Source organism: Lissotriton helveticus, chromosome 8 (genome assembly GCF_964261635.1).
Source record: "Lissotriton helveticus chromosome 8, aLisHel1.1, whole genome shotgun sequence".
NCBI lineage: Eukaryota > Metazoa > Chordata > Amphibia > Caudata > Salamandridae > Lissotriton > Lissotriton helveticus.
The window spans coordinates 1043340128-1043916843 of record NC_136069.1 but is presented as its reverse complement, the minus strand read 5'-3'; the positions used below and the strand labels follow the sequence as shown (position 1 = coordinate 1043916843).

Here is a 576716-nt window from a genome sequence, read left to right as displayed (position 1 = left end):
GGCACAGGCTCTCTGAATTGTCCGCTGACCGTACTGGGCACAGCACATTGGGCAGGATCTGGTCAGGGGTCACCAAGTGGCAACGGACGGCCGTCACGCTGGCTCCGGTGTCGCGGAGGGCTTCGGCCCGGTGCCCATTAATGTTGACCCACTGGCGGTACTTCTGAGTTTGCCCGGAATCGGGGCCCGGGGGACCATGTCTCTTTCGCCTAGACATACCAGGGACATGGCGGCGGGCTCCCACTCGGTCTGGTCTTCATCATAGTTCTCTTCTTCGCCCCTTTCTTCTCCCAGGGAGGCGGCCGCGATCTGGCGGTTTGGAGGACCAGTGGTGCCGGGCCGTTGGATCATCGGGCAGTGGGGGTCACTGGCATAGTGACCGGGCCGCTGGCATTTGTGGCAGATAACGTTCGAGCGGGGCCCCGGCCGTGCTGGGGGGGCCCCTCTTCTGGCCAGGGATGGCGAAGTGTGGGTCAGGGGCGGCACCGCGGGGGAGTCTCGGTTCCTGTTCTGGCCTCCTCCGCCGCCTCGCTGGCGGTGGGGCCCCTGGGGAGCTCGGCCGTAGTCGCCCATCGAGTTCCGGGGGACCCGGGTGCTCACCCATCGATCGGCCTCGATGGCGAGTTTACGTGGCTCGGTCAGCTTGCTGTCGAGGAGATGCTGCCTGAGTTCGACAAAACAGTTGTTGGAGAGGTGCTCCCATACAATGAGGTTGAACAGCTGCTCGTAGGTGGTGACCTGGCTGCCTTTGATCCACCCCTCTAGGGCTCTACTATAGAAGTTCACGTACTCCACCCATGTAGTACCGGGGATTTTCTTACAGTCTCGGAATCGCTGCCGGTACATCTCGGGGGTGAGTCCATAGCGAGTAAGGAGGGCGGCTTTCATATGTTCGTAAGAGGTCATCTCGGCGTCTGGGAGCTCTAGCAGGGCGTCTCTCCCTTCGCTGACGAACTTCCCCCACAAGCCGGCACCCCAGTCTTTTTGGGGTACTCGATGAGAGGCCATGGCTACCTTGTAGGCCTTAAACCATTGTTGGATGTCGTCGTTTTTATAGTATTCTTTGACGACATCTTTGGGGATGTGGACCTTCGTGTCCGCAGGAGGAGGTGGGCTCCGGTTCCCGGAGGCGCTGGCCTCACCATTTTTGGCCTTGATCTCAAGTTCTTTTAAGCCACGCTCGTGCTCGAACGTGAGCTTCTTCTCCTCTAAGTCCCTCTGCCTTCGTTTCTCCTCCAGGTCTCCTTGCAGCCGTAGTTGCTCAAGGGCTATCTTTTTCTCGGCCAGCTGTAGTTCTCCGTGTAGGAGAGTGGGGTCTGCAATCCTATGGTCACCCCAGATTTTTGCTTTTTGCTTCACTGGTTTACGACTTTCCCTGGCTGTGGGCCTGCTAATCAGACCCACGGCCTAGCTGTTCTCTCTCTAAATTGACAACCATGTACCTTAGGTGCATTTACCAATTGGTACTGGGCCACCTTATCAGTCCCTGTATAGTATACCTTAGGTATCCAGGGCATAGGTGTACCCAGGGCCTACCAGGGGCTGAAGCGTGTATTATGCCACCCCTGGCTGGCCACCTAAAACTGACACAACTGGCTGCACGACAGCTGGGGCAAGGTAGTGTAAACACCCTTTGCTGTAGATATAGTATACCTATATCTAACCCTAAAATGGACACATATATTCCTATCAGTCACTCCTATGGAAGGCATTATCAATCCTGAAGGCAGAGTGCTTGGAATTATGTGAGATGGTGCTCTGGCATGAGCTGAGCCCGTTTGCAGCTTGCGGAAACAAGTCCTAATAGCTGTTCCATGATAACGCTATACCATATACTCTTAAGTGCATTATAATCCTCGCGGTTAAATGCCAACTCTGGTATAACATTATCAAAACATGTCGAGTAAGGTGTCATACGATTTGGAATACTACCCCCTCGCCAATTCTGGCGACGGGGGTAGCATTCCACCCTTCTAGAGGGACATGACATGTATGTAACTGAGAACCCCGGTTAAAGTTAACTCGAGCCTTGGCATCACAAAATGGATGCTGCCACCACAGACACAAGTCTGACCTCCTGCTGCTGGGAGTCCTTCCAGCGAGGGAGGCTTGGACAAAGGGTTTCCTGCCTTGGGAGGTGCTAGCACCACCCCAGACAGGATTTTGTGTATTGGGTAGGGTAGGCTTGAAAGGAATGAGACATGCCCGGGGCACACAAGGTGTCCTGTGCATACACCGGTTCCAACCAGTTGCTGGGGCACTCCAGCCCCAGCTCTGGCGGGAAGCCGGACAAAGGATTGGGGGTGTAGCCACCCCCCTTCCTGGTCCCACCCAGGGGAGGGACCTAGTCAGTAGTGCAGCCCCCTTTAGGAGAATAAAGGTAGGAGCTGGTCCCATTCCAGATTAGATTATCCTGAACTATTCAAGAGGAAGAAACTCTGGCCTTCGACGTTCTGCTCCACAGAAGACTGAAGAATCTCCCTTGTGGACAAGGAGTGTCCACCCTGCACAAGCAGGCACCACCAAGCGTCCAGAGGCTTCCCTTTGTCGTCTTCCCTCGAGGATCCAGACTTCAGAGCCCAACGAGACCCGGATTCCCAGACCTCTCCGACCTCTACCTACATCTGCAGCAAAGCTGAGACCCGTGGGTGCGACGAGACACGTCTGACCGGCCATCTTGGAAGAAACTGCACTTCGCTTCCAGCATGACTCCCGAGGTAAACTCGACCAAGTGCTTTGGGGACTGAGAAGCCCCAGCCCGAGCAGCCCCTGCACCGAAGATCAGCCCTCCAGCATCCACGAGATCTGCGTGGGGCCCTTCTGCTTGGTTCCTGCTCGACGCGTTGTCTGGTCACTTGCCGGCTGGCTAGTGGCCTCCTAGACGACGAACCTTGAAACTTTCACTGCTGGTCTGGTTGCTCCAGACTGGCCCTTGCTCCCTTCCAAAAGAGGGGCACCCCGGACTCTCCTAGTCCGCACCAGACGCTTTTCCTCCTCCCCGCGTGGGTTGCCTTTGCCAAGGCCTGTTGACGCCGATTCTGGATCCAACACCCCCGACAGCGAGAGCCTGCGTGGGACAGCTTGTGCCTCCATCCTGGTCATCGAAGACACTTCCTGGTCCACGTGGCTGCAGAGTCAAGCGTCCACTCTTTACCTGAACACGACAACGACATCTGGTTCCTTCCTGGTTCTACTCCAGTCACTGGCTAGTGACTGTGACCATTGTCCCCTCTGTTTTCAGGTCTCCTTCTTCAACAATCCACCCTTGGATTGCACCGGACATCTTCCTCCTGGTCACCTGCAGCATCTTTTCTTTCAGGCTCCATTGACTTCAACGCGAGAACCCGACGCACTTTGAACCCTATGCACCCGCGGCCCGTGGGTGAGGTAACAAGAGCATTTCGGTGCTCAAGGGTAGTTTAACTGTCCTAGTGTCCAGTTCCACAGTCGTTTTAGTCCTATCTAGTCAGGATTGTCCGTACTCACCTTTAACTTGAACTGTACTGTCCATAGACGTTGTTACGCATCTCGCGTGTGAGTTCACACTCTGCACACGCGTTCCGTGGGCCTCCTATTACTTACCTGAATTTAGTGTAGTGTGGTCCCACCGATCCTACAGCCTCTGGACAGCTCCATTCCTTCTATTGACTTTCACATTCCACTTACTTAGTATATGGTTTGTCGTGCCCCTAGGGCACCATTGTGATTTTGTGCAACTTAACGTATTTTTCAGAAGAGATTGTCATGTGCTTAGCCCTCTGACCTCATAAAGAGTTCAGAGGTGTTGTTATTAATAAATATACTGTTTATTTTCATAACAACCTGTGTGGTGTCCTTTCATCTGGTATTCAAGGGGTTATATTGTGGTAAAACAGCTGGCTTCACATGCCAAAAGAGTTTAGCCTAAGACTGCTTTGTCCATGCTACCATTAGGATAGCTGGTCTATAAGGTTGACTTACAACCAATCACCATAAGGGTTGTTTGGACTGATACAAGGTGATCACTAGAACTAGTGAGCATCATATATCAGGCCAACTTCTCACATTGGTGTGCAGCGGTTGGGATTTGAGCTTGCTGTTGTTTTTACCACGTATAATCTTGAAATATCATCTGAAAGATCACATAAGGTACTCTAGGTACATATAACAAGCTTAGAAATACTCTGAGTTCTACTGAACCAGCTGTTGTAGTAGAAAGGGCCTAGCACACCCTGACTACAACTCTTAGCAAGAGATCAGTAGGAAAACCCATAGTGTAGGTAGGTGCATCACTTACACCACACTAGAAGCATGTCTACCCATGGAGAGTCTTCAGAGACTCCCCTAGTGGTTAGTGACCCTCCACAGGTCCTTTCCAGATATGCAGCTCTCAGTTTCCAGGAGATGAGACAATTGTGTACCTCCAGGAAATTGAAACAGGGTTCTAACCCTACCACTCCTTTTCTGTTAGGTCTCTTAGAGACATATGATGCTAGAAAGGCTTCTCATACAGATGGGAGCATGCCAGCCTTAGAGCGTACCCTTGGTGATCCAGACCTCCCTGAAACTGAGAATGTAGAGGAGGAGGAGGATGAAGAGGATCCTTCTGGGGATGAGGCAGACAAAGGTCCTGAGCTAGTCAGCAGACTTACTAGGGCCAACTTAGACCTACATAGGGAAGGATCTGGGGGACCCCCAGTACTGACCCTCAGCAGGCCTAACTTTGGAGTTAGAAGAGACAGGTCTCATTCTAGGGACTCCAATAGATCTGTGCACTCTCATGCCTCTTCTCAGAGGAGAATGACTTCCCCTCAGAGGAGAGAACATGACGCAAGGATGAAACAGGCTAATCTGAGGATCCAGAGGGAAGAACTTGCCCTTGCCAATGAGAAGCTTGTCTTTGCTAGAGAGCAACAGTTGAGTGGGGTAGTTCCCACTGGTGGCAGCAATATCCCTAAGGATAAAGACAGGAGTTTTGATAATAGACACCTGAGTAAATTAGTGCCCCCCTATAAGACAGGGGAGGACATCCACAAGTGGATGACTGCTTTGGAGAGAGCCTGCAAAGTACAGCAGGTACCCCAGAGTCAGTGGGCAGCTATATTGTGGCTCTCCTTTGAAGGTAAAGGTAGAGATAAGCTCCTCACTGTTAGAGATGAGGATGCTAATGATTACCAAGTCTTGAAACTTGCACTGATTGATGGGTTTGGCTTAACCACTGAACAATACAGGTTAATGTTCAGGGATACCCAGAAAACTCAGGCTCAAGATTGGACTGACTTTGTTGATTGTGCCACTAAGGCTCTGGAGGACTGGTTACTGGGAAGTAAAGTTACTGATTACCCAGGATTGTATAATCTAATTATGAGAGAGCAAATCTTAAATAATTGTCAGAATCAGTTGTTGCATCAGCACTTGATTGACTCAGATCTGACCTCTCCCCAAGAATTGGGAAAGAAGGCAGACAGATGGGTCAGGACAAGGGTCAAGCAGCAGAACCAGAACCATGGTGGTGGCCAGAAGAAAGCAGACCAGAAGGGTAATGAGAATAAGCAAAATGACCAGAAGTCTGGAACAGGGCCCCAACAACCTAAGGAGGGTGGGTCCCAGAATTCCCAAAAGAAGAAGAATGATGGTGCTAAGAAACCATTGTGCCAGTACTGTAAAAGTAAGACTCACTGGTTTAGTGATTGCACCAAGAAAGGCCAAACTCCTACCACTACTGTCCCTAAGACACCTGCACCCCCTAGTACAGTTAGTAGTGGTAGTGTACCTCCCAATGCTATAGTTGGGTTAACCCTGGGAACTGAGGTGGGTTCTGACTTAGTTAGAATTCCTACTCAGGCAGTTCTTGTTTGTACTGGGGACACGGATATGACCCCTACTATAAGTCCCAGTACTCTGGGCAAATACAGACAAACGCCTTTAATCAATGGAAAGATGGCCCAGGCCTACAGGGACACATGTGCCAGTGTTACTACGGTGACACCAACATTTGTGGACCCTGACCAGATCATGCTAGGTTCAGACTACCTAGTGACCAATGCTAGCAATGTCACTACCAATCACAGTATGGCAATTGTTAATTTCTCCTGGGGAGGGGTAACTGGCCTCAAAAGGGTTGTAGTTAGTTCAGACCTCCCAGTAGATTGTCTTTTGGGCAATGATTTGGAATCCTCACTGTGGTCAGATGTGGAGTACAGGACTCATGTAGAAATGCTAGGTCTCTCCTCACATGTGCTTGCTGTGACTAGGTCACAGGCCAAGAAATGCCCAGCTGAACTAGTGCTGGATCCTGGAAGAATGGACCAGACACTACCCAAGAGAAAGAGCAGTAGGGGTAAGGTTGACCCTTCCCCCCTGCCTCAGGTTGAGGATCAGCTCTCTCAGGAGACTGACCCCAAGACCCCAGAAGGAACTGTCCTAGAAGAGCTTGAGCCTGAACAGGTTGAGTTTCTTGGGACAGGGGGACCTTCCAGGGCAGACTTGAGGCAGGCACAGTTAGACTGTTCCTCTCTTGAACCCCTCAGACAGCAGGCTGCTGCTGAGGCCTCAGGGAATGCTACAGGTGCCCATAAGGTATATTGGGACGATGGACTCCTATACTCTGAGGCAAGAGACCCCAAGCCTGGTGCTAACAGGAGGCTGGTCCTCCCCTTGTCTCTTAGAGATTTCCTTCTCACCTTAGCCCATGAGATTCCCCTTGCAGGTAACTTAGGCCAGAACAAGACTTGGGACAGGCTTGCCCCACACTTTCACTGGCCTCATATGTCTGAGGACACAAAAGAGTCTTGTCGCTCATGTGTCACCTGTCAAGCCAGTGGCAAATCAGGTGGCACAACAAAGGCCCCCCTTATACCACTACCTGTGGTGGGGGTTCCCTTTGAAAGAGTGGGGATTGACATTGTTGGACCAATGGACCCCCCAACAGCATCTGGGCACAGATTTATACTGGTGGTAGTGGATCATTCCACCAGGTATCCAGAAGCTATTCCCCTTAGGACCACTACAGCTCCTGTTGTGGCTAGAGCCCTAGTTGGAGTTTTCTCCAGAGTGGGGTTTCCTAAGGAGGTTGTCTCTGACCGAGGTGCAAACTTCATGTCAGGGTACTTGACTGCTATGTGGAAGGAGTTTGGTGTAAATTACAAATTTACCACACCCTATCACCCACAGTGCAATGGGCTTGTTGAAAGATTCAACAAGACCCTCGAAGGGATGATAAAAGGGTTACCTGAAAAGCTTAGGCGAAGATGGGACATCCTTTTACCCTGCCTTCTGTTTGCTTACAGAGAGGTCCCACAGAAGGGGGTTGGTTACAGCCCTTTTGAGCTTTTGTTTGGACATCCTGTAAGAGGACCCCTATGTCTTGTGAAGGAAGGATGGGAGTTACCTCTCAAAAAGCCTAAACTTGACATAGTGGACTATGTACTTGGTCTCCGCTCCAGGATGGCAGAGTACATGGAGAAGGCATCGAAAAACCTTGAGGCCAGCCAAGAACTTCAAAAAGCTTGGCATGACCAAAAGGCTGTCCTAACTGTTTACCATGCAGGACAGAAGGTGTGGGTGTTGGAGCCAGTGGCCCCAACAGCTCTCCAAGACAAATGGTCTGGAGCCCACATCATCATTGAGCAAAAGGGAGAAGTCACTTACTTGGTGGACATGGGAACTCCCAGGAGCCCTCACAGAGTACTTCATGTGAATAGGCTCAAAGCATTTGTTGACAGGGAGGACATGGGCTTGCCCATGGCCACAGATGAGGGGCAGGAGGAAGAGAGTGACCCTCTCCCAGAACTGCTCACTCAGAACCCTGATGATGGGTCAGTAGATGGTGTAGTCTTTTCTGACAGCCTCTCTGAGCATCAACAAAAGGATTGTAAGCAGGTCATTCAATCCTTCAGACAAATGTTTTCTCTGACCCCCAGTCAGACAAACTGGTGCACACATGAGGTGGACACTGGAGACAGTCTGCCTATAAAGAGTAAAATCTACAGGCAACCTGACCACGTCAGGGACTGCATAAAAACTGAAGTACAAAAGATGTTGGAATTGGGAGTCATTGAACCCTCAGAGAGCCCTTGGGCTAGTCCTGTAGTTCTAGTGCCAAAACCTCACACCCAAGATGGTAAGAGAGAGATGAGGTTCTGTGTAGACTACAGGGGTCTCAATGCTGTCACTAAGACAGATGCCCATCCAATACCTAGGGCAGATGAACTGATAGATAAGTTGGCTTCTGCAACTTTCTAGTACATTTGACCTAACAGCTGGTTATTGGCAAATCAGGTTAGCTTTGGATGCCAAGGCCAACACAGCATTTTCTACCCCAGGAGGTCATTACCAATTTGTGTTGATGCCCTTTGGTTTGAAAAATGCACCTGCCACTTTTCAAAGGTTGGTGAACCAAGTTCTCACTGGGTTGGATGACTTTTGTGCAGCATATCTAGATGATATTGCTGTCTTTAGCTCCACCTGGGAGGATCAGCTGATCCACCTGAGGAAAGTTTTGGCGGCCCTGCAGAAGGCAGGCCTCACTATCAAGGCTACTAAGTGCCAGATAGGGCAGAGTCAGGTTGTGTACATGGGCCACCTTGTGGGTGGAGGCCAGGTTCAACAATTGGAGAGCAAGATACAGGCCATAAAGGACTGAGCTCCGCCAACCACCCAGACACAGGTCAGAGCTTTCTTGGGCCTGTCTGGTTACTATAGGAAGTTTGTCAAGAATTATGGGTCCATTGTGACACCACTTAATGACCTGACAAGCAAGAAAATGCCAAAGAAAGTTCAGTGGACAGTTAGCTGTCAGAAGGCATTTGATGACCTAAAGCAGGCCATGTGTACTGCACCTATTCTCAAGAGTCCTGACTACTCAAAAACCTTCATTGTCCAAACAGATGCATCTGAGTTGGGTATGGGAGCTGTTCTTTCTCAACTGAATATTGATGGTCATGACCAGCCCATTGCTTTTATAAGCAGAAGGCTGACCCCTAGAGAGAAACGTTGGTCAGCTATAGAGAGGGAGGCCTTTGCTGTGGTTTGGGCCCTGAAGAAGTTGAGGCCCTACTTGTTTGGAACTCACTTCAAGATTCAGACCGACCATAAGCCCCTCTTATGGCTAAATCAGATGAAGGGTGAAAACCCCAAACTTCTTAGGTGGTCGATTTCCCTACAGGGGATGGACTTTACAGTGGAGCACAGACCAGGGACTGACCATGGCAATGCAGATGGTCTCTCCAGGTATTTCCACTTAGAACAGGAAGACTCACCTGGTCAAGGTTAGTTTAATGTCCCTAGGTTTGGGGGGGGTTATGTAGGAGAGTGGGGTCTGCAATCCTATGGTCACCCCAGAATTTTGCTTTTTGCTTCACTGGTTTACGACTTTCCCTGGCTGTGGGCCTGCTAATCAGACCCACAGCCTAGCTGTTCTCTCTCTAAATTGACAACCATGTACCTTAGGTGCATTTACCAATTGGTACTGGGCCACCTTATCAGTCCCTGTACAGTATACCTTAGGTATCCAGGGCATAGGTGTACCCAGGGCCTACCAGGGGCTGAAGCATGTATTACGCCACCCCTGGCTGGCCACCTAAAACTGACACAACTGGCTGCACGACAGCTGGGGCAAGGTGGTGTAAACACCCTTTGCTGTAGATATAGTATACCTATATCTAACCCTAAAATGGACACATATATTCCTATCAGTCACTCCTATGGAAGGCCTTATCAATCCTGAAGGCAGAGTGCTTGGAATTATGTGAGATGGTGCTCTGGCATGAGCTGAGCCCGTTTGCAGCTTGCGGAAACAAGTCCTAATAGCTGTTCCATGATAACGCTATACCAAATACTCTTAAGTGCATTATAATCCTCGCGGTTAAATGCCAACTCTGGTATAACATTATCAAAACATGTCGAGTAAGGTGTCATACCATTTGGAATACTACCCCCTCACCAATTCTGGCGACGGGGGTAGCATTCCACCCTTCTAGAGGGACACGACTTGTATGTAACTGAGAACCCCGGTTAAAGTTAACTCGAGCCTTGGCATCACAAAATGGATGCTGCCACCACAGACACAAGTCTGACCTCCTGCTGCTGGGAGTCCTTCCAGCGAGGGAGGCTTGGACAAAGGGTTTCCTGCCTTGGGAGGTGCTAGCACCACCCCAGACAGGATTTTGTGTATTGGGTAGGGTAGGCTTGAAAGGAATGAGACATGCCCGGGGCACACAAGGTGTCCTGTGCATACACCGGTTCCAACCAGTTGCTGGGGCACTCCAGCCCCAGCTCTCGCGGGAAGCCGGACAAAGGATTGGGGGTGTAGCCACCCCCCTTCCTGGTCCCACCCAGGGGAGGGACCTAGTCAGTAGTGCAGCCCCCTTTAGGAGAATAAAGGTAGGAGCTGGTCCCATTCCAGATTAGATTATCCTGAACTATTCAAGAAGAAGAAACTCTGGCCTTCGACGTTCTGCTCCACAGAAGACTGAAGAATCTCCCTTGTGGACAAGGAGTGTCCACCCTGCACAAGCAGGCACCACCAAGCGTCCAGCGGCTTCCCTTTGTCATCTTTCCTCGAGGATCCAGACTTCAGAGCTCGACGAGACCTGGATTCCCAGACCTGTCCGACCTCTACCTACATCTGCAGCAAAGCTGAGACCCGTGGGTGCGACGAGACACGTGGGACCGGCCATCTTGGAAGAAACTGCACTTCGCTTCCAGCACGACTCCCGAGGTAAACTCGACCAAGTGCTTTGGGAACTGAGAAGCCCCAGCCCCGAGCAGACCCTGCACCGAAGATCAGCCCTCCAGCATCCACGAGATCTGCGTGGGGCCCTTCTGCTTGGTTCCTGCTCGACGCGTTGTCTGGTCACTTGCCGGCTGGCTAGTGGCCTCCTAGACGACGAACCTTGAAACTTTCACTGCTGGTCTGGTTGCTCCAGACTGGCCCTTTCTCCCTTCCAAAAGAGGGGCACCCCGGACTCTCCTAGTCCGCACCAGATGCTTTTCCTCCTCACCGCGTGGGTTGCCTTTGCCAAGGCCTGTTGACGCCGATTCCTGATCCAACACCGCCGACAGCGAGAGCCTGCGTGGGACAGCTCGTGCCTCCATCCTGGTTGTCGAAGACACTTCCTGGTCCACGTGGCTGCAGAGTCAAGCGTCCACTCTTCACCTGAACACGACGACGACATCTGATTCCTTCCTGGTTCCACTCCAGTCACTGGCTAGTGACTGTGAACATTGTCCCCTCTGCTTTCAGGTCTCCTTCTTCAACAATCCACCCTTGGATTGCACCGGACATCTTCCTCCTGGTCGCCTGCAGCATCTTTTCTTTCAGGCTCCATTGACTTCAATGCGAGAACCCGACGCACTTTGAACCCTATGCACCCGCGGCCCGTGGGTGAGGTAACAAGAGCATTTCGGTGCTCAAGGGTAGTTTAACTGTCCTAGTGTCCAGTTCCACAGTCGTTTTAGTCCTATCTAGTCAGGATTGTCCGTACTCATCTTTAACTTGAACTGTACTGTCCATAGACGTTGTTACGCATCTCGTGTGTGAGTTCACACTCTGCACACGCGTTCCGTGGGCCTCCTATTACTTACCTGAAGTTAGTGTAGTGTGGTCCCACCGATCCTACAGCCTCTGGACAGCTCCATTCCTTCTATTGACTTTCACATTCCACTTACTTAGTATATGGTTTGTCGTGCCCCTAGGGCACCATTGTGATTTCGTGCAACTTAACGTATTTTTCAGAAGAGATTGTCATGTGCTTAGCCCTCTGACCTCATAAAGAGTTCAGAGGTGTTGTTATTAATAAATATACTGTTTATTTTCATAACAACCTGTGTGGTGTCCTTTCATCTGGTATTCAAGGGGTTATATTGTGGTAAAACAGCTGGCTTCACATGCCAAAAGAGTTTAGCCTAAGACTGCTTTGTCCATGCTACCATTAGGATAGCTGGTCTATAAGGTTGACTTACAACCAATCACCATAAGGGTTGTTTGGACTGATACAAGGTGATCACTAGAACTAGTGAGCATCATATATCAGGCCAACTTCTCACACTCCGTCCAGACGGAGTCGGGCGAGCTCCAATTCGTGGAGCTGGCTCCTTTCTTGCTCTCGGGCGTCTTCGTGGGAGAGGCCCGTGTCTACTTTGGTATGTCTTTCCTCCGCTGGTGTTGCGAGGGTTTCCGGGTGCATGTCTGGGACCGTGTCATCTTTGATCTGGGGTGGCGTCGCTCCTGCCTCCACCCATGTTTGTAGGGCCTGCTTGAAATTGTCCTTGGTGCTTAGTCCAGTGGTAGCGATGCCCAGGTCTTTGCAGAATTGTTTCAATTCTTTGTGGTTATATTCTTCCAACCGTTCCTTCTGGAACTCTGCGGTCGGTCTGGTTTCTTTGGTAGTCATGGTTGTGGTGTGTTTCTGTCAGTAGTGGGTGAGTCACTCTCTGTACGATTTGCGTCGGCTCGGATCGCACCGCCTGCCACCAATGTTAGAAAGGCGATCCCAGGGGGAGGCAGAAGCTGTCTGACTGACCACCCCGAGACCCACCTCTCCTTCTGGAGTTGGCCGAGCGCCGTCGAGAGGCCTCCGGGGCGAGGTTCCTCTCCTAGAATTGTAACAGCTGAGCAATCACACCACTACAAATGGACACCACACAAGAGGATAGATACTTAGAGTCTTTATCAGCAATCAAGGCAGGTTCTCTCAGTAATATATATACAAACGGATCAAGGGATCCTTAATGTCTCGGTAACTGTGGGAATAGGGTAGCGGGACAGTCTTAGTACCAGCCTGGCATGGGGATACCCTACGCTCAGCTCTCAATCCTCGAGCTGGGGGGTTCCGCAAGGTCGAGCCGCGACGTCGTCAGCAGGGCTCCGAAGATGGTTCAGCGAGGTCGGGCCGCGACAGCGTCAGCAGGGCTCCGAGGAGGGTTCAGCGAGGTCGGGCCGCGTCAGCGTCAGCAGGGCTCCGAGGATGGTTTCAGCGAGGTCGCGCCGCGACAGCGTCAGCAGGGCTCCGAGGATGGTTTCAGCGAGGTCGAGCCGCGACAGCGTCAGCAGGGCTCCGAGGATGGTTCAGCGAGGTCGAGCCACGACAGCGTTAGCAGGGCTCTGAGGTTCCAGGGTTCAGAGTAGCGAGTTCTTCTCAGGGTCAGCCGCGATTCAATCTGCAGGGCTCTCGACTCCAGGATACAACTACTGACCCATTCCAGAGCTGCCCCAGATATAGGTCTGGAGTCCTTTGATGTCCGGACCCTCGCGCCTGGGGGTCAGAGGAGCCGGGATGAGAGTGTCCAGACACCCAGCAGGGGGGTGGAGCCAGCGCCCAGGGAGGCCGGAGGGCGATCGAAACCAGGCGTCCGGGGACGGATGGAGGGCCATCGAAACTCTCCTCCTCCTTGTTCCGTCAAGTGGCCGCTTTACCACCTGGTCGGATCTTGGTGCCTCGATGTCGGGGCTTCGCTGGGGCCGCGGCCGAGGCCACGTGGTCCGGGCGTGGAGGGTCCAAGATGGAGTCGGGGCCTGAGATGGCGGCCCGGGATAGGGGTCGGACCAGCAGAGTGGGGCGAGTAGGGGTCACCGTGTTCCTGAGGGGGAGAGCCGGGGGTCGCCAGGAGTGGCGACTCTCGTTGAAGGTTGGAGAGGTAGTTGCGGCGGGGAGGACAGGGGTCGATGCTGTCCAGGGCCCGCCATATGGGAGGAGTGGGACCACGCCACGAGGCCGGGTCCAACAAGCACTCTGGGCAGAAGTGGTATAGGCGGAAAGGTATACAATAGACCACAACTCCACTCACAACGAAAAGCGTCTCAGAGCGAGTGCCGCCTTGGAAATTCCAACGCGCAGAACTGATGACAGATGCGCCACAGATGCGCGTTCTCTTCTGTGGCGAATAGATCTAACCAAGGCTCTCCCCACTGCTGAAAGAGGCCTTGCGCCACATCCGAGTTCAGACGCCATTCATGATCCATCATGCACCGACGGCTAAGTTCGTCCGCCCTGGCGTTCAGGGAACCTGCCAGGTGTTGAACCACCAGGGTCACACCCTGATGTTCCAGCCACTGCCAGAGGCGCAGAGCCTCCTGGCATAGGGTCCACGACCCCACCCCACCCTGTTTGTTGCAGTACCACATGGCGGTGGTGTTGTCCGTGAACACCTGCACTGCACTCCCCCGGACAGAGGGGAGGAATGCCTTCAGAGCAAGCTGGATCGCCCGCAGCTCCAGAAGGTTGATGTGGAGCCGGGACTCCGCCGGAGACCAGAGGCCTCTGATCTCCGCCTCTCCCATGTGCCACCCCCAGCCCTGGAGGGACGCGTCCGTCACAACTACGTGCTCTGGTTGTGGTAGGGAGAGGGATCTGCCGCTGACCCAATTGCGGTCCGTGAGCCACCACTGCAACTGTCTTGCAGTGCCCTCCGAGATCAAGACATGGTCGGACAAGTTGCCCTGATGCTGGGCCCACTGAAACTTCAGGTCCCACTTCAGAGCCCGCATCCGCCACCGGGTGTGATGCACCAGAAGGATGCTAGAGGCCATCAGCCCCAGGAGCCACAGCGTCAACCTGACCAAGACTTGGGATAAAGGCTGAAAGATCGGAATCAGAGCCAGAATATCCCAAACCCGCTGTTCGGGAGAATATACCCGATACTGCACCGAGTCCAGAACCGCTCCGATGAAGAGGAGCTTCTGAGAGGGACACAGGTGGGACTTCGGCACATTGATGGAGAACCCCAGCAGGTGCAGGAGGTTGGCCGTACTCTGGAGGTGGCTGACGACTGCCTGGGGCGAGCCCGCCTTCAACAACCAGTCGTCGAGGTAGGGGTAGACTGAAACCCCTAACCTGCGCAGATGAGCTGCGACCACCGCCATCACTTTCGTGAACATCCGTGGGGCGCTGGTAAGGCCGAACTGAAAGTGCTCATGGCCTACCATGAACCGCAGGTAACGCCGGTGGGCCGGCAGGACGGGGATGTGAAAATAAGCCTCCTGCAAGTCCAACGTTACCATCCAGTCTCCAGGGTATAGGGCAGCTAAGACCTGAGCCAATGTCAGCATCTTGAACTTCTCCTTCCAGAGGAAGCCGGTGACGTTCCGTAGGTCCAAGATAGGGCGTAGGCCCCCTTTGCCCTTCTTGGGTACCTGAAAGTAGTGGGAGTAACAACCACACCCTACTTCTGGCCCAGGAATGCGCTCGAGGGCCCCCTTGGCCAGGAGGGCCGTAACTTCCTCTTGCAGAAGTTTCAAGTGATCTTTCGACACGCGGTGGCACTGCGGTGGCATGGCTGGAGGGGACGCCTCGAAGGGGAGAGAGTAGCCCCTTCGGACGATTTGCAGCACCCACCTGTCCGATGTGACAGTGCGCCTGTGGTGGTGATGGCGAACCATGCCCCTCACTGGCGTCACATGGGCCTGAAAGCACGGACTAGGAGGGTGTTGAGGTGGATGCTGCAGGGGTAGGTGTGGACTGGCCTCGCCGTTGTCCCCGACCGCCGCCACAGCAGTTTCCACGTCCACCACCGCGCTGGACGGTAGGCTGTGGCCCATGGCTGGCAGGACGTATGGGGACGCCCCTTCCTTGGCCTTGAAAGGGGCGAAAGGCAGCCGTTTGCTGGCGCTGGGCCGAGAGGCCCAAGGACTTGGCCGTAGCCCGGGAGTCCTTAAAGCGCTCAAGCGCATGGTCTGCCTTGTCGCCAAAGAGGCGACGGCCATCGAACGGTATCTCCATAAGTGTGTTTCGGACATCAGCCGAGAAGTTGACAGACCTCAACCACGCGTCATTGCCATCGCTCTGCCTAGTGAGTCAGTAGTGTCCAGCTCACACCGGATGGAAAAATGCGCCGCATCTCGACTGTTAGAAAGGCGATCCCGGGGGAGGCAGAAGATATCTGACTGACCACCCCTAGGTCCACCTCTCCGTCGAGAAGCAGCCGAGCGTTATCGAGAGGCCTCCTGGGTGAGGGTCCTCTCCTAGGATCGTACAGCAGAGTAACCACAATACTACAAACGGACACCACACAAGAGGTTAAGTTCTCAAGCTTTATCAGGAATAAAGGTTGCTGGTTCTCAGCGGTGTGTTCAGGCAGATCGAGGGATCTGTAGAGTCTCGTAAAAGGGACGGGGTGGCGGGACAGTCTCAATATGGGTGCAGGAAGGGATACCCTGCGCACAGCTCTCAATCCTCGAGCCGGGGGTTCCGAGAGGCCGAGCCGCGGCAACGCCAGCAGGACTCGACAGGTGGTCGGTAACGGAGAGGAGGCCGCGGCAGCGCCAGCAGGCCTCGAGGTGGTTTTGGTGAGGATGGGCCGCGGCAGCGCCAGCAGGCTCTCAGGATGGTTCGGCAAAGGTGGGCCGCGGCAGCGCCAGCAGGCTCTCAAGATGGTTCAGCAAAGGTGGGCCGCGGCAGCGCCAGCAGGCTCTCAAGATGGTTCAGAAAAGGTGGGCCGCGGCAGCGCCAGCAGGCTCCCAAGATGGTTCAGCAAAGGTGGGCCGCGGCAGCGCCAGCAGGCTCTCAGGATGGTTCGGCAAAGGTGGGCCGCGGCAGCGCCAGCAGGCTCTCAAGATGGTTCAGCAAAGGTGGGCCGCGGCAGCGCCAGCAGGCTCTCAAGATGGTTCAGAAAAGGTGGGCCGCGGCAGCGCCAGCAGGCTCCCAAGATGGTTCAGCAAAGGTGGGCCGCGGCAGCGCCAGCAGGCTCTCAGGGTATCTTCAGGTTACAGGAAAATGAGTTCTTCTGGTGTCGGCCGTGACAGCGTCAGCAGGGCTTTCCAGTCCAGGATACAACTGCCGTCCAACTCCGGGGCTGGCCCAGATATAGGACTGGTGTAGGAAGGTAGATCCCTGACTATGGTTGCCCCCAACTTTTTGCCTGGTGTTTTGCTGGTTTTCTGACTTAGTTGACCTGGGGCCCTGCTATTCAGGACCCCAGGCCTACTGCTCTCTCTGTAAAATGGATTCCATGTACCCTAGGTACATATCCAATTGGATACTGAGTCACCTTATCAGTCCCTGTACAGTGTACCTTAGGTACCCAGGGCATAGGTGTACCCAGGGCCTACCAGGGGCTGCAGCATGTATTATGCCACCCCTGGCTGGCCATCCAAATCTGACACAACTGGCTGCTTGACAGCTGGGGCAAGGTGGTGTAATCACCCTTTGCTTTAGGTATAGTATACCTATATCTAACCCTAAAAATGGACACACAGATCTCCTATCAGTCACTCCTATGGCAGGCCTTAACAATCCTGAAGGCAGAGTGCTTGGAATCGTGTGAGATGGTGCTCTGGCACGAGCTGAGCCTGTCTGCGGCTTTCGGGATCTATCCCTTAGCCGTTTCCATGATATCGCATACCATATACTCTTAAGTGCATTATAATCCTCGCGGTTATATGCCAACTCTGGTATCGCTTTATCAAAACATGTCGAGTAAGGTGTCATACGAATTGGAATACTAACCCCTCTCCAATTCTGGCGACGGGGTTAGAATTCCACCCTTCTAGAGGGACACGACATGTATGTAACCTCTAACCCCGGTTAAAGTCAAACAGAGCCTCAGCTCCACAAAATGGATGCTGCCACCGAGACACAAGTCTGCCCTCCTGCTGCTGGGAGTCCTCCCAGAGCAGGAGATAAGGACAAAGGGTTTCCTGCCAGGGGCGGTGCCAGCACCGTCCCAGACAGGATTTTGTGTATCCTAGGTAGGCAGGGCTTCAGAGGAAGGTGACTGCAAGTGGCACCCCGGTGCTCACTATGCATAGGCCGGCTTAAACCAGTTCCAGGGACACTCCAGACCCTGAGCTGGGGAAAAGCCCGCCAAGGAAGTGGGTGTAACCACCCCCCTCCTGGTCCCACCCATAGGGCAGGACCTAGTCGCGTGCCAGCCCCCTTTTCCCAGATAAAGGTAGGAGCAGGCCCCCTTCCAAATTAGATCATCTTTGGAATCAAGACACGACTTTCTGCGAAAGGACTTCAAGATTTCCTTCTTCAAGATTCTCCCTTGTGACTAAGGAGTAGTCACCCTGCATCCGCAGGCACCATCGCAAGAACACTGCGGTCTGCTGTAAGTCCTTCCTCCGGAATCCGACTGCCCAGCTCGACAAGACCCGGCTTCCCTGGCACCTCCGACCTCTACTCACCTCTACAGCCAAGCTGAGAACCGTGAGTGCGACGAGACTTCAAGGGACCGACTATTGCCAAGACTGCACGACTTCTGCACAGCAAGCCCGCCGAGTAATTTCCTGGCGAGTGCTTTGGGGTCCGAGAAACCCCGACCCTGAGCAGCTCCAGCACCGAAGAGCAGCCCCCCAGCATCTCCACGATCGGTGTGGGGCCCTTCTGCTTTTTGCTGCTCACCGCGTTGTTTGGCTACTAGCCAGCTGGCTTGTGGCCTTCTGAACGACGCCCGACGACATCACTGCTGCTGGTCTGGTTGCTCCAGACTGGCTCTTGCCCCCTTCCAGAAGAGGAGCACCCCGGACCCTCCTGGTCCACTCCAGACGCCATTTTGAGTCCACCACGTGGGCTTGAATTAGCCAAGGCTTTGTTGCCCAATCCTGGGTACTTCGACGCCAACAGCTTCATCCATCATGGGACAGCTCGCCTCTCCATCCTGGTCGCCGACAACGCCTCCTGGTCCGTGAGATCTGCAGAGCACAGCGTCGCCCACTCACCTAGTCGAGGTGACTACCATCCGGTGCCCTCCTGGTGCCCACTGACTACTGGCTAGTAGTCACGAACTTGGTCCCCTCTGCTTTCAGGTGTCATCCATCTTCCAGATCCAGGCTTGGATCACTTCGAACTATCTTCACTGGTCGCCTGCCAGCATCTTTCTTCCAGGCTCCTGGTCCGGCAACGAGGATTCCCGACGTCTTTTGAGACATATGCAGCTGCAGCCCCTGGGCTAGGTAACTTCGGCATTTCGGTGCCCCAGCATAGCCTCACTATCCAAGGGTCAGGATCCACTGTCGTTTTCTCCCTACCAGGTCGGGTTCGCCCGTGAACACTAACTTTAACGTTACTAGCTATCATAGACTTTGTCCCGCATCCCGAGTGAGAGTGCACACTCTGCACCCGAGTCCCCTAGGCCTCCTAGAAGTAATCTAACGATTCTATAGTCAAGTCCTAGCGATTCCAAAGCCTATTAGTACTGTACTTACCTGCTAGTAATTTTGCATTCCACTTTTAGAGTATATGGTTTTTCGTGCCCCTCGGCATTTGTATATACTGTGCTAACTTAAGTATTTTCGTAAGAGTTTTGTTGTGTGCCTAGCACCCTGTCCTCATAAAGAGTACAGGGCTGTTGTGATTCTAATAAATACACTGTTTATTTTCATAACACTTGTGTGGTGTCCTTTCACTGGGTGTTCAAGGGGTAATGTGATGGTAAAACAGCTGGCTTAACACGCCCTCTAGAGTCTTAGCCTTAGACTGCTCGTATCCATGCTACTAGGATAGCTGGTCTATAAGGTTGACTTACAACCAATCATCAATAAGGGTTGTTTGGACTGATACATAGTGATCACTAGAATAGTGAGCACTGCATATCAGGCCAACTTCTCACATTGGTGAGCAGCGGTTGGGATTTGAGCTTGCTGTTGTTTTACCACACATATCCTAAGAATATCTTGTGAAAGATCACATAAGTACTAAAGGTACATATAACTTAGCTTAGAATACTCTGAGTTCTACTGAACCAGCTGTTGTAGCTCCTAGGGCCTAGCACACCCTAAACTACAACTCTAGCAAGGGATCAGTAGGCAAACATATAGTGTAGGTAAGTGCACCACTTACACCTCACTAGAAAAGCATGTCTAACCATGGAGAGTCCACTGAGACTCCCCTGGTAAGTGTTGACCCTCCACAGGTCACTTCAAGATATGCAGCTCTCAGTTTCCAGGAGATGAGACAAGTCTGTACCTCCAGGAAACTGAAGCAGGGGTCTAACCCCACCATTCCCTTTCTGATAGGTCTCTTAGAGACATATGATGCAAGAAAGATTTCTCAGTTACATGAGAACATGCCAGCCTTAGAGGGAACCTCTGGGGATCCAGACCTCCCCAACACTGCTACTGCAGTTGAGGAGGAGGAGGATCAGGAGGAACTCTCTGGGGATGAGGTAGACAAAGGTCTTGAGGTAGTCAGAAGGCTAACCAGGGCCAACTTAGACTTACTTGGGCTAGGATCTGGGGGACCCCTAGTACTAACCCGAAGTGGGCCTAACCTTGGAGTTAGGAGAGATAGATCTCTTTCTAGGGACTCCAATAGATCTCTGCACTCTAATGCCTCTTCCCAAAGGAGGAGGAACTCTCCACAGAGGAGAGTGACTTCCCCTCAGAGAATAGAGCATGAAGCTAGAATGAGACAGGCTGCTCTGAGGATTGAAAGGGAAGAACTTGCCCTGGCCAAAGAAAAGCTTGCCTTTGCTAGAGAGCAGCAGATGAGTGGGCTAGCTCCCACTGGTGGCAGCAATCTCCCAAGAGATAGAGAGAAGGGTTTAGATACTAAACACCTGACTAAGATAGTGCCCCCCTTTAAACAAGGGGATGACATCCAGAAATGGATGGCTGCTTTGGAGAGGGCCTGCACTGTGCAGTGCATTCCCCAGAGTCAGTGGGCAGCTATACTGTGGCTCTCCTTTGATGGTAAAGGTAGAGATAAGCTCCTCACTACAAGAGTGGAGGATGCTAATGATTACCAGGTCCTGAAAAATGCACTGGTTGATGGGTTTGGCTTAACCGCTGAGCAGTACAGGTTGCTGTTCAGAGACACCCAGAAAACTCAGTCTCAGGACTGGTCTGACTTTGTTGATTGTGCCACTAAGGCTTTGGAAGGCTGGCTACTGGGTAGCAAGGTTACTGACTTCACAGGATTGTATAATCTTATTATGAGAGAGCAAGTCTTAAATAATTGTCAGAACCAGTTATTACACCAGCACCTGGTAGACTCTGATCTGACCTCTCCACAAGAATTGGGTAAGAGGGCAGACAAATGGGTCAGAACCAGGATTAGGCCCAAGAACCAAGGTGGTGACCAGAAAAAGGAATCAACCAAGCCTCAAGAGAAGGGTGGGAATAAATCTACAGATCAAACCACATCAGGGCCCCAAAAATCCTCTGAGGGGGGTGGGTCCCAGAATCCTTCCAATAACCAGAAGAAACCTTATTGTTATCCCTGTAAACAGGTGGGTCATTTAAAAACTGACAGCAGTTGCCCAAAGAATAACAATAAGGAAAACATACCCCCAAGTAACATTACCAAACCTCCTGTTACTACTAGTAGTAATCCCCCAGGTGGTGGGAGTGCCCCCAAGAATTTGGGTGCATTTACTTTGGGAGTTCCTGGGGACTCTGGCCTAACCAGGTCCCCTGACTTAGATACTCTTGTCTGTGAGACTGGCATGGGGTTTGCCAACTTCACAACTTGTCCCAACACTTTGGGCAAGTACAGACAGGAGCCCCTCATCAATGGTATAAAAGTTGAGGCCTATAGAGATACAGGGGCTAGCATCACTATGGTGACTGAGAGTCTAGTCCCCTCAAGGCAACTTTTACCTGGTGCCACATACCAGGTGACCAATATTGATGGAGTACAGAGAGATCATCCCATGGCAGTGGTCAATCTCAGCTGGGGAGGTGTCACTGGCCACAAGAGAGTGGCAGTGTCACCAAACTTGCCTGTAGATTGCCTACTGGGGAATGATTTAGAGCTCTCAGCCTGGGCTGAAGTTGAGCAAGAAACCCATTCTAAAATGGTAAACACCCATGGTAAGGTTAGTGGGGCAGTGATAGCCACAGCCCCAGTCCAAGATATCCTCCCTGAACAGGTCAGGAGGGTTGTGCCAGTCACAACCCAATCTCAGACAACTTCCTTCCCAGAACAGGTTGTCAAGGCTGTCATGGTAACAGCCCACACCCAAACTGAGCCCCCTCCTGAAAAGGTTGGGAGAGTTGTGATGGCCACAGCTCCAACTCAGACGGATGATAGTGTTGTGAAGCCTGAAACTATGGATCACTCCACTCAGACAGAGAGCATTGAGGAGGAAGATAAATCTCCCTCCCACCAGACTTTAGGAAAAGATCAGCCTCCTCAGGGAACTGATCTGACCCCTTGTGAAGAAACTGCCACAGAGGTAGTCAGGCCTAGCCTGGCAGAACCCCTGATGTCAGTGGACCCTTCCAAGATGGGACCCAGTCTGGAGTAGGTAACCTGCCCCTCTCTACCCTGCCTCAGTCAGCCCAGGGCTGTAGAGGTCAGAGAGGCCAGTGTTGGACCCCAAGGGGCCCCCTGTCCAAAAGAATTTCCCAATCAGCAGATTAAGGGCACTGAAGCTAGTAATCCTAGCCAAGTGAAAATAAAACACACTCCTGAGGGATCCCCCTTAAAATTAGTTAGGGACCTCCCACAGATGGACACTGTTGGGCACAGCCAAACTTGGGACCTGAGGGCCCCAGACCTGACCTGTCCCTCCAGTAAGCCAAACAAAGGGACCCAACCTCCAGCTGTAGGTAGCCAGAGGTTGACCCTGAGAGCCCAAAACAACTCAGTCTTGGAAAGAAAGGCCTCTATGGTGGATAATGATTGGAGGAAGCTGAGCCCAAAATTAGTGGAGCCTCACTTCAGTACTCCATTTCAGCACCAGCCTTTTACTTTGCCAAAACACACCACAGGTAGAGATTCCCTATGGTGGAGACCCTCAGACACCCTTAGGGTGAGGGATTGCTTAGGGGACCATGAGATAGGGGGTAACCATGCCAGTGCTGGTACTTCCTTATATGGCCACTCAGGCAATATAGGCTTACCTGGCAGGGATAGCCTTATCTCCTTTCGTTTGGGGGGGGGTTATGTAGGAAGGTAGATCCCTGACTATGGTTGCCCCCAACTTTTTGCCTGGTGTTTTGCTGGTTTTCTGACTTAGTTGACCTGGGGCCCTGCTATTCAGGACCCCAGGCCTACTGCTCTCTCTGTAAAATGGATTCCATGTACCCTAGATACATATCCAATTGGATACTGAGTCACCTTATCAGTCCCTGTACAGTGTACCTTAGGTACCCAGGGCATAGGTGTACCCAGGGCCTACCAGGGGCTGCAGCATGTATTATGCCACCCCTGGCTGGCCATCCAAATCTGACACAACTGGCTGCTTGACAGCTGGGGCAAGGTGGTGTAATCACCCTTTGCTTTAGGTATAGTATACTTATATCTAACCCTAAAAATGGACACACAGATCTCCTATCAGTCACTCCTATGGCAGGCCTTAACAATCCTGAAGGCAGAGTGCTTGGAATCGTGTGAGATGGTGCTCTGGCACGAGCTGAGCCTGTCTGCGGCTTTCGGGATCTATCCCTTAGCCGTTTCCATGATATCGCATACCATATACTCTTAAGTGCATTATAATCCTCGCGGTTATATGCCAACTCTGGTATCGCTTTATCAAAACATGTCGAGTAAGGTGTCATACGAATTGGAATACTAACCCCTCGCCAATTCTGGCGACGGGGTTTGCATTCCACCCTTCTAGAGGGACACGACATGTATGTAACCTCTAACCCCGGTTAAAGTCAAACAGAGCCTCAGCTCCACAAAATGGATGCTGCCACCGAGACACAAGTCTGCCCTCCTGCTGCTGGGAGTCCTCCCAGAGCAGGAGATAAGGACAAAGGGTTTCCTGCCAGGGGCGGTGCCAGCACCGTCCCAGACAGGATTTTGTGTATCCTAGGTAGGCAGGGCTTCAGAGGAAGGTGACTGCAAGTGGCACCCCGGTGCTCACTATGCATAGGCCGGCTTAAACCAGTTCCAGGGACACTCCAGACCCTGAGCTGGGGAAAAGCCCGCCAAGGAAGTGGGTGTAACCACCCCCCTCCTGGTCCCACCCATAGGGCAGGACCTAGTCGCGTGCCAGCCCCCTTTTCCCAGATAAAGGTAGGAGCAGGCCCCCTTCCAAATTAGATCATCTTTGGAATCAAGACACGACTTTCTGCGAAAGGACTTCAAGATTTCCTTCTTCAAGATTCTCCCTTGTGACTAAGGAGTAGTCACCCTGCATCCGCAGGCACCATCGCAAGAACACTGCGGTCTGCTGTAAGTCCTTCCTCCGGAATCCGACTGCTCAGCTCGACAAGACCCGGCTTCCCTGGCACCTCCGACCTCTACTCACCTCTACAGCCAAGCTGAGAACCGTGAGTGCGACGAGACCTCAAGGGACCGACTATTGCCAAGACTGCACGACTTCTGCACAGCAAGCCCGCCGAGTAATTTCCTGGCGAGTGCTTTGGGGTCCGAGAAACCCCGACCCTGAGCAGCTCCAGCACCGAAGAGCAGCCCCCCAGCATCTCCACGATCGGCGTGGGGCCCTTCTGCTTTTTGCTGCTCACCGCGTTGTTTGGCTACTAGCCCGCTGGCTTGTGGCCTTCTGAACGATGCCCGACGACATCACTGCTGCTGGTTGGTTGCTCCAGACTGGCTCTTGCTCCCTTCCAGAAGAGGAGCACCCCGGACCCTCCTGGTCCACTCCAGACGCCATTTTGAGTCCACCGCGTGGGCTTGAATTAGCCAAGGCTTTGTTGCCCAATCCTGGGTACTTCGACGCCGACAGCTTCATCCATCGTGGGACAGCTCGCCTCTCCATCCTGGTCGCCGACAACGCCTCCTGGTCCGTGAGATCTGCAGAGCACAGCGTCGCCCACTCACCTAGTCGAGGTGACTACCATCCGGTGCCCTCCTGGTGCCCACTGACTACTGGCTAGTAGTCACGAACTTGGTCCCCTCTGCTTTCAGGTGTCATCCATCTTCCAGATCCAGGCTTGGATCACTTCGAACTATCTTCACTGGTCGCCTGCCAGCATCTTTCTTCCAGGCTCCTGGTCCGGCAACGAGGATTCCCGACGTCTTTTGAGACATATGCAGTTGCAGCCCCTGGGCTAGGTAACTTCGGCATTTCGGTGCCCCAGCATAGCCTCACTATCCAAGGGTCAAGATCCACTGTCGTTTTCTCCCTACCAGGTCGGGTTCGCCCGTGAACACTAACTTTAACGTTACTAGCTATCATAGACTTTGTCCCGCATCCCGCGTGAGAGTGCACACTCTGCACCCGAGTCCCCTAGGCCTCCTAGAAGTAATCTAACGATTCTATAGTCAAGTCCTAGCGATTCCAAAGCCTATTAGTACTGTACTTACCTGCTAGTAATTTTGCATTCCACTTTTAGAGTATATGGTTTTTCGTGCCCCTCGGGCATTTGTATATACTGTGCTAACTTAAGTATTTTCGTAAGAGTTTTGTTGTGTGCCTAGCACCCTATCCTCATAAAGAGTACAGGGCTGTTGTGATTCTAATAAATACACTGTTTATTTTCATAACACTTGTGTGGTGTCCTTTCACTGGGTGTTCAAGGGGTAATGTGATGGTAAAACAGCTGGCTTAACACGCCCTCTAGAGTCTTAGCCTTAGACTGCTCGTATCCATGCTACTAGGATAGCTGGTCTATAAGGTTGACTTACAACCAATCATCAATAAGGGTTGTTTGGACTGATACATAGTGATCACTAGAATAGTGAGCACTGCATATCAGGCCAACTTCTCACAACTGGGGTCCTTTGATGTCCGAACCCTCGCGCCTGGGGGCCACAGGGGCCGGGATGATGGTGTCCAGACACCCAGCAGGGGGGTGGAGCCAGCGCCCAGGGAGGCCGGAGGGGGATCGATACCAGGCGTCCGGGGACAGCTGGAGGGCCATCGAAACTCCCCTTCCTCCGGGATCTGTCGAGTGGCCACTCAACCTCCTGGGTGGATCTTGGTGCCTCGATGTCGGGGCTTCGCTGGGGCCGGGGCCGAGGCCACGTGTTCGTGACGTGGTGGGCCCAAGATGGAGTCGGGCGAGGCCTCGTGTTCAGGACATGATGGGCCCAAGATGGAGCCAGGCCGGTAGTGGTGGTCCGGGATGGTAACCGGACCGGCAGTGTTGGGGCGTGCAGGGTCGGGCAGAAGGGGCTGCCCGAGGCTCGGTGGAGGGCCGATGTCGTTCTGGGCCCGCCATGCGGGAGGGGTAGGACCACGCCATGAGGCCGGGTCCAACACGCGTCCCCCTCAGCTGAAGGCAGGGGAGAGTCACCCATCTTCTTGGGGGTTCTCCTCGCCGAGGCGGAAGAATCGGGACAGGCCGTCAGCATTGGCGTGGTCGTTGCCGGGGCGATGCTCCACAGTGAAGTCCATCCCCTGCAGGGAGATGGACCATCGCAACAGTTTCGGGTTTTCTCCCCGCATCTGCATCAGCCACCGCCGGGGCCGGTGGTCGGTCTGGACCCGGAAGTGGGTGCCGAAGAGGTAGGGCCGGAGCTTCTTTAGGGCCCACACGACGGCGAAGGCTTCCCTCTCGATGGTGCTCCACCGTTGTTCTCTGGCCAGCAGCCGCCGGCTGATGAAGGCCACGGGAAGGTCGGCTCCCTCAGAGTTTACTTGGGAGAGGACCGCCCCAATGCCGTGCTCCGAGGCGTCCGTTTGGACCACAAACTCTCGGCTGTAGTCGGGGGCTTGGAGCACAGGGGCGGTGCACATAGCGGTCTTTAGTGTGTCAAAGACGACCTGACACTCGGGGGTCCAGCGCACCTTTTGGGGTAGCCTCTTGGAGGTCAGTTCTGTGAGGGACCCCACAATGCTTCCATAGTCCTTTATGAAGCGCCGGTAATATCCTGTGAGCCCTAGGAAGGCTCGGACGGCTGTTTGGGTGACGGGGGCTCCCAGCCCCGGATGGCGTCAATCTTTGGCTGGAGGGGAGCCACCTGGCCGCTCCCCACTTGGTGTCCCAGATAGGTCACGGACCCTTGGCCTATCTGGCATTTGCTGGCCTTTATTGTCAGTCCGGCCCCTCGGAGGGCCGACAGGACCTCCCAGAGGTGGGTCAGGTGCTCATCCCAGTGGAGGCTGTACACCGCAATGTCCTCTAGATAGGCGGCGCTGAACTCCTCCAGTCCGGCCAGCACCCGATTCACGAGTCTCTGGAAGGTGGCCGGGGCGTTTTTCATGCCGAAGGGCATCACCTTTAAATGGTAGTGGCCATCAGGGGTCGAGAAGGCCGATCGCTCTTGTGCTCCAGGGGTGAGGCTGATCTGCCAATACCCAGCCGTGAGGTCGAAGGTGCTGAGATACTTTGCGGCCCCCAGGCGATCGATCAGTTCATCCGCCCGGGGGATGGGATGGGCGTCGGTCCTGGTGACTGCATTCAGCCCCCAGTAGTCAACACAGAACCGGAGCTCCGGGGGTGTGGCCGGGGGCGGCGGCTTTAGGGACCAGGACAACAGGACTGGCCCAGGGACTGTCGGAGGGTTCGACTACCCCCAGAGCTAGCATCTTGCCAACTTCGGATTGAATGTAGGCCCGAACTCGGTCGGGCACTCGGAAAGCTCGGTGTCTTACAGGCGGGCTGTCTCCGGTGTCCACATCGTGGACACACCACCGGGTGACTCCAGGAGTGAGGGAAAATAGATCTGCAAATTGCCCCAGCAGCTGTCGGCAGTCTTGGTGCTGTTCTGGGGTCAGGGTAGAGTAGAGCGTGACCCCTTCGATGGAGCCGTCTTTCTCGGTGGTGCTTATGGGATCTGGTAGCGGGTCGGAGTCGTCTTCCGCTCCGTCATCGGTCGCTAGCAGCAGACTTAGTTCAGTGCGGGCAAAGTGTGGCTTGAGCCGGTTAGCGTGTAGAACCCGGAGGGGGTTTCTGGGGGACTCCATGTCCACCAGATAGGTAACTGGGCTCTTGCGCTCCACCACTTTGAAGGGCCCCGTCCATTTGTCCTGGAGGGCACAAGGTTCAACCGGGGACATGACCCAGACCTGCTGGCCCGGCTCGAATTCGATGGACGAGGCGTTCTGGTCATACCAGCGTTTCATCTCCTCCTGACTAGCCTCCAGGTTGGCCTCGGCCAGTTCCCGGAACTTCCGAGTCTGGTTGCGGAGTGTCAGGAGGTACTGGTAGACATCGGGTGGAGCACCTCGGACAGCCGTCTCCCAGCCTTCCTTGACCAGGCTGAGGGGGCCTCGGACCGGGTGCCCATACAATAGTTCAAAGGGGCTGAACCCCAGGGACTTCTGGGGTACCTCGCGATATGCAAACAGGAGGCAGGGCAGCAGGACATCCCATTTGCGTCGTAGCGGTTCCTCTAGGCCCTTGATCATTCCTTTCAGTGTTCGGTTAAACCGCTCCACAAGTCCATTTCCTTGGGGGTGATACGGGGTGGTGAACTTATATGTGACCCCGCACTGTTGCCACAGGGACCACATATATTTAGATATAAAGTTGGTGCCCTGATCACTCACGACTTCTCGGGGGAAGCCGACTCTGGAGAAGATCCCCATTAGGGCTCGGCCTACTACTGGGGCCGTGATGGTTCGGAGGGGGATGGCTTCAGGATAGCGGGTGGCATGGTCCACTAGAACGAGGATGAAGCGGTGCCCCTGAGAGGTGCGGGGGTCCAGGGGTCCCACGATGTCGATCCCTACTCGCTCGAAGGGGGTGGTGACCACGGGAAGAGGCTGGAGTGGAGCTTTGACTTTTCCCCCGCTCTTCCCGCTGGCCTGACAAGTCGGACAGGATCGGCAGTGATTATGCACATCGTTGCGCATTTTCGGCCAGTAGAAATGGGTCACCAGGCGGCTGTAAGTTTTGTCCTGCCCCAGGTGCCCGGCGAGGGGCACGTCGTGTGCCAAGTTCAGGAGGAAGTCTCTGAATCGGAGGGGAACAACCAGCACCCGGCTGGCCCCTAGTTCGGCAATCTTCTGCTCGCTGTAGAGAAGGTCGTGGTCCCAATAGACCCAGTGGGACCCCGAGGGGTCTCCAGCGGCTTGAGTGGCGGCTTGTTGTCGGATACCCTCGAGGGAGGGACAGGTTTTCTGTTCCTGCCGGAATTGTTCGCGGGTGGGGCCACCTTCTTGGCGCCATTGAGCTAGTTCTGGAAGGTGGCCGAGCTCGGTGAGGTCTTCATGGCTGGGCCCCGGGGGGCCAGGTTCAGGGTCGGCGTCCTCGGGGACGGCGGGAGGTGGAGGTGCGGGCCACTCTGGTTCCTCGGTCGGGGCATCCTCCGTGGTGGCGGAGGCTCGGGCGGACATGGAGCGGGTGGTCGCACAGACCCACTCTGGAAGGCCTAGCATCCCCAGATACTCTCTCCGCTCGACGCCGGCCCAGGGGGAACTTTCCAGGTCGTTCCCGAGGAGGCAGTCCACGGGGGCATCGTCCCGGACGGTCACCTTCAGCATACCCGACACCCCTCCCCATTCGAAGGGGATACGGGCCATCTGGCATAAACTCTCAGAGTTGTCCGCCGTCCGCACCGGGCACAGGACATTAGGGAGAATTTGTTCTGGGGTCACCAAGTGGCAGCGGACCGCCGTCACGCTGGCTCCAGTGTCACGGAGGGCTTCGGCCCGGCGTCCATTGATGGAGACCCATTGGCGGTATTTCTGTGTGTTGCCTGGGATCGGGTCTCGGGGGATCAGGTCTCGATCACCCAGGCATACCAAGATCATAGCGGCGGGTTCCCACTCGGCCTGTTCGGGGTCGTTGTCTTCTTCCTCGCCTCCTTCTGTACCCAGGATGGCGGCCGTGATCTGGCGGTTCGGGGGGGCGGTGGTGCCGGGTCGCTGGTTCATCGGGCAGAGGGGGTCATTCGCATAATGACCCTGTCGCTGGCATCGGTGGCACGTAACATTCGGGCGAGGCCCCGGTCTCGCTGGAGGAACCCCCCTTCGGCCCAGGGATGGCGAAGTGGAGGTAGGGGAGGACCCCGTGCGGGCGTCTCGGCCCCTGTTCTGGCCTCCTCCGCCGCCTCGTGGTCGGTGGTTCCCCGGGGATCCCCGGCTGTAGTCTCCCATCGGGCTCCATGGGACTCGGGTGCTCACCCATCTATCCGCCTCGACAGCGAGTTTTCGCGGCTCAGTCAGTTTGCTGTCGAGGAGGTGCTGCCGGAGTTAGATGAAGCAGTTTTTGGAAAGATGTTCCCATATAATGAGGTCGACCAACTGCTGGTAGGTGGTGACCTGGCTGCCTTTGATCCACCCCTCGAAGGCTCTGCTGTAAAAGTTCACGTACTCCACCCAAGTGGTACCGGGGATTTTTTTACAGTCTCGGAATCGCTGCCGGTACATTTCGGGGGTGAGTCCGTAGCGAGTGAGGAGAGCGGTTTTCATGTGTTCATATGAGGTCATCTCGGCATCGGGAAGCTCTAGCAGGGCGTCCCTCCCTTCGTTGATGAACTTCCCCCACAGGCCGGCACCCCAGTCCTTGAGGGGTACTCGATGGGCGGTCATGGCTACTTCATAGGCTTTGAACCACTGTTGGATGTCGTCGTTCTTGTTGTACTCTTTGACGACATCCTTGGGTATGTGCACCTTCGTGTCCACTGGCAGGGGCGAAGTCTTGCCCCCGGAGGTGCTGGTCTCGTTTGTCTTTGCCTTGATTTCTAGTTCCTTTAAGCCGCGCTCATGCTCGAGCATGAGTCTCTTTTCCTCGAGGTCTCTTTGTCTTCGTTTCTCCTCCAGGTCTCCTTCTAGCCGTAGTTGCTTGAGTGCTATTTTCCTTTCCGCCAGCTGCAGTTCTCCATCCAGCCGGAGTCGGGCGAGCTCCAATTCGTGGAGCCGGTTCCTCTCTCGTTCTCGGGCGTCTTCGTGGGGGCCCGTGCCTGGATTTGCGGGTCTCTCCCCCACTGGGATCGTGTCGGTCTCCGGGCTTCCGTTCGGACCCGGGTTGTCCTCGTTCCGGGGTGGCGTGTCACCGGCGTCCACCCATGCCTGTAGGGTCGATTTAAAGTCTTCCTTGGTGCTTAGGCCAATGGTAGCGATGCCCAGGTCTTTGCAGAATTGTTTTAATTCCTTGTGACTGTAGTCTTCCATTTTCTCTTTCTGGAATTCCGTAGTCGGTCTCGTTTCTTGCGTAGTCATGGTCGCGGTGTGTTTTTCACGGTAGTGAGTGAATCACTCTCTGTACGATCTGCGTCGGCTCGGATACAGCCGCTTGCCACCACTGTTAGAAAGGCGATCCCGGGGGAGGCAAAAGATGTCTGACTGACCACCGCTAGGTCCACCTCTCCGTCGAGAAACAGCCGAGCGTTATCGAGAGGCCTCCTGGGTGAGGGTCCTCTCCTAGAATCGTACAGCAGAGTAACCACAATACTACAAACGGACACCACACAAGAGGTTAAGTTCTCAAGCTTTATCAGGAATAAAGGTTGCTGGTTCTCAGTGGTGTGTTCAGGCAGATCGAGGGATCTGTAGAGTCTCGTAAAAGGGACGGGGTAGCGGGACAGTCTCAATATGGGTGCAGGAAGGGATACCCTGCGCACAGCTCTCAATCCTCGAGCCGGGGGTTCCGAGAGGCCGAGCCGCGGCAGCGCCAGCAGGACTCGACAGGTGGTCGGTAACGGAGAGGAGGCCGCAGCAGCGCCAGCAGGCCTCGAGGTGGTTTCGGTGAGGATGGGCCGCGGCAGCGCCAGCAGGCTCTCAGGATGGTTCGGCAAAGGTGGGCCGCGGCAGCGGCAGCGCCAGCAGGCTCTCAAGATGGTTTAGCAAAGGTGGGCCACGGCAGCGCCAGCAGGCTCTCAAGATGGTTCAGAAAAGGTGGGCCGCGGCAGCGCCAGCAGGCTCCCAAGATGGTTCAGCAAAGGTGGGCCGCGGCAGCGCCAGCAGGCTCTCAGGGTATCTTCAGGTTACAGGAAAATGAGTTCTTCTGGTGTCGGCCGTGACAGCGTCAGCAGGGCTTTCCAGTCCAGGATACAACTGCCGTCCTACTCTGGGGCTGGCCCAGATATAGGACTGGGGTCCTTTGATGTCCGAACCCTCGCGCCTGGGGGCCAGAGGGGCCGGGATGATGGTGTCCAGACACCCAGCAGGGGGGTGGAGCCAGCGCCCAGGGAGGCCGGAAGGCGATCGATACCAGGCGTCCGGGGACGGCTGGAAGGCCATCGAAACTCCCCTTCCTCCGGGATCTGTCGAGTGGCCACTCGACCTCCTGGGTGGATCTTGGTGCCTCGATGTCGGGGCTTCACTGGGGCCTGGGCCGGGGCCGAGGCCACGTGTTCGTGACGTGGTGGGCCCAAGATGGAGTCGGGCGAGGCCTCGTGTTCAGGACATGATGGGCCCAAGATGGAGCCAGGCCGGTAGTGGTGGTCCGGGATGGTAACCGGACCGGCAGTGTTGGGGCGTGCAGGGTCGGGCAGAAGGGGCTGCCCGAGGCTCGGTGGAGGGCCGATGTCGTTCTGGACCCGCCATGCGGGAGGGGTAGGACCACGCCATGAGGCCGGGTCCAACATCGACCCTCCACAAGGGCTTGGCCGAGTTTAGCCCGGACCTCCACCGGGCATTCTGGCAGACCGTATCCCACAGAGAGTGGGTGTAGCGGCCCAAGAGGCATGTGGTATTGACTGACCGCAATCCTAAACTCAGGGAGGAGAATACTTTCTTTCCGTATTGCTCGTACCTCTTGGATTCCCGGTCGGGGGGAGCCGACGGGAATGCGGTCTGGGAATTAGAGTCCTGGATGACCAGGCTCTTGGGAGTGGGGTGGGTAGTTAGAAAGCAAGGGTCGCCCGGAGCCGGGCGGTGGCACCTGGCCAAGTTCCTATCCACCAAGTGCCCAGAAGAACGTCTGATAGGGCCTCATTAAACGGCAGCAGAGGCTCGGCCTAGCTTGCCTGCGGTTTAAAGACCTCAGTGAGGAGGTTAGTCCTCACGGCCACAACGGAGTGCTCAAGGCCAAATGGAGAGCTCAAGGCCCAAGGCCTTGGCCGCCCTCATCAGCACCACGCTATAGGCAGCCCCCTCCTCCGTAGTCACGCTAGGAGGGGAGACAAAACCAGTGTCGGGCTAAGTGTCCAGGCCACTGGCCTCCCCAAGCTCACCTGTCCAGTCCTGATAAGACTGACACTCACGTGCCAGAGGGTCCTCAGACCCCTTCCAGTCCCCCTCGTCACCCATTGCCTGGTACTCAGGCTCAAAGGATGGGGCCGGGTCATAGAAATAGAAATCTCCCATCGGCGTCGAGAGCGGCGCCGCTCCAACGCCGGACCCAAATCGAGGGCAGGACCAGTGGGGCCCTGCGACGTCGGGACCAAAGTCGCCGACGGCACCGGGGCCAAAGCACCCGCCGGGGCCGAAGCACCCGGCCCGCGTGGGGACCCAGTCGGGACCGCTTGGCCCGAAGGCGCCGCGGAACCCGACGGAGGAGCAAGCGACCTCATGACCATGAGGAAGTCATCAATCTCCCCCGGCGTCGCGTTCTGCCCAGGGACCGGCTGGTATGGAGCAGGCCGCGACACCTGCGGCTCCGGCGGAGCCGGGTGGGCGGTGTCGCCCGAACCCCCGGCCACATCACACGAGCGTCGGGGGGAGTCAGAAGAGCGATGACATTGCTTCGACTTCTTGTGCTTACCTGAGGAGCCCGAAGACCGTGGACGACTCCCGGAGCCATGGTGGCTCCGACCCCCGCGACCTGCCCCTCGACCTCCTCACGGACCGGGACCTCGAGCGGCGCGGGCCGACTGCCGGAGCTCGAGTCGCTTGTGGGACCGCTCCCGCCTAGCCTTAGACGTCAGGGCTCCACAGTCGGAGCAGGCCTTGTCGTCGTGGTCGAGGCCTAGGCAATGAAGACACCGGCGATGGGGGTCGGTAACCGACATCAGTCGGTCGCAGTCGGCACAGGGTTTGAACCCGGGCATCCCTACCAGCACCGTCGGAGTCGTATAGACTTTGAAGTAGATCAAAAATGATCGAAAAAGTTTAGTAAAAAATAGACTAAGGGTACCACTTTTTCCGGATCAGCGCTTGCTGGCACGGAAAAAAGAAGAACTGACGTCAGCACGCGGAGGTGGCGTCTAAGTACTCCGACGACATCATCACAGCGCCCACAACGCAGACGACGGCCGCGGAGCCGCGGACGACGCCTACCGACGCACATGGGTACTGCTACGCAAAAAAATTCCGGATCCAGTCTGACGCCTGGGGATAATCTAAGGTAAGGAATCTATCACTAACGTGTCTCTTTCAGATTAGTGGGACGGCGATCCTCCTCGAGGATGGGCATTCCATAGATAAATTGAGGTAACCAATCTCTACGACCTCAGGAGCCAAATCACAAGGTTTAAATGGTTGGGGTACCCGACTGTGCCCTCGTGTTGAGTGAGAAGATCTGGCTGGTTATGCAGCTCTCATTAGGTACTACAGATGACTAGAGAAGGGTTGCGAATTACAGTTATCTGGCCCACCAGGACGAGGGTGAGGGTGGTTTGCCGTAGCCTCTGAACCACATACAGGAGTAGTGAGAGAGGAGGAACAGCGTAGGAAAATATCCCTGACAAATTCATTCATAGTGCATTACCTATGGACTGTGGTTACGGAAACCAAGAGTGAAGGTTGGGCATTTGGTGTTTTCAGCAAATAGATTCACGCTGGGAAACCCAAACGTTGGAAGTACAGGAGATGGACTTTGGGGTGAAGTTCCCACTTGTGGGGTTTTTGTCACCTCCTGCTGCGCAGATCTGCAAAGTTGTCGTCAACTCCCGGAAGGTACTCCACTAACTGGTGTACTCTGTACAGCAAGTGCTCTGTGCTAACGCCGATAACTGGGGAGAATGAGTGCCTCCTAGTTTCCGAAGGTAGTACATGGCTGTCATGTTGTCTGTTTTAACAAGGATTGTTTTCTGAAGTATGTGGCAGAAGAAAACCTATAGAGCAAATTAGACAGCAAGTAAACTCTAGTAAACTGATGTGGAAGCTCGGCCGAAGGGAAGTCAAGAGGCCATGAACGGTTATACCTGCAAGAACTCACCCCAGTCCACGAGAAAGGAGTCAGTGGTAATGGTCACTTGGAGAACAAGGTCTAGATATATTGCTCTCTCCAGTGGTGGAACAGCAACGAGTGGTGGCCCAAATCAACACTAGACCATTGTGTCGTAAGGCATTAAGTGGACGCATATCTAATTGAGGGTGGGGAATGACGGGTATTTAGGAATCCATCATGTCAAGGAGGCGCATTACTGTCCTGACTGTTAGCCGTCGATTTGCCTGAGAAAGAGGCAGCAGAAGCTGAAAGGCTTTAACCAGTACGGGACTGGGATAAACCTTCCTAGTGACTACATTGAGAACTGCCCCTAGAAAGGGAAGTATCTCAAAGGGTTGGAGGTGGAACTTGCCCACATTGATACTGAAACAGAGATTGTTTAAAAGATCTAAGGTAAACAGGGTGCGCTAAGCACTGCTGTCTGCTTGGGCTCTGTATCAGCCAGTCATTGAGGTATAGAAAGACGTGGATGCAGCTCCTCCAGAGATGATCAGTTATCACTGCAAGGCATTTTTGAACTGGGTGTGCTGTCCAATTACCCCGAGCTTGAGGTAGCGATGTTGCACAATATGGATCGTAAAGTGAAAATAGGCCTCAGTCAGGTCAAGGGAGGCCATAGAGTCGCCGTGCTGCAGCACAGGAATTTCATCCTGGAGCATGATCATGTGTAAGTGCTGCTACAGGATGTATTTGTTGAGGGGCCTGGGTTTGAGTATCAGCCTGAGGGACCTGTCTTTCTTGAGGATCAGAAAGTGCAGAGTACAACTCTGACGTGTTGGTGTGGTGGCACAGGGTCTGCAGCCCCCTTTAGTCAGGTGTATGTACTTACTCTTGTTGAAGTTCTGCACAGGGATGTTTGCAGGAGTGAAGGGAGAAATTAGATCCAGGCAATAACCCTGCCCTGTGATGGAAAGGACCAATTGATCTCAGGTGATGGTTTGTCAAAGTGCAAGGAACCCTTTGCAGTCTACCCCAAACAGGTGTTGTGTGGTTGGGTGGGGGAGGTGAGGGACAGCGTCACTGTTTGGCAGGCGCAGCTACCTTTGCCGCAACCCACTATCCATGCCTTTGTAGTTATTGCCTCTATAGGCATCCTTGGAGTAACCTCAGAAAGGTTGCTGTTGCTGCATCTGACAGGAGGTGGAAGAGTTTGGAGAGGGGAATTTGGTGCAGCTACAAAACTGGGATTTACAATATAACCCACGTGGCGATGGGGACTGAAGAGCCCTCACTGCCTTAGGCATGTCCTTCTTGATTTGTTCTAGCATCTGATTAGCATGAGGCCCTAGGCGGTGTTCCCATCAAAGGGTAAGTTGATCAGAAGCTGCTGGACTTCTGGATTAAAGCCAGAGACACAGACCCAGGCATAAAGGCAAATGAGGATGCTTGACTTAATACCTTTGGCCACAGTGTCAGCCATGTCCATAGCACACTGGATGGTGGTGTTGGAAATATTCGGAGCCTCTGAAATTAATTATTGTGCCCGCTAGAAATCTTCAACCTGGGAAGGCGCTGGATCGTAATGGCCTGCTGATTGAACTGTACAAGCTCAACCCGGAAGCCTTGGCGCAGCATATGCGGGAGATGTTTGAAGAAAGCAGAAAGGCAGAACTGCAGAACTGCTTCCCTGGGATCAAAGGATAGCAACTCTAGTCACAATATACAAAGATGGCAAACCAAGAGACAGGTGTTTATCCTACAGGCCCAGCTCTTTCTTGAAAGCTGAACCCAATATCCTGTCCAAGCTACTGGCAAGCCGCTTGACCCAGGTTATCAGCAAACTGGTACACCCAGTGCAGTGTTCCGGTGGGCTTTATGCCCCACCGGCACACTGCACTGACCTGAGGAGATTGCATAGGGTGTTGGGGAGAATCGGAAAGATCCATGAAGACACAGGAATGGTCAAGTTGGACGCTACCATGGCGTTTGATACCATTGAGTGGCCATACCTGTTCGCAGTCTTGGCAAAGTTGGGTTTCGGGCCCAGGTTCCTAGGCTGGATACAGCTCTTATACACCAAACCCTTGACACAAGTAGTGGTAAACAATAAAAATCTGAGGTGTTTGTACTGAGTCGTAAAACACATCAGGGGTGTCCGTTGTCACCGCTTCTGTTTGCTCTTTCCCTCGAGCCCTTAGCAGCATGGATCCGTAGAGACCCGGTAATACAGGGTCTCAAGTGGTCTGAGGCCTGGGAGGACCGCATTTCTCTCTATGCGGATGATATCCTACTGTATCTGGCTTCCCCCAGGTTGTCTCTTAACACAGTCCCAGATATATTTGCCATCTTTGGGAGATACTCTGGCTACACAATAAACTGGGCCAAGTCCTTGCTGTATGTCCTCAGCAATGATCCTCCGCGTCTGCCTAACAACTGTCTGATTCAGATTGCTGGTGGGGGGTTCCTGTATTTAGGAATTTTCATTTCGGCGGACCCGAAGACTTGATACGACCGAAACCTGCTCCCCCTCCTTCGGGAACTCAAATGTGATGTTGCACATTAGAGGGCGCTCCCCCTTTCCCTGCTGGGCAGGGCAGCTCTCTTTAAAATGATAACTGCAAACACAACAATGATGGACAGAATGTGGATCAATGTCAGACATTCACCCCAGTCCAAAGATCTGGGCCCAAATCCATCGTTTTTCCACTCCACACCACCCTGGGTTAGACAATGGCGATATGCAATTCAGCGCTGACCCTGTGCCCCATGGGAACAGTCCAGTCCGGACTACAAAAGCCATGTCCTTCCCAGAACGGAAACAAGCATCCGAGGACCGGCCCGGTTTCGAGGTCACACCTCTCTTCAGCCCGGCTAGCTTGATTCCAGTGGTGTGGAGTGCCTGGGACTCACGTCTGAGCATCCCCAGTACACTTAGAGCGGTAACTGCAAACACAACAATGATGGACAGAATGTGGATCAATGTCACACATTCACCCCAGTCCAAAGATCTGGGCCCAAATCCATCTTTTTTCCACTCCACACCACCCTGGGTTAGACAATGGCGATATGCAAATCAGCGCTGACCCTGTGCCCCATGGGAACAGTCCAGTCCGAACTACAAAAGCCATGTCCTTCCCAGAACGGAAACAAGCATCCGAGGACCGGCCCGGTTTCGAGGTCACACCTCTCTTCAGCCCGGCTAGCTTGATTCCAGTGGTGTGGAGTGCCTGGGACTCACGTCTGAGCATCCCCAGTACACTTAGAGCGGTAACTGCAAACACAACAATGATGGACAGAATGTGGATCAATGTCACACATTCACCCCAGCTAGCCGGGCTGAAGAGAGGTGTGACCTCGAAACCGGGCCGGTCCTCGGATGCTTGTTTCCGTTCTGGGAAGGACATGGCTTTTGTAGTTCGGACTGGACTGTTCCCATGGGGCACAGGGTCAGCGCTGATTTGCATATTGCCATTGTCTAACCCAGGGTGGTGTGGAGTGGAAAAACGATGGATTTGGGCCCAGATCTTTGGACTGGGGTGAATGTGTGACATTGATCCACATTCTGTCCATCATTGTTGTGTTTGCAGTTACCGCTCTAAGTGTACTGGGGATGCTCAGACGTGAGTCCCAGGCACTCCACACCACTGGAATCAAGCTAGCCGGGCTGAAGAGAGGTGTGACCTCGAAACCGGGCCGGTCCTCGGATGCTTGTTTCCGTTCTGGGAAGGACATGGCTTTTGTAGTTCGGACTGGACTGTTGCCATGGGGCCCAGGGTCAGCGCTGATTTGCATATCGCCATTGTCTAACCCAGGGTGGTGTGGAGTGGAAAAACGATGGATTTGGGCCCAGATCTTTGGACTGGGGTGAATGTGTGACATTGATCCACATTCTGTCCATCATTGTTGTGTTTGCAGTTTCCGCTCTTTAAAATGATGGCATTGCTGCGCTTTCTTTATGCAGTGCAGAACTACCCAGACTTGATCCTCGCGTGCTATTTTAAGGAAGTAGAGTGTCTCCAGAGGGAACTCCTTTGGGATGGTAGACCCCGAATAGCTCTACAGAAGCTGGCTCTCGGCTGGTACGATTGGGGGGAAATTGACCTTCCAGATATAAGAAAATACTACTGGGCTGCCCACTTGGCTGCAAGTGACCACTGCACATATCGATGCTCGGAGGACCCGGGGTATAGAATGGACAAATAGCTGCTTCCTGGGGGTAACTATAATAGGGCCCTTTACTCTAGAACGCGCAAGTTCCCATTAACTGGGCCAACCAAACCCTCCGTGCAAATCTGGCGGGCAGAGAATCGAAGCCTGGGTTGGGAACAGAAGCTCACGCTCGCCACTCCCTTGTGGGATGCTGACCAACTAGGTACCTTGGAGACTTCACTGGGTTTCGACAAATGGGATATGATCGGGATCTCAAAGATAGGAGACCTAGGGAAGGGGGGATTATTTGCCTCCCTGAAGAAAGAGTACGAACTATCGGATACAGAGTATTTCTGTTACTTACAGATACGACATGCCCTGCTTGTGCAACTTCCCAAGGATGCTTTACCCCAGAGTACTCGCCACTGGAGGACGGGTTGCTTGATGGTTATATGAATACGAAAGCGATCTTCCTTACATACATGAAATTGATTAACAATACACCTGATCCCCTCACGCCGATTAGGGAACGGTGTTTGGATGACGAGCTGGACGACGAGGAATGGCAGGAAGGAATCTCCTCTCCACGAGAGGTTGCAATTTCCTCTAGGCTGCGTCTGGTACAGCAAAAGATTCTTCATTGGGTGTATGTGTCTGGGTCTCGACTTGTCAACATGGGAAGGGTAAATGACGGGAGGTGCAGGAGACACATCTTATGGGAATGTGGTTGCATCCAAAGTTACTGGCAGGAAATACACGAGTGCATGAAAGAGGTTCTAGGGATAAGTCTTCGACCTGAAGCCAAGCGCTGTCTCCTAAATGTATTGGAACCCACAAACCTAAATAGCAAAGACAAAATATGAGCCACGTTGGGCCTGATGCTGGTTAAAAGGAATATAGCCCAGCTTTGGGGTCCTGGGGTGCCACCTCAACTCGTGAAATGGAGGGCAGACATGGACTGGTGCATGTATAGGGCAAAGATAGTGTATACAGCGCGTGGGTGCCCCAAGAAGGGGTCTGCAATTTGGACTAAATGGAACGCTGTCGGGATTGGTAGCAGCGCAAGAACACGCACGCGCCACTAACCTGATTCCGATGGCCAGCAGAGACGATGAGACGATAGTCCTCCCAACTCCCCTCAGCACAAGACCCAACAATGGAACTATCAGCACTATCTGGGTATGTACCGAAGGGCGCCGTGAGGTGGATTGGCAATGGGGCGTCTGATGCTCCCTTTACTCTCTTGTCGAGGTTACCCCACGAAGTCACCGTTATTGATATACTGCAGGGGGAGGAGAAGACAGAGAGCAGAAGATAAGTACCACAAGCTGCTATTGCCTGATCTCCCTTCCCCTCTGTCACTAGACTCACCAACTTCTCCACACCGGGCGCCGTGAATGAATCAGGATAATGTACGCTACACAGTTGGGGGGTCTTTGCCAAAAGTACTGAGAAGTTATCTCCACTTCTCTTTCTCCGCACACCTCAGTTTGCAAATGGTAGGTTCTATTGGGTTTCTCGTACTTGACGTTATATGTGCACGTCTCGTAGTGACCACAATGCTTCTTGTGGAAAAGAATAGTTCCTAGTACCTGAGAAGTTCTAAATACAATAGAAATGCTAATAGTTAGACCAATAAACCCCAGAGTAAAATGAAAACCAAAAGGATGCGCACTCCTCACATATACGACAAAAGGTTAACAGAGAAACAAAAGAAAACGTAGGAGGCGAGCCCGCACTCCACAGGTATACTTGCGGTAGTCTAACAACTGGATAGCCGCAGGATACGGCTTGTATCAACGGACCCACAGGAACTCTGACCACGCTGGCTCTTCGTCGGTGAGGTCTGGAAACAGGAACTCTGACCACGCTGGCTCTTCCTCGGCGAGACCTGGAAACAGGAACTCTGACCACGCTGGCTCTTCCTCGGCGAGGTCTGGAAACAGGAACTCTGACCACGCTGGCTCTTCGTCGGCGAGGTCTGGAAACAGGAACTCTGACCACGCTGGCTCTTCGTCGGCGATGAGCCTAGATGCAACGAACTCCGACGAGGACACACCATCCGAAACTATGGAGTACTCAGAAACGAATTGACAAGCACTGTACCGTTCTCTGGGAGGAGCTTAAACAGTGTCCTCCTGTAGGAAGGTAGATCCCTGACTATGGTTGCCCCCAACTTTTCGCCTGGTGTTTTGCTGGTTTTCTGACTTAGTTGACCTGGGGCCCTGCTATTCAGGACTCCAGGCCCACTGCTCTCTCTGATAAAATGGATTCCATGTACCCTAGGTACATACCTGATTGGATACTGAGTCACCTTATCAGTCCCTGTACAGTATACCTTAGGTATCCAGGGCATAGGTGTACCCAGGGCCTACCAGGGGCTGAAGCATGTATTATGCCACCCCTGGCTGGCCATCCAAAACTGACACAACTGGCTGCTTGACAGCTGGGGCAAGGTGGTGTACACACCCTTTGCTTTAGATATAGTATTCCTATATCTAACCCTAAAATGGACACATATATTCCTATCCGTCACTCCTATGGCAGGCCTTATCAATCCTGAAGGCAGAGTGCTTGGAATAATGTGAAATGGTGCTCTGGCATGAGCTGAGCCCGTTTGCAGCTTGCGGAACCAAGTCCTAATAGCTGTTCCATGATAACGCTATACCATATACTCTTAAGTGCATTATGTACCTCGCGGTCATATGCTAACTTTGGTATAGCATTATCAAAACATGTCGAGTAAGGTGTCATACGAATTGGAATACTAACCCCTCGCCAATTCTGGCGACGGGGTTAGCATTCCACCCTTCTAGAGGGACACGACATGTTGGTAACCTGTAACCCCGGTTAAAGTCAGACATAGCCTCAGCTCCACAAAATGGATGCTGCCACCGAGACACAAGTCTGCCCTCCTGCTGCTGGGAGTCCTTCCAGCAACGGAGGCATGGACAAAGGGTTTCCTGTCAGGGGCGGTGCCAGCACCATCCCAGACAGGATTTTGTGTATCCCAGGTAGGCAGGGCTTTAGAGGAAGGTGACTGCAAGTGGCACCCCGGTGCTCACTGTGCATAGGCCGGCTCAAACCAGTTCTGGGGGCACACCAGCCCCTGAGCTGGGGAGAGACCGGACAAAGGAGAGGGGTGTAACCACCCCCTCCTGGTCCCACCCATGGGCAGGACCTAGTCGCGTACCAGCCCCTTTCTTTAGAATAAAGGTGGAATGTGTGTGGAATGTGTGTGGAATGTGGTGTGTGTGGAATGTGGTGTGTGGAATGTGTGTGGAATGTGGAATGCGGTGTGTGGAATGTGGGTGGAATGTGGTGTGTGGAATGTGGTGTGTGGAATGTGGTGTGTGTGGAATGTGGTGTGTGTGTGTGTGGAATGTGGTGTGTGTGGTGTATGGTGTGTGGAATGTGTGAGGAATGTGGTGTGTGGAATGTGTGTGGAATGTGTGTGGAATGTGTGTGGAATGTGTGTGGAATGTGGTGTGTGGAATGTGGTGTGTGGAATGTGTGTGTGGAATGAGGTGTGTTGAATGTGTGTGGAATGTGGTGTGTGGAATGTGGTGTGTGGAATGTGTGTGGAATGTGGTGTGTGGAATGTAGTGTGTGGAATGTGTGTGGAATGTGGTGTGTGGAATGTGTGTGGAATGCGGTGTGTGTGTGTGGAATGTGGTGTGTGGAATGTGGTGTGTGGTGTGTGGTGTGTGGGGTGTGTAATCTGTGTGGAATGTGTGTGGAATGTGGTGTGTGGAATGTGTGTGGAATGTGGTGTGTGGAATGTGTGTGGAATGTGGTGTGTTGAATGTGTGTGGAATGTGGTGTGTGGAATGTGCTGTGGAATGTGGAATGTGGTGTGTGGAATGTGGTGTGTGGAATGTGTGTGGAATGTGTGTGGAATGTGTGTGGAATGCGGTGTGTGTGTGTGTGGAATGTGGTGTGTGGAATGTGATGTGTGGTGTGTGGTGTGTGGGGTGTGTAATCTGTGTGGAATGTGTGTGGAATGTGGTGTGTGGAATGTGTGTGGAATGTGGTGTGTGGAATGTGTGTGGAATGTGGTGTGTTGAATGTGTGTGGAATGTGGTGTGTGGAATGTGTGTGGAATGTGGAATGTGGTGTGTGGAATGTGGTGTGTGGAATGTGTGTGGAATGTGTGTGGAATGTGTGTGGAATGTGGTGTGTGTGGAATGTGGTGTGTGTGGAATGTGGTGTGTGTGGAATGTGTGTGGAATGTGTGTGGAATGTGGTGTGTGGAATGTGTGTGGAATGTGGTGTGTGGAATGTGTGTGGAATGTGTGTGGAATGTGGAATGTGTGTGGAATGTGGTGTGTGGAATGTGGTGTGTGGAATGTGGTGTGTTGAATGTGTGTGGAATGTGGTGTGTGGAATGTGGTGTGTGGAATGTGGTGTGTGGAATGTGGTGTGTGGAATGTGATGTGTTGAATGTGTGTGGAGTGTGGTGTGTGGCATGTGGTGTGTGGAATGTGGTGTATGGAATGTGGTGTGTGGAATGTGGTGTGTGGAATGTGGTGTGTGGAATGTGTGTGGAATGTGGTGTGTGGAATGTGTGTGGAATGTGTGTGGTATGTGGCATGTGGTGTGTGGAATGTGGTGTGTGGAATGTGGAATGTGTGTGGAATGTGGTGTGTGGTGTGTGGAATATGGTGTGTTGAATGTGTGTGGAATGTGGTGTGTGGAAAGTGGTGTGTGGAATGTGTGTGGAATGTGGTGTGTGTGGAATGTGGTGTGTGGAATGTGGTGTGTGGAATGTGGTGTGTGGAATGTGTGTGGAATGTGGTGTGTGTGGAATGTGGTGTGTGGAATGTGGTGTGTTGAATGTGTGTGGAATGTGGTGTGTGTAATGTGTGTGAGATGTGTGTGGAATGTGGTGTGTGGAATGTTGTGTGTGGAATGTGGTGTGTGGAATGTGTGAAATGTGGTGTGTGGAATGTTTAATTTACCTACTAAACCTGGTGTATATCCACAAGCCATTTTAGTTTATTTTGGAAATTTTTTGTTGAGGCAGATAGTCGCAGAGAAAGCCAGGCCTGATCGTAAGCTTAAGTTTAATGACTGTTCTTTTTTTACAAGGCCTGACTATTGTCACGCAACGGTTGAGCGACGATGGCGATTACGCTTACTGATCAAGCCTTTTCAGGTTAAAGGTGCCCAGGCCTTTTTGAATAATCCAGCTAAACTGAAGGTTGTTCGTGGAGGACATACTAAAGTATTCACTTCAGAGATTAAAGCCAAAGCTTACCTAGATGAGATTTAAAACAAGGTTTACTAAGCAGATTTTTGGTCATAACTCTGTTTTTTTTTTGTTTTGTTTTTTCCGTTTTTGAAGTAGTTTTGGTAAACTCAATGATTTGCTTTTCTTCTTAATGTATTTCCACTATCGGTCGTGTGGTTGGTGATCCTATGGTGATTGTATATTATTAATTTAAGGAGGTAGCTCAGGTGTAGCTCTGCTTTCCATCACCCAGACTCTGGCAGAGTCTGAATGCCTGTGGATGGGGGAGGGTTGTTCAGGGGTGGTAGGGAAGGGTGGGGGGAGGAGGGAGGGGGAGCAGCTAAATTAAAAAAAAAACCAGACCAGTTAAAAGGAAACACAGTATGTATGAAGTACAATAAAATAAGTGTCAAACAAAACAAGTTACTGTTGCAAATTAAGCATACTCAGTTATTTTTTGGTTTGACCTTTTTTGGTATTACATGCAGGCCAACCTACTGTTATAATGGGTAGGTTAACTATGCAAACATTGAACGTAGGGGGGCTACTGACTGCTAACAAACGACACCTCTTGGCTGAATCGATTCGCCTAAATCCAGTCGATATTCTGTGTCTCCAGGAGACACACATACCCTGGGAGAAAAGATCCTTGCTTAAACTGAGGGGTTATAACTTATTAGCAAGCTCAACTCAAACTTCAAATATAAGGGGTGTGGTGATTATGGCAAAAACTCATCTCGGAGCAGCTACCCGCCAATTGTCCGACCCCTATGGTAGGTGGACGGTGATTAAATTGGCCCTGGGAATCATAATCTGCACCATTTACGGTTCAAATCAAGACGAGCCAGCTATTTTTGAATTCTTAGAAACAGAGCTTCCAACTTGGCAGGGACCAATTATTGTCTACGGGGATTTTAACATCTCCCTCAAAACACAACCAACTATAAATCTCCTTCAACAGAAATATATAGGTCGCAAACCCAAGGTGTTTAAAGCACTTGCCAGACTGGCTAATAGTTTGGGTTTAGTTGATTTGTGGAACCATGTAAACAACGATGATCCAGGGTACACATACTTCTCGAATCCTCATCAGAAACATGTCAGGATTGACTATTTCTTTGTTACACATGATCTTGCTACACAATCTTCAATTAGCAAATATCCCAAGGTTATTTCGGACCACAATCCGCTTATCTTGACAACAAAAACACCCAACTCCTCTAGTCAGTGCAGGCCTTGGACATTTGACCGCAAATTGTTGGTGAATACTGAATACATCTCTCATATCAAACAGTGGACGAATCAATTTTTTGAGGCCAACCGGTTTAATGCATCGAGGAATACAGTCTGGGATAGTTTCAAAGCATCTCTTAGAGGTGAAACTATTAGTTTTCAAAGTAGGGCTAGGAAACAGCAAGTCAATGAATATAATCTAAAGATACAAGCCCTAGTGAAAGCAGAAGAAAAACATATTACACAAATTGCACGGGGTTGTGATGCGAAGCGTGAGATGTATCAGGTGGCAGTACTGAAATCAGATCTTAATCATAGTCTTAGTTAGAGAGCAGCCCAAACTTATAGAACATATAGAAAGGATGTATATGAGAGCGGAGAAAAGGTTGGCAGACAGCTAGCACTACGTACACGGCAGAAGAGTGCGACTAAAAATATCATTTCTATTCATGATAATGGCCAGATATATACCCAAACAGCTGATATTGTTACGCGATTTCAACAATATTATCAGAAATTATATACTGAAGACGTAGCATATACTGAAAGAGATTCTTTTGCTTATTTAGACAACTTACTTAATTCCTCAGAGGAAGAAATGCGTCTTGATGATTTCTCCCGTAACGCTTTGGAAAAAGAAATTACAAAAGAGGAGGTACTGGCGGCTCTGTCGGCACTTTCCCCTGGCAAGGCTGCTGGTCCTGATAAAATTCCAATCGACTTGTATAAAATATTGAGCCACCAGCTTGGGCCTCTTCTCCACAACTTATTTTTAGGCATCCAATATAACGGGACCCCCCCTCAATCCTGGAACGAAGAGAATATAGTTGTATTTCCTAAGAAAGGTAAACACCCGGAACTTGTTACTTCTTACCGTCCAATTTCGCTTATTAATTCGGACTCCAAATTATATGCCAAAGTGATGGCTACCAGACTGAGCGGGGTCATTGAACACTTGGTCTCCCCATGGCAACATGGCTTCGTCCCTGGGAAGGGGACTACTGACCATGTCAGCAGGGCTATTACTCTATTCGAGGCCATGTCTGTTATGGGGGGTCAGATGTCAATGATCCTCTTGGACGCGGAAAAAGCTTTTGACCGTGTCTCTTGGTCATTTTTATGGGTGGTCATGTCACGTCTTAATTTCGGCCCTAAATTTTTGAAATCTATTAAATCTATGTACCTATCTCCCAAAGCAAAGATTCAGGTGTTAGGGTATGACTCTGGCCATATAAATATCTCTAGGGGCACTAGGCAGGGCTGCCCTTGTTCCCCCCTTTTATTTGCATTATATATCAATCCCTTAATTTTAAAACTTTTAGAGAGTCATCTAATTAAGCCAGTTGTCTGCGGTCAATATAATACCAAAGTGCTAGCATATGCAGACGACATAGCGGTTGTCACACCTGATCCTTCTGAGGCTATGATCACAATTGAGAGTGTGACCTCTGAGTATGGTAATTACTCGGGTTATTGTCTCAATAAAGGGAAAACAGTAATAATATGTACTGAAAATGTTGATTATATTGATGCCAGGGTAGCTAATAAAGCCACATATCTGGGAGTTGTGATCAGTCCAGATATCAAAAGTATTATAAAACTAAATTTTGATCCTCTCCTGGACAGAATTAAATCTGATCTAGATCGTGTGAATAGCCTGTATCTCTCAATTATTGGTAGAGCGAATTTTTTTAAATGAACGTGCTTCCTAGGTTTCTATACCTATTTCGGACCATTCCCCTAGCCATTGACGATAAGATCCTAAAACTGTTAAACTCTCTCATGTCCAAATTTATTTGGCAGCACGGTAAAATTAGGAGGTCACACAAATTGTTGTCTCTACCACTCGAGAGAGGAGGGCTTGCTATCCCTAATACTATTTTGTATCATTGGGCTGCTTTTTTACAAATATTTGCTATTTTGATTAATTCAAAGTTTAACACTAGAGAAATCAAACTAATACCTTTGATATATGAGCTTCTGCTCGGGAGCAATGCGGAAGGCTTGTTTCTGCGATATACAGATTCTTCTTATTACAGAAATAACTATAAATTTGCATCTATAACTAGTGCCTTTAAAGTCTGGAATAAGATTAATAAACATATGCATATTAGTAAAATTAACAGGTATACACCCTTGTGGCATTCGACTCTCACATCTGGTTTAATTTTTGACGCCATAGCAAAAAAATGGGAACTCCTCGGTATCCAAACGGTTAACGATTTTTTGTTTAAAGGTTTTGAAACTACTTTTCAGGATTTGAAAACGAAATATAATTTATTTAATGGAGACTATCTTAAATTTGTTCAATTGTTTGCTAAACTTAAAGCTAATGAACCATCAGTTGATATGTCAAGTATTGAACTGCTTGATTTAATGGGAAGATCTAAGATCAGAATTGGTAAACTATATGATATATTAATGACTGAAATTCAGGATGATCTTGAGAAAATTGAAGCAACGTGGGCAGTGAAGCTCGTGAATCCAAATGTTGATGTGTATAAATGTATTGAGTTGTCTAATTGTCTTCTTATGTCTGGCAACCTTAAAGCCCAGTTGTACCAAACTATGTTTGGTCTGTATTATACCCCGGCTAAGCTACATGCTTGGGGGAAAAGAGAAAATGATCTATGCCCCAGATGTACAACGGGTCCTGCTGACAGCATTCACATGTTCAGTAGCTGTTGCAAGCTTGACTCAATTAAAAGTATGATCGCCGGCTATTGGGAGGTACAATTTGGTCACAGACTCCCCGAATCTGACTGTTTATATATAATGGGATACGATAGTTCTCTAAAGTTGTCAAGAGGGGAGAAAAGACTTTTATTTATCGGCACAGCAGTACTAAGAATTATTCTCTCGGCACGCTGGAAAGATTCAGATCCTCCCAGCTTCCAGATGTGGCTAGCCCGCTTTTTAGCGGTATATAGCTATGAGACTTCAATTTATGCTACAAGAGGACTGAAAGCCAGGAGGTTGGGAGATGCAATCTGGACTCCGGTATCACACTGGAAGGATGGAATTAATCCAAATACGAATAACAGCATTTAGTTTATAGGCTAACAGCCACTGGCTATCTGCATTCTGTTATTTTGTTACTTGTTTTCTTTTTCTTTTTCGCTTTGTTGTGGAGACTATGATAATATGATAATATGGTTTGTCCTTATTATAACTGACTGTGTATCCTGTGTACTGTTCTGGTTTAATAATAAAAAAATAATAATAAAAAAAAAGGAATGTGGATTGTGTGTGGAATGTGTGTGGAATGTGGTGTGTGGAATGTGGTGTGTGGAATGTGGTGTGTTGAATGTGTGTGGAATGTGGTGTGTGGAATGTGGTGTGTGGAATGTGTGTGGAATGTGGTGTGTGGAATGTGTGTGGAATGTGGAGTGTGGAACCTGGTGTGTGGAATGTGGTGTGTGGAATGTGGTGTGTGGTGTGTGGTGTGTAGTGTGTGGAATATGGTGTGTTGAATGTGTGTGGAATGTGGTGTGTGGAATGTGGTGTGTGGAATGTGTGTGGAATGTGGTGTGTGGAATGTGGTGTGTGGAATGTGTGTGGAATGTGGTGTGTGTGGAATGTGGTGTGTGGAATGTGGTGTGTTGAATGTTTGTGGAATGTGGTGTGTGGAATGTGGTGTGTGGAATGTGTGTGGAATGTGGTGTGTGGAATGTGGTGTGTGGAATGTGGTGTGTGGAATGTGGTGTGTGGAATGTGTGTGGAATGTGGAGTGTGGAACGTGGTGTGTGGAATGTGGTGTGTGAAATGTGGTGTGTGGTGTGTGGAATGTGGTGTGTTGAATGTGTGTGGAATGTGGTGTGTGGAATGTGGTGTGTGGAATGTGTGTGGAATGTGGTGTGTGGAATGTGGTGTGTGGAATGTGGTGTGTGGAATGTGGTGTGTGGAATGTGTGTGGAATGTGGTGTGTGTGGAATGTGGTGTGTGGAATGTGGTGTATGGAATGTGGTGTGTGGAATGTGGTGTGTGTGGTGTGTGTGTGTAATGTTTTTGGAATGTGGAATGTGTGTGCAATGTGGAATGTGTAAGGAATGTGTGTGGAATGTGGTGTGTGGAATGTGTGTGGAATGTGGTGTGTAGAATGTGGTGTGTGGAATGTGTGTGGAATGTGGTGTGTTGAATGTGTGTGGAATGTGGTGTGTGGAATGTGGTGTGTGGAATGTGGTGTGTGGAATGTGTGCGGAATGTGGTGTGTGGAATGTGGTGTGTGGAATGTGGTGTGTGGAATGTGTGTGGAATGTGGTGTGGAATGTGGTGAGTGTGGAATGTGGTGTGTGGAATGTGTGTGGAATGTGGTGTGTGGAATGTGGTGTGTGGAATGTGTGTGGAATGCGGAATGTGGTGTGTGTGGTGTGTGTGTGGAATGTGTGTGGAATGTGGTGTGTGGAATGTGTGTGGAATGTGGTGTGTGGAATGTGTGTGGAATGTGGAATGTGTGTGGAATGTGTGTGGAATGTGGTGTGTGGAATGTGTGTGGAATGTGTGTGGAATGTGGTGTGTGGAATGTGTGTGGCATGTGGTGTGTGGTATGTGGAATGTGTGTGGAATGTGGTGTGTGGAATGTGGTGTGTGGAATGTGTGTGGAATGTGGTGTGGAATGTGGTGTGGAATGTGGTGTGGAATGTGGTGTGTAGAAATGTGTGTGGAATGTGGTGTGTGGAATGTGTGTGGAATGTGGTGTGTAGAATGTTGTGTGTGGAATGTGGAGTGTGTGTGGAATGTGGTGTGTGGAATGTGTGTGGAATGTGGTGTGGAATGTGGTGTGGAATGTGGAGTGGAATGTGGTGTGGAATGTGGTGTGGAATGTGGTGTGTGGAATGTGTGTGGAATGTGGTGTGTGGAATGTGTGTGGAATGTTGAATGTGGTGTGTGGAATGTGTGAAATGTGGTGTGTGTTAAATGTGGTGTGTGGAATGTGGTGTGTGTGGTGTGTGTGAAATGTGTGTGGATTGTGGTGTGTGGAATGTGTGTGGAATGTGGTGTGTGAAATGTGTGTGGAATGTGTGTGGATGGTGGTGTGTGGAATGTGGTGTGTGGAATGTGGTGTGTTGAATGTGGGTGGAATGTGGTGTGTGGAATGTGGTGTGTGTGGTGTGTGTGTGTTGGAAAGGCGATCCCAGGGGAGACAGAAGATGACGGACTGCCCGCCCCGAGACCCACCTTTCTCTATGGAAGAGGCCGAGCGCCGTAGGGAGGCCTCCTTGGCGAGGCTCCTCTCCTACAATCGTAACAGCGGAGCAATCACACTACCACAGACGGACACCACATGAAGGAATATTCTCAAGAATCTTTATATAAGAAATGAAGGCACGTTCTCGTAAGATGATAACACAGGGATTGGGGGTATCCGTAAAGTCTTGGTTTCGGGAAAAGGGGGTAGCGGGACAGTCTTGGCACCCACTGGTGCGTGGATAGTTCAAGGGGTCAGGCCGCGACAGCGTCAGCGGGGCCTCGAAGGTGGTTCAGTTCGGTCAGACCGCGAAAGCGTCAGCAGGGCCTCGAAGGTGGTTCAGTTTGGTCAGGCCGCGACAGCGTCAGCAGGGCCTCAAAGGTGGTTCAGTTTGGTCAGGCCGCGACAGCGTCAGCAGGGCCTCGAAGGTGGTTCAGTTCGGTCAGGCCGCGACAGCGTCAGCAGGGCCTCGAAGGTGGTTTCAGCTTGGTCAGGCCGCGTCAGCGTCAGCAGGGCCTCGAAGGTGGTTTCAGCTTGGTCAGGCCGTGACAGCGTCAGCAGGGCCTCGAAGGTGGTTTCAGCTTGGTCAGGCCGCGACAGCGTCAGCAGGGCCTCGAAGGTTCCAGGTACATGAGTTCAGATCAGGATCAGCCGCGACAAGGTCAGCCGGGCTTCGACTCCAAGATACAACTGAAGTCCCAATCCAGGGCTGGCCCAGATATAGGACTGGAGTCCTTTGATGTCCGGACCCTCGCGCCTGGGGGTCAGAGGGGCCGGGATGAAGATGTCCAGACACCCAGCAGGGGGGTGGAGCCAGCACCCAGGGAGGCTGGAGGGCGATCGATACCAGGCGTCCGGGGACGGCTGGAGGCCCATCGAAACTCCCCTCTCTCGGGATCCGCCAAGTGGCCACTCTACCCCCTGGGAGGATCTTGGTGCCTCGATGTCGGGGCTTCGCTGGGGCCGGGGCGAGGGATGGCTGCGGCCACGTGCTGGGGACGTGATGAGGCCAAGATGGAGTCGGGCTGGGAATGGTGGCCTGGCATGGTCGCCAGACAGGCAGTGTTGGCGAGCAGGGTCCGCCGAGGTCCCAGGGGGGGAGTCGCGGGTTGCCAGGGGGGCTGCTCTCGTCGATGGTTCGGTTTCAGGGGGGTTGACAGCGGGTCGACGGAGGGCCGATGTCGTCCGGGCCCGCCGTGCGGGAGGGGTAGGACCACGCAACGAGGCCGGGTCCAACAGTGTGTGTGTAATGTGGTGTGCGTGATGTGTGGTGTGTGGAATGTGTGTGGAATGTGTGAGGAATGTGGTGTGTGGAATGTGGTGTGTGGAATGTGTGTGGAATGTGGAATGTATGTGGTGTGTGGAATGTGGTGTGTGGAATGTGTGTGAAATGTTTGTGGAATGTGGTGTGTGGAATGTGTGGTGTGTGGAATGTGTAATGTGGTGTTTGGAATGTGTGGAATGTGGAGTGTGGAACGTGGTGTGTGGAATGTGGTGTGTGGTGTGTGGTGTGTGGTGTGTGAAATATGGTGTGTGGTGTGTGGAATGTGGAATGTGTGTGCAATGTGGTGTGTGGAATGTGGTGTGTGGAATGTGGTGTGTGTGGTGTGTGTGTGTAATGTTTGTGGAATGTGGAATGTGTGTGGAATATGTGTGGAATGTGGTGTGTGGAATGTGTGTGGAATGTTTGTGGAATGTGGTGTGTGGAATGTTTGTGGAATGTGTTTGGAATGTGTGTGGAATGTGGTGTGTTGAATGTGTGTGGAATGTGGTGTGTGGAATGTGGTGTGTGGAATGTGGTGTGTGGAATGTGGTGTATGAAATGTGGTGTGTGGAATGTGTGTGGAATGTGGTGTGTGGAATGTGTGTGGAATGTGTGTGGAATGTGGTGTGTGGAATGTGGTGTGTGGAATGTGTGTGGACTGTGGTGTGTGGAATGTGTGTGGAATGTGTGTGGAATGTGGTGTGTGGAATGTGTGTGGAATATGTGTGGAATGTGGTGTGTGGAATGTGTGGAATATGTGTCGAATGTGGTGTGTGGAATGTGGGTGGAATGTGGTGTGTGGAATGTGTGTGGAATGTAGTGTGTTTGGTGTGTTGTGTGTGGAATGTGTGTGGTGTGTGGAATGTGGTGTGTGGAATGTGTGTGGAATGTGGTGTGTGGAATGTGGAATGTGTGTGGAATGTGTGTGGAATGTGGTGTGTGGAATGTGGTGTGTGGAACGTGGTGTGTGGAATGTGGTGTGTGAAATGTATGTGGAATGTGGTGTGGAATGTGTGTGGAATGTGTGTGGAATATGTGTGGAATGTGGTGTGTGTGGAATGTGTGTGGAATGTGTGTGGAATGTGGTGTGTGTGGAATGTGTGTGGGATGTGTGTGGAATGTGGTGTGTGGAATGTGTGTGGAATGTGGTGTGTGGAATGTGGTGTGTGGAATGTGTGTGGAATGTGGTGTGTGTGGAATGTGGTGTGTGAAAAGTATGTGGAATGTGGTGTGGAATGTGTGTGGAATGTGTGTGGAATGTGTGTGGAATGTGGTGTGTGTGTGGAATGTATGTGGAATGTATGTGCAATGTGGTGTGTGTTGAATGTGTGTGGGATGTGTGTGGAATGTGGTGTGTGTGGAATGTGGTGTGTGGAATGTGTGTGGAATGTGGTGTGTGGAATGTGGTGTGTGGAATGTGTTTGGAATGTGTGTGGAATGTGTGTGGAATGTGGTGTGTGGAATGTTAATGGAATGTGTGTGGAATGTGTGTGGCATGTGGTGTGTGGAATGTGGTGTGTGGAATGTGCGTGGAATGTGGTGTGTGAAATGTGGTGTGTGGAATGTGTGTGGAATGTGGTGTGTGGAATGTGTGTGGAATGTGGTGTGTGGAGTGTGTGTGGAATGTGGTGTGTGGAATGTGTGTGGAATGTGTTGGAATGTGTGTGGAATGTGGTGTGTGGTGTGTGGAATGTGGTGTGTGGAATGTGTGTGGAATGTGTGTGGAATGTGGTGTGTGGAATGTGGTGTGTGGAATGTGGAATGTGTGTGGAATGTGGTGTGTGGTGTGTGGAATGTGGTGTGTGGAATGTGTGTGGAATGTGGTGTGGAATGTGGTGTGGAATGTGGTGTGTGGAATGTGTGTGGAATGTGGTGTGTGGAATGTGGTGTGTGGAATGTGGTGTGTGGAATGTGGTGTGTGGAATGTGGAGTGTGTGTGGAATGTGGTGTGTGGAATGTGGTGTGTGGAATGTGTGTGGAATGTGGTGTGGAATGTGGTGTGGAATGTGGTGTGGAATGTGGTCTGTGGAATGTGGTGTGGAATGTGGTGTGGAATGTGGTGTGTGGAATGTGTGTGGAATGTGTGTGGAATGTGGTGTTTGGAATGTGTGTGGAATGTTGTGTGTGGAATGTGGTGTGTGGAATGTGTGAAATGTGGTGTGTGTTGAATGTGGTGTGTGGAATGTGGTGTGTGTGGTGTGTGTGGAATGTGTGTGGAATGTGGTGTGTGGAATGTGTGCGGAATGTGGTGTGTGGAATGTGGAATGTGTGTGGATGTGTGTGGTATGTGGTGTGTGGAATGTGATGTGTTGAATGTGGGTGGAGTATGGTGTGTGGAATGTGGTGTGTGTGGTGTTTGTGTGTGTGTGTAATGTGGTGTGTGTGATGTGTGGTGTGTGGAATGTGTGTGGAATGTCTGAGGAATGTGGTGTGTGGAATGTGTGTGGAATGTATGTGGAATGTGTGTGGAATGTGGTGTGTGGAATGTGGAATGTATGTTGTGGAATGTGGTGTGTGGAATGTGTGTGGAATGTTTGTGGAATGTGGTGTGTGGAATATGTGGTGTGTGGAATGTGGAATGTGGTGTGTGGAATGTGTGGAATGTGGAGTGTGGAACGTGGGGTGTGGAATGTGGTGTGTGGAATGTGGTGTTTGGTGTATGGTGTGTGGAATATGGTGTGTGGTGTGTGGAATGTGGAATGTGTGTGGAATGTGGTGTGTGGAATGTGTGTGGAATGTGTGTGGAATGTGTGTGGAATGTGTGTAGAATGCGTGTAGAATTTGTGTGGAATGTGTGTGGAATGTGTGTGGAATGTGGCATGTGGAATGTGGTGTGGAATGTGGTGTGGAATATGTGTGGATTGTGTGTGGAATGTGTGTGAAATGTGGTGTGTGTAATGTGTGTGGAATGTGTGTGGAATGTGTGTGGAATGTGGAGTGTGTGGAATGTGGTGTGTGTGTGTGGAATGTGGAGTGGTTCCACACACCACATTCCACACACCACATTCCACACACCACAATGTAATCTGGGATTCTGTTGGACCCGGTCCCACGGCGTGGTCCTAGCCCTCCCCGCATGGCGGGCCCAGGACGACATCGGCCCTCCATCAGACCCCGGTCGCCCCTTGACCCGACCTTACACGAACTACCAACGAGAGCAACCCCCCTGACACACCACCGCTCTCCTCCCCTGGAACATGGCGGACCCAGCACATCTCCAACCCTGCCGGTCCGGCTACCGCTCCGGACCAACCCTACAGGCCGACTCCATCTTGGGCCCAGCACGTCTCGAGCACGTGGCCTCGGCCCCGGCCAAGACCCCAGCGAAGCCCCGACAGCGAGGCACCAAGATCCCCCCGGGTGGCAGAGTGGCCACTCAACAGATCCGAGAGGAGGGAAGTTTCGATGGCCCGCCAGTCGTCCCCGGACGCCTGGTATCGATCGCCCTCCGGCCTCCCTGCGCGCTGGCTCCACCCCCCTGCTGGGTGTCTGGACACCTTCATCCCGGCCCCTCTGACCCCCAGGCGAGAGGGTCCGGACATCAAAGGACTCCAGTCCTATATCTGGGCCAGCCCCGGAGTAGGACGGCAGTTGTATCCTGGAGTCCAGAGCCCTGTTGACGCTGTTGCGGCTGACCCCGAGACGAACTCATTTCCCTGAAACCTGCAACCATCTTTGGAGCCTGCTGGCGCTGCCGCGGTCCATCTTAGCTGAACCATCTTTGGAGCCTGCTGGCGCTGCCGCGGTCCATCTTAGCTGAACCATCTTTGGAGCCTGCTGGCGCTGCCGCGGCCCATCCTCTCGGAACTCCCCGGCTCGAGGATTGAGAGCTGTGCGCAGGGTATCCCTTCCGTCCTCCGTACGAAGACTATCCCGCTACCTTGTCCCTTAACTACGAGACTTTCTAGATCTCCCGATCTACCTGTACATATCGCTAGAGACAAGCAACCTTTTATTCTTGATAAAAGCCTAAGAACTTATCCTCTTGTGTGGTGTCCCTTTTGTAGTGGTGTGATTACTCTGCTGTACGAACCTAGGAGAGGACCCTCACCCAGGAGGCCTCTCGTTAATGCTCGGCTACTTCTCGACGGAGGGGTGGACCTAGGGTGGTCAGTCAGACATCTTCTGCCTCCCCCGGGATCGCCTTTCTAACATTGGTGGCAGGCGGTGCGATCTGAGCCAACGCAATTCGTACAGAGAGTGAGTCAACTACTACCAAGAAAAACACAGCGCGAGCATGACTACTCAAGAAGCGAGACCGGCTGCAGAATTCCGAAAGAGAAAATGGAAGAGTACAGTCATAAGGAGTTGAAACAATTTTGCAAAGATCTGGGCATCGCTACCACTGGCCTAAGCACCAAGGAAGATTTTAAATTGGCCCTGCAAGCATGGGTGGAAGCCGGAGACACGCCACCCCAGAATGAAGATAACCCGGGCCCGAACGGATGGCCGGAGACCAACGCGCCCCCAGCGGGGGAAAGACCCGCAAACCTAGACACGGGCCTCTCCCACGAAGACGCCCGAGAACGAGAGAGGAAACCGGCTGCATGAACTAGACCTAGCCCGACTCCGGCTAGACGGAGAACTACAGCTGGCAGAGAAAAAAATAGCCCTCGAGCAACTACGACTAGAAGGAGACCTGGAGGAGAAACGAAGACAAAGAGAACTCGAAGAGAAGAAACTCACGTACGAGCATGAGCGTGGTTTAAGAGAACTAGAGATCAAGGCCAAGACAAATGAGGCCAGCGCCTCCGGGGGCAAGACCTCGCCCCCTCCTGTGGACATGAAGGTGCACATACCCAAGGATGTCGTCAAGGAGTACTACAAGAACGACGACATCCAACAGTGGTTTAAAGCCTATGAAGTAGCCATGACTGCCCATCGAGTACCCCTCAAGGACTGGGGCGCCGGTCTGTGGGGGAAGTTCGTCAACGAAGGGAGGGACGCTCTGCTAGAGCTCCTCGATGCCGAGATGACCTCGTACGAACATATGAAAACCGCCCTCCTCACTCGCTACGGACTCACCCCCGAAATGTACCGGCAGAGATTCCGAGACTGTAAAAAAATCCCCGGTACCACATGGGTGGAATACGTGAACTTTTATAGCAGAGCCTTCGAGGGGTGGATCAAAGGCAGTCAGGTCACCACCTTCCAGCAGTTGTTCGACCTCATTATATGGGAACATCTTTCCAACAACTGCTTCATTGAACTCCGGCAGCATCTCCTCGACAGCAAACTGACAGAGCCACGAAAACTCGCTGTCGAGGCTGATAGATGGGTGAGCACCCGAGTCCCCCGGAGCCCGATGGGAGACTACGGTCGGGGATCCCCGGGGAACCACCGACCATGAGGCTGCGGAGGAGGCCAGAGCAGGGGCCGAGACGCCCCCGCGGGGTCGTCCCCTACCTCCACGTCGCCAGCCCTAGGCCGAAGAGGGGCCCCTCCAGCACGACCGGGGCCCCGTCCAAACGTCACTTGCCACAGATGCCAGCGGCTGGGTCACTATGCTAATGACCCTCTCTGCCCGATGAACCAACGACCCGGCACCACCGGCCCTCCAAACCGCCAGATCATGGCCGCCGCCCTGGGTGAAGAAGGAGGCGAGGAAGAGGACGAAGTCCCCGAACCGGCCGAGTGGGAACCCGCAGCGATGTCCTTGGTGTGCCTGGGCGAAAGAGACATGATCCCCGAGCCCCGATCCCAGGCAACACCCAGAAGTACCGCCAGTGGGTCACCATTAATGGACACAGGGCCGAAGCCCTCCGTGACACTGGAGCTAGCGTGACGGCGGTCCGCTGCCATTTGGTGACCCCTGAACAAATCCTGACCAACATTCTGTGCCCAGTACGATTGGCGGACAACTCCGAGAGCTTGTGCCAGATGGCACGCATTCCCTTCGAGTGGGGAGGGGTGTCGGGTATTGTTGGAAAGGCGATCCCAGGGGAGACAGAAGATGTCGGACTGCCCGCCCCGAGACCCACCTTTCTCTATGGAAGAGGCCGAGCGCCGTAGGGAGGCCTCCTTGGAGAGGCTCCTCTCCTACAATCGTAACAGCGGAGCAATCACACTACCACAGACGGACACCACACGAAGGAATATTCTCAAGAATCTTTATATAAGAAATGAAGGCACGTTCTCATAAGATGATAACACAGGGATCGAGGGATCCGTAAAGTCTTGGTTTCAGGAAAAGGGGGTAGCGGGACAGTCTTGGCACCCACTGGTGCGTGGATAGTTCAAGGGGTCAGGCCGCGACAGCGTCAGCGGGGCCTCGAAGGTGGTTCAGTTCGGTCAGGCCGCGACAGTTTCAACAGGGCCTCGAAGGTGGTTCAGTTCGGTCAGGCCGCGACAGCGTCAGCAGGGCCTCGAAGGTGGTTCAGTTCGGTCAGGCCGCGACAGCATCAGCAGGGCCTCGAAGGTGGTTTGAGCTTGGTCAGGCCGCGACAGCGTCAGCAGGGCCTCGAAGGTGGTTCAGTTCGGTCAGGCCGCGACAGCGTCAGCAGGGCCTCGAAGGTGGTTCAGTTCGGTCAGGCCGCGACAGCGTCAGCAGGGCCTCGAAGGTGGTTTCAGCTTGGTCAGGCTGCGACAGCGTCAGCAGGGCCTCGAAGGTGGTTTCAGCTTGGTCAGGCCGCGACAGCGTCAGCAGGGCCTCGAAGGTTCCAGGTACATGAATTCAGATCAGGATCAGCCGCGACAAGGTCAGCAGGGCTTCGACTCCAAGATACAACTGAAGTCCCAATCCAGGGCTGGCCCAGATATAGGACTGGAGTCCTTTGATGTTCGGACCCTCGCGCCTGGGGGTCAGAGGGGCCGGGATGAAGATGTCCAGACACCTAGCAGGGGGGTGGAGCCAGCGCCCAAGGAGGCTGGAGGGCGATCGATACCATGCGTCCGGGGACGGCTGTAGGCCCTTCGAAACTCCCCACTCTCGGGATCCGCCAAGTGGCCACTCTACCCCCTGGGAGGATCTTGGTGCCTCGATGTCGGGGCTTCGCTGGGGCCGGGACGAGGGATGGCTGCGGCCACGTGCTCGGGACGTGATGAGCCCAAGATGGAGTCGGGCCGGGAATGGTGGCCTGGCATGGTCGCCAGACCGGCAGTGTTGGCGAGCAGGGTCCGCCGAGGTCCCAGGGGGGGAGTCGCGGGTTGCCAGGGGGGCTGCTCTCGTCGATGGTTCGGTTTCAGGGGGGTTGCCAGCGGGTCGACGGAGAGCCGATGTCGTCCCGGGCCCGCCGTGTGGGAGGGGTAGGACCACGCCACGAGGCCGGGTCCAACACACGTCCCCTCCAGCTGAAGGCGGGGAGAGTCACCCATCTTCCTGGGGATTCTCCTCGTTGAGGCGGAAGAAGCGGGACATGCCATCCGCGTTGGCGTGGTCATTGCCAGGGCGATGCTCCACAGTGAAGTCCATCCCCTGCAGGGAGATGGACCATCGCAGCAGCTTCGGGTTCTCGCCACGCATCTGCATCAGCCACCGCAGGGGCCGGTGGTCAGTCTGGACCCGGAAGTGGGTGCCGAAGAGGTAGGGCCTGAGTTTCTTGAGGGCCCACACGACGGCGAAGGCCTCCCTCTCAATGGTGCTCCATCTCTGTTCTCTGGCCAGCAGCCGCCGGCTGATGAAGGCCACAGGATGGTCAATCCCCTCGGGGTCAATCTGAGATAGGACCGCCCGATGCCGTGCTCCGAGGCGTCGGTCTGGACTACGAACTCCCGGCTGTAGTCAGGGGCTTGGAGCACAGGCGCGGTGCACATGGCTGTTTTCAACGTCTCGAAGGCCACCTGACACGCGGGTGTCCATTGTACTTTCTGTGGCCGGTTCTTCGAGGTCAGCTCAGTGAGGGGCCCCACAATGCTCCCATCGTTCTTTATGAAGCGCCGATAATATCCAGTGAGCCCCAGGAAGGCTCGGACGGCGGTCTGGGTGACCGGGGGCTCCCAGGCTACGATGGCGTCAATCTTGGGTCGGAGGGGAGCCACGTGGCCGCTCCCCACTTGGTGTCCCAGGTAGGTCACGGACCCTTGACCTATCTGGCACTTGCTGGCTTTCACAGTTAGTCCGGCCCGCCTGAGGGCCGTCAGGACCTCCCAGAGGTGCTTCAGGTGCTCGGCCCAGTGGAGGCTGTACACCGCAATGTCGTCTAGATAGGCGGCACTGAATTCTTCTATCCCCGCCAGCACTTTGTTCACTAGTCTCTGGAAGGTGGCTGGGGCGTTTTTCATACCGAAGGGCATCACCTTGAATTGGAAGTGGCCATCGGGTGTTGAGAAGGCCGATCGCTCCTGGGCGCCAGGGGTGAGGCCGATCTGCCAGTACCCGGCTGTGAGGTCGAAGGTACTGAGGTACTTGGCGGCTCCCAGGCGGTCGATTAGTTCATCGGCCCGGGGGATGGGATGTGCGTCGGTTCTGGTAACAGCATTCAGCCCCCGGTAGTAGACACAAAACCTGAGTTCTGGAGGGGTGCCAGGTGCGGCGGCTTTGGGGACCAGGACAACTGGGCTGGCCCAGTGACTGTCGGAGGGTTAGACCACCCCCAGGGCCAGCATTTTGGCAACTTCCGTCTGGATGCAGGCCCGAACTTGGTCGGGAACTCGGTAGGCCCGGTGTCCCACTGGCTGGCTGTCCCCGGTGTCGACATCGTGGTCACACCACTGGGTAACCCCGGGGGTGAGGGAGAACAGGTCCGTGAATCGTTCCAACAGCTCTTGGCAGTCTCGGCGCTGTGCGGGGGTCAGGTCGGAGTAGAGAGAGATTCCTTCGACGGAGCCGTCCTTCTCAGCGCACCTTAGGAGGTCGGGCAGGGGCTCGGAGTCGTCTTCAGCCCCATCATCTGTAGCTAGCAGCAGGCTCAGTTCTGTGCGGGCAAAATGAGGCTTGAGCCGGTTGGCGTGCAGAACCCGGAGGGGGTTTCGGGGTGACTCCATGTCCACGAGATAGGTGACGGGGCTCTTGCGCTCGATCACTTTGAAGGGGCCCGACCATTTGTCCTGGAGGGCACATGGTTCGACCGGGGACATGACCCAGACATGCTGGCCCGGCTCGAACTCGATGGATGAAGAGTTGTGGTCATACCAGCGTTTCATGTCCTCCTGACTGGCCTCAAGGTTGGCCTCGGCAAGGGCCCGGAACTTCCGAGTCTGGATTCGGAAGGTCAGGAGGTACTGGTAGACATCCGGCGGGGCGTTTTGGACGGTAGTTTCCCAGCCTTCTTTGACCAGGCTGAGGGGACCTTGGACAGGGTGCCCGTACAAGAGTTCAAAGGGGCTGAACCCCAGGGATTTCTGTGGTACCTCCCGATAGGCGAACAAGAGGCAGGGCAGCAGGACGTCCCATTTGCGGTGGAGGGGCTCTTCTAGGCCCTGGATCATCCCCTTGAGTGTTCGGTTGAACCGCTCCACCAGTCCATTCCCTTGGGGGTGATACATGGTGGTGAACTTATACGTGACCCCGCACTGTTGCCACAGTGACCACATATACTTCGATATAAAGTTTGTGCCCCGATCGCTCACGACTTCTCGGGGGAACCCCACTCTGGAAAAGATCCCCATCAGTGCTCGGCCCACCACGGGAGCCGTTATGGTTCGGAGGGGGATGGCTTCGGGATAGCGGGTGGCATGGTCCACCAGGACGAGGATGAAGCGATGCCCTTGCGAGGTTTGGGGGTCCAGGGGCCCCACGATGTCGATCCCCACTCGCTTGAAGGGGGTGGTCACTACTGGAAAGGGTTGGAGCGGGGCCTTCACCTTCCCCCCGCTCTTTCCGCTGGCTTGGCATGTCGGGCAGGTGCGGCAGTGGTTATGCACATCGTTGCGCATTTTCGGCCAGTAGAAATGGGTCACCAGGCGGCTGTAAGTTTTGTCCTGCCCCAGGTGCCCGGCGAGGGGCACATCGTGTGCCAGGTTCAAGAGGAAGTCTCTGAATCATAGGGGGACCACCAACACTCGGCTGGCCCCCAGCTCGGCAATTTTTTGTTCACTGTATAGGAGGCCGTGGTCCCAGTAGACCCAGTGGGACCCCGAGGTGTCCCCGGCAGCTTGGGCTGTGGCTTGCTGCCGGGTCCCCTCGAGGGAGGGGCAGGCCTTCTGTTCCTGCCGGAATTGTTCTTGGGTGGGACCACCCTCCTGGCGCCATTGGGCTAGTTCGGGTAGGTTGCTGAGCTCGGTGCTGTCTTCGTGGTCGGGCTCCGAGGGCCCGGGTTCAAGGTTGGATTCTTCGTGGACTGTGGGCGGTGGTGGCGCGGGCCACTCCGGCTCTTCCGTCGGGGCGGCCTCGGTCGCCGCCGGGGCCCGGGCAGTCATAGATCGGGTCGTAGCGCAGACCCACTCTGGTAGTCCCATCATCCCTAGATGTTCTCTCCGCTCGACTTGGGCCCAGGGGGAGCTCTCGAGGTCGTTTCCGAGGAGGCAGTCCACGGGGGCGTCGTCCCGGACGGTCACCTTGAGGGTGCCCGACACCCCCCCCCCACTCGAAGGGGATTCGGGCCATCTGACACAGAGTCTCGGAGTTGTCGGCGGCCCTCACGGGGCATCGCACGTTTGGTATGATCTGTTCGGGGGTCACCAAGTGGCAGCGGACGGCCGTCACACTGGCTCCCGTGTCTCGGAGGGCTTCGGTCCGTCGTCCATTGATGTGGACCCACTGACGGTATTTTTGAGTGTTGCTCGGTAGCGGGGCCCGGGGGACCATGTCTCTTTCACCCAGGCAGGCTAGGGCCATGGCGGCCGGTTCATACTCTGTCTGATCTTCATTGTAGACTTCTTCGTCTTCTTCGCCCCCTTCCCCCAGGGCTGCAGCAGCGAACTGGCGGGTCGGGGGCCCGGTGGTGCCGGGACGCTGGTTCATGGGGCAGAGGGGGTCACTGGCATAGTGACCGGGCCGCTGGCATCTGTGGCAAGTAATGTTCGGGCGGAGCCCCGGCCGTGCGGGAGGGGGCCCTCTTCTGGTCAGGGATGGCGAAGTGTTATTCGGGGGGGACCCCCGAGGTGGGCTCCTTCCCGGGGCCGGCGGGAAGTCTGGGCTCCTGTTCTGGCCTCCTCCGCCGCCCCGCTGGCGGGGGTGCCCCGGGCCGTTCCGTCCCGTTTCTCCGATCGGGGTCCGGGGGACCCGGGTGTTCACCCATCGATCAGCCTCGACGGCGAGTTTTCGGGGCTCGGTTAGCTTGCTGTCGAGGAGATGCTGTCTGAGCTCGACAAAGCAGTTGTTGGAGAGGTGCTCCCAAACGATGAGGTCGAACAGCTGCTCGTAGGTGGACACTTTGCTGCCCTTTATCCATCCTTCTAGGGCCCGGCTATAAAAGTTTACGTACTCCACCCACGTGGTACCGGGGATCTTTTTGCAATCCCTGAACCTCTGTCGGTACATCTCGGGGGTGAGGCCATACCGGGTGAGCAGGGCGTCCTTCATGTGGTCATAGGAGGACATCACTTCCTCGGCCAGCTCTAGCAGGGTGTCTCTTCCTTCGCTGACAAATCTCCCCCATAATCCGGCACCCCAATCTTTTCGCGGGATGCGGTGCGCGGTCATGGCAACTTCATATGCCTTAAACCATTGTTGGATATCGTCATTCTTGTAGTATTCCTTGACGATATCCTTGGGAATGTGGACCTTCGGGTCGGCAGGAGGTGGAGGGTTCCGGGTTACCGCGGCGCCAGCCTCTTCGATCTTGGCTTTGATCTCTAGTTCTTTGAGGCCCCGCTCGTGTTCGTACGTGAGTTTTTTTTCTTCCAATTCTCTTTGCCTCCGCCTCTCTTCCAGATCTCCCTCTAATCGTAGTTGCTCAATGGCCATTTTCTTTTCTGCTAATTGAAGTTCTCCGTCCAGCCGGAGTCGGGCGAGCTCTAGTTCATGGAGCCGACTCCTCTCTCGCTCCCGGGCGTCTTCGTGGGAGAGGCCCGGTTCTCTGTTGGCGGTTCTTTCTTCCACGGGGGTTATGACTGTACTCAGGGGTACTTCTAGGACAATGTCATCGTTAGTTTGGGGTGGGGTCGCCCCGGTCTCCACCCATGTTTGCAGCGCTTCTTTAAAATCGTCTTTTGTGCTTAGTCCGGTGGTAGCGATACCCAGGGCTTTGCAGAATTGTTTGAGTTCTTTATGGGTGTACTCTTCTAGTCGTTCCTTCTGGAATTCTGTGGTTGTTCCTGCTTCCTTAGTACTCATGGTTGCTGTGTGCCTCTGTTAGTAGTGGCGAGTTACTCGCTGTACGATTTGCGCGGGCTCGGATCCGTCGCTTGCCACCAATGTTGGAAAGGCGATCCCAGGGGAGACAGAAGATGTCGGACTGCCCGCCCCGAGACCCACCTTTCTCTATGGAAGAGGCCGAGCGCCGTAGGGAGGCCTCCTTGGCGAGGCTCCTCTCCTACAATCGTAACAGCGGAGCAATCACACTACCACAGACGGACACCACACAAAGGAATATTCTCAAGAATCTTTATATAAGAAATGAAGGCACGTTCTCGTAAGATGATAACACAGGGATCGAGGGATCCGTAAAGTCTTGGTTTCAGGAAAAGGGGGTAGCGGGACAGTCTTGGCACCCACTGGTGCGTGGATAGTTCAAGGGGTCAGGCCACGACAGCGTCAGCGGGGCCTCGAAGGTGGTTCAGTTCGGTCAGGCCGCGACAGCGTCAGCAGGGCCTCGAAGGTGGTTCAGTTCGGTCAGGCCGCGACAGCGTCAGCAGGGCCTCGAAGGTGGTTCAGTTCGGTCAGGCCGCGACAGCGTCAGCAGGGCCTCGAAGGTGGTTTCAGCTTGGTCAGGCCGCGACAGCGTCAGCAGGGCCTCGAAGGTGGTTCAGTTCGGTCAGGCCGCGACAGCGTCCGTAGGGCCTCGAAGGTGGTTCAGTTCGGTCAGGCCGCGACAGCGTCAGCAGGGCCTCGAAGGGGGTTCAGTTCGGTCAGGCCGCGACAGCGTCAGCAGGGCCTCGAAGGTGGTTCAGTTCGGTCAGGCCGCGACAGCGTCAGCAGGGCCTCGAAGGTGGTTTCAGCTTGGTCAGGCCGCGACAGCGTCAGCAGGGCCTCGAAGGTGGTTCAGTTCGGTCAGGCCGCGACAGCGTCAGCAGGGCCTCGACGGTGGTTTCAGCTTGGTCAGGCCGCGACAGCGTAAGCAGGGCCTCGAAGGTGGTTTCAGCTTGGTCAGGCCGTGACAGCGTCAGCAGGGCCTCGAAGGTTCCAGGAACATGAGTTCAGATCAGGATCAGCCGCGACAAGGTCAGCAGGGCTTCGACTCCAAGATACAACTGAAGTCCCAATCCAGAGCTGGCCCAGATATAGGACTGGAGTCCTTTGATGTCCAGACCCTCGCGCCTGGGGGTCAGAGGGGCTGGGATGAAGATGTCCAGACACCCAGCAGGGGGGTGGAGCCAGCGCCCAGGGAGGCTGGAGGGTGATCGATACCAGGCGTCCGGGGACGGCTGTAGGCCCATCGAAACTCCCCTCTCTCGGGATCCGCCAAGTGGCCACTCTACCCCCTGGGAGGATCTTGGTGCCTCGATGTCGGGGCTTCGCTGGGGCCGGGGCGAGGGATGGCTGCGGCCACGTGCTCGGGACGTGATGAGCCCAAGATGGAGTCGGGCCGGGAATGGTGGCCTGGCATGGTCGACAGACCGGCAGTGTTGGTGAGCAGGGTCCGCCGAGGTCCCAGGGGGGGATTCGCGGGTTGCCAGGGGGGCTGCTCTCGTCGATGGTTCGGTTTCAAGGGGGTCGACAGCGGGTCGACGGAGAGCCGATGTCGTCCCGGGCCCACCGTGCGGGAGGGGTAGGACCACGCCACGAGGCCGGGTCCAACAGGTATGCTGAAAGTGACTGTCCGGGACGATGCCCCCGTGGACTGCCTCCTCGGGAACGACCTGGAAAGTTCCCCCTGGGCCCACGTCGAGCGGAGAGAGCATCTGGGGATGCTCGGCCTTCCCGAGTGGGTCTGTGCAACCACTCGTTCCATGGCCGCCCGGGCCTCCGCCCAGAACGAAGACACCCCGCTTGAAGAACCGGAGTGGCCGGCGCCTCCGCCACCCGCCGTCTCCGAGGACGCCAACACTGAAACCGGGCCACAGGGGCCCAACGCTGAAGACCTCACCGAGCTCGGCCACCTTCCAGAACTAGCTCAATGGCGCCAAGAAGGTGGCCCCACCCGCGAACAGTTCCAGCAGGAGCAGAAGACATGTTCCTCCCTCGAGGGAATCCGCCAGCAAGCCGCCACTCAAGCCGCCGGAGACCCCTCGGGGTCCCACTGGGTCTATTGGGACCACGACCTCCTCTACAGCGAACAGAAGATCGCCGAACTGGGAGCGAGCCGGGTGCTGGTCGTCCCCCTCCGATTCCGAGACTTTCTCTTGAACCTGGCACATGACGTGCCCCTCGCCGGGCACCTGGGGCAGGACAAGACCTACAGCCGCCTGGTGACCCATTTTTACTGGGCGAAAATGCGCAACGACGTGAACAATCACTGCCGAACCTGTCCGACCTGTCAAGCCAGCCGGAAGAGCGGGGGGAAAGTTAAAGCCCCGCTCCAGCCTTTTCCCGTGGTCACCACCCCCTTCGAGCGAGTGGGGATCGACATCGTGGGGCCCCTGGACCCCCGCACCTCTCAGGGGCACCGCTTCATCCTCGTCCTGGTGGACCACGACACCCGCTATCCGGAAGCCATCCCCCTCCGCACCATCACGGCCCCCGTGGTGAGTCGAGCATTGATGGGGATTTTCTCCAGAGTCGGCTTCCCCCGAGAAGTCGTGAGTGATCGGGGCACCAAATTTATATCCAAATATATACGATCCCTGTGGCAACAGTGCGGGGTCACATATAAGTTCACCACCCCGTATCACCCACAAGGAAATGGACTTGTAGAGCGATTTAACCGAACATTGAAGGGGATGATCAAGGGCCTAGAAGAGCCGCTACGACGCCGATGGGATGTCCTACTGCCCTGCCTCCTGTTCGCCTATCGAGAGGTGCCCCAGAAGTCCCTGGGGTTCAGCCCTTTCGAACTGTTGTATGGACATCCCGTCCGCGGACCCCTCAGCCTGGTCAAAGAGGGCTGGAAGACGGCTGTCCAAGATGCACCCCCGGATGTCTACCGGTACCTCCTGACCCTCCACAACCAGACTCGGAAGTTCCGGGAACTTGCCGAGGCCAACCTTGAGGCCAGTCAGGAGGAGATGAAACGCTGGTATGACCAGAACGCCTCGTCCATCGAGTTCGAGCCGGGCCAGCAGGTCTGGGTCATGTCCCCGGTCGAACCTTGTGCCCTCCAGGACAAATGGACGGGGCCCTTCAAAGTGGTGGAACGCAAGAGCCCCGTCACTTACTTGGTGGACATGGAGTCCCCCCGGAACCCCCTCCGGGTTCTACACGCCAACAGGCTCAAGCCTCACTTTGCCCGCACTGAAATGAGCCTACTGCTAGCTACAGATGACGGAGCTGAAGACGACTCGGAGCCTCTGCCAGATCTCTTGAGCTCCAACGAGAGGGACGGCTCCGTCGAAGGGGTCACGCTCTCCTCGACCCTGACCCCGAACAACGCCACGACTGCCGGCAGCTGCTGGGCCAATTTGCAGACCTATTCTCCCTCACTCCCGGAGTCACCCAGTGGTGTGTCCACGATGTAGACACTGGAGACAGCCCGCCTGTACGACACCGGGCTTTTCGAGTTCCCGACGAGTTCGGGCCTGCATTCAGTCCGAAGTTGCCAAGATGCTAGCCCTGGGGGTAGTCGAACCCTCCAACAATCCCTGGGCCAGTCCCGTTGTCCTTGTCCCTAAAGCCGCCGCCCCCGGTCCACCCCCGGAGCTCCGGTTCTGTGTCGACTACCGGGGGCTGAATGCCGTCAACAGGACCGACGCCCATCCCATCCCCCGGGCGGATGAACTGATCGATCGCCTGGGGGCTGCCAGGTATCTCAGCACCTTCGACCTCACAGCCGGGTATTGGCAGATCGGCCTCACCCCTGGTGCCCAAGAGCGATCTGCCTTCTCGACCCCTGATGGCCACTACCATTTCAAAGTGATGCCCTTCGGCATGAAAAACGCCCCGGCCACCTTCCAGAGACTCGTGAATAGAGTGCTGGCGGGGCTAGAAGAGTTCAGTGCCGCGTATCTGGACGATATTGCGGTATACAGCCTCCACTGGGACGAGCACCTGGCACACCTCTGGGAGGTCCTGACGGCCCCCCGCCGGGCCGGACTGACAATAAAAGCCAGCAAGTGCCAGATAGGCCAAGGGTCCGTGACCTATCTGGGGCACCAAGTAGGGAGCGGCCAGGTGGCTCCCCTCCAGCCAAAGATTGACGCCATCCGGGCCTGGGAACCCCCGGTCACCCAGACCGCAGTCCGAGCCTTCCTGGGGCTCACAGGATATTATCGGCGCTTCATAAAGAACTATGGGAGCATTGTGGGGCCCCTCACAGAACTGACCTCCAAGAGACTACCCCAGAAGATACGCTGGACCCCAGAGTGCCAAACAGCCTTCGAGACACTAAAGACTGCCATGTGCACCGCCCCTGTGCTCCAAGCCCCCGACTACAGCCGAGAGTTTGTGGTCCAAACAGACGCCTCAGAGCACGGCATTGGGGCGGTCCTCTCACAAGTAAACCCTGAGGGAATCGACCTTCCCGTGGCCTTCATAAGTCGGCGCCTGCTGGCTAGAGAACAACGATGGAGCACCATCGAGAGGGAAGCCTTCGCCGTCATATGGGCCCTAAAGCAACTCCGGCCCTACCTCTTCGGCACCCACTTCCGGGTACAGACCGACCACCGGCCCCTGCGGTGGCTGATGCAGATGCGGGGCGAGAACCCGAAGCTACTGCGATGGTCCATCTCCCTCCAAGGGATGGACTTCACTGTGGAGCATCGCCCTGGCAACGACCATGCCAATGCTGATGGCCTGTCCCGGTTTTTCCGCCTCAGCGAGGAGAACCCCCAAGAAGATGGGTGACTCTCCCCTGCCTTCAGCTGGGGGGACGCGTGTTGGACCCGGCCCCACGGCGTGGTCCTAACCCTCCCCGCATGGCGGGCCCAGGACGACATCGGCCCTCCATCAGACCCCGGGCGCCCCTTGGCCCGACCTTACATGAACTACCAACGAGAGCAACCCCCCTGACACACCACCGCTCTCCTCCCCTGGAACATGGCGGACCCAGCACATCTCCAACCCTGCCGGTCCGGCTACCGCTCCGGACCAACCCTACAGGCCGACTCCATCTTGGGCCCAGCACGTCTCGAACACGTGGCCTCGGCCCGGCCAAGGCCCCAGCGAAGCCCCGACATCGAGGCACCAAGATCCCCCCGGGTGGCAGAGTGGCCACTCAACAGATCCGAGAGGAGGGAAGTTTCGATGGCCCGCCAGTCATCCCCGGACGCCTGGTATCGATCGCCCTCCGGCCTCCCTGGGCGCTGGCTCCACCCCCCTGCTGGGTGTCTGGACACCTTCATCCTGGCCCCTCTGACCCCCAGGCGAGAGGGTCCGGACATCAAAGGACTCCAGTCCTATATCTGGGCCAGCCCCGGAGTAGGACGGCAGTTGTATCCTGGAGTCGAGAGCCCTGCTGACGCTGTCGCGGCTGACCCTGAGACGAACTCATTTCCCTGAAACCTGCAACCATCTTTGGAGCCTGCTGGCGCTGCCGCGGTCCATCTTAGCTGAACCATCTTTGGAGCCTGCTGGCGCTGCCGCGGTCCATCTTAGCTGAACCATCTTTGGAGCCTGCTGGCGCTGCAGCGGTCCATCTTAGCTGAACCATCTTTGGAGCCTGCTGGCGCTGCCGCGGCCCATCCTCTCGGAACCCCCCGGCTCGAGGATTGAGAGCTGTGCGCAGGGTATCCCTTCCGTCCTCCGTACGAAGACTATCCCGCTACCCTGTCCCTTAACTACGAGACTTTCTAGATCTCCCGATCTACCTGTACATATCGCTAGGGACAAGCAACCTTTTATTCTTGATAAAAGCCTAAGAACTTATCCTCTTGTGTGGTGTCCCTTTTGTAGTGGTGTGATTACTCTGCTGTACGAACCTAGGAGAGGACCTTCACCCAGGAGGTCTCTCGTTAACGCTCGGCTACTTCTCGACGGAGGGGTGGACCTAGGGGTGGTCAGTCAGACATCTTCTGCCTCCCCCGGGATCGCCTTTCTAACAGATTCAAATCGTATCCAAATTGATTGTAACAATGTTTAACAATTTTTAAACTCAAATAGTCTGAATTCAAAATTTTCATGGAAATAAAGTTTTACTTTATTAAATGGGGAAAATGTTACTTTGCATGAAAAATATTTTTTAACCCCGAGTTTTGCAGCTTTTCCTTTGAAATATCTGTGCTTTCTGCTGCTAATTTGCATTCCTGGTGAACAAAGTGTGTTTAAATGCAAAGTGTGTTTAAGACTGCAATACCGCCTCCTGTCTACGGGGGCAGAGCGAGCAAAAATGTAAACACACTTTATGAAACACAGGTCCCCACAAGACAATTTTTTTAAAAGTTGCAAAAATTGACACAGATGTTCCTGAAGCCATTTTTTATCATTTAAAGGACATTACCTTGTGGGGACCTGGGTTCAGGTCCCCACAGTGCAATCAAGTCCCCACAGCGTGAGTGTGTTATCACACCCAAGTCCCCACAAGGATAGTAACACAAACCCAGACACACCCACACACACACACCCCCACCACACACACACACACACACACACACACCCACACTCCCCCACCCCCCCCACACACAGACCCCACCCCACCACACACACCCCCACACACATCTATACCCCCCACACACATCCCCCCACACACACACACCCCACATACACACCCCCCCACACACACCCACACACCCCCCACACACACACCCCCCACACACACACCACACACACGTACCCCACACACACACCCCACATACACACCCCACACACACCCCACACACACCCACACACACAACCCCACACACACAAAAATGCAAGTGTCCGTCTGTAACACAACTGGTGCTCATGTAAAGTGCTCTGATACCTTTGGCTCTAGTTTGCTCAACAAAAAAAGTTTGGCAAAAGCTGCGTGGTAAAGCGTAAAGGATATTTTCTACCAATATTTATCAACGTAATTGCTTTCTTAGAATTACTCCTTGAGGACCCCCCTTTCTCCCAACCCCCAATCGTACTTATGCAGATGTCATCTAATGCGCAGCCTCTTTTAGGCAATTTTTTATTCCCTGCAGTCCATCAGGGGTTAAAACAGCTGAAATAGCAAGCAAGTACGAAACCACAGCATGAAAAAGTCTGTCCTACCAGCTGCATTCGCGTTATAGTTGATACACTGTATTACTGGGTATCATTTGCTCTCGTCTTCCACACCTGTCACAGCATCACGCAGCATCAGTCACATTCAATATTCTCCGGCCTGAACTCTGTGTGTAACAACCGAGTGAGTGCCTGGGATGGTAGGGTAGAGGCGGCTCTGATATCACTGTGTCCCAGCAAGGCGGCGCACTCAGGGCCGTGAGCAGCGCCGTAGCACTCCCGGAGGGGGGTGGGGTGTCAATACTGCCACTGGCCTCTCGCTGTATAGGCCTGCACACCGCCGCTGAGACTCTGACAATGTCCCTGTAGGATCCGAATCTCGCTGCAACGCAACACCACACCCACTGAGTCTCTGGATACCGGGATAGAGCTCCTGACCACGAGGCTCCACTCCGCAGCTACTCCGCCTTCCGCCTTGTACGTCGCGTGCACGTAGCGATCATTGAGTGAGGGGGCTTGAGTCGCATTCCCCTAATATCGGCCGGCAGACGTCATCGCGTCGCATCGCGCGACACACCTACATATGGGTCGCGACACAGTAACATGTTCCGCCACACAGTTTGGAAAGCTGTGGCCTAGAGAGACAGCTAAAGCGAGTCTCACTCGGCTCACACCTACCCCTTTCACCCTAGCTATTAGCTCACCTCAGCCTATGGATACCTCCACTTCCTAAGTCCAAACCAACATCACTCCACTCTTGTTACCCCCAGGCTTGGCTGTTGTTATAGACAACCCCCCTACCTCGGGTTCAATCAGGAACCAGTGGGATGCGGTACACTGTGTCAAGGGCACAGGGTTGTGGGGGTTGGAGTCATGGCAGGAAATCTGTGGGCTAGCAAAGTGAGGCCACTGGGCTCACTGTCACCCAGGCCACCTTCGACCAAGTGTTAGGAACCCTCAATCAGTCCCAAGACATTAAGGGTCAGGTTCAGACAGACCTAAATGAGATGAAGCAGTTGCAGAGGGATCACAATATACACATGGAGAATCTGAACTCCAATTTCGGTTCTCGGTGTGGAGTGTTGCATGATATTTTCACCCATATGTGCAGGGCTTTTCCAGCAACATCATTCCCTTTCTGAGCTCCAATTACATCTTGCCCAACTACATCAGCCTCATCCACATAACAGGAAACAGCTTTAACCACTCCGTCCTTGCAAGTGTGGATCCACCACCCCCATCAGGACTGGACATTCATACTGACACCCAGAAGAGGATGGAAAGACCACCACTAGCAAGAGACACAGAACCTATTTTCCTCCAGTGTGTGACTAATATTCACTTTGTGGACTATTTTCAAGACACATTTACCTTTCTGATGCTAGTAGTATTTTGGACAAAGGACTTCAAACAATTTTGGTTGTACAAAAATGGTTTCATTCAACTTAATTGACAGTTTTAATTTTTTTTTTTTTTTGTTTTCATCCTATGTTTTATTTTTTTGGGTTATGCTGAATAAAACAAACCTGGCAAAGTCAAAGGGCCCCATTAGGATGGCGGACGGACTTCAGTCCGCCCGCCATCCTAGCGGTGCTGGGACCGGCCGTCAGGGGTATGACGGTCCCGCACCGCCAATTAGGATGCGACCGTCACCCTGGCGGTCGCATTCCGCATCTTCAACATCGCGGCGGGTGCTGCTGTAGGCACCTCCCGCCGCAATGCCAAAGAGGCATGTTGTGCATTGTCATGCACAACGTGACAGGCACCACGTGGTGCCGGCCACCTTGAGCATGGCAATGTATAGGTACCTCCAAAGTGCACCCCTCCACCCCCAGGGGGCCCGCAATGGGCCCCAAAGCTATTCCCGCCAGCCCTTCCATGGCGGCACCGCCATGGAAAGGCCAGAACCGCCTGGCATCATAATATGGATGGCGGTGCCTTCCAGGCACCGCCACCATATTATACCCGAGTTTCATCCAGCTGGCAATCGTGATGATTGCCGACCGGCGGAAAAGTGGCGGACGGACTTTCTGTCCACCGCGGTACCCACGCCATGGTAATATGGCGGGGGTAAACGTGGTTGTGATTGCGGGAGGATAGCTATCATAGTCACCCCCAAGACTGTTGCTGTATTTCATCTCTCGATTGGTTCTTTTTTCTTTAGATCATACAGCTTAAAATGTAAACGTTAAAATGATTGTTTAGTCATAAATAATTTACATGTAGGTAATGTGACCCATATATATACAAAAATTGCAAAAACAAACAAACAACCACAGATCAATAACTAGTAGTTTATTAAATTGGAAGAAATAAATGTTTGACATTCTTAAATAATACAACGATGCAGAACCAAAATACTATTATTGATTTATGTCATCAGTTGGAGCCACATCTCCTGGCCCTCAATAGGAATCCCACTTCAATAACACCAATAGTCTAAATCATCCATGCAGTACTCCATTTAGTGGCCAAAGGGTAATTCCAATACAGGGTTGCAGTATTTGGTGCAATGTCACACACGTTTTGCAGTGTTGTGCTACAAGAAGTTCTCTCTTCAATAATAATGTTGGAGGGTGAATTTTTACCTGCATAGCTATCCAAGGACACACCTATCACCTGCACGACATGACCCCTGTGTAGGCCCTGCTGTTTAGAAGTTACAGGCCTCAGTTACGTTGCCCTGAGCACTGCCATTTTCTCTTTGCTTAAGCAGAAGCAGAAAGCAGGTCTGACCCAAGCTTCACCCTGCTGCTCTTGTCTGCAAGGACCCGCACCCCTACCAGGCCCCACCTCATTGTATATTTCCCACAAGCTGTAGAAGTCAAGTTCCTCAATAAATCTTGCAACATACCCCACGTCCCCCACCTAAGCCATGAATAGAATAAGGGAAGCTCGCACAGCAACTACGTCAAGCAAGATATCCGAGAAACTGAGGATAATTGTGGCGAAATATTATCGCAAACTGCCTGATTGCCACATGAATAGAACCCTTCGAAGCAACAATACACATTTCTGATTAATGACAAACTTCCAGTCAGAATGGCAGGAACTCAGTCTAGGCTAACGTATGTGCCACACAATTACGAGAAGGTAGTCACATTTACACCAATGATGGGAAAGTCACCAGACAGGGGCGTGAGAGGTGACAGAAGGATATGTGGTTCGAGGTGACGTGATATAGCGTGACCATAGGCCCCTCACCCCTGAACAATATAAAAGGCTGGTCCGCCAGATTATCGTTGAACTACTCCGCGTCTGCACTTGAGTGTCTGACAGGAGTTTTTCCCAGGGGTTACTCGAGATAGCCCTTGTTTTATGTACTTAGGTTTCATGTACTTAGATTCTGCTCCTCCATTGTATATTCTGCTGTTATGAAATGCTTTTTCCTCTTTACATTTAAAGTTATATCACGCTATTTGAAATGTTATGTTTTCTCTGACATTGTTTTATCTCCACTGCATTTAGGGTGTTTAAATTTGTACTTTCAGGATATCATACATGCAGTGGTGAGTGAGTGTGCCCAATAATATGTGCTTAACCTTTTCTACGCAATCAGCCTCAAAGCTCAAAAGTGTACTTAAAGCAAAGCCTCTCTCATAGCAGCTCTAACCTGTACTTTGTAAAACTCAAACTGGCCCATGTGACTTTCAAGAGAATGCTGGGTACAGGGCCAAGTACTACGTGGCTATTGTGCTATCATTGATTATTTCTAGAAGCTGTGTCTTCTAATAAATTGTACAACTCTCAAGCTTCAGTCTCCAAGGCTCATATATATGTTTTTTCCTGTTTTTAGAGCAAGCGTTCCAGGAGCACCGGTTACAAATTAAGGTGTGCCATTTCCCTTAGTTCTCTCTCACGGTCTCCCCAGCGCGGCTTCTGAGCAGCTGCTCTGAGTCCCCTGGCCCCCCCTTGCCCTAATTAATCATCCCCTCCGACATTTTGGTGACCTCGGACGCGATAATAAGGAGTTAAACTGACGGGATGCAGCTGGTTCCTGAAGAGGAAGTACTAAACTGCTAGACGATCCTGCGCAACCGTCCTGCTGAACCATTGTGAGGAGACCTCAGCGCTGAGGGGTAAGCATACATATTATTGTGTCTGCCTGCCGCTGCGCTGTCTCTCTCTTGGGTGCGGCCGAATGGTGTTCAGTGTTGTAGTGCAGCAGTGCTTCTGCCAATGGTCCAGGCTTCCTGTCTGTTAACCTTGTTATATGATTCCACGCAGAGGAAGGGATTGTGTGCCATGTGGAGACTGAACTTGACGGTTAGGTGATTAGTGAAATTCATGAATTTCCTCTTTGCTTTGTGAATAGTCGCATGTTATTGCTAAGCCTCGTGTAAATACAAAGTAGGATTGTGTTTGTCATCCTTATTTTTAGCTCATTTATTTAGCGGTTAAAGGGAGCCCCTGTTGCATATAGAATACAGGGAAGGAGAGCCGCACGTGGCAGGTCTCTCAGCTTATGGTGGAGCCTCCTCTCACAGGGGGAGGGCCTTTGATACACCTACAATAGGGTATCAAGGAAGAGAAGGTGAAGTATACATCCTTCTGCTTAAAGGGAACCTCTGAAGTTACAGGGAAGGAGAGCCGCACGTGGCAGGCCTCTCAGCTTATGGTGGAGCCTCCTCTCACAGGGGGAGGGCCTTTGATACACCTACAATAGGGTGTCAAGGAAGAGTGAAGGTGAATTATAAGCATCCTTATTTCTGGAAACCCTACAGGGACTTACCCTGTCCCAATTAGTCAAAGGCCCCACCCACAAAGCAGGTCACACACTTGATCTCATTTTCACAAACCATCCAGGTATTTCTACCCTTCCTACCGTCCCCCTTACTTGGTCAGATCATTTTCTTCTTCCCTTTGTGATCACCATTCCACCCCTTCCACCTCCCTCTTCCCTCAACAGAGACAGCGGTCGCAAATGGACCAATGTCACCTGTGAGTCCATTGACTCCTGTTTTCAGTTTCATTTTAATCAGGCGGAAGATCTTGACAAGGAAACGGTAAGATATAATGCCGCCCTTACCTCCGCTCTGGATGCCATTGCCCCTCTTGCCCCTCTGGCATCCTCCAGATCTCGCCCCTCTGCTCCTTGGTTTTCCCCCATGTTGAGGGAAGAAAAGAGTAAGTGCAAGCAGATGGAACGCAAATGGCGCCAGGACTACGACCCATTGGCTAAATTAGCCTATAAATCGGCCCTAAATAAATTTCAAAAACTTAAACGCTCTGCTATGAGAGCTTATTTTTCTAATCTCATCCATCGGGCGCAGAATTCCTCCAAAACTCTCTTCACTATTGTGAAAGATTTCTTGAACCCTCCTGCCTTGAAAACCCAATGCGTCCCCACTCAAGACCTGTGCAATGGACTTTCTGACTTCTTTCAGGATAAAATTGTCAAACTTTCTTCTTCCTTTGACTCTGTTTCTCCCAACTCACCATTTGTTGTTCTACAGCCCTCTCATTGCTTTTTTAACTCTTTCTGTGAACTTACTCACGATTCTGCTTTGTCGCTACTCCATAAAGTCAAGTCTGGCTCGCCTTTAGACCCAGTCCCTGCTAAGGTAATGGGCAATCTTGCCCCTGTTTTAATTAATCCTCTCCTCTCCATCTGGAATTCCTCTTTGACCCAAGGCCAATTTCCCTCAGTTTGGAAACATGCTAGGCTACTTCCTATTCTGAAGAAACCTGATGCTGACCCCTCACAATTTTGCAACTATCGTCCCATTTCGCTTCTCCCTAAACCTGCTAAGGTGCTGGAGAAAGTGGTTCAGAAACAACTGGATCAGTACCTAGATACAAATAAGCTGCTGCATGACTCGCAGTCCGGCTTTAGAACCGGCTACAGCACCGAGACTGCGCTGTTGGAAGTGTCCGAGATAATCAGGGAATCAGTGGATAGGGGCGAGGAGGCCATGTTGGCTCTCCTCGACCTATCCGCTGCATTTGACACTGTATCCCATGGTATACTCACAGCCCGGCTACAACAGCTGGGGATTGGTGGCAATGCTTTGGCATGGATCAAATCCTTTCTGGCCAGTCGGTCCCAAAGGGTACTGCTGCACCCATTTGAATCAGAAGAAAAACCCCTCCTGTGTGGTGTGCCTCAGGGCTCCGCCGGGGGCCCTCTACTGTTTAATGTTTATCTGGCCCCGCTTGCCAAGATAGTTGAGTCATGGGGTGTCAGCGTGGTCTCTTATGCTGATGATACTCAGCTTGTGTTTTCATTTAGAGACCACTCTGACTCCCTCTTCTCCAACTTTCGAAACTGCCTTGGCAACATTTGCTCATGGATGGCTGCCAATCATCTTGCTTTAAACACTGACAAAACTGAGGTCCTCTTTTTTAGTCGGAAATGTACACCCCCCGCAACTTTATGGTGGCCTACCGTCCTCAATCCTCCTCCCATACCAGCGAAGTCTGCTCGTAACCTTGGTTTTGTATTTGACAACACCTTGTCCGGCAAAGCCCAGGTCAATAAAGTTACAGCGGCCTGTTTTAATAAGCTGCGTATGATTAGGAAGATTTTTCCTTTCCTCCCCCTGACTTCCCGTAAAACGGTGGTCCACGCACTTATTACGGCACATCTCGATTATGCCAATAGCCTATATGCCGGTGCCCCCCAATATCTTATAGACCGACTACAAATCATTCAGAACGCGGCAGCAAGGCTCATTGGAAACATTCCTGCCCGCAACTCGGTCAGAGCATTCCGAGACGAGCTACATTGGCTCCCCATTGCCCGTCGCATTGACTTCAAAGTTCTGGTCCTTGCTTTTCGGGCAATTAATGGAACCGGCCCGGTCTATCTGAGAAAAAGGCTCAAATTATCATCCTCAGTAAGACACCTGAGATCTAACAGCCTACGTCTGCTGAATGTCCCCAGATTCAGGCTCTCCCGAAGTGGCGGCAGAACCTTCACCGTCACAGCCGCCAAGCTCTGGAATAGCCTTCCTCTAGATCTTAGGTTCATCGAGTCTGAGCAAGTCTTCCGCCGCAAGTTAAAAACCTGGCTGTTTGCCAAACGCTAATCTTATACCTGTAGCCCTTGGTTTGCCATTCGACTGGACATGTACTTGGCTTTCTTCTCGTGTGATTACCTGTAATCTTAGCGCCGGGACACCCCCGTTGGAGGTAGCCGCGCGCTCTATAAGCTTCATAAATAAATAAATAAATAAATTATACATCTTACTGCTTAAAGGGAACCTCTGAAGTTACAGGGAAGGAAGAGTTGCGTCTGGCATCTTTTCGATATATTCGTGCAAGTGATCCTCTGTTAGGAGCGACAGAGACGAGGAAATCTCTCATGTCAGTAGTCCATGAGAAAGAAGGAATTTCAGCAGGTCCGATTAGCTACCGTGACCTTTGATCTTTCCTTAATCTAGCGGTGATATCCCCTGTTGTATGTCCAGGGAAGAGTTCTGTGCGGGACTAGCAAGTTTATTTACTCATATTGTAGGCATTATATTTTCGCCAAGCTAAACGTGGTTTGTTAATTATTGTTGGTGCACCCCATATGTATAAAGAATACTCTAGCACACTCTAGTGGCCATAGAGCGTGATTTATGTAAAATAATTGTTGAAGTGTTTAATGGTGAATGTATTTAGGTTCATAGAACAAGAACACTTGTGTGATCCTTACTGTTTTCATGGTCTCTTTTGTTAGGAGTCACTGGTTGGCACAGAGGCTGACCGTAGCAAAAGTATACTATTGATATATATATATGCTGCTAATATATTTTGTGGCCATCATTTGAAAACTGGGTTATGTTTTTAGCGAGATCCAATAACTAGGGAGATTGTAAATGTATTTTTGTGTATCCCATGTATGTTGATCTGCCACTGACTAACTGAAGAAAGTTTATAAGCTACAGCATTTCAAGCGCCACGGCTGTCACACTGACATATTGTTTCCTTTTCTTCTTGCTGCTGCTCCCCTGTGTGCCCACCTGGCAATACAGGATTTCCCCTTCCCTCCACAAAGCACTGCAGGCTTTACGAGGGAAGTCTCAGGGAAGTGCTCTGCGTTATTTTTACTACAGATCGTTTAGACTAAATAAGAATGTTTCTTTTTTTAACTGCATTCCACGCTAATGAATAGGTTACATGAGTGTAGGAGGTAATCAGTCATCACAGAAGCATCGTGCTTGTGGTAAACTGCCCCACTCCCGAAAACAACTGACAGGAAGTCAGCCAGATGTCCGGTACATACATGAGCTATAGTGGACAACAAATAGTTGAGGTAGTTCTACACATATTAGACAATAAAATTGTATCAGTGCAGAACGTGAGCGAACAAACTCATAGAAAATATAACAGAAGCGAAATTTCCCTAATATCTAGAGCGTGGGACTTATTGGGAATCCCACTCACACAGGGTACTGAGATAAGGGCATCTACATTGCATCTAGTGAAAGTATGCCTCCCAGTGCCAACCTATACATCCCTCACTGATAACACACAACTTACACTTCAGTCAGTAGGTAGTGTAGTAAGTAGCGAAAAGCCCTGATACTGCTCACCAGTGTTCACTCACACCGCCTTCTCCAAGCACCAGCTGCCCGGAGGGGCAGGGAGATTCACAGGATACCCTCACTCTACTAGGCAGTGAGCATCACGCCCACGTGTTACATGACCAGCTGCAGAGCAGCCATCACCAAGACTCACGGGACTGTTACAAAGACACCCTTCCACGACGCATTATCCAGAAATGTGGGCATATTTACTAAACAGCATTTTAAAAGGAGATTGGTTTCGCCACATTCACTGCCACAGATAGCCCACCTCAAAGAAAACTCGACTCTAGGAGATGAGCAGACAGCCCAGACAAAACACAAGACTACAGATCACAGTACACATAGTGAACGGCTGTATTGTTGCCCTTTCTGAAGGTACAGCAACATCCCCTGAGTCTGTCTCACCCCTGACATGTACAGTCATTTTGACACTAATCTCAGCCCTAGGAATTGACGTAACATCCTTGCAGCAGGTAAGGCTGACAATAACACCCGGTGGCGTTACACTCTTACCCCTGCTTACACTCAATACAGGAGAATAATGTCAACACCCACAGCACATCCACCAGCCTATGACGCAGATGACATTAATTTGGGACGAGGTATAAAGACTGACATAGAACTCTTATCAGATGTCCAGGCAGTCGTAGCCCATGACGATGCCTTAGCCCCAGACATCCCAGACAATTCACGAGATAGTACACCAGAGAGTACATCGGGTCAGCTATCCCTAAGCTCCCAAAGCCCAGTACTGCAGGATGCAGCATCAAGAATGCCAGGTCAAATTGACACACTATTGATAGTAAAAATGAGACGTATCCAACTCTGCAGCCCCCAGCAGGAAGAAAACAAAGAGAGCCATGAGGCCTCGGGTGGTTCGCAGCACAGCTCCCACATGTCACTCCCCAGACCTGACCGCCCAGCACCTACATCCCTCACTGAGAATGACGATACTCCAAGAACAAGAACTAGACATTATGGCCCATTCCGATTCCCGAGCCACCAACATTGCAATACACAGAGTCAGTATAATGAGTGGCAGCCCCTTAACACAGGTCCTAATAGAGAGGAAAAGAACCTGCTACAGTTCAATGATGTAAAGAGAGACAGCGAACAGTATCCCTCTGAGGTAGTAACTGAGGGAGACATTAGCAGGACTAGGGCAGAAAGTGACATACGCCAAAGAACAGGTAAAGAAGAAGAGGACATGTCACACAAACAGTACTTGAGAAGCCCCATAGAAAATACAGCAGCACTCCAGCGCCTTGCATTATACCTAGCCAGTATGGGGGATAGAATGACTGAGCATATGGGTGCAAAGAAACGACCAGCACCAAATCAAGTAGCTAGCAGTGTGAAGGAGGTAGAGCCACACAGTGGTGGGGTCCCAACTATCATGCCACAGCAAGGGCCATGGATAGACTTGCATCAGGAAGCACAAAGTGCAGCCCCACCACAGAGCAACATGGCAGTCTCTCTCTTAGCCAACTTAAGTGTACCCCAAGCTCCGTCTGCAGTCATAAATTATAACACTCAGGTGACACGACAACATACGCCTATACCTCAGGCATCACATCTAGTAGTTACACCACATAGACTAATGACACCACAGCTAGAGCAAGACTATTTGGATCTGCCAAAATTGTTCGAACAGGCAGAAAAGAGGAGAAGGCAGAGAAGAAGAGAGATAGAATGTGTTACTATGTTAGGTAACGAAGGGCGACCTGAGAACATCCCACAGGAATATGATGTATCAGGTACAACACGCCTGCGTACAGCAAGATCTAGAGAACTGAACAACATTGCCCTTTACAGGCCAAGACAGCCATTGACCAATGGCCTGACGCCAAATGAGATAGTAATACTTGGAGAAGGGAGTGACCTTTATGTCATTCCATTCTCAGATAACTTGGCAGACTGGACAAAGGCTAATGCATTTCAAGAGAATGTCTGGCCCCGAGAAGGATCTTTTGAGCCAGAGCAAATGGCCACTGCAGAAGAATGCATCTTGCAGGAAGCAGGAGATGATGATTGGAACTACACCTACATGCGCCAAGGCCTAAGGGTCTGGAAGAAATACGCACGCAGGTATGAGAACACAAGACCGACAGGGGTAACACACCAGCTGCCCCTGCCGTCCGAAGAGGTCAATGACCCCTCTTCCTCAGTCACTTGGTCCCTAACGGACAAAGAAAAACTGAAGAAAGAACTCCCACCCCTCACAGAGGGTGCGGGAAAATGGATAGAAGCCTTTGAAAATGACACTACAGGTGTGTCATCGACTATTTGGGACATGAGAAGCCTACTCACATCCCTGATTGGAAAGGATGCAGAGGATATGTTTTCACGCATAGACACAAGGCTATCCACCACTAATTCAGAATTAGAAGGTGATCCTTTCAATAAAATAAGATCAGCGCTATGGAACGAACTGCGCCAGAAGTTTCCAGATGTCTCAGACATCGGATCTCTAATGTCACAAATAAGGCAATCAGCTATTGAGAACACAGCTGCGGAATTAGAACAGCAGAAAGTAAAGAAAAGAAAGACTCTTGATGATGCAGTTAGGCTAGCTTCACCAGTGAGTCAAGCGACTACTGTCACTAATGTTTCACAAAGTGCCTTAAATGTGCCAGGAGGTAAAAGACAGGTAACAACACATCAGATACAACAGCTACCTCAGCAACACATGCCTGAGTACCAAATGGTGCCCCAGACTCAAGCTCCTGTATCACAGGGAACTACAGTACTGCCCCCCATCAATTCGGTTTCACAGGGCACCATCCAGCAGCACAAGGCTGGAAGCAATTCAAGTTAGGATGAGCCCACAGCCAACTCTAGTGTTTCCCTTATTGACATTAGAGAGGACCCCATTGTGAATGTCAGGATTAATAACATGTATAGTTTTTTGATTGACACAGGTGCCACATTCTCCTGTATCAAGGAGAGGGCACTGCCCATCTCCAACCAGAGCGCAGACACACTAGATTTCTCTGGGGCGATATTATGGGTCCCTTTCACAGAGTTAGTACAAATAGAAGTATTCAACAGCGTCTACTTTATACACCACAGTCCACATGGTCTGATGGCCAAATTAAATATGAGAGTATGTTTCAATGAAAATGGCACAATGCCCTTTACGGTTCCCAAATGCACGCAGACTGTCAATTTTATGTTTGCATTTTCTATATAGAAATAGATAGTTATGTTATGTGAATGGTCACATATAATTCACACACACACTGTAAATTTCACCTAATAATGCAAGACTGAGCAACTAAATAGAATGATTCACTCCCACGTCCCAGCTGACACAGGCCCAAGCCAGAGATAAAACGATGGAATGGAATGCACACTAGTTGCACCACACTTCTTTTCAGATAAATAAATATCACGAGTTACGAGATCATGTGCTGCTAGAGCATTTCATCCTTCTAAGGTGGATTCAGAGAATACCTTGAGTTGGAATACAATAAAGATCTGCTGTTTATTACCAAAACACCATTGTGAGTGAACATGTGCATTACAAATAAGCCATCTTTATTTTATAATACAACACGTATATTTTGCATTTTGCAAATAGAGACAACACATGTTTTCAGATATTATAAAATGTAGACAAATTAATAGAGTTTCTTTTTATTTTTGGGCCATGTTCACAAGTAGCGTTCCTGGCCAGACTGCATATTCTGGGCGTAGAGCCAAAACAGGAAACAGGCTTCCTGTAGTTGGCAGCAAACAATAAGAAGAGATAAGGAATACGTTTCCAGATATGCACCGCTGTGTACAGCTATTACTTCACACATGCCCAGTGCTAGGGAAAAGCAAATTAATGCAGAAACACAGTAGATTTCAATGTTAAAAGTACGAATGCAGGGAATAAGCAATGCTCAGCACTATGATTTCATTGTACAGCTGCACCTTAGAGAAATACAGGGAAGTGCCCCACCTGAAGGAAAAGAGCTGTGGAAGAAGAGGGGAGTACAGAGGAATAAGATTTTATTTGTTTAAATTTTCAGGCACACAAGGATAGGAAGGCTTTTTACAAATAGCACTCACTCAGTTACACCTTCCTACACATGTCCCTCGTGATATCATGTCCACTACTTTGCAGACAGAGTGGTTCATTCCCAATGCACATGAACAGGTACAACTCTTTGTGTCCTTTTAGAGTCCTTTTTAGAGAGACAGATGCCTAAGATGAAGACACATCATGTTAGTGGTGTGCCCTTTTTCACGGTGGATTTGAGTTGGACCGTGTGTCCATTGTGATGCGAAGGCCGCAACTACATTCCTGCTTTGTGAGGTCATGTGTCACTGAGGATTACTGGATGCCATTCGCAAGTGACTCGCAGTGACAGTGGCGGTCATAGTACCCAATTGGAAGGTAATGGCTACATTGCTTTTCCGTTGCTCTGTTTACACTAAGGAACACTCCCAGCTCTGATCATCACATCAAGTCTCACCGGCTTGTCATTGACAGATCAATGTATGTGGTTGTTCTCTCCGCAAGACTTAAAAAGAAGTCACTGGGCCCTCTTCTGATATTGTAAGCGATGAATTGTTCATTTATGTGCACTAATGCGTGCTCCAAAGTTCTTTTTCATTCAGATATCAAAGACAAAGACAAGCGTCCTATCCCTTATGAACTTCCGCCTATCTGCTTTGGGACACACATCTTTTTATGAAGCAGTTCGGAAGTGGAGAAACTCAATTCAATGAACACTTGCAAATGGACTTTTTGAGGTTCCACCCGTCACCGTCCAAGATCTGAGCATTGACAGCAAAGAAGACATCATGTGCCAGTTAACGATCCAAAATCAAGGAAGTGGAGATCGTATGATGGCCTACGGACTGAGACGCAGCAACAGAACAACCCTCCATGTCAAGCTTTCAATTAAAAAGATATGTACAGCTATTATTTTCTTTTATGTTTGTAGCTGCAGTAACAGCATTTCACTGGTTAGCAGTGCGATCAGAGAGAGAGAGAGGAGCTACTAGTAATATTAAATTTGTCACGACCACAGAGCTACCCATGCCTAAGACACTTCCTGATAACGAGCAAACTGGGAAAAGCACCAGTAGTAGCTATGACACCTCTGTGCCTGTCTTGACACCTTCTGTACCCCATGCTGACCCTACAGGAAGGGACTTGGCACTCGATATCATCTTGACCCCCACTGTGCCAGGTACACCAAGACGATCCCGTCAAAATAAAAGAAGTGTTAGACATAGAATGAATGGCGAGATAGTGCCAGTTAGATATACATCGTGTATCCAACGTAAGCAAGAATAGGCTTTGCGAATTCCAGACTGGAAAAGACAGTTGTGTACACCTTCGACCAGCACTCTATGCCTGATTCCCACTCCCAGCGCCCTAGTGATAGAGCAGAGGATTATGGTATATACAATGTTCTATTAGATAACATGTGGTATAGACACATGAGGGAGGTTTGGAGAAAGGTCACAAATGAGTCCTGCTTTGTATGTTCACACATTCCTCACGCTGTAGGCGCAGATGAATTGTACTTTACGTAAAGTAGTCTCACCACCCGCAGCCAAATGTCTTTTACACCTATTCCTTTGCCGCATACATGGTCAGATAGAGCTCGACTCAGCCAAAGTGGATGATGCATTTGTAAATACCACAGAGTGGGATGACTAGTATGTAACATTTAGGGTGATCACTAATACATTGGAAATTGAAAGGAGAATGGAGGTTTACCGTGATATGAAAGTACCTGCCGACATAATGCAGATTTGGGAACATCACTATAAGAAACTAGGGTACTTCACCTTCCCAACACCCACATCCGAATGCCACTCACCTGAACATCACCAATGTAACCACACCCATGACACATGCCCTTGTCAGTGGAGACCTATTCTACACCTGAAGGCCAGCATTTATTTCAATATCAAATGGAATGGTCCACATGACTTGATATGTAAAGCAGCCTCCTTAGGTAGCACAACTGTAGGACAAGAGCACAAATATAATTTAAATGAGGAGATAGAGAGGGAGTGTGCTGAGATATGGGGTAGGGAAACTAGAGGATACACATCCAGTGAAGGTACACCATACACACAGAAAAGAGCATACAAGCTAAAAGCCTCCTCTCCTTTGCTTCCTAGGTAATGGGACGGTACCTGTGGGCAGGAATGCCAATTGCAAGAGCACTAGATTTAATTTGGACATGAAGTACGGCACATCCATCCTCATTGGTATCTACGGATCTGCGGAGAAAATATGTATCTGCAGTTGCCTCCCCAATGGCAAGGACTTTGTTCTATCGTGACGATGCGGATAATGGCATCTCGTCGTCCCAGCAACGAACATTTCCCACATCCATACACACCCAATGGCAGGTGATGTCACCCTGCTCCACCACCGAAAAAGAGAAGTCAAAAAGTACTCCTCAGATGACACATTCCATGAGATTCCGGAAGATTTCGACGATGCTGAACTTTACCTTGGGGGAGTTATCCCCATGTTCCAGACCAAAAACAATGCCTGATGGCTCCAAGTAACGAGATATGAACTGATGCAGCTTGTTAACAACACCCGTGATGGGTTCAACGCCGTGAAAGAAGAACTACGACCTTTGAGACTCGTGGTTCTGAAACAACGCTATGTTTTAGACCAGTTAATTGCGATGACTAGTGGTGGGTGCGCCAGGATGGGGAAGGTCGTTCTGCTGTGCCTTGATATTGGCCGATGATGCGGATAACAGAACACTTACAAAGGCCATTGGGGATTTGGACAATTTGGGACAACAGATGCCTGAGGATGGAAGTGCAAAAGCAGATGTTTTAAGTAATTGGTCCAACTTGGACTGGACGCCTTTATGGCTATCTGCAGTACTAAAATTTATAATGCCTATATTATGTGTGCTTGTAGTTGTGTATTTCGGAACACAGATTATGTTGCATTATGTTAGAAAAATAAGGTCTAAAAGAGTTGAGATGAACTACACAGATGTGAACACAGGTATGCACAGGGGACAAGGGGAAGATGTGGAGATAGCAGTGTTGAACATAGAGCGTACTGTCCCCGACCCTCACTTAGAGCAGGTTCCTTCTGAAAGTCAGTACCAGTCCCCAGTACATGGTGGCCCACCACTTCTCTCAGGGAGAGACTTGGTACGTCCCTATGAGACAAATGTGTAAGAGATTAGGAGGACCAGGTGAGGATTTAGGAGCTACTTCTTTATAACTCGCCCTGGCCACTTCCCCCATCTCCAGCTAAGTATGCAGTTAGTATGATGTTCGAGATGTTGATTGGTTCAATAATTTGAACCAGAGGGGGGAATGTTGGAGGGTGAATTTTTACCTGCATAGCTATCCAAGGACACACCTATCACCTGCACGACATGACCCCTGTGTAGGCCCTGCTGTTTAGAAGTTACAGGCCTCAGTTACGTTGCCCTGAGCACTGCCATTTTCTCTTTGCTTAAGCAGAAGCAGAAAGCAGGTCTGACCCAAGCTTCACCCTGCTGCTCTTGTCTGCAAGGACCCGCACCCCTACCAGGCCCCACCTCATTGTATATTTCCCACAAGCTGTAGAAGTCAAGTTCCTCAATAAATCTTGCAACATACCCCACGTCCCCCACCTAAGCCATGAATAGAATAAGGGAAGCTCGCACAGCAACTACGTCAAGCAAGATATCCGAGAAACTGAGGATAATTGTGGCGAAATATTATCGCAAACTGCCTGATTGCCACATGAATAGAACCCTTCGAAGCAACAATACACATTTCTGATTAATGACAAACTTCCAGTCAGAATGGCAGGAACTCAGTCTAGGCTAACGTATGTGCCACACAATTACGAGAAGGTAGTCACATTTACACCAATGATGGGAAAGTCACCAGACAGGGGCGTGAGAGGTGACAGAAGGATATGTGGTTCGAGGTGACGTGATATAGCGTGACCATAGGCCCCTCACCCCTGAACAATATAAAAGGCTGGTCCGCCAGATTATCGTTGAACTACTCCGCGTCTGCACTTGAGTGTCTGACAGGAGTTTTTCCCAGGGGTTACTCGAGATAGCCCTTGTTTTATGTACTTAGGTTTCATGTACTTAGATTCTGCTCCTCCATTGTATATTCTGCTGTTATGAAATGCTTTTTCCTCTTTACATTTAAAGTTATATTACGCTATTTGAAATGTTATGTTTTCTCTGACATTGTTTTATCTCCACTGCATTTAGGGTGTTTAAATTTGTACTTTCAGGATATCATACATGCAGTGGTGAGTGAGTGTGCCCAATAATATGTGCTTAACCTTTTCTACGCAATCAGCCTCAAAGCTCAAAAGTGTACTTAAAGCAAAGCCTCTCTCATAGCAGCTCTAACCTGTACTTTGTAAAACTCAAACTGGCCCATGTGACTTTCAAGAGAATGCTGGGTACAGGGCCAAGTACTACGTGGTTATTGTGCTATCATTGATTATTTCTAGAAGCTGTGTCTTCTAATAAATTGTACAACTCTCAAGCTTCAGTCTCCAAGGCTCATATATATGTTTTTTCCTGTTTTTAGAGCAAGCGTTCCAGGAGCACCGGTTACAAATTAAGGTGTGCCATTTCCCTTAGTTCTCTCTCACGGTCTCCCCAGCGCGGCTTCTGAGCAGCTGCTCTGAGTCCCCTGGCCCCCCCTTGCCCTAATTAATCATCCCCTCCGACAATAATACACATCAACAGCCTCAGACACAACACAAAATTAGATTTTTGCAAATGTGAAGGGAGATTAGTATGCTTTCTATCGACTACCATGTGTGGTTAGAGCAATATTGGGTCAACTGACAAAATATCGATAGCAAAAATATAGATGACAAAAATAAAATGAAAAAATATAGAGTGCAAAAATATTGACTCCCTATACTTAAACAGGTAAGTACAAAAATATTGAATCAAAAATATCGAAGTTAAAAATATAGATGTAAAAAATATTGATTTAAAAATATAAATAAAATAAATAATATATATTAAATATGTATAATATTATGTTTACGAGAATAAATTAAATTTAATATACATTTTAACTAAATATAAAAAAGAAACTCAATTTTAAAAAATATAAACACACAAACATAATAATTTATACATATACATCTATACTTTAAAATAACGTATTAACTTTATCTTTATTCAATTTTTAAACTTTTAAATAATATAAAACTAAGATATATACATATATCAATAAATTGAAATAAAAGAAATTCTATAATTAATTAAAACAATAAACTATTAAAAAAATGAAAATGTACGTTTCACAATACAAAAAATACAACAGTAGGGAAAATGTTGCATAGCAGAATAATTACATTTACTATTCCAACTCCAGTGAATACAACAGTAGGTAAAGTGTTGGATAGCGGATGGGTAAAAATTACTATTCCCACTCCAAAGAGCACAACAGTACGGAAAGTGTTGGATAGCGGAGGGGTAAAATGTACTACTTTCACTCCAGTAAGTGCAAAAATAGGGTAAATGTTGCGCAGCGGAGGGGCAAAAATGACTATTCCCACTCCAAAGAGTGCAACAGTAGGGAAAGTGTTGGATAGCAGAGGGGTAAAAACTACTATTCCCACTCCAGTGATTGCAACAGTAGGAAAGTGCTGGATAGCGAAGGGGTAAAAATTACTATTCCCACCCCAGTGAGTACAACAGTTGGGAAAGTGCTGGATAGCGGAGGGGTAAAAATTACTATTCCCACTCCAGTGAGTGCAACAGTAGGGAAAGGGCTGGATAGTGGATGGGTAAAAATTACTATTCTCACTCTAGTGAGTTCAACAGTAGGGAAAGTGCTGGATAGCGGAGGGCTAAAATTTACTATTCCCACTCCAGTGAGTGCAATTGCGGGGAATGTTTTGGATAGCGTAGGGGTAGAAATTACTATCCCCACTCCAGTGAGTGCAATAGTAGGGAAAGTGCTTGATATCGGAGGGGAAAAAATTACTATTTCCACTCCAATGAGTGCAACAGTAGGGAAAGTGCTGGATAGCGGCTGGGTAACAATTACTGTTCCCACTCCAGTGACTGCAACAGTAGGGAAAGGTATTTGGTGGCATTTAGGCAATATGTGTGCCATCGATTGCTCTAACCACATGTAGTAGGCGACCCAAAGCATAAATATCTCCCTTCACATTGGCAACATCCTCATTTGTAGGAAACTGAATGAGCTGTTGATGTGTCTCATTATTGAAGAAAGAACATCTTGTAACATACCACTGAAAGCTGGTTGTGACATTCCGCCAGGTACTGCCACAGCATATTAAAATGATCCTGTGGCCTCAAAATGAAATACTGCTATTATTTTGACTATTGGTGTAATTGTTGTGGTATTCCTATTGTGAAGCAGAAAATCTCGTTCCAGCTGATGACATAAATCAAGAATTGTTTGCCTATTCAATCTGAATTTTATAATAATATCCCATTCTGCCATATTGGCAAGGTTTGGAAATGGTCTGAACAATTGAGGCTGCCGTCTTCTCATTCTCCCTGGGTTCATATGTCTGCATTTAAAACATTAAACATATTGTAAATGTTTGCTTAACAAATATCATAATCCCGACCACAGAAACGCCATCCTGAAGGGATTATGAGGCCTTTCCAACTGACCAATGGGCACCTTGAGCCTTTCGGAACTGTGTAAGATTCCCTGGCTGGTTTAAACTCTGACCACCGTCGTCATAATACCGCGGTCGGACTGTAAATCTACAATGTTGGTTGGAAAGCGGAGTCTTTCTGACCAACATTGTGCTAAGGCCCTTTATGTTTTAAATTCATTCATAAATAATACATTATAAATGTATTATTTACACAACTCTGTTTTTATTCGTCATCAACAATACCGTCAACAGTGGTATAAACAACAGAGCATAAATATTGCATCTAACCACATAAACACACTACATTATATGTTTTTTAAAAACAATATAACAGCATTAGCATTTTCTGTATGTAAACAAAATAGCCACCATTTCGAGTGGTGGTGACGCATTTAACATTCACAAATATGCCATTTCACAATCTAAAATGGTGGGCCCTGACCTCGCCGTCAGGACATTCTCTTTTAGATTGCTGTGGCAGAAGTTGACTGGGTAGTGGGTGTGATACTCTATGACGGAGACACACTCTATAGCTAACATGTGTGATAGCAACATACAAAAGCCAATGGATGTGCCCATCTCCATTGATAACTGCGTACATCGTATACATGTATGCTGCGTTTCAGTAAAAGCTCAATTGCCTCCTAACACTGCAGCCAACAACACCTCCTCAACATTTGCTTCTATCTCCGAACTCTGGGAGCTATGATGCTCCAGAAAGCAGGTATAAGATCTCCAGTCTTCTTGCCAGAGGAACTGGATTTTCTGGCTACGAAGGTCCTGTCCCAGTACAGCCAGCTGTACGGCACACCAGAGGAACAGGTACATGTTGAAAATGAATATGTAATTCTGACTAACTGTTATTTATTAAAAACATAGGCTAGACTGTCCCTTTTAGTTTCCGAGTGAAGTGTAGGGATTAAAGTGACTTTTTTTTTTAATTATCTAGAACTATGATGGTATTTTCAAAAACATTATGATTACAGAGCACCACAACGTTAGTATGTGTTGTGTGTTTGAGGCCCTTTATTTTATTTGGTGTGTATTGCTATGTATATCTAAGTGAATTTGATGAATGTATGTGATAAAATTAACATTTTAATTTAGAAAACACATCATATTTTTAATACAACGCGCACACACACACATATGTATATAAATATATATATAGTCCCACAAAGCACCCAAATGCAGCGCGCACTCCCGGTCAGCTCACTCCAAGTATGGGAAAATACAGGTGCAACCAGCGTCAGCAGAGCCTGACGCGTTTCAGGCATGCATCCCATCCTCAAAGGCTTTTCTGCTACTGAATGAATTTATTATAGCAGTCAATTCAATAAAATGTCAATCCATTTATCACGGTTGTACCTGCACACTTCCTCGCCATTCAAATATTGAGCCAGGCTGCTCCAATCCATCGATAATCACACCAGCAGTGGAATCGCTTGATATTGCGGCGGTGCACCCCCGGCTGGGTCGCTGTTTCATATATCGTTCCACAAAGCACCCAAATGCAGCGCGCACTCCCAGTCAGCTTATTCCAAGTATGGGAAGATACAGGTGAAACCAGAGTCAGCAGAGCCTGACGCATTTCGGACATGCACCCCATCCTCAAATGCTTTTCTGCTACTGAATGACTGCCAACATAAGGCTTACCGGTGTTTGTCCCACATTTATTACGTAATCACATTCAATTCCACATAAGTAAATCACAATGAATTCTGGAACCGGCAGTCTTTTTCACAAAACATCCCAAGTGGGCTGATGGTAGTCAATTCAATAAAATGTCAATCCTTTTATCACGGGTGTACCTGCACACTTCCTACCCGTTCAAATACTGAGCCAGGCTGCTCCAATCCATCGACAGTCACACCAGCAGTGAAACTGCTTGATAACGCGGCGATGCGGCCCCGGCCGGGTCGGCCGTTTCATATATAGTTCCACAAAGCACACAAATGCAGCGTGCACTCTCAGTCAGCTCACTCCAAGTATGGGAAGATACCAGTGCAACCAGCGTCAGCAGAGCCTGACGCGTTTCGGGCATGCGTCCTTCCTCAAAGGCTTTTCTGCTACTGAATGACTGACAACATAAGGCTTACCGGTGTTTGTCCCATCTTTATTATGTAATCACATTCAATTCCACATAGGTAAATCACAATGAATTCTGGGACCGGCAGTCTTTTTCACAATACATCCCAAGTTGGCTGATGGTAGTCAATTCAATAAAATGTCAATTCATTTATCACGGGTGTACCTGCACACTTCCTCCCCATTCAAATATTGAGCCAGGCTGCTCCGATCCACTGATAATCACACCAGCAGTGAAACTGCTTGATAACACGGTGGGGCCCCGGCCCCACCGTGTGTGTTTTTGAAGGCAGGTTCAGGCCTAGGTGAGGGCTAATTGGCTACTAGCAGCGTGAGGTGGGAGCGGTTTACGTGTTGTCGCAACCCAGGGATCGTGTCAAAAATATAACGATCTCTATGCTGTTGCCCAGAGGTATAGGAAAAAGTTTCCCTAATGTTGAACAAACTTTATTTAATGTCCGTGTTTACACACACCCAGTACAAACATCGTATTTTTAAATGAATGATGCAGGCAGTTCTGTACACCTTCAGGGAATGTGATAGCTGCCTAAGGAAAGAGGGGAAATCATGACTATAGTACTGTAAGTGACATGTTTGTCTCTAAACTCCTTTGTTCGAGTTTACACACATCATGCTAAGTACTGTGCATGTTTAGAACAATACAAGGTTAAACGTTGTCACCGGTGGTTTGTCTTTTGATCTTCTTTAGTTGGAAGGTGGTTATTCCACGCATCAAAATTTGCTTTATTCGAGGTTAACTCATAAAAGCATTTACAAACAACGATAAAACCGTTAAAAAAACATTTGTGTTTAAAAATAAGGCTAAAAGTTAATAAAAATACATCAATGTTACAGATAAAATACAATACAAACACTCTGACAATGCCTCATCCGTAATCATCAGTTTAGAAACTTTTGTCTAATGGACCATGACCAGCCGAGGAATTTAGCAGTGGCTGTTACTATAGGCAGTGAAGAACTGGTACATATAATTCTTAAGGCCACCCCACTGCTAGTCGTTCCTAGGTTCTTACACATAGGGGTAAGCCAGATGCGTCTGGGCTCTGCATACGTCTTACATGCAAATAAGAAGTGTCCAACTGTTTCATCATGCGCTCCACAGGATGGGCAAGAACTATTCGATTTTTATTTTATTTATTTTGAAAGTTTTATATAGCGCGAACAAGATCTTTGCAGATATCAGAGCGCTTTACAAGGGCATGGGGATAAAAAATACAAAGTAATAAAGCGTATATACAAAGTAATATATGAGGTAGTTAGGTACAAGGTGCTAGTTACATAGGTGGGTCAAAGGACATGAGGTAGGTCACAGGTGAGGTAGTGTCGATGGGCCACCCCACCTGCCTATCAGAGATCTGAGGGGAAGAGCTCCTGCTCTAATCTGGAAAAGCAAATTCCTATCCCTCTGGCTAGTGATGATATCCCAGTAAAGTTCGAGGGTGGGGAGGAACTTCACTTCCCGGAATCTTCCAGCCATAGTCTCTGAGCTAGTTTCGTTCCAGGTTCGTTCGGCCACCTTTTCCCAATAGATCTCCTTGAGAATTGACTTTGATGGAAATAAGGCTCCCTCTGGATTTTCCCATAACGTGTGGAGGCCGAGGAGACCCAACATTTTTCTAATTTCTTTCAGCCATCCTATTTTGTGGAACACATCTGCATTGATTATGTCCTTAAATCCCTCAGCATAATGTAAGAGTTCAGGTGTAGTCCAGAGTCTACGCCAGTACATGATTGGGCGCAGCCTTGCTAAATCAGTTACAGCCTTCCTGCCCAAATCAAACCTAAGCGGCAACAAAGGAGTACCTTTAGGGAGGCTAGTAATGAGTCGGAGGAACTTGTTTTCCGAAATTTGCAGTGTCCGAAGGTTCTCGTAACCCCACAGCTCAGCCCCGTAAAGTGATGATCCGAGGGCTTTAGCCTCATACACCTGGAGTGCTGGTTTTACTGGTTTTGTTAGGGATTTTCTGTGCTCAGAGCCAAGGGCACCTGCTATTTGTTTATGTCTTATAGTTGCAATGTCTATATGTTTGGTCCATCTTAGGTCATTTGATATATGGATTCCCAAATATGTAAAAGCATTGACAACCTCTAATGGGCGACCATTCATAACGATGTGAGATCTACGGCAACGACATGGATTAAAAACCATAAGCTTTGTTTTGGACACATTGATTTCTAGTCCATGATCCTCACAGAATTGATCAAAGATGGATAAGGCGTGCTGTAGTCCACTCAGGGTCTTGGATAAAATCAGAGTGTCATCTGCAAACATTAAAATCGATGTCTTGGTGCCAGCCAATGATGGGGCGTCCACATTTTCAGACAACGTACGGGCAACAACTCCATTAATATACAGCGTGGACAGCGTGGGGGCCATCGAGCAACCTTGACGTATCCCTCGCTCAACAGGGAAATCTGAGGTGACCATACCATGACCTCCCCACTGGATCCTCGCAAAATTTGCCTCATGAAGCCTCATTAACATTGTCAGAAGTTCTGCTGGTAGGCCCAGGTTCTTCAGCACCTGCCACAACTTAGACCTTGGGACTAGGTCAAAGGCAGCCCGCAAATCTACGAAAGCGGCATACAGGCTGCCCTTGCCTAGTAACACGGTCTTCCACTGTAGCAGAGTGAAACGGAAGACCTGGTCCATCGTGCTGGTAGATTTTCGAAAACAGGGCGTTGTTCTCTTCAGCCCAATCCAAAAGTCTATTAACAACCACCCTACCAATCACCTTTTGGATGGTGTCAATTAGGCTTATGGGCCTATAATTTCCTGGTTGCGATTTATCTCCTTTTTTAAAAACAGGAATTATAACTGCGCATTGCCATGACGCCGGTATGTTAGCGCCCTGGGCGACAGCATTGAGAAGGAGAAGGATATATTTACTCCAGCGCTCTTTGTCGTTGATAAAAAGATCCACCGGCACCCCATCTAATCGCGGGGCTCTACCATTAGACACTGTGCTCAGGGCCACCATAACTTCGCTGTTACTAAATAAGTTGTCTCTGTAAAAAGAAGGCCTATAGCCAACCATCAAGTTATTGGGCTGAGTATCTGCATATTGAGGCTTAAAATAATTGATCAAGTCCTCCTGAGATACGTTATTGTCGGGAGGCTCCGATGCACCCCCCTTACCCCATTTGACAATATTCCAGAATAGCCTAGAATCGTTTTTATCACTAGCCTCCTTTAACCGCATGCGTGCGGGCGGAATTCCGCCCGTACGCTGAGTTTTTTTAAATCGCATGTTACGTGACGAGCTGGGCTCGTCATGAGCGTGCGAGGAGGCTACCTCATGACGAGCCCAGCTCGTCATGAGCGTGGAAGGGGTTAACTCTTGCCAGTGAAGCTCGTCCCACAGTTTCTTCGCATTTGCTATACTTTTTTTGTACTCTATTCTAGCAAAGCGAATAGATACCAAATCCCTCCCCTTAATCGCAGCTCCTAAAGCTACTCTAGTCTGCCTACACTCAGCGTTATACCACTTGGCTGGTTTAAGATTTCTCACACCAACTCTCTTCACAGGTTTCTGGAAATAATCCTCGATAACTGTGAAGAGGTATTCGTGGATTCTGGTTTCTTTATCGCTACCTGGGTCAGATAGGTTTGCTTGTTCAAGGGATGTTACTGCTTCATCAACCTGAGCATTAATACTATATATGGCTTGCTGGTTAGCTTTAACGTATACCCATTTTAACCTGTGTATGTCATTGGTCGGAACAGTCAATGGGGCATTAGCTACCTCGTGTGTCATAACCACACTAGTTGGGACCCACCATTTGTGTTTAACACACAATGGATTGCGATCACTTTCTATTCTGGATTTTACCTCCATATCAACCACTTGTCGCCAGGGCTTTAGACTACATAGGACGTAGTCTATTCTGCTCCTATGACGCCCGTTATCAAAGGTATATGCCCCTGCCTTATCACTCAGGGTCCTTCCATTTAATGCCCTCAAGCTACTTTCATAGCATATTGCATTTAGGGAGATGATATCCTCGTACCAACGGGTGACAGGTTTCAGATGTAATTTAGGGACGCCCCACTGCCCATCCTGCTCATCTCCAGCCCAGTCGTCTTGGATAGCCAAGGGTTCGAAGGTTCTGTTTAGATCACCCGCTATCACAACATTATTGTCTAGCGAATGGGTTTCAAGGAGGGAGCCCAAAGCCGCACAAACTTCTGACCTCCCTCCCCTATTACCTCTAGCGTAAATATTGTAGATGTCAAGCCAACCCTGAGAGCCCAAGTCGACTCTAATAAGTTGGATGTCTCTGCTTCTGGTGTCAACTACTTTAATAGTAAGTGATAAACATTGTCGAACCCAAATAGTAAGGCCACTCATGGGTCGCCCCTTAGCGCCTTTTAATGCTGGGATGTAATAATTCATGTAGCCCTCGAGAAAAGAAGGTTCACAGAGCCAGGTCTCCTGGAAGATGCATACATCAAAGGTTTCTCTCGCATGCTCTACCCATAGCTCGAGAGATTTGCTCTTGAAGCTGGGGGCAAGATTTTCTTAGCTGGATTATCGATTGTGCAGGGACACTGGTCCTTAATTCTAGGGCAAAGAGATTTTCAGCAAGAGAGGCATATTTCATGGTAAGCTCTATGGAGTCATATTTATAATTTGGGGCACTAATCCGTTTTGCCTTCAAAATGTCTTCCCTTATCACTGACCGACAGCCTCTGACATGTCGCAACCAGTGAATGGCTTTATTCGTCAGAGAGTCAGGATGCTCTACGTTACAGTTTGACAGTTTGGGAACATTGGTCATATATATTTTGTTACGGGAGTGGCCTTTATTAGCATAGCTAATCCCTTGTTTGCCCTGGGTACTAACAGTTGTTGTTTTATCCTGCTCTCGAGCTTTAGGCGTTATAATTGATCCTCCTGTCATGGTTCTAGACTTCTGTTGGATTTCGGGGGCATTCACTGTGACTCTAGGACAGTGAGTTATAAGACCTTCTTTTATGCGTGTCTTTATAGTAGGTCCAGTCTTACTAGGGTCAGAGGCATACGGTACAATTAGATCACTACGCTTATCCCTGACTGGGGCTTGATGAATTTTGCGTTTTAAGGGGAAAGAATCCTGCAGGCTTATTGTCGAATTTGCTTGAATTTTCCTTCCTCCCTCTCCCTCGCCCCTAACTAATATGGTTAGATTCTTTACTAGAGTTTTTAATGAGTCTATCTCATCGCGAAGAAGAGTTACAAGGTTTGTTAGATTAGCGACTTCTACAGTGACTGCTGCACCCTTACTGCTGTTGATATTAAACGTAGTGTCCAAATTGGCTAACTGCCCCCCCGCGGCAGTAGAATCTGTGTCTAACAGCAGTTGAGGGGCACGGGGCTCATTATGAATATCAGCCAGGACTGTATACCTATTATGACAAGGTATCGAAGGAACAGTGGCCGTTGGTAGAATGTCACAGGTGGTGTTAGTAGGTAAATCCTGAACTACGTGACCCTGGGCCTTGTTCTGTATAATCAAGCAATCCCCATTGTCTTTGTTGTTATCAATCCTTGATTTTCTTTTTGCCCGAAACATTGCTGGTATTATTGATAGATCAGTAGTATCCTCTAGTAATCTTGATGTATCACCACCCTTCTCATTTATGACCTCCCCGCTACACTGACCCTGATCTGCTGCTAGGCTTTCCCTACAGTCATCAACAAGATCATTGATTCGCTCCATAACACCTACAGCTGCATGACCAACCGCTTTTCTAGGTTTCTTTCCCTTTTGTTTTTTTGGGGGTTTACCATCCCCTCCCCCCGCCTCCATAGTTTTTCGTTTCCCCATGGCACCGGTATGTAACCTGCTATGCCCGCTAACAATATGCTCTTATTGGTGGAGACCAAGGTTTACCCAATATCACACGGCCTAGCTACTTAAACCTGGCCTTGCCTGAGTTGCACTCAGCCCTTAAATAGTGTACGGGACTACCGTGGGTATGGAGTAGTAGATGTTATGGGTGTGGCCATGCCCTGCCTCGGTCTGCCCCGGACGGCCACAGACGGCCCGCCCTTTGCCCGGGCTTAGCCCGGCGACGCCCGCGCGCGTCCCGCGACGCAGGGGCTCTTGCTTGCCTAAGAGCACCTCCCGGGGCGAGACAGGGCGTTCGCGACTTCCTGTCGCGAAGGGGCCGCTGGGGGATGATGTCCAGTGGCTGGTGTGGCAGGCGTCAGGGGTACTGAGAGGCTGGGAAGAGCAGCGGTGATGGCGTGGTAAGGAAGCGCTGGTCCTTAACTCCGCCCGCAATGCCCAGGTCTGCAGCAATGTGTCCCCCGCCCCCCCGGGGCTCTCGCTGGCCTAAGAGCACCTCCGGGGGCGGGACAGGGCATGCGCGACTTCCTGTCGCGAACGGGCCGCTGGGGGATGTAGTCCCCGTGCCGCGATGTCCAGCGGCTGGTGTGGCAGGCGTCAGGGGTACTGAGAGGCTGGGAAGAGCAGCGGTGATGGCGCGGTAAGGAAGCGCTGGTCCTTAACTCCCCCCGCAACGCCCAGGTCTGGAGCAATGTGTCCCCGGCTCCCCCGGGCTCTCGCTGGCTTAAGAGCACCTCCGGGGGCGGGACAGGGCTTGTGCGACTTCCTGTCGCGAAGGAGCCGCTGGGGGATGTAGTCCCCGTGCCGCGATGCCCAGCAGCTGATGTGGCAGGCGTCAGGGGTACTGAGAGGCTGGGAAGAGCAGCGGTGATGGCGCGGTAAGGAAGCGCTGGTCCTTAACTCTCCCCGCAACGTCCAGGTCTGCAGCAATGTGTCAACATCGTGTGTGTTTATAAGTGGTTGGAACAGGCATTTGTTTTTTATTCATTTTTATATCAACCACAGCTGTCAGGAGGAGCTTACTGCCTAAGGGCAGGGAAATGTCTTATGCATCATGTAACTATGGTACTACCCAGGTTACACTGGTGCATGACTGTCATTAGTGCTTCATTTGGGGGATAACTAGTGGTATAGGTATCTGGCTATCTAAAGGTTTTTGGTACTTCTCGAGAGATATATCAGCCCTGAGGTGAATAGCAGAGAATGATGGATATCCCCCTTGGTGGTAAAGGTTCATCTGTCACAGGGATGCAAAATTATCTCTGTCTGACTGTGTTCCAGGGTATGTTATCGTTCAGACTGGTTATGTTAGTTGACAGTCTGTATATCCAGCGTTGTTCCTTTTCGAACAGGCGTTGTGTCAAAGAATCCCCTGGTTTTACCACTTCTATTACCGGCCACCGCATGTCATTGGTGGTGTGGTTCATGGTGAGAAAGTGTTCAGTCAGTTTCGTGGTAATCTTTTTACACCTAATTGTGCTTCTATGTTCACAAATGCGTTGTTTTACTTTCCTCCCTGTCATACCAACGTATTTTAAACCACATGGGCATGTGATTAGGTATATAACATTATGGCTGTTACAATTCGTATGGGACCTTTGTGTCCAAATTTTGTTGTTCTCAAGATTAAGAGTTTTTCTAGCCATGGTCAAATGACACACGCTACAATTACCACAAGGAAAGTGCCCAGTGACTTTAGGGAGGCCCCAAGCACTGAGCACTGCAGTTGGTTCTTCCGTGGTATCTTTTTTAGGGCCACCGTGTGTCCCTAATACTTCTCGCTCTTTTGAATGAAAAGAGGGGTTTGTTCCAATGCATATTCCCAGTGTTGAGTATGCTCCAGTCCTTGTTTATAGATGTTTTCATCTGATTTGAAAGGGTATTATATGTGGTGACACACGTTAAAGGTGGTTCCTTGTTCTCTCTGACTTTGTATTCCAGGAGTGCCTCTCTCGGTTGGTTTCTCGCCCGTTTTTGACATTTCTTTAAGATGTGATCTGGGTAGCCTCTGAGCGAGAGTTTTTCGGTCAGGTCTTTAGCCTAGCTTCGGTAGTCTTGTAGTTGACTGCAATTTCTTCTTAGACAGAGAAATTGGCCATATGGCAGATTCTCCTTTAGTGCCATAGGGTGAAAGCTCTCGTACCTCAGGGAATTATTTTTTGCAGTGGGTTTATGGTGTGTTTTAGTTTCCAGGCCCCCTTCTTCTTTGGTGATGACCAAGTCAAGGAATATTATTGACTTCTTATCCATTGCGTGTGTGAATCTCAAGTTGTTGTCGGAGGTGTTTATCCACGTGATGAATTCCATCAGGGTATCTTCCAGTCCTTGCCAAATGGCAAATACGTCGTCAATGTATCTTTTCCAAAATACAATATGCTGTGAAAAGGGTTGCCCTCACTCAGAATGAACGTCTTTTCAAAATCAAACAAACGTATAGCCTCGCTACACTTGGGGCGAATGTGCTCCCCATGGAAGTTCCGCCAGTCTGCAGGAAAAGCCTACCCTCAAACTCGAAGTAGTTTCTCTTGAGAGCTAGGGTGGCACACTCTAGAACAAATTGTTTTGGAGCTTGGTATTTCCATGGGGGTTCCTCCAGCACTCTACCTAGAACCTCTAGCACAGGGCTCTCCAACCTTTTATGTATTCAGAGCTACTTCTGGCCAGTGAAAATAGTCGTGAGCTACTGAACCCAAAGCAACTCGCGCATTTTTCAGAGAGACCCCCCACTCCCAGTTTCATTGACTTTAAGCCTAATTTCATCAGAGGCCATACTGTGGTTTGAACTAAATACCCAAGACAGGCCTGACTTAAGAGTTCCCTAGAACACCAAAAGGCCAATCGTTTTCCCCTTGTTTTTGTGCCCCTTTTGCCTTCTGTACCACTCGTTTTTCCCTCGTTTTTTGTGCCTTTCTGCCCTCTGTTCCACTTGTTTTTTGTGCCTTTCTGCCCTCTGTTCCACTCGTTTTTGCTTAGTTTTGTGTGCCCTTCTGCCATCTGTTCCACTCATTTTTTGTACCCTTCTGCCCTCTGTTCCACTCGTTTTTGCTTCGTTTTTTGTGCCCTTCTGCCCTCTGTTCCACTCGCTTTTGCTTCGTTTTTGTGCCCTTCTGCCCTATGTTCCACTCATTTTTTGTGCCCTTCTGCCCTCTGTTCCACTCGTTTTCCCCTTGTTTTTTGTGCCCTTCTGCCCTCTGTTCCATTAGTTTTTTGTGCCTTTCTGCCCTCTGTTCAACTCGTTTTTTGTGCCTTTCTGCCCTCTGTTCCACTCATTTTTTCTTCTTTTTTTGTGCCCTTCTGCCCTCATTTCCACTTGTTTTTTGTGCCCTTTTACCCTCTGTTCCACTCGTTTTCCCCTTGTTTTTTGTGCCCTTCTGCCCTCTGTTCCACTTGTTTTTTGTGCCTTTATGCCCTCTGTTCCACTCGTTTTTGCTTCGTTTTTTGTGCCCTTCTGGCCTCCGTTCCACTCGATTTTGCTTCGTTTTTTGTGCCCTTCTGCCCTCTGTTCCACTCGTTTTTGCTTCGTTTTTTGTGCCCTTCTGTCCTATGTTCCACTTGTTTTTTGTGCCCTTCTGCCCTCTGTTCCACTCGTTTTTTGTGCCTTTCTGCCCCCTGTTCAGCTCGTTTTCTGTGCCTTTCTGCCCTCTGTTCACTCATTTTTGCTTCGTTTTCTGTGCCCTTCTGCCCTCTGTTCTACTCGTTTTTTGTGCCCTTCTGTCCTCTGTTCCACTCGTTTTTGTGCCTTTCTGCCCTCTGTTCCACTCGTTTTTCGTGCCTTTCTGCCCTCTGTTCCACTCGTTTTTGCTTCATTTTCTGTGCCCTTCTGCCCTCTGTTCCACTCGTTTTTGTGCCTTTCTGCCCTCTGTTCCACTCATTTTCCCCTCGTTTTTTGTGCCTTTCTGCCCTCTGTTCTACTTGTTTTTTGTGCCTTTCTGCCCTCTGTTCCACTAATTTTTGCTTCGTTTTTTGTGCCCTTCTGCCCTCTGTTCCACTCGTTTTTTGTGCCTCTCTGCCCTCTGTTCCACTCTTTTTTTGTGCCTTTCTGCCCTCTGTTCCACTCGTTTTCACCTTGTTTTTTGTGCCCTTCTGCCCTCTGTTCCACTCATTTTTTGTGCCCACCCCAGCTTAGCTCCAATCCGAGCGGCTGGTTTGGGTGAGGGCGGGCAAATGGAGCCGGAAAGGCTAATAGCCCAAAATACCGACAAATACAAAGTAGCTCGCGATCGACCGGTTGGAGACCCCGGCTCTAGCCTTTTGTCCTGGGGGAGGCTAGTGTAGAGGCTCTCGATATCGAAGCTAACGAAGATCGTTGCATCATTAACTTTGATGTTTTTCAGGAGGACTAAAAGGCTTTTGGTGTCACGTAGGTATGTCTCAGTTCTTTGTACCATCTCTTTCAAATAACAATCGCAGTACCTAGACAGCGGTTCCAGTAGAGACCCAATCCCGGATACGATGGGTCTCCCTGGTGGAGGAATCTTGTTTTTATGCATCTTTGGTAGTACATAGAAATATGGGACTTTTTCATCGCTGGTGGTCAGAAAATCTGCCTCATGTTTGCTAATATAGCCGCATGATTCTGCCATTTCACCAGTGTCTTTATTTCCTGTTTTAGTTCCTGTGTGTGGTCAATAGTCAAAGGTATGTAATTTCTAGTATCTGATAGGAGGCGGAGGCATTCAGTTTGATAGTCTGTTCTATCCTGTACAACTATCCCTCCGCCCTTGTCTGCTGGTTTTATGATGATATCACTGCAGTTCTTTAGATCCTCAAGGGCTTGCACCTCATTTCTGGTCATATTATGGAATGGCTTTTTTCTTCCATCTTTTCTATGTCATTATATACTGCCTGCTCAAAGGTGGCTATCTCTACAGGAGTTGTGTGTGGGGGAGGTAGAAAGGTGGATTTTTTCTTTAGTGTGGTGTTTGATTTTGTCTGCGTGTCCGGGGTGTCCCTCCCTTTCTCAAAGTAAGCTTTTAATTTTAGTTTTCTAAAGAAGCTCGCCAACTCACAGTGTAGACCAAACTTGTCTACTTTTCCTGTGGGGACAAATCCCAGACCTTTGTTGAGCGTACTCTTCTCTGTCTCTGTCAGTTCCCTGGAGGACAAATTAGTTACTTGAGGCCAGATGCAGGTGGCCCAATACCTGTCGGTAACGGCCGAAATTAACGAATTTCGGCCATTACCGACCTGTATTGGGCATTTGGGATGTAGGGGAGGATTCGGTAAATAATGAATCGGTATTTACCGATTCGTTATTTACCGAATCATCATTTACTAATTTGGTATTTACCGAATCGGTAAATGACATGTAGGAAGCACTTTTGAAGAGTGCTTCTGTGCTTTAAAGATTTGTTATTTACCACCAACTATTAGTTGGTGGTAAATAACGAATACCTCCGTAAATGCAAATCTGTGCATTTACACCTGTGCCATGTGACAGACATACATGCCCTTAGGGCATGTATGTGTACCACATGTGCACACAAGCACTATTAAGGGGTGCAACAGGGTGTCAAAGTGACAACCAGCCACCCTTGACTCTGTCCCTATTTTACCGAATCGGTAATTACCGATTGAGTAATTGACATTCATTCCTGTGGGCCTCCAGGCCCATAGGAATGAATGGCAAATACCGAATCGGTAAATACTGATTCGGTAAATAACGAATCTTAACGGTTCGGTAATTTTTACCCAATTATTAGCTTCATAGGATTTACCGCTTCTAAAATACTGAATCGGTAAAATTCGGTATTTTAGAATCAGTAAATCCTATTTACCTACATCTAGCTCTAAGTCTTGGTGTTGCTCGTCCCTGGTTGTGGTGTTTGAGTTTTGCTCCTTGTGTGGTTCCTCCTGACAGCTGTGGTTGATATAAAAATGAATAAAAAACAAATGCCTTTTCCAACCACTTATAAACACACAGGATGTTGAAACATGATGCATGCAATAACCACCTTCCAACTAAAGAAGATCAAAAGACAAACCACCGGCGACAACGTTTAACCTTGCATTGTTCTAAACATGCACAGTACTTAGCATGATGTGTGTAAACTCGAACAAAGGAGTTTAGAGACAAACATGTCCCTTACAGTACTATAGTCATGATTTCCCCTCTTTCCTTAGGCAGATATCACATTCCCTGAAGGTGTACAGAACCGCCTGCATCATTCATATTAAAATACGATGTTTATGCTGGGTGTGTGTAAACACGGACATTAAATAACGTTTTTTCAACATTAAGGAAACGTTTTCCTAAACCCCTGGGCAACAGCACAGAGATCGTCATATTTTTGACACGATCCCTGGGTTGCGACAACACTTAAACCCCTCCCACCTCACGCTGCTAGTAGCCGATTGGCCCTTGCCTCCACGTGAACCTGCCTTCAAAAACACACGTAAATCAGTCCACCAGCATCCTCGGGACACCATGTGGACATTTGCCAGGTTTCCGGCGGGCCGCCATAAAGTGACAAGTAAATGATCTGGAGTTGGGCTACGATAGTCCTGTTGCCAACAGAGGGTCTCTCAATGCGACCCTTTTCTTATAACTTTCCACCTACTCTCTTCTCGCCTGACAGACCGCTCACGCACAGGCCCCCCCACGGTATCCATGGGGTCCAGCTAAAATTGTCTCAAAGTAAGTTCAGGGACGGTTTGTTGAGTGCACGACTTCCAGTCAGTGATAGCCTTGGTTTTTCACCCGTATCACGATGATTTAAAGTGCACGGTTTGCCTTTAGAAAAAAAATACAATTTCAAGGCACACTTCCTCCCCGTTCAAATATTGAGCCAGGCGTCACCAATCCACCGATAATCACACCAGCAGTGGAACCGCTTGATAACACAGCGGTGTGCTTCCGGCCTGGTCTGCCGTTTCATATATAGTTCCACAAAGCACCCAAATGCAGCGCACACTCCCAGTCAGCTCACTCCAAGTATGGGAAGATACAGGTGCAACTAGCGTCAGCAGAGCCTGACGCGTTCCAGGCATGCGCCCTTCCTCAAAGGCTTTCCTGCTACTGAATGACTGCCAACATAAGGCTTACCGGTGTTTGTCCCATATTTTTTACGTAATCACATTCAATTCCACATAAGTAAATCACAATGAATTCTGGGACTGGCATTCTTTTTCACAATACATCCCAAGTGGGCTGATGGCAGTCAATTCAATAAAATGTCAATCCATTTATCACGGGTGTACCTGCACACTTCCTCCCCGTTCAAATATTGAGCCAGGCTGCTCCAATCCACCGATAATCACATCAGCAGTGGAACCGCTTGATAACGCGGCGGTGCGCCCCCGGCCGGGTCGGCAGTTTCATATGTAGTTCCACAAAGCACCCAAATGCAGCGCGCACTCCCAGTCAGCTCACTCCAAGTATGGGAAGATACAGGTGCAACCAGCGTCAGCAGAGCCTGACACGTTTTGGGCATGCGCCCTTCCTCAAAGGCTTTTCTGTTACTGAATGACTGCCAACATAAGGCATACCGGTGTTTGACCCATATTTATTACGTAATCACATTCAATTCCACATAAGGAAATCACAATAAATTCTGGGACCGGCAGTCTTTTTCACAATACATCCCAAGTACCTGCAAACTTCCTCCCCGTTCAAATATTGAGCCAGGCTGCTCCAATCCGCTGCCGCGTTATCAAGTGGTTCCACTGCTGGTTCGATTATCGGTGGATTGGAGCAGCCTGGCTCAATATTTGAACGGGGAGGAAGTGTGCAGGTACACCTGTAATAAATGGATTGACATTTTATTGAATTGACTGCCATCAGCCCACTTGGGATGTATTGTGAAAAAGACTGCCGGTCCCAGAATTAATTGTGATTTACTTATGTGGAATTGAATGTGATTACGTAATAAATATGGGACAAACACCGGTAAGCCTTATGTTGGCAGTCATTCAGTAGCGGAAAAGCTTATGAAGAAGGGCGCACACCCGAAACGCGTCAGAATTGATATATACTATTTGTATTTTCCCTCAAATCACTTAGCCTAGATCAGGTGTTTCCAAACAGTCCATTGTGAGCTACCAGTAGCTCTCAGACACCTTCAGAGTAGGTCACAGCCTTGAGAGCACAATCTCATACTTACCTTTAAAAGTTAAGTGAAGGCTGTGTTCATTTTACATTATTATCACCAAGCTGCAGATAGCACTGTCTGATGATGAGCAGTCCACAGTCAGAATCAGGCCCCAGCCTGGGGCTGGGTCACAGAAGTGACCAACTGAAGCACTCAGGTATGCTACTTTGAAATAAAAGTCCTGGCCAACTCAATATTGCAGCTCTGAACAAAATTATGTTTCTGAATGCTTTGAAATGGGAAAAATGGAAAGTTGTCTTAATAACTTTTTCTTTCAATTTTCTCCCAATTCAAAGTGCCACATTTACAAATAGCAGGACCTCTACTCCCAGTGACTGTATACACTGTGGCAGAAGTATTGCAGGAACAATGCAGCCATTTTGTAAAAAGAGAGAAATATAGAGCTGAAAAATGTTCCATGTCAATAACTTTTTAGCAGAATATTTTTCTGCACTATAAATTTCTCACATTTAACAAAATAAAATTGTATGTTTGTGTTATTCATGTAACTGTGCCACATATGGCCAAAGGTATGTCCTGTGCTACAAGTACATACAACACAGGCTCTCAGTCACCCGGACAAATATGTCCCATTCATAAGCACTAATGTTCTTACATCCTCCAAAGACCATGCTCTCACTGACACACATGGCAATCCTTTCATAGTGTGAACACAATGAGATGATGGACGGAGCGCTGAAACTTTTCAGACACTCACTGATCTGGGTTGAATCCATTATCGTTCTTTAACTCACTTCGCCACCCCAGTTCAGAACCAGCCATATGCAAATCAGACTTGATTCCCCATGGGAAAGCCCAGCCCGAACTGCCAAGCCAGTTCTTCCCTGGACCGAAACAAACATCCCAGGACAGGTTTCGGGATAACACAACTCATCAGCCAGGCTAGCTCGAATCCAGTTGCAAAGTGAGGAAGGGACCCACATCTGGGAATACCCAGTCAACCTAGGGCGTACAAAGAAAAACACAAGGAGATGATGGACGGAGCACTGAAACTTTTCAGACACTCACCCCAGTCACAGATCTGGGTTGAATCCATCATTGTTCTTTAGCTCACTTTGCCACCCTAGTTTAGACCCAGCCATATGCAAATCTGTCTTGACCCTATTCCTCATGGGAATAGTCCAGCCCGAACTGCCCCGCCAGGTCTTCCCTGAACCGGAAACAAGCACCCTGGGATCAGTTTCGTTTCATGACATTATGATAAACATGAACCAAAGTTTGAAAGCTTTGAAGCAGGTGAAATCTGAACATTTGGAAAATGCTTTGAGAAAAAAGTTCACAATCGGTTCTATTTACACCGATACAATAAAAATGTTGTATGTGTCTTTTCAGCATCTTCATGAGCAGGTGAAGTAGACACTGACCACGAAGGCGGGGAAGGAGTTGGCCACTAAATTTGGGCTGATGAGACCAAGAACACCGGTTGACACAGTGGCACGGAGTCTGAGGGGACTGTATTGGAGGCCACCAGTCATTCAACATCTTCAGGGACCTCCACAAGCGACCAGTCCCTAGTGGTGGCGGACCCTACACAAACTGTACCACATGCATCCTTGCCTGCCACCCAGAGACCCATTTCCACCCTCCCTCTTGCCCCCCTCCCCAGTTGGCCAAACCCACCTCCCTAAAAGGGCAGGAGTCTCCTTCACCACAGGCACCTCACTCCTTGCCCCTGTCACCCCAGCTGCACTGAGTAGCGAGGCTATTGACCTCTTACACAGCATGTCTGTAGGTCACACTGCACTCCTAAATGGCATCCAGATCCTTATTTGCCAAATGCAACAACTGATAGCATACCTGGAAGCCATTTATAGTTCTGTGTCTGGCCTGCAGATATCATTCGCAGCACTAGCCTCCTCACTGACTGAAGATGTCTAACCCGCTCAACCTTGTGCCCCAATTCAGGTCCTTTCCTCATCCCAATTCCATTCCAATCCGCCTACTCAGGTATGGAGGTTTCACCGCCACAGTTACGTTGGCAGGAAGGTACATCGTGATTGGCCCAGCGAACAAATTGGCTGTACTTTCCTCAGACAGCCGCTTTTGCCTATGGCGCCGTCGACGCCAGTGTACAAATCTGGTGGAGTCGGCGGCATTCAGACAGTCTTCCGTCAATTGAACTACCAGCATCTAAATATAGCAGGCAGACTGCCTAGTAGGCGGGCGGGGAATATGACGGGGAAACAAATGCAGGACCAATTCTGCCAAGATCTAAATCAGGCCCTTCGTGTTATGTTCCTCTTGCTACTGTCACCTATCCTTTATTTATTCTTTGTGCTAGGGAAAATTGTGCTCCTGCAGTCTATCTTATACCTTTATTGTGTTGTGAAGCATGGTATACAACATTACACTACGCAAAACTATTTGCTTTGCAAATGCTTGTTTTAAATTCATGATACATATAAAAGACTGAACCCTCACAAAATACATAAGCAGAGTTTTCCTTTATTTTACATGTGAAATATTCAGTTTGAAGTTATTTTTAACACCTACCGCCAATTCTGGCATTTTAGTCAACAGCATTTGGCATACTAATGTGTATAGCCCATAATCACACTGTTAAAAACAAAACTACACTCCCACAATTCAACTTGGTGTTGGCTAAAAAAGCCAGGAATGGCTGATGGTATCAAATATCTTGGTGTATTTGTAAAATGCACAATAACATGTAGTTCTTGACCTTCTACCTTTTTTCTTGTAGACAGTCACTGGTTAAAGAGCCCAGTGGGTGAAAGGGCAGAGATAGCCTTTCAAATGCAGCTGCATCTCCCTGCTAATAGGAGAATATTAGCACTCATTTGTAAAACAAATGGCATGCTAAAAAGCTGTTATTTACCACAGCAATGTGGACAGCAGCTGGGTGTGTATCAAGAGACATAGTCCTGGCCCCTTTGATATACCTCCATAAAAAAATTGTTGTTCAGAGATTTTTATTTTTGATTTGTGTTTTTGTATCATTAGAAAAGTAATTTAGCTTGAGTAGATGTTGCTAATCAGGGCGGAATCTTTCTGGATGACATTTTTAAAAATGGAGGATGTGTTGCAGTGATGATGTAATATTTCAGGAACCATGAGACGAATATACTTCATTTTGGTGTCAAAACATAGGTTTTTGGGGTCAAGTCAAGTAGTCTTATAAAGACAGAAAATAACTCCTCAGAGCAACCCTTCCACCATTTCCCTAAATGGAAGCTCTAAAATGATGTGCTTTAGCCATTATATTGGTAATTTATTTTAATATTGTTTTTGTTTCACGTTTTCAGTTGATCCATGAGCAAAGCAGGTGGTAGTAGAGGATCTTTACTTCCTTACAGTGTGTTGCTAACTACAAATTCTGAGGACTTCTTCAATAAGGAAAAGCGTGTCATATGCCAAGGTAATCCAAAATAAATGCTAATATCCACCAAGGCTGGACAGAAGAGAGTTTGAGATGCTGTAGAAATATAGCAAGATGAAGTTCACAAAAGATTGAAACTAATGGGTTAAGAGGATCAAATATTTTATCATTTTAACAGCAAATGCTACAAGTTGTTTACAATGGAAAAAAACTGGAAAAAATATGTAAAAAATGAGCAGAAACCAGTGAATTACGATCCAAGTCTTGTGAAAAACTGATGATAACCAAACCCGGTGCCCATCGCTAAGAAGATCGATGGTTACCCCTTGTCCACCTCCAACAACTGATGAGAAAGCAGATCTTCAATGTGTTATCTATAGTGTAGCCAGAACAACAGCCAAAGGGATTGACAAAAGAACAAAATACAGCATATGTGAGTCTCAAAGGGCAAACATGTTTTTATCTGCAGCTAGTTTCTTCCATGATGACGTTTTCAGCTGAGTAGTTGATCTAAACAGCAAGGTGAATGTATTTGCAGTGGCTTTGCAAGCCCACCCAAACTGGATACTTGCGTACATTCGAAAATATGAATGTACAATGAGCTCCCAGCAGCAAAGTAACTGGCAGCCATCAGTTAAGTTTGCACTCTTTGAAAAAGTAAATGAAGTTTTAAAGCCACTCTTGAGTGCTGGCTTTGTGTTCACACACAGTGAGATCAGAGAAAACATGGTCAACATTGATAAAACTGTATTGATCCATAATAATGAATGTAAGAATTTTCTGGTGAGAATGTACAATTACAGAATTTGTTTTTGTCAGTCAAACAAAAATAATGAGCCACTTATGGTGTTCTCAGATGATTTGACTCCTGCAGTTCTTGCTGCCAAAATAAGATCACAGGATGCAGTAAAGTCAGCAGGAACCATTTTAAGAAATGTTCTGAAAGATTTAGATTTTGGACTTAATGACACATTTTGTGATGCCCCAGAGCTCCGCATATCATGGGAGTCAAAATGAATGACTGATGTTGGCTTAATATTTTTAACATAATTGTTTAATCTCAGCAAAGCAAAACTGTTAAAGCTCTTGATTTGGAACAGAAGCTGACAGCATTGGTGATGGCTTTGAAGATATAAGCGAAGAAATGGAAGACAACCCCATGGACCGACAGGCTTATGCTGTGCAAATGTACTGTCTATTCCAAATCATATCTTATGAGTTACATCATGGCAAAAAGAAAACTTAGCTACACATGATGACTGCCCACGCAATCTATGACAAGTGCAAAAGTAGAGAGCTGATCACTTCAATGAATTGGATTGTTGTAGCAACAGGTTATAATGACTTAGTAACGGCTGACCTGTTCCCAGGAGGCACAGGGTCAGACTGATTTGCATATGGTCATGTCTGACCTGGGGTGGTGGAGTGAGCTAAAGAATGATGATGGATTAAACCCAGATCAGTTGACTGGGGGTGAGTGTTTGATTTGCTCAAACACTCCGTCCATCAACCCCTTTGGTATCGCTTTGTTCGCCCTGAGTTGGCAGGTTATGCCCAGACGTGGGTCCCTTGCTCACTCTGCCACTGGATTCAAGATAGCCTGGCTGATGAGGGTTATGAACCCGAAACCGGTCCCAGGATGCTTGTTTCCTGTCCAGGGAAGACATGGCTTGGCCGTTCGGGCTGGACTGTTCCCATGAGGCACAGGGTCAGACTGATTTTCATATGGCCATGTCTGAACTGGGGTGGTGGAGTGAGCTAAAGAATGATGATGGATTAAACCCAAATCAGTTGACTGGGGGTGAGTGTTTGATTTGCTCAAACCCTTCGTCCTTCATCCCCTTTGGTATCGCATACTACGGAGCAGGAACTTGTTAGCAGCCCATGTGTAGTGGTCTCGTCCATCGCGCGTCCTGTGCGTGAGGACATTGTTCTGCCCTTGCCTCGCGCTGCCCGTTGGCTCACGAGGGACGTTATGAATGACAGTTAAGTCGGACGGTTGGCCGGCCATTTTACGCTGTGCTGGCTTGCATGCCAGACTGTGATGTGGGAACTCAATAAATCTTATTCTTAAACTTTATTCCTGTCTTCGAGTTATTACACTCGATTATGGCGACGAGTGACGGGAGTTCGAGTTCCCACGAAGAACCCACGAAGTAAAGAAAAAGAAGAAAAAGAAAGCAGCTAAATAAAAAACGAATTGCTGACTGGAGAAACTTACGGTACACAGGCGTACTCCAAGGCTGATGTAATGAAGAGCTGAGGTGGCAGCCTTGGAAACACACAGTGAGTCGACGCGATGTTGATGGGGGAAGGAGCGGAGCTTTTGATGTAAGGAGGTGGAGTTGACGCGCTCAGCTTTCTTTGGTGGAAGCGCACAACGGTACCGCCTCTGTCAGCTTTCCTGTTTGAAGGCTCCTCCCTCTGTACTGAAAGTAGTAGAAACTAAGGAGGTAACAACTATGATGAAAATGTTGTGGGTTTAGTTCCTTGTACAAGCGGTACGGAACGAGTGTGAAGAACAAGAAAAAACAAGCATTTGCAATGCAATAGGTCTCGCATTAGAAAAGTTTGAGCTATTGGTATTGTTAATGACAACTTTTATATTTATGTGTTGGTTTTGAAAATAGCTAAATTAATAGCTTTGTCATTTACAATTCCAATAGTTTTAACTTTTGCAAAGGTGACACCTATAGTATTTGTAATGCAATATGTGTTGTATTTACGTGACTTAGATGTATTGATATTACAAATAACAATGGCTTTTCATTTTTTTTAATAATTAATACTTAAATAAAAGTTCTTGTAATTTATAATGGCAATAGCTTAAACTTTTGTAAATAACTTTTGTGTAGATTATGTTCAGTTTATTTTATTGTGACGAAAATCCAAGAACAGAAGTTGAATATTAACATATTTTTGTGAGATTTGTAATAAAGCTTGAAACATTGAGAAAACATATTTGAACCAGTTGTTGTTGAATTGTTGCACATATTGATGCAGTGGTGGCGATGAGTGATGTGGTGGCGACGAGTGATGCTGTGGCGTTCAGTGATGCTGTGGTAGCGCATAGTGATGTTGTTGTGCCCCTGAGTGATGCTGTGGTGGTGCTGAGTGATGCTGTGGTGGTGCTGAGTGATGCTGTGGTGATGTGATAGATAGAGTGAGTGCGACAGATAGATAGAGGGAGGGCGATAGATAGATAGAGGTACGGCGATAGATAGATAGAGAGAGGGCAATAGAGGGAGGACGATAGATAGAGGGAGGGCGATAGATAGAGGGAGGGAGGGCGATAGATAGAGGGAGGGCGATAGATGGAGTGAGGGAGGGCGATAGATGGAGTGAGGGAGGGCGGTAGAGTGAGGGCGGTAGAGTGGTAGAGCGAGGGCGGTAGAGTGAGGGCGGTAGAGTGGTAGAGTGAGGGCAGTACAATGGTAGAGTGAGAGCGGTAGAGTGGTAGAGTGAGGGCGGTAGAGTGAGGGCGGTAGAATGGTAGAGTGAGGGCAGTAGAGTGAGGGCGGTAGAGTGGTAGAGTGAGGGCGGTAGAGTGGTAGAGTGAGGACGGTAGAGTGGTAGAGTGAGGGCGGTAGAGTGGTAGAGTGAGGGCGGTAGAGTGAGGGCGGTAGAGTGAGGGCGGTAGAGTGAGGGGAGTAGAGGGAGGGTGGTAGAGTGAGGGTGGTAGAGTGGTAGAGTGAGGGTGGTAGAGCAGTAGAGTGAGGGCGGTAGAGTGGTAGAGTGAGGGCGGTAGAGTGAGGGCGGTAGAGTGAGGGTGTGAGGGTGGTAGAGGGGCAGAGTGAGGGCGCTAGAGTGAGGGCGGTAGAGTGGTAGAGTGAGGGCGGTAGAGTGGTAGAGTGAGGGCGGTAGAGTGAGGGCGGTAGAGTGAGGGGAGTAGAGGGAGGGTGGTAGAGTGAGGGTGGTAGAGTGGTAGAGTGAGGGTGGTAGAGCAGTAGAGTGAGGGCGGTAGAGTGGTAGAGTGAGGGCGGTAGAGTGAGGGCGGTAGAGTGAGGGTGTGAGGGTGGTAGAGGGGCAGAGTGAGGGCGCTAGAGTGAGGGCGGTAGAGTGGTAGAGTGAGGGCGGTAGAGTGGTAGAGTGAGGGCGGTAGAGGGAGGGCGATAGAATGAGGGCGGTAGAGCGGTAGAGTGAGGGTGGTAGAGTGGTAGAGTGAGGGTGGTAGAATGAGGGTGTGAGGGTGGTAGAGGGGCAGAGTGAGGGCGGTAGAGTGGTAGAGTGAGGGGGTAGAGTGGTAGAGTGAGGGCGGTAGAGTGGTAGAGTGAGGGCGGTAGAGGGAGGGCGATAGAATGAGGGCGGTAGAGCGGTAGAGTGAGGGTGGTAGAGTGGTAGAGTGAGGGTGGTAGAATGAGGGTGTGAGGGTGGTAGAGGGGCAGAGTGAGGGCGGTAGAGTGGTAGAGTGAGGGGGTAGAGTGGTAGAGTGAGGGCGGTAGAGTGAGGGCGATAGAGTGGTAGAGTGAGGGCGGTAGAGTGGTAGAGTGAGGGCGGTAGAGTGGTAAAGTGAGGGTGGTAGAGTGGTAGAGTGAGGGCGGTAGAGTCTCTGTGGGGCACGGGCTGGGCGGGCTGGGCTGACACGTCCCTGTGTGAACCGGGTACTTGGCCACTATCGGGCCTGTTAAGGTCTGTCAGTCAGCTTTTAATTGCCTTTTTCCCTGCTATTCCTACCAACATTGGCTGCCGCAAGCACCACACTCAGCCTCTCATACTTTGCATGTGCTTACTAAGTCAAAACCGCCGTAATCGGCCAATGCGGGACACCTTTTTTTGCAGCTATCGGATATGTTGTTGGGGGGGAGGGGGTGTATTTGACCAGGAGTGCAGTGCAGCGGAAAGAAAATGGCAGTTATTCATTCTCATCAGTTCACCAGCACTCACCACCTTCCTCCTCAGACCCGTAGCAGGTTCTTGTAATGAATATTTTGACACGTAAATGCTCTTTTAGCCCCAAGGATTATTAGTACCAAGCTCGGAGCAAATCCGCAATGTAGCGCCTTTATCACCCAAGGCAAGCAGCTCTCAAAGGGTTTGCCCGATCACAGACTCGTTCTGCCCCGTTTCTGCCTCTGTGCGCCTTGGGGTGTCGTGGGCGATGCACACACAGCTGTGGGCGGGGTTGTTTTCTCCTCGAGAGCCCGGGCTCCGCTGCGGGGTTCCCTTCAGGAAGCCGCCAGCCCCAGATAAGAGGCAGAGATGGCATCTGGACCGCTTTGACTTTAGGGAGATAGATTGCGCATGGCCAGGCCACGCGGGGGGGGGCAGTAGTGCGAGCGACTTTAGGTGGAAAATCACTGGGCCACGAGGGGCGAGTAAGCTGCCCACCTGGGCTAGGGCGAGTTTCCCACAGGGTCACCGACCGCAAAGAATGGCCTTTTGATGGCAAAGAGTCCAAAGCCAAGAAAGACCCAGCCAGGGACGTGACTTCCATTGGTGCAACAGGTGCAGTGACACCAGAGGCTCAACTAGAGCCAAATTACGGGGGGTGGGGGGGTACTAGAAATTTAGGGAGGGGGGCTAATTCTTGTAGCAGTAGGCAGAGTGGAGATGAAGGGCAGAGAATCTGTCTCAGCCCGGGCTGACACTCACGTGGGGTGTGAAGCCCTTTGAGCCCAATGGGCGTTGCGCACCTGTGTGACGCAGGGGCCCACTGAACGCCGATAGTTGCAGTATCTGCTTTCCCACCCGCAGTCTGGGGGTGTTTTGACACCTCTTAGTGAAGGGCAGCAGGTAGCCCGGAGTGCGTGTAGTGGTGTACCTCTTTTACGTACTGTGCAGTACAGAGAGCGGGTCTCTCCTTACCATGGACTCAGTGTCAGCAAGTCACTTGTTTCATTGTCCCCGAAGTACACTTGCTGCATCTCAAGAAAAGGGAGAAAAGGGGGAGGGGGAATAATATAGAGAAAGAAAGAGAGAGGCAGAGAGAGAGGGAGAAATAGAGAGATCGTGAGAGAGGCAGTGATAGACAGAAGCAGAAATCGAGAGACAGGCGGACTGTCCCCTGGTTGTCTGTCTCTCTGGACCTCAAAGTGACGACAAAGTGTGACTGAAGCAGAGAACACCCCCGTGTGAGGTCGGAGGCAGGGTTGGATTGGGATTGAAAATGGGCCCAGGCAAGCAAAAAAAAAACAATCGGCCCACATTTGCATAATCACTCCTTATATCACTGCTTTGGTGTAATCTTCTAATAAACAAGGTGAGAACATAATTTAAACGCACGTTTACAGAAAGCAAGTATTCGTAAGGATAGTGTAAACAAAGTTTGCTACACAGGAGGGGCCAACTCAAGCTGGACAAATAAAGCCAGCTAATAAAAAGCAAGCAACTAACTGAGTTAAAAAGCCAACAGTAAGGGGCAACCTGCATTCCCAGGGAAGCTTTCAGACAGCTGTCTGGTAGGCTTCGAACTAAGAAGGCAGTTGAGGCCTGTACAGGGCCAAGTTTTAAACCACTGATAAAGACACAAGAGGGATGAGAAAGGTGGTGTGAAAGGTGCATCGAACGATGCAATGGTGTGGGATGTGCATGGAAAGGGCGTGAGTAGCTTAGTTATCTGAGGCAATAAGAAGGAAATAATTATTTTTAAGGGGTGGCGAGAGTGGCAGTCGCTCAACGGGAAGTATGGTCAGAGTGCGACCACATTTTGGTATAAGTTTGAGGAGCAGGCTAGGTTTGCTCCTTAAGTCACAAAAACGGACACTAGAATGTATTTTAGAGGAACAAGAAGTGCGTCAAATCCTACCCTTCTTACGAGGCTGAAATATGCTTAAATGTGGGCAGAAATTATCTCTTTAAATATTCCTTATTAAACTTTTCCGTCAGAGCGTCTAATATTTCTCCTCGGGTAACATGACTTAAGGAGCTGGAAGGCTGTCATCGGAACAGAATTCAGACAAAATGCAGATTTACTCTGCATGAAAATGCACACTTACTCTGTCCGAATTTAAGAGGGTAAGAAGAGGACTTGACTTAGGGCAGCGGTGAATAATACTGCCTCCGAAAAAAGAAGCAGGCGCGTGGGTGCCCATATTCTACCATGACCATCAGTTGAGACTCCTAACCATGTCCTGGGGTAAGCAGCATAGTAGAGCGAGAGGACTTCTTCCACTGACGACGAGTCAGGGAATTAGTCTGTTCTCGTGAGCTTTCTTTCGTTCCAAAGTCTTGGTGCTCAGTTTCTTGCGTATAATACTCGGGAGGCTGTAATATGCCCTGTTTTCCTATATATGGCCCCAAGTTTCGGCAGGCTCAGTGGGACGAACGGTGTGTCCCGGTCCGCTTGTAGCTTCTAAGTAATCCGGAGGTACACCCACAACCACGAGGGTGTCTTGTAGAGGTCCCTTTATACGGCTCGGGTGCGTGTCGATAGGATGCTATTTTGAAAGGGGCGTGGGGGCGTATTTCAAGCACAAAATACACTGTGCACCCACTCACCTTCAGAAGGCGGGTATCTAAATATAGCTGGCACGGAGCCTTTGCACAAGAGGAATAGCGTGAAAGCCACATGCGGGTCGCTCTGGGCCCCGTCCTTGGTGCCAGGCGCCCTGCAGTAACCATAGAGACGAGCAAGCTCCTGTCTGTAATGCGAGGGGGCTCACAGCTTGGCAGGAGCCTAGAGGACGGGTGGGAAGCGCTAGCAGGAGGCGGAGGCGGGCAGTAGGAAGGTGGAGAGAAGAAGTGGGAAAGTGGCTCTGCAAACAATGAGTCAGCAGTGGATGGAGCCAGGACCGCCCTGCCAGACAGCTAGATTCCAGGGAAGCCTTTGTATAGGGAGAAAAATAAAATGAACATACATGAAGGATTGTACACTAATACAACATTTGATGCTTCACAAAGGCCAAGATGTTAAAGAGTTGCAAACTAAAACACAATAAAAAAGATCAGCCTCGGCCGGTGCGGTCGGGTCCGGTCCCGGGTTACCGTGTCCCCCAACAGCAATAACAAAAACGGAAGTCAGGCACTTTTGCCTGAGACGGGGGCGGGGCCTGCAATCCAGCAGGAAGTCCCGCCCGCCGCCACAGCCGCCGCCGCCGAGGAAGAAGTGGAGCGATGAGACACTGAACACGCCGAAAGAGCCCGGTAAGTGGTGGGGATGGGGGTCACGCGCGTGTGTATGTGTCTGGAGTGCGTGTGTGTGACTGTGGGGGAGGGGTGTGTGTGTGAGCGAGTGTCTGCCGTGTGCCTGCGCTCGCCTGTGTGTGCGCATGCAGAGGGGTGGGGGGTGGGGGCTGCCTATATGTGAAGCGCTCTGATACCTGATTCGGTTCGGGGCTGGGAAATAAAAAAAAAAAATGCTGAGTTACTCTGCGCATGCGCGGGTGAGACGCGCGCTCCCGCGGTCAAATCCGACACTGGGAAAGCTCGTGACACTTTGGTGTCCACTCTCCCAAATACGGATAGCATTAGTTGGCGAGCTGACAGCATTCATGCTTCGCATGAATGCTAACGTCAGCTCGCCCTAAAAAAGGTATTTCGTACTTTTCTTCTATTTATGGCAGTAGCGTTCTCAGCTGTCATCAGTGGTGTTACTATCACCCTTTCAGAAGCGTGAAACGTACAGCGTGCAATGTGACACAGTGGCACGCACACTTAATGAAAGGAAAATAAAAACATTCTTATGAGATGGTTACAAAGGAAAATTAAATAAACGTGGATGGTGAAAGCATTATTCTTTAGAAAGGCGAAGACTAATTTTGAACTAAAAAGGGATCTTTACATGCAGATTCTGGAGTGCAACAGTATTTTGTGATTTAAAAACATTTAAAAAGGGGTATTAGCCGTGTTCACAGTTGGCTATTGGTATTACCCTTCTCAACATGCAAGCTGTCCATCCTCCACCCCGTTTCTTGATGCTCCTGGAGAACCACCAGTGGTGTGGAGAAAATGGTTCGATGCATTTGAGAATTATTTGGGGGCTATTCGTGCGCATAGATTCAGACCAGAATGGAAAAGGTTTTTATTGCTACACTCTTTAGGGTTTGAAGGTAGGGACACTCTCAAACATTTACCAGAGGCTGAAAATGAAGCAGGGGAGGAACCTGATGAATACCAAAGCACGGTAAGAAAATTAGCGAAAAGATACGATAAACAACCAAGTGTAGTAGTGTTGAGACACACATTTTTCAAAAGGGCGCAAAAGATGGAGGAGGATGTCGACACTTACATAACGGTTCTGAGAAAAATGGTCGCTGAATGTGAATTTGAGAATTTTAGCGAACAGTTGGTTCGTGACCAATTTATAAGTAAATGTCTTGACAAAACTATTAGACAAAAACTACTCTCTTTAAAAAACCCTTCTCTTGATGAATCCATTCGCATTGCAAAAAGCATAGAAACTTCACAAACATCTATTAAAGAACTTGAAAGTAAAAACACTGAAATGGTCACTCCGGTACGTCTCACAAATTTAAAAAAAAGAAAAGACTTTCAACAAAATAATTTTTTCAAGAGAACTGATACATGTTTTAGGTGCGGTTATTCATTTCACACAAAAAACGGTAGACAATGTCCTACGAAAAATGCAGTATGTCGCTCCTGTGGCAAGATTGGACACTTTGATAAAGTGTGTCAGACACACAAAAAAGAAAATGTTCATGTAGGGTGTGTCAAAGATTCAAGTGACAGTGACAATGATGATACCCTTTGTGAACTAAAGGACATGGTGCTTGTGGTGAACGACGGTGGTGTTAAAAGTGGAGATCCTAATGACTGTGTGGATCCATATGCTGTGATTGCGGTTGGTGAAAAAAATTGAGACTTCTAGTAGACTCTGGTGTGCGAATCACAATGATAACAGAATCTCTCTTCAGAGAAAAATGGGGGGAACGACCCCTGCAACCACCTGATCATGAACCAGTATCCTATGAAGGGCGCAAAATTGACCTCCTAGGTTATTTCGAGGATGTAATGATTTTCAAGAATAGACACATACATGGGAAGATATATGTGGCTGTGCATGGTCTGAACATATTAGGATGGTTCCATCAAGGTTTGTTTAACATGATGGTATGCCCAGGTGCTAGTGAACAGGTTTTGGGGATCCGTGATCTTGTTGAAGACCTGCTCAACAAATATCCCAAATTATTTTCTGGTGAGTTAGGAAGAATCAAAGTGTTCAGACATAAAATAAAGGTAAGAGATGTTGCTGTGCCTGTGAAAACATAAGATCAGAAGCATACCCTTCAGTATAGGAGAAGACCTGGAAAAAGAACTTCTGTCCATGCATAAAAGAGGTGTAATCGAACCCATTGAGTCCTCAGATTGGTCTTCGTCCTTAGTGGTTGCACGGAAAAGAAATAATGAATTGAGAATTTGTATTGACTTACGCAGCCTAAATAAGGTGATTTGGGTGGATTCGTACCCCTTACCCAACATCACAGAAATGCTAGGAGTAGTTGCAGGGGCCAAAGTTTTCTCGAAATTAGACTTGGCCTCTGCGTACCACCAGATAGAGCTTGATAAGGACTCACGTCATTACTCTGCATTCAACTCCCCATCTGGTATGTTCCAATTCTGTTGCATGCCATTTGGCCTGGCTTCGGCAGCTTCTGTCTTCCAAAGAGTCATGGTTAACTTACTCAAAGGCATAAAAAACGTAGCGATATTTCAGGATGATGTCCTTATATTTGCAAAAGATCAAACTGAACACGATATGACCTTGGACAAGATCCTCACCATTTTTCAAGAGCATGGTGCGGTTCTTAAACGCGACAAGTGTGTGTGTTCTCAAAAGACAAGGTGGAATATTTGGGGCACACCATCTCCAGTGCAGGGGTCACACCTAATCCAAGTCTTGTCCAAGCCATCTTGGGTGCTTCTGCTCAAAAAGACAAAGCGAGAGTCAAATCTCTGCTTGGTCTAACAGAGTTTTATGCACGTTTTATTCAGGATTATGCCACCAAAGTATGCCCCATTTCAAGATTGTTGAAAGATAAAAATTAATTTGTGTGGGACAATGACTGCAAACAAGCATTTACTTGGCTCAAAGAACAACTAAGCACAGTCAGAGCTTTGAAACCGTTTGAACCGGATGTACCATGCACGTTGACTGTGGATGCCAGTAGTTACGGATTGGGAGCGATCTTGACACAGTATGTTGGTCTTCAGGAACATACAATAGGCTTTGCATCAAGGGTACTGAGGGATGCAGAAACACATTACTCAGTCATTGAAAAATAACTTCTGGCATGTTGGTGGGGCATTGAGAAGTTCAAGAATTGTCTATGGGGCAGGAAATTCACATTACAAACTGACCATAAACCTTTGGTTGCCATTTTGGGAAACACCAACAATCGCAATGCTACACCACGCATAGCTCGTCTTCATCAAAGCTCTTACAATACAACTTTGAGGTCACACACATCGCAGGGTGCAAAAATGTGAGGGCTGATGCACTGTCACGCTTGCTTCCAGCTCCTAGTGATTCTATTTATTGTGATGAAGACATTGATTATGATGAAAAAGAGGATTGTATAATAGCTAGTATCAAGTTAATGAATGTGTGTTCAGTGGTGGAAGAAAGTCGGTATGCAGCTATGGCCAAGGATGAAGTTTTGAAAGATGTAAAGAAATACATTATCCTGGGGTGGCCAAAAGAAAGGAATGTAGATGTGGCCTTACAACAGTTTGTAAAAATCTGTGAAGAACTCTCTATAGAGGATGGTCTAGTGTTCAGGCTAGATAAGTTAATACCCCCTGAAAACATTAGAAATACCATCCTCAAAAAAACACACGAGGGACATTTGGGAGCCACTCTCACCAAATGCAGGGTTCGAGAATACTTTTGGTGGCCACAGATGGATAGGGACATTGATGCTCTGGTGCAGGAGTGCACCATTTGTGCCAGTAGCGATAAGAGTCTCTGCACATCAAATCCCCCCCTCACTCCTATACCTCTCCCTGAAGCTCCGTGGGAGAAACTGGTCATTGATGTTTTAGGACCTTTCCATACTCTGCCTCATCAGTGTAGATTTGCCATTGTAATGATGGATTATTACTCAAAGTGGCCTGAAGTTAGGTTTGTATCCAGAGCTGACTTTAAGGAGATACTTGACTTTTTGAAAGAGATCTTCATGAGAGAGGGATTCCCTAAATCCATTGTTTCCGATAACGGGGTGCAATTTGTGTCATCTGACGTGGAAGAATTTCTTAAAGAATCTTCTATCACACATCTTAGAAGCTCTCTACCATACTCAAACCAATGGGTTGGTCGAGAGGCTCAATAGGGTCATTGGAGATTGTGTAAAATGGGCCATTGAACACAACAAAGTTGTACCCCCTACGGTGAGAACAATGTTGTGGTTTTACAGGACCACCCCTCATTCATCTACAGGGGTATCTCCCTTTGAACTTCTTAGAGGCAGAAAACCATGTACGGAATTTAGGCCTGCATGGATGTCAAAATGGTTCAAATCCAGCACTACACCACAAGAACTAGATGAAAGGGTCAGACGCAAGGTTGATGTGGTCTAATGCAAGCAAAAGAAATATGTTGATGACAGGAAGCGAGTCACAAGCAGGGAGGTTGCTGTAGGTGACTGTGTGAGAATAAAGAAACAGGGTTTTGCAAAAAAGGGAGAGTCAAAGTTCAGTAAACCTGTTGTTGTAGACAAAGTGTGTGGCAGTGCTGTTCGTGTCAACGGACGCAACTGGTGGAATTTGAACAAGGTCGTAAAAGCTAAAGATGTGATGGTGATAAGCGAAATTCCATTGATGTATTTGATGTGTCGCGTAGCTCTGTTTCAGGTGACTGCATTGTTCATGATTCATGTAATCCCTCTACTGTTTTAAGGAGGAACTCAAGAGTGGTCAGAATTCCGGTCAGATAGAGGCGTTAGTTTTTCTCTACTTCCGCCTTCCGTTCTTTTCCTTCACCAGTTTCCTTCTTCTTTCCTCCTTCCTCTCTTCTTCCTCCTTATTCTTCTTCCCTCTGGTTTCTCTCTCTTCTTTGAGGAAAGGAGATATATGTAGTGGTCTCGTCCATCGCGCGCCCTGTGCGCGAGGACATTGTTTTGCCCTTGCCTCGCGCTGCCCGTTGGCTCACGAGAGACGTTATGAATGACAGTTAAGTCGGACGGTTGGCCGGCCATTTTACGCTGTGCTGGCTTGCATGCCAGACTGTAATGTGGGAACTCAATAAATCTTATTCTTAAACTTTATTCCTGCCTTCGAGTTATTACACCAGCTGTAAAATTTTCTGACAAATGCAAAAAGAACAATTAATGGACAGAATGTTGATCAATGTCACATTCACTCGAGTACAGAGATCTGGGCTTAAATCCTTCATTTATTTGCTCCCCATGCCATTACAGATTAAACCCAGCCATATGCAAATCAGTTTTGACCCTGTTCCCATTGGAACAGTCCAGCCTGAATGGCCAGGTCTGGTTCTCCTTGGACAGTAAACAAGCATCCAATGACCGGTTTCGGGGTTTCACCCCTCATCAGCCAGGCTAGCTTGATTCCAGTGGCATGGAGAGCACAGAACCCATGTCTGGTCATACCGGTCCCACTTGGGTGACAAATGCAAAAGGAACAATTGATGGACAGACTGCTAATCAATGTCAAACATTCACTCCAGTGCAGCGATCTGGGCCTAAATACATCGTTGTTTTGCTCTTCATGCCATTCCAGTTTAAATCCAGCCATATGCAAATCAGTCTTGACCTTGCTCCCCATTGGAACAGTTCATCCCAAACTGCCAGGCCAGGTTCTCCCTGGACCGGAAGCAATATCCTAGGACCGATTTGGGGTTTCACCGCTCATCAGCCAGGTTAGCTTGAGTTCATTGGCATGGAGAGCAAGGGACCGATGTATGGGCATACCCGGCCCACTCGGGGTGACAAATGCAAAAAGAACAATTGATGGACAGACTGCTGATCAATGTCATACATTCACCGCAGCAGAGATCTGGACCTAAATCCACAGGCGGCCAGCAATATAATGCACCCATCAATTATTCAACAGGTAGGTCAGAAAAATATTAGTCAACAGTATAAAAAGTATCACAACAATGCAATGTAAAACCAGCCTATTACATCTAATGGGAGGGCAAACCTTGTCTTTGTTTCCTTAATAGGATTAAAACTTTCAGAGGCAAAAGCTAAGAGGCCCAGAGCCAAGGGGTATGCTAATATAAACCTTTAACCATGCCCAGATGGAGGATTTTAACTTCCATAAAAAAGTCAAAGGGCTTTATTTAGAGTTTGGCGCACAGGTTACTCCTTCAAGAACATAGCAGATATCCTGTCTGCCTTAGTAAAAAGTGGCATAGGATATAATGCTCTTGTAATAAGGCCCCAGTGGAAAGTTCTTTGCTACAGCTATAAAGCATCGATCAATCGCCGTGACTGAAGAGTCCCTTGGTACCAGCCGCAGGGGAAGCAGTCCAGTCGTGAACTTCATCACCGCTTTGGGGTCTGTGAAATAATGTTTTTTTACCATTGAGGTTGGTGCGCATTTTGGCCAGGTATTGCAAGGAGTAGGTTGTTCCAGCCTTCTGGAGGAGGTGTTTCGCAGGCAGATATTCCCGACAAGCAGCTTGAACCGTGAGTGTGAAAGTAGTTTATTTGGCGGGTCACAATTGGTCTTGCCGAGGCCCCTGTTGAAGGATAAGGGCCCAGAGTGCGAAGCACATGTTCCACGATGAAGACAGGTGACAGGCATCGCCAAACAGGGAGTGAAGCATGTGTTCAATGTAGGTTTCCATTTTGTCCATGGCAGTTGACGCAGGTACTCCCAGAATGCACCTGGATTGCGCTTTGAGGTCCTCATTTTTATTTTTAATGACTTCCAGTACTTTTTGCATGCAGAGGAGAGGCTTTCCAGGAGACGCACAGGTGTCTTCAATATCTGAGGTGCGATTTTCTAGTTGATCAATGTGTTTGTCTCCCCACTCCTTAATGCAATCTATTCCGTTGGTAAGGGACTTAATTTTTGAGTCGATAGCACGGAGGCTGTTTTTCATATCCATCAGCATGTGTTTGATGTGATGGCCCCACGTGCAGGTGGATTTAGTTCCTGGCCTCCCTGATCTGACTCAGCCGTACGCGTATGCCACTTGCTGTCAAATGTCAGTTTAGACTGCTTATTATTGTGCTTGCCCATGGTGCGCAGCGCATAGGCCACGTTGTGGCCATGCTTTGCTGTAGGTAGGGCGACCAACCGTCCGTAAATTTCATGGACAGTCTGTAATTTCGGCCGTCTGTCCGTTGTTCGTGAAGGATTCTTTAACGGACGCCATTTGTCCGTAATTTTAACCTGGCACCGGTCGCACCACCCTAAAGCCGGCACAGCTTCCACCCACCTCCCTTCTTGACTCCAATGCTGCACCAAAGCTCAGATACCCAGCAGCATTGGAGAGGCACAGTGGAATGGCAACCCTCACACCTTCAGCCCTTGATGAGCTGTTAAGAGGTGCTTGAAGGTAACTGAGAGGGAGGGGCTGCAGCTTCAGGAGCAGGGGCATCTATTCAGATGCAAACAGCCCTGAATGCGCCATGTCTCTGCAATTTAGAGGGGCTTCGCACATTCATTTTCTGCCTAGGGCCTCAAACATCTGATTACACCAAGGCAGAACCTGGTTCTCTTCACAGAGCTTAATTACTGTCACTAACTGGTGAGCAAACCTCGGTTCTTCAAACATGCAGTCTATAATGTAATAAAATAAAGAAATGGCACAATGGCACCCACACTGATTAACAAAGTATGGAGGACAATCAGTTAAATCAGTTCTCTTGGAGCATCTCCTTTAAGTAATGTACATCACAGTGGGGGATGGCCAAACTAAAATTTTGGAAAGAGACTGTCTTCTCGTTGTCTAGTCCAGGAGGGGGTGAGGAGCCCTACCCCACCCTGGAAGAGACCAGGATGATACTAGACTACTGCATGCCCACCCCTGTGCCCACCCTGGTAGATCCTGTACCCCTCCTGTGATGGCTACTGCCTCCCAGTGATGGCTCCTATCCCCCCATGTGGTGGCTCCTGTCCCCCCCACCCCCGACTGTGATGGCTCCTGCCCCCACCCGTGATGGCTCCTGTCCCCTCATGTGGTGACTCCTGCCCCCCGCCTGTGATGGCTCCTGCCCCCCCCCCCTGTGATGGCTCCTGTCCCCCCCTGTGATGGCTCCTGTCCCCCCATGTGGTGGCTCCTGCCCCCCTGCCTGTGATGGCTCCTGTCTCCCCCTGTGATGGATCCTGTCTCTGCCCTGGGTGGCTTCTGTCCCAGTCCTGGAATGGCTCCTGCAGCGACGGTGAAATTCTTGATGGGCCTCTTCTCAAAAAGGCTCAGCTCAAAATTAATATGAAAAGGTGGGCGAGTGAGTAAGTGAAGGGATGGGTGGATGGTTGGATGAATTAGTGAAAGGGTGAATGGATGAATGAAAGACTGAATAGATGGATAATGAGAGAGGATGGATGAATTGATGAGTGAGTGGAAGGATGGATGAGAGAAAAGGTAAATAGCTGGATGTATGGGTGGAAGGGTAGCTGGATGGGTAAATGGGTGGATGGATGAGTGAAAAGGTGGATGATGAGTGAGTGGGTTGATGGATGAGTGAAATGATGGATGGATTGATGAATTGATAAGTGCAAAGGTGAATGGATGGACGTATGAGTGAAAGGGTGGATGTAAGGATGGATGGGTGAGTGAAAGGGAGGGTAGATGGACAAAAGGATGAATAGATGAGTGAAGGAGTGAAAGGATAGATGGATCAGAGAAAGGATGGATGAGTGATAGGGTCAATGGATGGATTAATGAGTGGAGGAGTAGATGGATGGGTGGATGGATGGATGGATGGAAGGAAGGATGGATAAGTGAAAGGGTCGATGGAGAGAGAAAGGGAGGATGCATGGATGGCTGAAAGGGTGGATGAGTGGAAGGATGAGTGACTAGGTGGATGGATGAGTAAATGAAAAGATGGCTGGATGGGTGAAAGGGTAAATGGCTGGATGGATGAGTGAATGGATGGATGGGAAAAAGAGTGGATGGATAAGTGTACAGATGGTTAGGGTGAAAGGGTGGATGAATGGTTAATGGATGGATGAGTGAAAGTATGGATGAAGGGAAGGATGAGTAAAATGATAGATGGAAGGATACATGAAGGATAGGTTTGCAAATGGTTGAATATGTTTGGATATGGCTGGGCTTACTTATATACTATTGCGCGACCTCCTCTGATGTGTCTGTAAAACTTACCTATTGTGCTGAAGTTTTGTCCTGAATTTTGACCTCCTGTCCTGAATTTGTGTCCTGAATTTTGACCCTTTGTCCTGAATTTTTACACTCACCGTCCTGAAATTGCACCAATGCCAGTTGGTCACCCTAGCTGTAGGGGGCACCCACGGGGCATAGATGTGGAAAGTACCTGGGTCCTGCCACACTCCAACTGCCGCCAGGAAGATACTGGAGAGCACAAGCAGACCCAACTTTCAATAAAAAGTAGTGCGACACAGGAATGTAAAGCGCAGTCACCTCCTCACAGTGCGCATTCTGTTCTTATAGCATGTTCTGGGCGCTTTACTTCGAGGTAGGCTGGAGAGCCTCACTTTTGGCCTCAAATCAGATTTGTAGTGAGGCCTAGCAGTGGGAAAACAGCAGTTCGTCATCCCACTTAATCCCATAAACGCACCTCCCTTAGGAGTGAAATGATCTCAGATGAGGCCCCTCATCGTACGGGACTCAATCCCAGAGCCGTCTGCCAGGACCTATCTAGGCGTGGACCTCATTTCTGCCACCTTCCCGCGTGGCCAATCCAAAGCGCAGCTCAGCAGCCACACTGCCAAGTATCCTGCGCAGGGGCGTAACACAGGCCCCCGCAGCCCACGCGGTGTGGGGGGCCCCTAGATCCAAGGGGCCCCGTCGGCACTGAACTCTGGCGAGAGTGCTCCTGATTGAGCCCTGAGGGGCCCCCCTAAGTACCGTGCAGGGAGGCCCCCTCACTTTTCGTTACGCCAGTGATCCTGCGCCTCCATGTTAAATCTGGCGATGAAGCCCGTCAGAGCCCTCCGTGATCAGCAGCTGTGTCAGGGGTGCGGCGAGCTGAAACAATCACTGGGGAAGAAGCCGGTGGCAAGGCCTCTGCCTCGGGGGACAGGTCGATGAGTTCCACGCCGCCTCTACCAAGTGTAGCGCTCTAGTGCTCCGAGGGTCTCTCCTGAGCCCCGGAAGCACTCCCACACTATGTATCACTTTCTGGCCAGGCGTGGCCAGAAAGGTATAAATAAAAGGACAGAAGTGGCACGGCACTTCCTGTCCGGACCAGTACTCTATGTGTGTGTATCCATTTATTGTGTGCCTGCCAGACACGTGCGTGCTGACCCTAGGCCTCAGGGACTGGCAGACCCGACACTGGCGACGAGGGTGGGATCAACCTAGACCCACAACCCGAAAGCGCACCAGCCGACGAAGGCGCCGGAGACACCGAACCAAGCGGCAACCTGGGCCCGCCGGCTCAACGACCGGAGAACCACGCGACAAACCAGAGGCAGAAGAAGACGGGAAAATCGCCTACCGGTAAGCAGCGGATGTGAGGAGCTGCGTCAGGGACCGGTGCAAGCGACACGCCGCCGCAAAGCAGGAGAAGCGCTGGGAGAAGGCCCGGCCGGCCGGCCGTCGGAGAAGTGCGCGCATGCGCAGAGAAACGAGGCCGCAGCAAGCGTCAAGCCCCCACCGCGTGAGTACGCGAGGCAGGAGGCGCCGCGCACAAGACAGGGGCAGCGCTGAGCGCACGCAGGACACAGGACAAAGACAATAAAACAAGCACAAGGCAATTCAAGGGCCCAGAATAACGAAAGGCCGTTCTCATGAACTGAGCTAGCGCCAGAACTGCAAACACAGCGCCGCCCACGCAAGCCGGACAACAGAACACTGGGCACCCAGGCAAGAAAAAAAAAAAGCACAAGACAGAGTAAACAAGCACAAGGCAACCCAACTAGCCTATCAGGCGCAAAGAAGTCCCATTACGCCTCGCCTGCGTCAGGTAGCGCACAGCATTCTACCCCGCACACATGTTGACAGGAGGAACATCCGGAGGGGCCACTGGTGGAGGGGCCACCGGAGGAACACTACAGGCAACAGCGCCCCCTGCGGCTCAAGCACCAGTACCCTCCGCACATGCGCAACTGCAGGCGCTACCGCCCTTCAGTGAGCTAATTGACCCGGGGACAGCAGCACCCCGATGGGCAGTATGGTTGGGACAGCTCAACAATTACTTCACGGCCACCCGGGAAAAAGACAATGAAGTAAAACGCTCCCTGCTCCTACACTTCGGAGGCACAGAACTGTACAAACTATTCAGACACCTCCCCAACACAGGTGCCGCCAACGACTTCGATGCAGCCGTGACTGCACTGAACGCCCATTTCGACCCCCAGCTGAACCCCCACTACGAGAGGTTCAAGTTCCGCCAAGCTAAGCAACGAGAGGGCGAGACCATGGACGCGTTTCATGCACGACTGCGAGACTTGATAAGCACGTGCACCGAGGACGACGAAAAGAAGGAAGTCACTGCCCAACTCATCCAGGGCTGCCGCAACAAGCACCTGCGTACTTTAATCCTGAGACAACCGCGGATATCCCTCGACGAAATCCTGATCCTTGCGCGCTCCCACGAGCTGTCTGATGCCCGCGCCACAGCGATGGAAGCAGCGCTCAACCCACACCATGACCCGGGAACGGCGATCAAGACTGAGCGGGTAGACGCAGTGCGCATGTCTAGTCGAGGAGGCAGAAGTCGTGGAGCGACAAAATCCAGACGCCAAACACCATGCGGCTACTGCGGCAGGGATGAGCACGCCCAAGATGGCTGCCCAGCACGTGGGAAGACATGCTCCAAATGCGGCATCCCCAATCACTTCGCCAGCGTGTGCAGAGGAGGCTCCAGAAGCCGGAACACTCCAGGAAGGCGATCAGCCGCTGGGGCGATCAAACAACTGTCGCTGGAAGAAACCACGGCACCACGCCACACGAGGCCACACAAGTCGCAGCAGCCACAGTACGACGACTCATCCTCAGACGACGACGATGAGTGCTATTTCGTATCTTTTGTCAGCGAGCTAAAGAAAAGCCGACGACCACAACCCAAGTGCCAAATACAGATCCACGGATCGCCAGCCATCGGAGTCATCGACACCGGAGCCACGGTGAATGTAATGGGAATTCAACATTACAAAGCGCTCAACCCCAAGCCGACTCTTGTCCCATCAAGGGCCCGAATCTTCACCTACGGCAGTCATGACCCGCTCCCTCTACGGGGTAAGATGTTGGTGGAAGTCCGAGCAGAGGATCAGGAGGTCACAACGACATTCCATGTAATCGACAAAGAGGCGGACCTGTTAGTAGGAAGCAACACAGCAGAAGACCTAGGCCTCATTGCTTTCGCGAACGCAGTACGAGCACTGCAAGTGGAAGACATCCTGCTCATGTTCCCCAAGCTATTCACAGGCCTTGGCACGATCAAGCATCCACCCATCAAGCTACACATAGACCCCACTGTACAACCAATTGCGCTCCGACACCGTAGAGTGCCGTTCCATTTGCGGGCTGCAGTGGAGCAAGAACTAAACACGCTAGAGTCACAAGGGGTGATCGAAAAAGTGTCCGGGCCGACACCATGGGTGTCCCCCATGGTCATAGCCGAGAAGCCGAAGCAACCGGGCAAAATCAGAATTTGCATTGACATGAGAATCCCAAACAAAGCCATTCGCCGTGAACGACACCTCACACCTACAGTCGATGACATTCTGACCGACCTAAATGGCGCCCAATGGTTTTCCAAACTTGATCTCAATGCAGGATATCACCAGCTGAGACTAGCTGAAGAAAGCCGATACATCACAACTTTCTCGACTCACCTCGGTTTGAGACGCTACAAGAGGTTGAACTTTGGAATCTCTTCTGCAGCTGAAATTTTCCAAAACACGATCAAAGAAATCCTCTCTGGGCTCCAAGGGGTACTGAATGTTAGTGACGATATACTGATCCATGCCAAAACGAGCGAAGAACACCACCACAGGCTAAAGGCGACGCTGCACAGACTAGCACAGTATGGCGTGACCTTACACAAGGACAAGTGCCAATTCTTCAGAAAATCCATCGAATTCTTTGGCTACGTGTTCGGACCAGAAGGTGTCGCTGTTGACCCACGCAAGTCAGTGGCCATCAAGAATGCCCCTGCACCAACCACAGCATCGGAGGTGCGGAGTTTTCTGGGAATGGCGCAGTATTGTGCGAGATTCATCCCCAACCTGGCCACCATCGCGGAGCCACTGAGGAACCTCACAAAAAAAGAATGTGCATGGCGGTGGACTGAGACTGAAGCCAAGGCATTCGACCACATAAAAACGGCATTGCTAGATAGCACAACGATGGCGTATTTCGACACATCCAAGCCCACCGAGATTGTGGTTGATGCCAGCCCAGTTGGTTTAGGAGCACTGATATCGCAGGAAACCGAACCTGGCACCTGGTCACCATTGGCGTTCGCTAGCAAAGCACTAACCTCGACCGAAGCAAGGTACTCTCAAATCGAAAGAGAAGCCCTAGCAGTGAAGTGGGCGTGCACTCACTTTCATCTATACATCTCTGGACACCCATTCCGCATGATAACAGACCACCAACCGCTGATACCTCTGTTCAAGGGCACTGCCCCGCACCCACCTCCGAGGATAGAACGATGGGCAATCCAAGTGCAGCAGTACCAAATGGACCTCGCCTACCGCCCTGGGGCCAAAAACCCCGCAGACTTTCTATCTAGGCATCCAGGCCAAGACGAGGGCTGTCAGGCAGAACGTGAATGCCCCTCAGAGGATTTCGTGAACATGCTGTCAGCTGCGTCATGTCCCCAGGCCCTCACGGCTGATGCCATCCTACCTGAATACGGGAACGACACAGTCATCCAGCGGGTGATTGCTGCTATTAAGTCAGGATCCTGGGAGAACTTCCTAAAGGGCGTCAGTGACTGGAATGAATCAGATCGAACACGCCTGACGCAGTTCTGGAGAGTGCGGCATGACCTAAGCCAAGCCAGCAATGGCCTTCTCCTCAGAGGTCACCGAGTGGTCATCCCCAAAACCCTACAAGACAGGGCAACCACCCTAGCACACGAAGGGCACCAAGGCACCCGCCGTATGAAAGCCAGGATGCGAGAGAAAGTTTGGTTCCCGAACCTTGAGGAAGCAGTTGACGCTGTGGTGCGCCAATGCCGAGCGTGCCAGATAACCAGCTCCGCAGACAACCCCGCACCAATCATCACAGAAGAACATGCTCCGTCACCGTGGGCATGGCTCAGTCTGGACTTTGGGAGCTTCCCTGATGGGAGGGTCACTGTCGTGCTGATCGACAGTTACACGAAATACCCGATTGTAGACCTCGCAACCTCCACTAGCTTTGCCAATGTCCGCCCGCTACTGAGCAAATCTTTTGCCATGTTTGGAGTGCCTCTTGTCATCAAGACGGACAACGGTCCCCCGTTCCAGGGGAATGAATTCAGAGAGTTCCTGAGCAACCTAGGCATCCGTCACCACCGCATTACACCGCAATGGCCCCAAGCCAACGGTGAAGTGGAGCGGTTCATGAGGACGACCAACAAAATCCTACGAATCGCCACCGCGGAAGGGAAGGACCCAGAGGAAGCGCTCCAGCTGTTTCTACGAGAGTACAGAAGCACACCCCACAGCACAACGCAGCAGTCACCATGGGCATTGATGTTTGCTGGACCGAGAAGAGACCTACTCCCTATGGCCGACAACTGGGCACCAGCGCCATACTCCCCCGGACACACACAAGAAAGGCGGAGACGAACGAATGAGAAAGCGAGTCACAAGAGGCATGCCCGGTCCAGAAATATAACACCTGGAGAGACAGTGCTCATCCGGACCAGAAGGCCCGGAGGGAAATTCAACACAGCATTTGAGCCTGAGCCGTGGGTCGTCAAGGAAACTCGAGGCACTGCAATCACAGTTCGCCGAGACGGAGAAGAGGTAACTAGGAATGTATCCTGGTTCAAACAAATACCGGCGACTCGTCACCAAACACCTGACAATGCAGAGCAAGCGGAGAGTGATTCCGAGACAAGAGCAGATAGATCCGGCGATGCAAGCACACTCATGAGCCCTACTGGCCAGAACGCAGAACTCACTCCTACACCCAGCCCGAAGGAGAAACAAGCTCCGGCTAGAGGCAGTTTGAGGTATGAACTTAGACCTAATCCAAAGCCAAGCCAGAAGCTGGCAGACTTCCGGTGCTGAGCTACCATTGACATTGTGTTTACAAAAGTTAAGTTTTCAAAAATCCAAGTTGGGGAGGGATGTAGCGCTCTAGTGCTCCGAGGGTCTCTCCTGAGCCCCGGAAGCACTCCCACACTATGTATCACTTTCTGGCCAGGCGTGGCCAGAAAGGTATAAATAAAAGGACAGAAGTGGCACGGCACTTCCTGTCCGGACCAGTACTCTATGTGTGTGTATCCATTTATTGTGTGCCTGCCAGACACGTGCGTGCTGACCCTAGGCCTCAGGGACTGGCAGACCCGACACCAAGGTTGCAACACAAGGTCCTGTAGTTGTGGTCGCTCAGCACGAAAGAGAGATCTCAGCATCCTCCGACAGGTGCACTGAACTGATGTAGGGCAGGGGGTAGGATAGATAGGGACGCCCTCATAACAGGAATAAGTAGTGGAATAGTTTCATGGTCAGAGGAGCCTTGCTAGGTGGACATCTTGCAGCTAGGCTCTCTGACGCCTGCCCCACCCGGTAGAAGTTGCATTTTGGATATAAGGGAGCCAGAGTGCATGCAAACAAATCACTGGGAGAGTTTGCATGTTGAAAATAGAGTTGCCACTCTTCCTAGAGAAAATACCCGCCTTTTGTTCATGTTTTTAGATACCGTGGTGCCAGGATCTGTAACTTAAGTAATAATTTGTGCAAAACCCTGATTTATTGTTTTTACACTGCACTTGTGCTTCTGTTAATTATCAGTCAGGAACCATTTAGACAGTACTCCAATACTTTTACGGTGATTTCTCCTTCTATTTGCTGTTTTAAGAATATAGAGACAAGGGGAAAAAGTACTGGTTTCAACTGATTTTCCTATTTTTTTTTTACTGTCCAGAAATACAACTACTGGTCATTCTGGTAATACACCAAACAGGTGGCAAGCTTATATACAGGTTCTTTGGTAACCAGAGCGAAAGCAGAAGCACCAAACTCCCTTGCAGTCACCCACTGACATGACCCACAGCTCTCAAGTTTAGAAAATTCGTACCAGTGAGTATTGATTAACATATTTGGTGGCATTACTAGAAGTGATGTTACACATGCTTTGACATCAGTGACAACATAGGAAATGACATCTATCAAGTGATAAATCAATGAAAACAAATGTAAATTGAATACGGTAGCTCTAAAACAACATTAAACAAGCATTTACAATGCAATGGCCTCGGCATTATTAAAGGTAGAGCTATTGGCATTGCTTATGAATTTTTTTTTTTTTTTTTAAACATAAGCAATGCCAATAGCTCTACCTTTAATAATGCCGAGACCATTGCATTGGGGGGTTGAGATGCACTGCTCAGTGCCCCCCAGCGGGCTCCTCTGGCGTTGGGGGCTCCTGCCCCCCGTAGGTAGGGGCAGGGCAGTGGTGCCGAGTACAAGGGCAGTCGCAAAGGGCAGATGTTTAAGGCAGAGTGCGGAGTCTGCTCCGGAGGAGGGCAGGCATAGCTCCCAGCAGCACCGACAGGCAGGGCGAGGGCACGAAGGGGTTAATCACGAGATGCAGCAAACACTGCCAGCTTTCAGCATGAATGGGGTCAGGCGCTGGGAGTCTGCGGGGAGGGGAGGAGGTATGCAGGGTGCGAGGGTGGGGTGAGACACAGGGAGGGATGAAGAAAGGGGGGCAGGGATGATGCAGAGTGACACTGCGAGGGTGGTGAAATGAGGGTGGGGTGAGGCAGAAGGTGTAAGGGTGGGGTGAAGCAGGGGGCAAGGTGATGCAGGGGTGAGAGGTACGATGGGAAGGAAGTGAGTGGATGGTGAGAGCGTGCAGGCGCGTGACAGGTGAGGGATACGACTGTGAGGGTGAGGTGAGGGAGGGGGCGACGCGAGGCTGGGAGGTGTGACAGGGTGGGTGACGGAGGAGTGGGAGATGTGAGGTCGGGGGCTGCACACGGTGAGGATGTAAGGGTGGAGAAATGCAGGGAAGGAGTGTCGGTGGGCAGACGGTTCGTGGTGATGCAGGGTTAACACTGTGGGGGGAGAGGGGGCTGAGAGGAAGAGGGCTTGAGGAGGATGGGAAGAGACACCGCAGAGAGTGAAAGCAGTAGTTTAATGCAGGGGGTGGGGCTGTGAGGGTGCGAGGGGTGGGGCTGTGAGGGTGAGAGGTAACAGAGGGGTGGGGCTGTGAGGGTGCGAGGGGTGGGGCTGTGAGGGTGAGAGGTGACAGAGGGGCGGGACTGTGAGGGTGAGAGGTGAGAGAGGGGTGGGACTGTGAGGGTGCGAGGGGTGGGACTGTGACTGTGAGGGTGAGAGGTGACAGAGGGGTGGGACTGTGAGGGTGAGAGGTGACAGAGGGGATTGAAGTGATAGAGGGGTGGGTGCAAGATGACCGAGGGGAGGGACTGTGAGGGTGAGAGGTGACAGAGGGGTGGGACTGTGAGGGTGAGAGGGGTGGGACTGTGAGAGGTGACGGAGGGGTGGGACAGTGAGGGTGCGAGGGGTGGGACTGTGAGGGTGAGAGGTGACAGAGGGGTGGGACTGTGGGGGTGAGAGGTGTGATCTGCGCAGAGAGGGAGCTGTTCTGGGTGTGAGAAGAAGCGGAGAATTGACCTAATAATGAAGTATTATTACCACAAAATGTGCCCCATCATCACGTTGCAAACTTTGCTTTTTCTGGCCAAATAATTTAGTCTACACTGCCGAATAATTTGATCCTCAATTGCTGCATAATTCCAATTGTCGAGTATTTCAAATTATTTTGCGTGAAAGTGCCGCACCTGGTGGGAAGGCAGCCTAGACCTCGTTGAAATAGGCATGTCAGGCTGGAACCATTGGATCGAAAAAAACACTCCAGAAGGACAAAGTTCTGTACATAAAGAATTGCACAGCATGTTCCTTTGTTTTATCTAGCCCTGCTCTCAGCGTCATAAAATTCACATTGTAAAAATGGATGAAAGCTTTAATGCAAGACCTGGGGCCAGGTGGCGCATCAACTTGAGCCCCCGGACTCGGGCCCTATAGCCTGTAGTGTATTGGGGGACCTCCGACATCTCTGCATACAAGTAGGGAGTCCATACCTGCTCCAGGATGACGGCACGTCTTCCATCGGCGAGGATACTCCTCCCCCCCCCCTTGTGCTGCGCTGCTTGGGCCACGAATACCAGTGTCATTTCTCCAACATCGAACCATTGCACATCAGTAAAAATAGAATGGCAAGCTTCAGTCGTGCCAGCCTGGGCCACACCGACACCCTCTTCCCTGTCTAGTGGCGGCTCAGTGGAGCTTCTGCTAAGATCAAGCTCGGGGCTCTCTCCACAACGACTCTGGTGGCTCGACCCTGGGCGGGGGTCTCGCTCGGAGACGGCTGAGTTCCTGTGGCCGTGCGAGAGGTGCCAGGGACTGCTAGACTACCATGCGGCGGCCCGAGGTGAATGATTGAGCCGCAGAGTGCCTGCCTGGCTGATCCCCGTGACTTGCAGCTGCCTCCCCAGACGCTGTGCTGTGCGGGCCTCGGAGCTTGCGTAGCTTTGCACGGCGCGGACCTGAACGGCGTTCACCTGCGCATTTAATTTTGAAGAAGCCAGACGGTGAGAGCGCTGGGCCTCTGAGGGGGGAGAGATGGTGCCAGCCTCGTAGCAGCTCTTGGGGGCACCCCCCACACTCACAACTGCCGATCAGAGCCCAGCCAGAGGATGAGGAGGGAGGAAAGCAGCGCAAGGCGGCTGGAGTGCGGAACCGACAATGGGGGGGGTGGAGCATGAGGAGCACTCTGCGCGTGCTGCCTTCAGGCTCGCGGGCTCAAGCGCTGTCTGCAACGGCCGGGGTAGGCAGGAAAACGGCTCACCTTCACTGCGGTGCAGCCTTCAGGCTCACGGGCGACTCGAGGAGGAGGCTCTCTGCACTTGAAGACTCGGCGGTGGACAGGCAACAATGGCGGCCGCAAGCTTCCGACCATTTTCGGATTCGGGGGCGTGTATTTGTTGTTTTGAGTGACGGGTGACGTCACTGGCGAAAGAACAGCAAAATGTACGCCCCCGAATCCAAAAGAGACAGGGCTAAATTGGAGTGATGGCTCTCTCCTCCAATGGCTTGGCTCCGTTTAGGAAGCCAGCCAATGGAGGAGAGACGAAAAGAGAGGCGGGATAAAGCAGCCACTTTAAGAAACAATAATTCTCCGGACTTCCGGCTTGGCCTACGGCCAAGCCTACGGTCCCTCGACCTAAAAAGATGAATGGCTGACAAAAGTTGTGGTGCAGGACTCTGATGTGTCCAAATCAGCTCTTCGTGTCTAAACAAGGACAGTGGCGTAGCAAGGTCAGGTGGTACCCAGTGTGGAAACTTTCTTGTCACCCCCGGCTTGACAAAATGCTAAAAATATGTGCTTAAAACACATATTTTTGCCATTTTGTCAACCCCCCTCAGTGATTTCTTGTCACCCACGGCTTGACAAAATGGCAAATATTTGTGTTTAAAGCACACATTTTTGCCATTTTGTCACCCCCTCAGTGAATTCGTGTCACCCACGGCTTGACAAAATGGCAAAAATATGTGTTTAAAACACATATTTTTGCCATTTTGTCACCGCGCTCAATGATGACACCTGGGGCGGCTCGCACCCACCGCAACCCCCTTCCTACGCCACTGATCAAGCAGTCTATATGAGGGCTTCCCTTGAGGTGGTGGTGTTTCCTGGAGTGTCAGCAGTTCCCAGGAGATGCTTTGCACAAAGCAGAGCCCTAAACAGAGGTGCATGTAGGGTTTAGGTTTTAACCCTTTCCAGCAGGTGCGACATTTAGATTGCTCTAAGTGAGATCTCAACCAGACCTCTAAATCTTTGATTCTCACTAGTGATATGTGAGACTGAGGCATCAGCATAAAAATGTATGCCATCACTTGGGAGCATGAAAGAGGGAGTTTTTGAAAAATAAATGATATGGGCGATTAATTTTCTTAATTGACTTACTCTTATAAGCTGAGAAATATCGCAGCATGAGATCAGTTCAATCTGCGTTTTTGCATATTTACGGTTTGTTCATTTTCCCCACCCCATATCGTTGTTTGCCCTCTTAAATCCATATTGTCTTGTGCTCAATAAATAATTATTGTTCGATAATGACCTTGGAAGCAAGTTTGGAGGTTGAAACGCCTTCAACAGTTTTTGCGAATGGACTATAGTTATCCTATTATGTCCTTAGTCATGATAAATGGCCCATTGAATATCTGCCTCTGAATATCTATGTTATTTGATGTTTTGTAAATAAATGTACTCTTGTTATATTTTTCATCACTGTGGGATCAGTTTTAGCACTTTTCACTTTTCTAATCACTTGTCTTTGAAGTCCAGTACACTTTGAACAAGCTTGCGACATATTACATTGTTCTTTATACTGCTAGCCTAATGTAAATTATATACGCAAATATTAGATATTGATAATTCAGTGACAAATAAATGTTTGAATATATGCAAATTAGTCCACAGTGAACCGGTAGTTCTTTCTTCAGATACTATTTACACAGGTTCCTTTGGTGTATTCGGTTTCCCTTTTGATTATTTACTACTGTTAAAGAGCCATTGGATTACAATTTTTTTATTTTGCAAAACAATCTGTCACTTAACTAGTTGAGTCCTTTTCTTTCGGAAGTGTTTATGGACAATGAATAGTAGGAAAATGACTACTTACTCCAAAGAGTATACAGCAAAAATAATATGCCCCTTCGCTGTTTGGCGTTACCAACTTTGACTGAAACTCCTAATCCTAAACAACCTGAGTTGGAAAAGCTTGAATTGCAAAACTGAGTTACACCCAGATCATGACTGGGCATCTCAAGGCTGGCATTGTCCCAGTAGGCTTAAAAGTACAGAGCAAGCCAGACATTGTTCTGGAATACAAAAATTCAGGGTAGGGTTTAACCTCATTGCCACCACTTGCTTCATGCACTGGATGGTGCTAGGCATTGACACATTGCTTGAACACAACAAATGTGAATTAGGGGAGATTCTTGAGCTTGAAAAAAGCCTTTGAGAATCAGACATAATTGCAGAGGCTTAGACTGCTCTTAGAAAATTGACGACTACTATCTAAGACTGCCCAAACTACTCCAGTAACAAGCACCCATGCCACTGGGGCAGGTACAGTTAGAGTGCCCTTACATTTTCTGAGTCATCTGCTGACCAACACAACTCAGGGCCCCATAAACGAATAATGTCATTGAGTGGTCAGTGTTAAACTTGGAATCCTTGGCATGCTTTCTCCTGACTTTTTGCCTTCATACAGCCTGTTTTTGCTGACTTTGTTTTTGTTGGATTTAGGACTCTGGGCACTTTGCCACAGCTAACCAGTGCTAAAGTGCATGTGCTCTCTGCTTTAAACGTGGTAACATTTGCTTATTTAATTTACTTATAAGTCTCTAGTAAAGTGCACTACATGTGCCCAGGGCCTGTAAATTAATGCTACTAGTGGGCCCACAGGACTGGCTATTGCACCCACTACAGCAGCCTTTTAAACATGTCTCAGGCCTTCCATTGTTGAGCCTGTTTGTGCAGTTTAGAACTGCCATGTCAACCTGGCAAGTTAACTCCCGTGCCAGGCCCAAACCTTTCTTTTCAAATACATATAAAAGACACCTAAGTTATGCCCTGGACAGCCCAAGGGCTGGGTGCAATGTGTTTAAAAAGAGGGACATGTACTTTTAAGTTTTACATTGCTTAGTAGGGAAAACATCTTACATTCATTTTTCACTACTTCAAGGCCTATCTCTCCCATAGGTTAAAATTGAGATTATCTTATTACATCTTATAGGTGTAATTTCCAATTGGGAGAAGACAGGACTTGGGGCCTCAGGTGTACTTTGGTCTTGAGCCTCCGTAGCTGGCCACAGTGGGCTAGGTTTGCCATTCCTTTCAATAGGGCACTGGAGCTAGGCCATATAGATTTGTGAATACTACCTGACTGTTTTCATTAGAGTTACCAGTCCCTGCTTTAGTGTCAGCTTGCAGAATTGGATTAACTCCAGGATGGTTTTTAAGGTATTTTGCTAATATTTCTTGTCCCTTAGCTATTACCTTTAGAATTCTGCTTTGCCAGATGAGCCTTAGTCCTTAGCAACTGTCTTTAGCTTGACAGCTTTGGGAAGTGTGGCCTCTTTTTCGTTGCTGCTCAAAGTCTATTTATTGAGTTTCAACAGCAACAGTTCAGATAACGGCCAAAGACTACAGTGCATACAGTGTGGCCTCTTTTATCCTTACTCTGGGCATACAACCTTTTTCTCTTGACCTTTGTATTTCTCTCACAAAAACTACAATACAAATGACACCAAGGGGCCCATTACGATGTCGGGCGGATTGCCTCCACCAGGCTGGCGGTAGCCACCGCCGACCTGGCGGAGGCAATCCGCCCGACACCGTTTCCCGAATTCCCCCCGCCATATTAGTATGGCAGGGAGACCGCGGCGGACGGAAAGACCGTCCGCCGCTTTTCCGCCCCAGTCGCCTTGCGGCCGGGGCGGAATATGAATAATATGGTGGCGGTGTCTAACAGACACCGCCAGCCATATTACGATGGGGGAAACAGATGCCTTTCTGTGGCGGCGATGCTGCCACGGAAAGGCATGCCGTCTTCACTTTGGGGGCCCCCTGCGGGCCCCCAAAGTGAAGGAGGAAAGGGGGGTGCACACATTTGCATATGCAATGCGGTAGGCACCGCGCGGGGCCTGCCGCATTGCGTATGCAAATGCATGCAAGCATTCATAGCATTGTGGCGGGCGGTGCAGAGTGCACCGCCCGCCACAATGTTATGAATGCAGGATGCGGCCGCCACTGTGGCGGCCGCATCCTAATGCCACCCACGGGACCCCTGCCCTAATGACAGGCGGTCCCAATCCACGCTAGGATGACGGGCGGACTTTCTGAGGATATCTGCATTATGTGCATGGAGCATGATTTCGCCTGATATGCTATGAACGTTGGTTGTTCCTTTTTGTTTCAGCTGGCTCTATGTCAAAGCCGGTGTTAACTACTCAACAACTTTGATCTGAGGACTTGCACTTTTACCTTTTTAAATCCTCGCACATATTCCTCTCACGCACTCCCCCCCTTTTTTTCACCCTCACTTCCTGGGGCACTAATGTTTTTTCAATATATGACGTAATGCCTGTGTGATATACTGTACTTCTGGGCACATTGTGATTAAATAACAGTGCGCCAACTAAGTATATGTGTCTGTGTTCTTTTACTTGCGTATATATTTTTTATTTTTTTCCCTGTTCCGACTAATATTGTGTACTGGGACCCCTTTCTCTACGTACCGTATCTCACCCAGGTCAAAGTGACTCTAATGGGTATATCCCTTTTTTTGTAACTTACTTACACACACAGCACCACGCCAAATTGGCTTCAAAGCGAGGATATTTTATTGTTCTGGCTGCTGCCCTTTTTGTACCACTTAATACAAATGTACAGTTTTTCTACAACATTAACACGATCTGAGTGAGTGCCATCATTATAGGGTCCACTAGATGGTGGACTTAACCTGTATAATTTGTCTTCAATCTTCTTTAATGTAAATCTTTGTCACCTATGTTTTCTTTAATTGCGCAATTGTTACAGATCAGTAACAAATGTAAGTGAAGTGATTTTTGGAAAAGTAGGTGTAACGCTGGTGACTTTACACAACAGGCATCCCTGAGTCTTAGTTCTTCTTTGCTATTTTTCGCAGGAGCTCTGATCTTCATAGGTTTTTTACGACACATATGAGATGTTGTTTGTGTGTCTCACCTGAATTGCTGTAACCCCATGTTTAATGATAAAGAAGAAATAGTTTTTTTGTTTCATTTCTTATTTTAAAGTGGTAATGAAATGCATGCTGTTTTTAATAGAAACACGAAAAATTAAATGTTGCACCGACCACCCAAACGTAAGTAATCATTGAATAACAACCGTGATGTATGAACTGAAAAGCAATTGACTGTGGTGATTTGTTTTCAAAACATTATTAGCAAACATTTTTCAAAACGTAAATTCCAATCGAGAGTTTTAACTGAGAAATTTATAATAAAATTTTAGGTGATTTTGAGAACTCAATTCTCATCGATTGGAGTGGAAGAACAATAATATTTAGTTTCACTTTCTGTGCCACCAGTTGCCTGCAGGGTTGTATCTATATCACAATAGTCACCCTGGAAACTAAGCATTCTGATGTCCGTATGGGAGCTCATTAAATTATTACTATGTCTGTGGATTCTCTCACTATTTAAAGGCTTACTTAAAATTAAATTAATAGAAGGAAGGCCTCACACTTGATATGGCATTAGGATTAGCCTGCCGCTACCTGTGCCTTACATTTAGGGGCTCATTTACAAGGCTCTTGCTCCTCCGGTGCGTCACATCTTCCCATATTAAAAGTGAGGCGCAGGCGGCGCAAGGTGCTTGTACATAAGCCCTTTTGTTTAGTGAAGCAGTGTTGCTTCGTGTACTGTACGCACCATGTGAGCGTGTCGGAAAATCGTGCAATTCTCCAGTGCTTAGTTTACAAAATAATATGTGTCAGTGCCCAAACTTTTTCTCAAAAAGCCCGAAGGCCGTGCGCAGTGTGGGGTTGGTGTTATGTATGATAATAAAATATAACCTTATGTTAACCTGTTTACCGGGGCGGCAATTCCGCCGCGGTGCGGGCGTTCGAATGCGCGGACAGGGCTGCATCGGCCGACGGACGTGCGCAGCACTAGCGAGGTAGTGCTCGCGACGGCCGTTGGCCAACACATGCACGCAAGGGGTTAAAACAAAAACCTAGTTGTTCACTGAAAATAACAAAGGTTAAATTGACGTTATTGTTAGATATTGTAATAAAATATTACTTTGCATTAAAATAAAAACCTTAGAAATTCACTGAAAAAAACAGAAGTCAAAGGGACATTATCTTTAGGTGAAAATATCAGTTAAAACATACCTTTTTCAACTAAAAAGAGTACTGAAATTCACCAGTTACAGTTATCTCAAGTAACTATACCTCTTGTCCTAAAGTAACTATAACTCACACCATCAACTTTCACTGCTTATGACCGGATGAAGAGAAGGAAATAAGGGAAGGCTCACCCAATTAATTCAGAAAAAATATTGTAAAATGCACCATTTTGTCAAATTCAAATTCAAAGATGCTTTATTCGGTTTGTAAAGAAATACAACCATATAGCAACATATTTAACACAATACTAAATTAGGCTATCACAAAAACAATCTTACATAATAGCGCTCATGATAGAAACATTTTAGCAGAACTAATAGTGCAATTGGGTCATTCAAATTTTAACTAAGATTTTAACAATCCTACGACCTTTAATTATGTACAAATATGCAATTTTAAAGTGCTAAGTATTGTCTCTAGATTAGTATATGTGCAAATTGGCAATTCTAAAGTGCATATGCAATTTGCAGCACCTAGACTAACTATTAACTAAAAACGGTGATAAAGTGCAAGTGATAAGCCAATCCTACAAAAAATGTAATATAGTAGCAGCAATTAGTCCAACCAACATATGTGTGCAAAATACAAGTACGTAATTCAGCAGCATCAAATTTAAAGTGCATAATACATTTAACAGCTGGGGGAATTCATATAATAATTGATTTTCTTGCAGAGATACATTTTAAAATATAAGTAGCCACATAAAAGCATACATCTGGGGACTCTAGGTTAAACACTAGTGTCATTGCTGTTTGTAGATGATGCGTATTATATTTTAAAAAGATGGGTTTCAAATAATATTTCCTTAAAAAGGTATAAAAAGTACAAGACAACATAAAGTGACATGTGCTCTGTTTTGATTTGCCATCACATGGGCATACACAAGTTCCAGGTTTTTTAGGCACAGGAAAAGCCACAAGATGATGCACAATTCCTAGGCGGAGACGGGTTAAAACAAATCGATGGGAGGGAATACTAACTGTTAAAAAATAAGATTGGAAGCCTACATTAATATTATATTGTTGGTAAAGATTGAATGTACTCTGTTTAGTATATTTTTCCATCCTGGTCTCTTCTGTAAATTTCATAAACGAGACCTTTAGCTCCCGCTTTGATAAAATGGGGTCCATTATTAATTCATTATAAATGTCCAGTCCATATAAAGTTTTATACCAATGATGTATATGCTTCAGCCAAGGAATGTTCGATCGGCGATCAAGTTTGATACAATCTGTTATTACGTCCTGCGTAAACTTAGTTTCCTCCTTTGCCCATATTGAGCGCCACAAGGATAGAGGACGAAGGGCGATTAGATCATTGATATAGTACGTATCTAATTCCTTATGTATTAGCTCCGTTGAAGCCATAACTGGAGCACTAATTAATCTTTTTAAAAACACATTCTCCCTCACCTGGATAGATTTGGTACACTGTACATCATACCCCCATATTCCAGCTCCATATATAGCTGAGGAGATGCATCTAGCATTAAAAAGGGTTAGCATTTCACGAATTCTGCGATCCCCTAGTTTAGCAGCAAATCTAAAAATACAGTTTGTATTCCGGGCCATTTTAAAAAGGACACTATTTTGTTCATTAATCCATTTCCCATTTCCCGAAAAGGTGATGCCTAAATAGCAAAAACTATTAACAGATTCTAGTTTCTCTCCTTCTAAAAAAAAAGGTTTGTGTTTTCTAGTGTTCTTACCACAAACCATGGTAACCGTCTTCCCTTTGTTGATTTTCAAGTTCCTGTTCTTAATAAAAATATGGAATTGGTCAATTAATTGTTGTAGTCCATTATGTGTCCTAGAAAGGAGGACCGCGTCGTCCGCGTATAAGAGGACAGGGACGGGGTTACCATTTATAGTTGGAGCATCTGCATTAATCAATTTCAAAAATGTATCCACATGATTAATAAAAAGTGAAAATAGTAAAGGGGCAAGTACGCATCCTTGACGGATGCCTCTCTTAACTTCAAAGAAAGGGGTACACTCTCCATCTATTCCAAACCTTACTTTGCTTGATAAATTACTATACAAGCGAGCTAGCAGATGGATAATTTCAATGGGGGCGCCCATTGTTAGTAGTATGGGCCAGAGCAGTGCGTGTTCCACCAGATCGAACGCGGTACTCAAGTCGGCAAAGCATAGATAAAGATTACCAGATTTGGCTTTGGTCTACTTGCCAACTATGAGTTCCAGGTTCACGCACTGCTCCATTGTTCCTAGTCCCCTACGAAATCCATACTGCACTTGGGACAGAATGTTATTCTCCTCGGCCCAGCTCCTGTTTTCTGAACCCTCTCCGAGGAGCGATACAGCCCCCACCTGTATCCCTGACCCTTCACTTACTTTCATGCCTCGCAGTGCCCGGCTCGGCCTGGCTCTGCCTCCCAGTCTGCCAAGAGTATGTTATGTTTCTAGTTATCAGTCCAGCCCTCCTTCTCTGCATTCCTAAGCTACTGAATCGCATCAATAGTTTCCGTCATGGTCTAGCCTTTATGTCTCCATGTAAGAGAAATACTGTATTAATATTCATAGAATATTCCTCGCACACACACTACATGTAGAATAATGCATGCCCCAGTCTTAATGTCTGTTAGCCTTTGCCCTGATAACTTTTGGATTCTATCAACATGTTCTCTAAACACTAGATACTAGATAGGCTTTAGGTACATGTCGCTCTGACACTCCAGACTTTAGTCTCCTCTTCTAGCGCAGAAGTCATAGCCCCCAGTTCTCCCTAGTAACACGTCATTGTCAGTTTGCGCGCACCACTAGGTTAGAGGTCCCAGCTGCTCAGGTAGCCCCCTCCATGTTTCCGCCCCGTTTATGACATATTCTGTTACGTTTACATCACATGTCTATGTATACGCCCTGTACACACCTCTTGTTACACCCACTTTATGCCTTATCTTTCGCGACTGCTACAAACTCCGCCTACTGCTACGCCTACTGTATTGAATGCAATGTATTTTGTTTAACTATATATATCGTGCACTGTTATTAAAGTTTGCTAGCCATTCCCAGATCCTGCCCCCGGCAGCTGCCGGGCCCTGCCATCCTATTCCCGTACAGGCTGTCCTGTTCCTGTCCTTTTATGCTTGATTAAAGCCTGTATACTCCAGCTACCTCGTATCTTGACTCTTATTTATTGAGCTAACCGTTTATTGATTATAGTCAAAAATAGATCAGGTAATTAATTATTTATTTACCACATAATGGCGCCCGAATAGGGACTTGCCCTTTCCCCACGCGCCGGAGAAGCCACGCAAGCCCCCTGATCCTCTGCAGCCGTGACGGAACCATACCGGCCACGTGCAGATATTTCTGCTTCAAGTATCCCTCAGGCCCACGGAGGAGACGGAGGTTGCGGTCCAGCGTCCAGACGAGGCGGTGGAGGAACGCGGCGAGTCCCGACCAGAGCCCAAGCCGAGAGTCCAAGGTCCGAGGTATCTGGAGGCCCACCTGTAACTGAAGTCCGAAGTTCGTCCGTCCGTCGTCGTAGCAGTCCAGTCCAGTCCGAGGCCTTCCGTTCTTGCTGCCCGGTGAGTACCGTTGCTGGGGTAGTATCTAGACAGGGTCAATTGATTTGTCTCTGGTCCGTGGGTTTGGGTACACAGATCCAACACGAAGTGTCCACCTAGGTGGATGCGGGTCCTGAAGTGTCTCTTTATGGGACCGGTAAGTTTAGTACTGTTTTAGCAGTGCATCTAGTCATTCCAGTAAGTTCTGTTCTGTTCTCGAGAAAATTCATGTATTCTGTTTTCAGTATTTCAGGTAGTATTCTGTCCGAACTGCCATTTTAAATGTTATTCCATGTGTTTTCAATGTCGTGGTATGAATGATTCGTTTTTCAGTTATTATTGTGTTTTTATCGTGTATTGTATTGCGTCCAGACTCCAGTCTAAGCCATGCCTCTGTTCTCAAAGTTACGTCAGTTAAAAACTAGAAAAGGTCTGCTCGAGGAAGCAGTTCCTGTCCCGCCTAGGGACAGTCCAGGTCATTTTATGTATCAAAAGCATGGCATAAGTGCCATATTATATCTAGATTTATGGGTGGAGTACACCAAGGAATTAGAGGAAAAGTATAGATGGCCCGTATCAGGTACGTGGGATGCCGAGTGCATCATGCGAGTAGAAGAAGCATTATGGAAAAAGAAAGCCAGACAGTCCCAGAAAGATGCCATCGAGTTATGGCGCAAAGAATCTCATAAAAGAACCGAAAAAGAAATCAGAAAGTCAGAATTAAGTAGAGAATCCTCAGAAAGAGCCCAAGAAAGGGAATTAATCGAAATAGGTGAACGAGTTAAAGCCGAACAGTCAGACCGACAGAGAAATGCCCTCATTAAGGGTATGTATCCTCTTCTTGCCGAGGGCTTGTCAAAAGCAACCCCGGAAGCACCATGTAATTTTCCGCCGCCATTAGTTCCGATTAAGCTACGTCACAAACCGACCGCAGCTGATATTTTTCTCTCGTCCTATTTGGACGACACAGTCCCAGAATATGCAAATCCTGCTCCGCCAGCTCCTGTAAATAATGTAATTCCTGTTCCTCCAGCCACCGGGGCACCTGTTACAGTACCTGTTACGGTACCCCCGGTCCAGCCTACAGTACAAGTACCCGCTACATCGGTCACTCTGCCAGCACGAAGAGTATCAGTCGACGATTCCAGTTTAGGGGCCGCGGGGGGAGGTCCTCCGGGTACCCCGCCGCCACACAAACGTATAACGTTAGTCGAGTTACATGAACGTGCGTTACAGCGTACGCCCAAATATCAGTCCGTTGCAGATATCAGACGAGCTCTTACTGAATGCCGTTATGATCCAGTCCCAGGCGATGATAATATGGTTATATATTCATTGCGTGTAAGACGGGTGACCGAGTATTTGGACACCCTACCGAATATGAAAGAAGATCTAGACAGAATATATCGTTTCATCCGTACAGGAGAAGATCCAGAAAGTATTGGCGAAATCATGTCACTAAGGAAAGCTGAGACTCAGCTCATACTATTAAAGTTTCTAATTAATTGTTTAATTAGGGAACAAGATTATCCAGATAAAGATCCGATCGAAATGAAAGTTCTGACAAGGTGGAGTGATAATATAGCCGAGGGAAGACACAAGACACTCAGTAGTATAGACAGTATGTACAAGAAAATTCGTAAGGAAATAATAAGGTTACACGAGAAACGCAAAGCAGCACAAGTAAGCGAGAAGGAAAACGACTCCTCTACTGAAGAGGTAGACGACGAGAATCCTACCAGAATAGCGTATGTAGGTAAAACTAGACTTCCCGACCGATATTCACGCCTAGAACACAAGAAAGTCTTTCATCTTCCAGCACCAGAACAAGATTCTCTAGAACAAGTATTTCAAGCTACCGATCACATCCTGAAATCACGAATCGGTTATAGTGAACTTAGTACCATGCATGAACAAGAACTAGCCCGATCAGCAGTCCGATGGATTACTGATTCTACCACTTTTCCAGACGAAATAGTGGCACAAATGTTTCTGAAACTGCCCCCAGCCGAGCAGCGACTGGTGGGTATGTATATGATCCAGCACCTCATTACACTGTATGAGGGACAACATTCTGATCCAGGTCCGTTACATGATGTTCTGAACGAGTTACTCCAGTATAAATGGAAAGGTTTAGGTACCGATTTAATTAGTGTCATTCTAGAACAGCGCCACAAATATAGAAAGTTTCTGAATCCGCATTTTGTTCACGTCTCACCTCCAGAAAGTAAACCATTTTATATAGATAGACAGCATCCGTTACGAGAAGTACACCCAGTTAGGACAGAGGGTGGTGAAATGCAACGAGTATTTGTTTACACCCCTATCACAAAGATGGAACTCTTAGAGATGAAGAAATTAATTCCCTGTCACGACAAAGATCCAGCAGGGTTCCATCGAGAATTAAAAGACATGCTCCGTATGGGAGAATACACGTATCCAGATATTATTAAAATGCTAAAGGTCCTGTTGCCCGCAGGGGTATATGAAAAACTCAAGGAAAAAGAATGGGGGGTGGGAGAGAAAAAGATTGATTGGACAGCTCTAGAAGCTGAAGATAAAATACGAGTACCAGGTACCGGTCTTGGGGACAAATGTAAAGAATTGCCAGAGTTATTGATTCAAGTTTTGCCAAGATTACTAGCCACGAAAAAGGAAGATTGGGATGCAATCTCAGCATGCAAACAGAAACAGGATTAAGATACTAGTGATTTTTATTCTAGATTCGAAAAATGTTTCATTATCAACAGTGGTCTGAAGACAGGTAGCGAGTCATACCCTCATCTTTTTGTTACTAAACTAGTCGAGAATTCAAGCCCACAAGTTAAAAATCGAGTTTTGAAAGTCGAAAGTACCTGGCAAGCTAGTACCCCGTCACAAATGTTACAGATGCTCCAGTATCACCAGAATAGAATCAGGGAAGAGCAAGAACACGAAAGGAGACGTATGAAAGACACGAAAATGAAAGTATTAGTTGCACAATCTGTTCCACAAGACAGTCAGAAGAGGGGTCCGAATCAAGCCAGTCATCCTGCAGCTCCCGTTAAAGGGACATGCAATTATTGTAAACAGCCAGGTCATTTTATAAACGAGTGTGCAGTTCTGAAACACAACATAGCCACTGGTAAGACTAAAGAAAGACCACGTCCGCCTAGACCAGAACAAGTATCACAGACTTCTCAGTCACCACAGAATGCACAACAGACAGTTCCAGCACCGCAGCCTATCGCTGCAACACAGCATGTTACACAGCAGATGTACCAGTATGCCCAGTCCGAGTATCCAGAGTATCAACCGTATTCATGAAACAGCCTAGAGAGGGAGGTAGGCTTGCCTCTCATCGAGATACCTGTAGATCAAGAGGGTCCCTATGTACACAGTCAAGTATTAGGGAAAGACAGAAAGTTTCTGATTGATACAGGGGCAAGTAGGACTACTATCAGTCATGACGAGGTTCCAGGGGCTCCGCTCTCAGGCTCTAGAAATGTTTCCCTTGGATTTTCAGGAAAGCCTATTGTTAACGAGATATCAAAGCCAGTTACTCTAGAAGTTGGTCCATTGTCCCGAACTACTGATTTATTACTTACGAAAACATGTCCAGAAAATTTGTTAGGCATTAAAACATTGAAAGAATTAGGTGCAGTTATTTGCTGCTCTCCAGAAGGAATACGATTGTTTTTACGTGACTTTAAAGGTCACTATGTATTACGTGATTTTGATCCAAGATTGTCAAATGTACCGCAGCATTTATGGGCGCAAGGTCCAACTGATGTAGGTTTTATGCAAATCACACCCCAAGCAAGGTATAGTTTTACCACGAATCAGACAGTACAGATTGCCACCTGAGGCTGTAGCAGCCTTATCCAAAATTATTGACAAGCTCATTGCTCAAGGAGTGGTTGTAGAAACTGACTCCAATGTATGTAATTCTCCTATCATTCCAGTCATGAAACGTACTGATCCAAATGCACCTCCAGTATATCGATTAGTGATTGACCTTCGAGAACTTAATAAATGTATCATACCCCAGTATCCAGTAGTCCCAGATATTTCATCCCTATTGACAGCTATTGATTCTGAAGCTACATTTTTCACTGTAATAGACCTCAAGAATGCATTTTTCAGTGTTCCAATTCATCCAGACAGCCAGTACCTTTTTGGTTTTTGTTTAAATGGAAGGAGCTATAAATTCACACGAGCTCCTCAAGGTTTCACAGAAAGCCCTAGTATTTATAGTCAAGCACTTAAGAGACAACTAGACAATATTCACATGCCAACTGACACTGCCCTGCTCCAGTATGTCGATGATCTACTGATCACAGCCCGTTCTGAACGTGACTGCGAGCGAGCGTCACTTACAGTTCTGTATTTCCTAGCCGAGATGGGGCACAAGGTGTCCCCTTCGAAGCTTCAATTCTGTGTCCAGCAAGTGATCTACTTAGGCCACTTACTGTCCAAGTGGGGTAGGCAGTTGACACCAGACCGTATCCAGTTAATAGCGAGTCTTCCACAGCCCAAGACACAGAAGGAGGTACGAGCTTTTATTGGCCTCACTTCTTATTGCAGACAATGGATTCCTCAGTATGCATTTCTAGCCAAGCCACTGATACAGTTAACGACACAGGAGGCAGCCGTATCGACTGTTCTCCCTTGGACATCTGAACATACACTTAGTTTTAATGAATTAAAGAAAGCTTTATGCCAAGCACCTGTTCTAGCTACACCGAACTACAGTAAGTCTTTTACACTTTTTGTCACAGAACGTGATGGTACTGCATTATCTGTTCTCACACAAGATCAAGCCGGACAGTACAAGCCGTGTGCTTATTTTTCGAGCACATTAGATCCAGTAGCCCAGGCTTTGCCTGCGTGCCTCAAGTCAGTTGCAGCCACAGCTCTAGCTATCAGACAAAGTGATTCCATAGTATTAGGACACTCTCTGACAGTACAAGTTCCACACTCCGTGGAAGTTCTTTTAAACCGAACACAGACTCAGCACTTGACAATTGCACGTTTAACAGGTTATGAACTGACACTGTTCCAGCCACACATAGAAATCAGACGCTGCAACGTTCTAAATCCTGCTACACTGTTACCGTCAGTTACTTCGAATCCTGCCACACATGACTGTGTGGAAGTTGTTAACACTATGACTAAGCCAAGACAAGACCTGACAGACATTGCATTACCTAATCCCGACCTGACACTATATGTGGACGGTTCATGTATGAGAACTAGTACAGGAGAACTAGTAGCCGCGTATGCAGTGACTACTGACACTGAAGTTATTGAAACACACCGTATTGACACCCTGTCTGCTCAAGCAGCAGAGCTAGTTGCTCTGACCCAAGCATGCATACGTGCTAAGAATCTGAAAGTAAACATATATACAGATTCACGTTACGCATTCGGAGTTGTACACGACTTCGGAGTGCTCTGGCAGGAAAGAGGTTTCATGACTTCTCATGGAACCAAGATTCAGCATGGTCTCCTCATTCAAGCTCTGTTAGATGCAATACATTTACCGACAGCTATCGCTATCATGAAGTGCAAGGCACATACGAAAGTTACTGACATCCTTTCCCAAGGTAATGATCTAGCAGATCGAACAGCCAAGCTTACAGCTCAGACTCCAGACATTCCAGTTAACAAGACACAGACATCCACTCCAGAACAGACTACTTGTATGACAGTTAAGGACCCTACACAAGATGTCATAGACATACAGTTACATGCTACTCCCGAAGAAATCAAGAAATGGTCCGAACAAGGAGGGGTCCAGACAGATCAGGGATGGGTGACGAGGGGAAAAGCCACATGGTTTCTCCCCGACTCTATGGTTCAAGTCATTATCAATACCGCACATAGTCCAGCACATCTAGGAGAAAAAGCCATGTTAGACAGTATTCAGAACCTTTGGTTCAACAAGCATTTACGAGCTGCAGCCAAACAGAAAGTCCGTACTTGTATGATATGTTGCCAGTTCAATCCAGGTAAAAGTGTCCCGGTGGAACAAGGTGGATTCCAACCTCCTGACCACCCTTTTGAAGTCCTCCAGATGGATTATATTCAGATGGAGCGATGTCGAGGTTTCAAGTATGTTCTTGTAGTTGTATGCGCTTTGTCCAGGTGGACAGAAGCATATCCAGTTCCAGATTACACAGCAGCGACCACTGCCAAGCAGTTGGTTCGTGAATTCTTCCCCCGTTATGGACTCCCTAGGGTCGTGTATTCTGATAACGGCCAGCCATTCTCATCTGAGCTAATGAAACATGTTTCCCTTTTGTTAGGGTACCAGTGGAAGTTCCATTGTGTGCGCCATCCTGAAGCAGCCGGTCTCGTAGAGAGACATAATCAAACCCTGAAAATCCGTATTGCTAAGACATGTAAAGAGAAAGGTGTAGACTGGCTAGTAGCCCTGCCAGTTGCTTTATTCTTCATGCGGATGGTTGCACATTCCAGATCAGGTCTGTCCCCTTATGAGGTCGTATTCGGCCGCCCCCCAAATATGTGGGGTACACCTAGACCCCGCAGTATTACAGATGTTTCCAGTAATATGTTGACAGATTACCTAGCTTCCTTGATGTCTGCCCTACACTCTTGTCGTTCACAGGTTGCCGCTGTATTTCCAGACAATACTGAAGTGAAACCGCACGAGGTCCTTCCAGGGGACCTTGTTCTCGTAAGGAACTTTGATTGTTCAAGTCCGCTGGAGCCTCGTTGGAAGGAGCCGAGACTTGTCCTTCTGACCACCCGTACGGCCGTGAAGTTGGAAGGCCGCAAGGGATGGGTCCATCTGTCGCATATCAAGAAATTCCCTGGAGTCCGGAAAAAGACATTTTTAAAGGACATTTCTAAAGACTGTTCCATTTCTAAGGACTGCCTAAAAATTTACTCTGAATTCAAGCCTCCCCTGTTAGAGGCAAATCCGCAACAGGAGTATAAGTTAAAACTCCGGTCTAGTAAAATAAGTCAGCCAGTTTAATTGTCTAAGTCCCCCTCGGGTGAAACGGTTAGACAGGTTTCTGACATGTATGAGATAGACCCCCATAGTGAGAGAGTTAGTCAAAACTCTATCAGATGTATCGTTTTTCTAAGTTTTATATTGTTTCTAAGTCTTATGGTTACCTGCACAAGTTATGCATTGCATTTATGTTTTCCAAGTTCTCATGTAAATATGTTTTCTAATGCTACAGTAGAGCATACATTTAGTGATCTGCCTCCTCACGAGTTATCCTATCGTCTTGCTATGCGTAATAATACATTTATCAGAATGTTACACTATTCACACCAGACATGCTACTAATTGTTGGGTGTGTGGTCGACTCCCCCCTTTCCAGACACCGAAGGGAGTTCTGCCACTCTTTCCTTATCCGTTTTCACATAATGGTTCGTGTGGAGCATGGTCCACGTTAACGTCATCCTCAAATGATATGTCCCTTCTGAATAGAACATGTTTTCCAGACAAGCAAGGTCTCACCCATAGAACAGGGTTCGATCTAGAAAATGAAGTTTATAATTTAGGTAATTATTCTTCGAATTTTATGGTCCTGAATGTTCAGTCTGATACTACTCCAGACTTACCTGCTATTTCAGTACTACCAGTCAAAGGCGAATTATGTGTCCGAAAGAATGGTTCCGCACATGTAGGAGATAGTGATTGTACTACTATTGTCAAGTATAGTGACAGTGGGAAATCTATTTTTAAAGCTTCACGTCATTCTTATTTTGTTTGTGGTCAGACCGCATATGTTCGTCTGCCCCTCGATTGGGATGGAACATGTTATATTGCCTTCCTACTGCCACCAGTTTTTCTAGCCCCATCCGATTATCATAGAAACACACATCTAGTACACATTAGACATAGAAGGGAGATCGAGTCCCCAATTGTCGATCAAACTGAAACTGCTCTAGAACAGTATACAGATTTCAATAAAGGTTTCTTCTTCTTTATAGGACCTATCCAGAATAGTAAGTTAATACGTAGACTAACCAGAACCCTTGAAGCAGTAGTGAATGAGACTACTTCTGCTCTAGGTAACTTAACTGAAGAGCAATCTGCTATGAGATTTGTCGTGCTCCAAAATCGTCTCGTTCTTGACGTCATACTGGCCGATAGAGGAGGAGCATGTAGAGTCATCGGATCTAGTTGCTGCATTTTCATTCCTAATAACGCGCCGTCTGTTTATTCAGCTATAACCAGACTTCATAAAATTGCCCATCAGTTACACCAGAATCCAGGCACCTGGACATGGTCCGGTTGGCTCTGGAGTATCATATCTGCCTGGGGATGGAAAGTATTGTCATTCCTAGGTATTGCAGTAATGATCATATTCAGTTGCTGCCTCTGTATACAATGTGGCCCTGCGATTTGCGGCATTTGTGCTACCTCTTGTATTCCTAGTCCTAAATCCCGTTCCAAGACAATTCGAGATGAGCAAATGATGCTATATGAAATGATAGATGGTATCATGAATATAGATGTTTCCTGATGGAAACGTAGGGCACAAGGAGGGAATGTGGAAAAGTAAATTTTGCCATGTTGTATGTGCCTACGTGTTCCCCATGTTATGTCATATGTGCATGATCGATATGCATGTATCCCCTCTGATTGATTAAAGACGCAATTACAGTTGTGTCCATCTCTAGTATGCCAGTTTCCAGTCTTCGTGAATACAACGAATATCAGGCCTATGTAAAGCTACGTTGCCACGTTTCACAGTGTGCACGTTAATTCATTGAATTATCCCCGTTTCTAGGCCTCAAAAGGGCCCGGACTCAGATTCAGCTCCTGTTTTCTGAACCCTCTCCGAGGAGCGATACAGCCCCCACCTGTATCCCTGACCCTTCACTTACTTTCATGCCTCGCAGTGCCCGGCTCGGCCTGGCTCTGCCTCCCAGTCTGCCAAGAGTATGTTATGTTTCTAGTTATCAGTCCAGCCCTCCTTCTCTGCATTCCTAAGCTACTGAATCGCATCAATAGTTTCCGTCATGGTCTAGCCTTTATGTCTCCATGTAAGAGAAATACTGTATTAATATTCATAGAATATTCCTCGCACACACACTACATGTAGAATAATGCATGCCCCAGTCTTAATGTCTGTTAGCCTTTGCCCTGATAACTTTTGGATTCTATCAACATGTTCTCTAAACACTAGATACTAGATAGGCTTTAGGTACATGTCGCTCTGACACTCCAGACTTTAGTCTCCTCTTCTAGCGCAGAAGTCATAGCCCCCAGTTCTCCCTAGTAACACGTCATTGTCAGTTTGCGCGCACCACTAGGTTAGAGGTCCCAGCTGCTCAGGTAGCCCCCTCCATGTTTCCGCCCCGTTTATGACATATTCTGTTACGTTTACATCACATGTCTATGTATACGCCCTGTACACACCTCTTGTTACACCCACTTTATGCCTTATCTTTCGCGACTGCTACAAACTCCGCCTACTGCTACGCCTACTGTATTGAATGCAATGTATTTTGTTTAACTATATATATCGTGCACTGTTATTAAAGTTTGCTAGCCATTCCCAGATCCTGCCCCCGGCAGCTGCCGGGCCCTGCCATCCTATTCCCGTACAGGCTGTCATGTTCCTGTCCTTTTATGCTTGATTAAAGCCTGTATACTCCAGCTACCTCGTATCTTGACTCTTATTTATTGAGCTAACCGTTTATTGATTATAGTCAAAAATAGATCAGGTAATTAATTATTTATTTACCACATAATGGCGCCCGAATAGGGACTTGCCCTTTCCCCACGCGCCGGAGAAGCCACGCAAGCCCCCTGATCCTCTGCAGCCGTGACGGAACCATACCGGCCACGTGCAGATATTTCTGCTTCAAGTATCCCTCAGGCCCACGGAGGAGACGGAGGTTGCGGTCCAGCGTCCAGACGAGGCGGTGGAGGAACGCGGCGAGTCCCGACCAGAGCCCAAGCCGAGAGTCCAAGGTCCGAGGTATCCGGAGGCCCACCTGTAACTGAAGTCCGAAGTTCGTCCGTCCGTCGTCGTAGCAGTCCAGTCCAGTCCGAGGCCTTCCGTTCTTGCTGCCCGGTGAGTACCGTTGCTGGGGTAGTATCTAGACAGGGTCAATTGATTTGTCTCTGGTCCGTGGGTTTGGGTACACAGATCCAACACGAAGTGTCCACCTAGGTGGATGCGGGTCCTGAAGTGTCTCTTTATGGGACCGGTAAGTTTCGTACTGTTTTAGCAGTGCATCTAGTCATTCCAGTAAGTTCTGTTCTGTTCTCGAGAAAATTCATGTATTCTGTTTTCAGTATTTCAGGTAGTATTCTGTCCGAACTGCCATTTTAAATGTTATTCCATGTGTTTTCAATGTCGTGGTATGAATGATTCGTTTTTCAGTTATTATTGTGTTTTTATCGTGTATTGTATTGCGTCCAGACTCCAGTCTAAGCCATGCCTCTGTTCTCAAAGTTACGTCAGTTAAAAACTAGAAAAGGTCTGCTCGAGGAAGCAGTTCCTGTCCCGCCTAGGGACAGTCCAGGTCATTTTATGTATCAAAAGCATGGCATAAGTGCCATATTATATCTAGATTTATGGGTGGAGTACACCAAGGAATTAGAGGAAAAGTATAGATGGCCCGTATCAGGTACGTGGGATGCCGAGTGCATCATGCGAGTAGAAGAAGCATTATGGAAAAAGAAAGCCAGACAGTCCCAGAAAGATGCCATCGAGTTATGGCGCAAAGAATCTCATAAAAGAACCGAAAAAGAAATCAGAAAGTCAGAATTAAGTAGAGAATCCTCAGAAAGAGCCCAAGAAAGGGAATTAATCGAAATAGGTGAACGAGTTAAAGCCGAACAGTCATTTCTCCCCCTAAAAGTTGGACAAGTTTCGTTATTTCTGTTTTTTGTACAATCAAGCAATTCCAAATTGAACTTGGCTATTAGATTATTCAGTGCGCTGCCATAATTACTGTGCGGGAAATGATTAACGTAAACACTGTCACCCCCTACATAATCCTCGTAGTGGCCACATATCCCCTTCCGAACATATCTGCAGGATTGAATATTAAAATCACCTGCCCACAAAATTACAAAATTATTCTTAGAGAGAGTGATTGCAGCTTCAATAGCGCGTTCAACATCGGGAACAATCATATCACGTTTAGGGCCCACAATATTATTATAAAAATTTGCAATAATTAGATCCCTACCATGGCTATGTTTTAGGCGCAGTATAGACGCATGCTAACAAACTATAGAATGTTCCCCAAGAATAAATTCTGTCAATTTAGTTGAAACCAAAGTCAGTAGACCTCCCTTAGCTCTACCAGCTTTGGAAGCTACTGCTGCCACATTATAGGAGGTGTAACCTTCAACTTCTATTAGTCCAGTATGCCATGTCTCTTGTAGACAAATAATGTCATAACCACATATGATGAAATTGTCCCAAAATGGGGTACATAATTTAGAGGTAATTCCGGCTATATTCCAACTAATAAACACAAGAGAGTCAGCATTATTAGTTCCAGTACTTTCGGGGTGATTTGACAAGATTGAAGCTTCGAAACTTACAATCGGAGTAACATTAGCATTATCATTGGTTACAGTTGGTTCATTATCTACAACATTGCCTATACATAGCACAGTATGTGATGAAATTAATTGTGACTCAGTTATATTATTTACACAGCTTTCATCACCCGGCTCTTTCTCCAAAGTTAATGTATCACCTATTACAGTACTTCCAGAACTCGGAGTCAAGGATGGATCGCTCAGTCAATCATTCTCCTCAAGTGAGTTGAGCAGCTGGAATCTATTAGAAGTTGGGACCAGGAAGTTGTCATACAGGTTAGGCATTTTGTCACATTATTTTCAGAATTCCACTTTGGATGCAACCACTACAGTGCCAGGATTACTTGCTTTATTTACACCCATAGCACCACGTTGAATAGGCTTCAAAGCGGGGATATATTTTTTTTCTGGCTGCTCCCTTGTATGTACCACCTAATGCAAAATATTCCTTACATTTTTTCTATGACACTAACACGATCTGAGTCGGTGCCATCATTATATATTCCACTAGGTGGCGGACATAACCTGTATAATTTTTCTTCATTCTTCTTTAATGTAAATCTTTGTCCGTTATGTTTTCTTTAATTGTGTAATTGTTACAGATCAGAAACAAATGCACTTAAAGTGATTTATGAAAAAGTTGGCGTAACGATGGTGACTTTACACACCAGGCTACCTTGAGTCTTAGTTCTTTTTTTTCCATATTCCGCAGTAGCTCTGATCTTCATAGTTTATTTTTTACTGCTTATGAGACTTTGTTTGTCTGTCTCACCCGCATTACTCTAACCCCGTGTTTAATGATAAAGAAGAAATTGCTTTTTTGTTTCATTTCTTATTTTAAAGTGGTAATGAAATGCATAGTGTTTTTGATAGAAACACGAAAAATGTAATTTTGCACCGACCACCCAAACGTAAGTGATCCTTGAATAACAATAGTGATGTATGAACTTAAAAGCAATAGACCCTGGTGATTTGTTTTCAAAACATTATTTGCATACTTTTTTCAAAAAGTTAATTCCAATTGAGAGATTTTAACCGAGTAATTAACACAAATATTAATATTATGCTTACCGCCCCCAGTTACAGTTGATTTTGAGAACTCAATTCTCGTCGATTGGGGTGAATGAACTATAATATTGGGTTTCACTTTCTATGGCTCCAATTGCCTGCAGGGTTGAATCTATGGCACGATAGTCAAACTGGAAACTAAGCAGTCTGATGTCCGTATGGGAGCTAATTTAATTATTGTTATATCTGTGTATTCTCTTAATATTTAAAGGCTTACTTAAAAATTTCAAGTGCAAAGAAATTAAGGGAAGGAAGACCTCACGCTTGATATGGCGTTAAGATTAGCCTGCAGCTACCTTGCTATATATTTTGGGGTATATTCACAAAAACGTGTGCTAAACATCACCAAAAAATGCTAACGCACATTTACACATCGCAGCCTATCGCGGGAAAATAACTGTGTTAACGTGGAATTCACAACAAGGCGGTACCATGCGATAGTCTGCCGAAACCGCGGCCAATGTCTGCGATACAACCACTTCGACCGAGATAAAAACACAAACCTCAACGCGAAAAAACATGCGATGGGCCAAAGCGCGAAGAGGAAATCAGTGATAACCACCACCTGGCCTGCAATACACACATTTGTAAACAACAAGGGTTCCCTGTGTGAACAAATGAAAATAAACCTCTAGGTCAGGGAATAACTCAGTGGAAAAAACTACCTAGGCGGCAAGTGTAAATTGCTTACACAATGGTGACAGGACAAAGACTAAGGATGAACAGTTTCAAAGTAATCACTGGAGTTTATTACAATAACATAAAAAGGCATATATCATGAAACAATAACTAAAAATTTACATTCCATGGGAGGTAGACATACATAAAACATAACATTAAAAATTCCTTAACATTGAGGAATAAGTTGTGTGTCGACGCGTTTCGGCGACCAGCGCCTTTCTCAAGACAAAATACAACTTTCTGAAAATAAAAACATAGTTTAGTATATAGTTTAATCTGTTCTTCTATTATCAAAAATTATACTATATAAGGAGCAATCAAATTACAAATTTAATCTTAACATACATTCAATTTAATTTAAAACCTATATAGACAATATGTTCTTTATTGACAAGGTGAAACTGTACAAACAAGCTAAGTCCTGAAATAATAAGGGCAAAACTAATGATCTAATAATAAAAAACATATATAACGTAACCTCTGTTATAGCTCACATGGTTCTTTCACATTACTTTATACCAAACTATTTGGTGAGGTAAAACATGATTGATACATTATCTAAATCATCATTAACTGATTTTCGGTGAACAGGGTGTAACAGAGAATTGTTTCTGAGGCATGATTATGTATATAATTAAAAGGAACTTGATGATACAAACTGAGAAACAATGTTAATCATTTGCTAATAAATAGACATTTCCAATTAGATACCAGGGTGCCTACATCAATTGTTTGAAATTAGGTGGAACTATAGATCAGCTATGGAAAGACAGATGAAGGGAAAAAAATTGGATGAATAGGGTAAGGGAGAACAATTCTTATCACAAATACTATTTAGTTCTTTGAAGGTACTACTCTAAATTGCTACTTAGATTATTAGTAAATTAAATCACAAAAAGATTCATTTTCTATCTGTAAGGAAGATTATTATCATTTCCCGTGGGTATATTTATTGAAAGGACCCTTAAGGTTCCACTAATTCCATAACTCGCTGAAACAGTACTGTATCTATTTTTGATTTTAAATTTTAAAGATTTTCGATTTGACTTACCTGAAGCTAAAATAGACTATTCATAATGGTCAAATATGTCGACGGTGAGGGGTTCTATACGGTTCTTGAAAAAAGGGGATTCACGTGTCTGATTGAAAGTAGTTCTGCAATGTTATTAATAAAAACAGAACACATTTACCACTGCAAATAGGCAAGACTATCACTAAATAATTCGACTTTGAAGAAATAACAAACCTAAAATGGTATGTCTTCAGTTCTTGTATTCGGATAATCTATTTAGGTACTCCGATCTTTATCGCCAAGATATGTGGCCTACATGGATAATAGTGCAAATATAATATTAAAAACAAGGACTCAGATCATATTAACGACTATACTGAGGTATGACATTATATTTATCAAATGAATATAAACTCTCAGGTGGAATATTCAATCTAAGGGACGCCCCTTACCTAGTTTTAAGCGTTGGGTTACGTCACCTCCACAATATATATTTTTTTCACTTGATTACAGATCCCTAGAATATCGGCATCATCTAAGCTGAAAAGAATAAGATGCAGGATATTCAGCATTCTATTTATAAACAGAAGCGATTAATAATCCATGAAAACCTAGTTAAATTCTTACCAGGCTTCTAGTGGGCTAGTGAACACGTGTATTGAAAGAATAATAGTTGCGTTGAACTCGATACAAGATTATTAGTCAAGCGCAATACCAAGCCTGAGGGAAGAAACAAGGGCTTGGTTACTAATTAGTTAAATGTGAACATAACGTTAAAAATGCCCTATCTGTATGTCCGAGTGATATTTTGAAAAGCATACCTAGAAGTTCGGCTCTTTTAATTTCCGCAGTATAGCGTATTCAGATTTAGCCGTGTTTTTCAGTTTTGACCACTTGGGTGATGCCTGCAGAATGACAAATAACATTGCGATGTTTTAAGAAAATTGTTTTTCCCGAGAGCAGGTCGTCTATCAGTGCGTGTATCAGAGCGTATAGCTTCTGACTACTAATCTCTCCAAACTACATACCTTTAGTTTTTTTGAATGAAGGCGCGTGGAGGCGAGCGTCTATCTCGGACGTAGTTCCGTGATGAAATGGAGTTTAGGCAAATTCGCGCGTTTTTATAATTACACCGGTGAAGCTAATTGGACTTTTCTTGACGTAGCTAGAGGTAATAGAGCGTGAGGAAAGACTATGGTACAGCGTAGTCGGAAAGATTTAGTGAACGATAACTGTTCCCTTTGCTGAAAGCGACCTTATTATTATGGGAAAGGAATGCTTTTGATTCGAGTGACCAATGGGCAGAGTAATTAATAACTCAAAAGTGGCATTGAAAAGATCCTTTTTTCCTGTATGCGTAACAGTCCCAATCTAATTTTATAACTGGCTTCAGGGGAACATATATTTTTATATCCCCCCAATAAGATGTTCTTATATAACTGTATATTTAAACAATCGCATTCTCCCATGGGATTTCACTGTTTAATCCCTCACGGAAAGTGTTAAGAGAAAAAATCCAGAAGACTTCGCGTTTCTTTCGGATCGCCTCACCTCCTTTATCATAAGATGTATTGATTTTTTCTAATATCCGCCAAGTAAATTCATTAGGACCATGTCCATGGTCTAGGAAATGTTTCACAATTGGCGCAGTGACCTTTTTGGTTCTGATCGCTGAACGGTGTTCAGTTAGTCGTGTCTGAATTGCGCGGGCTGTCTCACCTACATACCCCAAAGGGCATGGACATTCCAGGAAATATATTACATTTGAAGTTCTGCAATTGAACATACCTTTTGCACTAGTTGTGTGTCCATTGTGAGTGAAAGACACTCCTTCATGGATATTCGCACAAGATTTACAGTTTGAGCAGGGAAAAGTGCCCTTCACAGGGTTATCACTGGTTAAAGATTTCTGCACAAAGTTTTGTGAATCTGTAGGACTTTTCATTCTCGAATGAACAATGTGGTCTTTAATGTTTTTATTGCGCCTATGGGCAAAAAGGGGTTTTTCTAATTTAATTGCTCCATTGCTATTCAAAATGTGCCATGAAGAGTTAATGACTTGTTTCACTTTCACGTTTACTGTTGAATGACGAGTAATACAGACTAGTTTGTTAGTTTCTCTCTTTGATTTAGTTCTTAACAAACAGTCTCTATCATAGTACCGTGCTCTTTTGTACGAATCCCTCACTAATCTGTGTGGGTAGCCCCTATCCAAAAATTTCCTTTTCATCTCTACTGCCTGTATGTCAAAGTCTCGGAGATTTGTACAATTTCTCCTCACTCTCAGAAATTGGGAGAATGGGATGCTTTGTCTCTGATTCCTGGGATGAAAACTTCGAAAATGCAGGAGGGTGTTTCTGGCCGTAGGTTTCACGAAAAGGTCTACTTTGAGTTTACCCTCCTCGTGAAAAATCCAAATATCCAAAAATTCCAACCTCTCAGAGCTCATATGGGAAGTGAATCTGAGATTAGGATCACATGCATTGAGCCATGGCAGAAATTCATCCAAAGCCTGTCTCCCATCAGTCCAGACAAAAAATATGTCATCAATGTATCTGGACCAATGGGAGACAGACTCATAGAAGAAACACCCTCCTGCATTTTCGAAGTTTTCATCCCAGGAATCAGAGACAAAGCATCCCATTCTCCCAATTTCTGAGAGTGAGGAGAAATTGTACAAATCTCCGAGACTTTGACATACAGGCAGTAGAGATGAAAAGGAAATTTTTGGATAGGGGCTACCCACACAGATTAGTGAGGGATTCGTACAAAAGAGCACGGTACTATGATAGAGACTGTTTGTTAAGAACTAAATCAAAGAGAGAAACTAACAAACTAGTCTGTATTACTCGTCATTCAACAGTAAACGCGAAAGTGAAACAAGTCATTAACTCTTCATGGCACATTTTGAATAGCAATGGAGCAATTAAATTAGAAAAACCCCTTTTTGCCCATAGGCGCAATAAAAACATTAAAGACCACATTGTTCATTCGAGAATGAAAAGTCCTACAGATTCACAAAACTTTGTGCAGAAATCTTTAACCAGTGATAACCCTGTGAAGGGCACTTTTCCCTGCTCAAACTGTAAATCTTGTGCGAATATCCATTAAGGAGTTTCTTTCACTCACAATGGACACACAACTAGTGCAAAAGGTATGTTCAATTGCAGAACTTCAAATGTAATATATTTCCTGGAATGTCCATGCCCTTTGGGGTATGTAGGTGAGACAGCCCGCGCAATTCAGACACGACTAAATGAACACCGTTCAGCGATCAGAACCAAAAAGGTCACTGCGCCAATTGTGAAACATTTCCTAGACCATGGACATGGTCCTAATGAATTTACTTGGCGGATATTAGAAAAAATCAATACATCTGATGATAAAGGAGGTGAGGCGATCCGAAAGAAACGCGAAGTCTTCTGGATTTTTTCTCTTAACACTTTCCGTGAGGGATTAAACAGTGAATTCCCATGGGAGAATGCGATTGTTTAAATATACAGTTATATAAGAACATCTTATTGGGGGGATATAAAAATATATGTTCCCCTGAAGCCAGTTATAAAATTAGATTGGGACTGTTACGCATACAGGAAAAAAGGATCTTTTCAATGCCACTTTTGAGTTATTAATTACTCTGCCCATTGGTCACTCGAATCAAAAGCATTCCTTTCCCATAATAATAAGGTCGCTTTCAGCAAAGGGAACAGTTATCGTTCACTAAATCTTTCCGACTACGCTGTACCATAGTCTTTCCTCACGCTCTATTAACTCTAGCTACGTCAAGAAAAGTCCAATTAGCTTCACCGGTGTAATTATAAAAACGCGCGAATTTGCCTAAACTCCATTTCATCACGGAACTACGTCCGAGATAGACGCTCGCCTCCACGCGCCTTCATTCAAAAAAACTAAAGGTATGTAGTTTGGAGAGATTAGTAGTCAGAAGCTATACGCTCTGATACACGCACTGATAGACGACCTGCTCTCGGGAAAAACAATTTTCTTAAAACATCGCAATGTTATTTGTCATTCTGCAGGCATCACCCAAGTGGTCAAAACTGAAAAACACGGCTAAATCTGAATACGCTATACTGCGGAAATTAAAAGAGCCGAACTTCTAGGTATGCTTTTCAAAATATCACTCGGACATACAGATAGGGCATTTTTAACGTTATGTTCACATTTAACTAATTAGTAACCAAGCCCTTGTTTCTTCCCTCAGGCTTGGTATTGCGCTTGACTAATAATCTTGTATCGAGTTCAACGCAACTATTATTCTTTCAATACACGTGTTCACTAGCCCACTAGAAGCCTGGTAAGAATTTAACTAGGTTTTCATGGATTATTAATCGCTTCTGTTTATAAATAGAATGCTGAATATCCTGCATCTTATTCTTTTCAGCTTAGATGATGCCGATATCTTAGGGAACTGTAATCAAGTGAAAAATATATATATTGTGGAGGTGACGTAACCCAACGCTTAAAACTAGGTAAGGGGCGTCCCTTAGATTGAATATTCCACCTGAGAGTTTATATTCATTTGATAAATATAATGTCATACCTCAGTATAGTCGTTAATATGATCTGAGTCCTTGTTCTTAATATTATATTTGTACTATTATCCATGTAGGCCACATATCTTGGCGATAAAGATCGGAGGACCTAAATAGATTATCCGAATACAAGAACTGAAGACATACCATTTTAGGTTTGTTATTTCTTCAAAGTCGAATTATTTAGTGATAGTCTTGCCTATTTGCAGTGGTAAATGTGTTCTGTTTTTATTAATAACATTGCAGAACTACTTTCAATCAGACACGTGAATCCCCTTTTTTCAAGAACCGTATGGAACCCCTCACCGTCGACATATTTTACCATTATGAATAGTCTTTTTTAGCTTCAGGTAAGTCAAATCGAAAATCTTTAAAATTTAAAATCAAAAATAGATACAGTACTGTTTCAGCGAGTTATGGAATTAGTGGAACCTTAAGGGTCCTTTCAATAAATATACCCACGGGAAATGATAATAATCTTCCTTACAGATAGAAAATGAATCTTTTAGTGATTTAATTTACTAATAATCTAAATAGCAATTTAGAGTAGTACCTTCAAAGAACTAAATAGTATTTGTGATAAGAATTGTTCTCCCTTACCCTATTCATCCAATTTTTCCCTTCATCTGTCTTTCCATAGCTGATCTATAGTTCCACCTAATTTCAAACAATTGATGTAGGCACCCTGGTATCTAATTGGAAATGTCTATTTATTAGCAAATGATTAATATTGTTTCTCAGTTTGAATCATCAAGTTACTTTTAATTATATACATAATCATGCCTCAGAAACAATTCACTGTTACACCCTGTTCACCGAAAATCAGTTAATGATGATTTAGATAATGTATCAATCATGTTTTACCTCACCAAATAGTTTGGTATAAAGTAATGTGAAAGAACCATGTGAGCTATAACAGAGGTTACGTTATATATGTTTTTTATTATTAGATCATTAGTTTTGCCCTTATTATTTCAGGACTTAGCTTGTTTGTACAGTTTCTCCTTGTCAATAAAGAACATATTGTCTATATAGGTTTTAAATTAAATTGAATGTATGTTAAGATTAAATTTGTAATTTGATTGCTCCTTATATAGTATAATTTTTGATAATAGAAGAACAGATTAAACTATGTTTTTATTTTCAGAAAGTTGTATTTTGTCTTGAGAAAGGCGCTGGTCGCCGAAACGCGTCGACACACAACTTATTCCTCAATGTTAAGGAATTTTTAATGTTATGTTTTATGTATGTCTACCTCCCATGGAATGTAAATTTTTAGTTATTGTTTCATGATATATGCCTTTTTATGTTATTGTAATAAACTCCAGTGATTACTTTGAAACTGTTCATCCTTAGTCTTTGTCCTGTCACCAGTGTGTAAGCAATTTACACTTGCCGCCTAGGTAGTTTTTTCCACTGAGTTATTCCCTGACCTAGGGGTTTATTTTCATTTGTTCACACAGGGAACCCTTGTTGTTTACAAATTTTTTACCCACAGCTTGTCTGTGTAGGGTTGGCTGTCCTAATTTAATAATTCTTGTTGTCACCTTAACCTCTTGTCACATTATTAGCTCGGTTCAAGTACTTCCTGTATATATCTTTTTCATTCTATTTGAATCTCTATATCTATGATTCTTTTCTTATTACCTACCCCTCTCTAGTAAATATAGATTGACAATACTATAGAACCAAGAGATGGCACAAATTAAAACTTTTGGTTTCTCCGATGAGGAATTTGCATTATTGATAGGTACATCGAATACCTTCTCAAATGCAACAAACTCCTCTTCTGACACACAGAGAGGACGAGATGATTACAACAAATTATTCGATCTTAAAAAGAAACTAAGAAGAATGGAAGCCCATGGGGAATTTATGCTAGCGTATCTAAAATCAGGCATAATCCCCATGGGTTTGCGAGTAAGAAACATCCCAGGTCTGTTTGTACATCACCGGATTTTTATAGAAAAGTGGAGCATGATCGTGAGTCGATGCTCGCGAGACTTAATGATGCTCATAGTAGAGACTGTCAAAGAACTAGCACTAGACATTAAAAAGGAAATAGAGACCCTGGAAGAAGCCATTAAACAACTAGGTAATTTAGAAGAAACTATGAAAAAATTTGAAGATCTGAATAAAGAAGTAGAATCTTTTGTGAGTTATTTAGAGAAACGTAAAAATGATAAACTCACAAAAGAGAAAAGATTTTACTCAAAAGAACTGGCCTATCCATATCTTAAACCTGATTTTTATAAACAAAATCATTATATGGACACTAACAGAAATCAACAACAGAGGGTTAACAATTTTTCTGCCTCATCTGAATCAGGTGGAGAAGGAGATGATGCTTTCTATGAGTCAGATAGTAATTACAATTCTGCCCAAGCTAAACGTAATCAAAATCAGACTCCTTTTTTAGGCAACCGCGGGGGCAACCGCGGGGGCAACCGCGGTCGGTCCAGAGTGAGGTTCCAACCACAAAACAGAGGGGGATACAAACCCCAACACCACTATCAACAGGACCCCCAGAATCATTATCAACAGGAGGAACCTCAATTCATCAGGGAGACAAGAAACAGACAGTACTGGAAGGCGGGAATGTGATTCCCATATTCAACCTTTCCAGTGCCCCTCTAAATGAATCTAGTGTCAGCCTTTTATCGAAGGGTTTGTCGTTCGTACCACATTGTAGCACTAATGTCTTTGAATTATACAGTGATATAATATCTTTCTTTCGGAAAATTCGACTCAGAAAATATTTTCAAAATGAATCAATCGATTCACTACCTGTAGAACCCGCCACGCTCAGACTTCCCTCCACATTTAGCCCTTCCCTTGATCAGATTGGACCAGAGGTAGCGGCTTTTTAGCTAGTTGTTCTTAAAAAACTGGAAAAAAATATTCGTTTTATTCCAAAACCTATTTATAATATTGATAAATCGGAGCATGCCGCTCTCCATGAACTTGCCTCTGATACCTCCATCACGATTAAGAGCTGTGACAAGGGAGGTGGCATAGCAGTGCTTGATTCTGCATCCTATGAGTTAAATATGTTAAAAATGTTGAAAGACCAAACTTTTTACCAGCCAGAAAGACGTAATCCTATTAATAAAATAACTAAAGATATTCACTCGATGACCTCCCTGGCTTTAGAAAATGGTGAAATAAATAAAAAAGAGTTTGACTATCTAAATACAAATGCAGGCAAGACTGCCTGTATTTATGGTCTACCTAAGATTCATAAGGATGAGAAAAATCCTCCTTATAGACCGATCGTTTCGACGATAGGCACACCTACTGAGGCCCTCTCTAAATATGTCGATACCTTTTTGTGCCCTTATATATCTAATGTTCCGTCCTACATAAAAGATACTAGTGCCATGATTAACAAAGTAGAGAACATCAGTTTTGATCCTTCAAGAGACATACTTGTAACTCTAGATATTGAGTCTCTCTACAGCAACATCCCCTTAAGAGAGGCAACACTAGCAGTTGAATGGTTCATTGACCTTGTGATGGGACCACGGCGCCTTCAGCGCTGATACACCGTCGCCCCTCCCGGTCACAACAACAGATCCCTGTTACCCGGACAACCATCACACACGGGACTCCACCCCTTTCTCTTCCCCTGCAGGAACCAGTCACGAAGCAGAACACACAGGAAGTGCACCCTCGCGACCCCGGAAGTTCCTCCCCCTATCCGGAGGCGGATCAAAGAAAAGCAGGAAGAACCAACAACGCGGCATTCAAGCAGGAAGACTCGTGGCAGGAGACGGCGTGTGAAGAACCCCCGGAGAAGAGAGACGAACCCGAACCAGGAGACGAGGTCTGGCCAGAGGACTGGTGGAGTCCAGAGGAGGACGCTGGAGAGCGGCCGCAACTCAAGGATGGAGTTGCGGCGGGCCAAGTGAGTACCAGTTCTGTGTGTGTGTAAATAATAGGCTGTAAATACGACCCTTGTACAGTAGCTTTCCCCCCCTCACGTTTCACCGCGCACTGGGAATCGAGTCTAATATTGTGTGAGAGTGGCACGATCACAAGTGTAAATAAACCCCTCCCCACCCACCTTCTAGCACCGACTCACCCTCTGCCCTGACCGCGCTGTATCCTCCCCTCTCTTGCCTACCCCTCCCCCTCCTCACGGTCGCTCTAGTCCCAACACACCCGGTGAAGGAAAAGGTCTTATCCTCTGAGCTGGACCGACAGCACTAACGGCCATTTGTTCTCTCTCCTTCCCCCCCCCTCTGAGGATCCACCGTCCGGGAGCTGAACCGACTGCTGCCCACCGGACCAGTCACAGCTCCAGTCAAGACAACCAGACGTCCCTGGACCTTCACCACAGGAAGACTCACCATCCCGGAGCCGGACCCTGCGATCCTTTGTTTTGAACCCTCTTCTCCCTTGTGCCCCAACCTTGGAAACCATACTGTAAAAATAAACAGGCTACGAGATAGCGCACTACTTACGCCCTCCACGCTTGTTATTCCGGTCCGCCCCCACCCCACGCTCACAGACCTCTACTCTGTACCTTGCCCTAAGACCTTCTTGCTGCAATGCCTCCGTATGGTGCTTACGGAGAACATATTTGAATTTGGACAAAAACTCTACCGACAAATAAAAGGAGTCAGCATGGGGGCGTCGGTGGCACCCTCTGTAGCAAACATTTATATGGCTGAATTTGAAGCCCGTCACATTCATAACGAAATAGCGCCCTTCTATGAGTCTGTCTCCCATTGGTCCAGATACATTGATGACATCTTTTTTGTCTGGACTGATGGGAGACAGGCTTTGGATGAATTTCTGGCATGGCTCAATGCATGTGATCCTAATCTCAGATTCACTTCCCATATGAGCTCTGAGAGGTTGGAATTTTTGGATATTTGGATTTTTCACGAGGAGGGTAAACTCAAAGTAGACCTTTTCGTGAAACCTACGGCCAGAAACACCCTCCTGCATTTTCGAAGTTTTCATCCCAGGAATCAGAGACAAAGCATCCCATTCTCCCAATTTCTGAGAGTGAGGAGAAATTGTACAAATCTCCGAGACTTTGACATACAGGCAGTAGAGATGAAAAGGAAATTTTTGGATAGGGGCTACCCACACAGATTAGTGAGGGATTCGTACAAAAGAGCACGGTACTATGATAGAGACTGTTTGTTAAGAACTAAATCAAAGAGAGAAACTAACAAACTAGTCTGTATTACTCGTCATTCAACAGTAAACGCGAAAGTGAAACAAGTCATTAACTCTTCATGGCACATTTTGAATAGCAATGGAGCAATTAAATTAGAAAAAACCCTTTTTGCCCATAGGCGCAATAAAAACATTAAATACCACATTGTTCATTCGAGAATGAAAAGTCCTACAGATTCACAAACCTTTGTGCAGAAATCTTTAACCAGTGATAACCCTGTGAAGGGCACTTTTCCCTGCTCAAACTGTAAATCTTGTGCGAATATCCATGAAGGAGTGTCTTTCACTCACAATGGACACACAACTAGTGCAAAAGGTATGTTCAATTGCAGAACTTCAAATGTAATATATTTCCTGGAATTTCCATGCCCTTTGGGGTATGTAGGTGAGACAGCCCGCGCAATTCAGACACGACTAACTGAACACCGTTCAGCGATCAGAACCAAAAAGGTCACTGCGCCAATTGTGAAACATTTCCTAGACCATGGACATGGTCCTAATGAATTTACTTGGCGGATATTAGAAAAAATCAATACATCTGATGATAAAGGAGGTGAGGCGATCCGAAAGAAACGCGAAGTCTTCTGGATTTTTTCTCTTAACACTTTCCGTGAGGGATTAAACAGTGAAATCCCATGGGAGAATGCGATTGTTTAAATATACAGTTATATAAGAACATCTTATTGGGGGGATATAAAAATATATGTTCCCCTGAAGCCAGTTATAAAATTAGATTGGGACTGTTACGCATACAGGAAAAAAGGATCTTTTCAATGCCACTTTTGAGTTATTAATTACTCTGCCCATTGGTCACTCGAATCAAAAGCATTCCTTTCCCATAATAATAAGGTTGATTTCAGCAAAGGGAACAGTTATCGTTCACTAAATCTTTCCGACTACGCTGTACCATAGTCCTTCCTCACGCTCTATTAACTCTAGCTACGTCAAGAAAAGTCCAATTAGCTTCACCGGTGTAATTATAAAAACGCGCGAATTTGCCTAAACTCCATTTCATCACGGGACTACGTCCGAGATAGACGCTCGCCTCCACGCGCCTTCATTCAAAAAAACTAAAGGTATGTAGTTTGGAGAGATTAGTAGTCAGAAGCTATACGCTCTGATACACGCACTGATAGACGACCTGCTCTCGGGAAAAACAATTTTCTTAAAACATCGCAATGTTATTTGTCATTCTGCAGGCATCACCCAAGTGGTCAAAACTGAAAAACACGGCTAAATCTGAATACGCTATACTGCGGAAATTAAAAGAGCCGAACTTCTAGGTATGCTTTTCAAAATATCACTCGGACATACAGATAGGGCATTTTTAACGTTATGTTCACATTTAACTAATTAGTAACCAAGCCCTTGTTTCTTCCCTCAGGCTTGGTATTGCGCTTGACTAATAATCTTGTATCGAGTTCAACGCAACTATTATTCTTTCAATACACGTGTTCACTAGCCCACTAGAAGCCTGGTAAGAATTTAACTAGGTTTTCATGGATTATTAATCGCTTCTGTTTATAAATAGAATGCTGAATATCCTGCATCTTATTCTTTTCAGCTTAGATGATGCCGATATCCTAGGGATCTGTAATCAAGTGAAAAATATATATATTGTGGAGGTGACGTAACCCAACGCTTAAAACTAGGTAAGGGGCGTCCCTTAGATTGAATATTCCACCTGAGAGTTTATATTCATTTGATCAATATAATGTCATACCTCAGTATAGTCGTTAATATGATCTGAGTCCTTGTTCTTAATATTATATTTGTACTATTATCCATGTAGGCCACATATCTTGGCGATAAAGATCGGAGTACCTAAATAGATTATCCGAATACAAGAACTGAAGACATACCATTTTAGGTTTGTTATTTCTTCAAAGTCGAAATATTTAGTGATAGTCTTGCCTATTTGCAGTGGTAAATGTGTTCTGTTTTTATTAATAACATTGCAGAACTACTTTCAATCAGACACGTGAATCCCCTTTTTTCAAGAACCGTATGGAACCCCTCACCGTCGACATATTTTACCATTATGAATAGTCTATTTTAGCTTCAGGTAAGTCAAATCGAAAATCTTTAAAATTTAAAATCAAAAATAGATACAGTACTGTTTCAGCGAGTTATGGAATTAGTGGAACCTTAAGGGTCCTTTCAATAAATATACCCACGGGAAATGATAATAATCTTCCTTACAGATAGAAAATGAATCTTTTAGTGATTTAATTTACTAATAATCTAAATAGCAATTTAGAGTAGTACCTTCAAAGAACTAAATAGTATTTGTGATAAGAATTGTTCTCCCTTACCCTATTCATCCAAAAATGTTTTTCCCTTCATCTGTCTTTCCATTGCTGATCTATAGTTCCACCTAATTTCAAACAATTGATGTAGGCACCCTGGTATCTAATTGGAAATGTCTATTTATTAGCAAATGATTAATTTTGTTTCTCAGTTTGTATCATCAAGTTCCTTTTAATTATATACATAATCATGCCTCAGAAACAATTCCCTGTTACACCCTGTTCACCGAAAATCAGTTAATGATGATTTAGATAATGTATCAATCATGTTTTATCTCACCAAATAGTTTGGTATAAAGTAATGTGAAAGAACCACGTGAGCTATAACAGAGGTTACGTTATATATGTTTTTTATTATTAGATCATTAGTTTTGCCCTTATTATTTCAGGACTTAGCTTGTTTGTACAGTTTCTCCTTGTCAATAAAGAACATATTGTCTATATAGGTTTTAAATTAAATTGAATGTATGTTAAGATTAAATTTGTAATTTGATTGCTCCTCATATAGTATAATTTTTGATGATAGAAGAACAGATTAAACTATATACTAAACTATGTTTTTATTTTCAGAAAGTTGTATTTTGTCTTGAGAAAGGCGCTGGTCGCCGAAACGCGTCGACACACAACTTATTCCTCAATGTTAAGGAATTTTTAATGTTATGTTTTATGTATGTCTACTTCCCATGGAATGTACATTTTTAGTTATTGTTTCATGATATATGCCTTTTTATGTTATTGTAATAAACTCCAGTGATTACTTTGAAACTGTTCATCCTTAGTCTTTGTCCTGTCACCATTGTGTAAGCAATTTACACTTGCCGCCTAGGTAGTTTTTTCCACTGTGTCTGCAATACACACATGGCAGGCGGGAAAAATCACTATAAACGAAGAAAAAACACTCAAACACAAACTGACCATCACCCAAGCACCATGGAGGCAGCCGGAGCAGACACAGAGGACGAGCGCAACCCCACAAGCACCCCAGATGACAAGCCTGGGACCTCGGGGACAAGGAAGGGCAGGGACAAGAAGAAGAGGAAGACAAAATTCAGTCAGCAGGAAAGCAGGATCCTGATCACGGAGGTGATGGGTCCCCATCAACAACTGTTCGTCACCTCCAATGTGTCATTGGGCACCAAAAATGGGATATGGCGGGACCTCGTGGACAAGGTGAATGCCGTCGGAGGGCACAAGAGGTCACTGGACGAGGCCAAGAGGCGATGGATTGACATCAAGCGAAAGACTAAGGAGACCCTACTCCTGAGGCACAGCCGGGAGCGCTACTTTTAAATACTTGAACTTGTGATTTTAAAACTTGTTGTATTATTATTGTGTCACTGCCACCCCTTCTCTCACCTGATTGCCACTCAGGGAGACCACGTTTGTCTCTTCATTTCCCCACGCAGCCGAGCTAAACTGCACAGGGAACGCCCTAATCATCGGCTCCAGCGCCTGCAGCCAGTGAGCCGGTCTTTGGCCACGCCCACTCGCTCGAGGCCACGCCCCTTTCGCCTTTATAAACAGAGCGGCGTTTATGCTCTGATCAGACCCTACTCCTGAGGCACAGCCGGGAGCGCTACTTTTAAATACTTGAACTTGTGATTTTAAAACTTGTTGTATTATTATTGTGTCACTGCCACCCTTCTCTCACCTGATTGCCACTCAGGGAGACCACGTTTGTCTCTTCATTTCCCCACGCAGCCGAGCTAAACTGCACAGGGAACGCCCTAATCATCGGCACCAGCGCCAGCAGCCAGTGAGCCGGTCTTTGGCCACGCCCACTCGCTCGAGGCCACGCCCCTTTCGCCTTTATAAACAGAGCGGCGTTTATGCTCTGATCAGACCCTACTCCTGAGGCACAGCCGGGAGCGCTACTTTTAAATACTTGAACTTGTGATTTTAAAACTTGTTGTATTATTATTGTGTCACTGCCACCCCTTCTCTCACCTGATTGCCACTCAGGGAGACCACGTTTGTCTCTTCATTTCCCCACGCAGCCGAGCTAAACTGCACAGGGAACGCCCTAATCATCGGCGCCAGCAGCCAGTGAGCCGGTCTTTGGCCACGCCCACTCTCTCGAGGCCACGCCCCTTTCGCCTTTATAAACAGAGCGGCGTTTATGCTCTGATCAGACCCTACTCCTGAGGCACAGCCGGGAGCGCTACTTTTAAATACTTGAACTTGTGATTTTAAAACTTGTTGTATTATTATTGTGTCACTGCCACCCCTTCTCTCACCTGATTGCCACTCAGGGAGACCACGTTTGTCTCTTCATTTCCCCACGCAGCCGAGCTAAACTGCACAGGGAACGCCCTAATCATCGGCGCCAGCGCCAGCAGCCAGTGAGCCGGTCTTTGGCCACGCCCACTCGCTCGAGGCCACGCCCCTTTCGCCTTTATAAACAGAGCGGCGTTTATGCTCTGATCAGACCCTACTCCTGAGGCACAGCCGGGAGCGCTACTTTTAAATACTTGAACTTGTGATTTTAAAACTTGTTGTATTATTATTGTGTCACTGCCACCCCTTCTCTCACCTGATTGCCACTCAGGGAGACCACGTTTGTCTCTTCATTTCCCCACGCAGCCGAGCTAAACTGCACAGGGAACGCCCTAATCATCGGCGGCAGCAGCCAGTGAGCCGGTCTTTGGCCACGCCCACTCGCTCGAGGCCACGCCCCTTTCGCCTTTATAAACAGAGCGGCATTTATGCTCTGATCAGACCCTACTCCTGAGGCACAGCCGGGAGCGCTACTTTTAAATACTTGAACTTGTGATTTTAAAACTTGTTGTATTATTATTGTGTCACTGCCACCCCTTCTCTCACCTGATTGCCACTCAGGGAGACCACGTTTGTCTCTTCATTTCCCCACGCAGCTGAGCTAAACTGCACAGGGAACGCCCTAATCATCGGCGCCAGCAGCCAGTGAGCCGGTCTTTGGCCACGCCCACTCGCTCGAGGCCACGCCCCTTTTGCCTTTATAAACAGAGCGGCGTTTATGCTCTGATCAGACCCTACTCCTGAGGCACAGCCGGGAGCGCTACTTTTAAATACTTGAACTTGTGATTTTAAAACTTGTTGTATTATTATTGTGTCACTGCCACCCCTTCTCTCACCTGATTGCCACTCAGGGAGACCACGTTTGTCTCTTCATTTCCCCACGCAGCCGAGCTAAACTGCACAGGGAACGCCCTAATCATCGGCGCCAGCGCCAGCAGCCAGTGAGCCGGTCTTTGGCCACGCCCACTTGCTCGAGGCCACGCCCCTTTCGCATTAACAAAACATGTGTTTTCCACGTACGCGCAGCGGACGGGCGCAGCGGGCGCGCCGTCAGCGCGCCGAAGGCGCGCCAAAGGCAAGCCCGTCTGGGCCTGTCCGGGCCCAGACGGACCCAGGCCCAGAGACTCCGCCGGATGTCCCTCATGACCGCGTGGTGTACTCAGGAACCATGCTCCGCGCACTCCAACCGGAAAAAACCTTGGCCTGTTACCACACGCACACCGAAGGTAAACCCTTCTTTAACTGTATGCGCTGCAACCCTACTCCCCTGAGCCCAGTAAAACCCGGACTCAAGATAGGACTTCTCAACTGCCGCTCCCTTCCCAAACATGCGATCGAAACAAACCTGTTAATTCAAGAACATGATCTCGATTTGCTGTTTCTCACGGAAACATGGCTATCGGACAGCTCTGACTCAGACATCATCACGGCCCTCCCTCCAGGCTATCTTTGTCAAGCCATACACAGACCCAAAGGGAGGGGGGGGGGGGTAGCCATAATCTACAGGGAACAACTCATTTGTAGAACGTCCAATGCCCACATCGAGGACTGCGAAAGTTGCCAATTTTCCATTCAAACCTCCCCAGCCCACTCCCTGTCAGGACTACTGATTTACCGCCCCCCGGGTCCCCCCGGGAATTTCCTTAATGCCGTTACCGAATCGGTTTCACAATCAGCATTATCTGCCTCCAACTTTCTTATCCTAGGCGACCTGAACCTGCATTTCACGGATCCCACGGACCGGATAGCCTCCGATCTTCTTCAGGACCTATTGTCACTCAATATCCGACTGGTCAACAATGAACCTACCCATGAGAAGGGACACTTGCTGGATCCCATCCTCACGAATGTGGCTACCATCACCACCAGACCTCCCCTGACCCTCCCATGGACGGATCATTTTCTTGTCCCTATCTCCTGGGAAGTACCTACCATGAACCCTCAAACTATTAAAATCCAGGTCACCGATAGACGGTGGCACAGACTTGTATCTGGGGAATGGGCTGCCGTCCTCTCAAAATCCACTCCTGAGCTCTCCACCGATCCTGCCATGGCCGATAAGCAGTTTAATGAATGGATTACCTCTTCTTTAGATAAACTTCTCCCCAAAACTGCCACCTTTAAACATCTTAAAAGAATATCGTCTGCTCTGTGGTACACCCCAGAGCTTAAAGCCCTGCGCCAAGAGTGCAAGAGAACTGAACGCTCCTGGAGGAAAGATAAATCAAAAGCAAATAAAGACGCTTACTCCACCTCCCTCTTAACCTACAAAACTACTATTCGAAAAACTAAAAGCGCATTCTTCCAGGAAAGAATAGAAAAAGCGGTATGCTCCAGCAAAGAATCCTATGTGATCCTAAAAGAACTTCTGAAGACCCCAGAACCCGGACCAAGACACCCCCAGACCCCAAAGCTGATCAGGAAAAATGCCAACAATTGGCTAACTTCTTTCACGAAAAAATTCAAAAAATTCTTGACTCAATCCCTCCCGGGAGTCTATACGTGGAAAACGACCTCCCACACGCCCTGACACCTATCTGCCTCTCTTCTTGGGGTCAAGTAACGACCGAAGAAGTGGGAAACATGTTAAAATCCATAAAAAGCGGATCCCCTAGGGACTCCGCCCGCTTCGGATCCTCAAGGAGGTAGCTCCTACGATTGTCCCCCCCCCCTGACCCACCTGATCAACACTTCATTCCAACAGGGAGTTATACCCCCGAGCTGGAAGGCGGCCGTCGTTAAAGCTTTACTAAAGAAACCCTCCCTCGATCCGGAAAACTTGGCCAACTATAGGCCCATTTCCCTACTCCCAGGAATCAGCAAGATTGCTGAAAAACTGGCCAATAAAAAACTCTCCCAGTTCCTGGAGGACAACAACAGGCTAAAAAGCTCTCAGACGGGCTTTCGTCCAGGACAGGGCACTGACATCGCCCTCCTGGCAGCAGTAGAGGAGGCCAGAGCACTCTTAGACGAAGGAGGATCAGTGGCAGTGATCCTCCTCGACCTGAGTGCGGCCTTCGATACCGTCAACCACCAACTTCTCATCAAAAGACTGAGGAGAGTCGGTGTGGAAGGCTCCGCCCTTACCTGGCTCTCATCCTTTCTGGCCCAACGGACCTACCAGATCTGGGAGAATAACACCTGCTCCTCCGAAACTCCCCTCCAATGTGGCGTGCCTCAGGGCTCATCCCTGAGCCCCACATTATTTAATATCTATATGTCCCCATTGGAGGAGGTCATCACCCCGTTCGGAATGAGCGTCGTCACCTACGCCGACGACACACAACTAGTTGTGTCACTATCCCACCCCAGACATCAACCAGCAGATTTATTTAACTGCCTTACGCAAGTCCAATGTTGGATGAACAGTTCAGCCTTAAAACTGAACGGGACGAAAACTGAGGTTTTGCTCCTCGGCCAGAAAGGACTCACACTCTCCCCGAACATCTGGCCAGCTTGTCTGGGCCCCCCCCCTGATCCAAAGGAAGAAGTAAAAAGCTTGGGTGTGTGGCTCGACACCGATCTTTCATTCACCGTGCAAGCAAATAAAGTAGCTGGGACTTGCTTCGGGCTCCTGAAATCGTTGAGGAAAATCCTGTCCCTCTTGCCCCCCAATTCCCCAAAACTGCTTATTCAAGGCTTAATACTCTCGAGGCTCGACTTCAGCAATGCGATCTACCTGGGTGCCCCCGAAAAGACGCTGAACAAGCTTCAGAGAATTCAGAACATCGCGGCCCGGATTCTTACAAATACCCCAGCCAGATTCTCGGCCAAACCGGCATTAAAACTCCTCCACTGGCTTCCTATAAGGGAGCGGGTCAAATTCAAGGCCCTGTGCTTAGCTCACAGACTACTACAAAACCAAGGCCCCCTGTTCTCAGGAAACTCATCAAACCCTACAAATCCCCAAGACCCCTCCGTTCTGACATGGAAAACTTTATCACTATCCCCAGATTTAAGAAAGCCCGCTCAGGCGGAAGACGTTTTTCAGTCCACACCGCACGGCTCTGGAACTCACTCCCCCGCGACCTGAGACTCGAACCACAATATCTTCGCTTCAGGAAGCGGCTTAAAACCCACCTTTTTCCTAAATGAATCATGCCTGTCCGTAACCCTGATCTTCTGTTTCCCCCCTATCCTCCCTTTCCTCCCCCCTTTCTTCCGTGCCCCACTGACCCGAAGGGATAGGATCTTTTAGCGCTGGGATACCTCCGGGTGACTACGCGCTCTATAAAAATAAATAATAATAATAATAAGAAACTCGCAGCCAACCAGAAGGCAGCAATGCAGACTGGAGGTGGGAGCCCAGCGCCACAGCTCGTGCTGGTTGACATGGAGGAGCTGGTGTCAACAGTCATCAGTGTGGAGACTGTGGCCGGAGTCAGGAGACCGGATACTGCTCGACAGGACATAACACAGCCACAACAGGGTGAGTGACCACCAGATACTGGGGGGACGGTTGGAGAGGGCGACAATGGCACACATGCACAATCAAGCAGAGCACAGTTCACACCCACAATGACTCTGGGTCATGGCCCTGATCTACAGACTGTCACAATGTACAATGCTATGCTGTCTGTATGTAAACATGTACCATGCGGCTATATACATGTGGACACATTGTAATACACCATCTCCCCATCACATTGCAGAGGCACCGTTAACACCTCCTGCAGAGCAGTCCCAGCCACTATTCACTGATGGTGAGGAGGACACCCCCAGCATCGACAACCAAGCCCTGCAACACATCATGGACATCATCCTCAACTCACCTCCAGGGTCAGGCCAGCCCAGCTGCATCGAGGAGACCCCACCCACTACCCAAACCACTCAGCAGGAGGCACCCACAGCCCCAGCAGTCTCCCAAGACCCCCAGGAACAAACCATGGCCTTCCAACGCCGTGTGCTGGAGGGCCAGAGGGAGACGGCTGAGCAGGTGCGGGTGGGGTTCGGCCTCACGGCTACCAAACTGGACCCCATCCATGGGTGTCTAGGTCCCATTAGGGACCAGCTCCAATCCCTAACGGACACCCACAGCCCGCTCCATGGTCTCCGATGAGCCCTGACTGACATCGCTGGAGTCATGACGAGGAGAGAAGAACACCTGTCCTCTTAGACTGGCTCCAGCGATTCTAGCTGTGAGCTTGCACACATGCAGAGGCTCATGGAGGACATAGTGCGGATGGAGGCGGAAAGGATGGCAGCCACCGCTGCACATCAGCGAAATGTAGCTGGGATCTACCATGCCCTGCAGATCCTCATCATGGCATTGCTGCCACAAGGTGTGGCGCTGATGAATGCTGTTACCCCCACACCGTCCCCATCTCCGCCCCCTGGTGTGTCAGTGCCTCACAGTGCGGCAGTTGTATCCACTCTGGCACCTGATGTTTCACTGCCACACAGAGCGGTCGACAATCCGCACATTGCCCTCTGCCGGTGGTGACTGGATGACGGTCGCTCCACGGTTCTCAATCATAAAGGCCCCATGAGTTGTTGCGCACAGGGTTAGTGGCCACAGCCGTCACAGGCCTACCACCACCTGGCGCTGACTGGCATTGAACAGGGTTAGTGGCACCTGAAGCCTTGCGGCCGTCACAGGCCTACCACCATGTGGCGCTGACTGGCGTTGCACAGGGTTAGTGGCACCCGATATAGCTGAGCGGGTATGCAGCCTGCGTTGCTGACGTGTGCACTGATGTGGTCTCCGCCATTGATGACTCAGGACTCAGCATCATGTGTGGGACCATCAGGGCAGTGGGGAGGGCCCGCATGATGTGCCCATGCCATGGTGGTGGGACCAGGGCCTGGAGTTTGCAGGGGCACGTGGTGTGCCTACTGATGGACACACCTGTGGCAGCAGGTGAACAGTGGGGCCTGTGTGCGCAGGGCGAACGGTCTCTCTCTCTCTCTCTCTCTCTCTCTCTCTCTCTCTCTCCCTCCCTCACTCTCTCTTTCTCTCTTCCTCCCTTCCTTCCCTTCTCTCTCTCACTCTCTCTTTCTCTCTCTCTCTCTCTCTCACTCTCTCTCCCTTCCCTCTCTCTCACTCTCTCTCCCTTCTCTCTCCCTCTCTCCCTTCCTTTCCTTCTCTCTCTCTCACTCTCTCTCCCTTCTCTCTCTCTCTTTCTCTCTCCCTCCTTCCTTTCCTTCCCTCTCTTTCTCTCTCTGGCTCACTTTCCTTCTCTGTTTCTCTGTGTCTCGCTCCTTTGATGTGCGCATGACACACGTCCTGATTTAGTGCTTTATTTTCCAGGCTGTGACGTCGAGATTGTCCATGACGGACCAGACAGGAGTCTTCTGCATTGGTGTTTTGTGTTGTATTTCAATAACGTTTTTGGTTGTTACTTCAGTGCTGTGTGACTGTTTCTCGTTCTTCTGCCCACACATGTGTGTATTTATTTTGGCAATGTGTGTCATCATGCAATTTTTGTGGCTCTTGTGTCGTGCACGGTATTTGTATGTCCGGGAAGGGGGGGGGCTGGGGGTGGTGGCGGGGAATGTTGTGGCCCCCATGTTTGTCGGAGCTGCATGATCATTGTCTCCATGGCATCTGTGGGTCTTCAGGTGTGGCTCGTGGCTGGGCTCCCTTTCATACTCTGGGTAGTCGTCCTGCTTAGCACCAGCAAAAGGCAGGTGTTAAATCCCTGGTGCTATCGTGGCTTATCACATGTTTTGTGGCGCTTCGCAGATCTGGCAGTTCGTTGTGAAAGTGGTGTTGTAGTTTTTTTGTGTGTGTTTGCACGGGAACACCTTCTCTGCATCTCATTAGGGTTAGTTGGTGGTGTCCACCGTGGAGATAAATTTTGGGGCAGTTATCGCAGGAATACAGGCAATGTCTGCAGTTTGCACCAGCTTATGAATGGGGTGTTAAATCTATCTCCACTTTTGATGCGTTAAGGTGGGGATAAATCAGAGAAAAGTCCTTGTGAATATCCCCTTTGTGTTTTAGTGAATCAGTGCTGCTTCTTGTGCTGTACGCACCATGTGAGCTTGTCAGAAATCGTGCACTTCTCCAGTGCTTAATTATTAAAATAATAAGTGTCAGTTCCCAAACTTTTCCCAAAAGCTAGCCAGAAGGCCATGTGCAGTGTGGGGTTGGTGTTATGTGTGGTAATAAAATATTACCTAATGTTAAAACAAAAACCTAGAAGTTCACTGAAAAGAACAGAGGTTAAAATGACGTTATAGTTACATATTAATAATATTTTATTAAGCATTAAAGAAAAACATAGAAATTAACTGAAAAAACAGAAGTTAAAGTCACATTATATGTTGATGAAAATGCCAGTGAAAACACACCGTTTTCAACTAAAAAGACTACTGAAATTCACCAGTTATAATTATCTCAAGTAACTATAAATCCTGTGCTAAATTAACTATAACTCACGCCCTCATCATTCTCTGCTTATGACCTCACACATCACATCACTCATGACATATTCTATGACATGATGGATAACATTACTGATGACAACTGATATAATTGATGACAAAACTGGGCATGGTGGGGGCGAAAGTTATAGTAACTTTAGGGCACAAGTTATAGTTACTTGATATAACTATAATTATTGAATTTCAGTGGATTTTCTTAATTAAAACGGTATGTTTTAAATTCATTTTCTGATCCATCCCACACCAAAAGGAGGTCCTTTTGGTGTGGGATGGATCAGAAAATTAATTTAAAGAGTACTTTGAAATCCTCAATAAATCACCAGCGAATTTCAAATTTACATACGAGATAAGTGACAAAAGAGTAATCTTCCTTGACACAAAAATTTATATTGAATCAAATCAAGTACACACTACTTTACACAGAAAAAAAACAGCCACGAATGCAACCCTGCATGCCAGCAGCTTCCATCAGCAATGCCTGTTTGAAAACATTCCGTATGGAGAGTTTTTAAGACTCCGAAGAATTTGTTCGGAAGAATCTCAATGGGAAAAACAAAGTGCATCCACGGCAAAAAGATTTGAGCGAAGGGGATATTAAAAAAAATCACATAAATAAAGGATGGGAAAGAGCGAATCAAATAAACAGAGATACCCTGTTACAATCAAGGAAAGAGGTAACCATTACTGAAGAATGTGAAAAGGATGTAATAAGATTCATAACAACATTCTCAAATTAATCTAAACAAATCAGAAATATCCTTAAGAAAAATTGGAATATCTTGAAAATGGATGCCAACATTGGTCCAATTGTGGGGAATACACCACAGATAACATACCGGCGAGCACCTAATCTAAAAGATCGGTTAACTCAGAGTCACTTCCATAAAGAGGAAAAGAAACCATGGCTGAAAGGAAAAGGCTTCAAAAAGTGTTATAACTGTAAGGTCTGTCAGATTGCCAAGACTGATCAAAATGTAATGTTGTCAAATGGAAAAATCTGGAATATTCAAGAACTTATCACGTGTAAAACACAGTATGTAATTTATGTAATTGAATACCCTTGCCAATTAAAATACGTGGGAAGCACAAAATGCGAATTAAAAAAGAGGATTTTAGAACATGTAAGGGCAACCATACACCAGGATAGAAGCAACGCAGTTGCCAAACATATGGAGTCTCACCATGACAGCAACTGGAAAAGTTTAGGTTTCTATGGAATTGACACTGTAAAGAAACCATTAAGAGGAGGAGACAGGGAAATACTGTTAAGAAGGAAAGAATCCAGATATATTCTCAGTCTTCGATTAATGACTCCGTATGGACTTAATCAGAGCGAGGAAATGTATATACATTTGTAAATATCATGATGAAAACGAAGAATCAGGAATATGTGTGTAAATATGAATGAGCTTGTACACAAGAGTAGTTTAGTCTTTCTCATCAAGAATATTTAACATTTTAACCAAGTGCACATTATTCACATAATATTCAGTGATTTGTTTACAGTCTATTATGATTGAATAGAATTATTAATGGGGACTATGGAGGATAAATGGAGAATAGGCCACTGGGGGCATAATGACAAGGAATTTCATTGGAGTTTATGCTTTACCGCAATCTATTTTGGAAAAGCCACTGGAAGCTTCGAAACATTTCTAAGGACAAATAATGCGGTTAGCAATGCCAAGTGGAGAAAATAGTTGTTCCCTAATTGACATAATGGTATTGAAAAGTCCCAAAACCCCACAAACAATGAGAACATTGTAATAGAAATTAATTCATAATGACAAGAAGTATGGAACTTTTAGACTGTAATCATGTTTTTTGTTTATAATCACTTTAAACTTTTTGCACAATTAATTGTTGTAATTATAAGTATGGTTTATTGAGCACTGTAAATATGAGCACTACATTAACAATCATGCCCCATTTTACTATGTCAGGAACTGACGTAATGAGAACAAGGTACCTTTAAATGTGGCCAGAAACATGGGGGCGTCTCAGTGGGAGATCGAAACGCGTAGGTGTTTGGATATTTGGAATCCTTTGCGAATAAAATATTTGCTATCCTGAAAACGATTGCTGGAGTGCGACCAAAATTCTTTCTGTTGAAGAAAGGGAGTGTGTAATATATATATATATATATATTGCTCCAATCTTTCGTATTTCACACTAAAGAACCAAGCCCAACTCCGTTATGCTTGGATAGTTTAGTTATATCAAAATCATCGGCAAATCCTTGCCCAACGCGTTTCGGAGCCAAGCTCCTTTGTCACGGGTCAATTTAATTTGTTTTCAGTAAAGTATTTAAACATAAAAAAGAGTGAAAAAACTTCACATCGACATAAACATTGAAATAGGACTACTGCACCACATCTATGGTTTGGTGAAAATGGCAGCCATTTTTAAGTGTTACTTTAGTTCATGGTAATATTGCTTTTCTTTATGCAGTTCTTGAATTCAAAATTTTGTATTAATTAATATAATTCATTGAAATGTGTTATCTCATTATCAATCTCAATCTGATTGATGTAGCATTATTACATGTTTTTACAATAAAAAATATTATTTATATTTATACACAATTCTGCCCAGTGGGCAAACAATGATAATATTTACAGGGTTCTTAAATAATACTTCAAATTATTTTTTTCTTTTTCGCAATTCCAAGGCTCCTAATTCAGAGCCTCGCCAAACACAGAAAACATCGTCAATGTATCTGGCCCAGAGGACGACATTTTGGGAAAAGGCATTGATCTTACTCCCCACCTGCTCCTCCCACACGCCCAGGTATAAACCCGCGTAACTGGGGGCGAAGCAGGTTCCCATTGCCGTCCCCTGGGTTTAGCGGTAAAACACATGGTTAAACAGGAAATAATTGTTGCTCAAACACGCCTGCATCATGTTCAGCAACATGGCCTTGTGTTTAAAGTAGGACAACTTTATAATTTGTAGAAATTGTCAACTGGCCTCTATGCCTAATGAGTGGGGTATGCATGTCACAGGCTGTTGACATCCAATGCTATCAACAGCATTCCATCCTCCCATACAATATTTTCAATTAGTTTAAAAAATGTCCTGTGTCACGCACATGAGGGTAGAGATTGAACATGGGGTCTTAAAAAATAGTCGATATATTTAGATGTCATTTCATACAAACTCCCTATGGACGAAACTATAGGTCGCCCCGGTGGTTTTTCACTATTTTTATGAAGCTTTGGCAACATGTATAAGACAGGTAATTTGGGGTGTTCTCAATATAAAAATGTAAACTCATCTTCAGTGATCAATAACTCACTTTTCCATTTTTTTGGACAATTTTTAAATTGCTCACTACTTTTTTCATAACACACCCTAGTTGTTACACCATAATTTTCTTCATCTCCTAGCTGTTTCAACCCTTCTTCAAGATACATTGTTAAAGGCCACACCACTATGTTTCCACCCTTATCCGATTTCTTTATTACTATAGAGGTGTTATTTTTCAACTCCTGTATTGCCTCATTTTGTTCAGAAGTGAGATTGTGATTAATTCTTTTCTTACTTTGACTTAACTTTCTAAATTCTTCTTTCACACCTTTCTCAAAGATGTCAATAGCATCACAATGAATTTTTCGGCAAAAATATGGACTGAGGTTTAAACCCACTGCCACTACAATGATCAATAGTTAGCTGTTCCTCAGCCGCTACCTCAGTGGGATTATAGCTTCCAGTTTCCTCATCCCTTAATTCATGTAATACTTGTAGAGTGCTTAAATCGGCAATTGTCAAATCAGTATGATCCCCAACAACTGGAACCTGTGCAGATTTTTTACATTCATACCGTTCCGGCTGCAAATCGAATTCCGCTCGCTCTGCAGTTATGTTCTTCACCGTTAAAGCCGTCAGATGCTTAATATATATATATATTACCATATTACCTACTGGCGGTTGCCGGTTGCCAGTAGGAAGTTATAGTTAAGACCAAGTTTCCATAGAAAGAGCATTTTTTGTTTTGCTTATAACTTTGGCGTCGTTTTATGAATCTTCATGAAATTTTCAAAACTAATTCTTTGTTCATATCAGCTCCTATGTTGAAAGTTTGGGGGTGATTCATCAAGGAGGGAGTGCGATAAAAAGGGGGGTCCCTAAACGTGTTTCCTCCATGTTAATTTCCATAGGAAACTTTAGAGAAGGCTACAGGTCGAACGGGTGAACGGAATTACCCCACATTTGGCAGGGAGAAGGGTCTTGGTCTAGAAAGCACACTTTTGTTTATTTGGTGTAAATCCATTCAGTAGTTTTGGAGAACAATCAAAATGTACAGATATTGATATTTGGGAATTCTGCCATCTGATTGGCTGAGGCGTTACGAGCACGAGCTTGCTGCTTTTTGGCTGCGAGTGGTGCGAGCGGTTGCAACTAGGAAGTGTTGGCAGCCATTTTGTGATTCCGTTGAAATGAGTAAGGGGAAAAAAGGGCGAAAAGAGTATGAAACAGGAGGATAGGAGCACTGTAACCTCTGTGGGGGAGTGCGAAGCGAAGTAGTCACTCCTACCGGTCTGAAAGTGTGGTGTTGCTCTACACTATGAAACCGAGAGCCTAAACCATGAGCTCATTGCTGTAAAGTGATGTGCTTTGGTCTTTGTAGCATGTGTGTGCAAGTAGTGTTAGTAGGCGTTTATACCATACAGGGAGTGGGAGCGAACTAGTGACCCCTACCGTGCGTTTATACTATACCGGAAGTGGGGATCAAACCGAGCTGATTGCTGTAAAGTGATGGGCTCTGGGCTCTGTAGCATACTGGCCACTGTAGTATAACTGTGCAAGTAGTGTTAGTATGCGTTTATACTATACAGGGAGTGGGAAGCAAACTACTCACCCCTACTGGACTGAAGACTCAGGGATTAAACTGTGATGCTAAATCGTGAGCTCATTGCTGTAAAGTGATGTGCTCTGGGCTGTGTCGCATACCTGTGGAAGTAGTGTTAGTTTGCGTTTATACAATACAGGGAGTGGGAAGCAAACTACTCACCTCTACCGGTCTCAAGGCTCGTGGATGAAACCATTAGCTCATTGCTGTAAAGTCATGTGCTCTGTGTAGTATTCCAAAGTAAGTCATAGTAGAATGTTAGTATGTAATGCTAGTAGAATGTAAGTATGTAATGTTAGAATGTAGGGCTGTCATGAGGGTAATCTTGGGGAGTTTGTACATAGTGCTGGAGAAGACGGTTGCCTTGCTGTGTGCTCCTGTTGTTGGCTGTTTAAATATGCAGGGTGGGCCTCGCCAGTCCCTGAAGCCTCGGTGGCCCTGGGCAGTGCCTTATTGGTTCTGTAATCACACGGGCAATACTCATGGTGTTATAAAGTGATACATTCATAGAACCCTTGAAGTTGTATAACTACGCAGGCTTCATTTATGTAGTAGTCTGTTGGTTTATATTTGGTAGGTGCACCGCAAAATAAAATGACACATGTTTTCCCTGATAACCTCCTATAAACCGCCGATTTTCACAATAAAATACAGACAAGTGTTGTCAGAAAAAGAAGACTCATACACTCACTTATTTATTGGTAAATAAAATAACCTTTATTAAAACAAAACAAATAAATGGAAACACAACTTTATTCGAGCAAACAACAGTATAACATAAAATAAGTGGGTGGGACTCCTCCGGAAGCAGCATACAAAACCTGCAAGACAAAAAAGAAACATAAGTATGTATACCATGTCCAAGACAAAAAGAAAGGTAGTCAGAATGAAAGGAAGATAGTGAGAATGGGACAGAGAGGGAGTAGGTGGAAGGGAGAAGGGGAGGGAGAGTCAAAAGAACAGAGGGAGGATGCAAAAGAGCGTCGGCCTACTGCACCCAGCCCTCACTGTTCACCTCCCGTCACCCGTGTGTCTGGGACTCTGGGGTCCACGAGAAAGAGTGTGGTCCAGCAAGTCCTTAAAATGAAACAGATATGAATGAGGCCAGAGATTACATTATTATCTACGGCAACAGCACTTGCCTGCACCTGTGCACCCAGGCTGCTGCACCCCAGCCCTTTCCCCCACACTGTGCTCAATTGCTGCTCCTGTACACTGAGGTTTCACTGCTCACCTGCCACCACTGGTGTGTCCAGCGACGTGCAGGTGCGAGCTCTGACTTCAGGGTGCCTCTCTCAGGGTGGCACAGCAGGTCTCCGGTCAGGGACGGTGTCTTGATACCACGATGAAGGCATCAGAATGCCCAGGGCATCGTCACGGGGTGAGTACCCGCTCCGCCCATTTTGGCGCAACCAACTCAGTGTCTGAAAAGGGAGAAATAATATAATGCTGGAAACATCTTGAGGTAAATGAAGGTTTATTTCAAACTTAATAGAGCACACCAGTTGAGTGCATCCTTCCTTCTTGAAGTACGATCTACCAACTGTTAGTGGTAATCGTGGTTCAAAGAGAGTTGGAGTGCACGAGAATACACAAGGTTAAATAATAATATGTTATGCCAACGTTCACATACAAAGGAACAGAGCGCATGCTAGAAACATAATGTGCGCGTGTTATACAGTGGCGCAAGCCTGTGTGCATGTACACGTAGTAATTAGCTCACTACAGTGTTCCAAAAGCCAACGCCACATGTCTGTAGGGCAGCGCTGCCCGCTGGCTCAGGCCTACAGTGCGGTCCAGCAGGTCCTTAAAATGAGACAGATATGCGACTGAATGAGATCAGAGGATGCAGCACTTTGTGAATGTGACCACACCTCAATCCAAGATACCTCCCATTTTGTATTGTTTTGTGACTTATGCTCCGATTGTAGGAATACGTTTATTCTGCCACTTTTACGAGGAAAGGGGTTTTTACAGGTGAAACCAGCCTTATTGTATTTGCAACTACTGGACACCCCATGGGTTATTTATATCATGGCAAACTTTTTAGTAGCTGCTGCTAGGCAGAAGAAAATTAGATGCCCCGTATTGACTATTACATGAATGATCTTTGCATTTTTAATGTATTTTTTTAACATAATATATGATATATATTTGTATCTTGATAACCTCTTTTTTAACATTGTTATCCATATGTATTTCTGTAATGTATTGTGTTATTGATGAACTTTTATGATTTTAATTAATCGATTAAAGTGGTTTTGAACTTTGAACTTTTGAACTTTGAGATCAGAGATCACATCATTACGCACAGCAACATCGCTTGTTTTCACCTGCTCACCCAGGCTGATGCACCCCACCCCTCCCGCAGCACCACGCTCAATTGCAGCCCCTGTGCACCCAGGCCCCACTGCTCACCTGCTGTCATTGTTGTGTGTCCAAACACGATGGCCAGCAGTGTTGACAATTTATATCCAGTGTTGATTGCCAGGATGGTGTACACCTCATGGATCCCTTTCCAAACACGATGGCCAGTAGGGTTCAAAATTCATATCCAGTGTTGATTGCCAGGATGGTGTACACCTCATGGATCCCTTTTTTTGATTGCGCAATGTGATATGGGAGGTGGATGCGGCCATATCACCTGAGGCAGTGTGGAAGAACTGGGACATGTGGCGTTGTTATCCTATTTATACGTACGCAAAGTGGGCTGGGCTTGTGTACGCCAGGCCAGCGTTGGGGTGTGAATAATTATTCCGGGGCCCTGGGCGTTGTTCAGTTCCTGCCTGACCAGGAAGTGTACTTATGTGTGTGTCCCTGTTGCAGTTTTGAGGTCGCAGAATGTGCAATTTACATTAATGAAGCATGTACCGGGAGGGCGGCAACTATCACTAATGAGATGCTGTTCAAAAACATTGAATGGCCAACATCACATGTCATTGTGGGGCTGTGTTGCAGAGAGGTGTAAAAAGGGGCATGGCCTCTTTACACGTCTCTGCAAGCCAGCCCCCTGGTGCATACTGGAGGTTCCTGGTGGGCTACTTGGCCCCCAGGGACCCCCAGTATTCAAGGTGAATTATTTACTCCTTGATGCCTTATTTTGTTTGGGGGGATCGGCATCCTGCGTTTAAAAAAAAAAAAAGATATATATATATATTTTTTGGCCTTGGGGGTCAGGGTCTTTCGACCCTTCCCCTTTGCGTCTTTTGCACACTTGTTTATCACTTTTCTTGTGCCTCGGTTCTAACGAGACACAAGATGGCTGCCAACACTTCCTGGTTTGTCGTGTTGACAGACAGTTTTCAGCCAATTAGCATTCAGCTCGTGCTCGTAATGGTACTCGTACGGTACAACTTTGCAAATATATGTATGGAACTACTGAACGGATTTACACCAAAAGCGTAATCTACAAAACAAACTCTACCTTTTTGCCAAATTTGGTGTAATTCCGTTCAGCAGTTTGGGCTGTAGCCTCACTTAAAGGTCCTTCTGGTGGTCAGAGAAGCATTACTGGCACTGCGCCTATTACCGGAAGCCATAGATGTGGCGGTTGTCACGCCTGTGGTAGTGTTCTCTCTATCTCGGAACTTAAGTGGGGTAAAAGAAAAATCCCACTGAAAGAGATGACAAATTGTCGTACGACCAATGTTATCTATCTTCTCCTCTGCCCTTGTCCTAAGGGCTATGTAGGAGAGACAGGAAGAGAGTTCAGGACCAGGTTCTCTGAACATAAATCGTGTATCAGAAAACAGCGGGTGGGGGCCCCCCTGGTTGCCCACTGGAAAACCTGCAACCATGCCTTGGATGACCTTAGATGGCTCATATTGGAGCAAATTCACTGCCCGAGAGATGGCAACATTGATGCCCTCAGAGGCAAAAGGGAAGTATTCTGGATTTTCTATCTTGAAACGGCTGTTTCTGGATTGAATGAGCAAATCCCCTGGGAAAATGCCATTCTTTAGAAAATCTGCGTGCTGTAGCTACCCTTTATCTGGCAGTTCTTCTTACCGAGTTTTTTTCTTATTTAAGGCACTTGTTTAGTTATAATTATCTGCCTTTTCCTCTCAGTGTTTCCTTTACACCCATGTTTACTAATATTTTTCCCTACTTATAGTTACTTTCTTGCACACTAACGTCCAGCACTCATCCTTCCCTCACTTTTTTAGGTTCTTAAGTATTTTTGATTATCTTGTACAGTCCCTATTTTTTTATGATATTCTGTCCTTGTTAGTATCTCTTCTAACTTCATTATGCCCTCCCTTTCTTTATTAACCTTTTTTCATTTTTTTTAAAAAGATGGGATATTTCCCTTTTCATTCGTATGTTTGAGGCCCCGTATTCATTCCCTGTAAAACCGCCGTATTCCATACATTTATTTTTAGCCCCTGTTCAGTTCACAGCTTTATCTGTGATTGACTATTTGCGGCCGCCATTTTTCCTCTATAGAACGTGCTGTTTGACGTTCTAGCGTTCCGGCGAGTCATTATTACCAGGTGTGCAAACTTATACACAGGGTTTTTTGCATTTAAACTCGGCTCCAGACCGCGCCTCTACCGTTTCCGGTCTGCACAGTCGAGGGGCGTGTGCGGCTGGATTTCCGATCGGGCTGTACATTTGCTTTGTGTAAGGTAAGCACCCATTGTGGGGTTCGCGTTTATTACTCTATTATCCCTGGCTATATTCACCTACAAGCAACACGTTTTTGCTGCATTTCAGGCTTCCTAATTGCAACACGATGCCCTGAATTAAAAGCTCCCGACGTCCGTCAGTCACCCTGTTTTCCTTTCCGGTACACTGATTTAACATGGTAAATATATGTTTTGTGTACCTACATATTTTCAATGCCTTCCTGGATGCCTCTCTCGGACTCCTTTGCATTTAGCGTTATTGCCCCTTTTTTCAACAGTGTTCTTATGTGTGCTACTGCTCAATTGCCGGTTCGAGTACCTTGCTCCACATTGCTTTGTATATCGTCTCTATACCTGCCCATATTTTTCTCTCTTCAGGTCCGGATCTCGCATTGACCCCTGGTGCCTCTCAGGTCTCGAATCCTTAACCCCACTGTGTACAGCTACCACCTTACCGTTCCCTGCATTTTGTTTTTAGTTTTGAGTAATTGCACATTCAGGACTTCGGACTAATATCTAAGGTAAATTTCTCCTTTCACCCTGGATTCCCTGCTATTTAGATATCTGGGAGTCTTTATAGGCACCCTGCACCTTCTACATTATAGATTAATGACTGCTGCTTTTCCTCATTGAACTCCAGTTTAAATTTTAATATTCTGTATGCTTTCCATTCATTCTCATTAGCCTTGACCGTCTTCATCAATTATTTGTGGCTCCTCCGGATTTGAAGTTTAGTTTTTTCCGGCTATCTGTGTTAAGACTGAGAGCAAACTTCTCTCACCTTGAATACCCATGACTTATTAAGTGCCCTGCTTGCAGACTTTCTGTATGGTATGCATTTAGATTTAATTCCATCTTGGTGACCGGGGCTGACATCTGTTTTTTCCTTTTGCTATACACATTTTCTTTTGGCTAAACACCACGGTTCCTTTTTGTACTATCTTCTTTCTTCTTTGTCGGGTCTGTGACTTTCCCTCCTGCACCTGGGTATTTGCTCTATGCATGGGATATAAAAGAGCTTTTTATAATTACTATCTACAAACAAACTGATTTTTTTCTGCTTGTGCGTGTATTTGGTCTCTGCTCTTATTCGTAAGTTACTCCCACGTTTTTTATTGTATTGTAATTATCTCTATTTTTATATTATTCCTTTTTGCCCACAGACAAGTTTTGACAGCCTTTGAATGTTATTAGGACTCCTTCCCAGGATTGGGTTGTTGGATCTTGTAAGACCTCGCTTATCCATCCCATCAGCACCTTGCGCCCTGATGAAGGAAGCCTGTATTGGCACTGTTCCGAAACGCGCGTCGGCGCTTTTCTTGGATGATTCGTGTTTGAATGTGAGTGTGAGTTCTGGTATGGGTATGTTTTTGGGTTGACTGTAAGAGTGGGTGAGCTGTGTGCCAATTTTTATTTCTCCTTGTTGTCCTTAGGCTGTGTCTTTATCTCTTGTTTGTACTTTTTATGATGACCTCATACACAATTAAGACAAAGAAATGTACTGTATATTAAATTTCACTAACTGTATTATCTTTCTATGTTAATAAAAAGAAACATTTTGATATATACTTTAGGTCTTCTGTGGGCTTTTGGCTCTTTTTCTTTATTTAGAGAGTTTTGAATACCTCCTCTTTACCATTGGGAACCCCCCTTTCATGTTTATTTGTCATTTATCTCACCCTGGCGGGTTGTTCCCCTCTTAGCTTGCGTAGTTATCAGGGCCCCTCTTCTGTTTTTTGCATTGCCTCACTTAAAGGTCCCTATGGAAAATTGCATGGATCCCCCTTTTTTCTCGGCCCCACTTGACAAATCACCCCAAAACTTTCAGGGAAGGAGCCGAGCGGAGCAGGTCACCTTCTTTGAGAGTTTCGCGAAGATTCGGCAACCAGCGCCTAAGTTATTCCAAATAGAATATTGCGGATTTCCTATGGAAACTAGGTCCTAACTATAACTACCTACTGGTTAATATATATATGTATATACACTCCATCCAGCTCCCACAGAGTACACCATAGAAGCAGGCACAGATACAAGGCTGTCAGGGTATGGCATCAATTTATTCTTTTTGGACACTCTCAACCCATGAGAAAAAAGAAGAGGCGCGTTTCGGCAAAAGCCTTTATCAATCTAGTTGGCGCCATTTCATGCACTCTATATATAGTCACTCCCATTGTAGGTAAACGATAAACATAGAAGACACACTCTCCAATTCATCTTCACACTGTATGGCTAACAGAGCCTATAAATATGTGCTGCAAAGTTATGTCCACAATATTAGTGAGGCAATATGTTGACATATAAAAATGCACAATACATCATTTAAACAGTTTACAACAATTGCCTCATACTGACTGACATGGATCAAATAGCATTTGCAGGCATTGTGCACTGAAACGTTATACTGGGAATATAATTAAAACAGCTGAATGTGCCGCCAAACTAAAACCTCTTGTAACGCCTGAACACGTAAAAATCATGTTCGCAATTAAAAACCTTCATACTGCTAAAAGTCATTCAATTATTCCAAGGAGACAGTCTTAGCCCCGAAGTAGATACCGCCTCTGATCACAGCAATATGCGACGCGCCCTCTGACCTTCATTTAGCAATCCGAGTTGCCTTTTGAACTGTATGAAGATGCTGCATTCCAAGACAGTTATGAAAGGGCATGGCAGCGGAAAGAATGGTAGCCGCACTCCGTTTTTTAAATGTATAACAAGTGTGCAATGTCAGATATCGGCATAAATTCCCACAAGTCACCGGAATACAAATCACAGGACTACCAATCCCAGAATGCCCCATGACGATTCAAAAGATTGCCCTCAGGAGATACCGGCAAATGTTGAATACCGGAGGTATTGAATAGAGGATACGGTTTTGAGCAGGGCCGAGGCGAGAGTCTCAGAGTCTAAATGATTAGCAGTGAAATAATAACCAGGCATACACTCCGGGTTGAAGGGGGCCAGTGGAAAAATAGGTGAATAAGCCAAACAAGCCTCACCGCTTCGGCATAGGCGTCAGCAGTGCCCAGTCACCAGTAGGCGCCAGTCTCCTGGGCAAGGCATTTCTTGCTGGGAGTCGTGAACCCTGCGCTGGCCGTCGCGAAAACCGCCCCGCTGTAGGACTCAGTTCCTTCCCAGCTGCCATCCTCGCGCAAGAAAACATTGTCCACACCTTCTTTTAGGAGCAAGAAAGGCCACTTTTATTTTAGGACAGGTGCATCATAAATATCATAAACACATTCATTATTTATTTATTATTTACATAATTCAACTCTACAGTGAGCCTACGAAACCAAAATCCCAAAACCCCGAACAAACTCCTGCCTACTACCCCTAGCCTACCCAATGCTACCCTTCAGGATGGCCAACCCGCTCCAGGCTGCCCACCCCCACTAACAAAAACCCGCCTACAACAGACAAAGGCACCCATCCTAACAGTGGCAAACCTACCTAAACTAAACAGTGCCTAGAGCACCGCAAGATAAAAAACCCAGAAATAAATAAAGAAAAAAGAGAGGGAGGGTGGGTGGGGCAAAACAACCTCCCTTCACTTCTCCCGCCCACGCAGTTCCTAACCGCCCGCCTGACTTCCCCTTTTAATCCCTCTGCTAATCATCCCCCACCTGTGATGTTCCTCGCGCGAACCTGCCCAGGGAGAGACCGGCTCGCGCCTGGCTCTCCCTGGGTCCCCCCTCGCGCAAGAAAACATTGTCCACACCTTCTTTTAGGAGCAAGAAAGGCCACTTTTATTTTAGGACAGGTGCATCATAAATATCATAAACACATTCATTATTTATTTATTATTTACATAATTCAACTCTACAGTGAGCCTACGAAACCAAAATCCCAAAACCCCGAACAAACTCCTGCCTACTACCCCTAGCCTACCCAATGCTACCCTTCAGGATGGCCAACCCGCTCCAGGCTGCCCACCCCCACTAACAAAAACCCGCCACCCAGGAAAACCTTTAGCGTTTTCCTGCCCCACCTAAAGGAAAGGAAGGAGCACACCACAACTGTACCTGAAGAACCTTGCTAATCAAGTCCCTGAGTTCAAGGAGGTAAAAAGAGAGGCCCAAAGCTGAGAGATGCACACCGTCCTCACAAAATAAATGATGTTCAGATACTTTTAAATGATAATGGTCCAAACTGTAGATACCCCAATGTTGACAAAAGGGGCGCATTGTCCTGTTCACTTTCCGTCTAGCCTTTTCCAGGGCAGAGTGGTTCCTTGCCCCACGCCATTGCACACGAGGCACAAACTCAGTCCATATAAGCATGGTGCTCACCCATGTGGTTCTGATGATTTCCAGGTCCTGCTTCATTAATTTTAACAAGGTCAACCCAGATAGAGAAACCAAGTCATTCTCTCCCAAGTGTAGCACCAGGAGATCCGGAGGGCCCCCCAAACACTGCGAAACCAGAGCAGCCAAGGCGGGAAAAAGCCCACCCCAGCGCATTCCCCCTGTTCCATGCCAGGATACTTCGTGTGTCATACTGTTCAGACCAAGTGATCTCCCACAGAGCTGACTGGCAGCGGCTAAAGCTGCCCTTTTAACAAAAGAGTGCCCCAGTATCCACACCCTTCGTTTGCGTCCGGCGACTGATGGCCATGGACCTAGGAGAGAAAGAAATGTTAGACAAGCCAAAATGCCTTATTTCCTCACATACTTTTCACAGCACTTAGAACGCCAACCACCAATTCGTCGGATCTGGGACCAGTCCCACCCCAACCGAGCGGCCTCCGTCGCCGCACCAATTCGGAAAGAATGAGTACCAAATTGAACAGGATCCTTCCCCAAGCGCAACAAAACCTTGCGTAAAACAGCCAACAATTGAGATGCAACTATGGGACTACCATCCGCATGACAAAATATGGACCCCTGGAGAAAATGCGGAGAGGACACAAACACTTCCCATTCCCCAACCGGGCAACATGCAGAGACACCACTCCTACCAAGGAACACCCACTTACCCCTCCCCATCTGGTCGGTTTTGGATGCCCGCAGCCAAAGTCGCACTCTGTCACTTTCCAACACCACCTCACAGCTGGTCATACCTACCCTGCCCCGCAACCCCAGCAACTCAGATGCCCGAAATGCCCCAAAAAACAACCACACAAAACACAAACGAAATTTGGCACACTCAAAAGCATCATGACAACACACCTCCAGTTCAGGCAACATCAACTGGAGCAATTCAAACGTCACAGGCTGCCGGAGCTGCTGACCCCCAGCCCGGAGCCTGGCCAAACCTTTCAACAATTTACGAACCAACACCCCCCCAACCGGATCCCTCCCCCACCAAAGCTGTCCATAAAAAGAAACCCCAGCCAATTTGCCCGAAATGGTAGTGGGCGACAGGCCTTTGTCCGCCAAATGTAAAACAAACTGCAAGATGCATTGTTCATCAGACCAACCAGCCCTGAACGGCCCCATCGAAACCTTACCAAACTGCAGAAACTCAGACCAGGCTTTCACATAACCCCGCCTGGTGGATTCAGCCACAGAATTTTCCACCAAGTGGTGAACCCTCAATCCCCCAGGTCCCATACGTACTGTGGGATCGCTGTTGGTGCCAGGTCCGCCCCAGGGGCTAACTTGCGGAACTCGGACCACTGAAAGCGAGACAAAGAGTCAGCGATGCAATTAGAAGTACCAGGAACATGCCGCGCTTTAAAGACAATATTCAGTTGCAGACACCGCAGCATGAATGCGCGCAGGAGCCGCAAAACCCGCAAATCGCGAGCCTTTTGGTGATTGACAAGATGTACTACAGCCAAATTGTCCACGTGAAACAAGACGGAACGATTCTGAAACTCATCCCCCCACAGGTGCAAAGCAACCAGCAGCGGGAAGAGCTCCAGAAACGCAATGCTGCGACCCTGATCCTTCCAGTGCGCCGGCCAGCCGGCCGCGCACCATCGACCTTCCCAAAATATTCCGAATCCGTGAGCCCCTGACGCATCAGTGAACAACTGTACTTGCCACACCATGTCCTCATCCGCAAAAAACAAGGACACGCCATTAAACTCTTGCAGAAAACGAAGCCAGACAGTCAAATCAGCACGCACAGCGGTGGTAATGCGCACCCTATGATGGGGAAGGCTTGCTCCGGACATGGACAGACCTAGACGCCTGCAGAACGTCCTGCCCGCCCGAACAACCCGGCAAGCAAAATTGAGATAACCCAACAACTTCTGAACAGTTTTCAAAACCACTTTCCGCTCCCCCAAAACCAGATGTATGAAAGCAGACATTTCCTTCACTTTAGCCACAGGCAGTCTCGCCACCATAGACAGAGTATCAATTTCGATCCCCAAAAAAGTCAAGGACGTACAGGGACCCTCTGTCTTGTCCGGCGCCAAGGGGACACCCAATTCCTCCGCTAGAGCCTGGAAGATGTGCAAAGCCGACTGACACTGCCCAGAGCAACCCTCCCCAATGAAAAGAAAATCATCGAGGTAATGACAGACCAACGCGTGGCCACTGACAAAAGTGAATCGCCACTGTAGGAAGGTACTGAAGGTTTCAAACAGGGAGCATGACACTGAACAGCCCATGGGCAACACCCGATCCACGTAGAAACTACCATCAAAATGCATGCCTAACAGACCGAAATCCCAAGGATGAATGGGCAATAGCCGGAAAGCCGACTGAATGTCGCTCTTCGCCAGCAAAGCCCCAACACCAGCCGTGCGCACGAGCCGTAAGGCATCGTCCACCGAAGCATAAGTGACAGTTGAGTCAGCTGGATCAATAAAGTCATTGATTGAGGAACCCTCGGGCCAGGACAGGTGATGGATAAGACGAAACTCCCCTTCCGCCTTCTTGGGCACCACACCCAGGGGTGATACAATCAAGTCAGGCAGGGGACAATGCACAAAAGGACCAGCAATCCTACCAGCCGCAAGCTCTGCATCCAGTTTCTTCCGCACCACATGTGGACTCTCCTTCGCAGACTTCAAATTATCCGACCACCTGCCCACCCTGGGTCCCTGATACCCAATCCGAAACCCAATTTTGAAACCCCAAGACAAAATCTTAGCGGCCTCAAAATCCGGATAATCCACCAGCCAGAGATCGAGAACCTCCTGCCTAATAGGAGTAGGGGCCCTTGTAAACAGACTGATGGTGCTGCCCCCTGCCCCCAGAACCCCGTCCCTGATCACCCCATCTCTGGCCGGGAAAACACTGGGTGAGGGCATGCTTCCCTCCACACTGTGAACACTCATGTTTATACCTGCAAGCGGGTCTGTTACAGGAACCTCTGTTAAAATGCCAGCAAGTGCCAGAAGCGGCGGATTGACCTCTGCCCCAAACCCCCGCCCCAGACTGAGCGGGGCGAGCTGAAAAGGGCCGATAAAACACAGGTTGCCCGCTAGCTGTGTGGGTCGTAGCAGGAGGGTTCGCCGATGCCATCCATTGCAACCATAACTCAGAGTCAACCGTACCCCACGAACGCTCAGGAAAAGCGGCCATGCGCGCCCTAAATTCGTCATCGTAGGACAACCAAGCAAAGCCTCCAAAATAACTGTGAGCCTTGCGGATGACATCTGCATATTTAAACATGTCTATCGCTTTCTCAGGATGACGTTGACAATAAACGCTGGCATAAATGAGAAAGGCCGAAGTCCAATTCTCTATGGATTTCGGAACACGAGGCCTCCGAGCCAATTCTAATTCCTCCTCTTTCGACCCTTCTTTTGCCTGAACATCCCTATGGAGAAGCCGAAAAACATCCACAAATGCCCCAGACCATATCAAATTCTTCGTTTTTTCAGATAAATGAGACCCCAAAGGCATTCCCACCCCAGAATAAGGCAACTTTTTCGGTAGGATACTATCCTCCGTGACACTTGTGGCATCCACCCCGCCCACCCCCGCTGTAGAAACTGCATTTGCAACTTGCACATTAGAAACATTCGAAAGTACAGGCCGCTCAAGCCTCGGTGCCAGAGCGACTCGCTCAATCACAACCCCATCCCCCGTACCAATAGATCTTGTACTCTTAACAGGGAGACTCTCCCTAGGTTGCCACACGGACCACCACCCATCCTTACCTCTCGGTAACTGCTCCGGCTGCTGTGCGACAGCCCCACGATCCCTCTGAGAAGGTCCAGACCACACTGCCCCTCGTACACCTGCATGGTCCGCTCGAGACTCCTGCAAAACACGAGAAACAGTGGGTTGCCCCAACCCACCCCCCTGGGCCCGTGCTGCCAAAAGCCCAACATCTTTGTCTCTCAATTCCCCCTCTTCCAACTCATCATCATGAAAACTCCCACCGAAAGCTTCATCAGAAAATTCAACTTGATTACTTCCACTGGGCATAGCCCCATCACCAATACCCCCATCATAAAACTGCCAATCAATGTTCTGAAAGCTTTGTGGACAGAAAACTGTAGAAGAGTTATCCGCTCCAGATAACCCCCCTGAAAGCCCACCACTGGAAACAGCCGTGGGGACAGTTCCCGGGCCCGTAGAAACTGCCAACAGCCGCCCAGCCGAAGGCGCAGATTGAAAACTGCGGCCGCTCAAGCCAGACGATGAAGGGTGCGCGACAACATGGTCCCTGAAAGCTGAACCGCAATTTCCCCCCAAGGGACGGCCCACCGACGCCAGACCATGGGCACCTCCCAACCCAGTCGAATGACCCCCCATGTGGCCACCTGGCCGCCCCCTGGGGACCGGGAACAAGGCTTGCCCCGGGTACGGGGGCGCCCCCTTGTTGAACAAACCCTTCTCACCAGGAGCCGGGGGCGTGGGGATGGCAGCCCGAGGGCCAGGCACACCGGCTGCCACAGCCTCAGTGGCCGGGGGGGGCAGCAATCTAGGGACAGTGCCCATTGGAACCACAGCAGGGGCAGGAGTGGGGACCACAGGAGAGGGTTTGAGCCGGCAACGCAGCAGTGAGTGGCCCAGCACCGGCGTCACCCGTGTGCGGGGGGCCAACATCGCGGGGGGGGGCAGGGCCAGGCCCCAGCATGGCAGGAGAGAGCATGAAGCACTGGCCATTAAGCCACAGGAGTGGGGAAACCCCCCCCGGTGAATGGGGCACCGTAATGGCAGGGTCCACAGGCATACCGGCAGGGGGAGGGGTCGGCGTGTGCCCAAGGAAGTCCAGGCTCCGCCCCCGCTTCGGTTTAGGGCCCGCCTGCAGCCTCCCCGTCTTCCCCGAGGCCAAGCCGCCTGAACGCGGAGCTTGACGGCCCGCAGAACGCCCCCGCCTCCCCCCGGGCGCCCCGCGGGAACCAGCACTAAGTAACTGGAATTCACATACCTGCTGGGGGGCGCCCGGGTCACCCGGCGGGGGCTCCACTGCAGCGACCGGCAAAACGAGCATGTGCCCGTCCGCAGGCATGGCCGCCTCGCCGTCTGCCTCCTCCTCCGGGCCCGGGTATAAACAAGCCTCCACGGCCCTGGAAACGCCCTCTGAAGCCTTGCGAGGTGGGCGGGCCAGTCCGACCCACGCCTCCGCTGGGACACCCGGCCGCAGCAGGTCCTCGCGCCCGGCATCGCAGATTAACCGCACGGCCCTCCTGACCTCCTCCACGTCCTCCATGTGGCCAGAGAAAAACCAAGGTACGACAAATACACGCCGCAAAACAACCTCCCTTCACTTCTCCCGCCCACGCAGTTCCTAACCGCCCGCCTGACTTCCCCTTTTAATCCCTCTGCTAATCATCCCCCACCTGTGATGTTCCTCGCGCGAACCTGCCCAGGGAGAGACCGGCTCGCGCCTGGCTCTCCCTGGGTCCCCCCTTGTTCCTCTTCCTGGACGTCAAACTGGGGGCTCAACCCATAGCACTCACGTACTCCGCCAAAGATTTTGCAGTCATGGGGGAAGAGCCACAAATGACTGGTGTTCTGCAAAAAGCGTGACGACCGCACTCACGCTACATAAATAAACACTCCATCCAGCTCCCACAGAGTACACCATAGAAGCAGGCACAGATACAAGGCTGTCAGGGTATGGCATCAATTTATTCTTTATGGACACCCTCAACCCATGAGGAAAAAGAAGAGACGCGTTTCGGCAAAAGCCTTTATCAATCTAGTTGGCGCCATTTCATGCACTCTATATATAGTCACTCCCATTGTAGGTAAACGATAAACATAGAAGACACACTCTCCAATTCGTCTCCACACTGTATGGCTAACAGAGCCTATAAATATGTGCTGCAAAGTTATGTCCACAATATTAATGAGGCAATATGTTGACATATAAAAATGCACAATACATCATTTAAACAGTTTACAACAATTGCCTCATACTGACTGACATGGATCAAATAGCATTTATATATATATATATATATATATATATATATATATATATATATATATATATATATATATATATATATATCCTGAAACACACTAGGCGCTGATGAAGACTATACTCATGCCGAAATGCATTCACCAAAAAATGTAATTGCTGAATAAAGATGCCTCCGAGATATCCTCTATGCGGCCTCTGCTCTTTCTTTGGAGGAGTGTGGTGAGACATTAAGCGTGTGAGCCAGTAATGCGCTCTTTGCAATTCCAGGGGACTGGATGTTCCCAGGCCCACCCCAGAGGTCTGAAGAGATGAAGCGGTGTCGGAGAGATTGTGCTCCGCGTTGGGCGAACTGGATTACCGGACTTGCCCCTGCCTGATTGGATTCCTGTGCCTCCGAGGTTGATGCGGTCTGGGGATTCAAGGAGGCAACGGAGTTCGGGTGACACGCAGGATATTGGTGTTAGTGACGTTGTGATGCCCATTAGCCCGCACAAACAACGAATTTCCCCGCATTACTCACCTTTATCCAACAGCATTCTGGGACCTGTAGTGTACACATCAGGTGTTCAGCAGTAGGTGAGCCAAGGCATCGGCTTTGGGGGCGGAGACAATGACAACCTATCAGTGTGCGGCAGGACATGCTTTAAAACCATGATTGCGCCCACATCTCCTGAAACACACTAGGCGCTGATGAAGGCTATACTCATGCCGAAATGCATTCGCCAAAAAGTGTAATTGCTGAATATAGATGCCTCCAAGATATCCCCTATGCAGCCTCTGCTCTTTCTTTGAAGGAGTGTGGTGATATATATATATATATATATATATATACAAGAACCAGATCAGTCAATTATGAGCTGATATATATATATATATATATATATATATATATATATATATGCGTCGCACACCAGCTAAGCCTCGCCGATTTCACCAAGAAAGTGAAGCACGGACCCAGCTCTTGCAGTCTAATTATTTTTTTCGCTCTTGCAAAGACCTCAGCAGTCATGACGCGTTTCGACACTCACAGTGTCTTGATCATATGACGCGCTCTACATGAGGGAGGTACTTTTTGAACCATTTTTTGTGCCTGTTTTTTCAAATGCTTAAAGTGACAAGTGCATTAAATGTGCAAGGTGTACAATGGACATAAATAACAGACTTTAGGCTGGTTGGCAATTACGTTAGGAGCGGTTGTTGGCTAACTATGTAACAATTAATATTGGTATAAATACCTGGTCAAAGTTAGCTAAAACAACTCCATTGCAATAGCAGATTAAAACAACCTCCTTATCGTCCATATAGTATTAGGTAAACATGCTCGATAAAAGTCACCAGGAAAAAGTTGCTGGATAAAATTTCAGTTAGCAAGCAAGTAAAAACCTATTATAAAATACAATTAGATCAGTATTTACATCGCTGTCCTTTGGAACATCCAGATTTAAATACCAGTTGATCATCCATAATAATGCTATTTAGCATTTATAAGAAAATGATGTTATGAATTCACAAATGCTAAAAACTTGAATTGTACTATTACATTCCATTAGTTCTTTTGTAAACCCTGTTATCCAAAAGTGTCTTATGCTAGGGCAAATATATAAATAAAGAGCATGGAAATATTCATATGTTAAAAACATACAACATCTGAAAAAAGCTATAAACAACTCTATTTAGTGTTAAAACGTCCACAACCAGTGTATATGTTAAAAAGTGGGATTCACGGGTAGCTATTTATAACCTTAGTGTTATGTCATTTGATTTAAAACAGGTTGAATTTTGTCATCAGTAGTATAAATACTAGTATAAGTACTCCCCATGTATCAAAAATGTAATCCAACCCACATTAAAGATAAGTATGTAATTCATCAGTTGCATTAAGCCCTGTTGAATGCTTAGTGTCCAGATTTAAAATATATCGCATCTCTAGTGGTCTAAGGGCTTTGTTTCTGCCCCCTCCTCTTTTGTTCGGGGGAATGGAGTCAATTAGAAAATATTTTAAATCTTTGGGGTCACCCTCATGTATTTCATTAAAATGCCGGGCCACTGTATATGTCAAATTTTTTTTTGATAGCTCGTAAGTGTTGGGGCACCCTCCTGTGCCCCTGTAGGATTGTACTGCCTACATATCTTAATTTTCAAGGGCACTCCAGAACATAAACCACATGTTCTGATTTACAAGTCAGTGATTTTTCAATGATCTTCTCCTGTGCACTGAATGGTGTTTTATATGTGGTTGTGCTGACTCCGTGCTGACAGGCCTTGCATATCTTACATTTGAAAAAGCCTTTTCTTTGGCTAACCCAGGTACCTCTAGTCTGGCCCCTTGGATCATTCTGCACCAGGGCATCCTTCATGGCAGGTGCCCTGCTGTAGGTAATTACCGGCCTGTTTGGCAATAAGTGGCCTATGATGGGGTCCCCCAGCACTAACGGCCAATTTCTCCTTATTTTTTTTCTTATGGATTTTTCTTGTCTATTATATTGAAGAATAAATTGGAAAGACTCGCCATCCTGACTCTTGGAGTTGTCGTTCTTGTTACTTTTCTGGGGGAGCGTTTCCCTGGTGACCCTGTTACTTTTTGCAAATGCTGCTTCCACACACTTGCTGGTATAGCCCCTTTCTAAAAACCTCCTCCTACTGTTAGCTTGGGCGCATTGCTTAATTTGAGCAGGTGCTTTCAGGTGCTCAGCACCGGCACTTCTTTCACAAGGCTGGGGCTACGATTTCTGGTCCTGCAGGTGGTGGTCTCAATATTAATTGCCCAATTTAAAATAAAAGAACCACAAATCTTGCATGGTGACGGGCTGGTATGTTTTCATAGGCAGGCATGATTGTGTATCGTCACTTTAGTGATGATGTCGTCACGCCTGTCATGAATCCAACAAGTCATCATTAACGAATGGCTTGCATTCTATACCCGGAGTCTGCTGCACCCTGCCACTGCCTGAGCTACTATCCTCAATGTGCTTGATGTGGCGGTGGCTCACCGCAAATTTTGTGCGCTATGGAGTCACCTGCAGTTTCCGTGCACTGCCTCCAAGCATGCTATTTGCTGAGTGTGCTTGAGCCCAGTAGGTGCAACAGCCATACTCACATCTCACAGGCATTGCAGCATTGCGGCTGCAGACAGTGCTTGTGGTGTGGCAGGCATGGTCACAGCAATCTGAGCAATGGATGCCTATACCGTCGTCATAAATGGACCAAATTAATTACAAGCAGCACTAGCAGTGACATGACTTGCTGTGCTCAAGCAGCCTCCTGACCGGCAAGAAATCCAGTCAGACCGCACTGATTAATATGTTAAAAAAAGCATTTTCATTTGGTGTACAGACTGAGGCAATGCAGGTGTTGAAAGTTGGGCACACCAGAGGTAGAAGTGGGCTGCAGCCTCCTTGTCAGAATTTTCAGCCCCGGCACTTCATGTTTTACAAATTAAGCACTGCTTGGGCGGTTTTTAAATCACTTTCACAACTGCAAATTCTCTTTAAACAGAGCATTTCCCGATAGAGGATGCTCTGTATCAGGTGTTTGGGGGTGTGAACTGCTGGCATGAAGCACAGCATTTCCAGCAGTGGGCTTTCGATGGAGCCTGGTTTCTAATTTACCATCAGTAATAAAAACCTCCACATCAAGGAAATGTATGCTGTTTCTACTTATTGCTGCTGTAAACTGTAGATTTAGCTGGTTGATGTTTAACTTTTCAATGAAACCGTCAGCTTCTGTCTTGGTTCCCTGCCAAACTATGAAAAGGTCATCGATATACCTCCACCATGTCTTTATGTTGTTGTTAACATAGTCAGTATAATCTTTGAGTAAGACTAGCTCCTCCCACCATCCCATATGGAGACAAGCATAACTGGGGGAGAAGCTGGCCCCCATCGCCACGCCCCTGAGTTGTTGAATCAGGGTGTTTTGTAACATGAATATGTTATTGCACAGGCAAAATTCCACCATGTCAATTAGCATAGCATTGTGTTTGGTGTAGTCCAATCCTCTCCTTGTAAGATAATATTGCAGGGCTTTGAGACCATCCGTATGTTTGATGGATGTGTAGAGGGATGTTACATCCATTGAGATGAGCAGTTAGTCATCTTGCCAGGCAAAGTTGCACATCTTGGCCACAAAGTCACCAGTGTCTCTGATGTAGGACGTTAATTATATTACATATATATTTATGTGTGTAGACATATATTTATATACATATGTATGTGTGTGTGTGTGTGTTAAAAGTGATAATCAATTTAATTTTTTTAACTAAATAAATGAACACCCAATTAAAAAAAAAATATATTTTTATTGAAGTTTATCACAAAGCGCAACAGATAAAACGATTCATAACACAACCATAAACCCCCAGGTTGCTGCAGCTCTAGTATACAAACAGATCATCCTGTGGCAATGTCTGACAAATTCAGACTGCAACGACAAATTAGGAACACCTAGTCCGTGAAGTCCAAGAGACCTACTGAAGACCAAGCCTGCAGGGCCGCTCTCCTTGATCTGCAAATGACCAGCCATTAACCTGCAACAAGCAGGCTTCCCAATAATACAGCTGCAAATCCGGAACAGCTGCAAATCCGAAAAATGCGATGTATCGGGAGGTGCCTGACTCCCTGCCACATTCCTTCATCTTTAACAGTTTTTATGCTTCTCCTTTCAACTGCTTTGTTTAATTCACTTTACCTTGCTAGTAGTTCTCAGTTGGTAGGGGAGCCTGCAACTGACTAGCAAGCTTGCTTAAACCCAGTAAACACAGTAATTGTCTTACATTATACTGTAACTCCCTTATGACCAACACGCTGCACATTTGTCAGACCTGTGGCTCATGTGTACTAGTGGCTGTGCTCCCTGCTTTAACCTCACATAACACAAAGCCCCTAAATCAGACACAAACAACTAGGAAACATTTACATGCAACTGTTCCTTATGGTAGTTTACCTTGCGCGCTTATCAACACTAGATCACTAGTTAAAAATAGCGCCAAACGCTTTCTTTTTATGGACACCTATAAACCTGCCATGGTGTTTATAACGGATACTTGGGCAGACCACCCACCAAATCAATGCAATGCCATCCTCATCCTCAAAACTAGATTACTGTAATAGCCTTTTCCTCAATGCTCACCAACACATCCTAAATAAGTGGCACATTTTGCAGAATACCGTAGCTAGGCTTCTCTTACAGACCCCCAAATACCACTCGGTATCCAAGTCTATCAGGAAATTACATTGGCTTCCGGTTAGGCAGGGGATCTCCTTCAAGTCACTTTGTATTGTTTACAAAGCTCTTCAGGGCTCCGACCCTGAATCTTTTCAAACACAGACTCAGATTGTACACCCCAGGCAGGACTTTGTGCTCTACACATGCCAAACTACTAGTTGTTCCTAGATTCAAGTGGGTGGTTTGGGAATGGAAGGAGCTTCTTGTTGTATGCCTCGAAATACTGGAATGACACTTCACCTGTACATTAAAAATGCCACCAAAAAACTGGACTTTCAGACACTGTTGAACTCTCCTTAGCTTTCCAGTTTCCTTCCCTCTGTGTCATTCAATGCCTAGCGCCAACACACTTTGGGGTATTCGTTGTACTTTAGAAGTCCTAATATTATAACATATAACCAAATAGAGCAGAACATCCTTCACACACAGGAAGATCACATCCTCCTCCCAATTCTCATCCCAGCAATGGTCTCCCAACTGTGCATCCTGCCAGACCCAGGCCGCCAAAGAGCAGTGGGGGACGGAGGTGTGGAAAATGTGTAATAATTTCGGTTAGCATAAGCTGAAGTCATCTTGTTTGTGGCATTAATTTTGTTAGCTTTGTAATTCTTCCGTCTTCACTGTTGCTTGCCCTTCTATTCTGCTTGAGTCATCAGCTTTATTTAACTCCTTCTGTACTGGGCAAAGCAATGTACGTGCTGAGAAAAGGCCTGTAGCTTCTGGAATGCACCTGGTCCAAGATGTAACGGTCGACTATTTGTGGCTGCTGTAAGCAGTTCTGTTCCCCCTCCCACTTTGCTGACTAAGTGATCTCCAATCTGCCCATGTTTTTCGGTAACTATTCCTGTGTAGGCCTGTACCTTCAATTTGTATCTACATGCTTACTCTGCAACAAAGTGTGTATATAAGCACCATGGTCTGTGTATTCAATGTACTACCTCCTGGAACACTTCAGGGTGTTGTATGGATCATGAGTGATTAATAAACTTGTTATTTGAATTCCAGCTTCAGTGCAAATCTCTATTTTGTTGGTCTACTGATCCGTGGACAGAGACGAGTGACCCCTGCACTGGTGTGCACATTAAAAAGCACATTTCCACAGTTGGCGCCCGACCCGTTGGTCCTCATCGGAGACGCGACTGTCCAAAGGAGTGGTCTTGACGGAAGAGTGGAATATTACTGAGGAGAAGTTCTGCATGAGGAGACCCTTGTCTTTGCAGACCGATGTGACTTTTCCGGTTTTCTCGATTCGACCCTCCAGGTGATGGCCGGTACCGACCGAGGTATCCTTTGGTGTAATTTTTTTGCAGTGACCATTAGGTCGACCAAGAGATTGGCAGTTGGAAGTTGGAGACTCTTGTTTGGCAAGGTCGCTGAAGCAGCACTCTTGATTTGCTTGGCCAAGATTCTGGTTTTGTTTGTTTGATTTATTTTTTGCAAAAGATAAAGGCAGGTGATGTGGAGATTTTTCTCTACTTTTGAAAATTTTGGAAAAGTAATATTTTACAAAAACTTGGTAGCATGCCTGTTTCCACCACACTCGGTAGGCTTTGTTGCTGTCTTGGAGGTACCAAAATGGATTTAGACATAAGTCAGCCGGCTCCCCCAGATGGGACACCTAATAGGCATATGTACATTAAATACGGTATTTCTTTCATAATGTATAGTACACTGTGGAACAAATATACTAAAAAGTATCCTGGCCTCCAATTCTATTTCTATTTATTCTATTTAAAATATTTGTAGAGCGTGACAGCTGCCCCAGCCAAGAGGCGTCCTGGCGCTAACAGCAAATAGGCAATCACAACGCAGAGAGGAACCAGAGCAACCTACACAGTAGGAAAGAGAAAAGTTTTAATAGCTTTCCTGAATTCAAGAAAGTTGCTGAGGCTTCGAATCTGGAGGGGCAGTGAGTTCCAGAGAATGGCCGCTCTGTACCGGAAGGAACGGCCTCCGGCTCGGGTCCTCCTAACCCGAGGGACCACTAGAAAATGTTGGCCCATGGAACGAAGCTGACGGGAAGGAACATAAAAGGATAGCAGATGAGTCCGAATGTTAGACGAGGCGAGCTTCAAAGTTTTAAAGGCTATGCAGAGAACCTTGAACTCAATCCGTTGAGCCAGGGGCAGCCAATGAAGGAGATGGATTGTATTAGTCACAGAGCAGACTCTGCGCAGGCCCAAAAGAGCTCTTCCTGCGGTGTTCTGTACTCTTTGCAGCCTGTGTGCTTCTACTTTGTTAGCCCCCAGATAAGGAGATTTTGCGTTACCAAGCCTAGATGTAATCAGGGTCTGAATGATAGTCTGTCTGGTTGGGGCGTCAAAGAAACCCAAAATAGGTTTAAGCCCAAGCAACAAACCGAAACAGGTGCCCGCCACCTAATTCGTTCGGGTCTGAAAAAACTGAGAGAGGTGTCCATCCAAACCCCCAAGTTGTTTACAACCTGTTTAGGAGGTGAGGGGTGCCTAGATTCATGGGCCACCAATTCTCATTCCATAACCCATGATCCCTACCCACCAGCAACACCTCTGCTGGCGTTCAGCTGGAGGCAGTTAGCTGTCATCCATCCGGCAACTGCAGCAAGATGGCCTTGAAACTTAGAGGCGTTGTGCTTAGAGTTGCTTGAGAGGGCTACCACGAGCTGAGTGTCGTCGATGTAGGAGATCACAGTCAGTCCTCTGATTTTGGCAATTCTTGCCAAATGTTGTACATACAAGTTAAAGAGCAGAGGGCTCAGAGAAGATCCCTGTGGCACCCCATTCTTGATGGGAAAGGTGGACGAGGAGAAATGGGGAGCGATCCCCTGATAGGTCCTATCAGAGAGAAATTACGCGAACCACATTAAAGCAAGGCCACTGATGCCAGCCTCTTCCAAACGGCGTAACAGGATTGCACGGGACACAGTATTGAATGCGGCACTAAGATCCAAAAGGATCAGTGCCGATGGCCAGTAAATGGGTCATTTGACTTTAAAAAGATTCAACATGTAGTACAGTGTTTGTTTAAAAGAAAAATTCAACAAGATATGTTTGATTGTGTACGAATGTGGGAGAAAGAAGTGCAAGAGAGAGTGAGGAAAGAAGAAGCTAAAGAAGAACAGTGAAAAACGATATATCAAAAAGCATTGGAATTACAAAATAAAGAGATGAAGGCAATAAAAGAAAAAGAGGAAAGGGAGCGTTGTTTAGAGGTAACTGGCTAGTACCCTATTAGGCGCCCCATTTATCTCATACTTAATAAACCTCAGGATGATTCCATCTTGTTAGATCGACCTCCGCACCCGTATAAGTTTCCCTCGGACCCTGAGGATGATCTTTCCGATGAAGAGCGTCTTTCTTCAGACGATAAAGACATAGGGCCCGATTCACATAACTAACTTACGACAAAATCCTAAACATACTACTTTTGGTATTCACAGAAGGCATTTAGTAGTCTTAGGTTAGGATTTTGTCTTAAATTTGGATTTTGTCTTAAATTAGGATTTTGTCTTAAATTAGGATTTTGTCCTAAATTAGGATTTTGTCCTATATTAGGATTTTGTCTTAAGTTAGGATTTTGTCTTGAGTTAAACTTAAGTTTAATTTAAGTTAAGACAAAATCCTAATTTAAGACAAAATCCTAACTTAAAATAAAATCCTAATTTTAGACAAAATCTTAATTTAAGACAAAATCCTAATTTAGGGCAAAATCCTAATTTAAGACTACTAAATGCCTTCTGTGAATACCAAAAGTAGTACGTTTAGGATTTTGCCGTAAGTTAGTTCTGTGAATCGGCCCCATAGATAAGCAAGCAGACTCGCTCCACTTTGACTGTTGACGAAAAAGCCAATATCAAATCCACTGCTTGCAAAGAAGCTCATGGGACTACTTCTGCTTCAGATCTTGTAGCGATGGTACAGCAGTGGAAAGATTTAGAGCAGTTATATTTAGCAGAGAAGTTTACCTGGGAAGTAATACTTGGTTTTCGAAACATTTCTATTCACTTGGAGCCCAAGGATATTAATTCTGATTATAAACAAGTAAGTGTTGGAACTTTCCTTTTTTCAAATATACCGGATCTAATTAGGTGAGTAGTTAAATTAAGACATGATACACTACGTTTAAAAGCAGAGGAAAAATCAGTTAGTAAAGTTAAAACTGCACAAACAGTTCAGACACCAGCCCAAAAAGAAGAAGTTTTGGGAACAGCCAATGACCCTAGTGATGCTATAGTTACTATAAAACCAATGCGTGAAGCTGCACCTTTGTATGTTCCTCTGAAGGGTGCGGGAACAAGTGCCAATAAAGATTCAGATGGTGCAAAGGGATATTTTGTTTATAATTGGGTCTATAATCCTTGGAGTAGAGCAGACGTTATGACTCTTAAGGCTGCTTTGTCCGATCCGTGGAAAAATCTGGCCGCTTTCTATGAAGAAATGAAGGAGCCATTAGCTCCTGCATTATGACCTTGCCAGATATCAATATGTTTTTGGACTCATTTTGCCCCTTGATATGTGGAGAGCAATTCGGAAAATAGATGATAATGTAGCATATCGTGATACTTGGGTGCATTTAGAAGAAATAGATGTGGCTAGGGAACCTACGCAGAAACCACAACAGGAGATATTAGATCTTCCCAAAGCTATTGTGACTAAGTTGAAAACTCTCATACCCCCTAAGAAAATAGATTGGACAACGTTAGCTTCTTAGAAACAGAAAGTTGATGAGTCGGTTTCTGATTTCTTTACATGATTTGAAAAATGTTCCATGATTTTAGTGGGCAGTCATTCACAGATGACACAGGTAAGCATTTGTTTGTTGACAAATTTGTCGCTAACATGTTGCCAGAAATAGCTAGTCGCCTCAAGGCCAGCGAGAGTTCGTGGACTACGTCTTCCCCAGTCTCCCTTTTGACTATGGCCCAGTATTATGAGCATCAGGAATTGGAAGCAAAAGGCAAAGAGGATAAGAAGGTTAAGAATTTAAAGACAAAAGTTATGTTGGCTCAAGTATATGGTCCACCATGCAGAGGTGGTGGTAGAGACGGACATGCAGTATATATCCCTGGTGTACGCCCTTTCTTTCGATCAACTTTGTCTTTGACTCCGTCAGCTGCGGTCGCTCCCTCCTGCCCCTGCTCTCTCCTGCCTTTCCAGCTGGGTATCATTAGCGCTACTTTGCTGCCCTCACAGCGATTGTCCGTGCCATTTGTTTATATCTTCCTGCATTGCTTGCATTGAGGATCGTGTGCCCGCGCCTGCATTGTTTCATTGCTTTGAACTGCCTACACTGTTTATTTGGAGCCCGTGCCTGCATTATCTGTATAACTTGAGTTTGTGTGGCCGCCCAGCTGACCACCGCGTGATTACTTCATCTATTTCCCCAACACGGTCGGCGCTTCTGCCCCAGCCGCCATTGCTGTTGTTGTTGTTGTTGGCCCCGGAGCACGCCCCCTCCACCACGCACCCGCCTCCCAGCTGCTCATCCCTCCCACTAAGTAACAAGCCTCCCTCTTTGGACACCGAAGCGCTGTGACCGTCCTGACTCCGTCAGCTGCGGTCGCTCCCTCCTGCCCCTGCTCTCTCCTGCCTTTCCAGCTGGGTATCGTTAGCGCTACTTTGCTGCCCTCACAGCGATTGTCCGTGCCATTTGTTTATATCTTCCTGCATTGCTTGCATTGAGGATCGTGTGCCCGCGCCTGCATTGTTTCATTGCTTTGAACTGCCTACACTGTTGATTTGGAGCCCGTGCCTGCATTATCTGTATAACTTGAGTTTGTGTGGCCGCCCAGCTGACCACCGCATGATTACTTCATCTATTTCCCCAACACGGTCGGCGCTCCCGCCCCAGCCGCCATTGCTGTTGTTGTTGTTGTTGGCCCCGGAGCACGCCCCCTCCACCACGCACCCGCCTCCCAGCTGCTCATCCCTCGCCCCTCCCCCCTCTCCACCCTTTTATGACAGAGACATCTTCGCGCAGCGTTCACGCGCAGCGGTCACGCCCAGTTCGCGCCGAAGGTGCGCCAAAGGTAAGCCCGTCTACGCCCGTCCGCGCCTGGACCGCGCCCAGAGCCAGACCCCCTGGTCCCCGCTTCACCCATCCTCCCCGCATTACATACGACGCCCCCTCCCTCTTTGCACTCAACCCCGGCCGACTCACTAACTGCGCCCAAGCAGCACCAGGACACACCCATGGACCCTTCACCTGCCACTCCTGCAAATTCACCTGCGTCAAGTCCCAAACCAAATCTACAAATACCAAACAGAGAGCCAACACCAACCACCTCAAATGCATCCTTCTCAACACCCGCTCGGTTCACAAACACGCCATCGACCTTTGGAATCTACTCGACAACATTTCTCCGGACATCGCCTTCCGAACAGAAACCTGGATGAATGCCTCTTCAGCTCCAGACATCACCATAGCCATCCCGGACTGCTAAAAGATCATCCGTAAAGACCGCCCCATCCAAACAGGAGGAGGCATCGCCATCGTCCACAAGAACACCATCCGCGTCTCAACCAGCTCAGATGACAACCTCGCTATCGCCGAACACCTTCACTTCCAGATCCACACCGACCCCAAGACAACACTTAGGGGCACCCTCCTCTACAGGCCACCAGGACCCCGTACTAAATTCAACGAAGACATCACTGACTTTATCACCCCACACGCCCTCCCTTCGGAAGAATACATTCCACTGGGAGACCTCAATTTCCATCTGGAAAAGAGCAACGACAATAACACCACCACCCTTCTGGACAATCTCGCCAATCTCGGACTCAAACAACTTGTTAACACCCCCACACACTATGCAGGACACACACTCGACCCTATCTTCACTTCCAGCAAGCATATCTCCTTCACTCTTACCACACCCCTCCACTGGACGGACCACAGCTGCATCCACTTTATTTACAATAAGACCTCGATCCACAACCACCCTCAACCAACTCTGCGAAGAAATTGGAACAAAATCACCATCGACCAGATCTCAACATCGCTTCTTCAAAAACCCCCTGCCTATTCAACGAACCCTAACCAAGCCGCCATCAACCTCACACAATGGTTAACCCAAACCGCCGACAAATTAGCACCCTTGAAAAAACATAAAATCAAGCAAGGAAGCAAGAACGCCCCCTGGTTCAACGATGACCTTAAGAAATCCAAGAAACTCTGCCGTTCCCTTGAGAAAACTTGGAAAACAGACCCAAACACTATCACCCAAGCCGCCTTCAAAAACGCCACCCGCAAACACCACCAACTAATCTGGACAGCCAAGAAATCAGCACTTAAAGACCGACTAGACAACAACGCCCACAACAGCAAGGAACTTTTCAACATCATCAAAGAATTCACCAACCCTACCGCCAGCTCTAACGACATCACCCCCTCTCAAGTCCTCTGTGACTCCCTTGCCTCATTCTTTCATGACAAAATCGCCGACATCCATAACAGCTTTGACAACCAACCTGTAAACCAGTCCACCCCACTCACCTCCGAACCGCTACCTCCTCCGAATATCCTTTTCGAATGGAACCCAATCACCACAGAAGAGACCATTCGCCTGATGAACTCCATCCACTCAGGATCCCCTACAGACCCATGTCCCCATCACATCTTCAACAAAGCAGACTCCATTATCGCACCCCATCTCCGAGATGTCATCAACTACTCCCTTAACTCCACCACATTCCCAGAAAGCTGGAAACACGCCGAACTCAGCGCCCTTCTGAAGAAACCCACAGCTGACCCCACCGAACTCAAAAACTACCGCCCCATCTCGCTCCTCCCATTCCCTGCCAAAGTCATTGAGAAAGCCATTAACAATCAGCTCGCCACCTTCCTCGAAACCAACAAATCACTCGACTCCTCACAGTCTGGCTTCCGAGCCAAACACAGCACCGAGACCGCCCCCATCGCAGCAACAGACGACATTCGAACACTACTGGACAACGGAGACACAGTCGCCCTTATCCTCCTTGACCTCTCCGCAGCCTTCGACACAGTCTGCCATAGCACCCTGATACATCGCCTCAGAAACATCGGAATTCAAGGAAAAGCATTGGACTGGATCATTTCGTTCCTCGCTGGAAGAACTCAGAGAGTCCGCCTCCCCCCTTTTAAGTCAGAGGCCACCGAAGTCATTTGCGGCGTTCCGCAAGGATCATCACTCAGCCCCACCCTCTTCAACGTCTACATGAGCCCCCTCGCAACCATCGCACGTCAACACAACCTCAACATCATCTCCTACGCTGATGACACTCAACTGATCCTCTCACTCACCAAAGACCCAACCACCGCCAAAACCAACCTACACGAAGGGATGAAAGAAGTAGCCGAGTGGATGAAGCACAGCCGTCTGAAACTGAACTCGGACAAAACGGAAGTCCTCATCTTAGGCTCATCCCCTTCCGCCTGGGACGACTCTTGGTGGCCAACGGCCCTAGGAAAAGCCCCCATACCGACGGACCACGCACGGAACCTGGGCATCATCCTGGACTCCTCACTCTCAATGACCAGACAAGTCAACGCCGTCTCATCTTCATGCTTCAACATCCTACGCATGCTCAAAAAAACATTTCACTGGATCCCCACCGAAACAAGAAAAACGGTCACCCACGCACTGGTTACAAGCCGTCTGGACTACGGAAACACCCTTTACGCTGGTTCCACCGCGAAACTTCAGAAAAAACTCAAACGCATCCAAAATGCTTCAGCTAGACTAAGCATGGGCGTAAAATCCGTTCCGCTCACGGATTTTGCGAATTTTCGGTAAATTCGCAATCCGCGAACTCTCGCGAACTTGCCGAAAATTCGTAAAATCCGTGCGAAGCGGATTTTTTGCTTCGTCGCACTCGCCAACTAGAATACTATACAATTTCGCGGGAGTAAACACTTGCGAACACGTAGATGCGGCGGGCAGCGACAATCTCGCAATTGCGAGATTGCAAAATTTGCAATTTCGCACAAGAAATCCACCAGCAGGCAGCATAAACCTTGAAAATTATGATTTTTATCAGAATAACTCCTCAGGTTGACATTTGCCTGCACTTTTTCTTTGCAAGGAGTCCATTTTGGGGGGTGGGGGTGGGAGGAAGGAAGTGCCCCACAGTCTCCAACTTCCTGTTCCTGTCCACCAGGCTCCTCCCAGTGCTTTCTTCATGTGCTGGTCACTTTGATTTGGATCTTGACCTGGAAGGATTACTTTTTGTGGATGCTGCTGGATATTTGGATTTTTGCAAAAATGAAAGCACTCAGCAGGTGCAAAAGTTCAATCTTATCATTAGTAACCAATCCCTGTAGTGTTTCCTGAGGGGCCCCTTCAGAGGTCATTTGCCTACTTGCAACTATTCTATGACCCTGCTCTGACCCTCACAGCAGGCTCAGAGAATAGCTACAAGTATACAACAAAGGTCCTGTTAAAAAAATTACACTGCAACAGAAAGCAATTACAGACCAAACTGAAAGCACTCAGCAGGTGCAAAAGTTCAATCTTATCATTTGTAACCATTCCCTGTAGTGCTTCCTGAGGGGCCCCTTCAGAGTTCAGTTGCCTACTTGCAACTATAGGCCACAAAGGTCCTGTGAAAAAAAAGTGCACTGCAACAGAAAGCAAATTACAGATAAGGAAGCAGGTGCCAGCCAGACTGGAAGTTTAAATTCAGTGACACATTAATCAACCCCAAATTAATTCATGTCAGTTGAAGCAGGGCAGGTGTGCTTGCTTTTTTTCACCCCCATAATCTACAGTGATAAACCAACCAGAGGGTGGCAGTGATGTACCTGAGGGTGGCATGGGTGTACCAGAGGGTGGCAGTGGTGAAACAGAGGGTGCTGTGAACCTGTGATGATGAACCAGATGTAGAAACAACATAGTCGCGGCCGTTGAAAGCCGACAAGTAAGTTCGCAATTGCGAACTGGTACAGAACGCTCGCGAACTGGCAGAAATCCTTGCGAACACAAAAAAAAATGAAAATCCGCAAATTCGCGAGAGTTCGTGGATTTTGCGGATTGCAAATCCGTAAATACGCAAGTTCGCGGATTGCCAATTCGCAAAATCTGCCCATGCTTAAGCTAGACTCATACTAGACATCCCCCGCACAGACCACATTTCCGCTCACCTGAAAGACCTTCACTGGCTCCCCGTCAACAAGAGAATAACGTTCCGTCTCCTCACCCACGCACACAAAGCCCTATACGAACTTGGTCCTGATTGTCTCAACAAGCGCCTTTCCTTTTACACCCCCACCCGCCAACTGCGTTCGTCCAACCAAGCCCTCGCCGCTGTTCCGCGCATCCACAAAGCCACCATGGGAGGAAGATCCTTCTCCTACTTAGCGGCCAAGACCTGGAATTCCCTTCCCATCCACCTCCGCCTTACTCAAAACCACCTAGCCTTCAGAAAACAACTCAAAACATGGATATTCGATAAGTAAACCTCCCCCCCCCCTTCCTCAAGCGCCTTGAGACCCTATGGGTATGTAGTGCGCTATATAAATTCTGACTTGACTTGTCTTCTGATCAGTGTGCTTATTGTAAAGAGATTGGACATTGGCGTTCCGAGTGCCCCCTTTTGCGTGGTCAGCAGTTTCAACGGGGTAGATGAAGTATGAGAGGACGCCCAGGGAATTCAGGACATAGGGGAGGAATAGGAAATCGTACCAGATGTGAGGCAGTCGAACATGGACCAAATTATTCTAATGCCTTTGATAGACGGAATCAATATCAAATGTCACATTATTCGTCTTATGGTCTTGGGGAATCTGATTATGCATAGGAATGCCTAGGATGGGGTAAGGAACCGGTTGAGGTGCCAGTAGATCAGAAAGGTCCTTATGTTGATGCAAATGTCTTGGGCTCTACTGATCGGTTTCTGGTTGATATAAGTGCTACTCGTAGTGCTCTGTCTAAAAAATTGGTCCCTAGGGCTCCCCTGTCTGGCGCAATGATAACATCAATAGGATTCGATGGGACACCTACATCTAGCCCACTGTCACAGCCGCTTGCATTTAGGGGCCGATTAGGATGGCGGACGGAAATGGGTACTGTCCGCCATGGTGGGGGAAATTTTACTCCCGGCTGCGCCGCGGAGAAACCGCGGTTGGGATTAGGATATTCATGTCACGAAACTCCGACCGCGGCGGACGGAACACAACCAACACCGTCCGCGGTGGACGGAACACAACCAAGTCCGTCCGCGGCGGACGGAGTCCAATGAACAACCACTGCCGCGGACGGAAATGACCGCGGAAAATAAAACATGTACCGCCATCCCTGAGAATACTCCGTGGCCGCAATTAGGATAAATCCACCCGTACAACGGAACTCACAGCCATCCACGTCCGCGGCGGAAACAATGCAACGAGAACCACAGCATCAGGGCGGAAGGCCAACACGCACAACATCCCTAGCGCCTAACAAATGTATGAAAGTGCACCGCAAGTCCTAAGCAAACATACGAACATTGACAAGGCCCCCCCCCCCCAGCACAAGCCACCATGACACGTCCCAATTATCCAATAATGCACACAAGTCAACACGCCCACCTACCACCTGACTGCCAACAACCATCGAGACACGACTATAAAAAGACACCCCCACACAACCACAATCCCTTGCACCACAGCATTGCTGCCAGCAAGAGGGCCATTCGAGACACTGCTAACTCACATAAAATCACATAGAAGACACCCACCCACCACCCTACCACACAAACACCCACCACACAAATCCTACACATCACACACCACACACCTGCACCTCCCAACTCACTCAACTCACACACTGAGCACCACACACCATGGCACCCAAAAAAAACCCCAAATTCACGGAGACAGAGTTGCGGGTAATGGTAGATGAAATTATCCGTGTGGAGCCCAACATCTTCGGGGCCCAAGTCCAGCAGACGACCGTGGCGCAAAAGAACCACATGTGGGACAGGATCGTCACTCGTGTGAATGCGTCGGGGACTGTGCCGAGGACCAAGCACGACATTCAGGGGCGGTGGCATGACCTTAAGACCAGGGTCAAGGGCATCCGAGCGAAAAACCACGCCAGAGCCAATCTTACTGGCGGTGGCACACCCCCGGAGCCCATACCCTACACCGATTGGGAGGAGAAGGTGCTGGTGATACTACACCCAGAGAGCCTAGACGGCCTTGACGAAGGAGAAGAGACTGGTGAGTACAAACCAAGCACCACGATCAGCACGACATGGTCAGGCTCACACAACTGAGAAGAAACATCCCCCACGCCCCAACCCATGCACGTCGGACACCAACACACTAACATGTCCATGGCTCCCAACAGGCCCCCATGTTCACGGGGAGGGTGGTGGTGGTGGTGGTGGTGGCGGTGGTGGAGGGTGGGGTGTGTGAGAGGCCCAAACTACAACTCCCAACAGGCCCCCATGTGCACGGGGAGGGTGGCGGTGGTGGAGGGTGGGGTGTGTGAGAGGCCCAAACTACAACTCCCAACAGGCCCCCATGTGCACGGGGAGGGTGGTGGTGGTGGTGGTGGTGGTGGTGGTGGCGGTGGTGGAGGGTGGGGTGTGTGAGAGGCCCAAACTACAACTCCCAACAGGCCCCCATGTGCACGGGGAGGGTGGCGGTGGTGGAGGGTGGGGTGTGTGAGAGGCCCAAACTACAACTCCCAACAGGCCCCCATGTGCACGGGGAGGGTGGTGGTGGTGGTGGCGGTGGTGGAGGGTGGGGTGTGTGAGAGGCCCAAACTACAACTCCCAACAGGCCCCCATGTGCACGGGGAGGGTGGCGGTGGTGGAGGGTGGGGTGTGTGAGAGGCCCAAACTACAACTCCCAACAGGCCCCCATGTGCACGGGGAGGGTGGTGGTGGTGGTGGTGGCGGTGGTGGAGGGTGGGGTGTGTGAGAGGCCCAAACTACAACTCCCAACAGGCCCCCATGTGCACGGGGAGGGTGGTGGTGGTGGTGGCGGTGGTGGAGGGTGGGGTGTGTGAGAGGCCCAAACTACAACTCCCAACAGGCCCCCATGTGCACGGGGAGGGTGGCGGTGGTGGAGGGTGGGGTGTGTGAGAGGCCCAAACTACAACTCCCAACAGGCCCCCATGTGCACGGGGAGGGTGGTGGTGGTGGTGGCGGTGGTGGAGGGTGGGGTGTGTGAGAGGCCCAAACTACAACTCCCAACAGGCCCCCATGTGCACGGGGAGGGTGGCGGTGGTGGAGGGTGGGGTGTGTGAGAGGCCCAAACTACAACTCCCAACAGGCCCCCATGTTCACGGGGAGGGTGGTGGTGGTGGTGGCGGTGGTGGAGGGTGGGGTGTGTGAGAGGCCCAAACTACAACTCCCAACAGGCCCCCATGTGCACGGGGAGGGTGGCGGTGGTGGAGGGTGGGGTGTGTGAGAGGCCCAAACTACAACTCCCAACAGGCCCCCATGTGCACGGGGAGGGTGGTGGTGGTGGTGGCGGTGGTGGAGGGTGGGGTGTGTGAGAGGCCCAAACTACAACTCCCAACAGGCCCCCATGTGCACGGGGAGGGTGGCGGTGGTGGAGGGTGGGGTGTGTGAGAGGCCCAAACTACAACTCCCAACAGGCCCCCATGTGCACGGGGAGGGTGGTGGTGGTGGTGGCGGTGGTGGAGGGTGGGGTGTGTGAGAGGCCCAAACTACAACTCCCAACAGGCCCCCATGTGCACGGGGAGGGTGGCGGTGGTGGAGGGTGGGGTGTGTGAGAGGCCCAAACTACAACTCCCAACAGGCCCCCATGTGCACGGGGAGGGTGGCGGTGGTGGTGGAGGGTGGGGTGTGTGCGACAGGAAACAGAAATGTCTACAAATCAATGTAACCATGTACTGTCCACATTACTGACCTGCTCGATCTTGTCCCTCAGGTGATCGTCAACTGACTGGGGAAAGCAGTACCCGGCCGCCAGCCTCGCCTCCCACACCTACAGGACTCTCTGCCGACGACGACACAGGCAGCTCCGGGGCGGAGGATGGAGCGGGACCAAGCACGCAGCCAGGGCCATCTGGCTCACAGGGACTCCCGGGACCGACCAACGTCGCATGTGTGACTCCCGCGGCACCCGTCTCTGTGATCTGCACAGTCCCCACCACCACCAGTACCACCAGTACCACCAGTACCACCAGTACCACCACTACCACGAGCACCACGACTCCTGCCGGTGCCACCCAGCATGACCCAGCGCGCAACGCTGGTCCAACGGCCCCACACACAAGCAGGGTGAGTGGGCCACAAACACAGGCAACGGGACAACTGCCAATCAGGCGACCCACACACCGCCGGTCAGAGGAGGGACAGCTACCCGAGCCAGTGGCACAGTCCCTACAAGCTCTTGCCAGGTGCCAGGCCTCATACGACCGGTCCCAGGCAAACGCTGACCGTGTTCACGAGGACTCAGTGGACAACACCAACAGCCTGCGCGAGATCTCTGGCATCCTTGGCCAGATGTTGGTGATCATGGGCCAGCAGGCAACGATGTGGAGGGAATGGGTTGCCCGGAACAACCCCCCCCCCCTCCACCATGTGTGTCAGCGCCACCGCCACCGTCACCTCCGCCTCCCCCGTCACCTCCGCCTCCGCCTCCACCGCCGCCACCACCACCTGAGCCCCTGGCGACGGATGTGGCCCATCACCAACCTGCCCTCCCAGCTGCCTCTGTACCACCTCCGAGACGGAGGGGGCGGCCGAGGCAGGAAGTTGCTGAGAGCAGTGTTGGAGCGCCAGGCACACGCTCCAAGAGGGGACGACCTTGACAATGCCACTGCCTGTGCCAGACATTCACCCTGCAAACCATCCTGTCCCACATAGACAATCATTGCCACTGGTCTGCTGGACTAGCCTGACACCCCCCAATGTGGTGTCAGCACGGACATTTCATCTGCCATTACCTACAACTCCAACTCCCTCCCTCCCACTTACTTGTAAATATTCACCTGCACAAAAGCACAACCTGTCAATAAATTGCATTTACTCACACAATGATGTTTTGCCTCCATGTTTATTCACATGATTGCCATCAGATACAGACGTAAACAGGTACAGGGATCATAGTCGCACATGATCATGGCGCTGCGGGAGTGACCTAGAGAAAACCAGAGACAGCAAACACACGTCAGTAAAGAGATTCACACACATCACAACACAATGCACAGCAACATTACACAAACGACAACCATCACACAAGCATGGGATGGGAGCACACACATCATGGACACTCCTATGTCCAAAGACATGAAGACACACATGTGCAACCATCACAAACCACACCCAGCTGAATAACCCCATATCCACACAACACCAGAAAACATACATGAGGCATTGTCAACCGCCACTAGAGGTAGATACTCACATTCAAGGGAAGTAGCGATCAATGAGCTGGCGCCTCTGGTCCACACCTTCCTCCTCACCACTATCCTCATCAGTCGACATGGGTGGGATGGGAGGCCGAGGAACTCCTTCGTCTTCAGGGTCCAACAGCAGTTCAATGTCATTGCGTACTGCCAGGTTGTGGAGCATGCAGCAGGCAATCACGATCTTGCATACTTTTCCTGGTGAGTAAGGCAGTGCCCCTCCGGTCTTATCGAGGCACCGAAACCTAGACTTCAGCAGTCCAAAGGTACGTTCGATGACTCTCCGTGTCCTTCCATGTGCCTCATTGTACCGCATTTCACCCGCCGTCCTCGGATTACGTAGGGGACTGAGGAGCCAGGGCCGGTTTGGGTAAGCCGAGTCGCCTATGTAGGGGGATGACAGAGACAAACATCAGAACAAGATATGGTGGGTACCCCATGCAACACAGAGATCACAAGAGTCCCCACTGCACACTCACCAACAAGCCACGCTTGACCGGGTGGCAGATTTGCCATGAGTCGTGGGACATTGCTGGTTCGCATGATGTGGGCGTCATGTGCGGATCCAGGAAATCTTGCACACACATGGGAGATGATGTTGCTCGCCAGGCACACCACCTGCACGTTCAGCGAATGAAAGTGTTTGCGATTCCTGAACACTTGTTCGCGTGCCCGTGGTGGAATGAGCGCGATGTGCGTGCCATCAATTGAGCCCACAACGTGAGGTATGTGGCCCAGTGCATAGAAACCAGCTTTGACAGCTGGCAACTCTTCCGGACGTGGGAAATGTATGTACTCATCCTTGTACAGCATCATAGCTGTTAACACATCCCGAAGAACCGTGCTGAACATTGCCTGTGACATACCCCCGGCACCTCCAACTGTATACTGAAATGTGCCAGTAGCGAAGAAATGTAGTACCGCCATGACCTTTGCAGTGGGTGTAAACGAGCCAGGATACGTTCTACGTGGCTGCAGATGAGGAGCCAATTGAGCCACAAGCTCCAGCAACCGACGTCGATCCAGCCTGAATTTCCGATTCACCTCCTCGTCTACCATATCCTCCAGCTGAGTGTATGGGCGATGCACATTTGGAGCCCTCCTGTGTGGGAGAGAGATGTAACTTAGGTCAACGTACAAACGACGCATACGTGTACAACTCCATCACATGTGTACCTTACTGACATAACTCCAGTCGTCACCCTAATGTATCGTAGACACATCACAGACACTCATGCAACTGCATGCACACAAACGATAAGTTTACACACGCCATGTCATCAAGCACAAATGCCACCACCAATGATGATGTGCATACGGTAATGACATGCATGGTGACAGAACGTATAAATCACATACACGGAATGCATGTGTACCACCACCACTGTAGTCACCTCGACACAACAATAAACCGACAACAGATGCATGAATTGGCCACACAGCCGTGATGTACTGTGTAGTTGTGAAGATGTAACAACGTCTGTAGGGTCAAACCCGACGTCAACACGTACGAATGCACATCTGTTGGCCATTGTGTGCCGACCGATGTCCATTGTATGGACACACATGCTATATTGTATGACATATGACCTTTCACAATCACGCTCACATCCCTCATGACGCAACTGCACACAACACATCACGGTGCAGCGTCTGACAAGATCACATATTTGGCGCCGCCATGGCGGTGCTCAACTTCCGCTACTTCCCAAAGGCAGAATGCGGCCTGCGTCCCTCTTCCCATTGGCTGCATGTGCAGGGACCGTGACGGGCACACATCGGCAACCGCACGTGCAAGCTTCAGGCACGGATGCTTCAGTTGCAACAATGTACTATCACTGGCGCCTCCATGGCGGGGCACGTACACAGCGGGGGAGGTGCAGGCCTATACACCCTGCAGATGTACTCAATGGACATGCCAGTTCATGACCCCCCTTACAGTCACCTTGCATCATCCACCGTACACCGGCCGGCCCATGAACAACCGCCGTGCCCGGCCATGAACACAACCGCCATGGCCGTGCCCGGCCATGAACAACCGCCGTGCCCGGCCATGAACACAACCGCCATGGCCGGGCACGGCCATGAACAACCGCCGTGCCCGGCCATGAACACAACCGCCATGGCCGTGCCCGGCCATGAACAACCGCCGTGCCCGGCCATGAACACAACCGCCATGGCCGTGCCCGGCCATGAACAACCGCCGTGCCCGGCCATTTACACAACCGCCATGGCCGGGCACGGCCATGAACAACCGCCGTGCCCGGCCATGAACACAACCGCCATGGCCGTGCCCGGCCATGAACAACCGCCGGTCCCGGCCATGGCGGTTGTGTTCATGGCCGGGCACGGCGGATGTTCATGGGCCGGCCGCTCCGGCCGGTGTACGGTGGATGATGCAAGGTGACTGTAAGGGGGGTCATGAACTGGCATGTCCATTGAGTACATCTGCAGGGTGTATAGGCCTGCACCTCCCCCGCTGTGTACGTGCACCGCCATGGAGGCGCCAGTGATAGTACATTGTTGCAACTGAAGCATCCGTGCCTGAAGCTTGCACGTGCGGTTGCCGATGTGTGCCCGTCACGGTCCCTGCACATGCAGCCAATGGGAAGAGGGACGCTGGCCGCATACGGCCAATCGCAAGTAGCGGAAGCTGTGCACCGCAACAACAGGGCCAGTCTCTGGCCCATTTCACGATCACGCTTCCAGGGCTGACCAATTGCTGGCGACGTATGCCACTGACACGTGCTGAGGGCCCTATATATGTGTCTTGGCCAACATGAAACTTCCTACCCTGGGGACCAGTGCTGCCTGTGACCATCACCTCGACCTGCTGCTGCTGCTGAGCTGACCACCGACTGCTGCCTGTGACCATCACCTCGACCTGCTGCTGCTGCTGCTGAGCTGACCACCGACTGCTGCCTGTGACCATCACCTCGACCTGCTGCTGCTGCTGCTGAGCTGACCACCGACTGCTGCCTGTGACCATCACCTCGACCTGCTGCTGCTGCTGCTGAGCTGACCACCGACTGCTGCCTGTGACCATCACCTCGACCTGCTGCTGCTGCTGCTGAGCTGACCACCGACTGCTGCCTGTGACCATCACCTCGACCTGCTGCTGCTGCTGCTGAGCTGACCACCGACTGCTGCCTGTGACCATCACCTCGACCTGCTGCTGCTGCTGCTGAGCTGACCACCGACTGCTGCCTGTGACCATCACCTCGACCTGCTGCTGCTGCTGCTGAGCTGACCACCGACTGCTGCCTGTGACCATCACCTCGACCTGCTGCTGCTGCTGCTGAGCTGACCACCGACTGCTGCTCTAGTGCCATACTCCGTGATCTTGCCATGTCGAGAGGCAAAGAGATCCGGTCTCGACCCTTCACCGCCGCGGAGCTTGATGTCCTCGTGGACGGTGTACTCCGCAACTATGGACGCCTCTACGGCGCACCGGGACGGGTGGTAAGTGCAGTGTGGGACATGTTGGTGTGCATGAGGGGGCCAAATGATCAGGCCTATTTATATCTTAGCTGTGTAGTGTGGGCTAGACATATGTTCCTGATTGTGCATGGCTGCTGACAGTAACGTCTTGCCCCTATGTGTGTGACAGGCCACCTGTCCACTGACTTAAACCCTTTTGTCTCCCATCATGGTAGGTCAAGCTGCACCTTCGCAAGGACCTGTGGAGGACCATAGCACGGGAAGTACGGGCATTGGGGGTGTGCAACAGACGACATACACACTGCCACAAACGCTGGGACGACATTTCCAGGCTGAGCAAGAATGTAGCGGAAGTAACACTGGGCCTGATTCCAAGGACGCCCCGTCTGGCCCGACGCTCCATGACCCCTCTCATGCACCGTATCATTGCAGTGACGCATCCTGAACTGGCCGAACGTCTGAGTGCCGATCAACAGCAAACTAGCGGTGAGCATACTGTCTGTGTAGGAAACTTGTGAGTGCTATGCATGTATTGGTGCACAGACACACTATTGAGTTCCGTGTTGCGTATGTATGCCTGTGATGGCATTTTGGTCCCATTGGGTGGTACTCATTTGACATCCAGGTCCGCCATGTTGACACGCCACTTGCTTAGTAGTTGAGTGTTAAAGCACATCCCCTAGTGGTCCATGTCCCCATGGCAGAAAATGTGAGGATGACTGGTAGGGGTGGGCCATGTGCAGGCTGAGGGCTCATGAACCTTTGTCTGCTATGTGATTTGGCTATCCTGTTCCTTCTGTACGTGAGTGTGCCCATGACTCACACATCTTTTCTGTGCATTTCAGCTTTGACAGAGGACACTCAGCCACAGACGGTGGAGAGTAGCCGAGGAAATGAGTCCGGCTCAGACTTCGCACACACGCAGACTGACACGGAGGAGGCCAGCGCCGGAGAGGGGGACAGGACCGTCCCTGAGGACTCGCATGTGGAGACACCATCGTCCTCCTCGTCGGACACTCTTGGTGAGCCTGCACTGTTGTCACAGACTGGGAGTGGGCACTCATCACCTTCTGTCGGAAGACAGCACACAGGGCCCACACTTCCGCCAACTGCACCATGTATTGTTCGTGGCCGAAGGAGTAGGGGGAGCAGAGTGGCGTTCGGTGCAGGCACCGCTGCCCCTGCCACGGTGAGCCAAAATGCACTGTGTGCTGAGGCCGTTGATCTGCTGCGACAGCTGTGTGTGGGTCAGACCAATATGACAAATGCTTTCCAGGATCATGATAGGAAGTTGGGGCAGGTGGTGGCATTCATGGAAGGGATGCATGGCGATCTTGCAGGTCTACACAGGAAAGTGCAGTCATTGGCAAGCAGTGTGTCGTCTGCAATAGTACAGTCGAATGAACAGGGTGCTACTTCTGTTTCCCCATCTACACCGCTGGATGTCTCAGGGGGTAGTGATTATTCAGAGCAGGACTCAAATACAGGTTATTGCACTAGAAGCAGCGTCAGACAGCACGTCAGGGCACGCAGGGCACAGACCCCATCCCCTAGATCAGCTAAATCTGTTCACGTAGACGACGTCAGATGCACTGGAGTACACACACAGGATCCACAAGTGTTGTTGGGGGACATGCCTTCCGGAGCTACACAGGCATTCAACACGAAAGGTACTCCGAAGGCAAGGGATACTCACATGTCCATGGACTGTTCCTTGGACAAGGCCAGTCAGAAGACAAAGGCACCTACTGAGAGCAGGGAGACTCCCAAGAGCAGGCCCACAGCAGAGGTAAGGGACACTCCCAAGGACAGTGAGAAGACTAAGGCACCTACTGAGAGCAGGGAGACCCCCAAGAGCAGGCCCACAGCAGTGGATAGGAACACTCCCAAGGACAGTGAGAAGACTAAGGCACCTACTGAGAGCAGGGAGACCCCCAAGAGCAGGCCCACAGCAGTGGATAGGAACACTCCCAAGGACAGTGAGAAGACTAAGGCACCTACTAAGAGCAGGGAGACTCCCAAGAGCAGGCCCACATCAGTGGATAGGAACACTCCCAAGGACAGTGAGAAGACTAAGGCACCTACTAAGAGCAGGGAGACTCCCAAGAGCAGGCCCACAGCAGTGGATAGGAACACTCCCAAGGACAGTGAGAAGACTAAGGCACCTACTAAGAGCAGGGAGACTCCCAAGAGCAGGCCCACAGCAGTGGATAGGAACACTCCCAAGGACAGTGAGAAGACTAAGGCACCTACTAAGAGCAGGGAGACTCCCAAGAGCAGGCCCACAGCAGTGGATAGGAACACTCCCAAGGGCAGCGACACACACAGGGAGCAGGTGTCTGCTGGAGGCAGGTGCACCACAGACGACAAGTCTGCTGGCAGGAACAGGGCGGCGAGCAGGGCACAGGCTACATCCAGAGACAACACTCCACCTAAGGATAAGGCACATCCTACGGACAAGGCATCTAGCATGGACAATGGCGCAATCAAGGACAGGCATACTTCACCCCTGGCTGCACTGAGGCTGATGTTTTCTACTAAACGCCAAACTGATGTCTCCGCGGCGGAGTCCCCCCATACCTCCACTCCCATCCAGGCCAGTCAGAAGCAGAGGAGGGTGTCCCCTGTTGTTGCATCCCCCATTACACATCATTCCGAGTCCAGGCGGCAGGCACAGAGCAAACGACAAGCAGGCTCCAGCACGTCCCCCGAAACCAGATCCCCGGCAGCAGTTGCTCCACCTATGCTGGGTGGTGATTCTTTGGAGTCCCCACCACTTGGCAGTCCTGTCCTGTCCAGGGTGCACTCACACCTCCCTAAGAAACGCAGACACACACCATTGACACCTGCAAACCCCGATTTGGCTCTAGGTGAGCTATCCCCAGCTCCCAGGCCCACCCTGCCTCCTGGCCCATACAGCCCTGTGGCTCATCATTTCAGTTGTCCCAGTGGCGCCGGTGCAGTTGACTCTCATGTATCAGATGGTGGCACAGTGTCAGTTGTGCCCTCTCCTGTTGCAGGTCCTGGCAGTGTATCTGGGTCTATGGCTCACGTGTCAGTTAGAAGATCTGTGGCTGTGTTGCACACTCCTGTTTCTGGTGCTGGCAGTCTGTCTGGGTCAGTGGCTCACGTGTCAGTGACTACATCTGTGGCTGTGTCTCACACTCCTGTTGCTGGTGCTGCCAGTGTGTCCGAGGCAGGTAGTTCACGCAGTCCCCCCTGATTCTGTGATGTGACGTGCTGTACACTTCACTCAAATGTTAATTCACATGGTGTGTCCATTGAGAACTGCGTGGCACTCTTGTGGTCCCTGTGACGGGTTGGTAGGGACACGTAGTTGTGCTGCCTCTGATGTACCTGCTCTGTAATGCACAATGCCCTGTTGATGCTCTGATACTGCCCTCTCGTTACCTGCCTCTGATGTACCTGCTCTGTAATGCACAATGCCCTGTTGATGCTCTGATACTGCATACTGCCCTCTCGTTACCTGCCTCTGATGTACCTGCTCTGTAATGCACAATGCCCTGTTGATGCTCTGATACTGCATGCTGCCCTCTCGTTACCTGCCTCTGATGTACCTGCTCTGTAATGCACAATGCCCTGTTGATGCTCTGATACTGCATACTGCCCCTCTCACGTGCTGCCTCTGATGGGCCTGTTCTCTGCAATGGACTGTTGATGCACTTTGCCCCTCTCACGTGCTGCCTATGATGTACCTGCTCTGTACTCTACAATGCCCTGTTGATGCTCTGATACTGCCCTCTCGTTACCTGCCTCTGATGTACCTGCTCTGTAATGCACAATGCCCTGTTGATGCTCTGATACTGCCCTCTCGTTACCTGCCTCTGATGTACCTGCTCTGTACTCTACAATGCCCTGTTGATGCTCTGATGCTGCATTCTGCACTCTCATGTGCTGCCTTTTATCAACCTGTTCTGTGCAATGGACTGTTGATGCACTTAGCCCCTCTCACGTGCTGCCTCTGATGGGCCTGTTCTGTGCAATGGACTGTTGATGCACTTAGCCCCTCTCACGTGCTGCCTCTGATGGGCCTGTTCTGTGCAATGGACTGTTGATGCACTTTGCCCCTCTCACGTGCTGCCTATGATGGGCCTGTTCTGTGCAATGGACTGTTGATGCACTTAGCCCCTCTCACGTGCTGCCTCTGATGGGCCTGTTCTGTGCAATGGACTGTTGATGCACTTTGCCCCTCTCACGTGCTGCCTATGATGTACCTGCTCTGTACTCTACAATGCCCTGTTGATGCTCTGATACTGCCCTCTCGTTACCTGCCTCTGATGTACCTGCTCTGTAATGCACAATGCCCTGTTGATGCTCTGATACTGCCCTCTCGTTACCTGCCTCTGATGTACCTGCTCTGTAATGCACAATGCCCTGTTGATGCTCTGATACTGCATGCTGCCCTCTCGTTACCTGCCTCTGATGTACCTGCTCTGTAATGCACAATGCCCTGTTGATGCTCTGATACTGCATGCTGCCCTCTCGTTACCTGCCTCTGATGTACCTGCTCTGTAATGCACAATGCCCTGTTGATGCTCTGATACTGCATGCTGCCCTCTCGTTACCTGCCTCTGATGTACCTGCTCTGTAATGCACAATGCCCTGTTGATGCTCTGATACTGCCCTCTCGTTACCTGCCTCTGATGTACCTGCTCTGTAATGCACAATGCCCTGTTGATGCTCTGATACTGCATGCTGCCCTCTCGTTACCTGCCTCTGATGTACCTGCTCTGTAATGCACAATGCCCTGTTGATGCTCTGATACTGCATGCTGCCCTCTTGTTACCTGCCTCTGATGTACCTGCTCTGTAATGCACAATGCCCTGTTGATGCTCTGATACTGCATGCTGCCCTCTCGTTACCTGCCTCTGATGTACCTGCTCTGTAATGCACAATGCCCTGTTGATGCTCTGATACTGCATGCTGCCCTCTCGTTACCTGCTATGTTGTACCTGCTCTGGTGCCCACTTTGCCCATGTTCACGCATACACTGTGATTTGACCCCTATTATTTGACAATAAAGGTAGTCTATCAAGTCTCGTGGTCTGTCGTTGTCATTCCTGCTTGCGTACTGCTAATGTGTATTCGTATATGCTTCTCATCAGTGGTTTCGGTAACATGACACTCCCCCTCCCTACGTCACGTCCCTTGCTGGTATTCCCCTCCAGACAGCCAATGGTTTGTACCTTACCTGCGTCGTCGTCCATAGTAGGCCATGACTAGGACGTGGTGGATCGCGAAGAGCATCGGGAAAGCGTGTAGCGCCGGGTCCATGGTGGTGGTCAGCTTGCGGTGGGTATCTCGGCTGTGTCACCTATGTTCGCTGTGGGGATTCCGCCGTGTTAAGACAGGTTGTTTTTCCGCAGCGGTTTTATGTGTGTTTTCCGCCATCTTGATTTGGGGGACGGTCTTCGACGTCAGTGCGTACGGCGGAGCGTTTGGATGTGTTCCGTCCGCCGCGTGGTCGTGTGTAGTTGGCCGGCGGAGCGTGTTTTTCCGTCGCGGACGGAAATTTGACACGTTTTCCTATCCTGATATGGCGGACGGAGTATCCGCGGCAGGCGGACACGGAAAAGGCTTTTTCCGCCTACTCCAGGGCCGCGGTGGCTCTTCCGTCCGCCATCCTGATCGACCCCTTAGTCTTGATAAATTCACTGCAGCATGTCCATTTTTGCTTTCCCCTACCACGCCGGATAAGATCGTGGGCATTGATATGCTTAAATATTTTCGTGCTACAGTACGTTGTTCCCCAGAAGGTGTGCGTGTTATCTTAAATGATAACTAGCCCATGGTTTAGAGGTCTTGTTTCCTTAAACAAGATGCTGCTCTGGCATCTTTACCTGGTACGTTATGGGCTACAACAGATACCGATGTGGGACAAATGGTTATCCCACCAGTACATAATCAAGTGAAGGAAGGTGCTTCATTGCCTCAGCTGCCCCAATATAAAATATCTCGGGAAGGTGAAGAAGCATTGACACACATTGTTCAGGATTTGATCAAGGTGGGGGTTTTGGAAGAAGTCCCTTATAACATTTGGAATAGACCAATCCTTCCTTTTTTGAAAAGAGACACTGATACTAAAATTTACAGATTCATTATTGATTTACGAGAGGTTAACAAAATTGTGGTGCCCCAATACCCGGTAGTCTCTGACATCACAACACTTCTTACTATGGCTCCTCCTACTGCCATTACAATTAGTGTAATTGATTTGAAAAAAGCATTTTTTTCAATACCTATTCACCCTGACAGCCGTTATGTGTTCCGCTTCACTTTGAATAATAGATCATACAGATTCTGTAGAGCTCCACAAGGGTATACAGAGAGTCCTAGCATTTATAGCCAGGCATTGAAAAGGCAGCTTGATTTTTTTCCTGTATCGAAAGGGGTGGCTCATATTCAATATGTCTTTGACATCTTGTTGGCTGCCAATACCCCTGAACAGTGTAAAGAAGGAACACTGTCCTTGTTAACATTTCTTGCCTCTCATCATCACAAAGTCTCTCAGAAGAAATTGCAATTTTGTAGACAGCAGGTTACCTATTTAGGTCACCTCCTGTCTAAGGAGGGATGTGCACTCACACCAGATCACATTCAGAACATTTTAGACACTCCTGAGCCCCGTACTCAGAAGGGCGTCCATGCATTGATTGGCCTTTCTTCTTTTTGTAGGCAGTAGATCCTTAGCTTTTCGTACATTATTAAACCCGTGTTGGCCCTTTTGTCTAAAGACACTCCGATGCCTCTCCTATGGATTACTGAATGCCAGAATGCCTTCCAAAAGCTACATCGTAAAAGAATTCTGGGTAACCCAATAAACCCTTGTAGGCTTGGGCAGTCAACAATATAGAGTAGGGAATAGCTACAAGGGATTTTGTTTATACACTCGTCATCATCTCCAAAGCAATTTATTTCCTTAAGAGTAACTTTTGTACATAAATGGACTTAGTTATTCACTCCTATTGAAAGGAGTTGATGTCCTGTTATGAACTGATTTGCTGATTTGCACACATATCTGTTTGTGACTTTTTTTGCTTACATTGATTTGTTTGTTGTATCCCCGTGAATTCATTTTCTTCTGACTGATGAAATACAATATGTTTTCATAAAAATAGATTTTTTTGTGTGCTTCTTCTTCCCTTTTCATTCAATGTGACCAATATCAATAATTAGTTTGGTTATCCTATGGATACAATTGGGTTAGATTGCTGAAAACTAACTTCCAAGACTCATGCTAATACATTTATTTAAGTAGTGTATAAACAAAATCCCTTGTAGCTATTCCCTACTCTATATTGTTCCAAAAGCTACGTCATGCTTTTTGTTCGGCACCAGTATTAGGAAGTCCGGATTACACGTAGACTTTCACACTTTATGTACCGAGAGGGAAGGTTGTGCCCTCTCGGTGTTAACACAGACACACTGTGGTAAACAACGTCCTTGTGCATATTTTTCAGCTGTCCTTGATCCAGTTGCCCGTGCACTGCCTGGTTGTTTTCGAGCACTAGCGGCAGCGGCTGTGCCCATATGTCAGAATGAGGGAATAGTCTTGTCACATAGATTGCTTGTGTTAGTACCTCATTCAGTTGATGCCTTGCTAAATCAAACAAAAACACAGCACCTGACTAGTGCCTGCTTGACAGGATATGAATTGACGCTTTTGGCCCCTCGTATCATGTTAAAAAGATGTTTGACCCTGAATCCTGCTACATTATTGCCACTTCGAGCTGCTCAGTCTCAGCCACAAGAGCTACACAATTGTTTCTCCCTTACTGAAGAGCACACAAAGGGTTGTGTTGACCTACAAGATACGCCTCTTTCTAGTGTTGATGGAGAATTGTGGGTCGATGGATCTTGCCTGAAGTTGCCTGATGGCACTACATCTGCTGCTTATGCAATTACAACACTTCAGACAGTAGTTGAGTTTGCTCGTATACCACAGAAGTCAGCTCAAGCAGCCAAGTTGATAGCATTAACAAGAGCATGTGAGTTTAGTACAGATTTGCTTGTTAACATTTACACTAACAGCCAATACGCCTTTGGCGTGGTACATAGCTTTGTCCAGCTTTGGAATGAAAGAGGCTTTCTCACTTCACATGGAACACAAATAGTGCATGGGGAATTAGTACATAATCTCCTTACTGCCTTGACCTATCCTAAGAAAGTCGCAATTGTTAAATGTAGCGCACACAAGAAAGTGACCGATAAAATAGGAGCAGGCAGTGCCTTTACAGATTGCACAACTCGGGAGACCACATCTATGTATGTGGTTAAATCACAGGCTGAACGTTGGCATGATGCCAGGCAAGAAGTCCTGGACATGCAACAATCTGCCTCTGTTGATGAATTAGACCAATGGTCTATGAGGGAGCATTGAATGATGAGGGCTGTTGGAGGAATAAAGAAATCACAAAATGGAAGTTGCCCACAGCCTATTTACACCCCATGATTCATATGGCACATGGGCCAGCACATGTTGGGGCATCCTCAATAGCAAAGCAACTTATGCAAGTTTGGGATCATCTAAAAATTGTCGGTAAAGCTAAGAAAATAGTCCAGTCCTGTCTGATCTGTCTCCAGTATAATCTTGAAAAGGGAACACGACCTCCAACAGGACGGTTTGCAATACCTACTGTACCTTTTGAGGTACTGAAAATGGACTACATCCAGTTTGAGTATTGTAACAACCTAAAGTATGTCTGGTAGTGGTTTGTGCCTTTAGTAAATGGATCGAGGTATATGCTACGAAAGATAATACAGCTCCTACTACAGCAAAGGGGCTCCTAAAGGAGTTTTTTCCCCAGATTTGGCATTTGTCTAGTTTTGTGGAGTGACAACGGACCCCATTTGATTGGGCAAGTTGTAGAGTATCTCATGAAAGGGTTGGGAATTAAGCAGAAATTTCATGCTGCTTTTCACCCAGGACTAGTGGAACGTTACAACTCTACCCTCAAGTTGAAATTGGCTAAGATATAGGCTTCCACATCTTTGAAATGGCCTGATGCACTGCCTTTAGCATTGCTATCCATTAGATCGATACCACATACACGATCTGGCCTCACACCTTATGCAGTGGTTTTGGGATGACCAATTAATAATTGGGGGATTCCTAAGCCACGCCCTATACATGATGTACCCTATGTATTGATGAATGATTATTTATCTCAGTTGACTGACAGTTTGTCTTCTATTTATCAACAGGTTCGGGAGACTCTTCGAGACAGGTCGCAAGGTAAGGGCCACTGCTTGCGCCCTGGTGACTTTGTGATTATAAAGTCTTTCCAGACAGCCAGCTCCCTAGCACCGAGATGGCGAGGCCCTGAGCAAGGGCTGCTGGCTACCAGGACTGCAGTTCGAGTGACGAACCAGAAGAACTGGGTCCATCTGATACGCTGCCGGAAGGTGTCGCAAGACCTAGTGAGCCCTGCTGCGTTGGTAGATCACCGCGACATCTTGGTCACGAGAAAGGACAAGCTGTGTCACCTGAAGGATCTGAGGAAGTCTTCCCGGACCACACGATTCCTTGTACATCCCGATATCAGCTGCGACCCAGGAAGAAAGACACTTTGTTGCTGAAAAAGACTATTTGAGCCACTGTCCTGGGTGGTTAAAGACTAACTTCAAAGGGGGGTAGCCTTTTAGTTACTATTCGTCTCAATGTTAATAAAGAAACCAACACCTGCCCAGGACCTTAGGACACCATCTGTTTTGTTGTTTGTCTACGAAATTAAGATGCCTAAGGAGAAGAAACCAACTGCTGCAAGAGTTTGTAGCAAAAGAACAATGATTGTTACTGGACTTACTTTGTTGTTATTGTTGCTATAATAACATGGTTGTGGAGGAAGTAGCTCTGTCCGAATTCTACTGACTGCTACTACTCCTGTCCCCATTGAACACCATTACTTCACTCTTCCTTATCATGAGCAGAAGCACAGAATGTCCTACCTCAATAAAACTTTCATTCAGATGTTACACCATACACACAATGCCACAAACATTACCGACTTCTGGGTATGTGGAATGATGCCAGCTCATCAGAAAAAGGCAAATTGGTTGGTCAGGTATCTGCTACGTGTTCTTTTTGCTTCCACCTGTGTTTTTGGCACCTGCATCCTACCATAAAGACTATAAACTGTATAATGACATTTCTAAGAGGCGATTCAAGAGGACAATAAATAATGATGAGGACAGAAGAACTACAAATTGCGCGAATTGTGACGATCCAAAATAGAATGGCCCTTGACGTCATCCTGGCTGACCGTGGTGGAGCATGTCGCATCATCTGGAATAGCTGTTGCATTTACATCCCTGACCAGCCCCTTCTGTTTTTGATGCAATTTCCAAGATGCACAAAATAGCCACTGAAATCCACCAGGATTCAGGGACATGGACTTTGGCTGCATGGCTATGGAACATGTTTACTGTATGGGGTTGGAAACTATTGTCAGGCCTATGTATATTTCTTGTTATTCTTTTCACTTGTTGCCTATGTATTCAATGCGGCCCGATGCTTTGTTCCCTTTGTGTTTCTACTTGTACCTCGTGTATACGACTAAACAAAATGTTAAGAATGTAAATGCTCGACTAGCAAGTGATCAAGAAACCAATGAAATTATGCCGATTGACATAAATGATATTTTTCGAATTCCTTCGAAAGTATAAGAACATGTCTTCATCATATTCTAAAAGGGCCTTTGTGGAAAACGAGTAATAATTTCCGTTAGCATAAGCTGAAGTCATCTTGTTTGTGGCATCCATTTTGTTAGCTATGTAATTCTTCCGTCTTCACTGTTGCTTGCCCTTCTATTCTGCTTGAGTCATCAGCTTTAGTTAACTCCTTCTCCACTAGGCCAAAGCAATGTACGTGCTGAGAAAAGGCCTATAGCTACTAGAATGCACCTATTCCAAGATGTAACTGCTGACTATTTATGGCTGCTATAAGCAGTTCTGTTCCATCTCCCACTTTGCTGACTAAGTGATCTCCCATCTGCCCATGTTTGTCGGTAACTATTCCTGTGTAGGCCTGTACCTTCTATTTGTATCTACATGCTTACTCTGCAACAACGTGTGTATATAAGCACCATGGTCTGTGTATTCAACGTACTATCCCCTGGAACACTTGAGGGTGTTTTATGGATGTGGTCCCACTTATGAGTGATTAATAAACTTGTTATTTGAATTCCAGTTTCAGTGCCAATCTCTATTTTGTTGGTCTAAGGACCCGTGGACAGAGAAGGGTGACCACTGCACCGGTGTGCACATTAAAAAGCACATTTCCACATAGGAAGCTCTGCTGGGCTCCCCGACCCTTCTCAAACTCCTCCAACAGCACCCCTTTCAACCTCACCCTCACTGTTGGTCCATGATACAGGAGCCCCACCCAAGCCCAGAATACTGGACCAAAGCTTCTATGCTCAAGAGGAGCGCACAGGCAAGGCCACTCCATGGACTTAAACGCCTTCTCTGCATCTACTGCCAGAAGAAGGGTTGGCTCCTCAATATGAAATTGCCAAGCCAGGCAACCAAACAGCCGCTACAGGTTGTGGTGTGTAGACCTATGCAGCATGAACCCCAACTGATCCGGAACCACCACCTCCTCTACTACCTGTGAAGGGCAATTTGTCAAGACCTTAGCAAGCAGCTTAGTCTCCACATTCAGAAGAGAAATCGGCCGATGTGAGGCACTCTCCTCTGGGGGCTTCCCAGGTATACGGATCACTACAAGCTGCACCTGCTGAAGATCCTGAGGAAGCACCCCCCAGACCGGACCTTGAAAAAACAGAGTGTACTGGGGCTTAAGCACCTTGCTCTTCACATACTTAAAAAATTCTGGCAGAAAACCATTTGGGACTCAGACCTTCCTATTCATGAGCTGGGACATAGCTTCTGCAATTTCCTTCTCCTTGATCTCTGCCTCACATAGCTTCTGCAATTTCCTTCTCCTTGATCTCTGCCTCAAGAGACTCCAGAGCCTCCCTACCCAACCTAGACACTGAGAGATCACACAGGAACCCCTTCTAGTCCTATATTGCTGCAGCAAGAGATTGGAGGTGTAAAGAGTGAGAAGATACAAAGCAAAGGCCTGGGCAATCATGTACAAACTGACAGAATCCACAGTTGGCCCTCCTCTTTCCTAGCCATCCATGCTAACAGCTTCCCCACATTGTTACTTGCATCATAGAGCCTACTTTGCTGTGTCCAGGACAGGGTTTTCACCTCCTGGTGTTCTGGCCGCCTATAGCCTTTCCTCAGCTAGGCTAAACGGCCATCCCGTACTGGGTCCGACTGCTCGACAGCTGTCAGAGGGGGAAGCTCCAATTCCCCTCTGAGAGCTCCCTCTACAGCTCAGTCACCTTACCGTGTCTCTCTCTAATGTCTGCCTACCACATGCACAATTAACTGCCCCCTGACCACTGTCTTATATGCCTCCCAAATTACCACCCCGAGGACACTGACCCTTCATTCTCAATGAAGTATTGACCTGACACTTGCAAAAAATGTTGACATGTAACTCAGTCTGCCAGCTCCCACGGGTCCAACCGCCAGCCCAGACTGGGACTAAACCCACAGCTACTTAACAATTGCGGAATGATAAAAGATGCTCCTAATAAAGTAGGCAGTGTTCCTGTATCTAAACACTGTAAATAATATAGGTGGGTAGCAATAGAGAGGAGTTAGCCACATACGAGATTTGGCACTCCCCCAGGTGCGTCACCCTCCACAGATCCTCCAGCTCAATAGATCCCAGGAAAGAGAAAAGTCTTGGGCCATCTATTGGTGCTCCCCTGTCTGCACCATGCAGTCCTGTTTTCCATGCAAGGTCAAGTTGAGCTCCCCCTTCCAGAAACACAGCCTCCGGGCAATCCACAATCCATTTCCACATGCTCTCCAGGTCAGCCCCTTGAAGTTCGGGAAGAGTATATCAGGAAGCCACATTCAAACAATGGGCAGTGAGAATCCTCTTGGACAATAGAGTGTCAAATTGTGCTTGAATGTCACTTCTTGCTTGACAGGTCTGTTGAGGTTTAACATATAACATTTGGGGTGCACTCCAAAGAAGGGAAACAGAATACAAAAACATGTTCTGTGTATCTACTGTCTGGTTGCTGAAAGTTCAGCTTTGATTTTACCAGTCTTCCGTCTCTGTATGTGATGGGTCACAGAAACTGCATAAAACTGGACTTTAGTGTTAGATGTAGGAGGACACTGGGATTACCATAGTATATTCACTATGCACACCCCTAGACCTCAGAACCCAAGTTTAGTATGGCTGAAGACTTCAGCCATCTTGAAAATGCCCAAAGTGGTAGGGGTTAGCTCTGGGAACCTTACCTCATTGGTTAGGGCATCACCTGGGATCATTCTCACCTGGTATAAGTGTGAATTCTCCAGCAACCCACTTCAGAACAATCCTTGACCTGCTGAAGATCAGAAGATTGTTGAACTTGCTGTCTGAGACCTGAGAAGAGACCTAAAGGACTGAACCTGCTCCCTCTTGTACTAAGACAAAGTGGACTCTAAGGGCCATAAGGCTGAGACCTCCTGTAAAAGCTACAGGTATACCATAAGCTCCAAGAGGCCTTTCCTGCAACTGCGCAGCTGATCATTGGCACCTGGAGTGATGTTTGCCTGCTAACTTGTGCATCTTTAAGTGCCTTCCCTGGTGTCCTACGGGAATTTAGAAGTGTACTCCTGTGGTGGATTGGAACTTGAAAGACTAAAGTCAGAAGATAAAATCTTTGACAGGACAAATCTGGCTGGTGCATCTGACCTGTGATCCATTGCGGTCAGCGTCAAATTGCGCCTGGGTCCCTGGCTACAATGCCCAAGGACTATCATTAGCACTTTGAGCTTCTTGGTGCTATTTGTACTTAAAAATGTAAAAATTAATATCTCTGGTTCACTTTATTGGATGGTTGTCATGTTGATGTATTTTTGTTTAATACATTTTACTCTATTTTTCTAATTCATCTTTATTTTTTTGCATTTCAGTTTTAGTACTGTATAAATACTGTACACATTGCCTCTAAATTAAGCCCATGTGATCTGTGTGATAGCTACGAGGTGGTGGCCTCAGGTTTAATTAGTGACTTAGTGGTTCACCCTGAACAAGACCTGTGATTATTACGTGAGGTGGGTAGTTACCCACCTAAGATAATTTTTGACAAGGGTTTAGGGCTTAGAGGCAGGTAGTGTCAAAGGGATGTAAAGCTTTTTTGTAGTATTCAGGGACAGGAAGTGGTAAAGGGGTTTTTAGTGTTCAGAGGCGAGTAGAGGTTAAGGTAAAGGGAGGTAAGGGGCTTTTAAGGTTCAGGACTTGTAGAGGTAAACTGAGGTAAGAGGGTTTTAGGGGTGGGTAGAGATAAGTGGTCGTAAGGTGGGTTTAGGCTTTAGCAGTGGGTAGAGGTAGAGGAAGCTAAGGTATTTTTAGGGTTCGGTGGGTAGAGGTAAAGGGGAGTAAGGGGTTTTTAGATTTCAAAGGTGGCTAGTACTAAAAGGAGTTAGGGTTTTTTTAGGGTTCAGGGGAGGAAAGAGCTAAAGGGTACCAAGGAGATTTTAGGTTAAGGGGTGGGTAGAGTAAATGAAAGTAGGGATGTTTAGGGTTTTAGGGCACGTACAGGGAAAGGGAGGTAAGGAGTCTCTAGGGTTCAGGGGTGGGTTAAGGTAAAGGAAGGTGAGGGGTTTTAGGGTTCAGCGTTGGGTAGAGGTAAAAGGATTTGAAAGTTCAGTGGCGGATAGAGGAAAAGAGCAGAATGGGTGTTTAAGGTTCAGGGGAGGAAAAAGGTAAAGGGTGCCAAGGGGGTTTTAGGGCTCAGGAATGGGTAGAGGTAAGGAGTGGTAAGGATTTGGGGTCAATTTAGGGCCAGGTTAGTTAAAGGGAGGTAAGGGGATGTTAGGGTTTAGTGGGAGGTAGCTGTAAAGGGAGGTAAGGGCTTTTTAAGGTTAAGGGTGGCCGACCAGCGGGTGCTGCATGAAGATCATGGGGATAGATACACACAAAAGGGGGCTGAGAGGAGGTTTATGGACCTCCGCGGGTGAACTCCCCACTCTTAATACCAATCACAAAAAGAGCCCATGGGTCCGGGACATCAGTCTGAGGGGCATGTGGAATGTGACAACCACGCTTGGGGTGGAGTTCCCTTTTAAGGACGATTCCCCTCACACACCAAAGGTGTTATGCTTCATCATAGGGGTACCTCCTCGCGTTGAGAACCTAGTCTCAACGCAGGCTACAACCCCCTCACTGCGAGGGATGAGCACAGGGATGTTTTATGGAAGAGTGGGTTACTCTAAAACCCTATGTGAGCGTGGTGTGTAGAGGAAGGGGTGCAGTGCTGGAGGGAATTGTGAGTTAAAACTGGCTACAAGCTTTGCTATGGCAAGCTTTATTCAGCTACCTCAGGCCAGGATTAAAACCAGAAAGCTAGTATACATTCTGGGAGTGCCATAATTTTAAACATGTACAAAAACAACAGTTGATGGACAGAATGCAGAACAATGTCATACATTCACCCCAGTACAGAGATCTGGGCCTAAATCCATCGTTTTTTTGCTCACCATGCCATTCCAGTTTGAACCCAGCCATATGCAAATCAGTCTTGACCCTGTGCCCTATGGGAACAGTCCAGCCCGAATTGCCAAGCCAGGTCCTCCCTGGACTGAAAACAAGCATCGTAGGACTGGTTTCGGGCTTTCAGCCCCCATCACCCAGGATAGCTTGATTCCAGTGGCATGGAGAGCACAGGACTCACGTCTGAGGATACCCGTCCCACTCGGGGTGAGAAATGCAAAAACAACAGTTGATGGACAGAATGCAGAACCATTTCATACATTCTCCCGAGTACAGAGATCTGGCCCTAAATCCATCGTTTTTTTGCTCACCATGCCATTCCATTTTGAACCAAGCCTTTTGCAAATGAGTCCTGACCCTGTGCCCTATGGGAACAGTCCAGCCCGAACTGCCAAGCCAGGTCCTCCCTGGACTGGAAACAAGCATCCTAGGACTGGTTGTGGCGTTTCACCCCTCTTCAGCCGGGATAGCTTGATTCCAGTGGCATGAAGAGCACGGGACTCATGTCTGAGCATACCTGTCCCACTCGGGGTGACAAATGCAAAAAGAACTGAAAGAAGAGGTGAAGACAAGCAACACTCTCAAGGAGCTTCCAATCTCGACAGTCTCAATCACTAGACCCATGGCTGAACTGGAAGACAGGAACCATAGGGGAAACCTGCGTATCTTCGGAATTCCAGAGGGCGCGGAGGATAAGGATGGCTCATGCATATCTTTCCTGTAGGCCTGGTTTGCGTAGGCCACCAACCTCTCCTTCGTTAATCCGTTGGAATTTGACCGGGCTCATTGGGTTCCAGGTCGTCTCACACCAGGTCAGAGGGGTCCTAGGCCAATTGTTTGTAAGCCACTCAGGTACCAGCACGTGGAGCAAATCCTGTCTTTCATGCGCAAACATAATCACATACTATGGAAATCCAACAAAATATTCATTTCCCAAGACTACTGCATAGAGACGGTAGAAGTGATGAAAAACTTCCTGGCTCTACGGCCAAGGTTACGTGAGCTTAACTACCAGTATGGCTTTGTGGGCCCGGCGAGATTCAGAGTATTGATACAAGGGGTGCCGCAAATATTTACCGCCCCCAACTCACCTGAAGAAATTCCTTGATGGCCCTGAAGAATCTTCAATGTACACCGCTACTTCGAGTGCCTCTGGAGCTAACACTTAGATCTTGCTGTTAATATAATGGCTCAATAGCAGGACTATTAACAATCCTTCTTGTGCAGTTAAATTCTCCATGGTCATTCTTATGGTGACCGTAAGTCGCAGTTACATTGTGTTCCAGACATGCTCTGTGGTATGGTAAGATTTACTCTTAAACGTGGTACGGCTGAACCAGACGTTGGGACCATTCTTTAGAGCTATACAGGAAACTGCATCTGATTAATGCTGATTATATGATGATTAATGCTCTGATACTGCATCTGTTTAATCCTTATTAACCTTCATGTGATACTCCCATGATGTGCTTCTGGTCTTCGCTACACCAGTAGTTCCGTCTTTAACAGCGAGAAGCAGGATGAACTCTATTGTTGTCATTGATCCACTCTCAGTTCTTTTAGCAATTTGAGTCACAGTCTCACTATGTTCCATAATGTGTTTGCAGTGCGCTAGGACGTACTTTCAAAGTGTCATGGTTGAATCAGATGTGCCTGATACTCTTTAATGTGAAATAGGTGTATTACTTCCAGTTACTGTTCGTTAACCTGTATACGATATTCCCAGGATTTGTTCATGGTACTTATTAGCTTTAGTAGTTCCATATTCTAATACGAATGAGCAGGATAAACCCTGTAGTTGTCACGGGGAAGAGTTGTTGTTGCTTTTTTTCTCCCTAGTCACCATGTTCTTGGATTACTTGTGGGGTGGGGAGGGTGGGAATGGGGAGAGGGGGATCTGGGTAGGGGTTTTGTTTATATGGCTATTTGTCCCTCTTTTGTTCGTATTTTTTCATTTGACTTTGTGCTTAAGTAGCTGCTCTTTACACATAGATGACAGTGCCTGACTTGTGTTCCTTACCACACGTGGTGGAGTATCAGAATTTGCCACGTCATTGCCCCCACTTCTTATCAATATGCGCCCAAACCTGAACTCCTTTGCCCTATACAGCACACACACTTGACAATTAGAACAACGCTTGGTTCCCTCAAAGTGATGCGCCATCAGACACACTCCCCTTCATATCATGGCCCCAAACAATAAGTCCATCAAAATTGTATCACTGAACATCAAAGGCATCAATCATCCTATTAAGAAGAGGAAAATACTTGACTATATATACAAGCAGAAAGGGGATATCATATTACTCCAAGAAACTAAGATTGATTCGCCACAATTTAATTCAATGAAAAACAGAACGAACAGTGAGGCTATTGGCTCTGACGCCCTAGGTAAAAGAAACGGGGTATTGATTTTAATTTAAAAAAAGGCCAATATAGATGTTTTACAGAACACTGCTGACACCAAGGGTAGATGGGTCTCTACAAAACTGCTGAAAGATAACAAGGAGTTTTATGTAACTAATGTATATGCCTCCAATAAGGACGACCCTGGTTTTGGGAAGAGTTGGGCAACCACATCAACACGATTCCGGACAATGCTACGCACATCTTAGGTGGCGACCTTAATCTCCCTTTGACCCTTTGCTAGATAGAGACTCTTGCTGCCCGCTTCGCTCAAATAGCTCGAAGAAAGCACTCATTAATCTCTGCACCCGCTATAATTTGATTGACTCCTGGAGATTGATGAATCCTACATAAAGAGACTATACCTTTTATTCACCTCCTCATCAGTCATATTTGCGTATAGATTACATCCTCACTTCTGGCCACTCCTCGGCCGATATTGAAGAAACTTCCATTTAACCACGCGTAATCTCTGACCACTCTTGCATCACCATGACACTAGCGTGCCATAATGAGATGAAAAGAATACATTTATGGAGATTCAACAACGCGGTCTTGAAGAAAGACGCGAATAAGCTAACCATTGAAACGGCCATAAGAGAGTACCTTGCACATAATAAAAAGGGATAACTAGTGATATTACCAGGTGGGAGGTCCTTAAAAGTACTGTTAGAGGGGTAATACTCAAGATCCGTGCAGCCATGAACAAAGATGCCAATAACAATCTGACACGGTTAGAACAGAAGATTTCAACACTAGAAAAGAGACATATAACCTCTAAAGACCCTCTTACCTTGAACGACATAATGAATAAAAAATACGAATATAACAAAATAGTGAGTGAGAGGGCGGGAATCTGGCTTAAGACTCAAAAGAACTTTGGGCTATGTAACACTAATAAGCCTGGGAAGAGCCTGGTATCTTATTTGAAATTTAAGCTGCAACAAACAGCTATTAAGAGTTTTATAGATAAATCTGGTACGCCGCACTCAGACCCCACTAAAATTGCCGACATCTTTAAGGAATTCTATAGTGATTTATATAGCAAAAACAGGGAGCTTGATAGCTCAAAAATAGGGAAGAACTTGGAAAAATGTACTCTTCCTTCTCTCTCTCTACAAGATCAGGCCGAACTTAATCTTCCCATTTCCACTGAAGACATTGAATGCGCAATTAAAACTCTTACAACCGGGAAAGCAGCGGGCCAATATGGGTTTAGCGCTATGTTCTATAAAAGCTTCTCTTCAACACTGGTCGAACCCCTCAAAGACCTGTACATGGATTTTGCTAATAGTGGTCAAGTCAAGGGTACCCCTGCAGAGGCTATTATAGCAATAATCCCAAAGGATGCGAAGGATCCGACCTCCCCGAAGAATTACAGACCAATCTCGTTGATCAATCTTTTTAATCTCTTTATTTGTGGCTGCATATTACAACTTATAGCTTGTCATCATTTTGGTTACAACATACAGTCCATTTTTAATTTTCATCCCCAACATATTCTAACAGGCTAAATACTAGCAAGTGGACAAGTATCGGTTCCTGAGAGGTGGAAAAACAAAAACCCCCGAAGTGCATCCATACATTATGCGCAATAAAGCCTCAATTTGTTCAGCAGCATTATGCGGCACATCATATTATGCATAAGTCATTCAGGACTGACCATAATTACTCAAGCCCTTAACTCATCCCTCCCCCTTCCAACCTTCCCGCCCCGTCCCCCCCCCCCCACGTCTCTTGGAACATCCAATCTAGAGGATAACATCTCATTACTTAAATTTCAGGAACTTAGCAAAGAACATACAGATTCTCGAGTTCAGAAATTTTTTATTGAAAGAATATGACATAAGCTTACAAAGTAAGACAAAGAAAATAACAAGCAAAATTATGCATCAAGATAATTAAAGGTATTAATATAAGCTACAAAAAGAAACATCAAAAATTGAGAATAAATATAAGCAAAATTGGCAACTGGTATGATATAAGGTAATAAAAGATATACTAAATATACATTGTAATTACAAGAAAAGCGAAAATAATATTAATATGTTTAACAAAATACAGGAATTCATGGAGGTTTAGGAACTTCTTGTTGTAACGGGGACAAAGGCAGAGAACACTGAGCACTTAAATCAAAAAATAGGGTAACTGGACTCCACAATTCTTTTCGCTTGGCAGCTAAAGCCAAGGGGTAGACAAAAGTCGTATCTAACCTGTGATTATAGCAAACAGCATACCACCAAGCCTGATAAGATATTTTGGTTAAATCCTTCCAATTTTTAGTTATTTGCTGGAAAGCTACTGCCAACAATAAGTCAATTATTCTAACCCTGAAAGTGCAATGATCCCAGATGGGGGAAACACTCCCTAAGAAAATGTGAGATAAAGAGAAGGAGTGATTAGAGGAAAAAATCTTGTTAATTTGAGACCAAACTTGCCGCCAAAAATTATGGGGACAACTGAAAAGCATGTGGAAAAGATCTGCACATGGTAAGGAGCAGGACCAACACTTATCAGAAGCATCTGGGTATTGTTTACTAAGAACTAGTGGTGAAAATAATAAACGATTATAAATAAAAAAATAGTGTTTGAGTAGTATTAGCAGCTCTGGAAGATCTACGAATCTTAAGCCATAATTTGTCCCATAGCTCAATAGGCCAAGAGACTTCTAGGTCTTTTTCCCAGGTTTCTTCAGTTGTGGTTTTCGTGCGAGATGAAGACTGAGTTTGAAGAAAAGCGTAGATTTTTGAAGCTTTAGGTTGTTTAAGAAGTAAAGAACTCAGTGTAGACATATCGGAGGATACGTGGTTTGATGGAGGAGGTGCAGCAAGGGAAGCATCGTAGGCAAGTTGTAATGCGTGTGACAATAATGAATATTTAACTTGAAAAGCGGGAGGTAGATTGAAAGAAGTAGCAGCTAATGCAAATGGGATGATCTGATGTTGGTGAAACAATTGATGCACCCAGATAAGGCCACGTGATCTCCAGGATTTCCCAAAAAATCGACTCATTGTTAATTAATATAGATGTATTGTGCCAAATAGGTTGATCAAAAAAGGATGAAACGGGAAAGGAAGGAAGGATTTTGGAAGTATACTTAAGAATAGGAATAGATAAAGATTGAGGTTTACCAGAAAACATAAGATATTCTTTGAAAGAAAAGGGGGATATAAAAGACTTTTCTAAGGCCAACCAGAGAGGAGAGGATGATGCGGAATCCGTAATCCAGTTCGACACTTGATTCAATAAAAAGGATTTATGATATGAGGCAAAATTCGGAAAGTTTACCCCACCCTCTCTTTAAGAACGCATTAATTTGGACAAAGACATACAAGACTTTTTATGTCCCCACATAAAGGAAGATAAAATAGAGTTAATTTTCTTGAAACATTTCAAAGGGATAGAAAACAGTATATTAGATATTGTAAATAGCACAATGGGAGAGAGCATCATCTTGATTGTATCTAATCTCCCCCACCACGATAGATATAGAGGATGCCATTTGCTAGTGAGAGTAGTCCATTTTTGTAAACAGTCATCCATACACTTAGTAACTGTGCCCGAAAGAGAAGAAGTAAAATGGAGACCCAAATATTTAATAGAGTTAGGGCTCCAAGTAAAGCCCGAAGCAGAAAAATCGTCCTTGAGAGTGAGTTTGGTAAGTGGCAAAATTTCACATTTATCCTTATTTAATTTGTAGCCAGATACTTGTGCAAATGAGTTAACTTCATCCAAAAAAGCAGGGAGGGATGCGTCTGGTTGGGAGAGAAATAATAATACATCTTCAGCGTATGCTGCCATCTTAATATCAGAGTCGTGGAAATTAAAACCATGTATATTAGCATTCTGACGTATACTCAAAAGGAAAGGTTCTAAAGCAAGATTAAATAAAAAAGGTGAAAGTGGGCATCCCTGTCTAACCCCTCTATTAAGAGAAAAGTAAGAAGATAAGGTACCGTTTGCCGAAATTGCTGCTCTAGGGCGGGAATAAAGGAACGAAATCAGGGTGGAAATATTTGGACCAAAATCAAACCACTTCAGAGTACTAAACAGATATGGCCATTCAACTCGATCAAAAGCTTTCTCTGCATCTAGGGCTATAGCTGCAAGGGGATGAGAGCTATGCGAGGTCTTAGAGAGAATGTCAAAAAACAATCTAGTATTATCCGTCAGCAGTCTACCTTTAACGAAACCGGATTGCTCTTTCCCTAAAAGCTCGGGTAAAAAAGATTCTAAACGCAATGCTAAAGCCTTTGAAAACATTTTATAGTCGATATTTACTAAAGAAATAGGGCGTTTTTACAATGTTGTGGATCTTTACCTGGTTTCGGGATAATGCAAATAAGGGCATCAGAGAAAGAGACAGAAGCGGAACCAGTTTGAAGGAAAGTGGAAAGAAGAGTAAATAATTTGGGAATAAGTAGTTTTGAGAAACAGGAGAAGAATTCAACAGTGAAACCGTCAGGACCTGGAGCTTTACCATGTTTGAGAGAGTTAAGAGCTCGAAGGAGATCTTTCTGCGTAAGATCTGATTCTAAAGAGGAAAGGTCCGGAAGAGTGTCGAAGGGAGAGGAAATCTTGGACAAAAATTGGGAAATGTCTTGTTCAGAAGAAGATGATTCAGACGAATACAATGTTTCATAAAAATGCAAAAACTCCTGTAGGATATCTTCACTTTTGTGTTTTAGTGCCCCATCACAACTATAGATAGATTCAATATTGACCTTGTTCTGCTTTACCTTTAGATAGTTGGCCAGCAATTTCCCAGCCTTATTCTGTCCATCATAAAACTTGGCGCTAGATTTTAAGAGGAAATTGGAGGCATTGTACGTGGAATCTTTATTAAATTGAATTTTGGTGGCGATACGATCATTTAAACAATCCTTTGATTTGGAAGTGTAATATAAGTGCTCTAATTTTTTAATTTTAGAAAGGAGGTCATTGGTGGCTTGTTGGGCTTTCTTCCGTTTGCGAGAAACATAGTGAATGATGAAATCTCTAGCTGATGCTTTGAAAGCGTCCCAAACTACAGGGAATGGAACTTCATCCGTGTGATTGAACAAAAAATATTCATGAAAAAAGGATGTGAAAGAAGAAACAAACTGTGCACCGAGAAGGAGAGCATTATTGAAACGCCATTTTTTAACAGAAGTAGGTTTTTGTAATACATCTAAAACAATGGAGACTGGGGCATGATCAGAAATTAAGATGGAGCCAATGTCAGAAGAAATAAGGGATTGGGTAAGTTGATGAGAGATAAAAAAATAATCCAAGCGTGATTGAGTTTGATGAGGGGGTGAAAAGAAGGAGTATTCTCGCAAAGTGGGATTGCAGAGTCTCCATGCCTCAGTAAGTTTGTATTGTGTAATGAGTTGTGTAAAAGATTTTTGTGACTTATGAGGAATGTATGCACTAACTGAGTGTCTATCCAAAAATGGGTCAAAAACTTCATTGTAGTCACCAACAAGGATGAAATTATCAACGTAGTATTGAGTGATAAGCGGTGCGAGGGAGGTCCAAAAAGTGGCGTCGCCACTCGTAGGAGCATAAACATTTAAAATAGAAATAGGGACGTTATCTAGAGTGAGATTCACTAGCACCCATCTACCTGAAGTGTCTGCAGAATGCGTTACTACTTTAATTGGAAGAGATTTTCGAAACAAAATCAAGACTCCATTACGCTTACCATCACCTGGGGAAAAATAAACTTCGCCTACCCAACCCCTCTTCAATTTAGCAGATTCATCAGCCGACAAATGTGATTCCTGTATACAAGCTATATCTGTGTTGAGCTTGGCCAGGTGGGATAATACTCTCTGTCTTTTGATTGGTGAATGTAAACCTCTAACATTCCAAGATAATATTTTCAAAGGCATAACATAATTTTAGAAAAGCATATAAAAAAACCAGTTGAGGGGAGGAGGAGCTTGGCGGGCATCCGAGATGGCCGCTTGAGCACAGCGCTCTCCGGACCCTCGCCGCTCCCGGCATTTTATCCTGACTGAATCCTGATTTCCTGCAAGAATTCATGTGGAGGACGTTTGGCTGATGACCCTGGCACTTTTCAGAAATCGATTTGGACATTGGATTCCTGAGATATGGTGATCTGAGCTTTTGGGCTCCGCCCTTGAGGTGCGCCCGGGACGGGGTGCGGTTCTGTGGCCGTCCTGGAATTGAACAACAGCGGCAGGAGAACGAGCCTTGTGGGTCCCCCTCCTAAGTTTCGGTTTCGATTCTGTTTCGACTTGGGCCGACAGTGTGCGTGTCGTGCAGGGACTGATACTTGGAGGCAGATCGGCTGTTGGGCCTTCCTGTGGACTATTTGCTGGTTTGGCGACCTCTACCCGTGTGGTGCCCCTTTTTGAACCTTTGGTCCTCGATTTGGTGTCGGGCCCGTTGACCCTGGTGGCTCGCCTTGTGACGCGTCTTCAAGATGGCGGGCAGAGGGGACAGGGAGACGCGCAAGACGAAAACACCTCTGCGCGGAGCTCCGGTTCAATCAAATGTTATGGACCGCTATACCCATTCTAAGGGGTCCCCCGGAGCTGCCCTGCCTGGTCCTATTACAGCGTCTGATCGAGTTTTGGAGGAGTCGGCGGAGCCCTCCCTGCAGGACATTATGGGCGCCATTTCGGGCGTGAGGGAATCCATCGGCCTACAGTACGAGGCCTTGGCCCATAAACTTGACACTGTGGCTATTGAAGTGAATCTGATTCGTGCTGATCTCGGCAAGACGAATGAAAGGGTACAATCATTGGATATTAAATCGTCCAGCCTTACGAAGGATGTATCGGAGCTCCAGACGGAGGTTGGGAATCTCCGTCGGGTGAACGACTTCATGACCCGACGCCTGGAGGATTTTGAAAATAGGGCACGTCGCTGCAATGTCCGTCTGGTTGGTGTACCGGAGAACCCAGAACCCCACTCGGTGGATCTCCTGGTTGAAGATCTGGTCTTGAACCATCTTGCCCCTTCTGGTCTTACTAAGTTTTTCACAGTGGAACGTGCACATCGTGTTCCGGGGGGCAAAGGTAAGCCGGGAGCCCCGCCGAGACCTATTGTGGCGAAGCTTTTCCACTATAGAGACCGGGACGCTATCCTGCAGGCTTCGCGGGTGAAGGGCCCGGTGGCCTTTGAAAATGCCACGGTGAACTTTTACCCGGACTTTTCCCAACAAGTTCAGAGACAACGGATGGAATTTCGTGGTGCCAAGAAACGTCTTCGGGACCGGGGCCTACGCTATGCTATGCTCTTTCCCACCAGGCTTCGGGTCGAGTATAACAAGCGTACCCTTTTCTTTGATCGACCAGATGTTGTTAATGACTGGCTGGACTCCTTGCCTGACCGTCCTCCTGAGACCGAGCCCGCCGCTCACCCTGGTGGTGCCGAAGGTGGTGCGGAGATCTGACTGTTCGGCTCTCATGTCTTACTTTGAACACGTTTTCAGGAGTGTTGGCCGGCGTTCCTCTACAGCATAATTATTTTGTCTTTAGTTTGTTCCTTTTAGTTCTTGGTGTGGTCGGGGGGCGGGTGGAACGGGGGCCTTTCCTCCTCCGGGGTCTTTGTGTAGAATAGGGGTCCTAGGGCGACAGGCACACTGCAGGTTGGGGTGGCTCTTTAGCTTTTTGCAGGGGTGCAGGGTGGGGGGTGTTCCTTTTCAGTTTGGGGGAGGGGGGTTGGAAGTTCTTTCTTTTCTGTGTGTTGTTTTCAAGGCGGATTGCTCCTGTGTTTGCTGCTGTTTCTGATGTCGTGCTCATGGACGTGGGGTCTTGGATCGGGTGGATGGGATGGGGGATAGAGGGTTAAAATTCATTTCCTGGAACGTTAACGGTCTGGGAGATCGTATTAAGCGCAGTGTGGTTTTGAAATGTATACGACGTTTATCACCGGACATTGTTTTCCTGCAAGAAACTCATTTGATTGGAAATGTTTGTTATGCAATGAATAGGTGGGGCTACCGCCTTGTGGCGCACTCGGGGTTTACCTCTGGTTCCAGGGGTGTGGGTATCCTTGTTCGAACCTCCCTCCCCCTGGCAATTGATGAGGTGATTCAAGATGACCGAGGGAGGTATGCGGTCTTGGTGGGTAGATATGAGGGCCGCACCCTATCTCTCTTCAATGTATATGTCCCCCCGGGTTTGCAGACTTCTACTTTCACTGATTTGGGCCGCATCTTGTTAGATCTCCCTAATAGTACTCTCTTCCTGGCCGGTGATTTTAATTCGGTGCTTTCCGGCCTTCGCGATCGCCATCCCCCTAGGGATACTCCGGCTGCTCAGCAGTGGTTGGGTGGGTTTCTAGATACCTTTGGCCTTGTGGACTGCTGGCGACTGTTGCATCCCACTCAGCTTCAATACACATTCCACTCTGGGGCACATGGCAGTTTGTCTCGGCTGGATTATTTCCTGATGCCCGCGGCCCAGTCGTCGGCGGTCAGTGAGATTTTGCATTTGCCGAGGGGTATCTCTGACCACTCGCCGCTCTGGCTTCGTTTTGAGGTTGGGGTGGAGGCAGCGGGCCGAGTAGCTCCCATTAACCCATGGTACCTTTCCTCCCCTGAGACCCGTAGCCTCTTGCTCAAGTCCATGGATGCGTATTTCCTGGACAACGAGGGGTCGGTCTCTTCGGCTGTGTCCCTGTGGGAAGCTTTTAAAACGGTGATTCGTGGACAGGCCCTTTCCTTGATTGTTGATGCTAAGAAAGCCGGGAAGAGGGAGGTGGTAGACCTTGAGGGGGAGATTTCGGCTTTGGAGGACGAACTGGACTCTGGTGTCACACCTGAGAAACTTCACGCCCTGGGTTTGAAACAATTTGCCTATAAATCCCTGGTCACGGACGCTGCAAAGGTGATGTTTCGAGAACAACAAGGCAGGTTATATGATGTGGGTGATAAAGCGGGTAAACTCCTAGCGTGGTTGGACAAGAAAGAAAGAGTTAATCGTGTGGTGCCCGTGATTCAGTCTGCGAGTGGTGAGAATGTGACTGACCCGATTGCTATTGTTGATCGTTTTGCCAAATACTTCCGTGTTGTGTATGCTCCCGTGTCTGTGAGGGATGTGGCTGATTCTCGCCTTCTGTTGCGTGATATAACTCTGCCCTGTGTCTCCGACTTGGACCGTATTGCTTTGGACTCCCCTTTTACGGCTGATGAGATAGCTACTGCTATCCGTTCGCTCCGCTCGGGCAAAGCATTGGGCCCGAACGGGTTGCCTATTGAGTTGTACAAGTTACGTCCCGATAAGATGGCGCCGTATCTCCGCGATATGTTTTTAGAATCCCGAGAGCGGAACATCCTTCCCTACGATCAGCGTCTGGCGACGATAGTCGTCATCCCCAAAGATGGTAAACCGCGGGACCTTTGTTCCTCATATAGGCCTATATCCCTGTTAAATGTTGAACCCAAGGTTTTGGCGAAACTTTTGGCGTCCCGTCTTCTGTCGGTTCTTGGTGACCTGGTCCATCCGGATCAATCTGGCTTTATCCCGCATCGCAACACTGCTTTGAATCTACGTCGCCTTCACGGCGTGATAGCGAGGGCGGGGCTGTTGACGGAACCGGCCATTTTGGCGTCTTTGGATGCCTCTATGGCCTTCGATACTGTGGAGTGGCCCTATTTATGGGCGACTCTTGAGAAATTCGGATTCGGGTGCGAGTTTATTAGCTGGATTAAATTGTTGTACGCGGAACCTCTGGCGCAAGTTGTGGTGAATGGTAGGGTGTCGGCTCCCTTCTCCTTGGGCAGGGGCACCCGCCAGGGTTGCCCCTTGTCTCCGCTGCTGTTTGCACTCGCTCTTGAACCATTGGCGGCCTGGCTTCGGTGGGAACCGTCCCTTAAAGGGATTCGTTGGGCCCCGGACTTTGAAGACCGTGTCTCGCTTTATGCGGACGATATCCTCTTGTATCTTACCTCCCCTCGTAAGTCTTTATCCGTTTTATTTGACGTTCTCGCGTCCTTTGGTGCTAACTCGGGCCTTGTAATTAACTGGACCAAGTCCTGTGTATATGTTTTATCTGGTGTCTTGCCTCCGTTGCCGAGTAGACTTCCCATTCAGGTGGCCCAGGATGGCTTCAAATACTTGGGGATTTTTGTTACTTTGGACTCGTCCCTTCGCTTTGATCGTAATCTCCTTCCCCCGTTGCTTAGACTACGTTTGGACGTTGCCCGCTGGCGTAAACTTCCCTTATCTCCTCTGGGTCGGGCGGCCCTGTTTAAAATGATGTCATTGCCGCGATTTCTCTACGCTCTCCAGAACTTTTATGATCCTATCCCTAAGACCTATTTTCGGGAGATTGAGAGTCTTCAGAGACAGCTTATTTGGGATGGGCGTCCGCGCATTGCTCTCGCGAAACTTTCCATCCCGTGGTATGACGGGGGCATGGCGCTCCCCGACATTAAGAGATATTATTGGGCCTCCCACCTGTCTGCTATCAATCACGTTATGTTTTCGCCGGGTCGTAATCCGGCGTTCGAGATGGATAAACTTCAGCTCCCGGGAGGTGATTTTAACAGAGTGCTTTACTCTCGCTCCGCTGGGCGCCATCTTGTGGGACCTACATTGACTGCTTTGACTGTGTGGCGCGCTGCGAATGTGAGCTTGGGCTGGGAAGATCGCTTGACGTTGGCGACACCGCTTTATGCTTCGGAACGTCTGGGCGGTCTCTGGTCTACCAAGGGTTTCGACCGTTGGGATGTGATTGGGATTAGTAAGGTGGGTGATGTGTACTCTAAGGGTTCTGTGCGGTCGTTTCAGACCCTCCAGGCTGACTATGGCCTGAATGGTCGGGAGTTCTTTCGTTATCTACAGGTCAGACACGCCCTTGCTTCGGTATTTGCTCCTGGTGAGATTCCGCCTGATTCTTCCCCCCTTGAAGACCGTATCCTTGACGGGCATCTTCCTGATAGCACTATCTCCCTGATCTATAAAAAGTTGATTAATAATCGGGCCGACCTACTGGTCCGACTTCGGGAAGCGTGGGTGGGCGATGGGTTGGAACTTGATGATGAGGACTGGCAATCGGCCCTCTCCTCCCCGAAGGAGGTGGCTATTCCGGCTCGTCTCCGTCTGGTTCAACTTAAGATCCTTCATCGGGTGTACGTTACGGGACCGCGTCTGGTGGTGATGGGATTTTCCTCCGACGGGTTATGCAAGCGTGGCTGTGGTTTGAGTGCAACTTTTTTGCATATTCTTTGGGAGTGCCCGATGGTGGCTGCTTATTGGACGGCTGTGCTTGAAGTGATGGCTGTGGTGACAGGTGTGTCCTTGCGTCCGGAACCTCGTCGCTGTCTTTTGAATGTTTGGGAACCCACCGACTATTCGGTGGCCCAGACCAGATGGGCCACCCTGGGTTATATGGTTGCGAAGCGGGATATCGCGCAACTCTGGGGGGCCTCTAGGCCCCCTGACGTCTCGAAATGGGAGGATAATATGGACTGGTCCATGTTCCGTGAGAGGACTGTCTATGTGGCCAGGGGCAGACCCGGGGCGTGGACGAAGGTTTGGGGTCAATGGAATGACTACCGTGGCGACATTTGTACTCCTCCCCTTGTAGGCACTGCTGAGATTACCCTGTCTCCCTAGGCGAGCGTTCCTGGAACCCTTTATACAGGGGTTGTGCTGGTGTTTCCGGTTCTCCCCTCTGATCTCCTCGCCCCTCTCCACCCCCCCCCCCCGATCTCCTTGGAGCTTGGAGCTCCGTTTATGTTCTCCTGCTGCTATACCCCCTTTACGTCCTTTGGGCTGACTGACAGTACTATACTTTCGCCTTGTTGTGTGCTTGTTCTTTCATATAAAATAAAATCTGTATTGTCCTGTATTTCGTGGGGAGTATTGCATTGTTGGTCGATTGTTGCCTCTGCGGGCAGGTATCTTGTATTTCGACTCCTCTTTAGCGGCCAGCCCGTGTGGTTGTAGGCCCATCCTTGTATTTTCTTGCTTACTCCAATAAAGGTTTTTAAAAAAAAAAAAAAAAAAAAAAAAAAACCAGTTGAGGGACAATTCCAATAAGAATGACATGTGAAATCAATAAAAATACAAGCAGTATCAAACCAACTGCACAAAAAGTAAGAGATCTGAACTAGATATGAGAAACAAGAAAGAAAGGAAGCAAAGCGAGAATGCAACCTCTGTAAGAGAAAGGAAGATTGCAGGGTATAAAAAGGAAATGTGGAAGACCAATGAGAGAAGAGAATATGCAAAAGGAGAAAGAAAAGAAAAAGAAGAAAGAGAGCATGAAGAGAATAGAGAATAATGAAGAAAGAAAACTTACAAACAATCCAAGACATACGAAGGGTGGAGGGATGGAAGGCCACACGGAATAATGACGTGTCCAGGACCCACAAGGGAAGGCGGTGGGAAGGGCATAACGAACATACTCTAACATAGGTATGATAAGACACGCTACCAAAACCTGTGAAGGAAGAAAACATTATTAGATATATTGCAAACAATGACAACGCATAGTAGCTGCTGCAAACGTTTCAAGAAATAGCAAATGGAATAAAAACCAAAAGAGAAAACATGTGAATACTGCAACCAGAAACAGAGTTAAAGCAAACTAGCTGGAACTAAATGATGAAGTGGTCTCCATTGTGTCAATGTGATGAGAGAACAGGAAGCTCTTCAACTTAATTGGATCCTCATATGTGGTAGTTTTATTATTGAATGTCACTTTAAACAAGCAAGGGTGAAAAAGACCATATCTTGCACCCAACGAGCGTAATTGCGGCCGCAATGCTAAAAATTCTTTGCGTCGATCAGCCGTCGATTTGGCGTAATCCTGAGAAAAGAACAGAGAATTTCCTGACCAAATTATACCATTCATAGCCCTAGCTGCTGATAGAGTCTTTAAGAGGTCAGTATATTCCAAAAAGTACAAGATCACTCCTCTCGGTTTGTGTGGCGGCGAAGAAGAAGTTTGACGCATTGGTGGGCCTAATCTGTGAGCTCTCTGTATATTCAACATGGTGCCTTCAGGTAGCTTAAGGAGCATTGGAAGAAAGGATTTAAAGAAGGTTGGCGGATCCGAGCCTTCTGTCCCTTCAGGAAGACCATAAATTCTAAGGTTATTCCGCCTATTTCTGTTTTCCAACTGCTCAACTTGTTTGTGAAGTACGGAGACCTGTGAACAAAGAGAGTCTACTTTGGAAGTAGATGAAGATAAAGAGCCAAAGTTCTGCTCTAACGTGTTGACTCGTTGATCCATTGCTGACCATTTGTCAGAGAGCATCTGAAGTGTGGATTTGGTTTCTTCCATGAACGGATGTAGAGCTCTAATCTCCTCCAGTATTAGATCCATTGTGACAGAAGCAGTCTGTTTAGGTGGAGAGGGAGGATCTTTTTTCAATCTTTTTGTAGAAGCTTTGGAAACAGTAGAAACTGAGGCAATCTGTGAAGACAATGCACCTTTGGACGATGAAGCAACTGAATCCTCCATGGATAAACAATTATAGTGTGAGCTGAGATGAATCAAAAATTTACGAGGAGAAGGTGTAGATATCTGTAAAGTTCTAGATGTCCTGCCCATAGACTTGAGAAAAACAATCCAAAGACATAGAACAGCAATGTGCAGGAGAAGAAATGTCGTATTAAGAGCAAAAATAATGTGAACTCAAGACTAGGTCAAACTGCTCTATCACTGTAAGCATAGCAATATTAAAACAATAATAACAACAAAAAAATACTGTAAAGAATTAGCACAACATTATGAAAATGTAGTAGAGAGTAATAAATGTGACCAATATATTTAATGTGAGTAACTTAATAAGTAAACATACATTAAGCTAAAAGTCTTTACAGCAATGAAGTAAAACAGTATAGGAATTCATACATATATCAGCACATAGAAATAGGGTTGCAGGAATGCCCATTCAAAACCTGTTAATACAAGTACATGAAAGTAAAGTCCAAAATCACTTTCCTATATGACATCTATTACGAAACATCCATAGTCCGTGAATCAGGGACAATGAATAGAACATTACTCCTTTTGAGGAAACTCAGCACACAATGAAAATAATCTCCTATCTGTAATTAAATGAGTAAGTCACTGTCACTTTAGAAAGACACAGCGCACAGTGAAATAATCTCCTCAGTATGCAGGCTAATGTTGTGGGATGAAATAAAAGTCAAAAGTTACTTCATGCCTTAGCTGTCAAATCCGAACTTCACTGCGCTAGTTTCTTGTCACTAATTCTTCATTGCAGACTTCGAAGAAACACAGCCGAGTTGTGAAAATAAATTCTCTAGCACTGACAACTTTAAATTAAATGCTTCTGTTGAGCTTGTTCAAAGTGTAAGGAGGAGCAGAGAGGGGTCACTGTGTGCTAAAACAAAGTCATGACTCACTTCATTATTGTGCTTTCAAGTGGCAGCCTTTTCACGTACTGATGAAAGAATGCATTTATGTGCAGCTCGATGAAATCCCTGTGCACTGAAAAAAGGCTAGGTTTCACTTTCCTTCTTAACATCTAGTGCCAGGCAGCAATAGACATTCATCTGCAAGCAGTAAATAAATCATTGCCTCCTTTGCGCAGCTTTGAAGTGATAGTTGCTCTTCTATTTAGTTAGGAATTTTCAGAGGACCAGAAAGGGGCATTGCAGGTCAAAGAGAGGCAATAAATCCTTGCAGAACATACCTTGTTAACTCCGATATTATTTCCTCATCGAACACTCATGCTGGCAGCAGAGACATACTGTGCAATTAAGGCTCCCTCAGCTCGAGCCACAATGGGTTAACAGCAGTCAATAACTCAGCTGTGAGCGGGAAGCGCTTTTGAAGTGAAAAGCTTGTCAGAAATGAGGCGAGAGACCTTCTATCTGAAAGCGCTCATATTCCGACTTCCTTGCAGTTAAAATGCCATACATTCAGATGCGGTTGGTGCGAGAAAATTCCTCAAAGAGCCCCGACGCCCCAGGCGAGTCACGGGAGTGCCGCCATCTTCCTCGGGCGCTAGCCACTCCCCCCAGAACATACAAATTCTATATGGTTCCACCCTGCGTGGCTCTGGGATCCTATACTTCGTTGGTCAATCTTGATTGTAAGATCTATGCTATGATATTGGCCAAACGGGTCCAGAAAGTCCTACCCAAACTTATCCACCCGTCGCTGGTAGGGTTTCTTAAAAACAGATTTTCTAGCGACAACACACGTACCCTTGCACATATAATAGAAAAAGCAAAGCTGTCTGCCTCACCAACTGTTGCAGTTACCCTAGACGCCGAGAAGGCCTTCGATAAGGTCGATTGGTCTTACTTGGAAGCTGCTCTACACAAATTTAAATTGGACTTTATTCTCATGGTGATGGCTTTGTATACTAACCCTTCAGCAAGAGTGAGAGCAGGTAGATGCCTTTCGTGCTCATTTGAATTGGAACAAGGTGCAAGTCAGGGATGTCCCCTTTCCCCCTCCCTTTTCCTTCTCACCATCGAACCTTTCCTCTTTCATCTTAGGGCTAATGAACAGATCAAAGGTATTGGCTTTGATGGATACACAGTCAAAATAACGGCTTATGCGGACGACGTTCTAGTAGTGTCTGAAGATGCAGAGTTAGCAATTTCGGCCCTGATGACTTCTATAGCGGACTTCTCCGGGGTATCAGGATATAAGCTAAATAGAGATAAAACGGAAGTGAAGCTCCTCAATAATATAGGTGACAAAAGCATTATGGGCAACTCTGGCCTGTTCTGGCAGAACAAAAGCTTTAAATACCTCGGTCTGGAATTTAAAAAGGATCTCATTAGCACTCTCAAAATTTATGAACATGCCCTCTACAAGAAAATAGCATCCCTTTTAAACGGCTGGACCCCGAAATTTCTGTCATGGTGGGGACGGGCAGAAACTCTGAAAATGATGATTACACATCTTATCAATTACCTCATAAGTATGCTGCCTATGCTGCTCTCGGATGAATTCCTAAAAAAGACATACAAACTCTTCAGCACCTTTCAATGGCAGGGCAAGAAACCGAGGATTTCATTGCGGAAACTCCAACTGCCGAAGGATAAGGGAGGCATAGGTCTGCCTACCTTTAGGTGCTACCAGACGGCATACTTATGTTAACAGGGAGCAAACTGGTTCCAACTTCATTCAGACTATATTCCTGTGTGGGTTCACATTGAGAAGGCGATCATAAACAACTTGCCATTAGCCGCAATAATGACAACAGATACCACTGTCTTTCCTCAATCTAGATACATACTGCTAAACACTAAAAGGGCCCTCCTAACTCTAGAAAGACACTGTAAGGTCAAAGTCAAACTAAACAGATCCAACTTAACCTCGCTATGGTTTAACCCGAACATAAAAGAGGAAGGTAAACACCTTTACTGGGAACATTGGTCTAAGAACGGTGTGAACTCAATAAGAGGTCTTTACATGGGTTCTTCGCCTCTCCCCTTCGCCGCCTTACAATCCCAATTTGGCCTTCAACCTCTTGACTTCTACAGGTTGTTACGCCTCAAATCTCTAATAACCGCACAAGCTATATCCCCGATCGACCCCACAATATGCGGCAAGCTATCTCAACTCATGTCATTGGGTCACATGGTATCCAAGATTTACAAACTCCTCTCCCCAACCCCCAAAAAACGCACAGAAAGTGCGAACTCTTATGTGAAAAGGAGTGTAACTCAACTATCTTGACGTTTGACTGGGAAAAGATACACCTGACCCCTTTCTCTAATAAAATGTCTCCGATTCTCTCTCAAACCAAGTTAATGCTAATAAACAGAACGTATTGGTCACCAGAGAAACTCTTTAAACTTCAGCTCCTTGATAGCCCATTATGTTGGAATTGTAAATCTCAGGTGGGAGACTTCGCGCATATGCTCTTTTATTGTCCGTTGCTACAAACCTTTTGGGATAAGATTTATGATTATATTCAAAGAACTTTTCATTATCGCCCCGTAAAGAGAATTCGCCTATGTCATACTGAGGGCCGTAGACCCGAAGTTAATGAACGATCATGATCGACACTTGATGGATCTTATGCTTACACTTGCGTGTAAAGTTGTTTTAAGCAAATGGAAGAGCGCTTCTGAAGTGTCATTTAAAACATGGCAGGAGTGGTTGGCCTCTTTAAGGGGTGCGAATAATGAAACACTTAGGGGCAGATTTATGAAGGCCTTGCGCCGCCGGTGCGTCACTTTTAACATGGGAAAAAGTGACGCACCGGCGGCGCAGGGCCTTCATAAATCTGCCCCTTAATTCTTCCCCGTGGTGCAAGTTGCATAACAAACTCTGAGTTCACTTGATCCACTTGAATTTGGCTATGACCCGCCGTAGGTCTTGAATAATTATTTGTGCTACATACCTTGATTCTGTCAAACCAGAGATGCACAAGTTTACACCACTATTATATATCACTGTCACTGTTAGATTGCCTCGCGTGATTATATGCTAGCTACTACCATCTATTCTGTTGACTCGTTTTCTCTTTTCTTTCCCCCTCTTTTTCTCTTTTCCTTTCTAATGTCTCCTCATATCGCGATCATTAATTCGATTGTATCACTTTGTAACTATGAACCATGCGCATTGCCTTATCTATGGTTAATTTTATGTTGGAATTGTTTTGCTATGCTACTACCATGCTTGTCATTCGGGTCACTTTTTGCTTATGAATGTCCTTACTGTATTTTTTTCTTATTGTATTGTCATCCCCTGCATTATTTAATAAAAAGATTTGAACACACATAATGCCGGTTTTACATTTTGGTTGCTCGTAGAATTTCGCATATCACTGGCATTATAAATTATATTTCACTAAATAACCACGTGGTGGCGCTAAAGACAAAACAAATAGGATATTCTATTGGTTTGTTTATTATTCGTCTTGGCGGCTGGGTTTTCTTTTAAATTCGGAACAGGGCTTTATCAGTTTTATTTCCGAAGTTAAACAAATACTTGTTTAGCTAAGGGACACTGTGTAATATATTTAGACTGCAAAGGTTAAAATGCTACATGCCCTTTTTAATCTGCATTGTGGTCCAAAACCACTAATGTGTCAACGCCTGGCACGTTGCGTCTGCCCCACACACCAAACAAAAAAGCACATAAATCCCGCTAAAAACCTGCGCTCCCTGTCCCGAACAGTGTTCTTCAAACTTTTTAATGCCACTTCATCACCAGTGGGGGGGGGGGGGGGGGGGGGGGGGAATTATCGGGGACCCCCTCATAATTTTTCACAATTATTTTATTAAATTAGCAATGTTTAAATATGTCTATACATAATTAAACATTGCAGTTACGTTCTCTTAACGTTTTAAAAATGCAATCAAATCCATGATTGCCAAACATACTATTGAGGCCAAGCAGGCCTTACTAACATGTACAAGTATCTGCTTTGTGACTATTAGAAGTGGGGGTGAGGGGTTTGAAGAATATTTGGAGTCCCTTCCCTTTTGACACATTCTCCCAGCTAGAATATAAAGGACAAAACATGTTAGCGATGGGCCATTATAGAGCGGCTGTGTGCGCTCATTTTTGTCAGCTTAAAACAAAGCACTGCTATCAGCACAATGATTCTTTTGGGCAGAGCCTGGCGCCGCCCTGGTATCAATTGGGGCCCCCTAGGGGGGCCCGCCCCCGAGTTTGAAGACCACGGCGTTAGCAGGAGAGTTGAAAAAGAGCTCCAATACCTTGGGGCGAGGTTCACGCGCTGTAAAAAAAAAAAATTCTAAATCAAGCACTTAAATAACAACGTTGTTTACATAGTAACCTGATCCACGATCACTGCAGCTGCCACCCTGCGCGCCACTGCTCGCTCCCGAAGGCAAAATGCCATGGGATTGAACATTTCAAAAGAGGTGGGACATGCGCCCACCTTTAGCCATTTGCCTGCTTTCATTCTTGAAAGACAAACGCAAAAGCCAATCCAATGTGTGGGAGGAGTCAGACCCACACAGAGTAGTAGCATGAAGCTTCGCAGAGCAGCGCATGTGCGCTGCTAGGCTCGACCTAAAAAATAGAGAATAATGCACATTGGCAAGAACTTGCTTACCAGAATTAAGTTTCAAGTGACATGCAGAGCCTATAGGCTAAATCTGCAGCTGCCATTCAGTGGCATGACAAGCTCTTTGGCAAAATCCAACCAGGTTTTTGAAGAAACAGATTATAGGAAGGGCAAGAGTAGATTTTATATGGGTGCAAATTGTAGTTACACCCAAGGCGCTGTGGGATCGAAGAATGGCCATGATGGCACAACCTACTTTGTAGCAGGAGCCTTCGGTGAACCAAAAAAGGCTAAAATCATACAGCCCTCATGTGAATGGTGTTCATAGCACCTCCCCAGCTGCTTTCTTAATTTGTTTGTTTCCATATTTTTTGTGACGCTTCTTTTTTGCACCTCTGCTCCCACAGGTGCTCTGCAACAGGGCTTGCATAGCCTGCTATTAATCTCTAATGACGATCCAAAATGAACCAGTCATTTCCTTCAGAAAAGTAATTTGTCATCCTTCAAACATCATTTGTAATCACAGCCACAGAAAGATTAGCTTAATATATTTCGTACCACTTGACTCCCCTTAAGGAGCAATGTATGGATAGTTAACATTTCAAATATCTCAACCTGTGGATTCTCAATCTATCCATGGCCATGAACAAATTATGTTGGAAGAAAGACAAATGTATGTAAGAAGCAATTGCTTGATTCCGGATGATCATTAATGAATGTATATTTTCACAAAATGTAAATCAGTATTTTCCTACTAGGCAGGCATGGTGTGAACTAAGAGAAAAATACTCCCATCAATCTAGGCCGCAACTGTCATAGTCAATCATCTCTTGTTACAGATGGAATGGTTGTCACCTAGATTTGCCTATTGTTTGTAATTCTTTCCCCATTATAGGTTCAGTATCAGGGCTGACTGTAACCACAAATGTAAGTTATCAGAGTGATAAGCCTCAGCTTTATGAATCCAAAGCTGACAAAACACCACTGTCCGTCATAAAAAAACACAGTTGCAAAGGTTCTGCGAAAGGTGATCTCTGTAAAAATAATTAGGAATGGTACAACACGAGCACTAAGTCATCGAACCACATCCACGGGACATCTTGATACCAAATGTATATCCTACGGGAAAAGGCGTTTGCAATAATGGATGTCGGGTCAATTGAGGTTCTGCAAGGAATAGATACCACGTACAGGTAAATTAATGCATTGACTGAATCACGAAAATTCCAGTGGGTGGTGGAAATGGCAAGATGTATGATGTGGCCCCTGTTGAAGGGAAGTCCTCTTCTACCCTTTGCCGCTCAAGAGCCTTACATTTTTATTGGGGCAACGGGTGAAAATTATATTAGAACATTGGAATGTTGGGAGCTCCATTGAAAATAATGGAGTGCTCTGGGCTTATAATGGCTGGTATAAGCCTGGAGCTCCAACATTCCAATGTTTCTTTGTTCATAGCTCTGGCTGTGAACAAAGGCTTCAGGGACGCTGAGGGGGATTCCAATCCCCTCACGCTCCCATAAGGCTTTGTTCTTTTTTGTTAGAACATTCTGCCCTCTAGTGGGCACCATTATGGACCATGACATTTGGACATTTGGTTTATCGGAATCAACCATATTCCGTGACATATATTATTATATTATTTAATCACATGCTGTGTTTAATTTCTATTTAAATTAATATCCCACCGCCGTTTCCCCAGCAGAGAATCGAACCCTTCCACAGCCGTTTGTCCTTGAGCCTTTGCAGCCACCATACTGGTAGTTGCACCATGGACGCCCGTAGCAACGCCCCACGTGACCGGCACGAAACTCCGCCCATTGCGGAAGCTATGCGTGCATATCTTAGTACCCGAGCTCCCGGTCTCGTTGTAGCAGGGCGGCGGACGGAATTAGGTAAACGGCCACTAACCTCGGACTAAAACTGTAAGTAATTGCCTAGTCAGACGAGCGCATAGATCAACAACGGGCAGCGCATACTCACTAGCATGGCTCAGTTTTTTCTGAGACGCTTTTGATCAACTCGCTATTCATGAAACTTTTTACAAATCTTATGTTTCAGAATACATTTTTGTAATGAGGATAACCTTTCCCCGCCCTATGAGGTATCCAAATACCCAATTGAGAGTAAGCTTTATATCAACTACTTGTGTGTCTTATATGTTTTATGTACGTGAGTCCGTCTTGTGTTGAGTGTGTTGAGTATGGTAGTACATGCACTTTTCTTAAAAGATGACCTCGCCCGCACAATATGAATGCGAGACATTATCACGCCACATAAATATGATGGAATGCGCGTGAGTTCAATAGATATTGACGCACGTATAACTGTTAAGCCTGCAAGTTGTGGTAAATAATCAATCGCTTAATTGCGGCCAAGGCACTTCCACATCATCACACAGAGAAGAGGCACAACTAGCAACCCTTTGTGCCAGGACTTTTGCAACGCAAAGCAAAAGGTACTTTTCCTAATGGGACTAACAGCATGCAGACACGAATGTGAGGCACTGCACAACGTAACAGGCTTGTAAAAGTTTAAAATCTGACATTAGTCTTCATTCTTCCTTTACAGGTATTTTGATTTTTTTAGGCTTACCCATTGTGGTTCAAGCCCACACCACAGGCACACTTCTGCCCTTTTGTGGTCCCAGAGAGTAGGACCGGGTGCGTCTTTTAGGGGACGCATACCATCCACTCTCAGGGTTTATTGGTCCTGAAGAAAACCTGGTTAGTTTATACCTTTATGGTTGAAACATGTAGACCAGATACACATAGAGATACATGGGCTCATAATTACCCTCACTCTATCTCGCCATTGATTTTAACATTGTCCAGTTGCTTGCAAATAAAAAATCTTATTTTTCCAAGTTAAACCAGGACAATTTTTAACACACTTACTATTTTTTTCCACGCACCCTCACTCACAACCTGCTCCACTGTAAACAGGTGTTGTAGCACACCCTGATGACGCTAGGTCATTAGGGTGGACCCCGATGATGAAGCATGTCACCACTAGGTGGTGAGTGAGGGGTTTCTTAACAAAAGGATAACTTTCTCTCTTTTTGTTTAACCACACACCCCATTAGGAATCGGCGATTCCATGTTGGTGGTACTCCTTGTTTGTTTTCTAATGATATACCCAGGGGTACAGGAGTATTCCCCGTTCACCCATGTGAACTAAAAACCTTGCTCTCCCTATTGTTTTTCAAGAATGTTCTAATAGCCATATAGCCCTTCGTAGTTGGGTTATACCGGCTATTAAAGTCCCTCTCCCTTGTTAAAGGCCCTCGCCTTCGGCTCGGGGCCTTTAATGCTGGAGAGGGCCTTTAATAGCCGGTATAGCCCTCTACGGCGGGCTATAAGGCTATAGTAAGCTCCTGCAGAGCCCTCTTTACTTTCTGTTCCTCAGACTTCATTTTGGATCCTTAGACCAATGGTAGCAAGGTTGGCACCAAAGTTCACACCATCAGAAGAATGCGCTACCCCAGTCCACTGCCAACCGCCCCATATAAGATCATATGTAGATAACTGTAAATTGAATTAATCGTTGTAAGTAGGCAATATGGCTTCTTTGTTCCATAGATGATGTCTCAATGGGGAGCATGGAGTGCCAAATGAAGAACGGGTTAAAGACCATCAACTACAGCACTGTTTGAGAAGGAATGAACTGAGGACACCACTGAACCAAGCATTGCTGAAGCATTCATGTTGAAGATAAGGGTGATAAATTGCCAGGTGAGACCACAAAACCTGAGGTTGTTTCCCTACCGCAGTGTAACCAACGTTCAATGTCCAAGTAACATAAAAACACTACTGCACCAGGTGAAGAATTAGCCTATGATGATATAAAGCCTTTGAACAATATACAGATGCAATGGTTTCCGAGGGCGGGCCTTAATTGAAAGGTTGGAAGAGGCACAGTGACTTCCAAAAGGTGGGGGGGGGGGCATATTATCAAGGACCGGTGTTAAAATTCCCATAGAAGCCCATGTTAACATCAGAACATGGGCTTCTATGGGAATTAACAAGGGCGTATTATCAAGCCCATTATCGCAGTTTCAAACCGGTCCTTGATAATATGCCCCGACATTCTGCCATTCAGAAGGCACTCAGAGAGTGACTGATGTAGAAGGTTAGCATCAACAGTTGTGGGACAGGTTAAAAACACAAGCACCTTGCATAGGTCTTTAATGGAACTGTGCCAAACCATTACCCAACCAAATAGAAGCTTAAATGAGGTATAACTAAAAACCAATTGAAGCAGATGACGTGGGGTGAGCGACTTCAGCCACCGCCCAAAAAGTTTTTTTTTACCATCTGCAGTCAGTCAGTCCCCAGTGCAGATGCCACACTTAAGCAACCACTTAAGTAAATAAGCTTTTACTTCACAAAAGATTTAATTTGTTTTTGAAAAAATGAGACGTGTTTTGGCCATGATTACATTACGTTTTTCAACAGTTACAAATCAGTTGCACCAGTTGCCAAAATGGCATTTATACACTCAGTGGGATTTTTTTTACAAGTTCATTGATCACATACATAATGGTTTAATACTAAATGTCATTTGTGAAAGTTTTTTTTTTATTCTTGAAGTAACAGTATTTTATTGGTCACGATTACATTTAACCCTATTTCTTTTCGGGATCCCCGCACGTGTGAGACAACTAAGCCAGATATGTCGAGGAAGACACCCAGCCCATGAGATGCAGACGTGCTGAACACTCTAGTGGCAATTTCAAGAAGTAGCAAGGAGTAATTTGTCTTGTCAAGGAATCATCTACATCGCAATTTCCTTACCATTTACAGATATTAATAGGGATGTATGATTACACAACTACCACTCCAACAACGAATGTCTAAACCACGAAGGCTAAACCACGACCAAAGCCAAACCACTACGTATTTAACAACGATTCACTAAACCACGAAAAGTAATTAATTTCCATTTTACCCGTATTTACCACTACGTTCAAATGAACACGAGATTGAAACATGAAAAAAATGTATTTACATTAAACAACACTTCTTATTGAAATTTTTTTTAGTGAGTAAACTTTAAATTTACAATCAAATAATCATTTTCTTAAAATACAGACGAACTTACAGAGACAGTAATGTTCGGCAAAAAAACTATAAAATATAATTACATCTTTTTTCTACAAAAAATAAAATTATATAAAAACGGATTCCAGAACATATTTTTATTTTTAAAAAGAATTGACTTGTATAAAACATAATTAACGTCCAACCACCCCTTTGTGACCATTTCAACTGTGAAAACCAGGGAGGAACAGTCGCATCGAGCACATTTCCAAATCGCATAATTGAAAAACAAACCTACAGTGCCATCTACAGGCTTAACAATTTTAATTTATACAGAGTCTATTATAACCGTAGCGTAATTAAAATAAGGAAATGTATAAATCAATTTAAAAAAGATATATATATATATATATATATATATTTGTAACTTTTGTATTTATTTATTGACACTTACCACGTGGTTCAACTATAGTAGTTTTTACGGAGGTCGTGGTTCAGGCATAGGTCGTTGTTTGGGAGTCGTTGTTAAGCCCACTCGTTGTTAGGGATTCGTTATTAAGGTTGTTTCCCATTAATAGGATGTAGCAACTGCCTTTTTACGAGGTGGTGGTAGATTATGTAGTACAGTTTAATGTAACTAATTAAAAAACATTTGTAATAAGTTGCCATCTCTCATCTGCCCCTTTGTGTGTCTATTCTTAAACCAACGCCAAATTTTAGAGCTGGAATTTGCACTGGAATTATTCTGCACACCTTTTGCATCGCTCACAATGAACCGCCAGATCAACACTGTGTCCTCGGCCTGCTTCAACACCGTTCACATACTCCAAAACACCTTCATATGAATCTCACCAGAATCCAGAAAAATGGTCACGCACACCCTCATCAGTAGCAGACTGGACCATGGCAACGCTCTATACGTCGGAATCAACAAGAAACTACTTTGCAAACTCCAAACTGTCCAAATCGCCACAGCCAGACTGCTCCTGGACATCCCCTGACACAACCACATCCCTCAACACCTCCACGACCTCCACTGGGTCCATATCGAAAGAAGAATAACCTTCAAACTCCTCACTCACGCATACAAGGCCCTCCACAACAGCGGAACAGAATACCTAAACAAGCCCCTCGCCTTCCACGCACCTCCGATCAGCTGGCCTCTCTCTGGCCACAATCCCACACATCTACAAAACCAGAACAAGAGGAAAGTCCTTCTCCTACTTTGAAGCCAAGGCCTAGAACGACCTCCCCCTCCACCTGCGCAAGCCCCCACACTGCTGCAGTTCAGGAACCACCTCAAGACCTGTTTCTTCGGATGACCCCAGCACTCAACAGAGCCACACTCCCCTTCCCCCTCAGCGCCTTGAGACACTCGCAGGTGAGTAGCTGCGCTTTACCAACCCCTGATTGATTGATTGGTATGCTATCTTTTTGTTGTTGTTGCAGTTTTATATAACGCTAACTCAACCCAAAGGTATCATAGCTCTTTACCTGAGCACCAGTTGCATTACAGACAGACACATTCTTTTTTTTGTTGTTTTTTTTAGGCATGGGGAGATTGAGAGATTTAACCAGTCACAGGATGTTTGAACCTCCTGCCAGACTCAAACCTGGTTCCAGTGGCGGCCGCTACTTGGCGGGGGTGGCAGGGCGGGAGGTGGGGAGGGGAGGCGGGGGTAAATGAAAAAATAGCACTTACCTGCACGTTGGCGGACTGTTGCCTCTCGGAACCTCTTTCACTCCAGGAGCAGGAAGAAAGCAGGAACTATGAAGCACCCAGGCTCCCAGTCTCTCCCAGCCCATAACAAATCTGCCTTACAGCAGCCTTATGATTGGCCCGAGGCCCGTAGTTTGGCACTGTAATGCAGCCTATGTGGAGAACATGGAAAGTGTGCATGACTGTTTAGCGGGGCCGAGAAAGCCGGCCAAACATTCACGTGTACTTAAGAGAGTGCCACCACTGTTCCGGTGACATGCAGCCCTGCCCCAAACCAGGTGAGAGACAGATGGAAAAATAAAATAATAATAACTTTTGTTACTATCATTTTATTTTTCCTTTTGTCAACTGCTCACTGAGCAGTGGGGCGATGCTCTTCCGCCTTAGCGGAGGAGCAGCCCCTGCCTGGTTTCCCAGCTTCAAGGTCGGCCACCCTAGCCAGTAAGCCACATCCTCTCCCAACATATCTTGCAGATATATTTATTTTGAAGGTGCATATATACAGAGTTAATATTAGTAAATCTATACATATATATATGTCCAACACCTTCTCCACACGAAAGAAGCGAGACCCACTTGAGGATTAGATAGGGAGACTTTATTTAGCCGCTCTTGCAGAGGTGAACAGGCACAACGTTCTTGAGGCGTATGCATTTCGGCATCCCGCCTCGTCAGCGCCGCTTGCGTGTCTGTGTGAGAGCAGGGCGTCACAGCTCGATTTAAATATCCCGCCCTCTCTCTTAACTAATGAGCTGCTGCCCCCCAGGTGAGTATGTTCCAACACCTGACTTAGTTCTGGCGCGCCTTGCACCAATGGCGCCTCCAAGTTCCAGAATGCACTGTTCTTGTCGTCATCCGGTAATGGGGTCAAAATTGCATGCTCCGAGTTCTTCCTCCAGCCAGCGGCCACGTCATATATATATATATATATATATATATATATATATATGGACCAAAAAAATCTAACAAATGCCTATGTTGCACAAATCACATAGTATTATGTGGTTTTTAGAAATAGCGCTCTGTGTTTTATAAAATATGTATTATTTCTGCGTATTTTTTACACAATATGAATTGCGAGATTTGCACATGTAACTAGGCATTTAAGCTGCTATGTTCCAACAAGTAAAACACAAAAATTGTTTTATTGTCAAGAATTGCAATATACAAGGGGTGAGAAAACCAATATTTAAGTAAACGAGGGTCCTTGAAATTACGTATTTGCACAGTAGTAGTTTTTCACTGTTTATGGTCACGTGGCATTGAAACTTTAAAAAAACATGTATAAATAACCAATATGTACTGCAGGCTCATTATGTGAACAAGGGTACTCATTACCCGAAACGCGTCATGCTGAAATGTGAAAACGAGGGATAATAAACCTACCTGCTGACTCCATACTGCCTGGTGGTCCGTTGATTTCTGTATTGCCGTTGGGAAGAGACAGAAAACAGTTGCATATATATATATATATATATATATATATATATATATATATATATATATATATATTACCTACTGGCGGTCGCCAGTAGGTATATATAGTTAGGATTTTTTCTCTATGGGATTTTTGAAAATTCTATGTCTAATAACTTTGGCGTTTGTGGACGGAATTGGCTGAAATTTTCAGGAAAATGGCACATTTTGTTTCTGAGCAGCCCCTGAAAATTGGGGGGGGGGGTTCGTCCAGGGGGGGTCGAGAAAAAAGGGGGGTCCCAAACCGTGTTTTTAACATTGAGTTTTCCATAGGGCGGTTGGCCTCACTTTTAGCCCGAACGGCTGAATGGATTTGCACGAAACTTGGCAAAATTGTAGGGACTGGTAGCCCGATGTGCCTTTTGTAGGTCTCAATATATGTGCTACAGTGGATTTTGAGAAATTAACGTTTAAAAAAAGATATATATCTGTAACAGCGGACCGGGCAGCGCTCCAGTACGCGTACTTTTCGCGCAACGGAGCTTTGTGAAGCGAAGCTGATTGGTTCTCCGGCGTCTGTAAACATTCCAAACAGTCCGTAGCGGCCGCCATCTTGTCTCTCGGTAGGATCGAGAGACAAGAGGAGGCCAAAGCGAAGGGGCAAATGACCATAAGGGGGCATAGTAGATCCTCGCTGACCCCCTAGGTTTGATGTGGAGGTTTTAAAAGGGCCCCGCAGGGCAAAAAAAAATTATAATAATAATAATCGAACGGCTGAATGGATTTGCACGAAACTTGGTAAAATATTAGGGACTGGTAGCCCGATGTGCCTTTGCTAGGTCTCAATATATGTGCTCCAGTGGATTTTGAGAAATTAACGTTCAAAAAAAGATATATATCTGTAACAGCGCTCCGCTTCGCGTAACGGAGGTTTGCGAAGCTGATTGGTCATTCTGTCACTGGGCTATAGTTGGGCTACATCTGGCTGATATTTGGGCTACATTTGTTTTTTTTGTCTCTGACGGCCATCTTTGGGCTACATTGGGCTACATTGGGCTTCATTGGGCTTCATTGGGCTACATTGGGCTACATTTGGGCTCCAACATATATATAGGCCAATGTAGCCCAATATATATTTTTCAAAGTTAATTTTCGTAAAAACCACTGGAGCATATATCTTGAGACATAGCAAAGGCACATCGGGCTACCAGTCCCTACAATTTTGCCAAGTTTCGTGGAAATCCATTCAGCCGTTCGAGCTAAAAGTGAGTCCAACCGCCCTATGGAAATGAAGGAAATGAATGGGTAATTTGTAATTAGCAAATAGCTCATCGCAAACTAGGAATGGTAAAGAATCGCTATTTATTCCTTAAAGTTCGCTATTTAGGAAATGCAAAAAACTTTGATGATACATATGGCGGTTCATCTCTAACAAGATAAGAAGCATAGGGATAGATTTATGATGACTGGCGCATCACCAGGGATGTGTTAGTCATTCTGTGCCGCTGTTCCGTCACCTATGGTGTGCTGCATTTACAATGCGGCGCATCATGGGGCAAAAACAGCACAGATGCGTGATGTATCTGTGCCGTAAAGGTGGCGCATTGCTGGAGTTGTATCGCAAGTGTGATGAAGCTCCAGCAAGGGTCGGGGGTGCCCCTGTCGCAGGGTTTCTGTTCTCACACAGAACTGTGGACAGAGGATTGGAACCTCGGCGAATTAGGGTGCCCCAAAACTCACCTTAGTAATCAAAAACCCCTTAGCAAGCTAGGTACAGTGTCACATTGGATATAACAAACTCTCAATGTTTAGACAATCCAGAATATGAACTTATAGTACCTCAGGATACGTGGAACTCATGAACAGTCGGTCGTTATATATTTCTTAGAAACCAGAACATGGAGTTAAGAAGAACACATGTGTATTTGAAATGTTTATTTACTAATGCCGTCTTCTCAGGCGTAGTATCTTAGATAATACAAGTACACATATTATCAGTAGCAAAATTACCAGCATAGTTACTAGTACATAAAAAGCGAATGGTGACAGTATGTTAACATGCTGTAAATGAATAAGAGTTAGCAACACTTATAAGCAGCCACGGGCCGTGGAGGGAGTTACGGTGGGGCAGGGAGGCGGGGAGGGGGAGGGGCAGGGTGGAGAGGGCTCCACCCTGCCCCTCCCCCTCCCCGCCCCACCGTAACTCCCTCCACGGCCCGCGGCTGCTTATATCTCACCCTCCCTAATACACATATTATATTATTTGCTAAGAAGGTCTGTTTGTGTTGGTTTAGGGCGTGCCCATACTTTAGTGTCTTAGATTTGAAGGAATCACATCAGCATACACCAGCTCTCTCTTCATGTGAACCGCATCAACTGTTGTGTATGTGTGTTCGGCAAAGCAATATAAAACCCGCCTCATGCCCAGAATTGGCAGAAGCTGCACTTATGTTATGAGTATGAAGTCGTGGAGATCAGACCTCATAACAATTCTGTATCGTGTTGTTCTTGAAACTTCAGCACTCGCTGTACAGATATAGTTTAACAAGCAAAGCAGATAGTAGAGCAATAACATATTATTCTCATGTAAACCACGATGAACTACTAGGTTGAAAGCTAAAGCAACAACTAAGTGTCGTGTGCAGAAGTTGCAAAAAAGGAAAAATGGCGTTTAAACCGGTAATGAGCCCATGCTAACTTAACACGGTGTAAAGATATCCAGGACCTAGATGACATCTCCCCATGATCCGGAAACGAACTGAATAAGATAATAGAAGTGCCATCTCATGGGAGCAGATTGCAACTTTATATGTGGACGGTCCGCAAGGTAAAACATTAAAAACTAGGAAAATGTAATGCTAAACAAAAATAAAACAGCCAAGTACTTTATCGAGTCTTAAGCCAATAGGCAAGCTAAATAATAAAAACTTGACAAATAAGTCAATGAATTGTCAATGAAATGCTAGTACTCAGCATATCAAACATGAAAAAGGTCTATGACATAACTGTGTATGCAAAATAAGCTGCAACAGCCTCCAATAGGAAGTCACCGTCTTCATCCGAAAAGAGTTCAGCCATCCAATTTAAAAGCGGAAAAGAACATACGCGCTCTCCCAGCACCGGATCCTCTATCACCATCAGAGGACAGCTCGGTGGGTTTTCAAGAAAGCTCTGTTCCAAGAAAGACTGTGTTGCCGCCAGTAAATTCCAGGGACCAATTAGTCCATGCATCAATGCCACAGCCATAATCCTTTCGCCAGGACAAACCAACTCGTGAGTAATGATAGGAGTCATCAGCTGATTAAAGTCGACGTCAGGAGAAACCGGTCCGCAGAGACACAAATCAATGGCCCAATCGAAATCACAGGTCAGGCAGTGAAATACAGGCTGGACACAGGTGAAGTAGGAGAATCGAAAAGATAATCCATATGCCGTGCTTAATATCGCCAACGGCATTGTGCCATAATATTCTAGCATGCGATTGCGGAACAGTGTCAGCAGCTGCAGGGCGGGAGCTTGCACAGGAGGGACATCCATATTTAAAAATGTAAAAAAGCACAAGAGCGTCTGCTGGTAATGCAAGTAAAAATGGGAATCCACGAAGCAGAGTGGAAAAAATAGAATGAAAGAAAGCAGGGATGACTCCAAAGATTTTCTCAAATGAAGTCACGAGACCACTGGTAACAACTTTAAAAAAGTGCGCCAGGGCCTTTGTGGAGGACGCGTTAAAGATAGTCCGAACCATGTCGCTGAAATGCAAAGGCGAATCAGTATTTAAAAGGGTCTGCACCTCTGTACAGGTGTTCGCTATGTGAAGCACGAAAGTTTCACGGGCCGAACTCAAGGCCACCTCTCTCTGAGACAAAAGAGCTCTTATTCTTGCCATGCCGTTGAAATGTGCTCCCAAGGTTGGTATTTGTGGCCAGATTGAAAACTCCCTATGTTCATGTGTGGGAGGAAATAGAACATTTCTGCAGCAAATAACCCGTTCACTTACTGTTACGATAAAAGGAATACTTTTAATTAACCCAGAACAATCTTCATTATTGAGCATCAAATAACTACCATTTTCCAACAACTTGAACGTGGGGATGATAGCAGGAACTGGCGTGCCTTGCAACACGCAAGCCATATTTGGTCGGTGTTTGTTGCATGAACCGTGTAACTGTATGTGCCTACACATTAGTGAATGATCTGGCGTCTCAGTGCATTCCTCTCCATTCAGATAAACTTCTTGATCATCTTTGAAACATCTGTATGTGTATGGAAGCGACCAGACCTCATGAAGAAAAGCACTACCTAAAGGTTCATAACGACCTATTGGTATATATTTCATACAATTTGAAAACTTATATAAAGCAAAAGGCAGCGTTATTAAACCGTGGATAAGGCACGTTGCCAAAAAACCCGCAATCCTCTGCTGATGATGTCACTGAGCATGTCATGAATGATGTAATATGTGACATCATCAGCAGTGGATTACGGGTAATTGTATCTCTAGTTTACTCCCCTATAGCTGTCTTTCTTTTAACATAAGTGTCTGTTTCCTTCCCTTATACTTACTGTTCTTTTTTTTTAAAACATTTTTTGGTTCACTTCCGGTTCGCGTACCGGCGAGCGAACTGGGAAGCGAACTACGAGAAATAGAGGTTGGCACAGTTCCAAATATTGTACCAATTTTTTAATAACGGGGAGGTAGTTCTGAAAAGAACTTTTTTTTTTATTGTTTTTGTTGTTTTATATTTTTTTTATTATTTTTCTGAACATTTATTTAATTTTTTTGAATTTTTCTGAACAGTTTTATATTTTTTGGGGTTTTTCTTGCAGGGGCAATGAAAACGATTCATTGTAAAGGGCTCAACAGGAGCAACAAAACAAAAAAAAAGTATTTATTATTTGGGGCGTTTCGTACAAACTTGCATATGATAGTCAATAGCTCTGTTGATCAGAGTGATGCTTCTTTCTCCGTAGCAAATGAATCCATTGCAATGTACGCAGACGTGTTTTACTTCATGAAATCTCGTTTGAATATTTGGCACCATCTCCCTGCCCTCTGGTCCCGTTACTTCCGGTACAACAGATCTTCTGGCCATAATAGGGAGATTATCTAGGTCGTTACGAAACTGTGCAGCACTGTAGTTGTTAGGATGCCACCTAGTCATATGGCGATGCATTGTGTAGTTTCCGAAACTGTATTTTTTTGTCGGTCCCTCTGGACAGTCTATCTTGACATATAAGGCAAGTTACGTATCTTGCATTTACTTTTTTCTGACCTTTGGGAATTTTAAAAAATTGCCAAATGAAGTTTTCTTTCCGGTGAGACGTCCTGGGCTCCTCAGGCAAAAAGTGCCTCTCTTCGTGCTCGTCGTCCTGTTCCTCTTCTTCCTCTTCTTGCTGAATTATAACTTGAGCAGGTGGTCCACTCTTCCTTGGATGTGGTGGAGGTGGTGGGGAAGCACCAGCTGAAGCTACTAAAGAAGCCATTGCTCACTGGTAACAAAGGGTCTTTCTCTCACAATGATGAAAGTCAGAGTGAGGAAAGAAGGAGGGATTTTCATCATTTGGGAAAAACAATAGTTCTCAACCAATGAAGTGTTCATTTTAGATTATATGACCTAGTCTTACATCATTAGGAAACCAAAAGTGAAATGAACCAATGAAAAGTGTTATTACCAAGTCACATGACCTGCTGTGTTTACGTTAAGCGCTTTGCAGGGCCTCCCGGTTTGCTTCCAGAAACCTGTGCTTTGCGACTCGGTAAGCGTACCAGTTCGCTAACGTAGCACGTCATATGACGTATCACGCGACAACGCGAAACGTCATGCGGACGGGAGGCGTCACGATGTTGTTTTCTAACGCGGCAGTTGCGGTAAAGAAACGTTTACCGGCTCGCGGTCTATTTCGCGGCATCAAGGTCAGCTAACGGGAAGCTTCCCGATTCGCGAAGCGGGAACGAAGAAAAAAAAATATTTAAAAAAAAAAATTATTAATAAACATATAAAATATATTTTTGGATTTAAAGAAGAATACATTTTACAGCTACAGATATTAGCTGTTAAAAAACCAATGAAATTCACTGAAAAAACCATAGGTTATAGACCATATATAGTTAGGAATTAGCATTTACAAAACCTTGAAAATTCACTGAAAAAACCATAGGTTATAGACCATATATAGTTAGGAATTAGCATTTAGAAAACCTTATTTTACTCACACAAAACCATTGAAATTCCATATATAGTTAGTTGCACTAACTATATATCGCGCACCCGCAATCCACTGCTGATGATGTCACATATTACATCATTCATGACATGGTCAGTGACATCACTGATGACATCTCAAATGACATCACTGATGACATCACTGATGACATCTCAAATGACATCACTGATGACATCACTGATGACATCTCAAATGACATCACTGATGACATCATGACACACCAATACCAGTTACTACATACGCACTCACTGATTCCTACGTCTACACACACATTCACTCATTCACCCATACAATCACTCATACATACAGTCACTCATTATTACAACACTATCATATGCACTCATACACCTATGCAGACAGTCACACACTGCCACTCATCCATGGAGTTACTCACACACCAAGTCAGTCCTGTAAAGAATCAATCACACTTCCATTTCTTCATCTATACAGTTAAACACAGAACACCATACTTCAGTGACATCACTGATGACATCACTAATGACATCTGAAATGACATCACTGATGACATCTCAAATGACATCACTGATGACATCATGACACACCAATACCAGTTACTACATACGCACTCACTGATTCGTACGTCTACACACACATTCACTCATTCACCCATACAATTACTCATACATACAGTCAGTTATTATTAGAACACTATCATATGCACTCATACACCTAGTCAGTCCTGTGAAGAATCAATCACACTTCGATTTCCTCATCTATAGTTAAACACAGAACACCATACTTTTCACACATATACTAACACATACTTACTCTCTTATACAATCACTGATACAAGTACACATTGATATGCACAGCGTCACACACCTCCCAGCCAGCCACACACACACTCAGTCTTCCATCCATCCAGTCATTCTTCAATATGTAAAACGTATTTAAACTTTACAAAAACACACAGACACTAGATGATGTCATCAGTGATGTCATCAGTGATGTCACTGACCATGTCATGAATGATGTAATATGTGACATCATCAGCAGTGGATTGCGGGTGCGCGATATATAGTTAGTGCAACTAACTATATATGGAATTTCAATGGTTTTGTGTGAGTAAAATAAGGTTTTCTAAATGCTAATTCCTAACTATATATGGTCTATAACCTATGGTTTTTTCAGTGAATATATATATATATATATATATCTACATATCTATCTATCTATATATATATATATTTTAATTTTAATTTTGAAATCTCACATGCCTTTGAAAAAGGAGAAATGTTCTCTGAAATGCGTCAGGCAAGAGACTGGAAAAAGCCTCGGACTAAAATGCTTGCTTTACTCTGAAATAAATGTTGGTGTTCCAACTTGCCTGTGTGAAGTGCGGGCTCATTTGCAGGGCAAACTTTTGATGATTTATACACGGCAGGTCCAGCCGTGGAGTCGACGCACCACCCTGAGAAAAAGAGAAAGGGATCGTGTCTTGGAATTATGCCAGGAAATAAACGATAAGCAGGTATTTCAAAAGCAATAGTGAAAGCAGGACTTTCAGTCTGTGTTTCCATGTTTAAAACTTATGCTTAATACAGAAACCCATTGGAGGGTAATAACTATGGAAGCACTACAAATACCGCAATGCTTTGGGAAAATAGCACACCGGAGGCTGGGACACAGCAGAAGCTCATTAATTGAACAGAGCAGGAAGCGGTGACTGTGGTGCTTTTAATTTTGAAATCTCACATGCATTTGAAAAAGGAGAAATGTTCTCTGAAACGCGTCAGGCAAGAGACTGGAAAAAGCCTCGGACTAAAATGCTTGCTTTACTCTGAAATAAATGTTGGTGTTCCAACTTGCCTGTGTGGAGTGCGGGCTCATTTGCAGGGCAAACTTTTGATGATATATATATATATATATATATATTACCTACTGGCGGTCGCCAGTAGGTAGTTATAGTTAGGATCGTTTTCCATAGGAAATCCGCAACATTCTATTGGGATTAACTTTGGCGCCGAATGAGGGATCTGCCTGTAATTTTCCTTAACTTTGCCTCGCTGTGCTCCGCTCCTTCCCTGAAAGTTTCGGGGGGATCCGTCAAGCGGGAGCCGATATAAAAGGGGGGGTCCCAAAACGTGTTTTCCCCATGTTAATTTCCATAGGGCGGTTGGACTCACTTTTAGCCCGAACGGCTGAATGGATTTCCACCAAACTTGGCAAAATTGTAGGGACTGGTACCCCGATGTGCCTTTGCTATGTCTCAAGATATATGCTCCAGTGGTTTTTACGAAAATTAACTTTGAAAAAAATATATATTGGGCTACATTGGGCTATATATATGTTAGAGCCCAAATGTAGCCCAATGTAGCCCAATGTAGCCCAAAGATGACCACCAGAGACAAAAAAAACAAATGTAGCCCAAATATCAGCCAGCTGTAGCCCAACTATAGCCCAATGACAGAATGTCCCAGAGTGTTCTAAAGAACAACTAGAGCGCTAACAGTCTTACTTATGACAAAAGTATGGCACACCTGAAGTCATCTTGATTGGAATAAAGTGTTAACACTTAAAACATTTAATTTGCAAAGGAACAAAATGAGGGGGTTCATTTTGCCATAGAAATTGTGATTAGTGCTGAAGAAAGAAAAATTAGGGCACATTTTGAGTGACTTCTCAAATCCTCTTATATTTCATTACAAAAATTCTGATATGCAGTCTCCCAAGATGGCCACCAGAGACAAAAGAGCCCAAATGTAGCCCAAATATCAGCCCGATGTAGCCCAACTATAGCCCAATGACGGAATGTCCCAGAGTGTTCTAAAGAACAACTAGAACGCTAACAGTCTTACTTATGACAAAAGTATGGCACACCTGAAGTCATCTTGATTGGAATAAAGTGGTAACACTTAATACATTTAATTTGAAAAGGAACAAAATGAGGGGTTTCATTTTGCCATAGAAATTTTATATATATATATATATATATATATATATATATATATATATATATTCACTGAAAAAAACCATAGGTTTCACACCAGTTATAGTTAGGAATTAGCATTTAAAAAACCTATTAAATTCACTGAAAAAACCATAGGTTTCACACCAGTTATAGTTAGGTGGAAATTTTACTCGCATAAAACCATTGAAATTCCCATGTTATAGTTAGTTGGACTCACTATAACTTGCGCGTGCAATGCACTGCTGATGACGTCACATATTACATCACTCATGACATGGTCAGTGACATCACTCATGACATCACTGATGACATCTCAAATGACATCACTGATGACATCATCCAGTGAATGTGTATCTTTCTGAAAAATAAATATTTTTTATATATGTATATCTAAAGGTTGATAGAAGAATAAATGGGTAAATAAATGTCTAAATGGATGTTTTTTTTGTGTAAAATTGATTGGTTAACTGACTTATTAAATGTATCTTAGTGAATACATATATTAGCGAGTAATGTTTAAATATTTAAATATCAGTATCTGTGTCTCACTTTGTGTATAAGTGGCTGCATGGGTTGGTGAGTAGCTACATGAGTGTGTATATGGGTTATTAGTTGTTTTTTTGAGTATCAGTATCAGTGTCTGTATGGTTCGGTGGGGGATATTACTTAGAGCACAGATGCATGAATGAGTGACTCACTATTAGTATGTATTTTGAAGACAGCATGTGTGCAAGACTGTATGGGTGGATGATTGTGTGTATGGGTGGGTTAGTGAGTATGGGTTTTTATAATTGATTGTTTAAGAGAGTAAATATGTTTCCGTTTCTGTAGAAGTATGTGTAGTGGTGTGTATATAGCAGTATAATCAAGTAAATGGTTTTTTGATAGTTTATTTGCATGTGTGAATTTGTGTGTGAGTAACTATATGGATGAGTATTAGTGTGTAACAGGATGTATAGGTGTATGAGTACATATGATGAGTAAGTACATGCATGAGTGACTATATAGAACTGTTGGTGAATAAGTGGATGTGTATGTAGATGTTGGAATTACCTAATAAGTTGTTGTAATTGGTATTGGTTTCTCCTTTTTTAAGAAAATGTTAGTTTCTATTTTTGAATGTGTGTGTCAAAGGTTATTTTATGCTGATAGGAGGTCTGCACTTTGTCACAAGGATGTTGTTATCAGTGATGTCATTTGAGATGTCATCAGTGATGTCATGAGTGATGTCACTGACCATGTCATGAGTGATGTAATATGTGACGTCATCAGCAGTGCATTGCACGCGCAAGTTATAGTGAGTCCAACTAACTATAACGTGGGAATTTCAATGGTTTTATGCAAGTAAAATTTCCACCTAACTATAACTGGTGTAAAACCTATGGTTTTTTCAGTGAATATATATATATATATATATATATATATATATATTACCTACTGGCGGTCGCCAGTAGGTATATATAGTTAGGATTTTTTCTCTATGGGATTTTTGAAAATTCTATGTCTAATAACTTTGGCGTTTGTGGACGGAATTGGCTGAAATTTTCAGGAAAATGGAACATTTTGTTTCTGAGCAGCCCCTGAAAATTTGGGGGGGGTTCGTCAAGGGGGGGCCGAGAAAAAAGGGGGTCCCAAAACGTGTTTTTAACATTGAGTTTTCCATAGGGCGGTTGGCCTCACTTTTAGCCCGAACGGCTGAATGGATTTGCACGAAACTTGGCAAAATTGTAGGGACTGGTAGCCCGATGTGCCTTTGCTAGGTCTCAATATATGTGCTCCAGTGGATTTTGAGAAATTAACGTTCAAAAAAAGATATATATCTGTAACAGCGGACCAGGCAGCGCTCCGGTTCGCGGACTTTACGCGTTACGGAGCTTTGTGAAGCGAAGCTGATTGGTTCTCCGGCGTCTGTAAACATTCCAAACAGTCCGTAGCGGCCGCCATCTTGTCTCTCAGTAGGATCGAGAGACAAGAGGAGGCCAAAGCGAAGGGGCAAATGACCATAAGGGGGCATAGTAGATCCTCCCTGACCCCCTAGGTTTGTTGTGGAGGTTTTAAAAGGGCCCTGCGGGGCAAAAAAAAAAATAATAATAATAATCGAACGGCTGAATGGATTTGCACGAAACTTGGCAAAATTGTAGGGACTGGTAGCTCGATGTGCCTTTGCTAGGTCTCAATATATGTGCTTCAGTGGATTTTGAGAAATTAACGTTCAAAAAAAGATATATATCTGTAACAGCGCTCCGCTTCGCGGAGATAAAATTATCTCTGTATTACCTAGCTGTTGCTAACACCAGTTAGCGACCGCTAGTAGGAGATAGCGACCATCTTGGGCCCCACTTTGCATGTCAGTGATATTTATCACTAATGACATGCAAAGTGGGCATGCCAAGATGTTAGCGACTTGAAACAGTCGCTAACATCGCTATCTCCTATTACCAACTTTTGGAGATATTCGCGCTAAGCGCGAATATCTCCAAAAGCTACCACCTGCCCTGAGCAGTTCTTAGCCATGTTATCCAATGGGAGGTGGATAACATGGCTAAGAGCATTAGCTCGGTAATGCATGAATATCGCTGAGTTTTCAGCGATATTAATGCATTGCGGTCGTTTTTTATGGCATTTGCGATAAACCTTGATAATAGCAAGGTTTATCTGCGATAATTTCTGACGATGCTTAGCGGTAAAAAATTCGTTGCTAAGCATCGTTAGGGATAAATATTGCTTAACTTTGGTAATATGCCCCAACGTCTGTTAACTTTCGATTCGAAGGAAATCAGGAAGTGTTGAAAAACATTGTCTGCGCCATCTTGCCTTTTTTCAAATGCCACACTTTTGTCGTGCACGGCAGTCATTTTAGATGCCTTGACCAGACCCACTCTCTGCACGCTGTCGATCCTTAGCATGGCTCCCCACCCTCGCAAGCATCTCCCCCAGGCACTGGTCACCCCCGCTCTCTGTCTTATGCATGGGTAATAAACCTCCCCCCATCTGCGCTGCTCTTCCCTGAGAATCACACCCTGTGCCCGCCCGACACCTCCCTTTCGCCCTATTCACTACCGCACCCTCTGACACTCCTTTTCCTCTGTGTCCGATTGTCCAGGCCGGTCCTAGGCTATCAGCTAGGCCTGCAGATGTAGTTTATGGCCCCAGCTGTAAAGAATCACCCCTCTTCAAAGGAGTTATAGTAGATCAAGGCCCACACTCGATGAGATCCGTCACAGCACACGCGTTCCTACTATCTGAAAACCATCCTGTATTGTGATTGGGGAGGGGACCGAGCCTGAAGCGGAAGATTCCAGGGATGACTCTTTGTACATCAAAGTTTTTACAATTATGTGTCACATTAAAAATATATAGCACTCCAACAAAGTAGTAAGATTATAAAACTTTAATAACTTATAAATATATACAACAAAACAAAAACAGTAAAAACATATAAACATTTTTAGGGAAAAACAACGAAGTAGCGGTCGGCTGTGCGAATAGTCCCAACGCAGCACAACGTCCAGATTTCTGGACGGCACCCAGGTGATGTTGCCTGGGTGCCGCACTGATTTCGGCATCCGGCGTGGGGCGTCGCGGGGGGTGGGTCATCAGTAGCAAACTGTTGTGCGAATAGTTCCAAGGCAGCAGAACGATGGCACCAAGGTGATGTCCAGTAAGTTGCCGCACTGGTTTTGGTATCCTACAATGCTGCTCCGAAAAACGGTGTGGGGCGCCCCGGGGGGGGGGGGGAGGCGGCGTGAACGGGCCTCTCCAGGTGGAGTCTCGTCTGTTGTAGTGGGGCGCCCCTTTACCGTTTCAGTTGCCATTCCGTCCGCTTTTGGTCCACTGTGTCAAAAGCCGCAATTCAGCTGAGTTGCGCCCACTCTTGCGGTGCAGCGATAGGCGGCTGCCACAGGACTCTCAAAATGGCGACAGGCTCTTTTCTTTTTGGGCCTGGTCCACTGAAATGGCCCTGGGACACCTTGGAAATCGGACGACTGTCTGCTAGGTCTTGGACCCCATTCTCGAAAGCGTCCCCTCCGCCTTGAGGATTCAACAAAAGTTTTGGGGGCCCCCGACTCCTGCAGGCTTCTGGTGGGGAGCGGCTGCCATGATTGCTCGCGGAATGACCACGACGGAGCCACGAGATGGTGGTGCTTTCATGCTGACGCCAGCTTCAGTCTGAAACATCCAGAAACAAGGTGGGGCTTTCATCGTTTGGGAAAAAAAAAAGTTTTCATCCAATGAAAAGTGTTATTTTTAGGTCATATGATCAAGCCTTCCATCATTAGGAAACCAAAAGTAAAATGAACCAATGAAAAGTTTTATAAACAAGTCACATGACCTGTTATGCGGCATAGGGTATGAAATGCGGAGAAAATACATTGGCACGCGAGGCGTCGTCAGTAGCGGACCGATGTGCGAATAGGCCGAAGGCAACACAACGCGCCAAGATCCGGATGGCACCGAGGTGGTGTCCAGCAAGTTGCAGCACTGGTGTGGCCATCCTACAATGCTGAAAGTCGGCGTGGGGCGCCCCGTTGGCCTGTGAGTTCGCATCAGTAGCGGACCGATGTGCGAATAGGCCGAAGGCAGCACAACGCGCCAAGATCCGGATGGCACCGAGGTGGTGTCTAGTAAGTTGCCGCACTGGTGTGGCCATCCTACAATGTTGAAAGTCGGCGTGGGGCGCCCCGTTGGCCTGTGAGATGGCGTCAGTAGCGGACCGATGTGCGAATGGGGCCAAAGGCAGCGCAATGCGCCAAGATCCGGATGGCACCGAGGTGGTGTCATAGTTGAGAGTTCTGAGCAGCGGTTGTAACACTGTCTGAAGCTTATTTGCAGCTGCTGCAGCTTCACTACGCGCCAAGATCCGGATGGCACCAAGGTGGTGTCTAGTAAGGTGCACTGGTGTGGCCATCCTACAATGCTGAAAGTCGGCGTGGGGCGCCCCGTTGGCCTGTGAGATGGCGTCAGTAGCGGACCGATGTGCGAATGGGGCCAAAGGCAGCGCAACAATATTTTCGGAATAGAAGACACCACAAGGCGCTGAGATGCCAACATCCGGATGGCACCGAGGTGGTGTCTAGCAATTTGTGGCACTGGTGTGGCCATCCTACAATGGTAAAAGTCGGCGTGGGGCGCCCTGTTGGCCTGTGAGATGGTGTCAGTAGCGGACCGATGTGCGAATGGGGCCAAAGGCAGCGCAACAATATTTTCTGAATAGAAGACACCACAAGGCGCTGAGATGCCAAGATCCGGATGGCACCGAGGTGGTGTCTAGCAAGTTGTGGCACTGGTGTGGCCATCCTACAATGGTAAAAGTCGGCGTGGGGCGCCCTGTTGGCCTGTGAGATGGTGTCAGTAGCGGACCGATGTGCGAATGGGGCCAAAGGCAGCGCAACAATATTTTCTGAATAGAAGACACCACAAGGCGCTGAGATGCCAAGATCCGGATGGCACCGAGGTGGTGTCTAGTAAGGTGCACTGGTGTGGCCATCCTACAATGCTGAAAGTCGGCGTGGGGCGCCCCGTTGGCCTGTGAGATGGCGGCAGTAGCGGACCGATGTGCAAATGGGGCCAAAGGCAGCGCAACAATATTTTTGGAATAGAAGACACCACAAGGCGCTGAGATTCGGTTAGCACCAAGGTGGTGTCTAGCAAGCTATGCAGCTGAGTTGCGTGCGCACTTGCGGCGAATAGGTCGAAGGCAGCACAACAATGTTTTCTGAATAGAAGACACCACAAGGCGCTGAGATTCGGTTACCACCGAGGTGGTGTCTAGCAAGTTGCTGCACTGGTGTGGCCATCCTACAATACTGCTCCGAATAACGGCGTGGGGTGCCCGAAGGGGGGGGGCGGCGGCGTGAACGGGCCTTCCTAGGTGGAGGCTCGTCTGCTGTAGTGGGGCGCCCCTTTACCGTTTCAGTTGCCATTCAGCTGAGTTTTGGCCGCTCTTGATGCTACAGCGACAGGCGGCTGCAACAGGACTCTCAAAATGGCGGCCTGTTCTTTGGATTTGGGCCTGGTCCACTAAAATGGCCCTGGGACACCTTAGAACTCGGACGCTCGATTTTTTTTTTCCTTTCCTCTACATGCAAAAAAAGGTAAATGCCCGGTACGTTATACGCTTCATCTGCCACGATGTACTCTCCAGAGGAACCGAAAAAAAATATAGTTATGGTAACTATACCATGCATCGTCATATGGAGAGGTGGCACCAATTAATTATAGTGCTGCATAAAAGAGAGATTTGGAGGAGAACCCCCGACCTGCCAGTACATTCATCAAAGAAGTGGCACTGAGAGCATCAGAGGCAAGGGAAACGGTCCCAAATATTTAGAAGAACTTTGGAAAGATTAAAATGACATGTTTAGATTGTGGCAAATTAATTTCATGTGGACAGATGAGTGTTACTGTATAAATACAGCATATGAACATCATCATAGTCGATGGTTGGTAGAGACATTTTGACTATATCCTGGACCTGCCCGTCCTCGCCCAAAATGGCGCCGGAATAAATGGGACTCGTAACTCCTTGTTGTGTACTGGTTGCAGAACCTTGAAATCACGAGATACGTATGCAGTTTTGAAGCACATGGCGGGCGGGGACGAGAATTGATTGAGTATTTCGACATCCCTATTGATATTAAGTTCTGATGTGTTATTGATTACTGTACTATTGAAAGTTCGAATTAACGTCACGCATGGTACTTGCTCGCAAATGTATATCTAGATAATTTTATTATAACTGGCCCTGTCGTATTTTAATTATAAAATGTACGTTCACCGATTCCGCAACTGTTAGACACCTTAGTTCTTGCAACCTAATGGCCCGCCCGTTACGTTCCTCTACAGTGTAAATGTCTATTCATCATATACGATTACAGTTTGCTCCGTGGCCAGCCCACGTGGTTATAGGCTCGTATTTGTATAATGAAATTTTCACAATAAAGGTTTTTAAAAGAAAACATGGTAGTAGTATATACATTGGTAAAGTTTTTAATAATAGTCACTGTTTTAGAATCATTAAAAGGCAAGTGAAATAAAGCAGACCAATTACATGAAGGGTAAAAGGTATAATACGCAGGAACGCAGTAAAGATAAATGGTCAAGGGCTGTTGTGTTTTCTACTCCTGCAACATAAAGTGATCGATAAGAATCTCATATTCAGGCGTATCGGCGACTAAGACAGCAGGTCGACCCTCTTTTGCTCAACGGCTCCGTCATGGGACGAAGAAACTCCCTTTTTCTCGAAAAAAGAATATATTTTACTTGCAGGACAGTTGTAAATTTTCCGGGAAAGTACATTAGCCTGGAACATTATAACATATATTTAAGAAAAAATAATGTTCGGAAGTAGTAAAAAGCGTAATTTTTAGGTCATATGACCAAGCCTTTCATCATTAGAATAAGAAAAGTAAAATGAACCAATGAAAAGTTTTATTAACAAGTCACATGACCTGTTATGCTTACGTTACGCGCTGCGCGTCGCGCCCCGGATGACTTCCGGATGCGCTAACGCGGCGCGTCATATGACGCATTACGCGACAACGCAGGTCCAGAATATAGTCAAAATGTCTCCACCAACCAGCGGTCGGAACACAACCCCTTTCAGCAGGCTAAACAGTTCTGTTAAATGACAACAGAAGGGACAGGCAACAAGAACCATCAGTCAAAGAGGGGAGGGCTAGTTCTTCTCTACCGGGTTACATTGGGGCGCTACCGGAACTGATCGAATTGGTAGTCTACAGTGTTTCTGGATGTTTCAGACTGAAGCTGGCGTTAGCATGAGAGCACCACCATTTCGTAGCTCCGTCGTGGCCATTCCGCGAGCAATCATGGCAGCCGCTCTTTATCGTTATTTTGGGCGGGGTGGGTGGCGGAGCCGAGCTGTATTGCAGCCATCATGGTGTGGAGTTCAGTTCATCTCACTAGTTTCGTATTTGTCATGAGGGGTTGTTCTTAATGTTTCTATTTTAGCGAGGTCAAAAAGAGATCCCATTAGTGGCCTACTGATTTTGCTCGATTCCTTTTGTTTTTTTGATATCATTCATGTGACAATACAATGCATCTCCTCACATTTTAATATAACCTCTGTTTCACCCAGTGTTAAATACAGAGTATAATTTTTGAAACCATTGACACACCAATACTAGTTACTACATACGCACTCACTGATTCCTACGTCTACACACACCTTCACTCATTCACCCATACAATCATTCATACATACAATCAGTCATCTTTACAACACTATCATATGCACTCATACACCTATACAGACACTCACAGTCTGCCACTCATCCATGGAGTTACTCACACACCTAGTCAGTCCTGTAAAGAATCAATGACACTTCCATTTTCTTGTCTATACAGTTAAACATAGAGCACCTTACATTTTCAAACATATACTAACACATACTTACCTTCTTATACAATCATTGATACAAGTACACATTGATCTGCACAGAGTCATACACCTCCCAGCCAGCCACACACACACTCAGTCTCTCATACAAATACTTGGGCAATCAATCAATAACCCATATAGTTACTCATATAGCTACTGATCAACACATGCAGCAGTTTATAGAACAACAGACATAATGATGCACAAATTAAGACAGTTTAGTCACTAACCCATGCACTCAGTGAGACACATTTAATCACTCAGTCATACAGTCAGTCATGCATCTACTAAATCCTTCGTCCAGACACTTATACTTCCACTCATTCTTCAATATGTAAGACATATTTTAACTTTACAGAAACATACCGTCACTGGATGTTGTCATCAGTGATGTCATCAGTGATGTCATTTGAGATGTCATCAGTGATGTCATCAGGGATGTCACTGACCATGTCATGAATGATGTAATATGTGACATCATCAGCAGTGGATTGCGGGTGCGCGATATATAGTTAGTGCAACTAACTATATATGGAATTTCAATGGTTTTGTGTGGGTAAAATAAGGTTTTTTAAATGCTAATTCCTAACGATATATGGTCTATAACCTATGGTTTTTTCAGTGAATATATATATATATATATATATATATAAAAATCCAAAAATGTGCCTGCAGTAAGAAGAGCCTCGAACAGGTAGGTTTTGCATTCGCCACATTTATTAGAAGAAACACATGTCCCAACAGCAAGCAGTGCCTCGCAGATTCTCAAGTCTTGCCCTACGCGTTTCGTGTTGTACACTTCCTCAGGGGCTGCAGACAAACCTAAGACAAAGTCACGACATTTTTCGATTGCACCCGTTTTGAACAATAAAGTCCCGCCTCTGTGGGCGTGGCCCCCTGCGTGGCCTGCTGGATGATGTAGTGCAATCATTGTTTCTACAGTGAGGCGTCATGGACTTGCTTTCAAATATTAATTAATTTCAATATCCCAATTGGGTGGCGACGACCATACCGATGTTGAGCATGTCATTTGCATTCCTCCAACAGCGTACCTGTCTCCACGCTGCAACGTCGGTTGGCGCTGCTGCTAGAACTGTACAGGAGTACAGCAGGGCTCTACTCGCGGCTCAGGCTGGGCCGCTAAACACAAATCCAAAAATTTGCCTGCTGTAAGAAGAGCCTCGAACAGGTAGGTTTTGCATTCGCCACATTTATTGGAAGAAAAACATGTCCCAACAGCAAGCAGTGCCTCGCAGATTCTCATGTCTTGCCCTACGCGTTTCGTGTTGTACACTTCCTCAGGGGCTGCAGACAAAACAAAGACAAAGTCACGACATTTTTCGATTGCACCCGTTTTGAACAATAAAGTCCCGCCTCTGTGGGCGTGGCCACCCGCGTGGCCTGCTGGATGATGTAGTGCAATCATTGTTTCTACAGTGAGGCGTCATGGACTTGCTTTCAAATATTAATTAATTTCAATATCCCAAGTGGGTGGCGACGACCATACCGATGTTGAGCATGTCATTTGCATTCCTCCAACAGCGTACCTGTCTCCACGCTGCAACGTCGGTTGGTGCTGCTGCTAGAACTGTACAGGAGTACAGCAGGGCTCTACTCGCGGCTCAGGCTGGGCCGCTAAACACAAATCCAAAAATTTGCCTTTATGATATTTTGAAATCTATATTCTTGCTGATATATTTTGATTTTTAACAACACTACTGGGTTCTGGCTCCCAAGCAGTAAGGCCAAGCCTTTGAAATCAATATAACCACAACAATTGCCAATACTGCGACCTGTTATTTCTAATCCCAATTGCCTACCACTGATTGAGAAAAAACAAAAAGGGAGGTACAAGGACTATTATTTGGTCCGATTAAATCAGGAGTTTATTTATTCAAGTTATTTCATTTTAAAGAAAATTATTTTTCAATTTTTGTTTTTTTTGAAAGCGGCGATCAAACAATTAAATTTTTTTGTGCAAAAATACAAATCCAAACAAAAAGTGACATTTAGAGCATTCACATGTGTGTTCTTCCTAGCATTCATACCCACTCTACACATTCATCCTACACTACAACACAATATTTACAGTGATTGAAACTTTTTACATATACACATCACTTCTTATATGCCATAAAGATAAACGTTTCAGATAAGTTCTCTTTTTTATAAAATAAAGTTTAAGCAATACTGTTTTTTGCAGAGCTTTTATGGCAAGAAAACAGGGGGGGTCTACGCGTTTCGAACTCAGACAATTAGAGAGTACTCATCAGGACCACAAAAAAGGAACGAGCTGTGGGAAAAAGATAGAAAATAACCTAATTAGTCTCTTTCTTTTTTGGTTTGCCTTTTCCCCTCTTGCAACAACTAACGCCTCTCTTACCTCCAACTTGTTTGGGACACCAGGCTCATTCGGTCGTCAAATGCTGAAAAAATCAATAGAAGCACCACTTGTTACCCTTTTCCAGGACCTCGCTATACTCCAATTCTAACCATGTTATAGACAGAACAAAATGTATCACCATCATCTAATAAACTCTTAACTGTAGTGTCAGCCGACATTCATATATTCAAACACTTACATTTTTTACACTGGGGTTCGGACTTATCAGGGTCTTTCTGCAGGCTTGCGGTGGGGGTTTCACGCTGAATTTGCACTACAGAATTTGAATTAAAGAGACGGTTTTACCAAGGGGCTATTTTGGTCCACGAAGGAAGATTGGGGGGATTAGGAGTCCACTTACTTTAAATAATCCTTGAATGTCAATTGTCGTGGCTCGTTTGGTCCCTCGCCTTGGTGCGCGCTGAAAAAAGGGGGGAGGGGGGGAAAGGGGAGAGACAGGTTGGCAGTCTTAACGTTTTTTTCTTTTTACGCATTCGCGTCATGCATTCAGGCAGAGCTTCAACTGTGTCTTACCTGTCAGCGCGACCGGGACCGATGACTTTGACCCGTCTGCCTCGGAAGACTTCTGTTTACAGCGCCTTCGGTAAACACGTCTTGTGCTCTTCCTGGTTCTTAGGTTTCATGTTCTCGCAGGGAGTCTGGGAGTTGTAGTCTAAACCCCGAGTTGGTGGGGGATGTAGTTTTTTAGAATGACTCCTTACGTCCTGAGTTTTCTGTTTACATAGGATTTTCTAGTCCAAGCCCCGATGTTTCTGGGGGATGTGGTTAAAAAAGGCAGAATCCTCACGTTCTGAATTTTAAAGGGCGTGTGTATTTCTTTTTATTTTAAGCATTTACAGCAGAGGACCGGTGGTATATAATGAGCCAGCCTGTTGGGTCCAGGAGTTCTAAAAAACCCCAGTAGTTTGTGAGTGTGGGTTATGTTGAAAACATTCTCACTTCCTGAGTTATTTTGAATTTGACAGAAGAGGACTAATAGACCGGTGCCATGCATTCTGGTGATAGACCAGCCTGTTGGGTCCCGGATTTCCAATTGGTGTTTGTGTCACTAGCTTAGATTATAGATTTCAGACAGTTCGTTGAGGCCATCTGTTGCGGTGTTAAATTTTACAATGAGCATTGCCTCCCTTCTTGACAATTTGTGATCCAGATCACCTCCCCTTTGATCTTTTTCCACTTTGGATATGACTGTCCACGATAAATCAGATTCTTTGTGGTTTTTTAAACGCCAGTGGTTCACCAGTGGTGCTGTGTGAACATTATTTCTGATTCTTGACTTGTGCTGAGTAATGCGTGCCTTCACTTCCTGGTTGGTTTTACCTATGTACAACATTTTGCACGGGCATAAAATCCCGTAGATGACATATCTTAATTTACAATTTGTAAATGTGTTGTGTTTCCAGTAGATATTTTTATGTTCGAAGATGTTTCCTTCCTTTGTTGACGGGCAGCATATACAGGTCCCACATTTCCGATGACCTTGGATTGGCGGGAGTCCAGCAAATGATCTCACTGTTAGTGTGCTAGTCTGTGGCAGTGCGGCTCTAACCAAATGGTTGGCTACACTTGATTCTTTTTTAAAAGCAAAGAGGGGGGGTTCTTTCAATGAGTTGTCCAAATTTTTGACCAGATGCCAGTTCTGCATGATCACCTTTTTCAGCATATTCGAATTTGGGCTGAATGTGGAAACACAAACAATCCTATCTGATTCTTTTTTAGGTTTTTGTTCCAGGAGGCATTCCCTTGGAGTCCACCAAGCCCTTTTCATGGCCCTTTTCAAAAGTTTTTTTGGGTAGCCCCGTTGTTGCAGATTTTTTGTCAGTTGTTCCGCGTGGAGAAAATATTCGTCTTTAAAGTGACAATTCCGTCTAATCCTCAGGTATTTTCCTATTGGAAGGTTTTCTTAGAGGCTTCTGGGGTGGTTGCTTGTGAAGTGCAACGCTTTGTTTGGTCTGTTTTCTTTTTAAATAAGGTTGTCACCAGGCCCCCGTCTGCCGGGTAAACCTCCACATCCAAAAATGGCATTCGTTTTTTTGAATAGTTTAATGTGAACTTTATTTGTTCCGGGCTGCCCTTTTGCCCCAGAATTGGCCATTTTATTCATGGCCAAATATGAGGAGAAATTTATCCATCAGAATAACCCCTATGGTCAATTTGTAAAAAATTGGAGCCGCTTCATCGACGGCGTTTTCCTAATATGGACAGGCTCAGAACAGGATCTGATTTTGTTTCACCAATGGCTAAACAACCGCACGGAACAAATAAAGTTCACATTGAACTATTCAAAAAAACGAATGCCATTTTTGGATGTGGAGGTTTACCCGGCAGACGGGGGCCTGGTGACAACCTTATTTAAAAAGAAAACAGACCGGAACAAAGCGTTGCACTTCACAAGCAACCACCCCAGAAGCCTCAAAGAAAACCTTCCAATAGGACAATACCTGAGGATTAGACGGAATTGTCACTTTAAAGACGAATATTTTCTCCACGCGGAACAACTGACAAAAAATCTGCAACAACGGGGCTACCCCAAAAAACTTTTGAAAAGGGCCATGAAAAGGGCTTGGTGGACTCCAAGGGAATGCCTCCTGGAACAAAAACCTAAAAAAGAATCAGATAGGATTGTTTGTGTTTCCACATTCAGCCCAAATTCGAATATGCTGAAAAAGGTGATCATGCAGAACTGGCATCTGGTCAAAAATTTGGACAACTCATTGAAAGAACCCCCCCTCTTTCCTTTTAAAAAAGAATCAAGTGTAGCCAACCATTTGGTTAGAGCCGCACTGCCACAGACTAGCACACTAACAGTGAGATCATTTGCTGGACTCCCGCCAATCCAAGGTCATCGGAAATGTGGGACCTGTATATGCTGCCCGTCAACAAAGGAAGGAAACATCTTCGAACATAAAAATATCTACTGGAAACACAACACATTTACAAATTGTAAATCAAGATATGTCATCTACGGGATTTTATGCCAGTGCAAAATGTTGTACATAGGTAAAACCAACCAGGAAGTGAAGGCACGCATTACTCAGCACAAGTCAAGAATCAGAAATAATGTTCACACAGCACCACTGGTGAACCACTGGCGTTTAAAAAACCACAAAGAATCTGATTTATCGTGGACAGTCATATCCAAAGTGGAAAAAGATCAAAGGGGAGGTGATCTGGATCACAAATTGTCAAGAAGGGAGGCAATGCTCATTGTAAAATTTAACACCGCAACAGATGGCCTCAACGAACTGTCTGAAATCTATAATCTAAGCTAGTGACACAAATACCAATTGGAAATCCGGGACCCAACAGGCTGGTCTATCACCAGAATGCATGGCACCGGTCTATTAGTCCTCTTCTGTCAAATTCAAAATAACTCAGGAAGTGAGAATGTTTTCAGCATAATCCACACTCATAAACTACTGGGGGTTTTTAGAACTCCTGGACCCAACAGGCTGGCTCATTATATACCACCGGTCCTCTGCTGTAAATGCTTAAAATAAAAAGAAATACACACGCCCATTAAAATTCAGAACGTGAAGATTCTGCCTTTTTTAACCACATCCCCCAGAAATATCGGGGCTTGGACTAGAAAATCCTATGTAAACAGAAAACTCAGGACGTAAGGAGTCATTCTCAAAAACTACATCCCCCACCAACTCGGGGTTTAGACTACAACTCCCAGACTCCCTGCGAGAACATGAAACCTAAGAACCAGGAAGAGCACAAGACGTGTTTACCGAAGGCGCTGTAAACAGAAGTCTTCCGAGGCAGACGGGTCAAAGTCATCGGTCCCGGTCGCGCTGACAGGTAAGACACAGTTGAAGCTCTGCCTGAATGCATGACGCGAATGCGTAAAAAGAAAAAAACGCTAAGACTGCCAACCTGTCTCTCCCCTTTCCCCCCCCCCCCCTTTTTTCAGCGCGCACCAAGGCGAGGGACCAAACGAACCACGACAATTGACATTCAAGGATTATTTAAAGTAAGTGGACTCCTAATCCCCCCAATCTTCCTTCGTGGACCAAAATAGCCCCTTGGTAAAACCGTCTCTTTAATTCAAATTCTGTAGTGCAAATTCAGCGTGAAACCCCCACCGCAAGCCTGCAGAAAGACCCTGATAAGTCCGAACCCCAGTGTCAAAAATGTAAGTGTTTGAATATATGAATGTCGGCTGACACTACAGTTAAGAGTTTATTAGATGATGGTGATACATTTTGTTCTGTCTATAACATGGTTAGAATTGGAGTATAGCGAGGTCCTGGAAAAGGGTAACAAGTGGTGCTTCTATTGATTTTTTCAGCATTTGACGACCGAATGAGCCTGGTGTCCCAAACAAGTTGGAGGTAAGAGAGGCGTTAGTTGTTGCAAGAGGGGAAAAGGCAAACCAAAAAAGAAAGAGACTAATTAGGTTATTTTCTATCTTTTTCCCACAGCTCGTTCCTTTTTTGTGGTCCTGATGAGAACTCTCTAATTGTCTGAGTTCGAAACGCGTAGACCCCCCCTGTTTTCTTGCCATAAAAGCTCTGCAAAAAACAGTATTGCTTAAACTTTATTTTATAAAAAAAGAGAACTTATCTGAAACGTTTATCTTTATGGCATATAAGAAGTGAGGTGTATATGTAAAAAGTTTCAATCACTGTAAATATTGTGTTGTAGTGTAGGATGAATATGTAGAGTGGGTATTGTGGTAAATAAAATATTACCCTGGCAGAATTTCTAGCCATTAACAAAGTATCATGCATCAAATGAGAGACAGGATCCGTGGTGTCCAAGTTAAAATGGGCTTTATTCCAATAACTCGAGTCAAAGGGAGAATCAGTTCCATCACCACAGAGGTTCAGGAAGGGTCTTCTAACAATTATTTACTGAACATAGTATATATACATTTCTTGTACATAGGCTAAGCGGAGCAAGAAAGAAAATGAGATAAGAACATGTGGGTGTACATGTGGGTGTGTACTTTGATGAGTCATAGGTAGGTGATAGGTAGGTGTCATAGGTGGGTGGGTACTTAGGAGGAGTTTGCATGACCAGCTGGAACTCTGCCCTACTTGTGTGCAACTTGGACATGACGTGCAATTGACGTGTAACTGGGAGGAGAGCTGACTTTCAGCCTAGCAAGAGATCTCTTGTGTCAAGGCGACTTGAGCACGGCTTGTACAATCTGATATGATAGGGGATGTATTATCTGGAGCAAAAGTTGTTCGTCACTAAAAGACAGAGAGAGCATATTTTTTCGTTGCATGAGCTTTCTATGGGTGCAAGCACTGTAATTCACTTAAATGGAGACAGAATGGCTAGGCCCTATCTCCCTCGGACGGGTTCTGTTTACTTTTCCTCACCGGGCAGGGATGCCACTCTGTACAGCAAACAGATAACTGTTATTCATAATACTGTCTTGGCAGGCTTCTTGCTGACGTGACTGCAATTTCTCAGTGTGCCAGGAATCATGAAAACAATATTTCAGAAAGTGGTTTCAGGCTCAACCACAAAAAATAAAGGGTTCAGTACGATATTTATTTAAAAGTGCACATTGCAAAATGTAAATTGCAAATACATGGGCCTTCATTTTCGCTTAACGTTTGGGAGACTTGATGACAGGCACCTTAATGCAGGACGTGATTGCAGAGGCCTTGTGATTCAGGCCACTTAAGAGAAATATGCATGGGTGACATAGGGTATACGTAGGGGGCATCTTGGTCAGGCAAAATTTCATTTTCCTCATTCCCTCCTTGTCCCCTACGTAACCCTTTAGGATACATCTATATTCATGAGACCGTATAGTTCATCATACAGCATCATTTGTTCGTCCTTAACCCTTTGTATACTTGGATGGGGAACACAGGCAGTTGCACACAGGCTGCAAATGGCCGGGCCACACTGCAAACAGAGACAGCAACCAAATATCATAAGTAGAATTATTCCTAGGAAAGACATAACTTTCCATCCCCAAGCAGATATTATACCCCAGAGCCAACTGGACCAGGTCCATGTGCCTGGGTCTTGATGTATGGCATGAGCAAAATTGTGGAGTCTTGTTATTGCTTCGTACACAGATGGTGCATTATCTGGGATGGAAATGCAACAACTAGATCGGATCACGCTACAAGCTCCGCCCCTATCCGCCAAGATGGCGTCTAGAACGAGGCGATTTTGAAGAACGTCAAGTCTAATAGCAGACTGCTCCTGGGTCAAGTTTGCCAGGGCAGATGCAGTTATATTTACAACTGTTTCAAGAGTCCTTGTTAACTTGCGTATCAGTTTACTGTTTTGGACGGGACCTATGAAGAAAAAGAATCCTTTGTTGAAATCTGTATATTGCTCCCAAGCTGTTTCAGTCTGATCAATCCCTGCGGAATCTGTCTCCCTCTTTTGTCTAACATGTTCTAGTCGTGAATCTCTATGATAATTGGATGGGGCTAGAAAAACAGGTGGCAATAAAAATGCTATATAACAAGTCCCACCCCAGTCTAAGGGCAGATGTACATAGGCTGTCTGGCCGCAAATGAAATAGGTATGGCGTGATGGTTTGAAAGAAGAAAGTCCTTTATCACTAAACTCTACTACAGTGTTACACTCGCTGTGTCCCATAAGTACTGAGCCTTTCTTTTTAACACATAAATCACCTTTTGCTGGCAGGACTGAAATAAACGGTGGACCTGTATTTTGCTTGGGCTGAACGTTTAACATTATAAAATTAACGGATGCATTTCCCTGCTCGTACTCTTCATTTTCTAGATTGGTTCCCTTTCTTTGGGGGAATCCGTCTTTGTCTGGAAAACATGCTTCATTCATCACTTTATTCAGGTTTCCATATATCCAGACACCTGGATAAGCTATGTACGTTCTATCTATTGAGGTAATTAGAGCAAACCATGCTCCACATGAACCATTGTGTGAGAACGGTAAAGGGTAGAAGGGCAGAACTCCCTTCGTTTCTTGATAAGGAGGCAGTTGGCCACATACCCAGCAATCAGTCGCATTGCTGGTCTGGTGAGAATGGTGTAACATTCGAATAAATGTATTGTTACGTAGTGCAAGTCGATATGACAATTCATGAGGTGGCAGGTCACTGAATGTGTGCTCTGCGGTGCTGTTACTGGAAGAGTGTATATGTGAGGAAATGGGAAAGAAAACATGTAGCAATAAACTAACACCAATTATAACAATGCACAGAATGAAAAGGATGATCAAGGTAACTATACATCTACTGCGTAATATCTTGCAGTACTTGTCTTTCATTTCTATCTTTTTGCTTTTCTCATATGTGATCTTATACATGTCAGAAATCTTAGTCTAACCGATTCACCACCGGGTGGGCTTAAACAATTAAACTACGTCTGACTTACTAGATCTTAGCTTGGACCTATACTCCTTCTGTGGAGTCTTTTCTAGCAAAGGCGGCACAAAGTCTGTATCGTCTTTTAGTGTCAATGTTTCTCTATAAAAGTTCCAAAGTTCCACAAAAAGTTCCAGTGATGGGCGTGGATCCACCCCTTACGTCCTTCCACCTTCTTCGGCGTCTTCCAACGAGGCTCGAGGGGGCTTGAACGATCAAAATTCTCCACACGTGGACAAACTGGTGCTATGGCATGTTCCTTGACCTGGGTGTTGTCAGGGAAGGCGGCAGCAACCTGTGAATGAAAAGAGAGTAGTGCAGACATCAAGAAAGCCAGGTAATCTGTCAGCATATTACTGTCAACATCAGTTAGTTTCTTTTTTTTAGGCATAGGCGTACCCCACATATATACTTCATAAGGAGATAGGCCTGTTCTGGAATGAGCTACCATACGCATGTAAAAGAGGGCAACCTGCAAGGCTACCATCCAATACACACACTAATTGTCTGGCTGTTGTAACAGCAGTATAATCTGGAACTGGATATGCTTCTGTCCATCTGGACAGGGCACATACAACTACTAAGACATACTTGTAACCTCTACATCTGTCCATTTGGATATAATCCATCTGGAGAACCTCAAAAGGGTGGTCAGGAGGATGAAATCCGCCTTGTTCCACCGGAATGCCTTTAGCTGGATTGAACTGGCAACAGATCATACATGTTCACAGATCATACATGTTCGCAGATCATACATGTTCGCACTTTCTGTTTCGCTGCTGCACGTAGGTGCTTGTTAAACCAAATATTCTGTAAGCTGTCTATCATTGCCTTCTCTCCTAAGTGTGTGGGACTATGTGTTGTGTTTATGATTATTTGTACCATAGAATCTGAAAGAAACCATGTGCTTTGTCCCTTAGTCATCCAACCTTGGTCAGTCTGGACCCCTCCTTGTTCAGTCCAATTCTTTATCCCATCTGTTGTGGCATGTGTCTGTATGTCAAGTACATCTTGTGTGGGATCCCTGACTGTCATACATGTTGTCAGTAATGGTACCTCTGTCCTTGTCGTGTCTGTTGATGTCTGGGCAGTAAGTTTAGCTGTTCGGTCTGCCAGGTCATTACCCTGGGAAATGGTGTCTGTAACTTTGGTGTGAGCTTTACATTTCAGGATAGAAATGGCTGTAGGTAAATGTATGGCCTCTAACAGGGCCTGAATAAGCTGGCCGTGCTGAATCTTGGTCCCATGGGAGGGATATCTGTCAGGTCCTGTCTTGGTTTTGTCACTATATTCACACCTTCCACACAGTCATGTGGCGGTGCATTTACTGTACTTGAGGGAAAAAATCTCGCAGGATTCAGAATATTACAACGTCTGATCTCTATGTGTGGTTGAAATAATGTCAATTCATATCTTGTCAGTCTTGCTACAGTCAAGTGTTGAGTCTGTGTCCTGTTTAAGAGAATAAAAAAAATAAAATAAGATAAAATAATTAAATAAAACTTTTACTGTAACATGGAGTCGCTAAAATTGGCGCTTGACATAAAGCTAAGGTATGTTCTTATGTCCAGGGAGGACAGTTGGAGTAGTTGCCTCCTGTGTAGTTAACTGTATGAGTGGTTTGGCTAGATATGCATACTGGGGAATCCATTGCCTACAGTAAGAAGTAAGGCCAATAAATGGTTATGTTAGCTGTATACCTGGTGTACCCTCCTTGGAAAGCAAGTGTTGTACACCACTTGCTTTTCACAGAAAGTGTAAGACTGTCAGAGATGCAATGTCACAGTCTCGTTCTGATCTTGCTGTAATTAGAATGTCGTTTATGTACTGTATCAGTGCAGTGTTGGTAGGCATGTAAACACTGACTAGCTGTTGCTTCAATGCTTGACTGCAAATGCTAGGACCCTATGTCATCAATCCAGCAAAAATGAATGACATAAAAATAAATAAATAAATAAAAATGAATTTTCAATCCAAAACCACAATTTTTATTTTGGGGGAACGCCCATGAACCTCTGTTAACCTCTAAGTTAAGTGGAGCCTCGTTCCAAAAGCTCTGCAGTTTATACTGAATTCCTACTCTAAATCTTGGGAATAGTATGACCATACCAACTACAATATGTTCTCTAAATGTATTTGAATAAAACCAAAGTATTCTTGTCATAGACAGAAGGCCTAGAGCCTCGCCACTCCTCACTCCTTTGAGAAGCAGCCCCTCCCTCTAGAATTATGTTCGCGCTCGGAGTTTTGAATCAATTCCAAGCCGGGCTACACTGTGATCTAAAATTGAATGACTGCTAGATGCTGAACCCATCGCAAGAGCAAGACTCCTGCCAATTATTCTGTTTACACCACTTTAAACTATACATTTGCAAGCGTGACTTATCTGTAAGGAAGAGCAACTATTTGTACACAAGTCAGAGGGGCTGGGGAGGCAACTTCGCTACGAACACACTCCTTGCTCACCTACCCCTCCTCTCAGAGCCAGGAGCTGGCTCAGTGTCAAACATAACAAATAGGAGACAAGCCTCTCACTCGTCTCTGCTTCACTAAAATTGGGTCGCTGCCAACGCTGAGCTCATTGAAAGAGTCAAGCGTCTGCCAAGTTTCTTAAAGAGTGAGCTGCAAGCCTCCGCCCTCTACATGCGAAGGAAGCTAGTGTCAGTCGGATGAGTAGCCCTCCCTTTACATAAACAAAGGGATCGCGGAAAGAATTGGAGTATGGCCAATATCAACAAGACAGGCACTGCTCGCTCCAAGAGGGAAAAGCCCTCCCTTTACATAAACATTTACTGGGAGCCAGGCCATCTCGGTCTCGGACGGACAGTCTCAAGGTCGAAAAACACATTCCTTGTACGTCATAACATATCTCTTCCCAGGCCAGAACCATTATCCTCTAACTAACTGAAGCAAATTTAAAACGTGTCAAAAAGTAAATTAATAAAGACATGTATTTTTCTGTAACTGAGTGACATGCTAGCATTTTAAAATAATTCTGTTACAATGTACTGCTACTTAGAAGCTCCACTTTCTAAAGAACACTTTTGTCTAACTAATTCAGCTAGAAGGCAATACATTTGAAACATGGGCATTTGTTTAGCATGCAAATTAATACACAAAAAGGGACAGTTTGCTTCTGCACACAAGGCTATGCATTTTGCATTTGAGGAAAAAAAACGAATTATCATGGACTGTTGGGTTGGGACTGTTCTCTGCACATATTAATTGAAGCTTCTCCACTAAATGTTTATCTGAAACCATCTGTGTAAGCTTATCAGCCTAACTGACCTCTGAATCAGACATAATAAATCCTATTTACAAAGGCTGGTGGACATATAACAGGCAACATGTTAAATGAACACTGCTTTTACCGTGCAAGATATTACCTTTCTATCAGCAGCCTGTCAAAGTACATAGGTGAGCTTTGAAACTAAATGCAAATTGAACTAATGCAGGGGACACATAGCAATGCATTAAGATGGTAGTGTATTACAGCTATCAAAAGGGCCACGTTCATCAATTTACAAATAGCCACTTTTACTAATTAAGTGGGTTAACATTCACACGCTATTCTAAAGGGCAGCTTGCATTGGGAAAAATATTTCTGTAGAAACGTTCCTATTTAAAAAACACACTGTTCTATTACACTAATTAAAAACGCATTCTATGAAGGGTCTGATTTATATAATTTCTTCTCAACCGTGAAAACATTGAAGCACTCTCCGTGCAAATCCTTATCTCAGTATGACAGGTTTATTTACGACTACCGACCTCTGAGTCAAACACATTAAATCAAGTGTTCCAAGGCAAACCCTTACAAATACACTTCTTTACTCTCCATGCAAGACGTTACCATTCAGTCTGCAAGCTGTCAAAGCACATAGGCAGACCAATGAAAAAGTTAAAGAAACCTACATTTCATCTAAACACTCACTGACTTTTAGTGTCAGCTCACATAACCATGCATGTGAGCTATACAGCCATGAAATCGTGCCAAAACGCACTTCCAAACTACTTTGCCGCAAAACTAGACACTCCCAAGTTTCAGCCAATCCCGCAGACTCAGTTAAGAACTATTTAGCACACCACGAAATCTTGGCCTAAAAGCACGCGCAAATCAAAACAGCTCCATTTTCCAAAAATACACATTAGCCAAACACACCCTTCCGCCCAAGCCAAAAATCCCCAAAATTCAGCACACCTGGCCATCCACCTCCTCTACCGCTAATCCAACCCCCGGGCCCCTATCGCACCTGGAACACCCCCAAAATAATTTCTCAATTTTCAGAAATACGCCCATTGGATAACATGGCAAATCGCACCTCCGCACAAAACATGCTTTTTCCACCACTTCCACAGCTCGGATCCTTTTCAAATTTGGCATCACAGTAGTCCAAGCGATTCCCTAAATCCTCACCAAAAAGCAATCAAATCCCTCCACTGGAACGGGTACGAATTTGCGCTCAAAAACACGCCCCCCGCAAACACCAAAAAACGCCAAAATCCCTCTCAACACCTTGTTAAACAGCATGTTAAAACAAATACTGCCTTCTCAATACAAGATATTAACTCTTTGGCAGCTGAAGCACAATCATTCCCCAATGACTGCAGTACATGGGAAAGTCATGAACTCATCTCTCCGCGTTATCACTTAACACGTACGCACATCTTCAAAACGTTTTCTCCAAGTACTTGAAAGAGATCCAGCTCTCTCCTGCCTAACGTAATGATAACATGCTCTGCACAAGCCATAACTACATGGCGCTATTCACAAGCCATATTTACAAGAAACTCAACAAGTCACAGAAATGACACGCTATTCACAAGGCATATTTTGCAAGGCGCTATTTACAAGGAACTCCACAGTAAACTTTTAGCTCTAACTCTAACTCTAGCTAGTTCTTCTGAGAGGACGTGATTCTTTTTCTTTGGCTTTTTCCTCTGCTAGTTTATTTCTCTCTACTTTGTTGAATTCTTTCTCTGTTCTCCTATGTGACTCTTTGCGCCATAACTCAATGGCATCTTTCTGAGAGGGTCTTGACTTTCTTTTTCAAATGGCGTCTAGCCCATGCTTATTATACATAAAATGACCACGTGTGTCTCTAGGCCGGATATTAACTGTCTATTCTAGTATACCTTTTCTGGTCCCTATCTGACGCAACTTTGAAAACAGTGGCATGTTGAAATCAACACTATGGAAACACAATACACAAAAAATAGACTGTAACAATCAACAATCATTCACACTAAACAATTTAAACACTGAAACAGATACAGATACAACCTAAACTGATACAGAGAGTTAAACATGTACTTGAAAAACAGTTTGTGCACTGAAAATACAGTACAACCATACCGGTCTCAGAAATGAGACACGTCTTTACCGGGCCCACGTTTAACCGTGGACCCGTCTTGACCGTTTTCACTTTTTACAGTGGACCCGTCTTGACCGTTTCCACTTTTTACAGTGGACCCGTCTTGAACTTGATGCATTCCCCATAGTGGTACTCACCGGGAAGCAGAACTTGAAACTTGAAGGCCTCGGACTTCTACTACTGCTACTACGCATGCGCCTCGGGACAGGTGGACCTCTGGAGACCTCGGACCTTGCTCTCTCACGGGTTGGGCTCTGGTTGGGATGATCCGCAATCCTCACCGCCTCGTGTGGACGCCTGGTCACAGTCCGTCTCCTCCGTGGGCCTGAGGGAGTAAGCAGGAAGTCCTGCTGGCGCGCTTTGAAGTCCGTCACGGCTGTAGAAGGGGGCAAGAGCTGTACCTACGTCACCGGCGCGTGGGGAAAGGGATGTCCCTATTCGGGCGCCAAATTATGTGGTAAATAAAATATTACCCTGGCAGAATTTCTAGGCATTAACAAAGTATCATGCATCAAATGAGAGACAGGATCCGTGGTGTCCAAGTTAAAATGGGCTTTATTCCAATAACTCGAGTCAAAGGGAGAATCAGTTCCATCACCACAGAGGTTCAGGAAGGGTCTTCTAACAATTATTTACTGAACATAGTATATATACATTTCTTGTACATAGGCTAAGCAGAGCAAGAAAGAAAATGAGATAAGAACATGTGGGTGTACATGAGGGTGTGTACTTTGATGAGTCATAGGTAGGTGATAGGTAGGTGTCATAGGTGGGTGGGTACTTAGGAGGAGTTTGCATGACCAGCTGGAACTCTGCCCTACTTGTGTGCAACTTGGACATGACGTGCAATTGACGTGTAACTGGGAGGAGAGCTGACTTTCAGCCTAGCAAGAGATCTCTTGTGTCAAGGCGACTTGAGCACGTCTTGTACAATCTGATATGATAGGGGATGTATTTTCTGGAGCAAAAGTTGTTCGTCACTAAAAGACAGAGAGGGCATATTTATTCGTTGCATGAGCTTTCTATGGGTGCAAGCACTGTAATTCACTTAAATGGAGACAGAATGGCTAGGCCCTATCTCCCTCGGACGGGTTCTGTTTACTTTTCCTCACCGGGCAGGGATGCCACTCTGTACAGCAAACAGATAACTGTTATTCATAATACTGTCTTGGCTGGCTTCTTGCTGACGTGACTGCAATTTCTCAGTGTGCCAGGAATCATGAAAACAATATTTCAGAAAGTGGTTTCAGGCTCAACCACAAAAAATAAAGGGTTCAGTACGATATTTATTTAAAAGTGCACAATGCAAAATGTAAATTGCAAATACATGGGCCTTCATTTTAGCTTAACGTTTGGGAGACTTGATGACAGGCACCTTAATGCAGGACGTGATTGCAGAGGCCTTGTGATTCAGGCCACTTAAGAGAAATATGCATGGGTGACATAGGGTATACGTAGGGGGCATCTTGGTCAGGCAAAATTTCATTTTCCTCAGTATGAATGCTAGGAAGAACACACATGTGAATGCTCTAAATGTCACTTTTTGTTTGGATTTGTATTTTTGCACAAACATTTTTAATTGTTTGATCGCCGCTTTTAAAAAAACAAAAATTGAAAAATAATTTTCTTTAAAATGAAATAACTTGAATAAATAAACTCCTGATTTAATCGGACCAAATAATAGTCCTTGTACCTCCCTTTTTGTTTTTTCTCAATCAGTGGTAGGCAATTGGGATTAGAAATAACAGGTCGCAGTATTGGCAATTGTTGTGGTTATATTGATATATTTTGATAGCATGAAATTTATGCACTCGATAATCTGAAAGAAACAGTTAGTTATAGATTCCTTACCTTAGAACTACCCCCACTCGTCAGACTGGATCCGGAAAGTTTTTTGTCAGTAGTACCCCTGCGCATCGGAAGGTAGCGTTGGTCGGCTCCCCGTTCGACATCAGTGTTGTGGTCACCGGGATGACGTTGCAGTAGCTACATAGACGCCGCCCTCGTGCGCTGACGTCAGTTATTTCTTTTTCTAGACCAACAAGCGCAGATCCGGGGAGAGCGGAACCTCCATTGACTTTTTGACTGACTTTTTTTCGACTTTTGTCGACTTTGTATCGACTCTTGGTGCACGAGGGACGTCGGGCTTCAAGGCATGCAGTTCCTGTAATTGACTGATATCGGTGACGGATCTGCACGGCGTGTGCCTCTACTGTCTGGAGCGCGACCATGACCCCAAGTCGTGCTCCGACTGCCAAACCATGGCCTCGAAGTCTTTCCGGGAGTGGTCCTGAATGCTCCTCGAGGCCGGGCAGTTGGCTCCGTGTTGCTCAAGGTCCCGGTCACGTGGTAGGTCGAGGTACTGATCGCGGAGTCATCATCACTCCTCTTCCAAGTCTTTGCACTCTGGATCAGGTAAGTCGAAGCATAAAAAGAAGTCGAAGAAGCATTGTCGCTCTTTGACTTCCCCTTGTCTGTCGGCCGACGCGAGGAAGGGTGCGAGTGGTACCCCTCCCGCAGCTCCGCGTGCCGGACTTAGTGGGTCAACTCCGGCCTTCCCTCCCTTCCTGGGACCGGGAGCAACCCCTGCCCAGCTTCGTCAATTTTACGAGTCGATGCATGCCATCTTTGGGTAGCCCGCCTCTGCCGGCGCGCCTTTGGGCCCCGCAGACTCAGCTGGGGGCCTTAGGCCTTTGACGCTGGCAGCTTCGGCCTCGGCACCGCAGGGCCCCCTTGGATCCAGGCCCGGATCGGCACCGGTCGACCTCGTTACACCTCCACCGGCACCCCATCCGCAACCGACGCCAGCTGTACCCCCAGCTGCCGATGACCCCGGATGCCGCCCCGATGTGGACAAGGAGCCGGACTGGCATCGACCGATACCCGATGCGGCACCGATGGGTACTTTTGTGCCCGTGTTCTACCCTGGCCCTTTTCAGCCAGATTGGCAGCCAGAGAAGGGTGAGGAAGACTGAGAGGGGTCTGGTGACCCTTTAACAGACCAGTTGGAGTATGATCCGGACTGGAGAGAGGAACTCGGGGATGCCAGTGGTCTGGATACCTCCCTAGACCTAGGCATGTTGTCTCCTCCTACCGTGGCTACGTAGGAGGGATCATCATACACAGTGGTTTTGCGTAGGGCAGCCGAGGCTCTCCACCTCAAACTACCTACGGTGGAAGTCAGGGCTAACCTCGTGACAGAGGTGCTTCGGCCGGCAGCGAGCTCTTCGGAACCCCTGCTGCCGTTCAATGAAGCCCTAACAGACATCTCATTGGGCACCTGGTCCAGGCCCAACACAGGGATTCCTGTGGATAGGATGTTTGCCCAACGCCACCGCCATGCCCCGGGCAACCCCACTTTCCTCTCCCAACACCCCACCCCTGAGGGCTCGGTTGTCCAAGCCTCTACATCCAAAGGCACCTTCCCTATCGCTCCACATGATAGGGAATCCAAAAAGGTGGACCAACTTGGGAAGAAGATGTTTTCTTCCTCCAGCTTGGGACTGCGGTCAGTAAACACTGCATATCTATTGGGTCAATATTCCCACTCTGTGTGGGATACGGTGGGGCAAATGCTACCCCAGTGCCTGGAGAAGGCCCGGGCCGTGCTCTCCCGTGCAGTTGCTGGGGGGAGAGACTCAGCAAAGTTTACCATCCGCTGCGGGTTGGATACCGCTGACGCACTTGGCAGGACCATTTCCATGTCAGTAGTAACCCTGGGTGAAGTACTACGCCATGCTCGTGTAGTTTGCAAAGTTTGCGCTACTTCACTCTATGCGAATTGCACGTAGCACAGTGCAAACACACGTAGCGGTCATTTTCTGCTTGCTCGCGGTCCTCAATGTCAAGTTGGCGACCGCGAGCGAGCAAAATGACATCCCAGTGAGACTTTTTCCTCATTCGCGATCATCAACATCAAGTTGCCGATCGCGAGCGTAGAAAATAAATCTCCGAGCGAGATTCTCAACGCGGGGAGGTCAGGGTTCTCATTGCGAGTGGTGGCATATGCGCGTGACCGCTTGCGATGAGAAACTACCAGTCTGCGTTGAGAAAGCTACCGCTCAAGTAGAAATCTACTTGAGCGGCCGAAAACAACCGCTTGCACTGTGCAAGATGCGGATTGCACTGATTGCATTTTGCACAGTGCAATAGGCAGTTTGCGTAGCTACATGTAGCTCGCGTAGTGCGTAGCGCTACTACGCTAACTACGCCCAGGGTTAGTCAGTAGCCCTTATGCCTGGTTGTGTTTGACTGTTTTTTCGGGGGATGTCCAATCCACTATTATGGACATGCCTTCTGATGGCCGTCGCCTTTTTGGCGACAAGGCAGACAGCGCGCTAGAGCGCTTTAAGGACTCTCGGGCTACGACTGGGTCCTTGGGCCTCTCCACCACCTGACCTGTGCAGTCTGCCTATCGCCCCTTTCATGGATATGGAAGGGGTGACCCGCTATGTCCCGCCCAGGGTCACAGGCCGTCGCAAGCTGTTCAGCCCCACACAGCCGGGGACGTGGGAACCACCGCTGTGTTTCTGGGGGCCAGCAGGCGGGCCAGTCCACCACAGCCCCCTCTGCAGCAGCCTCCAAACCCTCCTAGTCGGACCTTTTAGGGCCACCAAATGCCAGTGGGCGGCAGGATCCGCCATCACCTCCCCCACTGGCGCACCATCACGTCAGACAGGTGGGTTTTGCAAATAGTCCGAAAGGGCTACTCCCTCCCTTCCGAGACTACCCCTCCATCCATGCCGCCTCAGTACCATTGCATGTCGGACGATCATCTGGCCCTTCTCCAACAGGAAGTTTCAGCAATGTTGGCCAAGGGTGCCATTGAGCGCATTCCTGCCCCAGAAGTAGGTTGTGGTTGTCATTTCCACTACTTTCTGGTGGCCAAGAAGGACAGAGGCCTGCGTCCTAACTTGGATCTCAGGGACGTAAACTGCTTCCGCCGGAAGGAGAAGTTCAAGATGTTGAAGCGCGCTCAGGTCTTGTCTGCCGTCGACCCTGGAGACTGGATGGTAGCGTTGGACTTGCAGGATGCTTATTTTCACATTCCCGTTGTGGTTCTTAAAATTCAGAATTCATATAAATCGTTCTGAAACTCGAGAATTAAAACTTCATCGAAGTTTCACGAATTTGGTATCAAAAGACCGAGAATGACGAGCACAACATGTACATGTATTTTCAGCACATTTGGGTGACGGTTTCACCTCGAAATCGTCATTTGCGTTCTGAACCCTTGGCTTCATTTATATGTTGCCCTTTACATAGGCCTTAATCCAGTTGATTTCAATTCCACAAAGACACATACTCCTTAATCGACTTTTCCATGACCTCAGTACAAGTTGGAACCATTGCCCCAGGCCGAACTCGTTAGGTCAGTTCCCTCCCAGTGGCCAAGCAAGATAGCATCTAGGCTCAACAAACCATAAAACCATTTCAGCGCGCACACCTGCCATATCTCGCTCTCATCTATCTCCACTCCTTTGCTTCACTTACTTTATGGCGGGGAGGTGCCCGTTTTTTTGGGGGGTCCAGCGATATCTGATGAAATGTTGGGCCTTGCCAAATGATTTGTTGTAGGCAACACGAAGTGAAATATGGACATGTCATCATGACTCTGCTTTTTCTTTGTATTAGAAATATGTCAACGATTTACTTTACAACCAAGAATGTTTTGCCCGAGGCCTAAAACAGTGTATAAGAAGAGAAGCCCGACTTTGTAAAAGTGTGCAGTCTCCTGAGAATATACCCGTGTTGTACTTCTAGGACACTTGTTACCTTGGTTGCAGCCAATAAACTAATCTTTGACTTCACCTAGAAGACTCCGAGTTTCTGTAGGTCTGGATCAGGAAGAACCCGAGGTCTCTGGGTGTTGATTCCCTGGCACCGCTGGGTTACCGGTTCTGTGCCGGTTCTTAAAAACCCAGTACCTCAGTTGGCGCCCTACGTGGGGCGATTCCAGTGGTACCAGTCAGCCAGAAGATCGTGAGGAGCTTCGTGTGGAAATTCCGGAGGACGGCCAACCACCTCATCGACCCCTGCATGTCGACGTGGTCCGAAGGTCTGTGCTGCGAGGTTCCCCGCTTCCCGACGGCTACAAGGACTGCTGCCCTGGCTATCGCCCTGATTTGGACCCTTGAAGTTTTTGGTAGAGCGAAACACTGAGACGAGTCTTCTGGTGACGTCATCGATATTTCAGTTAAGTATAAGTGGAGCGTCTCCCAGTCCTTAGTTGGACTTAGTTTTGGGTATCTTTGGGATACAAAGGTTTGTGTTGGTACTTGCAAGCACCAAAACCGAAGGACTCGTGTATTCACGAGAAATATCGTAATCGATAATCCTTTGAAGTTTGGAACTAGACTAGAGAGCGAAGATGCCTAGTCTTAGACTTGGGAATTTGTTTTGTCTTGGTAGTAATATTAGGGACTCCCGATTGGAGGACTCATGTCCGGTTCCTCCAGTTGGAACTCCAACTTACGAACTATATGTGAAACATGGGGTAGGCCCCATCACTTACAACGAAGTATGGATTAAATACACCAGGAAAGATGGTGTTCTAAAATGGCCCCAATATGGTAGCTTTGACTCCGAAATTTTAGACAACCTTGAAGTAAAGCTCTTTAAAAAGAAAGCCCGGCCGGCGATGTTTGACTCTTTCCGCTTATGGCGTAAAGAAGCCAAACAAAAAGAAATTAAATTAGCGAAGAAAAATAAAAGAGAAGGGGGACTTTCAGTAATTATGCTGCTGTGCAGTTTAAAGACAATGAAAAAGAGCAGATGAATGAGCAGTTGCACAGGCAACGTAAAATGGCAATAGATAAGTGTTATCCAGTTTTACCGTCTCTTCAGCAAGAGGCAGCAAAAGAGCGTGAAAAAGACCCATTAATGTCGCATTTACTAAATTCACCACCCCCCTATGCGCGGAATGCCACAGCACCCCCGCAACCTTTAGTTGCGCAAAATACGCCTCCTGCTCCTCCACAGCACCCACCAGCTGTTCTTCAGCTGCCTCCTACTTCTTCGGTGCAGCCTCCTCCAGGCCCACCGACCACCTCTGTTTCACCTGTGTTTTCTACGATTTTGCCTACTGTACTTTTTACGTCTCCTAATGCTCCCTCTACGATTTTGCCTAGTGCCCCCTCTATTTCCCCTGATACCTCTTCTGCTATTTCAGCCCCTGTCTCGTCTCTCCCCGTTTTTCCATCTGTTTGTCCTTCAGTTTCACCTTCCATTCGGCAGAAAATGGCCAGCACTGTTACTAACCTTCTTTTACCTCTTTTCGGGTCACCTACTACGACCCCTAACATGGGAAGAAGACAGTTGCGAAGTCAACTACCTGATTATCAAGAGAGAGATTCACTGAATAGTTTAGCACGGAAATGGGTCATGGATACCGTAAAATATGATGTACAGTCTGTCATGGAAGTCTTCCATCAATGGGAAGCAGCGACACAGAGATATGTTTTCGAACAGATGTGTGTTTTCCTTTGCGAGGATTTAGAAGACAATGATCAGGAATGCATCCCACGAGAGATGTGTCATGTACGGTTTAAGTTCGGAGAGGGTATGATTGTAGGTCCAGATGTGGAGAAAGCAGTTGAAATGTTGTTATCATATCGGAGTAAGGGGAGCAGTTCTGAGTCACCACCTGAACCTAGTGTATCTAGTAGGAAAAAGGCACGACAATACCCTATGAGAGAAGTTCCCCCACAATGGAGAGAGGGTGACACGACTGCTGTCCCACCTATTCTGCCACATTTCCAGCGTGTTTGGGTACATGTCCCATGGAAGCGAGATGAAGTTTTAGCACTTAAACAAACATTACCTGACCCGCGTAAAAATCCTGCAGGGTATTATAAGGAGTTGTCACAAACTGCTGGTTCATGTATAATGAATCTAGCCGATATCGATATGTTATTTGGAAATGTTGTTCCACAGCCTTTATGGAGTAAAATTCGCCATACAGATCACGATCAAGAATTAGGTGACTCATGGGCTAATATTGCTACCGCAGATGCCCGACAAGTTGGTGGTGCCCAGCCTGAGCCTTTGATAGCAGAACTCCCTGGTAAAATAGTAGATTACATGAAAACGATAATGTCCGCAGTACGTGTAAATTGGGATAAGTTGTCTGCATGCAAGCAGAAGAAAGAAGAAACAGTCTCAGATTTCTTCACTAGATTTGAAGAAACATTCGTTGACCACAGCGGTCAAGATAAGACCACAGAAGGTGGTCAGAGATTGTTTGTTGATAAATTCGTGCACAATCTGCATCCAGAATTGTGTAAAAAATTAAAAGATTCAGAAAGTTCCTGGGCAGTCTCATCTTCAGCGCAGATATTGGCTACTGCACAATATTACGAGAATAGGGACAAAGAAGAGAAAGATAGAGTAGAAAAGAAAACTAGAGAACTAAAAACGAAGGTCTTGCTACAACAAGCCTATCCGCCACGTGGTGGTGGTAATCCACATAATAATGGTCAGAATCACCACCAAAATACTTTTCAGCAGCCTCAACAGTATCAGAGAAACTCGCAAAGATTCGAGTATACTCAACCCCGTGTAGGCCCCAACCAGTGTTTATATTGCAAACAAGAGGGTCATTTCAAGTATAATTGTCCTTTTCTATTACAACGTGCGAATGGAGTTCCTGGTGTTAGAGGTCGTGGCAGTCAGCAAGCACCTAGAGGTAGAGGATGTGGAAACGCCCCTCAGGACGCGCGTCCCCTTCCGCCACAAACCTCTATGAACAGGTTTGATCAGCAGAATAACGTATCTGACAGGACAGCTCAATACTACGTTGATGAGTATTACACAGAAAATGAGCAGTGGGAGAATAATGACTGCTAGGACAGCCATAGACAAAGAGAGGGAGTTGTTTCAGTTCCAGTAGATCAGAGTGGACCTTACGTTGAGGTGATTACATCAGGTGTGTCAGAACCTTTTCTGTTGGATACTGGTGCTACAAAGAGTTCTATTATGCACTCCAAACTCCCTGGCGCACCTTTGTCTGGCGAAATGAACGTTTCAGTAGGTTTTTCTGGCGCCCCAGTTAGGAATCCAATTTCTGACCCTTTATCTCTTTCTGTTGGTCCTTGTGAATTCGAAGCACCCCTTATTCTGACAACAGGTTGTGGTGAAAATTTGCTAGGATTGGATTTGTTAAAAAGACTGTATGCGACTTTGTACTGTTCTCCTTCGGGAGTACAACTTACTTTAGGTAAGAAAGTGGTTTCTTCCATGTATTTGTCGAGAGATGCACTTCCAGCAGAATTGTCACTTCTCCCAGATAATCTTTGGGCTACTGGCCCTAATGATGTAGGTCTTTTAGAAATTCCACCCTATGTTGTAACATTGAAGTCGAATGTCAAAATGCCACGAATTCCCCAATACAGAATATCTAATGAGGGCGAAAAAGCTTTACTAGCGATTGTTTACGAATTGATTGAAAAGGATGTGATTGAAGAAACACGAGGCAATGTTTGCAGTAGTCCTGTTCTGCCTGTTTTAAAACGAACTGACCCTTCTCAGCCACCTGTATACAGATTCGTGATTGATCTTCGAGAAGTAAATAAGATAGTTGTGCCACAATTCCCAGTTGTCCCCGACATTACCACATTATTAACCATGATTCCAGCTTCTGCTTCGTGGTTTTCGGTAATCGACCTAAAGAATGCTTTCTTCAGCATTCCAATTGCTGAGGAGAGCAGGGACATTTTTTCATTCAGTTTAGGAGGTCGAAGCTTCCGCTTTAAACGCGCTCCTCAAGGCTACTGTGAAAGCCCCTCAATATACAGTCAAGCTCTGAAAACACAGCTTGACACGATTGTTTTGCCAAAAGGTGCCACTCTTGTACAGTATGTGGACGATTTGCTCATTGCTGCAGATACTGAGAAAATTTGTAAAGAGGCCACATTGACATTATTGCGTCATCTGTGTGATCTGCATCACAAGGTGTCACTTTCCAAGCTTCAATATTGCCGACAAGAAGTGACCTACTTAGGTCACCTCTTATCGAAGGAGGGAAGGAAACTGACCCCAGAAAGAATTCAGGCAATAGCGAAATTGAGTGTGCCAAGAACACAGAGAGAAGTGCGTGCTTTCTTGGGCATTACATCGTACTGTAGACAGTGGATTCCAAATTTTTCATTGTTGGCCAAACCCTTGGTGGCATTAACGTGTAAAAATACACCCAATTCCATTCCTTGGTCTGAAGAGTGTCAGAAAAGTTTTCTCGAATTACGCACAGCATTATGTTCAGCTCCGGTGTTAGGTAACCCCAACTACAGTAAACCTTTCACATTGTATGTCCACGAGAAGGAGGGCTGTGCATTGTCTGTGCTGACTCAATTATTTGGAGGTAGACAGCGGCCATGCGCCTATTTTTCGTCGACTTTGGATCCGGTAGCTAAGGCATTGCCAAGTTGTTTGAGGGCCACAGCAGCAGCAGCTGTTTCTATTCGACAGTCTGCTGGTCTAGTAATGAATAATACACTAATCGTGATGGTTCCGCATGCAGTAGACACATTGTTAAATAGGACCAAGACACAGCACTTAACTAGTGCTCGACTGTCAAGCTACGAATTGACACTGCTAGCGAGCCATGTGCACATAAAAAGGTGCAGTACCTTAAATCTAGCCACATTGTTACCAATTGCAGAGGAATCAGACGCTTTAGAACAGCACGATTGTTTTCTCACAGCAGAGGAAGAAACAAAAGGGAGAATAGATTTACTTGACACTCCTCTTACTGAATGTGATGGTACATTATGGGTGGATGGTTCATGCTTCAAGCTCCCAAATGGCAACGTGACCGCAGCATCTGCTGTCACGACTTTGCACACAGTTGTTGAAACTGCACGAATACCACATGGTTCAGCTCAAGCTGCAGAACTGATTGCGCTCACGAGAGCATGTGTATTGTCCAAAGGAATGAAAGTGAATGTCTACACCGACAGCCAGTATGCTTTTGGCGTAGCTCATAGTTTTGGACGATTGTGGAGAGAACGTGGATTCCTGACTTCGCATGGAGCTAAGATTCAGCATGGTCAGTTGGTGAATGAGCTTCTTGAATCACTGACCCTGCCCCTGCAAATGGCGATTGTGAAATGTAGTGCTCACAAGAAGGTGACTGATGATGTAGGTCGTGGAAATGCATTTGCTGATGAAATCGCGAAAGAGACAGCAAAGAATGTGATGAGTCGAATGTATGTTGCAGGCCCTGAAAGATGGACTGGTGATGTTGGAATATGTGAGGACACGATAGAAAGTGTGAAGTCCATCCAAGCTGAAGCCACAGAGAAAGAGTTGAGCACGTGGAGAGAGAGTACAGGTAGAATGGATGCAAATGGTTGTTGGATTGAATTGGCAGAGCATCAGAGATGGTTGTTACCCGATGCATATGTGCTTGCAGTGGTTACAATGGCTCATGGAATGGCTCATATCAGCGTGAAAGGGATTTGCGAGTTGTTGGCCCCAGTGTGGAAGAATTCAGGGATTCCCAAGTGTGCAGAGAATGTTGTCAAGAATTGCATGGTATGTCTGAAACACAATCCTGGTAGGGGAACCCCAACTCCAGCTGGTCATTTTGCACCTCCTACGTATCCGTTCGAGGTTTTGCAGCTAGATTTCATACACATGGAGAGGTGCAACAACTTAAAATACGTGCTCGTGGTTGTTTGTGCTTTCTCAAGATGGGTAGAAGCCTATCCCCTAAAAGACAATACTGCCTTGTCCACAGCAAAAGCCCTTGTGAAAGAGTACTTCCCCAGGTTCGGAATGCCTAGAATGGTCTGGTCTGACAACGGAAGTGAATTTGTGGGTCGTGTGATGAAAGGAGTGTGTGAAGGGCTAGGCATTAGGCAGAAGTTCCACGCTGCAAATCACCCCCAATCAGCTGGATTAGTAGAATGTTACAATGGCACACTTAAACTTAAATTGGCCAAAATCCAAGCGAGCACAGGTCTTAAATGGCCTGACGCTCTACCCTTAGCACTCCTATCCACCAGAATGACTGTGCATTCGTGAGTGAAACTCAGCCCTTATGAAATTGTCTTTGGCCGGCCAGCCAACATATGGGGAGTGCCTAGGCCCACAAAGTTCAGCGAGCTGCAACACCCTATTTTGTTTGATTACCTGTATGAATTGACGGCTAAATTGCGTGTTTTGCATCAACAGGTCCACAAAACCCTGCCTCCGGTCTCTGAGACTCCGGGTCACGCCATTGACCCCGGTTCCTGGGTTCTCGTCCGCAACTTTCAAAGAACAAAGAACGACCAGCCCAGGTGGACCGGGCCTCACCTCGTCCTTCTGTCTACAAGGTCAGCCGTTCGGGTGGAGGGGAAGGCCAACTGGGTCCACGGGATCCATTGTAAAAAAATACCTTTCCCTCTGCCCTATGACCAGTGGGTCCAGAAGGGTGTTACTGACTCAGAGCTTACAACTGTGCCACGTATCATACCTGTCAGCGATGACCGTGTAAAAGGAACTAACCCTGGATGTGAAAGAGAGAACATTTTGCAAGAGACTGTGCCACCATCAGAACAATTGAACTCTTTTGAACCTGAACTGCTGTTTCAGGACCAGACAATACCAGGAAAAAGACGCTACAATCTGAGACCGAAAAAAAACCCCCAGACTAATAGAGTGATTCCTTTTTACAATTTAAGACTAAAATCCATGGACAAATATAACACTTCTTTTTCCCCACGTCCTATTTTTGAAAGTGCAGATCTCCCATCTAGGTAACTTGCTTATTTTTGTTTTTCGAACCGCCATCCGGGTTCCGCTGCTAGGGCCGCAGTTGATTAAAGTCTTTTGGGTGCAGCTGACGACGTTAGGTCGGTAGTTCTGGTCAGTCCAAGGGAGTTGCCCTAGACTGACGGAAGCATCCTTTAGCAGAGGCAACCTCCCACCGCGGGCAGCACTTTAGAGAGGATGGAGTTTCCTGATGTGGAGAGACCTGCCAAACCAATGAACTTTAAGCAGAGACTGTGTAACACGATGACAAAGAAAAGTTTTATCATATTGTGTATTTTCATGCTATTCAGCATAATGATCTTTTTGATAAGTTATGTTTTATTCTCTTTCCATGTAACACATGTGCCAACTGCATCACCCATCTCTCCTCCTACTGTTTCCTCTCATTCTTTCCACCCTCTGCCTGACCACGAATCAAATAGGAGATTAGAATTCATTAATAACTCCTTTGTTCAATTATTACACCAACACCAGCTTGTAATGAACACAACGAACTGTTGGGTGTGCGGTCTCATGCCTCACACAACGGATAAAGGTATCCCCTATTTGGTCCTGCCATTTAGCCACAATGGTTCAGTATGGGCATATAGGACAATGTTAATATATGCACGAGAAATCCAACCCCTACGTTCTGTAAAAGACAACCTCAAGACTAGCGCCCTAGTAAAAGGTATAGTCGACATGATCAATTAAGTAATTTCTTATGAAGATACTTCGGATGATGAGTTACGGGCATATGTAGGTTGGAACGTGACCGGATATGGAGCTACCTTAAGTGAGAAACAGCAAGCAAAGAGGTCTTCCCCGATCTGGATTGTACCCCAGCAGTGTAACCTGTGTCTGCAAGGTATTGGCAAGAATCCCGGAGCACAGTTAGGGAAAAGTGTCTGTACAAAAACGTATGTTTTTGGGTCTCAGACTTCCCCTGCATTTTTAGAAGCTAAGGGTACCTATTTCATCTGCCATGATAGAGCCTATACATGGTTGCCCCCTGACTTCTCGGGCTCATGTTTTGTTTCATTCCTGTTGCCTCCCACCTACACAGCAGCGGCAGACTACCACCGGACAAGGATAGTTAGAGGTGTTTTGAGTGAAGAAGACACTGCAGGTCAAGAATTTGGGGACTTTGCAAAGGGTTTTCTGCCGTTCTGGGGATCCATGGCTAACAGTAGGAACCTAAGGCAGTTGACAAGGGTAGTTGAGTCCACCGTGACCGAAACTGCTGGTGCCCTTAGTAACTTGACTGCTGAGCTCCAGTCGGATCGACTTATGACCCTTCAGAACCGGGTCGCTTTGGATGTAATACTTGCAGACCGAGGTGGGGTATGCAGATTGATCCAATCTAGCTGTTGCATTTTCATCCCAGATAACGCTCCAACGGTGTACCAGGCCATCTCCAAACTACATCAGATTTCCGAATCTATTCATGTGGATAAAGGAGATTGGTCGTTAATGGGATGGTTCTGGGAACTGATATCTGCCTGGGGATGGAAAATTCTAATGGTCATTGGGATGGTCTTAGCCATTCTTTTCCTGTTCTGTCTGTGCATACAGTGTGCTCCTGCAATATGTGGCCTCTGTGCTACATCATGTGTAAGGAAGCCTGTGTCAAGAGATGAACTAAGTACTAGAATGATGCTACAGCAACATCTCAATGACTTTAGGAATATAGATCTGGACTCAGACTAACATGAGGATAGATTAATTGCCTATGTAAGGGCAAAAGGAGGGTTTGTGGTTCTTAAAATTCAGAATTCATATAAATCGTTCTGAAACTCGAGAATTAAAACTTCATCGAAGTTTCACGAATTTGGTATCAAAAGACCGAGAATGACGAGCACAACATGTACATGTATTTTCAGCACATTTGGGTGACGGTTTCACCTCGAAATCGTCATTTGCGTTCTGAACCCTTGGCTTCATTTATATGTTGCCCTTTACATAGGCCTTAATCCAGATGATTTCAATTCCACAAGGACACATACTCCTTAATCGACTTTTCCATGACCTCAGTACAAGTTGGAACCATTGCCCCAGGCCGAAATCGTTAGGTCAGTTCCCTCCCAGTGGCCAAGCAAGATAGCATCTAGGCTCAACAAACCATAAAACCATTTCAGCGCGCACACCTGCCATATCTCGCTCACATCTATCTCCACTCCTTTGCTTCACTTACTTTATGGCGGGGAGGTGCCCGTTTTTATTGGGGGTCCAGCGATATCTGATGAAATGTTGGGCCTTGCCAAATGATTTGTTGTAGGCAACACGAAGTGAAATATGGACATGTCATCATGACTCTGCTTTTTCTTTGTATTAGAAATATGTCAACGATTTACTTTACAACCAAGAATGTTTTGCCAGAGGCCTAAAACAGTGTATAAGAAGAGAAGCCCGACTTTGTAAAAGTGTGCAGTCTCCTGAGAATATACCCGTGTTGTACTTCTAGGACACTTGTTACCTTGGTTGCAGCCAATAAACTAATCTTTGACTTCACCTAGAAGACTCCGAGTTTCTGTAGGTCTGGATCAGGAAGAACCCGAGGTCTCTGGGTGTTGATTCCCTGGCACCGCTGGGTTACCAGTTCTGTGCCGGTTCTTAAAAACCCAGTACCTCACCGTCCTGCCGGCCCACCGGCATCACCTGCGGTTCACGGTAGGCCACAAGCACTTTCAGTTTACAGTGCTCCCCTTTGGCCTTACCAGAGTCCCCTGGGTGTTTTAATGAACGTGATGGCAGTGGTCGCAGCTCATCTGCGCAAATCAGGGGTTCCAGTCTTCTCCTATCTTGACAACTGGCTGTTGAAGGTGGGCTTGCCCCAGGCTGTCGTCTCCCACCTCCAAACTACGGCCGACCTCCTGCATTCGCTGGGGTTCTCCATCAACGTGCCGAAGTCACACCAGACCCACTCTCAGAAGCTCCTCTTCATCAGAGCTGTTCTGGACACTACACAGTTTCGGGTTAATCCTCCTGAACTGCGAGTCCGGGATATTCGGGCTATGATTCTGATCTTTCAGCCTCTATCCCGGGTTTCGGACAGGATGACCCTCAGGCTACTCGGTCTGATGGCCTCCTGCATCCTCCTGGTGGGTCATGCCAGATGGCATATGCGTGCTCTGCATTGGGACCTGAAGTTCCAGTGGGCGCAACATCAGGGGAATCTGTCTGGTTGTGTCCAGATCTCAGAGGGCACTGTACACCAATTGCAGTGGTGGCTTACGAATCAGGATTGGGTTGAAGGCAGACCCTTCTCTCTTCCTCAACCAGAGTTCACAGTGGTGACTAATGCATCACTTCTGGGATAAGGCGGCCACATGGGGGAGGCCGAGATCAGAGGCCTCTGGTCTCTGGCAGAGTCCGGGCTCCACATCAACCTTCTGGAGCTTCGAGTGATTCGTCTTGCACTCAAGGTATTCCTTCCCTCTGTCCGGAGAAGAGTAGTGCAGGTGTTCACGGACAACACTACCGCCATGTGGTACTGCAACAAACAAGGCGGGGTGGGGTCGTGGACCCTATGTCAGCAGGCCCTCCGCCTCTGGACATGGCTGGCACATCAGGGCATATCCCTGTTGGTTCAACACCTGGCAGGTTCGCTGAATGCCAGGCCGGACGAACTCAGCCGCAGGTGCATGATGGGTCACGAATGGCGTCTTCATTCGGAGGTGGTGCAAGGTCTCTTTCAGCAGTGGGAGAGCCTTGGTTAGATCTATTCACCACTGCAGAGTATGTGCAATGTCAGCAGTTCTGTGCATTGGTATTTCCAAGGCGGCACTTGCTAGGTGACACTTTTCATCGTGAGTGGAGTTGCAGTCTTCTATACGCCTTTCCGCCTATACCACTTCTACCCAGAGTGCTTAAGAAGATCAAGCACGAGCGGGCCCAAGTCATTCTTGTGGCTCTGGATTGGGCGAGATGAGTCTGGTATCCCGAGCTGTTCAACATGGCCATCGATCCTCTGATCCAACTGCCTCTTCGGGAGGATCTTCTGTCGCAGCAGCATGGTTCGGTCCTCCACCCAAACCTATCCAGCCTCCACCTCCTTGCGTGGAGATTGAGCGGTGGCAGTTGACGTCTTTTGACCTGCCTTCCGAAGTCTGATGTTATCTTGGCAGCCAGGCGTCCCTCCACTAAGATGGTATACGCCTGCCGATGGAATACATTTGTTGGCATGGTGCACAGCAAAGGCTGTCAATCCCCTTTCTGAGGTTCTCTTATTGCTCCTTTCTTTGGCCCAGCAGGGCTATGCTCCAGCCGCGGCCCGTGGAGGGAGTTACGGTGGGGCAGGGAGGCAGCGAGGGGGAGGGGCAGGGTGGAGGGTGCTAAAAACCGGCATATGGATAATTGCAGGTAAGTACACAATTTAATTAATAAAACGAAATTCGTAGCGCGCACAGCATCGCATTTTGCCATGCAGTGCACGCTACGAATTTCGTTTTATTAATTAAATTGTGTACTTACCTGCAATTATCCATACGCCGGTGTTTAGCATCCTCCACCCTGCCCCTCCCCCTCCCCGCCTCCCTGCCCCACCGTAACTCCCTTCACGGGCCGCGGCTGCTATGCTCTGGGCACTCTAAAGGGCTACCTTTCAGCCATTTCAACCTTCTTTCAGCTCCCTGATCAGCTTTCTCTTTACAAGTCCCCTGTTGTAAATAGATTCCTTAAGGGCATTACTCATCTTTTTCCTCCTGTTTCCTTCGTAATGCCCCAGTGGGACTTGAACTTGGTTCTTACATATCTTATGTGCGCTCCCTTTGAGCCACTACATAACTGCTTCTCACTTTGAAAACTGCCTTTCTGGTGGCCATCACCTCTGCACGCACGGTGAGTGAGCTACAAGGTCTTTCTTCCAAGCCTCCCTTTCTGGCTGCCATCTGGACAAAGTCATCCTACGAACTAGACCTTCCTTTCTTCCAAAGGCGGTTACTTCTTTTCACATTGGCCAAACCATCACTTTTCCCACCTTCTTTCCGACTCCGCATTCTTCAAAAAAGGAAGAGAGGATCCACTGTCTGTATCCAAAGCGTGCACTTTCCTTCTACTTGGATTGCACCAAACAATTCTGGGTGGATGACCAGCTCTATGTTGGTTACGTGGGCGCTAAAAAAGGTCAAGCCGTGCACAAACAGACCATCACCAGGAGGGTGCATCAAAGCCTGCTATTCTTTGGCAAAGAAGGAGCCTCCAGTGGAACTGCATGCCCATTCCACCAGGACGACGGCACCTACCACTGCTTTGGAACAATGAGTCCCCCTAAATGACATCTGTCAGGCAACTACATGGGCATCGTTGCACACGTTCACTAAACACTAATGCCTGGACAGCCAAGTCCGGAGAGACTGCTTCTTTGGCTGTTCTGTTCTCCAGGACTTTCTGGTGTGAACTTAGTTTGCAGACCCTCCACCGGGGTTGGTATTGCTGGGGTATCTATTCTAAGGTAAGGAATCTATAGCTAACTGTTTCTTTCAGATGAACAAGTACTTACCTTCGGTAACAATATATCTGTAAGAAACAAAGGTTGGTTATAGATTCCTTACCGCCCCATCCATCCTCCCCATTCCGCAAACTGACTTCTAGGGTTGAGGACATCCTTTCAGGGCCCAAGTTTGTGCACCAGTGGTCAGTGTCTTGCATGGCTCTGTACTTCTGGCGTGGAAAGTCGTGTACAGAACTGACGTCCGCACACAAACGCGGAGTCAACCGACGCCACCTTCGAAGCTCAGGGGTACTGCTTATGAAAAACTTTCCGGATCCAGTCTGATGCCTAGGGGTAATTCTAAGGAAAGGAATCTATAACTAACCTATGGGTCTTACAGATATATCATTACCAAAGGTAAGTAACTTGTTCTTCTGACATAAAACCATGAGGTTCCTGTAGATTTACTCAATGGAATGACTGAAATCTACTCAATAGTCCAAATATGCTTTCTATGTTATTACATGTCCTGGTGTAATTCAGTAATTCTCATCACTCACATGTGGGTGTAGCTTTGGAATTCGTAGATAAGGTTTCAAAGTGTATGCAGTGTTACCTGCCACATTTAATTAATGTGCTAAACCATCATACTTCATTTCATCAGTACAACACATAAGGAAACATGGCAACTTGCCCAACAATCATGTGCTCTCTTTCTGCAGCCTACTCATCAGTTCCGAAATGTTGCTGTTGCACATTATGTATGTGTTGTGCACAGATCGATGGGCATTTGCGTAGACGGCCTGGTCAAAATTGCAAATCAATAGCGCATTAAAGGAGTAGGTCATTTTTCCACTGGTTGGAATGATCCACATGTGCATACATTCAATACATTCGGGAGCAGTAGGAAACCAGGTCTAAGATTTACGAAGCCCTTGCATTACAATTACATCACACAAGGCAACGCAGTGGCTTCAGTGAAATTTGCTTAGTAACTCAAAGCCATCTTTGGGTTTGGAGTAACGCAAGGCAGCACAAGTTGCTGCCTAGCATTACTCTATATTGGGAAGGCGTGCCAGGTGTGGAGTGTGGGTGTTCCCATGCATCCATCCACGGATTTTGATGCATTCCCAGATTTACTGGAAATAGTGAACCTTGGAATGCGTCAAAATGATACACCTTCCTTACAGAGGTGTAACAAGGAGAAATATCTTTATTCCTCCTTGTTATATCCTTTTACACATTTGCTGCATTCACAGCGAACGCAGAAAGAAGGAAAACTTTCCTTTGCTGTTTGTTTTTGTGCAGGAAGGCTCCCCTTCAATTTTGCCTGGAAAGCAAGCACCCTTGCACCATGGCACAAGGTTGCCTTCGTTGGCGCTAGGCTACACTGTGTGCTCCAGCATAGGGAGAGAGCAGTAATGCGCCATATTTTAGTAGATATGGGCCAGCTCACTCCAATTGACGCAGTGTAGCAAATTGTCTTGCTGCGTTTCCCTACATCAAATGTTAGTAAATCTGGACCCAATAGCCCCTAGGTTCCAGTTTCCAGTGCAATGAGATTCGCATTTGACTTTTGAAATGTAATGTTACTGTAAGGCATTTCACACAATAGAGCTTCAATGACTTCATATAAAATCCCAGAAAATATAGGTAGAGAGATTCCTACCACCATTGCTAGTGTTTCATGGAAGAAACCTGTTAGATAAAACTGCAGAATTAACCAAATTTGTTTGATAAGTCAGGTACATCTGCATGGATTTTGTGACACAACTCCAGTTGTTGATTGCGCTATAATATGTCCAGAATGTCATGTTCATCAAGATGATAAGCTGCCTATACCTTTTCCAGAGTCATATTAAGGAGATTTGTCCATGATATGTAGAGCTGCTACTATTTTCTTTTGAGGTCTGCCTACGGACAGCTGTAGTTACCTCACCAGCATCTTGTTTTCCAAAATAAATATTACAAATATACACATATATGTGCATAAAGGGGCTTTCGATCTCCCCTTTATCTATTGGCCTGCTTAAGTGTTATTCATGTATTGTTGTTCTGCCCACCACGGTACACAGCATTTTATAAATAGCTTTGTGGTATACAATCATTATTTGCCACTCTAAACTCGTACTCACTTTATTTATCTTGGAAAGATGAAAGATTGAGTTGACCATAATGTAAATTAACCTGTGACCTGTAGACCACAGAACATTGTGGTGCATCCACTGATCATTATTGAAACATTCATGCAATGTTTTCATTCTAAGATCTCACAAATTAGAAATATGATGAAAAATTGATGATTCAACATATTCCTCCCTGTCTCTGTGTCTAGAATGAATGGTATCTGATTGAAAGCACAGAATATTTTCCCAAAGTGTCACTTTTTAAAAAATATCTTTTTTTATTGATAACTTTAAAACATCCACTTCAGTAACAGGGTCAAATTATGTTTGCCTTCCATTATTCATACATACATACATGACATAGTGGGTGGGTTGTAGATAACCTTTGCACAACATTTTCTTATGCTTCATCCAAGCACAATGAGCTTTCATGAGTTTGCTGACTCATGACCTGTCATACTGGATTTTTGACCTTGTCAACAAATTGCACTGATGGATTCAATCAATCAATCAATCAAAAAATGTGTAAAGTGCACTACTTACCCGTGAGAGTCTCAAGGCGCTGAGGGGAGGGGGTGCCGCTACTGCTCGAAGATCCAGGTCTTGAGGAGTCTTCTGAAGGTGAGCAGGTCTTGGGTCTGCCGCAGGTGGGTGGGGAGGGTGTTCCAGGTCTTGGCGGCGAGGAAAGAGAAGGATCTGCCGCCGGAGGTCGTTCGTTGTATGCGTGGGATGGTGGCGAGGGCGAGGCTGGCGGAGCGGAGCTGGCGGATGGGGGTGTGGAAGCTGAGTCTGCTGTTCAGGTAGGCTGGACCGGTGTTGTGGAGAGCTTTGTGTGTGTGGGTGAGGTGCTTGAAGGTGATCCTCTTGTTGACGGGGAGCCAGTGTAGGTCTCTGAGGTGGGGGGTGATGTGGCTGCGACGGGGGACGTTGAGGATCAGTTGGGCGGAGGTGTTTAGGATGCGTTGTAGTCGTGCAGGTGTTTGGCCGTAATTCCTGCATAGAGTGTGTTGCCATAGTCCAGCCTGCTGCTGACGAGGGCCTGTGTCACCGTTCTTCTTGTTTCGGTCGGGATCCACTTATAGATCCTTGGGAGCAAGCGGAGGGTGTTGTAGCAGGAGGAGGAGATGTCGTTGACCTGTTTCGACATGGAGAGGGAGGAGTCGAGGATGAATCTAAGTTGCTTGCGTGGTTGGTGGGTGTCGGTGCTGTTCCCAGTGCGGTTGGCCACCAGGAGTCGTCCCAGGCAGAGGGGGTGGGGCAGAGGATGACGAACTCCGTCTTGTCCGAGTTAAATTTCAGCGGGCTGCTCCTCATCCAATCGGCAAAGGCCTTCATTCCCTCGTGGAGGTGAGCGGGTCCTTGGCGAGGGAGAGGATGAGCTGGGTGTCGTCGGTGTAGGAGATGATGTTTAGGTCGTGCTGGCGGGCCACTTGTGCGAGGGGGGCCATGTAGACGTTGAACAGTGTCGGGCTGAGAGATGAGCCCTGGGGTACGCCCCAAATGATGTTGGTGGATTCGGACCGCAACGGAGAAAGGCGGACGCTCTGGGTTCTGCCGGAGTGGAAGGATGTGGTCCAGTCCAGGGCCTTCTCTTGGATTCCGGCTTCTTGGAGGCGTGTCTTTATGTGCGGTGGCAGACCGCGTCGAAGGCGGCTGACAGGTCCAGGAGGATGAGGGCTGATGTTTCGCCGTTGTCTAGTTGGCGCCTGATGTCGTCCGTGGCGGCGATGAGGGCTGTCTCGGTGCTGTGGTTTTGTCTGAATCCGGACTGGGACGGGTCTAAGATGTTGTTGTCCTCGAGGTGGTGGGCCAGTTGCATGTTGACGATTTTATCGATGACTTTCGCCGGGAAAGGGAGCAGGGAGATGGGCCTGAAGTTCTTGGGGTCCTTGGAGTCCGCCTTGGGTTTCTTGAGGAGGGTGCTGATTTCGGCGTGCTTTCAGCTTTCTGGGAATGTCGCTGTCTCGAAGGAGATGTTGATGACCTTCCGTAATTGGGGTGCGATGGCTGCATCTGCTTTGTTGAAAACGTGGTGTGGGCAGGGGTCTGAAGGTAATCCTGAGTGGATGGAGTTCATGACCTTACGTGTCTCGTCGTCACTGACGTTGGACCAGGAGGTCAGGCGGTTGGGTCGGGTGGTGTTCGCAGGGGGGTGGAGTCTGATGTAGTCAGAGCGGCCGCAGTGTTGAAGCTGTCGTGGATGTCAGCGATCTTGCGGTGGAAGAAGGTGGCCAGGAAATCGCATAGATTTGCATAGACTTGTGAGTCAAACTGACATATCAATACATTTTTATTTGTTTCTTGCACTTTTTGTTAACCATCGGTTGTGTTTCTTTCAAACGAAAATATGTTGTTTTCTTAACTTTCATGTATTTGTATTAAAGTAATAAAAACGCATTTCAGTGTCAGCAGATTTAGTCGCCATCATGCAATGACTGCTGGTAGAAATCCTAACTAACAAAACTGGTAAAAAAATTAAGCTTAGCAATTGCAAACTAAAGGAATTGCGCTGATGAGCGAATCAAGATGGCTGCCTCCCACTGATTAGCCCGTTTTTATCGACGATTATTTAAACGATTTGGACTTTTTAAAATAAATGCCTTTTCTGATGCAAACTGCTCACTTTCACCCGCGCTTCATTTTGACAGGCTTTGGAGTATCTTTTGAGAAGATTTGAGGTGATTTCCTTGGTTCCTGCTCTCACCAGCTGCTCTGCTCCCACGTAGCTGAAATGTCTGTCAGGAGGGCAAAGCTCGGTTTCCAGAAAGGGCAAGGCTGGAAGCCTGGAACCTGGAACAGTTTTAGCTGCTGCACTCTTCTTTACTTGGTGAATACCTTTTATTTCTATATCTTAATTTTAACTCTGGGGGGAAATTATTTGTTTGTTTTAATTTAATAATATGGAAGGAAAAACCAACTTTGCGGGGACGCAAACAAAATATTTCCCCACCACCTGTAAAATCGAAGATTGTGGACTCAAATGAACCTTCTCTGTCCACGTTGTAAGAAGAATTACAAGCTGTACGTCTAAATACTGATTCTATTGCGTCTGAAGTTAAAGATATTCATAAAGACATGACTGGTCTCTCAAAGAAAATTTCAGATAATTCAATTAAAATCCAAGATAATAAAGCTATAATTGATAGCTTCACACCTATGGCAGCAAACATTTCGCCAATGAGTCAGTTATTGTTGGATTTAGAAAATCGTAACCGTCAATACAACCTACTTTTTTTCAATCTGCCAGAGGATGTGGAAGGAAATGATTATAGGCAATATTTAGAAAAATTGTTGCCAAGTCTATTGAAGCTGCAATTCTCAGAAAAATTAAAATTAGACAAGCTCACAGAATTCCTTCTCACAGAAACCCTCGTCATAGCAAACCACTGCAAGGAATATTCAAAGTTTTTTGCCATATCCATTTAGTGATGATTAGGAGACCTGCTAGAGAAATTCCATCTTTAATGGTAAATGGCAATAAAATCTACATACACTGCCAAAGAAACTGTTCAACTACGTAAAGAATTTACTGAAATGAGACCACGGCTACGCTCCTTAGGTTTCAGATATGGTCTCTTTGATCCTTCTACTATGAGAGTCTGGAAAGATGGCATGTCGAAATCCTTTCAATGACCAGAAGAACTACGTCCTTTTTTTGGATCAACATTCATCAATGTCCATTGAAACAAATGCTACGAATACTTGACGTTATTTATTTATTCATTTTCTAGAACATTTTACTAGTGTTGATTCTCAATATAACTTGCCTTTTTTGGGTTTTTTCTAGATTAACTATATGGGCGCTTCTTTTTTCCTTTTGGCAGGCTATTCTTGGTCATGTCTGTACGTGAGTCTATAATTCTATTTTTTCATGTTTTCTTTTGTATGTTTGTCCTTGTCTTCCCTTTTCTCCCTATTTATCTTATTTAGAGATGTTTTTGATTTGCTATCTTTATTTGTTATATCCTTTTCTGTTGGTTTTTCTATTGACATGGCTAATTTCAATCATATTAAAATTGTTTCTTCAGATGTTATGGGTTTAAGACATCCCGTTAAACATGTTAAAATGTTAGATTATTTAGCAAGCCACAAAACTGCTATTTGTTTTTTACAGGAGATGCATATTGATGATAAGGTTTTATCATATATGCAGATAAAATGGATTGGTACGATAGTTTCTTCACCTGCATTTAATAAGAAAAATGGAGTGGCTATTCTTTTTTTTTAAAATTACATTTTCAAATATTGAGTACATTTTTAGAAACAGAAGGTCGGTAAATTATTGTTAAAATTAAGTTGGATACCACTCCTATTTACTTAATTAATGTTAATGGGCCAACAAGTGATGACCCCAAATTTTGGTCCTTATTTACTACAGAAGTACTCAAACTATATAATGCTTTATTAGATAGATCTTCACAATCTAAATATTGCCCATCTAAAGCTTTTTTACTTTAAAATCTGTTTTAAAACAACTAAATTAGTTGATATATGGCGATTACACCATTCAACCAAATTCTTAAAAACTTTTTTCACAAATCCTCACAATTCTTTTACACGACTGGATTACTTATTAGTTTTCCGACGAGTTAATTCAGTCAATTTCTACTCCATTAATACATAATATAGATATTTCTGACCATGCTCCTATTTTACCTGTTTTTAAATTTACCCCCTTTCTTTGTACTCAATGTAGATGGCGCATGAATACTCATACTGTTCTCAATAATAAGAACATACCAAAACTTGTGTCTGCACTTCAGGATTATTTTACATTTAATCCTGAAGATTCTTTGTCCTTAATAACACGATGGGACACCTTTGAAGCATGTTAGAAACGTGTAGCGTGGTGCAGAGCTGGTGGGCCAAACTCCGGAGGAAATGCGTAAAGCATCCACGCAGCACACACAGGCGACACACCAGGCACACTACAAAAAGAGACTCCACACCAGATTGCATGAAAAATAACTTGTGTAATTATAAAAACACATTAGACTGCAAAACACAGGTGTGAACACGGCGCCAACTGGCATCAGGAAGCCATATACAGGGGATTATTTACAGGGCAGGGCCAATCGGGCCGCTGCCAACATCATAACCAAGTACACAGATAAAATGAAAGTCCATAAGCATTAAACGTATAACAGCCAGTAGTTACTGGCCAGACCATGCCCTTAGTAGAAATCCTTGGCATAAACATCAACAATGTGCACCTTAGGAAAAAGCATTAGGCCTATCAGCACAACCATAGGTATGAATACATGTGTATGAATCACTTTAGCATGAGGCATAACCTGGAACATCAAAACCTAACATTATGCAACTTCATATGCATTAGGCATCAGTAGGCATGGAAATCACCACAGCATGAAGTGGGCATAAAACCGCATTAGCATAGGAATAAATCATGAACATGGGGCACACTATGCATAACCATAGGCACAAAACATATGAGCATGGAGGGATAAACATATTTGCATAAATCACTCCAGGCATATACTAAGTAGGCCTTGGGCAAAGAACCTCATGCAGGGCATCAGTAAGCAGGAAAACATTAGCATGGGTGCACTTTACACAAACCCCACTTAGGCCCAGGATCAGCAGCGCCAACCTTTGGGAAAAAGATATTAGGCAGGATCACAGCACCTCCTATGGCGCGAAAACTCAACGTGCAGACCTTCAGCCTCTTATTGGCATCAACCTCATTGGCAATGGGCAAATAATTAAAACATCATAATATGACATTAGGCCTAGAAACCCCTTAAGCATGACACTAGGCATGAAAACAGTAGGCATGAAAACCTTGTTAGGCATAAAAGCATTAGGCAGAAATTACATTTGTAGGAGGCATCATCAGTAGCATACAGGCCACAGTAGGCCTGCCAATTATACTCTGCACCAATCCTAGGGTATAAACATATTATCATGTGGCACCTCTTTCGCAGGAACACAATAGGCCTAAAATCAGCACTGCAAACCGGAGGGAAAAGCATTAGGTATCATCCTAGGTACAAATGTCTTATGCAACAATATTATGCAATAAATCATATGGGGCAATAGGCCACACCAGCATAAACACAGTACGCCCCAATCAAGGGCACAACACTCTGAAACTGGCCCCAGGCCAACTGGCCTCTCTCAGGGGCTCAAATGCCCCATGTCCCGCAAAGTCAGGGCTGGCTGCAAAAACAGCAAAAGCAAAGTGCGCAAAGCGCTGGGGCAGGGCAGGTGTGTCTCTCACTCTTCTCTCTCTTCGCCTGAGGAGTACAGTGCCCCCCAATATGTTGCAGCTGCCTGCGCAATCGCAGGGCAGCTGGGAGTTAGGCCCAAAAACAAGCACTGGCACCACTGCGCAGTTGGGAGCCCAACTCCGGGACCCCTGAAATTCACAGTGCTCCCCAAGGTTACAGCTGCCCGCTGTCAGACCGGGCCTGCTGCAAGGTCAGCACGGGCACCACGGTGCCCTCAGAGTGGCACCAGGGGGAGGTGAGCATCGACAATGTGCCCCGACACCACCCCCACCAAGCTGGGACTGAGCTCTACTCACCGGGCTCTCTTGAGTCCTTGCACAATCTTTGGGCACCGGCACTGTGCCCCGATAGGCCCCTTCCTGCTGGCAGGCGATGGGGGCAGCCAGAATGGAGCACGCTCTGCTCCCACTTTTTCGGTGGCTGCAGGGCTCTCTCTGGCAATAACGTGCGGAGTCCCACAGGCCTTCTCCTTGGGGGGGGGGGGGTTGAAATACAGCACACAGGAAAGTAGCGCCCACGCTCCTCACCTCCTTCTGGTGCACAGCTGTAGAGCTCACGAGGCGCTAGAGTCCTCCCAAGTCCAGGGTCCCCCAGAATGAAGTAGCGCTCTGGCAGCACAGCGCTGCAGGTGTCAGCTCCTCACCTCCTTGAAGTACAGGTAACCAAATATAGAGCTTTGACAGCAGAGAGCCGTATTTACAATAACCAGCTCTCCCTGGCAGCACGCGCAGCAGGCCCCACGCACCTTCTTCTCCTGGGCAGGTGCTGGAGGCAGCGCTCACCAGGCGCTAGAGAGGCCCAACAGCTTCAGGAACAACAGACAGTGCTCCTCTTCTCAGGCAATGTAGAGAATAGTGCCCAAGAGGCGCTAAGAAGCAGGAAAGTCCTTGGGGGCTGGGATAGCGCTGCTGCCCTCACAAGGCACTAGACAGCAGGAGGAGCCCAGTCACTTGAAATGTAGCGCTCACGAAGCGCTAGGGGCCAGGAGACAGTTAATGCAGGGCAAATTCAGCAAGCAGCAGGGCAGCTCACCCAAAAATGAAGCAGCAGTTCCTGGGAACAGCCATCCTCCATTACGATGGCAATCCTGCTAGCACAGCAGTCTCCACTCCAGCAGAGTCTCTCAGTAGCCCTGTGGACAGCAGAGGGGTACAGATGGGCACAGGGGCCAGCACATAGGCCCTTGCAGCGGTACCTCCTGGCAGATTGTCCCCTCTCAGTCAAGTTCATCCTCAGTCTGAGCACATGGCATCTCTACTGCTCTACATAAACACCCCTCCTCCCACCTACCAGAAAGGGCTGGAAGCTTCTATAAGGTCCCTGGCAGTTCCAGCCTCAACTATCACTGTGGGGGCAGGGTAGAGCACCTTGTCACTTCAAACACTAGACCGCCAACCCACCTTAGGCAGGCGGCACACGCAGACAGACATAGCGTCCATCTTAAAAGTGACATTTTAAAAGGTGCATTTCTACAATGATGGAAATAAAGGTGCGTACACCATTGCACAACATTTATTATTTTCAGTTCAGACACACCATGTCAGTAAAAAGGCTAGGGGGAAAAGGAAAACATTTTAGAACAAAAAGGGCCAAGTCCAACAAAGCATATATTAGAGTTGTCACCATTTGCATTGTGGCTAATGAAAACTAATGTTTTCATGCTAAAATTAAAGAATTGGACAAACAAATTGCAAAATTGGAACGACTATTTATTTCATCTAATGATATGAAATACAAACTACAATCAAAAAAAATCCGCCCAGAATTCAATTCCATTTTATGCAGACGTGCGGGTATACAACTTTCCAATAATAATGCCAGATTTTCTTTTTTAATGCTAATAGACCAGGTAAATGTTTAGCAAATTATTTGCGTAGAAAAAGATAAGACTCATATCACTGCGATTCATGATGTGAACGGTAAGGTGGCTTTATCCGATAAGGGTATTGATAATGAAATTTTAACGCAACCCTATTATTAGTCAATTGGTACTGTAATATTTTTGACCCTCAAAGCTCTGGGATTATAAACTCACTTAAAGAAGAAATTGACAAAATAGCATTAAAATTCTCCCTGTTATGTATCATCTGGGTCGGAGACTTTAATTGTACCTTCTGCCACCATAGTGGTAATAAAGTATGTGGACTCTTAAACTTTTATGAACAACCCCTAGCCCACTTTAAACACACTCCCCAGGGTGACGCATTAAATTCAAATATTATAGTAAAAGATTTATGTCTGGTTAACAACTTGGTTGACAGCGTGGAGGCGTCTATTCCGACATGCCAGGGGGGGCAGAACTAGTACAATTGACTTCATGTTGATCCCTAGTAGGTACTCGTAACTTATAGATAGCTGTATGGTCGTACCTAACTCGGCTAGTGACCACAATCCTCTAACTGCCTCTTTAAAAGTTACGGCTCAGAAGGGGAGGGCTGTGGAATGCCCAATAAAATATAATCGCAATCAAGGGGTAAGGTTAAAGTGGAGTATGATTGACCATGCCAATTTTGAGGAGAACATCATCAGGACAAACCTAACTCAAGTGATGACCTGTCTTAACTGATCTAGCCTCCCCAGACTCCCTTATTTAGAGTTTTGAAACCATCTGCAAAGACGTGGCCAACAACCTGGTAGATCTGTGAAAAAACATAACTGCCCCGAACTCAAATGGTTTAACACTGAGTGCTCAGTGACGAATAAAGCCCTAAAGAAAACACTAGGGGGCCGATTAGGAACGCGCGGTGCCTGCCGCTTTGTGCATGCAAATGCTAAGCATGCATATTTAACCTTGCGGCGGGTGCTGCTTCAAGCAGCACCCGCTGCGATGTTAAATATTGAGGATGTGACCGCCAGGCTGGCGGTCACATCCTAATTGCACTGGAGGGACTGCCGCTGCCCCTGCGGACGGTCCCTCCTCCTCTAGGGTGGCGGACTGACGCAGGTCCGTCCGCCATCCTAATGAGCCCCTAAGTGTAGTTCCCCGTGACAGGGCTTAGATAAAAGAAGCCAGACAGTCCTATAGGAAGATAATAGAACGTAGAAAGGACGAACTGAGACGCCAGGCCTGGGATGATTTAGAAAAAGCAAATGCCCTAAGGGATTCCAGGAGCTTCTGGGAGGTGATAAACCGTCCACTTTTTACAAACGAGACTAGGAGTGTGGAAACTAATATAACGGGTACAGCCTGGGAGTCTAATTTTTCCAAGATTTTTTATTCAAAGGATATTATTACCCAAGATTATCAGACATATATATGTTTTAATCCTGAATCTGCTAAGCAGCTAAGTGCATCCCTGTCTTTAGGTGAAGTGGAGGAGGCCCTGCGAAAGGGTATTGATTCCAAAGCTTCAGGGCCAGATGGTGCACCCTTGGACTTCTTTAAAAGAAATCCAGTGATATGGGGCCCCTTCATACTAAATGTATTTAGAGTAGTCATAGTGGGCCAAATCCTACTATCTTGGAAAAAAGCAGTGGTGGTGCCCATTTTTAAAAAGGGAAACGAAATGACCCAACATGCTACTCTGCCGATCTTTCTAATAGACGCCACGTGCGAGGTGATGGGAAAGGTAATCCTTGCACGTTTAGAGTCATGGGCAAATACTTTTGGCCTAATATCATATACCCAATACGGGTTTAGGAAGGGAATGGGAACAACTGAGCAGTGCCTCAATCTGTCCATGATCATGAGTAAGCACATGAAGGCCAGGGGGGCATCGATCCACTTACCCTTCATGGACTTATCCAGCACCTTCGACACAGTGTGCCGAGGTAAGCTGTGGTCACTAATGGAAGATCTGGGCTTTGTGGAACCACTCATTACCCTCCTACGTAGACTTCATGCCTCCACCTCTGTAGTTATCCGTTACAGGCCAGGGGGAGAAAAGACCAAGCCCATTGCCTCAACAGCGGGAGTACAGCAAGGCTGCATATTGGCTCCTTTTCTGTTTTTGGTATACACCAATGGCCTTGAACATTTTCTGCTAAATCAGCATCTGGATTTTCCAAAAATAGAAGGCAAACAGGTACCTCTGCTGTCTTATGCTGACGACAAAGTTCTGATGGCTTTGACAGCCAATGGCCTTCAGGGGTGCCTAGACGCTTTTACTGAGTATATGCTGTCATTAGCTCTAAAGGTGAATTTTAAGAAATCTTTTATTATGGTTTGTGGGCCAAAATTACAGAAAACACGAAAATATGCAGTCAAAGGAAAAGTTATTGACAAAGTGAAAAATATCTCCTATTTGGGGCATGTTTTTTACTTCAATTTAAATTGGGACCAACGTATAGTATCCAGGGTACGACAAATGAGTAGAGCCACTGAGGAGCTGTTTCGTTTTGCTGCTAAACTTGGACATAAGCCTGTAACTTTGTATATATCCAAATGTCTGTTGGGTGCCACTTATGGGGCTGGAGTATGGGGATACCATAAGAGCTTACAAATTCAAACATCAGAGAAAACATTTTTAAAGAGACTTTTACTTATCCCTAATAGCTCCCCTACATCATTTTACCACTCTGAGGTGGGCATGGACTATATAGTAGACAGCATACACATGGTTCCCCTGTTTCTATGGGGGAAAATTTGGATTACATCCTTCTCACTATGCAATTTAAGAGACTGTATAAATCTAGATAATGCAATGGCAGTCCTGTGGTTATGCTACGTCAAAAAACTTTTTACAAGATAGGTCTAGAAAACTTTTATGACAAGCCAGAGACCATACGATCGAACATGAAAATGGTTATAAAAGATGCATATCGATCTGAAGTGAGACTATCAGGAAGATTGGACTGTTTCCCCCCAAATCTGCAACAATTTTACTTGTCATTTAGCCGGCTACCCTACTCACGTTTTTTAATGACTAGATTTCGTTCAGGCACCCTGCGCTTTCTTGTAGCTTTTCCGAAACAGGTGGGGTGGTGTGAGAGACTACCCCCCTGTCTGTGTAATAACTCAGTACAATGCACATTATGCTATTTTGCACATTATATAAAGACCCTAGGGTGCGTTTCCTTAAACCGATTTTAAATACAATTCGTCCTTGCTCCTACAAGGAGGGTTTTAATTATTTATGGTCATTATCAACTGTTTCCATCTGCAGCTCCTTGCTTAGTTTTTATCCAAATTGTTTTTATAATAAGGAAACGTTATGCAATGTAAAAGTAATCTACAGGGGCCATGTGATTAGGCCGCAAGCTGCCTTTGTCCTGTATATTTAAACATTTTGGTGTAGAAACTTTTAATCTTGAATGTATACTTTTTCTTCTGTGAACTTTTATGATTCATTCGAATCGAATAAAGTTATTTGACTGACTGACTAACTTATTACCAATTTTTTTATATTAAACCTCCTTCTGTAGACTCTTTTTTGATTGACAATTTTTTGCACAATTGTGGTTTACAGAAAATATCACAGTCAGTCACAGAAAAACTAGACTACCCAATTACTTTAGAAGAAACTGAATTGGCTATTAAATTCCTTAAAATTAATAAATCACCTGGATCAGATGAAATTCCAGCTCAATTTTATAAGGCATTTGCTCCTCACCTCCTACCATACCTGCTCCAGCTAATCACTTCTTTTAGCACATTAGGAACAACTTCTGGTTCATTTACAGAAGCACTATTGTGGTTCTTCCAAAACCCAATAAAGATCCCACTATTGTTTCAAATTATCAGCCAATTTCCTTAATAAATCAGGATTGTAAAATCTATGCCAAAATACTTGCAACTAGATTGACCTCTGTGCTTGACTCTATTGTACATTCTGATCCATCTGGTTTTATGAAACTTAGATACTCTGCAAATAATATCAGAGTGTTACTTCACTCTATTGAGCATGGATCTAATTTCTCAGTCCACTCTGGAGTGCTGGCATTAGCTGCAGAAAAAGCTTTTGATAAAGTTCATTTACAATTTGTATTCAAGTCACTACCTATGTTTAATTTTTGTGAGTCATTTATTTGCATGATATTTACTGTATTTACCAGGCCCTCTGCTAGACTTTTTATAAATGGGCATATTTCTAATCAGGTTTTCCTTTTTAGAGGTACAAGACAAGGCTGTCCTTTGTCTCCTTTACTTTTTCTCATAGTTATAGAATCTTTGCTTACTGCTATTAGAAAATGTACAGACATTAATGGTGTGATTATTAATGATGTTACTATTAAAACATTAGCTTACACAGATGATGTTCTTTTGTTCATTGGTAATCCTGAAACATCCCTTCCTCCCTTTTTTAACATAATATCATAATACTCTCAAATTTCTAGATATAAGTTAAATTAAAATAAAACTGTATTTTTCCTTTAAATGTATACTGAACGCCTGATTGGCTGAAATGATACCAATTCAAGATATCATTTGGTGAAGGGAGACATTTACGTATTTAAGTGCTCTTTTTTCCCCATAATATTAAAAAATCACATTAAATTGTGACGATATTATAACTTATATCAAAGAAAAATTGCCCAAATGGTTTTCTTTACATCTTTCTTGGTGGGGGGAAATGGATTCAATTAAAATTATAATTGCTCCCAAAATATTTTATCTTCTTGCTATGTTGCCGACTCAATTCCTTAGGTCATTTTATAAAACTATTGATAAAAAAATTCTAAATTCATTTGGAATAATAAAACTCCACGCATCAGTTATAATAAGTTGAAAATTGTAAAATGTAATGGGGGTTTTGAATTACCTGATTTTTTAATATGATCACAAAGCTTTTATATTAAAACAGAGTTCTGTTTGGTTTACTCATTCACAATTTACTACCCCCCCCCCCCACATGGGGGGGTGAAGGTTAATAGCTCCATTTCCTCTGGGTACTTTAATAACAATGTCTAATACATCAAAGTGACTTAAGAAATCTTTTATTTTAAAATCCACTAAACTGATCTTCCAGGATTTAGATTTGTTATTTGAATCTCCTGTCTACCGCACCTCGAAAATATCATGATGGTATAATCTACAATTAAAACTTTCTAGAACTATACCATTTTGGAATCCATGGATAGAGAATAGTATTTTCTTTCTTAAATGCTTATATCATGATAATGCCTTTCTCTCATTTAAAGAATTGGAACAAAAGTTTGGTTTACATTCTTCTAATTTTTCCCAATATGAGCTTTTATGTAATTCTATTTTAGATTAATTTTCTGGTAATATTCCTTCGAATACTATTTCTGATTTAGAAATATATATTCAAACAGTAACTACCTCACCTCATGCTGCATCCTTAATCTATAAGAAGATGTATACCTTTCAGGGGAGTAATATTGGTATAATTTCTAACTTTTGTAATAAATAATTATCACTATAATTATCACAAGACATTTGGCAAAAAATCTGGTTAAATGGAGTTTCAAGATGGCTTCCTGTGTCCTTATATCAAACCAATTCTTATATTCTCTTTAACTGTTAATGGACTCCTTTAAATTTATTTCAAGCTAAGCCTTTACCTTTTTCTATTTGCTGGCATTGTAAATTACATACAGGTTAGTTAAAACATATGCTTTATGACTGTAATATAATATTTAAATTTTGGATGGAGGTTTAGGATGTTATCAAACGTATATTCAAATTTTCTGAACAGTTTCATATCCCATTTTGATTTGTAAATCTGCTGTTCTTCCTATGAATATGTCAGTTCCGGAATCTAAACTTTTAGATTTTCTAATTTGAGGAGCTTTTAAATCTATTACGGCTAATTGGAAAGATTCTTCATCACTATCAGTACAAACATGGTGGTCATGGATAGAGTTTATTAGAAGAGGTGCTAGTCCTTCTCTATCTGGTGTTACTCATAATAATTCTGTGCACCATAGATTTTGGAAACCAATTAATCATTATATATCTACCCCTTTTTAATTCATTCCTTTGTTTCGGATTTGTTTATTTCTATATTTATAGGATCTATTATTGTTATTAATAGTATCTCTAGTCTTAATCTTTGAATGGATGATAATCTATATTTTTGTGTTATAATTCCTATTCACTACATGTTACAGATGTTTTCAATCCTTGTATATGTACTCTTGATCCATTGTTAATATTATCAATGATCTTGTATATGTACTGTGACCGGGCAGACCTGCACCCCGGGTCACGTAAGGACAGCACGGACTGGTGGACTGTTTTACCCCCGTCACCTTCTCTCTTTAAATCCCAACAGGAGGACTGGTCTTGGGAAGTAGATCGGCGGTCAGCCGAGGAAAAAGAACCATGTGCCTTTAATTGGGCTTTCTACTGTGACGAGGTCCCGCCCCCTGGGAATGTCACAGAAAGAACAATGGATAAAAATCAGGAAGTATACAACGAGGTGTGCAACATCACCGACGTGGAGGAGGAGAGCAGAGGAGCCACGGTGATAGCGAAGTACAGCGGGAATCCATCCGAAGACAGTGAGGAGCAGCAGTCGGAAGAAAAATCATTGGCTGTGAAGGCAGTGCCAGGAGGCCAACGATTCCACTCATCCCGAGCCACGCTCACAGAGGAACGTGGCTTGTACAGGTACGGTACCGTATCTCGGGCTGGGTTGGGAGGCGGGGACGCCGCTAACCTCCATACGGTACCCATAGCTCACTGTGTAGTATTCCGTGTATTCCCCCCTCCCGTATTCCTCACTCCTACCCCTGTTTTCCGGCACTACACTCACTCACTGTCTCGCCACCGAAATCGTGCACTAAAGAACACGAGTGAAATAGGTGTCTCTTCACCCCCGGCCCTGTTACTATTGGTAATCAGATAGCAGCCTCACTGACGGCCTCTTCTCTGGCTCATTCTTTTGGGCTGCCGCTCCTTTCCCGGGACTGACGAGGAAGCCTGATAGAAGAAGAACCGGCCACTGGGAGACCTGGGACTTTTCTGCCATCATGGATCCCGCCAAGTTTGCCACAGAAAGACTGACTAGTCGAAATAAGCGTGTCTTAAAGAAAATAAAACCTTACCTACCTCGACCCAGTTTACACCCTGTTCATTCCACGCAGCCACATGTACCTAGTTCAGTACTCTTTTTTGTGTTGTTGATCTCATATTATAAAATGCAATCAAATATTGTGAACCTAGCAATTGCAAACTAAAACAGATTAATACAAAATTCTGCATGGGAACTCCAAAGGGCTGAAAAAAGGGTGGGCAGAGGATGTTAAGAACATAGAAAAATAAAATCGCCGCACTACTAACAAAATCGTAATTGTGGGGCAATCGAAGGACTCTCGAATCCTGCGGACAGTAGGACGTAATAGCAACGTTATTAATTAAAGCAGATTCAATAGCATGGAGAAAGAGATAGTAAAGAAGTGAAATACAAGCTCAATGACATTGTTATTTCAAAACATGCCTGCTCTCCAATTAGGCAGTTATTGCCTCACCTTACGTGGAGGTTTTCCCATCAGACTACAACATGCAGGACTGGGTCCACAATGATAGGAAGTTTCTGCCTGAGAACTTAGCTCTTCTTGTAACTGTGGAATGATGAAATGAGTTCCTTTTTCTTTGCAAAGGGCCTCAACCCACAGAATAAAATTACGTTGTGATCCCTCTTGTAAAGACAGTACACAATCTTGACTGTACCCCTTCTATGTTAAGCTCTTGTGGACCAACGCACTGCCTTCTTGACAACTGTGGCCTGCCAGTATTTTCTCTTTGAAGAAAGGAGCAAAGCAGCAAAGTTTGACTTTGCATTTCAAGGTCAGTGCTGACTTATTTTTTAGTGTATTTGGATGCGTTATGAAGTCACGTTGGCTGAATTCACCGCAATTGCGTCTGGAGAGCCTAGAATTTTGGCCAAAGTGTTGCGGACAGACATTAACTTTATTATAATTGTACCTTTACTGTTTCCTTACTGTTACCAATGTCGCGTGGAACCAGCATTGTTTAAACAGTCAACAGAAGTGCTTGTGGACACTGGTCACTGTGAAGAGCAAGAGAGCTTGTCTGCATGAGGAATGCCTAGTATCTCGCCTAACGTATCATGCTGTGATGCGCATGCCATCTGCCTCGTTTGCATTGGAACAACAACAGCTGAAACCAACTAAAGTTTGCTTGAAGTTGAGACCGGCATTTCGTTTTCGTGACTCGTGAAGTGCCTGGAATTGTGTCAACCATTAAACATCATTTTGGATCCATAGATAACTTTCAAGTACAATTTGTTGTATAAGTGAAGCAAAGACTAGCTGTTTCATTGTTGTTGGTTACAGTTGTAGTCTCCTCATCATCCAGTTCTTTCTTCATGCACAAACTGAGTCAAGCGTTTATGATAGAACTACAAAGTCGAGTGCTGTTATAAACTTCTTATCATCCAGCTAGTTTTTGCTCAAGCGAGAACTGACCCTAATTTATATGGAGGTCACACAATTTTACCAATGTTTATAAGTAATAATCTAAACTCTGAATATCTTATTATTAACTCATTATTAAAATATTTTATGTTAGAGTATTACTTAAGATTATTTTGTTGAATTGTTATGTTAAATTTTGTTAGTTTGTTAATTTAATGTTGCCTTTCAGCATGTCGGCGGCCAGTGGTATGAGCCAACCACCACAATTCTTATCTGAACATGGTGAACCAGTTCTTCCTTGGAAAAAATTGAAACCTTTGACTCATATTTATAGCCATATGGGGTGAACAATTTTCTGCTGCAAGGAAATAAAAATAAACTGTTTTACTGCACAACCTTGGAATTGAAGGTAGAAACATTTATGACAGTCTTGATCCTATACCTATTGGGAGAGGTGATGGTGAACCTGGTGACATTTTTTAAATTAGTGTCCTGCTTCTACAAACCCATTTTGGACCACGTCTTAATGTAGTTATGGAGAAACATAAGTTTTTCATGCGAGCACAAGCCAAAGGCGAAAACGTTGGAAATTATGTGGCAGCCCTCAAGCCCTTAGCTCAAACGTCATGTGATTTCGAACAACTGACAGACTCACCTACTCGTGATCAACTAGTACGTTGCACGAATGACATTAGAATTCAAAAGAAGTTATTGTCTAAACACCCTAATTTATAAGAGGCTATCAGCATTGTTGAAAGTATTTAACATACCATTGATTGGGTTGAGGAAATGTGCACCACTGCTTTACCGCATGACAACATTGCAAATGTAAAGGGTTGTGTTTCTATTAGTATTGATTTGGATGATTCATTTTCCACTGTTTGCAAAGTTGCTGGGAAACAAGAAAAGGTTGTAATAAAGAATGACAAACAAAAACGGAATTTTAACAACTTTAGAATGGATACTAAATTGAAGTGCCCCAGATGTGGTAGTCAAAACCATGGACTTAATTTTCCAAATTGTTTTGCAAGAAGTATGTTCTGTACAAATTGTGGTAAAAAGGGTCACTACGCACGTATGTGCAGAAATGCTAAAGTAAACTTTCTTGATGATGAAACATTGTATCCTCAACAAGCCATTCACCACATTACTGATATTGGAAGCCGAGCTGTACATGATGTGCAAAATATTGACAATGATAACATATCATTGCCTAAATGCGATGTCTACATTGACAACATAGCTGTTCCTGTTTTAGTTGACTTAGGTTTACCTTATACACTTATAAGTGACATTTTTTGGGACAACACTTTTGGTAAGGATAACATTAACCAATCACCACCTGATATTAATCATGATGCTTATGGTGGGAAAAGTATTGATTTGGTGGGGTACTCCATTCAAAGCATTATGTTTAAGGGGCGAGAAACTGTTGGAAAAATATATGTTGCCAGAAGAGGTGACAATTTGTTAGGATGGTGTCACCAAAGAAATTTGGGAATTATTATAAATCCCAATGCGCATGAACAAGTAATGTTGGTTGCACGTTTGGGGGATAATCAAGATATCATTGGAAAATATCCTGATGTTTTTAGTGATAAATTTGTACTTCTTAGTGGTTTTAAGCACACATTAATCTTCAAGGCGAAAGCACAACCTGTAGTTCACAAGGTTAGGAAGGTGCCTAATTTAATGTTGGCACCCCTCCAAGAGCAGCTTAATAAACTGTTGGGAATGGGGATCATCGAAGAAATCGAATCCTCAGAACGTTTGGCTCCAATTGTTTTGGTACCGAAAGACAAAGGCAGCAAAATTAGGTGTGTTGACTTAAGAAGTCTGAACAATTACATCTGGGTCAACAGGCAACCTTTACCCAACATAAATGAAGCTCTGGCAAAACTGAGTGGTGCACGTATTTTCAGTATAATGGACTTATCGTCTGCCTACCACCGAGCCATGTTACATAAAGAATCTAGAGCCCTAACCTCTTTTGCCACACGCCTGGGAGCTTACAGATTCATTAGAATGCCTTTTGGGCGGGCTTCTACCGTTGCATGCTTCCAGAGGTTGATGATGAAGGTTTTGTCTGGTATAAATTCAGTGTTATTTTTCCAAGACGATATACTTGTCCATGGTAAAGACAGAGCCACCCATGATGACATACTATTTAAAGGATTAATCAGGTTACAAGAACGTGGGCCCACTTTAAAGAGCGGAAAGTGTAAATTCAGAGTTGAATCTGTGTCCTATGTAAGTCATTCTATCTCCAGTGAGGGGATCAGCCCAAGATTGATTTGGTTGAAGAGATAGCCCAAGCACCGGCTCCAACAAACAGAGACCAAGTCAGATCTTTTCTTGGGTTGTTAGAGTACTACTCTAAATTCATCAACAATTTTGCTTGTGTGGTACAATCTCTGAGAATTTTGCTCAAAAAGGGGGCAGAATTTGCATAGTCAGAGGACTGAGCTCATGCGTTCAACAAGGTCAAAAGTGATATTGCCTGCATGCCTACTTTGGGTCATTTTTATGTTACAAAGAAAACCGTTCTAACTACAGATGCAAGTTTACATGGGTTGGGTGCGGTTCTATCCCAGATTGTTGATGGTACTGAGTAACGTATTGGTTTTGCCTTGCGTCCTCTCAAGGGGGCAGAGGAATGCTACTCTGTGATAGAACAGGAGGCATTAGCTTGCACTTGGGCCATCAATCATTTCAGGTTTTATCTCTGAGGTTTACCTTTCCTAGTTAGGTCTAACCATAAACCATTAGTCCACATGTTTTCTTGTAGAAATGCTGAGAGCACCACTCCCAGAATTAAAAGATGGATGAAAGGACTTTGGGAGTATAATTTCGTGGTGGAATACTTGCCTGGCTTGAAAAATGTTCCTGCTGATTGTCTCTCCAGGATGCCACTTGACAAATTGGTCACTGCAAGTGAAGAGGGGGTTGTAGCGTGGGTCAAAGAATCTGCACTTAGCAAGACCGAATGGGAAGTCAGTTTGGTTACTGACAGTTCCAGAAGAATTGTCATTCATTATGTTGTCAATGGTTGGCCTGTTCTCAATGATGTTCCTCATTGTGCCAGAGGATTTTGGAATGTACGTGATGAGTTGAGCATTGTTGATGGTGAGCTTTGTCATGCTGAGAGGTTAGTTCCCCCTTCAAGCATGCGTGATAAGATAATCAATTTGGCACACAAAGGTCATCTTGGACGCAGCCTTACCAAATCCAGGGTCAGAGAAACATACTGGTGGCTGAAGTTGATCGTCAGGTAGTAGTAGTAGTAGTCAAGGAATGTACTTCTTGTAGCAGCAACGAGAAGTCTAGGAAAGTTAGTTCAGCACCACTTTTTCCTGTTGTACTATCTGAACGACCCTGGTTGAAACTGGCTGTGGACATTGTGGGGCCTTTTAAAGTTCTGTCACCCAGTGATAACTTTTTTGTGGTCTTGGTTGACTATACTTCTAAGTGGGTTTCGGCTTACTGTATGGGTTCTGTAGTAACTAAAAATCATTATTAAGTTTCTTAAGGATGCGTTTGCATGTGAGGGCATTCTTGAAGTTCTGGTAAGTGATAATGGAGTACAATTCACCTCTCAGGAGATGGAAATGTTTTTAAATGAGCTTTCTATTACTCATCACCGCACTGCTCTTTATGCACCTGAAGCTAATGGTTTAGCTGAGAGCATGAATAGGCTTGTAAGGGGTTGTGCTAAAAACTACTGTTGAGGCTGGGTCAACTCTTAAGAATGTCTTACGTGAAAGATTATGGGCTCACAGAATTGTGTCACTGGTTGCATACCATTTTTGAGACTAAAGGGCAGGGTGGCTGGTTCCAAACTTAACCCATTGTGGTTGAGTGTTAGGGATTGGGATGTGATGATCAGTGATCCTAAAGTGCTTGAGTATCAAGATAAATACAAGCAGAGATATGATGCCAAGAAGAGTGTTTGTGATTGAACATGGAGAGTTGGAGATTTGGTATATGTTAAGAAAGCTGTATGGTCTTCTAAAGGTGAAACAAAGTTTTTATGGACCTAAACACATTATCAAAGTCATGAAAAATGTGGTAATTTTGGATGTTGGAAATGTTTGGAGTATGTATCGTCTTTCTTTTTGTAACAGGAAGGAAGAGGACACCAAAGTAGATGCTCAGTCGAGACATTTTCTCCACAGTCAATCTGCGTGCCAGTCAGAGTTTTCTGGTTGTGACAAAAGAATGAGATGTTCTGCTTCATATCACAATGATTACGGGTTGCGATAAAGTTAGTTTTAGTTTTTAACTGTTAAGCCTTTTTGTTCCTTCTATTTTATCTATTTTCATATTTCTGCATTTTTCTCTTCCATTTTTGTTTTCTCTTCTATTTTTTCCTTTCCTTTCATCAATGTGTTAAAGGGGGAGGTGTGTTGTAATTTCTCCTTTAATTGGCGATGCACATTTAGAATGTAAGTGCACCACCAGAATTCTGGGTTGAGGATTCTGTTTGATGTTATGTGGAGAGGCTCTGGTTGTTGGGCGTCTCCTCTGGTGGGTGCAAATAAACCGATGTTGAACAATTTCCTAGTATCATTGTATACTTTCAACAGATTACATTCAAGTGCAGGGTTGGTGCAATTCTATGTAGTAGTTTTTGCTGTAGGGCTTAACAACATGTTTACAGAAATCTAAATAAGAAACATAATTTTCAGGTAGGCCCCACCTGGATTAGCTCCACTTAGCCAATAGGAATGAAACTTTCCACGATCAAGCTTACGTCACCATATACTTTTTTGTAAAGTTACTATAGCCTTATAGCCTGCTGCCGAGGGCTAAGCCGATTGCTAAAGACCATAAACTGAGTTGACTATAACAACCAATACAGCCCAAGGCACAAGGTCTATAAAGCTATTAGAACATTCCAACTACTGAGAGTAGAGTTTTCTAAATTAAAAAAGAGAAAAACATAAAGACAAGCATAGGAATGTTAGATCAGAAGGCTTATACCAGACAATATTAGCCCTGAGCCACTTCATTATCTTCAGTGGAACTCCCAGCATTTCATTGTTCAATGATAGATTAGATCATTGGAAATTTGAGAGCTCCATTGACGACAATGGAGTTGCTCCTGGCATATAATGGCTGGTATAAGCCCTGAGCTCTAACATTCTAATGTTTGCCTTCATATTTCTCCCTTTTACATTTAGAATATTTTACCCTTAGTGGGTGGAATGTGCATATAGCCTTGTAGCCCTGTGCCTCGGGCTATACCGGGTTTTAAAGGCTCTCTACCTTGTTATAGGCCCTCGCCTGAGACTTGGGTCTATAACTCAGGTTCAGGGCCCTTAAAACCAGTATAGCCTGAGGCACAGGGCTATAAGGCTATATGAATACTTTTCCTATGCCATGTTCATCACAGCTTTAACCACAGAGACCCTGGCTAATGCTGCCTATTATGAGTGGTCTACTACGGAAAATTTTGCTCACCGGACCTGCTTGGAGGCACCTTCATTCTTGCTGCCTGTCGTCGTTGGACCATCGGGAGACCACCTGTGGCCGCTCTCCCTGCCGGCCACGCCCCCTGACAGTGGACAAAGCTGCACTCTTTCCGCTACCCAGCGGGAAATTTTGCTCACCGGACCTGCTTGGAGGCACCTTCATTCTTGCTGCCTGTCGTCGTTGGACCATCGGGAGAACTCTACAACTTGCCGGACCCGCTGCGCGGGTCCCGCTGTGCCTACAGTCTCCGTGGGGCGTTGGGAGGCGAACAGAATACCCTTGAACCCCTAGCGCACCGGCAGGGCTGCGAGCAGTCTAGCAGGGACTCCATTGCCCAGGAGTCCCTGCGTGCTACACCTGTGGCCGCTCTCCCTGCCGGCCACGCCCCTTGCCCTGTCCTGTCCTATCCCTATTTAAGAGGGTGGAGCAACCGCTGCGCGGTAGCGCGCGGGAGCGCCCGGGGCGAAGACCGGGCAAAGAGCGGGCCGTTTGAGGCCGTTCGAGGTCTAAGAGGTCTGGGCTGGGCCATTCTCCTTGATTTGTTGATTATTGTTGATATATTCTATTTGTGCCACATCGCCCACTTTAACACCCACCATGTGTTCACGGGGTAGTCGCAGCAAGACAGCCAAGGGACTTAATAAGACCAATGGAACCCTAGATGATTTCCTCACAAAGACCAATTTGGCCATTGATGTGGAAATCAGCAAAATGCAACATAGGGTTTCCTTAGAATTAGATGCTGCGTGCAAGCTTTCCCTGAACCTAACCTCTTCCAAAAAATCATCTTTGGGGAATCTTGCCTTAGCTCTGACTCCTGAGCGTATATCAGCCCCCCGCCCATTGTTAACGCTGGCAGATATTCACCATGTTCCAACCACATCCCCACTTGATCCACCTTTGAATCCAACACTATCACCTCTAAAGCCCTTGGAGGAGTCCATACCCTATACCCCTGTGGCCGGCATAGGCTTTCCCACTAAAGCCGATTTGTCCAAACCAGCAGTAAACACTAAAAAAGTTTCTATACTAAAGAGGAGATGCCTTGCTCGATCTATCTATGCTCGTAAAAAGGCAAAAATTGCAAGATCTCAGTTCTTTAATAGTAGACGACCATTGGTCACATATGGGGCGGGTGAAGAAGCTCCTAAAACTAACATCACCACCCTGGGTAAGGAAAACGACACAGGTTCACGTAGTGTCATGTTAGACCTTACTACGGGAATCACCCAAGATAAGATTGAGGTAGGGCCCCCAGAGGGCAGGGTGAGTGAGTTGGAGAAGGATAGGAGGGGAGATGAAGAATTCCTCAAAACTGTTTGGGACACATTAAAACAGCTACTTACTCCCCTTGAACTTAGACTCTCCCGAATTGAAAACAACCTACTAGAAATGGATAAGACTATAGTCACATTGGCTAGTTTAGGTCTTCAACAAATGGAAGCTAGGTTTCCCCAGGGTGAGGGTTGTACCCTTCAGGTTCAGGAGTCAGAATTCCCGGCTTTGCCCCCCCCCAATATCTAAACCTATACCCAAACCCCGCACCAAAGTTTGTAGCTTCACTGCTACTAATCCAAGTCCTACAGTCCCGAGCGCCCGTCCCCCCCAGAGTGTAGCCCCATTAATGCCAAGACCCCAAACTGTTTCACACCAGTCTAACCAGCCAGCAACCAAGAAATTATTCCCTCAGCAACCTAGTCGACCAAATTTTCGTGGCGGGTATATTGATTTACCACCTGAGGCTGGGCCTTAAGTTATAGTATTAGCTGGTGTGCCCGCCCTTGGTCCACAAATCCAAGAGAACCATTGGTCCCTAAAAAACAAGATCATTCACTGGCTTAATACAAATAGACAGCTCCCTAACCACCTAAGAAGCCGGGTATTAATGGTGCGTAGAGTACCATGGGTGGGTCCCACACGCAAGTCCATTGCTGGCGATTGTATAGTAGTGTCCCTCGCAGATCCCCGCACAGCTCAGCATCTCAGTTCATGGGCCTCATGTGATGATGACTCTTCTATTGTTGTTAGACCCCTCACTTTTTTCTATCCCCCTCGATAGCAGATTGTGATGGAGGGGTCCTGGTCAACAGTCCAAAACTCTAGACAGAAAGGACGAAGAGATGGCTGGCAAAGCCAAAACAACTGGTGGCAAGGGGCTCCTACTTCTAACATGTTTGGCTGTTTGGATGAGGTCGATTGACTTGGGGGGATTGATGCATCAATACACCTCATGGAACCAACTCCCCCTCAAGCAATTGTCCCCCACATTCCGCCAGTAACCTGTTTGGATTGTGTAACCTCACGAAACGGCCCTAGCATAACCCTGGATCATGTTAACATTTCCACTTTAACCAGGCCAGGGGCTCTGGGTCTATCTAAGGTTATTCCACTTAGTAGCTCGTTAAATGCATTTAAGGTGGCCTCATGGAATATTGCCGGATTGAGGGGTCGCCTGGACAGCGACGATTGGGTAGATTTCATTTCTACGCATGATATCGTCGCTTTTCAGGAAACTTGGTCAATCGTTCCCCTATTTAGGGTAGGCTACCTGAACTATCACAAACCAGCCACACAAGGCCCCAGGGGTAGGGCTTCGGGAGGTCTCACTGTATGGATTAGAAACTCTCTGGGTCTCCGTGTTAAAGAAATTCTGGTGGAGAATGCTGACATCCTCTGTATTATCCTGAGTAAGGACAACTGCAAGGACATCACCCTAATTAATATCTATGCTCGAGGTTGTCAGGGTGGGAGGAAGCAACCAATCCTTAATGATCTTGAACATCTCCTGAATAAGTACAAAGGTGATCATCTTGTCGTAGTGGCAGGTGATCTGAATTGCTCATTTGAACCCATCCTCAGTCTGGCTGAAGATGTGGGAATTGATGAAGATACTGCCTGGAATATTCCCCCACTAACTATAAGTAAGGGTGTCAGGGGCACGGAGGCTGCCCTCCACTGGTTGGGTCTCTGCCTGGAGTGGGGGCTTCGGGCAGTGAATGGCCGCACCCCGTCGGACAAGCTAGGGAAATCTACCTTTGATAATGGGACTAGTGCTAGTCGTATTGACTATATATTGGTCAATATTGAATCCTGGTCACATGTGATGGATATGGTAGTAGAGACCAGGCCAGAGAGTAATCATAATCCCCTCTCCCTGGGGCTCAGGGTTCCCGGACTGGGTGGTCTCTTAATTGAAACAGCCTGTGTAACGCCTGATTTAGTCCTGTGCGATAACAAAAGACGGGTCAAATGGACTAGGGTCATTACTGACCCAGAGCTCATTTGTAAAATTGAGGAGTTGGTTCTAGACACAAGGAGTAGGATGACTGTACTATCCCCGCTTGGCGGAGCCGATTCCCCCACCATCGATCTTCATGAGAAGTGTTTTGCGGCACTTAAAAATCTTCTTACTAGGCCACATAAAAAAAACAAGAAAGATAAACCACACAAAAGATGGTATAATAAGAACTGTAGAGAAGCTCATAGCAAATTGATAGCAGCTGTTAAAACCAGGATAACTTTTGATATCAGGGAAGCTAGGCAGCTTTACAAACACACCCTTTGGGCAGCTAAGAGGGACTGGGAGGACTCCTACTGGTTAGATCTCCTCAAAGCCTGCGAGTCATCTAACCAAGTAAAATTTTAAGAAATAGTTAGATGGGGCAGGGACTCGGACTCCCAAATACCAGTAAACCATGTTTCCGCTCTGGATTGGGTGGATTTTTTTTCTGCCCAATTTAAAGATATAAACGCCGAACAGGAACTGGCATCCGAGCCTGCAGTGGGGATATTGCCAATATTTTCTGGGGATAGGCTTACTTTTTCCGCGTCAGATACGACATTTGCCCTAGGTTCTGTCCAGTCTGGCAAAGCCCCAGGTTTAGATGCCATACCTGCGGACCTTTTTTAATCAAATCTTGATTTATGGGTTCCATACATTACAACACTAGCAAATTCTATCACAGCAGGGGCCAGGATATCCCAATCCTGGAAAGGTGCTGAGATACTTCCAGTATATAAGAAAGGGGATCGATCATTACCTAATAACTATCGTCCCATAAGCCTGATCGACTCTATTCAAAAAATTGTATCAAGAATGACCTTAGCAAGGGGTGGCTGGGGTGGATTGAGCAGAACAACATACTCTCCCCCATGCAGGCAGGGTTTAGATCAGGCACCAGCACCTTAGATCAGGTGTTCCGACTCACCATGCTCTATTGGAAGGTGGTCTTCTTGGGCGGTGGGGTTATCTATGTGTCGATCTTAGGTCGGCTTTCGACTTAGTTCCTAGGGCAAAACTATGGGATGCCCTCAGACTTATGGGCCTCCCCTTAGAACTCCTAGAACTAGTCAGGCGCTTACATGAGGATCATTTTGCCCAGGTAAGGTGGGGGAGACAGGGCCAGGTGACCAGTGGTTTTCCTGTCCAACGAGGGGTGCGCCAGGGCTGCGTGCTGGCCCCCACCCTGTTTCTCCTTTTCATCAACCAGGTAGTTGCATTTTTTACTAACACGCAAACAGATGCTCCTACCCTGGGCGGATTTAAATATCCGATGTTAATATTCGCCGACGACACCCTGCTCCTCTCCAAAACCCGGAGTGGTTTACAGACAGCCCTGAATAGATTTGCTGAGTTTTGTAAGATTAATGATCTGCAGATCAATGTTGATAAAACCAAATTTATGGTTTTCAACAAAAATAAACCAATTAAAAGTTCGGTTACCTTGAATAATGCCCCAATTGAACAAGTTAAGGTCATGACATATCTGGGGGTGACCCTTGATCATCAACTTAATTGGAACCCACAGTTGGAGGCTTTAAAACTTAAATTTACTCGCCTTACGGGATGCTTACTGCAGGAACAAAAAAAATCCCTGACCAAACGCATCACACCAGCGTTAAAAATTTATGAGGCCAAGGCTAATGCTGCTACCCTGTATGGAGCTGACATCTGGGGTTACAAGGACTTGTCAGCACTGACCATAGCACAGAATAGGTTTCTACGGAACCTGGTTGGGCTTCCACAATCCTCACCAATAAAACCACTGCTCCTAGACCTAGGTTGTAGACCTTTGGACGAGATGGCGCAGTTTCGTCTCGTGGCACTCTGGCGTCGCCTTTGGACGACTCCAGAGCTTAGCCTCTTTGCCCATGAGTTTGATGAGATCAAATCATTCTGGGGTGCTCATAGAATTCCATGGCTCCGAGAGGTGAAACAAATATTGCATTCAATGGGCCTCTCTGAACTGTGGACATATCCTGAATGCTCTAGGTTTCCATCGAAACAAGAGTTTAAGGATCTTTTCTGGGCTACAAAAAAATCTACACTGGTCACTCACTCATCGAACAACAGTCTAACGGGACTTTTTTTAACACATAAGGTAACACCGTCCCTTGAGCCCTATTGGGATTTGATTTGCAAAACCCTAGACCGTAAACTGTATCATCAGTTTCGGGTGGGTACATTGCCTATCAACTCCTTTACTACGAAATGGGCGAAGAATGGAAGTAATAAATGTCCTTTTTGTCCCGACCAGGTAGAAAGCATTGGCCATCTGTTTTTTGCATGCCCGGTATATCGATCTCCTCGATTGAAATGGCTGAAACCTATATGTATAACCTTGAATTGTTGGGGACATCGTGATGCCCTGCTGAAACTACGTGATATACGAACTGAAATGTCTGTGATTTGCGTAGCCAAATTTTTGGGGTGGGCGTGGCTGATCCGTTCAAGGAAAATGAAAACCCTTTTAAATTAATTGTCAGGAAATGATTGTATGTCGATTATTGCTATACTTTTTTTTATATATAAATCGTGGGCATGTTTGCAGTAGTTTTTAAAACATTTTTATGTAATGTATGTCGTCTTTTATGAATTTTATTCGAAATAAAGACTAATGAAATGAAATGAAATGAGTGGTCTACTAGTTTTATCTGAAGCCCTTGTGTGCTACTTCTAAAAAAAGATTTCTAGAGCTCCACTAAGTCTTATATATCAGGTATTACATGCAACTGGATTAGCGCAATTTAGGCTCCCCCCTAAATGCCACAATTATACAAATATATGCACATAACTTCACTGTGTGCCTCAACTTCATTAACATGTGTGAAGCATTTAAATGCTTGAATGAAACTTAATCATTGTAGAGATTAAAGATTTCTATACATGTGCACTAATGTTTAATTGAAATGTAAAAACATAGTTTTTTTCACGTTTTACCTTAATTTTTCAAGTTATATGTGTGTATGTATAATCATGTATCTGAAGTGCATATTAACTGCTAACTTAACTTAGCCTGACTACATGCCTTTATTGAAATGCATTTTGCTTTGCCAGCATGTTCTTTCTTTCTTTGCAGGTGTATTATCATGATTCTTGTTAGGGAAAGGCTTATTGTTTGCATTAGACTGATAGTGAGGCCTGGAGGAAAGAACTTTGTAGTGAACGTGGAGAATTATTGTTTGAAAGACGCCTTCTGTTCTTCATGTACCAGGACGGAGAGATGTTCAAGGTAGAGAATTACAGTTAAGTATCAATGCAATGGGAAACTGAAGGGATGTTGTAGATACACTGAAGTAATGATTGATTGGTTCCTGGTGGTGTGAAATGAGAAATAAGGACATTTCTGCAGTTCCTGTTAGTTTTAAAATTGGTGTTCTAACAGTTATGAGCAGAGCAGATTTCCTTTAGACTCTGAGAGGTACAGGCCTCTCTGTTTGCCTTATTCTTCCAAGTGTGAAGCGTTATGTTCCGTTTCCCAAGACTTCTACTGAAGTTTGATCATGCTGACACCCTCTATGCTCCTGAACCCTAGATAGATATCTCTGAGACTAATTCATGTTCATGCTTTAATCTGTTTCTTTATTGTTGCGGCTATCACAATTCTGTGTCTCATTTTATTGTGACTCAACTTACTGAGATATTTCGCCTTATCTGCTGTATTGCTGTACCTATTGAACTAATTATTGGCTAGCATATATACTGGATTGATTGGTAATCCAAAATAAAGTCCTTTAACCACATTTGGCAATTCTTGGTCCTTATTGTGCAGACACATTGGCTTCAGAAATTAAAAAGTATTGTTGATGTCTTCTCCCTTGCATTACTTGATGTCAACCAAAGAAGGTCCAAACGACCAATGTGGAAAAATCTTTGACGACCTTACTCAGAGAATATGTTGTAAATCCCAGCGCTCTTTCACAACCATTAAAGCTGTTTCATTGCATATCAAAAGGGAGAAAGATCTAACTGGAGAAAGTTGCTCATGTTCAAGACAAAATAATTTGGTGTAGAAGCAGAAAATATGCAACCTAACTTGTTCAAAATTGTTCAAAGTATAATTTAGAAAAGTCAGCACTTTTGCAGAACACATTCAAGAAGTATGCAATATTGAAAACAGGTGAGATGTTTGTGGTTTAATATGTGTGTGTACATTCTTTGGCACGCCAGTTATGATGCACAGGCCTATGGGATGGGCTAACCCGCCTGTGAGAATACTACTAGATTCAGCCTACAGGTTGGGAGGAACTCAATAAGGGGATTTAAAATATGTACAAATTCAGACATAAATGCACCCTGTGGCAAGCTCTGCACAACCATTTCTTTAATGGTTTCCTAGCTCATTTTCAGAACGAAAATGTAAGTAGTGCACATTGTAGTCAAGTCCATTTTCCACGTTTTCTACAAAACATTGCAATAAAGAACCTCAATCCATAGGCTCCAGTCAAGTGTAACCAAAACAACAGCACCTTTAAAGCAATGGGCTATTAAATGCATGCACAGCACTGAAACATACTGGGCCGTATCACACAAAATCAGCACTGAAAGTGCTAGTTTAAGACAATGTAGGCCACGGCCACCAATGACATTAGGTGAATTTTGAATGAAGATGACCGCCCTTGTCCTCCTGACCTCTTTGCTTTGTTTGACACAGTCTTCCATAATATCCTGTTCATCAGAATGAGTGAGGGTGGTTTAGGGTGCACAATGTTCAAGTGGTTCTTCTCTTTTCCAGCTGACTGATAGCCACCTTCCTCTCTTCTTTCAACTCATTGTTTGCGGAATTCCATTGCGGTCTCCATTAGCCCAACCCTACTCAATCTCTATGGTGCTCCCCTGGCTGTCCTCCTTACATCCTTTGGCTTGTCATAGTTTGCTTATACTGACAACACACACATTATTTTCAGAGTCAAAGCCCCCTTTCAAGTTTCGCAGACACAATGTCAAAACTGTTTTCATTCTTCAGCCAACTGGATGAAATCCAACTCACTGTCTAAATACTGACAAAACTGAGGTCCTAATTTTCGGTAAATCGGAAATCTGGCCTTCATTCTGGTTGCCCACTTCTTTTGGCTCACATCCTGCTCCTGCCACATCTACAAGCAGTTTGAGAGTGGTAACCTATGTTTATTTGCTTAAGATTCTAAAAAAAAAAAACTTATCTTTTTCATTTATTTGCCAGGAAGATCTTAGTTCAGCCTCATATTTTGAGTGAGTTACGCTACTGTAATTTGTTATATGTTGGTCTTCCTCAAACCTCCATACCAAGGTTGCAAAACAATCAGACATGGAAGCTCGTATGACTACTGGTGCACCTACATTTTCTAGGGCATCTATACTGCTTCAGTCACTTCAGTAACTACCCATTTCATGACGTGCAATCTTAAAAAAAGTTGAGGGGCTGATTACGAAGTCAGTGGGACCGATATCGACATGCTATCGGTGTCGGTCCCACCAACATCTATACCCGAGCTTGGACCACCACATTACGATGCGTTCAGTCTTACTGCATTGCCTCAGGAATTGACTGGTCGGATCGCATTCTTCACAATGGAGGCGGTGCCTTCCCAGGTACCTATATAAACAACAAGAGAGAAAGGGCAAAGTGGAATACTCTCACACCCCTTGGGATAATCATTCAAGAACAACTAAAGAGTATCCTTAACTATAATATTCATAAAGCACAAAAAGAGGAGAGGTGAGACAGCCAGTCCACCACCACCCATAAGTGCCCAACGCAAAGAATATTAGCTGTGTCAAAAAAATAAAAGGTTGTGAATTCTCAGTGAGGAAAAGGAACCGTCAGACACCCACACATGGTAGGTAGCCGTTTGTCTTCATCGGGTTCCTGTTGTTAGTACGTGTAGAAGTACAACAAACCAAAAAGGTGCAAATAAAATGAGTGTAGACCACTCCCTCAACCAAAACTTTTAATAGAGGGGTGATTCGAACTCAAGTAAAAACGGTGTAAATGAACGGACAAAAAAGGGTTAAGTAAATTTGAACCCTCTGTCCAAAAAAGTCGGTCGACATGTTTCAGCTTTTGAGTCCTAATCAACTCAGCATTCTTCAGGACCAGTAATATATTCTCTCCCAAAGCGGCAGAGCCCACCCTAAAGTGCCTACTCACATTGGGAGGAAAGTTATCAACTATAGATACACGTTTACCAACTTCAAATCGCTGCACTGGTAAATCTCAGGTGCAAAACCCTCTGTTCTACGAGGGATATGGAATCTGAAATGAGACCAAGAAAACAAAATGGATAATAAACAATTACGTATTTTCCTCACTTTCAAGTTTTTTTACATCATTTTATCTTTAAACTACCCATCATACACCCAGTGACACAGACAAATCAATGTGTACAGACACATTATATACCCCTATCCATTATGTAAAGGGCACGTTCAAATTTGAGCCACTAACTTGATAGTAGTGATCTTCGTCTTGCTCAACGTATGTTTACACGCATTATCCTAAAGCATTTGTTATGCATAATGCATTTAGATCCTGGCTTGACCTTCTTGCCCACAATCTTTATATAGTTATAAAGTTAAAAACAACAGTTTTCCTTTGAGAAGTTGAATAGGGGCCACCAGGACTGCGCATCCCTATCAATGAGTACATATTTACATCACGCCTTAATAACTGGACAAACTCTGGTGCATGTATTACGACATTCGTCAGTCTCTACACTTACTCAGTTTGTTTTCCAACTGCTTCCTAAACACAGGGAAGGAGAAACCTTCGCCTCAGGATCTGTTTGGAAAAACAAACTTCGAATCATTTTCTTTTTCAATATCGCCAATTAGTATAAATTCGATTTTAAATTCGCTTATAAAGCCTGTGTTGTCAACCTAAATAGTTGTACATTATCAGGGTGACTTACTCAGTCAATCCTAAAAAACATCTTCCTGAGTCCGTGGTGGGGGAATTCTTCACGTCAGCATCTATCAAAAATAACGTGAAAGAAGGGTCAATTCCCTTTTATGTGGATGCATCTATCTATGGTTATCAGCGTATTTTCTTTATAATTTCCTTATTGCATCTCTACTCCAGATAGAAGGTATCCCTCACGATTTTTACATTACTGTGATGACATTACTTGTTGCCCACTTAACGGTTAACCCTCGTTTGTTATTCAATATGCGGAGGCAAAGTCCCTCTCACGAAGCAAACGGTCCCACTGTTAGTCTACGTACCGTTTGTATCGGGCGTCTAAATGCTTGTAATTAAATAGAGTTAGACAGGCTACCACGTGCAAATGGAGATTCAAACTACATAAAAAATCATGTTTAAACTCACTCGCTGGCTGACGGCTCCCCGCCTATCCACCTAGTCTGGGCTCTTCCACGGCTCGTAAACAACCCGGCCCGTGGTAAACGCCCTCTTTTAACCTTACACGACCCAATGCGACCTGCGTGCTTAGGAACCACGTGGTCTTGTCCGATCGCGTTTTTTGCAAATTTAAAGCCGAAGTAACTTTGTTCACTGGTGATTTAGCACTATAAATATCATTGCGTATTTACTGCAATGACATATTTTCTTCAGAGGGCACCTTTCATCATAAGGCGCTTTCTATTTAAAATGAAGACCCACTGCGTGTAAATGTATATGCACCCACAGTGGGACGCCACATTCACAGAAAGCTCCATTCTAAATTCCTGTATGAAATAAATAATCCGTAACAGATTTATTCTGACTGAGCAGCATGTATTCAAAATCAAATCACTGTATGTCTATGCCTCGTCAATAGACGGAGATGTCACACTAAAATGAGTACTTTTAGCAGAAGAATAATTATATTTCTCATTCACTATTAGTTGTATGTCATTATATGTTCTCATATCCAAAAACAGAAACTACATGTATGTTACAGGGCTATGATGGATCGTCTGACTATGTTCTTGCATGGTAAAAAATGAAACATATGGTCACTCATATTCAACGTATCACCGTATTTTTACCATGTAATAGCCCCGCCTCCATTAGTGATCAAACATTCCATTTACAACACTCTGAACAGGAATGGGTCAGCGCATCATCACGGACCTCCAGGGAATATCATCGTTGAGTCCGTGACGGTGAGTTGCCAAACGGTGTACCCATCTTTGTTCTTTTTCAAAAATGGAACTTTCATTGCTCTGCTCAAGATGTTCTATTATGGTCCATTTTAAATCATTCGGACCATGCCCCCGTTCTAGAAGGTGTGCTGTCAATTTGGTTGTGTTCCTCTGGCACCTTACATTGCTTCGATGTTCTCCTATACGTAGTTTTATTTTTCGTGTGGTCATGTCCACGTATTTCAAATTGCATGGGCAGACTATCAAGTAAGCCACGTTACTCGTATTGCAGTTAGTATGGCTCCTAAGGTGCCAGATTTTACCTTCTTCCAAGTCAAGGGTTTTGGTTGCCGCAGTCAAATGACACACACTACATCCACTGCATGGGTAATGACCCACTACTGGTGGCAAACCCCAGGTGGTGAGCACATTTGGATTCTGTATTGCGTTTCTGTTTCTGGGGCGGGTGTGGACTAGAGCGTCCTTCAAACTTCTGTCACGTCTGTAGGCAAACAGTGGTTTTTGCCACTCGAGGCCATTGCTGGTCAAAATCCTCCATTGCTTCTTTATACTGCGATTTACTACATTTGAAATGTTGCTATATGTAGTTACGCAAGTCAGCGGTGTTTCAGGTTCTTCTTCTCTTGTATTATCTTCTAGAAGGGCTTCCCTGTTTTGATTTCTGGCCCTCTTCAACTTTTCTTTAGGATTTTTGCTGGATACCCCCTGTGTGTTAATTTATCAGTCAGATCCTTAGCCTGCTTCTTATAGTCATTAACACTGCTACAATTTCTACGTATACGTAAGTACTGACCATAAGGCAAGTTTTCGCTCAAAGGGCGCGGATGAAAACTCGTAAAGTGGAGCAGGTTATTCTTGCAGGTGGGTTTAAAATACGTCTTAGTTGTTAAATGGTCACCAGTCCTGGTGATCGTGCCATCCAAAAACTCGATGGTATCTCGACTATGCTGGTGGGTGAACCTCAGATGAGGATCACAGGTGTTCACCCAATCGAAAAAAGCCAAAAGGCTCTCCTCGATTCCCTTCCATATCAACAGTACATCATCAATGGATTACATTGAGAGTGTATGGATTGGTATTGCCCAAAATATGGGTTTTCTCAAAATTGTAGACGTATAGTCCAGCAATACTAGGGACAAAAGTACTGCCCATAGAAGTCCCTGTCTTTTGCAAGAAGATCTGATCTCGATACTGGAAATAGTTTCGTTTTAAGGCCAGGGTTGCACACTCAATGACAAACATTCTAGAGGTTTTATATTCCCACGTAGTTTGTTCCAAAGCATCCGCCAAAACCTTCAATGTAGCATCCTGTGGAATGCAGGTATACAAGCTTTCAATGTCTAGAGAGACAAGAAAGCACGTCTCCTCAGGCAGTTTTACTGTCAAAAGCATTGCCAGTAAGCTCTTAGTATCCTTAATATAGGTGCTCGTCGATTGTATCAAAGGTTTGAAGAAAAAGTCGCAATATTTAGAAAGGGGTTCTAAAAGAGACCCGATACCCGAAACAATGGGTCTTCCAGGGGGTGGAAGACGGTTCTTGTGGGTATTGGGTAGACAATAAAAATACGGAAGTTTTCCTTCAGAACTTGTGAGGAAGTCTGCTTCGTGTTTGCTGATATAATCATCTCGTTCAGCAGTCATCACTAATTCAACAATCTCGTCCCTAAGTGATGATGATGGATCCTCTTCCAAAATTGAATAACTCCTTGTGTTACTAAGGAGGCGTCTACATTCAAAAAACTCACTGAGTTCACAAAACAGTTTGAAGCGATCAAGGCGTGATGTTGGTATGAAGCCTAACCCTTTCTCCAAAACCGATTGTTCATCAGGATTCAAGATCCTGCTAGACAAGTTTGTGACTAAACTTACATGTTGCTGGGACCCGCTCTCTGCTCCTGCGTTTTGCTGCGTGTGTTGTCTCCCACTGCCTCTGGTGTCTGCCAACGTACTTGGTTCCCTCCCAGTCTCTTGCCCCGGCCTCTCTGGCCAAACCCTAAAAAATGTGGGGGATACATATTTGGTTGAAACTGGGGAGGTGGGACAAAATGTGGATTCCAGCCCATCTGCGGTGGAAAAGGTGGGTGACTATAAGGATTTAGGTGAAAAACTCAATTCCCTTGCTATTGGTACGGGAACCAATTGGGGCTATTTTGTGGTCTTCTACCTCGGCCTCTCCCTCGCTGTTTATTGCCAAAGCTCCCTACACTTGACCCACTGGAATTTGAATCATCTGAAACGTCAGAATTGTAATTGGTACGGTCAGGTGGTGTATATTCAGCACTTGCATAGGGATATACTTTAGCATGCAACCATTTTTTTAAATCCTTTTGGAACTGTTGGATTTTAGACTGCGCCAGATTGTCTTTATATTCATTCAGTTCTTTATTGAACTCATCTAGTTTTTTCTTTAAACCCGTTACTGTGGTCTTAATGTGGGTTTCTGTTGCCTGGATCTCTATAAGAAGGGCCTCCGAGAGCCGAAGTGCAGTTTTTATAATCAGGAGAGCCCAAGCATGAGTACAATGCCAGGCTATCTGGGCCCATTGTGTTATAAACACGCTATCACGCTATCCTCTAAAAAGATACAGGGTGCATTGTTCACTAGAAAACCTTTTGGAGCAATCTTATTAGTCAGGTACTCCTTCATCATGGTGCCATGTAAAATAGCTCTAATCCGATTCTTTTTTTGTTCGCCCAATTTATCCCAGTCAGAGGTCTAGGGTATCGTGTGGGTCACCAAAGGATCTGCAAACAAAGTAGGGTCATTGAGAATGGCATCTGCCTCTTCTCTTGAAAAAGAAAGACCTGAGTCTTCCATCATGTCAGCGTGGTATATGTAATTCTCAAAGGAAATCTGTAGAGTTTGAAAAAAACCATATATATATATATCCTTTCTTCAAACATTCTTAGTTCTCTTGCAGCTGCACGCTGCCGAACCTATATAAACAACAAGAGAGAAAGGGCAAAGTGGAATACTCTCACACCCCTTGGGATAATCATTCAAGAACAACTAAAGAGTATCCTTAACTATAATATTCATAAAGCACAAAAGGAGGAAAGGTGAGACAGCCAGTCCACCACCACCCATAAGTGCCCAACGCAAAGAATATTAGCTGTGTCAAAAAAATAATAAAAGGTTGTGAATTCTCAGTGAGGAAAAGGAACCCTCAGGCACCCACACATGGTAGGTAGACGTTTGTCTTCATCGGGTTCCTGTTGTTAGTACGTGTAGAAGTACAACAAACCAAAAAGGTGCAATTAAAATGAGTGTACACCACTCCCTCAACCAAAACTTTTAATAGAGGGGTGATTCGAACTCAAGTAAAAACAGTGTAAATGAACGGACAAAAAAGGGTTAAGTAAATTTGAACCCCCTGTCCTAAAAATCGGTCGACATGTTCAGCTTTTAAGTCCTAATCGACTCAGCATTCCTCAGGACCAGTCCACCCAAAACCCACAAGAACCATCTTCCACCCCCTGGAAGACCCATTGTTTCGGGTATCGGGTCTCTTTTAGAACCCCTTTCTAAATATTGCGACTTTTTCTTCAAACCTTTGATACAATCGACGAGCACCTATATTAAGGATACTAAGAGCTTACTGGCAATGCTTTTGACAGTAAAACTGCCTGAGGAGACGGGCTTTCTTGTCTCTCTAGACATTGAAAGCTTATATACCTGCATTCCGCAGGATGCTACATTGAAGGTTTTGGCGGATGCTTTGGAACAAACTACGTGGGAATATAAAACCTCTGGAACGTTTGTCATTGAGTGTGCAACCCTGGCCTTAAAACTTAACTATTTCCAGTATCGAGATCGGATCTTCTTGCAAAAGACAGGGACTTCTATGGGCAGTACTTTTGCCCCTAGTATTGCTGGACTATACGTCTAAGATTTTGAGAAAACCCATATTTTGGGCAATACCAATCCAAACACTCTCAATGTAATCCTGTGGCAGAGGTACATTGATGATGTACTGTTGATATGGAAGGGAACCGAGGAGATCCTTTTGGCTTTTTTCGATTGGGTGAACACCTGTGATCCTCATCTGAGGTTCACCCACCAGCATAGTCGAGATACCATTGAGTTTTTAGATGTCACGATCACCAGGACTGGTGACCATTTAACAACTAAGACGTATTATAAACCCACCTGCAAGAATAACCTGCTCCACTTTACGAGTTTTCATCCGCGCCCTTTGCGCGAAAACTTGCCTTATGGTCAGTACTTACGTATCCGTAGAAATTGTAGCAGTGTTACTGACTATAAGAAGCAGGCTAAGGATCTGACTGATAAATTAACACACAGGGGGTATCCAGCAAAAATCCTAAAGAAAAGTTGCAAGAGGGCCAGAAATCAAAACAGGGAAGCCCTTCTAGAAGATAATACAAGAGAAGAAGAACCTGAAACACCGTTGACTTGCGTAACTACATATAGCAACATTTCAAATGTAGTAAATCGCAGTATAAATAAGCAATAGAGGATTTTGACCAGCAATGGCCTCGAGTGGCAAAAGCCACTGTTTGCCTACAGACGTGAGAGAAGTTTGAAGGACGCTCTAGTCCACACCCACCCCAAAAACAGAAACGCAATACAGAATCCAAATGTGCTCACCACCTGGGGTTTGCCACCAGTAGTGGGTCATTACCCATGCGGTGGATGTAGTGTGAGTCCTTTGACTGCGGCAACCAAAACCCTTGACTTTGAAGAAGGTCAAATCTGGCACCTTAGGAGCCATACTAACTGCAATACGAGTAACGTGGTTTACTTGATAGTCTGCCCATGCAATTTGAAATAAGTGGGCATGACCACACGAAAAATAAAACTACGTATAGGAGAACATCGAAGCAATGTAAGGTGCCAGAGGAACACAACCAAATTGACAGCACACTTTCTAGAACGGGGGCATGGTCCGAATGATTTAAAATGGACCATAATAGAACATCTTGAGCAGAGCAATGAAAGTTCAATTTTTTGAAAAAGAACAAAGATGGGTACATCGTTTGGCAACTCACCGTCACGGACCCAACGATGATATTCCATCGGGGTCTGTGATGAGGCGCTGACCCATTCATGTTCTGAGTGTTGTAAATGGAATGTTTGATCACTAATGGAGGTGGGGCTATTACATGGTAAAAATACAGTGATACGTTGAATATGAGTGACCATATGTTTCATTTTTTACCATGCAAGAACATAGTCAGACGATCCATCATAGCCCTGTAACATACATGTAGTTTCTATTTTTGGATATGAGAACATATAATGACATACAACTAATAGTTAATGAGAAATATAATTATTCTTCAGCTAAAAGTACTCATTTTAGTGTGACATCTCCGTCTATTGACGAGGCATAGACATACAGTGATTTGATTTTGAATACATGCTGCTCAGTCAGAATAAATCTGTTACAGATTATTTATTTCATACAGGAATTTAGAATGGAGCTTTCTGTGAATGTGGCGTCCCACTGTGGGTGCATATACATTTACACGCAGTGGGTCTTCATTTTAAATAGAAAGCTCCTTATGATGAAAGGTGCCCTCTGAAGAAAATATGTCATTGCAGTAAATACGCAATGATATTTATAGTGCTAAATTACCAGTGAACAAAGTTACTTTGGCTTTAAATTTGCAAAAAATGCGATCGGACAAGACCACGTGGTTCCTAAGCACGCAGGTCGCGTTGGGTCGCGTAAGGTTAAAAGAGGGCGTTTACCGCGGGCCGGGTTGTTAACGAGCCGTGGAAGAGCCCAGACTAGGTGGATAGGCGGGGAGCCATCAGCCAGCGAGTGAGTTTAAACATGATTTTTTATGTAGTTTGAATCTCCATTTGCACGTGGTAGCCTGTCTAACTCTATTTAATTACAAGCATTTAGACGCCCGATACAAACGGTACGTAGACTAACGGTGGGACCGTTTGCTTCGTGAGAGGGACTTTGCCTCCGCATATTGAATAACAAACGAGGGTTAACCGTTAAGTGGGCAACAAGTAATGTCATCACAGTAATGTAAAAATCGTGAGGGATACCTTCTATCTGGAGTAGAGATGCATAAGGGAAATTATAAAGAAAATACGCTGATAACCATAGATAGATGCATCCACATAAAAGGGAATTGACCCTTCTTTCACGTTATTTTTGATAGATGCTGACGTGAAGAATTCCCCCACCACGGACTCAGGAAGATGTTTTTTAGGATTGACTGAGTAAGTCACCCTGATAGTGTACAACTATTTAGGTTGACAACACAGGCTTTATAAGCGAATTTAAAATCGAATTTATAGTAATTGACGGTATTGAAAGAGAAAATGATTCGAAGTTTGTTTTTCCAAACAGATCCTGAGGCAAAGGTTTCTCCTTACCTGTGTTTAGGAAGCAGTTGGAAAACAAACTGAGTAAGTGTAGAGACTGACGAATGTCCTAATACATGCACCAGAGTTTGTCCAGTTATTAAGGCGTGATGTAAATTTGTACTCATTGATAGGGATGCGCAGTCCTGGTGGCCCCTATTCAACTTCTCGAAGGAAAACTGTTGTTTTTAACTTTATAACTATATGAAGATCGTGGGCAAGAAGGTCAAGCCAGGATCTAAATGCATTATGCATAACAAATGCTTTAGAATAATGCGTGTAAACATACGTTGAGCAAGACGAAGATCACTACTATCAAGTTAGTGGCTCAAATTTGAAGGTGCCCTTTACATAATGGATAGGGGTATATAATGTGTCTGTACACATTGATTTGTCTGTGTCACTGGGTGTGTGATGGGTAGTTTAAAGGTAAAATGATGTAAAAAAAACTTGAAAGTGAGGAAAATACGTAATTGTTTATTATCCATTTTGTTTTGTTGGTCTCATTTCAGATTCCATATCCCTCGTAGAACAGAGGGTTTTGCACCTGAGTTTTACCAGTGCAGCGATTCCAAGTTGGTAAACGCGTATCTATAGTTGATAACTTTCCTCCCAATGTGAGTAGGCACTTTAGGGTGTGCTCTGCCGCTTTGGGAGAGAATATATTACTGGTCCTGAGGAATGCTGAGTCGATTAGGACTCAAAAGCTGAAACATGTCGACCGATTTTTAGGACAGGGGGTTCCAATTTACGTAACCCTTTTTTGTCCGTTCATTTACACTGTTTTTACTTGAGTTCGAATCACCCCTCTATTAAAAGTTTTGGTTGAGGTTGAGGGAGTGGTCTACACTCCTTTTAATTGCACCTTTTTGGTTTGTTGTACTTCTACACGTACTAACAACAGGAACCCGATGAAGACAAACGGCTACCTACCATGTGTGGGTGCCTGAGGGTTCCTTTTCCTCACTGAGAATTCACAACCTTTTATTATTTTTTTGACACAGCTAATATTCTTTGTGTTGGGCACTTATGGGTGGTGGTGGACTGGCTGTCTCACCTTTCCTCCTTTTGTGCTTTATGAATATTATAGTTAAGGATACTCTTTAGTTGTTCTTGAATGATTATCCCAAGGGGTGTGAGAGTATTCCACTTTGCCCTTTCTCTCTTGTTGTTTATATAGGTTCATCAGCGTGCAGCTGCGAGAGAACTAAGAGTGTTTGAAGGAAGGATATATATAGATGGTTTTTTTCAAACTCTACAGATTTCCTTTGAGAATTACATATACCACGCTGACATGATGGAAGACTCAGGTCTTTCTTTTTCAAGAGAAGAGGCAGATGCCATTCTCAATGACCCTACTTTGTTTGCAGATCCTTTGGTGGCCCATACGATATCCCAGACCTCTGACTGGGATAAATTGGGCGAACAAAAAAAGAATCGGATTAGAGCTATTTTACATCGCACCATGATGAAGGAGTACCTGACTAATAAGATTGCTCCAAAAGGTTTGCTAGTAAACAATGCACCCCGTATATTTTTAGAGGATAGCGTGTTTAGAACAGAATGGGCCCAGATAGCCTGGCATTGTACTCATGATTGGGCTCTCCTGATTATAAAAACTGCACTTCGGCTCTCGGAGGCCCTTCTTATAGAGATCCAGGCAACAGAAACCCACATTAAGACCACAGTAACGGGTTTTAAGAAAAAACTAGATGAGTTCAATAAAGAACTGAATGAATATAAAGACAATCTGGCGCAGTCTAAAATCCAACAGTTCCAAAAGGATTTTAAAAAATGGTCGCATGCTAAAGTATATCCCTATACAAGTGCTGAATACACACCACCTGACCGTACCAATTACAATTCTGACGTTTCAGATGATTCAAATTCCAGTGGGTCAAGTGTAGGGAGCTTTGGCAATTAACAGCGAGGGAGAGGCCGAGGTAGAAGACCACAAAATAACCCCAATCGGTTCCCGTACCAACAGCAAGGGAATGAAGTTTTTCACCCAAATCCTTATAGTCATCCACCTTTTCCACCGCAGATGGGATGGAATCCACATTTGTCCCACCTCCCCAGTTTCAACCAAATATGTATCCCCCACATTTTTTAGGGTTTGGCCAGAGAGGCCGGGGCAAGAGACGGGGAGGGAACCAAGTCTGTGGGCAGACACCAGAGGCAGTGGGAGACAACACACGCAGCAAAACGCAGGAGCAGAGAGCGGGTCCCAGCAACATGTAAGTTTAGTCACAAACTTGTCTAGCAGGATCTTGAATCCTGATGAACAATCGGTTTTGGAGAAAGGGTTAGGCTTCATACCAACATCACGCCTTGATCGCTTCAAACTGTTTTGTGAACTCAGTGAGTTTTTTGAATGTAGACGCCTCCTTAGTGACACAAGGAGTTATTCATCTTTGGAAGAGGATCCATCATCATCACTTAGGGACGAGATTGTTGAATTAGTGATGACTGCTGAACGAGATGATTATATCAGCAAACACGAATCAGACTTCCTCACAAGTTCTGAAGGAAAAGTTCCGTATTTTTATTGTCTACCCAAAACCCACAAGAACCGTGTTCCACCCCCTGGAAGACCCATTGTTTCGGGTATCGGGTCTCTTTTAGAACCCCTTTCTAAATATTGCGACTTTTTCTTCAAACCTTTGATACAATCGACGAGCACCTATATTAAGAATACTAAGAGCTTACTGGCAATGCTTTTGACAGTAAAACTGCCTGAGGAGACGTGCTTTCTTGTCTCTATAGACATTGAAAGCTTATATACCTGCATTCCGCAGGATGCTACATTGAAGGTTTTGGCGGATGCTTTGGAACAAACTACGTGGGAATATAAAACCTCTAGAACGTTTGTCATTGAGTTTGCAACCCTGGCCTTAAAACGTAACTATTTCCAGTATCGAGATCAGATCTTCTTGCAAAAGACAGGGACTTCTATGGGCAGTACTTTTGCCCCTAGTATTGCTGGACTATAAGTCTACAATTTTGAGAAAACCCATATTTTGGGCAATACCAATCCATACACTCTCAATGTAATCCTGTGGCAGAGGTACATTGATGATGTACTGTTGATATGGAAGGGAACCGAGGAGAGCCTTTTGGCTTTTTTCGATTGGGTGAACACCTGTGATCCTCATCTGAGGTTCACCCACCAGCATAGTCGAGATACCATCGAGTTTTTGGATGTCACGATCACCAGGACTGGTGACCATTTAACAACTAAGACGTATTATAAACCCACCTGCAAGAATAACCTGCTCCACTTTACGAGTTTTCATCCGCGCCCTTTGCGCGAAAACTTGCCTTATGGTCAGTACTTACGTATACGTTGAAATTGTAGCAGTGTTACTGACTATAAGAAGCAGGCTAAGGATCTGACTGATAAATTAACACACAGAGGGTATCCAGCAAAAATCCTAAAGAAAAGTTGCAAGAGGGCCAGAAATCAAAACAGGGAAGCCCGAAAGGAGGAGCTACGACAGCAAGCAAGATGGCCGCATAGTCTCCCGGCTCCGCTGACCTCCGCCTTGCGCTCCAAGATCCTGTCACTTATCCTGATTTCCTGCCCCGGATCTGTGTGTGTGAACTAATCCGCACTCCGATGGTGTGATCCCGGGGTTTTTCTGACATTGTGGAGCTGAGTAACGTCGAGGACCGATTTGTGGCCTAACCCAGTCTGGAAGCCTGGGTCTCGAGTGCTGGCTTAGCCGGGTCTGAGTTGAACAACAGCGGACTGTTGAGGGCGGCAGGGTCCGGTCTCTGGTACTTTCGGAAATTTTTGGATTGCTTTGCTATCATCTGCAGCCTGGTGTTGTGTTGGAGGTGAGGAGACGAGTGACGCACGGTGCGGTGTCGCGGGGGTCCCTGACCAGGAGGCCCGGCACTTGCATCGCCGGCGCACCTTGGGTTGGAGTCTCATCGCGTACTAATGCATACTGACGTTTGGTTCCTCACCGCACAGTCCTGCTCCTGCTGATCTCACCCCGGAGAAGGCGCCTCTCCATGGGGACCATTATGCCTGAGGAAATGTGGAACCAGGCGGAGCAGGCCCAAAGGGGCCCGTCATTGCGGGAGGTGCTGGCGGCCCTAGAGGCACTTCAGGCGACTGTGGCAGCTCAGACCTGGGCCTGTTGTCGGCGGCAGATGGACTTAAAGGACTGAGACCGGATCCTGACTTGATGCCCGAGACCCGGCAGCCAGCTTGCCTCTTGATCAACGCCCCAGTGGTGCAATTAGACCCAGTGCTGGAAGCTGTGCCTGCCCCTACAGAAGTGGATCTCCTTGAATGGGCTGTGATCGGTGACTTAACTAATTTTTGGGAATCCCCGGTTTTGCAGCTGTCGGAACATTCAACTGCTGTCCCTATCCTGGAACCTTTTAATTGGTACTGTGCACTGTTTTGGATTGTGTCGAACCCCCTCCCCTGTCGGTATATCAAGATGGCGGATGTGATAAGGCCTGGCTTCGTAGACGGGGAGGGACATCGTCGATACCAGCTGCTTACTTTGGGATCTACTGTTCTTCTTCCATCTACTGAACTATGTTCCGACCACTTCTATGTATCTTTTGACATTTTGATGATGGGGCTTTATTCGTCTGAGGGACTCGGCAAATTCGATCGACGGGGCCAAGGCTGAGACTGTTGTTTGGGTTGTTCACTGTGGTCTTATCGGTAACCGGACTGCTTCATTAGCTTAACGGAGTCCGGGGAAGGGCTGGTGGTTCCCCCCGGGATGTTTTCTCAGTTTGGACTATTCAGATGTGACAGTTTTGGGGGGACCCCTTTGTTAGGGCGGGGGGGAGAGACCGGGAGCACGTAGAAGATAGCCCTCCTCCATTTCCCCTCTTTGGGTGGGGTTTAATTTCTCTCTGTCTTTCTCTGGGTCTTTCTATATTTCGGGTCTCAGTTCTTGGGCGACAGGCACGCTGCTGGGGGGTAGGCCGTAGTCATCTGCAGGGGTGCAGGGTGGGGGGTTGGGGGATGGGTGTTTTGTTTTCGTTTTATTTCTATGGCCTTTTTTCTTCTTTTCTTTCTTTGCCCTTTTCTTTTCTTCCTTTCCGGGTCAGTGTAATGGGTTCAATTTTATGGCCATCTCTGCTGTTTCATATGTGCCTCAATTCTCGCGATGTTTCAGTGCTACTGGGCGGGCATTCAGCTGGCGTGAACTGTATTTGTACACTCGCTTACCATTAATAATATGTTTTAACGCCGCTGACTTACACGAAGATGATTTAACTGTGGACATATGCTATTTCCCCCCCCTTTTTTTTCGCAACTTGAGATATTGTATGGCACCTGATCCTTCTATCTTATATTATAAAATGGAACCTTTTTATCCTGTTACCAACTTGATATGTTTACAACCAGTACGTATATTGGACGTGGCGAATCTGCTCCCCGGGATGCTGAGTCTGGGTTTTGATTGTTTTATTGTGTTGCAACTGCTTAGCGGCCGGCCCTGGGGGTTGTAGGCCCGTGTTTGTACCTGGTTGAAATGTCAAATAAAGGTTTTCCCCCAAAAAAACAGGGAAGCCCTTCTAGAAGACAATACAAGAGAAGAAGAACCTGAAACACTGTTGACTTGCGTAACTACATATAGCAACATTTCAAATGTAGTAAATCGCAGTATAAATAAGCAATGGAGGATTTTGACCAGCAATGGCCTCGAGTGGCAAAAGCCACTGTTTGCCTACAGACGTGAGAGAAGTTTGAAGGACGCTCTAGTCCACACCCGCCCCAGAAACAGAAACGCAATACAGAATCCAAATGTGCTCACCACCTGGGGTTTGCCACCAGTAGTGGGTCATTACCCATGCAGTGGATGTAGTGTGTGTCATTTGACTGCGCCAACCAAAACCCTTGACTTGGAAGAAGGTAAAATCTGGCACCTTAGGAGCCATACTAACTGCAATACGAGTAACGTGGTTTACTTGATAGTCTGCCCATGCAATTTGAAATGCGTGGGCATGACCACACGAAAAATAAAACTACGTATAGGAGAACATCGAAGCAATGTAAGGTGCCAGAGGAACACAACCAAATTGACAGCACACTTTCTAGAACGGGGGCATGGTCCGAATGATTTAAAATGGACCATAATAGAACATCTTGAGCAGAGCAATGAAAGTTCAATTTTTTGAAAAAGAACAAAGATGGGTACATCGTTTGGCAACTCACCGTCACGGACCCAACGATGATATTCCATCGGGGTCTGTGATGAGGCGCTGACCCATTCATGTTCTGAGTGTTGTAAATGGAATGTTTGATCACTAATGGAGGTGGGGCTATTACATGGTAAAAATACAGTGATACGTTGAATATGAGTGACCATATGTTTCATTTTTTACCATGCAAGAACATAGTCAGACGATCCATCATAGCCCTGTAACATACATGTAGTTTCTATTTTTGGATATGAGAACATATAATGACATACAACTAATAGTTAATGAGAAATATAATTATTCTTCTGCTAAAAGTACTCATTTTAGTGTGACATCTCCGTCTATTGATGAGGCATAGACATACAGTGATTTGATTTTGAATACATGCTGCTCAGTCAGAATAAATCTGTTACAGATTATTTATTTCATACAGGAATTTAGAATGGAGCTTTCTGTGAATGTGGCGTCCCACTGTGGGTGCATATACATTTACACGCAGTGGGTCTTCATTTTAAATAGAAAGCTCCTTATGATGAAAGGTGCCCTCTGAAGAAAATATGTCATTGCAGTAAATACGCAATGATATTTATAGTGCTAAATCACCAGTGAACAAAGTTACTTCGGCTTTAAATTTGCAAAAAACGCGATCGGACAAGACCACGTGGTTCCTAAGCATGCAGGTCGCGTTGGGTCGCGTAAGGTTAAAAGAGGGCGTTTACCACGGGCCGGGTTGTTTACGAGCCGTGGAAGAGCCCAGACTAGGTGGATAGGCGGGGAGCCGCCAGCCAGCGAGTGAGTTTAAACATGATTTTTTATGTAGTTTTTTTTTTCAAAACTGTATTTATTAGAAGTTCAAGCAATCAAGTGTACAGCTCTCCAAGAGCAGGAGAGCACGTCAATATGCAAATTACAGCAGAATATACGTATGGCTCAAACCTATGACTAACCCCTACCCGCCCCATTATCCCCCCCACAACTGCAACAGTCCCAACTACCCACCCCTTATCCCACCCCAACCCGATGCACGTGATCACAATCAGCCGCAGTATACAAGAGGAAACATACTAAGTGTCTTGGAACTTTCCAGGCCCCGAGGTCTCAATCATCGGACAGATCATCATTCGTTTCAGCGGGAGGATCCAATGTCAGGTCTCTGTAGTCCGCCCACCGCTTCCAGATCCTGTAATGTTTCCGAGGGCAGCCCCTGGCTTCAAACACTGGCTTTTCCAGCCCCATGAGGAAGTCTAAGCCCGCCTTCCAAGCGTTAAGCGGGGGGCGCGGTCACTCTTCCAGGCCCTCGCCAGATCCCTCTTGGCCACAACAAGGCCTAACAGAAGGAGATGGCGCTTATAGATGTTACCACCCACTTGATCCAGGATATGAAGAAGACCCAACCTAGGTGTACGAGGTAGCTCCCATCCCAGCACCTCCGACAGGCAGTCCCACACTCCACCCCAGAACCGGACCAGGCCCACACACGACCACACAGTGTGCACCAATGTGCCTCTCTCAGCCCCACAGCGCAAGCAATCAGGGGAAGCAATCAGGCCCGCCCTCCACAGTCTCTCTCTAGTGTAATAGGCCCGATGTAAATATTTATATTGTATGAATCGCAGCTGCACTGCTATAGCTGTGCCCCGGGGGGATTCCAACGCTTCTCTCCAGTCATCCTCATCCAGCGGACCAACATCCACCTCCCAAGAGGCCTTCAGCGACACCAGGGAAGAGGAGCAGTGAGTGACCAGTGTTTGGTAGATTTTCGAGACTTTTTTATCCCCTAGGTCTCCCATGAAAAGCTTAGCCTCCACGGGGCTAAAGTCTGGAAGCTGGTCCAGCTCCACCAGACTCGGCGCCAGAGCATGACGAAGCTGTAGGTACTTAAAAAACTGGGTCTTAGGCATCGCAAATTCGGCGCTGAGCGCTTCAAAGGATTTAAGGGTAGTCCCGGTAAGTATATTACCAAGTGACGAGATCCCTATGGAATCCCAGCCACCAAACCCCTGCAGGGAAGCCAGTGCAGGGAGCTGCCCGTTGTTCCACAGCGGAGTTTCGGCCGTCAGCCGTCCCCACCAGCCCATTCGACGCAGTGCCTGCCTCCATATCAGGAAGACCACTTGAGTCGCATGCGGCAGCGACTTCCGCCGCCTGGCCGAATACAAGAGGGTATGGAGCGTGGCACCTCCCATCAGAAAATGTTCTAGGGCATACGCCGGATCACGGCCACCGTACCACCACTCATTTAAGACCAGCAAATGAGAGGCTTGATAGTAGGACAATATGTCTGACATCGCGAGACCTCCACAGTATGTGGACAAAAAGCAGGTCCGCAGTGCCACCCTAGAAGCACCCCCAGCCCATAGAAACCGGCCCAACAAGGAGTTTACACGCCGGAACCACTGCGGGTCCACTCTGTACGGATGGTTTTGTAGCTGGTATAGCAGTCTAGGGAGGGCCACCATCTTAAAAATAGCAGATCTGCCATAGATATTCAGAGGCATGCGCGACCACGTTTTGACGTCGGATTGAACCCTGTCCCACACCGGTTGTATATTACGCTCCCACGCAATATCAGCAGACTCCGACAGGAAGACTCCGAGATATTTCAGGCCACCGATCGCCACCTGTAGATCCACTGCCCAAGGAGACACATCGCGCCGGCCCCCTAGTATCCAGAGAGTCGATTTACGCGGGTTAAGGTAGAGTCCCGAGACGTCCCCGAAAATGCGCATTATCTCCAATATACGCGGGCCTGAACGATCAAGGTCTGTCAAAAAGAAAAGAACATCATCCGCATACAGTGCGATTCTGTCCGTGAGGCTCGCACTCCATACAAAGCCACGAAGCTGCGCGTCAATGCGCACCCAGGCTGCCAGCGGCTCCATGACTAGCGCAAAGAGATACGGGGACAGGGGGCACCCCTGCCGGGTCCCCCTAGCAATCGGGAATTTCTCCGAAATGGCGCCCGAGACACGTACCGAGGCCGTGACGTCGGTGTACAACAGTTTGACATAAGAGACAAAAACCGGACCTAAGTTGAGGCGTGGTAACAGAGCAAATAGGTACGTCCAGCTGACAGAATCAAACGCTCTGTCGATGTCTGCCAGTAGGAGCGCCGCCCGCTCCCCAGTCGCCCCCATCGCACCCACCGCTACCTGTGCCCGTCTGATATTGTGCCTTGTCGCTCTGCCCGGCATAAATCCCGCCTGATCCGGGTGGACCAGCTCTGCAACATACGGGAGAAGACGATTTGCCAACGCCTTAGCCAACAATTTGGCCTCAAAATTAATAAGGGAAATCGGGCGATACGACTCGTGTCTGTCAGGGGGCCTGCCCGGTTTCAGGAACACCACTATTTCAGCGTGACGCCAGTCATCCGGCAAGCAACCACCTTCCCGCGCCGCCTCCAAAGCCAGCCGATAGTGCGGTCCCAGCTGCAAATGAAATTTCTTGTAGAATTCACTGGGAAAGCCACTCGGTCCAGGCGCCTTGCCCGTGTTAAGTTGTCCTAGCGCGTCGCCCAGTTCCTCCGCCGACAGGGGAAGGTCTAGAGCTGTCTTGGCCTCATCCGATATCACCCGGGGGGGAAGGTCAGCTATGAATTTGTCAATTGCCTCCGGTGGGAGACAATCACGCGAAGCGTATTGTACCCTATAATAGTCGGCAAAACTCGTCGCAAGCGCAGCAGGGTCCGTCATGGCAATCCCCTCCCCGTCGGTAAGGCCCGGCAGAGAGATCGGCTGTAGAGTTTGCTGACATAGTCGGTGGAGCATAGTGCATGATTTGTCGCCCCACTGGTACACCCTACTCCACGTGGCCAGCCAGGCTTGCCGAGCCTCGTCCAGTAGGATCGAAGCATAGGATCGCTGTGCCTGGAGAAGTAGCCTGAGCGCCACATCTCCTGCATCTCCACTACACTGCCCCTCCAAAGCTCTCACCGCAGCCGCAGCCGCTACAGTGGCCTCCTGACGCTTCCGACGGGCGGCAGCACACCAGGCGATGTCCACGCCCCGCAGCGTGGGTTTCATGGCCTCCCAGACCGTCACGCTGTCCATGTCTTCGGTCAAATTCTCCCGCCAATATCGGGCTATCGCACCGCGCATGTGGGTCGTATATTCCGTCCGTTGGAGATGCCACGAAGACATCCGCCAACGGAACGGCTGATGGGATTTACACAGTGCAATCCGCACTGCGACTGGGGAATGGTCCGACAATCCTCGAGGTTGGATCACGGCCTGCTTCACCCTATCGAGGAAGGCCCCGGGTACAAACACACAGTCCAACCGGGAAAAGGAGCCATGCACCGCCGATACATACGTGTATTCACGTGTCCTGGCATGTAGATGTCGCCATGCATCCACCCAACCTAGCCCATCGCTCATCGCTCTCAGACGCGTAGGGGTAGGCGCCCCCGCGGCCACCTGCATTCTCTGCCTGTCCAGACTCACATCCATCACATCATTCCAGTCACCCCCTATTACAGCCAGGCAGTCCGGGATATCGGCCCACAATTCAAACAGGCGCTCCGCCAGAGACCACTGCAGGGGAGGGGGAGCATACACACTGCCGAACACCACAGGTTCCACACCAATCATGCCCCTGACAAACACAAACCGACCCTGGGGATCAAGCCAACTGCGCTCGTGAGTATAAGACAAGCGTCGATGAATGAGGACAGCCACCCCTCTCGACCCCCTGGTAAAGCCTGCATGGAACACCTGGGTATAACCAAAACGTTGTAGACTCAGTACCTTCGTCCCTAACATATGTGTTTCCTGCAACAACATGACATCCGCCGAGTCCCTCTTACCCCAGCGCAGTACTGCTCCCCTTTTAATTTTGTCCAGCATTCCCCTGACATTCCAACTAAGAATCCTCATGGAGCCACTAACAGGCGCCGTCTCCGGGGAATCACCCATAGTCCCGGTGGGAGAGCATCTGGAAACCCTCGGACCTAGCCCAAGCACCTTGCAGCACAAAAATCACAGCAGCAAAAATCACGTGCATCCCCACCCAACTACCCTGCACCCCCCCCACCCCGTTCCCCAGCACAACATCCCCAACTACCAAACCCCCGCCTATCCCCCCTCCCCCACCCCTATACCTCATGAAACAGTGAAGTACCTGTCGCGGCATAAAGAGCCCCGGGCCCAAAACAGAGCGCCCAAAGCCCCCAGGCCAATGGATCCCCTCACACACCCCAACTAACAGTACCTCCCCTTAGGGCCCCCCTCGAACACGGGAGGAATAGGCCGCCCATGGGTCAGCACCCCGAACCCCATTACTCACATGTGGCCCACCGCTTAAGCGCAGCGGGACAGAACTACTACAAACATCGCGCCCCCCCCCTGTGTGTCTAGCCACGGCCCAGACCACTCCACACTATGCGCCAGCCCATCAAGCAGTAGTGTCACCCCTATGGCCACCAGCCAAGGCGAGACTCGAATGACGCTCAGGAGACAAGAGGGGGCCCTACGATCCTCAGGTCCCAGTCCCAGACTGAGCAGTGTCCGACTGTGCACCATCCAGCAGGTCACCCCCGGATTGGGAGCGGCGCCGCGACCTAGACTTCCCGCGTCTCCTGCTCCTGCTGGAGGATTCGCCCCTCTCCGGCGATGACCCACGCGATGCTCCAGAGTTCAGGCCCGGCTGGGCATTCGGTCGGATCCTGACTGTCTCATCCGTCCAGTTAAACACCGCCTCCGGGGTGTCAAAGAAGTGGGTCTTGGAATGAAATACAACACGCAGACGAGCAGGGTACAAAAGCGAATACTGAATTTTCAGTCCACGTAACTTGGCTTTCGCATCTTGGAAGGATCGGCGCTGCTGCTGCACCAGCCTGGTATAGTCCGGGAAAATCATAATCCTGTGACCCTCGAACGACAAGTCCTCCTTCGCTCTTGCTTCCCTAAGAATAACGTCCCGGTCATGAAAGTTGAGGATCTTGGCGATGACTGGACGTGGTCGCTCTCCCGCCGGCGGTTTCTGCGCCAGGGCCCTATGGGCGCGTTCCACTACAAAGCAGCGTGATAGAACGTCCGGGGGAAGCCAACTCTCCAACCAGTGCGTCAAGAACACATCCATGGACCCCTTCTCACAATCCTCTGGAAATCCAACAAAGCGCAGATTGTTCCTTCGCGCCCTCCCTTCCGCATCTTCGACCCGGAGTGCCAGCCCCTTTTGAATCCTGGCCATGTCCTCCACCTTTTTCTTTAGGGCCACCACATCATCTTCCACCCCGGTAATCCGAGTCTCGGTTTCGGTGATGCGGGCCACAGCATTGCGGAGATCTTGACGCAGCAGCATGACATCGGCTCCAACCGCGCCTATTTTGGCATCAAGCATGTCCCTGGATTGCGTAATGGCGGCCATTAGGGCCGCATTATCAGGACCTGTGCCCTGGCCACCCCCGGAGGCTCCGGATCCCCCACCGGGTCCCGTGAATGTATCAATCGGCCCATGCTTGGCAGGACCAGTGCCGCCCCCACCTCTCGTCATGGTTAGTGGTAGGGAAGAGGGCCTCTCAGCCACTGCGGTGGGTCCCTCGTCGACAATAATTCAACAGCAGTGTCCACTCTGTGGGCCAAGGAAACACCGTCAGGGCCTGAACTCCGTCCCCAATAAGCACCCCCAGATCACGGGTACCGCAGCCACACTCCGGGCGGCCAGCCTCGGCGGGAACGCAAATAGGACAGCCCCGTCACCTGCTCAGGGCCTCCAAGGTCTCTGTTCGGACCGCACCCAGGATCTGCGAGCCAGTATAGTTTCAAGTACAGTTTCAAGACACTGGGGCGTCCTGGCCACCCCACCCCTCACTCGTGACCACAGCAGTAAACGATGCAGGGTAGGTACTCTGGTCTTCAAGCTGGATAGCCCTGAGCACCCCTCAGGCCACACGTCTTGTCGCGGCGCCTTAACGCAGGTCCACCAGGGAGGAGGAGGAGAGGGGGGGGGCACTCACAGTTTGTCGCGGACCGTCTGTGGAAGACTTCCAGGCACCACTCGGACAGCAGGCTCGTCCCTCCAGGCGTGTTCGTGAGCCCCACTGAACAGCACTATGCAGCGTCGTCGATGCACCATCCGTCCACCTCACCAGCCAGCACCGTGAAATCTGTCCCAGCACACCAAATTGGACGCGGCGCTCGACCCTCCAGTGCCCCGGTTGCACTTCCGTCTAGAAGCCAGTGAGGATACAGCCCGGCCGGGGGTCGCCAAAGTCCAGGCCACAGTGTCCCCAGGGCCAGGCCAGCCACAGTCGCACTCGGATGCCCCAGGTGCCCAAAGCAGGATCCAGCCGGAACTTGCTCCGACGTGCCGCAGATTGCAAGTGGCCTCGGGCCAGGCCAGGGGATGTGTGCCGCAGGGCTTACTGCGTGAGCAAAGTCGAGTCCTCCAGGCAGCCGGGCCCCTGCCACAATCCACCCCCTCCGTGCTCCTCCTGAGGTGTGTGCCCAGTGGTCGTCGGGCGCGGCAACCGCCCCAGCAACATCAGGGGTGGGCTTCAGCAACCCACCGTCATCCGGGTCTGGGCCGGCCCGGGGCCGCGAAAATCGAGGTCCCCGGCTGCCCTGGGTCTGTACAGGCCGCCGCGCCTCTCCGCCGTCACAGGGTCACCCCAAAATATGGGACAGCTCCACTGGGCCCCACAGCAGTGTCCACAAGCTCCGGCGGTGCCGCCTCTGCGCGGGGGATCACCCGACCGGCCCGACCACCGGCCGTCGGCGTCCGACCCTGAAACTCGAGGTCCCGGCTCCACTCGTGTACACCAGGCCGCACCACGCCGCTGGCAATCCCGGGTCACCGGGACGGCAAGGAGAACGGGTCGGCACACCGGAGGGATCCGGACACCGCCAGGAACACTCTCCACACAGGGAAGGCAATGAGCGGGCTCGGGGGCCAGGATAAAAGAGCAGATTATGATCGGGCCGGCGGGAGCTCCTCTAAGCTGCGACCGCCATCGACGCCCTCCAACGATTTTTTATGTAGTTTGAATCGTTATTTGCACGTGGTAGCCTGTCTAACTCTATTTAATTACAAGCATTTAGACGCCCGATACAAATGGTACGTAGACTAACGGTGGGACAGTTTGCTTCGTGAGAGGGATTGTGCCTCCGCATATTGAATAACAAACGAGGGTTAACCCTTAAGTGGGCAACAAGTAATGTCATCACAGTAATGTAAAAATCGTGAGGGATACCTTCTATCTAGAGTAGAGATGCAATAAGGAAATTATAAAGGGGGGCGTGGCTTGCAGCCGGCGAGAATGGTCGCAGCCTAACGGGGCTCCTGACCCCCGCCCGATAATCCGGCCTTTTAATCCTGCACAATACCTGGGAACCCCGTGAAAACCGGGCGATCCCAGATTAGACCCCGGTGCCTGCTCCGGTCGGGGCAACGTACCCGTGAATGCACGGTAGAAGCTGAGGATCGGCGACGAAGGGGGCGAGAGAGCGAAGAGCAAAATGGCGTCTTCCCCGAGGCGCTGATCGGGAGTGAGCCGACAGCGACGACCCATCGCCTTGCTGAGGAGCCCTGACCACAGTCCGGGATATCGGGACAGAGAATGCCCAGCTGGAGAGTCCTGTGACCCCCTGCACCGGTGAAACCGGGATCGCGATCGGCGCCTCGGTTGCGCGGCTCCTCCCCTGCCGGGGGGGGGGCGGCCACTGGACACCCCGGTCTTTGAGGCCTCCTCTATCGAGGGTGTTGGGGGGCGCGGAGGGATCGGCCTGCAGAGACTTGAGCCCGGGACCTGCTTGGGGACTCCTCCGGTGGCGGACCCTGTGGGGAAGGACGCAGCTGGTACAGCGCTGAAGCTGCCTCATGGTGTGGCGCCGGCCCGGGGAGCGGCCTTTTTGACTTCTGGGAGCTGCGCAAGGAGAGGCCCCGGCTTTGAGGCCTAGAGGAGTGGGACGGCCAAATCGCCCTTTGAGCTGCGCCAGAGGACCCGCTGCTTCCCGCGCTCCCAGGAGGTGCGTGGCGAACTCTGGCCGGACCCTGCCTGATGGGGGGGGGGGACTCCGGGTGGCCGACGCCGGCCCCACCGATGCCCGGTGAGCTGGTCGGGGGATCCGGAGGGATTGCTGGACTGCGGCGTGGAGCCCGACTCTGGAGACGGCCTCTGGCCAGAGGTGAGGAGAGCTGGAGCGGGCGCTGGCCTTGGACTGCCACCCTCCTGGTACTACGACCATCTATGCTTTTGGGGGCCACACAAGTGGAGGCCCCGGCGTTGGGGCCTAGTGGAGTGAGACGCCCAGGCCGCCCATTGCGCTGCGCCAGGGGACCCGCTGCATCCCGCGCTCCCTGGGGTGCGTGGCGAGTACTGGCCAGACCCTGCCCGATGAGGGGGAACCTCCTGATGACCGACGCCGACCCCGCCGGTGCCCGATGAGCTGATCGGGAGATCCGGAGTAAGTGCTGGACTGCGGTGCGGAGCCCGACTCTGGGGGAGGCCTCTGGCTGGAGGTGAGGAGAGCTGGAGCGGGCACTGACCTTGAACTGCCGCCCTCCTTGTACAACGATCATTTGCACTTCTCAGGGCCACGCAAGGAGAAGGCCCGGCTTTGGGGCCTGGAGGGGCGAGACGACCGCTTAGTCTTCTGTCCTTCGCCGGAGAGGGCCCATTACTGGCAGTGCCTCCGGGACGGGCGGAGCGCACCGACCCTACTAATACCTAGCCGGCCGACTGGGAGGGCCCGGGGGGGGGTGGCTAGACGATGACCCCTCCTCCTCTCCGGGACCTATTGTGCGGGGCCCGACCCGAGAGATCACCCACGGTCCGACGAAGGAGGCGCTGGAGCGGGGGCTTAATCTGGGCTGCCCCTCGTTTGGAAGCGGTTATAACGGATCCCGGGCGTGGAAACCCGGGAGGGCCCTCACGTTCTGGCGAACGTGAGACAAGGGTAGCCGACCCGCCTAGCCTACCCGGCCGAACACCGGCAGAGCGCTGGTACTCCCGACGCAGCGCACATCGGTCATTGCAGGAACCCTGCAGCACCTGGGACAACAGCAGCAGGCACGATGGGGAAACCCAGGAGCGTGAAGGGAGATGGGGGCTCCACCCAGGAGATGCCTGATGACGCGACGCAGGCCCCGACGGACCTGCAGCAGATGCAGGATCGTATCCTGGAGACTATTGCTGCCACAAAAGACGCCTTGCACCAGGACATAGTACAAGTGGCGACGGGGCTGGGTCTACTGCGTGCGGACCATGGGAAACTCTCGGACAGGGTCAAGACTGCGGAGGACACACTGAAGGACCTGGTGCCCGCACACAAATGTGTGGAGAATCGGCTGACAGAAGCACTGGACCGCATACAGTCCCTGGAGAGAAGGTCGGAGGACGCCGAAAACCGCAGTAGGCGCAACAATGTACGCCTAGTGGGCCTGCCGGAGAAAAAAGAGGGCTCGGACATGGTGGAATACTTGACCAACTGGCTGAGGATGGAAGTGGCACCTGAGGGTCTGTCGCCCTTCTTTACACTCGAAAGAGCGCATCGTGTGCCGGCCAGACCACCTAACCCAGGCCTGCCGCCTCGTCCAGTGGTGATCAAGCTACTACACTATAAAGACAGGGACTGGCTGCTGCAGCGAGCGAGGGATGCAGGACCCTTCCATGTGGATAACAGCAAAGTAACGCTCTTCCCGGACTATACCTTCGAGACCCAGAGGCTACGTGCCTCCTTCCTGTCCATTAAGAAGGAACTACGCACAGAGGGCATACAATATTCGCTCCTCTTTCCGGCCAGGCTACGAGTGGTGGTGGATGAGAAATCGCTGTTTTTTCCTACTTCAGCGGAGGCATGGGCCTGGTGGGACACCTACAAAGCGGGCACGGACGGTGCCCGGTTCAGAGCGGAGGAAGCGCGACATCAACAACCAGTGAGGAAATCACAGAGGCTCCGAAGGCGCAGACAAATGGCCAGGAAACCAACGACCTCCCAGACGGAAGAGGAGAGAAGGGCCGCACTGCAGGCAGTGAAAACCTTATCGGGGCCACTCTTGACCCGCTCGGAGAAGGCCTCGGGCTCGGAGGACCGAGCAACGGGCTCAGAAACAGAACTGTCGGAGTTTGGTGGCATGAAAGGGCCGGAGGTCACGCCGCAGACTTCGGGGGAGATAATCGAGGGCTGAGATTCGAACAAAGCCCCCCTCATGAGGCCTCACCTATTGGGACTGGATGTGGCGATGACCGGAGCAGGCAGCTACTAGAATGAACAATCGTGAGTTATTATGAGAATTGTGGGGCGGGGGAATGGGACTGTAGTTCAGATCCCTGTAGCCGGGTCACGCTCCTTGGGGCCCATAAGGCCACCACGGTGCAGACTGCGGATTAGACGGGTTAAGGAGCGCCGTTGCTCAAACTCAGTTTGGATGGGAGCAGCTTTCATGAAGTTGGGTCCTGTTCTGGGGGGGGCTAGAGAAGTTGGGGAGGCTCAAGGCAAAGTGAAGGGTGGGGGGAAAGGGCGAGTTCCTGAAGGAAACGGGACGAGTGTCACCACGGGCACCTGGGAACGACCCAGGACAATGATGGACCGAACATTATGGGACAATGGCTAATGCAGGGATGATAAAATGTGTGACCTGGAATGTCAGGGGGCTCCACACTATGACGAGGAGGCATAAGATCCATGCTTATCTGGTTCGCAGGGGGTGCACATTGCGCTACTTCAGGAAACACACTTAACGAAGGCAGAGGGCACAGCGCTGCAGCGTAGATGGAGGGGTCACCTTTTTAATACCACGTACTCCGCCTTTGCTAGGGGGGCATTGATCTGGGTGCGAGCAGGCACCCCCTTTCAAGTGATTAGGCAGGTAGTGGACCCCGAGGGGAGATTTGTGGCTGTGGAGGGGAAACTCAGGGGACGGAACATAGTGCTCTGCAGTGTCTATGCACCTAATATAGACCAGTCAGCATATTTTGCAAAGCTTTCTGGGGAACTGGCGAGCTACCTGGCAGGTCCCATCTTGATGGGGGGGACTTCAACTCAGTGGCAGATGTCGAGCTGGATAGGTCACACCCACCACTACACACGTCCCCGATGCATAGGCTAGCGAAGTGCAGATCTGACTGGCAAGAGAAATGGGGTTTGGCCGATGCTTGGCGCACACAGCACCCCACGGAACGGGACTACTCGTTCCACTCCAGATTACATGACCTACATGTCCGCCTGGACGCATTTCTATGCTCACCGGTGGTGCTCCCTTCCGTAGCCCGTACCGAGTACCTGGGACGCACACTATCTGATCATAATCCCCTACTCTTGACTCTTGACTGGATGAACGAAATATCTCAGGTCCCTACATGGCAGTTGAGACCGGACACATTAGATGACCCACCATTCCGCGAGGCTCTAAGAGAGAGGATTGACCACTATTTTGCAGAAAACGAACGATCCACCACCTCCAGAGCAATGGAGTGGGACGCATTTAAGGTGGTGGTGAGGGGCCATTGCATAGGCAAATATGCGGGAGTGCGCAGAACACTGATAGACGACTTGGATAGCGCTGAGCGCAAGTTGAGAGAGGCTGAATTGGAGCGCACCAATAGACCTGAGCTTCGGGAGAAGGTCTGCGCAGCGTGGGAGGCGGTGGCAGTGGAGGTTGAGCGCCTCCGTAGCTTTGATTATAAAACGTATTTAACGAAAACACATGCAGAGGGGGATAAGGCCGGAACGCTGTTGGCTTGGCTGGCCAATCCCGCCAGACGCAGCCACCCGATCCTGACCATAAAGGAGGAGGGGGATCACCCGAGGGATACACAATCAGGAATCCTAGATAGCTTTAGATCCTACTATGACAAGCTATACAGGAGTGCGTTAGGCGACCGGGGCGAGGAAATAGAGGCATTCTTAGAAGAAGTGCAGTTACCACACTTAGAGCAGGAGCAGGCAGACGCCTTGGGTGGGCAAATAGAGCTGGTGGAGATCAGGGGAGCGGTGAAACACATGGCTCGCAATAAAACTTCGGGTATGGACGGACTGCCTATAGAGTTCTACGGGGGATTCTTGGACCAGTTGGCCCCACGGCTCCAAACAGTCTACAATGAAGCTAAGGACAGGGGACGGCTCCCGCACTCTATGCGCGAGGCCTTAATGATCCCCCTACTGAAACCGCGGAGAGAGAGCATCAGCTTGGCGTCCTACCGACCGTTGTCAATGCTGACAACGGACTACAAGATCTTGAGCACAGTGTTAGCGACCAGGTTGCTGGGACATATGCAAGACCTGGTCCACAAGGACCAATCTAGGTTCATACCCACGCGCAGCACAACCCACAACATCCGAAGATTAATTAGGCTAGTGCATGACCCGCCGCAGGGAGCGAGAGTGCCCCTGGTGCTGTCAGTTGACATAGAGAAGGCCTTTGACAGCCTAGAGTGGGAGTACTTGTATAAGGTGATGCGGCGATTCGGGATCGGCGAAGGCTACATACAATGGACGAGAGTGTTGTACACGGAGGCAAGAGCCCGGGTGAGAGTGGGCACCCTAGTGTCACGCCAGTACGAGATCCACCGCGGAACCAGACAGGGATGTGCATTGTCCCCACTGCTGTTTGCACTGGCAGTGGAGCCTCTCGCGGCGCTGGCTAGGAGGGGTGACTATTACAAGGGCCTGGACTACCGTGGCACCTGCCACTTTATTTCGCTATATGCGGACGACCTCCTCTTTCTGGAGGATACCGAGGAAGATGTGGACGGGGCGGAAAGGCTCCTCGCGCGCTTTGGCAAGTTGTCCGTCTTGAGAGTTAACTGGGCCAAAACCTGCCTGTTCCCCCTGCGGTGCGGCGAGGGGCAACCGATCACCCGCCCGCTGCTGAGATGGGAGCCTAGCTGTTTAGAGTACTTGGGAGTGCATATACATCATGATCCCGCGGACATGCTAGAGGGCAACAGAGGTCGCTGCCTCCGTGCCCTAAGGGGCAATATGTCCTTTTGGGCTACCCTTCCACTGTTGCTGGCGGGGCGCATATCGCTCCTAAAGATGGTAGCTTTACCCCGACTGCTGTACTATTTCCGAACGCTGCCCATATGGATTCCTGGAGCGATATTCCGACAGTTGAAGACGGCAATCACGTCTTTCTTGTGGGGCACGGGTCGACGCAGGATAGCGCTGGCCACGTTGATCCGCCCGAAGGACGAGGGAGGTCTGGCGGTCCCAGATTTTTCGCTCTACTACTTGGCAGCTCAACTGCAGGCCTTTACGCAAGAGATTGCAAAAGTGTACCGCGGCCCGGAACAGGAGAGGGACAGCGGCACCCCCAGACATGTGCTGGCCTACATCGCCCTACAGCAGAAACTGGCACTTAGGGATCTGTCCACAGAGGAGAGAACTTTCCGGCTTTGCTGGAATCGGTCGCTAAGGCGAACGGGGGTCGCACGTTCATATGCGCCCGAGATCCCATTGGGCATGGTAACAGCGCTCCCACATGGGGGAGATTGGTCGCGCCTGCGGCATTGGGAGGAGGCGGGACTACTGATGCTGGGGGACTTATATGACGATGGAGTGTTGACCCCGTATCAAACGCTCCAGGAGCGACATGATCTCCCGCGGGGGGACTACCTGCTGCATGCGGCGGTGGTGCGAGCCATTCAGGCACATTGGGAGGAAGGTCTGGCGGAGCCGACAACGACGTTGGCATGTCAATACACAATGATGTCGGCAGGCACCTATAAAGCGGTGACTTGCCTCTATTCGAGAATGTTGAACGAAACTCTGCAGCCTTTGACCGTGCTGAAGGCCAAATGGGAGCTGGATTTACAAACCGAAATCCCTGATACCACGTGGGCACAATTGGTACCGAGGGCCAGGAAAAGTACAAGGAATGCACGCTTCCAGCTGATCCACTTTTATATCCTCCATAGGGCCTACCTAACTCCAAGTAAGATAGGGCTATATTTCGGGGCGACGGAGGCGGCTTGTCCGAGATGTAATAGAATAGGAGCGGACCTGACCCACATGCTAAGAGTCTGTCCACACCTACAGGATTACTGGAGGGGGATTGGTGACACGCTAAATGAACTGACAGGGACTTGCAATATGATTTAGCTGTCAGCATACTACATTGGTTTCCTCACACGCCTAAGAACAAGATGTCAAGCAAATTTATAGACATGGGTCTGATTATAGCTAAAAGGGAAGTGAACAAGGGATGGAAATCGAAGACAGGTCCCACACACCGAAGATGGCTGAACGAGTTCTTGAAATGGGCGGCGAGTGAGAGCACAGTTAGATACCAGATGGCTCGCCGACGGGCGGACAAGAGGGCACAAGAAGCAGCAATGGAGTGGGAGATGTTGGTGCAGGCTCTGCGGGATAGCTCGGTTGAGGATGAGGAGGGGGAGGGACCGGATGACGCAGATAAGGCTAACACAACAACGGCGCCCACACCGGTCACACATACTCCATAGACGTTGGGAAGCATTTGCCAGTATCCATATAGGTAGTTATCGGCTAGGCGCAGGTGGGGACACTCAGGGGGGTGGGACTGGGGAGGGAGGTAGGACTACTGGAGCACGGAACGGGAGTAGGAGGGTGCAGATGGGGGGAAGTTGGAGGGGGGGGGCGAAAACCTAAAAGCAGACGACGGTTTCCTCATGTGACACCCACAGAGGCTGGAAAAGTGAACCTGTACTGTGTATCCGAGCGTCGTCGCCCAGCCTCCGGGATGTGGGCTGAATGGCTGTGTAACAAGTACAGAGGTATGACTAACTGGGGGAGGAGCCCGTGCTAACGAACAATAATCTTGTAAAACTGCGATATATCTTTGGTTCTGCAATAAAAACGGTTTAACAAAAAAAAAAAAAAAATAAGGAAATTATAAAGAAAATACGCTGATAACCATAGATAGATGCATCCACATAAACGGTAATTGACCCTTCTTTCACGTTATTTTTGATAGATGCTGACGGGAAGAATTCCCCCACCACGGACTCAGGAAGATGTTTTTTAGGATTGACTGATTAAGTCACCCTGATAATGTACAACTATTTAGGTTGACAACACAGGCTTTATAAGCGAATTTAAAATCGAATTTATACTAATTGACGATATTGAAAAAGAAAATGATTCTAAGTTTGTTTTTCCAAACAGATCCTGAGGCGAAGGTTTCTCCTTCCCTGTGTTTAGGAAGCAGTTGGAAAACAAACTGAGTAAGTGTAGAGACTGACGAATGTCGTAATACATGCACCAGAGTTTGTCCAGTTATAAAGGCGTGATGTAAATATGTACTCATTGATAGAGATGCGCAGTCCTGGTGGCCCCTATTCAACTTCTCAAAGGAAAACTATTGTTTTTAACTTTATAACTATATAAAGATCGTGGGCAAGAAGGTCAAGCCAGGATCTAAATGCATAATGCATAACAAATGCTTTAGGATAATGCGTGTAAACATACATTGAGCAAGACGAAGATCACTACTATCAAGTTAGTGGCTCAAATTTGAACGTGCCCTTTACATAATAGTTAGGGGTATATAATGTGTCTGTACACATTGATTTGTCTGTTTTACTGGGTGTGTGGTGGGTAGTTGAAAGGTAAAATTATGTAAAAAAACTTGAAAGTGAGGAAAATACGTAATTGTTTATTATCCATTTTGTTTTGTTGGTCTCATTTCAGATTCCATATCCCTTGTAGAACAGAGGGTTTTGCACCTGAGTTTTACCAGTGCAGCGATTCCAAGTTGGTAAACGCGTATCTATAGTTGATAACTTTCCTCCCAATGTGAGTAGGCACTTTAGGGTGTGCTCTGCCGCTTTGGGAGAGAATATATTACTGGTCCTGAGGAATGCTGAGTCGATTAGGACTCAAAAGCTGAAACATATCGACTGATTTTTAGGACAGGGGGTTAAAATTTACTTAACCCTTTTTTGTCCGTTCATTTACACTGTTTTACTTGAGTTCGAATCACCCCTCTATTAAAAGTTTTGGTTGAGGGAGTGGTCTACACTCATTTTAATTGCACCTTTTTGGTTTGTTGTACTTCTACACGTACTAACAACAGGAACCCGATGAAGACAAACGGCTACCTACCATGTGTGGGTGCCTGAGGGTTCCTTTTCCTCACTGAGAATTGACAACCTTTTATTTTTTTGACACAGCTAATATTCTTTGCGTTGGGCACTTATGGGTGGTGGTGGACTGGCTGTTTCACCTTTCCTCCTTTTGTGCTTTATGAATATTATAGTTAAGGATACTCTTTAGTTGTTCTTGAATGACCTTCCCAGGTACCACCACGGGGATTACAATCCATCTTATTGACAGCCATTCACGTTGGTTCTTCGCGGTGTGAAAAGGCTGGCTGAAAGGCTTTTTTGGGGTCCGTAGCAGGACTCCTGTTCCTCGTGGACCTCTGCTCTGGGCCCTGGGCCCTGGGCGGCACTTGTGGTGCTCCCTAAACATCACTGCATCATGTAGAAGGCATGGTGCCTGCCACAGGGTGCAGTGATGTTTACAAACATGCCTTTTGGCATTGGGGTTTGTGCTGAGGCCCTCTTCTGGGCCGCAGAACAAACCTCAATGCTAAGAGGCATGTTTCTGACCGCCTCCACCGCGGTTGGATTGTAATTTGGTAGGCCGTACCGTGAACTACCTGTCAGGCAGTCCCGTTCGTGGCAATGGTGGTGTTCAGACGTTCATCCAACCGCCATTATAATCAGCCCTATGTCTCTGTCATCAGGCACTGTTTTCTGTCCACTTCAACAACTATATTCCTGCTCTTTTTCAACACTAAGAACCGGGTCCAATGCTCAAATCTCCAACGCTAGTCAACAAAGACAATAGAGCACATCCACACTCGAAATCACTCTGGGGGAAAGTGATCCAGTAACCATACCCTCATGTCACACACAAGAGACACCAAAATGGCTGAAAGGGAAATGCGGACCCAACTAAAGAAGAGCAAGAACTGATTATTCTGTCCAGCAGCAGTTGTGCTGTCTATCCTGCTGTTGGTAAGTTCTTGCAATAAATGAAGTGACCCATCTTGGTAAGGCTATCCACTACTACAAAAATGGCAAACCGGTGATGAAGTCGAGACTGATATTTTGCCATGGCTGTTGAGTGGTTGAGCCTCCCTTTCTTTTTTGTGTTTTCCCCTTTTCCTCCAGCACATTATGCACATTGCGCTACCCATACGTGGACGTCTCTTGACAACGTTTTCCACCAAAAATGTTGTTGCACTAGATCTATAATTTTGCGAACACCTGGATGTCCTGCCAAGGGAGATACATGGCACCATTCGTATGCCTTTTTCTGTAATACTTTAGTAGAAAGATACAACTTATTGGTCCGAAAAGGCAATCTTTGTTTGATGCTATGGGTGACATCCTCCTTCGTACAACTCTCTCACCAGTCCAATGATTTGTTCCTGGTCACCTCCGTTAGAAACTTGTCCGCTCTCAGAACACAGACGACTTTCGCAGGATCTATGATTGCCTCTGGGGTGCTGGTTTGAGGCTCCACTATAAACTCCTGTTGGGATAAAGAATCAGATTTGCCATTACCTGGCCTGCAAGTAATAACCAAATCAAATTCAGCAAAAAAAAGTGTCATCTCATCTGCCTCTGTGTGAGATGACGTGCCGTCTTCATGTATTGTAAGTTACAATGATCCGAATACACCGTGAAATAAATAATGCTGCCATTCTTGGAAAGCCTTTTTTATGGACAACAGTTCCTTCTCCGTAATGGTATAGTTATTTTCGGCTGCATTAAGTTTCTTGGATAGATATGCCACTGGGTGTAGTTGTCCGGTGTCTTTATCTCTCTGTGACAGAATGGCTTCAATGGCTTCATCGGAAGCGTCTGCTTCAACTATAAAAGGAACTAAACAGGGTCTTGGCTCCTCAGCAGTAAGGCTAAACCAAACTTAACTATAAAGCAATACAACTGCCAGTACTGGAAAAAGATCTTATTAGAGCACCACCAGTTTTTGCCTCCGCTACCTTGAGCTTAACAGCAAAAACCCAAAATGAGTCAGATAAACTTATAAGACTACGAAAGAAACAAATAAGGACAGACCTACATGGTCATTTTTTAGTTCAACATTTACAAGCTGGGACAATTCCCTCAGGCCTGCAGATTAAAAACACTCCTGTGGTCTTTACAGACGACCCGGAATACAAAAAAGGATTCAGTGGAATAGAGACAAAGTGCAGTAGGGACCTCATGGTCCTTACAGTTGAAACAGCACACAGGATTTCACTTAAACAACTCCAAGAGATTTCGGACCTTGAAACTGAATTACAAAATAATCAATTGATTACGGACGCAAAGGGACTCCTAGAAAAAATAGAAAAAGAAATTCTGGAATTCAAGGACTACACAGTCACTCAGAAAAGTAATAAATTCGAACTGGACAAAAAAAACTTTACTTTGGAAACTGTTTACCCGTATTTGCAACCAGACTTCTACACGAGACCAACTCAAAGAAGGTTCTTCAAAGATAACCAAGGAAGATCTAGGAATAAATTCCTAACGTTCTCAGATACTTCTTCATCGTCATCTGGAGGAGAAACTGACACGAGCGATTCGAGGAGTAATCCAATCTCTAGGGGTAACCAACAGAATCCACAACAGAATCCTCAATCTTTTTTAGGCAGAGGCCAGCAGCGAGGAAGAGGCAGATCACGTGTCGGGAATCAACCATGGGAAATGAGGACCAGACGCCAGTACTACAGGAACTAGCAGCAACATCTTCCCTCTTTAATCTTACAGATCGAGAACTGACATCGTCCGAAGTTACTGTTCTGGAAAAGGGTCTTTCATTTGTTCCGGTCAGACCAACTGACTTTGTTAAAATGAAGCTAGAAACTATAGAGTTCTGTAGGAAACTACGTTTGAAAACATTCTTTAAGGACACACCTGAGGTAAATAATATGGAAACTACGGGCTTTCGACCAAAATCTTCGTTTTGCCCACCAGCTCATAAAACTCCAAAAGAAGTATTGACCTTTGAAAGGGCTATCCTATCAGGTATCACAGCTTTGGAAAAAAGGAAACATTATGTCAATTTTAATTTGAGTAAGGCAGAACAGGACGCCATTCTCACATTGAAAAATGACAAAACCCTGGTAATTAAACAAGCAGATAAGGGGGGCGCAGTAGTCCTCTGGGATATTAACAAATATAAGGAGGAGGTCAGACGCCAACTAGAAGACCCCACCTGTTATAAAAGGATTTCCTATAACCCTGTAAAGGAACTACAAAATGAGCTCTTCAAAATCCTTCAAGATGGGCATGAGCTAGGGATTATTGGGCCAAAAGAATTATCGTTCCTACAAAACAAGAACCCAAGAACACCGGTGTTCTATATCTTACCGAAGATACATAAAGATCCCCAAAAGCCCCCAGGCCGCCCAATAATCTCAGGATGTGATTCACTTACCGAACCTATTTCCAAATACATTGACTATTTTTTGAAGCCCCTGGTCTGTAATGTGCAGGCACAACTTAAAGACACAACTGCCTTTATAAATCAAATAACTTCTGTGGATTTTGATGAGAATAAACAACTAATGGTGACTATGGATGTTGTGTCCTTATACACACAGATACCGCAAGAACAGGCATTGGAAACCTTGGAATTGTTTCTAAATCAAAGAGATCAACCCAGTAGAGTCCCTACGGATTTCATCATGAGACTAGCTAAATTTGCCTTGCAGAAAAATTATTTCGAATTTGATACAGAATTTTTCTTTCAAATCAAAGGGGTAGCCATGGGCTGCCCCTTTGCACCGGAGCTAGCCGTTCTATTCATGGGTCTCTATGAAAATAATTTCATCTACAATAACAATCCGTATGCAGAGCACATAACAAAATATATGCGCCATATTGATGATGTTTTCTTTTTATGGTCTGAATCATATGAGAAATTAAATGAATTCATAGCATGGTTGAATATGCGCACTGAAGACATCAAATTCAGCCACATTGCAAGCAATAAATCAATCAATTTCCTAGATGTCCAAGTTTACGCTATGAAGGCACATTAGGGACAACTTTATTCCGAAAACCAACGGACAGGAATAAAGCCCTGCACTACACAAGCCACCACCCAAGAAGCCTTAAGCAGAATCTGCCATTTGGACAGTTTTTAAGAATAAGGAGAAATTGTTCAAACAGAGATGAGTATTTTTTACATGCTAATGCATTACGAGACCGGTTGCTGCTTAGAGGATACCCTAAAAAACTGCTTAAGCATTCACTAAAAAGAGCTTGGTGGGTCCCAAGGGAAACATTGTTAAAAAAGAAAACACGTGAGGAACAAAAACGGATTGTTTGTGTCACCACTTTCAACCCTAATACACACAATCTACGAAAGATGGTAATGCAGAACTGGCATCTAATTAAAGATTTACATTGTGATCTGCAAGAACCACCCTTATTTGCTTATAAAAAAGAAAAAAGTGTGGCAAATCATATTGTGAGAGCAGCCCTACCCCGAGAACCAAAAACAACACTAAGAGGCATGCTGGGACTACCTCCTATAGTGGGACATCATAAGTGCGGCAATTGCGCCTGCTGCACCTCAACAGAGGAAGGGTCTGTCTTTACTTTCGAGAGAATATTTTGGAAACACTTAACCTTTACGAATTGTCTGACTAAGAACATAGTGTATGGGATTTGGTGCCCATGTCCAAAATTATACATTGGTAAGACCTCTCGGGAAGCAAGACAGCGAATAACTGAACACAAATCAAGGATAAGATGTCAGGTCCCTAACGCACCGCTAGTTCAACACTGGGCTGCCCATGGACACAAGGAAGACGAACTTCGATGGACAATCATTTCAAAAATCGAAAGAGATCCACGCGGTGGGAATTTAGAATTAAAATTGGCACAGCGTGAGGCTTTGTTGATAATGAAATTTAATACTGCCACCACAGGGTTGAATGAGATCTCAGAAATATTCAGAGGGAATCAATAAGTGACCACTGTGTGAGCACAGTTTTCCTTAGCGTTCATGAACTGGGATATGAATTCTGAACCTGGTTATCTTACATGAGAAGGACTATCCTGCCAGTTAATTATGAAAGCCATCGCAACAGGGTATGCACTGACTACCCGTCCATTTAAACATGCCTTCATGACTGCTTCTTGCCACAATCAAACTACATGGACCATGAAGCATTTTTCCGTTCATAATATGAAATGGGGCGTTTACTCATTGTCCCACAAGTATCATGTGTTTTTAACCGAACATACAATTTGAGGCTTCATCACCCCTCCGGCTCAAAGAAAGATTACCGCAATTACGAAGGACATTATTCATTGAATTCGTGTTTATCATAAAAATGAGCATTTCCCCTTTAAAAAGCACGAGGTCACATGACCAGGAAGGAAGCCGAGCGAAGAAGCTTTGCTTTGGAGACGCCGCACCGCGGAGAGACTTCCAAGTGAGTGTCACAACCAGCAAATATTAACTTACACTAGCCGACTAGTAAGACGTTTAAACCTGAGACCGCGGGAGATTCATTTCTCTATCCCTCCGCATGCAGGTTTCAGTGCATTGACTGCAGCGGTTAAATAACCAAATCCCTATTGAAACACAGCCGGTCCCTGGGTGAACGCGTGTCAGCGCCTACACCGGGTAAGTGATAGAAGCCCTGCATACATAGGAGCTTTTTCCTTTACAAAGCCTGCTCAAAAGACTGATTTCCTTTTCCATCATTTTTGCAGATATTCTAAATGATTCCCTCATTTTACGAGGTGAGTGAGCGAATGGACACATGTTGACTTTATTTTGGTTGTTTGGAGTAAACCTCAGAATGGCATGTTATATGTGGGTGTACCATTTTTTTACAGAGTCTATGTTTATCGTGAATCACACCAGTCTCGTGAGACGTTTTCTGAGAGGGTCCTCAAGGTATGTGGATTTAAGCCGACTGGTGGCTGCTCTAGTTAGTTGTTTTCTGACTTTTCTGAAGAATGTACCTAATTGGTCATTTTTCTCTATGTTGTAGAAATCGTACTGATCCTGAGGAGAACCCCATAAGTTAGGGAGTTCGAAACGCGTCGATCATTCACGGCCAATGGTCAACCGAAGTAATAGATGGTAAAAAATTGGATTAAGACATAACTTAAAATATTCCAAATATTTGAACTTGTGTGAATCTGGAATTTATTTCTTGTTTCCAAAAATCATTTCAAATGTAAATATTTTGTGTTGACATTGACCTACACCTCATCTGTATTATTATGTTTATTGTTTTTTTTGTTGAATTTTTTTTCGTGTGTTTGTGAGTACGAAGTGAGTGACTGAAGGGCGAAAGTTTTGTGTGGCTGTGTTTCTTAATTCAAAAATGTGTCTTGTATTGTTCTGTTTGTAATTTTGTATAAAGTTGTATATTTTGTATATTCAAATGTGTAGATGCACAGAAATGTCTTTCTAAAAAAATGATAAATCTTTCTGAGTTCAAAAAAATGATGATAATAAATAAGGATTTAAAAATAAGAACAGACTGCTATGTTTAATTCATAGCGTTTGCCTAGGTAAACAAGAAAAAATCTTTTTCCAGTACTGGCAGTTGTATTGCTTTATAGTCAACTATAAAAGGAGCCCCCATTTGAGGATGTCTGAGCACAGGAGCTGTGGTAAAGACCTTTTTCAAGGCCTTGTGTGTCCATACAAACGGAACCCCCTTACGAAGCAGCCTGGTGATAGGGACTGCCACCTGGGAGAAATTCAGAATGAACCTGTGATAATAATTCGCAAAACCCAAGAAGCATTGAACGTCCTCGTGCACTTTGGAATGGGCCATTCCTGCATGGCTTGTACCTTGCGCTCTGCCATACTCAACCCTTCTGGACACAATAGCACCCCTAGAAACTTCACTTCTTGCACTCCAAATTCGCATTTGCTCAATTTACAAAACAGATGAGATTCTCTTAGCCTCTCCAACACCAAAACTACATGGTTGTTATGCACCTCATCTGACACTGAGTATATGAGAATGTCATCGATATATATGACCACAAAGTGTTCCACGTGGTCATTCAGGATGTCATTCAGAAAATATTGAAGCCGTCAGGGCATTACACAGCCCAAATGGCATCACAGTATATTCGAATAACCCATATTGTGTCTTAAAGTCTTCCACTCATCCCATTCTCTGATGCGGACCAAATGGTATGTCCCTCTTAGGTCTAATCTAGTGTAGATGGTGGCTTCCCGCACTTGATCCAACAAAATTATAATCAGTGGCAAAAGGTATCTGTTACAAACGTTTTTTTTATTCAACATTCTATAATCACAACACGCACGTAACTCTCCACTAGCTTTCGCTATATAGAAGAGAGGTGAGGCTGCGGGAGAACGAGAGGGTCTAATGAAACCAATTTCCAAGAAATGATCAAGGTATTCTCTGAGGTGACAAGTTTCAGGATCCGATAGAGCGTACACCCTGCAAGCTGGAATGGTTGCTCCCTCAATCAGATCAATCTGGCAATCGTAAATCCTATGGGGCAGGAGCTGTTCTCTCTGTGTTTTGCTAAAAACATCCGAAAACTGAGAATACACTTCTGGCAATACTACCTCTTCTCTGCTGCTGTAGCTACACAAAAAGGGTACGTGAAAACTGCTGCTTGAGACCTATGTTCCTACAGTGTTCCTCGCAGTCTTTTGACAGAAACCTTACTGTCTTGTTTTTCCAGTCTATGGTAGGGTTATGGTGCCAGAATCATGGCATTCCCAGGATCACCTTGTATTGAGAAGCATCTATGATGTTTAAGGTTATTTCTTCCAGGTGTTTCTTCCCATCTTCTACGGAAAGCTGTAGGAATTCAGTTTGTTCAGTAATGAGACCTGATTTTAATGACTTCTCATCCACTGCCAAAACCTCCTCAGGGGTATCACGGGGTACACTACCTACTGCCAACTGCTTCACCAACCCACTGTCAATGAAATTCCTTGTAGCTCCTGAATCTAACATGGCTAATACTTGGTGTACATGTTGTATGTATTCTATACCCACAGCCAACACTATGTGTGATTCTGTGTCCTTTAACCTGTTGATTGGAAGGGATGGGATCTTCCATTCCCTTCCTCCTGACCCAGTAGAGGGAGTTGTTGCTGATGCCCCAGACTTAGGGCCTAAAACAGAAACAACAGCCTTCTTAGTCCTGTACGGAAAACCTTGTGCCTTAGGTTTGGATGCGCATTCACGTACGAAGTGCCCTCTTTTACCACAGTACATACATAAACCTTGTGTGCGACGGCTCTCCCTTTCCGTACGCGAGAGAGGTGCCCTGATAGCCCCTATCTCCATGGGTTCACCTACGTTTTCACTGTTGGACAACTCTTTCCTAGGGTTCTTGTCCGATCTGTAAAAGGACCTCTCACTTTTAGGTATGTCACCGCTTCTTTCAGACATCCTTGCATCTAGTTGTAACGTCAAACTGATTAAGTCAGCACAGTTGACAGGCTGTGGATCGATTTGTGCTATCATGTCCTTCAATTCATCGCGTAACCCTTGATCGAAAAGAGACATTCTCTTTTCTTCTGGTCATGCCGCCTCAACCACCAAGCGATTGAAAGACGTGAGGTATGTTACCAGATCATGTTTCCCCTGCCTTAGTTCCAAAAGCTCTCTATCTGCGCTAAACGTAGTGGTTTGCCTGTCGAACACTCATTCAAATGTGGCTCTGTACGCTTCCCAATCGGATAGTACCTGGTTGTTGTTTCTGACCAACGGAACTGCCCAATTGGCGGCGTCTCCTATTAAATATGAGATCGCAATAGCCACCCTGGAATGATTATTAGGAAATGATAAAGGCTTGCATGTGAAATGAAGCATTATTTTTTTTTTAACATAACTTTTATTGTTTTACAGCAAACTCGCAAATTCAGCACAGTTAAGAGCCAATACAATCTTTTACAGAAACATAACCCAGTTTTCTTAGTAAGCATTCAGGATTGCCTATGCAATTCGGTCCTTTCCGTTGCCTGCGGCCTTCTCGATCTTCCAGTCCTGGCGCAGTTCATATGTGGATGTCGCTCTACTGTCCGTACCCAACTAACCCTAACCCCAACTCGACTACCCCCAACCACCCCTCTCTCTCACCACCCCCCAGGAGTGTCACGTTTGGAGCATTCACTACTGCTCTTGGAGGCTAATGCCATGAGTGTTCTGTGCTACGGGACCAACGAAAGTGCTATGGGGTCAAGAATCCCTCGTAAGGGCCAAATGCAGCTCTGGGCAGATAAGGTAGAGTTTGTACAAACCGCCTGCTTGTTAAGCTGTGGTTGCCTCGGGGCCATCCGCTAGGGCATCGTCAGCTGCATCTTCAGGGGCCATAAGTTCCAAGACTAGCCTCTCCCAGGCTCTCGCCCTCTCCAACGCCTTCTCGCTGCCCGTTCTACTTGCAATTTGTATTCGGATAATTCCCTCACACTCAGCCCACTTTTGGAACTCTGCCTGCCACTTATCTATACTAGGAACCTTTTTCGCTTTCCAATGGGTGGTTATATTTCTTTTGGCCAATAGGAACCCCAAATCAATAAATTTGCTAGTGATTTTGTTCTTTGAGGTGTCGGGAAACCAATGTAGGATACAATGTGCCATGGAGGGTTGTAAGTCCCTATCAGTGATATCTATCAGCAAGGATGTCACCTCCTCCCAAAAGAGGTCAAGAGATGGGCAGTCCCACAACATATGTTTAAAATCCGCTTCAGCTACTGCGCACCGTGGGAAGGACGCTGGCTGGGTCGGGAAATATTTGTGCAAACGGGCTGGTGTTAGATGTGCTCTGTGGAGGTTGTGAAAGTTCACTAATTGGAATCTTGCATTTCTTGTAATTTTCCAGGCCCTCTCTACAATCCCGCTCCATGCTTCATCTGGGATGTTCCTCCCTATGTCTGTTTCCCATTTAAGCTTCAGGGCTGTCATGGAGGATAGGGATTCTAGTGTCATGCGCCTACAGAGACATGTCACCGCTTTTATGGTTCCCGGTGCCTTCACTACATATTGGCACCCATGGAAGTGGGTGGCTCTGTAAGGCCCATATTCCAGTGTTTTCTGATGGCTGCCGTGAGTGCAGTGTATTGCAGAAAATCACCGCCTGGCAGGTCATATCGGGCCCGTAGGTCATCAAATGGTATCAAGGCTCCCTCCTCGTAAAGGTCCCCCATTGTCATTAATACCTGTTGTTTCCGGGTTTCCAATCTCTGCCAATTGCCGCCATGTGGTAGGGCCCTGCACATCCTCAGTGGAATATTCAGATGCATAGGGGGTCCCTATAGCCATTCTTCGCAGGTACCTGTTCCAGCATTTCCGGGCTGTGGCAAACTCCAGGGTGAGGGGAGTGGTCCAGAGCGAGAGCTGTAGCACTATGCGGGATAGTACCATCAGGGGGCCCCACATCTCTCCGGGTCCTCCCTCATCTCTGGTGGCCCTCGCCACCCACTGTGTGAGCCACTGAAGCTGGGCTGCAAGGTAACACATTTCATGATCTGGGACCGCCAGCCCTCCCTCCGCTCGGGGTCTCATGAGTGTGTCTAGGGCTACTCTGCGCCTGCTCTTACCCCACAAAAAAGAGGTGATCATCGCTCTGAGCTGTTTAAAATAGGCTGATCGGCAAGGCCCTGAAGAAGTATAGCAGACATGGTAGGGTCACCATTTTAAGAAGCGCAACCCGGCCCACCACTGATAACGGCAAGGTTCCCCAGAATTCGAAGTTAGCCCTGGCCCCCCTGAGTGCCTTCCCAATGTTCCCCTCAAGAATATCTTCCTGCTTGTGATAGATAAGCGTACCTAAGTAGGGCAAACATCTATCCTCCCATTTCACCCCTTCTGTGGTGTGGGGACCTAGTCTTCCCTTGCGCACCAGGAAAAGACATGATTATGCCCAGGTTACTTTTAAGCCAGCCACTCTGCTTAGGGCATGCAGCAGTGACTTTGCTCCCAGTAAGGCTTAGCCTGAGTACGCTAGGAACAGTAAAAGATCATCTGCGTAGAGTGCGATATGGTGAAGCTGCCCATAGACATCGAGGCCCTGGTACGCCCGCCCCGAACTAGCATGTGCCGCCAGGGGCTCCATTGCTATAGAAAATAATAATGGGGAGAGGGGAAACCCGTGTCGCGTGCCCCTTCCCACCTTGCATGCCTCCGAGATCACCCCTCCCGTCTTCACCCTGGCAGTCGAGTCTGCATATAAGAGGGCCGTCCAACTCGCAAAGTCAGGGCCAAGGCCCATTTGTTACATCACCTGGAACAGGTACTCCCACTCTAAGCTGTCGAAGGCTTTCTCTATGTCAATTGAAAAATCGCCGCGGAGTCCACATTATAGGAATCCGCCTCCAATATATGTAAAAGCCTTCGTATATTAAGCGCTGTGTTTCAAGCGGGGATGAACCCGGATTGGTCGGCATGTATGAGGGTAGGCATGTGGGGGAGCAGCCGAGTGGCCAGTATCCTGCTCAGGATTTTGTAATCAAGGTTGAGCATGAATATAGAGGCCCAAGATTGTTTGCCTGGTTTCAATAAGGGAATAATGATCGCCTCCCTAGGGGAGTCAGGCAACCTGCCTAGTCTTTTAGCCTCATTATATAGGCGCGTGAGATGGGGGCAAGCAGGTCAGTGTAAGTGAGGTAAAATTCTACTGGTAAGGCATCCGTGCCTGGGGTTTTGTTACGGGCCATACTTTTAATGGTTACTCGTACCTCTCTTACTTCAGTCTCTCGCCCCAATAATTTTGCCTCCTCCTCGCCTAGCACCGGCAGGTCAGCTTCCTGCGTGAACTCTTGTAGCTCTTCCTCAGAGGGGAATACTCGGCTGCGATAAAGCTCTGTGTAATAATCAAAGAATAGCTTGCTGATCCCTTGCTGATCAAATCGGGCTGCCCCCAGCTGATCTCCCAGCTCCAGTATGACTGAACCGCGACGGGCCGGATTTGCCAACCAAGCGAGGAGGGCGCCTGACTTATTCCTGTCAGAATGCGCTCGTGTTATGTATGTTTTATAGTCAAAGCAACACAGGCGTTCCACATTGGCAGCTACTGCTTCCCTAGCTTCTATTAGTTCTCCATGTTTGGCTGGATTTTCAGGCCGTTCCTTCTCCAGGGTAGGCAAGTGCTCGTCGTCTCTTTGGATGTCCTGAAGGAGGACCTTTCTAACCCCAGCCATAGCAGATATGCATCTCCCCCTAATCACTGTTTTACAGGCGTCCCATTCCACGTTCACTGACGTGGCTGTTCCCTCATTAATCTGGAAGTATTCCGTGATAGCTGTTGCAATAGTGGTGTGAAAAAAACTTGATCATCCAGTGCTTCTGGCCACAATCTCCAGGTGGGAATCTTGGGGCATACTCGCGACCAGTTCAACTGAGCTAGGACTGGATTATGGTCAGAAATCGTCCTGGTGAGGTATTCACTGCTGCTGATCTCCCCATGGACGTCCGGTGAACATAAAAAGGCATCGAGGCGGACATGTAACTCATGGAGGACAGGGAAAAAGGAGTAATCTCGGGCCAATGGGTGTTGGACCCGCCAAGTGTAAATTAATCCCCATTTCTGTTGCCAATTATGACGCGCTTCTGCCAGCTTGCGCGCTGGCGCGTTAGGGAGGGGTGGTGGAAGCGATCCAAGGTGACAGCCGCCATACAATTAAAATCACCCCCCAGTAATAGTGACCCTGTGAGGGCAGTCACTAGTTTGCATGATAATAGGGAGAAGAAGGCTGGCTGATCTGCATTAGGCGCATACACACATCCCAGTGTAAGGTCCTTACCATCTAACTTCCCCTGTACGACCACATATCTGCCCTCAGGGTCAATCATTTGTGTTATGCATTGGAATGGGACACCAGCTCTTATCCATATCAGGACCCCCCTCGCGTATGCAGAGTATGCAGAGTATGCGGTGTAGAAAACCTGACCCCTCCAGCGACGCTGTAGTGCTTTCCCCTCCTTTGCCAGGAGGTAGGTTTCCTGAAGGAGTGCAATTTGAATGCTTCTACAGATCAGATAGGAATGTATCTTGTGACGCCTAACCATAGAATGCATGCCCCGTACATTCCACATGGGACATGTGTAGCCTAATGGGGGTCCCATTGCATGTAGTGACGTTGAAGATGTTTAGAAATACCCTCCCTAGCGACACGAACAAGTACTTCTTCCCTAACTCCCCCTCCCAGGACAGGCACCCAACAAGGCAACCCCATCCAATCTATGGTAGTTTCAACCAGGGTCAAGTGACCAAGTAGGGGGCCGACACCCGCTAACTACCTTGTGGAGGCCTCCCAGTATTCCGCCTCCCCAACAATTGGTCCAGATCAAAAAGACCCCCCCTCCCGTTTCGGTTGTCTGTTACCTAAATGTCCATGTGGGCTTCCGCCAGTCCAGGAAGGACAGTCCCTTGAAGCAGGAACGTCAGGGCCCGAACTGGTCCACACAGCAGGTCACTCATATCAGCCCAGGTCATCGGCCGATCGGGCGTGATCCTCAGCATGTCCGCCCCCAGGCTCTCGCCATCACTGCGGTCCAGGGAGGTCTCCGACCCGCTGCCATGATGTGCGCTCCCACCCGGCGAGGAGCCCGGGCTGGTCCGGCTGTGTGGCACCACGGCCTGCAATGCCTTGCGCCGCTCGAGGCTAAGCTCCCTGGGTGAAGGAGCTTTGGTGCTTGCCCCCGCGGGATCTGTTGTGGGGATCTTGAAGCTGGGGCTGATCTATTTAGTGGGCCACGGGTTTCCAGCCAGTCCCATACCTCTTGCGGTGAGTTGAAGAATTGTGTACCCGCTGGATCCGCTACCCTGAGTCGAGCAGGAAACAGCATTACGTATGCTAGGTTCAGTTGACGTAGTTTAGCCTTAACAACAGTGTATGAGGTCCTATTTTGTTGGACCTCTCACGTAAAGTCAGGGAAGATCATGACATTACTGTTCTCAATTTGGAGAGTACGTTTTTGACGGGCACAATATAGGATGTGATCTCTGTCCCGAAAGTGCAACAGTCTAGCTACCACTGGCCGGGGGGGGGGATCTCCTGGTTTCGGCGGTCTCGAAGGCACTCTATGAGCGTGCTCCAGTGCATAGAAGCGAGACAGACCCTCCGGGGCCACCTCGTCTCAGAGCCAATTTTCCAGGTAGCTGACCATGTCTGCCCCTTCCAACTTTTCTGGTAATCCTACAACGCGGATGTTGTTCCGTCGCGATCTCCCTTTGCTATCTTCTGCACGCATTTCCAGGGTTTTCACCTTAGATTCCAAGGTGGTTACGGATCAACGCATCTCTTGCACTTTCGTTGGAAATACACATAACTCTTTTTCAGCAGATGTCACCCTGTCTTTGAGCTTTCAATGATCATCCTTCAGTAAGCTCAGGTCAGTGCTAAGGGCGTCAAACTTTCCCTCCAGTGCCTCTCTGGAAGCCTTTATGGCTTGCATTATGTCAGTTACTGTAGGTTTCCTGGTAGTCGTCTCCCCCTGCACATCAGGGGCTTCCTTATCGTCATCTGTGTGCGGGTCAGGAGCATCCACGCTGAGAGCCGCAAATCCCCGCTTCTTCTGTGTCCTCCCCATCTTGGGTCTCCCCCGCACAAGCCGGGCGTCCAGCCGGGAACCTCAGCCCCTGGGTGAAGTGCTTTCCAGGACCCCCAACTGCAGTGGGTGACCTCCCTAGGGCCTTGCTCCTACAGCCCCCAGAGTCATTGCCGTCCTCCCGGCAGGCACCTACTTCCTCCTTTCATAGTGCAAACTGCTGGGGCCCATCGAATCTTCACCTCACTCAGCTGCCCAGTTCTCCCCCTAGCAGATTCCTATATAGTACACAGTTCCTCCTCTGTGTGGTGCCTGGTATCTGACCAACCAGTTAGCGTAGGTATGCCCCTCTCCGCTGCGCATCCTCCGGGGCCAGCGAGTTGTCACCCCGGGCCCAGCTCTGCCCTCACTTGTGCTGCAGAATCTTCAATTCAGGGCTCTCGCTCAGGTCTCTCCCAACACTGGACCCTGCTAGTTCTCATGGAAAAGTCCAAAGCCGGAAGCACAGCAGGTTCCCAGTCCTCACTGGCTCTCACAGTCCATCAGCGCTGGCAAAATAAATGTTAGTTACGGAGGCGCGAGGTCCTCCCACTCAGGCTTCAATCCACGTCTATCTTGCGGGTCTCAATGTAGTGCAGGGCAGCCCAGGCCCCCTTTACCCCAGGCCGCCGTTAACTCTGCTACCAAAATCGCACCGTGGGGAACACAGGGCTTTAAGGGAGATTCAGCACCACTCCACATCCTGCTCTCCAGGGTTGGCGCTCCCAGTCGTTCTCCAGTGGGCAAGCCGTTCACCTCTTCTGCGCCTCGCCCCCGTGAGGCTCGAGATAACGCTCAGCTGTGGGCCAGCAGTGGGTTCAGAGCGATCATGGGCATTTCAGCGCACTCATTGCCCGGCCGCCATCTTGTCCCAGGCACTGCAGCAACTTGGGAAAACACTTGTGTGGCGCCTGAGAACAACCAAGCCCAGCCGCACCTCAGCTATATGCCAGGCAGTCCAGGTGATCACCTCTGGCCTGTCTCCTTGTTCGTCAATCTCATCTCGTTAGCTGCCGTGAGAGGGGAGATGCTGCCCAGCCGCCATTTTGCGACTCAGTGCAAGTCCGGGAAGAGGGCTGCCCGCTCCGCACACCAAACGAGTCCTTCAGCAGTGTCACTTTGTCCCTACAGACCCCCAGTAGCATGACACCCCTCGGCGAGCAGCGCAACGTAGTTACCTCTGTTTTGGCCGCTCAGGCGCTGTGTTGCGAATACGCCACGACCGCTGTCATCATATCGGCACCATTTTGAGGTCAGACCTGCCGAGGAATCCGTCGACCATGCAGTCCCGGGGGTGCTGTCAATTCCATTATCTCGGGCTCCCACCGCTAGCCCCCGCGTCTCGAAGGCATGCAACTTCGATCTCGGCCCCCAACGGTGTCTCAGGGGATCAGGATGCCTTAGGTTGGGGAGAAGGCGAACGGAGCTCCGCAGCTCGTGTCCGTCTCCATCGGCTGTTGGCCAAGCCCCCATGAGAAATTAAAACCCTAAGGGGATAGGTCCTTAAGAAAGTGATTCAGGCTAGACCTTTATTAATATGCAACACAAAATTGCCTAAACCACACTTATTTTAAACAAAACATTTCTTTGGGGGTTAGAAAAATATTTATTAAATCTTGCCCCGGCAACCTTATTCAATGCCAATAATTTTATATTTTTAGATAATTGTTCACATAAATTAGCAGAAAAAAGAACACAATCTGTACATTCGATTATTTACACTATTGTACATAGTTCTAACACACATAAAGTCAAAGAAACAATGTTCAAAATAATACATCTAACATCATACAAAGAAATCAATACATTACGAAAAAGCAATAACATATACCTAAAAAAACATTCAATGTAAGCAATCGAGAAAAATGGGGAATATAGTCAAGTGAATGACTCAACAAGTGGTTTTCCCTGGACTAGACAGTCCTAGATTCTTATAGATACTGCTGTATTCCACCAAAACAAACTGCCGACGCGTTTCGAGGCCAGGACTAATGTCCCTGGCCTCTCATCAGGGCTTTTATTCTTTGTGTCTGAAAGATGCAAAGAAATCGTTTTACTATCAGACGCATGAGAAGCCTCAAACTACAGTTGTGGTTAACACAGGGATTATCACTACATACCAGGCTCTTTTAGAAGGGAGGAGAGGGGGGGGGGAATTCTTGCTTTGTAAATCCGGGGGCACCAAATAAAGTCAATCGGAATTTGTGGCCAAGCAGTGAAGTCTGAAAAAATCAGGGATTGAATTAATTAAGGAGGCAGGGTATTTACAAGCCTTTGTAGTGAGAGAAACGCCATTATTGAAAACGACATACCTCACTTGCCTTTCGTGTGCCGTGTGCCGGCGCAATTAATCGTGAGGTGTAGCCATCAAGGATATTCCTGTAAGGGGCATGAGAGGCTGGTTAAGCTGAGAGTCCTAGCGCTCGTTCTAGGTTGAGAACACCATCACAAAAAAATATTGCATACCTTGCCGGTGACTTCGTGTTTCTTAAATTAAAGTTTCTCCGACTTTGGCAACCCTATCGGAAAAAAAACACTTCTGTAAAGTCTAGTAGATCTAAAAGTCAGAAAGGCAGTGCGCTTCTTGACTGGAAAGTTACCTTCTCTCCACGCGCTCCCACAGGAACTGAATTTGTCACGCTAAATCAAGATGGCCGTCTTGCATTCAAACTTCTTATATTAGGTCAGCACGCGGTGCATTCTGGACCTTGTAGTTGAAAACTAGTTACCAGTCACTCATTTATTGAAGCTTGTTTGGGGCATGTATGATGGCGCATCTTGTGCTTTATGAATAAAACAAATATGGAAAATCTCACTAGATTTTTACAATTGCCGGAGTTTTTCGAAAAGAATTTTATGGAAAGACAGGAGGAACGGGGTCCACCGTCCCAACCTGGCCCGTCTATCCTGACAACCAAGTCACCTCCAGAAACTGATCGCGCTATCACAGGAGCGCTATTTCGGAAAGGTTATTGAGACCATTTTGGGTGCTGTTAAATTTCAAGATTAAATATGCTTCCTTTTGAAGCAAAGTCCGCTCGACATCGTGGCATCTATTTATGGAATTAATTGTCCACAAGACAGACCACTTGAAGTCATGCTTGTCATGTCCCTTTTCGCAAAAATGCTCCACCATGGGAGCTGTCATCACTCTCTTTTTGATGCGAGAACGGTGCTGGCTGATTCTATGGTTAATCTGCTGTCTGGTTTTGCCGATGTAGATCTTCTTACACGGGCACAATATCGCGTAGACCACATTTTTGGTCCTGCAGTTGGAAAACTCTGTATGTGACCATTTGACTCCTTGATGGATACATTCATTGCCTTCAATGGTATTTGGGCAGGCGACACAATTGCCACACTTATGATGGCCCTCAATGGGTTTCAGTTTCCATTGTGACAGCAAGTCACTTTTTGGCTTGGGTGTTGCGATATCGTCCCGGATTCTTTGCTGGCCAATGCTCTGGTTCTTTTTATAAGGGAAGATGGGTTTGGGGAAGGGGCAATCCAAGACTTCCAATAGATGCCAATTTTTCAACGCAGTCTCTCGTAATTTGTGAGTGTCAGGGCAAAAAGTCGTGACACAAACGAGCTTGTCAAGTGGTGGACATTTCTTAACTTGCAGTAAGCATTCGCGAGGCGTGTATCTAGCTCATTTAAATGAATGTTTAAGAAGCTTTTTGGGGTAGCCTCTTTGTAACATGTCGGTGCAAAAATTGTGGCCATGTTTCTCGTAATCAAGCACATCGGAACAGTTCCTTCTGATCCTAAGCAGTTGCCCATAGGGCAAATTGGCTTTCAGATTTCTTGGGTGTGCACTTTGGTGGTGTAAAATAGTGTTCCGATCTGTTGGTTTTTTGTACAAGTATGTTTTTAATTGTCCTTGATCGCATATAAGCTCGACATCTAAAAATGTCATGCGGCTAGTGCTGTGTTCAATATGAGAAATTAAGCATTATCTGGGTTAAGAATATCTGTACCTTCTGAGGATCCCCTCAATATCTTTCGGGACTCGCTAAAAGTATAGGTGGAGGAACCCTGACTAATATTTGGGGGTTACTAGTGACAGATACATCAAAAGGTTTTCTGGTTAATTTATCTACCCTTTCTCATAAAGCAGCTGTCTCAAGCCTAGAGGCCGCAAGTTCCTGTTCAACTGAGGCCAATGCCTGAACCATATCGTCCATAGACGCCGTATATTTACACACCCTGACCGGGAGGAGTAACCTTTCTTGGGTGCGTAATTCTGACAGGTTTTTGTACTCCTCAGGGTCCGGATGATGCAATATTGGGTCCACCCTTTGACATTCCCGAACTCCAACAAAAATGTTATAGAGTATCAGGACGATCAAGTGAGGGAAAGGAAAGGGTGGGAACAGCAGGGATGAGAACCTAGAACAACATAGATCAACAATACATACTTATATATCGCTACTCTCATGTGGTCTCACTAATAGGATATAAATACTTTATCCAAAAACGGACCAGCAAACTCCTGTAGTTGGTGGAGAAATAACAATCAATGTCTTTCCTCTGGATAATCCTATGAAAACATTAATGCATATGTTTGAGAACACACTCATGCCATCTCCAGACATCACCTCCACCCCTAATGAACCTTGTGTATAACACGCCCGCAACAAAGTATTGCAATGCTCATCGGTTCTCAAGTGGGTTTCAATCCAAAGGTAAATCTCCAAGTCTCAAAAAAGAAAAGAAAAATATGGCTCAATGTTCATCAATAACTGAGGACTGAATTTGAGTGTACTTGGGAACTCCTATCACTTGCCCTAATCCACTAAAGTTAGGAAACGCCTGTTCCTAAAAACCATACCAAAATGTTAAGTCCCAACTGCTCCAGATAATGAGTATCAACAATGGTTACTCCACCGCTGCTTTTATGTTTTTTGAAAATTGTCCCTGAGCCATGATACCGGCGTCCGCGGTTCCGTACCGCTGCCCAGATCAGTTCCATACTCAATCTCCTAGTTCACAGTCACACAGCGTTTGCGGTTTCACATCAACGCCGAGAGCGCAGTGGAAACGAAAATGCCAAAGTCAAAGGGCGTCCGCGGTTCCGTACCGCCGCCCAGTCTAATTCCTGAATCACTCACCTTCTTCCTTCAATCCAAAACGTGCTCTTCGAGAGCACCAAGAATACTGCGGGTTATCTCCAGCCGCCAAGATAAAATCCTTGTTACAATACAGAATTACGCATGCTTGATGAGCGTACAACGGGTCTTCTTGTAGACGCTGGCTCTTCTCCCTTAGCCTTCTGGGAGTTGTAGTCCAACGTCTAGGCAGGGGCTCTATGCTGCGTGATTCCTGACAGTTTCTGCGCTAACAAAAACAATAACAACAAGCATTTACAATGCAATAGGTCTCGCAGTTGTTAGAGTTTGAGCTATTGGCATTGTAAATGGCAATGTCTTTTATTTATGTGTTGGTTTTTAAAACATAAATAAAAGGCATTGTCATTTACAATGCCAATAGGTTAAACTCTCGCAAATGCGAGACCTATTGCATTGCAAATGCTTTTTTTTATGTAGTTGTCTGTGAAGTTCCACTTGCAAGTCATGGAGCACGCCCAGGTCATGCAGAATCTGTGGTGTTTCTAGACAACTGAAACAGCCAATTGTTTTATGGCCATTTCTTGCAGGGGCTTCACAAAAAACAACCACGAGGACTGACAGGGGAGACCCCTCAGCAATCCTGCATATTAATGTTTTAGGAGAAAAGATAGTTGCAAAAAAATACTAGGCGTGACCGTCTGGACAAGATTGGACAAAACCAAAGAAAAACAGCAGTCTTTTCCACGTTTGGGGTGTCTTTAAAGCCCTAGCCTAGCAACATTTTAACTGCACTCTGCATCTGCACTCTAAATCTGCACTCTGCACTCTGAATCTTGAATCTGCACGCTGCACTCACACTCTGCACTCTGAATCTGCACGCTGCACTCACACTCTGCATTCTGAATCTGCACTCTGAATCTGAATCTGCACTCTGAATCTGCACTCTGAATCTGCACTCTGAACCTGCACTCACAATCTGCACTCACAATCTGCACTCACAATCTGCACTCACAATCTGCACTCACAATCTGCACTCTGAATCTGCACTCTGAATCTGCACTCTGAATCTGCACTCTGCACTCACAATCTGCACTCACAATCTGCACTCACAATCTGCACTCTGAATCTGCACTCTGAATCTGCACTCACAATCTGCACTCACAATCTGCACTCTGAATCTGCTGAATCTGCACTCTGAATCTGCACTCTGCACTCACAATCTGCACTCACAATCTGCACTCTGAATCTGCACTCTGAATCTGCACTCTGAATCTGCCCTCACAATCTGCCCTCACAATCTGCACTCACAATCTGCACTCACAATCTGCACTCTGCACTCACAATCTGCACTCACAATCTGCACTCTGAATCTGCACTCTGAATCTGCACTCTGAATCTGCACTCTGAATCTGCACTCTGCACTCACAATCTGCACTCACAATCTGCACTCACAATCTGCACTCTGAATCTGCACTCTCAATCTGCACTCTCAATCTGCACGCTCAATCTGCACTCACAATCTGCACTCACAATCTGCACTCACAATCTGCACTCACAATCTGCACTCTGCACTCTCAATCTGCACTCACAATCTGCACTCTCAATCTGCACTCTGCACTCTCAATCTGCACTCTCAATCTGCACTCTCAATCTGCACTCTGAAACTGCACTCTGAAACTGCACTCTGTAAGTGTGCTTACCCCTCTTCTAGTGCACTTCCTCAGAGGTAAGAAGCACTATATACATTCAGCTACAATACAATACACGCCTTTCGCGAAATTATTTTCTTCTTTTGGTTGTCTGCCCTGGACTATATATATATATATATAGATATATATATATACTACGTGTAGAAAACAAAAAAAAGCTTAACACAAAAAAGAGACAGGACGCCTTATTACAGTTTTATAAACATCAACTTTATCGACTGTTAACACCTCTCTTGGATCCGAAAAACCCAAACAGGAAATCACGATGATCATCACAAAATATGTAATTGCGCAGACAAAGCTTGAGAATACTTTCATCGTTAATAGCCCATAGCCAACAGCAAGATCTCAAATACTCTGTACCCAACAATACCTAGGGTACACTGCTAGATTGATTTAGTATGGCACTGGAAGGGGAGGTGTGTGTACGAGGCCTATCATACCGTCTTCATAAATGTAAAAAGCCTACCTGTTGAGCTGTTCGGTAACTTTGCCCGGCTCCGAGAATATTTGCTGAAAGAACAAGCGGGAGGCGGCTCGGGCGCAGCACGTCTTCCGAAGACGTGCGCGTCCACAGAGCTGAGTCGGCTCGTTCACAGGCCAGTAGCGGCTCGTGCACAGCTCTAGACTCCCTTGCCAGTGAACACGGCGACTATAGAACTCGCTGGCGGGAGCGCTTCGCGCTCCAACGCCAGCTCGACCTAAAAATTAGAAGGGTCTGTTCATAGCCATGTACAGTGGGCGTTACCCCCCTGCAGTCGGTTGTGGTCATGGCCAACCTATCTCTGAGCACAGCTGAAGCTTGTGTGCAGAGTGAGGTTGGATATCTGTGGTCTTAGGGCACCTGCAAGGAGTTGGACACATGGTAGGGCCTCCAACCAGGCCCTTTGGCCAAATCCTCTCACTGCACATGGCTGAGTGCCTGCCACAGCCGGGTATTGGGCCCCCATGAGGGGTTAGATGCAGGGCCTGGTCTCTGGCATGATCCTGCAGCCAACCACCACTGTACACAGACAAATACCATGTGCATTGATGTTTGGACATCTTCTGGGAGTTGGGCATACAGCCTGGCCTCTCCGGCCAGGCTCAGCTGTTACCCTCGTGCTGCACATGGCTGAAGACCATTTGCAGCAGGGGGATTGGGCGCCTGTGGTGAGTTGGGAACTTCTTTCGGCCTACTCCAGCAGTGCATGGCCTTTACATGTCCAAAGTCCATATACAGTGGGGCAGTTGGACATCCATGGAGGATTAGGCAAAATGCCTGGACGAAGGCCTCCATTCACAGGCAATCCTCCACTACGCACTGCCAAGGCTATGCGCAGTGGACGGCTTTCCCACAGGTTGCCCGAGGCATTTGGGCATATGCTCAACTTATGATAAAAAATACAGAAATTCAATGAAAAAACAAAGATTAGAATAATGTTATAGTTAGGTGTTGAAATGAGATAAGAACTAATGTATAAAAACGGACAAAACACTGAAATGACCTGTTATACTTTAGTGAACTAACTATAACTTGTTACTCCATCATGCACTGCTTATCACCTCACACATTACTCCAAGAATTACATGTTAAATTGCATCATTGATGACATCACCGACGACATCTCAAAGGGCATCTGATGAAATCATTCATGACATCATCTATGATACTGCTATTCACATTACTCCATAAAACCTTACATCATTTAAAAAAGAGAAAGTTCTTGGTAAAGGACCCTTAATAATTTACAGCATAGAATTAGTGTGTATATGTACGGGTGAGTAGAATGTACAAACAGTAAGCCCTGTGGGCAAATGTGGCTGTGCAAGGTGAAAGTAATATGTTGTACTTTTTACCAACCAGTATTTAATTGCCAAATAAAAATTATACATAAAACAATATTTTAATTTTAATAAAAAATGTGGAGCATTTCAATATTTGGTCTTATGCCGAAAATATGAAGCAATATGCTTAACTCTAGCACATCACTTTTGCCTATTTTGCTCCTAAGGCATGGGCTCTTTTTTGTTGGCGCACACCAGTGCATGTACTGAGTTTACCAATCCCTCATACTAGATTTAGTTTGTTGTGGTATACATGTCCTAAGACTTCTGAGACTTGCAAAGCTATTTTGCTAGAAAGAAAAACAGGGACTTTGATGTCCTGCCACTGTAGATGCCCTCTACCTTGACTTCTGTGGTCAATATATCTCTGACACATTGCGAATGATCCAAGGTTTGATGTCTCTGGCAAATTCTTAATTGCAGTCTCTTTTGAATTTACAGCTGGTGTTATTGTGAACATTTTTGTCTCAGGCAGATTTTAGTATGGAACAGATGCATCATAACACTGAAACAGTATTGGGGGGGCTAAAGAGATGGAGTTGTTGACACTAAAATGTAGAGTATCTGTCCATTATCCAGACCACTACTGAAATATGAATATGTGTAGATATGTCATGTTGCTTCAGAGCTTATAACATATTATGCATTTTATTCTAGAGGCAGGTTTATTAAGTTGAATGACCACCAACACTGCTGCCACAGTAATATCTGTGTGTAAGTGTGGTGTGTGTGAGCTCTTCGGGGTGTTCCACAATGGAGTACCCAGAGCAAAAGGCTGCAAGTTTGTAGTTTGAATGGAGCCACAACTTGGTATGGTTAATGGTTCGACCCAGAGGCAGATTGAGAATTTAACAGTAAGTGACAGCATATGTATGAGATGAACTTTTTCAGGAAGTTTAGTGTGGGGAGTCATAGATTGAATACATCATTAGAGGTTGCGCTCCAGCCCTGCAACCCTGATTTAGGAACAGTAGGACATGTTATTCTTCTTCGATGTCTGTGGTAGATGAAAGACAACTTATGGAGGTGGTACCGCACCCTTGGGGTAACCAAAGACTGGAGTGTGCATCATTAGACTGAATTAAGCCACTGACTGGAAAACTCCCTTTGCTGTCCCCTCAGATTGCTAAAACTAGCTGGAGATGAGGCAGATATGTAGAAATGTGACCACCAACTCGAGTGGGTGCGGACCGGATATATTGGCCTCCACACTGGTGGATGAGGGTTGGCTGAGATCTGGTATTTAGCTAAGACTTATCCTTGATTTCCTCACAGGATGCATTGACACATCAAGGCAATAGTCCTGCATTGTTTCACCTTCAATCTGAAGGACAGATCCCAGCTTGTTTAGATAGACCCCTCCAGGTCTGTATCCATCTCTGTACCCTGCGGCATCCTGTGGCATTCTAAGAGAGTCCATCCTATCACCAGTGATCTTCAACAAGTACATCGATCTGGTTGAGGTTCTGCTGAGCGACAGGAACATTAACACCCATCAGCGTGCGGATAATACCTCGCTCAGGTCATCTATGAGCGTGATAGTTATTCTCTGAAGGATTGCCTCTTCACAATTTAAGCTTGGATGTTAAAGGTCAATCCAAATGGAGTCCCCGTGTTCCCATACAAGACAAAATTAATAAATGATGCTGAATAACATTTGAATGGGATCTGCTAAATATAGTCTGCGTCCTGTATTGAGAAACCTGTCTATGATCTATTGATTTGGTATCCGTTTGGAATCAATGGTTGTTAAAATGTCAAAATTGTCAGATAATGGCAAACACAGCATACTATGCCACGTCATTTTTTTGCTGAATAATTTGCCTTTCCTTAACACACAAGTTAGTAAACCCTGCTGCACAATTTCTTCTCCATTTGTACATAATGTGAGTGGCCATGAATATTGGCAGGTGTCACTAAAATGCATTGGAAAACACTACTGTTTGAGATTATGTTGAGTTGTTACTGTGGAACCTATCAGGAGGTTTCACTGTAAGACCAACTTCTATATGTCAGGATCTAGGCAAACCTAGACGCAGGGGCATAGCTTCTATTGGTGTAGCAGGTGCAGTAGCACCAAGGACATTAAAGCCTGAGGAGCCCACTGAATCCTGATTATTGCTGTATTTTACAGTTCAAACAGTGGCCAGGGGGGCCATTTACGTCTTTGCACTGGGGGTCCATGACACACTGTCTACACAACTGACTACAGTACACGTGTATGTTAGTACAACGCGATCATTTTGATTGCGGTATTTTACAACGCGATTTTCACAATGCAAGTCGTTACGACTTGCGTTGGAGGGCGCTGGATTGTCGATTATTTTAATTTTCTATTGCAACTCCAGCCCACGTAACAGTAGGGAAGGTGTTGGAATAGAAAATTAAACTATTCCTTAAGCAAGAGCGCCATCCAGCGCAAGTCGTAGTAATGACTTGCGTTGTGATGGCTGCGTCGTAAAGGCCCCGCGGTGTAAACACCGCGTTGTAAAGGATGTTTCCCCAGTACACCAGATGTTTCCCCTCAAAACAGCAATATACGACACTTTATATATGAGAGTGGTGTGCAGGACGCAGTAGAATGCCAGGGCAATAAATAATCTTGGCCTGTCCCACCCCCAGAGGGGCAAGATTGATCATCGTGCACCGCCATAATCGTCAAGATGTGTAAGAAAAAATGGGATAGGAAAGCAATAATGAGCCTGAGAATTAGTCAGTTTCTACCTGTACATATTTAGACTTTAAATCGCCATCAGTATGCGAGCAGAAACTTTGGAATTCATTACCTCAAAAGGTTGCCGGGGCAGGCGTGGTCACTGCACGTTACACTGCTTAAAACATCGTCTGGCTCTGCTCAGTGGAATGCTTGTTAATAGAGGTCCTGGTGTAAGTCGTGCACATTCTTGGTGTAACAAGGTGCAGGATTAGGTTGTTAAAAGAACGCATTATCTCGCCTATACATCAGAGGGCCTGTAGAGCAGCAACAAATGCGACAAAGCCCAGCCTCTGTGTGCTTGCAATCTACACAAATGTATCAAGTGCAACAGTGTTTTTCAAAAGTTATCCGAATAAAGAAGGAAGTATGTCACTATACTACCTTGCCCTATTGCTACATCCACTACATTGCCTACCTTTACCTAGTTTCTTTTTTATTCATTGTTTTCTCAATTGTAATTGAGAAAGTTAATTCATTAAATCTTATATTTAACTTAAGCCTTATGCTTACCGTTGTAGTTTAGTTTACTTGTTACTCAGGTATAAGCTGCATTCAAGAGGATGGACCTTTAGTCCCGAACTGAGGGGTGACACAACAAATAAAATACATTAAAATATCGTGAACACATTTGGCCCTACAAGAACGGTGGAGAGTGGTAGATTTGCAAACCATAAAAGTTTTATTCCCGAATTTGCTAAGCTAGGAAGGTGGATAAGAGTTCAGGCAGAAGGAGCCAGCAAGTAAGGCTGCTGAAGGCAGATCGAAATAAAGATTCAGTAAATTATTTATTAGTGTACATATTATCCGTAACTCTTATACTAACTTTTCTAGTTTCGTTTATTTGTTAATTTTCGTTATTAATTGCTGCTTCGCATAAAATTAAGCTAAACATATTTTTTTGTAATTAATATTTAAATAATTACCCAATATTACTCTGCTTTTAATTAATTTAAACTAAAACTTAATTGTTAATTCTAAACAAAACCCCTATACTAACTGTATGCATAACACACACACACACACACACACACAGACAAACCCATCTGCGCCCTTCCACGCCTGACTGCCACCCAATACCTGCCACCCGATACCAGAATCCCTCCCCATTTCTCCTCAGGATTTAGAGATGGCGCGGGCTTACTTTAGTGAGGTATTACTTTCCTTGAGTGGGAGTGGGAATATCTTAGGTAGCAGGGAAGGACAGTGCTATATACACTCCCCACTGACGCATACTGAGGGACCATTCTCCTGCTATTCATGCCGTTTTTCTACATGCAAGAGCCATTTGTGACTCAGATACATAATCACAGCGGCTTAAGACCAACGCCGGATCCAGGGGCCTTTGCTGAAATCTAGAAAAGTTGGGGAGTTAGAACCGAGTGGCGCACTCTGCAATTTCAGATCTTGCCCAAAACACACAACTTATATCTGGGGCTTTTTGACATTATGCAACCCAGATCTTTGTTTTTGCTGAAACATTGACACATCCGTCGGTGTTCCCTAAGATTGTCATTGCTATCCTATATCATTATAAACTGGTCAAACTAGACAGAGCAGACAGGGTGGGAGGGGGTGTTGCAAGTGCCTTCTCCCATAAGCTCAACATGACAATTCTAGAACCTCATCTTAGTAATCACCTAGAAATGTTCCTGTTTAAAGATGATTCTCCTCAGTTTGAAATTGAAGAGAGGATTTGATCTATCGCTCTCAGGGACCACAGAACCAATTTAAACTAATTCTGTCAGAGATGCAACTTCCACATATCTTAAAAGCCAACACATTTCTATTGCTGGGCAATTTCAACAACCATGGGGAAGAGGTCAGTCATTGCTAGTGATGTCTCTCAATTACCATCTGATTTGGGTACTGTGGACTGAAACGGTTGGTGAGTGGCCTGACACACGTGGCTGGTTACAACTAGATTTAATATTTAGTCATTTCAACAAGATAAAAGATGACTTTCCCCTGCCACTTACTAGGACAGACCATCACCTCATTAAGTTTGAACTCTCTTTAGGGAAAGATTCTGACTGTCAGAGGATGTAGAAATAAATATGGTCTCATCCTTGGAAGAAGATTAATATAAGTAATTGTGGCTCCTGTGTACAATCGCTTGATAGAGAATCACACACACATGTTGACTCAGCAGTGACTAGATATCAGGAATCCTTGATTAAGGCCTGTGATGCACTTGCTCCTATGAAATTGATTAATGTTAGACAGTTTAAACAGCAGGCACCTTGATATAATAGAAACAAATTTGCAAGAAATTGGAGCGAATGTGGCTCCAGTCTAAGTCTCTACTGGATAAAGAGGCATATGAATCAGCACTATGTATTAATCATAAACACTTAAGTGTAGCCCAAAGAACTTACCTTGTTAATAAAATCCAAAGTCTGGAAACTGTGCAAAAGAGATTTTTTAATCAGTGAGCAAATTTACGAATCCTAAAATATGCCAAACACCAATTCATACTTCTTTAGAATTGTGTAACACTTCTGGGAAAACATAAGAAAAATTAATGAGGAACTCGACCAACTGAGACCTCAGGTAATTCTAACAGATTTGACTGCCCTCCTGCAAATACATCCATTCAGCGGAAGAAGTTTTGAACCTATTGATTCCATGAAAGTGGTGGAATTTTTCCTTAATGTCAAGTCGGGGTCACCGCAAGACCCATTTACATCTCACATTTTTGCTTCCCTGGCCCCTCTTTTGGTGCCGCACTTTACTGAATTATTCAACCTTTCTCTAACATCCTCCACTTCAAGTTTATGTTCATGTTAAATCACCATGTTTGTTACCAAGCGATAATAGTCACATTTCATTATGTGATCTCATCAACACGGAAGAGTTACTACGACCTCTGGATATCTTTCATTTAAACCTATATGAATATTTCTCTTGTAATAACAGCTCAAGTGGGCTTGTTCTGTTTCAATAACATCCAAACTAATTTCCACATTTTTTTAAAAATCATCAAGTAAATAAGAAACTAGCTTGCTTCATTGTAATGTCTGCTATGGTCAATATTTCTGCTATAGTCAATATTTCTTATCTGCTATAGTCAATATTTCATTCTCCGGCCTTTTTTAGACAATTGTCAGTTTGGTAAGTCAACTCCTTTCAGCCCAAGTGGGCAAATCATCATATCAATAAATTAGATTAATTCATCTACCATGCCCAGTTTAGACAGTAGTCTTTAATGTCACCAACGGGTCCTGTCGAAGTGGGCATATTTTCTATATCATGTACAAATTAGATGCTTCAATCTTCAGATCTCAATGAGTCGACACCTGGTTTGCTGCTCCTCATAATAAATCAAGATAAAGAGTTTTTCGCCCTTTTGTTATATTACTTTAATACTCCTTCAGTGACATGGGAACTGTAAAAATAAATGGATCTAAAAATAAACAACCGAAAAAACAAACAACCTGAAAGATTTAAGGTGAGGTCGTAAGTCATTTATTTTCCTGAGTCTTCTACATCACCTCATCAAAATTCAAATTCATTGGCTCCTTGGTATTGAGCTTTAGGATATCGATATTGATCCCAATCACTCCAGGTATGCTTCCCTATCTCCACCCAAATTTCCCATGATATAATGTCTATGGCACTATATTGTAGGTCCTCCGATTGCCCATCGTACATTTGGTGAAAATGTCTCAGAATAGGGTATGTATTGTTCTTAATGGCTGTAAGTTATTGGAGCACTCATTTGTGTATCTGCAAAACAGTGCTCACTATATATGATTTGGGATATGTACAATGTAGTACATAGACTGCATGGTTGTTCCCATAGTTATAGTTAGGAAATAGAATTAAATAAAATCTTAAATCTTAGAGATTCACTTAAAAATTATAGTTAGGAACTCAATTAAAAAAAAACGTAGAAATTCACTGAAAAAAACAAAGTTTACAGGGACGTTATAGTTAGGTTCAGATTTCCCTTGTACAAAACCAGTAAAATTCAGCAGATATAGTTACCTGAACTCACTATAACTTACGCCCCCGCAATGCACTGCTTATGACTTCACATTTTACATTACTCATTATATAGTCAGTGACATCACTGATGACATCTCAAATGACATCACTGATTACATCATCCAGTAAATGTTTTGTAAATGTTTCTGAGACTTAAAGATATGTACTGAGCTACAGCATATGTTAAATACCATTCTTTCTGTACTAGTAATTAGTCAAACCATTTCTAAAATATCTCATCTGAGTGGCTGTGTGACTGTCTGTATCAATGTTTGAGTGGGTATCTGTGTATATGTGTGTGAGTGGCTGTAGGGATGTCTTAATGGGTCTTTGAGTAGCTGTATGAGTGAGTGAGTGGCTGTGTTGGCAAGTAAGTGGGTGTGTGAATAGTGGATAGGTGACTTAGTGGATGTGTGAGTGGCTGTATGGGTGAGTGAGTAGTTGTTTGAGTGTGTGTATAGGTAAGTAAGTGTGGTTGAGTGGCTGTATTGGAGAGTGAGTGTCTGTGTGGGTGACTGTAAGGGTGAGTGAGTGTGTGTGTGAGTGGTTGTATATGGATGTGTGAATGGGTATTTAAGCAGTTCTGTGGGTGTGTGATTGGTTGTGTGAGTGGGGTATGGGTGAGTGAGTGGCTGTGTCAGTGGCTGTAAGGGTAAGTGAATGAGTGTGTGATCGGCTTGTTGGGTAGATAACTGGGTGTGTGAGTAGCTGTATTGGTGAGTGAGTGGCAGTGTGAGTAGCTGTATGGGTGAGTGTGTGAGTATCTATATGTATGAGTGAGTAGCTGTGAAAGTTTCCATATGGGTGATTGAGTGGATATATGAGTGGTTGTATGGGTAAGTGAGTGGTTGTACGATTGAGTGAAGGGATGAGTGAGTGGCTCTATGGATGCGTGAGTGATTGTGTGAGTACCTATATGGAACTGTGAATGGGTATGTGAGTGGTTGTGTGGGTGAGTGAGTGGGTGTATGAGAGGTTGAATAGGGACACGATAGAAACAATGACTGAGTCAGACACAGTAATTATGGTACCCTAATGTTGGCATTGCGTGCCTTTCACATGCATCATCAGTATATATGCAACTACTCATTTCCTACCCCTCTCTCCCCCTTCTTTCCGTTTGTCCCTTTTATCTCAATGTCGTTTGTAAATTGTCTATCCTATAAAAGCAAATAAAGACACTTAAAAAAAACAAGAATTGAGAAGTTGAATAGGGGTGTGAGTAGGTGTGTGAGTACTTCTGTGGATGATGACATCAGCGATTCACTGACTATGTCATGAGTGATGTAATATGTGAGGTCAGAAGCAGTGCATTGTGGGGGCATTGATGGATTTCACTGGTTTTGTCAAATGAAATGTTAGCCTAACTATAATGTCCCTTTAGCCATTGTTTTTTTCAGTGAATTTCTTAGGTTTTCTAATTCTTTTTCCTAACTATATTGTCCCTATAGCCATTGTTTTTTTAATGAATTTCCAAGGTTTTTTTAAAATTGTATTTCCTCACTGTGACTTGTAACCTTTGAAAGTGAGTATGTGAGTGAGTGCATGAGTGTCTCAGTGGGCATGTGAGAGAGTGTGCGAGTGTCTCAATGGGTGTGTGAGTGTCTGTATGGGTCTGGGAGTGGCTGCATAAGTGTGTCGCTAGGTGTGTGAGTGGGTGCATACGTGTCTGAGTGAGTGTCTAAATGTGTCTGTACGCAGGTGTGAAAGTGTCTAAGTGGGTTTGTGAGTGCCTTCATGAGTGTGTAAGTCAGTGTGTGATTGAGTGCATGAGTGTCTCAGTGGGTCTGTGAGAATGTGCGTTAATCTCTGATTGGGTCTGTGAGTGGTTGCATGAGTGTCTGAGTGGATGTACATGTCTGGGTGGGTCTGTGAGTAGGTGCATGAGTGTCTGAATGGGTCTGTTAGTAGCTATGGTACTGGCTGTATTGGTCTGTGAGTGGGTGCCTGAATGTCTGCATGAGTGTCTGAGTTTTTGAGTGGATGTGTGAGTATCTGTGTGGGTGTGTCAGTACCTGTGTGAGTGGCTCAGCCACAAAGGAACCACACCTTCCCTTTTATCCAACAAGAGTCCACAGTTTTCCGCAAAATATCCACCCAACTGGAGTTCTTTGAACTGGTTAATTACCAAGTGCTACCTCTTTGGGTAAATGTCCAGTACGTTTTCTACACTACAGGTACGTAATGGAGCAAAGGGAAATGTCACCAGTGACCTTGGGTGTGTCTTTGACAATGTGATTGTTCCTGGTGTATCTTTATCCTGAAATATTTGATAATATGAATCCTCCTATATAGAAGACAATGAGACTACAAAGACGTAAATCTCCACCAAACAAGGCTCCTTCCTCTTAACTATATGAAGTAACTGCCTCTTTGTTTGGTGGAGATGTCCTCATATTCCTTGGCATCAAGAACTCCTAACCGAAATCAGCGAGAAATGCACTGGGGAAGCCGCTAGTTAAGCTGTCCATCATCCTGACAACAGTCAGGAAGATCTTTGGCTACTACTAAGAGGGTGGAGCCAGACTGGGAGCATCCAAGTGATTTCCACAGTTGTACACTCCAAGCAATTTAAAGGGAGAACCATGGACTCTGTTATCACTAGGACAAGACAACAAAGAACCCACTTGTCACAGTCACTATAGATTGCGCTCCAGTATATCAACTATGCAGTCAACTCCGCAAAGGATTTTAGATTGTTTTTAATAAGGAATTGCTGAGAAAACACACTTGCTTTGCCTTCATCAAGCCCAGGAGTTAGGATCATATGTCCTTTACAGACGTGGGGCTTCAATTGGGGCACCTGCTATGTTTATATTTGTAAGTGCTTCCTGTTGAGGCTTAATTTCTGTGAAATGAGCATTAGGGCCAGAACTGCCCCGGGGACCACATTATATGGGGCCCGGCCATAACTTAATTGGGGAGGGGGGACTGTGTGGCACAGGGCTAATTCCAGCCCAGGTACCCTACTCCCCGGGGCCCGGTCATGTGTTCCTCAGTGCACATGTCCCAGCCAGGGCACCCAGTGTGCAGGATGGGGACTGCAGGGGAAGCTTCAAGGCCCCCATGGTCCCTGCTGGCTCCTTGCTTCCTGTGGCACCCAGAATTGCTATTGCTATTGTGTGCAAGAGCAATAGTGTCATCTCTTTCCCTACTCGCATGTCTGTAGGAAGGGAAAGAGATGAAACCTCTGCTTCCAGTGAGTGAGAGCACTGTGATAGATCCCGCCTGCATGAACCAGAGTGTTTGCTTTTGCTTGGCGGGAGCTGTCTACACCCTCCAAGCAACAGCAAACAGCTAGGTCTGGGGGGGGGGGGGATAGCAGGAGCCGACCCTGGCGGGTGGCAGTCCCCAGGGCCATTAATGGCTCCAAGAGGGAGACTGCACAGCCACTCTCTACTTCTGTTATCATGTGCAAGCCACTTTGAGGTGATGGTCTATGGGGCCGTATATAGCCTTGCAGTGTGGTTGCACGCCCCCCCCACATGCATTAAAATAGCTGACCCAGGGGAGGTGGTGGTCACTGGGGCATGGGCGGTCCACATGGCCCTGCTAATTATTGAAGCAAAGCCCCGAGAATGTGGTGGTTCCCGGGGCTCTAAAGAGCCGATGAAGTGGGTCCGTGCTCCCCTCCAATATTTTATCAAAAGCCCCGGGAGGTAGTGGTCCCAAGGAGGGGGACATTGTGTGCCCCCCTACATTTTTTATAAATAAAGCCTCATGGAGATGATTGTATCTGGGACTCCAAGAATCTCAGAAGGGGGCCTGTGTCCCCACCTCCTTTTTTTAAACAACGCCCCCAGGTCTTGGCCCACCCAGGAGCTCTTTTCAAAACAATCGTGGGAGCTCAAGTTTGTTTGATTTTTAAAACAATTTGCAGATTAGCCTCAAATATGCATATCCGTTGCAATTGTGTTTTCAGCCATGGAGGGGTCCCGGTAGAATCCCAGCACCAGAGCTAGGTGGTCAGGGTATTCCTACCTTGAACCCTTTTCTATATTTTTTCATTTTTTTGTGACTTGTTTGAGGCCAATCCCAAGATGGCTGCAAACATTTCCTGGTGGAAATATTGGCAGCCAATTAGATTTCAGCACAAGATCAGGAGGATCTGTACTCGAAGCCCACCACCATATCACGCAGAGAGCATTATTCAGGATAGAGCAAAGATGGATACACCGTCTATCCACTGACCAAATGGGTCTGAATGATGAAATTCCATGGGGGGCGTTAGGTTGATCTTTGCCTTTATCATAGAATGTCCAGACACAGCATGAGTGAACCTATGAGGAGGCAGGACACTCTGTCATCCAATACATGAGTAGTCGTCCCACCCCTTTACTATGGGCACTATGAAGAGTCCAGCAACGTGCTTTTCACATCTTGAGTGGCAGTAGGAACAGAGTAGCAATAGGGTCAGACGACACTCTCCTACATGTGCTCCTAATATTGACCTGAGCTTAACTCACAATCAGTCTAGACCATAGATATGGACTCATCACTAAGGTCTCTATGAACATGCATTGACCATGTGACACATCAACTTTCTTATTGATTATCAATGTTACCATCTCATTTTATATCTTGGCCTAATACATTTAAGGCTAAACGCGACCACTCCAATATGGCCGCCGTCTTTACCCATTTAGTGACTTCCTGCACTTGCACTGAGACAGGTTAGCATTCTTTGCTTGCCACTTCCTGTTTGACCGTGCACCCACCCCCCCCACTGCAGGGATCCAGTTGGAATAACTGTGCCATACCGACGCGGATCTCTACCACCCGGTTCTGGTGGTAGGAGTAGGTCATTCAGGGCAGTGACGCTGAGTTACGGTGAGTGGGGATCTTTAATGGATGTCGGAAATACGATCTTCTTGACATCTACAATCACGCTGGCAGTGAGTCGCAGTAACCAATGTGGCAACTGCCTGCACCTCCATATGCACGCTGCCTTATCAAGAGAATTATTATTGTTATAGTTGTATGGGCACAGAATCAAGGTCCCGCACCACCCTGTCTACATGCAACCGCTTGATCCTATTGTGGCTGTACACGGTCTGCTTCGATTACCAGTTCCTGGATGGTTTCCTTCAGTCTGGGGGTGGGGCCCTCACAAATCGGTTTGTAATTGCGCCTATCTGATAGAAAGCGTTGGCATTCATTTTTGTAAGCTTCTTTATCTTGTAGGACTATACCTCCTCCCTTATCTGCCGGTTTGATAAGCACGGTTTTGTTTTCTTTCAATGCTGTTAGACCTTCCCACTCCTCTTTGGTGGTGTTATTGAAAATCTTTTTTTCTGTCAGTGACTCAATGTCTTTAAAGACTGCCTGTTCGAATGTTGTAATTTCGACAGGTATGGCTGAAGGTGGTGGCATGAAGGTAGATTTTGGTTTGAACTCTCTGTCTCCTTTCTCTTGGGTATTGGTGTCAACATTTTATCTTTCTAAAGAAATCTGCCATCTCGCAGAGAGAGGTTTTGCCCATACCCTACCTGTGCATGCAAAAACTGTAGCAATATCCTGACAACATGACCACCAAATACGAACAGTGATCTTTCACCCTGTCTGCAAATATTTTACTTTAAATTTTAATTTCAATTCTGCAACCTACACACACAAAATCAACCTCCTATCCTAAATCAGAGCCCCATTAATATCCCTGTGCAATAAAGACAAATATTCAATACTCTTATATACTTTGCGGCTTGTAACCATACTGCAACAGCCTATAACCTACAGCAACATACTGGCATTACAACGTAGTTTAAACAGTCTTGTTAATTTTAGCCTTATAATCTGTGCCTTAGTTGCCATTCTGCGTATGTCCAACCCAGACGGCACCAACCCATTCCAAAGTTAGCAGTCTAGCTGTAGGAGTCCGTGCACGCGTCACACACCGATCGTGTGATGAGGCACAGACACCTGGGAAGCAGCTGTATACTGGAACGACTTCCATAAAGGATTACCCCAGGCTCCATTGCGCGCCAGCCTTCTCCTCGGGGACCCCTTAATAGGTTTAGCGGCGGACCACTCACTTTTTTTCTCACATCACTCACTTGATTGGAGAGGTCCTGAAGAAAGCCCTTATATATTTTTTCTACAGACTGAAACATGTCGACCATCTGATGATAAATACAGCTACACATAGTATCTGTAATATATTATTCACTCTCTAGTTCCTTTTAACCATACCCCAGATCACCAAGAATAAAGTAACGGGTCGCAATCTGGAGGTATTTTTATAGTATTTTCACTCACTTCATCGCATTCACTACACCTCAAAGCCCACTCCACTGTAAACAGGTGTCCCAGCACAGCCGGGTAGCATTCGGCTACCTGGCTGGGATCCGATGATGAAGCAGGACACCAACCAGGTTGGTGTGTGACGGTTTTATTAACAAACCTTTGAGGTGCCAGACATCCTAAACGTCAGACAGTCATTTCTCATGGCCGTCTTATTTGGTTAAGAATATATATAGGGACACGGACGGGCGGCCGTCCTATAGTCCTAGATCTCTACCTTTTGGTTTTGAAATAGTTGAGTAAATAGGCATCAATCTCTTGTCTTTCTGGGGCCATGTGTTTCTAATTAGAAACACATGGCCCCATAAAGATAAGAAAGTGCTTTGCGACAGACAAAAGCAGCCGACCCTGTCTGGATCGGCCGGACGAAAAGGAGAAAGGGTAGCGGCTACAAAACCCCATTTCTAATGGCAGGCTATCTTTTAGCATAAACGGTGACGCTAGCCAATGGAAATGAAGGGGGGGGGGCTTCAAGCCCCTTTCTCAAATCTGATCTTTTACAAAATTTCTCGCCCAGCGAGAGGAGCGTCGCACTGCAACGCCAGACGAGACCTAAAAAGTTGGTGGCACGCACCCGCAAAACAAATGGGAAGCAGAGGGAGGCCTGCGGTTCAAATATTCACAGTCCCGCCTTGGTGCGCCCATAATGCCGTTCACAGGCCTTATTTACAGATTGTTCTTGCTCTGTGGTCCCCCAATTTGGGCAGAGGCACAACCAACTGGCTAAAGGAGTGTTGGGGGGGGGGGGGGTAGAGGACTTGCAGCAGCCTTCAAAAGAGATTTATGAAAACAAACACTACCTGTCTGGGGGTTGGGAAAGTATGACACCCGGGCAAGGTTATACTTGTTTTCAAAGTGCTATGAGCTGGAGCGTTTGCTTGCATGCTCTGAAGTGCAGGGACAACTAGTGGTTGACCCAATGGATACATGTTGTGGTTTATATAGTGTAAAAGGTAGAATCTAACATGTTTAAGATTGATTTGAATACAAAGGGTTTATTGAATGATTTATTGATGAGCATTTCAGTGCTAATGTTATAAAGAATGCTTTTGAATATAGTTTCAATTAGCTTTAATGATGATTTCTATCACATAGTTATTGTTCTTATAAATTGAAGTGGTAACCCCTTGACAAAGCCAGTAGAGCCTGCCTTATTTATAATGACGCCCCTTTATATTATGATGTTGCATCTGATATAAGTGAGGGGGTTTGGTGATCAGGGGTGGTTTCTGTATGAGAGTGTTGGTGGGTTGGAGCCCCATTACTCTTGGAGGAAGGAGAAAGAGATTGGAATGCTGTTGTGAAGCACACGTACTACCCAGTCTGAAAGTAGCATAGTGCACAGCAGTGTACAAACCCATGCTGCACTTGTGGGATGAACAACTTTAATATTGCCCAAATCACAGATGCACTGTATGTGTCTATGAGGCAGCGGTGCAGATGGTCATGCGCTTCCTACAGCATCAGTTTTTCCAGGGGTTTGGTCGAGTAATCAGCTCGCCTAGATCTGTAACGATTATATCCTTCCAGGATACCGCCTCCTCCTCCTCTGACTGGCTGACCCTTGATACTGTCAGTCTATGAGAATCGGAGGCAGGATTTTGATGGCACAAAGTATTTCACATGACCCTTCGTAACATTGCTGAAGCCTTTTGCCTCCTGGTCACCATTCAGCTCTATATTCTCTACAGCACTCTGTTGTCTCTCTTAGGCTGGCACATCAGCTCCTTATTCCCCCCTTCGGCCCCTATCATTTCCTTCAGGACCCTTTCAGCTCTTATCTCACAACCCCCACCCCATTCTCCATCACAGCCATTCTTATATGCACTGGTAACTAGGTGAGGCCTAGTGTGGTGTGGCCCCTTGGCCAGCAGCTGGAAGCAGCTTGGGACAACCATAAGACATAAAATTTGATTCATAAATCACTGTCTGCACATCAGGAGAGGTAAGCAGTCTGGGTGCTAAATGTGTTGAGTGAATGTTTGTTTAAATACGTGTGGGTCAGAGTGCAATGCACGCATGCAATTGTAAATGTTAGCAGTCGTAACCAGGCCTTTTGAATTTTTTTTCTGATGGGAGCTTTTTGGTAGAGGATAGTGCAAAACGCTTTACTTTTAGCATTTTCAATAAAGTATGTTAAAAGAAAAGCAGAAAATGTTGTTATGATAGATTGGAGGTGTAAAAATCATATTTTCACACCAATTTTCTAAAAAAGAGTTAGCTAGGAGAAACCAAAGGAATTCAAGCTTGGATAGTTTTTTACACCTCACCAATTTCAAAGTTCACCAGCCGCCTCTAATTGGGATTATGGGGTTTTTGACCCATGAGAGGTGAAATGTGGTATAAGGTTGTCACCAAAGGTATTCTCATCTATCTAAATGTATGTATTTGTAAAATAATTCACATTATTTAGTAGTGAATGTGTAATGAATGTGTTTTTCCTTTTCAAAGAAAAAGCACTGCTGGACAATAATGTATTGCGTTTTATTGCTCCACACCAGCGAATGGAGATTAGTAGCTCACATCACCTCCCCTGAGTAGGCCCTGAACTGTTCTGCTTTGCTTCCCTAAAAGAGACAAGTGCTGCAATGGAGTAACCAGTAAGGAGACAAATATGGGCCTATTACTTGTGAATGACTCACATCCCTCACAACTAATAAACCAATTTCTTAAAGCCCCTAATTGATAAAAAGGGCCACTGGAATTATTCGCATAGTTATGAATATGCTGCATTCGCCACATACTCCATCATCTGCTGCATAAGCTGCAGATTTTAACAAAAAAAAGTTACTAGCCCAAACGGATCAAAATTTATTGACGTGGGTTTCATTGCAGTGGAAGGCCCTGTTGTGTTTCTATCTAGGACCCTAATTCGATATTCCCGATGTATGCCCTTGTATGGTTATAATAAATAATATCCTTATAAAGGCATAAGAATCATATCCAGATTTAGTAATAGCCCATGCAGTCCAAATACGGCAAGGCTACTCCCCTAGAATCCTAGTAAGTACAACGCGTTCTTTAAACAAACCAAGCCTCCAGCAGCCCGGGAAATCCCCCTGCTTTTGTTTTGATTTACACAAGAACTCCTGGAGTACAGAAAGAACTGTTAGTTCTTAGTGACGTCTTATGTCCAACCTTACGTCAAACCCGGCACCTTCCAGGTATAAATATACCAACGTTGCCTTAAGCAAACACACGGTGGTTTGGAGCAGAGCGGCTATCTACTTGCCCGAAGCCCAGCTGATGCGAGGAGCCGAAGGAAGCCGCCCCTCCCTTTTGACGCACTGAGAGAGACGCTGTCTTTTTCTCCAGCCGAGAAAATCCAGCTCCGGTGTTTCCAGTCACCCTTGCGGGTTGCTGGGAGATCGAGTCCTGAGAGACAGATACAAGACCTCCTACAGTCTATTATCAAGGTACGGAGCTGACTAAACCCTTAAGAGAATTCTTGTTTCAGATTCTTGGCAAAAACTTAACTTAACTTAAACTGCAACTTACTTACTCCTTCCCACGTATTAGGCTTAGGTCAGGTACACCGGGGTAGGCGTATCTTAGAAGCACCAGTTGAGTACGTTAGTCAATGTTTTTATGTATGTATATATTTTATCCATTATAAAGTATCATATGGCTAAGAAACCATTTCAATGCTTTTACAGTATTATTTCATAATACTCCTTTTACTGTACGCACTTTACTTTATGATAAGTATTGCAATTGTGGCAACTCACTTCTCTTGCATGAGAAAGAAGACTGCTCAATAAATACCACCTTTTATTGAAAACACCTGTCTCTCTATTTCTCTGCACTGTGGTGAAACTAAGTATGCACGATTGACTGAGTGAAATAATCGTCTATTGTTTTCACACGACTCTAGAGATATACTCTTTATTCTGAGGGAGCAAAGTTGTCATGTTTATGCGGTTGTCAGAAACTAATCCCTTCTTGTCTAAATCAGGACGGTTAACTCTTTCCTGAACATTCAAGAAAGTTTCTAGTGACCTCTGAGCTAGCTGACAAAACTAATTAAGTCTAACATAGTCAGTAGAGACCTAGATGACCTCAGTCCTACGTCTAAAGTGCTGTTTATGTTATTCCAATGCGCAGAGCCTATTGGGAATATAGGAACTACACTCCATGGCGCCCAACGTTTGGTAAGGCAATAATCTAACGCAAGACATTAGAGTAACTCAGTCGTGCTTTTTCACACAGACCCCTTTTTCCCGTAAAAACTCCAATAGACGTCTGGAGTGGGTAAAAGGTTAAAATCCGCCGGAACTTAGTAGGAAGAGATTCCTATGTATTAGTTTTTGGTTTAGTCAACGTTGAAGGATACAGTGTTCCAAAATATTGTGCACCTAATCTTTGTTTCCTTGAAACTTGCTCTGCAATAAAAAAAATAAAAAAACTTTCTGTCAGTGAAAATGCCGGATGAAGATGAAGAAAGAGATGTTTTAGCATCTCAACTGTTGTTAGATGACACAACTCTCCAACAGAATGACCCGAATGTTATAATCATTCCGGTTAATGTAACAAGAACTATAACTCTTAAACTTATAGAAAATGGACTATCATCGAGAGGTGGTACAGTCATATTCGTGGTAGAGGCCCTTGAATATCGGCAGACAGAGGTATTCTATCATGGATACATTTTCCAGCAGCAAATGCTATAACACAAGACTTCCACTATTACAAAATAGAGGAATCTCCAGAGGAATACGCTCCTTTCGAGGACGTTGAAATCCCACTAACTTACCAAGAGCACCTGCTCTGGTTTAATGGCGCCCTAAAACATCAAAATCACAATACCAAGCTCTGTCCACTAGGTAGACCAGGAGCCACGTGGCTGGTTCTAGCCAGCTACACAACACATCACGACATCGAAAAAATGTCAAATGAAGAACTTTTAGTTAAAGTAAAAGAATTAACAAAAGCATATAGAGAATTAGTTCAATTGGCAATGGACGACATAACATACCTCCAGAAATTGAAAGAAACAGATATAGCAGAACAACCTTTTGAACTTGCCAGAATCATAGACAAGTCCTATGAAGAACTAGGAAGAGATAGTTTGGGTGGGAAACCACTAAAACCACAACTAATTCAAAATCCTGAAAAAACTTTTATTAAAAATAATCTGAATACTCCAAAAAAGAGTTGGGATGGTAATAAACAATCCACTCCCAAAGAAAAACATTTTCAGTCCAGAGGAAAGTCTCCTCAACGGAGAAATAGATCTCCAGACCGAGGAAACAAGTCTCCCCAGAGGGAGCCCTCTGAGAAAAGATACAACCTTAGAGATAGGGATAAATTAAGAAAACCTGACAGATATCAAGATATTGATACACGTCCCTCTCGATCTTTTCAGACTTCCTCACAGAAATCGGAAAGAAGAGGACGGTCAGAACACAAGGAAGAGCACGTCAAGTCCAAAGACAAGGAACCTGCTCATCAAAGTAAAAAATTACAATTTCCAAGAAAGAAGGTAGCCAGTATTAAAATAAAACATGCCGAGGATAGTGAGGACACAACTAAAAAACGGAGAGTGGGCCCAGACAGTGCTAGACAGCGCAGCAGAAGTAACCATAGTTCGCAAGATCCTGATGAATCTTCTGGAGACAGTGGACACGAATGAATACATTCAGGTGGAAACTGCAGACTTCAGAGTTAGCAAACCCCATAAATTATACGAGATAACATTGCGTATAGAGGGGGACAAAACTAGGAAAATAAGGGGTCTCTTTTGGGATAACTTATCTAAAGGCTATGACATTCTGTTAGCTGAGAAAGACTGGCCACCAGAGTTTGTCAGAGAGTGCCCTCATGGCAAAGAAATGATTATTCCTGCCTTCTCAAATCATATTCCAATTCATAAAAAAATACACATTAGCAAGAAAATGGGCAGTGGCCCAAGCTCCTGCATTATATAAAAATCATGTAGGATGGGATGAGGATTCTCCTCCCCACAAAATCCAGTTAAAAATCAACCCACTGCACAAAGGCAGTACCCAGTTAAACAAGAAGCTAAAAAACAAGTCAGGGAGATCTTAGATCAACTTGAATACCAGGGGGTGATTGAAACATGCACCTCACAAATGAACAATCCTTTGTTTCCTGTCTCCAAGCCAGACGATTCATATCATCTAGTTTTGGACTACAGACACTTAAACTCCTGTTGCAAAACATTTGCAGTACAAAATTCACACAGTGCAGCACTAATGAATAACATCGTGCGCAAAAAATATAAAACAACATTAGATATCTCTAATGGATTCTTTTGTCAAAACATTGCACCTGAAAGCAGGTATTTGACCGCTTTCTCAATAATGGGGTCGCAAAAACACTTCTGTCGACTCCCACAGGGATTCAAGAATAGCCCGGGATTATTCTCAGTAAGGGTAACAGAGTTACTACAAATATATGATGATGAGGCATTATCTTATGTCGATGACATCTATCTAACAGAGATATGAGAGAAATGTGCTGTACTCCAAGCACCAAAAACGCTGAAGAACGTACAATCAATACTAGGTTTCCTGAATTTCGGAAGAACATACATTCTAAATTATGCAGAGAGGGTTAAACCTCTCTATGAATTAATAAAACCTGATATCAAACCAATAAATTGGACTCAGAAACACACAGAAATTTTAAGATCATTGCAAACAGACATGTTAGCTAAAACAAAATTTCAAACTCGCGAAAACATACGCAACCTTGTAATCCGAGTCATCCCAGGAAGATGTGGATACACATACCTGACCTCTAATGAGGTAGAAACTGTACCAATAGCTTACAAATCACATTTGTATACACAAGCTGAAATGAAATTCAGTTCTACTGAAATAATTCTAATAGCGGTTGAAACTGCTGTAGCAAAAGAAAGAACCATAGCCCAAGGAAGAAGGATATCTGTTTTAACAGCAGAATCAGCCCTTGAGGCACTAACAAGCCCACGCAATCTGAATGCCGTGGCACTAGATTGAAAATGGATACAATGGGAACATTCTCTTGCTGCAGAAGACGTGAAGCACTATTTTGACCCGAAAATGAAAAAAACTAGAAAGTCTAGAATATGAAGAAGAATATCCGTTGCCAATCGAAATTATGCCTCTCAAACAATACACAAGTGTAATCTACATGGACAGATTTGCATAACACTACGATGTGGATAAAAAATCCTACAATGCAGCGTGCGCGATTGTTAAAGGTAGCTGGCGCTTTGGTAAATTCAGACCGATAATCACCAAAACTGAATCACTCAGAAACTGTTCAACCCAGCGAGCTGAAATAAGATCTTTAAAGATGGCGCTTGAAAATGCTGATCGCGAATTCCCCACACTAATAGTGTGCGATTCGCATTACTGCGCCAGGTCTTACAATGATAACATGCAAACATGGATCAAAAACGGTTACAAAGATGACACAGGTGCCACAATAAAGCATAAAAAGCTCTGGGAACAAGTAGTTCTTTTGCAGAAAGAACTACAAAAGACTCACGTGATACATACACTGAGTCATCGACGTGATGGCGTTCACGTTGCAGGGAATTCATTGGCTGACAGAGCCACAGCGGAAGCGGTTCAACCGGCTTCCGTAATCACAAAAAAGCGTACTAAAAAACACATAGACGGAGAAACCATGCTGGCGGTAAAAGCCTCATTAAAAGGTGACTATGCAGCATTACCTCTCGGCTATCCACTCAATAATACATACATAATTGATGCAAACTCTGTTCCTTTTGCTCAAATCCCTGGAGTGGGGGATAGAGTAATTCCAAACACGAACAGGAGAGTCTTATTAATAGCAGACGCACACATGGGAGAAGGTCTTAGGCACCAAGAGATCGTGAAATCTCTAAAAGAATTACAATCAGAATACTGGTGGCCGGGGATGAGCCTGCAAAATTACAAATTTGCAAAGGATTGTCCAAACTGCAACAGAGATCGCAGTCGTGAACCGGACCAGACTACTGCCAGGACACCGTTATTAGAAAGCATCAGGCTATCTATACGCAAAAATCCTGGCGGAGAAATGCGTTCCCATAATTATTAAGACTAAAAACACCTAAAAATGCAGACACCAGCGCTCGGCTGACGCCAGAACTGTTATACAAAGATTTGCGAGTCTTTATCGGCACATCCGCAATTGGCATGCTACATTCTGACCAGGGTCCTGCGTTTAGCTCTTGAGCTTACAAAGAGGCCATGGCCAGCATGGGCATTGCATTGCGGTACTCTTCCCCCTTCCATTCTGAGGGTAATGCGGTAGTGGAAAGAAAAAAACGTGACATAAAGCAATCTATAACGGCGAGGGTATTAGGTTCGGGTGATGGGTGGGTCAAACATTTAACAAGTGTCCAACATAGGCTTAACAATCTGCCAAGAAATTCTCTAAAAGGTATCTGTACGAACTATTGTTCGGTACTGGAATGCACATCCAGGACTTAGATAGTCAGACTTCAGTGGTAAATAAAAAATCCTTTGATATCAAAGATCGTTTGGCTGTTTTACAGGACTTAAATGAAACAAGAAGAAGTCTGAGCAATATATAATTAAAGCCAACAGCCACTGAAGAGAAACCACCTGTCCCAGCAAGACCTGTCTGGATTCCAAAGATTGGGGATCTGGTCAGAGAAAAGATTGCGGTGAAGAAGGAATTTGGGCCTTATTACAGAAAAGCAGTACCTGTCTTAGCTGTCAGCGGAACAAGATCAGTAGTACTACCGCCCCTTGCCGGTAAAAAGGAGATCCGAGTTGTATCCATCGACCTGGTAAAACCACAATCATGTGGCCAATAATAAGTAGTAGGCCCAGTGGACTCCAAAGAAATAGCAGAAGACCAAATCTTGCTACAATCCAAGAGGTTAAAACTGAGAGACTAATCACATTTGATAAACCTGCAGTGAATAAAAAAGGACTATGCATCAAAGCCATGGAACTTGTGCCTCTTGAAACCCAAATTGCAACAGTTCGTCAAGAAACACCTGTCTACAACGATGTAGCTTCAGACTATACTAATATAACAAAGAAAGATCCAAAGACAATAGAAAATCCGGAAGCAATTCCAACAATTGACAGAACTGCATCTGGCTACTTCATCAATTTCGATTACTTTTCTGAAGATCCAAGCGAGCATGAAGAAACGCCAGCAACAAAAACTTTCAAAGACAAAGTAACTGAACTTTTTCACCAACTAAAAGAAACATATCTTATTACACCATGGATTGAATTTTGGATTGTGTTAGGTGTACTTTTCCTCCTACTTTGGCTCATCATGGTTCTATGTTTGGGAAAATTCATTGAAGGAAAATATAGTACAATGGACACGGCAAGTCAGAACATCAACTTGGTCCTAAAGCCTCACAAATCCTCTCACATCGAGAAAAGAGAACTGTCATCAGTGAACATCACAGCCAATCCAATACCCGGTGGGGTAGCATGGGACAAAACGGATTATGACATTTATGGCCAGATTGAGCTCCTGAAATATCCACACCAGTTCAAGGTTTCATTAAGTGACTTTGTAAAACCAAGTACTTTCTCTGATGATTGGGACTTTGAAAATATTAATAATATGATGTCAGATTTAGTAATGTCGGCTAAATTCACATAACATGATTATTTACAGGGTTCATCAAATTATGAAGAGTTGTATTGTTATAATCATTATGGTCATCACTATTTGCATAAATCTGCTCAACCTAGAAATGTTTTTAATTATAACCAATGGGAACATTGTGCAGCACCGCCAAAAGGCAGCTCGAAAACATTTTATGAGAAATTCCCATACTTCTCAGGGTTTAACACAACTGATCCAGAAACGTTTTATTTCAAAATGTTAAATAAGACAGGAATGAAAACAATGTTGACAAATACTAAATTGATTTATTCAGAAAAATTTTATGGCAAAATGTCTACATTTGGTTTTGAATTTTGGAAAAATAACATTGAAACAAAAACCATCTGGGGTTCAAAAGAATGGCAGGTACATGGTCTAGAAGCATTATTTAGAGCCTGCATGATCCCAGAACAGATAATATTCCTGAATGACACAATTCACCAAACAACCTGTCTTGGTTTAGCCAAGATAAAGGACTTAAATAAACCGTCTATTCCGAAGCCAATACCTGATAGTAATAACACTACAGATGTTGAGATAGACGTATCCCATATTTTACACCAAAACAGAACAAATCCTGATTGGAAAAAATGGTTGATCTGGCCCACAGACACTAATAACTGTCAAGATAGATTCCTGAACAAATTACAGGGGTTAAAACTGAACGGGCCAGACCGAAGATACTCCCAGAGACAACATCCAGGGATAGTTACAACATACAGTGTAGGGAAACTATGCCTTGAGTGGCTACAGAAATCCACAATGGCTGAAATTAAGCAACACTTGACTTTACCTAAAGACGGTGCTGACTTGCGTGATTTCATACTGGGACCACGCAAACAGCGTCAAAAACGTTTCATATACGCCGGTATATACGCTGCTTACAACGAAGCTTGGAAAGTAACACAAATTGAAACAGCTGAACAAATACGGGAAATTGATCGTATAAATTTGGAAAAATCACTTTCTGTAGTGGACAATTGGTTAACGACTCTGTCCTCCAGAATATATTTACTGGACAGCATTGTATCAGCTGCTATTGATATAACAGAGCAGGACTTACTAATGTTACAACATGGTCAGTCTCAATTGCGTTCTATTGTACAACTTGGCTGGACGTTGCAAAATCTGCGTTCAGGCTACGTGCCATGGCGTCTAATCAACATAACGTCATTATTTTCTATCTTTAACCTTACTGATAAACAAATCAGTTTGGCACAAAAAGGAGCAGACTATACGATTCTGAGCATTGAAAAACTTGAGAGATTACCATTGACAATGTCAGAGAGACCTGTCATTGAATGGATAATACACGGAATAATTACTATTCCGATAACAACTTTCCAGTTTAAGTATTGCCAAAAATATATACCAGCAGGCCTGTATGAAAGGTTGGGTAAAGGATACATCAAGTCAACATGGAATTTACCTTTTACACACAAATGTTATAGTGAAGGGAAAAAGGAGGTATTCCCTAGTGGTAACAATTGTAAAAAATCACTAAGCGGTACACTTCTGTGTAAAGGTATTAACTTGCACGGAGCCTGCGAGGGTTCATCAAACAACCTTTCTTGTCACCTGCATGGTACTCCTGCAACACAGATAGAGCCATTCTTTAGACAGCTTTCCAATGGCAGCTACGTTCTAATAAGTGACCACAGCTGTTGTGGCATGGTGCCAGGAAAAGCCTATCTCGTGAGAGTTACTTCCATGGTCACTTGCTGTATGCAAGTATTGTATCCAAACAGCAATCCAGACATGGAGGCGACAATATGGCCTTCTTTGAATATCTCTTCTATTCGAATTGATACTTTAGGCAGAATGAAGTCAGTTCTTTTACAGACAACTGTGCCTTTAACCTCGTCCAAAGAAACGTATGATCTGCAAGTTGCAAGGACAGCGGCAGAGATACATTCCCTATCATCAACAAATTGCCCCGTGCATTTCGTAGAAATGTTAGGTCAAATCTTAAACAAGTCTGATACCAGTGGCATCGCACATGTATTTAAGACAATTTCTTCGGGACTGTTAGCACCCTTTGAAACAGTTCTGGGCATTTTCCCGAATTTTGTCCATTCCCTTTTCAGCGGCCTGCCTCTTCTTTTGGGACTCGTAGCAGGAATTTTATTTTTTATCCTACTGCTCCGATATGGCAAGCCAAGCCACAGACAAGGCTCCAGCTACGATGGAAGAAACGATCCTAGCTATACGCTACCGAGACCGAATCACTAAAGTCATCGGATTAGCACGGCTAAGAGCTCTGAATACAACATGGTTTCTTTCATTCAGACCAATCTGGCAGAATTGCATCTTAACTGTGCTTCGATGTCTGCTATGCGGAGAAGAATGTGTGTTGGACGTCTGTCTTACACTACCATCAGCAGTACCAATGGATATCGATACCTTGCTAGGTCCTGTAACGACTCATGCATCGTGTTGTCCCCAGCGGCTACCTATTCTGATGACGGCATTCGTTGAGACTTCACCACTACGAGTAGGTGGCGGTGAAGTACGAGAGGAAAGCAGCACCAAACAGGTACAACCTTCTGTGAGCATTGCTGATCCAGACATCGATGATAGCAATCAATCTCACATGTGCACAATTTCAACTTTTTCGAACTTGGTCGAACTTTCACCTGATGTTGTAGACCAATTTTTTGCAAGCCTGTCTGAAATGATGTTCTCTCCAGTCAACGAGAATAACTTTTAAAACAACGAGCACACAGCGTTCCCTGAACTCTGACTTCGGCCTTCAGTTTTTGTTAAACAAAACTACTGAAAACATTTGGAACTATACTTCCCCTGAAAGCGAAAATATTTTTTTCCACTTCCAAAATATTTACCTTTTTTTTGGCACATGATAATCTGCTTAAAGTAGAACTATTCTTAGAGAACAGAGCTTCTAATTTAGAGACAAAATTTTACCTCAGCCTCTAGCACATGTACAGCATTTGTATAAATATGTGATGAAATGGTCTCGACCTTCTTTTCTGTATTTAGAGCTATTTCATGTGTAATTTTCGCAATTCATTCAGCTGATATATATATGCATTTAACTGAATGATACCACTGCTTGAAAAACGTACAGTACCAATACTCATTTTCGTGTATTTACCATACACCATTTCAAATGTGAATTATGTATTTTGGGGTGGGTTGGAAAACACACATGCATCTTTATATGTTTAATATTGCTTAGTTTTTAGTAATGATGGACATTAGTACGTGGAGTGGGTGTTGTGTTTCTATCTAGGACCCTAATTCGATATTCCCGATGTATGCCCTTGTATGGTTATAATAAATAATATCCTTATAAAGGCATAAGAATCATATCCATATTTAGTAATAGCCCATGCAGTCCAAATACGGCAATGCTACTCCCCTAGACTCCTAGAAAGTACAATGCGTTCTTTAAACAAACTAAGCCTCCAGCAGCCCGGGAAATCCCCCTGCTTTTGTTTTGATTTGCACAAGAACTCCTGGAGTACAGAGAGAACTGTTAGTTCTTAGTGACGTCTTATGTCCAACCTTACGTCAAACCCGGCACCTTCCAGGTATAAATATACCAACGTTGCCTTAAGCAAACACACGGTGGTTTGGAGCAGAGCGGCTATCTACTTGCCCGAAGCCCAGCTGATGCGAGAAGCCGAAGGAAGCCGCCCCTCCATTTTGACGCACTGAGAGAGACGCTGTCTTTTTCTCCAGCCGAGAAAATCCAGCTCCGGTGTTTCCAGTCACCCTTGCGGGTTGCTGGGAGATCGAGTCCTGAGAGAGAGATACAAGACCTCCTACATTCTATTATCAAGGTACGGAGCTGACTAAACCCTTAAGAGAATTCTTGATTCAGATTCTTGGCAAAAACGTAACTTAACTTAAACTGCAACTTACTTACTCCTTCCCACGTATTAGGCTTAGGTCAGGTACACCGGGGTAGGCGTATCCTAGAAGCACCAGTTGAGTACGTTAGTCAATGTTTTTATGTATGTATATATTTTATCCATTTTAAAGTATCATATGGCTAAGAAACCATATCAATTCTTTTACAGTATTATTTCATAATACTCCTTTTACTGTACGCACTTTACTTTATGATAAGTATTGCAATTGTGGCAACTCACTTCTCTTGCATGAGAAAGAAGACTGCTCAATAAATAACACCTTTTATTGAAAACGCCCGTCTCTCTATTTCTCTGCACTCTGGTGAAACTAAGTATGCACGATTGACTGAGTGAAATAACCGTCTATTGTTTTCACACGACTCTAGAGATATATTCTTTATTCTGAGGGAGCAAAGTTGTCATGTTTATGCGGTTGTCAGAAACTAATCCCTTCTTGTCTAAATCAGGACGGTTAACTCTTTCCTGAACATTCGAGAAAGTTTCTAGTGACCTCTGAGCTAGCTGGCAAAACTAATTAAGTCTAACATAGTGAGTAGAGACCTAGATGACCTCAGTCCTACGTCTAAACTGCTGTTTCTGTTATTCCAATGCGCAGAGCCTATTGGGAATATAGGAACTACACTAGAGCCCTTTGCAAAGGTTAACTGGTCATCTTTCAATTGTTTCTTTTTGTATTTGGTCATTAAACTGGCACTTATTAAGTGAAAGATTTGCCCAGACAGTACCATGTGTAGAAATTATTAAATGAGGAATTAATAGAATTAAAAAATGTGCTGCCTTCTGCCACAGAACTTGCCTTTTCATGATGCATAATTTAGTGAACCCTGCCGCATAATTTGGTGCTTCCCTGCTACATAAGTCCAGGGCCCTGTTTCTATCTTAGTTCCTAGTGTTTGTATTATATATTTTTCAGAAATATGAGCGGGGTACCACTCTTCTCCCAGTTTGGGATTAGGTTAATAGGTGGATATTTTTTGACCACAAAGTGCTAGTCACGGGGACAATGTCTGTCAGTTCAGTAATTTAGCATATTGCCATTGCAGAGTCCTTGTCTGAGCTCTGCTCCATTGGGGAGATTGGGATGTGACCCCCAAGGACAAAGGTGCGCATAGATCACCTTGCATGACTTTCTTAAAGCCTGTGTCTAGAAACCAAGTAAGGAATCTAGAAGGTGGCCCTCTACGCAGCCATACAGGGTCAGGATTCCCCGAATTGTGACTCGTTGACACTACTTCAGGCCCCTAGACCTCTAAGGCTGTAAGAAATTGGCAGATTGGTTGAGGAGAGTGGAAGCCCCACTCAGACAACAACCATATTCCTTGACAGGGTGAACCGCAAAAGTTAGTAAATTATTCCATGCTTCAGAGTCTAGTAGCTTGAAACAAAGTAATCAGGCTTAACTCAGAGGCAATGTGTAAAGTATCTATGCAGCACACAAACAATAATAAAGTGAAACTACAACACAAAAGAAATCCCCAAACCAGTTTGGAGAAAAAGAGTATCTTCTAATAAATAAAATGAAACCAGAGTGACAAAAATCAAATTAGTAGAACCAAAGATATTGAATTTTAAACTGTTTAGTAAATATAGCACCAAAATCACAAATCTTCAACTGTGGTAATCTGGTCGTGCCATACGTGGACAAACTCACATGTTCAAGTCGACCACAATGGGGCGCAGGCTGTATACTGGAACCAGATTAGTCCCACTGAAAGTTGTACCTTAAGTTCCTGATGTGAGGCTTTGTGCTGCACGGTGTTGGTTCCGATCAGAAGCTGCAGTGTGCTACAATGCGAAGTCCTGCGTTGAGCTGCATCGTACTGCGTTGGTTCTGATGAGGAGCTGCAAGGTCTGTGATAAGAGGTGCTTTGTCGAGTTCTGTTACACTGCGTCAGTTCTTGTAAGGTTATCGATCAGGAACTGCAATGGGCTGCAATATGAGGTCCTGCAACGAGTTTCACCAATCTGTGTTGGATTTGATGGAGCCCACAGTTAGACAGGGAGTATATTCTGATGCCACCCAATGATTCGGGACCACAGGTCTTGGAAGCTTGTTGTGTCACTATAGCTCATACAGGAGGTCAGCCAACTGACCCTTGGAGTCACTCAGATTAGCTTGGGATGGAGGCTAATCTTCCTTCTCAGACTGCAAGGCAGTCCTTCTCCTTTGTCTTCTACAGGAGTGTTCTGATCAGCAGCGGCTCCTCCGCTATGGCAGAGGAGCGTCGCTCCCCCTGATAGCACTTCATAACATGTTAAAAATAAAAACGATAATAAAACAGGTTTAAAACCCATTTTATTATCGTTTTATTTTTCCTTATGCCGAGGCTTGGGGGCGGGACCAGGGTGGTGACGGGCTGGGTGGGGAGTGCTGGGCACTGCCTTCACTGGGCATGTGGGTATGGCTGGCTGTCCTATGCCGGCCAAACCCACATGCGCAGTGAAGCTCTCTCCAACCCAGCTGCATTGCTGGGTGGGAGAGAGAGAGCATGCATAGACTCCCAGTCTGTCGTGGAGCACAAATCCTCGGCACTCAGGCCAATCTTGAAGCTGCTCTCGCATAAGAGCAGCTTCAGGATTGGCCTCAGGGCCTGCTGGGAGCCTGTGCCTACCTGCAGTGAAGAGGAGCACAAGACTGCGAAGCGATGCTGGAGGGCAGCAGGTAAGTTTTGTTTTATTCTTTTTCTGTTTGTGTGCGTCGTCCCCCGACACTGTGAGACAGTACGTGTGGGCTTACTTGCAGTTAAAGGCAGTAGCTTCAGAAGAGCAGGCCATTGGCATCTCACTTAGAAAAACAAAGAAGGGATGGTTGGAATGCACAACTTAATGCCAGCCATTGCAAGTTTCTCGGGCCACATTCCAATCCATGCACTCTAGACAGAGACAAGCCATATGAAGTTATTATTGGTCTGCTACAATAGGAACAGTTCAGCCTGAACTGTTAGACATTTTTATCTGTCTACACCAATAGTGTATTGATAGTACTTGTAAATATATCCAATAGCGATCCATGTAGGGATCTTAGCTTGGTCATGAAGAAAAGTCAAATGACTCATTGGGCATTGGATTGGCTCAAAAATGTAGACCATGTGGAGAATGTAGACATCCCATTCGATCAGGATCAGTTTTTTCTACCACAAATCCTGAAAGTTTAGTCAACCTGTTTTGTTCAATTAAAACTGCTGAGAAACATTTGTCCCTTTATTGCCATGGATACGTTTGGGCAGATGGCCTGGTTCTATGCGATGGCCCATCTGGATTATTGTAATTTCTTTTTATCTAGGTTTTGGGAGCAGTTTATGTCTACGTCCCAATGGCTTCAAAATATGCCTCTTAGATTGAGGAGGGGTCTCTGGAAATTCAGTAACGTCTCTCACCTGAGAAGGCTGTCCGTGAAACAAAGGATCAATCTAAAAGAAAATTTGCTAGACTCAGAGCTTTCTATTCCAAGAGTCCTGCATTTCTGTCGCACTTGATGACCCCAACCCACAATTCTGATCTCTAAAGTTTATGTCTTCCCTCCTCCTGGAAGTGCTATGGTTGAACCACTCCTGATCAGGCTTAGAGCACTCTGGGTGATGGGGCCTAATCTGTGTAACAACATCTCACTAGACCCTCGAGATATTTCTACTTTTCCCCTGTTCATATGTACAAATCTTAGGTATGTTCTAACGTCTGTGGGATGCTTTGATTTCTCAGTATTATCTCTTTAATGTTTCCTCATTCCTTGTGCCAAGATGCTTAGTGAAACCTGCGTTCAATTCTAATAATAATTGTAATGACAGTAATAATAATAGTAATAAAAATAGTAGTAGTAATAATAATAATAATAGTAATGACCATAATAATAATAATAATAACAACAACAACAACAACAATAATAATAATAATAATAATAATAATAATAATACTAATAATAATAATAATAATAATAATAATGATAATGATGATAATACTGATAATAATAATATGTAAAATCTGCTACAGATTTTTTTAAATAAAATCCTGTTTACTGAGTTTTCACAAAAACAGATACAAACACTGGTGCATTACTCCATTACTTTGGAAAGTACATAATTTAGCTGCAGACATTTTAAACCGGAAACAGAAAGGCAATTAACCTTTGTTTTGGAATGCGGTTCATCAGCCTAATGTCTTAAGAGTTAAATTTAACTGCTGTGCACGCTGGAAAAAGGGCTTGCTGGGTGTGTCTGCCAAGCATACCTTCACACATGCCTTCACACATGTTTGAAGAACATTCTTTGCCATCAAAAACAGGCGAAGGCGGCGTCTATTTTTTGAACTTGGTTCGTGTGAATAGCAAAGCAATTGGCGGTGCAAGCTAATCAAAACATGTGGCTCTTTAAACAGGGTGTGGTTAAAAGGCTCCACAATGTTACCGCACAAAACTGAAGACACAAATATATTTTCAGGTCTTACCTTGTAGTGTGAATAATTCTAAATAGGAAAGCGTGAGGCTGAAGCTCATCAAAGTAAGACGGCTACTGTTCTGTGTTAGTGCACCGTGAGCAATTCTCAGCACAACATTTTTGTCCTATTTTATCCACATCCAGTATGGCTTTTTGAAAGCACATCAGCCAGGATTTCGAGTAAATAACAGTGTAGCAGAAAGCGCCCTTTGACCTCTGATGGCGTCATGTGTTTTGACTCCTTCCCTGCTGTTAATCCCTCCACAGCCTCCTACTGGCTGCTAGGGGTTACTGGTAAAACCAGGAGTGGACATAACAAAAAGTAGACTCCTGGAGTCTAGAGCAGTTCCGCGCGCTGCCTTGGTTCCAGCTGAGAACAAGAGTAGCAAAGGCAGTGCCAGGTGGACCAAAGGGCTAGCAGTTGCTACAATTTATTGACTTCCATGATCACTGAATACGTTAAGAAAGATGGAAGCCTGAAGTTTGAGACTGTGCATGGATGTCGATTCACCAAAGTACCAAGGTTGTGCATCTGCCCTCATGCATCTTTTGACCCTCAAGGAGATGACATTGTTGATACCCAGTGGCGGCTCGCTGTGGGAGTGCTTCAGGGCGGTAGGGCGGGGCAGGGCAGGGCAGGGTGGGAGGTAGTGGAGCCGGACATACAATGGGCAGGAGTACGGTAAGTAAATAAATAAATAAAACTATTTACCATGCACACGCTGCATCGCCACTGTTGATATATTGTCCTACCACTAGCCCATCAGAAGCCTCCTGTTTACTGCAAATGGATTATGGAGAATTCATGACAAAACCAATACAAAAAAATTCCCATATTAAAAATGACGCACCGCCGGCTCAAGGGGCTTGTAAATAAGCCCCATTGTATTTCGAGGTTAAAGAGAAGATGTGATTAAACTTGTGTATGGCAGCTTCAGCATTTATAGTTTACAGGTGTAGATCCCCAGTGAGACCCCACTGTATTATGGTTTTTGTACTCTACTTTCACATCACAGTGTTTTAGTTTTTTATCGAAGCATGCAAAGCAACTGCACAAAAGCTAATCTCAGAAAATGGGAAAAACCACATGAAGAATATGCTGACATACAATGTGATATTAACTTGTAAATTGAGACACAATATTAAATATTGGTGTCTGAAAAACTACAAATGTAAAACACACTGTCTTTATGGGCATCAACACTTGTACACTAAAGTTGATGCTTTGTGGACGACTGCGACTCCCAGAATGCACTGGAATGTCTCTGGTAAACGAGCACTTGAGGCCAGATGTATCAACGTTTTTTTCCCCATTCTGTATCTATGGGAAAATGCTTTAGTACTTATGGTCCCTGGGTACTATAATCTTGAAGCTGTATTTTAGTGCAGAACGCTACCTCTTCCAACATGTTCACTGTGCATAGTGTATAAAGCAAGTGCAGCTTTGTTTCTGACTGGAGCTTTTGGCCCGTGTAGTTTGATGCTTTCAGGGCAGAACAACTGCTGAAAAGTTGTATTAAAAATGAATGGTACACTCATTTAAATTCTAATTCCAAAAAACATAATTAAAATAGGTTTAACTACTAAGTAGCTGTTTTTTAACATTACATTATATTTATTCATAGTTGTATCTATTTAAAATCTTTTAATTTAATTCAATTTAAGTTTATTTCTTAAAGGCATCGTATTGTGCACACTGGTATTGATAAAATGTGCTGAAATGTGCCATTGGTCACGAGTATCCCAGGTATACCTAGAAGTAGAAAAAACACAATTAAAAAAAACATCAAAATACATCCTGCGCTTTAAAAGCTTACCAGGTTGTACAAATGTCCCTAAATATTTCAGGGGGATAAAAATCCATACACCAAATGCTCCAATTATGTCCTGTCATTATTGGGGAGGATGCCCCCTAATTAGGCTTACATAAAACATGCTTATGCAGTTCTCAAAATGGTGCGAGTACGTTGTTAGGGCATCAAGCCCAATGTAACCTGCTTGTTAATGCAATTAAAGCTCGCACATTCTGAAATGCAAAGTGTAGGCATTAGTGGAAGATGATTAAGTATGCTAATACCTCAGCTATACTTAGAAAGCAGGTTCATCAAGGTATCAGACCTAAAATTAGCCGTCATCAGAAACTGGAGTGTTTCCAAGTTTGTGACTAACAGGAGGCTGGGTGGAATGATTAAACCTAACATGTTTAAAATGATGGCATTTAAAGTGTCCTCGTGGCTCACTGTGGATAGACCTCTGAGCCGGAAGTCTCAAATGTTATTCCTAGCCCCACACAGCCCCCTGGTGTGCTGTTGGCAAGTTTATTTAAGTAATCCACCATGTGCGGTAATATGGGAGTTAGTTAAGGAGAATGGTTAAGCGATTGCATCGCTAAGAGACAAGCCCAGGAATTATTCTTCGATAAATTGCTACTTCTTAGCCTTAATTCACAGAATTTAGACATGTTGAGTCAGGGCCAGCGACACAGGCCTTATGTTGCAGGGGCTGTATGGCTGCTCATCATAGTTGTGGTCCATACATGGCTGGGGGGAATTTTCAAAATCTGTTTGTTTAGCAAAGCATCAAGATGGCGGCGAGTGCTGCTTCGCCCAAGGAGGTTATGCAAAAGGTGATGCCAATTTTACCACCGACCAGAAGTGGCTGCCCAATGATGATGGGTTCTCCTTGCCACCTAGTAGTCCAGGTAGACTAAACAAGATGGCGTCCATAGAGTGACCACTGCTGCCCTCCTCCCTTTTATCTCTCCCTCCAAGACAAGAAAAAGAGTACAGGCTACCCAACTATTGTGGACGATGTTATTCAGTAAGGTCGGAGAAGCAATGGGCACTCCATAGCGTTTACAATTGAAGGAAACAGGATTTTGACACAGTAGGAGAAGAAGAAGGTAAGCCGGAACGACGGACGACAAAGCCATTCCAAGCTATCACGCTTAACCAGACTTACCATTTAGTCATTGGGCATGGTCCTGAAGAAGGCAAAGGGCGAATTCAGGCTGATCGACCATATTTCATGGTCAGCCACGGCCCCTCCAGGTAAAAGCGGTAGGGCCAGGTGAGGAGGTATTTCGAGAGACTACCATGAGGGAAAATAATGTATTTATTTAATTTTCCCTCATGGTCGTCTCTCGAAATCCCCCCTCACCTGGCCCTACCGCCCCACCGCTCTGACCTGCAGCGGGCGCGGCGGATCATGTTCTAAATTAAGTTTGGCCAACAACTATATTGATGCCCATCTCTTATTCCAATACTGATGAGGCCATTGAGATGGTTTGGAGACGTGTGATGGAAGCTGAAATTGGAAAGACTGACATAAAGGAATCTTTTGGTTGTTACAAGTGCACATATATAACTTCCAGCTGTTAGGGGCGGATCGACACTGATATGGTAATGCCAAAGGAGTATTTCATGGGTTGGACACATCGTTGAGACTTTCGGTTCATTTTATTTTTGGGACGTATGATGGAGAACATTTAGAGTGGAGGTCGAGTAGAAAGCAGGAGCTGATTCAGTTTTTAGAAAGGATGGCAAAGAGCTTGGAGTGCCATTGGCACCTTAGAAAACACAAATGTCAGCAACCTCTATTCCGTTCCTTGACAATGAGTGTATTCGGTTGCCCATTGTATCCCACTTGCTTTCAGACACATTTCCTCTCTTGAAGACATTATTACCTGGAGTGGTGAATGGAAAGAAATGTGACATTTACGAAAGCTACAGTGACTCCTCAATCATCTGAATTTCACATGCAGGGTGGTGGGTCCATGCAGGGCCTTTTGCAAACAGGTGGCTTTTGCCATGAGTGGAGTAAAGAATCTGCACAATGGAGTAAGGATTACTGACTCGATACAACATGATATGCTGATCTGGTTTTATTTATTGGATAACTATAACAGAGTGAAGAAGAGACTGCAGAATGATCGAATCACCTGGGTGACTAAGACTTCTCCCAATGTGTCAGGCGTAGCAGGTTTTGTCTTAGAGTTAAAAGGACAATTTAATGCACTTGTGGGAAAAATGGAATGAAAAAACATAGTAATGTATTTCTAGTTATTTGAGGCAGTATTGTCTATGAGACTGTGTTGGAGGGTGTTGAACCAAAATAAATTGATGTTTGTGGTAGACAAGCAGTAGTGAGGGTAATGAATAAAATATCTGCCAATAATCAGTTGGTACTGAGCCTGCAGAGAGAAACAGTTTGGCACTGTGCATGGCTTCCTTCTTAACGCCATTTCCGGAGTGTATCATCTACAGTCTGGACCTTTAAAATGTTCAAGCACAGGCCTTCTTAACGTGATCCATTGACAAGAATGCGACATAAAAGAACAAATGTACGTGGTTTTGTGCATATCTTCATAAGATGGAGGTGATCTATTGGAGCCTTCTGCCTCAACAGAGGCAACCTTTTTAGGAGCCTAAAATACTTTTGCAATCAATCAAGCCTATGCTTAAGGGTACCAGGGTGCCTTCCTACCTTTTCCTGAAGAAGACCCAATTAGATGTATGAATTCAGCACATAATTATACGGGTCGAAATGTTGACAATCTACATAAATCCACATAGACTACATGACTGAAGTGGGATACATATGTATAAAAAAGCTGATATTTTGTACTTGCCTAACTGAAGGACACTCTTACAGTGTGTAGCCAGGCTATATCAAATGCAATTGACTATTTTCAACTGTTGTTCGTTCATGTTTACTTTCACACTGCACAAGCACTGTGTCTGTTTTCTCTACGCATGGAGCTCCTTGCTTGAGATATATTGCTTACAAAATGCTGTTAACTGTTATGGACAATATGGGGCTGTGGCTTGGACACCGTCGGGCATGGACGCGTGAGCTGAGAGCTCCGTGCCAGCCTCGATATATATCCTGCAATAACTGATCCCTCGGCGGCGCTCGTTGCCCTGTGAGGGCCCCCCAGGATTCGGGGGTGCCCCCGAGCACGTTGGGGTCCAAAAGAGAGCCGCGGCTGTACCCGCCGTGCGGACCAGCGCAGTTTCCCCGGAGGAGGTCGGCCATTGTGTGAGCGGCCTCCGGCGGGTCTGGCGACCCCAGCCTTGGGTGAGAAAGAGGCCGCCAGAGGTGGAGGGCGGCCCAGTCGCTGCGGACTCAGTGGCCGGGGTGTCGAGCTGCTGCCGGCCGCCTAGTGCACAAGGTGGCGGAGTGCTGTGTGCCCGGCTGTCGGACTACTGTTGCCCGGTGCATCTCCGTGGCTGCCCGGGGCCCCCCAGGGCGGCGGGCGGCCTGCAGAGGAGCGGGACACGTCTGGGCTGCGTGCCGCGGCCGGGGTGAGGGGGGCCCGGTAGCGGCAAGTGGCGGCCCCAGTGACAGGCCCCCAAGGAGGCGGGGGGTCAGCGTATAGCCTGGAATCGGAGTGGTGGTAGCGGCTGCTACCACCACGTGGATCGGAGCCGCTCCCCCGGATGGGACTGGCCCTATTAACAGAGGCCTACAGCGGGCCTGGTGACCCCGGACTTGCGCGAATCGGAGGCCGCCAGAAGTGAGGGGAGGACCGGCCGCATTGCTACTGGAGGACATGGTGCCGGATTGGTACCGGCTGGCCCTCGTGGAGGGCTGCGAAGTGCTGGTGGCTGGGGTATGCCATGGATACCACCCGGAGGCTCACCACGGCGGCCCGGGAAACATGCAGTACAGTGGACACATGAGTGGCCTGTGGAGAAGCGGGGCGCATCTGGGCTATTGATCGCAGCCGGAGTTGGGACGGCTCAGCGGCGGCTGGAGGCGGTGTACAAGATAGCGCTGTCGCCTTACAGAGAAGGGGTCACAGGCCATCATGGCGGACGTTGTCACTGGTGGTGGTGGGTGTCCTCGCTCAGGCCTGGCTGCGCAGGCGAACTGTTGATGGTGCAGACGGCGACATTGACGACCGCAGATGACTCCAGGCTGTGGGGGCACCACAGGACCATTTACTTCACGATCCCCTCCTGGCTCGCCCCAATTCTTGGACAGCTGACACAGCAAGGGGCTTAGAGCTGGCCCGGCCTGGCGGTACTAGAAGTGCCCTACATCGCCTAGGGCGCAACACGCCTGGTGAGTGCGAATCCCTGGTGGACCCTGGGACTGTGATGGGGGATTGCTCCCTTGGCTGACGGGGGCTGACAAGCTGAGACCCTGGACCGCGCCTGTGGGGCACAGAGACAACCTGACACGGACATCGATCATTTGGGAGACGGAGGCGGTGACGGGGGGCTGGTCTGGTGCATATTTCCACGGGGCTCCTCGTAGCTGGTTTTTGGAACCACCCGTCTGGGCTGGAGGCGAGAACTTTACCTTCTACTATAGGGAAACCAAGGCCGAAACCTGGGGCGGCGCTTCCTGACCCCGCCGAAGACCCCCCAGAGACCCGAGATCAGAGCTCGCTGGGTCTCAACCAACAGGACTACAGCAACAACAGATGGACCAGATCCTCCAAGCCATTTCGGACACGAAGGAGGCGCTGCGCCAGGACATAGCACAGGTCTCAACGAGCCTGGAGTTGCTGCGGGCTGATCATGGCAAGCTGGCAAACAGACAGAACTCTCGCTGGAGGTGTTGGAACCGGCCCGAAAGGCGACGGACGCAATGATGGGTGATTTGCTGCGGCGGTTGCCGCAGCTGGAGAAGAGGGCCGAGGATGCAGAAGGGCGCAATCGGCGCAACAACATACGGGTGGTGGGTCTCCCAGAAAAAGTCAAAGGGGACAGTATGACCTCCTATCTGGAAGCCTGGCTACGAGATGTGGTCGCCCCTGAGGGCTTATTAGTTCTATACCCTGGAGAGGGCACACCGGGTTCCAGACCGCCCGCCAATCCTGGGCCGACCACCTCGGCCAGTGGTTGCACGCCTCTTGCACTACAGGGACCGTGATGTGATCCTTCAGAATGACTGGACATCTGGCCCCTATCGTGTGGACAATGCCTCAGTCACCATCTTCCCTGATTACTCTTACGAGGTCCAGCGCAGCCGTTTTTCGTTCCTGACGGTGAAGAAGGCCCTTCGGGAGGAGGGGATACAGTATTCTCTCCTGTTCCCGTCACGCTTCAAAGTGATGGTGGACGGGAAGATGCCCTTTTTTGATACGCCGGACGACGCGTGGCACTGGTTAGAGGAGTATCGTGCTGGGACGGATGGCGCAGGAGGATCTGAGATGGCGGGGGAGGCCCGCCCAAAATCCCGCAGGAGTCGCCGCCCTCGGAAACGCATGTTGAACAAGCAGACGCCATCAACGTCGCAAACGGAATTGGAGAGACAGGCAGCCTTGCAGGCGGTTTCGGCCATATCAGGGGCGGTGACCACGGAACCGATGGCAGAGGCCGGTTCGCACCCCGGATCGGAGGAACTGGTATCGGAGGGCTCTGTGGAGGGCTCCGGTGGCTTGCCACACGTCACGCCAGGGACTGCTGACGGACTCCTGGACGAGTGATTGAGTGGGAACCCGGTCTACGTGCAGCAAGGGGTGTACATCAAGTTTGCACATTTGGTGGGGGTGTCGGGGGGGGTCTATGCTGTTTATTCTGCCTTTTTGGGGGGGGTTGGGGATGCGGCCTAGGAGGCGGGGGACGGGGATTCTGCAGGGGGGCACTGTGGGGGCGGGAGACTGCCGGGGGGGGGATTTTCATTCAAGGGGCTGAGCGGATAGATATGATACAGTAGGAGTGGAGTCCCGCTTGTTTTGGTGTAGAGTCAAAATAATTTGTCAACATAATAGTTACAGGAAAAATATCAGGTGTAGCACTCTAAGGGGGAAAATACTTATGGAAATATGAACCAGATGGGGGGGGAATCTGAGAGAAGTGTTCTAGAAGGATGTGCTACAGAGAAGTGCAGGAGACAAGCCTGGAGATAGTTGTTCATGACTGACATTTTGAAAGGGATTGTGAATTAGACTACAGTTTGTGCAATTCAGTCTGGGGATTTCAGTTGTAATATACAATACTTATTCTTTGGCACTTTTGGGATATTAGAAGTGGTGAGACTTTGAGGATTTAATGGAAGAGGTTGTGGGTCTGGGTGAGGCTCAGCTGCATATAATTACATAGGAGCAAGACTGACCAATTAGGTGTGGAGCAAGTGTGAGGTTGGGATTGTCAAGGGACATAGAGATATTGGGCCCGATTCACAGAACTAACGTAAGACAAAACCCTAAACTTACTACTTTTGGTATTCACAGAAGGCATTTAGTAGTCTTAAGTTAGGATTTTGTCCTAAATTAGGATTTTGTCTTAAATTAGGATGTTGTCCTAAATTAGGATTTTGTCTTAAATTAGGATTCTGTCCTAAATTAGGATTTTGTCTTAAATTCGGATTTCGTCCTAAGTTAGGATTTTGTCCTATGGCCCCGATTCACAGAACTAACTTACGACAAAATCCTAAACTTACAACTTTTGGTATTCACAGAAGGTATTTAGTAGTCTTAAATTAGGATTTTGTCTTAAATTAGGATTTTGTCTTAAGTTAGGATTTTGTCTTAAATTAGACTTAAGTTTAACTTAAGTTTGTCTTAAGTTTCTACACTATCTATATGGGGGCTCTGGAAAGGGACAGCTTCTCCCCGCGACTCTTATTACATTACTTGCCTGGAACAAGGCCACAAAACGTACTGGCTGGGAGAAGAAGCCCACCCGGCAGACACCTCTATGGCACTGCAAATGGCTGACCGAACTTTATAAACTCAATGGATTTCAGCGGTGGGATGACATCGGCATCTCCACCATTGGAGATGTGGTCGCCAGGGGGGAATTGAAGACCTTCCTGACTCTAAAGTCGGAGTTTGGGCTTCAGCACACACAGATATATAAATACATACAGCTGCGTCATGCTTGGCGGACTCAAAACATACACCTACCTGGGCTCCCAGAATATGCGCCCCTAGAGGGTAGGCTCCTACAGGAGCAGATCCAGGGAAAGGCGGTCTCACTTACATACAAAACCCTGACCAACAATATGCTGGGAGACCTGGCTAAACTGAGACACACATGGGAGGAGGAGGTGGGAGAGCTGGATGACCTAGACTGGGACATAGTATTGATGCACCCCAGGGAGGTGGCGATCAAGTCCAGGCTACGTCTCATCCAATTCAACGTACTCCATAGGACGTATTATGACAGGGTACGACTCCAGAGAATGGGGAAAATAGAAGACGCCACATGTTTACGTTGCCGTAGATACAGGGGAGATTTCTATCATGTATTATGGGCATGTGACGTGATTCAGGTCTACTGGAACCACATATTTGGGGAGTTGAGAGAAATACTGGAGGTCCCACTTGTACAGGAGCCCAAGCTGGCGCTTCTGGGAATGACTAATGACGTGGACCTTCCTCGCTCTCTCCTAACCTTCCTGGTTCTCGCCCTGGTGGTGGCCAAAAGGGATATAGCAAGATACTGGGGGTCGCCGACCCCACCGGAACTGGAGGAGTGGAGACGAGGCTTAGATCTCTATATGGCTTCTGAAAGGGTGACCTACAAAGCTAGAGGGTGTCCCAGGAAGTTCCGTAGGGTCTGGGCCAGGTGGCGCTATTACCACGGATTGGATGGGGGGCTGGGAGGGAGATGAGTCTGACACTAGGAGGCAAAACTGCTTAAATGTCATACGGATGGCCTGGATGGGGACACTAAGGAACCTTTGTGTATCGAACTCACAAAATCTGGACTACTGAGATATGTACCGTATTAGTGGGGTTGGAGTGTGGAGGGATGGGAGAGGGTGTAGGGGGATAAGCACAAAGAATGACATGACTGTACTGTTGAGTTTAAATTTCAAAATGCAAATAAAAATGTTTAAAAAAAAAAAGTTTGTCTTAAGTTTAATTTAAGACAAAATCCTAATTTAAGACAAAATCCTAATTTAGGACAAAATCCTAATTTAAGACAAAATCCTAATTTAGGACAAAATCCTAATTTAAGACAAAATCCTAATTTAAGACTACTTAGGGTCAGATGTAGGTAATTCCATTTTACCGACTCTAAAATACCGAATCATACCAATTCAGTATTTTAAATTCGGAAAATGGGATGTAGGTAAAAAATCGGTAAAAAATACTTATTCGGCAATATTCGGATATTCAGAATCGGTATTTAGCGATTCGGTAAATACCGAATCGGTAAATACCGAATCGGTAACACCGTTTCAACCCTATGGGCCTTCAGGCCCATAGGAATGAATGGGAATTACTGATTCGGTATTTAGCGAATCGGTATTTACCAAATCGGTATATACCGAATCGGTAAATACGAAACACACCCAATTGAGCCTGTCAACCAATCAGGAACACCTACCACACCCCAAAACAAAGCAACAGAGGAACCAACCAATCAAATGCAGCTACCCCACCCCACTCCGAGGAAGTGGCCTCATCCATGCAGCTGCAGAGCAACTGAACAGCATTGAGAGCACTGAGACACTGAGGAACAGGCTGCCCAGAGCTGAGCTGAGCTGCAGAATGGAGTCACAGGATGCCCAGAAGGAAGGAGCTGAGCGCAAGAGGAAATTCAAATTCAGCACAGCTGAACTGCAGGTGCTGGTGGAGGAGGTGGTGAGACACCACACTCAGCTCTTTCGCAAGCAGTCTCTGCATGTTGCAGAGTCTGTTAAAAGGAACACCTGACTGGGGATCCAGTCAAAGGTTAATGCCATTGGGGTCACAACCAGGGACATTGATGACCTGAAAAAAAGATGGTATGATCTTCGGATCATAACAAAAAAAAGCTTGCAGCCCAGAGAAAAGAAGCTGGTGCCACAGGTGGAGGAAGGAACCGTGCACCTGCACTTACTGACCTGGAACTGATGGTGGAGTCCACCCTGGAGCCAGAGAGTGTCCATGGGATAGGGGATGCTGACAGCTCAGCCAGAGCTGCTACAAAACAAGGTAAGCAGCATGGGCATAAATCCCCACCCCTTTCCCGGTCTCCCTTCCCCAATGTGGTAGTGTGCATCACACTCCAGTACAGGCTTTGGGATTTACCGGCAATGCATCATGGGAGACATAGTAATAGTAACATATATCAATACAGTCATCACAGAAAACAGCAAGGCATGCCACACACACCATCCAGAAGCAGTTGAGAACTATGCAATTGTGTGACATGAATGTGATATAATAATGACACACAGGTGTACATCACCACTGAGCCAATGTTCATATCTGTCCACAGGAGAGTCATCGCGCAGTACAGCGCAGGAAAGGGAGAAGAGGGCACCAGCAACAGAGCAGAGTGAGGACACAGCCAAAGGTGCAGGTCAAAGCACTGTACTGCCACCCACACCCACAGCGCAGGCAGCAACAACACCTGAGCGACCCACCACACCACAGCCTCTGTCACCTCTGCTGTTTGACTCACAACAGCTGGAACTACCATCACTGTCACCAACACCAACCTCAGAGTCATCAGTAGTAGTAAGGCCAAGGAAGCATGGTGTTCCCCCTCTCAGGATTCTGGAGTCGTCCGATGAGGATGATGGGGAGGGTGACACACACACAACTCCACTTGAGGCAGACAACGCAGGACAGCAGAGTGCATCTGGAGCTGTGCGTACCGGTGCCAGAGGCCGGAGGGTACGGGAGAGAGGCAATGGCGAGGATGGAGAGGGGGTTTTCTGTGGTCTTGAGGCCACCATGGTCAAAGTCCAGCGCCTGCAAGCAAAGGGCATATTAGCTGTACAGAGACAGGTGTGCAACTTGAATCAGAGGATGGGCAACATCGACCAGGGAATTGGCTCCAGGGCACAGAGCATGCAGTCCATGGCAGAGGGAATGAGGGACATGACACAGTGCGTGATGGATCTCTGTGAGAGACTAGACTCGGACCACTCAGAGTGGCGCCGGGATAGACAGTGCATGCGCCAACAGACAAAGGCCATGAACCGGCTTGCCACAGCAACCTCCCTGCTATGTCTGTGCTCTGTCGCCATGCAAGATGGCATTGTGCACTGCTGCATGGATTTGACGAGGGGGATGGGGAGAGTTACCTCGGCCATGGAGCTACTACTCACCAACCAGGCAGCCACTGCTAGGGACACAGGTGTCGGGGACACAGAAGACTCTACCAGCAGGAGTAGCTGTAGCACTCCTGTTCCTGACATTCGAAGGAGCAGCAGGCGCCAACCTGCTGACCCAGGCTCCACTGCCACAGTTGCCACCCAGCCTCGTGCATCCCGCACTGTTGTACGTGGGTGCAAATAATGAGGATGCCCAAAATCCACGGGACATGTCACGGTGAGGCAACCTGTGACCACCCAGTGGGGTATTCAGACATTGAGGTACCATGGTGTGCTATCAGTAAATTGCCATAGTGCCCATTAAACTACGTCATTCAAATACAAAGCCTAGCTGTGTCTCCTTACTTATTTAGAAATAGCTGCGTGTGATCTCTGCCCGTCTCAGTCTCCCAACTGTGGCTTGCGCTGCTCCTGCTGCATAGGGCTCTGGCTGTTCAGTTCCATCATAAATGTCCTCATAATGTGTAATCTCCACCTCTGTGCCTTCCTTGGTGGCAAGGTTGTGCAGCATGGCACAGGGCGCAATGATTTTGCAGCAGATGATTGAAGTGTACTGCCGTGCACCTCTGCTCTTGTGGAGGCAGCGGAACCTGCTTTTTAGGAGTCCAAATGTGTGTTTTACAACGCAGCGAGTTGCTCTCTGTGCCACATTGTAATGCCTCTCTCTCCTGGTAGATGGATTGAGGTAGGGGGTGAGCACAAAGGACCGCACAGCATAAGCGCTATCGCCTAGGTGGAAAAGGGAGTGCCATTAGTTACATACTCATGATACATTCATCTGCATTAACTATCAGGGTGTGTCACAGTTATTTACCTAGCAGGTATCCGTCCCCAAAATCTCCAGCAACAAGGCATGTGTATATCCTGTTCTGGAAAATGAACGAGTCGTGGGTACTCCCAGGGAATTTGGCCACAATGTCTGTTATGATGTTGCCAGTGTTGCATATCACCTGCACATTGATTGAGTGCGTTGACTTCCGGTTCTTGTAAATGTGTTCTGCGGCTGCAGGTGGGAAGATTGGGATGTGGGTGCCATCTATACAGCCTATAACGTGAGGGAAGTGGGCCAGTTGATAGAAATCTGTTTTGGTCTTCACAAGTTCCGCAGGTGTGTCAGGGAACCTAATATAATGATGCATTCTCTGCATCATGGCCTCCAGGAACTTCTTGAAGAAACGGGACATGCAGCTCTGGGACACCCCACCTACTGCAGCAATCACACTCTGGTAACTCCCAGAGGCAAGCAGAAGTAGGCTACACAGCACCTGCACATGGGGTGGGATGGCGTGCGCCCTTGGTGTTGGGTGATCCAGGAGTGGGTGCAGGTCCCTGATCAAGTCCTGGATGGTGTGGGGGTGTAGCCTGTACCTTTGCAGTATCTCTGGCTCAGTCAGTTGGAAGAGCGTTATCCTCTGCCTGTAGACTTGCTCCTCCCTTCTCCATACCCTCTCTCCTGCTGCCTGTAGGCGTAGCCGCCTTGCTATGATGTAGAATGCCGCCATTCTGGTAACACTGTTGCATTTTGGGGCCTTATTTTATAGCCTGCACCTGGTTACCACCTGCTGTCAATCCATGGTAAATACCGACTCTTAAATACCGAATTTCATGAAATTCAGTATTTTTGAGCTTTCCTACATCTCAAAGGTAATTTTTTACCATTTCTTATTTACCGATTCAGTAAATAACAATTCGGTAAATGAGGATTCGGTAAATTCCGATTCGGTAGAATAACGACTCGTATTTACCGATTCGGTAGATTTTTGACTCCTACATCTCATTTTCCCAATACAGGTCGGTAACGGTCGAAATTCGGTAATTTCGGCCGTTACCGACCGGTATTGGGCTACCTACATCTGGCCCTAAATGCCTTCTGTGAATACCAAAAGTAGTAAGTTTAGGATTTTGTCGTAAATAAGTTCTGTGAATCAGCCCATAAATTAGGATTTTGTCCTAAATTAGGATTTTGTCTTAAATTAGGATTTTGTCCTAAATTAGGATTTTATCTTAAATTAAATTTAAGTTTAACTTAATCCTAATTTAAGACAAAATCCTACTTTAGGACAAAATCCTAATTTAAGACAAAATCCTAATTTATGACACAATCCTAATTTAAAACAAAATCCTAATTTAGGACAAAATACTAATTTAAGACTACTAAATGCCTTCTGTGAATACCAAAAGTAGTAAGTTTAGGATTTTGTCGTAAGTTAGTTCTATGAATTGGCCCCATTGTGTCCAAAAATGTGGGGAATTAGAGGAAGTAGAGATCCGTAACACATCCTCTCTTGATATATAGTACATATCTATAGTATGATGTTCCGGAGAAAAAATTGGTACAATAATGAAAAATTCTGTATGTTGGCCCCTCACTCCACCAAGATATCCTTTTAAGGATTCACAGATTCCCACCCACTGAGCTAGTATGCTTCATGATCAGATCATGCTCCACAATGGGTGGGCGGTGAAATATCCAAAGGGGCCTGTCAAGGGACACTTTGACGGAGATCTGCTTTCAGTGTTTGTGGTCTGGCCGGGCCACAAACACAAACCCTTCCTTGTTTGAAGGAGGTTGGTGGGTGGTAGATTGGGAAGAATTTAAAATTCACTAATGGGTTTCCTAAATGTTTATTCTTTGGTGGAATCCATGGCAAGATTACAGTTGAAGGTTCGAACTCATAGGGCATAAGTGGTCCATGAGTCCAATTGTGTCCTCAGCATATTCCTTGCCGTTTTTTGCCCTGTGAGTGGTCAGTGGCAACTCATCAGGACCCATACAACCTAATACAAAAATGTAAATACACATCTATGATGTAGGGTCCACTAATGGGATTTTACATTTCCTTGTATCTAGTGCCCCTAAATACAGCTTGTTGGGTCTTCTTGAGATACGAGGACACAAGACACCCTTTGCAGCTTTGTTGTTAGTTTAGGGTATCCGTGCGATTAACCTACCTGTATCTGCATCCCCAATTGGTAGGACACATTCCACCAGGAGAAGGGCAGAGACTGAGGGATATGTTAGGCTTTGGGAGAGCAAGCTAAAGAGTTTGGGCAGAAGGAATGTTTGGAGGTGTGCTTGAAAGCCAGCGTCAATTAACAGAGCAAGTGGTACATTATAGAATATCAAGACTTAAAAAAATTGTAGCCAAAATGTCGACTGTCAAAACATTGTGGAGGTACGTATATGGAGGTAAGTATGGATTTACTATTAACACCACATGTATGTGTCTTGATGATATACTTCAGGATAGTAAATCCATAATCACGTTTATTCACTTTCCATCACAATCTGTTGTTTGTAGATATTCCCTTTATTACATTTTTGTAGAACAATAGTTTTGCTCTCGATTTTTCTGAGACACATCTTGGGAAGGAAGGAGGTGGCCTGGGAAGTGTTAGGTTGTTTAAGGCCAGGGACATGGGGGTTGCGCACCATGTAAATATGGCATATTAAAGTCCAATGTTGTTCTGGCATGATGGGGTGCACATAGCTTCCTTAAGGAATAGGATGCAGCTTGTTAAGGTGTGAGAAGTGTTGAAAGATTAGTGGGGTACACAATAAAGACGTAGAGAGACAGAAAGAACACATTCTGAGAGAGTTTTGTGGTGGCTGGGTTTCAAATGTAATGGCAATTTCCACAAAAGTAAGTGTGTCTGTAGCTATTCTCCCCCAAGGCAGGACCCACATGGAGGTGATGAAACTGCACTCCCCTAGCCGGGATATTGGGAAGGGCCACTAGACGCAGGTCGTATGATGCGGTAACTGTGGGGCAGGTACATAACCGTTGGGCCTGCCACATGTGCATAGGGATTTTCACAAAATCTTCATGTAACAAAACCCACTCTTTTTTTTTTTTTGGGGGGGTTTGAAATGTTTTATTGTCAAATCGAATGTGTACAGTTACAATCTTCTGAAATATCATGAAACTGCAATCCTCTCTATTTACACACAATGCATGCAAATCATTTCGTAGAACACACATAACAGTCCCGTCTCGGCAGGTTCATGTTTCCCCAGCCTTGCGGTCCCAATCGTTGCTGCGCCCTTCTCCCAGTACCATCACATGTGATGCTGTGGCTCTGTCCCCAGAAACTAATGCATATTCATGGGCTAGTCTCTGGGGTGGAAGCGGTGTGTGGTGAGTCGCAGATACTCCCTCTTGCTTCGTTCCATTTGCCCCATATTCTGGACCATTTTTTGGGGCAGCCCCTGTGAGTGTATACCGCTTTTTCTGCCACCATGGCTACGTCCATGTCGGTGCCCCATTGTGCTAGTGTTGGCGGCGCCCCCGATCCCCAGTGCCTGGCAATGTTTCACTTGGCAATGGTCATGCCCAGGGTCGCCCAGTTTTGCAACGCTAAGTTTAGATCAGTGGGTGGCCAAATGTTTAAGAGACAACATCACGGGTCTCGCCGGACCTCAGCCCCTCCTACTTCCGATATTTCTTCTGTGACCTGGTCCCAATATGATTGTACCTTGGGGCAGTCCCATATGATATGATAGAATGTCCCGACGTGCCCACAACCCCTAAGGCAGAATGGGTCTGGTGTACATCCCAGCTTGTGTAGGAGAGTGCGGGAATAGTATACCCTATGTAACACCTTGAGCTGTATCAGCTTGAGTCGGGATGGGATCGCCGCTTCACGCGCTGATGCTAATGCGCCCAACCAGTCAGTATCGTCTATGTCTCCCAGATCTATTTCCCATTTTGCCCAAAGAATCAGCGTGTGGTCTGGTTGGTTATTGACTAACTTTCGGTAAGTGTGCAATATCGCTTTTTTGTCCATGTGATCCATCAAGATTCTGTCCTCAAGGGGTGAGGAATCTGCTAACGTGGTGCCCTGGGGGATCGCGCTTTGGAGGGCATGCCTAATTTGCAGATAGCGATAGTGTTCTGTGTTCCCAATTGCATATTTGGCCTGTAGTGCTGCGAACGTGAGCATCTCTCCCTGCACCCAAAGGTCTCCGATTCTTGAAATACCAATGAGGTCCCATTGTCTGAACCCTTTGGAGTTCACTAGAGTGCCCAGCCGCTGCATCTCCCAAAGGGGTGTGGCAAGTGTTTGTACTCCCTCCCATCCCAGCGCCCTCTGCGCGGTATGCCAGATCTCTATGGTGTGCGCAGTGGGACCTGTGACTCTATGTTTTCGTTTGTTAGTGTAAAGAGCTCTCATTAGGTTTTGTGTAGGAAGCAGGACCCTGTCTAGCCGGAACGCCGGCTCATCATGTGGAACGTGAAGCCACTGGTTTATTATCATCAATTGAGTGGCCCAATAGTAAAGTTACACATCTGGTAGGGCAATGCCACCGGCGTATCAGCTATGCACCAGTTTGCGCTGCGCAATACGGGGCGGTCGGTCGTCCCATAACAGTGAGGTGACTTCTGCTTCAATGGCCCGGAAGTAAGACAAAGGGACTGGGAAAGGGTTGTTTTGGAGGGCATACAGGAACCTGGGCAGTGCTAACATTTTAAATAATGCCGGCCTCCCCAGCAGTGTCAATGGCAGCGATTGCCAATGTCTGACGTCCGCCTTAAGACGTGTTAGGGGTTTCGTTAGGTTTTCTGCCATAAATATATCTACCTGTGGTGTGACATATATCCCCAGGTACTTGAACCCGGTACTCGCAATTTGGAGTGTGCATCCCGGTGGTAATTCGGGTACTGGCCCATAGAGCACATACAGTAGTGACTTCGACCAGTTGATGGTATATCCGGACATTGTCCCGTACCGCGTTAGGATTTCCAACAGGGCCCTCAGGGAGTCTTCTGGCGATGACAGATATATGAGCGCATCATCGGCATATAAAGACACTCGGTCCTCCCAGTCCTCCTCCCATCGTATCCCCCGTATTCGCGGCTCCTGTCTCAGCCACGTGGCCAGAGGCTCCAGCACTAGGGCAAAGAGGAGAGGGGACAGTGGGCAGCCCTGTCGTGTTCCTCTCCCCAACTGAATTTCCCTGGAGATATGTCCGTTTGCCACTACATGTGCCAGCGGTGCCGCATACAACAGTTCAATCCACCCACAAAATTTAGGGTCGAACCCTAGCTTCCGAAGTACTGCAAAAAGGAACGGCCATTCGACCAGGTCGAACGCCATCGTGGCGTCCAGTGAGAGGATGACTGCGTTTTCCTTCATCAGAGGTATGCGGGCCAGTACACTGTGTTGGCGCCGTAGGTTGAGGGAGGTGTTGCGGCCAGGCATAAATCCTGATTGGTCAGGGTGGACTAAGGTGGTAAGATATGGCTGTAGGCGGAGTGCCAGTGTCTTAGCCAGTATTTTTGCCTCTGCATTTAACAGTGAGATCAGGCGGTAGGACGATGGTTGGTCTTTCGGTTTACCCGGTTTATGAATTGCCACGATCGTCGCTAGCCTTTGATCTTTAGGCAGGGTTCTCCCCCCCCCAGGCAGTCAGTATACATTGCGAGCAAGTGAGGTGTGATGGCTCCTGACATCTTTTTATAGAGCTCTACTGGAAAACCGTTGGGGCCCATCGCCTTTCCCGTGTCGAGGGCCGCTAGGGCCCGCCCCAGTTCATCTACTGTGAGGTCTGCTTCTAACGCTTGCATATCATCTAACAGTAATGCCGGCAAGTCTATAGCTTGTAAGAAGTGCAAGTTGTCATCTACTGTTGCCGTGGCTCGTGGGGTGTAAACCCGTTCGTAATAGGTCGCCAGCTCCTCCACAATAAGTTGGGGGTCAGCAGAGACGGTACCATCTTCAAGCGTCAGCTGTGTGATACATCTATTTGCTCGCTCCTTTTTCTTGAGCCACGCCAGCATCCTGCCCGTCTTGTCCCCCAGTTCATATACCCTGTGCAAGGTGTTCATGTGTCTAGTTTTCGCTTGCTCCCACGCGCATGCCCTGTATTCCTGGGTCGCTAGTGTTACGCTTTGTGCTGTCACTTCAGTTGGTGCTTCTGCATGCGCTACCTCCGCCCTCTGCACCGCTGTTTCCAGTGCGTCTTAGTGTTCGCTGCGTTCTCGGGTGTATTGGGTAATGGAGGAGATGGCGTAACCGCGGATTACTGACTTGTAGTCCTCCCACAATATGCTCGGCGATTCTACAGAGTGTACATTTTCCGTGAAATATTGCTCAGTGGATTTCTTTAAGGCCTTAGCTATGGTGGGAGTTTGGAGATATATTGGGTATATCGGGTAAACTTGTCTCTGCCTTGGCGTCTGTGTTGTGTAAGTGAGGTGTATTGGGGAGTGGTCAGAGATGCCTCTGGGCAGATGTTCCACTGTACTCACTTTGTCAGGGGGAACCGCTATCGTGAACAAGTAGTCTATACGCGAAAGACTATTGTGTGCCCCTGAGTGGAAGGTAAACTGGCGATCCGTAGGGTGCTTAAGATGCCACAAATCCGTCAGTCCCATTGCAGCTAGGAATTCTCTCAGGGCTTGATTGTGTCCATGGGTATCCCTAGGGGGCCTGCGGTCCATTGAAGCGTCTACCACCGCATTGAAGTCCCCACCAATGATCAGCTCTCCTTCCGGCAGGTCTAACAGGAATTTACCCAGGTCTCTGAAGGCTGGCTGGTGAAGTGCCGGGGGTATGTATACGGAGACCATGTTGTACCTGCGGCCTTGATCGTCTGAGCAGGTTTTGTGTATCACCAGTGGGGAGCTTTTGTGGACTAATATCCCGACCCCACGGGAGCCCGATGTGAACTCAGAGTGAGTGACCATCTTAAAACCCCACCGATCTAGCGCGTTGCAGGCCCCACCCATCAAGTGTGTTTCCTGGAGCAGCACGACAGTGGGGCCCTACCTCTTCAGGTATTGTAAAACCAGACCCCATTTTATCTTGTTTCCCAGCCCATTAACGTTCCAGGATATCACTGACAGTGTAGGGCAGGACATGTTCGCAGCTCGGGAGTTAGGGGCTCCTTCTGTAGAGTATGCCATTGTATACTGACTGGAAATCTGTTATGTGCCCGATATATATCTGCGCCGCAAGGCTGAAGCGTGTCATTAAGGTGCCCTTACATACCAACGCAATTAACAAAGGACCTGTGCGCGTGTTCCTGATCCCTAGCAGTATTCTTAAGTGTGTCTGGAGAGATTGTGTACTGATTAACCTATAACAGTGCAAAACTAGGCCGATACCAGCCAACCCCCCCCACCCCCCACCCTGCCTACCTGCCCGGCGGATCCCAAACTGTCCACCACCCCAACTGAGCAGAGTGCCTGCTACCCTTAAACATTTGAAACATTCTGGAGGGTGAGACTTCTGTGACGGCGATGAAACCCTAGTCCCCTTACAGTGTTCACGTGATGCTGTGCCAACTTAGTGTGTCCTACCTGCGGCAGTCTTCTTTGGGTCCAACATTTCGCCGCAGAGCAGCTTACCCGTGATGCAAGCACAACCGCCTCCCTCCGCCCCTCCGCCACCCGCAAATCCCAGTCCGTATTCCAGATGCGCTGTGTTTCGGCTGCTTAATAGATGTTGTCCATTGCAACCTGGAATCCACGAGCGGCGTTGTTGCAGACGAGCGGCGTTGTTGCAGAGGTCAGCCATGAAGTCCGTCTGTCGAGCTCATCGGTCTTCCCGTTATCTGTTGTGTCATCTTGCGTCTCGATTCTTGGGCCCTCCTGCTGGTCTCCAGCCTTCCAGCCAGTCTTGTGCGTCTCCGGGCGATTAAAAAAACCACACTTTTCCCTCCGCTTCGACGCGCAGCTTCGCCGGGAATATCATTGCATATTTCAGTTCCCGGGTTCTAAGTTCCTTTTTGATTTCCGTAAAGCTACGTCGTTGCTGCGCCACCGCCGCCGTATAGTCGGGATAAAAAGAGACCTCCGAGTTATCAATTTTCAGCGGTGGGGCAATTCTCGCAGCCTGCAGAATCGTGTCACGGTCACAGAAGTTAAAGATCCTCGCCAGTATCGGACGCGGCGGTGCTCCCGGTCGTGGCTTTCCTCCTGGTACGCGGTGGGCGCGTTCCACCGAGAAGTATTTGGACAGTCCTTTCGGTTGGAGCTGGTTTTGAATTAGGTCTTCTACATATAGGTCCAGTGCCGGGCCCCTTTCTGACACCGGCACACCCACTATGCGCACAATTTTGCGCCGGGAGTGGCCTTCCTGATCCTCGAGTTTGGCTTTCATGAGGCGGTTGTCATCCTCCAACCTCTGCATTTTTTGTTTGAGTTCGGCCGTATCACCCATTAGTCGAGATGTCGTCTTTTCGACTTCTATTAAGCGATCTGACAGTTTCGCAAAGTCCACCCTGATTAGGGAGACGTCGGTGGAGATTGATCCCATCGATGTCTGCATCGTTTTCAGTGCAGTCATGACATCTTGGAGCGTAACCTGGTCGTCGCCTGCTGCCCGGGTGTTGGGCTGCGACAGCTGGGGCGAGGTGCGGGACGCGTCCACCCAGGGGGCGTCTGAGGTGTCTTTGGTGTAGGCGAACTTATCTAGCCGTTGGGGTGGCTGTCCTCTGGTCCCCCTCCCAATCATCTTGCTGGGCCTTGATTACTTTTCCTGCTCACTTTGACTTTGGGGCCCCTTCAGCGTTGTCTGGGCTTAACGCCCCCGATATAGCAATCCACCAGTGTCCAATTGACTGCCTGTGGGCGAGGCCCAATCCGTGTCCCCCGGGACCTGGTGCTGGTACTGTACTGTGGCCTCAGCGCTGCTACAGATGGGTCGCGCACCTTACTGCAACGGTCCCGTGGTGCTGGCGGTCACACTGCCCCCCCCTTCACCGTGGAGGGCAGCCTTGGTTGGGGCTATAATGCCTGTGGCCCCCCGGGTCCGCAGAACCGTGCGGTGGTTCCGTTCCGATGTTGCGCGCCTGCCGGGGATGGTGATACTGCGGCGGGTTAACGGCCGCTTTCAATTGTTTTTGGCGCGAAGGCTCCCGCGTCGCTGGGTATCGCGGTGTCCAGTCCCCTTGGCCTCATGCGCTGTGAACAGGAGTCCACTTTATCTCCCTGCAGGCGGCGCTGCCGTGAGGCGGCCTCGACTCCTCACCTCCACTCCGATGATGTCCTGTCCACCTGGGACGCCGCGCCGCCGGGCCACCGGTCAACTACAGTCCCCGGCTCCGGCGTGGCGAGGAGGCCGCTATTTCCACCGCTATGTCACTCTGCGAGGCTCAGGGGTACAGGTCCCAGAAGCGGTGCTCCGTGGACCGGAGGTTTGCCCGATACTGATGCTGGGGTACAGATCCGATCTTTCACAGGAAAAGTGGACGGATTTAGCGGGGATGGCTTATACCGTCACAGAGCTCTATTAGTGTGCGGCCATTTTGCCTGGTCGCTAGCCACGCCCCTAACAAAACCCACTCTTTACCCTGGTGCATAAAATAAGACTTGGTTGGAAGAAGGTTAATTAAGGGATATATTTTTATATTAGGTTTTTGTCAGAGGATGCAGAAGGGGAGAACTCAGAATATGGCTGGGGAGTATCAGGGAAGGTTAGAAAAAGAGAACTGGGAGAGAGAATCTATCAGAAAGCAAAACAGGATACAGCCTGGACCTAGGCAAGCTGGAGAGGAATTCGAAGAGGATTTAGGGTAATTAAAACAAGAAGCATAACTTTAATAGGCACACATATTGCCGGAAGTCTGACACAAGGATGGGGGTTGGGAGCCCTGTGGAGAAGATAGCTGTTGATTCTATGATGTTGTTGGGGCAATTTAAAATGTGAGTCTAAACCGAAGGATGTTATATGGCTGAGCTGATCCTGCTTCAAAATGAAGAACCCTTTTCACAAACAGTGCAAATGTGTCTGTAATTGTTCTCCCCTAAGCGTACCTCTGGGAAAATGCGAGCGGAGAGCGTGATGGATGAATGTAATGCTACACTGCCACAGTCCCATCATTACCAATTAAAATGAACCCTTTGCCAAGGGTGTCGTGATTGCAATACTTTGTCAAGCAGATGTTACGACACTGCACACAACACAAGTATGTCCATGTGTATTCAGCAGCCACCAAGTTATTCTCGGACAATGGTCTTGTTAATGAGGGGGAGGGTTCTGTGGGGGGCACAGGTATGCTGTTTTCTGGCAGCCAAATGTTCAGCCTTTGAAGGTACCTGTTGTGTACCTGCTGTTCCTGCTTGGTATCACCACGTTTTTCTGTGGGACAGGGCTATGCCTAGATACGATGCCCTGTTTAGAGAAATAGCTGAGGAGTATGTATATGTGATGGTGAAGGCCTGCTGATTTCCGCCTGGTTTGGTTGATGGACAGAGCCTGCATTTGCAATAAATTGGGGTGAAATTCAGGTTTATGACTCCTTTTTCTGGTGATAATGTTGCATTTTTCCCTAGACAGGGTTTCTAGCTGTTTGCCAGTGTTTCAGATAATAATACTGTTAAGAAAAAAATGATTAAAAAAATTATTTAAAAACAATTTAAATACATTTAAAGAAAATAAAATTAATTGCATGCACTCCCCAAAATCTGACCTGACACCCATTGTTAAGTAGTATATTTCAGGTTGAGGATGGTGTTAACCCAATCTAAGAGTCTGTGGTTTCTTTCTCTCGATGTCAAGTTCTGCTATGTTCCTTATTAGGCAGATTAATCTATGTTTGATAATGTAGGACAATCTCGTCCCTTTTATTGAACCAGTTAGTCCATATAACTTGCAAGTCTTTTAGGGGCATATTATCAAAGCACAGCGTTAACATTATCGCCGCTTTAGCTGCAGAAAACTGCTGCTAAAGCAGCGATAATGGGCTTGATAATACGCCGTAGAGAACTCCCATAGAAGCCCATGTACACACCAGAACATGGGCTTCTATGGGAATTCACAAGGGCGTATTATCAAGCCAATGATCGCCGCTTTAGTAGCAGTTTTCTGCCACTAAAGCGGCGATAATGTTAACGCCGTTTCTTGATAATATGCCCCTTAGTGTCTCAAAGATCAACCGCTGTAATCATAAAGTCCGGATTCTTAACAGCTCTTTCTCTTTTAAAGTGCTTTATACTTTTAACTGTTACTATGTATCTAGATTTACTGCAAATGTAACTCATGTGCAAATGCTGGGAAGTGCTCTGATACCTTCGGGTCAAGTTCACGCTATACAAAACTCGATAAATAAATATATTTACAGATATGTCCATTGGCAAAGTTCTGGGGAACCTTCCTTCTGCTCATAGCTCTCCGCCAATTAGGTGGGATAATTGTAAAGTGCCTTGTTCTCGATCCAGGGAATCTTTATATGTCTCGATTATAATGTTGGTTGAGCCTTGTAGATGCGCATCAAATAAGCTGGTCAATTTATGCTGAGTAAATGTAAAGTGGCTTAGGCTTGGTCTGGGAAATCCTTCTATGTCTCAAATGTAGGGCCAGAAGCACCCTGTTCATGCACATCCAAGCCAGATGGTCCCTCTATGTGAAGAAAAGACGTCCCTTTATGTGAAGACAAGACACAGAACGAGAAGTTGCTTTCACTTGTTCTAGTTGGGTGAGTGCTGGGTCCAAGAATTTGAGTAATCGTCGTAAGCAGCCGCTCCGCACCGCGCAGACATTTGTTAAGTGCTGCCTCGATACATTTTACACCCAGACGTCTGAAACATGGACATAAGAGCTTCCTTCTGATGGGCAGTAGAAACGGGTAAAGGGAAACGATATCTGCTAATAATTCTGAACTGCTTTCGCACTCTCTACAGCAGGTGCATGCATCTGTAGTGTTCTTCCAAGATTGTAGAGTTTTTATGGGTAACAGCAATACTCTGCATCTTATGAATTTTTTTGTGTGGTATGTTTTATAATTGAAAAAAGATATGGTTGCGGGGACAACGAGGAGTAAGATGGCAAAAGTAGCTGAGCTCTTGATAGCATAGTGGGATCCTCTCAGTTTTTCTTGAAGGATTGCTGATTTTTCTTTTTTACCCAATACTCTCTTAAGTCATTTAGGATTTTTGTTCAAGTACAATGTACCGTTCCTGGTGTAAATTTTGGGAAATTCAGCCAACTCTTTCCAAATCAGGATTTTTAGTGTCTCCTCAGTTAAATTCTTCAGTCTGAGAGAGTAATTCATAAAATGTAAATTGGCAAGTATTGTCAAGTTCGGTAGTCCAAACCTAGTCTGTTGAGAAACAGGCGTGCGTTTCATTATTCTACATATGACCCTAATTGCATCTGAGTATAGTTTGTCTAGGTCAGAATGATGCATTTGGCACAAGATCTGAGACCCACGCAGGCTAGCTGGAGCCAATTTCGCTCTAAATATGTCTAGATTGTAGGTACCTTTCAGGCTCTTATATTCTCTTGTTTTCTAAATTTTCCTAGTTGGTTTTGAAGGAAACGGGTACAAATGGCTCTGTCGTACCCTCGAGAAAGCCTGGAGAAAAAACCCAACCATCGACAACCTGGCCTCCTTCAAAAACGCCACCCGCAAACACCACCAACTCATCCGATCCACCAAGAAATCAGCATTCAAGGATCGACTTGACAACAACGCCCAAAACAGCAAGGAACTATTCAACATCGTCAAAGAATTTACCAACCCCAACGCCGGCTCCAACGACATCACCCCCTCCCAAGACCTCTGCGACTCTCTATCCTCATTCTTCTACAACAAAATCGCCGACATACATAACAGCTTCAAAAACCAATTCGAAGACCAGCCCACTTCACCCACCCCCGAACCAAAACTGCACTCTAACAACCTCTACGCCTGGAACACAATCTCCACCGAAGACACCATCCGCCTGATGAACTCCATCCACTCAGGATCGCCAACCGACCCTTGCCCCCACCACATTTTCAACAAAGCAGACTCTATCATCGCACCCCATCTCCGCGATGTCATCAACTGCTCCTTCAACTCCGCTACCTTCCCGGAAAGCTGGAAACACGCCGAACTCAGCGCCCTTCTAAAGAAACCCACAGCAGACCCCACTGAACTTAAGAACTACTGCCCCATCTCGCTCCTCCCATTCCCCGCCAAAGTCATAGAGAAAGCCGTCAACAGTCAGCTCGCCGCCTTCCTTGAATCCAACAAATCCCTTGACCCCCTCACAGTCCGGCTTCCGAGCCAAACTCAGCACCGAAACAGCCCTCATCGCAGCAACAGACGACATTAGAACACTACTGGACAACGGGAGAAACGGTTGCCCTCATCCTACTTGACCTCTCCGCAGCCTTCGACACAGTCTGTCACAGCACCCTCATACAACGTCTCAACAATGTCGGAATACAAGGAAAAGCACTGGAATGGATCATCTCGTTCCTCGCCGGAAGAACCCAGAGAGTCCGCCTTCCCCCTTTCAGATCAGAGGCCACCGAAGTCATCTGCGGCGTACCACAAGGATCATCACTCAGCCCCACCCTCTTCAACGTATACATGAGCCCCCTCGCATCCATCGCACGCCAACACAACCTCAACATCATCTCCTACGCAGACGACACCCAGCTAATCCTCTCCCTCACCAATGACCCAAACACCGCCAAAACCAACCTACACGAAGGAATGAAAGATGTAGCCGAGTGGATGAAGAACAGCTGTTTAAAACTAAACTCGGACAAAACGGAAGTCCTCATCTTAGGTTCATCCCCCTCTGCCTGGGACAACTCTTGGTAGCCACCTGCCCTGGGAACCGCACCCACACTTACGGATCACGCACGCAACCTGGGCTTCATCCTAGACTCCTCTCTCTCGATGTCCAGACAAGTCAACGCCGTCTCATCATCCTGCTTCAACATCCTACGCATGCTCAAAAAAGTCTTCCGTTGGATCCCCACCGAAACAAGAAAGACGGTCACCCACGCCCTGGTCACCAGCCGTCTACATTACGGAAAAACCCTTTACGCCGGAACCACAGCCAAACTACAGAAAAAACTCCAACGCATCCAAAATGCCTCAGCCAGACTCATACTGGACATTCCTCGTCAGGCTCACATTTCCGGTTACCTGAAAGACCTCCACTGGCTCCCCGTCAACAAGAGAATAACGTTTCGTCTCCTCACCCACGCACACAAAGCCCTCTACGACCTTGGACCCGAATGCCTCAACAAACGACTAACCTTCTACACCCCCACCCGCCAACTACGATCATCCAATCAAGCCCTCGCCGCTATCCCACGCATACGTAAATCCACCATGGGGGGCAGATCCTTCTCCTACCTAGCGGCCAAGACCTGGAATTCTCTCCCCACCCACCTCCGCCTTACTCAGAACCACCTCTCCTTCAGAAAACAACTAAAAACTTGGATATTCGATAAGTAAATGCACCCCCCTCCCCCAAGCGCCTTGAGACCCTCTGGGTGAGTAGTGCGCTATATAAATTTCTGAACTTGAACTTGAACTTAAGATTAGCTGATTTTTTAACTGCCGTTTTGTGTCTAATCATACACCGAGATATAAATAGGCCTCTGTATTTGATATGCTTTGAGCTGCGAATTTCCAGTTAGGCTTGACCTCGGGGTTGTATACAAACCGGCCCTCAGGCCTGAAGGGTGGAGAGGTGCTTCCACAAGGAGGGAAGCAGAAGGGATACGTCCACTCAACAAATATTCACCAACAAAAAAATATCCAACCCGAAAGAAAAATCGCTAAAGGATAATGTAGGGACCTGTTTCTCAATCTGAGGGGTGATCAATTGCTACCGCCACTATTGGGAGCAATACCTCTTTGCATAATTACCCTCACACACTCTAATAGTGTCATGCTTCATCATCGGGTCACCCTGGCTCCTAAAGGCCAGGGTGGGCTCAGCCGTTTCCCAGGGAGGGCTTGTGAGAAAAGGCCAGGGGGGTTAAAGATTTAAAAAACAACCACACACTCCAGGTAGCCGTTTAATATGGAGTAGTGATACTTATTAAAATGGAAAAAGACAGGGTGTGTCCAGGATACAATGACCCTATGACCCTAGAACTGCCAACATGTTTCAGCCGAAGAACGGCCCTATGGGTCCACAGTTTTCTTCAGGGCATATATGGAAGATATTTTCCCTCCTAGGAAGTATCAAAGTAGTCAAAATTATTTGAGCAACGGTCAAAAAGACATATAAAGCCTTATGAATATACTTATCCTGAAGTAGGCGTTCCCAGTCGTAGTATGTCCCACCTGAAATATAGACAAAACACATAAATAACAATATGATAGACTCAAGGTGGAAAAATTCAAACCCAACATTATCTTTCATCAATGTGACACTCCCCTTCATAACGGTAGTGGTGTACTTCAGAAATGTAAAAATCTCTAGGGAGATGGTCGGAGAACACGCTCCATTATTAATGAGCAGAGAAATGTAATGACAGCGGCACCCCCCCCTCACCCCGGAGCCATCTGCTACCGAGAAAATTGCGATCACTCATTCTCAACCTGTTTAAAACGCGGACACCCAAGTGGGTGTCATGTGAACAAGAATAAAAAGTAGATAGCACACTCAAGTGCCCAAAGCCGAGAAGTAGAGAAATTCTCTTACTCAATTGTAGGGGGCTACGCACTTCTCATGGGTGCAGACTCAGGGGTGATCTTATAGTTACACTCTAAATGGGAAAAACATACACAGACCACCAAACAAGGCCCTATAGCACATTAATATAAGAATAGTAACCCTGAACGTACTACAGAGTACAAACACTCTGGATGCAATCAAAATTCATGCCCAATGCGTGAAGAGGACTTACTTCATCAAAGATCGACCCCGCGGAAGTATCTACTCAGTACTGCACTCCAAGGCTTGGGTGCCGAGGTCCTGCTACCGTGTTCCTTAAAAAGCGTGGCCCTCCCAGCTCTTCCTGGCGACAGCAACCATCACCATTTACAATAACGGTATTGTCCTAATCCAAGCCACAGACCGCAATCTTTCTCTCATGGACAACATCTTCCCTACCTTCAAAAACCTAGTGTCCCAACCTCATGTGGGTTCCCAATTTCTATCTCCTTCCAGTACCATCACACAGGGAGTCTCCTCACCCAACCATCCTGACATCTTAGACACCCAACCCCTGTGCCCCCTTCCTGCATGTCCTCCCCATCCTCCTCTGGCGTCTGACTCTTACGTTATCCACACCCAGTCGACCCCTCCTAACCTCACACCCCTCATCTCCCCAACAACCCCACACATTCGTTCTTCCGACACAACCGTCACAGCACTTGTCCCATCATCGGATACGGATCCTTTTCATGACAAGACGATAGCTACCCCCACCCTAACACCAACATCTCTCTTGTCTCAACTTCCTTGCACTCTTTTGCTACTCCTCCCAAGCTCTCACCTCGTCTTAGCCTCCCCAAGCGAAGCCATGCCATTGCCACATGTCCCGACCTCACAGGAACTTAACGACCACGCATTAGCCCCTGAGCTCCCTATGCCCTCATCTACCCTCACCACTCCTACATTACAGCCAGCCACCCCACCTTCTCAGCCACCTACACCCTCCAACATCCCGTTGGTCTCTGCACCTATACCCTTCAATGATTCTCATCATACGTACTCTCCCCTCAACATCCACCCCCTCCTGAACCTTTTTCATCCGAGACTCGCTGTTTATGTTCGTGGAACAACTATGATCCCACGCTTTGGTATTTTTACGACTTCTTCTGTGTGTTTTATTTTATTTATCCTATGCTTGCTCTCTAAAATTGTGTCTTGCTATTCATTTGGTATAATCATCTTCGTTCATTGTAAAGCGCTCTGATATCTGCAAGGATCTTGTTCGCGCTCTATAAAACCTTCTAAAAAAATAAATAAATAAAACGTGGAAAAAACGCCAAGTCAGGTGAAAGCAATCACACTGATTTGGCGCGTTCGAATGATGTAACACCCTGGGAGTTACGGGAGCGAACTACACAACTCCAGATCCCTCATTGGAAATGTAGTTGAAGGACCGCTCCAGGAAGGATGGATAATGAAACAACTTTATTGTACTGATGAAAACCCCGCAAAGGCCTCATGCAAGGAAACGCTAAGAATCAGATGCTACTCTGTCAGAGGCGTAGTCTACATGTGTTACGTTTGGAATTCGCAATTTTGCAAAAACGTTATTGTCCCCCCATTTTGGGACAAAAAGAGGGCTATCCTGTTCTTTCATTGGTAGATGCGTGTGTGAATGTAACCACTCATGTATAGCTACTTTCGTTATGAGTGGCAGAAAATAGAGTGGCATAGTAAAGACCCATATGTACAACATGAATTCGGGTGATTGCTAGTACGTGGAGCAACTGAATGTGGTGGCTGGTGTTGGCCCAAGATAGGGTGGATACAAAAAGGGAGGCTGTAATACTCCTTCTTGCAAAATAAAGTTGGGATTGGTGAATAATCAGCCAGACCCAATTGCGATGCACAAGTACATGTACGTCGTTCTCTCAGTGTCAGACTGTCCCTCTTAATGGAGCAGATAATAGCCCCAGCACAAACTGGGTTCATTAAACCTAGATCTACCACCCTGAACCTCAGGACTTTCTTCTCAGTAGTAAATAGAATGGCCCCTGAACTTTCGGCAGTAGCTGCTTTCTTAGATGCCGAGAAGGCATTTTATTCTGTAGAATGGCCCTTCCTGCATTCTGTGCTGGCTAAGATGGGGATTCTAAAGGGGTTTGCAGACCTAGTTAAACTACTATACCCCGCACCCACAACCCGCATCCGTTTCAATGGGATGATCACATCAACCTTTCCAATAACTAGAGGCACCAGACAGGGGTGTCCTCTTTCTCCCCTACTATTTATAATAGCTTTGGACCCACTTATCCAGTACTTTCAGAAGGATTATTTACGTAGGGGACTCGAGTTTAAACATGGTCCAGTCTTCGTAACGATGTATGCAGACAATGTGACACTATAGGTAAAACACCCTGAGACTAACCTGTCACCGATATGAGCAGAAATAGAGTGGTTTGGAGCACTGTCCGGACTACATATTAATTGGAGTAAGTCTGAAATATTTCCACTAACAGGCATCCATCACAGCACATGCAGCCACATCCCTTTGCAGTGGTGTGAAGCGAAAGTTACATATTTGGGGATTGTCCTACATAGAGATAGGGAGGAAGTACTACGCCTAAATTATGGGCCGGCCCTAGATCATTTACAAATGCAAGTGGAGAGCTGGATGAAACTGCCCCTGTCTATGGCCGGACGACTAGTGATACTCACGAGGATAGTGCTGCCACGGTTCCTTTATATATTTACCAATATCCCCATACCGTTGACAAATGCTTTCTTTGCACAATTTCGAATGCAGTTAATCAAATTAATGTGGGTGGGAAACAACCAAAAGTTAGTTGGGACACACTCATACTCCCATATGAAAGAGGAGGATTTGGAGTGCCGGACATGCAGCTCTATTGTCTTGTTGTGCAATGTGGCTATTCGTGTCACTGGTACCATCCAGATGCACGCATACCGTGTGCCAAGCCTGAGAGAGAATTGGCACACCCAACTCCACTGAATGTGCTACTTCCGATCGGGGTACCGGGACATCCACATGACATACAACCACTATCCACTACATGTTGGGAGTAGCACAAGTCACTCAGAAGGCCGGGGGGGGGGCTCTATTATACTCACCAGTATCTGCGAACCCCTGGCTCCTCCCTCCAACACTTTAGACAGGAGCTAGGCGCATCCTTTCACGATTGAGCTTAACAACTTCAGAAGATTTGTTCCCTGGCGGGCATGTATGTACCCGTACAGAGGACCCTCGCTTCTCGGCTGCCACCTTCATGGACCATTTTGTACTGATTCGGTTACAGAGTGAGCTGAGAGATGTCCTCCTGTCCTACCCTGTAGAACCACAAGTGTTCAGCCCACTCACATTGGTCGTCATGGATACAACCAGGGAGCATCTTACCTCCAGGTTGTACAGGGCTTGCCTTGTACTACTGCCACAACATGACACCAAGATCAGAGATGCATGTATGTAAATGTATTTGAGCTTGTAAAGCACACTGCTACCCGTCCGTAGGTTTCCTGGCGCTGTATAACTCTGGGGAACCCGTCCTGGCTTTCCCTGTGGGATGGTCCCGACTGGGAGTCCCCAAGGTGGAGCCAGGCATCCCTGGAATTGATGGGGCCATTGTGGAGATTAGGCAAGCTAATGCCCAGAGTTGCCGAGTGGAACCCCTGATTAGAGAAAGCACCGAAGCGAGAATTATCGAGTCTGCTGACCCAAGTCCACAACCCTGCCGCGTCGGGAATTCAACCCTGGTCCCAGGCCGACTTCTGCTCCCGGGTCTGCCGCCTCTAACCAGTGAGCCACACTACTCCATGGTTATGGTTGCATGGGCAACCAATATGGGACATCCTATCACTGATAAGGAGTCGAAGGGGTGTTGCAAACAGATCAAACTGGTGTCCTGCAACCACTGACACAAACTCCTACATTTCAAGATGCTCCGACTGGCCTAGGTTACACCTCATCAGATGGTTAGAATCAATGGCACCCACTTTAGGCATTGCCCCAAATGCAACACACAGGCAGCTACGTTCATACACATGGTTTGGACCTGTGGTGTGATTAGCGCTTACTGGCAGGAGGTACATGAACTGCTCCAGAGCATGACTGGGATGTAACTGACGCCTTCACCCTTTACTAGCACTGATGGGCTACACAGATACATTACCCAAAGGTATGCGCAGATTTGTAGCAATTGCATTGCTACTGGTGAAGCGGGAAATAGTACTTCGCTGGGGGACCCGGCAAAAACCTACTGTTAAATTATGGCTCAGAGCATGTCCTACTGTGACACTACTAGCGACTTATATGCTAGCCTACAGCCGCCAACATCCCACCCCAAGGACATTTGGCAACCTTTAAGAGATTATCCCTTGCAGCGGGAGGAGCAAGATACAAAAGCCATTGAAAGGGGGCAGGAAACAGAGTCAGGAAATTAGCACATTGGGGAACTGTTTGGAAGAATGTGGTAAACTGATTGTTGGGGAGGGGCGGAGGACCAAATGTCATCTGCAATCTCTATGTATTACTCAGTGGGGGGCAAGCATATATGCACCTATCACTAGATACTATCAGAACTGTGAGTGCGGCAATATATATTGAACTGGACATGATATGTTTTATTTGATTTGAAAATGTTGGACTATCGTTTTTTCTTGTTTTCCTTTTATATAACCAATTTCACTACTTCTCTATGCTGTTAATATAAAGCAATAAAGAAAGTAAAAATAAAAAAGATTACCAGTATGTAATCAGAACCCCCCCCCCGCACCTTAGTATGTAAGGTAGTCAGGGATCCAGTGACCAAGGAGGTGCTGGGCAGTCATGCCTCAAGGCAGTGGTAAAGGTGGCATCCTTTCACTTTGGACTACACTCTACCTTCACCTCCATTATAGTGTAATACATGGTTTGGGGGATAACTCTTCATGAGGCAAAATGCTGCTTGGAGGTAGGGTGACCATCTCACCACCTCCATGTCATTAAGGATGCTGTTTCTAACCCATGGCTTTTACCTTTTAACCTAATGGATTCTTGCCATTGTACTTCTGGTTTGCATCTGACCTAATAAGACTAACACACCTAATAGCAATTAGACCTGGAAACAGTGTTTTAATGACATGGAGATTGGTAGTGAGGAAGTATAATCTTGATCCCATTAGAGATAATTTAGAAGTGCATTATAATCACATGTAGTCAGCACTCAGAAAATTTCATAGTAATTAATCATACCTATAGGAGTGGGATATTACATATTTAAAGTATCACACAATTAAATATTCATGCATAGAACGTGATTAATAAAGTTAATTAACCCTTACATATTTGATATGAATTGAGAAATTTAAATAAAATGTCTCATTGTGAGATTATTAATTAGAATGTGTGCAGCTAGTATTTGACATTCATACGTATAACTTAAATTAATCATGTGTAGGTATAATTACAATGGCACTTTCATAATTCGCTGCATTATATTCATGTGAATGAGAAGCTGCAATTTTTTTTGTAGAAATGGGTATGTATTTGTAATCTAGTCCGTCAGCCAAAGTCAACAGTTAAATTGAGGCCTTGTGTATTTTAGCCTAACTTCATGTGTCTTTTCATTTTAGCCTAACGCTCTATGTTTCAGCGCAAGTTCACGTTGTAATCTAAAGTTTTGACTGTGTTTAGCCTTCGCTGCAGAATGTTTTGTCTCTTTTTTTCCACTGCAGGTGTGGATACATCTCATTAGTTAGAATAAAGGAGTTTTGTTTTAATAGATAGCAAGGCATGAGAAGAAGGAGTCGGCCGAGGAAATCGTAGTAACGAGCGAGAATAGGAGCTCTCATGGGAAAGGAGAGGAATGACCAAGGACGAGAAAAGATTGCAGTTGATTGAGGTGGGAAAGATGGTGAAAGTATCCAGTTGTGCCAGAGCTATGGAAAATTACCAAAGAAGAAGTCATGTGGGAGTGTCAATCCTACGACTGCAATGGATATTATGTGCTGTACCTAGTGAGGGAGAAAGTTCATCTTAGGTTTCCACAGAGAGCAGACGTATGTTTCTGCTAGCTTTATACTACTAGACCCATTGTTGGAGTACTTCGGCTGAAGACTCTGACAGCTGACACCTTTCTTCCTTCCTTTCTTAGAATTACCTGACCTGTGGGGGTACAGTCCTCCTGAAGGGAATTTATTGAGTGAAGCAGGCCTTCATTAACTTCAAACACATACATTCTTTTTAAAAAACTGGGAACATTAGAATGCTTGATATCCTTCTACTCTTTCATCATTAAACCCTTGATAGCAGAGCCAGAGAAGCCGGCTTGTCACACTCAGGAAATAAAGCTTCCTGATCCACAGCCTCTAAACATGGTGAAGATCAAAGATTCTCTCAGATATGATTCCACACATGAGCCACTTAATCTCTTCTTCTGTATTTAGCAGTAGAAGAGTTCACAGGACCAAGCTGATCAGAATCAGAAGATGTATCAGCCACACTGCCTCTGTCTTGCGAGTTGTCACGCCTCTTATTCTCTTTCTTCACGCCTCTTATTCTCTTTCTTTTCTTGCCTCATTCTCTTTAATTCCTTTTCTTTGGCTCTTCCATTATTTTTTAAACCTCTGAGGCCATCGTAATTTCAGGGCCTTCAGGAACAACATGGTCACACAGCTCCCATTTATATATATTTTCATACAAATTGATACACCATCACCTTACTCAGAAAAATACTTTGTATATATTATTTTTTTTTACTTAAAATGGTGTCTTCACTTGAAACACCACCACACAATACTCAATATTGACAAATATACATAAACATCACATCCAAAGCATTTTTTTTCATGCATACAATGCAACATTACTGCATAATAGGACATAATGACTTTACACGTTATAAATGTCAAACATATCTATTCACATATCCATATGTATGTTCTTTATGAAAAAATGTCCAGCAATAATAACCACAGAAGGTTGCGCATTTCCATTGATTGGGGACCTCCTCTAGCCCTCAGTGTATAGTGCCCAAAGGTCTCATGTGGCCCTTAGTGGTTGGAGTACATTCTTAGGGACATGGAGTTATCAATACTCTCCTTGCCACTCTTTTGTGTTACTTGTCTCCTTTTACTAGGGGATGAACGTCTCCTGGACGAATATCTGTATACGCCAACACGTTTCGACCTTCTTGTGGGGCCAGAATAAAATTAACGAAGGTCTTCCTCAGGGCAGGATCTATACATATGTGGTACACTGCATGAATCAAAAAAGCACAGGGTGGGAATCATGCCATATTTTAGAAACTACTATCTCCATTTTAAAAGGATTCAAAAGCAAACCTAGCTGCTACTAGCCCATGTTTATCAAAAAAACCTGTATTATATTGTTAAAAGAAGTTGTTGTCATTGAGAGAGACCCATGAAGAGGAGCACTAGGAGTTACATGGTACACATACCATTCAAAGAAACACCATAAATGGTTCCAATTTCAGTGAGTGTTAACAGGGACCAAGATGCGTGCGCTACCCTTCACCCCATCACATGTTAAGGAAGTGCTGTTGCTCAAAATACAAAAAACGCTGTGTGTCAAGCAACCTAAACAGCTGCATTCATTTCTATTTCTCCTGTATGAATACTTTTGAAGGGTGTACCTGCTGGTCTACTGCCTATAGCCGGATGGATGGGAGTGTAGTCCTTGACTTTTTTTATGGCATGATTTCTTGAAGATAAATACATTTCAGGTATGGTAATCCTCGCCCTGTAGAGTAAACTGCATTTATTTAATGAATATACCTGATTCAGATTGATTGACATGTAAAAAAAGCTGCAACAGAGTTTTCATGGATAAAAACTTCTCATGGGGCACAACCATTTGAGTGCAAAAGCTGGAATTACTAAAAACACATATCCATTAAAGGATGTCTAGGTGCCAGCATACACAACTCAAGACATTCCCTACACGTGTACGCCACCACAAACAAATTGGCAGTAAATCTTAAGAAGACCCAAGTGGCCTGACTGGGCAGGAAGCAGTACAGAGGTGGCAGCTGTTCATACGACAATGTTCAAATTCCAGTTGGCAAAACTTACAGTTACCTAGGACTCCAAATCGACTTAACTAACGAAACATCGCCACAAAATTGTCATGAAAGCCACGGTTCTCCTGGTTAGCCTCTCCAAGCTCTCCCAAAAAACAGACTGACCCCAACTTAGCTGCAAGGTTGGAAGTAATGCGAGCCAAGATAGGCCCCACCCTGTCGTACGGTTTTGAGATCTCTATCAACAAGTTCAGTACCATCCTTAATCAATATACGATCAAAATCTACAAAAGGGTGCTTCGGCTACCAAAATGTTTGTCTTCTGCCCAGATCCGATTGGAGCCTCCCAATATATACCTTGCAAAGCATGGAGTCCTTTCTTAACCTTTATCATAAGCTGAGACAAGCTAGAGCCGGCACCCTTGAGTCCCTGTTATGGTTGGACATAAGCGTTAATAACCATGGAGGGACACACAGCCGGTACGTCAACAAATGCCGGTCACAGCTATCAGCAGATGATCTCTGGTCTCTTAATCCTGGGAAAAAAAGCTTTTAAATTAATCATCAAAAAGCGCATCCAACTATGCTCCAGACTGTTAGACAGAGAGATCCTAGCCAAAAGGATTGTTTGTTCCATTCAACTAAAGGCTTACAAAGGCAGAAATCGTGGGTGCCATCAGACTGTTTGTACTGTCATGTTGCTTTAATGGGTGCGCTGCCACTTTTTTACCTTTTCACAGTGATGAATTTTTGCCATTTTATTTTCAAATGTTTTTAAGCATGTTCTTATGAAGAAAATGTGTAACATGCGCTTTTATGATTTTTTTTAAATCAAATAAAGCTTGTTATTAAAAAAAAAACATAAGGCATGTGTAGGATCATTATTGCTGTGCTCAAGGTGCACCGGATAATGTATGAACCACAACCAGCCAAGTGAAAAACACGTTTTGAAAAAAGCGCATTTGAGAGTTATCTAAACTTGTCTTTTCTTAAGTAATAACATGATTCCTTGAAAATAAAGGCAATGCATGAGTGAGCCCTGTCATATGGAATAATCGGCATTGAAGCACTGCATGTACAGGTTTCAGGTTACTTAACAAAAAATAGAGAGGGCGGCAGAATTTACATAAATTCAAACTTCTCTAGGGGCACTACTGTTAAAACGCAATCACCGACAACATAGATAAAATGGAAGCGGGCCCATTAAGAGATATCTAGGAGTTGTCATGTATGAATGCTGGCGCATGGAGGAGCATAATGCTTTGCTCAAGGTGCTTCGGGCAAATGCATAGTTTGCACCAATTGCACATTTGGCCACCAAAAAAGAAAAACACATTGTGCTTGCAAATATCTGAAAAATCTATTTTGCGACACAGACAATTGTATGGCCAGCAACAAATTATCCAACCCCACCTGCCGGCACATCCCTTAATCCAAGGATTCTCTAGCATCCCTGACTTATCCTCAATTTGCTCTTTGACCCACATATAATATGTTCCTATGAAATTGATTACGTATTATATGATTACTTGTCGTTGTTTATGAATATAGGTATTGTTGTCCTATGAATTTATAAACAAAGAAAATAATGTTTATACTTATTGTTTTTAATGTGTTATATTGATGTGATATTTTTTTGTGCAAAATCAATTTATTAAATTCCGTTAGGAATGGAATAATGTTTATAATGATATTTTGAGAATTATTTTTCTGGCTACTCAATATACTGTCAAAAAGAAAAAGAGAGTAACCCTTAAACAACTACAAGGGAACAGGGTTGAAAAGCAAGTAAAAACAAGTTATTCCCTCGGTTGTACTAACTCCTACAATCTTAGTAGGTATTCTACCTAATTCTAGTTGTGGGACTATGAGTTAGTAGGATAATACACACACATTCATCAATCATCACTCTAAGGATACTTGACTAGAAGCAAAACCCCAAAAGGCACTTACAGTCTTAAAAAGTAAAATGCATAGCCAGAAAGAGTACTTTCATCATTTTATTTATAGCAAAATAGGGTGAAGCGGTAAGCTCAATGCAATATGCAAGATGCTAATATTCTTCAGTTCGTTATTTCAGCTATCAACTCAGATTAGATCTAGCTTATTTTCTGTCGCTATAACCCATACATAGATTCAACATTCTGTATTAATAAAACATTTCATAATCAACACTGTGTCAATGCATGTATTTAAAAAAAAAATTCACAAAGACAATTTATAAAAAACAATTTATAAAAAACAATTTATAAAAAACAAAGTCGACGCGTGTCGGTGGATCCTGCTGTGCGCACCACCTTCCTCAGGAAAAATTAAAAGCAATCTGTAGAGATAAATTACAAAAAGGTAGACCAAAGTCACTACTCATTTTTTGCAGTATTGTAAAGCTAGCAATAAGCATGCTCATTCTTAGATAGTAACATTCTTAATCCTCTCCTTGGTTTTACAGTGCATTAATTACCAAACATCTATGCATACACCTGTGCACTTAATTTGTTGGTCCCACTCCTAATCCCAGTATCCTCTATGACTCCACATTATTTGGATGTCTCTCCTATCACATTGCTCCTTCACTTTATACATAAAGGGAGATCTTCGTCATTCATTCCGCTTATCCAGCTATTCATATTCTCAAGTACCATATTGATACTTAAACTCACCACTCACACACATTCCTAACCTGTGTACATTTTTATTTACACACCTTATTAAAAGCCGTTAAATATTCCAGTTATTAATTATTCTGGTCGCTTCACTTATGTTCAGCTTCTCGGTTGGCTGCTGGAAAAATAACCGAATAAAACAAGGGAAATTTCAATTACTGATTATATTCTGCCTTGCTATTAAGTTAGTATTGTCATCTATGTTGGTTCACTTACTCAAGACAGGGGCACTGCCTCCTTTGTATTACCGATGACTTTATTCAGTTCGTTTACGTGAGACAGGGCTCCAAATCACCATCACTGTCTGGTCTTGTCTATACACTCTCTAATGTGCAAGAGTAGAGATTAGTATATTTCCCCATAACGGTCTAGTCTTATGTAAATTAGTTCCTATCTCATAATATTCACTTACCACTCTATCCGTTTTGTGGAGTCTTAATCTTGGGGCTTTCTGGTTGATTAATTTTCGCCCGATGGTCATTCATGAATACTATGATCAGGAATTGATTAATTATCCCAATCGCAGAGTCCTATAAAAAAAGGGGGAAAGCGTACTACATCTATCTATGAACACGCTTAACACGAGAGCCGTAGATCTTTTTGCTAACGGTCTCTCTGAGTCTATGACTATGGTTAAATAGCCCTTGCTCACATCACCCCTTCCACATTTTGGGTCTTGCTGCTGTTAATATTGCAGTGTGATACGGTTACTAAGTAAGCGAAAATAACTGAATTCGCAAGCTGTTTAAAAACGTGTAGCAAACGCTACTGATGTGGGTGTTATTCCACTTAGTGTCATGTTTTGTTCTATATAGTTCTGTCTCCCACCACACCTTATTTTCAATAAAAGGGCTATCCAGGACGTTCCATGTCTTCCTTCCGATTATCGAGTTCTTACTCTAAATTAATTATATATTGTTGGTAAACCATGCTCCTTAAATAATTAGCGTGCTCGACTGGTCCACTCCATCATTTAAACAACCATACTATCGCAAAGGCGTCTCCAAATTATTTCAAACTAACACCCCTTAGATGTACAATTCGGTGCCCGCCCGCTTTATTTTAAACTATCGGAAATATTTCAATACCTGGTGTTCTCTTCTTCACCGCCTGTCTCAGTTTAGACTTCAGGAAAAACACTTGTTCGCTCGCTCTCCGGTTTTTTAAACCCTCCGAGTTCCGAAGTCATTAATTACTTCCGGGTCTTTGACGGAAGGGACATGACATAATCGGAAGTGTGCGCTACCCTGATACCGCACCTCGCTTGTTTGTATGGGCTATCCCTGGTTAGTAAAAGGAATATTCACGCTCATGGCGGCCGTATTGGACTAGGTATTAGTGCCAGTTCTGCTACCCATTTATCACTATATATGTCTCTTTTCACATATCCGTTAGTTGACTTAGGATGTGGATATGTGGCTTGCAGATAAAATTAGAGCTGGACACCAATACTCTGGCTATTCCATAACAACATGAGTAAGTAAGTGGACAGACTCCCACAAGAAATATATTGTATTGTATTTCCAGTACTCTAACAAGTGTACTACTCTTTCTGTGTGCTGTATATTATTACAGCTGTATATTATTAGAGCATCATGAAACCCTATTCGCTATCTTATCGTTATCCAGATATTAATACCGGCGTAAAACATTGGTCCTATTCTGTTTGGGTTGAGCACTTTGTGGAGTTCACTAAAAACAGGGAGATGATTTTACCTGTATAGTTTCTCCCACTCTTCAGGATTGTTCAGCCCCTGAGTGTATGTTTTAAATTTACACATATAAAACTGTTCTCTTATTTTGCGTTTCTTTTCAATGTTTCCACCTCTTTTGGATAACTCAATATGTTCTAATACCCACCAGCAGAGATCTTCAATTGTGTGTTTGCTCTGTATCCAGTGCTCAGTTTGTGGGGCATTTTGTTTATTATTTTTAATAGCGGATCTATGTTCATTCAAGCGAATCCGGATTTCTCTTCCGGTTTCGCCCACGTAACACAATCCGCAGGGGCATCTTATTACATAAATAACATTGCTGGTTCTGCAGTTGAACATTTCTTTAAATTGATGTTCTTAGTTGTTAATCGTTATTTTATCACCTCTTATTACAGTCTTGCAATTAATGCATCCACTACATGGGTAGTTTCCAATCACTTTACTCATTGTATCTATACTTAATTGGTGGTTGCCTGTTTTTTCTTTATACGTTTTCACTAGCCTGTTCCTGATCGTTCTATTCCTCCTGCAAGAGAACAGTGGTTTTTCAGTCGGTCCTAGATCTCTATCTTCTAATAACCGCCAGTTTCTATTAATGATATTCTTTATTTTATTGCTCACTGTGGTATAGTTAGTTGCAAATGTTATTTTATTTAATTCTTGTTTCTTATGAGTATTATCCTCAAACAGGGCTTTGCGGTTATAATATTTAGCCCTTTTGTATGATTGTTTTATTATCCTGTTAGGATATCCCCTGTTTGCCAATTTCTTTTTGAGTGTCTCTGCATGTTTTTTGAAATCTTTTTTCTCGGAACAGTTTCTGCGAAGCCTCAGAAACTGTCCGAAAGGGATATTATCTTTCTGACATCGTGGATGTTCACTCTGGTAGTGAAGCATTGTGTTTCTGTCGGTCGGCTTCATAAATAAATCTACATTCAATTTGTTATTTTTCTGATGGATAGTGATATCTAGGAAGTCACAGTGTTCTTGGCTTATATTGGAAGTGAATTTAAGATTTTGGTCCCCACTATTAAGCCATTCAATAAATGACATTAAATCTTCTTTATTGTCCGACTATATGAAGAAAATGTCATCTATGAAACGCGACCAATGGGTCACGTTTTCATAAAAAGGTGCTGCTTCATTTTAAATATGTTTTTCCTCAAAGACACCAACATAGAGGCAAGCTAGACTAGGAGCACAGGTAGCCCCCATGCTGGTGCCTTGATCTGACAATATATGTCATCCTCAAAAATAACAATGTTGTTTTTCAGCATCAGTTCTGTTAGTTCAACAATGAAGTCTGCATGTTCAGATAAATCTCCATTTTCATCCTGGAGGATGTCTCTCACTGCGTTGACTGTGGCTGTTTGCGGAATATTTGTATATAACGCTTCGATGTCTAAACTTACTAGCCATTAGTTCCTTCCATTAAAATCTAGTCCTTCAATCTTTTTTATCATTGCGGTGGTGTCTTTGATATAAGATTCCTGCAGTGCCACCAGAGGTCTAAGATATATATCGACATAGATGCTAAGAGGTTCTGTTAGGGAATTTAAACTCAACACAATGGGTCTCATGGGTGGGTTGTTAAATTCTTGTGGACTTTTGGAAGTCCATAAATTGCGGGGAGTATTGGATGACAGTTATATAGGAATTCATATTCCTCCTCACAAATTAACTCGTCTTACTTGGCTAAGTCAAGAAGTCTTTTCACCCTTTCTTGTAGTTTATTCCATTCTTCTCTCGAGGCCTTCCTATAGTGCTCTTCAACTTTTAATAGCGAGAGCATCCTGTTCCTATAGTCCTCTGTATCCATTAAAACGATGCTGCCACCTTTATCACCAGGTTTTAAGGTGAGGGTGTCGCATTTCTCTAAACTTAAGAGGGCTTCTCTACTGTCTTTTGCCATATTATTGTTATAGGTTTTTAATTCTACACTCAAGAGATCCTCTATGTCCTTCTCTACTGCCCTCTCAAACAATTCTACATTTTTATGTACCATATTACGTGCGGGCGTCCAAACAGATTGGGGTTTAAGGCCAGATCTGTTGTCTTTTACTCTAGGTTCTTTATTAAGAAAATAATATTTCAATCTGATTTTCCTGAATAAACTTTTCATGTCTTTTTGAATATCATATGAATTTGGTCTAGAAGTAGGGGCAAAACCTAAGCCTAAATTTAAAACTTTCTCTTCGTTTTTATTCAAAACTCTTTTAGATAAATTAATAATGGGTGCTTTGTCTTGTCTCATTAGTCCCATTGTTTCTGGCTCCTTGTCTTCATATATGGGGGTCTGTATTGTTGAGCTGGTCGTTGGTAGTTCCCCCTCCCTCTGTGGTTCTGATTCTGTCTCTGCTGTTGCTGCCCTAAAAAAGGTCTTTGATCTCTATGTTGTGCATGATTGGGCTCATTTCTATTCCTAATATCAGATCGGTTGTCATCCTCTGATTCTGTACTAGCATTTGATGTTTCTGAGAAGCTCACGTTCTTTTTCATGCCTCGTGGTCGATATGGATACCACGTTCTCTTTTGGTAGCTAGTCTCCTGGATGGGTGTATCATAGTAATCTTTATGTGTATAGGGGTACACTGTTTCTTTGCTATATCTAGCAACATCCTTTCTCAATTTGTTTTTTTTAAATTTATTAAGTACTCCCTATATCCATCTACATCCTCATTTATTTCTTTCAATTTCTGTTTCGCTTCTTCTAACGCATTACTCATACTGCTCTTTAGTTGGGCTTCTAGTTGGTCCAGTTCATTGCGTTCTATTAAAATAAAATCCTGTGCTGTCTCAATGTTTTAAAGCATCCAGTCCCTACTGCAGCGATTGGCTATGAGGGTCCAGTGTTCAATACATTTCTCGTTCTTAACAAACAGGCCTGGTTCATTTTTCACCTGTAAGCCCACTGGAATAATACCTTTTCTACAGTATTCGATAAAGAATTCTGCATGTAATTCTGTTCTGGTTATTTTCTTTTTTAGATTCCAAGCAGTATTCCATTTTTCAGTATTGCTGTCTGTCAATACTGAGGTATTGATGCTTTTAGAGCTACCAATAATTTTAGTAAATTGGTCTTCTGTAAACCCGAATACTTTAATTGTATCCATCTTGCTGCAGTCAGCAAAGAGCAAGAAACTCTCCGGCTTACCAGCCGTACAATTACAGTCAAAAAGAAAAAGAGAGTAACCCTTAAACAACTACAAGGGAACAGGGTTGAAAAGCAAGTAAAAACAAGTTATTCCCTCGGTTGTACCAACTCCTACAATCTTAGTAGGTATTCTACCTAATTCTAGGTATGGGACTATGAGTTAGTAGGATAATACACACACATTCATCAATCATCACTCTAAGGAGACTTGACTAGAAGCAAAACCCCAAAAGGCACTTACAGTCTTAAAAAGTAAAATGCATAGCCAGAAAGAGTACTTTCATCATTTTATTTATAGCAAAATAGGGTGAAGCGGTAAGCTCAATGCAATATGCAAGATGCTAATATTCTTCAGTTCGTTATTTCAGCTATCAACTCAGATTAGATCTAGCTTATTTTCTGTCGCTATAACCCATACATAGATTCAACATTCTGTGTTAATAAAACATTTCATAATCAACACTGTGTCAATGCATGTATTTAAAAAAATTTCACAAAGACAATTTATAAAAAACAATTTATAAAAAACAAAGTCGACGTGTGTGACGGTTGGGTCTGGGAAGTAAGGACTCTGTGACCTTAGGTTGGCATATAACCCTTTTATTGATAGGTAATCGAGGTAAGTGAGTTTGCCCTCTGAGCAGGGATATACAGTTCGCCTATAGTCCTCCCGGTGTTGATTCTTCTGGTCTTGGAGCTTGGTCTCTAGGGTCCCCGTCTTCTCCCTCTGGGGCTTCTCGGCTCCGGTTCCAGTCAGGGAGGAAAGAAAGACAAACAGCCCCGTTAGTGGCTGACCTGGGGTCAAGGCATGAGAGGGGGAAGGGGGAGTGAGGGTTCACCAGGTTTCCACCACCTCTTAGTGTTGAGTCTGTCTTAACGTGCCAGTGGGGGACGTGATGCTTCCTGTGACCACCCTCGTACAACCCCGTCCCACCCCGTGTGCTGAATAACCCTTGAAAACGCCCTCGTACCTTGTTTAGCCACACTTCTCCCCTGGAAGTGTGGCAGGGCGGCTCGTGGGTCCGTGGGCCTCCTGGCTTGTCGAGACTCTCCTCCGGCAGCCCCAGCGGTGATTCGTCTTCCCTTTCGTCTTCTTCGGTGTTGGCGTTCTCCTCGTGCTTCGGCGTCTTCCCCGCAGGTTCCGCGCTGACAGCTCCACACGGCACTTCCTTAAACGCCCCCGACTCCTCTGATTGGTCAGCGGCAGATGACGAGGTTTCTCCTGATTGGCGGGACCTCGGGAATGCCAGGGGACTCCCCCCTGACGTCACGGAAGGAAGGGCCAGCAACGGAGCACTCCAGGAAACGTCAAAGGAATCCTGCGGACGGGGCGGAAATGGAGACACGTTAGCAGGTACGCCCCGTCCGTCCGCGATAGGGACCCCGTCCTCATGACACATCCCACCCCCAGGATTGACCCGATCGGGGGAAATCGGAAAGCGGGACAGAAAGTCAACATTCCCCTGCAGAGAACCTTTCCGATGCCGAACGTCGATCTGGAACGGCTGTAAAGCCAGGAACCAACGTAGGATCCGATCGTTGTTCCCCCTGTTACGTTGGAGCCAGGTCAAGGGGGCATGATCGGTATACAAAACAAAGGGCCTCCCCTCGAGATAGTACTTCAGCTTCTCAACCCCCCACCGGACGGCCAGGCACTCCTTCTCGATCGTAGAATACGCTTGCTCCCTAGGAAACAGTTTTCGACTGATAAAGAGTACAGGCCTCTCCTCGCCATGTTCATCCTCCTGGGAGAGAACCGCCCCGATGCCAACCCCAGAAGCATCCGTCTGTAAAATAAACGGTTTACTGAAGTCAGGGGAAATGAGAACAGGGGAGGAAGTCAGAGCATCTTTCAAAGCCTGGAATGCCGCGGTGTGTGTGCGAGAAGGAGTCGGTAGAGAGGAGGTTTTAACAGCTTTTCCGAGGAGGTCAGTGAGGGGACCGGCCAAGTGTGCGAATTGAGCAATAAACCGGCGATAATACCCCACCAACCCCAGGAAAGCCCTCAGCTCTTTTTTTGTGGACGGATATGGCAACGCCCTAATAGCCTCGAGTTTCTCGGTCTGAGGCATGATCCGGCCATCCCCTAGAAGATAACCTAGGTACTTGACCTGCTGAAAAGCCACCCTGGATTTTTTCGCATTGATATGCAAATTAGCCTCTTGTAGGCTAGAGAGAATGTTCCCTAGATGCACCAGGTGGTCGTCCCAGGTCTTACTGAACACAACAATATCGTCTAGATAGGCCGATGAATAGGACAAGTGAGGAGCCAGAAGGGTATCCATAACTCTTTGAAACGTGGCCGGTGCCCCATGCAACCCAAAAGGAAGGACTGTGAAATGGTAATGTCCAGAAGGGGTAGAGAAGGCTGTTTTTTCCCTGTCCTTATGCGCAAGGGGTATCTGCCAATATCCCTTGGTGAGGTCAATGGTGGTAATATAACGGGCCTCACCAAGGCGTTCCAGGAGTTCATCAACCCGGGGTAAAGGTTATGCATCTTGTTTAGAAACCCTGTTAACGGCCCTGAAATCGATACAAAAACGGATGCTACCGTCCGGTTTAGGTACTAGGACCACCGGTGAGCACCAATTACTGTGGGAGGGGACTATGATCCCGGAGTCCAGCATGTTTTGCACCTCCGTCTGGAAGGCAAGACGTCTTGCTTCCGGGATCCGGTATGGTTTTTGTTTTACAACTGCGTTAGGGAGAGTGGGTATGAAGTGTTCTGCCAAATGCGTGCGCCCTGTTTGGTCAGAGAACACTCCCGAATATGACAACAGAAGAGACTTGACTTCTTCTTGTTGTTCAGGGGAAAGATCCTTGTTTATAGGGGTATCCCCGACTGTATGGGAAGTGTCAGTTACCGGAGACGCTATATTGACAGATTGTGGAGGATTCCCTAACCATTTCTTGAGGATATTGATATGGTACATTTGAGACTTGCCTCTTCCCAGCTGTACAAGATAGGTTGTACGCCCTATTTTCCGAATGATTTTGAAGGGCCCTTGCCACTCTTTTTTCATTTTATGTGTCGAGGAGGGTAATAAAATCAAAACCCAGTCTCCTACATCAAGTACCCTCCATTTCTTGCCTCGATCGTAGAAGGCCTTCTGTTTGGCTTGGGCTACGGCCAAGTGATCGTGGGCAAGCGTTCTGAGCTTGTGTAGCCGGGTCTGTAGCTGGCGGGTATAATCCAGTAGAGCCTCAGCTTCCTCTGCCCCCTCAGCTTCCCAACTATCTTTGGTTATTTCAAGGAGCGTTCTTGGTGCTCTTCCGAACAATAACTCAAAGGGGGAGGTCCCTTACTGGCCTGTTTTTGACTACGGAGCACAAAGAGGGCAAGAGGCAGCAACTGGTCCCAGTTTTTCCCATCCCCAGACAGAAGTTTTTTTAGAGTTAGTTTCAGGGAGCCGTTGTATCGCTCGACCAAACCGTCGGTCTGGGGGTGATACACAGATGTTTTAATGTGTTTGATGTTTAACTGCCCACACACTTGTTGCATCAGACGGGAAACAAAAGGGGTACCCTGGTCGGTAATAATTTCCCTGGGAAAACCCATACGAGAAAACACTTCCACTAACCTCTGGGCTATGGCTGCAGAAGTGGCTGCTTTCAGGGGAAAGGCCTCCGGATAACACGTAGCGTAGTCAACTAGTATTAGGGCATACTGATGCCCTCTAGATGACTTAGGTAACGGGCCGATCAAGTCCATACCTATGCGGTCAAAGGGAACTCCTATGATGGGCATGGGAACCAACGGTACCGGAGGTGGTGTGTAGGGGTTCCGTTTTTGGCAGATCCTACACTCCTGACAGTATTTTTGGACTTGAGCGTAGATACCTGGCCAAAAGAAATGCCGCAAAATGGCTTGACCCGTTTTTTCTGCGCCTGAGTGACCAGCCAAAAGATGGGCATGGCCAAAAAACAAAATCTGATCTCGAAAGTCATTCGGGACCAATAGTTGAGGCTCTGCATCTGCTTTCGCGAGCCTATAGAGCAGCCCATTTTTCTCAACAAAAGTAGGATAACTTTTAGTGGAAGGATCCTTTCCATCTCGTGCTACCTGCCATGCGTTGGTAAGACTAGCGTCATTCAACTGGGCTACACGGAAATGAGTGTCCCTGGCCCATGGTTCTGAGACCAATAAGGTATCATGGGGAGGAGACAGCTTTTGGAGGGTCTCTAGCAACAGTGCATTGAAGGAGGGGTTATCCGTCCCTATAATAATGGGTTCTGGCAATCTGGACATAACCCCTACGGTAACCTCTGTTTCTTTCCCTGAGGGGGTGTGCAACGTGACTTTGGCTACAGGATATTCTTTCACGTCACCATGGACGCAACGTATGTTGACAGTTTTCCCCGGGATGAGCGCAGACAGTTCTACTAGCTCTTCTCGAATCACCGAGTGTTTGCAACCAGAGTCCAACAGTGCTCTTACAACAGTCCCATTAAGAGAAACTCTTACATAGAAAGTGGTTCCGGTTTCTTGAGCATAGAGGATGGACCTGGGGGCATAGCTCACGTCCATGGGTTCGTCTTCTTTGTCTTCTCTCTTTTTCTTCCGACAATACCGAGCTATGTGTCCCCACTCTCCACAATCGTAACATTGCGGTCCAGTGTTTGGTAGTTCTGGTCGCTGGAACCGTAACCAAGGCGGCTCCGGTAAGGGATTTTGTGGTCTCTTATCCGGTTTGATGGGAGACATGGTCTTGTTCGGTCTATCGGGTTCCCTTACATACGGTTTGCCTTGAGCCCGAGCATAACAAGTGGCCATTTCTATGGCGTGCTCTAACGTCAGTCCCGCGTGTTGTTTGAGCCAACGCTGGGTACTGTAGGGGAGTGCTTCAATGAACTGTTCCAGATATATTTTGTTCATGATGGCGTCAATGTTACCATCCTGGGGTTTGAGCCATAGATCACTGGCTTCCTTTAGCTTAAAGAACAGAGTCTTGGGTAAATCCCCTGGAGTCCCTTTTTCTTGACGGAATCGTAAGCGATGGGTTTCTTCATCCACCCCCAACCTGTCTAGGATGCATTGTTTGACTACGGCGTATGCCGTGGTCCCATCTCGGTTTACCGTTTGATATGCTGCCTGCGCTTCCCCTATCAACAGGGGTGCCAGGTAAAACGGCCACCTATCCCCAGGCCATGAACTAGCTATCGCTGCCCTTTCAAAGTTCAAAAAGAAAGCAAGGGGGTCTTCCCCAGGGGTGAACTTTTGCAACGGTACTACCGTGCCTGGGGGTGGGGCTGTAGTCCTTCCTTGGCCCAGAACAGTCATTAACTGAGTTTGTCCTTCAGCAAGTTTCAGTATGTTCTCCGACTGACTTTAGATGGCTTGTGTGAAGGCTGACCGGTCCGCTTCCATTTGGGACAGTATGTTTTCCATTCTGTTTCGGATGGCGTGGCTCCTACTAGGCTCCTGGCTGGCTCGCCAATTGTGACGGTTGGGTCTGGGAAGTAAGGACTCTGTGACCTTAGGTTGCCATATAACCCTTTTATTGATAGGTAATCGAGGTAAGTGAGTTTGCCCTCTGAGCAGGGATATACAGTTCGCCTATAGTCCTCCCGGTGTTGATTCTTCTGGTCTTGGAGCTTGGTCTCTAGGGTCCCCGTCTTCTCCCTCTGGGGCTTCTCGGCTCCGGTTCCAGTCAGGGAGGAAAGAAAGACAAACAGCCCCGTTAGTGGCTGACCTGGGGTCAAGGCATGAGAGGGGGAAGGGGGAGTGAGGGTTCACCAGGTTTCCACCACCTCTTAGTGTTGAGTCTGTCTTAACGTGCCAGTGGGGGACGTGATGCTTCCTGTGACCACCCTCGTACTACCCCGTCCCACCCCGTGTGCTGAATAACCCTTGAAAACGCCCTCGTACCTTGTTTAGCCACACTTCTCCCCTGGAAGTGTGGCAGGGCGGCTCGTGGGTCCGTGGGCCTCCTGGCTTGTCGAGACTCTCCTCCGGCAGCCCCAGCGGTGATTCGTCTTCCCTTTCGTCTTCTTCGGTGTTGGCGTTCTCCTCGTGCTTCGGCGTCTTCCCCGCAGGTTCCGCGCTGACAGCTCCACACGGCACTTCCTTAAACGCCCCCGACTCCTCTGATTGGTCAGCGGCAGATGACGAGGTCTCTCCTGATTGGCGGGACCTCGGGAATAATTGCGTATGTAACAAGGACCCCCTGAATAGATGAATTCGTAATTCCTAGGTCAGGGAAAAAAACCTATTTGAGAAGTAACAGCCTAGGCAATTAAACACAGTAAATTTCCACAAGATCAAAAGATATATAGCAATGGACTACAGCTGCTTAAAAAACACGGTTTTATTAGTTAATTAACACAAGTAAAAAAAGGGGGTTCATTATATAACATTAAAATAACAGTAAAAAAATTTCGTAGGGTACAGTTGACAATCACAAATTAACAATTTATGGACATTAAAAATTATATTAGATGGGTGGCATGAAAATTCGATCTCTACGCGCGTTTCGGCGGCCAGCGCCTTCTTCCTGGAGCAGCCACACAATATCTAAAAGTGAAGATATATACAGAACATACAATTATATCGATTCTTATTCATAAAACATGTAACTAGCTGTTATGCATATTGTGTAAAAGAAAAAACAATTTAAGTAGCAGCTGTAGATTTAAAAGGAGCAACATTATGAATTGCATTTATCTTGTCATTTCTTTTGTCATTTCCTTATGAAAATTGGATTTATTTATTTCAATGGGAGGGGAAAATCGAATATTCTTTGAGAAAGATGTTAAACATAGGTGCGAATAATGGGCATGCGTCTGAGGATTTATTTACGAAATCGCAGTCCCAATTACTGGCCAGACCTTGATGTACAATATATATTGCAGGTACCACAAGAGATCAAGGGACCTGATTAAAGAGGTAACATTGACTTGGTCTCAGCCAAGAGTCTCTTTAAATAAAGTTGTGATATTTCAATCTGGCACAACAAAAAAATCCATGACATCCTCAGACGCATGCCCATTATTCGCACCTATGTTTAACATCTTTCTCAAAGAATATTCGATTTTCCCCTCCCATTGAAATAAATAAATCCAATTTTCATAAGGAAATGACAAAAGAAAGGACAAGATAAATGCAATTCATAATGTTGCTCCTTTTAAATCTACAGCTGCTACTTAAATTGTTTTTTCTTTTACACAATATGCATAACAGCTAGTTACATGTTTTATGAATAAGAATCGATATAATTGTATGTTCTGTATATATCTTCACTTTTAGATATTGTGTGGCTGCTCCAGGAAGAAGGCGCTGGCCGCCGAAACGCGCGTAGAGATCGAATTTTCATGCCACCCATCTAATATAATTTTTAATGTCCATAAATTGTTAATTTGTGATTGTCAACTGTACCCTACGGAATTTTTTTACTGTTATTTTAATGTTATATAATGAACCCCCTTTTTTTACTTGTGTTAATTAACTAATAAAACCGTGTTTTTTAAGCAGCTGTAGTCCATTGCTATATATCTTTTGATCTTGTGGAAATTTACTGTGTTTAATTGCCTAGGCTGTTACTTCTCAAATGGGACCTCGGGAATGCCAGGGGACTCCCCCCTGATGTCACGGAAGGAAGGGCCAGCAACGGAGCACTCCAGGAAACGTCAAAGGAATCCTGCGGACGGGGCGGAAATGGAGACACGTTAGCAGGTATGCCCCGTCCGTCCGCGATAGGGACCCCGTCCTCATGACAACACGTTTCTGTGGATCTTGCTGTGCGCACCACCTTCCTCAGGACAAATTAAAAACAATCTGTAGAGATAAATTACAAAAAGGTAGACCAAAGTCACTACTCATTTTTTGCAGTATTGTAAAGCTAGCAATAGGCATGCTCATTTTTAGATAGTAACATTCTTAATCCTCTCCTTGGTTTTACAGTGCATTAATTACCAAACATCTATGCGTACACCTGTGCACTTAATTTGTTGGTCCCACTCCAAATCCCAGTATCCTCTATGACTCCACATTATTTGGATGTCTCTCATATCACATTGCTCCTTCACTTTAGACATAAAGGGAGATCTTCGTCATTCATTCCGCTTATCCAGCTATTCATATTCTCAAGTACCATATTGATACTTAAACTCACCACTCACACACATTCCTAACTTGTGTACACTTTTATTTACACACCTTATTAAAAGCCGTTAAATATTCCAGTTATTAATTATTCTGGTCGCTTCACTTATGTTCAGCTTCTCGGTTGGCTGCTGGAAAAATAACCAAATAAAACAAGGGAAATTTCAATTACTGATTATATTCTGCCTTGCTATTAAGTTAGTATTGTCATCTATGTTGGTTCACTTACACAAGACAGGGGCACTGCCTCCTTTGTATTACCGATGACTTTATTCAGTTCGTTCGAGACAGGGTTCCAAATCACCATCACTGTCTGGTCTTGTCTATACACTCTCTAATATGCAAGAGTAGAGATTAGTATATTTCCCCATAACGGTCTAGTCTTATGTAAATTAGTTCCTATCTCTTAATATTCACTTACCACTCTATCCGTTTTGTGGCGTCTTAATCTTGGGGCTTTCTGGTTGATTAATTTTCGCCCGATGGTCATTCTTGAATACTATGATCGGGAATTGATTAATTATCCCAATCGCAGAGTCCTATAAAAAAAGGGGAAAAGCTTACTACATCTATCTATGAACACGCTTAACACGAGAGCCGTAGATCTTTTTGCTAACGGTCTCTCTGGAGTCTATGACTATGGTTAAATAGCCCTTGCTCACATCACCCCTTCCACATTTTGGGTCTTGCTGCTGTTACTATTGCAGTGTGATACGGTGACTAAGTAAGCGAAAATAACTGAATTCGCAAGCTGTTTAAAAACGTGTAGCAAACGCTACTGATGTGGGTGTTATTCCTTGTAGTGTCATGTTTTGTTCCATATAGTTCTGTCTCCCACCACACCTTATTTTCAATAAAAGGGTTATCCAGGACGTTACATGCCTTCCTTCCGATTATCGAGTTCTTACTCTAAATTAATTATATATTGTCGGTAAACCATGCTCCTTAAATAATTAGCGTGCTTGACTGGTCCACTCCATCATTTAAACAACCATACTATCGCAAAGGCGTCTCCAAATTATTTCAAACTAACACCCCTTAGATGTACAATTCGGTGCCCGCCGGCTTTATTTTAAACTATCGGGAATATTTCAATACCTGGTGTTCTCTTCTTCACCGCCTGTCTCAGTTTAGACGTCAGGAAAAACACTTGTTCGCTCGCTCTCCGGTTTTTTAAACCCTCCTAGTTCCGGGGTCATTAATTACTTCCGGGTCTTTGACGGAAGGGACATGACATAATCGGAAGTGTGCGCTACCCTGATACCGCACCTCGCTTGTTTGTATGGGCTATCCCTGGTTAGTAAAAGGAATATTCACGCTCATGGCGGCCATATTGGACGAGGTATCAGTGCCAGTTCTGCTACCCATTTATCACTATATATGTCTCTTTTCACATATCCGTTAGTTGACTTAGGATGTGGATATGTGGCTTGCAGATAAAATTAGAGCTGGACACCAATACTCTGGCTATTCCATAACAACATGAGTAAGTAAGTGGACAGACTCCCACAAGTAATATATTGTATTGTATTTCCAGTACTCTAACAAGTGTACTACTCTTTCTGTGTGCTGTATATTATTAGAGCTGTATATTATTAGAGCATCATGAAACCCTATACGCTATCTTATCGTTATCCAGATATTAATACAGGCGTAAAACATTGGTCCTATTCTGTTTGGGTTGAGCATTTTGTGGAGTTCACTAAAAACAGGCAGATGATTTTACCTGTATATTTTCTCCCACTCTTCACGATTGTTCAGCCCCTAAGTGTATGTTTTAAATTTACACATATAAAACTGTTCTCTTATTTTGCGTTTCTTTTCAATGTTTCCACCTCTTTTGGATAACTCAATACGTTCTAATACACACCAGCATAGATCTTCAATTTTGTGTTTGCTCTGTATCCAGTGCTCAGTTAGTGGGGCATTTAGTTTATTATTTTTAATTGCGGATCTACGTACATTCAAGCGAATCCGGCTTTCTCTTCCGGTTTCGCCCACGTAACACAATCCGCAGGGGCATCTTATTACATAAATAACATTGCTGGTTCTGCAGTTGAACATTTCTTTAAATTGATGTTCTGAGTTGTTAATCGTTATTTTATCACCTCTTATTACAGTCTTGCAATTAATGCATCCACTACATGGGTAGTTTCCAATCACTTTACTCATCGTATCTATACTTAATTGGTGGTTGCCTGTTTTTTCTTTATACGTTTTCACTAGCCTGTTCCTGATCGTTCTATTCCTCCTGTAAGAGAACAGTGGTTTTTCAATCGGTCCTAGATCTCTATCTTGTAATAACCGCCAGTTTCTATTGATGATATTCTTTATTTTATTGCTCACTGTGGTATAGTTAGTTACAAATGTTATTTTATTTAATTCTTGTTTCTTATGAGTATTATCCTCAAACAGGGCTTTGCGGTTATAATATTTAGCCCTTTTGTGTGATTGTTTTATTATCCTGTTAGGATATCCCCTGTTTGCCAATTTCTTTTTGAGTGTCTCTGCATGTTTATCGAAATCTTTTTTCTCGGAACAGTTTCTGCAAAGCCTCAGAAACTGTCCGAAAGGGATATTATCTTTCTGACATCGTGGATGTTCACTCTGGTAGTGAAGCATTGTGTTTCTGTCGGTCGGCTTCACAAATAAATCTACATTCACTTTGTAATTTTTCTGATGGATAGTGATATCTAGGAAGTCACAGTGTTCTTGGCTTATATTGGAAGTGAATTTAAGATTTTGGTCCCCACTATTAAGCCATTCAATAAATGACATTAAATCTTCTTTATTGCCCGACCATATGAAGAAGAAAATGTCATCTATGAAACGCGACCAAAGGGTCACGTTTTCATAAAAAGGTGCTGCTTCATTGTAAATATGTTTTTCCTCAAAGGCACCAACATAGAGGCAAGCTAGACTAGGAGCACAGGTAGCCCCCATGTTGGTGCCCTTGATCTGACAATATATGTCATCCTCAAAAATAAAAATGTTGTTTTTCAGTATCAGTTCTGTTAGTTCTTTCTGGCTATGCATTTTACTTTTTAAGACTGTAAGTGCCTTTTGGGGTTTTGCTTCTAGTCAAGTATCCTTAGAGTGATGATTGTTGAATGTGTGTGTATTATCCTACTAACTCATAGTCCTACACCTAGAATTAGGTAGAATACCTACTAAGATTGTAGGAGTTGGTACAACCGAGGGAATAACTTGTTTTTACTTGCTTTTCAACCCTGTTCCCTTGTAGTTGTTTAAGGGTTACTCTCTTTTTCTTTTTGACTGTAATTGTACGGCTGGTAAGCCGGAGAGTTTCTTGCTCTTTGCTGACTGCAGCAAGATGGATACAATTAAAGTATTCGGGTTTACAGAAGACCAATTTACTAAAATTATTGGTAGCTCTAAAAGCATCAATACCTCAGTATTGACAGACAGCAATACTGAAAAATGGAATACTGCTTGGAATCTAAAAAAGAAAATAACCAGAACAGAATTACATGCAGAAATACTTATCGAATACTGTAGAAAAGGTATTATTCCAGTGGGCTTACAGGTGAAAAACGAACCAGGCCTGTTTGTTAAGAACGAGAAATTTATTGAACACTGGACCCTCATAGCCAATCACTGCAGTAGGGACTGGATGCTTTTAATCATTGGGACAGCACAGGATTTTATTTTAATAGAATGCAGGGAACTGGAGCAACTAGAAGCCCAACTAAAGAGCAGTATGAGTAATGCGTTAGAAGAAGCGAAACAGAAATTGAAATAAATAAATGAGGATGTAGATGGATATAGGAAGTACTTAATAAATAAAAAATAAAAAAAATTGAGAAAGGATGTTGCTAGATATTGCAAAGAAAGAGTATACCCCTATACACATAAAGATTACTATGATACACCCATCCAGGAGACTAGCTACCAAAAGAGAACGTGGTATCCATATCGACCACGAGGCATGAAAAAGAACTTGAGCTTCTCAGACACATCATATGCTAGTACAGAACCAGAGGATGACAACCGATCTGATAATAGGAATAGAAATGAGCCCAATCATGCACAACATAGAGATCAAAGACCTTTTTTAGGGCAGCAACAGCAGAGATAGAATCAGAACCACAGAGGCAGAGGGAGGGGGAACTACCAACGACCAGCTCAACAATACAGACCCCCATATTTGAAGACAAGGAGCCAGAAACAATGGGACTAATGAGACAAGACAAAGCACCCATTATTAATTTATCTAAAAGAGTTTTGAATAAAAACGAAGAGAAAGTTTTAAATTTAGGCTTCGGTTTTGCCCCTACTTCTAGACCAAATTCATATGATATTCAAAAAGACATGAAAAGTTTATTCAGGAAAATCAGATTGAAATATTATTTTCTTAATAAAGAACCTAGAGTAAAAGACAACAGATCTGGCCTTAAACCCCAATCTGTTTGGACCCCTGCACGTAATATGGTACATAAAAATGTAGAATTGTTTGAGAGGGCAGTAGAGAAGGACATAGAGGATCTCTTGAGTGTAGAATTAAAAACCTATAACAATAATATGGCAAAAGACAGTAGAGAAGCCCTCTTAAGTTTAGAGAAATGCGACACCCTCACCATAAAACCTGGTGATAAAGGTGGCAGCATCGTTTTAATGGATATAGAGGACTATAGGAACAGGATGCTCTCGCTATTAAAAGTTGAAGAGCACTATAGGAAGGCCTCGAGAGAAGAATGGAATAAACTACAAGAAAGGGTGAAAAGACTTCTTGACTTAGCCAAGGAAGACGAGTTAATTTGTGAGGAGGAATATGAATTCCTATATAACTGTCATCCAATAATCCGCCACAATTTATGGACTTCCAAAAGTCCACAAGAATTTAACCAACCCACCCATGAGACCCATTGTGTCGAGTTTAAATTCCCTACAGAACCTCTTAGCATCTATGTCGATATATATCTTAGACCTCTGGTGGCACAGCAGAAATCTTATATCAAAGACACCACCGCAATGATAAAAAAGATTGAAGGACTAGATTTTAATGGAAGGAACCAATGGCTAGTAAGTTTAGAAATCGAAGCGTTATATACAAATATTCCGCTAACAGCCACAGTCAACGCAGTGAGAGACATCCTCCAGGATGAAAATGGTGATTTATCTGAACATGCAGACTTCATTGTTGAACTAACAGAACTGATACTGAAAAACAACATTTTTATTTTTGAGGATGACATATATTGTCAGATCAAGGGCACCAGTATGGGGGCTACCTGTGCTCCTAGTCTAGCTTGCCTCTATGTTGGTGCCTTTGAGGAAAAACATATTTACAATGAAGCAGCACCTTTTTATGAAAACGTGACCCATTGGTCGCAATTCATAGATGACATTTTCTTCATATTGTCGGGCAATAAAGAAGATTTAACGTCATTTATTGAATGGCTTAATAGTGGGGACCAAAATCTTAAATTCACTTCCAATATAAGCCGAGAACACTGTGACTTCCTAGATATCACTATCCATCAGAAAAATAACAAATTGAACGTAGATTTATTTGTGAAGCCGACCGACAGAAACACAATGCTTCACTACCAGAGTGAACATCCACGATGTCAGAAAGATAATATCCCTTTCGGACAGTTTCTGAGGCTTCGCAGAAACTGTTCAGAAAAAAAAGATTTAGAAAAACATTAAAAAGAAATTGGCAAACAGGAGATATCCTAACAGGATAATAAAACAATCATACAAAAGGGCTAAATAGTATAACCGTGAAGCCCTGTTTGAGGATAATACTCATAAGAAACAAGAATTAAATAAAATAACATTTGTAACTAACTATACCACAGTGAGCAATAAAATAAAGAATATCAGTATCAGTATTAGAAACTGGCGGTTATTACAAGATAGAGATCTAGGACCGATTGAAAAACCACTGTTCTCTTACAGGAGGAATAGAACGATCAGGAACAGGCTAGTGAAAACGTATAAAGAAAAAACAGGCAACCACCAATTAAGTATAGATACGATGAGTAAAGTGATTGGAAACTACCCATGTAGTGGATGCATTAATTGCAAGACTGTAATAAGAGGTGATAAAATAACAATTAACAACTCAGAACATCAATTTAAAGAAATGTTCAACTGCAGAACCAGCAATGTTATTTATGTAATAAGATGCCCCTGCGGATTGTGTTACGTGGGCGAAACCGGAAGAGAAATCCGGATTCGCTTGAATGAACATAGATCCGCAATTAAAAATAATAAACAAAATGCCCCACTAACTGAGCACTGGATACAGAGAAAACACAAAATTGAAGATCTATGCTGGTGTGTATTAGAACGTATTGAGTTATCCAAAAGAGGTGGAAACATTGAAAAGAAACGCAAAATAAGAGAACAGTTTTATATGTGTAAATTTAAAACATACACTCAGGGGCTGAACATTCGTAAAGAGTGGGAGAAACTATACAGGTAAAATCATCTCCCTGTTTTTGGTGAACTCCACAAAATGCTCAACCCAAACAGAATAGGACCAATGTTTTACACCTGTATTAATATCTGGATAACGATAAGATAGCGAATAGGGTTTCATGATGCTCTAATAATATACAGCTCTAATAATATACAGCACACAGAAAGAGTAGTACACTTGTTAGAGTACTGGAAATACAATACAATATATTACTTGTGGGAGTCTGTCCACTTACTTACTCATGTTGTTATGGAATAGCCAGAGTATTGGTGTCCAGCTCTAATTTTATCTGCAAGCCACATATCCACATCCTAAGTCAACTAACGGATATGTGAAAAGAGACATATATAGTGATAAATGGGTAGCAGAACTGGCACTAATACCTAGTCCAATATGGCCGCCATGAGCGTGAATATTCCTTTTACTAACCAGGGATAGCCCATACAAACAAGCGAGGTGCGGTATCAGGGTAGCGCACACTTCCGATTATGTCATGTCCCTTCCGTCAAAGACCGGGAAGTAATTAATGACCCCGGAACTAGGAGGGTTTAAAAAACCGGAGAGCGAGCGAATGAGTGTTTTTCCTGAAGTCTAAACTGAGACAGGCGGTGAAGAAGAGAACACCAGGTATTGAAATATTCCCGATAGTTTAAAATAAAGCGGGCGGGCACCGAATTGTACATCTAAGGGGTGTTAATTTGAAATAATTTGGAGACGCCTTGGCGATAGTATGGTTGTTTAACTGATGGAATGGACCAGTCGAGCATGGTAATTATTTAAGGAGCATGGTTTACCAACAATATATAATTAATTTAGAGTAAGAACTCGATAATCGGAAGGAAGACATGTAACGTCCTGAATAACCCTTTTATTGAAAATAAGGTGTGGTGGGAGACAGAACTATATAGAACAAAACATGACACTAAGTGGAATAACACCCACATCAGTAGCGTTTGCTACACGTTTTTAAACAGCTTGCGAACTCAGTTATTTTCGCTTACTTAGTCACCGTATCACACTGCAATATTAACAGCAGCAAGACCCAAAATGTGGAAGGGGTGATGTGAGCAAGGGCTATTTAACCATAGTCATAGACTCCAGAGAGACCGTTAGCAAAAAGATCTACGTCTCTCGTGTTAAGCGTGTTCATAGATAGATGTAGTAAGCTTTTCCCCTTTTTTTATACGACTCTGCGATTGGGATAATTAATCAATTCCCGATCATGGTATTCATGAATTACCATCGGGCAAAAATGAATCAACCAGAAAGCCCCAAGATTAAGACTCCACAAAACGGATAGAGTGGTAAGTGAATAATAAGAGATAGGAACTCATTTACATAAGACTAGACCATTATGGGGAAATATACTAATCTCTACTCTTGCACATTAGAGAGTGTATAGACAAGACCAGACAGTGATGGTGATTTGGAACCCTGTCTCGAACGAAAGGCAGTGCCCCTGTCTTGAGTAGGTGAACCAACATAGATGACAATACTAACTTAATAGCAAGGCAGAATATAATCAGTAATTGAAATTTCCCTTGTTTTATTCGGTTATTTTTCCAGCAGCCAACCGAGAAGCTGAACATAAGTGAAGCAACCAGAATAATTAATAACTGGAATATTTAACGGCTTTTAATAAGGTGTGTAAATAAAAGTGTACACAAGTTAGGAATGTGTGTGAGTGGTGAGTTTAAGTATCAATATGGTACTTGAGAATATGAATAGCTGGATAAGCGGAATGAATGACGAAGATCTCCCTTTATGTATAAAGTGAACGAGCAATGTGATATGAGAGACATCCAAAATAATGTGGAGCCATAGAGGATACTGGGATTAGGAGTGGGACCAACAAATTAAGTGCACAGGTGTACGCATAGATGTTTGGTAATTAATGCACTGTAAAACCAAGGAGAGGATTAAGAATATTACTATCTAAGAATGAGCATGCTTATTGCTAGCTTTACAATACTGCAAAAAATGAGTAGTGACTTTGGTCTACCTTTTTGTAATTTATCTCTACAGATTGTTTTTAATTTGTCCTGAGGAAGGTGGTGCGCACAGCAGGATCCATCAAAACGCGTCGACTTTGTTTTTTATAAATTGTTTTTTATAAATTGTCTTTGTGAAAATGTTTTTAAATACATGCATTGACACAGTGTTGATTATGAAATGTTTTATTAATACAGAATGTTGAATCTATGTATGGGTTATAGTGACAGAAAATAAGCTAGATCTAATCTGAGTTGCTAGCTGAAATAACGAACTGAAGAATATTAGCATCTTGCATATTGGATTGAGCTTACCGCTTTACCCTATTTGCTATAAATAAAATGATGAAAGTACTCTTTCTGGCTATGCATTTTACTTTTTAAGACTATAAGTGCCTTTTGGGGTTTTGCTTCTAGTCAAGTATTCTTAGAGCGATGATTGATGAATGTGTGTGTCTTATCCTACTAACTCATAGTCCCACACCTAGAATTAGGTAGAATACCTACTAAGATTGTAGGAGTTGGTACAACCGAGGGAATAACTTGTTTTTACTTACTCAATATACTGACCTGCTGTGCATTGATTGCTATTAGTGTGTGAGTTTGGATGCTGTTTGTAAAACAGGTATGTTATAAATCCCAAAGGGAATTGTTTCTAGACTTCAACATCATTATCCTCAATGAAGCCAGTTGACTCCTATAACCATGTCAGAGACATGTCATGACAGAAGCGCTGTGATTGATCTGAGCGGCACTCAGACGGGTAGTGGGAGCCTGTGCATGTTCTTCACATGGCTGTTCAAGACAGCAGAGTGGAGAACATGCTAAGTGCGCATGTTTGGTTGGCCGGCCCAAGACGGCCAGTCAAACTGTTATGCTCACTTAGAAAGTACTCACCACTCCTCTCCCTGCTCTGTGGGCCACCCATTCCAGCCCCGCCCCACACCTAAAAGAAACACAACAGAGCCTGTCCTGAAAAATAAAATGATAATAATATGGTGTTATTATCATTTTATTTTTCCTGCGGGCCACGCTCCTCCACTTTAGCGGTGGAGCCGCCGCTGCATTGTAGGTTGCTCCAATTTCTCCTCCTCCGATGAAGAAGCCACCTGCCTTCTTTTGAATGTTCCTTTCCCCTCCATGGTGAAGGGAGAATGACATCACAGAAAAAAACTGCTGCTCTTAAATAGGAAGAAGGGAACTAGAAAAGGACCAAAGAGCATTACTCTTACTCTGTAGCTCCAAAGAATGCCCTTTTTTTCATCCAAATGAAAAATGTCACCTTTAAACCAATTTGAAGCAAGAAAAAGTATCCCCCAGGCCACGCAGTATTATGTTTTGTTAACCACGGACACTATCACTTACCCACAAATGAAGTTAAGACCCTTGCCTTAATATGTATGACCCTGGTAGCTTCAAGTATTCGCATTGCACTTCCTCTGTAATTTTAAAATTAGCAGATAAGTCAGATACCTTTGATTACTCTTGACTTCTCAGAAGGAAGGATGCTGAGCAGTAAGCCTGCATAGGCCACCCAGCAAGACACCACCGCGTACTTGCTCCTTTGTTATGGAAGACGCTGGGTGATCCACTGGCAATGCTCAGCTCTACTACCATTTAGTGCGGCACCAATCTAATCACTCTTACCAGACCTAAAAGACTTTACATTTTCAATTTTGCAGCCTATGCCCCGCATACGATACAAAAGGGGATGATGGACGGAGCGTTTGAGCAAATCAAACACCCCCAGTCAACTCTGAGATCTGGGTTTAATCCATCACCATTCTTTAGCTCACTTAGCCACCCCAGTTCAGACATGGCCATATGCAAATCAGTCTGACCCTGTGCCTCATGGGAACAGTCCAGCAGGAACTGCCAAGCCATGTCTTCCCTGGACCGGAAACAAGCATCCTGGGACCGGTTTCGGATTCATAATCCTCATCAGCCAGGCTATCTTGTATCCAGTGGCCAAGTGAGCAAGGGACTCACGTCAGAGCATACCCTGCCATTTTAGGAAGCAAGCAGAAAGGCCAGAGGTATGAGGTAAGGGTTTTATATTGTTTTCTTTTTGTTCTGGGATTGGTATGGAAGTAGGCAGATACTCCTCACTTGCAATGAACGAAGCGAGGAACGGAGGAAGAAGTGATGGGGTTAAGTACATTTTGAAACAAGGATCGAGGGGACACACAACATTTTGGGCCAGATGTATGAAGTATTTTGCATTTGCAAGCTATGCGAATCGCAAAATCCGGCCATTTGGGAATGCAAAAAGGCCTTTCGTTGTGCATGAAAGGCTTTTTATTCGCAATTTAGATCGTCGCAATTTTTTGTTATTACCGAAATAGCAAATGCAATTAGGAAATTGCAATTTGTGAATCCCTAATGCACATGTAAGAAGCCTTTCCTAAATGCTAACTGTGCATTTAGGAAACGCTGATTACCAGCACCTTCAAGTTGACAGTAACCATGTGCGAATTTTGAAAAATGCATTTTGCACAGTGCCATGTTACGCACTCATGCCCCTAGGGCATATGTGTGCTTTCCATGTGCACAATTTAAATTTTGGGGGTGCTTTAGGGAAGCTTTAGGCCCCAGGGCACCCTTGGTTTTGCATTCGCTATTTTGTGATTACCAATTAAGCCGTGGCAGCTTGCCGATGGAGTGCTGCGGGGAGGGGCAAGTGGAGGGGTAGTGGACTCCGACTTACGGTGGAACGGAGTTAAGTAAGTAAATAAAACAATTTACATTGCGTGTGCTGCATTGCCGATTTTGTGATGCCGTGCACGCAATGTAAATTGTTATATTTATTTACTTACTTACTTAACTCTGTTCCGCCATATGTCAGAGTCCACTACCCCCACCCTGCCCCTCCCCCTCCCGCCCACAGCAGTCCCTCGGCGAGCCGCCACTGCAATTAGGTAATCACAAATTAGCGAATGCAAAGCCATTCACACCTATGGGCCTTTTGGCCCATAGGAACGAATGGAGTCATATTACTTAATAGTTATTCGCTATTTACTGAGTCGCTATTAGGTAATATTAAGGAATCGCAAAATCTTTGGCGATTTCTATATACATAGCATTTTGCGAATCCCCAATAGCCATTCAGTAAAAATAGCTCTTTGAGAAACACAAAATGCTCCTTTGATACATCTGCCCTTTGCTTTTTGTTTTCGGAGCTCTTGCTGCTGACAGGCAACTGAAAGCAGCTGAGGATCAGATTTTACAACAACCCAAATCGATGGTTCTCAATTTTTGACCCACTTCTCACCTACAGGCTGCACTCAGCAGAGTGTGCTTGGCTCACTGAGCACTTTTATCAGGAACAAAAATAATTCAAATCACTTTCTTCTGAGTGTGCAGTCGTCATGAAAAATATTTAATGGTGTGGATGGCTACTAGAGTGCTCAAGTTGTGGATGATTCTGAATGGTTTTTTAGGTCTCAACCTAAGAGCAACGAAGAGAGCTTATAGGTTATCTTTTGGGAGTACATAACATTTTTGTGGTAGGTGCACGGTGTTTTCTGGGCAACAATCATTTGCAAAGCCAAAAGTTTGACTAAACCCTTCAATGGCAAGTCCTATTAGCTTCTTTACCAATGCTTGATATTTGAGGGAGTAATTTGCTAGCGGCAATCTTCAGAGTAGATCATTTGTTGAGCGCCTAGCTATTGCTTCATTTCATGGGGCATCTTGTGACTGAGTGAGACTTTACCCAACAGTGGTGCTCCATTGTGAGGAGATTGGGAAATGTGGGAATGAGTGACGGGTAGGGCTTCAATTACTTACTCTGTTCTCACTATACAAATACCGCTACATACATGCATGCAATGTAACTGCCAGTCAGAGATAGTCCATTCCCAAAATAACGCCCAAGCCCTGGTTTAGTATTTGTCTGGGAGGTTGCAGTATTATGACTTTTCTGGTAGCTTATACATTACCAACAATTTATCTTTAACAGGACAATAAGATGAGAAAACTCAGCTTTCACATGTATTTCCACATTTATAGGTGTTGAGTATTGCTGGTGCCAACCGGCACATATTTTAGATTATCCCAATTTTACTCCAAATGGGAAAATCCTGTTAAATGTATGAGAATACATTTCCTACACTTAAATTTAATCTGTAAATGAGGGACTAATAGGGTTATGGCTCAATGAAAGCATGATCATCTCATCACACGTAGCCCTCTTCAAATACCCATCACTGAACCTCAAAACTCCTTCAAATATTAGGCCCTACAGCGTCGTTCTGGCCTATAGGGCAATCTGGCAGTGCCGGGTGGGCCAGCTTGCAGGCCAGGGCATGGAACGGTTTTGTGTAGTGGTGGACACGTTTTGTTGTTGTTTGTGGGCTGGTGTTGTAAACATCTTTTTTAAAAAAAATCTTTTTATTAGAAGAGTAATTAAGAACGTTACATCATGATCGACATAATCATACATCTCATAATCCGGTACGTTCACATATCCATAGCAAGTATCACAAAAACAGTGTGACATTTTTTGTTTTGTTGCTATACATCCCAATTATGTACAGTCTGAAATCCCCCCTCCTCTACCCTCCCTCTCCCCGCACTCAGATAACCACATTTAATATGTTTTTTACATGGCTACAATTAGCACGACTGAAACATAGTTCTCTACCCACCATGTGCTGTTTGGGGACCATGTACAGTATGATAATTCTATTAGCTTCTATCTTCTATCTGTGCACCTAGGTCCGTTGTTCCCAACGGGGTGTGTAAAGGTGTCAACCATAGGGGGGGTTGTATTAGTGCCTGGCATATCGCTCCATATCTTAAGTAGCGGACGACTCCGAGTACGACCCGTGTTCCCCACCTGCCTCGAAAGCCCCAAGCATAGTATTCCAATCAAGGGATGTTAGGTTCTTCCTGAGTCCCCTACGCTCCTCGTGCTGTAGTGTCTCCCCCTCTGCTTTCCCCCAGCGCAGTACCTCTGCTCTCCACACCTCTGGGTTTGGTGGTCTGGCCGACTTCCAGCGCATTGTTATTGTGCGTTTCGCAAGTAGCAGGGCTAGATCTGTAAATCGGGTGGACACACTTTTTTTTACGCTCCGTAGGTCCAAGCCCTAGTACAGAATAAGCCAAAGTGGCATATGGCTTGGAAGGGGCCAGTTTAATCAGGGTCTCGTGTACCGTAGTCCAGTAGTAACCTAGTTTTGGGCAGTCCCATAACATATGTACCAGTCGCGCATTTGCCGCGCTGCAGCGAGGGCAACTATCAGGTGTGTTGGGAAACATTGCGTGCAGGCGATGTGGTGTTAGGTACGCCCTGTGTAAGACCATGAGTTGGATGAATTTGAATTTCGGGTTCCTTGACACTGTTTTGGGAAATTTGAGGATACGCTCCCATTCTTTATCCCTGAACGACCTCCCGGCATCTTCCTCCCATGTGGTTCTCAGCGGCTGCAATGAAACCGCCCTTCCGGCTCTTATACTACTTGTGAGCCATTTCGTTAGGTGGCTGCCCGTTCCCATGAGGTACTGCATCGTCAGCAGCGGGTTCGTGGGAGGCTCCTCCCCAGTCGGCGCCCATGTCCTAATTATGTATCTCCGCACCCGGGCATGCAGAAGGAATGTACCTCCCGGGGTATGGTGAGTTTCCCGAAAGTCCTTAAAGGACATAACCTGGCCCTCTGCAAATAGATCCCCCATTTGTGTGACCCCCGCTTCATGCCACGTACTGAGTGTTAGGTTTGATAGCAATCCCGTCCCCAGTGGGAGTCCCAGCAGTGGTATCGCGGGGGCATATGAGGACGCAGTGGACGTATATTTCACCGCCTTTCTCCAATAGGTAATCGCGAGTCGAAGTAGGGGAGGCGTGTGCCCGGGAACCTCCGACCCAGGTAGTAACAGGGTGTGGACGATCCCCTTTGACCAGTCCGCCTCTGACATGCCAATTTCATGTAGATTGCGGCCTGCCAGCCAGTAGGCCAGCCATTGCAGTTGGCAGGCATAGTTGTATGCCCGAAAGTCTGGTACCCCCATTCCGCCTGCAATTGTGGTAAGTTGCAATTTGGACAAGCTAATGCGTCTCCGTCCCGACCCCCATATCAGCTCCGTCAATATTGTGTTTAATTTCTGAAACATAGCAGCTGGGATCCCGAATGGCAGTCCCGGAAAGTAGTAAAGCAGACGAGGCAGAACTACCATCTTGGAGATGGCTATCCTGCCGGCCACCGACAGTGGTAGGGCATTCCAAAATGTAACCTGCGATTTCAGTGTTACAGTCGCCCCGCCCAGGTTACCTTCAATCATATTCCCGGCTCCTCTGTATATTTGTATTCCTAGGTATCGGAAGGTTGTCTCCGCTACCTGGAAGGTGTGTGGTGTGAATGACAGTGGGTCATTTGCTCCCGTAGCGCCAAAGCGGAATCCATACGATTTAGGTTCACTAATAGTGAGGCCGGACAATGTTCGGAATTCCTCGAAAATACTAGGGATAGGGTCCAGGACACCTCTCAAATCTCGTAAATATAGAATAATATCATCCGCATATGCCGATACCACATGTACTGTTCCGTTTCTCTGTATGCCACGGTGACATGCCAATTTGGGAAGTTTACAGAGCAATGGCTCAAGTGCCAGGATAAATAGGAGCGGGGACAGCGGGCAACCCTGTCTGGTTCCTTTCGCTATGTCTAGGTGTTCCGAGATGCACCTATTTGTGCGTACCCGGGCCGTCGAATGGGTGTACAACAGTTTGACCCAGGCAACATACTCTGGTGGTATTCCAAATCTCGCAAACGTTGCGAACATGAAGTCCCACCTGAGGGAGTCGAATGCTTGTTTTAAATCTAGGGAAATGCACCCCTCTGCCCCCTCATGTGGTCGGTCACATAGCATGAGTTGGCTGAGCCGTCGCAGATTCATAGCCGTACTTCTGCCCGGTACAAAACCGCATTGGTCAGTGTGTATGAGTTGTGGGATGTAATGAGCTAGTCTCGTCGCCAAGATCTTACTTAATATTTTAAAATCGTATTTAGTAAAGACAGGGGTCTGTAGTTGGCCAGATGCATTCCATCCCTGCCCGGTTTCAGCAGCGAAACTATCAAAGCCTGCAGGGACGTCTGTGGAAAAGTGTGGGTACGTAGTGCTTCTTGGTATACTACATGTAGACGTGGGACGAGTAGGTCAATGTAGGTCCCGTAGAACTCGGCTGGGAGGCCGTCCGTTCCGGGGGTTTTATTACGCGGGAGCGCGCGAATGGCCTGTCGTACCTCAGCAATTGTAAGGGGACGTGCCAGCTCCTTCCTCTGTCCGTCCTCTAGGTGCGGTAAATCAAGTCCTGCCATGAACTCCTCAAATGCTATGTCTGAGAGAGGTTGGTGCGGGCCGTACAGCGTTTCATAATAGTCCCTGAAGGCGGTGTTAATGTTAGTTTGTGACGTGGCGTGAGACCCCCTGTGGTCAATAACCTCCAGTATAGGCATGTGTGTTGGGACATCTCGTACTAAACGGGCCAGTAGGGGCCCTGACCTGTCCGCCTGTGTGTGCTGCTTGCATGTGTATTCTCTGTATTCCAGCACACGTAATTCCTCTAGGAGTTCAGCGTGCCGTATGTGCGCCTCCTGGAATGGCGTAAATGGTAAATTCGTGCCTGCAGCTTCATTTTCCAACATGGCCAGACGGCCCTCCACCTCCCGGAGACTCTCCACTACATTCCGTCTCATACCCACCCGTGTTCCCATTGCCTCTCCTCTGATTGACACCTTAAAGGCGTCCCATTCTACTTGCCTGGAGCTAGCAGTATTCGCATTCACTGTGAAATATTTCGTAATTGCCTCTGCAATTAATGTTTTAAAGACCGTGTCTTCAAGTAATTCCGGGGCGAGGCGCCATGTCGGAATAGGCGTTGGGACCCTACCCCACTGTATTGTGACTTCCACTGAGTTGTGATCGGAAAGGGTTTTCCCCATATGCTCCGCCGTGACAACCGCTTCCAGCAATGACTTGGCGCAGAAAACCCGGTCTATCCTGGTGTGTAGCTTATGGGGTGGGGAGTAAAAGGTGTATTCCCTGTCTAGCAAATGTTTACAGCGCCATGTATCAGCCAATTCCCAACCCTCTGCCCATTGCGCTAGTGCTTCCGCCTGTCTCCTGATTTCAGTGGCTTGTAGCGGCGGGTGTGACCTATCCAGTGTCAAATCCAATACTGCATTAAAATCCCCGCCCACAATCCACTGATACTCCACCCAGTCTGCTAGCACACCATTAATGTTAGTGAAGAAATCTGACTGGCCTGAGTTCGGTGCATATATACTTCCTATGACAATGGGGGAGCCATCCAGTAAGCCACGAACAAACGCATATCTACCCTCCGTATCTATTCTTTTCTCCACCAACTTAAAGGGGTGTTGTAAACATCTTTACATAAATATTAAGCAGCAGTAGCTCGTAACTCTGTGAGGGCTGTGGATGCTGTTATCTCAGTGCATGCCCTACCACTCAAAGACCACCCAGACAGCATGTCTTAACAAGTCCAGATTTTCCTGATTTACAAACATGGGCCACTTTTATTGCTACCCAATTCATAAATGCTGGCCACTTTCATTTTGGTGCATAGCCCTATTTTCTGTCCCTGTACGACACTGCATGCCTAATCAAGCCATCTCCTCTCAGTTCTCATGGTTATTACTGATACAATTTGTAAAGAAATACAAGCCATATTTGTAGGCAGCTGGTTCTCTATATTGTGTACTAAAAAGAAGTACACTGTTCAGAGAGTTTGGTGGGTTCCCAATTGGTTTGCAGAGGCTAAAGTAGATAATACTAATGCTCTCTTTAGTGGTATTGTGGGCGAGCAGTTAGGCTTATGTGATTGTAGTGCTAAGAATTTGTTGGACTCACAGAGGCAAAATATGAGACACACACTCAAAGAATAAATGAGAGCCCAGATTAGAAAAATAACACTTCATTTTATAAATGTTTCAAAACCAAGAACTTTGGTCAAAAGTAAGCACTTTTTGCGTTATCCCTTTTTACAAGTAACTAATACTTTTAAAGTTGTGCACCTTTACGCACAATGCAATACTATGGGAGAAAAAGTAATAAATTCAATAAAGGTAAGTACAGTCGATTTCAGGGGTTCACTTTCTGGGTTTAGAGTTGTAGAGGGCCAAGGTCCAAAGTATTACCAGCAGTTCTTCAGGAACTGCCTGGGGTTCACCGGGAGCAGGGTGCTGGTGGGTTGCAGCTTGGCACGCTACAGTGAAGGGGGACCACCTGCAAACAGGCTGCACAGGGGCACTTGGGGACAAGTCAGAGATGTCCCGAATGGGTGCCTGGGTCATAAGGGGTCTTGGAGCAAGGGGGCACAGCTGGTTCTTCGGTACCCGGGCTGGGCAGCTCGGGCCGAGTGGCTAGCGCGGTTGGGCTGATGTACAAAGAGGCTCCTCATGGTTAGGGGCAAACAGCTGGCAGGGGCAAAATCAGGACAGCTGGATCACTTATGAAGTGGGTCCCAGTGATGCTGATGTCCCTCGACTGCTGCTTGGTCGTGGTGCAGTGAGCATCCAGATTCGACTCTCACTGTTGGTGTTTGGTACAAGGCGTCCCGTACCCTGGGTATTGGTGCTACACGGCTCCGGTTGGTCCTGGTGTCTTCACACTCGGTCAGGAAACAGATCTCACCTTCCAGAGCAGGAGTACCTTCTCCTGGTTATCTGCAGCATTGGTCGTTCCGATGAGCTATAAGGCAGTGGACTGGACTCAGCTTGTCAGTGCCTGTGGCCTGCAGGGGAGTAGCTTCTGTACTCCAAGGGAGGTTGTAGGCAATTTTTGAAGTGCTGTTAGACTACCCAAGAATTTGGTAGTTCTCCAGCTTACAGGACGAGTCGCTCTGTCACAATTGTCAGGAGAGTTTGCGAGCAGGCAGGGTTTTGCACCAAAAGTTCACTCCTCTTTTGCAGTTCTCGATGGGTAGGGACTTCATCAGTCTTCTCTTGATCCATCGAATCTGAGTTCTTGGGTTCAGGGGTGCCACCTAAATACTTAATTTAGGGATGTTATAGGGGAGTAACAGATAGCAACCAATGGGCTTCCTACCTTTAGGGTGGGTACACCCTCTATATGACCACTTGCTGTGGAAAGTGGGCATAACTCTGACTCTAAAATAGTTATTCCAATCAAATCACGATGGGGGAATCTGAAAAGTGGGGTCCACATCAGCTGGTCCACCTTAGGGGTGGGGCTGACTGAAAGTGGGCTCATCTCCTAATCTTACTAATTTTCCTGCCTGTCTTGCTGCCAAAAAGTAGGGTTGGCATCTTCACTATCTGGAGAGGCCTGGGTTGTATAACAAAGGTGGCAGGGCCTTTGAAGCTTACCGCCCTGGAAAGGCTAATCCTACAAGGAGGGGGTGTAAACACATCCGCCTAGGGCAGGCTTTGTACTTGACTTGTGAGTAAAAGCTCTCCCGTCAGGGGTCAGAAACGTGTCTAGGGTGGCCGGGACCAGTCAATGAACACATTAGTAGTTGGTAGGCTTTCAGGGGGCACCTCTAAGGTGCCATCTGGGTATATTTCTTAGTAAATCCAACACTGGCATCAGTGTGGGTTTATTAAGATGAGATGTTTGGACCAAACATTTGAGGACACAGTGAAGCCATCATGTAGCTTGGGAACTCGTAATCATCGGTGGCCAGCCCATGTACTCAGTATGGCTTCCCTGTGCACTTGTGGTATCCAAGGGTGAACTTAGATATCTCAGGGACACATCAACTCGTGCATATATGCCCCACATGGATATAGTGCACCCTGCCTTAGGGCTGGTAGGCCAGCTGTAGGGATGACTTACCCATACCACATGCAGTGCTGGGTAGGCATGGCGCACAGAGATGTGTGCCATGTCGACTCTTCAAGACATGCAGGCTGTTATGACAGTTTGCATGAGCTTGGTGAGGGGCCCCTTAGGGTAGCACAAATTGTGCTGCAGTCCTTAGGAACCCTCTTTAGTTCCAATGCCCTAGGTACCAGGGGTACCACTTACTAAGGACTTATATGGATCCTAAAGTAGTGCCAATTGTGAAACAATGGTACAGTTTAGGGAAAGTACACTGGTATTGGGGACCTGGTTAGCAGGAACCCAGTACACTTCCAGTCAAAGTTGTATCGGATACCAGGCAAAAAGTGGGGGTAACCATGTCAAAAAGGGGCACTTGCAAACAATATTTACCAGTTGTTTATGACCCCATTTTGCTTTCAGATATAAAGAGTGTTAAAATATTTTTGATATTTTGAAAACAATGTTTATTTTGATGTATTTAAAGTAACATCAATAGGCTGTCATTATAAACAACTCAGTATCAACTTGGCATTACTAGGCCTCAACCTCTTTGTACTGACATCAATTTTAAAGTTGAGGGTTTATTGTAATGTCAAAGAGTTTTCCTATGTCCATGTTTTCTCTCCTGTTTTCTTTCATTTCAGAAAATACGTGAAACAGAAGCATTGTCGTGGTCTTGTTTTTCAAGTATCTTATAAATGTAATTACTTGTATGCCTTAGAAGGAAGCTCTGCCAGAACGTACAAGTACTGCTACAACTCAATGTGTTTTGCATGGTATTGTTCAGTGGCCTATTTATTTAATGAGTCTCTCATTGTTTGATGTTGCAAAGTTATTTCCTTATGATTAATCCTTAATTATGCATTGTTAGAAATGGGGGTGTCTAGTTGGGAGTGTTTCTAAGTAGGGACCCTTATTCTAGTCAGGATAAGCGGAATACGCATCTAAGATAACCCTGATCACCTCCTTGGTAGCTTGGCACAAGCAGTCAGGCTTATCACAGAGGTAATGTGTAAAGCATTTGTAAAAACACACAGTAACACAGTGAAAACACTACAAATGGACACAACACTAGTTTAGTTTATCTGAATAAAACAACATACACAAAGATATCACTCTTAAAAGATAGGTTCAAAATAGTTCAGTTCACAGAAACTATGGATGCATCGCTTTATAGTGCAAAATACCTGTGTGGCGGGACGTAAGAACTCACAGGACTAGTACGGGTAGGTAAGGAAGGCTTTATTGATTTTAACAAACGCCGGCGACGTACTATAGTCCGATAGTAAGGCAGAGGGGATTCGGGATCTTTCTCCCTTGGTGTGAGTCGCTCTTTCCACAGGTCCAGGCCTGTTCTTCTCCTTTCCAGGGGGCTTCGGGGATATGTAGGCGCCGAGTCCGCCGTCGTTGCCGCCAAAGAAACCAATGAGGAAAGAAAACAGACTTGCGTCAGTCTGGTATTGCTATCGGCATAGTAGTTGGGGAAGGGAGTGAGGAATCACACTTGTGCGCCTAAGAAAACAAAGATAAACCCACAATTCCTTGTGGTGCCGTTCAAATGTGAGGGATAGGGGGTGCGGAGAAACGAAGCGTACTCAGGGTGGTTTAAAACCCGGTCTGCCCGCCATCTGAGGATACGGTCACGTACCTGTGGGAGCCACGCTCCCTGGTAAGCGTGGCTGGGCGAAGCGCCTTGTCATGGGCCTCCTGGCTTCTGTTTCCCTCGGGTCGCCTCCGCTCTAGAGTCTTCTCCGATTTCGCTTTCTCCTACAATCGCTCCTTCACTCCTCACGCCGTCTCCTTCTTCTCCTCCGGGTGTAACACACACCTGCCACTCGGGACTTCCTGGTTTTACCGAGTTTGCGTCACTGCTGGGGGAGGGGCTGTGTTCGAGCTCAGCCCAATTAAAGAAACAGTGTTCTCCCCCAACCTCCGGACCGGTTTCTGTTATCTCCGGGCTCACCACTCTCCAATATTCGGGTTGCTGTAGAGAAAGAGGTGAGAGAGCATTGTTCACCCGTCCCTGGGGCATAACACGAGGTGCATGTCCGTCCCCTTCGTCCTTGTGACAACCTGGTATGCGTCAAAATCAAAAGACAAAAACAGACTTTTTAACAGGAGGCAAGCACACACAAGCCCTTGGAAAACCTTGCCAAGTTGCATGATGAAAACAAAGTCCAGTCCTTTCATTCTCCAAGACAGAAGCAGCAACAGTAGGCCAGCATAACACAGTATCAAGCAGAGTGTCAGTTCCCCTCCTACAGCTTCTCCAGCTCTTCTTCTTGGCAGAATCTCCTCTTAGTCCAGAAAGAGTACTTATATCAGTTTCTGCCTTTGAAGTAGGAAATGGATAGTCTTTGTAGTGCACAAGACCCTGCCTTTCCATGACCTGGTGCCAGATGCACTACAGGGGGGTGGAGACAGATTTGTATGAGGACTGGCACAGCCCTATTCAGGTATCAGTGACAACTCTTCCCACCACTCTAGCTCAGGAAAGCCCATCAGCCTGGTGATAGGCCATCAGGATATGCAGGGAACACCTTACCTCCATTTGTGTGACTGTCTAGAGTATGTATGTATGTATTGAATTTATAAAGCGCAATAATCATCCCCGAAGGGGTATCTCCGCGCTATCTTAGCGATAAAGTCAGATGACCATATGCAAATAGAAATTACACTCTGAATAGTACCGTTTTCAGGAGTTTCCTAAAGTGTAAGAGATTGGAGCATTTACGCAGGTCCACAGGTAGGGTGTTCCAAACTTTCGAGGCCAGATGGGCAACAGTTTTGCCGCCTGTCCTAAGCTTCTTAAATCGGGGAACCACTAACAGCCTTTTCCCTTCCGACCTAAGATGACGATTGGGACAGTAGACTTTCCGCCAGGTAGCTGGGGCTCGTGCCATACAGAGCTTTATGGGTGAGGCAGCCAAGCTTGAAATTAATTCTTTGGTGGATAGGGAGCCAGTGAAGCTGTTTTAATAAAGGGCCTGCCGAGGTACGAGGAGGTTTTTTTACAGCCAGGTGCGTGGCCATGTTTTGAGCAATCTGCAGTCTGCTGAGAAGGGACTCATAAGCGGATGCCAGCAGAGCATTGCAGCAGTCCAAGCGGCAAATAATCATTGCTTGAATTAAGGTTCTTCGCACAGAGAGTGGCATCCAGCGAAACACTCTTCGCAGGAGGCTTAGGGTATGGTAATAGGTCCCCCTTATGGTAATAACTTGGTCCTTCATGGATAGCAGAACATCCACACAAACCCCTAGATTTTTTTGCCACAGAGGCTGGAGCGTTGTCTGGACCTAATGTAGCAAGCCACCACCTTGGGGACCAGGTGGCCTGAGCTGTACCAAACAGCAGGATTTCCATCTTAGATACATTTAACTGGAGATAATGGTCCGTCATCCATTCTGATATAGCTAACATACCCTTAGCAAAACGCTGCTCAATATCCTCAGAGTCCTTATCAAAGGTCAGAAGCAACTGGGTATCGTCAGCGTAAAAGAAAGGAGAAAAACTGTGCTTCCAGAGTAAATGCACAAACAGCCCAACTGTCAGTCTAAACCAGACATGGATTCCACAGGCAGAATGGTAAAGCAAGAAAATGTCCACTTTCTAAAAAACACACACAATTTAAAAAACAACTTCACAGAAAGATGTATTTTTAAATTCAGAGTTCAGGGAAACCAAACTCTAAATCTCCATCTCTTCCAAATTGAAAGTTACGCTTATAAGATTTTACAAGGCAGCTTCAATGATAAACTATGGGAGAGTAAGTCCTTCCAATACAGAACAATGAAACTGGCAGTATTCACTATCAAGACATGTAAAATACACCAGTACATTTCCCACCTTTGACATACACTGCACCCTGCCCATGGGGCTCCTTGGCCCTACCTTAGGGGTGCTTTACATGTAATAAAATAGAAGGCTCGGGCTTGATAAGTGGGTGCAGACACGGCAGACCTGAGACATGGTTGCAGGGCTACTAATGTGGGTGGCACAATCAGTGCTACAGGTCCACTAGTAGCATTTGAATTGCAGGCCCTAGGCCCACCACAGTGCACTTTAATAGGGACTTACCAGTAAATCAAATACGCAAATCATGGATAACCAATCATAATCACAATTTACCCAGGGAGCACTTGCACTTTTGCACTGACCAACAGTGGTAAAGTGCCCAAAGTTTTAAAATCAGCAAAAACAAAATGCAGCACACAGTCAAAAACAGGAGGTCAGATACAAAAAGACAGGGAAAAACACGCCAAGGATGCCAGGTCTAACACTCATGCAAAGTATGTGTTCCTAAATATTTCGTGTTTCATGTATCATGTTTATACAAATGATGATTTGTTAGTGGCCTTTTGATTTCACTTCAGATCATGGTGAGAGTGTGCCTTTCACTGTCTGAAGACCTATAAAATTTGCAATTTTTTAAATGTTTGCAAGACTTTTTGTTACGTTCTTGAAGGCAGACTCCATACTAGACTGTCTATTGACCATATGCTAAGACTTTCCTTTGCCTTATAAATGAATTGACTATTCATTTGATTGGAGGTAGACCTTATGTTGATCCTCTCGCAGATTCTTTATTTATTGATTATTGACGCTGATTATGAATGTAACTAACTAGTTAGTTTTGCATTCTATAATGATCCCTAATTTTTTAATTTTTAATAAATCTTTATGGTTTTGACTTTGAATGTGTCCATTGAAGGTTTCTATTTATCATTCTAAGGATAATCATCCTGTGGAACTCACCCAGCCCCAATTCTGTGCATTAACCCTTTCAACGTTTTAGTTAAGGATTTGACAAGAGCATACTAACTATCTGTATCTACATTGTGCTCTAGTTTGCTATTTTGGGGATTCAAGGCTTTGAGCTGTTCTTTTGTATTCCTCATACTATTAAAAACCAGCCCAAAAATGCACATGTAAATCAGCTGTGTAGCATCGGTCATGAACTGTATTGCAGGACCTTTCAAGTGGAGGATACTTCATAAAACAAGGTTCCTGCCAGTGTTTTAAGTGCTGATTATGAGCTGGGATTAGAATCCGAGCACCTGTGCAAAAAAGGTGAGTAAAGAGACAGTACCTCCTATCCTCCACTATTTTGTATTAGATCAAACCTATTGTATTTATCAGGGAACAAAGCCTAAACAAATTCAAAACATGGGGAATTTGGTGCGTTAAATCTTGATTCTGCATGATACGTGTTATTCCGAGTTGAACACTTTGAATAGGACATATGTACCACACCTGTAAATACGTTATACCTCACCCTCGGGTAACAGCATTTACTGGTTGTGGTAAATACCTCACCCTATTTTGTACAACTTGTAATCAAGGCCTTAGTGTGGGCTAAATGCCATTCAAGACATTTCGGCCCTAATATCCAGCTGGTGGTTAAATTCTGAACCGGACACAGGAGTTTGCATGGGATTCTTAATTCAGAGTTGTGAGGTAATTATCAACCCCCTTTCCCCCAGATTATTTAACGGTGACAGATTAAAGCAGGCCAAACTGCTGAAATTTATTGGAGGAAAAAAGACCTCTTAAAAAAATGCAAATCATGTGGAATTCGGTGCTAAACATCGATTAAGCAAGTTGTGCCACGTGTCCAAATTTAAAGCTTGGAATTGGAGTAACTGTATTAACAGAGTGTGGTAAATACCTCAGCCCCATCCTGACCATTTGTGGTAAAAAAGAAAATCCTTGTAATACTAATGTTGTCAAGCTTTTTTAAACCTCCAGAGATATATTTCCCCATAGTCAAAATACTGTAGCTTACTGACTTTCCATTTATCTAGCGATTTCCTAAAAACATATGCCTTTTATTCATTTTGTGCCTGCTCAAGCTCACCAATTAGAGAATCAGAGTTGCCAGCATTTCCCTGTAGTTCTCTAGTTTTTGAAGCCAAAGCCCACAAAAGCTCCTCCACTTGCATGCGTGCTTTCCAGTGGTTTGATGCCGCCACTTTTATTTGAATCCCCCACATGAGCACCTTATAGGCGTCCCAGACAACCGTTAAGCCAATAGAGCCCAGGGTTCTTTGAAGTAGAGTTGGGTCTGGATTGTTAAATCACAGATTGTCCCTTGGTCCTTCAACAGAGTTCTCTCCAGAGTCCTCCTAGGTCTTAGTCTCTGTGTTGGGAAAGAAATTGATAAAGTGTCTGCCGAATGATCTGATATTGAGGTCAAATGATGGACCACAGATTGTACTTTATCTAAGGGAGTATTGTCTAGAAGAAAGAGGTCATTACGGGAACGGGAGCCATACTTCTTACTATGAAAGGTAAAAACTTTACGTGTGCCAAGTTCCTTCCAACAGATATCCGTGAGACCAAGCTCCTTCTTCAGGTCAATGATTGTTTATCTCATTTTCTTCATTGATCTCCCCTTATATTTAGACCTTCCGTCCAATGCCTCATTGAGAACTACAGTGAAGTCACCCCCAATTAACACTTGAAGGTTGACTTCCAAGATTTTTTGTTCAATGGTATTTAGATATAGGACATTGTCAGTATTCGGACAATAATACCCACATACCCACAGCAGAGAAACTCTACCCTGCCAACTACCACTATGCAAGTAACCATCTCCCCGATGCATCTGTCCAATAATCCAACAATTTCACATTTGTTTTTTAATAATAATTGTCTCCCTCTTCGTAGCTCCGAGCTGTTCTGACGTAAGGACCTCCTGGACCTAGGAAAGTTCAGAAAAACAGGCTCTACACTCTTCTCTCTTTAAATATGTCTCCTGTAATATGATTATCTGGGTATTCATGTCCTTAATGTACTGAATTACAGTCATCTGCTTCCTCTTTCCCCTCAGTACATTGACATTCCATAATAGAATTTTTATTGTATTATACATAGCATCTATATCTACCTCGATCAGACGTATCCTCAGGCATTCTGCCTTGTGTGTTGGTGCTATTTGGGGTAGCTCTGTGAATTGAGGATTATTTTCTTTTCTTTTTTTCCCCCTCTGCTTACCATCCTTGTGCTCCCTCCCTGAAGAACCTGACCCTTACCTTTGGCAATATGCTCTCAAAATTAGGACGGTAGAGTGGAAGGAGAAATTAAAAAACATGAAAATGATAAATAGAAAAATAGAGAGACAAAGGAAACAGATTAGACATCAAAGGATCAATCTGCTTAGAGGGCTAAGTGATACAGAAACTTGATTAGACTTGATTATTGTTCAGAGGCCAGTCTAATCTATATATTGAAAATGAAACATTATCCAGCATGGCACAGAAGTCCAGAGACTACTCTGAGCCAAAGAAGAAAATAAAGACAAAGAAACACTACTTTTAAGAATTAAACTTAATCCTCCTTATCAGCTCATCTGTCTCCTCCACACCTCCTATAATATGCTTCTCATTCTGCCACATTGCTTGCAGCATGCCAGAAAACTTAAATCGGACCAAAATGCCCAGTTCTCTCAATTCAGTCATTTTGCTGCTAAGCTCCTATGGTTGCAGGACTGTGGCCCACCTAACATCAGACCAAATCTGATAAGAGAAAGAGCCATGTTGGATATACTTATTTTCTAAGGCTGCATTGACCTTTATGGTGTACGTATGGAGATTGACAAGTATATTCGGGGAAGGGTGGGGCCTGCGGCTGCCATTTTATCTAAAAGGATCTCTATGTATCCTTTAGATATTGTCTTCCAAGCTGAAACCCCCTACCTCCTCTCTAAAAATCTTCCATTAAGATTTTAATGATGAACCCCTATAGATCACTGCCTTCCAGGTCCTCTGGGACATTCAACCATTTATCTTATTTCTCTTGACTGGATCTCAAATCTTTCCTCATCTTGCTGCAATTGATGGTTTACTTCCTTTAATGCTTTGATGTCCTGTGCGTTCTGCTTCAGAATGGTGTTTGCAGCTGCCATCTCTCTCTCCAGTGCCCTAGGCTAGTGCATCTGTTTTACCCTCAAGTGCCTCACAGGCCTGGTGGATCACCTTCTGATTTTGTTCTGATGTGCTGCATTTCTCAATTATCTGGGACTTAAATTGCAGCAAAATATCTTGGATGAAAGGCTTATCATTGATCTTTTCAGAAGGAATGAGAACCTCCAACCAGGGGTGAAGGTGTAGAAGTCTCTCCCGCCTCCCCTCTGCCGATCCCCTTGTCCCCCAATGATGTCAAGTGGGCATACCTGTTTGCCACCTTGAATACAGAAGCCTCAGCAAGAGGCTTACTCTGATTGGGAGAGTGGAGGAAGACCACTGGAACACTGGAAACCATCTCCCAAGGGAGAAGCCCCTGCAGGTGCAAGGCTACCCAGTGATGTTGGCCCAGAGACGATTTGGTATTGTGAAAGGGGCACAGCAGATCTACCCCGACTTGGTTTTATTCTCCATAACTTTAAAGTAAAAGTTAAGGAATGAAGTGATCCTCCTGTTAGCTTCTATGGAGGGGTAGCATGTCCACCTTAATTAATGATGCTTCTACCACACCCCTGCTTTTTCTTTGAGGTATTCCTGGAGTTTATAGGAGTAGGAGAGCCTCTTCCTGTGCTGCTTCCTCCCAGTTGTTCTGATTCACCGTCAGATCTTTTTGACTATGGGGAAAACGAAGGGAATCTCTTAGCATGGACATCAAGATATGATAACGCTAGATATCACATTCACACAATGGAGCAAGTGGGAACAGCAGTAATACTCACCACAACTGCAGAGTTTAAGGAGGAATAGCCTCTGTCTGGCATATCAGCAAAATTTAAACCTTGATCATGGATATATCAAGAGGTGGCTCACTGGAAAAGAACTCCTCCAACTCTCAGAATCTCAAATCCAAGAAATGACTGGAGAGATCATGAAAGAAGGGATCGTTACCCAAATTAAGGCACTAAAGAAAGGGAAAGTGGTGGGCCCAGATATGATACCTACACAGTAATACAAAATACTGGCACTAGATCTTGTCCCTTCGATGTGCTTACTGTTTAACCAGATCTATCGACATAGTCATCAGCCGCCAGCTTCCTGGGCAGAGGCAACAGTTGTAATTATACCAAAACCAGGAAAACCACTGAGTCACGCAGAGTCATACCGGCCCATATCACTGCTGAATAATGACTACAAAACCATTGCAAAAATACCAGCAGGAAGGATAGTTACACCAAAACTTAAGAAAGAGTGAGAAGTCTTTACAGAAGATATATCCTAATCTTCCAAACAAAATGCTTCAACAAACTTTAGGAGGAAATATCTTGAATATCATAAAGTGCAAGCAAATGGACCATTTACATGCACTTTATGATATTCAAGATATTTCCTCCTTTAGTTTGTTGAAGGAAGGATAGTTAACCATGCACATCGACTTATACACAGTGACCAAAAGGGGTATACTCTGGGCAGGCAACTGAATGAATTAAACCACTTGTTCATAGGAGCCATAGATATGGCCACAACACTTGATCATCCATTAACAATTGCTACCTTAGGTCCAGCCAAAGATTTTGACTGGGTTAACTGTTCCTATCTATGGGAGGTCCGCAGATGCTTCAATTTCCCGGAAGTCATGATTCAAGCAATCCAAAAGTTATATCACTCACCAAGTGCCAGAGTTCTAATCAAGGAAGAGCTATGCTGAGCGATCACTATAAATAGGGAAACACAGCAGGACTACCTACTTTGACCTCTCTTGTAGGCCCTATATATTGAACTATTTGCACAAACTGTCCCCTTAAATGCCATAATTCTCCCCTTCACAGTGCAGTCTCTTACTATAAAGCTGGCTCGATATCCTTATATATACCGCAAACCCACACATCTCAGTCCCCAGGAGTCCAGGAGTTTGGCCAGCTTCCAGGATTCCAAATTAACCAGGATAAAATGGAGGTCATGTCATAGTCTAAAGGTGGCTATGTACATAACTTAAAGCACCAAATAAGATCTCCAGGGATCAGAATAACTGAGACGCTGGATGATATAGCTCCTTCTAATATAACCAGAGTGGGGAAAGAAATTAACCTACTGTTGCGGAACCTCCCTCCAAACCTATATGGCTGAGAAAATCTGAAAACAATGATAATCTCCCAAAACTGTCCTTCTGTTTTAATTGCATACCACAAATTTTCCCTAAGAAAGTGATTAAGAGATTGCAGGGGCAAAGGAGCTCCTTTATCTGGGGGCACAAGATACATACACTTTCTTGGAAAAAGCTCAGGAACAAACTAAAGAGTGGTGGTTTAGCATTGACAGATTTCCAAGTATATGCATATGCTTTCTAGTTTAAGAATTACCAAATGCTAAACGCCGCCCCTAAACATTCTACTATAGGATATCTCCTTTTCAGCAATATTAGAAGAGCATTGATAGGATGAATTCCTGCAGAAATTGGGAATCCCAAGTTCTTAAAAAAAGTCAGACAGCTGCCCTCCAAGTAAAAGTATAGTGTGCCTTAAGGAACATTTTTGAAATGTGAAATACCTTATTGTTCAAATATCTCACCAATCTGGGACTACCCAGGAACACCTGAATATATGAAAGACAGTCTCACATCCCACTTAGGGAGGCTGGCTTCCAAACCTTGGGAGATCTTAGAACAGGATCTCAATTCATTTCCTGGGAGGAGGCTCTCTGCAAAACAAGGGTACACTTTCTAGGGTTAGGTATTTACAAATTGCTTCCTGGTGGTGATCCAGCTAAGCTCTCCAACAACCCTCAATACTCATCCCACTCACCCCAGGATCAATTTTACCTTTACTCATTGGTGGGGTCCATAACACCGAGAGTCACACATTAACACACTATACCTTTCCTGAATAAGTGAAAAGAAGGCGAGCTGCTGGTGAGCGGTGTACCTACGATCTATACTTTATACATTATATACATTTCAAAGTTATCATCTAACCTGATTAAGAGGAAAACAATACATCAAAGTACTCCGCTATTCGGTCGATGGACCAACTAGTTGAAGTCAGTTGATGGCGATTCAAGACCATCTTAATCACAGAATTCCTTATAACTGTTAACATTTAATTCTGTCATGACTTTATTAAATTAATAAAAAACAAACTCCAGTATACATTTTCAATAGTTTATCTATTTCTTTTAATAAATGAATTTAGCATATTCTTTAGACAAGAACACTCTTAAACATTTATTTAGTACATGTTAATGAAAAATGAAATTTAGAAAAGCATATTACCAATCAGTCATAGGCGAATGACTGAGTCGCATTCAGCAGGTTCCCAAGCTGTCTGTCTCTCTATTCTCCTCAATGCCTCCCTTCTGACATGAAATCTCTGCAATCGATCATCTTTTCTGCTCCATCAAAGTTAAAGTCCAAAAATATTTCAAAGTCTCTAGCACCATAAAAATTGTTCAAACCCACAGCATGTTGTGGTGCAAAATAAAATCCATGGAGCCAACTTTTTTCTCTCTTTTTCGCAAGCTCTTTTATACCCTTTTTGCTAACTATCAAACTTAAAATTGAAACTTTTAGGGTCCCGAGTAATTTCTGATTGGTCCATTAGAGGGGTGGTGATGATCATCTCATGTACTCCTTTTTCAAACCAGTTTAAGATTTAGCCATGTCATTCTCCAGTACTCTCTCACGACATTATCTGAAATGTGTGTTTTTCATTCATTCCTTGTATCAGTTTTTCATCATTGTATTTGTTAAGCTTCCTTTCCCAGGCTTTTAGATGCAGGCATCCTTTGGCACATGTCCTGCTCATTGGTCAAGCTGACCTTGATATCTCTCACTCCGAGCACAGGTCGTCCGCTCACATTTCTTGCGCTCCACGCATGTGTGGGGGCCATCTTTTCTGGAGTTTTGCCATTAATTCAGTAAACAGCCATCTTTCAGACTAGGCCGCGCAGACCTCAATGGGAACTAATGCGAAAAATAAACATAACAGAAATTAGATTTAGAATTTTAGCCCTTCCGTTTACCTCCCAGTATTCTAATTTTACCCGTTAAAAGTTACCTAGCAAAAGCGTACAAGTAAGCGTAATTTTACTCACCATCGGCATTCTCTTTTGCCATGAAAGGACTTTTAACATAAGCACAAATCCACACTTATTTAGTCCAATATATATTATCACAGCTCTATGTTAGTATGACTCATTTTGTTTTCATTAGTATATTATTTTTTCAAACAGCAATTAGTTTCCCCACGTGTAGTGTCAATTCTTACATATATTTTGTTGATTAGTTTACATGCTTCACTCCGTTAGTACTATTATGGTTATGAGGGATTAACTTTGCAAGGGGTACACAACATTTTTTGTCTCTCCCCTGCTCCATCACTGGTCAGCTCAAGCATGGGGAGAGCAGAAGAATGAGGAAATCGAGGATAAGATGGTCTCCCATCGAATACATAGGAAAGGAGTGGCACTCTGGTACTGGGAAAGGATGTATGTCGTTACTACGCATGCATTTACAACGCATGCCTTTACGACACAACTTTTACAACGCAAGTCGTTACAACGACTTGCGTTGGGGGGCGCTGGATAGTGAATAGTTTAATTTACTATTCCAACTCCAGTCCCCGTGGATAGTAGGGAAGGAGTTGGATAGTAAATTAAACTATTCCCTATCCTGGAGCGCCCCCCAGTGCAAATCGTTGTAACGGCTTGCGTTGTAAAAGTTGCATTGTAAAGGCACAGCGTTGTAAAAGTTGCGTACTAAACGCTGTTCCCCACTGGGAAATAATTGAAGCTGAGAATGCTAAAGTATGCAGCCCTATCTACATGGAAAGACATGGTGTTGCTCCCTCTTCTTGAAGATCTTGTTTAAAATCCTTTAAATTAATATGTGAAATAGTAAAACCAACTTCTCTAAAGGGTATCCATTTTTTACATTGCATAGATTGTACTAGTCACCAAAAAAACTAGCATAAATCACGAAATAAGAACAAGTATGTTTAAGGTGTAGCTTAGCTGGGGTAGATGACAAGCATCTCTTCAACACATGTCCAAAGCTCTCGCTATTCTGGCAGTATGTGAGTAAAGTCTTGTCCGAGGTTTTTAAGCAGCAGGTGGAGTTAATTGATATCTTAATACTATTTGGCACTGATCCTATGCTCAGTGGGAAATTAAATAAAAAAAGGAGCAGTTGCTCTTCAATTTGATCTTGCTAGCGTGCAGGGAAGTCTTTAAAAAAATGTATATCTTCAGATGCTCTATGTGGGACGTCTGGGCTAGAGCAGCAAACCGTTCTCAGGCAGGACACTGGACACCACTTCCTGCTTCATTTGCACGTTGAACATTCAGAATAGGAAGCGTGCACCACACCTGCTAAATATCTCACCCCAACCCTATTCTTCTCAAATCGTAATCAAGGCCTTAGTTTGGTCCAAACACCGTCCAAGATGTTTAAGCCCTGATTTCAATCTGGGATTGAATTCTGATCCCTATTTACAAAGGAGTTTACATAGAGTTCGAATTTGTCAGTTGTGCAATAATTATCGCCCCACACACTATTTTTCACTGACAGATTTCATCAGGCGAAACCACCAAAATGTATAGGGGAAAAAGCCCATTAAAATAAGCAAATCATGGGGAATTCAGTGGGTTAAACATCGAATCTGCATGTTATGCTTTATTTCTGCAATGCTGTTTTAGAATTTGTGTAACACTAGAATTTGATTGGCGTGTAATATACTTTACCCGTCTGCACTGGCATTATTTTAATATTGTAAACATATGGAGAAGTGTAATCTTAACCCCATCTGAGATATTGTAGGAGTGCATCATATTCATGCGTAGTCAGCACTCAAATATATTCTGTGTAATTAACATTACTAAAGGGAGTGGAATATTGCATATATAAAAGTATTCCCCGTGAAATACTCTTGTATAGAACATGATTAATAAAGGTTTATATTACATTTACATATTAATGTGACGGGATAAGTTCAAATAAAAATGTCTCATTGTAAGGTTATTAAATTAGAATGTGTGTAAACTCATGTTTAAACATTTATACGTGTAACAAGAATTAATTTCATGCAGGTGAATTTAGAATGACATCCTAGTAATTCTTTACAACTTATACATATATTCAGAAGCTGCATTTATTGTGTGTGTAGAAATGTGCATGTATTCTGAAACCCTGTGCACTGCTAACTTGGCCAGAGTGGGCCTCAAGAAACCAGCTTGGTCCAGGCTCACGTTTAGAGTTTAACATGTAATTCGTACTCAACCTTCAATGTAGGATTCAGTTGCTTGTATTTTGTTTCCACTGCAGGTATGAAGAGAAAAAAGTCTCATTAGTTAAAATAGGAAGGCATAAGAAGATGAAGTTGGCAAGGAGAGGCGCGGTAATGAGCAAGGAGACGAGTTCTCATCGGAGAGGAGAGCAATGACTAAGAACAAGAGAAGTCACAACTTATCGATGTGGGAAAGGTGGTGAAAGTATCCAGTCTGCCAGAGCTATGGAAATTCACCAGCAAAGATCATGTGGGATTGTCTACTCTGACTGCAATTGATATTTTATGCTGAACGAAGTGAGGAACAGAGGAGTCATCTTAGGTTTTCATCAAGAGCAGCCCTATGCGTCTGCTTATGTGGCTTTATGACACTTGACCCATTGTTGGAGTGCCGTCTACTGATGACTCTGTCAGCTGACACCTTTCTGATTTCACCCTTACCAAATGCCTATTAGATTAGGGTTGCCCTTTTCACATAGTGTAGGGAAAGATAGCTTGCTTGTGTTCATCAAGGAGAATCATCTGATGAAATGTAATACTTAATTATTTTTCCTGATCGTCTGCATCGTCATCATGGAGTTAGTTGTCTGCTTTGTATTATATAGGGTAAATCTCTTCAGGAGATTTGGACTTATATTGGTCTTTCTGTACTTTTATAGGATCAATTTGAGATTGGTCTACCTTGATTTGTATCTAAATTTAAAATTAACCCTACTAAATTCAGACTAAGTTGTCGAGTGGATTATTGTGGGACCACATTGGGTGCACTTTATTGAGATGTTAACCAGTGACAGTTTTCTTCCTTCACCTCTCATTCTGCTAGAAAGGACAACCCTATGGAGACAAATGTTTGAGTGGGCCCAAGCTCCAACACATGTAACACAGAACAGATATTAAATTCTCTTTCAGGGAGATATCTCAATAAAATAGTTTTACAAAATAATTACACAAATTCAGTGACATGTTGTTAGTGCACTAGGTCCCTGAAGGACAGAATCCTCACAGGTAAGGTAGGTAAACACGTTTATTTATACAATTGTCTATAAAACATTCTAAAAACTCAATTGACAATTAAAATCATGAATCCTCACAGTTCACAGGCAGGTCACTGGGTGCCACTTCCTGCCCCAGGGATTGAACAGGAAGTGCAGAGAATGGCTGGGCTTTTCCACCATAGAATACAGCAGGAAATACGTATGTGAAGATACAAGTGCAGACACAACGCACAGGATAGAAGAAATGTCTCGCCACTGTCTTGGAATTATCACACGATTTTTACATTTAAGTTATAAGTGGGTAAACTGTTTTATCTTCTTAAACTGTAGGTATATCAAACTAACAAAGGTTGGACATAAAAGATTCCAAGGTGTCAAGTACTTCAATAGTAGTATTAGGGACAATGCTTAATTTGTGCTGGTGCCTGCGGGAAGGTGGGTATTGGACTTCATTTTTGGGGAAAAGAACTATTCATCAGAATTTGACCAAGAGGAACAGAAAGACAGAGAGAGAAGAATGAAGGAGGAAGAGAAAGTTAGAGAAACAGTGACAAAGGGAGAAAAGAGCGATGAAAAAGCACATCTGTGAATGATATAAATAGACAAGACTTTAGGAAGGTGGATGAAAGAGCCATGGTGTAGAATAAATACTAGCTGTCTTAGTGTTTAGCAACCCTGGCATTCAGCAGTGACAATGGTGCACTAATAAGATAAACTTAAGGCCCCTGCACTTATTTAATTTAAGTATTATAGGCATCTACCTTTGGCTATAATGTTTGTCGAAATCCTTGAACCTGAGTTATAGGCATGTGCCAAAAGAAATGAATTGTATCAAGGCAAATGGCCTTCATTATTAGTAAGGCTCAAGGCACAAGAGCTATATAAGGGATAAAGTACCCACTGCAGTACATTATAAGAATATTGTAAGGCACCAAGTAGTTCCATAACCATATCGAGGAAGGAGGCTGAATGCCACGTTCCTTTATAAGGTTATGAAACTCTGAGGTGACTTGCAATATCCTTATTATGAGCGCCAGGGAGTACTTTATTCCATTTAATACAGGGTCTCACCATCACCTTTCTCACAAACCACTTAAAACTTTGATGTGTAGGTCTTTCATATGAAAAAGCGAGCCTGTTTGCAAACAAGAAGAATAAAAATAAAATCTCTAGTGCAGAATCAAACACATCAAAAACTTGTTAGTTATTTGTTACAAACAGATATTAGATACAGTTCAGTACAATTTGGTTTAAAATAAAAGGCTGCATTAGCTTGAAATGTGTTGAAGTATGCAGAAAGATTCTAGTTTTTCTGTAACTATCTGAGGAGTGCGAAAAATAAAAATGTTAGTTCTGCTTGTCATTGTAAACTAGAAAATAGGGCAGAAGAGAGAAAAGCAACATTCTGTTTTACTTACTTTAATCCACGACTTCAATTATTCACTGTAATCTGACCTGCCTTCCCATCGGCTGCTGGCTGTGGCCGCAAGCACTGTGACATCATAACTCAACTGTAATAACTTATAGTAGTTGAGTTCTGATGTCTTTTCTTCATAATCGGTGATTGAGTGAGGCACAAGTGGCTGATTTAAAAGAAATTAGAGACTGGCGTTTACACAGGGATTAGCGAGTCCCATGTATTATATGCTATTAGAACATTCCACCCACTGAGAGTAGAATATTGCATATGAAAAAAGAGAAGTAGGAAGACAAAAATGGGAATTTTGAAGCAGAGAGTCAGAAACAGCGATTATTGGCCCTGAGCCACTCCATTGTCTTCGATGGAGCTCTAAACAGTCCAATGTTCAAATACAAATTAAGTACTGATTAAGGGTAGAACTAAGTTGGCCGTACTGAAAAAGGCATAGTTCTTTACATCCTCAGAGTCCTAACTGTGCTTTGAACAATCAGGCAACCAATAATCTGTCCAGACCTGCTGGGCAGGTTTGCCAGTGTGAGGGGTACCAGAGATAGGAAAATATTATTGGTTCTCAGTGTCTACTCCATCCCCTGACTCCACTAACCAGTAATTGAGGAACTGAGCCCCATTTTGTTGAAAGCAGCCACTGACATAAATATAGTCGGGCCTAACTTTAACAATGTCATGGATACCCTGATGGATATGTGCCCCTCATGCCTGTTCCCCACACAGAGCTCGTCCCCGCTAGCACAGTGTGTGTTCTCAATGGGCCTCCAAGATGTATAGAGAGTCAGAAACCCTGCAACTAAAACCTACACCTTCTTTTCTGGAGCTCATAGAGCATTCTCTTGATTGGACTATGTGATTGTCCCAATGACAGAATGCCTAGACAGTATTGAAATAGAATACTTATTCAGAGATTTATCAGACCATGCCCTGCTTAAACTTACACTCATACATAGAACGAGAAGGTGGACAATTGGAGACTGAGTAGTTGGGACCTTCAAGATAGTGAGGTGGTGCGAGAGCTCCATAACGACTCTGAGTTGTACTTTCAGGTTAACAAAAACTCTGAGATCCCTGGGAATACTCTGGGTTAGCTTTTAAAATGGTACTCTGTGCCAGATCACAGAATGGTGTTGCTCATAAAAAGTGGCAAAAAGAGTGAGAAAGTCCACTGTTGGAACAATACATTCAGGACACTGAGGCAAACTATGCCAAGACGAGGGACTAGAAACACCTGCATCGCATGGAAGCACTGACACACACATACCACACACTGACCCCTGAGTTAGCAAAGCAACAGTTCCAAGCAACCAGATGGAAACTATATGACACTGAGGATAAAGCAGGGCGACTGCTGGCATGACTCAGTTGAAGAAAATCCGTTGCAAGATGGGTGGGAGAATTGGATACACTAGGCAGATCCTGGGTCGCAACAGACAAGGATATAGTTGCCAGATTTGCACCATACTACCAAGACTTCTAAAGCAGGCAGGCCCAACCTCGGAAACAGATATTAAAGGGTTCCTGGATGAGTAGACCCCTTCCACGGCTCCCCTCCGAGGACGTGAGAAATCTGGACCAGGCTCTTTCCTTAAAGGAATTAACAGAGGCAGTGAGATTAGTTCAGTCTGGGAAAATGCTGGACCAAATGGGTTCCCAGTGAAATTCTATAAGAAATCGGGCTCGATACAAGGCCCATATATTATCTCCATGTTTGTGGATGCTCTGGAGAAGGATGAGCTACCCCTGGACTTGTGATGGACGACGATAGTGGTGCTACCCAAAATTGGGAAACCTGGCACCAGTTGCTCCTACAGGCCGATATCATTACTGAATATGGAGGTAAAGATAAAGCACTAGCGCTTCCACTAGTGAATGTCATCCCAAAGTTAGTACACCAGGGCTAGTGAGTGTTTATACCTTATGGGGCCATGCGCCAACATTTCTACTTGGTCCTACCTTCTGCTGATGGGAACGACTCCTGTATACTACCCAGTGGCAAAGGTTACAATGAACAGATTTCTTTCTGATGAGTTCTGCCTGGAGAGGGCAGCATGATGGGGTGTCCTCTGTCGCAGCTCTTATTCCATCTCTGCCTGGATCCACTGGCATGCTGCCTAAGGATCAGGGAAGATGTGATTGGCTTTCCGGAGGTTACAGGAGACCCAGAAACGAGGTCCCTATATGTGGACTTCATATCACTATGCCTGGCCGACCCAGTTAGCTCCCTCTCAGTGATCCTGTCGGGGTTTCGTAGCTTTGAGAGATACACGGGCTATAAAATTAACACAACATCTCAAATGAGCCAGTGGCCCCCAGAGATCTTGACTAAAATGTTGACTTCCAGAGAGGGCTTCTGTTAACTGGGGATAAAGATAACAACTTGCCAAAAATAACTCTTGGAAAAGGAACTGAGATGTGGGTTACAAGGACTTTCTAAGTAATGTAGACCACTGGAGACAGTTATCTATCTCTATCATGGAAAGGGCAGCATTCTTTAAATTGATCTCCCTGCCCATAGTTTGTCTCTGCTTCAAAATATACTGTGGCAGGAGCCAGAAGTGTTCTCCAATAAGGCAGACAGTGACTTGTGCCCTCTTTTATGGATGGGGGCCCTGCGAATAGCACTATAAATAAATGTGTACAACTGTGGCATCTCACTCAAAAACGTCAAAGTGTATTACTGGGCCTCCCAGCTCCAGGTGATTAATGCTTGGAGCTTCATACCTAGGGACTTAACTGGAAAAGTCCACCATGTAAGATAAGTCCCACATACATTACATCTATGGCAAAACATTCCTGTCTCAATGGTTTGGACCAGCAAGAAGCACCCTGGAGCCTGGGATAAAGCCACAGTCTATGTGGGATGGAGGGATAAAATCTCCCTGAGTACCCTATTGAGGGTCAGAGATAAATTAAAAGAGTTACAAAAAATATCGAGAAAGTCCCAGTAGGACCTGATTGTGATCAACACTTGATGTCCTGGGGTGAAGCGAGGGATGAAATACTTTAATGTCCTGCAAGTGAAGTATGAGCTGCATGGTTCCCAATTTTTCAGATATATGCAGATATATTGTATTGTATTGTATTGTACTGTAATTGCATTTATGTAGCGCTTACTACCCCTGATGAGGCGTTGAAGCGCTTTTTCGGCGAGTAGCACGCTACTCCGGAACCCATAAAGGATTAGTGTTGAGAATTAGTAAAGTATAAATATGAAGTAATTTGAGTAATGGATATGTTCTTCAGTTATTTGGGTAGTATATTAGTATAGTTAAATATGGAATTTGAGAAGTGAACATGTTAGTCTGTTAATTTTGATTGAAAAGGATAGTGGAGGGATAAAAGAGTGAAGGATTTTTTTATGGTCTTAGCAGTAGGAGGAGGCTTTTGGATGAGTAAAAAGGAGTTTTGGAGGGGAGGAGTCAGAGGGAAGAGTTTAGAAAGGTTTGTTTTAGGGGATCGGTATGGTAAAAGATGTGTCAGATAATGCAAGGAGGGGTAGAGTAGGAGAGAGTCTAGAAAGGGTTATTTTGGCGATCATAGCAGTGGTATGGGGTTTGGGATAAATGAGAGAGTGGATGTAGAGGATGTATTGATATATGTATAGGATGAGAGATAGAGTAGTGCATTGGAAGGAGTAGTAGAAAGAAGTTTGAGATGAGTCAGAAGGTTGGGCTAGAAGATATATTGAGCGAAGTATAGGCTGAGAAATAGGGTAGTGCATTGGAAATGCTAAATTAGAAGAAAGTGATAAATATAACGATCCATAAGTACATTGAAAGTATATAGATACATAAAGGAGGTAAGTATATGTAGATTAAAGATATGATATTGATAGAGGCACAGGATGACAAATAGGGTAGTGCATTGGATATGCTTTTTCAGGAGAAAAGTACCAGACACACAGATCAAAGTACATGGAAGGTACATAGATGCACAATGGAAGTATGCACATGTAGACCAAAGATGATTTTTATTTATTTAATATTATTATTATTTTTTCTCTTAACAACATATTTATTTTACATGATTATACAAAGTAATATACAAAGATAGGTACACATCTATATTGAAAACAAATGCTTGTATACAGAGGGATGTGCTGTAAATTTCTGTTTGCGTATGGTGCTTATGTGGGGAAGAGACAAATCTTGAGTAGTTTTCTGAAGATAAGGTTGTTGTCCGTGGACCTTATGTTGGGGGGTAAAGAGTTCCATAGTTTGGCTGCTTGAACAGAGAAGGATGTGCCACCCATGTTTTTTTTCTTGTATGGTGGGATTTTGAGGCGAGATGCTCCTTTAGAGCAGAGGTTCCTTTGTAAAATGTGTTTGGTGATCTTATTCCTGATGAAGAGTGGTCCTATTCCATGTATTGCTTTGTGGGTGATGCAAAGCAGCTTGAACGTGGATCTTCTGGCAACCGGTAACCAATGCAGGGCTTTCAGGCAGGGGAGATGTGGTCTTGCGGTTTAATATGCAAGAGTAGTCTGGCAGCAGAGTTCTGAATCCGTTGTAGTCTTTTCATGGTCGTTAAAGGTGATCCGTGGTAGAGGCTTGTAATGGTGTACATGTATTTTATTTACTGTGTCTTTAACATGTTGGAACACTTCTCTCTGTGATTCCAATCTCGTGGAGATTCTGGAATACACTGGGTTATGAAGGCAGTTGAGAACGAGATATGTGGCTGAGGATGTAATTAAAGCTTGCTCTTAGAATATCCTTCTATTTTCCAGTCTGATTATTCAATTAAAGGATACTACATTTATTGGCGACGATCGGGTTGGACCCTGCACCCTACCTCAACACAGACGTGGAAACGAACAGCGCTCCTGCTCCTCCAGCGGCGGTAAACTTAAAAGGAAGCGGAGTCTTCCCTGCGGCTGATATCCAATCTGGAGACTATACGGTGAGGAGTTTGGTTGGGAGTGCGGAAAGTTAAATTAAAGTAAAGAGTATAATATGATAAAAGAATTAAATAAACGTTAGCTCCGCGCGCTCACTCTCGTGAAGGAAGGACGCGCGCGCTTACTCTCGTGAAGGAAGGACTCGTGACCGGCTGACGCAGAGCTGCACGTCAGAAGCGGTGCACTTCTGACGTCGTCTTTTGTTTGCGTTCCATCAGTTGTTTGCGTTTAAAAAGCAGCTGACACCCAGAAGCCTAGCGTTTGCGTTTCAAGGACAATGTGGGAAGTGCTACGTTCCATTTAACAAACAGAGGCTAGGCTTAGAATATAAAAACACGTACAGAAGGAGGAAGCCGGTATTATTACATCATAAAAGACTGAAAGGTGCACAGAGGATTGAAGGCTTAATTGTTAAGTCACAAAGCATATATTGTTTAAAAGAAAAGAAAGGAGTTGTGCTTATCTTGGATTGTTAAAAAAAAAAAAAAAGGGAGAATTGAAGAGTAAAATAGAGGAAAGAGTCAAAAGAATTTTTTTTTTTAAATATACAATAAATTACAATAAATAAAAATAAAAGAGAGACAACATCTTAAAAAATGCAGAATGTAACTCAACCAGCTTTTTTTCTTATAAGTCCAGGAGAACCAAATGTAAAATGGAAAAAATGGAAGAAAATATTTGCGAACTATGCAAGGGTGTGTGGAACCAATTTAAGCGCAGAAAGAAAGTTAGCTCTTCTTCTTCATTGTCTAGGAGGGGAAGGTCAGGATGTACTAGAACATCTACCTGACTTATCACCTGGAGAACAACGAAATTTGAATGAATATGAGGTAGCCATTGCTCAACTTGACAAACATTATTTGGCAAGAGTCAGTACTATTATGGAACGGTATCATTTTGGCTTGAGAGAACAGAAAAAGGAAGAGACTGTTGAAGAATATGTCTCGTCATTGAGAAAATTAGCTTCCTCGTGTAACTTTGGTCAGACTTTAGATGAACGTATTAGAGATCAATTTGTACTAAGGTGTGCACATGATGATATCAGAAAGGAACTATGGTTGAAAGATGAACCACCTCTTGAGGAAGTGTTGGAAATAGCGAAACAGGTAGAACATATGACCAAATGTGTTGGAGAATTAAAGAAGGAGAAAGAAAAGGGTTTGTTAAATGAAAAAAAAGAAGAAACAAAGGTAGAAGAGGTGGTCTGTCAAGTGAAGAAAATTGAGACTCCAAATAATTCAGAGAAAGAAAATACCGGATCTAGTTTTACAAGTCAGAATCTATTTGCGGGGCAAAGCAACAAATTTGCCTGTTTCAGATGTGGTCAAATAGGTCATTTGGCAAATTCATCAATATGTCCTGCATTGAGAATTGTATGTAATTTGTGTGGTAAGAAAGGTCATTATGCAAAATTTTGTAGAACTAAGTCGTTTAGGCCTGAATTAACAAAGAAAAGATGGAATCAGCCACAAGTATGAACTGTAACTTTTCAAATAAAATGTGAGGTGGCTGATCATCCATCACATCTAGTAAAAATAGAAAATGAAATGATAAACTGTAAATTTGATTCATGTTCACGTATTACATTGATTGATGAAAATTTATATAAAAAACACTTTGAGGGTAAAGTAAAACTGATGAGATCAGATTTAAGACCACTTGGATATAGTGACAAACCAATTAAGATGGTGGGTTGTTTTATGGCTGAGATAGAACTTGGGAATAAGATTATAGTTGGTAAGATTTATGTTGCAAAGAAAGGCGATATATTATTAGGTTGGGTACATCAAGGTCAACTTGGAGTAAGTTTAGATCCGAATGCCAATCCCCAAGTCCAAATTCATCAAGTGAATGTAAATGAAAAGAAAGTAGATGAAATGGATTTGGGAGGAGTATTAGCAAAAAAATATCCAAAGGTTTTTAGAGAAAATTTAGGATGTTTGAAGGGATATAAGCATCACATCAGATTGAGAGATAATGCTGTTCCATTTATAGCGAAAGTAAGGAGAATACCTCTAGGGGAACAAGAGAAAGTAAAGGAAGAGATTGATAGGTTGTTAAAAAACGGTGTGATTGAGCAGGTAGAAGCTACTGAATGGTTGGCTCCAGTAGTCGTTCTAAAAAAACCTACAGGTGAGATTAGACTTTGTGTTGATCTCAGATCATTAAATAAAGAGGAAATAGTGGACAGATTTCCGTTACCAAACATTGATGAAATGGTGAGTACGCTAGAGGGGGCCAAGTTTTTCACCACTCTTGATCTAGCTTCCGCTTACCATCAGGTGGAGCTGGATGAGTCTTCCCAAGATATGACAGCATTTATCACCCCCATGGGCACTTATAAATATAAAAGGATGCCTTTTGGTCTCATATCTGCGGCCTCTGTATTTCAAAGGATAATGGCGAGAGTTCTAAGAGGTATGACTGGTGTGAGATGTTATCAAGATGACCTGCTGATTTATGGAAATAGTTTAGATGAACACTTTAGTAGAGTATGTGCGGTTCTGAAGCGTATAGAAGATGCAGGAATGACACTTAAGAGAAGTAAATGCAAATTTGGTGTACAAGAAATGAATTACTTGGGACATAGGATAACTGGGGAAGGAATTTATCCAAAGAAAGAACTAGTAGACACAATTAATAAAGTGAAGGAACCTGAGAACAAGGAGGAATTGGTTTCCTTTCTTGGTATGGTAGAGTTCTATGGTAAATGTATTTGTAACTTTGCTGATAAAACTCAGTACATGAGGAGGTTAACTTCTAAGAATGTCATGTTTGAATGGTCGGATGACTGTAAAAAAGAATTTCAATGTATTAAATCTGAATTGAATAGAGCGCCCTCTCTTCAGGCATTTGTTCCAGGTTTACCTACAATTTTGTTTACGGATGCGAGTGAAAAAGGACTTGGCGCTGTCTTAGTACAAAAGAAATATGGTAAAGATTATTTAATATGTTGTTCTTCAAGGTGCTTAAGAGGTTCGGAGTTGAATTATTCTGTTGTAGAAAAGGAATCTCTGGCTATCTACTGGGCTTTGAGAAAACTAAAGAACTTGATTTGGGGCACGAAAGTACTTATATTCTCAGATCATAAACCATTAAAAGAGATTTTTGATAAGAAGGGTTTAGATGCAATCTCGTCAAGGATTAGGAGATGGATAGTTTCTTTGCAAGAGTTTGATTTTGTGGTTGATTACATTCCTGGTGTGTCAAACAAATCAGCGGATTGTTTGTCGAGAATGGTAGGTAAGGAGAATTTTGATGATGAAGAAGATTTGGATGATGGTGATGAAAGAATAAGTGTATGTGAGATTACGGAAGGGGCAATTGAAGAGAAAGAGTGGAGAGATGAGTTGGAGAAGGATGAGGAAATAAAAAAAGTTATGTTGTCTTTAAGTAACAATTCTCGTTTGGAGAAACCTTGGTTATTGGTTTCTGACGAACTTTCAACGAATTGTGGGTTTTTGACTCGTGGTACAAAAATGGTTCCACCTTTAGGGATTAGAAAGAAATTGTTGAGTCATGCACATTCAGGACATCTTGGAATTGTTAAAACTAAGGAGATTTTACGTATGCGATTTTGGTGGCCTGGAATGGACCTAGAGATTGAGAGATTAGTCAGAGATTGTCCTGAGTGCTGTGCCAGTGACAAGATTTTAAAAACGAAGCAAATGCCAATGGTGAAAAGAATATTGCCAAGACATCCTTGGGATGAGGTAGCAATAGATATAGTTGTTCCATTATCAGGTGTCTCTGATACACCTTATCTTTTAGTGTTAATTGACTTATATTCAAGGTGGATAGAGGTCTCTGCTGTTAGGGAGATTACCTCGGAGGAGGTGATTAAATTTCTTGATTCCCTTTTTAGCAAGGAGAGTTTTCCCAATAGTCTTCTATCAGACAATGGCCCTCAATTTTGTTCAAGGGTTTTTGAGGAATTTTTGAGTAAGTGTGGTGTAGTACATAAACGTTGTTCGTTGTACCATCCTGAATCAAATGGAGCAGTTGAAAGAGTCAATAAAACTCTGAAGGAGTCAATACAGTTAGCTAGAGCATCAGGCTTGAATTGGAAGTCTGTTCTTAAGGAGAGAGTTGATGCTTATCGCTTTGCACCACATTCAACAACTGGGAGAACTCCATTTGAGTTGTTTAAAGGGAGAGCTCCCAACACCTGGTTATGTCCTGGGTGGATGAAAATTGATAAGGGTTTGGTGGATAATGGGATTGGTGAATGGCCGTGCAAGGAAGAAAGAAAACTGGATGAAAGGAAACAATATTTTGATAAAAGAAATTGTGTAAATGTGCAAAAGATCTCAGTGGGAGACCTTGTGAGAATAAAAGCTCCTGTTGGTTGTAGATCTTGGTCGAAATATACTGATGTAAGGTCTGTGGTGAAAATTTTCAGAAATGCAATTAAAACGGAAGATGGGAGGATATGGAATAAGAGTAGAGTAGTTGTAGTTAGGTCAAAGATTCCTTCTCAAGAGTTACATCATTTATCTTCTTCTCGTTTTACTAATGACTCTAACATTACTTCATCTTCTCTTAGAAGTCAAAGAGTACGTAGACTTCCTGTTTATTTAAGAGATGATATAATGTACGTTTTTTTTAAAGTTTTTCTCTATTTTCCTTTGTTTTGTAAAGCTCACCATTTGACGCTTCTGTTTAGTGGGGAGATGTGTAATGGTGTACATGTATTTTATTTACTGTGTCTTTAACATGTTGGAACACTTCTCTCTGTGACTCCAATCTCGTGGAGATTCTGGAATACACGGGGTTATGAAGGCAGTTGAGAACGAGATCTGTGGCTGAGGATGTAATTAAAGCTTGCTCTTAGAATATCCTTCTATTTTCCAGTCTGATTATTCAATTAAAGGATACTACAAGGCTATTGGCATAATCGAGTTTTGACAGAACAAGGGAGATGGTAGCTTGGACCTTGTGTGGAAATCCAAAATGAGGGAAAAATTAGTCACAGCGTTTTTATAGTAGCAAAGCTTGATCTTGCTAGTTTATCCACTTGGGCATTCATCGACAGCTTGGAGTCCATGGTCATTCCGAGGTTTCTTACTTCCTTCGATACTTTAGGCAGTGATCCCAGTTCATCAGGCCATGGGGCAAGTGTGTTGTAATGTTTTCAATCGCCACACGTGAGTATTTCAGTTTTTGATGCATTCAATTTGAGATGGCTCCAAGTCATCCACTGATCCACGGCTCTGAGACAGCTGAAAATTGGTGATTTTCCAATGTCTTTGGGGCATTCCAGTTGAAGGAGTATTTGCGTGTCATCTGCATGGTTATAGCACGTGAGGTGAAATTTATTGATCAGTACTGGGAATGACTTCATGTAGATGTTGAAAAGCATGGGCGAGATGATAGAACCTTGAGGGACCCCTGCTTTTGTGGAGTACGGTTTGGACGAGAAAGGTGGGGTATGGATGATATTAGTTTTGTTTCTAAGGTAGAACGCGATCCAGTCTAGAGCAGTTCCCTCTATGCCGGCTTCATAGAGTCTTTGTTTCAGAGTGTCATGGTCAACCGTGTCAAAGGCAGCTGAGAGGTCCAAGAGAAGCGCGCAGCAACTCTGTTGCGGTCAACTGTATTCTTTAGGTCATCCCAGATGGCAAGGAGGGCAGATTCAATGCCTCTTCCTGGACGGAATCCTGTTTGGAAGTCTGAAAGTATGTCATTCTCTTCAATGAATTGTGACATCTGGGTGAACACTGCTCTTTCTATCAGTTTGCCCAGGAAAGGTCCATTTGTAATGGGCCTGTAGTTGTCAGGGTTCAGCGGGTCCAAGTATGTTTTCATCAGTTAAGGGCGTATGCATGCCTTTTTGAGTTCTTCTGGAAATATTCCAGTAGTTAAGGAATCGTTGATGATTCTTCTTACTGGAGTGGCAGCAGAGGTTGGTAAAAGAATTGTCTTGAAAGTTTGTGGCGGACAGAGGTCAGAAGGGCTTCCGGCAGGCCTGCTTGCTTTGACCAGGTCCATAAATTCATCATGTGAGATGTGTTGGAAGGAACGGAGAGGCTTGATTTGAGCATTCTTGGGTCGTGGTTTTGTACAAGGGTTAGTGCTGGTGCTTTGTTTCTGTTTTAAGTAGGAGTCCAACGTGTCTGCTTTGTCCGTGTAATGATTTGCCAGTTTGTCAGTGAAATCTTGAGCAACAGGATGAGTTCCTTCTAGGCAATTTGGTTTGCGAAATTCATTGAGTATTTTATAGAATTCTTTATTTGCACATTTAGCATTTTGAATTCTGTCTGAATAGTACCTTTTCTTAGCTTTTTTGATAGCCGACTTATACAATCTGTTAATTTTCTGTAGGTGAGGTTTGTCTTGTTTGGTGTTTGTTTTGAGCCAGGTACGTTGCAGCTTTTCTAATTTGTTGTTTATGTGTTTCATTTCTATGTTTCTCCAAGGTGCTTTTTTTCTTTTGTTCTGTTATGTGGTTTTGAGTGGTATCAGGATGTCAAAAGCTTCCTGTAGCCTCTCATATAGATTTTGAACAGAATTTATGGTTTCCAGATTTGTACTGGATGTTAGTTGTGTTTCCAAGTGTTCCAAATTGAGTTTGTTATACGGCCGATAGGTGGATGGATGCAAGGTAGTTTTAGGTGAGTCGCTCAGCGTTGTTTTATGTTGTAAAGCAAGCAAGTGGTGGTCTGACTGGAGTTATAGTTTGAAAGGTAACAAGTTAAGTATTAGCAAAAAAGACATCTAGGATATGTCCAGCGGTGTGTGTTGGATTGTGGACAATCTGATGCAGGTTCAATGCGTCTAGGCCGGTGATTATTGTTTTTGGATGGGTCATATTGGGTTTATCAAACCAAATGTTAAGGTCACCCAGAACACATAGGTTGGAGTGTATTGTTATCAGGTTTGAAACTGTGTCTAGAAGTGCTTCTAGGAATGTTGCCTTGCTAGATGGAGTTCTGTAAAGGAGTAGGAAGTTACAGGAGGAACACGGTGTAGGATTGCATCTTGTTAGAAGAGCCTCACAATTCTTTATGGAGATGTTGTCAATTTTAGTGAGAGGTATTGTTTGCTTGAATACAACAGCTAGACCACCTCTTTTTTTGGCTATACGATTTTGGGTGATTATTTGATAGCCTAGAGGAATGGCTTCATGCAGGACTGGAGGCATATCCTCTACCAACCATGATTCGGTTATGAATAGTATGTCTGGTTTTGCATCGGTGAGCAGGTCGTAGATATGATGCTTGATTTTAGAGAGGGATCGAGCATTTATTAGTAGACATTTTAGTGAGTGGCCCTTGGTGATAGTGGGACTATGTTTTGTAGAAGAGTGATCAGTAGTGTGTGGGTTTGTAGCAGGTGTTTTTTTTAGTGCTGGCATTAGCTGTATTAGGATAGCAATCGTGTAGCTGTTCTGTATCGTGTTCCTCATCCAGCAAGCATGCTAAGAAGGCATTTTGATGGGTCTGCATGTGTATGAGTTGGAGATGGTGTTTGAGAGTGAGTTGGAGTGCTGTATTGGTTTTGTGGTGTAACATTTTTGTGAAGTAAACATGGGGAAGCAAAGTTGTGAGGTGTGGCATGTTGCTTATATTTTTTTGTGTGTTTACGGCGGAAGCTGTATGAGTCAGGGCAGGTGGTGCAGCATGTGGGTCATGTAGTAATGTTCTAAATTGTCCAATGAAGGAGAGGCGGTTAGAAGAGAGTTGCTGTATTGCTGTATCTGTGTTAGGTGTGGTGGAAGAGTGAAAGCTTGGCATTGGAGTTTGTTCCTTTGTGTGGTTTGAAAGGTGGGTATATGTTTGTATTTTGTGATGGTAAGTATTATGAGGAGTTGCGCTTTGAAGATTTTGTTGTGCTGGTGTGTGTGATATGTTTTGCTTTTGAGGAGTAGTGAAAAGGGATGCTGATGTCTATGTTTCATGCAATGGAAATGGTTGTATAGTATTGTTTGTGAAAGGAGGTTGTGACGTAGAGGGGGTGGTGATGTGTTTATGAGTAGAGTGTATGTTGTGTTTAGGAGGGAATGAAGTAGAGGTGAGAGTGTTTATCTTAGACTGGTTTGTTGCAAGAGTTACAAAGTGTGGTGGTGTGCAGTGTGTGCGTTGTGCGTTAGTATTATTATGGTAGAAGGGAGAGGACGGTGTTTGTTGGACAACTGATGGAAGGATGATTATATGTTTGTTAGTGATAAAAAGTTAGTCTGTTAGGTGTAATTATAGCAGGGAGAGTGTGTCTCAATGGGATGTAGTTATGTATGGTGTTGATTGGCGCTGTGTTAGTGATGAGTGTATTGGTTAGTGGTATAGGATAGAGTTGTGTACTATTTGTAGGTGATGGTGGATATGTGTGGTAGTTGGGATAGTAGGGTGTGTAGATGTGGTTTGGGTGAATTTGTGGTGCATGCTTGTACATTAATCTGTGCATAGTGTTGTGCGTGGTGTACATTTGGTGCAAGTGTGTTGCTCTGTTTGTTGATGTGGATGGTGTGGACTGGGTATTGCTAAATGAGAAAAAGAGCAGCATTTCTGGCCCTAGTCCCGACCAGTCTCGAACAGGCTCAAACAGGTAACTGCCCTTGTCCTCTCAGCCCTTAACAGGCTCAAACAGGGAACTGCCCTTAACAGGCCCAAACAGGTAACTGCCCTTGTCCTCTGAGCTCTTAGCCTCAATGCCCGGGCTGAGACGCCCTAAGCCTGGCATTTTATAGCCCTATTAATCAGGTGACCCCTTCAGCCAATGAGAACCCTAGCCCTAACACTATCCAATCCCAACACCAGCCCCAAAAACTAGAACCAATAGGAGATCAGGACCTTGCAGCCAATCTTAGCCCTAGTCCAAGCACCCAATCAGTTCAAAAACCCTGATCTCTACGTCCAAAAAAGGCCCTAGCCCTACCAGTAGTCCCAACCCAAGTCCAAGCAACCGATGGCACAGGTAGCCATAGTCCCTACTTCCAATAGAAAGCCTACCCCTACTCTTAGTCCCATAACTAGTCCAGCAACCAATCACACCAGAAGCTCTAGTCGCTACTTCCAATAGAAATCCTAGCCCTAGCCCCAGTCCTACAATGATTGAATCACAGACCCAGAAACCAATAAGAACCCTCAAATACCCAACCAATGAGGACACTAACCCTAATCCAATAGAAACACCAGATACAACCACCAATCAGTGTACACATGTACCGATCACTAGCAGACCATATAATGTCCCAGACACCTCAGACAAGGTTTGCTGGCCAAGGAGTTGGAAGCTGCTTTTCCTGTTCAGAATCTCCTAGGAGACAGACAGGCTCAATCCACACGTTGGCCTTCTGCAGGTAAAGGTCTCACTAACTTGCAATCTAACAATACTGTTTGAATAACACTTTACTCCCTCTGATGGCCAAAAAATGAAGGGCAGGGGGGCTGGTTTCACTGGCTTGTGAACACAAAATGGTGGCTGGGGGTGAACTGTTTTAACATACAGGTCTTAGCACAGAGCAAAGGAGAAATTTGGAGGGAAAACAGAATTGTCACCAAGGAATGAGAGGGATAAACAACAGAGGCTGGACTTCAAATCCCACAATTCAACACTTTAAATGGAAGCAATCATGAGCAGGGAAAACCACAAGTTTAAAACACAAAACAGGTGATAAGATATGCGATCACGGGCTGGTCAAAACTACAATTTAAACTGTAACAACCACAGGCAAAGACAGTAATCACAGAAAGGGAAAATCGTTTTTTAAACAACTTTTGGGAAGAGACAGTACTAGTCTGTCTCCTTACCACTTTCTGGACTCTGCTCACTGCAGTCTGGGGCACAGGTAGGCCGCAACTCACAAGATGGAGGAGAATGATTTGGGGTGCACCAAGCAAGGCCTTAAGGGGACTGGGCAGGTGTGAGAGGAGGGCTCAGACTTGCCTGGTAGCTGAATAGCCAGTGGTCTGCTGGCCTGGGGGTGGGGGCTGGGAAGCTGCTTTTCCTGTTAAGAATCTCCTAGGAGACAGACAGGCTCAATCCACACTTTGGACTTCTGCAGTAAAGGCCTCACTAACTTGAAATCTAACAATACTGTTTTTTTTTATTTTTTTTTATTTTTGGAAAACCTTTATTTATGCAAAAAGTGTACACAGCTATTCAGCCGAACATCCCGGAGGCACGGCAGCACAATAGAAGCACAAACTTTTCGGCACACACGGATCATAGTACCGGATACATGAGGTTTAATTTATGTTTTAAAATCAGGATAGGTTTGAATAAGACGAATAAAATTCACATATGAAGTAGAGAAATAGGAAAGAAAGGGGGAGGGATCAGGCGCCAAATTTTAGAGCATAATCATCGAATGAGTGGGTCAAATAAGCGAGTCCAACACTGTAAACAAAATCAATTAAACGAGCGAATCAATAGAAGCATGCATACCGTCACTATGTTCACCAGGCAAGCGCCCGCCCATTGATGTCGATGACACAGGAAATGTAGAGGCACGGGTTACGACATATCCATGAGATTCCAAAAAATTAACCAGATTCACTGATCCCAATCCCAGAAAAAAGAGAAAGTTAAAGGAAAGCCAGAAAAACGAGAAGAAAAAAGGCCATAGAAACAAAGAACGGAAAAATAATAAAACCCCTCCCCCCAACCCCCCACCCTGCACCCCTGCAGATGGCTACGGCCTACCCCCCCTAGCAGCGTGCCTGTTGCCCAGTATCCAAAACCCGAAATATAGTAAGAATATAGAGTTATAAAAGAAAGGAAAAGAAAAGAAAAGAAAAGTGGAGGAGGAGAAGAATATCACACGTGCCCCCGTTCTCACTACCCCCGTCTGAAACGCACAACCCTAGTCTTAAATCCAGCCAACACTCAATAAAGTTATGAACAATATCACACAGGGAAGACGTCTGACACCGTCCCACCTCCCGCTATCAATAAAATGGCGGATCCCTCGTCCTTCATACACCCCTTAAATCAAAACCAGGCCAACAGTCTCACCCTTGACCCCTGCGATTTTTCGTACGGAGTCTATCAAACGGTACCATCACAACTCCAGGAGAAACCAAAGTGCTAGGCAGTTCATGAACCGGTATTATGAGTCCAAACAAACTCCGCAGTCCTCCGCAGTCATCCGCCGCCATGACACTGGCCTTCGTCAGCCAAATGTTCGAGTATCCCGATCTCCACCGCCACGAAAGAACCACTCGGGCGAAAAACGAGATCAGCATCCGTCGAGTTTTGTTATCAGTAGTCCCAGGGAGGGGCAGTTCCGTGAACACCACATTAGACGGTTGCGTCGATATTGGCGGGCATTTCTCCAGATCAACAAGTCCGCTAGCACTCTGTGGTCTGGGCAATGGTGTCGAGGCTTTGTCATAAGTGGGGTCTCCATCATCCGGTTCCGCGGGTAGCGTGGGAAAAACTGCTAGCCCAAAGTCTCCAGACAGATCAGGGTCCGTACACGATCGTTCAGTTACGATGTTGCCAGCGATCGTATTGTAGAAAATGGCATCCGTGTATGATTGAAGCTCCCCAATGGCGGCCATTACGGTTCTCAAGGACGGCTCGCTGTTACCCCGCACCGCCTCCACTTGCTCGATTCCAGCCATCTGTGTGTCCCTCGGAGTACACAGTTCCTCCGGGGACAGAAACGTGAGCAGGGCAGGCGGGGACTGAAGGTGCATTTTCAAGCAGTGATAGGGCATATCGGGCGGGGGCTCCAACCCAGCGTGGGCGCCAGCCGCCGGGACAGGGACCCCCGACCTCACAGCCACTTACAGGATATATACACCTCCGCAGTGTGTACCGAACCGAAGGCACTCCACCAAACTAGGGACAGGATACTCTTCAAGTCAAGCGACCGGACCCTGTCTGGGTCCCACGGCCGTTGTTGTTGAACTGTAACCCGGCAGGGCCAGTACTCGAGGGCCCGGCTCACAGGAGAAGTTAGGCCGAGATCTTCCACACGACAAAACTCTGTCAGTCAGGGTGGTAAAGTTCTCGGGACCACACCGCCAGTTTCAGTAATAGTTGATCCGTACGGGGGTCGGGCGTGAAATCTGGATTTCTGGCAGGATAATCAAGCAACAGACGGAGGTCGGCGGAGCCGGGAGCTTATGCGGCCATCTTTGTTCGCTGCTTGGCTCCTCCCCCCCTAACAATACTGTTTGAATAACACTTTACTCCCTCTGATGGCCAAAAACGAAGTGCACAGGCCCTGGAAAATACAATTTAAACAGCTCACAGAAGCACCCTCTGATGTAGAATATCCCTATGGGGGGGGGGGGGGGGCAGGGGGCCTGGTTTCACTGGCTTGTAAACACAAAATGGTGGCTGGGGGTGCACTGTTTTAATACACAGGTCTTAGCACAGAGCAAAGGAGAAATTTGAAGAGAAAACAGAATTGTCACCAAGGAATGAGAGGGATAAACTACAGAGGTTGGACTTCAAATCCCACAATTCAACACTTTAAATGGAAGCAATCATGAGCAGGGAAAACCACAAGTTTAAAACACAAAACAGGTGATAAGATATGCAATCACGGGCTGGTCAAAACTACAATTTTAAACTGTAACAACCACAGGCAAAGACAGTAATCACAGAAAGGGAAAATCGTTTTTTAAACAACTTTTGGGAAGAGACAGCACTAGTCTGTCTCCTTACCACTTCCTGGACTCTGCTCACTGCAGTCTGGGGCACAGGTAGGCCGCAACTCACAAGATGGAGGAGAATGATTTGGGGTGCACCAAGCAAGGCCTTAAGGGGACTGGGCAGGTGTGAGAGGAGGGCTCAGACTTGCCTGGTAGCTGAATAGCCAGTGGTCTGCTGGCCTGGGGGTGGGGGCTGGGAAGCTGCTTTTCCTGTTCAGAATCTCCTAGGAGACAGACAGGCTCAATCCACACTTTGGACTTCTGCAGTAAAGGCCTCACTAACTTGAAATCTAACAATACTGTTTCAATAACACTTTACTCCCTCTGATGGCCAAAAACGAAGTGCACAGGCAAACAACCACAGGCAAGACAGTAATCACAGAAAGGGAAAATCGTTTTGGGAAGAGACAGCACTAGTCTGTCTCCTTACCACTTCCTAGACTCTGCTCACTGAGTAGAAATAAAATAGGGTTCCCATTGAGTAGATGCCCTCTAAAGCCATCTCCTTAACATATCATACTCTCAAGAAATAACCTCCGTCTTTTGTAGGATGAGTGAGAGGCGGACCTGGGCCCCATGGAGGATATAGATGCGGAGGCAGCGCTGACGCACTTCTGAGAGATAGCTAATAAATCCCGTTTGAGGCTTATACAAATCAAAATTCTTCACAGGGTCTATTTCACCAGATGCTGGCTGTGCACAATGGGGAGGGCTCACCCCCTAATTGTCTCTCAAGTGAAAGAACTGCAGGCACCTTGTTTCACACAATCTGGACTTGCCCAAACATACAATCATATTGGAAGGAGTTGGTTGCAGAGCTTGCATCAATCCTTGAAACTCACTTCCCAATTACACCACAGTTCCTTGTTCTGGGAACACCGTGTGACGTAGACCTCCCCAGTAAACAGCATAGTGAAAAGAGACATGGCTAGTGAATGGGGGAGCCCCGTCTCACCCACTAAGACCCAGTGGTTGGCTGGTATGATGAACTGTATGGAAGCAGAAAGAATTGTATATGGCACAGGGCTGTCCAGGGAAATTCCAGAAGGCTGGGGACAGTGGTTGATCTATTACAGCCTGGACTAGGAGGCCCTGACCCCCAAACCGCCTTGTCTCCAGGAGGATGCAGCCATACGACCCAGGAAGCCAAGTGGCAGGGGCATGTTCGGATGCCGGGAGTGAGGAGGACGTAAGTGGAGAGGAATCGGTCACTTGGCCCAGCCACTGGTGCCAAAGCAGAGATTACCTGACTCAGAATACCAGGAACTACTCACGTGATGCCATGAATGTAATATGTCTTGGTGGCTAGTTTTGCCTTTGCTGTGAAAAAAACAATAAAGCTTTAAAATACATTATGTCCACGATTTTCAGAGGAAACTGGGCTTTTCAGTTTATTGAAGGCAATATGCCCACATTTTGAGAATTAACTTTTGGCTTAAAAGGCACAGGAATTCATATGCATGGTGATGCTCTAGGTGTCTGTGCCCCAGTGGAGCAGGATGGCACTGATTACTTGATTAATTAAGATTAGTTTACATTCTCCATATATATTGCAAACCAAACTAAGCCCTTGACACAGGAAGAGCTTTGGACAATGGGCCAGTTGTGTAAAACTAGTGATATCTATTGTCAAGTGTTACAGTAAATACCTGTACTTCCCTTTTCCCAGTTTAACTAGTGGGGTTCTGCAGGATCAGCTCCCATTAGTTGTGTGAGATCAACTAATTTGGTATATTCAGCAGATCTATTTTTTAGCATCCTCTTTAGCATAAACATAATGGTTAATCAGCTGTCTGTAAGACTAATGCAAATTGTCTTCTTGAGCAATTGGCATTAAAGAGCAAAGTTACCATACCAATCAAGGATCAGAGTAACACAACAGGTGTTCCAGCTGATTAAGACAGATAAATCATTCCGACAAATAGGCACTCATTACGTGTTGGCCATTAAACATCCAGTGTGTGTTAACTCGTTGCTATGTGTCAGAATTAAAAGTATTTCATAAAAATCGCATTGCCCCCAAAAAATTCCAGCAGGTCAAATCTGCCAAAATGTATTAAGGAAAAAATGCCCTGTAAATAAAGGAACTTGTGGACTTTGGTGTGGTGAGCACCAAAATCTACATGTTATTCCCCATTATTAGGGGTGGAGGGGGGAAGTCATATTTGGGTGGCATTTATCGCACTTTTGGAATTCCGACCCAGCAGAGCCAGGTTTTATAGGGTGCAATAAATATTGCACCAATTACTGGCCAACTCATAATGTTATGATTACTTACCGGTAATCCTGTTTACTCTTAATCCTACTCGTCCTCGGCCCAGTCATAACACATGAAGTATATTCCATTGTCAGGAAACAAAACAGGATACGCTTTTTGGCTCAACCCACCCTCCTGCCAGGGGCTATAAAACCATAGCCAGCACAAAGCACTTCCTGACATACCAAGCACAACACCCAAGGGAAGGCCTTTAGAACACCATTGGAAAACAAACCAGACAGCACACAGGAGATAAGCGCACCATGGTGAAATGTTTAATGGCATGACAGAATCAACAAGGAGCATTAGGCTCCACAGCACACAAAACACCACACCAAAAATTCAGACGGTCATTCAGAGCACAATTCAACATGTAATGCTTAATAAAGGTAGACTCAGCAGCCCAAGTCTCTGCATGACAGATCTCATCCAAAGACACCTCACGAAAGGGAGCCCAGGAAGCAAAGATACTCCTTGTGGAACAGGCTTGCACACCAGAAGGACAAGGCAAACCAGAGCCCTGATAAGCCAAGAAAATAACAGACTTGATCCAATGACACAGGGTAAGCCGAGAGGCAGCCTTCCCACTACCAGCCAACCCAAAAGTCACAAACTGACGGTCAGAGGTGCAAAAAGCCGCCAACATGTCCACATACACTGTCAAAATGTGGAAAAGTAAATTTTGCCATGTTATATGTGCCTACGTGTTCCCCATCCTATGCTATATGTGCATGATCGATATGCATGTATCCCCCTATGATCGATTGAAGATGCAATTATAGTTGTGTCCAACTCTAGTATGCCAGTTTCCAGTTCTCGTGAAAGCAACGAGTATTAGGCCTATGTTGCCACGTTTCACAGTGTGCACGTTAATCCATTGAATTGTCCCCGTTCCTAGGCCTCAAAAGGGCCCGGACACCAGATTCAAGCTCCAGTCTCCTGAACCCATTCCGAGGAGCGATACAGCCCCCACCTGCATCCCTGACCCTTCACTTACTTCCTGCCTCACAGTGCCCGGCCCGGCCTGGCTCTGCCTCCCAGTCTGACAAGAGTATGTTATGCTTCTAGTTATCAGTCCAGCCCTCCTTCTCTGCATTCCTAAGCTACTGAATCGCATCAACAGTTCCCGCTATGGTCTAGCCTCTCTGTCTCCATGTAAGTGAAATACTGTATTAATATTCATAGAATATTCCTAGCACACGCAATACATGTAGAATTACGCATGCACCAGTCTTAGTGTCAAGTAGCCTTTGCCCTGATAACTTTTGGATTCTATCATCATGTACTCCAAACACCAGATACCAGATATGATATAGGTACATGTCGTCCTGACACTGCAGACTTTAGTCTCCTTTTCTAGTGCAGAAGTCATAGCCCCAGTTCTTCCTGGTAACACGTCATTGCCCGTTTGCGCGCACCACTAGGTTAAAGGTCCCAGCTGCTCAGGTAGCCCCCTCCATGTTTCCGCCCCATTTATGACACTTCTGTGACGTCTACATCACATGTCTATGTATACGCCCTGTACACGCCTTCTTGTTACACCCATTTTGTCCTTATCTTTCGTGACTGCTACGAGTTACGCCTACTGTATTGAATGTAATGTAATTGTTTTAGTATATATACTATGTACTGTTACTGAAAGTTACCTTTTTTTACCCTTGCCCCTTTTTACCCATTCCCCGGCAGCTGCCATCCAGTCTATTTCCGTGCAGGCTATCCCGTTCCTGTCCCTTCCCTTATGCCTGATTAAAGCCTGTCAGACTCAGATACCTCGAATCCTGTCTCTTATTTATTGAGCTATCTGTTTTATTCACTGTATTCAAAAATAGTACCGGTAATTAATTATTTATTTACCACATAATGGCGCCCGAATAGGGACTTGCCCTTTCCCCACGCGCCGGCGAAGCCACGCAGGCCCCCTGACCCTCTGCACCCGTGACGGAACTCTACTGCGCACCGGCAGATATTTCTGCTTCAAGTATCCCTCAGGCCCACGGAGGAGACGGAGGTTGCGGTCCAGCATCCAGACGAGGCGGTGAGGAACGCGGCGAGTCCCGACCAGAGCCCAAGCCGAGAGTACAAGGTCCGAGGTATCCGGAGGCCCACCTGTAACTGAAGTCCGAAGTTCGTAGTCCGACGTCGTAGCAGTCCAGTCCAGTCCGAGGCCTTCCGTTCTTGCTGCCCGGTGAGTACCGTAGCTGGGGTAGTATCTAGACAGGGTCAATTAATTTGTCTCTGGTCCAGTGGGTTTGGGTACGCAGATCCAGTCCGAAGTGTTCACCTAGGTGGACATGGGTCCTGACGTGTCTCTTTATGGGACCGGTATGTTTCGTACTGTTTTAGCAGTGCATCTAGTAATTCTAGTAAGTTTCGTTCTCGAGAAATTCATGTGTTCTGTTTTCAGTATACCAGGTAATATTCTGTCCGAACTGTTATTCTAAATGTTATTTAATGTGTTTTCAATGTCGTGGTATGAGTGATTTGTTTTTCTATTCATTACTGTGTTTTTCGTGTATTGTATTGTGTTCGGATTCAAGTTTAGAATGCCTCTGTTCTCCAAGTTACGTCAGTTAAAGACCAGAAAAGGGTTACTCGAGGAAGCAGTTCCTGTCCCGCCTAGGGACAGTCCCGGACATTTTATGTATCATAAGCATGGCTTAGGTGCCATATTATATCTAGATTTATGGGTGGACTATACCAAGGGGTTGGAAGAGAAATATAGATGGCCCATATCCGGTACATGGGATGCCGAGTGCATCATGCGAGTAGAAGAAGCATTATGGAAAAAGAAAGCCAGACAGTCCCAGAAAGATGCCATCGAGTTATGGCGCAAAGAATCGCATAAAAGAACCGAAAAAGAAATCAGAAAAATAGAATTAAGTAGGGAATCCTCAGAAAGAGCCCAAGAAAGGGAATTAATCGAAGTAGGTGAACGAGTTAAAGCAGAACAGTCAGACAGACAGAGAAATGCCCTTATTAAGGGTATGTATCCTCTTCTTGCCGAGGGCTTGCCAAAAGCAACCCCGGAAGCACCATGTAATTTTCCGACGCCATTGGTCCCGATTAAGCTACGTCACGAACAGACCGCAGCTGATATTTTTCTCTCGTCCTATTTGGACGATACAGTCCCAGAATATGCAAATCCTGTTCCGCCTGCTCCCGTAAATAATGTAATTCCTGTTCCTCCAGCCACCAGGGCCGTGGGTACAGTTCACGTTACCGCACCCGTTACAGCATCTGTTATAGCACCCCCGGCCCAGCCCACCGTAAATGTACCCGCTACATCAGTCACTCTACCAGCACGTACAGTACCCACCGACGATTCCAGTTTAGGAGACGCGGGGGGAGATTCTCCTGGTACCCCGCCTCAACACAGACGTATGACGCTACATGAACTAGCGTTACAGCGTACGCCAAAAGTTCATACATTCACAGATATCAAGCGAGCACTTTCCGAATGTCGTTATGATCCAGTTCCAGGCGATGGTACTATGGTCATATATTCATTACGTTTAAGACGGGTGACCGACTATTTGGACACCCTGCCCGATATGAGAGAACATCTAGACAGAATATATTGTTTTATACGTACAGGAGTGAATCCAGAAAGTGTTCGCGACGCCATGGCTCAAAGAAAAGTCGAGACTCAGCTCATGCTTTTAAAGTTTTTAATTAACTGTTTAATAAGAGAACAAGATTATCCGGAAAAAGATCAAGAAGAAATGAAAGTCCTGACCAGGTGGAGTGACCATATAGCCGAGGGAAGACACAAGACACAAAACTGTATAGAGAGTATGTACAAGAAAATTCGTAGGGAAATAATAAAGTTACACGAGAAACGAGAAGCTACACAAGCAACCGAGAAAGAAGACGACTCTCCTACCGAAGAGGTAGACGACGAGAATTCCTCCAGAATAGCGTATGTAGGTAGAACTAGACTTCCCGACCGACATTCACGCCTAGATCACAAGAAAGTTTTTCCTCCTCCAGCACCAGAACAGGGTTCTCTTGAGCAAGTATTCCAAGCTACCGATCACATTCTGAAATCACGAATAGGTTATAGTGAACTCAGTACAATGCATGAACAAGAACTAGCCCGATCAGCAGTCCGGTGGACTACTGATTCTACCACTTTTCCAGACAAAATAGTGGCTCAAATGTTTCTGAAACTGCCCCCAGCCGAGCAGCGACTGGTGGGTATGTATATGATCCAGCACCTCATTACACTGTATGAGGAAGAGCATTCTGATCCAGGTCCTCTACATGATGTCTTGAACGAGATACTCCAGTACAGATGGAAAGGTCTAGGTACCGATTTAATTCGTGTCATTCTAGAACAGCGCCACAAATATCGAACGTTTCTGAACCCACATTTTGTTCACGTCTCATCTCCAGAAAGTAAATCATTTTACATAGATAGACAGAATCCGTTACGAGAAGTGCACCCAGTTAGGAAAGAGGGTGGTGGTCTAGAACGAGTATTTGTTTACACCCCCATCACTAAGATGGAACTCTTAGAAATGAAGAAGTTAATTCCCTGTCACGATAAAGACCCAGCAGGGTTCCACCGTGAATTAAAGGACATGCTCCGTATGGGAGAATACACGTATCCTGATATCATTAAAATGTTAAAGGTCCTGTTGCCTGCGGGCATATATGAAAAACTCAAGGAAAAAGAATGGGAGGTGGGAGAGAAAAAGATAGATTGGACAGCTCTAGAAGCTGAAGATAATACACGAGTACCAGGTACCGGTCTTGGGGAGAAAGCTAAAGATTTGCCCGAGTTATTAATACAAGTTTTGCCAAGATTACTAGCCACGAAAAAGGAAGATTGGGACGCCATCTCAGCTTGTAAACAGAAACAAGATGAAGACACTAGTGATTTCTATTCTAGATTTGAAAAATGTTTTATTATTAATAGTGGTCTGAAAACAAGTAGTGAATCATACCCTCATCTTTTTGTTACCAAACTAGTCGAGAATTCAAATCCACAAGTTAAAAATCGAGTCCTGAAAGTCGAAAGCACCTGGCAAGCTAATACTCCGTCACAGATGCTTCAAATGCTCCAGTACCACCAGAATAGAATCAGGGAAGAGCAGGAACACGAAAGGAGACGTATGAAAGACACGAAAATGAAAGTATTAGTTGCACAGTCTGTTCCACAAGACAGTCAGAAGAGGGGTCCGAATCAAGCCAGTCATCCTGCAGCTCCCGTTAAAGGGACATGCAATTACTGTAAACAGCCAGGTCATTTTATAAACGAGTGTGCAGTTCTGAAACACAACATAGCTACTGGTAAAACTAAAGAAAGACCACGTCCGCCTAGACAAGAACAAGTTTCACAGACTTCCCAGCCACCACAAAATACACAACAGACAGTTACCGCACCGCAGCCTATCGCTGCAACACAGGATGTTACACAGCAGATGTACCAGTATGCACAGACGGAGTATCCAGATTATCAGCCATATTCATGAAACAGCCTAGAGAGGGAAGTAGGCTTGCCTCTCATCGAGATACCTGTAGATCAAGAGGGTCCCTATGTACACAGTCAAGTATTAGGGAAAGACAGAAAGTTTCTGATTGATACAGGGGCAAGTAGGACTACCATCAGTCATGACGAGGTTCCAGGGGCTCCGCTCTCAGGCTCTAGAAATGTTTCCCTTGGATTTTCAGGAAAGCCTATTGTTAATGAAATATCGAAACCAGTTACTCTAGAAGTCGGTCCATTGTCCCGAACTACAGACTTGTTACTCACGAAGTCTTGTCCAGAAAATTTGTTAGGCATCAAGACATTAAAGGAATTAGGAGCAGTCATATGCTGCTCCCCAGAAGGAGTCCGCCTGTTCTTGCGAGATTTTAAAGGTCATTATGTATTACGTGATTTTGATCCAAGATTATTGAATGTACCACAGCATTTATGGGCGCAAGGTCCAACTGATGTAGGTTTTATGCATATCACACCCCATCGTGTGACTCTAAAGCAAGGTGTTGTTTTACCACGAATCAGACAGTACAAATTGCCACCTGAGGCTGTAGCAGCCTTATCCAAAATTATTGACGAGCTTATTGTTCAAGGAGTGGTTGTAGAAACTGACTCCAATGTATGTAATTCTCCTATCATTCCAGTCTTGAAACGTACCGATCCAAATGCACCTCCAGTATATCGATTAGTGATTGACCTTCGAGAACTTAATAAATGTATCATACCCCAGTACCCAGTAGTCCCAGATATTTCATCCCTATTGACAGCCATTGATTCTGAAGCCACGTTCTTCACAGTCATCGATCTCAAGAACGCATTTTTTAGTGTCCCCATTCATCCAGACAGCCAGTTCCTTTTCGGATTCTGTTTAAATGGAAGAAGCTATAAATTCACACGAGCACCTCAAGGTTTCACAGAAAGTCCTAGCATTTACAGTCAAGCACTTAAGAGACAACTAGACAATATTCACATGCCAACCGACACTGCCCTGCTCCAGTATGTCGATGATATACTGATCACAGCCCGTTCTGAACGTGACTGCGAGCGAGCGTCACTTACAGTTCTGTATTTTCTGGCCGAGATGGGGCACAAGGTGTCCCCTTCCAAATTACAATTCTGTGTCCAGCAAGTGGTCTACTTAGGACACTTACTGTCCAAGTGGGGTAGGCAGTTGACACCTGACCGTATCCAGTTAATAGAACGTCTTCCACAGCCCAAGACACAGAAGGAGGTACGAGCTTTTATCGGCCTCACTTCTTACTGCAGACAATGGATTCCTCAGTACGCATTTCTAGCAAAGCCACTGATACAGTTAATGACACAGGAGGCAGCCACATCGACTGTCCTCCCTTGGACCCAGGAACATACACTTGTTTTTAATGAGTTAAAGAAAGCTTTATGCCAAGCATCTGTTCTAGCAACACCAAACTACAGTAAGCCTTTTACACTTTTTGTTACAGAACGCGATGGTACTGCATTATCTGTTCTCACACAAGATCAAGCAGGACAATACAAGCCCTGTGCTTATTTTTCTAGCACATTAGATCCAGTGGCCCAGGCTTTGCCTGCGTGCCTCAAGTCAGTTGCAGCCACAGCTCTAGCTATCAGACAGAGTGATTCCATAGTGTTAGGACACTCTCTGACAGTACAAGTTCCACACTCTGTGGAAGTTCTTTTAAACCGAACACAGACTCAGCACCTGACAATTGCACGTTTAACAGGTTATGAACTGACACTATTTCAGCCACACATAGAAATCAAACGCTGCAACATTTTAAATCCAGCTACATTGTTACCGTCAGTTACTTCAAATTCTGCCACACATGACTGTGTGGAAGTTGTTAACACTATGACAAAGCCAAGACAAGATCTGACAGACATTGCATTACCTGATCCCGACCTGACACTTTATGTGGATGGTTCATGTATGAGAACAAGTACAGGAGAACTAGTAGCCGCGTATGCAGTGACTACTGACACCGAAGTTATAGAAACACATCGTATTGACACCCTGTCTGCTCAAGCAGCAGAGCTAGTCGCTCTGACCCAAGCCTGCATACGTGCCAAAAACCTGAAAGTAAATATATACACAGATTCACGTTACGCATTCGGAGTCGTACACGACTTTGGAGTGCTCTGGCAAGAAAGAGGTTTTATGACTTCTCATGGAACCAAGATCCAGCATGGTCTCCTCATTCAAGCTCTGTTAGATGCAATACATTTACCGACAGCTATTGCTATCATGAAGTGCAAGGCACATACGAAAGTCACTGACATCATTTCCCAGGGTAACGATCTAGCAGATCGAACAGCCAAGCTTACAGCTCAGACTACAGACATTCCAGTTAACACGACACCGACACCCACTCCAGATCAGACTACTTGTATGACGGTTAAGGACCCTACACAAGATGTCATAGATATACAGTTACATGCTACTCCCGATGAAATCAAGAAATGGTCCGAACAAGGAGGGGTCCAGACAGATCAAGGATGGTTGACGAAGGGAAAAGCCATATGGTTTCTCCCCGACTCTATGGTTCAAGTCATTATCAACACCGCACATAGTCCAGCACATCTAGGAGAAAAAGCTATGTTAGACAGTATTCAGAACCTTTGGTTCAACAAGCATTTACGAGCAGCAGCCAAGCAGAAAGTACGTACCTGTATGATATGTTGTCAGTTCAATCCAGGTAAAAGTGTCCCGGTGGAACAAGGTGGATTCCAACCTCCTGACCACCCTTTTGAAGTCCTCCAGATGGATTCTATTCAGATGGAGCGATGTCGAGGTTTCAAGTATGTCCTCGTAGTTGTATGCGCTTTGTCCAGGTGGACAGAAGCATATCCAGTTCCGGATTACACAGCTGCGACCACTGCCAGGCAGTTGGTTCGTGAGTATTTTCCCCGCTATGGATTACCTAGGGTCGTGTATTCAGATAACGGCCAGCCATTCTCATCCGAGCTCATGAAACAAGTTTCCCTTTTGTTAGGGTACCAGTGGAAGTTCCATTGTGTACGCCATCCTGAAGCAGCCGGTCTCGTAGAGAGACATAACCAGACTTTGAAAATTCAAATTGCTAAAGTGTGTACAGAAAAAGGTGTAGATTGGTTAGTAGCCCTGCCAGTTGCTCTTTTTTATATGAGAATGGTTGCACATTCCAGATCAGGTCTATCCCCGTACGAGGTCGTATTCGGCCGCCCTCCAAACATGTGGGGTACACCTATGCCCCGAAAGATTACAGACGTTTCCAGTAATATGCTGACAGATTACCTAGCTTCCTTGATGTCTGCCCTACACTCTTGTCGTTCACAGGTTGCCGCTGCATTTCCAGACAACACTGAGGTGAAACCGCATGAAGTCGTTCCGGGAGAATTCGTCCTGGTGCGCAATTTTGATCTTTCAAGTCCGCTGGAGCCCCGTTGGAAGGAGCCCCAGTTGGTGTTATTGACAACAAGAACCGCCGTCAAGCTCGAGGGCCGCAAAGGCTGGGTGCATACCAGCCGCATCAAGAAATTCCATGGATTGCGACAAAAGACATTTATCAAGGACTGCCCAAAGACAGACTCTGAATTCAAACTTCCCCTGTTAGAAAAAACTCCGCAGCAGGAGTATAAAGCCAAACTCCGGTCTAGTAAAATAAGTCAGCCAGTTTAATTGTCTAAGTCCCTCTCGGGTGAAACGGTTAGACAGGTTCCTGACATGTATGAGACAGACCCACACAGTGAGAGAGTTAGTCAAAACTCTAAAAGATGTATTATCGTTCTATTCTTTTTATTATTTTTGAGTCTTCTGGTTACATGCATAAGTTATGCTTTACATTTATGTTTTCCTATTTCACATGTACATATGTATTCTAATGCTACAGTAGAGCACACATTTAGTGATCTGCCTCCTCACGAGCTATCCTATCGTCTTGCTATGCGTAACAACACATTCATCCGAATGTTGCACTATTCACACCAGACCAGCAATGCCACTAATTGTTGGGTGTGTGGTCGACTCCCCCCTTTCCAGACACCGAAGGGAGTTCTGCCACTTTTTCCCTATCCGTTTTCACATAATGGTTCGTGTGGAGCATGGTCCACGTTAACGTCATCCTCCACTGATATGTCCCTTCTGAATCGAACATGTTTCCCAGACAAGCAAGGTCTTTCCCATAGAACAGGGTTAGATCTAGAAAATGAAGTATATGATCTAGGTAATTATTCCTCGAATTTCATGGTTCTGAATGTTCAGTCCGATACTACTCCAGATTTGCCTGCTATTTCAGTACTACCAGTCAAAGGCGAATCATGTGTCAGAAAGAATGGTTCCGCACATGTAGGACATAGTGATTGTACTACTGTGGTCGAGTATAGTGACAGTGGGAAATCTATTTTCAAAGCCTCACGTCATTCTTATTTTGTTTGTGGTCAGACCGCATATGTTCGTCTGCCCCTCGATTGGGATGGAACATGTTATATTGCCTTCCTACTGCCACCAGTTTTTCTAGCCCCGTCTGATTATCACAGAAACACACATCTAGTACACATTAGACATAGAAGGGAGACCGAGTCCCCAATTGTCGATCAAACTGAAACTGCTCTAGAACAATATCAAGACTTCAATAAAGGTTTCTTTTTCTTCATAGGAGCTGTCCAGAATAGTAAATTAATACGTAGGTTAACCAGAACCCTTGAAGCAGTAGTGAATGAGACTACTTCCGCTCTAGGTAACTTAACAGAAGAGCAATCTGCTATGCGTTTTGTTGTGCTCCAAAATCGTCTCGTTCTTGACGTCATACTGGCTGATAGAGGAGGAGCTTGTAGAGTCATCGGATCTAGTTGCTGCATTTTCATTCCTAATAACGCGCCGTCTGTTTATTCAGCTATAACGAGACTTCATAAAATTGCCCATCAGTTACACCAGAATCCAGGCACCTGGACATGGTCCGGTTGGCTCTGGAGTATCCTATCTGCCTGGGGATGGAAAGTATTGTCATTCCTAGGTATAGCAGTAATGATCATATTCAGTTGCTGCCTCTGTTTACAATGTGGCCCTGCGATTTGCGGCATGTGTGCTACCTCTTGTATTCCTAGTCCTAAGTCCCGTTCCAAGACAATTCGAGACGAGCAAATGATGCTATATGAACAGATAGATGGTATCATGAATATTGATGTTTCCTGATGGAAACGTAGGGCACAAGGAGGGAATGTGGAAAAGTAAATTTTGCCATGTTATATGTGCCTACGTGTTCCCCATCCTATGCTATATGTGCATGATCGATATGCATGTATCCCCCTATGATCGATTGAAGATGCAATTATAGTTGTGTCCAACTCTAGTATGCCAGTTTCCAGTTCTCGTGAAAAAGCAACGAGTATTAGGCCTATGTTGCCACGTTTCACAGTGTGCACGTTAATCCATTGAATTGTCCCCGTTCCTAGGCCTCAAAAGGGCCCGGACACCAGATTCAAGCTCCAGTCTCCTGAACCCACTCCGAGGAGCGATACAGCCCCCACCTGCATCCCTGACCCTTCACTTACTTCCTGCCTCACAGTGCCCGGCCCGGCCTGGCTCTGCCTCCCAGTCTGCCAAGAGTATGTTATGCTTCTAGTTATCAGTCCAGCCCTCCTTCTCTGCATTCCTAAGCTACTGAATCGCATCAACAGTTCCCGCTATGGTCTAGCCTCTCTGTCTCCATGTAAGAGAAATACTGTATTAATATTCATAGAATATTCCTAGCACACGCAATACATGTAGAATTACGCATGCACCAGTCTTAGTGTCAAGTAGCCTTTGCCCTGATAACTTTTGGATTCTATCATCATGTACTCCAAACACCAGATACCAGATATGATATAGGTACATGTCGTCCTGACACTGCAGACTTTAGTCTCCTTTTCTAGTGCAGAAGTCATAGCCCCAGTTCTTCCTGGTAACACGTCATTGCCCGTTTGCGCGCACCACTAGGTTAAAGGTCCCAGCTGCTCAGGTAGCCCCCTCCATGTTTCCGCCCCATTTATGACACTTCTGTGACGTCTACATCACATGTCTATGTATACGCCCTCTACACGCCTTCTTGTTACACCCATTTTGTCCTTATCTTTCGCGACTGCTACGAGTTACGCCTACTGTATTGAATGTAATGTAATTGTTTTAGTATATATACTATGTACTGTTACTGAAAGTTACCTTTTTTTACCCTTGCCCCTTTTTACCCATTCCCCGGCAGCTGCCATCCAGTCTATTTCCGTGCAGGCTATCCCGTTCCTGTCCCTTCCCTTATGCCTGATTAAAGCCTGTCAGACTCAGATACCTCGAATCCTGTCTCTTATTTATTGAGCTATCTGTTTTATTCACTGTATTCAAAAATAGTACCGGTAATTAATTATTTATTTACCACATAATGGCGCCCGAATAGGGACTTGCCCTTTCCCCACGCGCCGGCGAAGCCACGCAGGCCCCCTGACCCTCTGCAGCCGTGACGGAACTCTACTGCGCACCGGCAGATATTTCTGCTTCAAGTATCCCTCAGGCCCACGGAGGAGACGGAGGTTGCGGTCCAGCATCCAGACGAGGCGGTGAGGAACGCGGCGAGTCCCGACCAGAGCCCAAGCCGAGAGTACAAGGTCCGAGGTATCCGGAGGCCCACCTGTAACTGAAGTCCGAAGTTCGTAGTCCGACGTCGTAGCAGTCCAGTCCAGTCCGAGGGCTTCCGTTCTTGCTGCCCGGTGAGTACCGTTGCTGGGGTAGTATCTAGACAGGGTCAATTAATTTGTCTCTGGTTCAGTGGGTTTGGGTACGCAGATCCAGTCCGAAGTGTTCACCTAGGTGGACACGGGTCCTGACGTGTCTCTTTATGGGACCGGTATGTTTCGTACTGTTTTAGCAGTGCATCTAGTAATTCTAGTAAGTTTCGTTCTCGAGAAATTCATGTGTTCTGTTTTCAGTATACCAGGTAATATTCTGTCCGAACGGTTATTCTAAATGGTATTTAATGTGTTTTCAATGTCGTGGTATGAGTGATTTGTTTTTCTATTCATTACTGTGTTTTTCGTGTATTGTATTGTGTTCGGATTCAAGTTTAGAATGCCTCTGTTCTCCAAGTTACGTCAGTTAAAGACCAGAAAAGGGTTACTCGAGGAAGCAGTTCCTGTCCCGCCTAGGGACAGTCCCGGACATTTTATGTATCATAAGCATGGCTTAGGTGCCATATTATATCTAGATTTATAGGTGGACTATACCAAGGGGTTGGAAGAGAAATATAGATGGCCCATATCCGGTACATGGGATGCCGAGTGCATCATGCGAGTAGAAGAAGCATTATGGAAAAAGAAAGCCAGACAGTCCCAGAAAGATGCCATCGAGTTATGGCGCAAAGAATCGCATAAAAGAACCGAAAAAGAAATCAGAAAAATAGAATTAAGTAGGGAATCCTCAGAAAGAGCCCAAGAAAGGGAATTAATCGAAGTAGGTGAACGAGTTAAAGCAGAACAGTCAGACAGACAGAGAAATGCCCTTATTAAGGGTATGTATCCTCTTCTTGCCGAGGGCTTGCCAAAAGCAACCCCGGAAGCACCATGTAATTTTCCGCCGCCATTGGTCCCGATTAAGCTACGTCACGAACAGACCGCAGCTGATATTTTTCTCTCGTCCTATTTGGACGATACAGTCCCAGAATATGCAAATCCTGTTCCGCCTGCTCCCGTAAATAATGTAATTCCTGTTCCTCCAGCCACCAGGGCCGTGGGTACAGTTCACGTTACCGCACCCGTTACAGCATCTGTTATAGCACCCCCGGCCCAGCCCACCGTAAATGTACCCGCTACATCAGTCACTCTACCAGCACGTACAGTACCCACCGACGATTCCAGTTTAGGAGACGCGGGGGGAGATTCTCCTGGTACCCCGCCTCAACACAGACGTATGACGCTACATGAACTAGCGTTACAGCGTACGCCAAAAGTTCATACATTCACAGATATCAAGCGAGCACTTACCGAATGTCGTTATGATCCAGTTCCAGGCGATGGTACTATGGTCATATATTCATTACGTTTAAGACGGGTGACCGACTATTTGGACACCCTGCCCGATATGAGAGAACATCTAGACAGAATATATTGTTTTATACGTACAGGAGTGAATCCAGAAAGTGTTCGCGACGCCATGGCTCAAAGAAAAGTCGAGACTCAGCTCATGCTTTTAAAGTTTTTAATTAACTGTTTAATAAGAGAACAAGATTATCCGGAAAAAGATCAAGAAGAAATGAAAGTCCTGACCAGGTGGAGTGACCATATAGCCGAGGGAAGACACAAGACACAAAACTGTATAGAGAGTATGTACAAGAAAATTCGTAGGGAAATAATAAAGTTACACGAGAAACGAGAAGCTACACAAGCAACCGAGAAAGAAGACGACTCTCCTACCGAAGAGGTAGACGACGAGAATTCCTCCAGAATAGCGTATGTAGGTAGAACTAGACTTCCCGACCGACATTCACGCCTAGATCACAAGAAAGTTTTTCCTCCTCCAGCACCAGAACAGGGTTCTCTTGAGCAAGTATTCCAAGCTACCGATCACATTCTGAAATCACGAATAGGTTATAGTGAACTCAGTACAATGCATGAACAAGAACTAGCCCGATCAGCAGTCCGGTGGACTACTGATTCTACCACTTTTCCAGACAAAATAGTGGCTCAAATGTTTCTGAAACTGCCCCCAGCCGAGCAGCGACTGGTGGGTATGTATATGATCCAGCACCTCATTACACTGTATGAGGAACAGCATTCTGATCCAGGTCCTCTACATGATGTCTTGAACGAGTTACTCCAGTACAGATGGAAAGGTCTAGGTACCGATTTAATTTGTGTCATTCTAGAACAGCGCCACAAATATCGAACGTTTCTGAACCCACATTTTGTTCACGTCTCATCTCCAGAAAGTAAATCATTTTACATAGATAGACAGAATCCGTTACGAGAAGTGCACCCAGTTAGGAAAGAGGGTGGTGGTCTAGAACGAGTATTTGTTTACACCCCCATCACTAAGATGGAACTCTTAGAAATGAAGAAGTTAATTCCCTGTCACGATAAAGACCCAGCAGGGTTCCACCGTGAATTAAAGGACATGCTCCGTATGGGAGAATACACGTATCCTGATATCATTAAAATGTTAAAGGTCCTGTTGCCTGCGGGCATATATGAAAAACTCAAGGAAAAAGAATGGGAGGTGGGAGAGAAAAAGATAGATTGGACAGCTCTAGAAGCTGAAGATAATACACGAGTACCAGGTACCGGTCTTGGGGAGAAAGCTAAAGATTTGCCCGAGTTATTAATACAAGTTTTGCCAAGATTACTAGCCACGAAAAAGGAAGATTGGGACGCCATCTCAGCTTGTAAACAGAAACAAGATGAAGACACTAGTGATTTCTATTCTAGATTTGAAAAATGTTTTATTATTAATAGTGGTCTAAAAACAAGTAGTGAATCATACCCTCATCTTTTTGTTACCAAACTAGTCGAGAATTCAAATCCACAAGTTAAAAATCGAGTCCTGAAAGTCGAAAGCACCTGGCAAGCTAATACTCCGTCACAGATGCTTCAAATGCTCCAGTACCACCAGAATAGAATCAGGGAAGAGCAGGAACACGAAAGGAGACGTATGAAAGACACGAAAATGAAAGTATTAGTTGCACAGTCTGTTCCACAAGACAGTCAGAAGAGGGGTCCGAATCAAGCCAGTCATCCTGCAGCTCCCGTTAAAGGGACATGCAATTACTGTAAACAGCCAGGTCATTTTATAAACGAGTGTGCAGTTCTGAAACACAACATAGCTACTGGTAAAACTAAAGAAAGACCACGTCCGCCTAGACAAGAACAAGTTTCACAGACTTCCCAGCCACCACAAAATACACAACAGACAGTTACCGCACCGCAGCCTATCGCTGCAACACAGCATGTTACACAGCAGATGTACCAGTATGCACAGACGGAGTATCCAGATTATCAGCCATATTCATGAAACAGCCTAGAGAGGGAAGTAGGCTTGCCTCTCATCGAGATACCTGTAGATCAAGAGGGTCCCTATGTACACAGTCAAGTATTAGGGAAAGACAGAAAGTTTCTGATTGATACAGGGGCAAGTAGGACTACCATCAGTCATGACGAGGTTCCAGGGGCTCCGCTCTCAGGCTCTAGAAATGTTTCTCTTGGATTTTCAGGAAAGCCTATTGTTAATGAAATATCGAAACCAGTTACTCTAGAAGTCGGTCCATTGTCCCGAACTACAGACTTGTTACTCACGAAGTCTTGTCCAGAAAATTTGTTAGGCATCAAGACATTAAAGGAATTAGGAGCAGTCATATGCTGCTCCCCAGAAGGAGTCCGCCTGTTCTTGCGAGATTTTAAAGGTCATTATGTATTACGTGATTTTGATCCAAGATTATTGAATGTACCACAGCATTTATGGGCGCAAGGTCCAACTGATGTAGGTTGTATGCATATCACACCCCATCGTGTGACTCTAAAGCAAGGTGTTGTTTTACCACGAATCAGACAGTACAAATTGCCACCTGAGGCTGTAGCAGCCTTATCCAAAATTATTGACGAGCTTATTGTTCAAGGAGTGGTTGTAGAAACTGACTCCAATGTATGTAATTCTCCTATCATTCCAGTCTTGAAACGTACCGATCCAAATGCACCTCCAGTATATCGATTAGTGATTGACCTTCGAGAACTTAATAAATGTATCATACCCCAGTACCCAGTAGTCCCAGATATTTCATCCCTATTGACAGCCATTGATTCTGAAGCCACGTTCTTCACAGTCATCGATCTCAAGAACGCATTTTTTAGTGTCCCCATTCATCCAGACAGCCAGTTCCTTTTCGGATTCTGTTTAAATGGAAGAAGCTATAAATTCACACGAGCACCTCAAGGTTTCACAGAAAGTCCTAGCATTTACAGTCAAGCACTTAAGAGACAACTAGACAATATTCACATGCCAACCGACACTGCCCTGCTCCAGTATGTCGATGATATACTGATCACAGCCCGTTCTGAACGTGACTGCGAGCGAGCGTCACTTACAGTTCTGTATTTTCTGGCCGAGATGGGGCACAAGGTGTCCCCTTCCAAATTACAATTCTGTGTCCAGCAAGTGGTCTACTTAGGACACTTACTGTCCAAGTGGGGTAGGCAGTTGACACCTGACTGTATCCAGTTAATAGCACGTCTTCCACAGCCCAAGACACAGAAGGAGGTACGAGCTTTTATCGGCCTCACTTCTTACTGCAGACAATGGATTCCTCAGTACGCATTTCTAGCAAAGCCACTGATACAGTTAACGACACAGGAGGCAGCCACATCGACCGTCCTCCCTTGGACCCAGGAACATACACTTGTTTTTAATGAGTTAAAGAAAGCTTTATGCCAAGCACCCGTTCTAGCAACACCAAACTACAGTAAGCCTTTTACACTTTTTGCTACAGAACGCGATGGTACTGCATTATCTGTTCTCACACAAGATCAAGCAGGACAATACAAGCCCTGTGCTTATTTTTCTAGCACATTAGATCCAGTGGCCCAGGCTTTGCCTGCATGCCTCAAGTCAGTTGCAGCCACAGCTCTAGCTATCAGACAGAGTGATTCCATAGTGTTAGGACACTCTCTGACAGTACAAGTTCCACACTCTGTGGAAGTTCTTTTAAACCGAACACAGACTCAGCACCTGACAATTGCACGTTTAACAGGTTATGAACTGACACTATTTCAGCCACACATAGAAATCAAACGCTGCAACATTTTAAATCCAGCTACATTGTTACCGTCAGTTACTTCAAATTCTGCCACACATGACTGTGTGGAAGTTGTTAACACTATGACAAAGCCAAGACAAGATCTGACAGACATTGCATTACCTGATCCCGACCTGACACTTTATGTGGATGGTTCATGTATGAGAACAAGTACAGGAGAACTAGTAGCCGCGTATGCAGTGACTACTGACACCGAAGTTATAGAAACACATCGTATTGACACCCTGTCTGCTCAAGCAGCAGAGCTAGTCGCTCTGACCCAAGCCTGCATACGTGCCAAAAACCTGAAAGTAAATATATACACAGATTCACGTTACGCATTCGGAGTCGTACACGACTTTGGAGTGCTCTGGCAAGAAAGAGGTTTTATGACTTCTCATGGAACCAAGATCCAGCATGGTCTCCTCATTCAAGCTCTGTTAGATGCAATACATTTACCGACAGCTATTGCTATCATGAAGTGCAAGGCACATACGAAAGTCACTGACATCATTTCCCAGGGTAACGATCTAGCAGATCGAACAGCCAAGCTTACAGCTCAGACTACAGACATTCCAGTTAACACGACACCGACACCCACTCCAGATCAGACTACTTGTATGATGGTTAAGGACCCTACACAAGATGTCATAGATATACAGTTACATGCTACTCCCGATGAAATCAAGAAATGGTCCGAACAAGGAGGGGTCCAGACAGATCAAGGATGGTTGACGAAGGGAAAAGCCATATGGTTTCTCCCCGACTCTATGGTTCAAGTCATTATCAACACCGCACATAGTCCAGCACATCTAGGAGAAAAAGCTATGTTAGACAGTATTCAGAACCTTTGGTTCAACAAGCATTTACGAGCAGCAGCCAAGCAGAAAGTACGTACCTGTATGATATGTTGTCAGTTCAATCCAGGTAAAAGTGTCCCGGTGGAACAAGGTGGATTCCAACCTCCTGACCACCCTTTTGAAGTCCTCCAGATGGATTCTATTCAGATGGAGCGATGTCGAGGTTTCAAGTATGTCCTCGTAGTTGTATGCGCTTTGTCCAGGTGGACAGAAGCATATCCAGTTCCGGATTACACAGCTGCGACCACTGCCAGGCAGTTGGTTCGTGAGTATTTTCCCCGCTATGGATTACCTAGGGTCGTGTATTCAGATAACGGCCAGCCATTCTCATCCGAGCTCATGAAACAAGTTTCCCTTTTGTTAGGGTACCAGTGGAAGTTCCATTGTGTACGCCATCCTGAAGCAGCCGGTCTCGTAGAGAGACATAACCAGACTTTGAAAATTCGAATTGCTAAAGTGTGTACAGAAAAAGGTGTAGATTGGTTAGTAGCCCTGCCAGTTGCTCTTTTTTATATGAGAATGGTTGCACATTCCAGATCAGGTCTATCCCCGTACGAGGTCGTATTCGGCCGCCCTCCAAACATGTGGGGTACACCTATGCCCCGAAAGATTACAGACGTTTCCAGTAATATGCTGACAGATTACCTAGCTTCCTTGATGTCTGCCCTACACTCTTGTCGTTCACAGGTTGCCGCTGCATTTCCAGACAACACTGAGGTGAAACCGCATGAAGTCGTTCCGGGAGAATTCGTCCTGGTGCGCAATTTTGATCTTTCAAGTCCGCTGGAGCCCCGTTGGAAGGAGCCCCAGTTGGTGTTATTGACAACAAGAACCGCCGTCAAGCTCGAGGGCCGCAAAGGCTGGGTGCATACCAGCCACATCAAGAAATTCCATGGATTGCGACAAAAGACATTTATCAAGGACTGCCCAAAGACAGACTCTGAATTCAAACTTCCCCTGTTAGAAAAAACTCCGCAGCAGGAGTATAAAGCCAAACTCCGGTCTAGTAAAATAAGTCAGCCAGTTTAATTGTCTAAGTCCCTCTCGGGTGAAACGGTTAGACAGGTTCCTGACATGTATGAGACAGACCCACACAGTGAGAGAGTTAGTCAAAACTCTAAAAGATGTATTATCGTTCTATTCTTTTTATTATTTTTGAGTCTTCTGGTTACATGCATAAGTTATGCTTTACATTTATGTTTTCCTATTTCACATGTACATATGTATTCTAATGCTACAGTAGAGCACACATTTAGTGATCTGCCTCCTCACGAGCTATCCTATCGTCTTGCTATGCGTAACAACACATTCATCCGAATGTTGCACTATTCACACCAGACCAGCAATGCCACTAATTGTTGGGTGTGTGGTCGACTCCCCCCTTTCCAGACACCGAAGGGAGTTCTGCCACTTTTTCCCTATCCGTTTTCACATAATGGTTCGTGTGGAGCATGGTCCACGTTAACGTCATCCTCCACTGATATGTCCCTTCTGAATCGAACATGTTTCCCAGACAAGCAAGGTCTTTCCCATAGAACAGGGTTAGATCTAGAAAATGAAGTATATGATCTAGGTAATTATTCCTCGAATTTCATGGTTCTGAATGTTCAGTCCGATACTACTCCAGATTTGCCTGCTATTTCAGTACTACCAGTCAAAGGCGAATCATGTGTCAGAAAGAATGGTTCCGCACATGTAGGACATAGTGATTGTACTACTGTGGTCGAGTATAGTGACAGTGGGAAATCTATTTTCAAAGCCTCACGTCATTCTTATTTTGTTTGTGGTCAGACCGCATATGTTCGTCTGCCCCTCGATTGGGATGGAACATGTTATATTGCCTTCCTACTGCCACCAGTTTTTCTAGCCCCGTCTGATTATCACAGAAACACACATCTAGTACACATTAGACATAGAAGGGAGACCGAGTCCCCAATTGTCGATCAAACTGAAACTGCTCTAGAACAATATCAAGACTTCAATAAAGGTTTCTTTTTCTTCATAGGAGCTGTCCAGAATAGTAAATTAATACGTAGGTTAACCAGAACCCTTGAAGCAGTAGTGAATGAGACTACTTCTGCTCTAGGTAACTTAACAGAAGAGCAATCTGCTATGCGTTTTGTTGTGCTCCAAAATTGTCTCGTTCTTGATGTCATACTGGCTGATAGAGGAGGAGCTTGTAGAGTCATCGGATCTAGTTGCTGCATTTTCATTCCTAATAACGCGCCGTCTGTTTATTCAGCTATAACGAGACTTCATAAAATTGCCCATCAGTTACACCAGAATCCAGGCACCTGGACATGGTCCGGTTGGCTCTGGAGTATCCTATCTGCCTGGGGATGGAAAGTATTGTCATTCCTAGGTATAGCAGTAATGATCATATTCAGTTGCTGCCTCTGTTTACAATGTGGCCCTGCGATTTGCGGCATGTGTGCTACCTCTTGTATTCCTAGTCCTAAGTCCCGTTCCAAGACAATTCGAGACGAGCAAATGATGCTATATGAACAGATAGATGGTATCATGAATATTGATGTTTCCTGATGGAAACGTAGGGCACAAGGAGGGAATGTGGAAAAGTAAATTTTGCCATGTTATATGTGCCTACGTGTTCCCCATCCTATGCTATATGTGCATGATCGATATGCATGTATCCCCCTATGATCGATTGAAGATGCAATTATAGTTGTGTCCAACTCTAGTATGCCAGTTTCCAGTTCTCGTGAAAGCAACGAGTATTAGGCCTATGTTGCCACGTTTCACAGTGTGCACGTTAATCCATTGAATTGTCCCCGTTCCTAGGCCTCAAAAGGGCCCGGACACCAGATTCAAGCTCCAGTCTCCTGAACCCACTCCGAGGAGCGATACAGCCCCCACCTGCATCCCAGACCCTTCACTTACTTCCTGCCTCACAGTGCCCGGCCCGGCCTGGCTCTGCCTCCCAGTCTGCCAAGAGTATGTTATGCTTCTAGTTATCAGTCCAGCCCTCCTTCTCTGCATTCCTAAGCTACTGAATCGCATCAACAGTTCCCGCTATGGTCTAGCCTCTCTGTCTCCATGTAAGAGAAATACTGTATTAATATTCATAGAATATTCCTAGCACACGCAATACATGTAGAATTACGCATGCACCAGTCTTAGTGTCAAGTAGCCTTTGCCCTGATAACTTTTGGATTCTATCATCATGTACTCCAAACACCAGATACCAGATATGATATAGGTACATGTCGTCCTGACACTGCAGACTTTAGTCTCCTTTTCTAGTGCAGAAGTCATAGCCCCAGTTCTTCCTGGTAACACGTCATTGCCCGTTTGCGCGCACCACTAGGTTAAAGGTCCCAGCTGCTCAGGTAGCCCCCTCCATGTTTCCGCCCCATTTATGACACTTCTGTGACGTCTACATCACATGTCTATGTATACGCCCTGTACACGCCTTCTTGTTACACCCATTTTGTCCTTATCTTTCGCGACTGCTACGAGTTACGCCTACTGTATTGAATGTAATGTAATTGTTTTAGTATATATACTATGTACTGTTACTGAAAGTTACCTTTTTTTACCCTTGCCCCTTTTTACCCATTCCCCGGCAGCTGCCATCCAGTCTATTTCCGTGCAGGCTATCCCGTTCCTGTCCCTTCCCTTATGCCTGATTAAAGCCTGTCAGACTCAGATACCTCGAATCCTGTCTCTTATTTATTGAGCTATCTGTTTTATTCACTGTATTCAAAAATAGTACCGGTAATTAATTATTTATTTACCACAAAAGCACACTTAACAACAAGAGTGTTCAACATCTGATCTCCAGGAGAAGAAGGGGAAGGGAAGAAAGAAGGTGTAGTGTAGTTCCTATATTCCCAATAGGCTCTGCGCATTGGAATAATATAAACAGTAGTGTAGACGTAGGACTGAGGTCATCTAGGTCTCTACTGACTATATTAGACTTAAGGTTTGCCAGCTAGCTCAGAGGTCATTAGAAACTTTCTCAAATAAACGAGGAGGAGTTTAACCTCCCTGGATAGACAAGAAGGGATTAGCTTCTGACAACCATAAAACATGACAACATTGCTCCCCCAGAATAAGAGTGTATCTCTAGAGTCGTGTGAAAACAAAAGACAGCTATTTCACTCAGTCAAGTGTGCATACTTAGTTTCACCAGAATGCAGAGAAAAGTAAGACGGGCGTTTTCAATAAAAGGTGTAGTTTATTGAGCAGTCTTCTTTCTCATACAAGAGAAATGAATTGCCACAATTGCAATACTTATAGTAAAGTAAAGTGCGTAGAGTAAAAGGAGGATTATAAAATAATACTGTAAAAGCATTGATATGGTTTCTTAGCCATATGATACTTTAAAATAGATAAAATATATACATACATATATACATTGACAAACGTACTCAACTGGTGCTTCTAAATACGCCTACCCCGGTGTACCTGACCTAAGCCTAATACGTGGGAAGGAGTAAGTAAGTAGCAGTTTAAGTTAAGTTTGTTTTTGCCAAGAATCTGACTCAAGGATTCTCTTTAACCCCTTCCACGCTGATGACGAGCTGGGCTCGTCATGAGGTAGCCTCCTGCTACGCTGATGACGAGCCCAGCTCGTCACGTAACATGCGCTTTTAAAAATCTCCGCGTACGAGCGGAATTCCGCCTGCACGCATGCGGTTAAGGGTTTAGTCAGCTCCGTACCTCGGTAATAGAAAGCAGGAGGTATTGTATCTCTCTCTCAGGACTCGATATCCCAGTAACCCGCGAAGGCATCTGGAAACACTGAAGCTGGATTTCACGGCAGGAGAAAAGACAGCGTCTCTCTCAGTGCGTCAAAAGGAGGGGGCAGGGTCCGTGGGCTCTCGCATCAGCTGGGCTCTCGGGCAAGTAGATAGCTGCTCTGCTCCAAAACCACCACCGTGTGTTTGCTTAAGGCGACGTTGGTATACTTATACCTGAATGGTGCCGGGTTTGACGTAAGGTTGGACATAAGACGTCAATAAAGATGTCACTAAGAACTGGCCGTTCTTACAGTGCTTTACAGGAGTTCTAGGACGAAATCAAAACAAAAGCAAGGGGGATTTCCCAGGTTGCTGGAGGTTTGGTGTGTTTAGAGAACTCGTTGTGCTTTCTAGGAGTCCGGGGAAGTAGCCTTGCTTAATGTGACTGCATGGGCTACGACTGAATATGGATATGATTACTATGCCGTTATAGGGATATTATTGATTATAACCGAACAAGGGCATAAAATAGAAATATCGATATAGGTTCCTAGATAAAAACACAATAAAGGCAAAACCAACTCCTGAGAAGCATGAAACTTAGAATGCACTTTAGGCAGAAAACCAGGACCCACATGCAAAATCACAGCATTGTCCACTAACCTCAAAAAAGGGGGGGAACAACACAAAGTAGAAAGCTCTCCCCACCTCCGTGCTGAGGTGATGGCCACTAGAAAAGCCACCTTATAAAACAAGAATGTGAGATCAACAGATAGCAAAGGCTCAAAAGGAGAGGACTGAAGAGCACGTAGGACCAGCAAAAGATCCAATGCAGGCACCGAAGAACGAACAACAGGAGAGGGGAGAGAAAAGCTCTGGAACAACCGAGAAACCAACAGCCCGTCCGAAGAGGGCAAGGAATCCGGATCCCGAAACAGCCGCCCACTGGCCCTTTAGGGTAGACAGACCATAACCCTTATGGAACCCGTCCAAAAAGAACTACAGAATCTGAGACAGGAGAAATGCAGGGATGAGGGGAAAAGGAGGAAAGGCATACAGCAACCAAGGGGGTCACATGAGGGACAAGGGCTCCACCCCCACACCCCCTGTTGCAAAGTCCGGGAACAAATGAGAGGCAGTAGAGCATTGGTCCTGGAAGCAAACAAATCAATCACAGGAGTCTTGAACCTCCAGCAAATCAACTGGAACACCCTGGGAGACAGGCAAAAAGTCAGAGAGGACGGAAACCTGTGACTCAGCACATCCGCCACCACATTGTCTAAGCCCCGCATGTGCTGAGCCGAATTGAGGCAATAGCACAGGCCACCAGATTCAAAGACTGACTGGGAGCTCTGCCCTGATGATTCACGTTGGCCACAGTTACGGTGTTGACCGACCACACCAGAACATTGCAACCCAACAGACGATCCTGGAAAAACCAAAGGGCCACCACATTGTCTAAGCCCTGTATGTGCTGAGCCGAAATGGCCTGGAGATGAAGCTCCGCCCAACCTGCAATAGCACAGGCCACAAGATTTAAAGACTGACTGTAAGTACTGCCCTGATGATTCACGTGGGTCACAGACACAGGGTTGTCTGACCACAACAGAACATTGCAACCCAACAGACGATTGTGGAAAAACTAAAGGGCCCTCTCCACAGCAGAAAGTTCTTTTCAGTTGGAGGATCGGATAGACTCCGAGTCCTGACAATGAGCCTGCCTGGTCCACCGACCCAGAGTCGCATACCAAACCCAGCATACTGGCATCTGTCGTCAACACCACATGCAGAGTGGGATGCAACCACATACTGCAGAAGAGATTGGAAGAGGCAATCCACCACTGCAGACTGGTCACCACCTCCGGACACACCGGAACATCCAAGGAGAAATCCTGAACAGGGAAAGGAACAAAACGGTGAAGATGCCACAGCAAGGGGCGAAGATGCAATCAGGCCCACCGTACAGTGAACAACGAAGCTGCCATGTGACCCTGTACCTCCAACAACTGAAACAGGGGAGCTGAAGTTCGAGACAATAGCCTCCCCAACAATGACTGCAAATGCAGGATCCGTGAAGAAGGCAGGAACACCTTGCCCAGAATGGAAACGAAGTATGCCCTTATAAAATACCTCTAGGTGGCAGGGAGAATATAGCATTTGGGGACATTCAGGAAAAAGCCTTAGTGTACGAATGATCAATTTCAGATGCTGAAACATCACCAGGGAAGAAGGGTCCTGCAGAAGCCAGTTGACCAGGTAGGGAAACATAGACACCCCCGGGAGGGGAAGGTGAGTCACAAGGGGAGACACCACTTTGGTAAAGACACTGGGAGAGGAAAGCAGGTTGAAAGGGAGGACATAAAACTGCCACTGATGAACCTTCAGGCAACACCTCAGAAACCACTTGAGCCCCAAGGCCACAGGAACATGTAGATATGCATCCTGAAGATAGAATGTAGACATCACCCAGCTGGCCTGCATCAACAGGATCACACGCTGCAGGGTCAACATCTTGAAGGGAATCTTTCTGACAAACTTGTTCAGAGGCCTGAGATTTATCATGATCCAGAAGCCACCCCGTGACCTTCTGCACCAGAAAGAAGACAGAATAAGTTCCTTGACCCCACTTCGACTGAAGCATAGGCACAATCGCCTTCTTCTGAAACAACAGCTGAACCCCGTCCAACAGGATTTGCTGTCGAGATACCTCTTTCAGAAGCGGAGTCTGCACCCCACCCGCATTGAGGGGATATGAACTCGATCTGGTACACCTGCTCCAGGAAATCCAGGACCCACTGGTCTGTCATTGAGAGACCCCATGCCACCAGGAAATGGTGCAACCTCCCACCAACCTCTAGCATCACCCCAGCAGGACCACTCCGGGAGGCGACATAGTTAGGAACACTGATTATCAGACCCGCATCGAGAGGAGGCTTCTTCTGAAACATCCCCTGGGAACCTTTCCCAAGGCCTTTCTGGTTCCTGAATGAATTCCTCTGTAGGCGAGAAGGCTGTCAAAAAGACTTAGCTGTAGAAAAGAATGACTCCTTAAGCTGCTGTTGATGCCAGAAGGACAAGGAATGTTTCCATTCCTTGAACACCCTGTGCAACTTCTCCTCTAGATCTTTACCGTAAAGACGAGGACCAGTAAACGGTAACAGCAAAGCCATGGATCCTTGAGCCTCATCAGTGTTCCAACCCTTCAGCAATAAGTTACGCCTGGCAGCAATGGACACATCACAGGATAGAGTTGAAGCCCGAACAGAGTCAAATGTAATGTCAGAGAGGTACTCAACCTGATGTGCCAAGGACTCAAACAACTCAGGGCATTGACCACCTTCCTATAGAGTGGCGAACAAAGACTTGAAATTGGATACTAAAGAATGAGCGACATATGCCCCATACACCCTAGAACCAATGGCGAGCTGTGACCCCACATAGGCCTTCTTCAAAGAAGAATCAATTTTCTTTCCGCACCATCCTTCAGGACATTATCTTCAGCCAGCCATGGATGGACGCCCCACCAGAAGGCTACAATAGAGGCAATATGAACGGACTCCGGAATGGTATCCTTCATGTCTTGCAAGGGGTATACTTTATACATAAAATAAGGCAACAAAATGTGGTCAGGATCTTTCCATTCCTTCAACAGTATGTCCATAACGAAAGGATAAATGGGCAAAGCCTTCCGTGGCCTGCTTCTGAAACTGGGGCAACACCGTATCCCTGGACGTGCTGGTAACCTCCTCATCAGGGAAACCCATGTTATCACTGACATGGGAAAGAATGTCTGGCAACATATCCTTAGAGATGTATTTCCCCATAAGGTCCACTGCACTCAAGGAGGAACCATTGGAAGACTCAGAGCTGGAAATATCTGAGTAGAGGTCATATCCCCCTCCAGAGCGAATACCAGCTGCCTTTTTGGAGGACTTCATAGCGGACAAAGTCTCCAAAATCAGCTTTTTCTGTCTAGCATCATCATCTAATTTACTCTGCTATAAAAGAGGTGCAGATTCCACACTGCCCCCTGAGGAGAAGGGAGAAGAAACAGGAGAAACATGCCTGCGCTTTTCACAATGCTTCCCCATACTGAAACAAACGCAAATGACTGAAGACACCAAAAACATCAGTTCTTAAATAAAACATTTTTTTTTGTACATGTAGAAAAAACTGCCTTGAACCATTCTCAGCGAGCGCAGTGACAGGCAGATCAAAACCCGCTGACAGCCGTCACGCAGAAAAACTGGAATGCAGAAGGCGTGGCTACATGACATTATGCCACAGCAAAAAAGAACCGAGGAAGTGGCCACCGTAAGCCACACCGCATGGGGAGAGGCTCCCACCGTACTTCACAGATACGGGCCCAGAACAACCCCAGAACAGCCTCCTCACACACCGGGAGTCCGTAACACCAACGCCAGGGGCCAGCATCCAGGCACCACGAGCAGCCAAGGAAGATGCCGGCACCCCCACAGAGCCAATCATCACCGCAGGAGGTGCTGGTCGACATAGCGGCAACAGGTGGGCTCCCTCCAGAAACCCCTTTTTCCGGTCTCACCACGCTCAACACCCGGGCACTCCAGGAGTCAAACAGGGAGGAAATGGCTGACAAAAGGAGAACAGCAGAACAGGAAGCCACTGAGCACGCGTCCCAACTTCCAACAACAGCACGACCAGAGGAATTTAAATGAGAAGGCGACAAGGCCCGACCAAGCCCAGCAAGCCAGGCACTCGGAGCCACTGACCGACTCCAGGCGGCATTAACTGCGTCCTAACTCCAGCCGCTCCCACAATGATCCCAAGGCACCCCAAGAGCCCAACAAACAAGGCAACCAGCAGACATCAAGAAGAAGGTAAGAGACCGGCAATTACCTTGGTGTCCCTCGTCATGTCCACTGGATACAAAACAGGAAGTGCTTTGTGCTGGCTATGGCTTTATAGCCCCTGGAAGGAGGGTGGGTGGAACCAAATAGGGTTTTCTGTTTTGTTTCCTGTCAGTGGAAGTACACACACATCTAAGCAAGCTCTCTCTAACTCTCAAAAGCATAGATACAATAAACAGATACACTCATAGACAAACACAGGCACAGGAGCACACACAGAGACAAGAGCACATCTATACACCATAATATATATGTCTTATTTAGAACTTGTGTTGCCCTTTAATTTAAACATGGAGACACCTTTTGT

General features: G+C 46.1%; 1 long non-coding RNA gene across 1 annotated transcript; it reads left to right on the top strand.

The window, feature by feature from the left end:
* Positions 1-117431: 117431 nt before the first annotated feature.
* Positions 117432-353003, top strand: LOC144771862 (uncharacterized). Its single transcript, XR_013599522.1, has 4 exons — positions 117432-117584; positions 266510-266662; positions 326720-326898; positions 352441-353003. It is a non-coding gene; the product is annotated as an uncharacterized LOC144771862 (long non-coding RNA).
* The last annotated feature ends 223713 nt before the right edge of the window (positions 353004-576716 follow it).